At 36.2% G+C, this 473,350-nt stretch overlaps 3 protein-coding genes and 1 pseudogene across 4 annotated transcripts; 2 read left to right on the plus strand and 2 right to left on the minus strand.

Annotated features, from left to right (window-relative positions):
* Positions 1-1,784: 1,784 nt before the first annotated feature.
* Positions 1,785-242,588, minus strand: TRIM9 (tripartite motif containing 9). The gene is made up of 13 exons (XM_007473218.3): positions 241,558-242,588; positions 199,797-199,892; positions 190,137-190,259; positions 129,482-129,592; positions 125,917-126,070; positions 101,734-101,891; positions 85,433-85,571; positions 23,204-23,392; positions 20,034-20,075; positions 19,512-19,535; positions 18,434-18,737; positions 4,808-4,970; positions 1,785-4,145 (listed from the first exon to the last, which is right to left on the minus strand). The coding sequence occupies exons 1-13, from the start codon at positions 242,377-242,379 to the stop codon at positions 4,083-4,085; spliced, it is 2,388 nt and encodes a 795-aa protein (XP_007473280.1). The 5' UTR covers positions 242,380-242,588; the 3' UTR covers positions 1,785-4,082.
* Positions 242,589-269,277: 26,689 nt separating this feature from the next.
* On the minus strand, positions 269,278-270,445 carry LOC100010157 (60S ribosomal protein L3-like; annotated as a pseudogene).
* An 89,186-nt stretch (positions 270,446-359,631) lies between these two features.
* On the plus strand, positions 359,632-361,082 carry LOC100009907 (elongation factor 1-gamma). The gene has a single exon (XM_016428516.2). It carries the CDS (start codon positions 359,669-359,671, stop codon positions 360,983-360,985), a length of 1,317 nt encoding a protein of 438 aa, XP_016284002.2. The 5' UTR covers positions 359,632-359,668; the 3' UTR covers positions 360,986-361,082.
* Positions 361,083-374,156: 13,074 nt separating this feature from the next.
* TMX1 (thioredoxin related transmembrane protein 1) lies at positions 374,157-438,977 on the plus strand. Of its 2 annotated transcripts, none has more exons than XM_001362368.4 (8): positions 374,157-374,390; positions 411,134-411,249; positions 421,424-421,469; positions 433,958-434,086; positions 435,264-435,309; positions 435,406-435,507; positions 435,624-435,693; positions 437,094-438,977. In XM_001362368.4, exons 1-8 carry the CDS (start codon positions 374,242-374,244, stop codon positions 437,270-437,272), a joined length of 837 nt encoding a protein of 278 aa, XP_001362405.1. In that variant the 5' UTR covers positions 374,157-374,241; the 3' UTR covers positions 437,273-438,977. The 2 variants fall into 2 exon arrangements, with proteins under 2 accessions (XP_001362405.1, XP_007473278.1); XM_007473216.3 differs by lacking the exon at positions 374,157-374,390 and adding an exon at positions 382,476-382,535.
* The last annotated feature ends 34,373 nt before the right edge of the window (positions 438,978-473,350 follow it).

Below are 473,350 nucleotides of genomic sequence, written 5' to 3' on the forward strand. Positions count from 1 at the left end.
ATTCAGAAATGTATGTGATGCTTAAAATGCAAATAAATGAATTGAAAGGGATAGAAAAATAGATTAAAGTATTTATCTTACTAAAATAGAAGTAGGCTTCAAAAATTGTCAATTGAAGTTTGTTGTTTTTTTGGTTGGTTGATTGGTTGCTATTCTTATTTGAAGAGGATCAAAATGATATCATTAGTGACTGGCTTATACATAGATTGAATTTAAGTGAGGCACAGTAGCATAAAATCATCAGCTTCACTTTCTTTTTCAGTCATTAAAGACTGGTAGCAAGACAAAAGTCAAGATAACTGAGGTGCAGTGGATGATCTTGACTTCTCTGATATCTAACCAAGCTCTAAACCCTCTAAAGAACCTTCTTTAGCCACCTTCATGGCTATTAGAATAAACAATTCTCATCTACTCCTTTTGTCAGGGGAAGTCTTCATATGCCTGGGGTAGGCACTTCCCCCAACTCACTGTCATTTTTCTCTCAACCTGTTTTAGTCCAACTGCTGAGGTGGTTTACCTGTATGTAGGCATTGTAGTTATTACAAAATCTTGGAATCACAGAAGAGAAATGGGTGACAGGTAGACACCAAATGAGGAAAGCAGACCCAAAAAGAACTTGGTAACTCCTCATGCCTGAGGTTCTAGTATTTTTAAATACTCCTTAAACCTCTAGTTGAAGTATGTAACTGACAATTGTTTTCTTAAGTAAAATGTTCATGGGGTTGGAGAATTACTTAAATACAGACTCATTAGGAAGTAGTTGATCCCAACAACATTTAAGCTGCAGAAAAGAAAAGGTTTAGCCCTCAGGTAAAATTCAGAAGGTAAGGAAAGAGGGAGTCTAAATGTGGAATTCTACTTTAGCTTTGTGGCTATCATTTTCCTACTGGGGAAGAACTAGTGGGATTAAAAGGGGGTTATATCACTTTTTTATAGCTTCTACAGCTGATATGGAAATTAATGAGATTAATTATAGCAGTGGGATTGTTTCAAATAAATTAAATTTAGGAGAAGCTTGAAGCAGGGCCCAAGCTTTAAAATATATGTTAGAACTGATTTATAAATGTATAAATAAGATTTCTTATCTAATTCACCTAGTACTGAACCTTTTATTCCTGAACCTTTGACTTTGTCCCACATGAGCTAGAATCAATTGTGTTTCTGGTTTTTACTTGACTCTTTTTATAAACAGATTTTCTGCCTCACATTCTATAACTGTTGTTCTTGACTTTCATTTCAAACATTATTAATATTTTCACTTTCCAAACTTTATCTTGTACCAGAAACTCACCTTGCTCATACTATGCTTATAGCTTGTGCCAAAACATTCTGAAATAAAAGTCTTTCTCCCATTATAGCTGATCCCTGCCTGCTCCCAGCCAAGGGATCACCATTAGATCAATAAAGAGATGCCATCATCTCCCTTTGCAACAGAAAAAAAAGACAATTGGAAAGTACATTGTTTTTTTTTTTTAAAGAGGATTGTGGATATGGTAGTCTCAGGTATATGTACTATAGAATTATGCAAGCATTCCATTTCTCTACACTTACTGCTCCATGTGTGGTCTAGTAGTAATCATAAATCAGTTGTCAAGATTAGAAATGGCAACTGTTTCAGTGTTAAAAGAGATCTTAGAGGTTATGTACTCCATCCTATACTTGACAAAGAATCCTTGCAAGAAAAATATGCATTGTTAGAGTTTTGGTATACTTCTAACATTTTTTTTTCAGTTAAGATATATTACCTTATGAGAGGATAAATACAGACAAATGCTAAACAAACATTCAATGTTCTCCCATAAAAGTGATTTATTGGAACAATGTGATAATTTCTTAGTACAGCAGCTATATGCAACTACAAATACAATGTAACATAAACAACATGTGAAGAAGTCACTAAAAATCTAATTGGCAGAAACAATCCCACAAAGAACTAATGATCACTTTGACTCTATATTGGTCCAGCCATTGAGATTCATTGGAAATTAAAACAAATATTGAATTAGTGTTGACCTGCAACAGAGTTTTTCTGTAGCGAAGAACAACTGAAATGGATGGAAAGAAAATAGCACCCATTCATACATTAGGTCAATTTAAACTTGAAGAGCAAAGCAGATAAAAAGTAAAATTTAAAAGTGGTTATTTACAGACTTTTTTCTAGAGCACTAATGTGTTATCTAAATTTATTTTCCCATTTCCTCTATTTGATTAATTACTGCTCAAACTTCATGGTACATTAGCAAATAAATCAATGTACAACTAAACATGACTTTTTTCTATTAAAGCTTATTTAATGTGTTTTATGAAATGAAGAAAGCCAAGAAATGTCACTGCAAATTTCATGCAATTAATTCTATACAGAAATAGGAAGAGTTAACATTCTGGAGTCATATATAAGAAGTCTAATTTTTCCCTCTCTAAGATTTATCTGAGTGATAGTAAAATGAACTGATATGCCTAGTATAAATAATATATATGTATATATATGTATATATACATATATATTATTTATACTAGACATGGTGGATGGGCGCAAGTATGTTAAAAAAAGCAAATTCCTTAGTATATGAATTCCATGGAGTATAATTTGAGACATTTTAGGAGAATGTGAATTTGTTGTGGGTAGACTGGAGGTGATGTTAAAAAAAGCCTAAGCTGAAAAATTCTCTCCAACAGAAAGAATAAAGAGTGCTCTCACAGCTTTTATTTTAAGGTTGGAGTTCCTTTGCACTTTTAATATATTGGAGAACCAATATTATCTCAATTACAGAAAAATTCCATGATATATGTTAACATAGTTCCAATGGGGGCACCACATGAAAGTGCATATATGGCCAAAGTGGCAGCTGTTATTGGAATTCTACTATAGCAACTATAATGAAAGGCTTTTCTTATTTAACTTCATATTCTGCTGATCTCATATCCATACATTCACTAATTACAAAATTCTGGACAAATTATAAAGCTTTATTTCTATATGGATAATATTGTTATGCTAATTAATAGAAAAATAATTTCATGCTTAGTAGATCCATAACTAGCAACCTTGGAGGCCAGGGGAACATCATTAAATATACTCTCAAATTAAAAGTAGAACAGGAGACTAGGTATGTTAGAGATCCTCTCAGGGCACTGTTTTCTTCTGAGTAGAGAGACCTTGAGAAATTGCTTCCCTCATGGTGGAGTTAAATCCAATATCACCTTGTTGGAGACTACAGTAGAGAGCTTTGTGTAAAAAAGAGGGCCCTACTAGAATATTGCCTTATGGAGGAGCAGAAGAATCCATAGAAGGAAATAATAGGCTACCACAAAAGATACTGTTGAGGATGCCATTGGATAAATAGGATAATATGAAAAGGAGAGGCTTATCTGGTTTATACCAGTGGAACAAAGCATGCTATTTGGTAGGTTCCTAGATGAACTAACTACTATTTTTATGTGCTGAAGGATCAATGACATTGTAAAAAAAATGGAGGGGGGGAAATGTAAGAAATCTTAAAATTATTTATTCCATCAAAATATTAAATATCCTTGGACAATATCCAGGTCACCCTTCCTTAGTAACCTTAGTTATGTTGCCCAATTTACGAATCTGATAATTGCTGCAATCTACATGTTCCTACACAGAGATCACATCTTCAAAATGTTTCCTTTGAAAGTCATTCTTCCTTATAGTATAGAATTGTTTGGGGAAAAACTTTGGAAGAGTAAGCATGGTAGCCCTATCATGAAGAGAAAATAGCTTATCCAAATTAAAGCCCAAATGAAATAACATAAAACCTATAAGGGGACACGGTAACAATGCAGTAAATTTAAGCATATTATTGATCAAAAGAGCTAAACACCAAAGCAAATGTAGACATGTTAACATTGGAGATATTGAGAGCATATATGGCAGAATTATAGAATACAAAGAATATAGAAGACCAGCTTTTATCCTTCCAAATTCTCTCTGATGTTAACAACTGGTGAATTGTCCAATTTTTTTTTTCCTTCACTGTCATCAGGTTTGATCTTGAATACATTTTCCATCTTTCAACTAGGAATAAATAAAGGCAGCTGGCTTCTGAGCATGGTTCTTGTTATGCTATTGATGCCCTACTGGAGTAGAAGTCAGGTATTGGCAGTCCAGTATGAAGTGTTACCTACAACAAGAATATGGTCAGCAGATTGAAAATTTCTCCCTATTGCTCTGTCCTTCCTTTGGCAATGTAAGAAACCCTGAGTTTCTTCTTTAATGTCCACTTTAAGGGAAAGAAAAAAATCACAACAAATCATGTACTCCAAACCTTTTCAATCTGTTTCTCAACCTCCTTCATCTTCTAATTTTGCAGATAATGAGAGGCAATTTACATGATTAGTGGAAATATCACTTAAAGCCAGGAGAATCTAGCTTAAAGTCAGTTCTGAATTTTCTAAATCTTAGACCTGGAAGTTAAAAGGATGAGCTAGGACAATTTTATACTTCAGAATTTTCACTAATTTTAAATATCCCTAGAGAGTATCCTTAAACTAGAACAAACCTTTCTATATATATTTAGTAGTATCTACATTAGTACAAATTATTGACCTGAACATAAAATTATTTAATAAATTCTTATCCAGTTTAATTATATTAAACTCTTAAGTTCATTTTTAGGTAAAGTAGGTAGCACAGTGGATAGACCCAGAGCCAGGAAAACTTCTCTTTCTGAGTTCAAATTTGGCTTCATACACTTAGTAGCTCTGTAACCCATGGCAATGTCATGAACCTCTGAAGCTGCTGCAATGAAAATGTTTTCTCCCTCTGTAAGAGCAAAATACATACCTGTACATTCCTGTTCAGGCTGACAGCAGGAAAGAATAGACCTTCCATATTCTCAAAAGCAATAGGACCTTGTTGATCTTCATTGATAGAAAATGTTAATGTCCTTCTATTTAAATCAAGAAGGACTCCAATTGTGGCACCCTTTGTGATCCCCCCCTCAGTTCTGTGGGAAAAGAAAAAAATGGGATGGCAGGTCAAATTAAACTTTCCTTGTTTATAAATTTGAGATGGTACTATTTCAAATGAATAAAGAATTCTCTCCATTATGGTTTCCTAGTGCTTAGTGCTAACAAATACTAATGACTAAAAAATAGCTTCAGACTAACTAGAGATTAGATCCTCTTACTATGTTCTATAATTTATCGTATTTGTGAATTTCTCTGTTTTAGTATCATACAATCATGGGAAGTTTGAATTGAAAGGGACATTGACAATCATGTGGTTCAACATTTTACAGATAAAGAAACTGAGACCTAATAAGGTCACACATTTGATATGTAGCAAAGTCCAGATTAGAATTGATTTTTGAGTTTAGGGGTTTTTCCACAATATAATGCTGTCCTAATTTAACAATTAAAACACACACACAGAAATAACAACAAAAGACATATCCAAGCTGAACCTGAAAAATATGCACAAGGACCTCTTGGTGCATTTTAAATTGAAAGATTTTTCTTGAAAGAGAATGCTAGTTAAAATTTTTTTAATTTTAATTAAGCCATTTTAATCAATTTATAACATTAGAGAATGCAAGCTTGATTAATATGCCTAGGGAAATACCTAACCTATATAAACTGCAGCAATCTTAGAGAATACAGACACAAAGGACAAAGTTAAAAATATCTATGATGTTTTTCATTCAGAAGTCTTAAAAATAAAATTATTTAAAAATTATTCTATTTGCCTTCTAGACACTCACCCACACACATATTCATACAAACTCTTTTTGAGATCTAGGATACTGAACTTCAGTAGGAAAATTTAGGTTGTAAGAGCTGTAAATGATTCCTCTATCCTTTCTCCTTGACATACTGAATTAAGACATAATTTGGCCATTCTATAGACAAGCCATTTTTACAAAATTCTGTGTTAATATTTATACAAAATTTTAAATTGATAACATTAGCTACAACTTTTACTCAAGATGTTTATTTTTAATTTTTTTTCTCCAAATGATGTGAGAAATGTATCGTCATTTTTCCTCCCTTCATTTCTAAATAAAGAATTAAAAATAGAAAGTTGAATATGACACATATGTGATATGGTTTTAGTTTTGGATCTAAAAGTCCTATGATGGGTCATTGCTCCAAATATAATTTTGGGGACAATCATGTCCCCATTCTGAAATCCAGCATTTTTTATATCTAGTCGAAATGATCTAAAAATTCAATTTAATGACATTGGATAATGCAAGATTGGTTGAGAGAAATAACAGAAAATCTCTAAGGAAACGAAACAAATTTAAATCCAAATTATGTGAAGAGAAAGACATAGTAAACTAGGTAATGGGCTGCCTATTGTTTCTTGCTGAAGAATTCCTTTAGGGAATATCCTGTCGTTCTGCCATTTTTAATTTTTTTTTAAATGAATGGCTCTTCCTCATTACTAGTAATGACTAAATGCCCTATCAGGTTTTTCGGAATGACATCCAAACAGTCTATGTCCACTCTTGTCCATTCTAAGAAGTTTGCATTGTGTAAATTTAGAAGTGAGAAGAAATAAAGTTTAATAGGAAATTAAGAGAAAATGAATTCTTATTACAGAGATATATTTTGTCACATATGCAAAATATATTTCTTTGGAAAGTCTGGAAACACCAGTGATTGGACAATTTTTTTCTCCAACCAATTAACAATTTTTAAAACATATACAATATAGTAAAAAAATTCTAAAATAGAATTTAAAAAATATTTATTTAGAATATTTTTCCATGATTACATGATTCATGATTTTCCCCACCCCTCTTCCCTCACCCCTTCCAAAGCAGACAAGCAATTCCAATGGATTATACATATATCATTGTTCTAAACCTACTTCCATATTATTCATATTTACAATAGACTGATCTTTTAACTCCCAAACCCCAATCATACGATCAATCAAATATTTTTCTTTTGTGTTTCTACTCCCAGGGTTCTTTCTCTGGATATGGATAGCATTCTTTCTCATAAGTACCTTAATGTTGTCCTGGTTCATTGCACTGCTGCTAGTAGAAAAGTCTATTACATTTGATTGTGCCACAATGTTTCAGTTTCTTTTTTTTTTTTTTAAATATATTTTATTTGATCATTTCCAAGCATTATTCGTTAAAGACATAGATCATTTTCTTTTCCTCCCCCCCACCCCCCATAGCCGACGCGTAAGTCCACTGGGCATTAGATGTTTTCTTGATTTGAACCCATTGCTTTGTTGATAGTATTTGCATTAGAGTGTTCATTTAAAGTCTATCCTCTGTCATGTCCCCTCAACCTCTGTATTCAGGCAGTTGCTTTTTCTCGGTGTTTCCACTCCCACAGTTTATCCTTTGCTTATGAATGGTGTTTTTTTTTCTCCTGGATCCCTGAAAGTTGTTCAGGGACATTACACCGCCCCTAATGGAGAAGTCCATTACGTTCGATTATACCACAGTGTATTAGTCTCTGTGTACAATGTTCTCCTGGTTCTGCTCCTCTCGCTCTGCATCACTTCCTGGAGGTTGTTCCAGTCTCCATGGAACTTCTCCACTTTATTATTCCTTTGAGCACAATAGTATTCCATCACCAACATATACCACAGTTTGTTCAGCCATTCCCCAATTGATGGGCATCCCCTCGTTTTCCAGTTTTGGGCCACCACAAAGAGCGCAGCTATGAATATTTTTGTACAAGTCTTTGTGTCCATTATCTCTTTGGGGTACAGACCCAGCAGTGCTATGGCTGGGTCAAAGGGTAGATATTCTTTTGTCGCCCTTTGGGCATAATTCCAAATTGCCCTCCAGAATGGTTGGATCAGTTCACAACTCCACCAGCAGTGAATTAATGTCCCTACTTTGCCACATCCCCTCCAGCATTCATTACTTTCCTTTGCTGTTATGTTAGCCAATCTGCTAGGTGTGAGGTGATACCTCAGAGTTGTTTTGATTTGCATCTCTCTGATTATAAGAGATGTAGAACACTTCTTCATGTGCTTGTTAATAGTTTTGATTTCTTTATCTGAGAACTGCCTATCCATTTCCCTTGCCCATTTATCTATTGGAGAATGGCTTGATTTTTTGTACAATTGATTTAGCTCATTATAAATATGAGTAATTAAACCTTTGTCAGAGGTTTCTATGAAGATTTTTTCCCAATTTGTTGTTTCCCTTCTGATTTTAGTTATATTGGTTTTGTTTGTACAAAAGCTTTTTAGTTTGATGTAGTCAAAATTATTTATTTTACATTTTGTGATTCTTTCTATATCTTGCTTGGTTTTAAAGCCTTTCCCCTCCCAAAGGTCTGACATGTATACTATTCTGTGTTTACCCAATTTACTTATGGTTTCCTTCTTTATGTTTAAGTCACTCACCCATTTTGAATTTATCTTGGTGTAGGGTGTGAGGTGTTGATCTATTCCTAGTCTCTCCTACACTGTCTTCCAATTTTCCCAGCAGTTTTTATCGAATAGTGGATTTTTGTCCCAAAAGCTGGGATCTTTGGGTTTATCGTAGACTGTCTTGCTGAGGTCGTTTTCCCCCAGTCTATTCCACTGATCTTCCTTTCTGTTTCTTAGCCAGTACCAAATTGTTTTGATGACTGCTGCTTTGTAATATAGTTTGAGGTCTGGGACTGCAAGGCCCCCATCATATGTGTTTTTTTTCATTATTTCCCTGGATATCCTTGATCTTTTGTTCTTCCAAATGAACTTTGTTATGGTTTTTTCTAAATCAGTGAAGAAGTATTTTGGTAGTTCAATGGGTATGGCACTAAATAGATAAATAAGTTTGGGTAGGATGGTCATTTTTATTATATTGGCTCGTCCTATCCATGAGCAGTTAATGTTTTTCCAATTGTTCAAGTCTAGTTTTAGTTGTGTGGCGAGTGTTTTGTAGTTGTGTTCATATAGTTCCTGTGTTTGTCTTGGGAGATAGATTCCTAGGTATTTTATTTTGTCTAAGGTGATTTTGAATGGGATTTCTCTTTCTAGTTCTTGCTGCTGAGCTGTGTTGGAGATATATAGAAAAGCTGATGATTTATGTGGGTTTATTTTGTATCCTGCAACTTTGCTAAAGTTGTTGATTATTTCAATTAGCTTTTTGGTTGAATCTCTAGGATTCTTTAAGTAGACCATCATGTCATCCGCAAAGAGTGATAACTTGGTCTCCTCCTTGCCTATTCTGATGCCTTCAATTTCTTTATCTTCTCTAATTGCTACTGCTAGTGTTTCTAGTACAATGTCAAATAGTAGAGGTGATAATGGGCATCCTTGTTTCACTCCTGATCTTATTGGGAATGCATCTAGTTTATCCCCATTGCAGATGATATTAGCTGTTGGTTTTAGATATATACTGTTTATTATTTTTAGGAATGACCCTTCTATTCCTATGCTTTCTAGTGTTTTTAATAGGAATGGGTGTTGTATTTTATCAAAGGCTTTTTCTGCATCTATTGAGATAATCATGTGGTTCTTGCTAGTTTGCTTGTTGATGTGGTCAATTATGTGGATGGTTTTCCTAATGTTGAACCAGCCCTGCATCTCTGGTATGAATCCTACTTGATCATGGTGAATGATCCTTCTGATCACTTGCTGGAGTCTTTTTGCTAGTATCCTATTTAAAATTTTTGCATCTATATTCATTAGGGAGATTGGTCTATAGTTTTCTTTCTCTGTTTTTGACCTGCCTGGTTTTGGAATCAGTACCATGTTTGTGTCGTAAAAGGAGTTTGGTAGAATTCCCTCTTTGCTTATTATGTCAAATAGTTTGTATAGTATTGGGGTTAACTGTTCTCTGAATGTTTGATAGAATTCACAGGTGAATCCATCAGGCCCTGGGGATTTTTTCTTAGGAAGTTCTTTGATGGCTTGATGGATTTCAATTTCTGATATGGGATTATTTAAGAATTCTATTTCCTCTTCTGTTAGTCTAGGCAGTTTGTATTTTTGTATATATTCATCCATTTCTCCTAAATTGGTGTATTTATTGCCATATAATTGGGCAAAGTAATTTCTAATGATTGCCTTAATTTCCTCCTCATTGGAGGTGCTGTCCCCCTTTTCATCTTTAATGCTGTGAATTTGCTTTTCTTCCTTCCTTTTTTTAATTAGATTGACCAGTACTTTGTCTATTTTGTTTGTTTTTTCAAAGTACCAGCTTCTTGTCTTATTTATTAAATCAATAGTTCTATCACTTTCGATTTTATTAATTTCTCCCTTAATTTTTAGGATTTCTAATTTGGTTTTCTGCTGGGGGTTTTTAATTTGATCGCTTTCGAGTTTTTTCAATTGCATTTCCAATTGATTGATCTCTGCTCTCCCTTGTTTGTTAATATGAGCTTTCAGGGATATGAATTTGCCTCTGATTACCGCTTTGGCTGCATCCCAAAAGGTTTGAAAGGATGTTTCGCCATTGTCATTTTCCTTGATGAAATTATTAATTGTTTCTATGATTTCTTCTTTAGCTAAACGGTTTTGGAGTATCATATTGTTTAATTTCCAATTGGTTTTAGATTTGGTTTTCCATGTACCATTACTAATCATTATTTTTATTGCCTTGTGATCTGAGAAGGCTGCATTCATTATTTCTGCTTTTTTGCATTTGTGTGCTATGTTTCTGTGACCTAATGTATGGTCAATTTTTGTGAATGTGCCATGTGGTGCTGAGAAGAAGGTGTATTCCTTTTTATCGCTATTTATTTTTCTCCATATGTCTATTAATTCTAATTTTTCTAAAATTTCATTCACTTCTTTTACCTCTTTCTTATTTATTTTTTGATTTGATTTATCTAAATTTGATAATGGTTGGTTTAAGTCTCCCACTAGTATGGTTTTATTGTCTATTTCTTCCTTCAATTCTCCTAGTTTCTCCATTAGAAATTTGGGTGCTATATTATTTGGTGCATACATGTTGATTAATGATATTTCCTCATTGTCTAGAGTCCCTTTTAACAAAATATAATTACCTTCCCTATCCCTTTTGATCAGGTCTATTTTTGCATTGGCTTTATCAGATATCATGATTACCACTCCTGCCTTCTTTCTATCAGTTGAGGCCCAGAAGGTCTTACTCCATCCTTTAATTCTGACCTTGTGGGTGTCAACCCGCCTCATGTGTGTTTCTTGGAGACAACATATGGTAGGGTTTTGGATTCTAATCCATTCAGCTATTCGTCTACGTTTTATGGGTGAGTTCATCCCATTCACGTTCAAAGTTATGATTGTCATTTGTGGACTCCCTGGCATTTTGATTGCCTTCCCTAATTCTAACCTTTTCTTCTTCGGCTCTACCTTTTAGTCCAGTGATTTACTTTGAATCAGTCCCCCTTGTCCCCTCCCTTGATGTTTCCCTTTTTAGTCCCTCCCTTTTTGTTCCCTCCCCCTCCCCCCTCTCTTTCCCTCCCTTTTTGTTCTCCCTCTCCCCCTCCCCCCCTTGGTTTTCCCTTCTCCTTACCCTTGTTGGGTAAGATAGAATTCAAGATCCCAATGGATCTGGATGTTTTTCCCTCTCAGAGTTGATTTCCCTGAGATTGAGGTTTAAGTAAACCCCCCCCCCTCTTCCTCTCCTTCTTATAGGAGTTTTCTTCCCCTCCCCTTCCCCTGTGAATCTTTGTGTGAGAACCATTATTCTATTTGGTCTTTCTTTACCCCCTATTTATACATTACATTTTCCCCACATATTAGTATACATAGGTTGATATAAATGTAGTCCTTATAGAAGAGAGTTTGAGTAAAAGAAGATAACATTTTTCCCCTTTCCTTAATATTTACCTTTTCAGGTATTCCTTGCTCTTTGATTTTCGGTATCAAACTTTCCACAGAGCTCTGGTCTTTTCTTTGCAAAAAGTTGGAAGTCTTCTATTTTGTTGAATGCCCATACTTTCCCTTGGAAGTATATAGTCAGTTTTGCTGGGTAGCTGATTCTTGGTTGGAGACCCAGCTCTCTTGCCTTTCTGAAGATCATGTTCCATGCCTTACGATCATTCAGCGTAGAACTTGCAAGGTCTTGTGTGACCCTGATTGGCATTCCTTTATATCTAAATTGTCTTTTTCTGGCTTCCTGTAGGATTTTTTCTTTTGTTTGATAGCTTTGGAATTTGGCAATTACATTCCTGGGAGTTGTCTTTTGGGGGTTTAGTGTAGAAGGTGTTCTGTGAGCTCTGTCAGTGGCTGTATTGCCCCCTTGTTCTAGAATCTCTGGGCAATTTTCTTTGATTATATCTTGTATCACCATGTCCAGTTTGGTGTTTATTTCTGGCTTTTCTGGGAGTCCAATTATTCTTAAATTTTCTCTTCTCCCCCTGTTTTCCAGGTCTATCACCTTGTCGGTGAGATATTTTATGTTCTCTTCTAATTTCTTGGTGTTTTGGCTTTGCTTTATTAGTTCTTGCTTTAAAGCCTGGTTTTCTTTTACAGTTTGGTCAAACTGGTTTTGTAGATGTGTGAATTTCTTTTGCATCATTTCCCACTTTTCCTCCCAGAGGGCTTCCATCTTTTTGGTCCTTTCTGATTCAAATTCTTCATGTGTTTGTGGAGAGTTTCTATTTCCTTTGGAAGATTTTGGAGAATTTTCTTGTATATCTTCTTCTATCTGCTCTGTATTTTGTATTTTGGCTCCATAGAATGTGTCCAGAGTCGCCCCTTTCTTCTTATTTTTCTTGGTATTTTGGGGCTTCTGTGCTTCTGTGGAGTTTGTCATCTCTGAACGTGGAGGATTGGCTTTTCTTGTCTTTGTCTGGTGATCAGAGGCTTTAGTCCTGGGCAGATGTTGGTTCTATGAGCGTTCCCTGGGTTAAACTGAATATGCCTCACTGGAACTGGAATGGAAGGGTCGGACCACGAGGCCACACTCTCCCCCTGGCTCGATTTCCGGAAGTTGCCTTCAGAATCCCTGGCCGTGAGGCTGTTTCGTCGGCCTGCGGGGGGATGGGCTGCCGCTTCCCCAAGCTCCGAGAGCACAGACTTTCACTGAGACTTGGATAGCAGGATCCAGCCCGTGAGGCTGTCTTGCCCGCCCTGAGGGTTGCTGTTGTTTTGACCAGCTCTCTGCAGCGGAGGCCCCAGGCAGTAACTTTCACCCTGACCGACCAGCTCTTTGCAGCGGAGGCCCCAGGCAGTAACTTTCACCCGGACCGACCAGCTCTTTGCAGCAGAGGCCCCAGGCAGTAACTTTCACCCGGACTGGGACTTGGGTAGAAGACCCTGAGGGTTGTTGTTCCTCAGACCCTGCTCTCTGAGCCCGGCGCGGCTGCCGCTTCCGGGAGCCTTGGACTCTGCGCTCCTACCCCTGAGGTCCGAGGGATCTCGGGTTCTGGCTTTTAAGGGGAGCCGTACCTTTTGAACCGGGTCCAGGTCCAGGAGGAGGGTTCCCAGGGTCTGTGCTGTTGATCGTTTTGAATTTCGGCGCCTTAGGAGCTTCTAGTTTGAGATTGGTCGGGAAGGGTTTTCCGGAGATCTGAACTTCAGCTTTCTCTAAGCCGCCATCTTAACCGGAAGTCAATGTTTCAGTTTCTATGTACAATGTTCTCCTGGTTCTGCTCATTTCACCATGCATCAATTCCTGGAGATCTTTCCAATTCACATAAAAATCCTTCAGCTCAGCATTCCTTTCAGCACAATATTATTCTATCATCACTCTCCAATCAATGGACACTCCTTTCATTTTCCAAAAATTTGCCCAGGTATGAATATTTTTGTACAAGTCTTTTTTCCTTATCTCTTTGGAGTACAAACTCAGCAGAGGTATGGCTGGATCAAAGGGCAGGCATTCTGTTAAAGCCCTTTGGACATAATTGCAAGTTGCCCTCCAGAATGGTTGGATTAATTCTCAACACCAACAGTAGTGTATTAGTGTCCCAGTTTGGCCACATGCCTTCCAGGATTTATCACTTTCCTTTGCTGCCATATTGGCCAATCTTCTAGGTGTGAGGTGGTACCTTAGTTGTTTTTCTTTGCATTTCTCTAAACAGGAGTTATTTAGAACACTTTTTCATATACTTATTGATAGTTTTCATTTCTTCATCTAAGAACTGTCTATTCATATCCCTTGATCATTTGTCGATTGGGGAATGATTTGATTTTTTTTGTATATTTGACTTAGTATCATATATATTTGGGAAATTAAACTTTTGTAAGAGAGTTTTGTTATAAAATTTTTCCCAATTTGTTGCTTTCCTTCAAATTTTGCTTGCATTGGTTTTGTTTGTACAAAGACATTTTAATTTAATGTAATCCAAATTATTTATTTCACATTTTGTAATGTTCTCTATCTCTTGCTTGAGCTTAAATTCCTTCATTTCCCACAGTTATAGTATTCTATGTTCACCTAATTTATTTATATATTTGTCATTTACCCATTTTGAATTGATCTTGATATAGGGTTGTCAGATGTTGATCTACACCTGATTTTTCCCATACTGTTTCCTAATGTTCCCAGCAGTTTTTGACAAATAGTGAGTTCTTGTCCCAAAAGTGGGGATCTATGGGTTTATTGAACATTAGCTTGCTGAGGTCATTTTCCCCAAGTCTATTCCATTGATCCACCCTTCTGTTTCTTAGCCACAAGGTTGTTTTTATGACCACTGCTTTATAGTAGTTTAAGATCTGATACAGCTAGACCCACATCCTTCACATTTTCCCCCATCTTTTCCCTTGATATTCTTGATCTTTTGTTCTTAAATATGAGCGTTATTATAATTTTTTCCTAATGCTATACTTTGATAGGTATGACACTGAATAAGTAAATTGATTTGGGTAGAATTGTCATTTTTGTTATATTACCTCATCCTGCCCATGAGTAAATAATGTTTTTTTAATTATTTAGACCAGTTTTAATTGTGTGTGAAAAGTGTTTTGTAATTGTGTTCATATAATTCCTGTGTTTGGCGTGGCAGATAGATTAAAAAATATTTTATATTGTCTAGAGAGATTTTAAGTGGGGTTTATCTTTCTAATTCCTGTGCTGAGTTGTGTTGGAAATATATAGAAATACAGTTGATTTGTGTGGGTTGATTTTGTACCCTGAAACTTTGCTTAAGTTGTTGATTATTTCCACTAGCCTTTTAGTTGATTTTCTAAGATTCAATAAAGTATAGTATCATATCATCTGCAAAGAGTGATAGTTTAATTTCCCCATTCTCTCCCCTCTAATTACCTCCCTATTCCCTTGTCTTATTCCACTTTTACTTCTCTTTAGGGTAAGAAAGAATTCTATACCTCATGGAGTATGGTAAAATAGAATATTTCTATACCCCACTGAATATACTTGTTTTTCCCTCTCTGAGCCAGTTATAATGAGAGTAAAGTTTAAGCATTGCCCATCACCACCTGCCCTCTCTAATGATTTTTCATGCCTCTTTATGTTATATAATTCTATCTCTCCCTTCCATTTTCTTTAAGAGTAACACAACTCTTTCAGCCCTTGATTTTTACACATCTTTCATATGCATACATATCATACTATACATACATATCATCACATTTATATACACATCATATCATCATAATCCCCTTAATTCTCCACTCTCTTTCAAAGTAAATTCCTTCTACCTTTTCTACTACTAAGAGTATTTTTGAGATATACAGATATCCTTTTTCCATGTATATGTATATATGTATATGTATATGTTTAAACCTTTGACCTTATAAGCCCCTTAAATTTTCTCTTTCTCATTTACGGTTTTGAGCTTCTCTTGTGTCACATGTTTGAACCTCAAATTTTTTGTTTTGGCTTGGTTTATTCCTCAGAAATGCTTGGAAATCTATCATATTGAATGCCCATTCCCTTCCCCCCCCCCCGAAAGAATATACTCAATTTGCTGTATTGGTGACTCTGGGTTGTAAACCCAGACCTTTTGCCTTCTTGAATATCATATTTCATGCCTTTGATCCTTTATGTAGAAGCCACCTGGTCCTGTGTGATCCTGATTGCAGCTCCATGGTATTTGACTTGTTTCCTTCTGGCTATTTGTAGTATTTACTCCTTGGCTTGGAGGATCTTGAATTTAGCTCTTACACCTCCCTAGAAGTTGTCATTTGAGCATTTCTCTCTGGAGGTGATCTGTGAATTCTTTAAATTTCAATTTTATTTTCTTGTTTGAGGATCTCTGGGCAGTTTTCTTTGATAATTTCTTGTAATATGATGTCCAAGGTTTTTTTCTTGATCATGGCTTTCAGATAATCCAATAATTCTCAAACTGTCTCTCCAAGATCTATTTTCTAGGTCAGTTTTTTAATGAGATATTTCATGCTTTCCTTTGTTTTTTTTTCCATTCTTTTGATTCTGCTTTATTGTTTCTTGGTTTCTCATCAAATCATTAATTTTTAGATGGTTAATTCTGATTTTTAAGGTCTGATTTTACTCTGTCAGTTTTTGGTACTACTTTTTCAATTGACCCATTTTTTTCTTATATCACTTTTGTTTTTCCTTGCATCACTTTCATTTCTCTCTGCTTCTCTTAATTGGTTTTTCCAGTCTTTTGGGGACTTTTTCAGAATTTGTGTCCAATCCATGTTTTCTTTTGAACTTTGCATGTGTTTGCTTTGCTTTCACTGTTCCCTTCTGTGTCTGTACCTTGCTCTTTGTCTCCATAAAAGTTCTTTAGAATTAGGTGATTTTTTGTTGTTTGCTCATTTTTTCTATCTAATTATGGGTAAGTTTTGTTTTCTGGCTAACAGGGGGTAGCCTCTTAAACTTCAGTCCTTTCCTGATGTTATGGAACTATCTCAGCTTATTCTCAGGGTTTTTACCAGTTTCAGTTCTTGGAAGATGATGTGATGGGCTGAAGGCTGAGAGCTCTGAGAGCCCCCTCCAAATTGACCCTGGAGATGCTGATAGCTTAAAGACTTGCCTCAGGCTTGGGTTTAAGCTTTTCATCACACTCTGAACTTGATTTGGTTAGGGGCTATTTCCCAAACATAGGCTCAAGTTTTTGATCTCACTGTGTACTTGATCCAATCAGGCACACCCTTGATTATCCTGTCCCTGTCTTGGGAGTTCTGCCCTTAGTTTTGGGCAAAAATACTGTCTCCTCCTGCTCACCCACCCCCCATGAACTATGTCCTCACCCCAAATTGTCAATTATGTCCTCATCCCAAGCCCACACTGGGAATCCTATCTTTGAGTCCACACAGATCAACCTACTTCAGCCCAGATTACCCTGGGCTAGGGACTCTGAACTTCTCCACAGGCTTGAAATTTCAAGGGTTGGTTTGTACCAGTATTTGCCTCAGTAGGATCTCAGGGTTTGAATGTTGGCTTGGACTTAGTTTCTGAACCTGTGACAGCTGATGTGGGATGGGAGAGTTTGGCTTGTTCTTGACTTCCTTTTCCCTCCTCTTGCTGGCTCTGCTTTCCTCTTGCCCCAGTGTCTCAGATTTTCTCTGCCTACCTTTTGGATTTTTTTCTTGAATGTTGTTTCACTCTGTCTCCTAGTTTGTTCTTTATTCCTGTATTCATTTAGTGGTAATATTTTAATCTTGATCAGAGAGGATTCTCATGGTGACATGGAGCTGCTCTTGTTTACTCCATCATCTTGGTTCTGCCCCCACAACCATATACAAAGTTTTAAGAAATGTCATCTACTGATTCTTCATTGTCTATTTTAATCCTTTGGAACAGTCTACGCACCAGAGTTTCAAGCTTCTATTTCTCACAAGAAACAGTAGAATGCTCTATGTTCTTAGACATGAATACATTATGTATTAAAGATAGACTGCCTTTACAATTCCACCCATATGCAAAAAAAGGCTTACTAGGATAAACACAGGTTAGTAAAATAGAGTCAACATATTATTTAATGAAGTTCCAATATCTTCCTAAATGTGGTCAACTTAACAGTTCTCAAAGTTTCCTATTAAATTAGTTGCTTAATTTTCATTATATCCAATTTCCAACTAGCAAAGATGAAGTAATAGAGCAACTTGTATAATCATTCAGTTGCTACTTTTTTTCATGAAACACTTATTAATGCCTTCTATCTGCATATTGTACTTTATTCTCTGAATCTCTTAAGCCTTTTTTTCTTTTTAATTATCATGCATTTATTCTTTTCCAGCTTGGAGTCATGTGTGTGCATGACTTATTTTCTATAAGAATGTAAAGACATCAATAGAGAGTGTGTTTTATATCTCTACATCATATATTTCAGCACTTATCACAGTGCCTTTATGCAAAAGGAACTGAATAAATATGTATTTAATTAAATTAATAAGGAAGGGGATTTTTGTTTCCAAAGAGGTAATTTTTTTTGCATATACATAATACCTTTACTGACTTCATTTTGCAAGAGCAGATCTCTGATCAAGATTAAAATATTACCACTAAATGAATACAGGAATAAAGAATAAACTAGGAGACAAAGTGAAAAAGAGAAAGTAAGAGCTTTACGGTGGTTCTTATTTTCTGACTAGAAACAACATGAATGCTTTACTTTTGGCAAGTTGACAGCTGGAGGGTACCTGTTGGTGTGTGAATTGTTGTGCATGAACCAGCTCCGATTATTGTCCACATACATTGCCCAAGCCTTGTCATCCTTTCCTAACATCATATCTTTCATCACATCAATACAGGCCACACCAAAAGCAGGATCTGGGTGGTTGTCATAACGATCAATTGTCAGCTCCCAATAATGGACTCCTTTAGAGAATCCAGTCTTTCCTAGCACAACACGATCATCATAGCTATTGCAGGTCACAGTCAGGTTGTCATTGGAGAAGATAATGTCAGAGTGTGCAGAGCCAGGGTCAAATGCAAACCAAGCAACTGGGAAAAACACAAAGGGAATATAGTTATCAAGACTGAACCAGTAAGTAGTCTATTAACAATTCCTACATAATATGAGAACCTTTATGTCCAGATACCTGGCTATATAGGAATAAAGTTCCTAGAGCCAAAATAAATGATGTGAAACTGAAGTGTTGGCCACTTCATATAGAAATAGGCTCAAAGAGCCAGATAACTGTCTAACTAGGTATATCTTTGGGAAAGGGTCTTTTGCTCAAACTATACTGCCAACAAATGCCTTCCTTCAATTAGTGACTTCTCAGAATAATACCATTGGAAACAAAAAAAGTTGAATGAAGGTGAAGGTATGAAAAGGAAAGTGAAAGTGTAAAGTATAAAATCATACATGGAAAAAGGAAAACAAAAATAATCAATAGACCTTTCAATGTAACTAATAAAGTTCAGTATTATTCTTGGCTCTACTGAAAAGTGAAAAGTTGTTTGACAAAAATCAATATTTATGGCTTCAATTTTCATGAATTGGCCATAGGGGAGAAACTACATGAATTCCTTCCATCATAATTGGATAATTTGTCTTCTAAGTCTCAGACATAAAATTTACTATTGGCTTTCAATAAGAATGGATTAAAAAACACAGCAGATGATTATGCTCCAAGTTCTAATTCCTAAATACTATTTTAAAAATAATACTTTTTAACAGATTTATTCACTGTTTTATTGAACCTCTTCATAAAAATCTGTCATGCACTCAGATTTCTGCATTTAAAAAATGTAACATAGTTTATTTCTTACCTGCTACCAGCTTTTTTATGTCAACTGTTGTCATTCCAAATGAATGTCATGGGGGAGAGAAACAGGAAGTCAAATAGTCATTTATAAGAAAATAAGCATTTACAATAATGTTATGGACAGTGCTTTGTTACCTTAAAGCACTATATAAATTCCGGTTATTACAATTATTCTTTCCTTTTGGGGGAGATTACACTACTTTGGGGAAGAGAAAGAACATTACAAACCTATACAAAGCATCACTTTTTGGGATGGTTTGTATTATCAATAAGTTTTGACAAAATAACATTCTGAGTTAATGTATAAGAAAACTAGAAGGCATTAGAATTTTATCTGATGCCACATAGAAATATAAATATATTTAAATTCTTTTCATAAAGGGAATAAAAAGGTTGGTATAAAGGAACCTGAAGAATGGTTAGTCAGTTATCTTGAATTAAAGTAAGTATCCATTTACTCTGTGAAGGAAACTGATGGACATAACATAAAATAAAATAAATCTTAATTATGATAAGTAATACTTACCTAATTGGGAGAAAGGTGCTGATTGTGTCTCAAAATTGCATCCTATAAAGAGACAGCATATTATATTCATCAAAGATAAGAAAAAGTAGGCAGTCTTAAGAAATTATTTACAATATACATAACATTGTGAATAAAACTAATATATACTTGATTCATCAAAAACTGGAAACCTTCTCTTTTCCTCTTCCTATACCAACTTACTACTTAACTTTGTTCCATGAAATCTGTGGTATACTTTTAAAATGTGAAAAGCCGACATTTGAATCATGCAATAACCCTCTTTCAGTCTCTTTGAATATATGTAGTTCATGTAGTTCAAAACCATATCATTTTATTTTCTACGACTTCTTCATAAGGTACCATAGTAAGAAACTTACATTAAAAAAGAATATTATTTTCTTGCCCGAAGTGGAAAAATTTTGTTATTTATAACTATTTTATCATAGTGTTGCTATAATCTCATATTATAATTCAACTGTAGTTATTATGCTAATCTACTTCAATTTTACCAACATAACCAGATAAGAATATACCACATATGTATTTATCACTTAAGAAATATGGAGATTATTATAAATACTGAAATCATTTTTCAATTCGTTAAAGAGATTCTCTGAGAGCTTTATTCCTTCTAGATATCAGATATTTTATATTGTTATATAAATAGCTATGATATGAAATATACCTATGCTATTTCAACCAGGAATATTCTACTGTTTTCCAGAAGAGATTATTTCATTATGTGCCAATAAACTTTCCTATTTTTATTTCCATTAGACCTAAAATTTGGAATGGCATTAAAAGAGTCTTATAAATCTGGAAATGGAATTTTGAGAAAGGAAATAAAATACTTCACCATATCCATTCAATAAAGCATAATAAAAACTGCTTTCTAATAATATATTTTGAAGGAGAAATATTTTGTTCTTAATATAAACCAAAAAAATCAGAAATTTGTTTTGTCATGTATAACACCCAATGATAGAAAGTCCAATGACTGAATTATGATGTAAAGAATTTAACCCTATTTTTAGTTAGTATTTTACTAGAATAAAATAAAAATTGTTTCCATTGTATAATCCCTATTTATTTTTCATGCTTAGCTTCAATTCAAAGCCTAAATTACTAGCTATGAATTAAGTCCCAATGAATAAAATGAAGCTATAATTTTTCCTAATCTAATTAGAAGTTCCTTCCAAGCAGTTATATAGGATCAACTTAGAACTTGTTACTTATTTTTAATTAATGATGTTTATATTTATTCTCTTTAGAAACAGATGTCCTAAAGTTATTTTATTTTTAAGTTCAAAATATCACGTAAAACTCATAACTGTTACAATATTGTTAAATACATTTACCAATCAATTCAAACCACAATACCTTTTATCCTTGATATATGTGTATATATACATATATATATCATAACTGTGAAAGAACATCAGAAATGGGTAAAAATTTTGGTTAAAAAAAGGCATGTGTGGAAGAGAGAAACAACAGGAAAAAAAGACATGCTTACTAAAGCTTTAAATCCCTGCATATTATTTTGACTGACATGGTGTGTTCTTTTTCATTTTTAAATATGAGTGAGGGGAAAAAAGTGAAAAGAAACCTTTGGAAAAGTGCAATATGCATCCATGCATCCAAAAGTGCATCCATGGTTTATAAAATAGTTCTGAAGAAATTAAACGTGTGTAGCTTGAACAAATTTTCTAAGTTCTGTTTATTAAACTGATCCAGCCACGTAAAAGCACTACATTCAAAATCTGTTATAATTTACCTTGATGGCAAGTGAAGCAGGTGTTTAGATTATCAGACATTGTGGATTGTAGTTACTTAATTACTCTTATTATATTTGTGGTAGGTTCCATCTTTTAGCTGAGGAAGTTTTGTCATGCAAGTAGATAATTTTAGTTCTTTTCAACCTAATTGTCAGAATTTTGTCTAAAGGTATCTCAATACTGTGTTAAATAAGCCTACTTTGGCTACATATGCTGATCTACTCTTTAAAATGCTATCCTGTGGTGAGTGAACTGAGCTGGGACCATGCCATTTTATTCTGTGAATTTAATATATATTATACCTCTTTTTCCTTTTTAAAAAAGGGAAAATTTTGAAAATCCATCTCAGTCTCAGATCTCAATCCTACCCTTTTGATCAGGCATTAATGCATCGGGCATCATTGCTCCCTGGCATTCTGTAAAATGCTTGCCTCTTGTCCCCCATGACTCCTGGCATCCTAAAGACTGGCCTCTGACATGGACTAAGGTCAAGTCTGTCCAACCAGGAAGACCCAGAAGGACACCATTGGCATTATAAGAAAGGGTATTAAAGGAAGCAACAAGGTCTTTTTGGCTTTTTAGCTCTTGTGTTTGGTCTAGGAACTTGACTGGCTTTAGATAAGAAGCAGTATGGCCCTTTTGACTTTTCCTGGAGTGACTTCTCTTGGCTAGTGAAAGAAGACACCAGTAACAAACTCAGAAATGGGCCCCAATTATGTTTATTTCTCTATCTCTATCTCCAACTCCAACTTTTACTCTCTAATAAATAATTATATATTAATATATTAAGTCTCCAGAGAATTTTAATCCTAATAATATATTTTAACAGAATGACTAACTCATGAAATTGTTTTTTTTTTTAAACCCTTAGCTTCCGTCTTGGAGTCAATACCGTGTACTGGCTCCAAGGCAGAAGAGTGGTAAGGGCTAGGCAATGGGGGTCAAGTGACTTGCCCAGGGTCACACAGCTAGGAAGTGGCTGAGGCCAGATTTGAACCTAGGACCTCCCGTCTCTACGCCTGGCTCTCAATCCACTGAGCTACCCAGCTGCCCCCTAACTCATGAAATTGTTAAAAAAAAACCAGAATAATTTGTAAGGAAAAATATGAGCAAAAAGTGTAAATATGAGCAAAAGGAATATTTTCAGTAATGTGGAAAGCTTACTTCTAAATATAGACATTAATAGCAGCTCAAATGGTTTAGTTGTTACATTACACTGACACAACAGATAACTTCATTATTCAAATCCTTTCTACCCTAGAAGCAGGCCATAGATAGAGAATTACTATCCCTTTGTAATGTGTACATATATTTCAAGAACAAAATAAATTATTTCAGAAATGCCCGAAGGGCACAAAGTTCAAGAGAAAACATCAGATATGCTCAGCTTACCTGGTGCATTCAGAGACTGTAAAGAAGAATGTAAACTCAGTTGGTGGGCTGAAGATCGGATATCAAAGCAGGATCTCCCAGAAAAGTTGGGCTGTAGATTAAGGGTTGATGAGAAAGGGCTCATCCTTCGGAGCTGTAATCTTTCTGAAGATGATGGAAAAGTGAGGGCCTGCTCTTCTGAATCTGTGTCTGAATCAATGCAAACTAGATATCAGAAATCTGCAACCTATGTAAAAACTCTTACCAATTACACTAAGCATAAATTCTGACCCAATAGGGAAGGGGTATATATGTCCTTTCTTTAAATCGCAAGGGACTTGGGGCAAGAACAAAACAGGAGATTCTCTAAGTCCAATATTTGTGAAGGTGTGAATGGAAACAGAAATTTATGTATGTATGTATATATATATATATATATATATATATATATATACATATTGTGTATGTGTGTGTGTGCTCTCTCTTCTGACATTTTAAATAGCATGGGTTTTATTCTTCCAAAATGTTATAATTAGTAAATTTCTCTTTTGTCATTTTGACATTTTTCATGTTGAAATTTACTGTTGAAAGTAGATTTCACCAAGTGAGAACCAAAAGAGCTAAAGACCAAAGCTTTTATCCTAGACAAGTGATGACAAACCTATGGCATGCATGCCAAAAATGGCATACAGAAGGCTCTCTGTAGGCAAGCATGCCACCCTCCCCTACTCCCACAGTTTTTTTACTAAAAAGGCAGAGGGACTTGGGCAGAGCTTCTCTCTTCCCCCTCTCCACCATGCTTTTCATATCACCCACCCCCTTTGCCCAGTTGCCCAAAGTTAGTGCACAGGCGTAAGATGAGTGTCTCATAGGCAGCAGAGCTAGAGGGGAGCAGAATGCTAGAGCAACTCCCCTCCCCCTCTTCACCTGTGCTGAGGACATTTCTCACATCACCCACCCCTCAGCCCAAGAAATGGGAGCACTTCCACTGTCCCTTATCTAGGGTAAGGTGGGCAGCTTGTGGAAGGTAGAACCAGAGGGTAGTGGGGTGTTTGGGTCACTTCCTTCACTCTCTCTACACTTGCTGAGGACATTCCTCACTTCACCCGCTCTTCCACAAAGCAATCTAATGGTAGTGCTTTCTCCCTCCCCTGTGTGAAGTGAGGGGAGGCAAGGAGTTCCCAAGCACTCAGTGGGAGGGGGGGGGGGCATGACACACAGTCTCTAAAAGATTTGCCATCACTACCCTAGATAATTAATTGGCAAATGTATACCTAGGCAACAAAATTCTTTTCAGAGTTTTTGTATAAGGATGATGATAAGTAGAGATTATCTACATACTCATAGTTTTCACTTTCTCTCTTGATATGTTATTACTCTTCAGTATTTTCTCATTAAAAATATATTAAAGGTTTGGTTTTTTTTCTAACAGCAGACAACAAAACACTCTCAAGCTTCAGCCTTTGTAATAAAAGACTAATGTAAAATTCAAATGGCTCAAAGAAGAAAATACTGGACTGGCCTACTGTCCAGACAAAGAAATTGGATTCCTATCTGGTCCTATGAAGTTAGTTTTAGATCCTGGAAATTTCATTTAACTTCTCTATAACTGTTAAAATAAACTGACCGTACACAATGTGAGTTATTTGTAAAATAATGTCAGAGGATATATTCAGGAGTATGTTGACAAAATGTATCCATAACAAATTTAAATTTATTCTGTGTTTTATAACTTTCTTATCACTTATCACTTTTTAAAAACCTAGATACTAAACAAAATTAAAAACCATTCTAGGGCACATTATTGCTTCAATGAGTAGGCACTGCAGAAATACTAAATTGGGGCAACTGAGTGGCTGGTGACTAGATGAATAGAGTCAGGTCTAAGGACAGAAAGACCTGGTTTCAAATCTGATCTCAGATACTTCTTAACTGTGTGACTCTAGACTTACCTTCAATTGCCTAGCCTTAATGCTCTTCCACCCCCTACTGCCAGTGAAATATAAATTGACAATAGTTTTCTAATGAAGAACTTAGATATCTATCAGTGAATTGAAATATTGGTGTAGTTCCTCAAAATGTATTCGGCTTAGTATCAGTTCTAAGAAAGAATTTTTCTAAGGCTTAAAAGAAACCACAAAATACTAAGTTAGTATAAGAATATTTTCAACTGTCATTTGCAAACAAAACAGCTGGTGAATTTATTTTTCTACATAACAAAAAGTGTCTGCTGCTTTAAAAAAAAGAAAGATTATTTAATACTAATCAGATGCAGTGGAAAAGACTGGTCATAAGTGGAATTTTCATTATTTTTGACTTGGAACTCCACTTTAGAGGAACTAGAAATGATGATACAAGTGATTTCTTATAACATATTCTGTCAAAATCTTGCTAGGAAAATTTCCAAAATACATTTTAGTGGTTATGAAAATTCTGCTGCTTTTCTGCTGAATGTAAACAGTAGATTCCATAGTTGCATTCCCACTTGTTTCACTATGTTTTTTTGTGAGTGATTGATATTTAATAACAGAGATCTTAAATGTGTACATTTCTAGGAGTCAGTTTGAACTACTTAAAATGCATTTAAAATCTTATTTTATCTTTGTTTTTTAATATCACTATTATATACATACATATATATATATTCCTCTCTTCTCAACTTTCTAGTAAGCCCTTCTATTTAACAAAGATTATAAAAATAAAAAGGAAAATTTTGGAAAATCAAATTACTGTACCAATTTATAAAATATTCAGTATTTAAGACTCATAGGCCCCACAATCCCATAAAGAGTACAGAGAATGTATTTTCTCAACCTTTCTGTGAGGTCAAGCTTGGCTAATATAAATAAATAGAATTCAGTTTCATTTTTTTATGACAGACTTTAAAAGAAAATTTCAAAAAATTCATCCTATTTTATTTTTATCCCAGTGGTCATGGAGACAGAGGTTCTCTTCCAGATAGTGTTTGAATTAAAACAAAAACAAATAAAAACTCAAAAAACAATGAGTTAGAAGCAGAGAGAAGCAGTTGGTACTAATAAACATATGTTCTTTATATTTCCCATAAGAATTTATAGACTCTTTCTTCCTAACAATGAAAACTAGTTAAAATGTACTTCATATTGGTATTTAGAAGACCTATGTAAATTATTGAATATGATGTATTTTTGTAGAAAAATGTTGAATTTATTTTTATAGAAGATTTAAAATTTTATAATTAAAACAACAAATGTTTAAATAACATTTTTTGATTTTGGAATAACTTACAGCTATATATTTATCAAACATGATAATACTATCTGCATTATTAAGTAAAAACTTATTTTTCCACATTCTAATAAGAATCTGCATAGCATTGAAGATTTCATTAAACACTGGCAGTTGATTTGTTATCCTTAAATCTAGACTATAAAGGAAAGAACATATGATAGAATACATTCCTAATGGTTCTGAACCTTGGCACAATCACCAGAAAAATCATTTGAATGTTTGGTTAAAACATTTATAGTGATTCAATCAAAAACTAATTATAGACTTCTTGGGGTGGAGTGAACCAAAACTATTCCATGTAATTATGAGGATCCTCTCTGACTAATGCTTAATGGTGATGGGCAATGTTTAAACTTTACTCTCATTGTAACTGGCTCAGAGAGGGAAAAACAAGTATACTTAGTGCAGCATAGAATTTTATCTTAGCCTACAGAAAAATAAAAGGGGAATAAGACAAGGAAAGAGGGAGGTAAATGGAGGGAGGAGTAAAAAGTGAGAGTGAACAAAAAGCAAAATACTGGTGAGGAGGAAGAGGGAGAAAGGGAATACAGCAGGACCTAAAGGAGATAATATGATGGAGGGCAATACAGAGTTAGTAATCATAATTCTGAATGTGAATGGGATGAACTCACCTATAAAATAGAAGTGAAGAGAAGAGTGGATTAAAAACCAGAATCCTACTATATGTTGTTTAGAAGAAACACATTTGAAGCAGGGTGACACACAAATTAAAGGTAAAAGGCTAGAGCAGAATTTATTATACATCATCTAAAGCAAAAAAAACAAAAACAAGAAAAAGCAGGAGTAGCAATCATGATCCAGACAAAGCTAAAGTAGAAATTGATATGATTAAAAGAGATGAGGAAGGAAATTACATTTTGTTAAGAGGTACTATAAACAATAAAATATCATAACTAAATGTTTATGCACCAAATGGTATAGCATCTAGATTTCTAAAGGAGAAATTAAAGAAGCTTAAGGAGGAAATAGATAGTAAGACCATACTAGTGGGGAATCTCAACCTTTCCCTTTAAGAACTAGTTAAATAAAAAAAAATAAGAAAGTAAGGGAAGTGAATGAAATGTTAGAAAAATTAGAGCTATTAGATATCTGGAGAAAATTGAACAGGGATAAAAAGGAATATAACTTCTTCTCAGTAATACATGGTATAGATACAAAGATCAACCATGTACTTTGGCAGAAAAATATTGAAAACAAATGCAAAAAAGCAGAAACAATAAATGTAACTTTTCCAGATCATACTGCTTTAAAAATTATAATTATCAAGGGTCCATGGAAAGGAAAATTTAAAATTAATCAGAAACTAAGTAATACAATTCTTCAAAACTAGTGGGTCAAAAAACATTATAGAAACAATTAGGGACTTCATTAAAGAGAATGCCAATGAGGAGACCACATATCAAAATCTATGGGAAACAATCAAAGCAGTACTCAGGGGAAAATTCACATCTCTGAGTGTGTATAGAAACAAAATTGAGAGGGAGGAGATCAGTGATTTGGGCTTGCAACTTAAAAATTTAGAAAAAGAAGAAAACAAAAATCTCCATATAAAAACTAAATTGGAAATCCTAAATATTAAAGGTGAAATCAATAAAATTTAAATTAAAATAACTATTGAACTAATAAATAAGACTAGGAGCTTGTACTTCATAAAAACAAATAAAATAGACAAAGTACTTGTTAATATAATTAAAAAAGAAAGAAGAGAATCAAATTGACAGTATCAAAAATGAAAAGGGTGATCTCAGCTATAATGAAGAGGAAATTAAGGCAATTATTAGGAGTTATTTTGCTTAATTATATGTCAATAAATTTGACAATCTGGGTGAAATGGGTGAATATTTACAAAAGTATAAATTGCCTATATTAACAAAAGAGGAAATAGAATACTTGAATAATCCCATCTCTGAAAAAGAAGGTGAACAACCCATTAAGGAACTTTCTAAGAAAAAAACCCTCAGGGCCAGATTTATTCACAAGTGAATTCTATCAAACATTTAAAGAATAACTAATTCCAATACTGTACAAATTATTTGACAAAATAAGGAAAGAGTCTTACCAAATTCTTTTTATGACACAAAATATGGTTTTCATGCCAAAGCCAGGCAAACCAAAAACAGAGAAAGAAAACTATAGACCAATCTCCTTAATTGCCATAGAAGTAACAATCTTAAATGAAATACTAGCAAAAAGACTACAGCAAGTTATCACAAGGATTATTCACTCTGACCAGGTGGGATTTATACCAGGAACACAAAGATGGTTTATTTTAGGAAAACTATCTACATAATTGTAGTAAGCAAAGAAAGATTGCAAAATGATTCTGCAAAATGAACTGCATTTGATTGACAAGGACATGTGACAGAAAATCACATGGGAGCCTGGGTCAAGATTCTGAAGTCCCAACTGAAAAAAAACAGACTTCTGGGGGAAGTTTGGAGGTAGCTGTGATTTCCATCTTTTCTACAAATTTTCTGGCCCCTTTTGGAGATACCAGCTTGAGAGGAGAAAACCTGTTTGAACTAGCTGCTGGTAGCTATAAGGAAGACCAAAGAAGAACTTCTCTGCTGGAGCTACTTTGGACATTACATTTGGGATCTTGGCTCATTTACTGAACTCTGTTCTGTGAGGTTCTGTTTGGGGGAACTTAACTTATTTAGCCTAGATAAGTTAGACATTAGGATATTAATAAGGACATTTAGGTTTGGGGATAAGATTAAGAACTTTTCCTTCACCTTTGTTGTTCCTCTCCCATTCCCATCAATAAACTTAAAATATTTAGATGTTTCTCTCTTGTCTCTTTCCCTTATACAATCTAATAATAACATAATTGACCATATCAATAATCAACCAACAGAAATAAAATGATTATCTCAATAAATACAGAAAAGACCTTTGACAAAATACAAAACCCATTCCTATTGAAAACATTAGAAAGTATAAGAATAGAAGGAACCTTCCTCAAAATAATAAACAGTATATATTTAAAACCATTAGCAAGTATCATCTTCAATGGGGAAAAGTTAGAAGCCTTCCCAACAAGATTAGGATCATGCCCATTATCACCTCTATTATTTAATAATGTTATAGAAATGCTAGCAGTAGCAATTAGAGAAGAAAAAGAAATTGATCAAAGAAAGCAATGAGGAAACTAAATGATCACTCTTTGCAGATGGTGTACTTAAAGAATCCTAGAATCCTAGAAAATCAACTAAAAAGAAACAATTAATAACTTTAGCAAAGTTTCAGGGTACAAAATAAACCCACACAAATCATCAGCATTTCTATATATATTTCCAACACAACTCAGCAGCAGGAGTTAGAAAGAGAAACCCTATTTTAAACCACTTTGGACAATATAAAATATTTAGGAATCTATCCTAAAATATTTAGGAATTATATGAATATGACTGCAAAACACTTTTCACTCAATTAAAACTGGGTCTAAATAATTGAAAATACATTAATTGCTCATGGGTAGAATGAGCTAATATAATAAAAATGACAATACTACTAAAATCAATTTACTTATTCAGTGCCATACCTATCAAAGTATCAAAAAACTTTTTTATAGAATTAGAAAAAAAATTAAAACAAAGTTCATCTGAAAGAACAAAAGATCAAGAATATCAAGGGAAATGATGGGGAAAATTTGAAGAATGGGGGCCTAACAATATCATATCTTAAACTGTACTATAAAACAGTGGTCACCAAAACAATCTGATAATGGCTAAGAGATAGGAAGGTTGATCAATGGAATAGACTAGGGGTTAATGACCTCAGAAAGTTACTGGTTGATAAACCCAAAGATCCCAGCTTTTGGGACAAGAACTCACTATTTGACAAAAACTGTTGGGAAAATTGGAAAACAGTATGGGAAATATCAGGTCTAGATCAACATCTGACAACCCTATACTAAGAACAATTCAAAATGGATAAATGACATAAATATAAAGAGTGAAATCATAAATAAATTAGGTGAACATAGAATTGTATACCTGTCAGATCTGTGTGAAAGGAAGGAATGTAAGACCAAGCAAGAGATAGAAAATAGTAAGTAATATGAAATGAATTATTTTGATCACATGAAATTAAAATATTTCTGTACAAACAAGACCAATGCAAACAAAATTAGAAGGAAAGCAACAAACTGGAGAAAACATTTTATAACCAAATCCTCCAACAAAGGTTTAATTTCCCAAATATATAAGGAACTAAGTCTGTTATACAAAAAATCAAGCTATTCCTCATTTGACAAATAGTCAAGGGACATGAATAGGCAGTTTTCATACAATGAAATCAAAACTATCAATATGAACATGAAAAAGTGTTCTAAATCCCTTCTGATTAAAGAAATGAAAATGACAACAATATCGGGGTATCACCTTACACCTAGCAGAGTGGTCAATATGACAGTGAAGAAAAGTTATAAATGTTGGAGTGGATATGGCAAAATTGGGACACTAATACTCTGTTAGTGGAGTTGTGAATTAATCCCACCATTCTGGAAGACAATTTGGAATTATGTCCAAAAGGCTTTAAAAGAATGCTTGCCCTTTGATACAGCGATACCACTGCTGTGTTTTTACCCCAAAGAGGTAATAAGGAAAAATATTTGTACAAAAATATTTATAGCCATGTTCTTTGTGTTGGTAAAAATTTGGAAAACAGAAGTGGTGTTCATTGATTGGAGAATGGCTAAACAAATTGTGGTATCTGATGGTGATGGAATATTATTGTGCTGAAAGGAATGATGGACTGGAAGAATTCCATGTGAACTGGAAAGACCTCCAGGAATTGACGCAGAGCAAAAGGAGAACTAAGAGAACATTGTATAGAGAGACTGATACATTATGGCACAATTGAATGTAATAGACATTTCTACTACTAGCAATGGATCTAGGACAACCCAGAAGAACTTATGAGAAAGAACACTATCCATGTCCATAAAAAGCACTGTGGGAGTAGAAATGCTGAAGAAAAACATATGATCAGTAATGTAGTTTGATGGGGATATAATTGGAGGTTTGATATTAAAAGATCACTTTAGTACATATATGAATAACATGGAAATAGAATTTGAACAATGATACATGTATAATCCAGTGGAATTGCTTGTCTTCTTTGGAAGGGGTGAGGGAGGAGGGGTGGGAAAAATAATAAATCACATAATCACAGAAAAGTATTCTAAATAAATAAGTTTTAAAAAAGAATAAAAAAAATTTAAAACAATCATGCAATTTAAATTAACTATTTCATTCTCACCAAGAAGAAAAATATATTCAATGAAGTAATTTCTTCCTGGCCGAGAAGATGGACTGATGTAGAGTTTAGCACTTAAATAGTTTTGTCTATGGATTTTGCCACCATGCTGCTTCCTCTGTCCTTGTGTGCCTCTTCTTTCACTCAGGAGATCCTCCTAGAATTTCCAATTTTTAGGAATGGCTCAGTTTTTTCATGCTTTAGTTTTTGGTCTTGTGACCATTGCCTCCCAGTTCCATGAGAATGACACTATCTCTTTCAGCTCCTTTTTATATATTGTCTTTCCTTATTAGAATATAAGTTCCTTGATAATATTTTTCAGTTGTCACCAGCTCTTTGTTAGAGATTCCATTTGGGGTTTTCTTAGCAAAGATACTGTAGTGATTTGCCATTTCCTTCACCAGAACAATTTACAGATGAGGGAACTGAGGCAAACAAGGTTTAGTGAGTTCCAGAGTCACAAAGCTAGTGTCTTGAGACTAGATTTGAACTAAGAAATATGAGTCTTTCTAATTCATGGACCAGTGCTTTGTCCACTATGCTACCTAGCTGCCTTAGCAGTAGAGGCTCTTTTTATTTTTACTTGTATTTGCCTGACACATAATAAACATTTAATAAATGTTTGCTTACTTGAATTGACTTGTCAGGTAATTTGCTGACTTGAATTGATTTATCATGTAAATATTTTTCTTGGTGACAACCTTATTTCTCCTTTCAAGTATCTTCTCTGTTCGGATGAATTTCTTATTATCTATAATTCTACCATTCTTCTCCAAATCTTGGGTCTTCTTTCATTCTAGATCCAACATGTGGCATGCCATTTCTCAACAATTTGTCACATTTTCATTCCTTTTATCCTCAAGCAACAACTAGAATCTTACCTCTTCCACAAAGCCTTCCATTGCTAAGTAGAAGACAGGAAATGTCTAAACTGGAGTTACTCATACTTCACAAAGAAACAGATACATACTTTAAAAATATTTATTAATTGGCTTTGTATTTTGTACCATGATTTTTCAAAAATAAAAATATTCTCATATTTATCTCTGCAGATTGCATATCCAAATTGGATTAAATATAAAGAAGATTCTTTCAGAGTTAGCAACTTTTCAAACCAAACTAAGTTATAGGCTCTAAATTTTGTGTACCCTAGCAAAATACTTTTGAGGAACTACACCAACATTTCAGTTCACCAATAAATATATAAGTTATTCATTAGAAAACTATTGACAGGGACTTCCGGGTTAACATGGCTGCAATCTAGATGTGAATCGCTTCCTCTCCCCAGCACCGAACAAAATAGACTACCTCAAAAGAGCATAAAAATCACCTTTGGAAGAACAGAGGGACTCTCCAGTACCCCTGTAACAGTTAAAATTTAGGGGAGATGGCTTCTATAATCTGGTCCCTTCCTTTTCTGCCTCTCATAGTGTGGTACCTTTCTGTAGTCCTGGCACTGATTGGGTAAATGCATCATTACTTAGATCATTTTGATTGGGCCCTGATTGAAGGACCTGTTATAGGTTTATTTTTCTTCTACTTGGAATTTTTACACATAAGACTTTGATAGTCTATATTTTCATCCAGAAATTTTTCTTTTGGATTTTCTGATGTCTTTTTAATATCTCTTGCCAATTGATTCATATACCTCATACCTCAGCCATGCATCCCTAACTGATTCTTAATCTTTCAATCACCCACAACATGGGGGAATGTAAAAAAAAAAATCATTATTTAAATTGCAAAGTTTAAATTCCTTTTGAGAAGAATTTTAGGTAAAGAAGATGCTACCTCTCTGAATCCAGAACTGAACTGTTGGAGAAGCCACCATGAAGAAGCCTCCAGACCACAAGTTGCACAAAATTGAACTTTGGGTGTGGTTGATTGAACATTTATTTGTATGTATACTTTTATGCCAAAGGGGACTGCCTCCTAACGGCTTTTTGTCAATGTGTTCAGCAATTATTGGTTTTATTCTTTTTTCTCTTATCCTAACACTATTGTAATCTTTTAAGTTTATTATGTTTTTATGATCCTTTTGGGGAAAAATTAAATTTTCCAAAAATGATCACCGGGGGTATGTTAAAAAATAGACTCGAATACAGGACTACAATCCCCACGAGCCTTTGCTCCACTTCCCCAGAATGCCTTGTAATCTCACCTGGGCCAAGATCGAGAAGGGATTTAAGCTGATTCAAAGGCTTTGGAGGCTCTTGGGTCTTTTTGGACTTCCGTTTTGGAGCAGGCGGTCTCTTGCGTGATGTGAGGTTATTTTGTCTAGGCCTCTGGCCTAGGCACATGTTTCTTACTTGCATATTCTTTAATCTTTAACCTTTAATAAACCTCTAAAAAATATAATACTTCTTGCAGAGAGAAACTAATTTCTACCTGCCTCAGTCTCCCCATCTCCCCTAAATTTTAACTGTTACACCCCACAGAAATGAAGGTATGTGGGGCTTGAACATTTCCACACTATAAGGAGGAAAAACTTGCACAAAAACGTGAATTGAGCCGCCCCTCCCTACCCCCCAAACCAGAGTAAGGTATCAGAGCTCTTACTGGGACAGCAAGTGAGTGAGGAGATTATCTGGGGGGGGGGGCACACCAGGGTTCTTGGGATCTAAAGACTGCAAGGAAACGACCTCTCAGGGTGGTTTCACGGGAAAATCCTGCACTGAGCAAAGGGGCAGCCATGCTGAGAGGCTGCACTGAGCAAAGGGGTGGCCTCGCTGAGAGGCTGCGCTGAGCAAAGGGGCGACCGTGCTGAGAGGCTGGGCTGAGCAAAGGGGCGGCCGCACTGAGCACAGGGGCCTGCGCTCTAAGAAACCTTGGAGGCTGGGAAGAAGTAGTCTGAGGCAATCTAAATTCACAGAAAACCCGCCCATATCACCCAGACACCAGACCAAAAATAAATAATAAAACCACCAAAGGGATGGCTCACATGGCCCAAAATCAAGCCTCCAGGAAAAAGGGAAAAAGGTGACTATTGAAAACTTTTATGGCGGTAGCTCCCAAGGAAAAGAAGAGAAAGAGGATGAAAACCAAACAAAATCAAAACATGCCTCCCAAAATGGAAATTATCCACAAGCTCTGGAAGAACTCAAATTGGAGCTTGCCCAAAAGATGGAAACCTTCTGGAATGAAAAATGGGAGAAAGAGATCAGCAGTCTGATAGACAAGACTTCACAATTGGAGAAAGAGCTGGAAGCATCTAATAGAAGGGCAGACAAAGCTGAAAAGCAAAACCAGCCCCTAACAACCAGAATTAAGCAACTGGAAGACAATGAACATGCAAAACAGCAAGAATCAATAAATCAAAGCCAAAAAATTAATGAATTAGAAGAAAACACAAAATATCTCACTGAAAAGGTCAGACCTGGAAACAGAGGAAGACACAACGTGAGAATTATTGGTATGCCTGAAAAAAACAGAGATAAACAAAAACCTCGATGCTACACTACAGGAGATTATAGAAGAAAATTGCCCACATGTTCTGGAGCAAGGGGGCAAAATAGAAATAGAAAGGGTTCATAGAACACCCTCTATACAAATCCCCAAAAGACAACCCCCAGGAATGTATTCGCCAAAATCAAGAGCTTCCAATAAAAGGAGAAAATCCAACAAGAAACCAAGAAGAAGAGCTTCAGATATAGGGGGGCTCCCATAAGGATCACACATGACTTAGTGGCTAACACACTAAGAGACCTCAAAGCATGGAACACTATATTTAGAAAGGCAAGAGAGATGGGTCTCCAACCAAGAATCAACTACCCAGCAAACCTGACTATATACTTCCAGGAGAAAGTATGGGCATTCAACAAAATAGAAGATTTCCAAGCATTTGCTAAGAAAAGACCAGAACTTAGTGGAAAATTCAATATCCAATCACAGAAAGCAAGAGAAACATGAAAAGGTAAATATGAAAGAAAGGGAAAAGGAGATAAATCTTATCTTTTTCCTTAAGTCAAACTCTCTTATATAAGGACTACATTTACATCAAATTATATATATTAATATGTGGGGAAAATGTATTGTGTAACTCTCAAAAATTGTATGCACCATAAGAGAGTCAGAAGAATCATGCATAGGAAAAGATTGGGGCATCAAGAAGATTTGGTAAAAGAGGGGGCCAAGAAAGGGAAAGGGGGGTGAAGCATCGACAATACTAAGACTTACTTCAAGAAATGGTGGGGGGACTAAATAGAATAATCTTTCCCATACAAAGATACACATGGGAAGGGGAGGGGAAGATCTCTCATATGAGAAGGAGAGGAAGAGAGCATGAAAGTGGCATTACTTAAACTTTACTCTCGGTGAAATCAACTCTGAGAGGGAAGAACATCTAGATCCAGTGGGATCCTGAATTCTATCTTATCCAACAGGGTAAGAAAGAAAGGGAAATTAAGGAGGGGGAGGGGGGAAGGAGTACAAAAAGGGAGGGAAGGATAGGGGGGAAGGGAAGGGAGCATAAAAAGGGAGGGGGTAGAAAGGGAAGCATCTCAAGGGATGGGACTAGGGGGACTGACCTAAAGTAAATCACTGGTTCGAAAGGATATAGCTAGGGAAGAAAGGTCAGAACTAGGGGAAGATATCAAAAAGATATGCCAGGGAATCCACAAGTGACAATCATAACTCTGAACGTGAATGGGATGAACTCACCCATAAAATGTAGACAAATAGCAGATTGGATTAGAACCCAAAACCATACCATATGTTGTCTTCAAGAAACACATATGAGGCGGGTTGATACTCACAAGGTTAGAATTAAAGGATGGAGTAAGACCTTCTGGGCCTCAACTGATAGAAAGAAGGCAAGAATTGCAATCATGATATCTGACAAAGCCAAAGCACAAATAGACCTGATCAAAATGGATAGGGAAGGTAAATATATTCTGTTAAAAGGGAATATAGAAAATGAGGAAATATCACTAATCAACATGTATGCACCAAATGGTATAGCATCCAAATTTCTAATGGAGAAACTAGGAGAATTGAAGGAGGAAATAGACAGTAAAACCATATTAGTGGGAGACTTGAACCAAACACTATCAAATTTAGATAAATCAAACCAAAAAATAAACAAGAAAGAGGTAAAGGAGGTGAATGAAATCTTAGAAAAAATAGAGTTAAAAGACATATGGAGAAAAATAAATAGGAACAAAAAGGAATACACCTTCTTCTCAGCACCACATGGCACATTCACAAAAATAGGTCATACACTAGGTCACAGAAACATGGCACTCAAATGCAGAAAAGCAGAAATAACAAATGCAACCTTTTCAGATCATAAAGCAATAAAAATATTGATCAGTATGGGTACACCGAGAGCCAAATCAAAAATTAATTGGAAATTAAATAATATGATACTCCAAAATTGGTTAGTTAGAGAAGAAATAGAAACAACTAATAATTTCAATGAGGAAAATGACAATGGTGAGACATCCTTTCAAACCTTATGGGATGCAGATAAGGCAGTACTTAGAGGAAAATTCATATCCCTGAGTGCATATATTAACAAACTAGGAAGGGCAGAGATCAAGGAATTGGAAATGCAAATCAAAAAACTTGAGAACAAACAAATTTAAAACCCCCAGAAGAAAACCAAACTAGAGATCCTAAAAATTAAGGAAACAATTAATAAAATCGAAAGTGATAGAACTATTGCACTAATAAACAAGACTAGAGGCTGGTACTTTAAAAAAAACAGACAAAATAGACAAAGTACTGGTCAATCTAATTAAAAAAAGGAAAGAAGAAAGGCAAATTAACAGCATCAATGATGAAAAGGGGGACCTCACCTCCAAAGAAGTGGAAATTAAGGCAATCATTAAAAACTACTTTGCCCAACTATATGGCAATAAATATGCCAACCTAGGTGATATGGATGAATATTTACAAAAATATAAATTGCCTAGACTAACAGAAGAAGAAATAGATTTCTTAAATAATCTCATATCAGAAAAAGAAATCGAAAACACCATCAAAGAACTTCCTAAGAAAAAATCCCCAGGGCCTGATGGATTCACCAGTGAATTCTATCAAACATTCAAAGAACAGCTAATCCCAATACTATACTATTTGACATAATAAGCAAAGAGGGAGTTCTACCAAATTCCTTTCATGACACAAACATGGTTCTGATCCCAAAGCCAGGCAGGACAAAAACAGAGAAAGAAAATTATAGACCAAAATCCCTAATGAATATAGATGCAAAAATCTTAAATAGGATACTAGCAAAAAGACTCTAGCAAGTGATTAGAAGAGTCATTCACCATAATTAAGTAGGATTTATACCAGGGATGCAAGGCTGGTTCAATATTAGGAAAACCATCCACATAATTGACCACATCAACAAGCAAACCAACAAAAATCACATGATTATTTCAATAGACGCAGAAAAAGCCTTTGATAAAATACCACACCCATTCCTATTAAAAACTCTAGAAAGCATAGGAATGGAAGGGTCATTCCTAAAAATAATAAACAGTATATATCTAAAACCATCAACTAATATCATCTGCAATGGGGATAAACTAGATGCATTCCCAATAAGATCAGGAGTGAAACAAGGATGCCCATTATCACCTCTATTATTTGACATTGTACTAGAAACCCTAGCAGTAGCAATTAGAAAAGAAAAAGAAATTGAAGGCATTAAAATAGGCAAGGAGGAGACCAAGTTATCACTCTTTGTGGGTGACATGATGGTCTACTTAAAGAATCCTAGAGATTCAACCAAAAAGCTAATAAAAATAATCAACAACTTTAGCAAAGTTGCAGGATACAAAACAAACCCACATAAGTCATCGGCATTTCTATATATTTCCAACACAGCTCAGCAGCAAGAAATAGAAAGAGAAATCCCATTCAAAATCACCTTAGACAAAATAAAATACTTAGGAATCTATCTCCCAAGACAAACACAGGAACTATATGAACGTAACTACAAAACACTCTCCCCACAACTAAAACTAGACTTGAACAATTGGAAGAACATTAACTGCTCATGGGTAGGAAGAGCCAATATAATAAAAATGACCATCCTACCCAAACTCATTTATCTATTTAGTGCCATACCCATTGAACTTCCAAAAAAAATTTTTTTACTGATTTAGAAAAAACCATAACAAAGTTCATTTGGAAGAACAAAGGATCAAGGATATTGAGGGAAACAATGAAAAAAAAATACAAAGGAAGGGGGCCTTGCAGTCCCAGATCTCAGACTATATTATAAAGCAGCGGTCATCAAAACAATTTGGTCCTGGCTAAGAGACAGAAAGGAGGATCAGTGGAATAGACTTGGGGTAAGTGACCTCAGCAGAACAGTATACAACAAACCCAGAGAACCCAGCTTTTGGGATAAAAATCCACTATTTCATAAAAACTGCTGGGAAAATTGGAGGACAGTGTGGGAAAGATTAGGTTTAGATCAACACCTCTCACCCTACACCAAGATAAATTAAAAATGGGTGATTGACTTGAACATAAAGAAGGAAACTATAAGAAAATTAGGTAAACACAGAATAGTATACATGTCAGACCTTTGGGACGGGAAAGATTTTAAAACCAAGCAAGACTTAGAAAGAGTCACAAAATGCAAAATAAATAATTTGGAATACATCAAATTAAAAAATTTTTGTACAAACAAAACCAATGTAACTAAAATCAGAAGGGAAGCAACAAATTGTGAAGCAATCTTCATAAAAACCTCTGACAAAGGTTTAATTACTCAAATTTACAAAGAGCTAAATCAATTGTACAAAAAATCAAGCCATTCTCCAATTGATAAATGGGCAAGGGACATGAACAGGCAGTTCTCAGCCAAAGAAATCAAAACTATTAATAAACAAATGAAAAAGTCCTCTACATCTCTTATAATCAGAGAGATGCAAATCAAAGCAACTCTGAGGTATCACCTCACACCTAGCAGATTGGCTAACATGATAGCTATGGAGTGTAATGAATGCTGGAGGGGATGTGGCAAAGTAGGGACACTTATTCATTCTGGACATTCATTGCTGGTGGAGTTGTGAATTGATCCAACCATTCTGGAGGGCAATTTGGAACTATGCCCAAAAGACGATAAAGACTTTGATCCCTTTGATCCAGCCATAGCACTGCTGGGTTTGTACCCCAAAGAGATAATAAGGAAAAAAAAAACTTAGTACAAGAATATTCATAGCTGCACTCTTTGTGGTGGTCAAAAACTGGAAAATGAGGGGATGCCCTTCAATTGGGGAAGAGCTGAACAAATTGTGGTATATGTTGGTGATGGAATACTATTGTGCTAAAAGGAATAATAAAGTGGAGGAATTCCATGGAGACTGGAACAACTTCCAGGAAGTGATGCAGAGCGAAAGAAAAGCTCTGGAAGAAAGGGGGGGAAGAAAAGAAAATGATTTTTGTTTCCAATGAATAATGTTTGGAAGTGACCAAATAAAATAATTAAAAAAAAAGAAAACTATTGCCAAATTATTTTTCACTAGTGATAAGGGGCAACAAGGTGGCACAATGTCTAGAGTCCTCTACCTGGAGTCAGGAAGAGTCAAATGCAGCCTCAAACACTTGCTTGCTGTGTGACCCTGGACAAGTCATTTAACCTGTATTTGCCTCAGTTTCTCACCTGTAAAATGGAGAGACTCTGGAGAAGGAAATGGCTAACCGTTCCATTGTTCTTTGGCAAGAAAACCTTGTAGACAAATGTCTATGGGTCAGATAGAATCAAACATGATTGAATGACTGAAAATTAATGAGACAGGAAAGCTACCCATTAAGAAGATTCTCATCATGGTTTATAACATATTCTAATATGGTCCAGGCACAATTCTAAGATATTTTTTATGTATGCAACAACACTCAAAAATTATGAAGTTTATTAACAATGCAAATTAATTCTGCAAAATTTGAAATTACATACCCAAGCACCTTACTTAGTATTTTGAACGTATCTCTGAGTTGTTAGATTATTTATGTGGCTGATAAGTGCAATATGTTGTCAATCTAATTCTTTCTTTTATTGGGTATATAGATTTCTAGAAGAGTGTGGTGTTCATGAAAGGGTAGTGATCAGGAGGAAAAATCACTCCCTTTTGGCTATTTCAACTCTCATGTGGACAGAGCCACTTTCTGCAATCTCTTTTGTCATATACTTTTCTTTTTAGTCAATGCCTTCAGCTCCACCTCTGGGGTAGGTTTTCCTTAAACAGTTTTCCTTAAATCTGTGTGGGACTTCATGGGTACTGAAAATTCCTAAATCAACTGGTTCCAAAAGAGATAATTCCAGCCATTTCTCTATGGGGAAATGTTTAGGTTCAAATGTGCCTAGGTTCATTTGATCTAGATTTATTTGGTCTTTCTCTACCTTGGTAATCTATATCTATATAATCTATATCAATTAAAAAAAAAGCCTTTAAACTTCTTATCTAAGCCCACATATTGGGAAAATTCCTAATCATTAAATTTCTCTTCCTGGGCACATGATTCTTTGTTTCCCTTCTAGATGCATTTATTAACATACATATATAAATTAAATATCAATACAATTATGGGTATCAAAGTTTCATTTGAAGCAAGTGACAAAATAAAAAGTGAGCAAACTCTTAGTGAAAGATTGATAAATTGGTTTTGTTTCTCCATAGAGAGAGAAATAAAATGTATATGGAGAAAAGTCAGGGGATGGAAGTTTTGAATATACATGGTTTTATCTTTGCGGAACTACAGGCATGTCAGTCATGATTATATTGAACTCAAATCACAAAGCCTTGATATCAAAATATCCATGTACTCCTTGTGCTTCCCTTGCTTCTTTCTTCTTATTTCAGGCTTACTGAAGCTGTGGGAGAAGAAGCAAATATCAGTTCATCTTGTTGGTGACACTTTGGCACTGATGGAGATCACCTCCTCTCCTCAGTGCATTTGTTTATTTATACCTTTTCCTGAAGCTTCACCTCTCTCTCTTCTTTCAAATGATGGCCTACTCTTTCAAACAATGTCAGCCCCACTCCAGAGACTGGAGTAGACAGGTTTTGAGGTATGGATTTATGATAGTAAATATTGATCTTTACTACCACAATCTTTAATAACATTTTTCTTGAATTTTGACCTAAGACTCAAGAATATTTCATTTGAAATCCAAAGCTCTAAATTCAAGTAATGCTAAATTTTGATCTTGAATGCTTTACTTAACTAAATTTCAATTTTCCTATCTATAATAGATGAATCTCAGAGTAGGTATTCCCTAAGATCCCTTTCGTATAAAAATTATATGATTCCATTTTCTATTATTATGTGTTGTTGTAGAATGGTATGTGACACTTCATGTGTGAGTATATGAGTTTTCTTGACAAATGCTGGAGTAATTTCTCATTTCCTCACTTAGTGGATTAAGACAAAAAAGAGATTAAGTGACTTGGCCAGGGTCACACAGATAATAAGTTTGGCCAGATTTAAATTCAGATTTTCCTGAATCCAGGTCCAGTGGTCTGTCTACTGAGTCATCTACCTGCCTCCTAATGCTATTAACAAAAACCAATTAGTTTTCCTCTGGGTATGGAAGAGAAAATATAGTAGTTTTCTTCTTTACAAAGAATAGAATCATGATATCCTCCTCTCCTTGAAACCAATAATTTAACAACATTTTGCCACTAGCCAGATATGAAGGTTGGAATCCCTGGAAAGTGAAATTAAGCTTTTCGGTAAGATTTGCTAAACTTATGTTAAAGAACAAATTCAGGGATAACAATTAAAGAGGCTTTTGTCAGGAATATGACAAAAGACAAGGGAATAAAAAAAGAAGGCCCTTAAAGGATGTTTAAAATGGCTCTAAAAAGACAAAAATATCTTATCAGGCATATAATTTATAGTAAAAACTGCCATTTTAAAAAGTGACTTTTAAATTGTCTCCCAAATTACAGTTGAGAGATGGCAGAATGTTAAAGGTTTTAGTGATTTATTTTTTAAAGCAGTCAATAAAAGATCTCTTGCCAATCATGACTAAAGAACAATATTATTTCTGTTATTGTAGAACATACCACCCTAGCAGCATACTTATTCTTCATTTAATGTTTTTCGTAACAGGTACTTTACTGTAACTTAGAGTTAATATCTCAGATTCATCCTTGAATTTACACAACCTTGACTTCATACTCCCCATAGCAAAACAGCTTGTAAGCCCTTCAGTATATTTTATTCATTCTCTTCTCTTCACTCACATTGCTACCACTCTAGTTCAGACCTTCATCTCAATTCACTGAGCAACCTAGATGCCCTGCCAAAGTAATCTTCCTAAACTACAAGTTTGAACATTTCTTAAATGTTCCTAAAATTTCATGAGCTCTTGATTGATACTAAAATAAAATATAAACCCTTCTGGCATTTAAAGCCTTTTATAATTTGTCTTTCAAATAGGTTTCCTTTTTCCTCTTTGACTTTTATGAGTTAGTTATATTTCCTTTTGTTGTTTTGTTATTTATAGACATTTTATAAATTTTTGCACTAAGTTCCAATTTTTTTTGAGAATTGTTCAATCAATTCACATAATCACTTTACTTGTCATTTTATTATAGACACTCTGATGTGTATACTATAATTTATTTTATTTTAATTTGTGTTTTTCTTATGATACAGAATAATGATTTGGACAGTTTGACTTTTTTTCTCTTGAGAGCTATGTATCTCTATTCTTTTTCTAGTTATCTGTTGGAAAATTGTTCTTTGTTCAGTCAATCATTTATTGAATACCTTTTATATTCCAGACAATGAGGTTAAAAGGAAAGTTCTTGGACTTCCGGTCAAGATGGCGGTGTAGAAGCAGCGAAAGTTCAGACCTCGGAAACCCTTCCCTACCGATCGCAAACAGAGTGCTCCTAGGCCACCGAAATTCAAGCTGAACAACAGGATAGACCTGGGGAAACCTCCTCCTGGACCTGGATCAAAAGGTACCACACCCCAAAAGCCAGAACCCTAGCTCACTTGGATCTAAGGGGTAGACAGAAAGAAGGTCCCAGGACCCATCCCCCCCAACCCAGAGTGCTGAGCCCAAGGCAGCAGCGGGAACCTCAGGGCTCTGAGGACTCACCTTGAAAGCAACCCGAGCCAGTCTCCGGGGCGCCCAACACAGACGGCAGGGAAACATAGAGAGAAGGGGGAAGCCTGTAGCCCCCTGGCTGGGTTCTTCCATCTGAGTCTCAAGGGAGATCCCAGCTTTAGGGCACCAGCTGAACCCAATCCCATCAGGAGCCCTCAGAGCTACTGAAAGGACAGAAAACTCAGGGCTGGCAAAGGGGTTGCTCCGAAGAGCTTACCTTGAAAGTAACCTGGGCCAGTTTCTGGGCAATCAACACAGACAGTGGAGGAGGAGGTTGCTGCTTTTCTTTTTCTTCTTTTTTTTGGCTTGGGGATCATTTGGACCAAACCACCTGAACCTAATCCTATCAGGAGCCATCAGAGTCCAGGCAAGCCACGACCCCTCCCCCCTTAGAGAGCTGGGTCTTCTGAAAGAACCAGCTGAACCTAATCCCATCAGGAGCCCTCAGAGCTACTGAAAGGACAGAAAACGCAGGGCTGGCAAAGGGGTTGCTCCAAAGAGCTTACCTTGAAAGTAACCCAGGCCAATTTCCGGGCACTCAACACAGACTGTGGAAGAGGAGGTTGCTGCTTTTTTTTTCTTCCTTTTTTTGGCTCCGGGATCATTTGGACCATACCACCTGAACCTAATCCCATCAGTAGCCATCAGAGTCCAGGCAAGCCACAACCCCTCCCCCGTTAGAGAGCTGGGTCTTCTGAAAAAACAGAAACCTAGAGGCGAAGTCAAGATGGCAGCCTAGAAGGAGCATAGACCTGGCAGCCTGGCCAGAGCTTTAGAGATCCTCCATATCTGCTCCAGCCATCCAGGAAGTTTAAAACTCAGAGTAAACCCAGCCCAACTAAGCTGAACTCAATCCCATCAAAAGTCTCCAGAACACAGGGAAGCCCAGGCTCCCCATCCATCCTCATTGACTACTGGACTTTAAGCCAATCAAAAGCCTCCAGAGGACAGGGAAGCTCAAACCCCCAACAACCCTCCCTCAGAGATTACACCAAGAGATCCTCTGTTAAAGCTCCAAGAGGGGAGACTCATAGAAGTCCCTAAAAAACAAAAAAATGAGAGGAACAAGAGCACAGACAAATACGGGGAGGAAAGAAGGGGTGAATTTGAACAAACAACAGAAACAGAAGAAAGAAACTACAATAGACAGCTACTACTCACCAAATGGAACAGAGGGGGAGAGATCAGCAAACGATAAACCAGCAATCCCAGCGAATTGGATACAGGCTGTGGAAGAACTCAAAACACAACTAAGAGAGGCTGAAGACAATTGGGAAAAGAACTTAAAAATTAAGATAAGTCATCTGGAAACAGAGGCACTTGAACTAAAACAAGAAAATAGTGTCCTGAAAGCCAAAATCATCCAGCTGGAAAATGAGGCAAAGGAGATGAAAGATGAGGCAAAGGAGATGAAAGACGAGATAAAGAGGATGAAAGACGATCTTCAAAGAAACTCAGACCAGAAGGAAAAAGACGACCAAAAAGCCAAAGATGAAATCCAATCTTTAAGAACCAGAGTAAAACAACTAGAATCAAGTGACCTCACAAGGCAGCAGGACACTATAAAACAAAATCAAAAGAATGAAAAAATTGAGGAAAATGTGAAGCATCTCATTCACAAAACAGACGATTTAGAAAATCGTTCAGGAAGAGACAATTTAAGAATAATTGGAGTACCAGAAGACCACGACAAAAGAAAAAGCCTGGACATAATACTAGAGGAAATTATCCCGGAAAACTGTCCCAAAATCCTAGAACAAGAGGGGAAAGTGGAGATTGAAAGAATCCACAGATCACCCCCTGTATTTAATCCCGAACTGACAACACCAAGAAATGTTATAGCCAAATTCAAAAACAATCAGATAAAAGAACAGGTATTACAAGCTGCCAAGAAGAAACCATTCAGATACCATGGAAACATGGTGAGGATAACACAGGATCTGTCTGCATCCATACTGAAGGACCGAAAGGCATGGAATATGATATTCCGGAAAGCAAGGGAACTAGGCCTACAGCCAAGAATAAAATACCCATCAAAACTGACTATATTCTTACAGGGGAAAGTATGGTCATTTAACACAACAGAAGAGTTCCAAGCATTCATAAATAAAAGACCAGACCTGAACAGAAAATTCGAAGTCCAACCACAGAACACAAGAGAATCATCAAAAGGTAATTAAAAAAGAGGGGGAAAACAACAACAACAACAAAAAAGGGTTTTTTTTTTAAGAGACTCAATAAGTTAAAATGATATGTATCCCTATAAGAAAAGAGGTCATTGGCAACTCTTAAAAACTGTTGCTATCACCTTAGCAGCTAGAAGAACTACACTCAGAGGGAACAGTGACAAACTGTATAGGATGAAAGGACAAGACATAAATAGGTATATAGATATATGCATGCATAAATACATATACATGTGTGTATATATATATACATGACTAAAGCTAAAAAGGAAAAGAGGTTATGACTAAAAGAAATGGGAAAAGAAACAAATGGGGGTAAATTTATATGTCACAAAGAAGCTCATGGCGGGAGGGGGGAGAACATCGATACCCTGGAAGGGTAAAGAGGTTGGAGATAGGAAATACTCAACTCTTACGTACTTTGAAACTGACCCAAAGAGGGAAGAACAATCCAATCCATTGGGGAAGAGAATAGATTTACACCCTATAGGGGAGTAGAAGGGTAAAAAACAGACTGGTGGAGAGGGAAGCAGTACAAGGGAGGGAAAGGGTGTGGGGGGGATTAAAAAAAAAACTACAGGGGAAAATAAGGGAGGGAATAAGAAGGGAGGGGGGTAGAAAGGGAAATACAAGGGGGACTGATTTAAAGTAAATCACTGGACTAAAAAGTAGAGCTGAAGAAGAAAGGTTAGAATTAGGGAAGGATATCAAAATGTCAGGGAGTCCACAAGTGACAGTCATAACATTGAACGTGAATGGGATGAACTCACCCATAAAACGTAGACAAATAGCAGAATGGATTAGAATCCAAAACCCTACCATATGTTGTCTCCAAGAAACAAACATGAGTTGGGTAGACACCCACAAGGTCAGAATTAAAGGATGGAGTAAGACCTTCTGGGCCTCAACTGACAGAAAGAAGGCAGGAGTGGCAATCATGATATCTGACAAAGCCAAAGCAAAAATAGACCTGATCAAAAGGGATAGGGAAGGTAATTATATTTTGTTAAAAGGGACTTTAGATAATGAGGAAATATCACTAATCAACATATATGCACCAAATAATATAGCACCCAAATTTCTAATGGAGAAACTAGGAGAATTGAAGGAAGAAATAGACAGTAAAACCATATTAGTGGGAGACTTGAACCAACCATTATCAAATTTAGATAAATCAAATCAAAAAATAAATAAGAAAGAGGTAAAAGAAGTGAATGAAATTTTAGAAAAATTAGAATTAATAGACATATGGAGAAAAATAAATAGCGATAAAAAGGAATACACCTTCTTCTCAGCACCACATGGCACATTCACAAAGATTGACCATACATTAGGTCACAGAAACATGGCACACAAATGCAGAAAAGCAGAAATAATAAATGCAGCCTTTTCAGACTACAAGGCAATAAAAATAACAATCAGTAATGGTACATGGAAAACCAAATCAAAAACGAATTGGAAACTAAACAATATGATACTCCAAAATCGTTTAGTTAGAGAAGAAATCATAGAAACAATTAATAATTTCACCGAGGAAAATGACAATGGCGAGAAATCCTTTCAAACCTTTTGGGATGCAGCCAAAGAGGTAATCAGAGGTAAATTCATATCCCTGAGTGCATATATTAACAAACTAGGGAGAGCAGAGATTAATCAATTGGAAATGCAAATAAAAAAACTCGAAAGTGACCAAATTAAAAACCCCCAGCAGAAAACCAAACTAGAAATCCTAAAAATTAAGGGAGAAATTAATAAAATTGAAAGTGATAGAACTATTGATTTAATAAATAAGACAAGAAGCTGGTACTTTGAAAAAACAAACAAAATAGACAAAGTACTGGTCAATCTAATTAAAAAAAGGAAGGAAGAAAAGCAAATTAACAGCATCAAAGATGAAAAGGGGGACATCACCTTTGAGGAAGAGGAAATTAAGGCAATCATTAAAAATTACTTTGCCCAATTATATGGTAATAAATATACCAATTTAAGTGATATGGATGAATATATACAAAAATACAAACTGCCTAGACTAACAGAAGAGGAAATAGAATTCTTAAATAATCCCATATCAGAAAATGAAATCCAACAGGCCATCAAAGAACTTCCTAAGAAAAAATCCCCAGGGCCTGATGGATTCACCAGTGAATTCTATCAAACATTCAGAGAACAGTTAATCCCAATACTATATAAACTATTTGACATAATAAGCAAAGAGGGAGTTCTACCAAACTCCTTTTATGACACAAACATGGTACTGATTCCAAAACCAGGCAGGTCAAAAACAGAGAAAGAAAACTATAGACCAATATCCCTAATGAATATAGATGCAAAAATCTTAAATAGGATACTAGCAAAAAGACTCCAGCAAGTGATCAGATGGGTCATCCACCATGATCAAGTAGGATTTATACCAGGGATGCAGGGCTGGTTCAATATTAGGAAAACCATCCACATAATTGACCACATCAACAAGCAAACCAACAAGAACCACATGATTATCTCAATAGATGCAAAAAAAAGCCTTTGATAAAATACAACACCCATTCCTATTAAAAACACTAGAAAGCATAGGAATGGAAGGGTCATTCCTAAAAATAATAAACAGTATATATCTAAAACCATCAGCTAATATCATTTGCAATGGGGATAAACTAGATGCATTCCCAATAAGATCAGGAGTGAAACAAGGATGCCCATTATCACCTCTATTATTTGACATTGTACTAGAAACACTAGCAGTAGCAATTAGAGAAGAAAAAGAAATTGAAGGCATCAAAATAGGCAAGGAGGAGACCAAGTTATCACTCTTTGCAGATGACATGATGGTCTACTTAAAGAATCCTAGAAATTCAACCAAAAAGCTAATTGAAATAATCAACAACTTTAGCAAAGTTGCAGGATACAAAAATAAACCCACATAAGTCATCAGCTTTTCTATATATCTCCAACACAGCTCAGCAGCAAAAACTAGAAAGAGAAATCCCATTCAAAATCAACTTAGACAAAATAAAATACCTAGGAATCTACCTCCTCAGACAAACACAGGAACTATATGAACGTAACTACAAAACACTCGCCACACAACTGAAACTAGACTTGAGCAATTGGAAAAACATTAACTGCTCATAGGTAGGACGAGCCAATATAATAAAAATGACCATCCTACCCAAACTTATTTATCTATTTAGTGCCATACCCATGGAACTCCCAAAATATTTCTTTACTGATTTAGAAAAAACCATAACATAGTTTATTTGGAATAACAAAAGATCAAGGATATCCAGGGAAATCATGAAAAAAAAAAACACAAATGAGGGGGGCCTAGCAGTCCCAGACCTCAAATTATATTACAAAGCAGCAGTCATCAAAACAATTTGATACTGGCTAAGAGACAGAAAGGAGGATCAGTGGAATAGACTGGGGGCAATTGACCTCAGCCAGACAGTATACGATAAACCCAAAGATCTGAGGTCTTGGGACAAAAATCCACTATTCGATAAGAACTGCTGGGAAAATTGGAAGACAGTGTGGGAGAGATTAGGAATTGATCAACACCTGACACCCTGCACCAAGATAAATTCAAAATGGGTGAAAGACTTAAACATAAAGAAGGAAACCATAAGTAAATTGGGTAAACACAGAATAGTATACATGTCAGACCTTTGGGAGGGGAAAGACTTTAAAACCAAGCAAGACATAGAAAGAATCACAAAATGTAAAATAAATAATTTCGACTACATCAAATTAAAAGGCTTTTGTACTAACAAAACCAATGTAACTAAAACCAGAAGAAAAACAACAAATTGGAAAAAATCTTCATAAAAACCTCTGACAAAGGTTTAATTACTCAAATTTACAAAGAGCTAAATCAATTGTACAAAAAATCAAACCATTTCCCAATTGATAAATGGGCAAGGGCCATGGATAGGCAGTTTTCAGATAAAGAAATCAAAACTATTAATAAGCACATGAACAAGTGTTCTAAATCTCTCATAATCAGAGAGATGCAAATCAAAGCAACTCTGAGGTATCACCTCACACCTAGCAGATTGGCTAACATGACAGTTATGGAAAGTAATGAATGCTGGAGGGGATGTGGCAAAGTAGGGACATTAATTCATTGCTGGTGGAGTTGTGAACTGATCCAGCCATTCTGGAGGGCAATTTGGAACTATGCCCAAAGGCCGATAAAAGAATGTCTACCCTTTGATCCAGCCATAGCACTGCTAGATCTGTACCCCAAAGAGATAATGGACAAAAAGACTTGTACAAAAATATTCATAGCTGCGCTCTTTGTGGTGGCCAAAAATTGGAAAACGAGGGGATGCCCATCAATTGGGGAATGGCTCAACAAATTGTGGTATATGTTGGTGATGGAATATTATTGTGCAAAAAGGAATAATAAAGTGGAGGAATTCCATGGAGACTGGAACGACTTCCACGAAGTGATGCATAGCGAGAGGAGCAGAACCAGGAGAACATTGTACACAGAGACTAATATACTGTGGTACAATCGAAGGTAGTGGAGTGCTCCATTAGTGGCAGTGTAATGTCCCTGAACAATCTGCAGGGATCTAGGAGAAAAAACCCTATCCATAAGCAGAGGACAAACTGAGGGAATAGAAACACCAAGGAAAAGCAACTGCCTGACTACAATGGCTGAGGGGACATGACAGAGAAGAGACTCTAAACGACCCCTCTAATGCAAATACTTACATGGCAATGGGTTCGAATCAAGAACACATGTGATACCCAGTGGAATCACGCGTTGGCTATGGGGGGTGGGAGGGAGGAAAAGAAAATGATCTTTGTCTTTAATGAATAATGCATGGAAATGATCAAATAAAATACTATTAAAAAAATAAAAAAAGGAAAGTTCTCATTCCCCATATCAAAACAAGAACAGAAATAGTGCCTGCTCTAAAGGAGCTCATTTCCTATTGTGACAATATACAGACAATTATGTACAAACAGGATATATACAGGATAATTTGGTGGTAATCAAGAGAGGGAATGTACTACCTTTAGAGGGAATGGGGAAAGGTTTCTCATAGAAACTGGAATTTCAGTTCAAACCTGAAGGCACCTTGGAAAGCATCCACGGAAATGAGGAGGGAAGAGAATTTCACTCATAAGGGGACAGCCATGTCCAGGAAATGTCCAGATTGTTAGATGGATTGTTCTATGCAATGAATAACAAGAAGTCAAATATCAACTACGTGAAGGGGAGGAAGGTTAAAGGAGACTGAAAAGGTAGGTACAAGACAAGTTTTAAAGGGTTTTAAATCCAAATAGAGAATCTTATATTAAATCCTAGAAGGTCATATGAAGTTACTGGTATTTAACAAATAAGGGGATGCTCAAAAAAAATTTGACAACCAAGAATAAAATGATCTGGAATGAGGAAGGACTTGAAGCAGGGAGATCAATCTAATACTATATCAATGCTAATGCAATAATCCAGGTATAATGTGAGAAGAATCTGTAATAAGATAGTGGCAGCAGGAGAGGAGCAGGAGAACAGGGAGCAGAGGAAGAGAGATACAGGGAAAGTAGAATAGACAGAATTTAGCAATATATTAGGATATGGATGGAGGGGTATAAAAGAAATTAAGGCATTGAGAATGACACCTTGGTTGTGAACTGTAGAAACTGAAAAGATGGCAGTACCTTCAAGGGAACTTTAAAGGTGGGGGAGGAAAGGGAGTTAGGTGGCTCAGTAGAGAGCCAGACCTGAAAATAGGTGGTCTTGGGTTCAAATCTGATAACCCAAGTTACTTAACTCCAATTACCTAGCCCTTAGCACTTTTCTTCCTTGGAACTGATACTTAGTATCAAATTCTAAGGCAGAAGGTAGGGTTTTAAAAAGGGAGAATTTAGGTAGTGTTTTAGGGAAAAGATCCTGAGTTCAGTTTCAGCACATTCAATTTAAGATGTCTAAAAGAAAAGTTAGGGATGAATGTGAATATAATCTACATAGAGATGACAGTTGAATCCAAGAGTGCTGCTGAAATCTTCAAATAATATAAAAGGAGAAGAGAAGGCCCAGGACAGACCCCTGGAGGACATTCATGATTAGTGGTCATGACCTGGATGAAGATATGAGAAAAAATAAAAAGAGAATGTTCTTCCTTATTGATCTTATGAATCTAAGTATCTTGAACATCAGATATTTTATAATAAATATATGCTACAAATGCTCTCTCATCCCAAATAAATATTTCTATTCTAATTATAGCTGTCTTTGACATTGTTTAAATTATTACTCTTTTCATGGATTCATTAGTTTCCATTTGGTTAATTCTAATCTTTAAGGAATTCCTTTTTTGGGTGAGGTTTTGTACCTCTTGTTTCAAGCTGCTAAGTTTTATTCCAATTTTCCCATAGCTTTCATTCCTTTTCTATTTTTCTATCATTTGATTTTTAAAATTATTTTTAAACTCTTAAAAAACCTTTCCATCTTTCCTGGGAATTCTACTTAAACTTGGGTTTTATATGAATTTTTCTTGGAGACTATTTGAAATTTTTAAAGATCTCCTTTGTTTATTTCTCTACTTGTATTCAACCTTTTAAACTGAGTTTTCCTTCTCTATAGAACTTTGAAAATTTTAGTCCACATTCCTTGATTTAGAGCTTATTTCTGGTATATAGTATGAAATGTTTATTTAAACCTAATTTCTGTCAGATTTCTGTCTAGTTTGCTCATCAGTTCTTTTAATTTTTTTTGTTTTTTATTAAATTAATTGGTTCACTATTAGTTCCCAGATATTTCTTTCTCTCTCTTCCCTGCATTAGAGAAAGTAAAATATATTTGGGGGGAGAGAGAGAGAGAGAGAGAGAGAGAGAGAGAGAGAGAGAGAGAGAGAGAGAGAGAGAGAGAGAGAGAGAGAGAAAGAGAGAGAGAGAGAAGACATGTATATATAAATCTATGTCCCAATAGTTCTTTTTAAAGAGTGAGTCTTATGTAGTAGAGCATGGAGAGAAACTGAAGGAGAAACTTGGCTTTTGAGTTGGTGGTCTATTTGAGGGTTGAGCTGGCCAGAAGAAACTGAGAGACTTTGAACAATCAAAAGAAGGAATTTCCAAAATGGAATGTTCCCAGGAGTTGGCAGTTTTAGCTGCCAGAGATAGGGGTCTGGACTTGGAGTCACTCTCTCTCTCTCCAGAGAGCTGGCTGAAAAGATCCTGGTGGGGCTGATTTGGTTTTGAGGTTCTCTGGCTTTGGACTTTGTCTCTGACTGGGAGTCACTCTTTTCCTGGAGGTTTGAACCTGGCTGAAAGACCCTGGTGGGGCTCACTTGGTTTTTGGAGTTCTCTGGCTTTGGACAGTTGAAGTTGACAAGAAGGAGAAACTTGGCTTTTGAGTTGGTGGTCTCTTGGAGAAAGTTTAGCTGACTAGGAGAAACTGAGAGACTTTGAACTTTGTTTTTCTCTTGGGTAGAAGCTGAGAAAGGAAACCAGTTAGGCTGAAGGAGAGATTTTGAACTTTGGTTTTCTCTGGGGTTAAAGCTGAGAAAGGAGACAAGCCAGGCTGATTTTGTGAAAAGGAAGAGAGATTTAAAAGGCTGTTGTCCTCCATCTCCCTAACTGTCTTAAAGTCACAGTTTGTGCCTGGAATACTTCCTCAAACCTTCCTAAAATTATCCCCATAGTTTAGGGAAATCCTTATCCCTCTTACCTCAGTTTCTCATTCTGTTATCACAATAAACCCCTTACTTGAGAAAGAAAACTAGTATCTGTTATAGTTCAGTCAGGGGGGAGGGAAGAATTGGGAGGAGAGGGTGGAAGGAGGAAGAGGGTTGGTTAAGGGAGAGGGTGAGGGAGGAAGGAGGTTAGGAAATAGATTGATCCATCAGCCATCAGTAGGGATCAATAGGCAAAACCCCAGAGCATCCTCTTGTAGGCAGTTCCCATGTGTACCAGTATCCCTGTGTGGCATCCTGCAGCATTTCTTATTCCATCTCCATTACCAATAAGCAGCCTCAGGTTCCTGTAGCAGCCCTCTCTAGTCAAAAGTCACAGAACAGAGTCATTGCAAGAAGAAACAGTTCCCCTCAGTTTACCTTCACTATTTCAACAAGTAATAGTTCTCTCTCAGTTTACTTATTGCTCTATTTCAATAAGAAGCAGTTTCAGTCAGCTTACCTCTTCTATTTCACCTAACTCCAATAAATGGAGTATTGGACTTTATTACATTCTAAGCTAGTAAATCTGTGTGCTTCAGTATGTTTATTCCACTAACTGGCCTATATTTTAGCCATTCTCAAATTATTTTTATGATTGTATTATAGTTTGAGATCTGATTTGTCATGTGACCATCAAGATAGAAAACTAGCTATTTTCTGCAATTCTCATAAATTTCACAAATCTCCAACATAAGAATTGTGAATAAAAGATGAAGTAATTGCTGTTGACTATAGAGCATAAAAGGTTATCTGGGTAGACCAGGCCTGAAGCAAGAAGACTCTTGTGCCTGAGTTCAAAACTGGCTTCAGATACTAGCTCTGTAACCCTGGGCAAAATACTTACATATTTGACTCAGTTGCTCATGTGTAAAATGAACTAGAAAAGGAAATGGCAAAATACTCTAGTATCTTTATCAAGAAAATACCAATTGGGATAATGAAGAATCATTTAGAACTGAAAGAATTGAACAATAACAATAACACAGCATTACATTTTATTATATATGAAACAACTGAACAATAACAATAATACAGCATTACATATACAAAAATAACAAATTGCATTTTAGAGCAATAGAAAGGGTATGAGCTCATGCTCAAACAAGGGGTATATAGATTATTATCAAAGATAAAATACTTTTTTCAAAAAGCCAATGTCTTTAAGGATCCAAGAATCCATGTAGCATATAAAAATGGTCCTAGCTATGGCTTTGTTCTGTTTTATTGATTGAGTAGAATGAAAAAGGAAAGCGGATATAGAAAAGAAGAAATGAAAGAGGAGAAGTAATTACTAATTCACACAATTTAACTCTTTAAGAAGGCATTTACATATATAACAGAAGCCACCAGAAGGGAGAAGAGATCTAAGAAACTTATTTTCATAATAAACAGAGTTTATCATACATTATACATGCAAAATTTAATGTGTAGGTACATTAAACTCAGCAATGAAAGCAGTGGGGATGGGAAGTGAGGAGATAAGGAATTAAGAAGCAAGACAAAGTTGGGATGTAAATAGTCCAAGAAAAAGAAATTTCAACTCTGTGATGATTAAAATAGTCGGCGTCATAAACTGTTACAGATAAAAGAGTGGTTGGCTTAAATTGGGACCGCAGAAAATATGGTTTCAAGACAGTGTCTTGTTTTAAATCAAATATAAGGTGGTCACCAGAGAAAAATTCCCAAATATTAAATATACCCAAGTCAGCTGGGTTTTATAGAGATTTTAATTAACACAAATGAGGAATTAATGAAAGAGAGAGAGAGAGAGAGAGAGAGAGAGAGAGAGAGAGAGAGAGAGAGAGAGAGAGAGAGAGAGAGAGAGAGAGAGAGAGAGAGAGAGAGAGAGAGAGAGAAAGGAAATAATGAGAAAAAAGGGCTATATCTGCCTAGGCCAGCATGAGCCAGCCTAGGCTGAAAACCCTAAGAGGTTTTCAAAAGAGTCAGTCTTTTATCCACTCACCACAAGATTTGTCCAAGCAAGATTCTTAGTGTTCAGAGAGACACCAGTTGCCTCCTCCAATTCAGCTTTTCCCAGCTGAATCTCTCAAGACCTCCTTTTTGACCTCTTTTTAAAGGGAATTTTCTCCTATGTCACCTCCCCTAAGTTCTCACATCTACCAATCACAGTAGACGTTTTCCAAAGGACTGACCATTCTTAATTCACACCTGAGTAGACTTAAACTTTTGATTAAGTTCACACCTGAAAAAACCTCTGAGTAAGTTCTCACCTCTTTGCTTGTAGCAGTCCACAGCTGTGTTTACTCAAGACAGATAATTAAGTCATAAAGTTAGACCTGAGAAGAGGGCATTCTCTGCCCTGAGCATGGCCAGTGAGGCAATGAACTTTGATCCTAACTAGTTTGGGCGCGAAAGTAGGTTTCTTTGTTCTCCCCAGGCTGAAGAAGGATCCGTCCTTATCTTATGACAATTTACCTTTCTACCAATGATAATCCCCTATGTCATTAATTACTATGCATTATGTATCTTTGCATATGATAATCAATAAATACATGAGCCCACAGGCCCAGCGGAGGCTTTTACCACTCATCTTTCTTCCTGACTACTATCTCTCTCTCTCATGGAGCAGGCCTCTGCCCATGCTCCTTCTTTCTCCTCTGTTTCTCTTATCTCTATCATTAAGCCGTAACAGTCCGTGTTAATAGCACGGGTTTAAGGACTGTGGCTTGTCTCTATAGATCTCTAAGCTCATTTCTGATGCCCATGATGTTATGTGGTGGTCTTCTCACTATCTCATGTATCCATGAAGTGGAAGGCCGGAGCTTAAGTCTGTGGAGCTCGATTTATATATGATTCGATGTCTGGTCTCTTTCTTGCCATCCCTCCGGCTTCAGATCCTTGTTTCCCCCAGAGATAAACCTCTATCTATCTTTCCTCATAGGGGCGACAGTTGCTGGCCAATCTCTCGCCTCATTGCTCCTTGTAAATTCACAAGTTGCCTTACCTTTATAGGTACTTAGCACCCTTTTGTATTAGATCTAAAAATAGGCACAGCTTAAGAACTTTTGCCTTACTATAAGTATGGGTTTAAGTATTTTTCATTGTTCAGCAAGGAGTTTCTTCCCCTAAAGCATGCTTAAGTAGGGGTGGAGTAGAGGTCTCACATTCCTGATCTAAGTTCCTTCATTGTTTAAAATGGGGAATGGTCTTAACAAAATTTACACTAAATGTTCAATCAAAGTTCAGTTCAATCAACCATATCCAAAGTTCATTCTTGATCTTCTTGATGTAGTGTGGATTTTCTGGCATCTTTCTGCAACAGTTCATTCTCTGGATATAGAAACTAGCAAGTTTCTTCCTTGAAGATATTTTCTCAAACAAAATTAAAATCTTAGATTTTTATAAAACTACAATCTCAAACAAAAGATCAAAAATCTTGGATTTTAAATTAAAATACAATCCCCCCTGAAGTAAGTGTTAAAAAATATCCAGTTCAGCTCAGAATGCAATGTTGAGTTATGGGGGTGTATGAGTCAATTATCAAAAGAAGAGAAAAAACAATCACAAACATAAGGGGAAAAAATTCAAAATAGGCCATTGTATAGGTCCAATTTAAAGTAATTTCTATCCCACAAGTCTGTAGTACAGAATGCAGTACTATTTCACTTACCCATTTGCAGCCAAGACTACAGGAAGTTGCCAAAATATAAGAAAGCAAAGAAAACTAGAATTCTATTTTGATAGGGAAGTATCTGATTTTTGTCATTCTCAGGGATATAGGGAGCCATCCAGTCAAACTTTGTACTTATATGAGTACTTCAAAAAGAGTGTAGATACAAGGAAGTCCTATGACTTAACATATGTCAAGTGTCGCAACCTCGAGTCTCACATTATTATTTCCTGTGTGCTCTTTTTGGCACTTTTCAGATTAAGTCTGTGCTCCTTGTTTTTATCCCATTTCCTAGAATCAGACACAAACATTAATCACACTCCCATAATATTTTATCAATAAATGGCAGGTTCCCATAGTTTAAAGCTTTTGGGTATTCATTGACATTATAGCAAATATATATATATATATATATATATATATATATATATATACATATATATGTTAAACTTGTATTACTGCAAAAAATTTTTAGTACAAGAAATGAAAAAAAATCAAATATTCTAATCAAAATAAAGAAAAGAACTAATAAAAATAAGGAAAAAATCAGTAATTCAATGTGTTTTTTGAAAAACAGCATCTATTTGTCTATGGATTATTATCTCCAATTCATATGATAGGGTACAGTCAATCAGTCTCAGCAGAAGATGCTTTCTTCAAATGTGAGCAATGAATCCAAGAATCTTTTTATCCAACCTTTATAGATGTTGTAGTAGTTAACAATATTTGGAATGGTCCTTTCCATGAAGGTTGAGTTGCTCCAGTACGCTTGAAATTCTTAATATACACCTTGTCTCCTGGGTTCAGGTCATGCAGAGAAAAGTCTAGTGGTCCAGCTTGTATGGCAGCTCCGGATTCATGAAGTTCACATAGTCTGTGCTGTAATTCCTGTATATAGGAAGTAGTAGTACTATCTCCCCTAATAGTGATGTATATGCAGGGGGAAAAGGTTTAGCCTGTATAGGTGGATGTCCAAAAAGCATCTCAAATGGTGAGATGTGTAGGTCTCCTCTAGGCCTGCTTCTAAGCTAAAATAGGGCCAGAGGGAGAATTTGAGGCCATTTTAAATGGGTCTCAGTGTATAATTTTCCAATCATAGTTTTAAGTTCTTTGTTCATCCTCTCAACTTGGCCTGAGCTCTGGGGATGATATGGAACCTGAAATCTGGGAGTTATACCCAAGCAAGAATATATCTGATTTAGGACAGAATCAGTAAAATGACTTCCTCTATCTGAATCAATACATGCTGGTAGTCCAAAGTGAGGAATAATTTCTTTTAAAAGTATCTTAGCAACAAAATCCACTGTGGCTCGGGTCTCAGGAAATGCTTCCGGCCATCTGGTCAGTTGATCTACAATGACTAGACAAAATTTATAAAGTCCAATCTTTGGCATTGTTATGAAATCTATCTGTAGATGTTCAAAAGGTGTGTAAGCCAGAGGACGCCCACCAAAGGCTTTTCCATGAAATGCATGTTGGTTATATGCTTGGCACGTAGAGCAGGCTGAACACACTTAAGAGGCTATAGTAGTTATGCCAGGGGCTATCCATACTCTCTTGACAGAGTCCACGATGCCCTGGGTGCCAAAATGACCATTTTTGTGAATAGATTGGCAAATTTGGTTATAGAAACTTCTAGGGAGCAGGGGTTTTCCTTCAGATGACACCCATACTCCATTAATCTGTTTTGCTTTAAATTTTTGTTTCCATTTTTCCACTTCCTTTTCATTAAAGATTGAAATCATCAGTGGTTGTTAATGTTAAAATTAATCAGGTCCTTCTATGGCTGCTAGCTTTGCAGCAGCATCTGCTCGATCATTTCCTCTAGAGACAAGGTCAATGCCACCTGTATGGGCAGAGCAATGAACTACAGCTAGGGCTTCAGGAAGCTGGAGAGCAGAAAGAACTTCATTAATAATTTCTGTATTAGCTATAGATTTTCCAGATGAGGTTAAAAATCCTCTCTGGAGCCATAGCATTCCGACTGAGTGACAAATGCCAAAAGCATATCTAGAATCTGTATAAATTGTTGCCTTTTTATCCTTGGCAATTATATAAGCGTGCTTCAGAGCTATGAGTTCTGCTTTTTGAGAGCTAATGTTAGAAGATAGGAGGTATCAATTAGAATCTCTGAAAAGGAATAGTTAAAATGTACATGATGAAAAGAAATAAACATAGAAACTCTGCTGTGCTTAATAGTACAAGAGATGATGAAATAATATCCTCTCTGTCTCTGTCTCTCTCTCTATAGCTCTCTCTATACATATATACACATACTTATAAACATATACATGTGTGCTAAATGCCATGTAGGTATTTGGAAATACTTAATGGAAATTTGAATTGAATTATTGCCAAAATTTGATAATAAATCTTTAACAGTTGAAGTTCTTAATTTGCCTTTTTTAGACATAGAAAAATTTAACATAATGAAGAAAGAATGTAAGGAATGAATTGGAATTTTTTTGAAAGTTAAATGTGATAGATCTCTAAGAATTTTTTTAATGTGATTAGACTAATATACAAATTTCTCAACTTTTTATGGCACTTTTGCAAAAACTGACCTTGTTCTAAGGCAGAAAATAATACAATCATGTATAAAACTATCAAACCCAAAAGTGTTAGTCTTTTGCTAGCCACAACAGAATAAAAATGAAAATCAATAAACATCATTGAAGAATGTAGTAAAATGAAATGACACTAAATAAATTAGTCCTAAAGAACTTAGGAAAAGTTCTTAGGGGAAAAAAGCAGGCAAACAAGAAGTAATGTTAACAAGAATAGCAATAATGAGACAAGTTCTACCTTGCCTATACCCTTTCATCATATTTTCTTCTGAGCCATGTAAAAACAAATTTGGTGAGTTATAAAAATAAAATATTTATCAAAACTGTTTGGATACTTTTGATAGATATAATCAAAAGTATCCTCAATGATGAAGTGAAGCTCAAATGTGAACTTTTCTTCAGGTCCAGGAGCATGGACACTAAAGAAACTCTTATTATAAAAATAAAATATTTATTGAAATATATAAGGATAAAAAAGGATTTTCTAATTCTAAGGGATTCTAAATCCACCAAAATAAACTCCCTAGTTCTGTACGGAACCGCTTCTCCTGTGTTTCACAGGCTACACTAATCCATCCTGATCTGACTAACTCAAATTTATGCTATCTAAATAAAAACTACCACAATTATCCTTGTAAATCTTAACTTTGCCTGCTATTTTGCAAAGGCTAACTGGTTGAGTCTCAACAAAAATTGAGTCCAAACCAAAGACCAGGTTTTTCTTTGATCTTCTCAGATATAAACCAATCTATAAAAACCACAATAAATATTCAATAGTGTTTTCCAAGTTGGGAAAGGAAAACACTGAGCTCCTTCATATCTTTCTCTCAGTATGTCTTTGCCAACTGCCAGAGACCAACTCCCAACTGTCAGAAAGAGTAATTGACACAGAAAAACAGTTTTAACTGTCAACATCTGAAATCAACATGCTTTCTCAGCTCTGCTTCAAACTCCAATTCTTTTCTCAAGCCAGCCACTCTACTTATTATATCTAAACTAATAAAATAATACTTATTTTCCAATATTATCCTTACAGCCATCTATACAGGGCTTATATTACCCTTACCTGAGCACCCTCCAGGCACCACACATTTGTTTCCTCATGCCTCAAAAAATTTTACTGGATGATAAAACCATATTAACAAGGATAAACTAACTGAATTTGGTCTTCAGTGATTAATATATTTCATACCTTTCATACCTACCACATCCTAATAATTCTGAACCTCTAATTGCAATTGTTCATATGTTTTTTTATCCCCCCCTCTCATTCTAAATCTTCTACTCTAAAGCTACCTTACTTTTCTAGTATATTCTCCAGAGTAACTTTTCCATAGATCACAAAATAGATTTCATCTTAAATCTTTTCTTTTCTCACTCTCTATATCTTTTTTCACTCACTGAGACCTGCATCTCTCATGATAACATAACTTCTGTGTAAAAAATAGAAGCCATTTTAGGAAGCTCCCTCCCTCTCTCTCTCTCTCTCTCCCCTTTATATTTATTTTGCATTCCTCAGATGCCTTTTGTCATTATTTCTGCAACTTCTGTTTCACATGAAGTGGTCCTTCTCCTTGCCATGGCAAACTTTTTCACATGTATTCTCATTCCACCCTGTCTTCTCCAGAAGATTTCTCTCTCTTTTATCCATAGAAGAGTCTCTCACTAATTTTCAGTTTCTCTCTAACTATTGACTTCTCCACAACTTGCAAACAATTCTAGGTCTCTCCCATCCTCAAAAAAAAAAAACACCAAAAAACAAAAAACAACAAAAAAAACCACCTCATTTTGATCTATCCATCCCCCTTATATCTCCAGTTGCCTCTTCCTGGTGAAATTTCTTTAGAAGTCCATTTACAATAGATGCCTCCATTTCCTCTCCTTTTACTTATTAATTCTTTGTAGTCTGACTTTTGACTTTCTTATTCAACCAAAACTATTCTCTCCAAATTTACTAAAGATCTCTTAATTGTAAAATCTAATGACCCTTTCTTAATCCCAATCCTTTTTGAACCTTTGTATAGTCTTTGATGCTGTTGACTGCCAACTCTTATCCCTGATGCTCTCCAAAAATAGGTTTTCATGACCCTGATCTCCTCTCCTAGTTTTTCTCCTACCTGCATGATTTCTCCTCCATGCATGATGTTTCATGTCTGCTAATAGTCAAGATCCCCCCAGAGCTTTGTCTCAGACACTCTTTTCCCTCTATATTATTTCATCAACTTCCAAGGTTTTTAATTATCATCTAATATCTACTTGTCCAGCCCTAAACTCTCCCCATTCCAGTCTCACATCTCCACCTGCCTTTTAGACATCGCTAACAGGATATTCCATAGAGATCTTAAAGCTCACGTATCCAAACTAAACTCATTATCTTTTTACCCAATCTATTCTTTCTAATTTACATATTGCTTTTGAAATTACTGCCATTCGCCTACTCAGTCTTTCTCACCTCCCATAATTCACCAGTGGTCACATCCTGGTTGTTTATTGTGGTTGTTATTTACCTTTGAAACATCTCTCAGATATGGTTACTTCTCTTATCTGACACTGTAACCACCCTTGTACCAGTCCTCATCACCTCATATCTGACACTGTAACCACCCTTGTACCAGTCCTCATCACCTCATATCTGACACTGTAACCACCCTTGTACCAGTCCTCATCACCTCATATCTGGACTATGGCAATAGGAAATTGATTGGTTTCCTTGCCTCAGGTCTTAAAGATTTAAAGTCTCTCCTTACTTCAATCCAGTATCTTCTCATGTGTCAAACTGATCTTCCTAAAATTCAGGTATGATCATTATTATTCCCTCATATCATATTATTCCCCCCATTAAGTAAGTATGAATTCTTCTATTTGACTTACAACTATTTAAGTTGGTTTTTATTTCCTCAAGGAACATTTTTAATTGAATCTATAGATCTTTTTTGTACTTTGGGAGATTGATCCTCAGATACTTTATTAATTCTGTAGTTATATATATATATATATATATTATAGATATAGATATATTATAGATATATATTATACAGAAATACTATTGATTGTTGAGAATATGTAGTAGTTTATAACTTTGCTGAAGCTATTATCACATATCTTTGCTGATTCCATAGGGATTTTCCATGTAAACCATCTCAGCAAACAATGATAGTCTTATCTAATCTTTACCTATCTTTAATCCTTTAATTCTTGTCTCTTGTTTTTACTTTTTAAAATTTAAAATTTATTTTTTATTACTATTTATAACAATAGTTAGCATTTCTTGAACTATATCAAATTGGGGGAGGAGTAATCCTTCCTTCAGTACCAGATTTATTGGAAATAGTTCTAGTGTGTCACCATTGTATATGATGCTTGATTTGGTTTTAAATAAATATTTTTTATGATAGCAAAAAAGTCCTTCTGTGTTTAAAAAAAACATAAAGTTTTGTACTTTACTATATCTTACAAAATGATCATCTATTTTTGGATTTTTTGGTTTTTTAGTATGATTAGTTATGTTTATAGTTTTCCTTATCCATCCTTGCATCTCTGTTACAAATCCTACTTGGTCATAACAAAGTATTTCTTGGATAAATCTGTATGTGCATTTGATAGAATTTTATTTAAAATACTTGAGTCAATTTTCATTAATATAGTTGCATATAGTTTTCTTTTTGTGTTTATCTTTTTTTCTGGTTTAAGGATTAGGGCTATATTTGTATTTAAAAAGTAGTCTGGTAGGGTTCTTATTCAATTTTTGAGAAAGTTCCTTTATAGTTGTCTATTTCCTTTTCTGAGATTGTATTATTTAAACTTTCTATATCTAGTTTTTTGACAGCGTGAGTATTTTATAATTTGAAGGTATGTTGTTAATGTTCTTTATTCTGCTTTTGCTGTGATTTTGCCTAGCTGATTTGCTATTACATTGGTTTGTTTTACATTCCCTTTTTAAAAATCACATCAGCCAAATCAATTTTATTAGTCTCTTCACAGAATGAGATTTAGTTTTATTTATCATATTTATGGGATTTTTGTTTCTTATTTATCTATTTCCCCTCTGGTTTTTAATACCTCCTCTTTTGTGTTTATTTTAGGTTGGTTTAATTTGTTGATTTTCTAATTTAAAACAATTGCTTATAGTTTTTATTAATCCTCTCTTTTCCTAATGTGTTCACACATATTTGTAAAGATATGATTTTACTTTGTCTTCATTTGAGCCTATATCTTTTGCCAATGGCCCATGAATAATTTCTATCTTCATTGTATTATGGTCTATAAAGGATACATTAACTATTTCTATCTTTTTACATTTACATTTTTATATTTTACATGTACATTACATTTTTATGTGTTTACATTTGCAATATTTCCCTTCTCTAATATATGGTCAATTTTGGTAAATGTTTCCTATGTTACAGAATATATATATATGTATGTATATATATATAGATATAGATATATAGATATATATTCTTTTACTGTTCTCTAAGTCTTTTACTCTGCCTTTCTTCAGAAATTTTTTTCCTTCTATTTCCCTTCTTGTTTATTTTTTTTTCTATTAGACACATCCAGAACTGATAGAATATTAAAGACCCTTCTCTCTATCGTCTTACTTTCTATGTCCTCTCAAAACTCAAATGTTTTCTTTATGAATTTGTGTGCTAAGGCATTTGGAGGATTAATTATTTTGCTGATTTTGCTTTATTGACTATGGTTTCTTTTAATGTAATATAATTTCCTTGTTTTCCTTCTAAATTTATTAATATTTGTTTTTGCTTTTATTGATAGTATAATGACAACTCCTGCTTTTTTGGGATTTAGTTGATGCATAGTAAGTTGTTTTCCCCATCCTCTCAGTTTTATTTTATGTATTTCTTTATTTTAAAATGTGTTTCTAGGGTCCAACTGGATAGTTCAGTGAATTGAGAGCCAGACCTACAGAGGGGAGGGCCTAGGCCCAAATCTGGTCTCAGACACTTGTTTCTTAAAAAATTTAGTCATTTTTCCCCTTCCCTGCAGCAAAAAAATAAATAAATAAATAAAAAAGTCTTCAGTTATTTTTGTGGAAGTGAAAGGAATACTGACTATAATAATCATTTGCATTTGCTTAAGCTTCCATTCTTTCCAGGTGTGTCTGATGCTATGGAACTTTGACATAACAACAATACCTTGTGACTAAGTTTGAGAAACAGCAACTACCAATTGAACAAAGACAAAAAGCAGCCTCAGAGACTCTGCCAGGTAAAACAAGTATTGTGGTAAAAAATACCAACCTGACCTATTTCCAGAGATGCTCATCCCTATTCCAAGAATTGACTATTCTCTTCCTACCCTGTGGTCTATGGTTTTGAGAAATAAAAACTAGAAATCCCCTGAACCTGGTAACCTTTTTTCTTGAGAAGGAAGCTCCCCATGCATATCATTCTTCTGAGAAGAACAATTAGTCTGTCCCTCACCTTCTGATCCTTGGTGTCTCTAACTAAAAAAGTTTTAATCTTTTTTTGAATTATTGTATTTTTTTTATTTGTGGTTAAACTCAGATTTGCAGAGTAGGTCACCCTGGGCTACATCCTTAGTATCATTGCTCTTTAGAACATATTGATTCATTCTCTCATCTTTTTTTAGTGTGAACAGAATAGTTTCGCATTATTTGAATGTCTTTTCCTTTGTGTTTAAAAGTCTTTCTCTTGACAGCTTGTAGCAGTTCTAGATCTATGACATCCTTTCTTCTATAGGATGATTAGCCTTCCCTTTTCACTCTCCCTTTAGTCTTCTTTCATGTCTCTACATATCCAGAAAAAGAAAAAGGTTGTGGAGGGTTGGATGTATCATTATAAAGTTGGAGGTGCTACTTCAAAACAAAACAAAACAATAACAAATGCCTGAATCATTATATTTTTTCAGGATCTCATGAAACTTTTTGAAGATTATATCTATTCTATTTTTTGGGTTACTCATTACTATATTTTAGTATTTATATTTCTATATCATATTTATTGTATGAAAATAAATTAATTTATATTAATATTATACATTATTATATTTATTAACTATATTATATTTATAAAACACTATACCCAGCAGGCCCAGTAAATCCCTGTATAAATAAAAAGCTGAAGATCTAGACTTTATAAATTGATGCTTCTTAAAAAGATATACACAACTGAGTCTCTTGAGTTAACCTTTTTTTTTAACTGAAATAGTATGAAGTTTATTAAATAAAAATGAAATCAAGGTCTATTGGTAAACCTAATTATTCTTTTTTCTTCTGGAACTCTAGATTAATAAGTACCATTGCCACTAGGATGAGAATAACTGCCTTGTAATCCCAGAGACTTTGGATGATCTTCCAAGGACCCTAGAACCTTTCTATCACTTTGCTAGGAAAGAGGCTATCGGGGCCTCTAGGAACTCAGTTTATGTTTCAATTTTGCCTTTTGAGGAAGACACTTTCACCCATGTTTGGGGTTGACAGACACAATGAATGAATATCTGAACAACTGAGTGAAAGAAGAGAATACAAATTTCTATTACACTAGTGGATTAGAGCAGAAATCAGGTTGAATGGCAGTTAAAAGTTATGGCAATCTGAAAAATTTCAATCAATAAAAATTACTCCCAATCCCCCCATGCTTGATTAACATTAGGTGTAAGTTCTGTGAGGAACAAAGATAACATGGACTCCTCAGGGAAACGCATCTGGCTGACAGAATAAGCAAATTGACTTTTATTTCCCCAATAAGGCAGAATAGAATCTTTACATCCTTTACAGTCTTTACAGGTTAGAGGCCTGCAGGACATGTAGAAAGGTAAGATCAAACTAGGGACTGAGATATAGCATGATTGGTTAAAGAGCTATAGGATGAAAGCAGATAGATAAAACTGAAACAGTTCCTATCCAGATTAGACAATTCACTTGAATAGTTAGGATAATTGGGTGTGTGAACTGCATCTTTCAATTGATTAATTCTCAGGACATTGTGACTTTTCACTAGGCAGCCAGTGGTGAAAGAGGGGACGGCCATTCATTCTTCAGGGACCAGAATAAAGGAAGGGGCTCTGGGTCAGAATCTTTGCATACTCTCTTGGCTCCAACACCTATAAACACTGTCCTGAAAGTGCCCATTCTTATGAGAATGAAATAAAAGTCTTTGACACACTGACTGTGTTCAATAATTTCTTTAAATAGGAGGCCTTTCCCATCATCTCAAAGAAACTTTCTAAATCATATTTCTACATTTATATGTCTGTATTATTTGACAATTCCAATAAACTGCATGACTAATGGTCATTCAAAGTTTGAAACTGAGAGAGAAGGGAAACCTAGCCTATGAGAAAAGCTGATTTACTTTGGATTGAGAGATGAAATAATTAAAGAGTGTTTATGACAGTTTGGAAATTTCAGAGAATATTCCAGGGCAGCATACTTTTGAATTCTGAGAGATTGAGAATTAATAAAAAGACAAGATAGTTGTGCGTTTGGAGGAGGTGGTATTGTAGTTTTTCCTAATCATCACATTACATATCAATTTCACAAGGGGATTTTGATAAATAATCAGAAATTGTAGCAGAACAAATAGGGATATTTCCACCAGTGACAAGCCAATTCCAAGAATTATAACTAAACATATTCCTGAATATGATGACTAAACATGCCAGCTGTGAAAGACTAATGACTTTCATGCCCTAATTCATTACAAACAGAAACTGGAATGTGACTTGAATATGAATTCCTATTATTTTATGGAGAAATAAAATGGGTTTCCAGGTCAATGAAGTAACACTTCCTTGCTGGGTCAATTAACAGCTTCACAGAGTTGAGCCATATTAATTAATACATTTTTGTTCTGTTTCAATTTCTGATGGAAATTGAAAATGGAGAAAGCAAGATTAAACTCAGAGAGAAAGAAAAATAGGAAAGTTTGGCTAATTTCCCATTGCTCTTTAAAAAGTTTTGGTTTTATGGACTCACAGATATCAGGGCCAAGAATTCTACTGAAGACTTATTACAAATTTGTAATAATTACAAAATGTAATATTACAAATTTTGTAACATAGATTTGTAATTATTTGTACCTGTTTTGTAACAAAATCTATCCAATTGGTAACTTTTACCCAACTCATTCTGGCTCACATGTGTTAGTGTATCTGATGGCAATGATCATATGCAAAATAAAGGTTCAAATATTTCTGTTGCGTGTCATCATTAAAATTTAATTCTCAGAGAATTATCTCATAAAAAGGAATAAGAAAGGAAAAAAACAGTTCAATAAAAATAACAAAAACATCCATCAAATCTAATATAGGTAGAGTTTTACAAACATAGTCCCAATTTTTTACAAAGAAGAGAGGAAGGTCCATACTCCTATTTCTGGGGCCAAGCTTTGTCAGTATAACTATATAGCATTCCCTTGCTTTTATTGTCTTGGCTGGCAGCAGTTATATATTCCATAAAGAACCATCTAGGGAGTCAAAAATAACTTCACATACTGTGTGACCTCAGGCAAGTCACTTAACATCTCAATGCCTTAAGCAACTCTTTACATCTATAAACAGATGAAACAATACCAGTTTCCATTAATAGTGTAAGCTCCCTAGACCAATGAATTCACAAGTTCATTCCTTCACTCTTCTTTTAATTTTACATTATTGAGGTAATTGTTTTTTTTCTGGTTCAGCTCCCTTTACTTTGTATGAGTTCATATAATCTTTCTTATGCATCTCTATATTTAGTATGCACACATATAAGTATATGTATTATGTAGATGGAATTTGCTCCTCAGAACTATCTTATCTAGCATCCCATTTGCATACTTACTTACATTATGTGTGTAAACTAAGTGCTAATACAGTGAGGATATATTTTGGTGTAACCCCGCCCCTCTCTCCTTCAGGAACACAGCTGTGGAGGCTGGGGGGAGAGCTTAATAGGAAATTTTACTCATGTGGTCCTACTTAACCTTTGTACTTCTATTTTTTCCTTCTTCAAGTGATTACTAATAAATCTTATAAAATATAATACTTGGAGTTATTAATATTAATTTAAATTTTACAATAAACATATATAAACATACATATGTACACCTACATGTAAACATCGATTATGGGGCAGCTAGGTAGCCCAGTTGATGGTGTCCAGTTTGTAATCAGAAAGACTAATCTTTCTCAGTTCATATATGGCCTCAGACACTAGCTGCATGACTGGGAAAATCATTTAATCCCATTTGCATCAGTTTTCTAATCTGTAAAATGAGGAGTATCTTAGCCAGGAAAACTAAATGATGTGATGAAGAGTTGGACACAACTGACAACTGAATAATAAAACATTTCACACACATATACAACATATATATTTTCTTATATGGAATACTATTCTATTCTATTAATTTGTTTAACCATTGATGTCTACATTTTCCAGTTTTTGCTGTCATAAACATTTGCATTATATGGGATATTTCTTGCTTATTGAAATATACAGAGTATATACTTAGCAATTTGAGTTTTTAGGCAAGGGACACAATTTACATACATAGTAAAAACTTCAAAATTATAATTCCAAACTGACTGCTAGAAATAGTTACAATCCTTTACTAGTTACTCTCATTTTTGCCACCTTAATCAATTTGCTGAATGTGAGGTAAATTCTCAGTTATTTTGATATAGACTTCTCTTATCTTTAGTGATTTGGAATATGCTTTCATATGATAGTTAATAGCTTGTAATTCTTTTGAGAATTGTTGATTGATATTACATAACCACTGGGAAATGACTATGCTTTTATTATTTCACTTTCTAAGAGATATTTGACAAAAATATTTCCCTTATTGACTACTTCCTTTATTTCCTAGTTGCATTTATTCCTCATGCAGAAGCTTTTCAACTTAAGCAATTTAAATGATCTCTTTTTCTTTAGTGATTATCACTATCTCTTGTTAGAGTAATAGCTCCCCTTCCACCCAGGGATAGCTGATTCTTTTCAATTTTTTGTTGTTATGGGTATAGTTTAAACAGTCGGTCTGTCTGATTTCTTCAAAATGTTCTCTAGTTTTCCTAGTATATTTTTGTTGTCATTGAAGAAGTTCTTTTATACTTCCTTTCCCAGAGAAATTCCCTTCACCTTTTGAGAGTGAGATTCTCCCTTTCCAATAATCTTTTATTCCATGCCTCTCTTCTTTGAGCTCTTCCTTATTCCTTTAGCTTCTTTTCCTTATGTACAGAATATAGATATCATTGTTTCTTCACTGTTCACTCCTGGACTTGGCAGGACAGCATCATTTATACTCCCATCTCCCATTTTCACATTCACTCTACAACTCTGTCCCACAAAAGGTATTGATCATCTGTAGAGAGGTTGGGGAGGGGTTATTCCATGATATTTCAATCTATCTCTACCTTTGCTTCTTTAACTTCTTTAACTTTTGCTTAAATATTTGTTCAGTTGCTTACTTTTTGGATTCCACTTTGCTCTTTAACTTTTTAACCCAACAGATCAATATTTATGTTTCTTAAACAATAACCTTTATGTAACCTTCATTGTTTTTCTTCCTTGAAGGATGTTCATATTCAACTTCAATAATTTGTTGTTGTATTTTCATGTGTTTATAAGTTGAACATTCTACTCACTTATGAATTGTTTGAGAAAAGAATGCCTCAAATTTCTCTTTTTTGAAAGTCAATCTTCTTTTCATCAATAACTAGGCAGATTTGAAAACTCTATATACTTTTAAATAGCAAGTTGAACTAATTTGCTTTCCAAAAATTCTCCTGGTTGCAGAATAATCATGCTATTTGAATTGTCATTTTATCATGTTGGAATATATTTCTCCTGTCCACTTGCAAAATTTATTATTAGCCACTTAAATTCTTCAATTTAATTGCTAAATATATTGGAATTTGAAACACTGATTTTTTTCCTAGCAATTATTTGTATATTCTCTCAAAAAATTGCCTCAAAATTGCCTGAACCAAGAAACTCTGGATAACTTTGATGTTATTTCTTGCTTTAAGTTATTAAGGTTTTAAAATTTCTTATGTTTTTTTTCTGGGAAATAAATGATCTTTAAGTTATCTGTGCAAAAATATTGATATCCTAGTCAACATCATTGTCAACAGGCATAGCCATAATGTGTCTATTATGTGTCAGACTCTCTAAAAGGCTCTTCACAAATATTTTCTCAAATGATCTTTGTGACAGCTCTGGAAGAGATATGTAATTATTATTCCAGTTTTACAGTTGAGGAAACTGAAACATTTAGAAGTTAAATGACTTGCCCCAAATTACATAGATAGTATTTGAGGTGACATTTGACTTCAGGACTTCCTAACACCAGGTCTAGTGCTCCAATTACTGTGCCAACTAATTGCCCCAAAGTTTTGAAAACTCACATTTCTCTATTAGAACTTAATCTCCCATAATTCTATCTGCCCCTTTGCTTCATATCTTCTAAATATATCTTTTACCTTGAAGATATTCAATTCTTCTACCACTCAGTACTTTCTTGGGACATTAGTTTTCCTTTTCCACTTTCTTGTCTTCTCCATTTTGATCCTCTGCTTAATTAATTCAATTCTACATACAAATTCCTTCTTTCTTTGTCTTATTTTAATTCATCCCTGGGCAAACTCCAACTCATACTCCCAACATTTATGTCCTCTGCTTCTACTCATTTGTTGCTAAGTAGACCTGTGGGAAATCATACAAATAATCTGGTTAGGTATGATTATGATATTTTATTTCAAAAGGCTCTCACTGGAATAGGGCAAGTAATTATTTTCCTCTTCTCTAAATAATTTTCTATGTCCTTCTCAACAAAAGCTATTCTCCACTTTCTATTTCTCTTTATGCATTCACCTACCCAGGTAAAGACGAGCCTTGCCTCTTTAGAAATAAAAATTAGGTCATTTAACATGACTTCCCTTTTCTCTCCTCTTTTTCATCTCAACATCCTTTCACTTCATCTGCTTCTCTCTTCTTTTCTCTAGTCTTTGATTATTAACTGGACAAATTGTTTGCCAGTAAATTTTATCCTTACCCACAATCTCTCCCTGGGTATTACTTCCTATCTTATTTACTTCCAATATGCCCATGTCTTTCATATCCTAAAAAAACAAAAACAAAAACAAAATGAAACCAAATGAAACAAAAATCAGCCCTTCATTAGACACCACTATCCCCTCAAGGCATTATCTTGTATCTTCCTTTTTCAAACTCTTAGAAAAAAGTTAGATACTTTTTTTCTAAGTATAAATATAAAAATATAATATAAATATATTAATATTAAATTAAAATTATTTAAATTAAAAAAATATAAATATAATATAAAAAGTATAAATACTTATTGACTCCACATCTCCTCTTACTCATCTTTTGTAATGTATCTTGTTAATTCAACTGAATTTGCTTCTTCCAGTTATCAATGATGTCTTAATTGACCAATCTGTTCTTTCCCCCCTCAGTTATTGTCCTTTGTCATCCATTTTCTATATTTGACTATTGTAGAGAAGTTGCCAACCTGTAGAGGTAGTTTTCTCAACCAAAAATTCTCTATTCTAATGAAATCTTAGGACTAGTCACCATCTTTATATTTATTCCCTCTTGTTTCTCCTCCTTTTTCTCACTCCCTAGTCTACTTTTAATATCTTATTATCTGTGTTATCCCTCTAACTTTACATTTATCCTGTCTCCCTCTTAAGCACTTTTTACTTTCTATACTTTCTCTTAATGATGTCATCAATTTATATAAGTTTAATTAATGATCATGTTTTTGAATACCAATCCTGCATCTAAATATCCAACTTTGGGCGGAGTCAAGATGGCGGCTTAGCAAGCAGCAAAAGTTCAGACCTCAGAAAACCCTTCCTTACCGATTACAAACTGAATGCTCCTAGGGCAACAAAATTCAAACTGAACAACAGGACAGAGGCGGGGAACCCTCCTTCTGGACTCAAATCAAAAGGTACATCCCCCAAAAGCCGGAATCTGAGAATACTCAGGTCTAAGGGGAAGGCAGAAGAAAGGTCCCAGGACCCCTACCCCCCAACCCAGAGGGCTGAGCCCCCAGTGGCAGTGGGAAACTCTGAGCAGGCAAAGGTGCTGGTTTGGAGGGTCTACCTTGTGAGCAGCGGGGTGCTGGGCTCAGAGCGTCCAGCGTGGACAGCAGGGAGGAAGCCAGGGAGAGACCAGGCCGGTGGCTGGGTCCCTCCATCTGGCTCCAGTCTCACCGTTGCCTCGGGGCACATCCAGACCAATCCAGTTGAACCTAATCCCAGGACTCCTCAGAGCTCAGGGAGGAGGGTAAAGGCACTGGGGAACCTTGGGGCCAGTGGAGAAGCAGCTGGAGAGAACTGGAGAGAACCTCGGCATCCAAGCCTTCCAGGAGTTTTCGGCCTCAGAGCACATACAGCCCAACCCAGTTGAACTTAATTCCATCAAAAGCCTCCAGAGGACAGGGAAGCTAACATTCCTCCCCTAGAGACTGTACCAAGAGATCTGACAAAGCTCCAAAGGGGAGACTGACAGCCCCAAAACCAAAAAAAAAATGAGAGGAGCAAGAGCACAAACAAATACAGGGAGCAAAGAAGGGGTAAACTCGAGCAAACAACAGAAAAAGAAGAAAGAAATTACAATAGAAAGCTTCTGCACAGGTAATGAGCAAAGAGCGAATGAAACTGAGGGGGAAGGGTTAAGCAAAGGAAAAATCAGAAATCCCAGCGAATTGGATAAAGGCTTTGGAAGAACTCAAGATGCAATTCAAAACACAATTAAGAGACGCTGAAGACAATTGGGAAAAGAACTTAAAAACTAAGATAAGTCATCTGGAAACAAGGGCACTTGAACTAAAACAAGAAAATAGTGTCTTGAAAGCCAAAATCAACCACCTGGAAAATGAGGCAAAGGAGATGAAAGATGAGAAAAAGGAGATGAAAGACGAGGTAAAGTGGATGAAAGATGACTTCCAAAGAAAATCAGACCAAAAGAAAAAGGACGACCAAAAAGCCAAGGATGAAATCCAGTCTTAAAGAACCAGAATAGGGGGCAGCTGAGTAGCTCAGTGGATTGAGAGCCAGGCCTAGAGATGGGAGGTCCTAGGTTCAAATATGACCTCAGCCACTTCCTAGCTGTGTGACCCTGGGCAAATCACTTGACCCCCATTGCCTAGCCCTTACAACTCTTCTGCCTTGGAGCCAATACATAGTATTGACTCCAAGATGGAAGGTAACGGTTTCCAAAAAAAAAAAAAGAACCAGAATACAACAACAAGTGACCTCACAAGGCAGCAGGACACCATAAAACAAAACCAAAAGAATGAAAAAAATTGAGGAAAATGTGAAGCATCTCATTCACAAAACAGAGGATTTAGAAAATTGTTCAAGGAGAGACAATTTAAGAATCATTGGTCTACCAGAAGACCATGACAAAAGAAAAAGCCTGGACATTATCTTACAGGAAATTATTAAAGAAAACTGCCCCGATATCCTAGAACATGAGGGAAAAGTGGAGATTGATAGAATCCACAGATCAACTCCTTTACTTAATCCCCAACTGACAACACCCAGGAATGTTATAGCCAAATTCAAAACTATCAAACCAAAGAAATGATATTACAAGCTGCCAAGAAGTAGTCATTCAGATACCAAGGAACCACAGTGAGGATAACTCAGGATTTGGCTGCATCCACACTGAAAAAAAGAAAGGCATGGAATATGATATTCCAGAAAGCAAGGGAACTAGGTCTACAACCAAGAATCAACTAACCAGCAAAACTGACTATATTCTTACAGGGGAAAGTATGGTCATTCAACAAAATAGAAGAATTTCAAGAATTCGTAAAGAAAAGACCAGACCTGAATAGAAAATTTGATGTCCAAGCACAGAACTCAAGAGAATCATCAAAAGGTAATTTTAAAAAAGGGGAAAAAAGAAAAACAAAACAAAACAAAAAACATCAAAACTTTTCAAAGAGACCCAATAAGTTAAAATGATATGTATCCCTATAAGAAAAGAGGTCATTGGTGACTCTTAAAAACTGTTGTTATTACCTGGGCAGCAAAAAGATGTACACTTAGAGGGAACAGTGACAAACTGTATAGGATGAAAGGACAAGACATAAATAGCTATATAGATATATGCATGCAAAAATACATACATGAGTATGCATATATATACATATATATATAAATAGAGCTTTAAAATAGGTTAATATTAAAGAAATGGGAAAAGAAATAAATGGGGGCAAATTTATATGTCATAAAGAAGCTCATGGTGGGACGGGGGAGAACATCAATACACTGGAAGGGTAAAAATGTCAGAGACAGGAAATACTCAACCTTAATGTGCTTTGAAATTGACACAAAGAGGGAAAAACAATCCAATCCATTGGGGGCAGAGAATAGATTTGAGCCCTATAGGGGAGTAGAAGGGTAACAAAGTGTCTGGTGGGGAGGGAAGCAGTAGAAAAGAGAGAGGGGGTTGGGGGTTAATTTTAGAAAGACTACAGGGAAAATAAGGGGGGGGATAAGAAGGTAGGGGGGTAGAAAGGGAAGTAAAATAAGGGTGGGAACAAGGGGGACTGTTTAAAGGCAAACATTGGTGTATAAGGAAATAGTGAAAGAAGAAAAGGCAGGAACAGGAGCAGAAATCAAAATGCTGGGAAATACACAGCTAGTAATCATAACTCTGAATGTGAATGGAATGAACTCACCCATAAAACGCAAGCGAAAAACAGAGTGGATTAGAATCTAAAACCCTACCATATGCTGTCTACAAGAAACACATATGAAGAAGGTAGATACATATAGGGTGAAAGTAAGAGGGTGGAGCTAAATCTATTGGTCATCAACTGACAAAAAGAAGGCAGGAGTCGCAATCATGATATCGGACAAAGCCAAAGTAAAAATAGATCTAGTTAAAAGAGATAGGGAAGGTGATTACATCCGGAAAAAAGGCAGTTTAGACAGTGGGGAAATATCTGTACTCAACATGTATGCACCAAATGGCATAGCATCTAAATTTCTAAAGGAGAAACTAGAGGAACTCAAGGACGAAATAGATAGAAAAACTATACTAGTGGGAGATCTGAACCTTCCTCTATCCGAACTAGAATAATCAAACCAAAAAATAAATAAGAAAAAAGGTAAGAGAAGTGAATGAAATCTTAGAAAAATTAGAGTTAGTAGACATGTGGAGAAAAATAAACAGGGACAAAAAGGAATATACCTTCTTTTCTGCAGCACATGGTACATTCACAAAAACTGACCATGTATTAGGGCATAAAAACATTGCAAACAAGGGCAAAAGAGCAGAAATAATAAATGCAACTTTCTCAGATCACAATGCAATGAAAATAATAATTAGTAAGGGCACATGGAGAGGTAAATTGAAAATTAATTGGAAATTAAACAATACGATTCTCCAAAACCAGTTCATTAAAGAACAAATCATAGAAACAATTAATAACTTCATTGAAGAAAATGACAATGATGAGACATCCTTTCAAAACCTTTGGGATGCAGCCAAAGCAGTACTCAGAGGGAAATTTCTATCCTTGAGTTCATATATAAACAAATTAAGAAGGGCAGAGGTCAGTGAATTGGGCATGCAAATTAAAAAATTAGAAAGTGAAAAAATTATAAAAATCCTCAGATGAAGACTAAATTAGAGATCCTAAAACTCAAAGGAGAAATTAATAAAATTGAAAGTCAAAGAACTATTGATTTAATAAATAAAACTAGAAGCGGGTACTTTGAAAAAAACAAATAAAATAGACAAAGTACTAGTCAGTCTAATTTTAAAAAAGGAAATAAATAAACCAAATTGACAGTATCCAAGATGAAAAAGGAAACCTCATTTCTAATGAAGAGGAAATTAAGGAAATCATTAAAAACTACTATGCCCAATTATATGGCAACAAATATGGCAATCTAGGTGATATACTGGATGAATACTTCCTAAAATATAAATAGCCTAGTCTAAAAGAGGAAGAAATGAATTACCTTAACAACCCCATATCAGAAAAAGAAATTGAACAAGCCATCAAAGAACTCCCTAAGGAAAAATCCCCAGTCCAGATGGATTCACAAATGAATTCTATCAAACATTCAAAGAACAACTAATCTGTACATTAAACAAACTATTTGACTGAATAAGCCAAGAAGGAGTTCTACCAAATTCATTTTATGACACAAACATGGTACTTATCCCAAAGCCAGGTAGGTCAAAATCAGAGAAAGAATACTATAGACCAATCTCCCTAATGAATAAAGATGCAAAAATCTTAAATAGGATACTAGCAAAAAGACTCCAGCAAGTCATCACAAGGGTCATTCACTGTGACCAGGCAGGATTCATACCAGGAATGCAAGGCTGGTTCAATATTAGGGAAACCATCCACATAATTGACCATATTAGCAAACTGACAAAAATCACATGATTATCTCAATAGATGCAGAAAAAGCCTTTGATAAAATACAACACCCATTCCTATTGAAAACACTAGAAAGTATAGGAATAACAGGGCCTTTCCTAAAAATAATAAACAGTATATATCTAAAACCATCAACAAACATCATCTTAAATGGGGATAAACTGAAAGCCTTCCCAATGGAATCAGGATTAAAGCAAGGATGCCCATTATCACCTCTATTATTTAACATTGTACTGGAAACACTAGCAGTAGCAATTAGAGAAGAAAAAGAAATTGAAGGTATTAAAATTGGCAATGAGGAGACCAAGCTATCACTCTTTGCAGATGATATGATGGTTTACTTAAGGAATCCTAGAGAATAATCCAAAAAGTTACTCGAAATAATCAACAACTTTAGCAAATTTGCAGGATACAAAATAAACCTGTATAAGTCATCAGCATTTCTATATATGTCTAACCCATTTCAGCAGCAAGAATTAGAAAGAGAAATACCATTTAAAATCACCCTAGACAATATAAAATACTTAGGAATTTATCTGCTGAGACAAACACAGGAACTATATGAACACAACTACAAAACACTTTCCACACAGTTAAAACTAGATCTAAACAATTGGAAAAACATTGATTGCTCATGGGTGGTATGAGCTAACAAATAAAAATGACAATTGTACTCAAATTAATTTACTTATTTAGTGCCATACTCATTGAACTACCAAAAAACTTCTTTACTGAATTAGAAAAAACCTTAACTAAGTTCATTTGGAAGAACAAAAGATCAAGGTTATCCAGGGAAATCATGAAAAAAAAATGCAAAGGAAGGAGGACTTGCAGTCCCAGATTTCAAACTATACTATAAAGCAGTGGTTATCAAAACAATTTGGTACTGGCTAAGAGACAGAAAGGAGGATCAGCGGAATAGTCTTGGCATAAATGATCTCAGCAAGACAGTTTATGACAAACCCAAAGACCCCAGCTTTTGGGACAAAAATCTATTATTTGATAAAAACTGCTGGGAAAATTGGGAGACAGTGTGGGAGAGATTACGCTTGGATCAACACCTCACACCCTCTACCAACATAAATTCAGAATGGGTGAATAACTTGAACATAAAGAAGGAAACTATAAGTAAATTAGGTGAACACAGAATATTATACATGTCAGACCTTTGGGAAGGGAAAGATTTTAAAACCAAGCAAGACTTAGAAAGAGTCACAAAAGTAAAATAAATAATTTTGACTACATCAAATTAAAAAGCTTTTGTACAAACAAAACCAATGTAACTAAAATCAGAAGGGAAGCAACAAATTGGGAAACAATCTTCATAAAAACCTCTGACAAAGGTTTAATTACTCAAATTTACAAAGAGCTAAATCAATTGTACAAAAAATCAAGCCATTCTCCAATTGATAAATAGGCAAGGGACATGAACAGGCAGTTCTCAGCCAAAGAAATCAAAACTATTAATAAGCACATGAAAAAGTGTCCTAAATCTCTTATAATCGGAGAGATGCAAATCAAAACAACTCTGAGTTATCACCTCACACCTAGCAGATTGGCTAATATGACAGCTATGGAAAGTAATGAATGTTGGAGGGGATGTGACAAAGTAGGAACACTAATTCATGGCTGGTGGAGTTGTGAATTGATCCAACCATTCTGGAGAGCAATTTGGAACTATGCCCAAAGGGCGATAAAAGGCTGTCTGCCCATTGATCCAGCCATAGCACTGCTGGGTTTGTACCCCAAAGAGATAAGGAAAAAGACTTGTACAAGAGTATTCATAGCAGCGCTCTTTGTGGTGGCCAAAAATTGGAAAATTAGGGGATGCCCTTCAATTGGGGAATGGCTAAACAAATTGTGGTATATGTTGGTAATGGAATACTATTGTGGTCAAAGGAATAATAAAGCAGAGGAATTCCATGGAGACTGGAACAACCTCCAGGAAGTGATGCAGAGAGAAAGGAGCAGAACCAGGAAAACATTGTCCACAGAGACTAATACACTGTGGTACAATCAAAGGTAATGGACTTTTCCATTAGTGTCAATGCAGTGTCCCTGAACAATCTGCAGGGATCTAAAAAACACTATCCACAAGCAGAGGATAAACTGTGGGAGAAAAAACAGCAATGAAAAGCAACTGCTTGACTACAGGGGTGGAGGGAATATGACTGAGGAGAGACTCTAAATGAACACTCTAATGCAAATACCAACAACATGAAAATGGGTTCGAATCAAGAACACATGTGATACCCAGTGGAATCGAGCGCCAGCTATGGGAGAGGTGGTGGGAGGCGGGGGAGGGAAGAAAAGAAAATGATCTTTGTTTCCAATGAATAATGTTTTGAAATGACCAAATAAAATAATGTTAAAAAAATATCCAACTTTTTTTTTCTTCTGAGTCCCTTATGATCTATTGTACATTTCCAATGGATGTGCCAGAAATAAACTTGACATGGTCAGAACAGAACTCATTATTTTATACTTAATCCTTCTTTCTATTGAATTTCCTTACTTATATCATCTCCAAGGTTTGTAACATTTGTATTACACTCAATTTTTTTCTTAACTCAAGTATCCCGGCTGAAATCTTGTGATTTTGGCCACAAAAATATCTCTTAAATCTTACATAGTTATTATTTAGTGACTTGAAATATTGGATTTAATCTCCCTGTATCATTTAACCCCATTCTAATCATTCCTTTACATAGACTTCACCATCTCAATCTCCTATTCAGTAAAATTCTGTGGCTCCTCATTGTTTTTAGTATAAAGTATAAACTCCTCTATTTGACTTATACTGTCCTTCACAATTTTGGACCCAACCTATCTTTAGATATCTTTAGAGCATGATTATATATTGTTCCCCATCCTATCCAGAATGATCTAGGGAAAAGAGTCTTCTGTTTCTCACACAAAATATTTACTTAATCTCTTGTTTTTCTACTGTCTTCACTTCTTATCTCCCATGTCTGAAATGCATTCCCCCTTTCTCTCCAGCCTCACAGGATATTTTCCTTCCTTGATGACAACTCCAGAACCACTTCCTACATGAAACCTGAATGCCAGACTTAGGAGTCAAGAAAACCTTTATTTGAATCATTACTTTGACACTAAGGAAGTCATTACTAGTGTAATTTTTTTAAAATTTTATTCTCCATATACTTGTATATGCATATATTCTCTCCTCCTATACAGGATGTCTTGAAAGTCTTAGTGCAACCTAAAAAAATTTTAATGTCTAAAGCTTTAATAATACCAAGATTTTTGGAATTATCTGTATCATACAAGCTCTATGAAAACAAAAATTTTCTCATTTTTTATCTTTAAATATATCCTATGACTACCACAGTTGCTCACACATAACAAATATTGAGTACTTGTTGTTTGATTGAATCCTTTGTTTGTTTTTTTAACTTAGCAATCAAGTGTCATTTCCTATTTCTTGATCCTTCTCAGGTGCTAGTGTCAACATTCGCTATTCTTTTTATTTATTTTGTTTATATATTTGTATTTTCCTAAGGTGTTCATATTGTTTCTTAAGGTTATTGAATATTGTTGAACTTGCAATCAGGAAAAGTGGAGTTCAAGTCTAGCCAAAGACACTTTATTACTATATTCCCAGGGGCAACTCACTTAACCCCATCTATAAAATTGGAATAATAAGTTTTTACCTCCTACAGTTATTTTAATGATACAATGAAATAATATTTGTAAAGTGTTCCCCAAACCTTAAGGGGTTATTTAAATGCTAGCCATTATTAGTATTACCAGTAATACTTGTGGTGGTGATGTGGTGATGGTGGTGATGGTGGTGGTGGTGGTGGTGGTGGTGGTGGTGGTGGTAGTAGTAGTAGTAGTAGTAGTAGTAGTAGTAGTAGTAGTAGTAAACAACTATAATCAGCAGCAATTTCTTTTTTATAGAAATAATTTTCTTTTCAATTCATTCTGGAGTTTTGATGTTCCATTCTCTCCAGAGAGTCCATAAGATTTTGTTTTTCATCAGGCATCAGTTCATTCTTAATATTATATATATGTTCAGAATTTTCACTGAGATTTTATTTATTCTGATTTTAAGATCTTTTTAATGATTTCTTTTCTCATGAGCTGAGTCATATCACTTTCATGCTCCATTCTTCTTAGCTTGTAGATAAACTCAAAAGGCTTAGCTGTAAGGCTGAGAGCCTTCTTTCCTTAGGCATCAACTCTAGGTCCAGGTCTCAAGTAGTTCCTGAGAGGACAAGACAGTTTCAGTTCACTTTCCTTAAGTTAAGGCTTGATTCAACTGTCACAGGCGATGACTGTTTCTTCCTGCTGTCTTTTTTACATGGCCAGTAAGCTAGTATCTATGCCTCTTGTGAGATATGGGAGGAGTGGTTCATGAAGTCATTGATTATAAGCCTATAAGTCCCTCTATTATAAGTTTTTTTTTCCTACTTCTTTCATGAGTACACCTAGGTAGTTTCCAGAGGGCTTTTAAGGGAAGATGCTAAGCATTAGAATTCTCAATTTGTCTACTTTTTTGTGGAATTTAACTATAATAAATCCACAATTAGTATACAATTTCCTTTTAGGTGGAAAGCTGAAGTGTTTTTTTTTTGGAAAGCGACTTTCCATTTATCCAGAGATTCTTTTTAATTTAGGCCTAAACTGAGATATATTTGCTACCAACAATTCACATATTACTTTTAAAAAAAAACAACTTACTTTCTGTCTTAAAATCAAAGTGGAAGAGTGCTAAGAGCTAGGCAATTGGGGTTAAGTGACTTGTCCAGGATTACACAGCCAGGAAGTGTCTAAAGCCAGATCTTAACCGAAGACCTCCCATCTTTGGGCTCAGTTCTCAATTCACAGAACCGCCTAGGTGCCTCATTATATACTACTTATAAGATCTTGTAGGGAACCTGAGAATAAAAATTCTGTAAACGAAAAATGAAAACGTCTGTGTATATTTTAGCAAATTGTAGCATAAAGATCTTTGTATAAAATGAATATTATTTTCATGTGATTTTATTTCAGATAGTCAAAGTAGGAAGCTACTAAAATGAATGTCTTGACAGACTCAGGTGCTGAAAAACTACAGGAAACAAAGTAAGATTAGAAATACAAATATGAATTTCTTTAGCCTTGATTATAATTTAAAACAAACAAAACTTCATGCATTTCACCTTCAGAAAGTTAGAATTTAGACATTAGCAATTTGTTCAATCATTTCTTTAATTATTTACCAAATATTCTCAATTGCACATTTGCAATATATTCTCTAATCCATCCCTGTCTCCCAAGTTACTTTCTTAGTAGAGCAATTGTACTCCTCCTTAGTCTTACTGATTAAAGCCTTTCATTAAAGCTATACTAGTTTATTAATCTGGAATATTGCCATAATTCATTGCAATAAACTAATTGCTTTACCAGTTCCAAATCTCTTCTAGTTCCTATCCATTCACTATATTTTCTCAAGTCTTCCTCATAAATACAATAGATATAGTCATATCATTCTCTTTTAAAAAATCTTTAGTGGTTCCTTTTTTAAACTTAAATTCCATTCCCTGGCATCCAAGACCCTTCATAATATGACATAATCTCTCCTACCATGTATTTTCAGTCATATTTCATATTATTTCCCTTTACACACATTTCATATTATTTCCCTTTACACACTCTCTACCAAGTATAAACTTGACTCTTTGCCAAAGTCCTTTTCCATTTTTCCTGTATGTCTTTATTCATGTTGTCTTCAATTATTACCCACTGCTTAAAGACCAAATTAAATGCTATCTGTTCTATAGAGAAAAGTTGGCAAAGTATTGGCATGTTTGCTGGGCCTACACATGGGAGCTGCTCTGTTTTCCCTTCTTCCCAGCGTCTGAGAATATTTTTGCATGCCCTGTCCTCTGTCCAACTACCCAAAGCAAACACTTCCTCCCTCTGCTCTCTGGGGTAATGCAGGGGCTCACAGGCAGCTTGAAATTGTAGTTTGGGCACATGAACTCAAAATTGTTCCCCAATGCTGCTATCGAATCTTCTCTGACACTCATTCTCCATTATTAATGAAATGGAACTCAGCATTTGGCATTGGACTTCTATGATATACTTGTTATGTATTATAGTTACCTGTGTTTGTTTCTTTCCCTTCAATAATATTATAAGCTTTACCTATGGCAAAGACCACATGCTATTGAAAAGTCTAGTATCTAACTGTAGTAGGATCTTGAAAAATTCAATGGGAATTTTTCTGAAGTTTAATGAAAAAAAATTTTTTTAATTATCAAATTACCTCACTGAAAATGTTGCTATGGGAGAGGAAGAGGGAAAAACACACAGAACAGACCAAGATTCTCGTGAAAGTATATATGTGATTTTATTTTATCATAGTAAATATGACTTATGTGGAACAATAGCTATAGAATTATAGAATTTCTTTGTATTAAGCTACATACCATGCAAGTTTAAAATTCAGGACATTTATTTGACTATACAGTTCCTTCACTTCAATAGTTATCACATGGAAAGCAGTCCTTTGTTACTAAGGTGCATATTGGAATACACAGAATTAGACATATTACTTATTATCAAAATAAAAATCTACTTCTAAATATTGTATTCTGAAAAAGAGAGTCTTAAGTTTTCTACCTGCCATATTAATAAAGTTTTTATATTTTTGGAGAATTTTGAACCATATTTTTATAGTGAACAGAAATAATTTTCCAAGGAGTCTGATGGTATATAACAACCTCATTGTAAATTGTTTCCATCATTTGTCAATTTTATATATCACTGGTTTAAAGATACATTTAAATTAAGTTTAGAATTTTTAAGTCAGAAAAATGCATCAAAGCATCTTTTTAACAACAAAAAAACATTTACTCTAAAATTAATAGCTTGGCCAAGAAAGAAAAGTAGGTTTTGAAAACAAGTTTTTTAACCATTTAGAAATCATGAAAATGTGGCCCAAAGTGTTTCTAAACATCAACACAATTTACATAATGTCGTAGATTTTTCCCTACCAAGTAAACATCTTTAAAATATGCAATTTGAATTTTTCTCATAAATATATTTCTTAGTGTTCCAGGCCCATCCATAATGAAAGTAATTGAAAAAATTTGTTCTGGAAAACATAAAAAAGGGAGACATGAAGGCTATAGTGATGTTACTTCTATAGGGTAAAACTTTATTTGGATGATTTGACACTGAAGCCAGTACCCAAACTTTCACATGAATTTTATTGCATGCTTTTAAAAATTAAATGAATAACAAAAATCTCGTGATGTTAGGACTGGCCATCAGATTCAAGGTTGTATTCTGATCTTGATGCAATGTGTGTTAGGAAGTATAGAAGAAAGAGGAGAAATTTTCTGGATTTGGAAGGCAATACTTATATAGCCTTACATGTGGACAAGTAGACAGGGATGGAGATGATAAAGTAATATAGCTTCACTCTTCTCTTTCTGTGTGGTACTTCCAGGTAATTTTAGTCCCCACGTGAATGTGATTATCTCTGCATGATAAAGTGAAGTATTCCAGTTTTTTGCATAGAATATAAAACCTTCCTGAATGCCAGGTTCAAACAAAGCATACTTTTACTTAAAGTCCATTGAGTAAAAAAAAACAATCAACAGTAAAAAAAAAAACAAAAAAAATTTTGTTTTTACAAAAATAACAAACAACAACCCATAACATTGTTGAAAAAGATTCTATGGATTATGTTAAAGGAAAAGCAGGAGCTATAAATATATTTAGAAACAACTGGTCAAAATTTAGAAATGGTGTTTATTCCTGGAATGGGAGTCAGTTCCAAAGCCTTAAGTCCAGAGTAGCATATTTGAAACAGCATTTCTTCAGATTATTAATCTAGAGTTCCCTAGAAATATCTATACCCTTTCTCTATTTCTATAGCTGTTTCTTACAACTGAGTGCAATTGTTTGAAATGTAAACTTTGGGCAGAAGACTCATATTTTAATAACATCTATTTTTTCAAAGTAGAAGAAAAGAAACAGCACTGTAACAATATGTATTAAACTAAAAAAAACTCTTATTAATGTGGGCAATGGGAATATTTGCTTGGGGCTTTGCCAGATATTTTAGATGTTATATAATTCTTGTTCTGAAGGGTACTGCTGAAAAGCCTTACCCTCAGATGTCTGAAGGACCAAGGTCTTGCTGTATTGGCTGACTCCTGTTTTGTTGAATGCCTTGACTCGAGCACTATATGTGCTGTTGAAGTGAAGACCATCCACTGTGCACATTGTTTCCTTTCCAACATACACCTCCTGATTAAAAACAACAACAATGAAAAAGCACATTTTAATGCCAACATTTTTAGGATAAGCACTTTGAGACATTTAAATGAAATTTATGATGATAGAATAAGATAATTTTATGTGAAATTATTATTTCACTGAAACTTTTAGAAAGTTTTGTAGTATCTCTTTAGAATAACTTGCATATAGGGAATAATAATCTACATATAGTGCATATAGGGAAATGATTATGTTGTAATAGGAAGGGATGGTTTGTATTAAAATACAACCTCTGAGAATGATAAATCTTTAATATATTGGTTCAGCACAAGATTAATTTTTTTTTTAAGTTTTTGATAGCATTCATTAGTAAGAATGTTTTGCCAGGGGAAAATACTTTTGACATCTAAGGATCTAGGATCTAAGCATAAAAATTTTTATTACATCCTCTAATTTAATAATATGTTAAATTGGACATTTTCTATTTCTGTAATTATACACCCATCTTGTTTTAAGTTCTCAATGTTTTTGGCAAGTAATTTGGTATAGTAGGTTCTTATAGTTTTTAAAAATGTCCTCTCCATTTTAAATTCTGATTTCTAATTTAAAATCATCTTAGTAGTTTGACTTTTCTTTGCTGGTACCTTTATCTCAAAATAACTAATAATGCAATGGTCTTAATGATCTTTCCAACAGACAAACTACTTTTATCAGTTCCATACTGTTTTTTTTAATTTCTATTTTATCTATTTCTTCTTTGTTGAAAGGTATCCTGTGTTTGTTTTAAGATTTTTAACTTGTCAATATATTAGTTTTCAAAATTACATTCTTACTTCATTAATCTTATCTTTTCCTCTTTAAAATTTTTTTAAAAGTTTATTTATTTAATTAATTAATTAAGAATATTTTTCCATAGTTACATGAATCATGTTCTTTCCCTCTCCTCCTTCCATAGCCAATGAGCAATTCCACAGGTCATTGAGCAAGACCTATTTCTGTATTGTTAGCATCTTTTCCTCTTTTCAAAACATAAGTTGTCAGAGCTAACATTCCTCTAAAAATGGTCTAGTTACTTCCAGTAAATTTTGGTTCAATGTTATCATTCTCTTTAACATAATTTTTAGTATTTATAGAATTCTTCTTTGACATATTTATTTGTATTATATGTATAATTGGCTCCTTTTGGGTCGGAATATATTTTGCTCATATTTCTTTTTCAATTATAATTTTGTTTCATTTGATATCTGAAGGTTATGTTTAATATTTCCACCTTTCTGCATTTAACTATGTTTTCTACACCCTAGAACATGATCAATATTTGTAAAGGTATTCTGTGATTATGAAATATTCTCTAAGATTTCCAATTAATAATCATGTGTCTACCAAATTGTGTTTTCCCAACACTGTTAAAATCTATAATTTGTTTCCACTTGCTGAAACTTTGAAAGAGGAATGTTAGTTTCCTACAATTTGATCAAACAGAAGGAAATTTCAGATTTCAATATAATGTTGCTATGCTATTTGATATATTTAATAGTGATATTTTTCATTATCTACCTGTCAGTGGTTGATAACTTTGGGTCTATTTTAGATAAATATCTGAGAACCCTCCTCAGAGGTTGAATTCTCATGCTCTGAGAACGGGTACAAGTGCCCTCGCCTCCGCCTTCTTTTAGTTTCCCCTAACAAGATTGCTGACTGTTCCTTGAACCCTGGATGATTCCTGGAACCATTATCTTGCCCCAACCATTATCCTACCAGCTGCACTATCTACATTCTTGTTACACTTTCTCATGATTATTTGTAATTCCTGTGGTTTTTACCTTTAAAAGATCTACCAGTTTGCAACAAACTTAAAACCATTGTCATCAGCATGGGTCCCTTCTGACCCCATACTGTGACTATGGCTGTGATTCTTATCTTTTCCCTTGCCCTTATGTTCAGGTGAGGTCCTTCTTACTTCTTCTTCTTATTATTTTCCTCATTCCTTACCTGCAGAACTCTGGTCCCAGATCTGGCCCCCCCAGTGGAGCATTTTACATCTACCTTCAATTCATTTAAAGAAACCTTTATTTTTTTTTAAGTGCTAGGCTCTGGGAATACACTGTCAAAATGAAAAGATTTCTTCTTCTAAGGAGTTAACTGTCTGGGAAGTTGGGGTGGAAGAAGAGATATGCAGCAAAAGAAATAAAAAGTACATGAAAAGTAAAATAATTTTAAGCTGGCAGCACCATTAATCACTGGGAATATTAGAAAAGGTCTTACTTGGGGGCAGCTGGGTAGCTCAGTGGATTGAGAACCAGGCCTAGAGATGGGAGGTCCTAGGTTCAAATCTGGCCTCAGACACCTCCCAGCTGTATGACCCTAGGCAAGTCACTTAATCCCCATGGCCTAGCCCTTACTACTCTTCTTCCTTTGAACCAATACACAGTATTGATTCCAAAGTGGAAGGTAAGGGTTTAAAAAAAAAAGGTCACACTTGAAATATGCTTTGAAGGGAGTAGGAATTCTATGAGGATTGAGTTAAAGATGAAGCACATTCCAGACATGAGAGACTGGTTATGAGTAGAAAGTCAGAGATCATTGCTTCAAATCTCACCTCTGATGTGTGACATTGGCCAAGTCATTTAAATTTAATAGGTCTCACTTCTAAAATGAGAGAAGGACAATTTGCATTAGATGATAATGGAGGTACCTCCTAGTTCTATTATAGCATGAGCTTAAGTTGGAATATTGTGTATAGGGAAGCAATTAGTATTCCAATTTGACTAGAAAAGTATATTAAAGGTTACAACAGAAAATAAAATCATTAGAGATTTAAATTCCTTATTTAGAAATTTTTAATTATTTTATTTTAGAGGCAATAGAGAGCTAATATTTTGTTTTGTTTGCAATGAGGAGAATGATATGGCTATATCTGTATTATAAGAAAATCATTTTGAGCTTTGAAAGAGAAAGGGAGAGACTAGAGTCACTGAGACCAACTTTAAGGCTATTGCAATAATTCAGTCAAATGGTAATCAGAACCTGAACTATGGTAGAGGCTTTGTGAGTAGAGAACAGAGGACAGATGTGAGAGATGTTATGGAGAAAGCATCAACCAGATTTGATAACTAATTTCAGATAAACAGCATCAAATTGCCCTGCTTTTCTCTCTTGACGGTATTTATTTAAATTGCTTCACTCCAAATCATGGCCACTAAAATTTTCTTTGTTCTTGTGTATTTCTTGTAAACATTAATTGTTAGGTTGTGTTTTCCTAATCCATTTTTAACTCTTTCATATTTTATAACAAGCTTAATATATTGCTTCAGGTTTATAATTCTTCTGAAAGCTTATGTCGACCAAATTTTACTGAGTAAGTATAGCATCCTCTGTTGGGTACTCTCTTAACCTGCCATTTATAGTCAAAATGGGTTCCAAGAGGACAAGCACTTTTACAATTCTAAGGTACCTCATGAATCTAAACTCCTATGTATCTGTTTTAGGAACTTCCATGGCTTTCCATTATCAATCAATAAACGCTCATGGGAAAGACATTTACTCAAGTGTTACAATAAATATATTAGTCACAAAACATCCCCTACAACAAAACCTTTGTTTCCATTCTCTTACAAATACACAGTGTGTTTGAGAAGAATGGGTACAAAGTGATTACAGTGAGAACAAAGTGTATGTGAAGGGAAGACATAAGCTTAAGGAAATATATAACTCTAGCACTGAAAGCTCTATGACTAATTTTGTCTACAATCTGAGTCCCTTCTGCAGCTCAACTCAATTACTGGAGTTAGTTTTCTTTTGAGTCTATATATGATTTTATTTTCTCTGGTTGGGAGAAATTCTCCTTAAAGTTGTAGCTTTGTTACTCTCTAAAATCTAGATGAAACATTTCTTTTTGGGGTTGTTTGTTTAATGTTATGGCCGAGAAAAGGAAGATGAAGAAATTCCCTCCTCCTTATCTTCCATTTGGTAAAGAGGTGGGTTCTTTCGCAACTGTTGACTCTTTCTTCATCTCTCCTAAATCAACAAACTCAAACTGTTAACTTTTAAGAATCATATATTAAGATGCAATGCTTACACTTATTAATACATTATTAGTCATCTGAGATTGCATTATAGGAATTAAGCAATTCATTTTGTTACATCTTGTAACATTTTTTTTAAAAGTTGGTTTAAATATTCCAAAGTAAGAAAGAGAAAATTGAAAAGAAGATTTGAAAATCAGATCTCATACCGGTCACAGAGGCATGCTACAGTAGAAAAAGGGGATATCAGTCATATAGATATTTTCTAGACTCCCTTCTATGTTAAAAGCAGAGTAGTTGATAGTTTCTTGACATACTTCAGTGATCATTTCAATCATTGAAATGTGGAAGAATCAATAAAAAGAAATTCTATTCTGGGTTAAATTCTTAGTAAAAGGCAAGAAAAAATTGCTCAAATGGAAACTACAGGAACATTAAGGGAAGTATTCACTCTATCCTAGATATTGTGACAGAAAAATAATCTCAGCATATTGTGTCATGTATCTTAGATTTAGGAAAAGCAGATTTTAGAGGAGAGAGGAAAAATAGATAGGAAAGATAGATGAACTAAAATGCTTCATGGAAAGACTGCTTAGGGGACAAGGAAAACATACAAGAATGGAATTCAGAAGACAAAAAAAATTCTAGTGAGGAGGAAAATGAAATTTGTTTAAATGTGAATGCATAAGAAACCTAACAACAAATTTATATTTTAAAAAGAAAATTAATAGAATATAAATGTAAGACCCAGTAGCACAGGATTACTGAGTGTGACACAGTCTTATAAAAATAGTATGAGGAAATAATGAAGTTTAAAAAGGGCAGAGGGACAATGTTATTTATTTTTATTAGCTATATTGAGGGAAAAGGAGATGAAATATTTGCTGGGAATTATTATGAATGACAATAGGGGGAAGACAAATATGTTCAGTATTTATTTTTGTCTTCTCTACAAAGAATGATCTTTACACCTGAAATCATAGGGAGAATATTAGTAACGAGAAAGAAACCCACACCCACCCCAACTGCTCTATCCCACATCCTTAGGTCCAAAATGTCTTCAAATTTTGGAAGGGCTCAGCCACTCTCAGGGATAGTATAAAGATTGTGGAAAATATGAGAGATGTGACAATATTGCACAAAAGCAAACATTGTTCCACTTTTCAGAAAAGAAAACAATGAAATCGGAAAACACTAAGTTGGAGAACTCGATTTTGTAAATTATAAAAATAGATCGCCAAAGAGAATACATAGTAAAGGAAGCAGATATTAAACATTTAATGTCTCCATCAAAAACTCTTTGCCAAATTAACCAAATCTCTTTTTTTATGGGAATAGTAAATTAACATATGAAAGAAATGCTACAGAAACATTTTATTTAGATTTTTTGCAAAAAAATTTATATTGTTGTCATACTATTTTTTTGTAGACAATGGGAAAATGTGAGTTAGATAAATGATACAATTATATGAATTCAAATCTTGTTAGATGGCTGTATTCAAAGAGTAGTTGTTAATTGTTACAATATCAATAGTCAGGTTCCTCATAGAGTACCCTGGGGCTCTGCGCTTGGCCTTACTCAGTTTAACATTTTTATCAATGACATGGATAAAAACCTAAATGGAATGTAAATTCATCATATTTGGTTTCATTTATTTATTCATACATACATTCATTCATTCATTTATTTCTTTCTTTCAAGAACCCTTACCTTCCATCTTAGAATCAATACTACATATTGGTTCTAAGGCAGAAGAGTGATAAGGGCTAAGCAATGGGTATAAAGTGACTTGCCCAGGGTCACACAGCTAAGAAGTATCTGAGGACAAATTTGAACCCTGGACCTCCCATCTATGAGTCTGGCTCTCAATCCACTAAGCCACAAAACTATAAAGGATAACCGACAGTGAATTTCAGAATTTGGATACCAAAAATATCTAGGCAGTCTAAAAGCATTGAGCTAAATTTAATGAAATTATATTAAATAATGATAAATGTAAAATCTTACATTTGAATATCAAAGATGGAAGCTTCACAAATATAAGATGAGGGAGGCACAGACAATAGTTTTGAATAAAATCTAAGGTTTTTTTGGTCACTGTAAGCTCAATATGAGCCAGCACTTTGATATTGCAACCAAAAAAGTAAATGTGGTCATGGGTACATGGGGGCCCAACTTCCAGGAACAGAGAAGTGACAATTGAACTGTACTCTATCTTTGTCAGATCTCATCTGGAGTTTTGTATTTAATCAGAGGCACAATGATTTAATTTTTAAAGGATACCACAACCTATTATTTGGGACATTGTCCATACGATGAAGGAACTTGAGTCCATGCTATGTTGTTGCTGTCTATCTGTTATTTTTGAAAATGACTGATTATAACATGGGGTGATGTCTTGAGTTGCCAGTTAATTGGATTTAAATGAAGCAGAGTTGCACAAAGTCTCATTCTCTTTTCCAGATCCATCAAAGTCAGCAAAACAAAAGGCAAGATGACTTGTGATAGATGCAGTGGATAACCTTGGTGTCTTCAATATCTGACTAGGTTCTAAGTATTCCACAGTATTCTTGCTTCAGTTGCCTTCATGGCATTAGGAATAAACTTCTCTCATCTACCCATTCCACTGAGGAAAGTCTTCACATGCTTGGGATAGACATCCTTCTCACTCACAGATAAGTTTGAAAGCTGTTGGTTACCACAAATACAATTTAGATCATTTAGTCCATTACCAATATAGTTTTCTTTTTCAATTTGTCAATTTCAAACATTATTTCTTGGTTACAAAAATCATATTCTATTCCTCCCTCCCCTCCACCTACTCTTCCCATAGCTGACACGCAATTCCACTGGGTATTATATGTGACCATGATCAGAACCTATTTCCCTGTTGTTGATGTTTGCACTAGGATATTTATTTAGGGTCTATATCACTAATCATATCCCCCTCAACCCATGTGATCAAACAATTGTTTTTCTTTGGTATTTCTATTCCCACAGTTTTTCCTCTGAATGTGGATAGTGTTCTTTCTCATAGATCCCTCTGGGATGTCCAGGATCACTGCATTGCCACTAATGAAGAAGTCCATTACATTTGATTGTACCACAGGGTATCAGTCTCTGTGTACAATGTTCTCCTGGTTGTACTCCTTTCACTCTGCATGACTTCCTGGACATTGTTCCAGTCCCCATGGAATTCCTCCACGTTATTATTCCTTTGACCACAATAGTATTCCATCACCAACATATACCACAATTTGTTCAGCGATTCCCCAACTGAAGGGCATCCCCTCCTGTTCCAATTTTTTGCCACCACAAAGAGTGCAGCTATGAATATTCTTATACATGTCTTTTTCCTTATTATCTCTTTGGAGGTACAAACCCAGCAGTGCTATGGCTGGATCAAAGGGCAGACAGTCTTTTAACGTCCTTTGGACATAGTTCCAAATTGCCCTCCAGAATGGTTGGATCAATTCACAACTCTGCCACCAATGCATTAATGTCCCTACTTTGCCACAGCCCCTCCAGCATTCATTACTTTCCTTTGCTGTCATGTTAGCCAATCTTCTAGGTGTGAGGTGATAACTCAGAGTTGTTTTGCATCTCTCTGATTATAAGAGATTTAAAACAATTTTTCATGTGCTTATTAATAGTTTTGATTTCTTTGTCTGAAAACTGCCTGTTCATGTCCCTTACCAATTTATCAATTGGAGAATGACTTGATTTTTTGTATAATTGATTTAGCTCTTTGTAAATTTGAGTAATTAGACATTTGTCAGAATATTTTTTTATGAAGATTATTTCCCAATTTGCTACTTCCCTTCTAATTTTGGTTACATCAGTTTTGTTTGTACAAAATCTTTTTTAATTTGATGTTATCAAAATTATTTATTTTATATTTTGTGACTCAGTTTCTAAGTCTTGCTTGGTTTTAAAATCTTTCCTTTCCCAAAGGTCTGACATGTATACTATTCTGTGTTCACATAATTTACTTATAGTATCCTTTTTTATGGTCAAGTCATTCACCCATTCTGAGTTTATCTTGGTGTAGGGTGTGAGGTGTTGATCCAAACCTAATCTCTCCCACACTGTCTTCCAATTTTCCCAGCAGATTTTATCAAATGTTGGATTTTGGTCCCATAAGCTGGGATCTTTGGGCTTATCATAGACTGTCTTGCTGAAGTCACTTAACCCAAGACTATTCCACTGATCCTCCTTTCTGTCTCTTAGCCAGGATTGTTTTGCTGACCACTGCTTTATAGTATAGTTTGAGATCTGGTACTGCAAGGCCACATTCCTTCACATTTTTTCATTATTTCCCTGGATATCTTTGATCTTTTGTTCTTCCAAATGAACATTGTTATGGTTCTTTTATAATTCAGTAAAAAAAGTTTTTTAATAGTTCAACGGGTATGGCACTAAATAAGTAAATAAGTTTGGGTAGGATGGTCATTTTATTATGTTAGCTCATCCTACCCATGAGCAGTTAATGTTTTTCCAATTGTTTAGATCTAGTTTTAATTGTGTGGAAAGTGTTTTGTAGTTGTATTCATATAGTTCTTATGTTTGTCTTGGCAGAGAGATCCTAAGTATTTTTTATTATGTAACCCTCATCATGACTTGCTGGAGTCTTTTTTCTAGTATCCCATTTAAGATTTTTTCCTTCTATGTTTATTAAGGAAATTGGTCTATAGTTTTCTATCTCTGTTTTTGACCTGTCTGGCTTTGGAATCAGTACAATATTTGTATCATAAAAGGAATTTGGTAGAACTCCCTCTTTGCTTATTATGTCAAATAGTTTGTATAGTATTGGGATTAGTTGTTCTTTGAATGTTTGATAGAATTCACTTGTGAATCCATCAGGCCCTGGGAATTTTTTCTTAGGGAGTTCTTTGATGGCTTGTTCAATTTCTTTTTCTGATATGGGATAATTTAAGAATAATATTTCATCTTCTATTAGTCTAGGCAATTTATATTTTTGTAAATATTCATCCATATCACCTAGATTGGCATATTTATTGCCACATAATTGGACAAAATGGTTTTTAATGATTGCCTTGATTTCTTCTTCATTGGAGGTCAGCTCTCCCTTTTCATCTAAGATACTGTTAATTTGGTTTTCTTCTTTCCTTTTTTTTTATTAAATTGACCTGTACTTTGTCAATTTTGTTTGCTTTTTCAAAATACTAGCTTCTAGTCTTATGTATCTGTTCAATAGTTCTTTCACTTTTGATTTTATTAATTTCTCCCTTAATTTTTAGGATCTCTAATTTAGTTTTCTTCTGGGGATTTTTAATTTGTTCGCTTTCTAGATTTTTTATTTGCATGTTCATTTCATTGACCTCTGCCCTCCCTAATTTGGTAATGTATGACCTCAAGGATATAAATTTCCCCCTGAGTACTGCTTTGACTGCATCCCATAGATTTTGAAAGGATGTCTCATCAGTATCATTTTCTTCAATGAAATTATTAATTGTTTCTATGATTTCTTTTCTAACTGATTTTGGAGAATCATATTATTTAATTTCCAATTAATTTTTTATTTGGTTCTACATGTACCCTTACTGATCATTATTTTTATTGTGTTATGATCTGAAAAGGTTGCATTTATTATTTCTGCTTTTCTGCATTTGTTTGCCATATTTTTATGACCTAGTACCTGGCCAATCTTTGTGAATGTACCATGTGCTACTGAAAATGCGGTCTATTCCTTTTTGTCCCTATTTATTTTTCTCCATATATCCATTAACTCTGATATTTCTAAGATTTAATTCACACCTCTTACTTCTTTCTTATTTATATTTTGGTTTGATTTATCTAAATTTGATAATGATAGGTTCAGGTCTCCCACAAGCATAGTTTTACTATCTATTTCCTCCTTCAATTCCACTAGTTTCTCCTTTAGAAATTTGGATGCTATACAATTCAGTGAATACATTTTGATTACTAATATTTCCTCATTGTCTCCACTGCCTTTTATCAGGATATATTTACCTTTCCCATTCTTTTTAATCAGATGTATTTTTACTTTGGCTTTGTCAGATATCATGATTGCAACTCCTGTCTTCTTTCTATCAGTTGAGGCCCAATAGGTTTTGCTCCAACCTTTAATTCTAACTTTGTGAGTGTCTACCCACCTCAGGTGTGTTTCTTGTAGACAGCATATGGTAGGATTTTGGATTCTAATCCACCCTCCTCTTTGTTTTCATTTTATGGATGAGTTCATCCCATTCACGTTCAAAGTTATGATGGTCACTTGTGTATTCCCTAGCATTTTGATATCCTCTCCTAGTTCTGTTCTTTCTTCTTTTGCTATATCCTTTTAAACTAGTGGTTTACTTTTAATCAATCCCCCTAATCCCCTACCTTAATGTGCTTCCCTTTCTGGCCCCTCCCTTTTTGTTCCCTTCTTATTTTTTTAGGGTATGTTAAATACCCTCCCCCCTCTCTTTCCCTCCCTTCTTGTACTACTTCCCTGCTACCTCCCTTAGTTTTCCCTTCTCACTTTACCTGTAGGATAAGATAGAATTCAAGACCCCAATGGATCTAGATGGTCTTCCCTCTCAGAACTGATTTCACTGAGAGTAAGGTCTAAGTATTACCTATTAGCACTCTTCTTCTTCTCCTTCTTATAAGAGTATTCTTCACCTCCCCTTCCCATGCATATCTTTTTATGATAAAGATTGTCCTATTTATTTTATTTCTTCAAGTATCTCTTGGTGCCATGTTTGATTCCCATCTTTCCTTTTTCTATTTTTTGCATATCATCTTATAGCACTCATTACCCTAATCTCTTCCTATGAATGACTCTTCTAATTACTATAATAGTGAATATATTTTTGAGAGTTACAAATAACATTTCCCCCATATATTAATATAAATAATTTGATCTTATTGTAGCCCTTAAAGAAGAAAGTTTGAATTAAAAAAACATTCCCCCCCTTTCCTTCTCTTTCTTATTTACCTTTTCATGTTTCTCTTGATCTTTTTGTTTGGATATCAAACTTTCCACTTAGTCTTTTCTTTACAAATACTTGGAAATGTTCTCTTTTGTTGAATGCCCATGCTTTCCCTGGAAGTATATAGTCAGTTTTGATGGATAAGTGATCCTTGTTTGAAGACCCTATTCTCTTGCCTTTCTGAATATCATATTCCAAGCCTTGAGGTTCTTTAGTGTGGAAGCTGCCAGGTCTTGTGTGATTCTGATTGGTGCTCCTTGGTATCTGAATTGTCTCTTTTTGACTTCTTGTAGAATTTCCTCCTTAGCTTGAAACCTCTTGAATTTGGCAATTACATTCCTGGTAGTTGTCTTTTGAGGATTTAGTGTAGAGGGTGTTCTATGAACTCTTTCAATGTTTATTTTCCCCCCTTGTTCAAGAACAGCAGGGCAGTTTTCTTGGATGATTTCTTGTAGTATGATGGCAAGATTTCTATTTATTTCTGGCTTTTCAGGTAGACCAATGATTCTCAAATTTTCTCTCCTTGTTCTATTTTCCTGATCTGTCATCTTCTCAGTGTGATATTTTATGTTTTCTTCTATTTTGTCAGTCCTTTGACTTTGCTTTATTAATTCTTGCTGTTTTGCAAGATCATTGTCTTCCAGTTGCCTAATTCTGGTCTTTAAAGTTTGGTTTTCCTTTTCAGTTTGGTCTGTCCTGCTTTTCATGGCTTCCAGATGTTTCTCCAGTTAGGACTTCCTGTCCTTTAAACTGTTATTTTCTATTTGAACTATTTCCCACTTTTCTTGCCAGAAAGCTTCCATCTTTTTGATGAGCTCCAGTTTAAATTCTTCAAGTGCTTGTGGACAATTTCCATTTTGGGGGGTAAGGTTTTAGTGCATTTATTTGAACTTCCTCTTCTATTTCCTCTGTAGCCTGAGTTTTTCCTCTGCAAAAATTTTCAAGGGTCAACTCCTTCTTGTTTTTCTTGGAGGGAAGTTGTTGTTCCTGGGCACTATTTTCCATCACTGTGGAGGTTTTTACTTCCCTTTTTAGTCAGAAATATGAGTGATATGGGCAGGCTCTCTATGTATGGAGTTAAGGAGCAAGGATTTTGCCCAAGGCAAGCTCTCAAATCTTCCCAGGTTCTGCTGTTTGCTGCCCCTCTCTTAAAGGAAATGCTATCTTCCTGCGAGCACCCATGGTCTGTGCTTTTCAGCCTGCTGGGGTTTCAGGTCTAGCTGCTCTCAGGGGTAGGTCTAGTCAGCTCCCAAGGACCTAGGAGTGCCCCTCACTCACTCACTGATTCTGGCTCATGCTGGCTCTGACTCTGGCTTGACAGTTGGGGTGGGGGAGGGTTGATCAGCTCACATTTTGGTGGGATCTTTTTCACCCCCATATAGTTTGGAAATGCCAAAATCCCATGTGCCTTCAATGCTGTGCCCTACTGTAGAGTCCTTTCGTTTATATGAATTTGTTTTTTGTGGTCTTTTGAGGTAGTCTATATCAGTGGGTGCTGAGGAGAGGAAGAGTCCTGCGAATGGACTGCCGCCATGTTTACCCAGACCTAATATAGTTTTATTAGGGTGTGGTTGCCGTACATGCTATAACTGGAGTCATAAGTAAAAGTTGATTTATTTTAACATGGGTTAGTTTTATTTTATTATATATATGGTTTAATGATCATGCTACAAATTTTATAAAAAGCATCCATTTTCTAATGCCAAGTCAAAGCAAAGTTACAAAAGAACAGATAAAATACAACCAAAAGAGCACCAATGCTTTTCAGATAAAGATGGAAATTAAAGGTAGATGAGCAGTCCTCTGAAAGAGCTCAGATTCATACAACAGATAAGATAAACATCTTATATACCATGTCATGTAAGGATCTGTTGAAGAATAAGAGGTTGTATTATCTTTTAAAAAATTAAATTATTATTTTGTTTTAGTGAGCTTAAAAATTTGCAAACCATTTCTCAGACACTAATCCTTTTTTCTTTATATTTAATTTTGAGAGAATAGCATTGTGTTTTCCAAGAGATATACAGTGCCGGATCAGTTATATATCTAATTATATTACATAATGTGGAAATAAGCATTCATCATCACTTGATTAATATTATTTGGATACTTGGGTGGAACACCTATGAGAAATTATGTATCTTTTTTAGGATCCCAAAGTTTTGGGGCTTAGTTCAAATGACACCAAAAATTCTTCAAAGAAAAGAATGTTGAGAGCATCACCATTTTACAGGAATCCCCATTCATACTGGCTCCTTGTTAAATGTCATCCATGAAAGTGACAAGCAACTTTGGTAAGCAAGCATAACTCTGCTTTTTAGCCTCTGTGGAAATTAATAATTGGGAGACCTTTGGAAAAATATTTCTGTTATTACATTTGAGAATGAATGAAAGAAAAAATATTTATTAAATATCTATTATGTAATAATATTGTGCACAGTAATGACAAAATTTTTATAAACCCTTATCTTCCATCTTAGAATCAATATTGTGTATTGGCTCCAAGGAAGAAGAGTAGTAAAGGCAAGATAATGGGAGTTGTGCCCAGACCAAATGGCTTAGAAGTGTCTGAGACCAGATTTGAACCCCAGACCTCCCATATCTAGATCTGGATCTTAATCCACTGAGACACCTATCAGCCCTCTGGTAATATTTTTTGATGAACAACTGTGAATGGTGTAGTTATTCTTAGCAATGCAGTGATCCAAGATAATTCCATTGACTCATGATGAAACATGCATCTGCCTTCAAAGAAAGAACTGGTGGAGTCTCATTGCAGACTAAAACATTGTATATTTTAATTTTTCTTCTTTGTAAAATTTGGTATCTCTTCCACAAAATCCAGATTAATATTTCATATGATTGCACATGTAAAATCTGTATCATATTACTCACTATGTCAAAGAGAGATGAGGGTTAGGAGAAGGGAAGGTGGGAAGGAGAGAGGGAATTTGGAACTCAGCATTTTAAAAAATGAATTACATATAATTGGGGGAAAATTAAAAACCAAAAAGAGAAAAGAAATATATACTAAAATCAACCTAATATATAAATAATATAAATTAATTATTATTATGTGTACATTTAATGTAACATACATAACAGCACAAAAATAATTATAATATTTCTTAAATATTTATTATGTGTCAAGTACTATGATAAGTGAAAAAGATACAAATACAAAATAAAAAACAGTCCGGTTATGAAAAGCTTCAATAAATCTATGAGGGGCACTTTGTGTAGGAAGATGCAGTGCTAGTGAGAGGTACAATAGAGGAGTAGGTTGATACACTATCTCTAGGAAAAATGGCAGACTTAATTTGATCATAAAGAGTGAGGTTAGAGAGGATTCAGAAGGAGAAGATGAATTTTTTTTAATCAAGTAATCTTTTATTATCTTAACATATGCATGAGACTTATTGGAACACTGCTAATGAACAAAATTTCTTACAAATTCTTTGAAAAATAATTGGCATGCAAATTAGCAAAACAATATTTTGTATTCTCATTTTATGTAATACTAATTATCTGATTTCAAAGACATAGTCTGATATAGAATACTGTTCATAAAACCTGGCTTATTTTCTTCTGTGCTCCTCAGGGATGTCCTTGAAAATTTTTGTTATTCAGAGTTATGAAAAATAGTAATATGAATCAAAATTTATTGATATAGTTTCAATCACCATTTTGCTTTTTCTGTAGTATTAACATTCATGATTCATTCAATCCTCAATCATTTCCGATTCTCTTTTTTAGATAACCTCAGAATAAATTCTTCAGTATCTCATGAATGCATTATTTCCCACATAGATGTTCATTAGCATATTTTGTCCAACACCTTCTTGGCAATATGTTGAAACCTTTTGATGTTAATAAAATCCTAATGTTAAAACTGCATTGCCATTAAGTGAGCAAATAGTTATAAAAATATTGACATATATTCCTTCATTTGTTGTCTCCCTTCTAGAATTGGTCCTAAATGTTTTCAGCATTGCCTAATTGAAACTGAGTTTCTCATCAAACTTTCTGCATATTTTTCATTGCCTTTTGTTATTTTTTTGAGATGACAATTCTCATAGTACTCCTTAAAAATCCTTAAAATAGATGGGTCAATATTTTGGAAGAGAGAAGGTCTAATTGGGTTGCTTATACATGTAGAAAGTAAGGCCTTGATAATGAAAAATCAGTCCCTTAGACCATTATAATAAAAGTATTGAATTACTGGTTTAAATATCAGGTAATCTGGAGTTCGCAAGTTCTTTTAACTTGCTCAAAATCTAACTGAATTTTCTTTAAGGATGTTGTAGGGAGGATTATCACCTCAAGCATGTTTTGGATTAAATGAACTTTGAGAAAAAAAATTAAATGTCGGATAAGTTAAAATCTTTTTTGGGTTTTTTTTTGTGTTTAAATATTTCTCTTGTGTTGAATATAATTAATAGCTATTTTATTTCACCTACAACTGAGCTACCTAGTATGTTTAATATCTTTCTAGAATTTGTTGTTGTTGTTTTCTCTTTTGGAGAGATCCCAGATGTGAGCTAAACCCAAATTCAGTTTATTATCAGAGTTCTGTGGGGCCAGAAGTATACTCAAGTGTATATACAAGGCCTAGAAAAAAGAACTTTGAGAAATTTCTGAGTTTCTGACTTAGAATATAATAATAGATAGAAAGCAGGAAGTTGAAAAGAATTTAAGGGTAGGGCAAGGTTAATAATTTCCAACTTAAATATATTGAGTTTGAAGTGATTTTCAGGAAGTGGAGGAACAGAGAGAATGAGAGGGGTCAGTTGCGTAATCTAGATAGATCATCAAACTCTTCATTAGAATGTGGTGATCATGGGCTTTAGCTTTAGCACTTAAAACACAAAAATAGAAATTTGCATTTTAATGTGTTTTAAAGTTTACAAATTGCTTTTCAACAACCTCTGAAGAATGTAGTACAATTATTATAATGCTTATTTATTAATGAGGAACTAAATGTTCAAAGAAGTAAAATTATTTATATAGGATCACATATTGTAGCAGTACCATATAATCTCAAATCCACACCTTTTGATTCTAGAACCAGTGTTCTTAGCACCAATCTAACATTGCACAATAATTCTCCAATTATTTTTTAAAACTTTTCATTATTTCAAAAGTTATGGCTTCATTTATAATATATGATTGGAAAACAAAACAAACAAGGTAAATTCTCTACTCACTCTGAACTGACCACCATTTCCATCATCTAGTTCCAGAATGTATCCTTCTGCTATCACTGTTGACAAAGGTGGCTGTTTCCATGACAATGTAGCACTGTTGTTGTGTGTGCAACAGTCTTCAAGCTGTAGAAGGGGGGCTGCTGGCACTGGAGAGGAAGCTAAACAAAAATTAATATAACCTTGGCTTCTTTGATAGTTATGGGGCATTTACACGTGTAAATGTACTGACAAAAAGTTGAGTACTCCATAACTTACAAATAAGCTATTGGTTCATACTAGGGACAAAAGCCCATTAACCTAGAAAGGTGAAAATATTCCTTTTATCACTAGTCTTTTTTTAATCTTTCAATATTTTGCTTTTCCCCCAATTACATGTAAAAAATAATTTTAACATTAACTTTCTAAAAAGTTGAGGTTCAAATTCTCTTTCCTTTCCTTCCTTTCCCCCTCCCTGACACAATAAATAATTTTATATAGGTTATACATATAATATCACACAAAACATACTTCCATATTGGTCATGTTATAGAAGAAAACACATTTTAAAAAATCACAAACAAAATTAAGTGAAAACAGTATACTTTGGTCTGCATTCAGATTCTATCAGTTCTTTCTCTGGAGGTGTATAGCAGTTTTCATCATAAATCCTTCAGAATTAGCTTGGATCATTGTATTGTTGAGAATAAATAATTCATTCACAGTTCATCATTGTACAATATTGTTATTACTTTGTACAATGTTCTCCTAGTTCTGCTCATTTCACTTTGACTATCTACTCTTTTAACCATATTCAGAATGGCTTACTGGCTATTAAAACTGAGACATTGCAGGGGAAGTATTTATTTGTCCTGCATTCCCCATAATAAAACTGATTAAAATAAAATTTCCATTCTCCCCTAATCTCAGGGCTAACCCCAAAAGCATAATTAACACATATTATATTAAAGCAGTACTCCTAATATTTTTGGGAAAACAAAGTATAAGCTCTAGACAACTAATTTACACACTACTGAAATGATCCATTTGTTTATACCAATCTCTCAAGCATAGTACTTAATCTAGGAACATGCAAGATGCATAGATCTTTCTTGTTACTAGATTACTAGAAATTTCTAGTTACTAGAAAAAATTTTTATTGTAATACAAAACACACTTCCATATTGGTCATTGTTGTAAGAGCACACTCTTACATAACCTAACTCCCAAAATAAAACCGAAGATTCGCTAATGTGAAAGATGACTCCATCAGTTTTTTTCTCTGGAGTTGGATAGCATTCCTTGTTATAAGTCTTTCAGGATTGTTCCAGATTATTGCATTGCTTAGAGTAACCAAGTTTTCACAGATAATCATCAGACAATATTGGTGTTATTATGTACAATGTTCTCCCAGTTCTGCTTATTTCTCCCTACATCAGTTCCCACAGATCTTTCCAGCTTTCTCTGAAATCATCTTGCTTATTATCATTTCTTATAGCAATTATAGTAGTCCATTATATAGTATTACATTACCAACACGTACCACCATTTGTTCAGCCATTCCCCAACTGATGAACAATTCCCTCAATTTTCCACCACAATAAGAACAGCTATAAATATTTTTGTATGAGTAGGTCCTTTCCCCTTTTGTTATTATCTCTTTGGTATACAGACACAGTAGTGATATTGCTGGATCACAGGGTGTATATTTTATAGCCCTAGGGGTATAGTTCCAAATTGTCTTACAGTGGTTGGATCAGTTTACAACTCCATCAGAAATGCATTAGTGTCTCAATTTTGCCACATTGATTCCAACATTGACCACTTTCCTTCATTGCCATGTTGGACAATCTGATAGGCGTGAAATGGTAACTTAGCGCTGACATTTCTCTAATCAAGATTGATTAAGAACACTTTTTTCATATGATTGTTGATGACTTCGATTTCATCTAAAAATTGCTTGTTCATATCCTTTTGAACATTTTTCAATTGGGGAATGGCTTGTATTCTTATAAATTTGACTTAGTTCTTTATAAATTTGAGAAATTAGATCTTTATCACAGACATGTATTATAAAATTTTCCCCTAGTTTGTTGCTTCCCTTTTAATCTTGCTTAGATTTTAGTTTTGTTTAAGTAGCATTTTTGGGAAAAGATGAAAAGTTGGGAGATATAGCTAATATTGGATGACAAGATGAAGATCCTTTCCCCCTTCCTTATGTTTGTAATTGATATGAAAGCCAAAACGTTTTATATAATTGACATTCTATTTTAATACTGTACACATTATTTTTATCCATGAAAATATCTATATCTGCAGACACAGAGCATGTATCTATGTTCTCAGGCCTGGAAAAAACCTGAAATTAGGGGAATGGGAAATATTTTCCTATAAGAAATTTCATTTTGAGGTTTCTTTGTGGAAGTGATCATTGAATTTTTCTATTTTCATTTTGTTCTCTGATTCTAACAGATCTGGGTAGTTTTCTCTAATGTTAAAAGGATTTTCTTAATCTCTCCCTCTGTCTCCTTAAGAGGCTATAGAGTAGGATTTCTAAGTAGATCAGAACTGACAGGAGTCAGTGAGCCAGAGCTGAAGATTCTATTACCAGGGAGACCAAGACTGAGGAGAGAGGAAGTAGCTAGAGAGAGATCAGTAGGTCTGTCTCTGAGGCAAGGGACTACTGGCAGTTGGAGGGGGTGCTATAGAAAACTGAAGGAGTGAGTGGAGGCTGTCTCTTTTTTTAGGGAGTTAGGTAGCTAGTGATAGAGAAGAGTAGAGTAGGCCTGGTATGCCAGGCAGAAGACCCTGTCCTGAGAAGACAGTTAGAAATAGTTTTAGGAAAATTTAGGTAGTATTAGGAATTTTAGGTATATTTGTAGGGTATAAGATTAATGATCTCTCTTTCCTCTTTTCTATCTATCTGTACTTCTTTCTTAGATTAAACAAAGTTTCTGTTAAACTGAGCTCCTCACTTTGTCAAACTCCTTAATTTACCCCTACACTAATGATAGGAAAATTTTCCACAATATGTTTATGAATTTCATAATACTTTTTCCTTGGTAACCTATTTCTTGCATCTTTTCAAACTACAGATAAATAATCAATTTTAAGAGCTAAAATTATCATCTGGAAAAAAGCTAAGCAAGCATCAGGTTCCCATGGTCTTAAAACAATATATATAAGGGTAGAGTTGATTGATATATTCAACAACATCCCACTTAAAGTAAGTGATAAGATAGTTAATCAACTTTCAAACTTTCAGTTTTAAAATTTTCATCAAGTAAAAATTTGCACAATATAGAGATAGGATTAGGGAATTTAACCTTGTGCAAAGGGATATCAATACATTTTTCCAACAGAAACTTAATAATAGAAATTAAGTGTGGAGTGGAATAAACTCAGTGTCCTAGTTAAAACTCCTTAGCATAAACCTTAGAAGAGGTAGCATGGTAGAGGTCTGAGCTTGGAGAATGGTGAGGAGAGAGTTTGACTTTAGCCTTATTAGACTTTAGCTCTTTTATGCCCTACTTCCCAAACCATTTTGGCTAGAGAATCTCATGTGAGTTTTGAAGAATTTAGACAATTTCCTATCAGCATTTTGCATCATTCACAAGTCCCATCTTTCTACCCTCTTACCTAACATATTAGAGGCTGGTAGCAATTTTTTTTTAAGTCAAGAAAGGCTGAATGCAGATTTGCAGTTAGGGAATTTAAGGGAAATTTTTGAGAAATCCATGAATAGGAGAAAAGCATTTCCACATTATGAATTATCTTTGCTACATGTGTATTGTAATTTGAGCCTATTTGTGGGAGAGTATGTAAATCAGTAGGCCAGTATGCACATACTATGCACATACTATATGCCAAGAACTGTGCTAATTTGGAAAAGAGAGAAATTATAAGGCATGCAAAAAGATAAGAAGCAATGGTTGAGTGGCAATCTGTCAATCAAATGAAGATTCTGATTTGGAATGTTACTGGGAAAGGCAATTTGGAGCCAAATCAACTGCTGGGTGAATTCTGGACCTGGCTGATCCTGGTGGCCTGTGAATTCTGGGCTTGGCTGATGGTGTGGTTGCCTTTGAATCAGGGTCCTGACTGATTTTCCTGATTGCCTTTGAATCAGGGAAGGAAGAATCTGGGTTTATCTCTGGGACTTGGGATAATCAAGCTGGAGATGGCCTGGTGACTTTGAAGGCAGAAGAAGGAGAAGGACAATAGTCCATATATCTCTCTGACTTGATCTGTTTCATGATAGTGACTGAATTGCCATTTCTCTCAATATCCTCCAACCTAAGGCTTACTGTAGATAATAGGGAAACTTCCAACCCTCTTACCGCCATCCTTCATCTTTCCCTGTCTTCCCTAAATAAACCCTTACTTAAGTTAAAAGTAGATAGAAAGTATTTTCATTTGAGACGCACAAACACTCCCTAAGTGATTTAGTAAGCAGAAGAAGAAGACAAAGGGGAGAGAAGCTGAACAGGCTGAAGAGGAAAGCTGGGAGAGAGGGAGGAAATGAGAAGAAGGGAGGTATAGAGGGAGGAGGGGTAAGCAAAAGAAACAAGATAACTGCCTGATTTATTAGTTATTAACTACCCATCAAATATACTCCTTCAATATTATATATTACACTAAACACTAGCACTGTCTAGAACTATTAGAATCCTGAAGAAGTGTGGAACAAAGACAAACCCAAGCAAGTAGAAAGCAAAATGAAATAAATAGTAATGTGGCAGGACAGATAGCTTAAGGATTATATAGTACAGGGACATTTAGGAGCCCATGATGAGAGAAAGAGCCAGTTCAGCATCAAGTTCAGGGAGATTTAGATGCCCAATCAATGGTATAAAAGAGAGGTGGGATGATACTACACACAGGGGGAACCCAAGGGCCCCATTCCCCTGTGTATCAGAATATAGGGCTACTACATGAGTGCTCAGGACTGGCATTAAGTTACCAAAGGAACCCATCCAAGGCAAGAGGTAGAAACAAAGAAGCATATGTGGGTCAAAAACCTCCCCATACTTAATAATAAGTGGGGTATATACACTTCTGGTGATTAAATCTAAAAATGTGTAAGGGAGAGTTAATCCCATCTTCACAATACCCCCTGTGATCATTTGGCAGACTAGTCTCCCCATTTGATCATTTAACATAATCAGCTTATACTTCTAAAAATTTTCTAACTACTGGTGCAATATTGCACCTTCTAAAAGGAAACTATAATAGTTAAAGACAAAAGGGAAAGAGAAGAGAAAAAGTAAAACCTATGTTTGCTAAGTACATTGACAAAAAGTCAATTAGGGGGCAGTCCCTGTTGGCATAAGAGTGTCCATTCAAAATAACTGTCTTCCAATCCCCCACAGTTCAATTTCTCTATAACCCAAAGTTCATTCTGGATCTTTTGGTGCACTGCGAAGTTTCTACAGGCATCTCTATGGCACTTTCTCCAAGCAGTTCACTTCCTGGATTCTGGGAGGTAGCAAGTGTCTTGACTTTTATAAAACTAGAATTATATTGATGAATTAAAACAATTATGTAAATGCTTATAATGTGCCAGATATAGTTCTAAACACTGGGAATACAGAAAAAAAATAATATGGTTTTGATCCCAAGGAGTTCATGCTCTAATTTATGGAGGCAACACATAAAAGAAAGTTCAGCTGCAGGGCAGATAGATGGAAAGGTCTTGAAGTCCTAAGGTTACAATTTGTGGGTAGATGACTAGGCCTACAAGTCTCTAGGTTAGTATAATAATTGAAGTGGCAGGAGATTATAGTGCATCAAGACAAGGTACATGGAAAGGTATAGAGGACATTAGAAAGAGGTAGATAGTAAGTCATTGGTCCTTTTTTGAAGAGGATCAATGACATCACAGAGTAAAGTCTTGACTTTCAAATAAATTAGATTTCATTGAGGCAAAGTCATCAGCCTCACTCTCTTTTCCAGATTCATCAAAGTCTATTAGTAAGACAAAAGTCAAAATGACTGGTGCTAGTTTGGGATACAGTGGATTACTTTGTTATGTTTGATGTCTGACCTAACTATAAGTCTTCCACAGAACAAATTCAAGAAGCAAGCTTCAGCCTACTTTAAGACTGTTGGAATGAGTTGTTCTCATCCACCCCTTAGACCAAGGGGAGTCGTCATAAACTTGGGATATACATCCCCCTAATTAACCAACAGGTTTGGGGTCTGTTGGTTTCCCCAGCCTGGTTTAGCTAGTCCATCTGTCAAGATGGTTTTGGGGCTGCTGTACATAGTACAGCTTCATGGAGCTACAGGTGAGAGTTGAGTGAGAGGTTGACCCCAAAGGTGTATGACCAGACCTGAAAAGGACTTAGCAAGCCCTCACATCAGGGCTATCCATAAACTTCAGGTAGGTAGTAGATAGTTGGATGGTTCTCCATCTCTCTGGAGGTATTAGAGTTGACACTCCAATCATCTAAACCTCATAAGTAATCATAACACTCTTCCTTTATTTCCTCAGTCCTTATGGTGTCTGAGTAGCCTGATGGCTTAGGAAGGAAAGGAGGGAGAATTCCCCTGCTGAAAAGTCTTCTTAATCTTATTCTAGAAAAACAAAACAAAACAAACTAGGCACATGTAAATACATTTTTCATAATCATGTCTTTCTCATCACTTATCAAAGACTACTGTTGTCATTTGTGAGACAAATGAGACATAAAAATTCGGCCCTACTAATAAATATTATCTTCTATGCTTTCCTCCATAAGAATATAACATTTATGTCATCAATTAAAAGAAATATGAAAGTTATTTGTTTTTCTGTCTTAAAATGTTATTTTCACAATTCAAGATAGAAAGAACACTTTGGAGAAAGAAGACTGGCATTTCAATCTTGGTTCTATTATTCTTGGACAAATGAGTCCAGAGTTTGAGGTCACAAAGGCTTCATTTGCAAAAAGAGGGGACTACATTTTTAACCTAATTCCAACCTTAAAAATATATGAACTCGAGGAACTGTTTGAGTTGAGGTTGTAACAGCTGCCTTCACTTTAGACACCATTACAAATTTATGTCTTTTTTTATGACCTCTTGAAATATGAACTGGTAAAATCCTAATGGTTAGCATTTTCTTGGCATTTTCAACTGTTTTAGGGAAAAACACTATATTCAGACATGAATTGCCACCCTTTTTAGCAAATTTATTGGAAAGTGGGATGTATATAATTAACATCATGATTTAGTCCTTGCATTCATCATTGCTGCAGCTTAAATGTAAAACCTAGGGTTGAATTTTCAAATATAGACTTGAAAATTTTTATTTTTTTAAGTTATATTCTTTTCTTAAACCGTATTTCATTTAAAAACGTGATTAGTGCTGTGAAAGAGGAAATGAAAAGATCTGATACTATATTTGGCTGAATGAAGTTAGAGAAAAGAATTCGGGATCATCAACAAATACAGATGATTTTCTGGTGCCTATAATACTTGCTAGTCCTTTGAGAATTGACTGTCTATTTTATCTGTGCTATCTTATGTGGAATCTGGGAAAACTGCTTCTGGTAAATGCATCATTGTGTGTAATAGAGAATCCCTTCCCTCCACATCAGAACAAGTGCCAATATTTTGTGACTATTTCCTGTTCATTTATTGAGTGGCAAAGAAAAGACATTTAATTAGCTGCTGAATCAGCATTGAGTATGCATTAAAAAATACTTCATCTTTTTCTCTTCCTGTATGGTGAATGAAGAAGAAATGCTGTAAACTTCAGGGCAGGGACAGAGGTATTGTGCTATTGGTTTGTCTCTGTATGCTTATTTCCTTATTTTTCATGTGGTTTTTGATGATCTGTCTCAACATTTCCCTCCAAACAACTTTAAAACAATACTTCAAACCAAACATTGAAGCTACAGAACAAACAAAAGATTAGGTGAGAAATTTGGGGAGATTAAGAATACTTAAGTCATTGGCAAAAGAGGTGTGTGTCACTGGGTTGGAGGCCTATATAGAGCACACAAAGTGGAAACAGCAGCAGCTTCAGGTACTCTTTGCCCAGAGATTACAGGGGGTTCTTTGATAGCCCTGGGTAAAGTTGGTGCTGATTGACAACTCTATTGTACAAAAGCACAATAGGTATCTAGTTCAGAATTCTACAGCAGTCACAAGGGAACAGTTCCAAGGTAAAAAGAAGCACAATAGCTTGTGACTGCAAAGTATCAAGAGCCCTTCTTGGCTAAAGACTAGAGTAAGACCAGAAGAGAATAACCATATCTTACTTAGGATCAAGCACCACAAACTTGAAGACTTTTGAGGAAAAACTCTGAAGACAGCAGCACAAAAAGTCAGAAGCTTGGGACAGTGCCTCCTCAACTCTAGATGAGCAGGGCCCAACTTTAACATAAAGTACAAAGTCAAGAAATAGGCTGGAACATGATCTTTTATGAGAAAAAGCTGCTATAGGGAAGACATAAGCTCATGATGAGATAATAATGTGAAAACAACTAAAAATAAAACCTCAAAGAAAAAATACTAATTGAACCCAACACCAACATGAATCCCTGGAAGAGTTAAAGAAAGAAAAAAGAATGGTAAAGGAAAAATTAGGAAAATAAATGAGAATGATGCAAGATTTGAAAAGAAAACGGTTCTATAAAACAGACACAAAAATACTGAAGTAAATAACATTGAAAACAAAATTGGTCTGTTAATGGTAAAAGAAATATGAGGAAAAAGTTATAAGAAAGGGAGGAATATTAAAAATTAGTACAGATTAAGGGAGGCAGTGGTTTGAAGCCAAATAGATTTTTGAGTAAGATCAGGATAAAAAGAGAGAAGAAACAGAAGAAAATGGAATAGAGGGAAATACACATAGAAATCATAACTGTGGATGTGATTAGGATGAGTTCACTCATAAAACAAGCAGAGGACAGAATGGATAAGAACCCCAAATCCAGCAATATGTTGTTTACAAGAAATATATTTAAAAGATAAAGATACACACAGAGCTAAAATAAAGGGCTGAGGCAGATTATTGTATGCTTTGACTGAACTAAAAAAATGGCAGAGGTAACAATCAAAATCTCAGATAAATGAAAAGCTAAAAAAGATAACCAGAAAAACTACATTTTGCCAGAAAGTACCATAGAAAATCAAGTAATATTAAAAAAAATTTATGGGAAGTTAAAGGTATTATTTCTCAAATATATACTGAATATAGAACTGAGTAAAATAAATAAAATAAGAGCCACTCCTCTAAATAGGCAAATTTTAGAAGAAGAAATCAAATCTATCTAAACCATGGGAAAATGCTCTAAATCACTATTGATTTTAGAAGTGCAAATTAAAACAACTCTGAAGAACCACCTTATACATATCATATATGATAAATGATAATGGGAAGGAAAGAAGCATAGGCACAATAATGAAGTAGTGAATTGGTCGAAACATTCTGATAAATAATCTGGAATTATGCACAAAGGACTATAAAATTATGCATAACATTTTACCCAACAATTCCACTTTATCTCAAAGAACTAAAAGAAAAAGAAGGAACAATAAAGAAAGAAAGAAAGAAAGAAAGAAAGAAAGAAAGAAAGAAAGAAAGAAAGAAAGAAAGAAAGAAAGAAAGAAAGAAAGAAAGAAAGAAAGAAAGAAAGAAAGAAAGAAAGAAAGAAAGAAAGAAAGAAAGAAAGAAAGAAAGAAAGAAAGAAAGAAAGAAAGAAAAAAGAAAGAAAAAAGAAAGAGAAAGAAAAAAGAAAGAGAAAGAAAGAAAGGAAGAAATATACAAAATATTTATAGCAGCTCTTTTTTTGTGGTGACAAAGAATTAGTAATTGAGGCAATGGCTAAACTAGTTGTTATATATAATTGTGATGGAGTCCTATTGTGTTATATAAAATGATGGAGGGGTTGTTTTAAAAAATGGCAAAATTTGATGCAAACTGAAACAGATCATTGTATGCAGTAATTATAATGTTACAGTTATGATAAATTGTGAAACTCATACTCTGATCAACACAATGATTCAAGAAAATTTAAAGGATTCATGATCAAAAAATGTATCCACCTCCATAGAGAGAACTGATGGATTCTGAGTGCAAATTGAAGTGTAATTTTCTTACTTTATTTTCCTTGTTTTAAAAAAAATGGCTAATATGGAATTGTTTTGAATGATTCACATGTATAAAGGAAATCATATTGCTTGCCTCCTTAAGGGTGGGGGAAGGAGTGAGAGAATTTAGAACTCAAAATTTTAAAAGAAAATATTTAAAAAATAAATAATAAATCCAAAATATTTACTATTATATAAGATTAAATTTCTGAGAATTCAGAGGGAACCATCAATTGCTAATTTAAGAAACTATTAGGTAAATCATGATGATGGCCTTATGCAAGAAATATAATCTTTCTAAACTTCTGTTGTTTTATCTGAAAAATGAGAAAGTTGGATTAGATGATCTCCAAGTTCCCAATTGTTCATCTTTTAGTGATCAGTTAAAAGTAATCTAGCTCACTGAGATATCTTCACACTTTGCTTCAACTTTGGAACTTAGCTAATTTTATTTATCATATGAATTAATGTTTTTATTTGAACATATGAAAAACTGTTTTTGTTGTTATGATTGTTTATTCATACCAACAAAGACTGCTGCATTTGTTTTGCACACATGCATGAACAATAGCATGAAACTGAATAAATTTAATGAAATCTTGAAAGAATACAGACAAATTATGTTGGGAAGATGTGAATTTTCTAGAAAAACATGCTTTACATAAATAAAAACAAACTTTAAAAGACTGTAGGTACCATACTTTCTTATAGAATTGCTAAGCCTGAGAATGAGATGGGTCAGAGCCAAGATGGTGGAGAAGGTACAGATGATCACTGATCTCTATCAAATTACTCTCTAAACAACTATCATATAACACCTTAAAAACAAATCTAGAGCAGCTTATGCCATGAAGAAGACAGGGTGAAATAACTTTTCAGCCCAAAACTTCTTAGAAAGCTGGCATGAAAGATCTATTGCACTGGCATGAAAGTGAAGTACAAAGGAGTATAAGGCAGGCCCCACCATAGCAACAGGCCTTGGAGTCAGTTCAATCAGTAGCAAAGGTTTGCAGAGCTCTGTGCCACAAATTATAAGAGCTTTGACAGCTTCTCAGAGGGAGGTTACAGGGGTCCCTTTGATGGCTCTCACTGCATGGTCCTTGTTGTATTACTTATACCCAGATCCAATTGCCAGTCCTGGGTCACAGTCTCAAGGTAAGGAGAAACACTAGTATACCCCAGTACCACAGGGGAGAAGGGGACTCTGATTCCAAAGGAGATAAGTGAGCTTTGGCTTGCTTGCAAACAAGAGCACAAGCCAGGAGAATGTTAAACACAGTTCATCTATTAAATACATAATACCAGGGGGCAGCTGGGTAGCTCAGTGGATTGAGTGCCAGGCCTAGAGGAGGGAGGTCCTGGATACAAATCTGACCTCAGACACTTCCCAGCTGTGTGACTTTGGGCAAGTCACTTAACCCCCATTGTCTAGCCCTTACCACATTTCTGCCTTGGAACCAATACACAGCATTGATTCCAAGATGGAATCAAAACAAAATAAATGCATTATACCATGTTGCAAGAACTGAAAACCTCAAGATTCCCAGAACTAGCTCTGAAGGTAGCTGTGTGAAGAACATGAAACTTGTAACAGGGCCCAACTTAAACAGGATTTTTTTTTTCATTAAAAAAAAGAAGAAAAATCCTGGAAAATAAGCAAACAACAACAAAAAAAGAAATTCAATGTAGAAGATTATTTTGGAGATAAGGAAGACCAAAACAAAACTCAAAAGACAAGAAAGTCAATACTGCTACATCCAAAACCTCAAAGAAATATTTAATTGCTCTCAAGTCCAAAAAGAATTCATATAGGACCTAAACAAATAAATGAGACTGATATTGGAAAATCATGCAAGAGAAAATGGCTTGGTAAAGGAGGCATAAAAATACTGAAGAAAATAATAACTTTAAAAACAGAATGTGGGGGCAACTGGGTGGCTTAGTGAATTTGAGTCAGGCCTAGATATGGGAGGTCCTAGGTTCAAGTCTGGCCTCAGACACTTTCTAGCTATGTAACTCTGGGCAAGTCACTTAACTCCCATTGTCTAGCCTTTACTGTTCTTCTGCCTTTGAACCAATACTTAATATTGATTCTAACATGGAAGGTAAGCGTTTAAAAAAATAAAATAAAAAACAACAAAACAGAATAGGACAATAGTAAAAGAGGGACCAAAATCAATTGAAGAGAAGAATCTTTTAAAAGGCAGAAGTAGCCACATGAAAAAGAGGTACAAAAATTCAATGTGGAAAAGAATTTTTTTAAATATAGAATTTGCCAAATGGAAAAGGAGGTACAAAAGCTCACTCAAGAAAATCATATAATAAAATTATTATTAGGCAAGTGAAAATTGATTCCATGAGACATGAAGAAGTAAGCAAACAAAATCAAAAGAATGAAAAAATGGAAGAAAATGTGAAATATATCATTGTAAAAACAATTGACATGAATAATCAATATGTGAATAAATCAAGAAGAGATAATGTAAGAATTGATGGACTATCATATCAAGTTTACACATTGTCTTTCAAGGAAAACTGCCCTGGTATTCTACAACCAATCAGGTAAAATAGCAATTGAAAGAATCTCTAATCACCTCCTAAAAGAGATTCCAAAAGGAAGATTCCTAGGAATATTACAAATCCAGAATCCCCAGGTCAAGGCAAAAATATTGCAAGCAGTCAAAGGGAAAAAATCAAACATCATAGAGCCATAGTCAGATTAATACAGCATTTAACATCTATATTAAAGAATTGGAGGGCCAGGAATATAATATTTCAAAGGATAAAGGAGATTGGACTCCAAACAAGAATAATTCACCCAGCAAAACTGAGCTGGAAATGTGGATATTCAGTGAAATATAGGACATCAAACCTTCCTGATGAAAAGATCAAGACTGAATGGAAAATTCTGAATTTCAAATACAAGACTCTAGATAAGCATAAAAAGATAAAGAAGAGAGAGAATTCAAAAGACATTCAATAAGGTTATTTACAACCATATGTAAGGAGATGATTCTTATAATTCCTAAGAACTTGACCATTACTAGGGTAGGCAAGGGTGTGAGTTGAATAGGATGAGTTGATAGCTAAAAAATGAAATTAAGGCATGTAAAAGAGGACTGCATTGTGAAAAAGGGGAAGGGAGAAATAGAACAGGGTAAACAAATCTCACATGAAAGACTTTTTACAATGATAGGGAAGATGGTTCAAAGAGGGAAGAATATACACAATTAATTTGGTATAAAAATCTATCTTACATTACAATAAAATAGGAGGGGAAGGCAATAAGAGAAGATGATGGGATTTTGTTTAAGGATTCTTGATGAAGCCAAGATGGTGGAGTAGAGCAGAGAAGCTCAAAGTCATCATGAGAATCCTCTCCAACCAATCTTAAAAGAATGCCACAAGAGGAATACAGAAGTAAAAGAACCAACAAAGAGAGAGTGAAACAACTTTCAAGAGGAGAAAAACCTAAAAGGTAGGCAGAGAACACCTGGAGCACTGGGGTGAGAGGTGAGCAGAGACAGCAGGAGTCTACAGCAAGCAGTAAAGAGCAAGTCAAGAGCAAGCCATGCACCCTGTTGTTCTGAACCTGCTGTTCCAGGTTCAGAAACTAAGCCCAAGACAACATCCAGCACCTGAGACCTTGCCTGGGAAAACAGAAATCCAACCAATCCATACCCTTTGAAATTCTAATCATGTGGCAAAGTCAAGATTTCCAGCCCAGTGATCTGTGTGGGCCCAGAGTGAAGCTAAGAGTCCTGATCTGGTCCTATGGTGAAGATATAGATCCAGAATGGGGGCCCTCCTGATCCTCCTGCCAAAAGCTTAAGTCAGAGCCTCAAGACTGGGCAATATACTGTGTGCATGACAAGATCAAGTCCACAGTGACACCAAAAGCTTACACCTAAGACTGAGGTTAGAATTTGAGCAGTCCTTGATCTGATCAAGTACAAAATGAGACCAAAAGCTTACGCCGAAGCCTAGGGTGAGAACTCCAGTTATCAGCATTTCAAGAGTTAATTGAATCAGCAGTGAAATATGTCTCTCAGAGCTCTCAGGTCTCAGGCCATCATACCATCCTGAAAGAACTGAAAATGCAGAAATCAAGAAATAAAGCTAAAGGCAGCATCAAGGAAGGACCAAAGTTTAAGAGGATAATCTAACCTCCAAAAAAACATAGCCTACCTATAAAAAAAAAGTCAGAAATATGAGCAGACAACAAAAAAACACCTAATGCTGAAGAATTTTTATGGAGACAAGGAGCAAGATACAGACATAGAAGGGGACAGTGAAAGAAAAGCAAATATACACAAAGTCCAAAAGAAAAATAAGGATTGGACACAGATTCTGGAAGAGCTTAAAAATATTTCAAAAACCAGAGGTAGAGAAAAAATGGAGAAGAGAAATGAAAGCAATGCAAGAAGAAATGAGAAAGGAGAACCAAAATCTGACAGGGGAAAATCAGGTCTTAAAAATTATAATTGACCAACTAGAAACTAATGGCTTCATGAGAAATCCAGAAACAATAAACAAAACCAAAGGAAGGTAACATTGTGTAATAGAACATCTTAGATTAGATTAGATTAATATGTAAATGTAAAGCAAAATCAAATTCAAAAACAAACAAGCCACAAATACAATATATGTGATAGGATGTAGTCACTCAGTGTCAATACATGGTAATCATTTTACATGCAAACAATGAATCCAACAGCCCTTTTATCCAATTTTGATAGCTGTTGAGGTAGTTTAAAGTATTTAAAATGGACCTTTCCAGGCAGGCTGAGTTCCTCCAGTGCATTGGAAGTTCTTTATGTACACCTTGTCTTCTGGGTGTAGAACATGGAGTGAAAAGTCTAGAGGTCCAGCCTGTTCTGCAGCTCCAGATTTGTGGAGTTAACACAATTTAATGTCTCTCCCTCCCTCTCACTCCAGTAATGATGTGTATGCAGGGGAAAAGCCTTGGCCTGTATGGGAGAATGTCCAAAAAGCATCTTAAATGGTGAGACATGTAGTTCTTCCCTGCCTTGCTGAGAAGGTAAAACAGGGTTAAGGGGGGAACCTCAGGCCACTTCAAGTGAGTCTTAGTGCACAACTTACCAATCATGCTTTTAAGTTCCCTATTCATGCATTCAACTTGGCCTGAGTTGAAGTGATGATAGGAAGTGTGGAACTGGGGAGTAATCCCTAAACAAGAATAAACCTGGGATAAGAGATGGTCAGTAAAATAGGTTCCGCTATTTGAATCAATGTACAAAAAGCTGCTGTGGCCTGAGTACTGGGAGAAGGTTTCTATCAATCTAGAGAGATGGTCCAGTATAACAAGACAAACTTTATAACATCCAGCCTTGGGGATAGTAACAGAATCAATTTGCAAATGCTAAGAATGTATGTATAAGCCAGAAGATGCCCACCAAAAGCCTTGCCATGGAAGGCATGTTGATTATATATTCCTGGAAAGTGCGTCAGGCTGCACACACTTTGGAAGTTATGTTGTTTATACCAGGGACTATTCAGATTTTCTTTACAGAATCTACAGTACACTGAGTGCCAAAGTGACCACTTTTGTGAACAGCTAAGCATATTTGATGATAGAAGCTTCTAGGGAGTAGGGGCTTCCCTTTAGATGAAGCCCAAACCCCCTCAATCTATTTTGCCTTAAATTTTTGTTTCCATTTTTCCACTTCCTGTTCATTATAAAAGAGATAAATTTGGTTCGTTACTAGGTGTCAGAGCTAAAAGTCATCTCAGATCCTTCTAAAGCTTAGTTACAGTATCTGCCAGATTATTTCCTCTACAGACAGGGTCAGTAACCCCTCTATGGCAGAACAAAGAACTCTAGCTGGAGTTTCAGGTAGCTGGAGGGCAGAGAGCACTTCTTTAATAATCTCTGCATTTTCAATATACTTTCCATCAAAGGTTAGAAATCTTCTTTGAATTGCCCATTGCATGGCACATACCAAAGGTGTACCTAGAATCTGTGAAAATTGTTGATTTCTTTCCCTTGGCAAGTATACAGACCTGTTTTAGAGCTGGCAGTTCTGCACCTTGAGCACTAATATTTGAGGGCTGACCAAACAGTGGCAAATTTTGTGACCTTAGAAGCTCTGGTATAGCATATGCTATCCCTTGCAAAAGAAGAACCATCAGTGAACAAAACTAAATCTGGGTTTTCTAAAGAAGTGTCTGAGAGATTATCATGAGGCTTTTCAGTCATGGTCTCAAAAGATTCATAATCTTTTAATGTAATGTTTCTCCTGAAATAATGTAATGGTTCTCCTGAAACTGGCAAATCTGGAAGCAATGTTGTAGGATTAAGGATCGTATAGCATTTCAGGGTATTATTTTTCATTTCCCTACAAAATTATCTCATACCTGTGAATCGCTGGTCTGAAAAGGGCATTCTATGCCTTAACAATAATACCTCAATTTCATGTGGGCACATTACAGTTAATGTACACCCCAATATAAAATAAGCAGATTTAGTTACTAGTGAACCTGTGGTGACTACACCTCTAAGACAGGGTGGTCCTCCTGCATCTACCAGGTCCAGCTGCACTGAATAATAAGCAACAGGACCCAAAGTTTGAGTTAAGATACCTGAAGCTACTGCACTCTATTCATGTGCATACAAGGTAAATGCCTTTTTGTGATGTGGAATTTCTAGAACAGGGACAGACAGAATAGCTTGTTTTAATTCCAAGAGAGCTGGCAGGTGTTCTGCATCTAATCTGAGAGGTTTATGGACTGAATTTTTATCAGAGTTTTAAGGGTTTTAAGTTTTAAGTTTAAGATCCCCATAATGAGGGATCTACTGCCTTCAAAACCCTGTTGTTCCTAAAACCGCCCTCAACTACTTCTTAGTGAATGAGGCAGTCAGTTTCTGAATAACCTCAATGTGCTGGGGGGGAATGGAGTGGGTTCCAGCAGTTAGAACAAAACCTAAACATTCTACTTTGGGAAGACACCACTGAACATTTATTTGCCTTAGAGACTGTGTGGTCTCTCCTATGGAGCTCCAAGAAAAGATGCTTGTTATCTGCCTGGCACAGTCTTGCATCTGATATGGCTAAGAGCAAATCATACACAAATTGTACTAAATAACTCTTCTGAAAAACAATATTAGCTAAATCCTGACTTAAATTTTGTGAGAACAAAGTACGGCTATCAACAAATCCTGGTGATAGCCTTGACCTCTGAGAGCCTTTCTAGGGGAAGGCAAATATATTCCTAAAATTTTCATGGATAGGGATTGAGAAAAATGCAGAGCACAAATCTTCTACAGTAAACCATATAGCCATGATGGGAATAAATGAGATAATTGTAACTGGGTTGGGAACCACAGAGTATCTCTTTATGAAATGATTATTTACAGTCCTTAGATCTTGTACAAACCAATGAATAGGTTTTCCATCTGGTCCTGACTTTGTCTTCTTTACGGGGAAAATAGATATATTCAGGTTTGCATGGAATGACTATTCATTGCTCAATTAATGAATCTATTACTGGGGAAATTACTTTGACTGCTTCTCTTGATAGGTGATATGAGGGATGGAAGGAGGCGAGTCACTTTTGTTCCAATCTGAACAGGAACAGCTGACTTAAGTAGGTCTACAACAAAAGAAGATTTGGCCCAGGGAGACTCAGGGATATCTACTGGGATTTCAATTCCTGACTGTCTGGAAGCAGGACTGGGAACAAGGTTAGAGATTCCATAAGCAATTCTAGTATCATACAGTCATCTGGGAAGCATTTATTGTGGCTCTAAGTTTGCTTAATAGATCTCTCCCTAGCAGTTTGTAGAGAAAGAATGTTCTACTGATAGGGGTCCCACAGATACCATTTGAGGAGAGAGTTTTGGAATGTTATAGGATATTCCTTATACACATACTACATTTAAAGAACCAATCGAATTACATTCAGAATTAGGTTTACTTACTAAAATTGATCTGAAAGCTCCAGTGTCTAGAAGGCAATCAGAATAAGTGTTCCCAACTTTCAGGGTCATGTGAGGCTCTTTAGGATAACTGGCATTAAAACATCAGGATCTGGGAAGTTGAAGTTTTCACCACCCCCAACTCCAGAGTTCCTCCCCACCCTATACCATCATAAAGATCACTGCCTATTCCTCTGCTACTTCTCCTTCCCATTGATAAGAGAATACAATGAACAAGTTCATGATGGATGTTTTGGTATAAATTATTATTTGCCTCATTTGAGTTACTAGCCCTATTGGGGTTTCTATCATTATTATTATTCTCCTAGCTTCTGTTTCTATGATTCATAGCTATACAACCTTGTTTCCCACAAAAATAGCATGTTATTGGTTGCCTTATGTATTCCTTCAAAGGAGCTATGATATCTGTGTTTCACCTCTTTCTTTTTCTCGTTTCTCTAATCTCTTTTTTCCTTCTCTTGTATTTACAATTCAGCCTTTTCCCTTTCTCCAATTCCTCTTTCTCAGCTTTCTATCTTTCACACCTTTCATGGCTTTCAAAGATATATATTGCTGTTCTCTTTAATTGTTCAATGTCCATGCTAGGTCAGTCTGGACTACTATTCTGAAAATATTTCTTAATATCTCAGGAACAGTGATTTACAAAATGAGTATGATTCTATAGTCTATGTCTCTGGAGACATCCAGGCCAAAATCTCTAGACCCTAGTTCAAAAATTCTGTCAGAAAACTGAGATGGTCTCTCATCCTTTTCCTGCCTAATGCAGTCAAGTTTAGTCCAATTACTTGGTCTTGCAGAGCAAGCTTTCATTCCCTTTAATAAAGAATTTCAAGCCTCATATAAATACGCATAATCTTTGGCTACAGTGGGATTCCATTGGGGATTTTCCAATGACCAAACTACTACACTGTCATTTTGGGACCCTTTCAAAATGGAAAGCATTCTGTTCCTTGCACTTTCTGTTAACAAAGAATTAAGCCATTCAGTAATATCTGACCAAAGTGAATTATATGCCCTAAATATACTTTCAAACTTTTTAGTCACCACAATAGGGTCCACCTCAATGGCAGGAGTTTTCTCAATGAATCTTTCAATATTTTTTGGAGAAAAAGATGTATGATGTCTAATATTTACTAATTTCCCTCATCTATCATAAGTGGGACCATATTTTTTTGGGGAAAGACCTATATTGGATTTATCTGTGGTTCCTGGTGCTTGGCTTGTTGTTTGGGTGGGGATGGAGCACAATGTCCATGGTGTGGTTGGGGATGGGAAAGGAGAGGTAGAGAGAGATTGGCCAGTGGGAGGGAGAGTGAGTGAGAAGTAGGAGAGGGGGAGGCCAAGCAGGGAGAGGGAGAAGAGGGTAAAGGAGAACCTGGGCAAGGGGGGGAGAAAATGAGGCTGGGGTAGGGGGAGGAGAGAGGCAGGCTGGTTGGGGATGGGACTAGAGGAAGAGGAGGGGCGGGCTAGAAGGAGGGAGAGGTGGAGGCAGATCTGGACAGTGGGGAAGGAAAATCTGGGCAAGGCAAAAGAAAAGGTAGAAAGATCAAGGCAGAGGCTGGGAAAAGCAAGAGCAATGGTGTGTAGGACAAGGCAGAGGTTGGGTGGGGAAGGGTTAAACAGTAAGGAGGTTTAGAGAGATGGCACCAAAGGTGGGCTGAGAAGGAAGGAGGTGGTGGGGTGGGAGGTGAAAGTGGTATGCTGGGGAAGTTGTCAAAGTAGTCAAGTTAGGATGGGCTAGATCAAGAAAAGTACCCTCATGGTATGGAGGCTGGGAAGAAGCCAGGGTGCCTGTTTTTTCAGATTTAACTGAAAAGTGTTGAGCAATATTCAGCTTGGTTGAACCATCAAGGTGATGTGTCCAGAGCTGCCAGTAGGAATATTCTTTGGAATCCTTGCTGCCTATGGCCAGTTTCAATTCTTTTAGAATCTCAAAGTCAAAAAAGCCAAAGCAGGTAAAGGATTTCAATGTTCATGACCCCAGAAAGGGGAAGGGTAAATTTCTTTTGCAAAAGTATATGATTTGGGCTTGCATTTTTAAAAAAGATTACTCTATTACAAATATAAATAATATGGAAATAGGTTTTGAGTAATATATTATGACATAATATATTAATATTGTTATTATTAATTAATTTTCTTTAATACATTTATTTAGTTATTTTATTCAACAAAATTAATATGGTATAGTACAGTATAATATATTATAATAATAACATGTATAAACCAATGGAATTCCTTGTCAGCTCCAGGAGAAGAGAAGGAAGAGAGGGAAGGGAGAAAACATGAACCATGAAACCATGGAAAAATATTCTAAAAATAATAATAATATGGGGGAAAAGCAAATGTGGTGATAATCAAAAGCTAAACAATTTTTGAGTATGGACAAAATTAAAGAAAGGAGAAAAGAATAAGTGGAGGAATAGGATAGAGAGTAATTTCCAGTAAACATAATGGTGAAAAAAATGTTAACAAGAAGTTTCTCTAACAAAGACCACATTTCTCAAATACATAGAGAAATGAGTTGAGAGTATAAGAATGCAAGTCATTCTCTATTCTCCAACTGATAAATTATCAAAATGTATGAACAGAAGTTCTCAGACAAAGTAATTTAAGCTCTCTATAATCATGAGGGAAATGCTCTAAATCATTATTATTAAGTAGAGAAATGCACATTAAAGCAACTCTGAGATACCACCTCTCATGCATCATATTGACTATTATGACAGAAAAGGAAAATGATGAAACTTGGAGGGGTGTGGGAAAATGTACTAATGTACTTTTGGGGGAGTCATGAACTGATTGAGCCATTCTGTAGAGCAAATTAGCACCCTTAACCAAAAGGTCATAAAACAGTACATACTATTTTACCCAACAAAACTAGATTTGTATCCTAAAGAGATTAAAATAACAAAAAGGGGAAGGACCTATATGTACAAAAATATTTAAAGTAACTCTTTTTGTGGGGGAAAGAATTAGAGAGTTAGTGGATACCCATAAATTGGAGAATAGGTGAGTAAGTTATAGTTTACAATTGTAATAGAATACTATTGTGCTGTAAGAAATGACAAGTACAAGTAGCTCAAAAAAACCTGGAAAGACTTATGTGAACTGAAGCAGAGTGAAATAAGGAGAATCAGGAAGAAGTTGTACCCAGTGATACGAATACCATACAATGAACAACTGTGAATAATTTATCTTTTCTCAGCAATAAAATGATTCAAAACAGTTCCAAAAGACTTGTGATTAAAAAAATAATCCCATCTACTTCCAATGGGAGAAGTGAAAGAATCTGAATTCAGGCCAAAGAAAACTTTTTTCACTTGCTTTCTTAATTTTTTTCAAATTTCTTTCCATAAAAGGATTAATATGGAAAAATGTTTAACATGTTAGTAAATTAAAAATCTGTATCAGATTGCTCATCATCTCAGCAGGGATGGAAGAGGAGGGAGGGAGGAAAAGGATAAGAGACTCAAAATTCTTTTTAAAATATTAGAAATTGTTTTTGGACAATTGGAGAAAATGAAAAAAATAATAAAAAATTTTTAAAAGAATTGCTAAGTCTAAAAAGCATCTTTTAACAGATAAAAATGGCAGTGGTCTCTGTAGTTTTTGATTATGTGTGAAACAATTCTCAGTAAGCAAAATAATCTAAATGATTCCACTAACAGACAATGTAATAAGAAAGAGAATTGCACATATGTCAGAAGACCTTTATATTGATTTACTGAGAAAATGGCACCTTCCTATTTTGAATTTCAAGTAAATGAAAGAATAATTATAATTAAAGATAACATTGATAATATCTTATTTATTAAAAGTGTTTGGACAGATTTGATGCTTTGCAAACTTTGATAAAAATGCCATGTAAAAATTTTATTATACTTGATGAATTTTAAAAATACAAATATGCATTCACTGCTTTATTTTTAGAAATGTTTTATTATCTCTCATACATCTATGTAGAATCAAATTTTAACATTTATTTCCTCACATTTTGAGTTCCAAGTTATTTCCCTTTTTTCCTTCCCCTTTCCTTGAGATGACAAGCAATTTGATATAGGTTTACATGACAATTACTACTTCTAAATATTTCCACCTTATATTGAGGAATATTAGTGAGGAATGATATTTAGTTTTTCAAGTTTTTGCAAAAGTAATCAATTTTATAAGAAACAGCCCAAAAAGGAAATCCTTTCCAAAATTGTAAGATAGTGCTGGTGTGGAGTTCAAACCATTTCTACAAGATTGCAAAATATACTACCATTCTCTTGTTAAAATAAATTATGGCATAGGAAAAAGTTCTATATAAATTGTTATGTGAAAAGCAGGTAGAGGTGAGTAACTTGGGTAATGGGATGGGAGTAAAAAATGGGTGATACCTACGAAGAAGCCAAGGACAAATTAGGCCCATTGAAGAAAAGCATCCAGAAAAGTCAGGCTTGTGAGTTTGTCTGAGACTCTTAGCAAGGCCAGTCTGAGTTTACAGCATAGCTGCTCTCTAGGCTGCAAGTTAGATAAGAAAGGGTTCCTCCCCAAGTATGGTCATCATCAAACCTTGAGTCCTTCCTAATTCTGAAGAGCAAAGAAGTCTTTGTAATATCATGGATGTAAGATCCAGACCTTCCTTTCCCTAAGTTACACAGAATAGATGAGCTGTCACTCTCAATTTGCTTACGTTTATAAAGGGACCCTGATAACATACTTGTGAGAAGTCATTTCATAAATAATATTCTGTGGGAAAGCAACACCTCCCAAGAATGACGTAATACTTAGCATTTTACTCTTTATAAAAGTCTTTCTTTTTGTCATAATAAAATGGAGATAGTGAAGGCCATACATCTTTCTATCTTGCCCTTGCTTTGTTTTGTTCTCTCTCTTTCTCTCTCTCTCTCTCTCTCTCTCTCTCTCTCTCTCTCTCTCTCTCTCTCTCTCTCAGTCTCTCTCTCTCTCTCTCTCTCTCTCTCGCTCTCTCTCTCTCTCTCTCTCTCTCTCTCTCTCTCTCTCTCTCTCTCTCCTTCTCTCTCTCCCTGTATATCTACTTTTTCTCTCAACATAAGAACTCTGGCACTCTACACCACGACAGATATCATAATAAAGTTTGGAAACTACAGGCTTATCTCAAACATCCTCTTCCCCCAAAGCATAGTCAATTTGTCCCCATTAGGCTATTTTCCCTTCCCTTCTTCAAAGAAGCTGTTAAAATGCATTGTCAGATATATCCCAGACCCATGGTGGTAAACTTATTGGACATGTCCCACAGATGGCACACATATCCCTCTCTGTGGGCATGCACACCTTTGTTCATCAGAATTCATTATTAGAAAGGAAAGGTGACTTGAGTGGAGCTGTTCCTTTCCCTGTCTCCACTGTGGCTGAGGACAATATTTCACTCCAACCACCTCTCTCCCCAGCAGCCCAATGGGAACACTTCCTCCCTCCCAGGTAAGGTAGGCATCGAACATGTAGCAAAGCTGGAAATAAGTGAAATGTTCAGGCCACTCCCCTCCCCCTCTCTACCTGCACCTGAGGAAATTCTTCTCCTGCCCCTCTTCCCAGCAGTCCTCTGATAGTTGGGGGTTGGGTTGGGGGAAAGGGGAATTGGTAGGTGTCATCCCGTGGTGGGGCAGGGCATGACATATAGTCTCTAAAAGGTGTGTCATCACTGGTCTAGACTTATATTTCTCTTCTGTGCTACTTGCTTAAAGAATTTTCCAAATCTCTTTCCATTAATAAGTGTGCAATGCTGACTTTATCCTTGGGTTCAAGTTTTGGTCTTTTTTGCAAAAAAAAAAAAATAGGCGATTGTATTATAAAAGTCTTCTGTCCTGCAATATTTTTTGCAATGTAATAGCCATCAAGAACATAATCCAAAAACCCTATTAAAGGTTAGGAAAAATATGTAACATATAATAGATATCTGAGTACCCAAGAGCCAGATTATACATAGAAAAATAGACAATCTCACTAAATGAGAAAACAGACACTATACAAATCCTCTTTAAATACTGGACATGAAGTAGTCCTCTAAATTAACCTGTATGTTCATATTCCCAACAATTACTGGTCTGTGAAATTCTGGAATTCAACACCACTTTAATCTTTCTATGAACAATAATATCCACACGAGATACTTTCTGATTTATTTGTATATAAATACTTACCTTTCATCTGTACAAAGTCAAGTTGATGGATGGACTGCAGCAAAGGTGTGTTGTCTAGATTCAAATCAAAGTCTGTTGTCATCCTTGGTGTAAGGGTCCCTTTTCCCCACTGATCCTCAGTCAAGTGCACTCTTCTAATGAGTGCATCAGAGATCTAATCACATTAAAAATTATGGGAAAGATTACATGCCACACCAAGCAATAGAGTAGTTTTCAAAATGTGCTAAATCCTTAACTTGAAAAATTGTGCGGTAGCTGAAAAAACCTTTACATAATCCAAAACTTTTCTTGACCCATTTCCAAACTTCCTTAGGTTGAGACCTAACTTTACTTTTAGTCATAGGCAAGGATGGTGCAAAATTGATATAAATGACATGTAAACTGAAGCAATAATTACTACATCATGCAATTCATTTGGTTTTACTGTCTTAATGGAAATAGTGCTACTTCAATAGGTTATGTGTAACCTGTCCTACATGACTGACCATCTCATATTAGGAAAAGACATTGTACCTCTCTTTAGAATAATAAAATGAAGGTGACAGAAGATTATAAAATATTGAATTAATAATATTTTGCAAAATATAATTTCTAACATCTTAAAGACAAAATCTGTTAAGTGATTATCACTTAATAGACTAAAAACCAAACTAAAAACCAAACCCTGGTCCCCATTATCCTGATTGGTATTTGTATTTCATTACCCACTACATCTTTATCTGGTTTTATCCATATTTCTTTACTCTTTCTGGCTATCTTCTTACCAAGTGCCTTGCTATCATGCAAATACACATACCTTGGCATGTCATGGGTCCATGATTCAAATCAATGTTATTATTTAGTTCCACTCATCATCCCAATACACTTCCAAATAAAAATATCCCTCTCTAAACAATATTTTCCTGTGTTTATGGTCTGTTAGTTATGCAATAAGCAATTTTAAATGATTACTATGTGCTAGATACCAATGCTCAGAATACTATCTTTGTTTTTGTGTCTTGATGTCTAAAACTTAGTCTGATACTTAGAACACAGTTAGGATTTACTAGAGACTTTCTCTTTTTATGTATTCATTGTGGAACTTTCCTTTTCCTATACATCACAACCATTCTCCCTCTATTGTTCTCCTGTTTCTTAATTTATTATTTTTAATTTGAAAATGTTATAACCGGCAACCAAAAGGCTCTGAGTATAGGAATCTAAATGTGTGTAATTAATTTCAGTTATATTTCATTAAAATTTGGCATTAACTAACAGAAAATATTAAAGTATATTCAGGTAGGGAATGATTGACTATCAAGGTATAAATCACATTGGTCTAGTGGGAAAAATTAATTCAGTGATTTAAAACAACTCTAATACCTAATATATCTAATAGTAAATGATATAAATACCTGATACCTAATAAAAAATAATATAAATGTGACCAGGGAAATCACTTAGTTTCTCTAAGTCTTATTTTACTCATTCATAATACATTTTGAGATTATTGTGACCTGAGAAGAAACAATTTTGGAAGGAATAGAAGAATTTTCAATAATCAGAGGACTTTTCTTGGGAGAATAAAGGACACTGACACTGAATTCTTATCCCTATTCCTCCTATAGAAGTACTTAGATTTGAAGCCATCTTCTTGGGCACACAGAGATATGAAGACATATTTAGCAGTTATCTTCTCCTGTTCTTTTCTATTGTACTTATGTATTACTGGGCATTATTATTTAAATGAGTTTTATTACCCTGTTGTACCTCCTCATATCAAGCCCTCTACAAAGTTCAATTCAAATGCTACCTTGAGGTCTTTACTAATCCCCAAACTGCTAGTTTACTTATCAATTACCTTTTATTTACTTTACTTTGTGTGCATGTATAAACACACACATATAACATTTCATTATATGTCTATGTGTGTTATTTTTCACACATGGCACTCTTTCTCCTGGATCATTGCCTTTAAATTACTTGTTCCCCAAGCTATACACAGGTAGAGAATTTCATCTCCAGCTCCACTTTGTATAGGAGGTATTTTCAAGTCTCCTCAGATGCTAGTACTTTTCCAAGGTTACTTTGTTTGCTTGGTATTCATCATGTATACACATTTATATATATATATGTATACATATATATATATATATCATATCTTTCCTTCATCCAAATGTAAGCTCCTTGAGGCAAGCGACTATTTTACTTTTGTCTCTGTTATCTTCAGGGCCTAGTACAATGCTAGCACATGGTATTTAATAAATGTATTGATTGATTTGGTGAGAATTTTGAAAATTTACATAAGACTATGTAAATGTGAGTTGTTAATCATTACAGCTACTTTATATAAATGTTTCCTCATAAACCTGATATGGGGTAGATAGTATAAATATTAGTCATTGTTCTCTTTTTATAGATGAACAAAGTGAAATGTAGGTGAAAGAGAACAGAATAAGCATTTATATAGAACTACTATGTGCCTACCACCTTTCTAAGAACTTTCCAAATATTTTATTTAATATTCCCAACAAATGTGTGAGGATATTTGCTGTTACTCTCCCAATTTGACAAATAACAAACAGGTCAAGTGACTTGCCCAGGGTCACAAAATTAGTAAGAGTCTGAGGCTATATTTGAACTCAAGTCTTCTTGACCCCAGGCCCATTGCTCTATTCATTGTGCCACCTAGCTGTCTCTAAAAAACAGTAATTAAATGACTTCCCAAGGGTCACTCATAACTACCAATCCTATTTCCTTATTATCAATAATCTTTCCATTATACTTCATTATCTTTCTAATAGTTCTGCTATTACTTCTGAAACCAACAATTATCTACTGATTAGTCATTAAGTTGGCACTGAGAAAGTAAATGAATGTATGGTTATTTGGATTTTTTCTGTTGATAAAACCATTCTAACTAGATGCACTGATTGATATAAACGACCTCAATTCTAAAAGACACCTCCCTCTTCTTGTGAGCCACAATTGCTTGTTCTGTCACCTCACTTCCCTCATTTCTAAAATGAATGGGTTAAACTAGATGGCCTCTAAAGTCCCTATAATTTCTAAAACACAGTGATTCTAAAAGGTCATAAGTTTATGAAATTATAGAAGCTTAAGAGGTGTTTTTACGTTTATTTCTTTTTTTCAATAAAATTCTGCACGGATTACCCATACATTAATATTATTTATAACTCAAAGCATCTGGCAATGTTTTTTGTTGGGTGGGCAATTTTATAACAGGAAAATTACAATACAAAATTGTGTTAAGGTAGGATATACTGATAGGATAAGTTAGGATATTTCTGAACTTAAATTCCTAGGCCTAGTCCTGTGGGACATTTATTTTTATTTATTTGTTTTTAAAATCCTTATCTTCTCTCTTGGAATCAGAGACTGGTAAGGGCTAGGAAATGGGGGTTAAGTAACTTTCCCAGGGTCACACATCTAGGAAATGTCTGAGGCCAGATTTGAACCCAGGGCTTCCTGTCTCTGAGCCAGGCTCTCAAATCACTGAGTCACCTAGATGACCCCAGTCCTGCGGAATATTTAAAATGTAAAAACCAAAGAAGTACACACTCACCTGCAAAAAACCACTGGGATCATTTTCCTTTATAACTTCCAGGCAGTACTCCATGAGGCCAGTAGTCTGTCTCAATTTTACTGTGCAGTGAGATATCTGATCTCGTACAACCTATAAGACAAATTCCACAGAAGTTAAACTATGTTAGAATTAACACTAAAATATGAAGACTTACAGTATCCCCTTAAACAATTCTTGTTTAGTGGTTGTCACTGTCACAGTCCTACACTGAAAGAGATAAAGACATCCTTTACTTCATGGGAAATGACTTATTTAGAACTTAAGTAATAAGAAGTTTCAAGAGAACTCAATTAAATTTCAAGAGAACTAAATTAAAGTAAAGTAAAGTAAAGTAAAAACACATGATGGCCCTCTCACCAGTATTACACAATCCATGCAAGTGTGCTTTGAGTACAAGCCTTTAATATGCAAAAGTTTTGAAAAAGAAAAACCAATGCCTTGTTGGTGTTATTTATACATATACAAAATATTTTGTATTTGTCTCTTTTTTTAGTTTATATTTAACTAGAATTTTAAAAAAGCAAGAACTATAATAATGTGTGATATTATTAATTACATTGTTATTGCTAATAATTATTAGCTGTGTGATTCTTGGGAATTAATTTAATTCCTGTTTCCTTTTTAGAGGCAGCTAGGTGACATGGTGGATAGAGCACTGGGCCTGGAGTTAAGAAGACTTAAAACTCAAATAACTGCTAAACTTTAGAATTTTGAACAGTGACAATTTAATGTTTATTTCTGAGCAATCTGTGAAGAGAAAGGGAGTTGAATTATTATTTTGGAGAAACAATAGTGATGGTTGGGCAGAAACTGAGACTGAGAAGTGCTTGTTGAAAAGTTTCCTATATAAGATTGAATTTAACCTTTATAATGCTAATAAATAATGAGATTATTGAGACACTTTGGCTATAACCTTGAGCTGAATGGTGGGACTATATTCTAGAAGTTAGAAGTCAAGAATAGTAGTCATTATTAAATGTAACTATGGCTATGAGCTTTCTCATAGCTAATATTTTGCTAGTAATTTTTTTCTGGATTATTATAGAAATTATAAATATCCTAATTAGTAAATGATTTTACTTAAGCCAAGGAGATTATGAATTTTGATATGCAATGGGAAATTTAAAGGACTTATTGGAGAAGGGTCTCTTCAACTTAAGAACTACTTAAGAACTAGGAATAGAAATCCAGAAATAATTATTTAATTAATGAAAAAGATGTTGTAATATTATTAAGGAATGATTCAAACATATGACCAAAAATTATATCTTATATCTCAGGAGAAGAAAAATGAATAGGTAGCGGATTTGGTAAAAGACTGAAGAGTTAACTACTCCACTCTGAATCTCTGCTACACATGATTTGGAAGAATGAAAAATAGATAGAAATGAGAAATAAATTGACAAACCTAATCTTACATATAAATGCCAAGTCTTTCAAATTCTACTTCTACAACATTTCTACAATTCTACCTCTATAACAATATTTCCTGCTTACTTTAATAACACAAGTTTTTCCATAAGTCAGGCACTTATTAACTTTTGCCTAGGATACTGAAATAAACTATATCCTTCCCACATCTACAAAATTAACATAGTATATCTCTTCTCTACCAAAAAAAAATTTCAATGAATCCCTTTCACTTTTAAGGCAAAATATACAATCCTCAACGTGGCATTTAAAACTCTCTACAGTAAGAATTTCTCTTACTCTTTTAGTATTGTTTCATATTACTCCCTGCAGTTCTATATTCCAGCCAAACTGGTCTATTTCCTATTTCTCAAACACAAAATGCTGGTTACCAATTCCATTGTTTTGCACAAATTGTCCTACATGTATGGAAGTGTGGGTTTTTAAATATTGTGGCTGGAAGTAACCTCTGGGGGTCCTCAAGCAACTAAGACTATAAGTCAGAGTTGACAACCTCCATCCATGAAGGGCTCAACATGAAAGCATTATTTAACAAAGATGTGATCACAGAACTGAAACCCCTGCACTCCTCCCAAAAGTTTGCTTAAAATGATTAATGTAAAAACACTATGAAAAGTACTATTATTAGCAATTAAAAACTGGATCTTCATTGCTATAGAGAACATGGTAAGACTATAATTCACAGAAAAGCTATTGAAAGCTGCATCTATGGGAAGAGGTTTTCCTTCACAGATAAACTCATAGATCACAAATCTGGCCAATAATATATAAGAATATTGGCTTCTCAAGTGGCACAGCTGCCCTTGGCCAGATGAGAAACAAATTCAGAGACAATAAATAATTTACATACCGAAAATGACAGAACCAGAATTTGAATTAATGTCTTCTGATTCCCAGGCTAGTTCTATTGTCCCTATACCAAGGTACTATTATTATTGTTGTTTTAATTTTCACTGTCTAATGTCTTTAATGAAGTCATTTTTCCTGTATTATTTCAGTGGTTCTATAAATGTTATACCTATGTGATGGGTTTATGAAAATAATTTAAATAAATTGGCTATGTTCTTAATAGAAAGTTGTAGCACAAATAAGCTAATGAAAAAATAAGATGTTTTATGAATGTATGTAAAATACTTAAATTGTGAAATAAAACTTAAAATGTGATTACTTAAAAAACCACTTCATACTTTTGAGGATTCATAGGAGAGTCAATGGAAAGATACTGTATATTCTTAAATACTTTCTCATGGAATTTGGAATGTAGCCAGAAAGAAACTCTTGGCCTCACTGGGGTCAGATAATTAATCTACTTTGAAAGTAAAAGGACTTTGTTGTTTATCCTTATAGTTCTTGTTTTGTGACATTCATTTATGGAAGTAGAATTTTTTATTGCATTAAAGTTTCTGAAATTAAAAAAAAAATATTGTGGCTGGGGTGATTGCATTCCCCAGCTTGCCCCAGAGATCACTTCCCCCTAACTTCCTGGTGTGGTATTGGTCTTGAATGGACCAATCCCATGCCAAGGAGGGACATTTGAATCTGACTGAGGTTTAGCAAGAATTGTCAATTTCAGGCTAGGGGAAATCAGGTCTTTTTTCTTTAAATAAAGTTTTTGAGAGATCAACATTATAGAGTTTCCTTTCAGCTCTACAACAGGTGACTCGAAGGGACCACAGAACCTTTAAGATAAGCAGAAACCCTCCCCTGCCCCGATTCTCCCAGGCTCTCTGCCCTTCAGCCCATGTAAAAGGGGTAACCAATACTCTGGCTGCCACTACATCTGCTTTTCCCTTGTCCCCCTGATCTGTCCTCCTTCCCATTCTTCCTTCTTCTCACTCCTCTTCCTCCACCTCCTCCTTCCCTTTAGAACCCTGAAGAACTGAGTTTTTCTTTTTTCTGCCAGCTCCTCTGGGGACCCCCACTGAGAGACAGTTATGCTCTTTTGTCATCCAATTAATCTCTTTTTCTCCCTCCTTTCCTCCTCCTCCAGCCCAACCTCTCTAGCTGTTCTCTCTCTTTCTCCCTCCTTTCTCCTCCAAACCTACTTTCTGACACCCCCACCCCCACTAAGACTGCATTCTTTCCCCACCATCTTCTCCTCCCTTCACCCTTCCCTCTTCCAGCCCAGCTTCTCCAGCTGCCCTCTCCCCCCACCCCCCAGTTCCCCCACCAGGAGAACCCCTGCTGAGCCGGGTTCTTTTTTTCCTGCCAAATCCTCCAACTGACCCACTCTCTCCTTGCTTTCCAACCATCTTCCTTCCCCTTTTCCTCCTCCTTGCTACCACTGCTGGCCCCCCTCACCCCAGATCTCCACTGTGATATGGAAGGAAAGGTTTGCAATTTGCAAAACTGTGCAAAAACTGAAAAGTGCAAACCTAGGTATGATTGACAGTGGCATGTGACGAAGTGTCACAGTCATATGGGAGCCTGAGCTGGAGGATCTGGGAAGATCCCATCTTGCCCCAATGGACTTTTCTTCTGGGCTCCTGAGGAAATCAAGAGGAAGGTTTGAAGAGGATTTTCCTGTATTGAACTGAGGAAGGGTTCTTGTATCTAGCTGCTGGCAGCATTCAGTCTCACTTGGATATCAGGACTTGCTTGGACATCTAACAACAACAGATCATGACTCCAACTGGTTTTGGACCCCTGCTGTGATATTTGGCTATTTTGTTAAGTTCTTTTAGTTTAGTAACCTAGTTAGCATAGTTAGTTTTTTAAATAAGAATAAGCATAAGTAAATCCCTAAGCCCTTATTCCTTTCCCTTCCAAAACAATAAAGTGGATTTTTATGTTTTTTCCTCTTGTGTTTCCCTTATCCAAAATCCTATCCTAACAGTTTGGTGAAGCCAGCTAAGTTAAGAATCTATATATTGTATTTATTTCTTGTATGATTGATTGTATATTTCTCTGTGTATTTAGCTAGCTATGAGTTTAGGGGGTTACATAGAATTCTGAGGGTTGGCTTCCTGAAGGGGTTACTGAAGCTGTACCACGGACCATGGCAGCCATCTTGGAGCAGCCATCTTAAGAGAAAAAAAAACTGTTTTGATTGTTTGAAATTTATTTTGTTGTCTTTAGTATATGTACAATATACATTGTAGCAATAATCTTATAATGGAAGCTGGCATGTCTGTAGACATTTTTAGCAATGTACTGTTTCTGTTCTTCAATTATTTTCTTCATGTACCATATTTTGTATTTGAAATGTTCCCTAATTATTATCATTATGTGTTTGCTATGGACTGTCTGAAACCCTTAATGGATGTTAAGCCATGTGACATTATGGCTTATGTACCCCTGGCTGTAATCTGTGTCTGTGTGGTCTATAAATCTCATGTCTCTGTGTGCCTATGTGTTAAGCATCTAAAATATTTGGTGACCTGATTTAGAAGGGATGACATGAAGATGATGGTTATGAATTTGGTTATGAAATGAAATTCCAACTTGATACCCTCAAGCACTTAATAAACCTGAATATGACTCAAGGCTTTGCACAAGATACCAACAGAGTAAACAATAATGGGGAAAATTTAAATAGACTAGATAAAGAGGAAGCAGCAGGAATAATTTCTTTGTGCCCACTTAGAGATATGCCACTGGTAAAACAAAATGAAGTAGATAAAGTGAAAATACATAAGAGATTTTCCCCAGAAGACCTTGAGCCCATCAGGAAGAGAACACCACTTTTTAATGACGAACTTAATAGGATGATTCAAGAGATGCGTAGGGCAATTGATTTGTACGATCCAGACTTCAAAGATTTTGGCTACTGATGAAGGAGGTCTTGACTAAGAGAGAAAGAACCAAATTTATTCAGGAGACTAGAACAGATCCTTTATTGCAATCCTGGCCAGAGGATTTGAAGTTAGATACATCTGAAGAGGGAGTTTATGAGACGTTAGTAGAAGCAAGAGATGCAGTTCTGGAGGTAATGGGTAAAGGCCCAATTCATGGTCAAAATTTGAGGCAATCAAGCAGAAGGTCTCTGAAACTCCTGCGGTTTTCTTAGAAAGGATAACTGAAGCAGCTAAAACTTTATTGGGAGTGGATCCCCTGGAAGAGAACTCAGTTGCACATATTAAGAGGGTCTTTGTTAAAAATGTTGTCTTAAGACTTCCGGTCAAGATGGCGGCTTAAAGAAAGCTAAAGTTCAGATCTCCAGAAACCCTTCCCTACTGAACTCAAACTATATGCTCCTAGGGCACCGAAATTCAAAACGCACAACAGCACCTGGAATCCTCCTCCTGGACCTGGATCAAAAGGTATGGTCCCCCCCAAAAGCCAGAACCCGAGATCACTTGGACCTAAGGGGTAGGCAGAAGGAAGGTCCCAGGACCCATCCCCCCCAACCCAGAGCACCGAGTCCAAGGCAGCAGAGGGAACCTCAGAGCCTCAGGGCCGGCTATTCTGAAGACCTCTTCCTGAAAACAACCTGACTCAGAAGAGGGGGCACCCAACACAGACAGCAGGGAAACAGAGAGAGATGGGGGGAGCTTGTAACCCCCTGGCTGGATCCTGCCCTCCAAGTCTCACGGAAGGGCCCTGCCTCAGGGCATACTTGGTTCAACCCAGGGAAAGCTAATCCTATCAGGAGCCCTCGGAGCTCTGGGAAGCCGAGGCCCCTACCCCATCAGAGTGCTGGCTCTTCTGGCCAGCTAAGGCACAGAAACAAACACCCCTCGGAAAGGGCCAAGCCAGGCTCAGAGCGTGGAAGTAAGGCAACATAGAAGCGGAGAAGCAACAGGAGGGAACTGAGGAGGGCAGTAACAGGGAAACACCAGCAATTCCTGGCTTCCCCGGGAAGACAGAACAACAACTGCATAGAACGGACAATCTGCCTGGGGCTAAAACTTCTGAACACCAGACAGAGATAAGAAAAGCTAATCCTCCCCATTCAGATAGAGATGGCAAACTCCACAGAAGCACAAAAGCCCCAAAATTCCAAGAAAAACAAGAAGAAGGGGGCGACTTTGGACACATTTTATGGAGCAAAAATACAAAATTCAGAGGAGATAGAAGAGGAAACACAAGCAAATGCTCCAAAACCTTCCAAAGGAAATGGAAACTCTCCACAAACCCATTAAGAATTTGATCTGGAAAGGATCAAAAAGATGGAAGCCTTCTGGGAGGAAAGGTGGGAAATAATGCAAAAGGAATTCATGCATCTACAAAACCAGTTTGACCAAAGTGAAAAGGAAAACCAGGCTTTAAAAGTCAGAATTAGGCAACTCAAAGACAACGAGCAAGAACTAATAAAGCAAAGCCAAAAGACCAAGAAATTAGAAGAGAACATAAAATATCTCACTGACAAGGTGACAGATTAGGAAAATAGAGGGTGAAGAGACAATTTAAGAATAATTGGACTACCAGAAAAGCCAGAAATAAACAGCAAATTTGACATCGTAATACAAGATATAATCAAAGAAAATTGCCCAGAGATTCTAGAACAAGGGGGCAATACAGCGACTAACAGAGCTCACAGAACACCCTCTACACTAAATCCTCTAAAGACAACTCACAGTAATGTAATTGCCAAATTCCAAAGCTTTCAAGCAAAAGAAAAAATCTTACAAGAAGCCAGAAAAAAACAATTTATATATAAAGCAATGCCAATCAGGGTCACACAAGACATTACAAGTTCCACTCCGGATGACCGTAAGGCATGGAATATGATTTTCAGAAAGGCAAGAGATCTGGGCCTTCAACCAAGAATCAGCTACCCATCAAAACTGACTATATACTTCCAAGGGAAAGTATGAGCATTCAACAAAATAGAAGATTTCCAAGTTTTTGCAAAGAAAAGATCAGAGCTCTGTGGAAAGTTTGATATCGAAAAACAAAGAGCATGGAATACATGAAAAGGTAAATATAAAGGAAAGGGAAAAGGAGAAAAATGTTATCTTTTTCTTTTACTCAAACTCTCTTCTATAAGGACTACATTTATATCAATCTAACATGTGGGGAAAATGTAATGTGTAAATAGAGGGAAAAGAAAGACCAAATAGAATAATCTTTCTCACACAAAGATTCACACAGGAAGGGGAGGGGAAGAAAACTCCTATAAGAAGAAGAGGAAGAGAGTTTTTACTTAAACCTTACTCTCAGGGAAATCAACTCTGAGAGGGAAGAACATCCAGATCCATTGGGATCTTGAATTCTATCTAACCAACAAGGGAAGGGAGAAGGGAAAAGCAAGGTGGGTAGGGGGTACGGACACAAAAAAGGGAGGGAAAAAGGGAGGGAGCGGGAGGGAATAAAAAGGGAGGGACTAGAAAGGGAAACATATCAAGGGAGGGGACAAGGGGGACTGATTTAAAGTAAATCACTGGACTAAAAGGTAGAGCTGAAGAAGAAAGGTTAGAATTAGGGAAGGATATCAAAATGCCAGGGAGTCCACAAGTGACAGTCATAACTTTGAACGTGAATGGGATGAACTCACCCATAAAACATAGACGAATAGCAGAATGGATTAGAATCCAAAACCCTACCATATGTTGTCTTCAAGAAACACACATGAGGTGGGTAGACACCCACAAGGTCAGAATTAAAGGATGGAGTAAGACCTTCTGGGCCTCAACTGACAGAAAGAAGTCAGGAGTTGCAATCATGATATCTGATGAAGCCAAAGCAAAAAGAGACCTGATCAAAAGTGATAGGGAAGGTAATTATATTTTGTTAAAAGACTTTAGATAATGAGGAAATATCACTAATCAACATGTATGCACCAAATAATATAGCACCCAAATTTCTAATGGAGAAACTAGGAGAATTGAAGGAAGAAATAGACAGTAAAACCATATTAGTGGGAGACTTAAAACATTATCAAGTTTAGATAAATCAAATCAAAAATTAAACAATAAAGAGGTAAAAGAAGTGAATGAAATCTTAGAAAAATTAGAATTAATAGACATATGGAGAAAAATAAATAGGGATAAAAAGGAATACACCTTCTTCTCAGCACCACATGGCACATTCACAAAGATTGATCATATATTGGGTCACAGAAACATGGCACACAAATGCAGAAAAGCAGAAATAATAAATGAAGCCTTTTCAGATCGCAAGGCAATAAAAATAATGATCAGTAATGGTACATGGAAAACCAAATAAAAAACTAATTGGAAATTAATAAATATGATACTCCAAAATCGTTTAGTTAGAGAAGAAATCATAGAAACAATTAATAATTTCATCGAGGAAAATGACAATAACGACACATCCTTTCAAACCTTTTGGGATGTAGCCGAAGTGGTAATCAGAGGTAAATTCATATCCCTGAGTGCATATATTAACAAACTAGGGAGAGCAGAGATCAATCAACTGGAAATGCAAATAAAAAAAACTCAAAAGTGATCAAATTAAAACCCCCCAGCAGAAAACCAAACTAGATATCCTAAAAATTAAGGGAGAAATTAATAAAATTGAAAGTGAAAGAACTACTGATTTAAAAAATAAGACAAGAAGCTGGTACTTTGAAAAAACAAACACAATAGACAAAGTACTGGTCAATCTAATTTTAAAAAGAAAGGAAGAAAAGCAAATTAACAGCATCAAAGATGAAAAGGGGGACATCACCTCTGATGAAGAGGAAATTAAGGCAATTATTAAAAACTACTTTGCCCAATTATATGGCAATAAATACACCAATTTAAGTGATATGGATGAATATATACAAAATACAAACTGGCTAGACTAACAGAAGAAGAAATAGAATTCTTAAATAATCACATATCAGAAAATGAAATCAAACAAGCCATCAAAGAACTTCCTAAGAAAAAATCCCCAGGGCTGGCTTCACCAGTGAATTCTATCAAACATTCAGAGAACAGTTAATCCCAATACTATACAAACTATTTGACTTAATAAGCAAAGAGGGAGTTCTACCGAATTCCTTTTATGACACAAACATGGCACTGATTCCAAAGCCAGGCAGGTCAAAAACAGAGAAAGAAAACTATAGACCAATCTCCCTAATGAATATAGATGCAAAAATCTTAAATAGGATACTAGCAAAAAGACTCCAGGAAGTGATCAGAAGGGTCATCCAACATGATCACCTAGGATTTATACCAGGGATGCAGGGCTGGTTCAATATTAGGAAAACCATCCACATAATTGACCACATCAACAAGCAAACCAACAAGAACCACATGATTATCTCAATAGATGCAGAAAAAGCCTTTGAAAAAAATTCAACTCCCATTCCTATTAAAAACACTAGAAAGCATAGGAATAGAAGGGTCATTCCTAAAAATAATAAACAGTATATATCTAAAACCATCAACTAATATCATCTGCAATGGGGATAAACTAGATGCATTCCTAATAAGATCAGGAGTGAAACAAGGATGCCCATTATCACCTCTACTATTTGACATTGTACTAGAAACACTAGCAGTAGCAATTAGAGAAGAAAAAGAAATTGAAGGCATCAAAATAGGCAAGGAGGAAACCAAGTTATCACTCTTTGCAGATGACATGATATTCTACTTAAAGAATCCTAGAAATTCAACCAAAAAGCTAATTGAAATAATTGACAACTTTAGCAAAGTTGCAGGATACAAAATAAACCCGCATAAGTCATCAGCATTTCTATATATTTCCAATACAGCTCAGCAGCAAAAACTAGAACGAGAAATCCCATTCAAAATCACCTTAGACAAAATAAAATACCTAGGAATCTATCTCCCGAGACAAACACACCAACTATATGAACACAACTACAAAACACTCTCCACACAACTAAAACTAGACTTGAGCAATTGGAAAAACATTAACTGCTCATGGATAGGACGAGCCAATATAATAAAAATGACCACCCTACCCAAACGTATTTATCTATTTAGTGCTATACCCATTGAACTCCCCAAAAATTTCTTTACTGATTTAGAAAAAACCATAACAAAGTTCATTTGGAATAACAAAAGATCAAGGATATCCAGGGAAATAATGAAAAAAAAAAAAACCACAAATGATGGGGGCCTTGCAGTCCCAGACCTTAAACTATATTACAAAGCAGCAGTCATCAAAACAATTTGGTACTGGCTAAGAGACAGAAAGGAGGATCAGTGTAATATACTGGGGGCAAACGATCTCAGCAAGACAGTATACGATAAACTCAAAGGTCCCAGCTTTTGGGACGAAAGTCCACTATTCGATAAAATCTGCTGGGAAAATTGGAAGTGTGGGAGAGATTAGGAATTGATCATCACCTCACACCCTACACCAAGATAAATTCAAAATGGGTGAATGACTTAAACATAAAGAAGGAAACCATAAGTAAATTGGGTAAACACAGAATAGTATACATGTCAGACCTTTGGGAGGGAAAAGACTTTAAAACCATGCAAGACATAGAAAGAATCACAAAATGTAAAATAAATAATTTTGATTACATCAAATTAAAAAAGTTTTATGCAAACAAAACTAATGCATCCAAAATTAGAAGGGAAGCAACAAATTGGGAAACAATCTTTATTATAAAAACCTCTGACAAAGGTTTAATTACTCAAATTTATAAAGAGCTAAATCAATTGTACAAAAAACCAAGCCATTCTCCAATTGATAAATGGGCAAGGGACATGGATAGGCAGTTTTCAGATAAAGAAATAAAAACTGTTAATAAGCACATGAAGAAGTGTTCTAAATCTTTTATAATCAGAGACATGCAAATCAAAACAACTCTGAGGTATCACCTCACACCTAGCAGATTGGCTAACATGATAGCAAAGGAAAGTAATGAATGCTGGAGGGGATGTGGCAAAGTAGGGACATTAATTCATTGCTGGTGGAGTTGTGAACTGATCCAACCATTCTGGAGGGCAATTTGGAACTATGCCCAAAGGGCGACAAAAGAATATCTACCCTTTGATCCAGCCATAGCACTGCTGGTTCTATACCCCAAAGAAATAAGAAAGAAAAAGACTTGTACAAGAATATTCATAGCTGTGCTCTTTGTGGTGGCCAAAAATTGGAAAACGAGTGGATGCCCATCAATTGGGGAATGGCTAAACAAATTGTGGTATATGTTGGTGATGGAATACTATTGTGCAAAAAGGAATAATAAAGTGGAAGAATTCTATGGAGACTGGAATGACCTCCAGGAAGTGATGCAGAGCGAGAGGAGCACAACCAGGAGAACATTGTACACAGAGACATTACACTGTGGTATAATCGAACATAATGGACTTCTCCATTAGTGGCGGTGTAATGTCCCTGAACAATCTGCAGGGATCTAGGAGAAAAAACACTATTCATAAGGAGAGGAAAACTGTGGGAGTAGAAACACCGAGGAAAAGCAAGTGCCTGACTACGGCGGTTGAGGGGACATGACAGAGAAGAGACTCTAAACGAACACTCTAATGCAAATATTAACAACATGGCAGTGGGTTTGAATCAAGAACACATGTGATACCCATTGGAACCACGCTTCGGCTATGGGGGTTGGGGGCGTGGAAAAGAAAATGATCTTTGTCTTTAATGAATAATGCTTGGAAACGATCAAATAAAATATAAAATTAAAAAAAAGAAAGGTGATAGATACAAGATGCAAAATAAAACTTTTTGTTTACTTTTAATGTGGCCAATGTGGGAATTAGTTTTGTTTGATTATGAATATTTGTTCATTGAAAAAAAAACAACTAAAAAAATAAAATAAAATAAATTGGAGGGATTAAATAAGATGAAAAGAAATGCTGTCCCAAAGATCAGGCAATTTTTTTTTTTAAAACAAATTACCCTGACTGGGAGTAATTAAAGTTGGATGATCTATGGAGGAAGGCCACATATTTGATCACAGACTAGAAGGAAAGGAATGATGACAGGGATACTATTGTTGAGGACTTAAAGAGGAAACAAAGAAGCTGAATCAAAGGCTAGAGAGAGTGAAATCAAAGAAATAAAAGCTGTCGCTGCATTAAGATCTGTACAACCAAGGTATACTAATAATACTTATAAACCAAGTGAAAGCAAATCAGGCCCCAGACGGTGTGATTTCTGTGTGATCGCATTGGACACCTGTACAGAGACTGCTGCTTTAGGAATCAGGTTAGGAGACAATTAAATAATGGGTATAATAGAAACAATAACTGGAATAGTAATAATTATAATAATAATAATAGATGGAATGTAAATAATAACAATAATCAAACTAGGTATACCAATCAATGTCAAAATGCCTGTAGCCAGGGACAACAAGCACTGATTTAAATACTATGCAGTCTTGGGTAAATGCTGGAGCAAGACCTAAACATAGCCAGGTTGTAAAGGGAAGAGTAAGAATAGTGTCTTATGGAGGTTTTCCCAGGGAACACATGAGAATGAAACAAGGAATGAGTGTGATATGAGTTAATGAGTTGAGGACAAATGAAAATGGGAGTAATGAAAATAAAATACATGGTGATACAAATGAATTAATTGAATCAAAGGAGGATATAGTTGTTGTAAATGATTGTACAGAGAAGGAACATTGTAATATAAATTTAATAGAAAATCCTAATGAATGTATGATAAGAGAAATTAATGAAAAATATAACCTAAATAATAATAATGAAATTGTAAATGGGAACAATGATACTAAGATGGAGAATTTAAGGACCAATGAGAGTAATATAAAAGCTGATGATGCAAAATCCTGGGAAAGTAAAGTAAATCATGCAGATGTTGACTTGGATGGACACGAAATGACTGAGCTTTGTACTGATGCTACTTACTGTGCTTGCACCAATTCTTGAAACCTTCCAGCTCCCAAATAGCACTGAACCCTATGATTCGATAACTATTGGTGATCAGATATATGATCTTTTGGTGGTTACTGGAGCCAGTAAATCAGTTTTCCAAAGTCTTCCTAAAGATTGTAGAGCTGTTGGCACTATGGAAGTAATTGGAGCTACTGGAAAACCAGAAAGAGTAGCTAAATTACAACCTAAAATGATTACCCTTGGTCCATTAAGCATGAAACATGCATCTCTATGTATGCCTGGATGCCCAATGAACCTTCTCAGGAGGAACTTCCTTTGTAAATTATGAGCCAATGATTCAATGTACTGACACAATATATCATTACAACTCCCAGAAGAATCTCTGAAAGCCTTTCCATTGCTATTCTTAAATTCAGTCAGTGCAGAGAATGAGTTGAATTCCATCTATCCTATTCCTGAGGATATACCAGAAGGTTTATAGGCAAAGTCTTCCACACATTTGGCCTATTGAAATAAGCTGATCCAGTGATAGTGAGAACCAAGGAAGGACCAGTTCCTTGTGTTCCTCAATATCCTTTGAGTAAAGAAGCTATAGAAGGAATAAGACTGATTATTGAGTCCCTAATTCAACAAGGGATCATAATACCATGTTTTTCAAATTACAATACTCCCATACTGCCAATAAAGAAACAAAAGCTCAATCAAGATGGCAAAGTTGTCTATATAGATTCATACTGGATTAAGAGCTGTAAATGATCATGTAATTAAGACATCCTGTAGTACCAAGCACAGCTACTATAATATCATCCATTCCAAGTCAAGTAAGATATTTTATCATGATAGATTTATGTTCAGCGTTTTTCTCAATACCAATTCATGAGGGTTTTCAAAAGATCTTTGTTTTCATGTGGGACAGTGCTCAATGGACGTTCACTCATCTTCCACAGAGATTCTGTGATGGCCTGGGCCAATTGTCTCAAATTTTTAACAGAGACTTAAAACAATATCATTCAAGGAAGGTAAAATAGTGCATTTTGTTGATGATATCCTCCTAGCATCTCCATCTGCTAAAGTGTGTTTGAGAGATAGCAAGATTCTTTTGATTGAATTATATAAATGTGGACATAAAATCTCTAAAACAAAACTTCAGTGGGTTTTGTCACAGGTTGAATATCTTGGTTTTGTGTTGTCAGATGGTTCCAGAAGTATCACTAAGAAAAGAATAGCTAACTGAGTGCACCTAAGACCAAGAAGCAACTCAGAGCTATTCTTGGGACAACTGGTTTTTGTAGACAATGGATACCTGCATATAAGGAAATTACTAAATGTTTAACAGATCTAACTAGGAATACAGAACCAGAACCTCTGAAACTCAAACCTGAATATCTGCAAGCCTTAAGGAAGCTAAGGAAGTGATTTTATCTGCACCAGCTCTTGGAATCTCAGACTATACTAAACCTTTTCAATTATTTGTGCATGAGACCAAAGGTATTGCATCTGGTGTACTGACACAGACTTTAGGACAAAGATATCATCCAATTGGATACTATAGTTGTCGGCTAGAACCAATTGCTGCAGGTACAGTTCCTTGTTTAAGGTGTGTAGCTGCTGCAGCTGTGTTAGTTCAAAAGTCATCAGAATTAGTTTTGGGATGTTCATTGACAGTGTTCTGTTCACATCAAATAGAAACGCTAATGAGGACATTACGTACTCTAGCATATTCAGACAAATGAATATCTAAGTATGAAATTATACATCTAGGTAGTGAAAACATCATGTTTAAAAGGCATAGTGTATTAAACCCAGCTACATTTCTTCCTGATTTGCCAAAGAATGGTGAACATGAATGCTTAGAAGTAGCAAATCTAGTGGATAGGCCAAGGCTGGATTTAAAAGATACTCCAATCGAAAATCCAGATTTGATCTTATTCAAAGATGGATCTTCATATTTGTGTAATGGAATTAGATGTACAGGTGCTGCAGTTGTCACAGATTTTGAGACACTGTGGTATGGATCATTACCTAGTAACCTTAGCACACAAACCACAGAGTTAATCACTTTAAAGCAAGCATTCCTTCTGGCAGTTGGTAAAAGTGCAATTTACACAAACTCTCATTATGCTTTTTTCTGTTTGTCATGTGACAGGAAAGATCTGGAAACAACAAGGTTTTATTACTGCATCAGGAAAACCAATTGCTCATGCAGAAATAATAACTGAGTTGTTGGATGCTATCCAGAAGCCTAAACAGCTAGCAGTAATCCATAGTAATCATACTAATAGAAGAGATTCTGTTTCTAAAGGAAATCATGGAGCTGACATAACAGCAAAATTTGCAGCTAGAAATGCTTCTGTGTATATTATGAACTTATCAACTACAGAATCTGATGATCTAGAAAAAGCTTATGTAGACTCAGAAATACAAAAATGGAAAGAGAAGTTTGGAGCTGGAAAAGAACATGGTATATGGTTAACAGATACAGGAAAGCTGCTGTTACCAAAAGACCTGTATACCTATTTGCGTCACACAAATTCACACAAAAGGTTGCTTTGGTAGTCAAGCTGTAATTGACACTGTAAAGAGGCAATGGGTTGCTCCTGGAATAAGTACTATAGCAAATAAGATCTGCTCAAGCTGTTCTGTTTGCCAAAAATTCAATCAAGGAGCATTCAGACATAAAGGTTTAGGTAGTAGACTTTAGCATATTGTCCATTTGAGAGTCTGCAGATTGAATATATCAGCATGCCCAAAGCTGGAAGATACAAGTTTTGCTTGGTAATTGTTGATAGATTAACTAAATGGCCTGAAGCTTTTCCATCAAATACAAATATAGCAAGCTTTGTGATGAAATTGTTGATTAAGGAAATTATACCTAGATTAGGAGTACTACTAACAATAGAATCTGATAAAGGATCGCATTTCACTCATGACATCCTGAAAAGAGTCTATGAAAATGTAGCAATAACACCAAAATATCATGTGCTGTATCATCCCTAAGGTTCAGGCCAAATTGAGTGCATGAATAAGGAAATAAAGACTATGGTAGGGAAGCTTTGTGCTGGAACTCATCTCAAATGGCCAGAGATACATATGAGTACAAGAGCAGATTAGCATATATCATCCTATGAAATGTTCTTTCGACATGCTCCACTACAAGCAAAAACTTGTAAGACAGTCTATACATCTCTCTTAGGAGGAGATTGTCAACTTGCTTCTTACTTAAGTGCTTTACAACAAAGACTAAAAGAATTACATGAAATGGGAGTATTAATTCAAACTGGTCCATTGGATTATTCCCTTCATAATTATGAACCAGAAGATATGCTATATGTAAAAAATTTTGCTAAAACATCAGCAACACAGGAAAGTTGGTTAGATCCTTACACTATTGTGTTGGTTTCTCCATCTTCAGTAAAAGTTTTGGGTAGAGATTCCTGGTATCATTGTTCACATATAAAATTAGCACATGGTATAAATAATGAAAATGTACAAATCATTGAAGAAGAAGGAAATGAAGAGATTGCAGGAAGAATCATCAGTCAAATTGAGTCTGCAATCAAAAAGATCAGTATGGAGAGGACCATTCCTGTGGAAGAGGATAGAAGAGGACAATGCAGATGAAGAGGAGAATTCAGGAAGTAATGGACATTGATGAAAGACTGAGAACTTAAAAATTTAAAAGACTTTGTGAAATTTGCAATGAAGAAGATTACAGGATACTTGGACTAATGATTTTATACTTTGGGTAATGCATTATAGTATATAATAACAGCATTTATTCACATACAAACACAAATATATTTACTACTATGGAATTGCAGAAGGATATTCAAGAAGAAGGTAAGTACGCTGCATACAACAGTAACATAACTCTTATATAACAGTAACACTGACAGTTAAATTGCTATTTACAATATGACATAACAAAAGTAACAACATAATAAAGCATAAACACAAAACATAAATATGGTTGTGTTACATTGAATCACTACTTAAATGAGTGAAATAATATATAGTTAGGGTAATAAGACTGTTATGATTATCTATAGATATGTTATTTACTAACAAAATGTAGCTGCACACTTAGATTTAGTTTAGGTATAGAAATTTAGTTAGGAGAAGTATTGTGAAGTTAGGTCAAATTAAGTAAGATAAGGTAAGAAAATTAGATACTGACTTGCACTGCATCATACATTACACAACACCAACAAAATATGACATCACATATCAAAAAAAATAAATATGTAAGTATATGTAAATAGGGTATATAATAGGATTGTAAAATTGTATTATAGTGTGTGTAGATATGTAAACAATGTGTAAATATGAAGTGTACATAAGTGCACATATGTATATATTGTATATAGGTACTATATGTATATATATGTAAATTAGGTACATAGCACACTGTTACATGTATTTGCATAAGTAAGCTTATTGTTTGGTTTAATTTTCATTGTAAAATTTATGCAATGTTGTGTTTATTGTGATTTTCAAAGTTTTTTTCTAAAAAGTTTAATGTTAGTGTACTACAATACTAGTACATTGTTCCTTTTTAGCTGATAAGAGTATTTTAAGTTTGCTAATTGCATGGAAGTTAAGTTCATCCATTTGATGTTATTAACTGTTCTGATGTGGCTTCTGTTTGATTTTTGTACTTGTTCATTATTTACTTTGCTTTCCTTTGCCTTTTCCTTTTTCCCTTGTTACAATTTCTTAGAATAGGTTAGTGAAAGTTAGAGTAAGATAGTTGAGTGTAGGTTGTTTGTAATTTTGGGTAGATTTCTTAGTTTACGTAACTGGTAAGTATTTTAGATTGTGTACAAATTCAAAAATCATGTTTTCAACATGATTTGTGATTCATGCAATAGGGGGAAATTGTGATAAATTTGTGACAAAGGATGGAAAGGTTTGCAATTTGCAAAACTGTACAAAAACTGAAAAGTGCAAACCTAGGTATGATTGATCTAGTATTATCCATCTTTCTTTTCTTCTCTGCCTACCACGGGCTTTTTGCTACTGTTTCTCTTTTTTTTCTCTCTCTCTCTCTTCTTGCCTTGCCCCTGGCTGAGCCTCTCCACTCAGGGACTCAGCCAAGGCCCCCATCACCCTCCCCAACTTTATCCCTCCTGCCAGGCAATCCATAGGCTCCCTGCTCCTGCTTCTGCCTGATCCCTGTTCAGCCTGCAGCCTCTGCTTGCCTGCCACCAGACCCCCTGCTGAGAGTTCTTTAGAAGCAGGTACGGTATACATCCTTTCCCCCACCCCCTAGCACAGAGGCCCCTGTTTCTCCCCCAACTCAAGTGTATTTTTCAAACTCTTCCCCACCCCCATGCAACCTCTAATTTCCTGCCAAACCGTGTTCCTGGGCTCCTGCATGGGAGCAGTTTGCACCTATACCTGCTGTTTTCTTTTCTTTTCTTTTTTAAGCTGAAAATAAAATACAATATTACACACTATGTTAGCAACCTTGATGGACAGTCTTTGTCCCCAGGAGTTTTTGAAAACCTTAGGGGTTCAGATTATTTTTTTTCTTTTTATAAACCTTTTACTAATATTAGGGGGTTTTCTTTTACTACACCTCAACAATAAACACCAAAAGGTCTGCCTGCTTAAAATGCAGATCCAAATGCAGGCCCAACTGAAGGTTTTGAAGAGAGATTCAAAGGGAGGATCCCTTGCCACCCCTACCTCAGAGGGAAGATCCTTCCCCACTTGTACCTTAGATAGAATTTCTCCATCAGCTTATCCAGTTCTTGGCCACCCTGTCCTCTCCTACCTCTTTTCCCCATGCCCCATCATCTCCTGCTCCTTGTCCCAGCCCTGCCCATCCCCTGGACCCATCTCTTTCCCCTTCTTCTCCCCTAACTCTTCCTTTTACTTTCTTAGTACCCACCCAAACATCCACACACAAAAAAAAATTAGGACAGCAAATGAATTATATGAAGGTCTTTTCCCCTTAAAGGAAGTGCTTATGTTATGGACAAGTGGGAACATGGTGACCTTAAGGCATCACAGGTCTTTTACTGCCCAGGTTATAAAAAAATTCAAACAAAATGTCCCCTCATTTAAGGACATACCAATTGTCATCATCAAGACCCTGGACAAAATATTCTGTACATATGATACTGCTTATCAGGATATACAAAACTTCCTCCAGGCCTTTTCTGACTGAACAGGAGAAAGACAAAATTATTTCTACTGTTAATAGAGCTAGAGGAAGGAATGTGGTTCATTGACCAGAACATGACCCAAAATGGAATATAAATGGTGAAAACAAATATTTGCAGCTATCCCATGCCAGGGAGTCATTGCTAAAGGCAATGCAAGAATGCTCTGACAGGCCAGGTACATGGACAAAATTTGAAAGCCTTAAACCATTGGAGGATGAGTCACCCTCCCAATTTATGGACAGAGTTATTGATCTGTGAGGAAGGTACATAGACCTTGACCCCACTAAAGAAGGAGATGTTCAGCAAATAAGGGAGCAGTTTGTGAGAAACTGCTCCAAAGTGGTCCAGGAATATTTTAAAACTAACTGCCCAAACTGGCCTAATATGGACTTAGAAGAATTGTGCAGGGTCATGGTGTACATATCTAAAGACCATGAAAAAAAAATGTGGAAACAAGTGATTTGGTAGTATAATTATGGAAAGAACTAAAAACCTTAACAGAAAGACTTGATAAATAAGAGAAAGGAAGTAAAGCAGTGGCCATTGTCTCTTTGCAGGAATATGAGCATGAATTATTAATATGCCACTTTTGTGCAAAAAGGTGTCACATAATGATGAATTATAGGCATTAGAAACAAGCAATTTGGAATAATAACTTCAGAAATTACAACTATAGAACTAATGTCAATTATAGAAATCCTAACAATTATGACAATAATACTCTACATCCAAATCCATAGCCAACAACAATATATCCAAAGTGGAGCTTGTTCATGCTATACTCAGGGTGAGACTGCCTCTCAGCCTAGAGGAGCCCAAGGAAATCCCCAAAATACACCAACTACCCAAAGATCATTATGAAAGAGTGTGTGTGTGTGTGTGTGTGTGTGCGCATGTGTGTGTGTGTGTACAGGGGTTAGAGCACTGGAATCAGAGGGTAGAGCCTTTGATTTCTCAGACCCTGATGTCTTAATGCCAGAAATTGAAAAGGAATATTTCCCTTTTAACAAATAATCAAGGTGTATACAAAAGTTTATTAATGCCCGTCATTGTAAAGATTTACTTAGAAGTTAAGCACTGGCTAATAAGCATAATGAGATATCCAAATCACTAGAAAATATTAATTTTGATCATTATAAAAGTTAACCCAATTTTGCTAATATGTATTTTTCTTAAGTAGCAAAAGTACCTCAGAATGACTTACAGTATTGAGAGCCTTTACAATGAATACAGTCTCTGTATTTTTAAAAACACACACTTCATTGTGATTGACATCAATCTTTTAAAGGGAAAAATTATGGCTCCATATTTAAACTGTTTGTGTTGGTTAATCTCTAATATTGATCCCATATCAAAAGAGCACCTTCTACCAATGATGAGTAATTGTATTGATCCCATTGTATTTAAGTAATTCTTTGCTTTGAGATTTCATTCTGTTTTTTTAGATACACACACATACATCTATGTTGCATTTTCAGCTATTGTTTTTATCTATATCACCCTATATTTGAACCTTAGAGAACTAGTTGGACAGAAATCTTGTATTGATAATTTGGAAAATTTGTATTGTGAATTTTGAAAATTTGGTACTTTCTTTGAATATGTCTTACCTATTGCCTATTGTTTTGTAAACTTGTTACTTTACTTTGAGAAAAAAAATTGCATTTACACTGTGGATCATGGCTAAGTTAAAAAGGAAATGGATCTCAATTCTTGGGTAAGAAATTTTTAATTCTACATATCCTTGAATGACACTGTTTGTAAGATATATTATTTAATTTTTAGAACTCTTTTTAATAATTGCATGTGCAATTTGAGTTTTCCAAAGCACATGTCATCAATGTTAAAAGATTTTTTTTTATTTTACACTAGTGTACATTTAGTATGTTCATTAGTCCTAACTGTAACTGCATGCCCAACAGCCTTGGACTGTGGAAACTGCCACTGACTCTTTAACTATGGGACTTTGCTTTGTAAATATGTCTGATGCAAGGAAATGGGGTCAAAAAGAAGCACAGACTTCACCTACACGATGCCAAGGAAACACAAATTTAACCTGAATAGTGCCAAAAAAAAGCACACAGGCCCCAAAGAAACCAATCCAGGTAGGATTGATGAAATCCTGGGTGAATAGAAAAGTACTTGAACCGTGTGTGAGGCTCAAGGTTGTGGTGCTTGACATATGTTAAGATGCAGGACTCCTTGTGCCACACTCCTTGTGAAATACTTTCTATCAAGTACATAAGCATTGACTATTCTGGCTCCTCTATGCCTGAGAAATGATGAAAGATCAGATGAGGGAATGCTATTTCCTGTTTGCTGCTAAAAATCTAGTCCCTTTTCCAGCTTTCATGCTGTGGTGGTTGACTGTGATCTTGGCTGCTGAGTGGGTAAGTGCATGATATTGGACAAGGATTGCTTTAATAGGGCCATGATTCAAGGACCAGTTGTGATTTTATTTTTCCTTATTTAGGATTTCTTTGCATATATATTTGGAATTTTTGTGATTTTTTGGTATTTTTATTTCACAATGGTTCATATGCCTCATACCTCAGCCATGTATCCCTATGTTATTTCAATGTTTCTTTAAATCCTCCTAGGGAAGGGGGGATGTGTTATTATTTTGTAATGAAAAGTTTGTTATTTTAAAAGTAATTTAAGGGTAAGAAATTTACTTCTTCCCAGAATCTAGAGACTAAACTCCTTGTGGGAGATGCCATGGAGATGTCCGTGTAGATTTCATGCTGCTCCAGGAGATCCTGATCAAACTGGATGTGCAAGATTGAACTTGGGGGGGGGGTGTTAAATTCATTTGTTTTGTTAAAATGCATTTGGTTTATATGTACTTTGTCGTGCCAAAGGGAACTGCCCCCTAATTGGTGTTGCTTTTGTTTCCCTTTTGTTTCATTATTCCCAGATTGTTGTATTTTCCCCTTGTAAAAAATGTATATATATATATATATATATATATATATATATATATATATATATATATATTGTAATAGACAGATTGGTTGGTAGTAAAGAAGATAAAGGAGGAATGGATATTTCCCCTGAAAGAAGGATCCAGGAGAGGCAGCTAGTATTTAAGGTTGGGAAAGGATAACAACTTTAATATAAATTAAATCAACTAGGGTAACATAAAGAAAATGACTGGCAGGAAAAGAATGGGTGAGGAAAGCAGGGGAAGGTGTCCCTTCTCTAACTACCCCTTTTCCCTCCCTCCATGAGTTTGGGGGAACTCAGGTCTTAGCAGCCTGGGCCCCCTGAGATAGCTAGTGTGACTGACCCTGGTCTTTGGCCCCTTGGCCACAGTTCAGACCCAGGGCACCAGGAGCTGTAAGGTAAAGTTTTGACAAAGGTTCAAATGTCTTCTTCAGCTGTCCCTTCAGTTGGGAATTGGTGGTGGTGGGGAGAATGTCCAGTCACCAGGAGAGGAAAAATGAGTATATCCCAGGAGAAAGGCATGATCAGACCTCTCCTCCTAGGTTTCTGAAGGTTGAGAGAGAATCCAACTCAAATCCTAGCCAGAATCTTCTGGCTTCTCAACATTCCAGATCTCCTGGGACCCCTCCCCCATTGAGATGAGCAGATCCATCAACTCTTCAGCCTGTCACTCTTCCTTGATTGCAAACCCTCTGTCACTGTATATTTAGTTTGTTATGTTTTAAAAGATCCACTGGGGAGAGTGGTCTCCCAAAGAATCACAGGGGAAATGTGGGTTTTAAAATATTGTGGCCTGGGAAACAGCATCCCCTAGTGTGTCCCAGGGGTCTCTCCCCTCTACTTCCTAGTATGGGATTGGTCTTGAATGGACCTGGTGTGGGATTAGTCTATATAAGGGACAATTTGGGACCTTTGACTCTGACTAGATTTGGGGTTAAGTGGGGATAGGCAATTTCAGGCTAGGGAAACTAGTGTTTTTTTTTCTTTAAATAAAGTTTTTAAGAGATCAAAGTGAGATAGTTTTCTTTCAGTTCTACAGAAGGAATTCCTTTCTTTCCCACACCTATTAGAATGATAAACTTCACTCAAAGCTCTCCATTGAATGCCTTTTCTACTCACAAATGTTAATTTAATCTTCTTCTAAAATTAATATATATATATATACATATTTATTCCATGTCCCTCCACTAAAACATAATCTCCATGAAGACAAACTGTTCTGTCTTGTTTCTGTACCCCTAATGTGTAGTATAGCATGTTGCTGAATAAATGTTTACTAAATGTAGTTGCATGTATTATTTACCATAATATCCCTTACAAATCTTAGCGTCTGGCAAAGACTTTCTGATAGAGAAATTTCTAAGAAGAAAAATTATAATATAGATTTTTTCCTCCAGTATAGAGAAGGTGCCAAAATAATGACCAAATACAAAATGTTTAAGTGAATATTATGTAACAAACATCATTATACACATGCTACATTGTATATGAGCATATTGTTAAAATATAATTTAGCTATAGGCAATCTGATTAAATGGGTAAAGTATTGGCTTTTCTGAAAATTAAAACTTTTATGATTTGATGTTATTGTCTGACTATAATTTGATGTCATATTTTAATGACTTGGATTCCATATGGACTATGGGCTAAGTGATTCTAATGCCCATAGAAACACATAGGCTAAACAGAGGGTTGTATTTTTCCATCGTTAACACTGAGGTGTTAGGTAGATAAGGGTTGTAGCTTCAGCTACTATACATCAGTAAGGTTGGATCCTTTTAACCACTTTGTGTTCCTGATAAAGAAAATGAAATTCCTCTTAATGGAGCTATATCCAAGCATATATTTGTAAGGAACACAGAACTTTTCCATCACATTTGGGTCTGTTTAGGAATGCCCATTCTTATATTTGGCATCAATTAACTGTTCTTGACCACACCCACATTTAGATTATATAACTATCATACCTAAGACAATTTTTCTTTCCTGACATGTCTCTCTACTCCTCATGATGAATGAATTTCTTGCATCTCTGGGAAGTAGTTTTCTGTTTATGTTGTCATAAATGGTTGGTATGTTTGTTTTTGTACATGCTTTATTTGCTTGTTCCTGACTCCACATAACACTAAAGCTAATAATTGCATCATTTCCCTGAGTACAATTTTAAAAGAATTCTTTCAACTCTGATATTGCTTTGACCCTTAGCACTGGGGCCAAATAAAGCAGCTTGGAGAAAGGGAGACCTGGATTTAGATTCCATATGTAAAATTTACTAGCTCTGGATAAGTCATATAATTTCTATGTACCTAAAAAATCTATCCAGGGAATAATTACAATTTTTATCTATATTGGTGGGAGAAATTCCTATATTAACAAAACCACACAGATACTATAACTCATGAAATCAGTGCAGTAATTACACAAAGGAAAGAAGAATATTTGATATTATCTTATCCAATGAGCATTAAATTCATCTGACAAAATAAATGAAGAAGCATACACTTTATATAAATTGATAAAAAATAAGGGGCAGCTGGGTGGCTCAGTGGATTGAGAGTCAGGCCCAGAGATGGGAGTTCCTGGATTCAAATCTGGTCTCAGACACTTCCTAACTTCCTTCCCTGGGGAAGTCACTTAACCCCCATTGCCTAGCCCTTACTGCTTTTCTGCCTTGGAACCAAAACCCAGTATTGATTCTAAGACAGAGGGTAAGGGTTTATTTAAAAATAATAATAATAATAAAATTGATAAAAAATAAATACATCAGAAAATAAAAGAAAGACTTCCAACAAGAAGATATCTATTATTTCCTTCTAACTCTGACATTCTACACTTTTGTAACTAGGGACACAGCCAAACAGTTGTTTTTTTTTTGTTTGTTTGTTTGTTTTTGTTTTGTTTTTTGAGATCAATAAATATCTTTAATATAAATGAAATACAAAAAAACCTTTCAGCTGCATTTCACTTTATATAGTTTTCAAAAAAGTTTTTTAAGAAAAATTCAGCTCCCAAGACTCAGGATTAGTGCCTTTCATTACACTGCCATTTTGGAGAGATGATATAAAAGTTATCTTAATGTTTATTAAAGGCAATTCCAATAAATTTTTTCTACTTCTCTTGCCTTTTTCCCTTAATTAAAACAATCTTCAGAGACTAGAATCTTCTCTGAATTAGAATAAATATAAACAGATCCATTTTTAATTCTCAACAATTACAATTCTTTTCAGGCAAGATGAAATCATTTGGATGCTATGACTATGTAGCCACATGTGCAATAGTGAGTGACAAATCAGAATTGGCTGACTGTCCCCTGGGCAGTCTTAAGCAAAGCTTTAGCTGTAATTAGTAGACATAAAAGTGGAGTAAGGCACAGGAAGTAACTTTAAAAAGGAGTTACAACAACAGAAGGGAGTGGCTTCTGGAGTTCTTTGTGCTTGGGACTTCTAAGTGCTCTCATTTTTTGGAGTTCTGAGTTTGAGTTGGAGGCTGATGAAGATCTGCTGACTGAACCTTAGACTTGGTGAGAGTGTCCTTTGATTCTCTCCTGTTGAACTGACACATAGTGAGTGAAAGAGCTGACACCTTTCCTGGATTCTCTAAACAGAAAAACCTCAGGAGAAGCCTATCCTCTCGACTTCAAGACCTGCATCCCCAGGTCCTTGGCTACAAGGGCTAAATCCTCTCTGGATAAGGACTAAACACCCCTGCTTGTTTTTAAGCCAAGGTTTGGAGCAAAATACTTAGTGCTTAGGCTAGATATCTTACCCTATCCTCTGTCTGTCTGTCTGTCTGTCTGTCTGTCTGTCTCTCTCTCTCTCTGTCTCTCTGTCTCTCTCTCTCTCTCTGTCTGTCTATCTTTGCCTCTCTCTCTTTGTCTCTCGCTCTCTCATTTTCTTACTTTCACTCTTTCTATATTTTACAAATAAATTGTTAATATATCCTTTTGGAATTTCATAAAACTCCTGGTTACCTTATTCTTAAATAATCCAGTCTGACCTTTTATAAAAAAAAAACACTTTACATTTCTACCCCATAACAGAAGAAAAATGGGAAAAATGAAATGAAAATAATTTTAAAAAGAAAATAACCGTTTAAAAGACCAAATCTCCCAAGGGGAAAAAGAAGCATAGAAATCACAAATAGGAGACCAGAAATGACCTGCTGGAAGCAATGAAAAGAAGGATAGATCAAACTTAAAAGGAAAATCAAAATATCATAGTGAAAACCAGTACTTAAAGACTAGAATTGGGCAAGTAGAAGCTAATGATCTCACAAGACAACAAGAATTAATAAAGTAAAGCCAAAAGAATGACAGAATGGAAAGAAATATGAAATATCTCACTGAAAAAAACTGATTAAGAGAACAGACCTAGGAGAGACATTTTGAGAATCATTGGAAAATCTGGAAAAAAATAGAGGCCTGGACATCATATTGCAAGAAGTTATCCAAAAAAACTGCCCTGATATTCTTGAACAAGAGGACAAAATAGACTTTGAAAGAGTGCATAGATCACTTTCTACATTAAATCATCAAAAGACAAGACCCAAGAATTTAATTGCCAAATTCAATAGCTTCCAAGCCACTTAGAAAATATTGCAAGAATCCAGAAAGAGACAATTTAGATATCAAGGAACACCAGAGTCAGGATTACACAGGATCTGGCAGCCTCCACATTAAACAAAAATCCTACAATATGGTGTCTATAAGAAACACACATGAGGCAGGTAGATACACACAGGGTAAAGGTAAGAGGCTGGAGCAAAATCTATTGGGCATAAAATGAGAAAAAGAAGACATGAGTTGCAATCATGATAGCTGACAAAGGCAAAGTAAAAATAGATCTAAATAAAAGGAATAGGTAATTACTTCCAGATAGAAGGCAGTATAGACAATGAAGAAATAGCAGTACTCAACGTGTATGCATCAAATGGCATAGCATCAAGATTTTTAAAGAAGAAACTACTGAAGTTTAAGAAGGAAATAGATAGTAAAACTATACTAGTGAAAGAACTCAATTTTCCTCTATCTGATCTAGATAAATCAAACACCCTCCAAATGAGAAAGAATTAAGAGATATTAATGAAATCTTAGAAAAATTACTTAATAAATATATGGAAAAATACATAGGAACAAAAAAGAAAACACCTTCTCTTCAGTAGCACATGGTACATTCACAAACACTGGCCATGTACTAGGGCATAAAAACATTGCAAAAATGCAAAAACGCAGAAATAATAAATACAACTTTTCCAGATTATAATGCAATAAAAATTATAACTATTAAGGGTACACAGAGAGGCAAATCAAACATTTAATGGAAATTAAATAACATGATTCTCCAAAATTAGTTGGTTAAAGAACAAATCATAGAAACAATTATAATTTCATTGAAAAGAAAGACAATGGGTACACATCATATGAAAATCTATGGTAGGCAGACATAGTACTCAGGGGAAATTTATATCCCTGAGTGCATATATCAACAAATCAGAAAGTGAAGAGGTTTATGAAATGTGCATACAAAATTAAAAAAAACTAGAAAGAGAACAAATTAAAAATCCCAGATAAAAACTAAATTGGAAATCCTAAAAATCAAAGGAGAAATTAATAAAATTAATAAAAATAAAGTAAAAGAACTATTGAATTAATAAGTAAGACTAAAAGCTGGTAATTTGAAAAAAATAAAATAAAGTACTAATTAGTCTAACAAAAAAAAAAGAAAGAAGAAAACCAAAGTAACAGTTTCAAAAATGAAAAGTGCTACCTCACTGTTAATGAAGAAGAAATTAAGGTAAAAAATGAGAACTAATCCCAATACTATATATATTATTTGACAAAATAAGCAAAGCAGGAGTTTTACTAAGTTATTTTGATGACACAAATATGGTACTGATTCCAAAGCCAGGCAGACCAAAAAAGAGAAAGAAATCTACAGACCAATTTCCTTAATGAACATAGATGCAAAAATCTTAAGTAGAATACAGCAAAAAAACTCCAGCAAGGGATCACAAGGATTATTCACTATGATCAGGTAAGATTGATACGAGGAATGGAAAGATGGTTTCATATTAGGAAAATCATCCACATAATTGACTTTTTTTAACAACCAATCCAACAGAAATCAAATTATATTATCTCAAAAGATGCAGAAAAAGTCTTTGAAAAAATACAACAAAACAGTTTCGGGTAAACATGGCGACAGTCTAGACACAAGACTCATCCTCTCCTTAGCAGCCACCAGTATAGACTACCTCAAAAGGCCAAAAAAATGAAATTCATGAGAACAAAGGGACTCTACAGTAGGGCACAGCATTGAAGGTACGTGGGATTTAGGCATTTCCACACTATAAGGGGGTGAAAAAGCTCCCACCAAAACGCAAACTGATCTACTCTCCTCCAACACACTTATGGAGCCAGAGTTAGCCAGCTTGTGCCAGAATCAGTAAGTTAGGGAGGGGCACCTCTAGAGTGAGTAAGGGGCACCTCTATGTTGTTGGGGGCTGACTAAAACAACCAAAGACCTACCCCTGAGAGCAGCTACACCTGAAACCCCAGCAGTCTGATGAGTGTGGAAAGATAGCAGAAAGAAGGGAAGAAAACAGCAGAAGCTGTGGGGTTTTGAGAGCTTGCCTCAGGCAAAATCCTTACTCCTTAACACCATAGAGAGCCTGCACATATCACTCAGATTTCTGACTAAAAATAAAAGGAAAAACTTCCACATTGATGGCAAATTGTACCCAGGAACAACAACCTACCTCCAAGAGAAACAAGAAGGGGTAAAACATGGAAAATTTTTATGGAGGAAAAAACCCAGGCAAAAGAGGAAATAGAGGAGGAAATACAAATAAATGCACCAAAACCTTCCAAATAAATGGAAATTGTCCATGAACTCCTGAAGAATTTAAATTGGAGCTTATAAAAAAGATGGAAGCCTTCAGGAAAGAAAAGTGGGAAATAGTTCAAAGAGAAAATAACAGTTTAAAGGACAGGAACTCCCAGTTGGAGAAAAAACTGGAAGCCACAAAAAGTGGGAGAGGCCAAACTGAAAAGTAAAACCAGTCTTAAAATTCCAAAATTAGGCAACTGGAAGACACTGATCTTGCAAAACAGCAATAATTAATGAAGCAAAGTCAAAAGAATGACAAAATAGAAGAAAACATAAAATATGTTACTGAGATGATGACAGATCAGTAAAACAGATCACAGAGAGACAATTTGAGAACCAGTGGTCTGCTTGAAAAGCCAGAAATAAAGAGAAATCTTGCCATCACACTATAAGAAATAATCCAAGAAAACTGCCCGGATATTCTTGAACAAGGGGAAAAAATAGACATTGAAAAAGTTCATAGAACATCCTCTACACTAAATCCTCAAAAGACAACTCCCAGGAATGTAATTACCAAATTCAAGAGATTTCAAGCTAAAGTGATAATTCTACAAAAAGCCAAAAAGAGACAATTCAGATACCAAGAAGCACCAACCAGGATCACAAAAGACCTGGCAGCTTCCACACTAAAGGACTTCAAGGCTTGGAATATGATATTCAGAAAGGCAAGAGAATTGGGTCTTCAAAGAAGGATCATCTATCAATCAAAACTGACTATCTACTTCCAGGGGAAAGTATAGACATTCAAAATAATTTTTTTAAATAGAATATTTCCAAGTATTTGTAAAGAAAAGAACAGAACTAAGTGGAAAGTTTGATATACAAACAAAAAGATCAAGAGAAACATGAAAAGGTAAATAAAAAAGAGGGAAAAGTGGAAAAATGTTTTTTATTCAAATTTTCTTCTTTAAGGGCTACAATAAGATCAAATTATTTATATTAATATATGGGGGAAATGTTATTTGTAACTCAAAAATTATACTCACTATTATAGTAATTAGAAGAATCATTCAAAGAAAGAGATTGGGGTAATAAGTACTACATGCAAAAAAAGAAAAAGGAAGGGGAAAATCAAAGATGGCACCAAGAAATACTTGAAGAAATAAAATAAATAAGATAATCTTTATCAAACAAAGATACACATGGGAAGGGGAGGGGAAGAATATTCTTATAAGAAGGAGAGGAAGAGAGGTAATACTAAAGGTAATAGATAATACTAAAACCTTACTCTCAGTGAAATCAGTTCTGAAAGGAAAGAATATCTAGATCCATTGGGGTCTTGAATTCTATCTTATCCTATAGGGAAAGTGAGAAGGGAAAACTAAGGGAGGTGGGGGAAAGTAGTACAAAAAGGGAGGGAAAGAGAGAGGGGGAAGAAACTTAACAGATCCTAAAAAAATAAGAAGGGAACAAAAAGGTAGGGGCCAGAAAGGGAAGCATATTAAGGTAGGGTATTAGGGGGATTGGTTAAAAGCCAACCATTGGTTTAAAAAGATATAGCAAAAGAATAAACAGCAGGACTAAAAGAAAAAATCAAAATAATAGGGAAATGCATAGCTGGTAATGATAGAATGTAAATGGGATGATCTCATCCATAAAATGAAAACAAATAGGAGCGTGGATTAGAATCCAAAATCCTACCATATGTTGTCTACAAGAAACACACATGAGGCAGGTAGACACTCACAAGGTTATATTAAAGATGGAGCAAAACTTATTGGGGGGCCTCAACTGATATAAAGAAGACAGGATTCCAAACATGATATCTGACAAAGCCAAAGTAAAAATATATCTGATTAAAAGGGATAGGGAAAGTAAATATATGCTGATAAAAGGAAGTATAGACAATGAGGAAATATCAGTAATCAACATATATGCACCAAATAGTATAGCATCCAAATTTCTAAAGGAAAAACTACTGGAATTGAAGGAAGAAATAGATAGTAAAACTATACTAGTGGGAGACTGGAACCTACCACTATCAAATTTAGATAAATCAAATAAAAAAATAATAAGAAAGAGGTAAGAGGTGTGAATTAAATCTTAGAAAATTTAGAGTTAGTAGATATGTGGAGAAAAATAAATAGGGACAAAAAAGAATAGACCTTCTTTTCAGCAACACATGGTACGTTCAGAGAGACTGACCATGTACTAGGTCATAAAGACATGGCAAACAAATACAGAAAAGCAGAAATAATAAATGAAACCTTTTCAGATAATAACTTAATAAAAATAATGATCAGTAATGGTACATGAAGAGCCAAATCAAAAATTAATGAGAAATTAAATAATAAGATTCTCCAAAATTGGTTAGAGAACAAATAATAAAAACAATTAATAATTTAATTGAAGAAAATTACACATCCTTTCAAAATCTATGGGATGCAGCCAAAGCAGTACTCAGGGGCAAATTTATATCCTTGAGTTCATATATTAACAAATTAAGAAGGGCAGAGGTCAATGAATTGAATATGCAAATCAAAAAACGTGAAAGCTAACAAATTAAAAATCCCCAGAAGAAAACTAAATTAGAGATCCTAAAAATTAAGTGAGAAATTAATAAAACTGAAAGTGAAGAAACTATTGAACTAATAAATAAGACTAGAATCTGGCATTTTGAAAACAAAAAACAAAATAGACAAAGTACTGGTCAATCTAATTAAAAAAAGGAAAGAAGAAAACCAAATTAACAGTATCATAGATGAAAAGAGAGACTTGACCTCTACTGAAGAAGAAATCAAGGCAATCATTAAAACCTATTTTGCCCAATTATATGGCAATAAATATGCCAATTGACGTGATATGGATGAATACTTACAAAAATATGAATTCCCTAGACTAGCAGAAGAAGAAATAGAATTGTTTGTTTTTTAACATTATTTTATTTGGTCATTTCCAAACATTATTCATTGGAGACAAAGATCATTTTTTTTCTTCCCACCCCTCCCCAAACTCTCCCCTAGCCAATGCGTGGTTTCACTGGGTATCACGTGTGTTCTTGATTCGAACCCATTTCCATGTTGGTGGTATTTGCATTAGAGTGTTCATTTAGAGTCTCTCCTCAGACATGTTCCCTCAACCCCTGTAGTCAAGCAGTTGCTTTTCCTCGGTGTTTTTACTCTCACAGTTTGTCCTCTGCTTGTGGATAGTATTTTTTCTCCTAGATCCCTGAAGATTGTTCAGGGACATTGCATTGACACTAATGGAGAATTCCATTACATTCGATTGTACCACAGTGTATCATTCTCTGTGTACAATGGTTTCCTCGTTCTGCTCCTTTCACTCTGCATCACTTCCTGGAGGTTGTTCCATTCTCCATGGAATTCCTCCACTTTATTATACCTTTGAGCACAATAGAATTCCATCACCAACATATACCACAATTTGTCAGCCACTCTCCAATTGAAGGGCATCCCCTCATTTCCAATTTTTGGACACCACAAAGAGCTCACCTATGGATATTCTTGTACATGTCTTTTTCCTTATTATCTCTTTGGGGTACAAACCCAGCAGTGCTATGGCTGGATCAAAGGGCAGACAATCTTTTATCACCCTTTGGGGATAGTTCCAAATTGCCCTCCAGAATGGTTGGATCAATTCACAAACCCAACAGCAATGAATTAGTGTCCCTACTTTGCCACATGCCCTCCAGCATTCATTATTTTCCTTTGCTATCATGTTAGCCAATCTGCTAGGTGTGAGGTGATGCCTCAGAGTTGTTTTAATTTGCATCTCTCTGGTTATAAGAGATATAGAATACTTTTTCATCTATTTAACAATACTTTTGATTTCTTTGGCTGAAAACTGCCTGTTCATGTCCCTTGCACATTTATCAATTGGAGAAATGGCTTGGTTCTTGTACAATTGATTTACCTCTTTGTAAATTTGAGTAATTAAACCTTTGTCAGAGGTTTTTATGAAGATTGTTTCCCAATTTGTTGCTTCCCTTCTGATTTTAGTTTTGTTTGTACAAAACCTTTTAATTTGATGTAATCAAAATTATTTATTTTACATTTTGTGACTCTTTCTAAGTCTTGCTTGGTTTTAAAGACTTTCCCATCCCAAAGGTCTGACATGTATGCTATTCTGTGTTCACCTAACTTTCTTATAGTTTCCTTCTTTATGTTCAAGTCATTCACCCATTTTGAATTTATCTTGGTGTAGGGTATGAGGTATTGATCCAAACCTAATCTCTCCCACACTGTCTTCCAATTTTCCCAGCAGTTTTTATTGAATAGTGGAATTTTGTCCCCAAAGCTAGGATCTTTGGGTTTATCATATACTGTCTTGCTGAGGTCAATTGCCCCAAATCTATTCCACTAATCCTCCTTTCTGTCTCTTAGCCAGTACCAAATTGTTTTGATGATTGCTGCTTTGTAATATAGTTTGAGATCTGAGACTGCAAGGCCCCCTTCCTTTGTATTTTTTTCACTATATCCCTGGATATCCTTGATCTTTTGTTATTCCAAATGAACTTTGTTATGGTTTTTTCTAAATCAATAAAGAAAATTTTTGGAAGCTCAATGGGTATGGCACTAAATAGATAAATAAGTTTGGGTAGGATGGTCATTTTTATTATATTGGCTCTTCCTACCCATGAGCAGTTAATGTTCTTCCAATTGTTAGAGTCTAGTTTTAGTTGTGTGGAGAATGTTTGGTAGTTGTGTTCATATAGTTCCTGTGTTTGTCTCTGGAGGTAGATTCCTAGGTATTTTATTTTGTCTAAGGTGATTTTGAATGGGATTTCTCTTTCTAGTTCCTGCTGCTGAGCGGTGTTGGAAATATATAGAAATGCTGATGACTTATGCGGGTTTATTTTGAATCCTGCAACTTTGCTGAAGTTGTTGATTATTTCAATTAGCTTTTTGGTTGAATCTCTAGGATTCTTTAAGTAGACCATCATGTCATCCGCAAAGAGTGATAACTTGGTCTCCTCCTTGCCTATTTTGATGCCTTCAATTTCTTTTTCTTCTCTAATTGCTACTGCTAGTGTTTCTAGTACAATGTCAAATAGTAGAGGTGATAATGGGCATCCTTGTTTCACTCCTGATCTTATTGGGAATGGATGTAGTTTATCCCCATTGCAGATGATATTAGTTGATGGTTTTAGATATATACTGTTTATTATTTTTAGGAATGACCCTTCTATTCCTATGCTTTCTAGTGTTTTTAATAGGAATGGGTGTTGTATTTTATCAAAGGCTTTTTCTGCGTCTATTGAAATAATCATGTGATTTTTGTTGGTTTGCTTGTTGATATGGTCAATTATGTGGATGGATTTCCTAATGTTGAACCAGCCCTGCATCCCTGGTATAAATCCTACTTGATCATGGTGGATGACCCTTCTGATCACTTGCTGGGGTCTTTTTGCTAGTATCCTATTTAAGATTTTTGCATCTATATTCATTAGGGAGATTGGTCTATACTTTTCTTTCTCTGTTTTTGACCTGACTGGCTTTGGAAGCAGTACCATGTTTTTGTCATAAAAGGAATTTGGTAGAACTCCCTCTTTGCTTATTACATCAAATAGTTTGTATAGTATTGGGATTAACTGTTCTTTGAATTTTTGATAGAATTCAATTGTGAATCCATCAGGCCCTAGGGATTATTTCTTAGGGAGTTCTTTCATGGTCTGTTTGATTTCATTTTCTGATATGTGATTATTTAAGAATTCTATTTCTTCTTCTGTTAGTCTAGCCAGTTTGTATTTTGTATATATTCATCCATATCACTTAAATTGGTGTATTTATTGCCATATAATTGGGCAAAGTAGTTTTTAATAATTGCCTTAATTTCCTCTTCATCAGAGGTGATGTCCCCCTTTTCATTTTTGATGCTGTTAATTTGCTTTTCTTCTTTCCATTTTTTAGATTGACCGGTACTTTGTCTATTTTGTTTGTTTTTTCAAAGTACCAGCTTCTAGTCTTATTTATTAGTTTTATTGTTCTATCACTTTCAATTTTATTAATTTCTCCCTTAATTTTTAGGATATCTAGTTTGGTTTTCTTCTGGGGGGTTTTAATTTGATCACTTTCAAGTTTTTTTATTTGCATTTCCAATTCATTGATCTCTGCCCTTCCTAGTTTGTTAATATATGCACTCAGGGATATGAATTTTCCTCTGATTACTGCTTTGACTGCATCCCATAAGGTTGGAAAGGATGTCTCACCATTCTCATTTTCCTCAATGAAATTATAAATTGTTGCTATGATTTGTTCTCTAACTAACCAATTTTGGAGTATCATATAATTTAATTTCCAATTAATTTTTGATTTGGTTTTCCATATACCCTTACTGATCATTATTTTTATTGCCTTATGATCTGAAAAAGCTGCATTTATTATCATAACTTTGAATGTGAATGGGATGAACTCACCCATAAAACGTAGACTAATAGCAGAATGGATTAGAATCCAAAACCCTACCACATGTTCTCTTTAAGAAACACACATGAGGATAAAGCCAATGCAAAAACAGACCTGATCAAAAGGGATAGGGAAGGTAATTATATTTTGTTAAAAGGGACTCTAGACAATGAGGAAATATCATTAATCAACATGTATGCACCAAATAATATAGCACCCAAATTTCTAATGGAGAAACTAGGAGAATTGAAGGAAGAAATAGACAATAAAACCATACTAGTGGGAGACTTAAACCAACCATTATCAAATTTAGATAAATCAAATAAAAAAATAAATAAGAAAGAGGTAAAGAAGGTGAATGAAATCTTAGAAAAATTAGAATTAATAGACATATGGAGAAAAATAAATAGGGATAAAAAGGAATACACCTTCTTCTCAGCACCACATGGCACATTCACAAAAATTGACCATACATTAGGTCACAGAAACATAGCACACAAATGCAAAAAAGCAGAAATAATGAATGCAGCCTTCTCAGACCACAAAGCAATAAAAATAATGATTAGTAATGGTACATGGAAAACCAAATCTAAAACCAATTGGAAATTAAACAATATGATACTCCAAAACCGTTTAGTTAAAGAAGAAATCATAGAAACAATTAATAATTTCATCGAGGAAAATGACAATGGCGAAACATCCTTTCAAACCTTTTGGGATGCAGCCAAAGCGGTAATCAGAGGTAAATTCATATCCCTGAATGCTTATATTAACAAACAAGGGAGAGCAGAGATCAATCAATTGGAAATGCAAATGAAAAAACTCGAAAGCGATCGAATTAAAAACCCCCAGCAGAAAACCAAATTAGAAATCCTAAAAATTAAGGGAGAAATTAATAAAATCGAAAGTGAAAGAACTATTGATTTAATAAATAAGACAAGAAGCTGGTACTTTGAAAAAACAAACAAAATAGACAAAGTACTGGTCAATCTAATTAAAAAAAGGAAGGAAGAAAAGCAAATTCACAGCATTAAAGATGAAAAGGGGGACAGCACCTCCGATGAAGATGAAATTAAGGCAATCATTAGAAATTACTTTGCCCAATTATATGGCAATAAATACACCAATTTAGGAGAAATGGATGAATATATACAAAAATACAAACTGCCTAGACTAACAGAAGAGGAAATAGAATTCTTAAATAATCCCATATCAGAAATTGAAATCCATCAAGCCATCAAAGAACTTCCTAAGAAAAAATCCCCAGGGCCTGATGGATTCACCTGTGAATTCTATCAAACATTCAGAGAACAGTTAATCCCAATACTATACAAACTATTTGACATAATAAGCAAAGAGGGAGTTCTACCAAACTCCTTTGACGACACAAACATGGTACTGATTCCAAAACCAGGCAGGTCAAAAACAGAGAAAGAAAACTATAGGCCAATCTCCCTAATGAATATAGATGCAAAAATCTTAAATAGAATACTAGCAAAAAGACTCCAGCAAGTGATCAGAAGGATCATTCACCATGATCAAGTAGGATTCATACCAGGGATGCAGGGCTGGTTCAACATTAGGAAAACCATCCACATAATTGACCACATCAACAAGCAAACTAGCAAGAACCACATGATTATCTCAATAGATGCAGAAAAAGCCTTTGATAAAATACAACACCCATTCCTATTAAAAACACTAGAAAGCATAGGAATAGAAGGGTCATTCCTAAAAATAATAAACAGTATATATCTAAAACCAACAGCTAATATCATCTGCAATGGGGATAAACTAGATGCATTCCCAATAAGATCAGGAGTGAAACAAGGATGCCCATTATCACCTCTACTATTTGACATTGTACTAGAAACACTAGCAGTAGCAATTAGAGAAGATAAAGGAATTGAAGGCATCAAAATAGGCAAGGAGGAGACCAAGTTATCACTCTTTGCGGATGACATGATGGTCTACTTAAAGAATCCTAGAGATTCAACCAAAAAGCTAATTGAAATAATCAACAACTTTAGCAAAGTTGCAGGATACAAAATAAACCCACATAAATCATCAGCTTTTCTATATATCTCCAACACAGCTCAGCAGCAAGAACTAGAAAGAGAAATCCCATTCAAAATCACCTTAGACAAAATAAAATACCTAGGAATCTACCTCCCAAGACAAACACAGGAACTATATGAACACAACTACAAAACACTCGCCACACAACTAAAACTAGACTTGAACAAATGGAAAAACATTAACTGCTCATGGATAGGACGAGCCAATATAATAAAAATGACCATCCTACCCAAACTTATTTATCTATTTAGTGCCATACCCATTGAACTACCAAAATACTTCTTCACTGATTTAGAAAAAACCATAACAAAGTTCATTTGGAAGAATAAAAGATCAAGGATATCCAGGGAAATAATGAACAAAAAACACATATGATGGGGGCCTTGCAGTCCCAGATCTCAAACTATATTACAAAGCAGCAGTCATCAAAACAATTTGGTACTGGCTAAGAAACAGAAAGGAAGATCAGTGGAATAGACTGGGGGAAAGCGACCTCAGCAAGACAGTATACGATAAACCCAAAGATCCCAGCTTTGGGGACAAAAATCCACTATTTGATAAAAACTGCTGGGAAAATTGGAAGACAGTGTGGGAGAGTCTAGGAATAGATCAACACCTCACACCCTACACCAAGATAAATTCAAAATGGGTGAGTGACTTAAACATAAAGAAGGAAACCATAAGTAAATTGGGTAAACACAAAATAGTATACATGTCAGACCTTTGGGAGGAGAAAGGCTTTAAAACCAAGCAAGATATAGAAAGAATCACAAAATGTAAAATAAATAATTTCGACTACATCAAACTAAAAAGCTTTTGTACAAACAAAACCAATATAACTAAAATCAGAAGGGAAACAACAAATTGGGAAAAAATCTTCATAGAAACCTCTGACAAAGGTTTAATTACTCATATTTATAATGAGCTAAATCAATTGTACAAAAAATCAAGCCATTCTCCAATTGATAAATGGGCAAGGGAAATGGATAGGCAGTTCTCAGATAAAGAAATCAAAACTATTAACAAGCACATGAAGAAGTGTTCTACATCTCTTATAATCAGAGAGATGCAAATCAAAACAACTCTGAGGTATCACCTCACACCTAGCAGATTGGCTAACATAACAGCAAAGGAAAATAATGAATGCTGGAGGGGATGTGGCAAAGTAGGGACATTAATTCATTGCTGGTGGAGCTGTGAACTGACCCAACCATTCTGGAGGGCAATTTGGAACTATGCCCAAAGGGCGACAAAAGAATATCTACCCTTTGACCCAGCCATAGCACTGCTGGGTCTGTACCCCAAAGAGATAATGGACACAAAGACTTGTACAAAAATATTCATAGCTGCGCTCTTTGTGGTGGCCAAAAACTGGAAAACGAGGGGATGCCCATCAATTGGGGAATGGCTGAACAAACTGTGGTATATGTTGGTGATGAAATACTATTGTGCTAAAGGGAATAATAAAGTGGAGGAGTTCCATGGAGACTGGAACAACCTCCAGGAAGTGATGCAGAGCGAGAGGAGCAGAACCAGGAGAACATTGTACACAGAGACTAATACACTGTGGTATAATCGAATGTAATGGACTTCTCCATTAGTGGCGGTGTAATGTCCCTGAACAACTTGCAGGGATCCAGGAGAAAAAAACACCATTCATAAGCAAAGGATAAACTATGGGAGTGGAAACACCGAGAAAAAGCAACTGCCTGAATACAGAGGTCGAGGGGACATGACAGAGGATAGACTCTAAATGAACACTCTAATGCAAATACTATCAACAAAGCAATGGGTTCAAATCAAGAAAACATCTAATGCCCAGTGGACTTACGCGTCGGCTATGGTGGTGGGGGGAGGAAAAGAAAATGATCTATGTCTTTAACGAATAATGCTTGGAAATGATCAAATAAAATATATTAATAAAAAAAAAGAGTTTGTGGGGAATTTCCATTTCCTTTGGAAGGTTATGGAGAATTTGTTTGTGTTTCTTCTTCTATCTCCTCTGTATTTTGTATTTTTGCTCCATAAAATGTGTCCAAAGTCACCCCCTTCTTCTTGCTTTTCTTGGTGTTTGGAGGCTTTTGCACTTCTCTACTGTTTGCCATCTCTCTACTTTTTCTTCCCCTTTCCAGTCAGAAATCTGAGTGAGCAGGACTGGCTCTTAGTGTATCTGTCTGTTGGTCCAAGGTTTTAGCCTCGGGCAAATTGTCCATTCTCCTCACCTGCGCTGACTTCCTGGGGAAGCCCAAGGTCTACCCTTCCCTGATTGCCGACATTTTGGGTGTTACTGCTCTCAGTTCCCTCCAGTTGCTTCTCCGCTGCCTTATTTCCAAGCTCCGAGCCTGGCACAGCACTCTCTGCAAGGTACCTCAGTGCCTTGCCAGCCCTGATGTTCCTGTCCTTTCAGAGGGCCCTGCACTCTAAGGGGGGAGGGGTCCTGGCCTCCTTGAGCTCTGAGGGCTCCTGATGGGACTAGGTTCAGCTGGGTTGGTCTGGATGTGCCCCGAGGCAAAAACCTCTGGTGATTCTCCAATGGAAAGACCCAGCCAGGGGGCTACAAGCTCCCCCAGGTCTCTCTCAGGCTGCTTCCCTGTCATCTGTATTGGACACCCCAAGACTGGCCCAGGTTGATTTCAAGGTATGCCCTTCAAACCAGCACCTTTGCAGGCCCTGAGTTTCCTGTTGCTGTTGCTGCTGCTGCTGAGGGCTCAGCTCTCTGGGTTGGGGGGGAGGGGTCCTGGGACCTTCCTTCTGCCTTCCCCTTAGACCCGAGTGATCTAGGATTCTGGCTTTTGGGGGACTTACCTTTTGATTTGAGTCCAGAAGTTCCCCTGCTCTGTCCTGTTGTTAAGTTTGAATTTCAGTCCCCTAGGAGCATTCATTTTGTGATCGGTAAAATTTCAGAGATCTGAACTTTTGCTGCTTCTAAGCCACCATCTTGACCCGGAAGTCATGTATAGTGTCTTAAGGACACCATATCTTCAGTTTTATTGAAGTTGGGTATTTCCCTTAAAAGGAATAGGCTTTTAACTGATTTATTTGCAAATTGTGCCTCTTGGCTAGATGTTTGGATTGCTATGGAGCAGGTGAGGGAAGGGGGAGAATCAGGTGAGCTAAGAGGGAGAGGTTGGTCTGGGAATGGAGAAGCAGGGTGGGAGAAATGGGGCTGAAGCTGGGGGTGAGGTTATGGGAATGGGGAAGGGGCAGGGGAGGGATGGTTTGGGACAATGGAGGGGTAGGGGAGGGGATGATTGGGGTAGAGTAGGGAGAGGCTGAGACAGGGGAGAAAAAGGAAGAGGCATGGTGAAGAGAGATCTGGCAGGGGCTGAAGTAGGGAGAGGATGGGTGGGTACTGAGTGGGGGAGGGTGGAGGGAAGGGGAGAGATGGATAAGAAAAGGAAGGGTGTAGAGGGTGGAGTCAGGTCCTGAGGTTCCAAAAGCTGAACAAGACAAAAGAGTATGAATTCAGTCTGGGCAGGCTTGGATGGAGGGGGATTTTCTTTCTGAATTTTGAAATTACTCAAATGTTTCTCATTGTTGTCTATTTGAGTCTTTTTTTTTCACCTTTTGCAGATTTTTCTTGAGGAGAAATAAATAAAATGTAAAATATGCTATGAATACGACCCTTCTCAGGAACAGTACTAAACAAAGCCATTCTGAAGTTTTGAACAGTTCGAACTCTGGAAACAAAAGCTGTTTCAAATGGAGAGGAAACTGTTCCCTCATTGCCTGCATGATTTTAAATATCATTCTTAGACATGCCCCTCATAGTTAATTTTAAAAATAGAGGGCATCTAAAAGGCTTTAGCTAAAAGAAAAGGCAAAAGTTTTCTTCTCATAGCCAGAAGCGTGAAAGTCATCCCCCAGTTAGTTTAAAATTGGTTTGGGAGCTTAATGGAGGTGGGCAGCCTGGAAGGGGCCCAGGATCTCCTGCTTGCTGCATGTTTGTGCTGCTCTGCTAGTCTAAAAAGCAGTTTTAGCACCAAGCTGGAAATTCAAGGGGCTACTGCACATTTGAGACCCAAATTGGGGGGTGGGGTGTATAGCCATGCCAGGAGGCAGGGGGCCAGCTACTTAGCTTCTCACCCTCCACACAGGAAACTCAGGGAATCCACAGGGCGCAGGGGCAGCAACAGAGAACACTGACTCAGGCAGATGGGTGCATATGGGATGCAGCAGGAAGTAGCTTATCTGTTTCAGCCAAGAGCCTTAGACTTAGTACTGCAAGCAAAAGCAAAGGGGGCAGGCAGAGACACCACTACATAGCTCCCATTGTGGGTGATTCCCCAACACCAAACCTGGAGAGGGAAGGTGAAAAAGCCTCAACAGGGAAGAAACATGGTTTTAATCTACTAATTTAGAGAGAAGTAAAGGTCCTAAATTCCATACTTCTAGTCATCAAAAACGTAAGATTTAAATGAATATCAATAACTACAAGTATTAATTGCATAAAGTTTATTTATAATCATTTTATATTTATTTTATAAATTATTTATTTTATATACATATATATGTATATATAATTAGTGATTATGTATTAAATATTATTAAATATATTATATTTATATATAATCATATAATATTTATAATCAATTTAATTAGAAGGAATAAAAAGGAAACAGATATTAAAGAAATGCAAAGCCTCATTATCTAAAAAAAAAAAAAGACCATGTGAGTAAATTCTCCTGCCTGACTGAAAGCCAACTTCTGCAACCACAATCAAGGCAAGAGAGAGACAGAGGTGGAGTCAACTAGAACTTTATCTTTCATACATACACATACAGTGTTTGCATTCAGCATGAGCATGCAAATGGGATGCTGGGTAAGAGAGTCCTAGGGATCAAAATTCTATCCACATACGTTATTGATTATAAGATAGAAGGTAAGGTTTAGGAAAAAAGGTAGAAATGGCCAAATGGAAAAGGGACTACAAAAATCTTTAAAATGTATTATTTGAAAAATAACAATTGGCCAAATGGAGAAAGAGATACAAAAATCCCCTGAAAAAAGTAATTTCTTCAAAATTAGAATTCAGTATGTGGAAGCTAATGACTCCACAAGACATTAAGACAACAAAATAAAATAAAAACGATGAAAAAATAGATTTGAATAGAAGATCTCATTGGAAAAACAACTCATTTGGGGAAAATATCCAGGAGAGATAATCTAAGAATTATTGGAAAGTCATGTTTTTAAAAAAAGATTTTAAGCATCATTTAACTAGAAATTATGAAGGAAAACTACCCTGATATTCTTGAACATGAAGAAAAAATAGAAATTAAAAGGATCTGTCAATGGTCTCCTTAAAGAGATTCCAAAATGAAAACTCCCAGAAATATTATAGCCAAACTCTAGAGCTCCCAAGCCAAGGGTTAAATGCTTCAAATGACCAGAAATATTGGAGCCTCAGGATTTAGCAGATTCTCCATTAAAGGATTAGAAGGTTTTGAGATACAATATTCTGGAAGTCAAAGGGGCCAAGATTACAATGAAGAATCACATACACAGCAAAACCCAGCCAAAATAAAAAAATTCATTAGGAGAAAATGTCAATTTTCTCAATTGGGGATTGAGATGAGAAAGTCAATGAAATAGAGGACTTTCCATCATTCCTGATAAAAAGCCTAAAGCTGAACAGAAATTCTGATGATCAAATACAAGACAAAAGAGAAGCATAAAGAGTGAAACAGAAAATAGAAACCTTAAAGGATTCAATAAAGTTAAATGGTACTCGTACTTATAACTTAAGAATTGTGTCACTATTAGGACAGTTAGAATGAGTATACACAGAAAAAGGGTTCAGGGATAAGTTCACTAAGATAACATGATATTCAAGAAGGGAGACGTTGAATGAGGTAATTTGTTACACATGAAGAGCTATTATAGTAGAGAGGAACTTGGGGGTAATTACTAGCAATGGTTGAACCTTATTCTCATCACAATTAACTCAAAGAGAGAGTTACATCATACTCGGCTGGGTACAGAAATTCATTTTACCCTATATGTAGTGAGAGAGGGAATTATAAAAAATTTGAGGTGGGATACTGATAGAAGGGGAAATAAATTGGAGGAAGCAATAGTCAGGATCAAAACATTTATGAGGAGATGTAAAGTGAAATTATAAGGAGGGTAAATAGGAGAAGAATAAGATGGAGGGAAATACACAGTTTGTAATCACATGAAAATTAAAGAGCAGAGTCCAGAAATTAAAATTAAATTAAAATCTAGAATCCTACAATATGTTGTTTATAAGAAATATATTTGAAGCAGGGAGACAAATATGCTTCAACTGAAGTAAAAAAAAAAAGCAGTGGTAGTTATAAAATTGCATTCCTTTTCATATCATTGCTATGGCTGTATCCCAAAGAGATAAAAGGAAAAAAAGGACATATTTGTACAAAAATATTTATAGCAGCTCTTTTTATGATGGCAAAATATTGGAAATTTAGGAAATTCACATTAATTATGGAATGGCTAAATAAATTGTGAAATATGATTTTGATGGAACACTATGAACTATAAGAAGTGATGACCAGAAGGAATTCAGAAAACCCCATAAGGGCATATAAACTGATGAAAAGTAAAGTGAGCAGAACCAGGAGAACATTGTACACACTAAGAGAAATGTGAAGGGCAGCTATTATCAGCAATATAATGATCCAAGACAACTCCAAAGAACTCAAGAGAAAGAATCCTGTCCACCAGAAAAGAACTCATGAAAAATCTATCTCTGAGTTGTTTGCATTTCTCTAATCAATAATGATTTAGAATATTTTTCATATAGTTATGTGTAGCTTTGATTTCTTCATCTAGAAACTGTCTATTCATATCTTTTGACCATTATCAATTGGAGAATAGCTCATATTCTTATAAATATGAAAAAGTTTTTCATATAGACTTCTATCTGAAAAACTGTCAATAATATTCTACCCCAAATTTTCTGTTTTCCTCCTAATCTTGGCTACATTAGTTATTTGTCCAAACCCTTTTAAATTCAATATAATAAAAATTATCCATTTTATATCTCACAATGCTATCTCTTGTTACTTATAAATTCCTCTACTATCCATAAATCTGAAAAGTAATATGTTCTCTGTTCTTCTGATTTGTTTATATATCTTTATGTTTAGGTCATTTATCCATTTTGATTGTACCTTAGTAAATCTTTTATGATAGTGGTCTATGCCTAGTTTCTGCCAAACCACTTTTCAATTTTCCTAACAATTATTCCCAATTAGTGAATTCTTATCCCATGTCTGTTCTGTTCCACTGGTCTACCTTTCTATTTCTTAGCTTAGACCAGATAGTTTTGGTAATTATTGTCTTATAAAAATCTGGGACTTCTAGACTTACTTCCTTTATAGTTTTTCATTAATTCTTTTGACATTCTTGACCATTTGTTCTTCCAAATGAATTTTACTATTACTTCTACCACAATGAAATAATTTTTAGAAACTTAATTGGAATGACATTGAATAAGTGGATTAGTTTAGGTAAGATTGTTATTTTAATTATACTGGCTGCCCACTCACAAATATTAATATATCCCCAAATATTTAAATCTTATTTTTTAAAGTGTTTTATAATTATGTTCATGTTGTTCTGGGCTTCTTTACATTTGCTTCCAGGTAATTTATTCAGTTTATAGTTTTTTTTAATGGAATATTTCTTTCTATGTCTTTTTGAAAGTCTTTGATAAAAAGAAATGCTGCTGATGTATGTGGGTTTATTTTGTATCATGTTATCTTGCAGAAATTATTGTTTCAACTTAACTTTTTGGTTAAATCTCTAGAATTTCCCACCTATATCATCATATCATCTGCAAACAGAGATAGTTTATTATCTCTTTGCCTTGATACCTTAAACTGCTTTTTCTTCCCTTACTTTATTATAATGGGCATGTTTGTGTCTGTAAGGAAAGAGGGATAAGGGATAAGAGAAAATGCAAAAGTTGTTTCTAAAAGGAGAATTTAGTCAAGAACCCTGGAAAATATTCTAGAAGAAGAAGATACTGCAGAGGAGGGTTTCTGGGAGTTAACTGAGTTAACAGTCATTACACAACCATCCTCTCTCTGAGCTGGAAGGGGAAATAGCTACTCCATCAACTCCTGTAACCTGACTAGATTTGTGGAGAAACTGGGAGGGTTTGGGCTTGGAAGACACCTAAGAGGAGATGTGGGTTTCCTTGCAGTGCTGTGGACAAATTTGCTGTGGCAATTTGGCTACTGTAAACCAAAGAGTTTAACATCTGGGACTTTGTTTTTTTTTTTTAACCTAAGAAGCCAACCCCAGGCTTGGGAAAGTACTCAGTCCATTTGTGAGTCCATTTTCACTAGCTCCTTTAGAGACAATTAAGGTTAGTTGTTTTAAAATCTCGAATTCCTAGTCTAGAAAGTTAGTTAGATTTTGGAGGGGTTTAGAAAGATCAGGAAGTTGATAAGAAGAGCTTAAGAAGATCAGAAGGGCTTCCTCCTGAGAAGAGCATAGGAAGTGGGTGAAAGTAGAGCTTTGTAGACTCAGTGACATATTGGATCTTAACTTTCAGTTCCCTAACCTTAATAAGCAAAATAAACTTGTGTTTTCGTATAGTCTCAAGGAGTTTGTGTTTCACAGACCCTAGGAAGCTCCCTAGGGGGGTTTTTAATCGCCAATCCATCTGGGTCCTTCTCTAGCCCCATATCTCCTTTTGGAGACACATTTCTTTTCCATTTCATTTGTGATTTTAAATGGGAAACTTCTAGCTTATCCTAGTAACAAATAATATTTTTGGATGGTTTTAGGTAGATGCTTCTTCTAAGAAAAATTCATTTATACTTAGGGTCGTCAGTATTTTTTCCTTTTTCATATACCATGGCTACATGATTCATGATCCCCACTCCCTCTTTCTATCCCCCTCCCGAATCTGACAAGCAGTTCCACTGGGTTTTACATGCATCATTGTTAAAAACCCATTTCTGTCTTCTTTATATCTGTAGTAGCACAATCCTTTAACATCAAAAACTCAAACATATCCCTATCACATTACGAGATAGATCACATATTTTCCTAATGTATTCCTGTTTCCACAGTCCTTTCTCTGGATGTGGACAGCATTCTTTCTCAAAAATTCCTCTGAATTGTCCTGGGTCAGTGCATTGCTGTATTTTTTTTTGAAAATTTTATTAAATTAATTAATTTGGAATATTTTTTCATGGTTACAAGATTCATGTTATTTCCATACCCTCCCCTATACACCCCTCCCACATCTGACACACAATTCCACTGGATTTTACATGGGTCGTTGATCAAGACCTATTTCCACATTACTGACATTAGCACTAAGGTGATTGTTTAGAGTCTATATGCCCAATCATATCCCCATTGACCCATTGGATCAAGCAGTTATTTTTCTTCTGTGTTTCTGGTTTCATAGTTCTTCCTCTGAATGTAGATAATGCTCTTTCTCAAAAGTTCCTCAGAATTGTACTGGATGATTGCATTGCTGCTAGTGGAGAAGTCCATTACATTTGATTGTATCAGTGTATCAGTCTCTGGGTACAATATTCTCCTGGTTCTGCTCCTTTCACTGCATCAATTCCTGAAGGTCATTCCAGTTCCCATGGAATTACTCCAGTTTATTATTCCCTTGAGCACAAAACTATCCCATCACCAACATATACCACAATTTGTTCAGCCATTTCCTAATTAAAGGGCATTCCCTCATTTTCCATTTTTTTTTGCCATCACAAAGAGCACAGCTATAAATATACTTGTAATGTCTTTTTCCTTATTATTTCTTTGGGGTACAAACTCAGCAATGCTATGCCTGGATCAAAGGGCAGGAGGTAATTTAGCAACCTTTGGGCATAATTCCAAATTGCCATCCAGAATGGCTGGATTAATTCACAACTCCATCAGCAATGTATTAATATCCTAATTTTGCAACATCCCCTTCAACACTTATTATTTTCTTTTGCCAATCTGCAAGGAGTGAGGATGTACTTCAGAGTTGTTTTAATTTGCATTTCTCTGATTATACGAGATATAGAACACTTTTTCATGTGCTTATTAATAGTTTTGATTTCTTTAACTGAAAATTGCCTATTCATGTCCCTTGCCCATTTACCAATTGGGGAATGACTTGAATTTTTGTACAATTGGTTTAGCTCTTTGTAAATTTGAGTAATTAGACCTCTGTCAGAGGTTTTTGCAATAAAGATTGTTTCCCAATTTGTTGCTTCCCTTCTAATTTTGGATGCATTCATTTTGTTTGTACAAAAAATTTTTAATTTGATGTAATCACAATTATTGATTTTACATTTTGTGATTTTTTTTCTAGCTCTTGCTTGGTTTTAAAGTCTTTCCTATCCCAAAGATATGAAAAGTATACTATAGTGTTTGCCCAATTTGCATATAGTTTCCTTCTTTATATTCAGGTCATTCACCCATTCTGAGTTTATCTTAGTGTAGGGTATGAGATGTTGATCCAAACCTAATCTCTCTCATACTGACTTCTAATTTTCCCAGCAGTTTTTATCAAATACTGGGTTTTGGTCCCCAAAACTGGGATCTTTGTGTTTATCATAGACTGACTTGCTTAGGTCATTTACCCCAAGTCTATTCCACTGATCCTCCTTTCTGTCTCTTAGCCAATACCTGTAATATTTTCTAACTCTTCCTTGGTCTTAAAATCTTTCCTTTCCCAAAGATATGACAAGTATACTATTTTGTGTTCACTTTATTATCCTTCTTTATATTTAAGTCATTTACCCATTCTGAGTTTATCTTGGTGTAAGGTATGAAATCTGGAAAAAAATTAATCTCTCCCATACTGTTTTATAATTTTCCCAGCAGTTTTTATCACATAGTGGATTTTTGTCCCAAAAGCTGGGATACTTGGGTTTATTACAGACTGTCGTGCTGAGGTCACATACCAGTGTATTCCACCCATCCTCCCTTCTGTCTCATAGACAGTACTATATTGTGTTTTTATATTGTTTAAGATCTGGTACTACTAGGCCACCTTCCTTCACATTTTTTTCATTATTTCCCTTGATAATCTTGATCTTTTTTCTTCCAAATAAACTTTGTTATTTTTTTCCAATTCAGTAAAGAAGTTTCTGGGTAGTTTGATAGTTATGGCACTAAATAAGTAAATTGGGTTGGGAAGGATTGTCATTTTTATTATGCTATCTCTTCCTATCCATAAGCAATTAATGTTTGCCCAATTCTTTAGATCATTTTAATTGTGTGGAAAGTGTTTTGTAGCTGTGCTTATATAGTTCCTGTGTTTGTCTAGGCAGAAAGATTCCTAAGGATTTTTTATTGCCTAGGGTGATTTTAAATAGAATTTCTCTTTCTAATTATTGCTGCTGAGATTTGTTGGAAATATATAGAAATGCTGATGATTTATGTGGGTTTACTTTGTATCCTGCAGCTTTGCTAAAGTTGTTGATTATTTCCACTAGCTTGTTAGTTGATTGTCTAGGATTCTTTAAGTAGAACATTATGTCATCTGCAAATTGTGATAGTTTGGTTTCCTCATTGCCTATTTTAATATCTTCAATTTCCTTGTCTTCTCTAATTGCTACTTCTAGTGTTTCTAGTAGAATGTTAAATAATAGAGGTGATAATGGGAATCCTTATTTCACTCCTAATTTTATTGGAAATGCTTCTAATATATCCATATTGCAGATGATGTTTGCTGATAGTTTTATATATATTGTTTATTATTTTTAGGAAAGGCCCTTCTATTAGTATACTTTCTAGTATTTTCCTGCATCTATTGAGATAATCATGTTGCTGGTTTGCTTGTTGAAATGGACAATTATGTGAATCGTTTTCCTAATATTGAACCAACCTTGGATTCCTACTATGAACCCCACCTGATCATAGTGAATAATCCGTGTGATCACTTGCTGGAGTCTTTTCGCTAAACTAAAAAGCTAGTATTCTTTTTAAGATTTTTGCATTTATGTTCATTAAGGAGATTGGTCTTTAGTTTTCCTTCTCTGTTTTTGATATACCTGATTTTGGGATCATTATCATATTTGTGTTGTAAAAGAAATTTGGTAGAATTCCTTCTTTGTTTATTTAGTCAAATAGTTTGTATAATATTGGGATTAGTTGTTCTTTGAATATTTGATAGAATTCACTTGTGAATCCATCTGGTCCTGGGGATTTTTTCTTAGGGAGTTCTTTGATGGCTTCTTCAATTTCTTTTTCTGACATGGGATTATTTAAGTATTCTATTTCTTCTTTGGTTAATCTAGGCAATTTATATTTTTGTAAATATTCATCCATATCACTTAGATTGCCATATAACTAGGCAAAATAGTTTTTAATGATTGCCTTATTTTCCTCTTAATTATAGATGAGGTCTCTCTTTTCATCTTTGATACTCTTAAATTTCATTTTCTTTCTTTTCCTTTTTTTATTAGATTGACCAGTACTTTGTCTATTTTATTTGTTTTTTTTTCAAAGTACCAGCTTCTAGTCTTATTTATTAATTCAGTAGTATTTTTACTTTCAATTTTATTAATTTCTCACTTAATTTTTAGGATCTCTAATTTAGTTTTCATCTGGGGGTTTTTAATTTGTTCACTTCCTATTTATTTAATTTCTATGCCCAATTCATTGATCTTTGCCCTCCATAATTGTTAATATGTGAACTCAAGGATATTAATTTCCTCCTGAGTACTCTTTTGGCTTCATCCCATATAATTTGATACGAGTCTCATCATTGTCATTTTATTCAATGAAATTATACATGTTTCTCTGATTTGTTCTTTGACCAATTTTAGTGTATTGTATTATTTAATTTCCATTTAATTTTTCATTTGCCTCTCCATATACCCTTACTAATTATTATTTTTGATGCACTATAATCTGAAAAGGTTGCATTTATTATTTCTGCTCCTTTTTCATTTGTCTGACCTGTTTTTATGCCCTAGTACATAGTTAATCTTTGTGAATGTACCATGTGCTACTGAAAAGAAGGTGTATTCTTTTTTGTCCCTATTTTTTCTATTAACTCTATTTTTTCTAATATTTCATTCACATCTCTTACCTCTTTCTTATGTATTTTTTTGTTTTGATTTATCTAGATGTGATAGAGGAAGGCTCAGATCTCCCACTAGTATAGTTTTACAATCTGTTTTATCCTTGAGCTCTACTAGTTTCTACTTCAGAAATTTGGATGCTATAACATTTGTTGAATGATGCCTTTGTCCATACTGCCTTTTATCAGGATGTAATTACCTTCCCTATCTCTTTTAACTAGATCTATTTTTACTTTGGCTTTGTCAGATATCATGATTGTGACTCCTGCCATCTTTTTCTCAGTTGATGCCCAATAGATTTTGCTCCAGCCTTTTACCTTTACCCTGTGTACCTACCTCATGTGTGTTTCTTGTAGACAATATATGGCAGGATTTTGGTTTCTAATCCACTCTGCCATTTGCTTCCATTTTATGGGTGAGTTCATCCCATTCACATTCAAAATTATGATTACCACCTTTGTATTATACAACATTTTGATTTCTTCTACTAGTTCTGCCCTTTCTTCTTTCAGTATTTCCTTCTACACCTGTGTTTTGCTTTTAATCTGTCCCCCTAATTCCCACCCTTATTTTACTTCCCTTTCTCCCCCTTCCCTTCTTATTCCCCTCTTATTGTTCTTTAGGGTATTTTTAAACTACACACACACACACAGTCTCTCTCCCTTCTATTGCTTCCCTCCCCACCAGTCCATTTGCTACTGTTCTACTTCTCTATAGGGCACAAATCAATTCTCTGTCTTCTCCAATGGATCTGATTGTTCTTCCCTCTTTGAGTGAATTTCAATGCACTTAAGAATTGAGTATTTCCTGTCTCCAACCTCTTTACCCTTACACTGTACTGTGTTCACCCCCATTCCCACCATGCACTTCTTGATGAAATATAAATTTACCCCATTTTGTCTCTTTTCTCATTTCTCTTAATATTAATTTCTTTTTTACCTCTAGTTATATATATATTGCATACTTATTTATGTCTTGACATTTCATCCTATACAGTTGGTCACTGGTCCCTCTAAATATAATTCTTCTAGATACCCAGGTAATAATAACACTTTTTAAGAATTACCAATATCATCTTTTCTTAAAGGGTTACAAATAATTTGAGCTAATTGGGTCCTTAAAAAACTTTTTTTCCCCTTTCTTAATTACCTTTTGATGATTCTCTTGAATTCTGTTTTTGGGCATCATATTTTCTGTCTAGTCTAGTCTTTTCTTTATGAATGCTTGGAAGTGTTCTATTTTATTAAATGACCATACTTTCCCCTGCAAAACTATTGTCAGTTTTGCTGGGTAGTAGATTCTTGGTTGTAGACCCAGTTTCCTTGCTTTCCAGAATATTCATGCCTTTTGGCCCTTCAGTATAGATGCAGCCAGATCCCATGCCTTTTGGCCCTTCAGTATAGATGCAGCCAGATCCTGTGTTATCTTAACTATAGTTCGATGGTATCTGAATGACTTCTTCTTTGCAGCTCTGTGATAGAGGCTGGCATTAAAGAAAAAGTGGCAAACTGAAGAGTATGTGAAATTGATCACCTTGGTGGGGGAGGGACCCCAGGAGTGAAATTTCCTGAGGAGAGAAGACTCTGGCTTGGAGAGCAGTGAGGGTCTCTTCATCTTGAGACATTGAAGAGAGAAGGTGGATAAAGACTTTCTCCTGAGGGTTACCCACTTTTCCTGCTGGTGACTGAAAGTCTTTCCCCCCAACACTTACCAATTGAAAGGACTTTCTGAAAAGAAACCTGAGCAGACTTTACCTCAGCTCCTGTTGCCCAAGGGTGAGTCAACCCAAATTTCTTTCAGGGGGGCTCAGGCTGCCAAGGTCTGACTTCCCCCCCCCAAACTCAAGGAGAGAGGAAAAGGGTTTAGATAGAGACAGGGACCCTTCCCCAAACTGAGTATGAGTGAATAGATCAAGGGGAGACCCTTTTTGTCTCAAGTAGTAGAGGGGGGAAAAGAGGAAAAAGAGCAAATTGGGGATAGCAGCTTAATCTAAGGAGGGAGGACAGAAGGAGGAAAATATTCAAACCCCCTCCTCTCTCTGAGCCAACTCATTACATCTCTTGTCTCCCCTGAACCTCGCTTTGTGGAAATGGGGCAATCCTCTCTTTCTCCTGCTCCATACTAAAAGCCCAGACCTCCCTTTGTCGGGTACAATCTATTCTCGCTCTTTTTATTTTTTTAAAACAGCTTGTAATATTTTTTCCTTCTTCTGGTAGTTCTTAAATTTGGCTATTACATTCCTAGGCATTGTCAATTCAGAATTAAATACGGGAATCCACAGAATCTGCATACTTTTAATGTCCACTTTTTGCTCTTCCTCTAGGATGTCAGGGCAGTTTTCTTGAATAATTTCATGTAGAATTATGCCCAGTGTTTTTCTTTTGTCATGATCTTCCTGTAAACCAATGATTCTTAAGTTGTCTCTCCACGGCCTGTTTTTTAGGTCTTTTGTTTTGTGCATGAGGTGTTTCATGTTTTCCTCAATTTGTTCATTCTTTTGATTTTGTTTTATAGATTTTTGCTGCCTTGTTAAGTCATTTGCTTCTAGTTATTGGATTGTGACTTTTAAAGACTAAATTTCATCCCTGGCTTTTTGATCATCCTCCTTCTGGTCTGTTTTTCTTCATAGGTCATCTTTTATCTTCCTTGTCTCATTGTCAATCTGGTCAATTTTGGCTTTCAAGACAATATTTTCTATTTTCAGATGATTTATTTTGCTTTTTAAGTTATTTTTCCCAATTGTCTTTAGCCACTCAATTGTTTTTTGAATTGTGTTCTGAGTTCTTCCAAAGCCTAAGTTCAATTTGCTGGAGGTTCTATGTTTTTGCTTGGTGTTCCTTGGTCCTCTTCTGTTCCGTTTGCTCTTTGTTCATTGCCTGGATAGAAGCTGTTGATTGTAATTTATTTTTTTCTTTTCCTGTTGTCTACTCATATTTTTTTTCCTTCTTCCCCCCCTACCCCCCTGTAAATAGCTGTAACATTTGCTCCTCTGGTTATTTGATGGATCTGTGGGTTTGGGCTATTCTTTCCAGGGGGACTTTTTCACTCCTCTGCTGATTGTATTGATGAGCCCTGAGGTCAGATCTTCCTCAGCTGCCAGCAGAAACTGAAGGTGTAGGTGAAGGGAGCTGTGCTTCCAGCCTTTGACCTGGGATCAGAGTCAGCTATATTCTTACAGCTACTCTCACTGCAGTCTATGGGGTAAGAGACTTGGAGCTTGAGCTTCCCTGCCCTTTGAATCCTTCTTATCTACCCTATTGATAAGATTAAGCCAGGGAGGAGTTGATCTGCAGAGCTATATGTGCTTTGAGGCCAAAACCTCAAGAAAAGTGTGTATGGGGGAAGATGGAGTATTTTGGCTATGACTAGGCTGCCCACTCTGTCTGACACCTTTGTTCAATGCCCTGAGCCTGGCACAGCAGTACCAGCAAGGCACTCCCTCTGGACTAGAATTATTGCACACGCAGAGATTCTAGCCACTGCTGGAGATTCAGCATTGTGGGTGGGGGAGGGGTCATGGGACTTTCCCATGAACCTGAGAGTTCAAGAATTCAGGCTTTTTTTGGCATACCTTTTTAGTTGAATCCAGCAGGAGGGTCCTACAGCTCTGTTCTGTTGTTAGATTTGGTTTTCTGTTTCCTCTAACTAGTAGTTTTTGTTTTTGATTTGTGTGAAGGGTTTTAGAGGACTGGACTTTTGCTGCATTTAAGCCAACATCTTGACTTCACCTATAAGGCAGGGTTACATCATCCCAGGCATGGACCAGAGTCTGCGGGGAGTATCACTGCATTGCTGTTAGTAGAAAAGTCCATTACATTCAATTGTGCCATGATGTATATATAAAAAGTCTCAGTGTACAATGTTCTCCTGGTTCTGCTCTTTTCACTCTGCATCAATCCCTAGAGGTCATTCCAGTTCACAGGGTATTCCTCCAGTTCATTATTCCTTTTAACACAATATCTTCAGTATTTTTAATAGGAATGAGAGTTGCATTTTGGTGAAAGTTTTTTCTGCATCCATTGATACAATCATGTTACATTTCTTATTAATATAATCAATTGTGTTAACAGTTTCCTTTTTTATTAAAGCATCCTTGCATTCTCTGGTATAAATACTGTTGGATCCCAATGAATAATCTTTATGTAATTGTTGTAGTCTCCTGGTTAGTGTTTCATTTGAGATTTTTACCATATTCATTAACAAAATTGGTCTATAATTTTAACTAGTTTGGATATCAGTGCCACATTTGCTTCATAAAATTAGTATGGTAGGATTCCTTCTTTCCTATTATTTCACATAATTTATTTAATATTGGAATTAATTGATCTTTAACTATTTGGTAAAATTCACTTGTAAAACCATCTGATCCTCATGCTTTTTTCCTTAGGAAGTTAATATATGGTCTGTTAATTTTTTTTCTAAAATAGGTTTATTATATATTCTATTTCTTCCTCTGATAGACAATTTATATTTTTTAAAGTATTCTTCCATTTCATTTATGTTGTTAAATTTGTTAGCATCCTTTGTTAGCATTGTGTAATTGGGCAAAATAACTCCTAATAATTATTTTGATTACATCTTCATTTGTGATATATTTTATACTTTTCATTCTTAATGCTATTGATTAGGTTTTCTTATATTTTAAAAAAACAAATTAACCAATTGTTTGTCTATTTTATTGAATTCTTCATAGACCCAAGGCCTAGTTTTATTTATAATTTCAGTAGTTTCCTTGGATTCAATTTTATTAATCTCATCTTTAATTTTTAGGATTTACAATTTGATGTTTAATTGGGAATCTTAATTTTGTTTTTTCTAGTTTTTTTTAAACTGTGTTCCCAATTCATTGAGCTATTCTTTTTCTATCTTATTGAAAGTACAAACAATTGGTGTTAGAAATTTCCTTCTAATTGCTATTTTTGCTATATCTCATGGGTTTTTATAGGTTGCCTCATTATTACCATTAATTATAATTAATATATATTATTATGTTTATAATAATATATAATAATTATAATAAAAACAATAATAAAATTATTGTTCCTATGACTTGCTTTTAAACCTACTAATTCTTAATTAGTTTAAATTACTTTCAAATTATTTTTTACTTTGTGTTTTCTTGGTATCTTATTACATATAATTTTTATTGCATTATGGTCTGAAAAGGATATATCTAATATTTCTTCTTTTCCTCATTTTAAGTATAAGTGATTTATGCCCTAATATATGATTAATTTTATAAGTACCATGTACTGTTTATAAAAATCTATATTCTTTTTAATTCCCAATAAGTTCTCTCTAGATAACTATCATACTTAGCTTATCTAAAATTCTATTCATCTCCTTAACTTCTTTCTTAATTATTTTTTGATTTTATATATATATATATATGTATATATACATATTTGAGAGGGGTAGTATATCTTTTTCTACTGTAAGGAAAGGTGCAAGAGGGAGAGATAGAGTTTTGCGTGACAGCAATGACAGTTGAAAGGCAAGGTATCCTGGGAGAAGAGGAGAGACCTGGGAGAGATCCATATGGAAACCTTGGCTTATGGGAGCTGGGACCTCAACCTAGCAGGACATGATTTCCTTGCTGAGGACCTCACTCAGAGCCATAAAAATTATCTGTTCGATGTTCAAAGTTTCTTCTAACAATGTCACCAGTCTGATACCCCAAGGAATGTCACAAAAGAGCATCAGACTCCTCCAAGTGAGGGAATTGTGGACTCACTGTCAAGGAGAGTCCAGCTCCACACACATACCCGCTTCAGTCCTCTTGCACCTGTTCTGTCACTTCCTAGGCTAAATATATAATAGATAGTTTGGGGAAATTTAGTTGGGTTCCAGATGGTGAAACTCAGGCTGGCTACACAGTTACCTGAGTGAGAGACCATGGTTAGGAAATAAATTAGGGACACCAAGTCCCACTTTCCATCTCCCCTACCTGCCTTTTATCCAAGCCATTAAACCTTTTTTTTGCAATCAGATTTGCTATCAAGTGATTTGATTTGGGAACCTTGAAAGGGTATATGAAACCAACTCTAACACCCTTTCCCCACAGACTGCTAGACTTTAATCTAATCAAAAGCCTCTAGAGGACAAGGAATCTCAAACTCCAACACTTCTTCCCCACAGACTGCACTGAGAGATCTTCTGTCAAAGCTCCAAGAGGGGAGACTGACAGAAAACCCCAAAACCAAAAAAATGAGAGGAGCAAGAGCACAGACAAATATGAGGACCAAAGAAGGGGTAAATATGAACAAACAACAGAAAAATAAGAAAGAAATTAGTTTTGACAGCTTCTGTACAGGCAACAAACCAAGAGCAAATGAAATAGAGGAGGAAGCAAGCAAAAAAAAACACAAATCCCAGCGAATTGGATACAGGTTTTGGAAGAACTCAAAATGCAATTCAAAACACAATTAAGAGAGGCTGAAGACAATTGGGAGTAGAATTTAAAAACTAAGATAAGTCATCTGGAAACATAAAATAGTATCTTGAAAGCCAAAATCAACCAACTTGAAAATGAGGCAAAGGAGATGAAAGATGAGGCAAAGAAGATGAGAGATGAGGTAAAGAGAATGAAAGATGATCTCCAAAGAAAATCAGACCAGAAGGAGAAGGATGACCAAAAAGCCAGTGATGAAATCCAGTTTTTAAGAACCAGAATACAACAACTAGAATTAAGTGACCTCACAAGGCAGCAGGACACTATAAAACAAAACCAAAAGAATGAAAAAAAATGAGGAAAATATGAAGCATCTCATTCACAAAACAGAGGATTTAGAAAATTGTTTGAGGAGAAACAATTTAAGAATCATTGGTTGAATTGGACGAATCTATGAGAAAAACCACTATGCACATCCAGAGGAAACACTGTGGGAGTAAGAGCACCAAAGAAAAACAACTGCTTGAATACATGGGTCGAAGGGATATGGTTGGGGATGTAGACTAAATAAACATCCTAGTGTAAACAACAACATGGAAATAGGTCCTGATCAAGGACACAAGTAATATCCAATGAAATTGCACATTGGCTGCTAGAAGAGTGAGTGGAGAGTAGGGAGGGAAATAATGTGATTATTGTAACCAAGGAATAATGTTCTAAATTGACTAAATAAACTTATTAAAATGGAAAAATAACAAAGTAATATTATTTCTATTATATTTTTTAAAAAAAGGATATCCAGAGAAATCATGAAAAAAAAATGCAAAGGAACAGCCCTTACAGTCCCAGATCTCAAACTAGACTATAAAGCAGTGGTTATCAAAACAATTTGGTACTGGCTAAGAGACAGAAAGGAGGAACAGTGGAATAGATTTGGGGTAAATAACCTCAGCAAGATATCCCATGATAAACCGAAAGATCCCAGTTGTGGGAACCAAAACCCACTTTTTGATAAAAAAAAAAACTGCTGGGAAAATTGGAAGACAGTATGGGAGAGATTAGGTTTGGATCAACATCTCATACCCTACACCAAGATAAACTCAGAATGGGTGAATGACCTGAATATAAAAAAGGAAACTATAAGAAAATTAGGCAAACACAGAATAGTATACTTGTCAGATCTTTGGGAAAGGAAAGACTTTAAACCAATCAAGAGCTAGAAAAAATCACAAAATGTAAAATCAATAATTTTGATTACATCAAATTAAAAAAAGTTTTGTACAAACAAAACTAAATGCATCCAAAATTAGAAGGGAAGCAACAAATTGGGAAACAATGTTTATTATAAAAACCTCTGACAAAGGTCTAATTACTCAAATTTATAAAGAGCTAAACCAGTTGTACGAAAAATCAAGCCATTCTCCAATTAATAAATGGACAAGGGACATGAATAGGCAATTTTCAGTTAAAGAAATTAAAACTATTAAAAAGCACATGGAAAAAGTGTTCTAAATCTCTTATTGTCAGAGAAATGCAAATCAAAACAATTCTGAGGTATCACCTCACACCTAGCAGACTGTGGTTGTACACTGTGATTGTACACTGTGGTACAATCGAATGTAATGGACTTCTCCATTAGTGGCAATGCAATGACCCTGAACCTACGAGAAAAACCACTATCCACATCCAGAGGAAACACTGTGGGAGTAAGGACACCGAAAAAAAAAACAACTGCTTGAATACATGAGTCGAAGGGATATGGTTGGGGATGTAGACTCTAAATAAACATCCTAGTGTAAACAACAACATGGAAATAGATTATGAGCAAGGACACAAGTAATACCCAATGAAATTGCACCTTGGCTGCGGGAAGAGTGGATGGAGAGGAGGGAGGGAAAAAATGTGATTTTGGAAACCAAGGAATAATGTTCTAAATTGACAAAATAAACTTATTCAAATAAAAAAAAGGAAATTGTTTAAAGAAGGATTAACATCCACATTCATTTGGTCATAGAAACCTCTCATACCCTATAGTAAGTGGGTGAGGGGGAGAAGTTGAGAAGGAAAGGGATATATAAAAGGGAAAGTAAATTAGAGGAGATAGTAATCAGAAGTTGTAGGAAACAAAATAAACCAACACAAATCACCAGCATTTCTATATACTACCAACAAATTCCAAAAACAGGAGTAATTCCATTTAAAATATCTGCACACTATCTAGAATCCCTGTGTTCTATCTGCCAAGTCAAACTCAGGAACTCCATAAACAAAATTACAAAGTATTTCACACAAATAAAGTTAGGTCTAAACAACTGAAAATTATTGAAAATTATTAATTACTCCATGGTAGGCCAAGCCAATATAATCAAAATATTATTTTTACCTGAATTAATACTTTCTCAGTGTCAGATCTACCAAATAATTATTTCAAAGAACTAATTCCATCCACTGTCACAAAATAAACTGATAAAACATGATAACAAATTGGAGCATACTATTTTCATTCCATTTCCTTCATAAGTAATTTCCTATAATTTTCTTCTTTCACAAAATGAAGAATATGGAAATATCTATTCCTTGATAGTATATGTTCAACTCATATCAGATCGCTTGCCACTTCAAGTAGGGGAGAGGAGAGAGGTGAAAGGGAAACAATTTGTATAATAAGGATAAACTGTTAGAAAACTAACATTAAAATTATTTCTGTAGGTGATTAGAGCAAATGTAAAACATATAAAATTTTTGGGAGGGGAAAAATTATAAGCAACTTTGGAAACACTGAGGGTTGTTGTTTTGAACCAAACACCCTTGACCATCTGTGATTATGAGAAAACCTAGCTTCTTTCTTTCACATTTCTTTTGGAATTTTGAAGTATACAATTCTTTTCTCTCTTCCCCCACAGATTACTTGAAATTTCTGCTGAAGATGTCATCTGTCACTCTATTGTATAAAATGTGAAAAAAAGCTCATTGGAAGAGCCCAAGGTGGAATGATAGCATTTTTAAATCAGTTTGAGGATTTTGGTGATCTACTCAGATCTTGGGTATCATGTTCATAACACAGCATCCAATCTAGAAATCCCATTGAACTCTCACAGTGACCAGATTACAATGCCGAAAAATACATAGGCAAATTTGTCATGAAAAAAATACTGCCTTGTCATATAGAAAGGGATACAAGATTTAGTTGCATTTTTTGAAAAGCTTCATGTTCACACTGGAGAAAAGAGTCTTGAGATAAGTGAAAAAATTTTGGAATTTTAATTCTCCTTCTGGATGAACTCAAGCTCACTGAGGAAATTCTTTTCTTTTACTTTATCTATTATTAATACTACTGTATAATATGAAAATGAGGCAAAATCATCAGCTCCCTAATTGTATATACATATATTTATAGCAAGTATCACACTTTTCTTGGAATTGAGAAAATCTTTATTTTTTTGTCCAATCTGAATATCAATCATATGTATGCTTATTTTTAAATTTATTATGTATGGAAACCAGAAGGTGTCCTACATTCCTCTCTCAGAGTTGAGGTGTGTTGTAAATAGTCATAAAATATCTCACCAGTGGATTCTGGAACACAACTGTTTTTCTTTCTTTTCTCAGTGCTTAGAACTTACCTTTAGCTTGTGTTCATGTTCCTTGTTGACTCGGGAAAGCAGCTGAGCTTTTCTTCTGTTGAGAGCATCAATGAGAGCATCACACTGGGCCACCAGGCAGGCTTCAAACTCAACACTATTTTCCTGTAGAAAAAAATGCATCATAAATATAAGATTCTATTATTTCATTGAAAGTCCAAGGGATTTGATGGAAATTATGCTTCCCTGGTTCCTACATTGTCAAAATCCCCTCTGAAAGGAATGAAATAACAACTCCAAATATAACTCATTTAGGTATGTGTGTGTGTATATAATATATATGCAAAAATATATTTGAGTGTGTGTGTGACCAAAGAGTGATGTTCTTTTGTTTAAGATCTTTCAGTCAGGATAAAAACTTCCACTAAAGTCAGTTTAGTGAATTGAGATAATTAATCAACAACACTACCAATAATAAAATGTTGGGATATTTATTCATGAATCAAAAATGGAAAATGGATACTATAAAGGAAACTAATTTTGGACATTAGAAAGTGTCAGCAAGGAAAAAGTAAATAATCGCAAATGTTCTTCCTTGCTATGAAATTGTACTCCAAGTAATGACCTCCAGATTTGTGGTTCATAATGCGGATACTGGTTTGAAAAGGAATAAAATATCAGGGGGGAAATCTTGTATCTATTGAAATATACATAAATAAGAAGTAGAGAAGTCTAGATACTTTCCACAAAGACATGGAGAGCTAGGAAACTGAGAGGAAGTTGTTTGTCTTTAAACAAAAATCTTCATATGTTTCCATATTTGATAAAACTGCCCTTTCCCATTTCATAGAGAAAGAAACCTAGTCTCAGAAAAATTTCAAGGATTTGTTCGTGATCACACAGTACATGTAAGGAGAGGGATTAAAATGTAAAACAACTCCAAATCCAAATCTCCATTGTTAGGGTGGAAGTGTCAGAGAGAGAAATGGTTTTGCAGAGGTTGATCGAGTCTCATGCTAGGAACCTAATAACCAGAAATTCTAGAGTCCGGAGAGTATATTTGAAGTGGCACAGACCAACTGAAGGGGCTGGTTATCTAATCCCTGGATCTGAGAGGAGAGGAGGTAGCTAGCTGGGCTCTGCTGATCCTGCTGTTATCAAATCTACAGTGAAGTTGAAGGAAAACTTTTGGACTTTCTGGGAAGTGCCTTTCCTCACTATAAGAGAGACATCAAAGATCTTTTATAATATCAAGCCTGATCTAATCAAGAGTTACTGTTGGTGTGAGACTGAGGCCAAGCTCACGGTCTGGCGCAGGTGGGTTGAATTCACTCAGGAAGAGTTCATTCCTTGGTCATCTTAAAGAACTATTACATGTTGTGAAATCAATAAGGAGGATTAATTAGAGTCATATAGAGATGGAGAGGGATTGGGGAAATTAGTTAAGAGACAGGAAAGGGCTTAGGGAGAGTCAAGAAAAACAGAAGCTTTCCCTTACAGGAAATGTAGAGGGAGAAGGAATTGAGAATTCATAGTGTTAGGGAAAACCTGTTTCTTAATCCTCCCTTCCTAATCCTTTTGTTGTATTATTAATAAAGCTGTTACCTTTATACCAACTCTGTTTGGAGGCCTGGTTGTGCACTGGTCCCAGTAGGTAAGGCCATTGGCCTTACTTCACTGAAGGACATTGAGGGTTTCCATACACCTCAGTGTATCCTATTATTTCACCATCCACTTTACCTTGTGAAAAATGAAGCTATTATTAGATTCAGGGAAAATAAGGATAAAGAGAGGATAACTTCATGCTTCAAGATTAGATATTATAGTTAAAATGTAAAAATGGTAATTCTATTGAGATTTATAGCTGGTCAAAAGATCCCAAGCAAATAGTTTAACCTCTTTGTGCTTTACACAATCCTCTGAGTCTAAATTGGGAAGGTGAAAAGTTGCACTGGACAAAGGAGTTTAGTTGCCTGGGTGTTAACTCAAATAATAAAATCATAGATAGCCAGTCCATATCTGGATCTCTACTGATATTTAAATTAATTTCAATTCATATTGAAAATCAGTGGACAGTTAATAATTCAATTGGTTTTCATTTCCATATTAATAAATTATAATTATGCAAAAATCATATGTGAAATGTGAAAAGACAGTGATACACATGTCCTAAGATATTATTTTTCCATGATGCCTAAATGTCATATAAAAGTTTTTAACTCAGAGTGAAAATTTGAAAACATTAGTTCATTTTTTCTTTCATGAACTCTCATATATTATTCCCATATATACCATCATATAATTTGTCCTTCTTAACTTTGTTTTTTTTTAAAGTAGTCACTTTGGAATATTATTGTGCTGAAAGGAATAATGAACTGGAGAATTTACATGTGAATTGGAAAGACTTCCAGGAATTGATGGAGAATGAAAGAAGCAGAACCGGGAGAGCATTTTACACAGGGACTGATACATTATGGCACAATTGAATGTAATTGTCTTTTCTACCAGCAGCAATGCAATGACCCAGGAAAAACAAGAGGACCTTATGAGAAAGAACACTATCCACATCCAGAGGAAGAACTTTGGGAGCAGAAACACAGAAGAAAAACATATGATTGATCACATAGTTCAATAGGGATTTGATGTTAAATTAGGGTTTTGATGTTAAAAGATCACTCTACTGAAAATATGAATAACATGGAAAGAGTTTTTGAACAATGATACATGTATAACCCAGTGGAATTGCTTGTCAGCTTTGGGAGGGGGCAGGAAAAATTGGGGGGGGGGGCAGGGAATCATGAACTGTGTAATCATGGAGAAATCTTCTAAATAAAAATTAGTCACTTAAAACTAGGAACATATATTTAAATTTTAAAAAACTATTATATATCAGAATATGTAGGTAACATTGAGTTGCAAAGGAATGTAGTAAACTTAGATCCTCACCTTTTAAAAATATGAACAAATTCCTGGTATTTTGTTGAATAGTGTAAATGGAGTTTGAGATGTGGGGAGGGATATCTTGGCCTGACAAAAGTTCACAATAATGTATTCAGGTCATACAGTTGGAGTCATATTGTCTCCTTTACCATGAGGACTAAATGTCTGGATTCAGTTCAGCAATCTATATGACACTGTTGAGCTCATACACAATCTTTAAAAATGGAGACACATAGCCTCTTCCTCCCACTATTCCAGACTGTCTGTGGGCTGATGTTAGGATTCTTCCTTTTCAGAGCCAAAAATTTTCCATGTATTCACCCAAAAAGAATATCACCCAGAGCTTCCTCTACCCTCCCAATTTCAATCAAACCAGGGAACAACATTTCCCTATCAAAATAAAAATCTGGTCCTTTTTCTCTCTTATAGTATGGCAACTTCCTGTAGTCTTGGTTGCAAATGAATAAGTAAAATATTCCTGCATTCTGTCCTACAGAGTTGTGGGATAGAAATTACTTTAGTTGGACCCTAATACAAGGGCCTGTTAGAAATTTATAGACCCTAATACAAGGGCTTATTATTAATTTATTCTTGTTTACTCAAAATGTTATATACACTAATTTTAATATTTTGATTCTGATTTTGAAATTTTTTTCTTTCTCCCAAAAGTTTAACTTTCTTCCATTTTTTTCTTGATATTTTGGTTGTGTTTTTTTTTCTCTTCTTTTGATAATTGACTCACACATACCCATAACTCAACCACGCAGCCTGAGCTGAAATAGGTGTTTCTCAACACCCACTTCGGGGGGGAGAGGGGATTGTATTTTAATAAAAAATCCAAGATTTAAAATTTTTGTTTGAGAAAGATCTTCAAGGAAAGAAGCTTGCTAACTCCTAAATCTAGAGAATGAACTGTTTGCAGGAAGATGCCTGAAAAACCTACACTACATCAAGAAGATCCAGAATGAACTTTTGGTGTGGTTAATTGGACTGAAGGTTGATTGAACATTTATTTGAATTTATACTCTTATGCCAAAAGGGGACTATCCCCTAATTGGTTTTTGTCAATGCGCCCAGCAAACATTGGTTTTGCTGTCTTTCTCTCTTCTATTTCCCTCTTCTCTCTAACTATTGTAGTTTCCTCTTAGAAGTAAGAAATTTTGTATGCAACTGCAGTTAAAAGAATTTAGAGGTGCAGGATGATTATGTTTCGTGATCAACTGGGGATACTAGTCTCCCAATCATCATCAGGGGGAATTATGAATTTTAGATTTTTCTCCACGATTTTCTCCACCCTGATTAGTTTTTAAAATCCTAGCAACCAGGAATGTATATACCCCTACTTAAGAATTAAGTGTTGAAGAGGATGGCCTATGACAGACATGTGCTAGAAAGTGACAAATAAGAAACTACTGACAGACCCCCTGGGCTGTCCCAAGACAAGCTTAAGCTACCATTGGTACATGTGAGACGCAGGAAGTGATGTAAAGAATTGTCTATATAGTTCATGTCACTTCCTCTCTCCAGGCTCTCTCTTGTGGAGACATGGCTCTCTCTTTGGCTGGTGTAACTCGTGGAAGCATGCTGGGTGTCTTGGCAGTTTGGCGGTTGTGCCTTACTGGTGAGGTAACTTAGAGAAACTCTGTAGCATGTATTAGGTGAGGCATCTTCCCTGAGTGACCTTGGTGAGTGGTTTAGGCTGATTCCTTTTTCCTTTACCTCCTAAAATTCTATCCTCCTACACTTTAGCAAAGTTGCAGGATACAAAATAAACCCACATAAGTCATCAGCATTTCTATATAATTCCAACACAGCTCAGCAGCAAGAACTAGAAAGAGGAATCCCATTCAAAATTACCTTAGACAAAATAAAATACTTAGGAATCTATCTCCTGAGACAAACACAGGAACTATATGAACACAACTACAAAACACTTTCCACACAACTAAAACTAGACTTGAACAATTGGAAGAACATTAACTGCTCATGGGTAGGATGAGCCAATATAATAAAAATGACCATCCTACCCAAACTCATCTAACCATTTAGTGCCATACCCATGGAACTTCCAAAATATTTTTTTTACTGATTTAGAAAAAACCATAACAAATTTCATTTGAAGAACAAAAGATCAAGGATATCCAGGGAAATAATGAAAAAAAAAAATACAAAGGAAGGGGGTCTTGCAGTCCCAGATCTCAGACTATATTATAAAGCAGTGGTCACCAAAACAATTTGGTACTGGCTAAGAGACAGAAAGGAGGATCAGTGGAATAGACTGGGGGCAAGCAACCTCAGCAAGACAATATATGACAAACCCAAAGATCCCAGCTTTTGGGACAAAAATCCACTATTTCATAAAAACTGCCGGGAAAATTGGAGGACAGTGTGGGAAAGATTAGGTTTAGATCAACACCTCACACCCTACACCAAGATAAATTCAAAATGGGTGAATGACTTGAACATAAAGAAGGAAACTATAAGAAAATTAGGCGAACAAAGAATAGTATACATGTCAGACCTTTGGGAAGGGAAAGACTTCAAAACCAAGCAAGAATTAGAAAGAGTTACAAAATGCAAAATAAATAATCTGGAATACATCAAATTAAAAAGTTTTTGTACAAACAAAACCAATGTAACCAAAATCAGAAGGGTAGCAACAAATTGGGAAACAATCTTCATAACAACCTCTGACAAAGGTTTAATTACTCAAATTTACAATGAACTAAATCAATTGTACAAAAAATCAAGCCATTCTCCAATTGACAAATGGGCAAGGGAAATGAACAGGCAGCTCTCAGCCAAAGAAATCAAAACTATTAATAAGCACATGAAAAAGTGCTCTACATCTCTTATAATCAGAGAGATGCAAATCAAAACAACTCTGAGGTATCACCTCACACCTAGCAGATTGGCTAACATGACAGCTATGGAAAGTAATGAATGCTGGAGGGGATGTGGCAAAGTAGGGACACTAATTCATTGCTGGTGGAGTTGTGAATTGATCCAGCCATTCTGGAGGGCAATTTGGAACTATGCCCAAAGGGTGATAATAGACTGTCTGCCCTTTGATCCAGCTATAGCACTGCTGGGTTTGTACCCCAAAGAGATAATAAGGAAAAAAGACTTGTACAAGAATATTGATAGCAGCACTCTTTGTGGTGGCCAAAAGTTGGAAAATGAGGTGATGCCCTTCAATTGGAGAATGGCTGAACAAATTGTGGTATATGTTGGTGATAGAATACTATTTTGCTAAAAGGAATGATAAAGTGGAGGAATTCCATGGAGAGTGGAACAACCTCCAGGAAGTAATGCAGAGTGAAAGGAGCAGAACCAGGAAAACATTGTACACAGAGACTGATACACTGTGGTACAATCGAACGTAATGGAATTCTCCATTAGTGTCAGTGCAATGTCCCTGAACAATCTTCAGGGATCTAGGAGAAAAAACACTGTCCACAAGCAGAGGACAAACTGTGGGAGTAAAAACACTGAGGAAAGGCAACTGCTTGACTACAGGGGTTGAGGGAACGTGTCTGAGGAGAGACTCTAAATGAACACTCTAATGCAAATACCAACAACATGGAAATGGGTTCGAATCAAGAACACAAGTGAAACCCAGTGGATTCGGGCGTCGGTTATGGGGGGTGGGGAGGAAAAGAAAATGATCTTTGTCTCCAATGCATAATGTTTTGAAATGACCAAATAAAATATTGTTTTAAAAAAAGGAATATAATAGGACTAATAGATTATCATATTTTAGGTATTTGTCAAAAAAAACATTGATTTTTCATATTTTTTCATTCATTAGAAATAGCTTAAAAGAAATAAATTACTATTCTATAATTTAACTACACTACAAATAATATCTTTCTAGAAGGGACTCTCTTAACCTTTTATTCTGTAGGGCTTGGACATGAGTCAAACCTTTTTAAGAGATTTCCCCAGAGTTCTACTCTGATTTGAGTGCCTTAAAAGAATGTGAGAGAAGAGCCAGTTATCCTTTCTTTGGGATCACATTGCCCTCAGCCTGAATCCCTTCCACATGAGGCCAGAATCAATCTGTAGGAAGGACCTCACTACAAAGAATAGTATACCTGCAATCTATGGGAAAGGAAAGAATTTAAGACCAAGCAAGAGATAGATGTCATTATAAGATGTAATATGAATAATTTTGTTTATATCAAAATTAAAAGTTGCAAACAAAACCAATGTAAATGAAATTAGAAGGGAAGCAACAAACTGGGGGAAAATTTTTACAATAAAAATCTCTGATGAATGTCTAATTTCTCAAATGTATAAGGAACTAAGTGAAATGTATAAGAAATCAAGCCATTATTAGATGAAGAAAGCAAAACTATCAATAAACACCTGAAAAAGTGTTCTAAATCCCTCCTGATTAGAGAAATGCAAATAAAAACAACTCCTAGGCACCACTTTACAACTAGCAGACTGACCAATATGACAATAAAGGAAAATAATATATGTTGGAGGGGATTCATCCAAACATTCTAGAAGGCAATTTGGAATTATGCCCAAAAGACTTTAAAAGACTACATGCATTTTGATCCAGCAATACCACTACTAGGTTTGTACCCCCAAAAGATAACAAAAAACGTTTGTACAAAAATATTCATAGCTGCATTCTTTGTGGTGGCAATAAAAATGGAAAACAAGGGGATGTCCCTTGATTGGCTGGACAAATTGTTGTACATAATGGTGATGGAATACTATTATGCTATAAGAAATGATGAACTGGAAAGACCTTCATTTACTGATGCAGAGTAAAATGAGCAGAACCATGAGAATTTTGTATACAGAAACTGAAAAACTGTTAGATGATCAAATGTAATTGACTTTGCTACTAGTAGCATTGCCAGGACAATTCTGAGGGACTTATGAGAAAGAATGCTATACACATCAAGAGAAAGAACTGTGGGAGTAGAAATACAGAAGAAAACAAATGATTTATCACTTGTTTATATGGATGTATTATTTGGGGTTTTGGTTTTTAAAGAGTTTTATGAAAATGAATAATATGGAAATAGGTATCAAGTGAGAATACGTGTATAACCCAGTGGAATTGCTTGTCATTTCTGGGAGGAGGGAAAGAAGGGAGTTGGGAAAGACCATGAATCATGTAACCAAAGGAAATTATTTTAAAATAAATAATTTTTTAAAAGGAAGGACCTTACTCTTTCATCCTCAAGTGGTGGGTAACATATTAATCAGGTTATAAATATTGCAATTCACTATGTGCATACTGTTCCATAAAAATGTGTACACTATGAAATATAATAATTGTTTTAATAACATTTCCTATTAATTTATTGTGTCAATTTTTCATGAGCCACATTTTGTGATAAAATATATTTTAGGTGGCATCTATATCCAGGACAGAACAATGTAAGGGTGTGGATTCTCTATGGGTTAAAGCTATTACTAATTCTTTTATTTTTAGAACAAAAAGAAAGGTTTCTGAAGGGAGGCAAAGTAGAGGGAATTGAATGTTTTATCTGGGGAACAGCAAGAACTGAATATTAATTTAGTTTTTTGTGTACTAGAAAAAATAGAATCTATATCTGTAATTTTACTAGGGGAAGTGAGAGTCCCAACATAAATAGAAAAGCTAGGAAATAGTCTGTAGCATACTCTCAATCATTTATGATATAAAAAGATAATTCTGTGTACAGATTGGTTAAACCAAGATAACAAATTTAGGAGATGAACTATTTCTACTTTATTTGTGTGTGTGAGAGAGAGAGGGGAGAAAGGGAGGGAGGGAGAGATAGACAATCAGAGAGAGAGGGGAGGAGACAAGACAGAAGAGACAGAGAGAATCATTAGCATTTCATACAATATATAGCTAAAACATAAACTGATAAATTCATGAGTTCTAAAATATTAAGAGATTATTAACTTGAATTATTGTGATTATCTTGGCAATAAGCTAACCAAGAGATTCTTGACTGAGAGAATAGAGAAGAAATTACTACTCTAAAGGAAAAAAAAATATGTACTTCATTGGATGCAAAGAAAAGACATTATCATTAAAATAACAGAAAAAATCTAATGTCAAATAAAGAATAACTATTCAAGACATTTTGGAACCTAATTTAAGAAGCTATGACAAATCATTGCATTAATACCTCCCAAGGAAATAGTCCTGGATTGTTTGTTATATTTACCTTTTTTTCCCCCAGCATTAGGACTGAGAATGGAGAACTACTTGAATGGGAGATAATCCTTTGAATCAGCAAAAGTATCTTACTTTTTTTTTTACAACTTTGTTTACAACTTTGGTTTCCATGTCTGAAAAGCAGAATACCTACTACCTGTTGTATTTGTTATATGAAGTACGGGCTTTTTAAAGCATAAAGTAATACAGGGCTGCTAGGTAGCCCACAGAATGGAACACCCTGCATGGAACTAGAAGGACCTAGGTTCAAAACTGGCCTCAGACACTTCCTAGCTGACTGATCCTGAGCAGGTCATTTAACTCCAACTGCCTAACCATAACTGTTCTTCTCTCTTTGAATCTATATTTAATCAATTCCAAGATAGAAGGAAAGACTATTTTTTAAGCATTAATTGATACGTGTGTGTGAATAATGATTATAATGGTGTACATGTATAGAAGTGAATGACTAGATGAAGAAGGAAAGGAGGCTTAAACAATAAGCAACATGTAATGGTCAAATTCTGCCTGTAGCTTGATCACTTATGAAGATTTTAGGAATTGACTTTAATATCTAGTCATACCTGAATTTGCTGAACCATATTTCGCAGCTGCACTAGGAATTCTTTTGCTTCTTTGGCTCTATCTGATAATCCATTCAGAGCCTGAGAGAGCTGACTCTGCAAAGAGAGAAAACACAGCATTTGTAATCACATAAAATAAATATTAAGCAAACTAAATCAAACTTCTTAAATTTGTCTGTAATAATGAGAGTATCTTAATCAAAATTTCCTCTTCCACTACCCAACTTTATTTGGCATTTTTTGGATAAAGAGAAAGAAGAATATGGGATGATGGTATGGGCAAAAGTACCCACCTAACTTGATTTGGGGATAAAGACAAGAAATGGAGAAGAATTCGATATTTAAATACTGTAAGAGAGAACCTCATAGTTCTATATGGAGCACATAGCTCATTGAACAATTATAGCAGAGAAAAGATATTATTAAAAATACAATAGCACTTTGTATTAGGTGGTTATTCTTTAAGGATTATGGTAATGAGGAATCAGATCTGCCACCCTCCTCCCTTTCTCCCACTGCTCCCTTCTCCCTCCCACTTCAGTTAGTCTCTTCAGTTAGTGACAACTGGAAGTCAGTTCTGAGTAAGTTTCCTTATATATCTAATAGATAACTCACTCCTTGAATGGTTGGAACAAGGGGTTTATTTAAGGAAAAGGGGAGGAAAAAAAACTTGAATGGGAGAGAGGGTTTAGGGTTTCCCTGATCTTAAAATAATCCTAAATTGAGAATAATATTTTAGAGTCTTGAATCAGGGATGTGGCTAACAGGGTTGAGGATCTTGGAGTTACTTTCTGATACAAAATAGAGAAATCAGTAAGAAGAGGATCTTCTCAGTCCTTACTCTTTCCTGTTTCAGGAGAAAGAGAGAGAGATCCAACAGTTTGGATGCCTCCCTTCAACAGTCTTCTCCCAGTCACGTTCTGTTCCAGATGCTTCTTGATTGACAGCTTCTGCAAATCTTCATCCATTGCCTCTGTTGCAGGTTTTCTTCAATTTACTCATCCATAACTTATCTTAAATAGATCACACCCACAAACTTCCTTATAGAAATGAGTCTGGCTAGCAGAACAAAGTATGATGAAACATAGGCACTCAGCATATCCAATCAAGTTTGGTCCTTTAAAGTAAGCCAACTTTAATAAGTGGTCATTTATTATTAGGAGTATTGGGACTTCACCATCAACCAGGAGTTGTTTCTATGTACTTTCCACAATATACACTGAAATCTGAGATCTCCTTCATCTGTTTATTTTTATATTATACTAGTTGCTTTAAAGCAGAGAATACTAGAAAAACCTGCTATATAAAATTTTCAGCAATACAATAGAGAATTAGTCCAACCATTTGTATTAATTTTTCAGGCTTATAAAAACAGAAAGCAGCATGAATAATGCTGTGAAAATGTTTTCAATTCAAACAACGCTTTATTCAGGATGAACCCCACTTCTTGCTCTGAATTTCCTTTCTCTTACTATGGCTAAGTAAGTTTACTTTTAAAACTGGTAGATGGATCATGAGTGTTTTATTTCCTTCCAATTTCAGATCTAAAGTAGAAGGAGACTACCCTGAATCATGACTAGTATATGTTGTTCGCAGAACTTCAAGGAGACAGTATATTTTTAAAAGTATGAAAACGACTAAATCAGTAACTATATGGAGGAACTAGTTACATTGTTTGAATAAAGGGAATTCTGTTGTATTATGGAAGTACTACACAATACATGCTTCCTAAGCAGTCAAATGAAGCTTGGTGGAGGGAGGGGTTCAACTAGGTGGCTCAGTGGATTGAGAACCAGACCTAAAGATGGTCCTAGGGTCAAATATGGCCTCAGATACTTCCTAGCTGTGTGACTCTGGACAAGTCACTTACCCTCCCTTGCTTAGCCCTTAATGCTCTTCTGCTCTAGAACCAATACCCAATATTGATTCCAAGTTGGAAGAAAAAAGTTTTTTTTTTTTTAAAGAAGATTTAGATAATAATAAAACTTTTACTCATAAGAGTAATAGAATGTGGTACACATAGGAATTACAAAAATAATAATAGGGAACATTTTAAAATTATTTTAATTATTTAAATTTTATTATAAATATTATCTCTTTTGACTCACAACAATCCTATGGGATAGTTGATTTTTATAAATATATTGTATATGTGTGCATATATATTTCTAAATGTATGTGTTAGTGTATAGATATATGAATCTTTATTCATATAAAAAGATACCCAGTTGAAAAGTGAAGGTTCTGGTGGCAGAGCCTTCTGGAGACAGAGTGAAGATGGCAGAGTAAAGCAGAGAAGCTCAGAGTCACCTTGAGAATTCTCTCCAACAAATATCAAATAACACCACAAAATGAATATAGAAGTGAAAGAACCAACAAGGAGACAGAGTGAAACAACTTTCAAGAAAAGAAAATTCCAAAATGTAAGCAGAGAACATCTTGGGCAGTAGGGCAGTAGGGCAGAGTCAGCAGGAGGCTGTAGCAAGAAGTGAAGAGCAAGCCAAGAGTAAGCCACACAGCCACACCCCACATCTGTTGTCCCAGGTTCAGAATATAAGCCTAAGGAAACATTCAGACACTGGGACCCTGCCTGGGCAGAATAGAGGTCCAACCAACCAACACCCCTTGAAATTCTAAGCCTGTGGTGAAGTCCCAAGTACAAGCCCAGGGTAGTCTGTACTGAAGTGAACTGATCTGCGTGGGCCCTGAGTGAAGTCAGGAGTCTCAGTTTTGGCCTGTGGCTAGGATATAGATCCTAGTTTGGGGTAGTTGGTAGGCCCAAAGAAAGTCTGGCCCTTTTTGTGCAAGGCTTAGGGCAGAGCTCCAAGACAGAACAATCAACTGTGCCCAATTAGACTAAGTACACAGAGACAGAAAACTTACACCCAAGTCAGAGGAAAGACATTAAGCAATTAGCATTTCAAGAGTTAATTGAATCAGCAGTGGGAGGTGACTCTCAGAGCTCCTACCCCTATCATGCCATCATGACATCTTGGAAGAACTAAAACTGGCAGAAACCTAGAAAAAAAGCTAAGGGCAGCATAAAGAAAGGACTGAAGTTTAAGAAGGCACCCTAACCTCCAAAAAAACAGAACCTAAATTTGGAATTATGCCCAAAGGGTTTTAAATGACTTCCTACCCTTTGATCCAGCCATATCACTGCTAGGTTTGTACCCCAAAGAGATAAGAGGGAAAAATACATGTACAAAAATACTTATAGCTGTACTCTTTGTGGTGGCAAAATACTGAAAAATGAGGGTGTGTCCACTGATTGGGGAATAACTGAACTAATTGTGGTATCTGTTGGTGATGGAATACAGTTGTGCTAAAAGGAATAATGAACTAGAGGAATTCCATGTGAACTGAAAAGAAATCGAGGAATTGATGCAGTCTGAAAGGAGCAGAACCAGGAGAACATTGTATACAGAGAATGATACACTGTGGTATAATTGAATGTGATGGACTTCCCTAGTAGTAGCCATGCAATGATCCAGAATAATTCAGAAGGGATTTATGAGAAAGAGCACTATCTACATCTAAAGGATAGAAACACAGAAGAAAAACAACTGCTTGATTGCATGGGTTTATGGGGATATGATTAGATAGACTCTAAATGATCACCTAGTGCAAACATCAACAATATGGAAATAGATTTGGATCAAGGACACATGTAAAACCCAGTGGAATTGAATGTCATCTATTGGAGGGGGTGGGGGAGAGGAGGGAAAGAATATGACTCTTTAACCAAGGAAAAATATTCTAATTTGACTAATAAAAATTTTTTTTAAAAAATGATTGGAAGAGAAAGTGAAAAAAAAAAGTAATGGGTCAAATTAAAATGGAGACCCAAAAAGCTAACACAGAAAAATTAGGCCTTAAAAATCAGAATTCAGCAACTAGAAACTAATTATTTCATGGGAAATCAAGAAAAAATAAAACAAACCAAAAAAAAGCATTGTTTATTGAAGAAGAAAAAACGCTGACCAAGAAAATAGATCCAGGAAAGACAATTTAAGAATTACTGAGAGAGCTCTTCTAAAAAATAAATAAATGAACAAACAAACAAACAAATAAAAAGCTTGGACATCATAATACAGGAAATTATCAAAGAAAATATTCTCAAACAATAAAATAAAATAGAAATGGAAAGAATCAACAGATAACCCCCAGAAAGAAATCCTCAAATGACACTTTCCAGAAATATAATAGCTAAATTCAAGATCCCCCCAAATCAAGGAGAAAATACTGCAAGCAGCTAGAAAGAAATAGTTCAAATACCATGGAGCTACAATCAGGATCACACAGGATTTAGCAGCTTCTACATTAAAGGATCAAAAGACATGGAATATGGTATTCAGTAAGGCTAAAGATCTAGGTTTATAACCCAGAGTCACCTATCCAGCAAAACTGAGCATATTCTCTGGGGTGGGGGTTGGGGGGGAATGGACATTCAAATAGAATAGAAGATTTCCGAGCATTCTTGAGGAATAAGGCAATCCTAAACAAAAAATTTGAAGACCAAACACAAGACACAAGAGAAGCCCAAAAAAGTAAATAGAAAATTTAAGGGACTATTTCTACATGGAAAGAGGATATTTGCAATTCTCAACAATTATTCTTTGTAGTAGAGAAGATAGAAGGAATATACTTGGAAAGAGGGTGGGGAATAAGCTGATTATGATGATCTATGATGATATGATTTATATGTAAAGGGGTGATATGAAATGATATGTATGTATGATATGATATGTAAAGATATGATAAAAATTATGTAAAGGCTGAAAGAGAAAATTACACTGGTTGAAAAGGGAAGAGAGAGATAGAATGCAGTAAATTATATAAAATAAAGAGTCATGAAAAATCATTAGAGAGAGGGGAGAATAAGGGTGGTGACAGGCAATGCTTAAAATTTACTCTCATCACATACTCAGTGGGGTATATGTGCCGAGGGCATCTTATCGCCTCCCCCTCCTGGGTTGCTGAACTGATCCATCAACATTTTTCAAATACTAGAGTTACATCTGTGAATGTCTGTAAACGTGTGGTACTTCAATAAAAAAAAGGGGGCAGGGATTTTCAGGGCTTTTTTGTGTGGACAGCTGGAGAGAGACAGGGAACTGGGGAGAGGAAGATACTTGGAGGCTAGGCACATGTGGTCTGGGAACTTAGAGTAAAGCAGAAACTTTAACTCTATGCTTATATACCTTTCTATTAATAAACTTTATGAAAAATAATGAATGGTATATATATTAATTTTACTTATAACAGTTGGCAACCACCGTACAGGTTTATTTTGGATTCTTAAATTCTTAGAGAAGTTCTGAGTAGTGCTTAGGTAAGGGTAGGAGAATAGAAGCAGCTTCACCTTTGATCTGCTTTGATCACCTTGGTTCAGACAGGGAAGCATATGCTATTTTTACTGGGGCTGCTGTTTTTCCCGGATTGGTAAGGACTCTCCCTTCTACATGGTCCCCCTCTTCCCCATTTCTATTAGCTCACATGAGGGTGGGGCAGTAGAAAACAGGGCTCGAGCCTTTCTGCACAGAACCAAGGGAGTTTTAGAACCCAGTAGGAACTCCTGGTCTTTCCCAGCCTGAGGTCTGCCTGACTTTCCCCAGTGCATGAAAACAAAGGCTACTGGTTGCCATGAGCACAGCCCAGCCCCTGGCTTTCCCCAGCTAGAAAAACCTGCTAAGACTCTGACACAAAGTCCTACCTGCTCCCACAGACCTCAGCACAGCGTGGCCTGCAGGGGCTTGGAGCACAGCCCTAAGACCCAGCACCCAGGGAGAAGCTGGAGCAGAGACTGCAATTAAGGAATTGCAGGCTAGCTCAGTAGCTTGAGAGCCTGAACGGGGATGAAGATACTGGGTTAAAAAAATTCTGGCACTGATTAAGCAGGTCACTGGCAGGTCACATCAGAGCACCAACTTTAAAAAGAAAAGACCTCTGGCTTTTACCTCTGGGGGAGGGGAAAGGATTAAACTCTTCTCTCTCCCTTCCCTCCTAGCACATTCTTTCTGGGGCTTATCGTCTCTCTCCCTGCTTATTTAGATAAGATATAAAACCGCAAGTGTTTTACATTCTACACATAGTTATAGCACCACCTACTGTCGAGAAATAAAACTGCAGGAAATTTAAAAGAAACCACCTTCCCTGCTGCTAATAATAACAGTAAATTAAATACATTTAAATATAAGGATTATTAATAGTTAAATATTAATAATATTGACTTAAATTTAAAACCAAATTTCTAAAATTGAACAAAGCCAAAATTGAATTGAATTAATTAAATGTAATATTAAGGAATAATTTTAGAATGCAATAGTATTAACAATACTATCAATAACAATAATTATTAATTTTCCATAACTATTATTGGTCACTAACAACTATTATTATTAGTAATAATTATTATTGACAATTGATGCTTATTGTTTGTGATTGTTTACTATCATTATTAACAACAATAATAATAAATATGTATTACTAATTATTAATAACAATAATAATTATAATAAATATATATTCATTATTAGTACTATTGCTGTGCAACAATTACTTCCTTATATTAGCTTATTTTTTAAAACCTACTCTCATTGCCTTCCACAATAACATTGAAAAAATTTGTGTCTCCATTTTTTTTGTTTTACGAACATTTCATTGTTTAAACTGACCATTTCTCAGATTAAGACAAACAGACTAGACACTATAGGAAATACTGTAACAAATCAAGGGAAAGTAGGAAATATTCCTCCAAATTCACCCCTGCATACACTTTTTAAATCTTGGGATGATCCTAATCTTCCTAAGGAGAACTGGATACAAAGAAGGAAGCTAGAAAATTTTATAAGGCCTGGATGGGAAAATGTTATACATGGCAAAATTATGGCTCTTTTGACTTCAGGATCTTAAAGGATTTGAATTTAGCCATTAAAAACAAAGATTCCAAAGATGATAAATACTGGCTCTTGTTGGCATATCATCAACCATCCCCTCCAGTGTGGAAGCCATTCTTTCTTTGGAACCAGACCATTCTGCCTTAACCCCTTCACTTTCTCCTCCTGAACCCTTGATTATATCTAGCAAGAAACACGTCCTATCATCCTACCTGGATTGTGAGGAGGTTTCTCCTCATTCTAACCCAAACTAGGCCGTGAACTCTTCAGCTCCTCTCCCTGTCAGACCTCACTCAGCCCCCACTCCTCTCATCCCCTTTCCTCCCAATCTATCTCTCTACCCTCCCTAACCATCCCACTACTCATACCCTTAAGAGCTTCCTTCTCACTACTCAGTACCTGCTCATCTCCCCTATCCCCAACTGTACCATCCTTACCTGTCTTATCCTTTTCCCTACACTCCTTCCCCTGACCAATCCCACCCACCTTATTATGACTCCTCTAGACCTCACTCATCCTATTCCTCTCCACCACACCCCCAGGCCCACCCCTGTTTCTCTCCACCATGCCCACAGCCCCACCCCCAATCTTTTTGCCCTGCCTCCCCATCCCCTGACTATCCCCTCCCTATCCATTTGCCCATTCTTCCTTCCCCTACTAGCCTCACTACAACCCAATCCATTGAACTCCAGAAAACAGGCCAACCATCAGTTACCACAGATGATTAGAATAAAGGTCTATTTCCTCAAAGGGATGTTCCAACTTATAATAGATAGGGAGATTTAGTCAACATTGGACATCATACACCTTTCTTTCCACAGGACATTAAGAGATTCAAAGAAAAATTACCTTCCTTTGAATCTGAGCCCGTGCTACTCACAAATAAGGTTGAAAACATTTTCCACACGTATAATCCCACATGGCTTGATGTGGAAAATTTTCTCCAGGCCTTGCTAAAAGAAAGGGAAAGAAATAAGATTCTTTTTCTTGCTAATCAGGCCCAGGGAGAGGGAAAACCTAGTTGGCCAACTGAAGATCCTAAATGAAACCCAAATTCAGAGCAAGATTAATTACAAAACTGCCAGGCTAGAAATGCATTGCTAAAAACTATGAGAGCTTGTTCTGATACGCCTGGTACATGGACTAAATTTGAAAATCTGAAACAGGAATACAATAAAAATCCCTCTCAGTTTATTGATAGGCTTATTGAGCTGGGAGGAAGATACATAGAATTGGATCTTGCGAGGGAATGGGATATTAGACAAATCAGAATATAATTTGTGAAAAACAGTTTTAAGGAAGTTAAGAATTATTTTATGACTAGCTGTCCAAACTGGCCTACTATGGACCTCGAAGACTTAAAAAGAGTGACAGTTTATGTTTTGAGGGACATAAGGAAAAGGAGAACACTGATTTAGTGGAGACATTAAAGAAGGAAATGAAAGAATTAACTGTTAAGCAGAATGATAAGAATAAGGAGAACACTACTTTAGAGGAAATATTAAGGAAGGAAATAAAAGAATTTACTGAAACAGTTGGAAAGGTAAAGCAAGGAGAGGTCATAGCTCCCTTACAAAAATCCACAAAACAACTACTAACATGCTATTTTTATGGGAAAATGGATCATGTAATAATGAATTGTAAGAAGAGAAATCAGGAAAATAGGAATAGAAGCTTCAGGAAAAATTATAATAGGAGGAATAGTTATTTGAACAAGGAAAATCAAAACACACCCAAACATCAGTGTGGGAACTCGCCTCAATATGAGGGACACCAGAGGTGTGAACAAAGGAATTTAGATGAATGATGGTACTTGGGAGGGAAGGGAACCTCAAAGAGTCTGAAGGTGCATTTTAAGCCTTTTCAGACCTCATTGTCTTATTGTTTCAGTTTGTTCCCCTCCCCATAATGAAGAAATCTCTGTAACACAATTCTAAATACAAAATATATGCAATTTACTGTTAACCACTTCATAAGTGATCAAAATTGATATATTCTGTTACATTGCCTTTTCTTGTGCCTCCTCTATGCCTGTACTGAAGAACATATCATTGTAAAAGTCTTAACAGCATTTTGTTCATTTTTTGCCTTTGTGAATTGTTACATATGATGATGGATGGACTTCATCAAACGGGTTTCAACCTGTATATAAGTTTTGGAGAATTTAATTATCTATAATCTCAATTGATTTTAATGGGTCTTCTGAATTGATTTTCTGGGATGATCTGGGAACATCTCTACCTCTGACTGATCATTTGCCTGCCTCTGAGTTGTTTGTAACAAGAGGTTAGGGTCCATTTATAGTGGAAGTAGAGTGCAATGGCATTGCTGTAACAGGGGAGAGGAAGATACTTGGATGCACATGTGGTCTGGGAAGTTAGAGTAAAGCAAACACTTTAACTCTGTGCTTATCTACCTTTCTATGAATAAACTATGAAAAATAATAAATGGTAGATATATTAATTTTACTTATAACATATAGAATTCTATCTTATTACACAGACAAGTAGAAAGGGAATAAGGCAAGGGAAGAGGGAGTCAATTGAAGGGAGGTGGAAGTGGGGTCAAAATAATCAAATTACTGGTGAAGAGGAACAGAGAGAAAGGTAAAAGGGTAGGATTTAAAAGGGACAATATGATGGAAGGCAATAACAGTAATTAATCTTAATGCCAAATGTGAATGAGATGAACTGATCCATTAAATGGAAGCAAATAGCAGAGTGGACTAAAAATCAGAATCCTAATATATATTGTTTACAAAAACACATGAGGCAGGATCACACACAGAGATTCAAGGTAAAAGGCTGGAGCAGAATGTATTATGTGTCATCTAAAGTAAAAAAAAAAAAGCAGGAGTAGCAATCATGATAGCAGATAAAGTTAAAGTAGAAACTGATCTGATTAAAAGAGATAAGGAAGGAAATTACATTTTGTTAAAGGGTCATATAAACAATAATATCATTACTAAATGCTTATGTACAAAATGGCATAGCATCTAGGTTTCTAGAGGGAAAACTGAAAGAGTTCAAGGAAGAAATAGATAGTAAGACTATATTAGTGGGGAATCTCAACCTTCCCCTTTCAGAAATAGATAAATCAAACCAAAAAATAAATGAAAAAGAAGTAAGGAAAGTGAATGAAATGCTAGAAAAATTAGAGTTAATAGATATCTGAAGAAAACTCAATAGGAATATAAAAGGAATATACTTTCTTCTCAGCAATACATGGTACATATACAAAGATCGACCATGTAACTATGGCATGGAAATATTGCAAACAAATGCAGAAAGGCAGAAATAATACTCGCAACTTTTTTTCAGATCATGATATGATAAAAATTATACTTAATAAGGGTCCATGGAAAGGCAAACTTAAAATTAATTGGAAACAAAATAATCTAATTCTTCAAAACTGGTGGGTCAAAGAAGAAATCATAGAAATAATTATGGACTTCATTAAAGAGAATGACAATGAGAAGACATTATATCAAAACCTATGGGATACAATCAAAGCAGTACTCAGAGGAAAATTTATATCTCTGAGTGCCTGTAACTAAAGCAGCATATATTAAAAACCATGAGCAAGTACCATCTGTAATAGGGACAAGTTAGAAGCCTTCCTAATAAGATCAGGATACCCATTATCACCACTATTATTTAATATTGTATTAGAAATGCTAGTGGTAGCAATTAGAGAACAAAGATAAATTGAAGGGATTAAAGTAGGCAATGAGAAAACTAAATTATTACTCTTTGGAGATGATATGATGGCATACTTAGAGAATCCTAGAACATTCAACTAAAAGGCTAGTGGAAATAATTAACAATTTTAGCAAAGTTGCAAGGTACAAGATAAACCCATATAAATCATCAGCATTTCTATATATTTCCAACAAAATTCAGTAGCAGGAGTTATAAAGAGAAACTCCATTTAAAATCACTCTAGACAATATAAAATATTTAGGAATTTATCTACCAAGACAAACACAGGAATTATATGAATACAAATACAAAACACTTTTCACACAATTAAAACTAGATCTAAATAACTGGGAAAACATTAATTGCTCATGGGTAGGATGAACTAACATAATAAAAATAACAATCCTTCTAAAATTAACCAACTTATTCAGTGCCATACTATTAAACTACCAAAAAACTTTTTTATATAAAATTAGAAAAAATTATAACAAGGTTCACCTGGAAGAAGAGATAAAGAATATCATGGGAAATACTGAAAAAAATGTGAAGAAAGGGGGCCTAGCAGTACTAGATCTTAAACTGTACTCTAAAGTGGTGTGTGTAGAGGGAGTTTCATCCCCTCCCCTTCTGGATTAACAACCCAGTTCATTCAATTTTTTACATGTCAGTGCTATATCCATGAAGGTAAAAAAAAGAGTGTGGTAGACCCCACCTGTCTCTACTTCCCTGAATGCAGCAGGTGAGGGGGATGGAGAATCCTGCAAGATGAATTACATGTGGTCAGACTTAGACTAGGAAAAAGACTTTAAATCTGTGCCTATCTGCTTTCTCTATTTCAAGTCATTATTAACAAACTTTATGGAAAATAAGAACTTGGAGATATTAATTTCAATTTAATAGAATGGCAATCACTATTGGAAAAAGAATTCTTAATTTTCTTTTAAGCCTCTTAGTATAGAAGTAGAGATAGGAAAGATTTCCTCCCATCCCTGCTGTAAAGTTGTGTTTTTGTGATATTTCTTCCACTTCTGTCACTGCCGCCCCTCCGAAAAATGCCTTCTTCGGTAATACATTGTGCTGCAGCAGCTTGTAACCCATCCATGCCAGTTGTGGTAAGACCCCCCATATTCCCCACCCATTTTAGCTTAGATAAGGGTGGGGTGTTGGAGAAAGGAGCCCAAGTCAAGAGGTTTGAACAGATGTGCCTAAGCTGCAGCCTCACCAAAAGTCACATGGGTTTCAAGCAGCCCTCACATTTTCGTCTCTTTGTTAGGGCAACCCCCTACGGAGCTTCCCAAGCTGCAACATACTAGCCCTGGACACTTTACAACACTCCTGGTTCCCAGCCTTGTGGGGCATCACCCCCACCACCCTGCGCATACCCTGCACACAGAGTAGCACAGCACAGGAAGCAGTCCATCCACAACCCCAGCCTGGCTTCTGATCCAACCCTAAACTAAATCAGAGGGGCTTTCATGCTCCTAGCATGAGGGTGGGGACTGAAGTGTTAGCCCACATAGGGGGTCTCCTGTGCTCTGATCTTATCCAGCACAGCAGCCAATAGGGCTACCTAGGTGGCTCAGTGGATTAAGAGCCAGACCTAGAGACAGAAGATCCTACGTTTAAAATCTGGCCTCAGAAACTGCCTATCTGTGTGGCAGTTAGCAGTTCCCACTAAGTGCTATCATGGTCCACCCCCCCAACCTTGGAAACACTTTATCCCTGGGGAAATGGGGATGGAAGAGAGCTCTTCACTAAAACTCAAGGCTTTTTCTGTCTTCCATTCAAATGAGTATAAAGACCACCTGTTATGGGAAATAAAAAGATTAAAATCCATAAAGTTTCTGAGGTTTCACCATTACCTAAGTTACTATGTAGTTGGAACCACCAAGGGTTTCCTAAGGAGGCTTGGATGACAAAGAAGGAAGTTAAAAAACTTTGTAAAGCCTGGATTGATAAATCCTTCAGATGGCCAAAGTATGGTTCCATTGACTCTAATGTCTTAAAAGATTTTAAAATGGCCATTAGTGACAAATATTCTAATGATTTTAAGTACTGGCTACTGTGAGCATATAAACCAGTCACACATGGTCCCTCAGTGTACTCCATTCTTGGGATCCTAACCATTCTGGCTTAACTCCTTCAGTCATTCCTCCTAAACCCTTGATTAGATCTAGCAAGAAAAACACCCTATCATCCTCCACATGGACTGGGAGGAAGTTTCTTCTCCTACCTCTTGGACCTCTCCCCCTGTTAGACCCCTCTCATCCCCACTCCTCCTATCTCCTTTCCTTCCAATCCACCTCTCCACCCTCACTTTCCATCTGACTGTCAATCCTACTACCCTTACCCAGGAGAGTTTCTTTAGCTTAGATAAGGGTGGGGTGTTGGAGAAAGGAGCCCAAGTCAAGAGGTTTGAACAGATGTGCCTAGGCTGCAGCCTCACTTCCCCACTACCCAGTCCTGGCCCACCTTCCTTTTTACAACATGACTCATCCTTCTTCTCACTCTCTTGGCCATTCCTTTCCCTGCCCTCCTTTCCCCGACCAACCACAACAATCCTATGTCTCCCCTCTCCTCCCTGGCCACACCTCCACTTAATCTATTCTAGCTCCTTGTCTTTCTCCTCCTTCCTCTCCTCCAACCTCAATCTCTGCCCCAATCTCAGACCCACCTCCACTTTCTCTCCACCCCACCCAAAGCCCCACTCACAATCCTTTTGCGCTGATTCTTCACCCCCTGACCAACCCTTCCCTCTGTGCTCACCCACTCCTCCCCCTTCCACTACCCATTCCACTACAGCCCAAACAACTTGAACTATAATCCACTACTTTGCAACCCAGTCCACAAGCCAAGTAGCAGTTATCACAGACAATTCAAATGGAGGCCTACACCTTCTATGGAATGGTCCCACTTATAATAAGCAGGAGAGCTTGGTAAACATTGGCCATCATACAAATTTCTCTCCACAAGACATTGAGAGCTTTAAGGAAAAGATTCCTTCCTTTGAAGATGATCCCATTATAGTCATAACTAATTTTGAAAACATTTACCCCTCTTATAACCCCACAGTCCTGCTAACAGAAACCCCTGCTGGAAAGTGTATCACAGAAGCAGAGACCATTAATGAAGGGTTTTCTGTTCTCCAACTACCTGAAGATCTAGCTGTATATTTATTGCCCCTACAAGTGGAACTGACCCTATCTCTAGAGGGAACCAACAGGCAGCTTGTTGCTTTAGAAGGCCCTGAATTAATTTTAACTTTGGCAACTGGTAACAATTCAAATTTACCTCTCTCTTATAAAGAACAGGAAAGGGAAAAATTGAAAGTTAAAAGCAAAATAGATCAATATGGATTGGGGGAAAACCCCACTGCCTAGAAGTTTTTCTCACCAAATATGCTTATCTGTTCATAAGAATGGTTACTTTGGCACCCAAGGTATTGTAGACTCTGTTAAAAAGATATAGATAGCCCCTGGTATAACCACCATAGCCTCTAAAGCGTGTGCAGCCTGTCCCATTCAATGTGCTTTTTGTGACAAAGCTTTTGGTGGGCATCCTCTGGCTTACACACCATTTGAGCATTTACAAATTGACTTTATTAACATGCCTAAGACTGGACATTATGAGTTTTGTCTGGCCACAGTAGCTTTTGTTGCTAAGGTTCTCTTAAGGGAGATTGTCCCTTGCTTTGGCCTGTCAGCATGAATTGATTCAGACAGGGGAACTCATTTTACTAATTCCATTTTGTCTCAGACTTATTCTTGTTTGGAGATCACTCCACAATTCCATGCACCCTATCACCCCAAAAACTTAGGCTACATGGAGAGAATGACCTGAGACCTTAAAAATATGATTGGAAAAGTATGCACTGAGACTTACTTGAAATGGCCTAAGGTTCTCCCCTTTAGGGGAGATCTACACATCTCACCATATGAGATGCTTTGGGGGCACCCCCCAATACAGGCAGAATCTTTTTTCTCCTGCATACACATCATTACTAGGGGAAGACAATTCTATTTAGGATTTATAGGTCAAATTGCAATAAATCCATTACCCTGGAGAAACTCAGACTGCCTAAAAAGGTCCATTTCACATATTATTAAACACTTCATAAGCTATCGAAATTGGAGAAAAGAACTCTTGGATTTATTGTCCATACGACTACCTTATATTGACACTGAGTGACTATATCCTATCACATATATTGTATTTGCTGATTGTTTCAAGATTTTATTTTGTTTTTAAGTTCACATATTAATCTAATTTATTACATTCCATTATACTACGACACTTTCCATTACTGTGTTTTGGCTAGCTATGTGTTCTGTAATAATATAGTGTTTATTTGAAGCCTCCCCCTATGACTGAACTGGGGATTATACCATTATAAAAGTCTATAGACAAGTTGGGCAAAGTCTTTTCCCTGGCAATGCCATTGGTCCTTATGGATGCTGTGTATGTCACCAGACCCAAAGGAGTGCTGTTTTGAGCTGGGCAACAATTCCCGCCTACAGTAATGAGACAGTACCACAGCTTGCTACACAAGGAAGTCACATGTTGCTTAAAAGGCCTTTTGCTCCTTTTTACCGTTAGTAACTGTCACATAGATAATGATTAATGACTTCTTCAAATTGGTTACAACATGTATCAGTAACCTTTGGAGAACTTAATGAGCAATTAACTAAAAATGGCAATTGATTTTGACAGGTCTTCAGAAGTGATTTTCAGATATCTAGGAGTACCACTACCTCTAATTGGCTCACCTACCTTTGACTTGTGTGTAACAAGAGGTAAGGGTCCATTTAGAAGGTGCACCATTGTATTCCCAACCTCCACATTTATAAAAAATGTAATGGATAAGACATCAGAAGTGATTTTTACCATTGTATTCCTTGCCTCCACATTGCAATGGATGGAAGGGTTTCCCCTGGGGCTTGATAATCCCTGGATGATGTTATGGTCTCATCCTGTAGGAAAATGGTTTTATATTTGTCTTATTCTACCCTTCCACCAGAATAGTCTATGTTCTTTGTGGCATCAGAGGTACAGAGTTTTGTTGTTCTGTTTTCGTTTTTCTGGGCTCTCCTGACAAATTTTGGAATGATGGAAATAATAGATTCTGTTAGAAACATTTCAACTTGGGTTGAAATACTGGCTAGATTTGGAGAACTTGTGACAAATATCAATGAGCTTCAAAGGTTTTGACATACACAGCAAGTGGCTATAGAGACTCATGTGAATCCTAATGATAGTTGGTGGAACCTCTCATGGCTTAAAGGAACTGGTTTGTTTTCAGTTGTCACAAAATGGGCTCTTACGATTTTGGGGATGTTGGTACTTCTTAGAATCTGCATTAGTTGTTGAATTGCTATTTTTAAAACACCTGGTGAAAAAATCATATACAGTCACACTGTGGATCATGGCCAAGTTAAAAGGGAAATCGATCTCATTTTTGAGTGAGAAACCTTTACGTTGTGCCCACTATGAATTTGTAATTTTATTGGTTTTTTCTTTATATTTGCAACAAAATATCTGATATTTTTTCTTTTTTTCCTATTTTTTTGTACTTAAAGTACATGGAATCAGTAGTAATGTTTTTTATCTTGAAGGATAAGTTTACAATATCTATTAGCCCTAATATCAATGCATACCCAAAAGCTTAAGACTATGGAAATCTGCCATTGATTGTTAAGTATTTTGGAACTTTTACTAATAATTGTGTCTGATTTCAGAGGAAGGGATCACAAAAGAGCCACTGCACGGTGCTCAGAAGCACAAGGTCAAAGAGACCAATAATCCTTGTGGGATTGATGAGGATCTGTACTAACCAAAGGACTTGTTTTGAACTTCAAAAAATCGGCTGTTTCACAATTTCAGATGCAGGACTCCGTCATGCCAAATTTCCAACAAGTACTTAATTTGTCTTTTATTTTGGCTCCACTATCTCTGAGAGTGAAGGTAAAATCAGACCAGGCAGTCACACTTCCCTTTTACTTCAGAATCTAGTCTGTTCTCTCTTATAGTTTGGCAATTTTCTATAGTCCTGGCTGCTGATGGGAAAAGTACATCATCATTGCCATTGTTCCACAGGCTTCTGAATCATAAATCACTTCAATTGGGCCTTGCTTGTGATCCAAGGACCAGTTATAGGTTATTTTTTTTTGTGAAAATTTTATATACATAAAAATGGATCACATGTTTCTATGGGGATATGATTGGGGTTTGGGCATTAAAAAATCACTCTTTTGCAAATATGAATAACATGAAAATAGTTTTTGAACAATGATACCATGTATAACCCAGTGAAATCACTTGTCAGAGGGGAGAGGAGGGGGCAATTATGTGTCATGTAACCATGGAAAAATATTCTAAATTTTAAAAAAGAATAGAAAAATCATTATGGGTAGGGGAGGATAAGGTTGGTGATGGGCAGTGTTTAAACTTATTCTCATCATAACTAGCTAAGAGAGGGAAAAACAAATATACTCATTGAGGTATAGAATTCTTTCTCACCCTACAGAGAAGTAGAACAGGAATAAGATAAGGGAAGAGGGAGGTAATTGGATGGAAGGGGAAGTGGGGGATGATAAAAAGCAAAACACTGGTTAGGAAGAACAGAATGGAAGGGAATTGAGCTAGATGAAAAAGGGGAAAATAAGATGGAGGGCAATATACAGTACATAACTATTAATGTGTGTATGAAGTATGAACTCATCCATAAAACAAAAGCAGATAGCAGAATGGTTTAAAAACCAGAACCTTACTACATGTTGTTTACAAGAAACACATTGGATTTTTTCCCATAAAACTGACTCCTATCTTTATTTTTAATTCAATTATTTTCTTACATTTAACTTCATTAATCTGATCTTTGATTTTTAAGATTTCTAATTCTGAGATTTTTAATTTGTTCTTTTTCTAGTTCTTTAATTATTTTTCCAATTCATTGATTTGTTCTTTCTCTATTTTACTGATATAAGCACTTAGAGATAGATATTCCTCTAATTACTGCTTTGCTACATCCCATATGTTTTGGCATGTTGCCTTAATATTATCACTCTCTTTAAAAAAAAGGATTGATTGTTTGTATGACTTTTTTTAATCCACTCATTCTTTAAAGTTAATTAGCATCCAATTAATTTTTTTTTGTGTTTCCTTTATTATCTATAAATTTTGTGGCATAATGACCTAAAAATGATATATTTAATATTTCTGCTTTTCTATATTTAACTATAAGAATTTTGTGCCCTAATATTTGGTTCATTTTTTGTAAAGGTACCATGTACTGCTAATAAAAATTTATGTTCTTTCTAGTCCTGTTCAATTATTTCTATATATCTATGATATTTAGTTTATTTGAATTCTATTCATCTCCTTGACTTCATTCTTGTTTATTTTTGGTTAGATTTATCTTGTTCTGAGAGGTTAAAGATGAAGTCTACCACTATTATTGTTTTATGATCTGCTTCCATCTGTATCTCATTCAGGTCTTCCTTTTAAAAAAGGAATGCTATAACAATTGGTGCATAAAAGTTTAATATTGATAATAATGCTTCATTATCTATGGTACGTCTTAGCATAATATCATTTTTCTATTTGTCTCTTTTAGCTAAATCTATTTTAGCTTTAACTTTGTCAGATATTATGATTGCTACCCCTGCTTTCTTTGTATCAGCTGAAGCATAGTATATTCTGGTCCAGCCCTTTAATTTTATGCTATGTCTGTCTCTCATTTAAAAGAACTTTTTTAAAAACTCTTACCTTCCATCCTGGAATCAATACTGTTTATTGGCTCCAAGACAGAAAACTGTTAAAGGATAGGCAATGAGGGTAAGTGACTTGCCCAGGGTCACACAGCTGGGAAGTGTCTGAGGCCAGATTTGAACCTAGGACTTCCCATCTCTAGGCCTGACTCCCAATCCACTGAGCTACCTAGATATCCCCTGTCTCTCATTTTTAAGTCATATATTGTGACATTTTGTTTTGATTCATTCTGCTAGCCATTTCCATTTTTTATGGGTGAATTCATCCCATTCACATTCAAAGTTCCTTTGCTCTTTGAAACATGCCCTTCATTAGCTGAAGCTAATAAGTGATGTTATCTTGATTGTAGCTTCACAATATTTGAGTTGTTGGTTTTTCCCCCTTCTGGTTCCTTATGTTATTCTTTCCTTAACCTGGGAAGTATGGAACTTTGTAATGATATTCCCTTGAGTTTTCATTAGTGGGTTATTACAATTTCTATTTTACTCTTTAATTCTAAAATTTACAATGTAATTTTCCTTAATAACATCTTGGAATGTAGTGTCTAAAATCTTTTTTTGGATCAAACATTCTAGTAGCCCAGTGATTCTTATATTGTCTCTCCTTGGTCTGTTTTCCGTGTCATTTGTTTTTGCAATATGATATTTCATATTCTTTTTATTTTTTCATTCCTTTGATTTTGTCTTGTTATTTGTGGTTGCCTTAAGAAGTCTTTAACTTCTCTTTGTCCAATTCTAATTTTAATGAATAATTTTCTTTGGTGAGTTTTTGTTTTTTCCAATTGAGTCAACGTTCCTTTATAATTTTCTATAATTTCCTATTTCTCCTCTAATTTTTTCCATAACCTCTCTCATTTAGTTTTTAAAGCCTTTTAAAACTACTTCCAAAAACTACTTTGGGGCTTGTGGGCTTTCAGTGTTTTCCTTTAATATTTTAGAAATTAGGTGTTTTAGCATCACAGTGCTCTGAATTTGCTCACTTGTTTCCCCTTTCCGCATAGCAGGTATCTATGATTGGGTGCTTTCTCTTTACTCACTGATTTTGTAGAAGTAGGCTTAATTATTTACTTCATGCTAGAGGTCAGCTCTCTTTCAAGTGTGTAGGAGATGAAGTCTCACTATGAGATTTTTTTTGTGCTATTTTCTGAACCCTACTTAGACTTTCCAATTTCTATAATCCAGGCCAGGTATGGCTTCTCCTCCTCATACTGCAAAGAGCCAGTTTTATTTCCTGGCATTCTCATGTATCTCCATGCACCCTCTCCCCTCCATGCCTTGGCCACAACAGCAGGGCCCTCACCCCTCATCAACCACATTCACCCTTCAGATGCATTCTCTCCTCATTACTCCTCAATTGAATACCCAGCCTGGAGTGTGATGGTATTAAGTGGTACCTACAGATAGATTTCATAACAATGCCAAAGGCTAGACATTGAAAAATTTGTCTAGTCATAGTAGATCAACTGACCAGATGGTTGGAAGCATTTCCTGCAATCCGAGCCACAGTGGCTTTTGTTGCTAAGGTACTTTTTCTTTATCACTATATTTTCTTTATATTTTTTAAACATTATTTTATTTGATCATTTTCAAACATTATTCATTGGAAACAAAGATCATTTTCTTTTCCTCCCCACCCCCTCCCACCACCTCTCCCATAGCCGATGCACAATTCCACTGGGGATCCCATGTGTCCTTGATTCGAACTTATTTCCATTTTGTTGGTATCTGCATTAGAGTGTTCATTAAGAGTCTCTCCTCAAATAATAAAGTGGAGAAGTTCCATGGAGACTGGAACAACCTCCAGGAAATGATGCAGAGCGAGAGGAGCAGAACCAGGAGAACATTGTACACAGAGACTAATACACTGTGGTATAATCGAACGTAATGGACTTCTCCATTAGGGGCGGTGTAATGTCCCTGAACAACTTTCAGGGATCCAGGAGAAAAAAAAACACCATTCATAAGCAAAGGATAAACTATGGGAGTGGAAACACCGAGGAAAAGCAACTGCCTGAATACAGAGGTTGAGGGGACATGACAGAGGATAGACTTTAAATGAACACTCTAATGCAAATACTATCAACAAAGCAATGGGTTCAAATCAAGAAAACATCTAATGCCCAGTGGACTTACGCGTCGGCTATGGGGGGTGGGGGGGAGGAAAAGAAAATGATCTATGTCTTTAACGAATAATGCTTGGAAATGATCAAATAAAATATATTTAAAAAAAAAAAAAAAGAGTCTCTCCTCAGTCATATTCCCTCAACCCCTGTAGTCAAGCAGTTGCTTTTCATTGGTGTTTTTACTCCCACAGTTAATCCTCTGCTTGTGGATAGTGTTTTTTAAAACCCTGCAGATTGTTCAGGGACATTGCATTGACACTAATGGAGAAGTCCATTACCTTCGATTGTACCACAGTGTATCAGTCTCTGTGTACAATGTTTTCCTGGTTCTGCTCCTCTCGCTCTGCATCACTTCCTGGAGGTTGTTCGAATCTCCATGGAATTCCTCCACTTTATTATTCCTTTTAGCACAATAGTATTCCATCACAATATATACCACAATTTGTTCAGCCATTCTCCAATTGAAGGGCCTGCCCTCATTTTCCAATTTTTGGCCACCACAAAGAGTGCAGCTATGAATATTCTTGTACAAGTCTTTTTCCTTATTATCTCTTTGGGGTACAAACCCAGCAGTGTTATGGCTGGATCAAAGGGCAGACAGTCTTTTATCGCCCTTTGGGCATAGTTCCAAATTGCCCTCCAGAATGGCTGGATCAATTCACAACTCCACCAGCCATGAATTAGTGTCCCTACTTTGCCACATCCCCTCCAGCATTCATTACTTTCCATAGCCATCATGTTAACCAATCTGCTAGGTGTGAGGTGATGCCTCAGAGTTGTTTTGATTTGCATCTCTCTGATTATAAGAGATGTAGAGCACTTTTTCATGTGCTTATTAATAGTTTTGATTTCTTTGGCTGAGAACTGCCTGTTCATGTCCCTTGCCCATTTATCAATTGGAGAATGGCTTGATTTTTTGTACAATTGATTTAGCTCTTTGTAAATTTGAGTAATTAAACCTTTGTCAGAGGTTTTTATGAAGATTGCTTCCCAATTTGTTGCTTTCCTTCTGATTTTAGTTACATTGGTTTTGTTTGTACAAAAACTTTTTAATTTCATGTAGTCAAAATTATTTATTTTGCATTTTGTGACTCTTTCTAAGTCTTTCTTGGTTTTAAAATCGTTCCCTTCCCAAAGGTCTGACATGTATACTATTCTGTGTTCACCTAATTTACTTATAGTTTTCTTCTTTTTATTCAAATCATTCAACCTTTCTGAGTTTATCTTGGTGTAGGGTGTGAGGTGATGATCCAAACCCAATCTTTCCCACACTGTTCTCCAATTTTCCCAGCAGTTTTTATGAAATACTGGACTTTTGTCCCAAAAGCTGGGGTCTTTGGGTTTGTCATAAACTGTCTTGCTGAGATCATTTACACTAAGTCTATTCCACTGATCCTCCTTTTTGTCTCTTAGCCAGTACCAAATTTTTTTGATAACAACTGCTTTATAGTATAGTTTGAGATCTGGGCCTGCAAATCCTCCTTCCTTTGCATTTTTTTTCATGATTTCCCTGGATATCCTTTATCTTTTGTTCTTCCAAATGAACTTTATTATGTTTTTTTTTTTCTAATTCAGTAAAGAAGTTTTTTGGTAGTTCAATGGGTATGGCACTAAATAAGTAAATTAATTTGGGTAGGATTGTCATTTTTATTATGTTAGCTCATCCCACCCATCAGCAATCAATGTTTTTCCAATTGTTTAGATCTAGTTTTAACTGTGTGAAAGGTGTTTTGTAGTTGTGTTCATATAGTTCCTGTGATTGTCACACTGCTTACAAGGTAGACCCTCCAAATCAGCACCTTTGCCCACCCAGAGGTTCCCACTGCCGCTGGGGGCTCAGCCCTCTGGGTTGGGGTGGAGGGGTCCTGGGACCTTCCCTCTGCCTTCCCCTTAGACCCAAGTGTTCTCAGATTCTGGCTTTTGGGGGGCATACCTTTTGATTTGAGTCCAGAAGGAGGGTTCCCCCCCTCTGTCCTATTGTTAAGTTTGTATTACAGTCCCCTAGGAGCATTCAGTTTGTGATCGGTAAGAAGGGGTTTTCAGAGTTCTGAACTTTTGCTGCTTCTAAGCCGCCATCTTGACTCCGCCCCCTGCAAAGGTACTTTTAAAAGAAATTATTCCTCTCTTTGGCCTGCCAGTACATATTGATTCAGATAAAGGAAGTCATTTTACTGATTCTGTCCTAAATCAGATATATTCTTGCTTGAGGATAACTCCCAAATTCCATGTTCCTTATCATCCCCAGAGCTCGGGCCAAGTTGAGAGGATGAACAAAGAACTTAAAACTATGATTGGAAAATTGTGCACTGCGACACATTTAAAATGGCCTGAAATTCTCCCTCTGGCCCTATTTTAGCTTAGAAGCAGGCCTAGAGGAGACCTACACATCTCACCATTTGAGATGCTTTTTGGACATCCACCTATAGAGGCTAAACCTTTCTCCCCTGCATATACATCACTATTAGGGGTAGATGGCACTATTGCTTCCTACATACAGGAATTATAGCACAAACTGTGTGATCTCCATGAATCCAGAGCTGCAATACAAGCCAGACCACTAGACTTTTCAGTTCATGACCTTAACCCAGGAGACAAGGTGTATATTAAGAATTTCCAGCGTACTGGAGCAACTCAGCCTTCCTGGGAAGGGCCATTCCAAATATTGTTAACTACTCCAACATCTATAAAGATTGGAGAGAAGGACTCTTGGATTCATTGCTCACATGTAAAGAGAGCATCTTCTGTTGAGACTGATTGACTGTATCCTTTCACAAGCATTGGATATAATAATTCATTGTCAAGTGGACGCTGTTATTTTTTTCAAGAACACATTGAATTCATTTTTTCTTTGCCCCTTATTTTTATTATTGCTTTTCTTTTATTTTGATTAGAATATTTTGATTTTTTCCCTTTTTTCTCATTTCTTGTACTAAAGGTACATACAACTAAATATTATTTTTCTGCAGTAGTATAAGTTTAATAGATAGATGGATAGATATATACTTGGTATAATATCAACGCATACCCAAAAGCTTTAAACTGTGGGAACCTGTCATTTATTGATAAAATGTTATGGGATTGTGATTAATGTTTGTGTCTGATTCTAGGAAATAGGATAAAAACAAGGAGCACATACTTAACCTGAATAGTGCCAAAAAGAGCACACAGGTAGAAAACTTGTGTGAGACTCAAGGTTGTGATGCTTGGCATATGTTAAGTCATAGGACTTCCTTATATCTACACTCTTTGTAAAGTACTCAGACAAGTACCAAAGTTTGACTATCATCCTGGCTCCCCATATCCCCGAGAATGACAAAAAATCAGACCAGGGAATGACACTTCCCTATCAAAATAAAATTCTAGTCCCTTTCCTTCTTATAGTATGGCAACTTCCTGTATTCTTGGCTGCAAATGGGTAAGTGAAATATTACTGCATTCTGTCCTACAGACTTGTGGGATAGAAACTATTTTAAATTTTACCTATACAAGGGCCTGTTAGAAATTTATTAAACCCAAATAAGGGCCTATTTAGAATTTTTTTTCTTTCTTTCCATTTTTTCCTTTCCATGTTTTTTGTTGTTTTTCTCTCCTTTTGATAATTGACTTATATAACCCCATAACTCAACATTGCATCCTGAGCTGAACTGGATTTTTTTTTGTATTTTAATAAAAATCCAAGATTTTGAAATTTTTTTGTTCAAGAAAGATCTTCAGGATAGAAGCTTGCTGATTCCTAAATCCAGAGAATGAATTATTGCAGAAAGATGCCAGAAACTGTACACTACATCAAGAAGATCAAGAATGAACTTTGGGTGTGGCTGATTGAACTGAAGTTTGATTGAACATTTACTTGAATGTATAATCTTATGCCAAAAGGGGGCTTTCCCCTAATTGGTTTTTGTCAATGTGCTCAGCAAACATTGGTTTTGCTGTCTGTATTTCATCTATTTCCCTCTTTTATCTAACTATCATAATTTTCTCTTAGAAATTGAATATTGTATACATCTGTAGTTAGAAGTGCTTTAGGACTACAAGATGATTATGTTAAATGATCAACAGGGAGACTACACTCCCAATGATCATCAGGGGGGATTGTGAAGATTGGATTTACCTATTTCTTGGTTGTAACAATGAAGATACTTAGTGTAACAAAATCAGGAATGTTATGGGAACTTTAAATTACTCCACCCTACTTAGATGTACTTTAGGGGAAGATAAAGTTGTAATCTCCTGATTGAACAATGAAGGTACTTAACTCTTACCTTATAGTGAAGCTAGTACTTTACGTTAAGTCTATTTTAAGATTTTAATACAAAAAGGTGTTAAGTAACTATAAAGGTTAAATTAATCACAAAAAGGTCAAGTATCTTAATACAAAATGATGTTAAGTAACTATAAAGGTTAAATTAATCCCAAAAAGGTCAAGTAACTAACAAAAGTAACTAACAAAGAAGTGTGAAGTAACTCTAAAGATATAATCTAATCAAAAGAAGATGAGAACTAAAAGTATGGGCAGTCCTGAAGAAAAGGCTCTTCTATCAGATGAGACAACAGCCTGGGAGGTCAGAGACCTTCCTCCCAAATTGTCCCTTGTTGTACTGCTTATATTGATTCTTATCTATTTTGACTGCTTTGGAGTTGATTTAGGTAATATTTTTGATGGTTTGTGAGGGGATTTGGAAAGTGAGGTACTTTCACACCCTATTCTGCCATCTTTCCACAACCCTAACTTTTCAATGACTTCTTGAAATACTATGTTAGTACTTAATTTTCTCTGGTCATGGTTTTCTTAGAGTTCAGTGATTTTTTTTTTCCCTCCCAAACTTTCATTTTATTTTTTTATCTTCCACTTCATTTCCTCCAATCACTCTTTGTCATTGTGCTTAAAATGTTTTTTTTTCTCATTACACTTTTCTTCCAAGTTTACATCTTGGACTTCCTTTAACCCATATTATGCCTTATTTTTGTTCAATCTTTTCCTCTATTTTTTAAATTATATTTTATTTTGTTCAATCAACCTAAAAAACTCAGCTTTTCCTACATCCATTCCTTCTGTTGGGTCCTCTGGAATGCCACATTTCCTTCATCTTGAATATTTTCCTCTCCCATTCATTCCATCTATCAGTTTGATTCTTTTTACTGAAACCTGATTCCCTTCACCTCCCACTCCAATGACACAATCTCATTGGCCACCCTTTCTAGTCCTGATGATTGTATCTTCACTCATTCTTGTTGGCTCAAGATAGGAGAGTTGAAATACACCTTGCTTCCTGTCACCAATTACAAGTTCTCCATCTTTAATAAAATCTTATCTTTCCTTATTTGTGTATTCTTGGTTTTTCCTCAGTAGAATCTAAGCTCTTTGAGTTCAAGAATTCTGTTTGTTTCTGTCTTTGTATCTGTATTTCCTAACATAATGACTGACATTTGGGGTGGAGCTTCATAAAATACCTGTCAAAGGGGAAAAATAAAGGTAAAATCTCTCACTTTGAGATTCATGCTACTCATATCTACTAACCAATCAAAATCCGGATAGTTGTTGTCTAGAGACTGCCTGGTCACTCACTTTCCTTCCTCAATGAGATTGATACATGGCATGCCATTTTTTCTCTCCTCTCCAATGTTTGTCTTATATTAGGAGACTTCAACATGTATATTGATTCCCTCAAATACCCTGACCACTCATTTCCTCAACCCATTCATCTCCCATGAACTGCTTTTCTACCCAATCTCAGGCACACACAGAAGTCATACTCCTGATTTTGGCATCACACATAAATGTACCACCTCTATCTTTAAGAATTCTGAAATCCCTTTATATAACTACAATCTATTGTTTTTTCATATCTCTCTCTGATTCTCCTGGCATGAACTTATTCTTCATTTGCACCATATCCTCCAATCTCTTGACCCTTCAATTCTCTCCTAGAACATCCCTTCTGCATTAGCTATTCTCTCATCTTCTTTCCATCTTGACTCATTTCAGAACCTATTCCACTCTACACTTTCTCTTTTGAATTTCTTGAATCCTTTATTAAATTGTAATTATGCATAGCCTTGGATCATTCCCACCATTCTTTTTCTTTGTTTCTAATGTATTAAGTGGTTGTACCTTGATGGAATGTGGTAATTTAAGATTGCTGGGCAAAGCTACAGACTAATGAGGTAATTAGGAATCAGGTCTACCTCCATCCTCCATGTAGCCTCCCTCCTCCCTTCTCCCTCCCACTTCAGTTAATCTCTTCAGTTGGTGACAAACGGGGATTCAGTTCTAAGTTACCTAATATATCTGATAGATAACTCACTCTTTAAGTTGTTGTAACAATGGGTTTATTTAAAGAAGGGGAAGGAACAGGAAATTGGATAGGAAAGAAGGTTTAGGGTTTCCCTGATATTAAATAATCCTAAATTGAGAAATATAATTATAGTCTTGGATGATGGATATGGCCAACAGGTTTGAGGATCTTTGAATCACTTCTTGAGAAGGTAGAAAGAAAATCAGTTCAACGAGGAAAGGATCTTCTCACTCCTTCCTCCTTCAGGTGCCAGAAGAAAGAAAAAGATTTTCAGCAGCTTGGGTGTTTCTTTTAACTGCCTTCTCCTGGTCACATTCTCCTCTGGAATGCTCCTTGATTGACAGCTCTGCAAACCTCCCTCCATTGCCTCTGTTTGCACATTTTCTTCAATTTACTCTTTCACATTATACACATGCTCTTGAGAATACTATACAACCATTCTCATTGGCTCCACTACAAATTTATGTTATATTACTTCAACTGGACCCACACTATTACTAGACAATTCTACTCTATCTCCTTTATCAACTTTCTCCGTCACCCTATAGCAGCTCATTCAGACTTTCTCATCCTATCTCAAAGTTTCCATTGTTCTCTCTCCCCACTCTCTCAGCTGAGAATCTTGTCACATGTTTTTCAGGGGAAAAATGTGGTATTTTGCCATGAATGATTTCTTTTCCTTTCTTCTTCATCACCTGCCACTCAGGTGCCTCCTCCCATTTTCTCCTTTGTCTTGGTTTTTCATGATGAAGTAGCTTTAATCCTTACCTAGGCTTACCCCTTAACTTGTTCAAGTGATCCCCTTCCATCTTTTCTCCTCCAACAGATTGACACTTCTGTCATCTTCACTTTTTTCTTATTTGAAATCTCTCCCTCTCTACTGGATCATATCTCTTTCATTATGAAAAAAAATAACTCACTTGATTCTTCTATCTCCACTATCTTCATTATGTCTCTTCTTCCTTTTGTAGTTAAATGCCTCAAGAAAAGGCTGACTCAATATCAATAGATGTCTCCATTTTCTCTGCTCTCTAATGACCCCTTTCAATCTATCTTTATCACTCCAATGAAAATTCTTTCTCTAAAGTTGATAATGATCATTATCATTTACCAAATCTAATGTCCTTTTCTCAGTCTTCATTTTAATTGGTCCTTGACACTTTATCAATCTTTCCATCTTGATATGCTTTTCTCTCTAACACTCTCTCCTGGTTTTCCTTCTACCAATCTGACTGCTCTTTCTATTTCTTTTGCTGAATTCTCCTTTAAATCACACCTTCTAACTCAGGTATTCTTCAAGGTTCTGACTCTTCTTCTACCTCTATACTTCTCCTTTTGGCGATCTCTATTCTGATGACCCTCAAATCTACCTTCCTGTTCCAATCTCTCCATTGATCTCCAATCTCACACCTCCAACTATCTTTCAGACACCTAGAACTGGATTTTCAGTAAACACAATTTGTCCAAAGCTGAATTCATTATCTTTCTCTCAAATCAACCTCTCCTCCTATCTATGCTGTTACTATGGAGGGCAACAGCATCCTCCCAATCCATTTGGCTTGTAACATAGTAGTCATTTTGGATTCCTCACAATCTCTCAATCTCTCCATAGCCAAGCTATTACAAAGATTTGTCAATTTCACCTCTGCAACATCTCTCTAAAATGTACCTTCTCTCCTCTAACCCTGCCACAGTTCTAGTTCAAGCCCTCATCTATTTGTGTTTCTTTTATTAAAATAAACTGCTGAATGTCTACCTGCTTCAAATCTCTTCCCAATCTAATCTATCTTTTATTCAGCCAACTAATTTCCTAATTTTCCCAATAATTTATAAAATTTAATAATTTTCCTAAAATTAATGTCTGTTTATGTCATCTCACTGCTCAATAAATTCCAATGGCTTTCTATTGCCTCCAGGAAAAAGTATAAAATGCTCTTTGGCATTCATAAACCTTTATAACTTAGTCCTCTCTTTAATTTCCTTTTCTTCTTAGACCTTACCCCCTAACATGCACTCTTCTATCAAATGACAATAGAGATCTACCTGTTCAACAAACAAAACACTTCCATCTCTAGGCTCCAGGCATTCGCCCTAAATGTCCTCTCTACCTGGAATTCTCTTCTTCCATTGCTCTAACCACTGACATTCCCAGATTCATTTAAGTCTTAACTAAAACTCAGCTTAATAGTACCTTCCCTATTTTAATATATCCTACCTATCCTGAATATAGCTTACTTTATATGTATTTGTTTGCAAGCTGTCTTAGAATATAAGCTTTTTGAGGGCAAAGACTATCTTTTATCTCTTTTTGTATCTCAAGTGCTTGGGACAGCGCCTGGCACATAGGAGACATTTAATAAATGTTTATTGACTATTCCTGTACCCATTTATTTGTGTTAGGCACTTTTTCCTCTTTTTACCAGTTGAGATGAGAGCAAGATTTGTGTTAGGTACTCTCTGTCCCCTCTTTTTCTAAATAATGAAAAAAAATTTAAACCCTTTATTTCAGCCAACATTTGAATACAGTTTAAAATCTAGCAGAATGTGACAGCTGGCCTATTGTTGGCAATTGTTATGGTTCCACATTGAAATAAATTTCATTGTTACTATAAGGAAATGTAAAAGGTAATAACAAACATTTTCCAAATGTCTCACCTGGAAACTCATAGACCACAGTAATAGTGCAGTAGTAAATGGTGATAATAATTTTGATTACTTGGACTGCTTTGTCCAAGTCACAGTTGCTCCTGTGTGATTACTCAGGAAAAATACTCTTGAAAAGTGCGAAATGAAAATAACCCCATGATGTTGTAAGGCATAAAAACAAATAAATATAGCAAAGATAAGCTTTTAAAAGGTCATGTTTTTGCCTCCTTGTATATTTAATGTTTTATAAGTTTCCCCATAGCAAAAGATAACAGGAAAGTAGGGGAAGACACCCCAAAGAGTTAAATCTTTAAAGAAAAAAATGCTTCTAGAAATTTTCATTACATGAAGAGTAACTAGTCCTAACAAATCTGTGGATATAAGCTCTGCCTTCCTATTGAGCTAGTGAAAATACACATTTAGGAAAAAAGGTTAATATGGCTCTTCCACATAGTCTTATACAATATGTATCATATTGGTAGCTGAGAGAAATCTTTATTTGTGGGCAATTGTAATAACTGTATGTTATTTAAAAAATGGTCTGATGATCTCTAAAATAATTATACAAATTGGATCTTCAAAATCCCTGCCAGAAAGAATGAGAAAAGAAAAATACAATGATTAAATTTAGGAAACAGATATTCACCATAACTGAGTCCTTTGCATATAATAACACTAATATGTTTTAAAATAAGTCAATATTAAACCTCTAAAAATATGTATCTACCCAAAATGGGCATCTTTTGTATTTAGAAAATTGATCCTACAAGAAATGTTATAAAATAAATTTAAATTTGTATTTGTACATTGATTGTACTGTCATTGAAAAGAATGTTTTTTTGTGTAGTTTTTTTTTATTTGACTTACAAGCTATGTTGAGCTATCTCTAATGGCTGCTTTTTTCCCCCTTTGTAAGTAGTTTATATTGCTGCTGTTTGTGAATACTATTTGTATATTTGCTAATTTTCATTAACTTTTAGTTTTTCATTAAATTTGACTTTCTTTTTTTGTTAATTTATTGAGTCAATTTAGAACATTATTTCTTGGTTACAAGAATCATATTATTTCCCTCCCTCCCCTCCCCACACCCTTCCTGCAGACGATGCACAATTTTTGGGGGATTACATGTGTCCTTGATCAAAAGCCATTTCAATGTTGTTGGTGTTTGCATTAGGATGTTCATTTAGAATCTACATCCCCAAAGATATCCCCTTGACCCATGTTTTGAAGCAGTTGTTTTTCTTCTGTGTTTCTCCTCCCACAGTTTTCCTCTGAATGTGGATAGTATGAGTACAGGATTAACTGTCCTTTGTCTACTTTTGAATTAATCTGCAAAAGTGAATACACCCATTCTTGACCCTCCAAAAGGAAGACACCTCTACTTAACCTTAAGTGGGGAAAGGTCTGTAACCCACATGCTAAGCTGGGTGATAACTCAGAAACGTGTGAATCCTAGGAGGAGAATTAACACCTTTAGAGATGAGAAGTCAGTCCCACAGACACTGCTCCAGGGCAGTACAAGACAATTTGGAGACTCTGATTGGCCCCTGTGAAGGGAGGTTTCCTAACAAATTACCCTCCAAAAAACTATGTCATGACACCTCAAAACAAGACAAAAAATTCTGGAACAGTATAACCCACAAAAGACTGGGTGAAATAATTCTTCTGTTCAAAACAATTTATAAGTCTGGCATTAAAGATCTAGTGCACCAGGGTGGAAGTGGAGCACAAAGCAGTATACCAGCCTCAGGACAGCAAAGACCTAAAGGGCAGTTCAGTCACAGAAGAGACTTCAAAATCTCTCAGACACAAACAGTAAAGGGAGATGGACTGCTGTGAAGGAGGGGACTGGGGTCCCTTTGGTGGCTTATGGGTGCATGACTCTTCTTGCATTGCCCATATACAGTTCCAGATTGCAGTCCTGGGGCTCAGTCTCAGAATGTGAGAGAGAGCTCTAGTACACAACAGCTTTTGCAATTATAGGGGAGTAAGGGAACCTAATCACAATTCCAAGGCAGAAAAGAGTGGTGGTGGTTACCCACAGACCAGAGCACTAGCCAGGAGAGTATTAAATATACCTCTCTATATATCATGACATCTTGGAAAAAGTGAAAGCAGATAGTTCCCCAGGGCTACCTCTGAAGGCTGTTGCACAAAAAGTCTGAATCATGGAACAGTGCTCCCTTCACCAGACTTACAGAGCCCAACTTTAACAATTTTTTTTAATTAAAATAAAAAAAGTAAGTTGGAAAATGAACAAACAACAACAAAAAGGAAACTCAACATAAAAAGCTATCTTGTTGACATGAAAGACCAAAACACTAACTCAGAATACAACAAAGTGAATGCTATTTTATCCAAAGCCTACAAGAAAAAATTTCAGCTCTTTCATGGATTATTTTTTTTACTCAATTGCAATCAAGTAAAAAAAAATAATCCATGAAAGAGCTGAAAAAAAGTTGTTTTTTTTTTTTAATTAAATAAGAGCGGTAGGAGGAAAATGGGAAAAGAAATGAGAATGACAAAGCAAAATCATGAAAAATGAATCAACAGCTTGGTAAAGAAGGCACAAAAATATTAAATAAATTTATACCTTAAAAAACAGAATAGTCTAATTGAAAAAATAGGCACAAAAATCCATTGAAGAGAACTTTTTTAAAAAGCAGAATGAGCCAAATGGAAAAAGATATATAAAATTGTACCAAAGAGAATAATTTCTTCAAAGCTAGAATTGGCCAGATCAAAAAAAATTACAAAAATTCACTGAGGAAAAGAACTCTTTCAAAAGTAGAATGGCCAAAAGGACAAAGAGGTTCAAAAACTCAATAAATAAAATTATGATTTAAAAATTAGAATTGGGCAAATGGAATCTAATGACTCCACAAAACATCAAGAAACAATCAAAGTCAAAAGAATGGGAAAAAATAGAAGAAAATGCAAAATATCTCAATGGAAAAACTGGATTACTTGAAATCCATGATAAAAAAAAAAGAGCATAAGCATCATCTTTCAAGAAATTATCAAGGAAAACTTCCTGTATATTATAGAACCAGAGAATAAAATATAAATGAAAAAATCCATCAATCACCTCCTAAAAGAGATCCCCAAGGGATAAGTCCCAAGAATATTGTGTCTAAATTCCAGAACTCTTCAGTCAACGAGAAAATATTGCAAGCAGGCAAAAAGAAACATAGCAGTTTCTATACTAAAGCATCAGAGGGCCTGGGATATAATATTGCAAAGGGCAAAGGAGCTAGAATTTCAATTCAGAATCACTTACCAAGGGAAAATGAGTATAATCCTTCAAAAGGAAAAATGGTTATTTAATGAAATTAAGAACTTTCAAACATTCTTTAAAAAAAAAAAAAACCCTTACCTTCCATCTTAGAATCAATACTGTGTATTGGTTCTAAGGCAGATGAGTGGTAATGGCTAGACAATGATGGCCCAGGATCACAGAGCTAGGAAGTGTCTGAGGCCAGATTTGAACCTAGGACCTCCCCTCTCTAAACCTAGCTCTCAATCTGCTAAGCCACCCAGCTGCCCCTCAAATATTTTTGATGAAAAGACCATAGCTGAATGGAAAATTTGACTCTCAAATACAAGATTCAAGAGTCTTATAAAAAAGTAAAGAGGAAAGAAAAATTAAAAGACTTTAAGTAAGATTAAATTATTTACATCCATAAATGGGGAAATGATTCTTGTAACTCCTAAGAACTTTATCATTATTAAGGAATTTAGAAGGTGTATGCATAGACAGAGAGCAAGGGTTTTTGTTGAACTTGATGGGATGATATTAAAAAAAATTAAGGTATGACAAAGAGGAATGCATTAGAAGAATGGAGAGGGAAAATAGAATGGAGTAAATTATCTCACATAAAAGAAGCTTTTAATAATGGAGGGGAAAATGGGGGAGGTGGAGAGGAGAGCACACAAACCTTACTCTCATTGGAATTGATTCAATGTGGAAAGAACATACATGATCAATTGGGAGTAGAATTCTATTTTATCTATAGGAGAATAGTTGGGGAGGTGGATAAGAGAAGGGGATGGGGCTGATAGAAATTGGGGGAATGGGGTGTTCCAAAGCCAAAAGAAGTAAATAGGATGGAGAGTAATACATAGTAATTACGATACCAAAAAATTTTATAATGAGCCTGTCAAAATAGAGAAATGAGCCAAATGTGTAAGAATACATATGATTCCCTAATTGATAAATGGTCAAAGGATATGAACAGAAAGTTTTGAGATAAGGTAATTAAAGCTCTCTGTGGTCCTGCTAAAAATGTTCTATATTATTAATTAGAGAAATGCAAAATAAAACACCTCTGAGGTAACATCTCACATCTATTAGATTGATGTTTATGACAGAAAAGGAAAATAACAAAATTTGGAGGGAATATGGGAAAATTAAGACCTTAATATCTTATTGGGGGAGTGGTGAACTGATTCAGCCGTTCTGGAGAGCAATTTGGAACTAGGCCCAAAAGGCTATAAAATAATGCATACCTTTTTACCCAGCAATACTATTACTTTGTATTTCAAAGAGATAAAAAAAATAGGGAAGGACCTATATGTACAAAAAATTGGAAAGTAAGGGAATACCCAGCTCTTTTGTCTTCCAGAATATCATACTCCAAGCCCTCTAATCCTTTAATATGACCACTGCTAAATCTTGTGTGATCCTGACTGTGGTTCCATGGAATTTAAATGATTTCTTTCTGGCTACTTGAAATATTTTTCCCTTTGACATGTGAGTTCTGGAAATTGGCTATTATATTTCTTAAAGTTTTCATTTTGAGATTTCCTTCAGGTGATAATCAGGGAATTTGTTCCATTTCTACAGTGCTAGCAGTGATCATATTAAAGGATTAGAGGGCTTGGAGTATGATATTCTGGAAGACAAAAGAGCTGGGAATACAACATGCAATAACCCATCTAGTAAAACTGAAGAAAATCTTCCAAGGCAAAATAAGGATATTTAATGAAATAGAAGGCTTTCAAGCATTCCTAGTGAAAAGACCAGAGGTGGACTTAGTAAGGTTAAAATCTCTACCTATCTATATGGAAAAGTGATACAAGTAACTTCTAAGAATATTATCATTATTAGTAAAGTTAGAAAGATTCTACATAGAAAAAGGTTGTGGCAGTGAATTGATTATGTAAAATTGTTTGAATAAGTTATGTAAAAAAAGAATAGGTGAGAAATAGGAGTGACTTGGGAAGAGGAAGGGAAAAGAAAATGGGTGAAATTATCTCACATAGAAGAGGTCTACAAGGACCTTTAGAGCAGAGGGGGAATTAATAAGGGGGGTTTCTGGCTACTTGGGAGGATGGGGGGGTGAAGCTTGAACCTCCTTCACATAAATAGAATCTTTGAAAAGATAAATGGGAATAGAATGCAATATGCTTTTTTCTCAACTGTTTTATGGCACCTTCACAAAAATTGACCATAAAAATCTTACAACCAAATGCAGAAAAATTAAACACATACTTTTCTACCATAACACAATAAAATTTACATTTCATAGAGGTCTATGGATAGATAAATTTAAATTTTATTGCAAAATCCTGAAAAAATGAGTGGGTCAAATAACAAATGATAGCAACAACATATGGTCAAAATGGATAAATAATTGAGACATAAAAGGTGGTATCACAAGTAACTTAGAAGAGCATGGAAAATGTACCTGTCAGATCTTTGGAAAAGGACAGAATTTTGACAAAACAAAACATAGAGATGATCATGGGAAATAAAGTGGATACTTTTGATTACATTATTATTACAATTGTATTATTGTATTACAATACAACAAATTAAAAAGTTTTTGCACAAACAAAAATTAATATGACTAAAATTAGAAAGAAAACAGGGAAAAGGAGGAAATTTGCAACAAGTTTCTCTTAAAGGGACCTCATCTCTAAAATATATAGAGAACTCTGCCTAATTCAGAAAAATGAAAAACACCCTACAGTTGATAAATGATTAAAAGATATGAACAAGCAGTTTACAGAAGAAGAAATCAAAGCTATCATTTGTCACGTCACATTAAGTCAAGCTCAAAAATCATTATTGATTAGAGAAATGAAAGCTAAAATAACTCTAAGATACTACCTCATCCCTATCATATTGACTAACATAACAGAAAAAGAAAATGACAAATGGAGGTCATGTGTAAAAATTGGGACACTAATACACTGTTGCTGGAGTTTAATTCCTTGGAAACCATTGTATTAATGACCCCAAGCCATTCAAACAATAATATGAGAATATTGGTATACAAAAAAAATAAGTCTTTTGGGGGGGGGGGAAGTTTGGGGTCTTTAAAGGAAATTTGGAATTGTCTGAAGGAATATAGTTCAATCTTTTCTTCCTATTTAATTCTGAGTCCACTTCACTATCAATTTGTATCTTTTTCCCGTTACATATATAACAGCACATATATATGCATATATATATATAAACAAGTTTTAAAATACTTTTACACATGCAGTGGTATCCATATAACTAGATAGATATTACATGTATAATAGATAAATATATATATGTATACATATATATATATATGCCTCAATAGATTGTCCATTTCATTCCACTAGGGCAAACTCTTTTCAATTAATAAATCAACAAACATTTTGCTAAATCCTTGCTATGTATGAGGAACTAAATGTATATAAAGAAAAAGTAAATATAGTCCCTTCTCTCGAGGAGTTTGTTCTTTTGAATTGTATCAGATATTTTCTAAGAGGGTTTATAATATTTGGAGGCTAATATTGCAAAATTGCATCTACAAATAAGAATATATGGAGTATCTTTGAATTTGCAGAGCTAAGATAGCAGGGAAAATCATACTTTGCCTCAGATCAAACCATTCTATGAGCGCTCAAAGCATGCCGATCCCTTCCCTGAGTTATGTTTGAGATGCTAGAATAATGCAGCACTCTGTACTCTAAGAAAGTGGCTAAAGGTCCAGCCCATACCTTCCCTCCAGAAGGCCAAAAGAGCCCAGACCCAGCATCAATCTGAACTCAGAAAGTAGGCTAAAAGAAAAAACACACACATATATGCATGCACTCATTTTCGCAAGCATGTTTATACAGTGACCCTCAAGATAAAAACCTAGAAAAAAACAATTACTCCAAAACAAATTCAAATAGAATTCCTGGAAGAGACAGGAGTTAAGAAATAATTAAAATATTTTTTAAAAAATAGAACAAGAGTACTGGAAGGAAAATGGAAATGCAAAGATTAAAATGGAAATTAATGGCTTGGTACAAGAGATACAAAATCATGCCTCAAAAAATAATTCCCTGAAAATTAGAATGAACCACAGAGACTTCAGGAGATAACCACAAAAAAATGTTAAAAATCAAGAGTGAAAAAAATAAATGAAAAATGTTGTAATCTTACTGAAAAAAGGCTGACCTGGAAAACAGATTGAGGAGAGATCATTTAAGAAGAATCATTGGACTACATAAAAACCACCATTAAAAAAAAAACACAAAAAAGAGCTTAGGAAGCATATTTCAGGGAATCTTAAAACTGCCCAGGGTCAGCTGGATAGTTCAGTGAATAGAGTCAAGCCTGGAGGCAAGAGGTCCTGAGTTCAAATCTGCTCTCACATACTAGCTAGCTGTGTCATGTTGGTCAAGTCATTTAACCCCAACTGCCCAGCCCTTACTACTTTTCTGCCTTGAAACAGATAGTATCAGTTCTAATACAGAAGGTAAAGGTTTTTTAAAAAAGAGGAAAATCTGTCCAGTTTCTTAGAACTAGAGAGCAAAGTCTATATAGAAAAAATTCACTGGTAGCCTCCTGAATTAACCCCAAAAGAAATATCTTGTAACTTTGTAGCAAAAATTCAAAGCTTACAGGTCAAAAAGAAATAAAGCAATTGGTCTGAAAGAAAAAAATTAAACCACTACAGCAGTCACTACTATAAAGAAGCAAAAAGGACAAAATACAATATTCCAGAAGACAATGTTCCAAAAATCCAGAATTCCAGAAGACAATAACGATGATTATAGGCCAAAATAACATAGATAGCAAAATTGAGTATAATCCTAATGAGGAAAAAATGGGCATTTTGTAAATTAGAAGATTTCCAAGCTTTACTGATGAAAAGATGAAAGCAACATAAAAACTTGGAAGTTTAAACCTAGAGTTTAGGAAAACATAGATAAGCACAAATGCTCAATCATGGGGGAGTAAACAAGGATAAACTCCTTATACACCAATATCAGGAAATGATACTCTGAACCCTGCCATCATCAAGGGTTATTTAATTGGACAGTCTTTGAGAGGTTATCTTATGTTTTGCTATTCATAAAAGAAGAATTGAAAGGGAAATTAGGGAGAAGAAGGTTAGGGAAAATTACTCACATAATGAAGGTGCACAAGTAGAAGGAAGAAGGGAGTGGGTTGTAACTGAAACTGAGCTTTTTATAGTACTCTCATCTGAAATGGACAAAAGGGAAGAATATGTACATATTGTAAATCTTGAAATCTCTCAGACTTGTGAATGTTAAAAAATTTCCATATTGAGGAATCCTCCATTGGAACAAATTCCCTACTGGAAAACATTCCCCATTTTGATGTGTGAACTCGCCAGGATCAGAAATGGGAGGACCTCTACTCCACCCGTACTTAAGACTGCTTTAGGGGAGAAAACTCCTTGCTAAACAATGAAAGTACTTGGACCCATGCTTATAATAAGGCAAGGAGTTCTTTGAGCCATGCCTGTTTTTTAGAATTGATACAATGGGATGCTAGGTACCTAAAAGGGTCAGGCAAGTTTTCTCTTAATGAGATTAGTCATCTCAGATGTGTTTTCTCTGGTTCAGATTTACTGAGGGGATTAGTCGACACAGCAGTATTTTCTCTGGTTCAGACTTACTGAGGAGATTAGTCGACTTAGCAGGAATTCAGATGGGCAGTCCTTTGGAAAACGTCTACAGTGATTGGTAGATGTAAGGACTTAGGGGAGGTGACATAGGAGAGCAACCCCTATATAAGAAAAAGCAGAATCTCTGGAGAGAACAATCCTTTTGGAGAAAGCTCTTATGAGGATCACTTGGGAAGAATCTCTTGAGAGAGGCTCTGGAGAAGAGAAGCTCTTGGAGGACAATCTCTAAGGAGGTCTCACTGGAGCTCCTCTGAGGGGACTCTGTCCCTCTGGAGGCTCTGGAGAGAGGCCCTTTAAAACAGCCTCTGGCTGGATCTCTCTCTGGTGAAATCAGCTGAGTTGGAGCTGGCCTGGTGTCCCTAGAATCCTTGCTTAGACAGACCTTGTGGTGAGTGATAAAAGACTAACTGACTGATCTCTCTCTTAAGACTCGGGTCTAGGCCATGTTGGCTTAAGGCCCTTCATATTTATTTCCTTTTTCTCTCTCTTTCTCTCTTTCTTTATTATTAATTAATGTATTATTAATTAAATTCTCTATAAAACCCAGTTGACTTGGGCATATTGAATAATTGGGAATATTTCCCTGGCAACCACCTTATATTTTATTTTAAAACCAGAACACTGTGGTGAAACATATTTTCTGTGGTCACAATTTACTCACCCTCACTATCAAAATTTACATCTTCCGCTATTTTAATCACTACAGTTTAAGACCTCAACCATTATAATTATAACAATATACAATTGGATACACGGGGAGGGGGGGGGGAATTCACTCAGCATAGAAATAGGAGAGAAAGGGAATAAAGGAGAATAATGATGGAGGGTCTATTCAAAAACATGATTTATCCTACGGAGAAAAAACTATAAAGTTACAAAATAGCTATGTCTCTTTTTGAAGTGGCAGCAAAATGAAACCTGGAATTCCCCATTGACTGGAGAATGACTGAACAAATTGTGCTACACATAAATATAATTGAATACTAATGTGCTATTAAAAAAATAAAGGGATAGTTTCAGAGAAACCTGAGAAGAATCACATGAATAGATGCAAAGTAGAGTTAACAGAACCAGGAGAACCACTAATACAATAAAAACAATATTATAAAGACAAAATGCTTTAAATTAATCTTAGTATAATGACCAACTACCATTTCATGGGAACAATGTTGAAACATGCTACCCACCTGCTAAATCCTGAAAGATTCAGAAATAAGATATATGCAAAATGAGATATATCTATGACTTATATAAATATACTGAAAACATGTATGCAAAATTATATAAATACAGAGACACAGAGAAATAGACAGAGAGACAGATGGATGGATGTGTGTATAAAGAGTAGGGAAATAAAACTATTAACCAACTCCTAATAAATATTGATGCAGATATTAAGTATTCATAACACTCTGAATAAGCAAAGAGCCTATAGCAATATATTGCAAAATTATAAGCTATGACTAGGTTAAATATATGCCATTAATCTATGATGAGTACAATAGAAAACCAAAACATAATATGCCATAATAATAATTTTAAATAATCTATCAAGACATACAGAAACTGCTTTTGACAAAATTTGTTGCTTAAAAAATCACTAGAAAGCAAGGATAAAAATGGACCTTTTTTTTAAAAAAACACATAAGAGTATCTAAAACTACTCACCAGTATTATATGTATAGAAAAAATTCAAGAAACCTTTCCAGCAACTTGACAAACTACTTCTCCATATAGGCATATAATAAGTGTGTGTAGTCATATCATAAGCAATTTAGAGAAGCTAGGGAAAACAGACTTTTCACAATTAGGGATAATTAGGAATAGGGGAAGAGTTCTTGGTTCCTCAAGACTCAAGTGATAAAGAAAGTCACAAGAGATAAAATGGATAATTTTGATTAGCAAAAATTAAATATTTTCTGGACAAATAATAATAAAGGTAAAATTTGAAGGTAAATAGTTAACTATGAAAAAAGCTCTAATGAATTTCTTCAATGTAAGTGTCCTATTGGAGATAAATAAATGATATGTAAGAACAGACATTTTCCAACACATAAATTATGAAAATATCTGATGAATTTTTAAAAAGAAATCCTAGCTATATGAAAATTCTTCAAATAACAAGTAATTACAGAAATATAAATAAAACAAGCTCATAACTATCATCTTGGCAACAATGACAAAAAAGAGAAAATGATGACTGTTGGAGTGTGTGACCAGACAGATACACGAATTCACTTTTGGTGGACCTGTGAATCAGTATAACCATTATACAAAACACTTGGAGGTATATCTCACAAATTCACTAAAATTAACCCTGTGTTTGCTTTCCCCTTAAGATATCCTATAATGTAAATTTCAAAAATAAAATCAAAGAATAGGTTTATGCTCATTTTCTTTGAGAGATATTGGTAGTGTTGTCCTTTTCAATAGTTCAAGTTGGGGATCATCGACAAATGAGAATTTCAGTCTGTAGATAGTGAAAAGAATAAACATATTAACAAAGCTACTTTTAAAAAAGAATTTCTGGTGACTTTTACTGAAGTATAAAGAGAAGGAGCCCAGTTCTGAAGCATTTTCAAGGTGCTCAGCAGTTTCCAGGTTGAGGAAGACCTCCAACCAACTTCAAGTTACTTCTGCCTTAGTTCCTCCACTACATAGGCAAGAAGGGCTATCAGCCTATGTAGCAGCCTATGTTGCTCCTAAAGCAAAACACAGTTTTATAACCTGTGCAATGACTATCTATGATTGTTACACTGGGATGAGGAATGAGATGACGTAGTTTGAACTAAATCTGGTTCATTAATATTCCATTTATGCTAGACATATTCACAGCATCCACTCACCCCAAGAGATTGAGAGAGCTCTAGCCCCAGTTGATCTTTCTAAAGCAACCACATGAGGGATATATTTTCCTGACCTTCTGATGGCTTTACACTTAGAAATGGGTCTGTATAATCATAGTCTCGTGCATCTCTTGCATACTGAGAACCAGAACAAGCTTCTAATCCTTATAAATTCATTTCTCCATAACTAGTATCACCAAAGCTAACAGCAACTAATTGTTCCATTGGAAAACTATCTACAGCCTTAATCTGGAGGTCAATTTGTGCAGCTCGTGAAATGACCTTGAACACTATTCTCCTTCAGACCATCTTGTGAAGCATCAAATTAAGTCTTTCCAGTTCCTTTTTGGAAGTTATTAAACCCCTACATAATTTTAAAGAGTACCCCACCTTCTGCAATGCACCAGACAAAGCAGAACCTCTGTCGTATGAACTGCCTCCTGACAATAAGGTCTGGAGGATGTGTATTCTGTATGAAAGAAGGGTACAGCTAGTGCAAAACAATTTTATAATGACAGAGATAGAAGGAATGCAATTGTGGCTGGGGAAGGGGGAGAGAGCAGTTAAGCAAGACTCACCTTGTGGAGCTTCCACATGGCTCCCAAAGCCTTGACTTCATGACTAGAATGTTTTCCCTCCTCTAAACACTGGTAACACACGGGCATCTTGCACTGGACACAATACATACTGTGGTTTTCCAGCTCATGATCGGTGCAGGTAGAAATTTTGCGGGGACTCAGCCTCCGACTAACCCGGCCTTGGGCTGGGGGCACTAGTCGGTGTTTAGCCAGAGGTCCCCTAGGTGGGTGGCACCTGAGCCGACATGGTTCGCAGTAGAAAACATCACACTGTTCGCACATTACGGTAGCCTCCTTAGGGGCCTTTTCGCAAAGCTGGCACTTGAGGGCCGCCGCTTTGCTCTGTTGGTAGCGATCGATGACCCCTTCCAAAACGCGGTTTTTAGGAAAGCCGCGCAATCCGCGGTCATCTAGGATCAAGCTACGGTGACACTGTGGACAAGTGATGCAGGAGTTGCGAGGCACTGGGGCCAGAGATGCTGATAAGTGGGCCGCGGGGGGTGGCATGGCGGGGGGAAACACCCGGACTCCATTGGGAGACTTCTGACAAGGAGTGGTGGGGGCACTTGCGAAACCCGCATAAGAGCCGTAGCCGCTGTCTGCTTCACTGTACAGACTCATCTTATCCATGTCCAGATAGTCATAATCAGAGACTCCAGAACCAGAGGCCCGACGGCTTTGGGGAGATTCCGACTCCGGGGTCTGCACTAGGATGTTGCGGGCGCATGCTTGGCACAAATTGTGAGAGCAAGGCAGAATGATAGGCTCTCGATAGAAAGAACCGCACACTGGACATTTTAACTCCTCTTCCATTTCTTCCATAGGAGGACTGGGCTGGTAAACCAAGAGGTTGTAGACTGGTGCGTTACGTAGTTGACAGTCCAATCCAGTTAACCGACTAGACGTGGTCAGCTCTTTGGCCTGTAGCAACAACAGAAAGAGAAGCTGCAGCGGAGGTGATAGCGTTCCAAAGTCCCCAGAGCCTTACCACTGACTGTCTCTCTGGCTTGCAGAAAATAAACCAGACAGCCTCCCCCGTGACCTACTCTGCCTATTGGGGGAATGAGGGTGGATCGAGACCTACCATTGGCTCCTGTGTCTTTCAGTCACCTTGCCTCTGCAGATAGACAGGGTTGGGAGGAGTAGGCGGGGAAGTAGGAGGGGTGAGGTTGGGGGATGTCGGTGGATTAAGGAGACTGCGCTTTATTGTTGAGTTTTTAACATTTTGAGTTTCAAATTCTTTCCCTCCCTCCATTCCCTCTTTGCATCTATCGAAAAGGCAATAAATAAAAATATTCAAATCATATCCAAAACATTTCTATATTAGCCATGTTGGGGGGAGGGGGGGAAGCAAGAAAAATAAAAGAATACTGAAGTATTGCACTCAGAGTTCATCAGGATTCTATGGAGATAAATAGCATTTCTTTTTTATCATGAATCCTTTAGAATTCTTTATCTTGGATCTGTTGCTATATGCAGTGTTCTTCACTATGCATCAATTCACACAAGTCTTCCCAGGTTTGTTTGTTTTGTTTTTCCTGAAACCATCCTGCATCTCATTTCTTATTTGCTCAGCCATTCTCCAATTGATAAGGATTCTCTCAGTTTACAGTTCTTTGCTAAACAAAAAAAAGAGCTGCTATGAATGTTATATAAATATATACATATATTTGTGTGTGTGTGTGTGTGTGCGTGTATGCACACACACACATATATTTCTTTTTCTTTGAGCTCTACTGGATCAAAGCATATACACAGTTTGCCCTTCTGCAGTTCCAAATTATTCTCCAGAATGTCTGGTCAGTTCACAACTACAACAGTGAAGCGGTCTCTATTTTTCCAAACCACCTAGAGCATCTGCCATTTGCCTTTTTTGTTGTTGGCAAATCTGACAAATGTGAAGTGATACTTCAGAATTATTTTAATTTGTATTTTTTCATCAATAATCATTTGGATAATTTTTATATGACTATTGATGGCTTTGATTTCTTTTCTGAAAACTGCCAGTTTATAACCATTAGCCATTTGTCAATTAGAGAAGAGTTGTTGTCTCAGTTTCATGAGAAATTTGTTATAGGTTTGCTGCTTTCTTTCTAATTTTGGCTGCATTGTTTTTCTTGTGTAAAATCTTTTAAATTTCATGCAATCAAAATGATTCATTTTACTTTCTGTGATCTTCTCTACCTCTTGTTAGGTCATAAATTTTTCTCTTATTTATAAAAGGTAAAAGGTAAATCCAGGTCCCCCTAACTTTCTTATGGCATCACCCTTTATGTCTAAATCATGTACCTATTTTGTCATGTTATGCTATATAAGATAATGATCTATGCCTACTTTATTCCAAACTGCTTTCCAGTTTTCTCAGCAATGTTTTAGCAAATGGTGAGTTTTTGCCCATAAAACTTAGATGTTGGAGTTTATTTATCAAACACTAGATTACTATGGTCATTTACTACTGTGTATGGTGTACCTAATCTATTCCACTGATGCACAATTCAATACTGCCTCTGAGACTAAGATACAACAGAATATGAATTGATTCTGTGCTAATTTAGGCCTAACAATTAACATGAAGAAATCAGAGGTTCTCTGTCAGCTAACACCACACCATCTATAGTTGGAACCACCTGTTATATAACAAATGGAGAAATTTTCACTGCTGTGGATAAGTTAGTACACTTTCCGGGGATCTTCACATAGTTTGTCAGGTTGATGAATACATTTCCAGAGGTAGGGAGGCTCTGAAGGAAAGTATGCCTACCAAACTAAAGGACAACAACCAACTACCAGATTGTTTTCATGTTCTGTAACATAGTTTGTAATTTAGTACTTCTAGGCAAGCTGTCTTCATATTTTTTTCATTTATTCTCTTGATTTTCATAATCTTTTGTTTTTCCAGATGAATTTAAAACTACTTTTTCTCGCTCTATAAAATAATTGTTGATAGCTTGATCTAGAACTGAATAAATAAATTAAGGTAGAATCATTATTTTTATTCTATTGGCTTTGCCTGCTCATTGTGTAATTAACATTTCCCCAACCATTTAGATCTCCCTTTATTTGTCTGAAAAGTATTTTGTGTTCACATATTCCTTGGGTTTGTCTTGGCATGTAGACTCCCAGGTATTTTATGTTGTCAACAGTTATTTTAAATTGAATTTCTCTATCTCTTCCTGATGGATTTTTTGGCAATATATAGCTGATGATTTATGTGGATCTATTTTATATTCTACAACCTTACAAAGTTCTTAATTGTTTAGCATCCTCTAAATATACTATCTTATTGGCTGGAAAGAGTGATAGTTTGGTTTCTTTATTGCCTATTCTGTTTTTTTCTTATCACCTATTCTTAACCTTGCATTTCTTTTTCTTTTGCTATTGTTAAATTTTTTTGCATTTTAGTTTAATTTTAAATTCAAAGATATCTTATTTTCCCAATTATATGTAATAATTTTCAACATTTTTTCCAAAATTATAAGACCCAAACCATCTCATCCTCTCCCTCCCCCCTTCCCCACACTCAGCGAATGATAAACAATTTTACCTGAACCATACATATATTACCATGCAAAAGACACTTCCTTATTGATCATTGTTGTAAGAGGACACATACAAAATCTAAACCCCAAAATAAAACTGTAAGTACACTGATGTGAAAGGTAGTATGTTTTGATTCTCATCCATCTGACTACAGCAATTCTTTCTCTGGAGGCGGATAGCATTCCCCGTTACAAGTCCTTCAGAATTGTCCCAAATCATTGCATTGCTGAGTAGAAAAGTTTTCAGTTGCTCAAAATCTTTGCTTTACTATATACAGTGTTCTCCCAATTCTGCTTCTTTTGCTCTGCATTAGTTCATGTAGATCATTCAGCTTTTTCTGAAATTATCCTGCTTATCATTTCTGATAGCATTATTATGAATATATAGTATTACATCACCAATATGTGCCACAATTTGTTCAGTCATTCCCCAGTTGGTGAACATCCCTCAATTTCCAATTCTTTGCTAACATAAAAGGGCTATAAATATTTTTGTATGAGCAGGCCCTTTTCTCTTTTTATATTATCTCTTTGTGATACAGACCTAGTAGTGGTATTACAAGATCATATGATTTGCTCAGTTTCATGGACATTTGGGCATAGTTCTAAATTATTCTCTACAAAGGCTGGATCAGTTCACAACCTCACCAATAATGCTTTAGTGTCTCTCAATTTTGGCACATTTCCTCCAATATTTATCACTTCCTTACTTTCATGTTGGTCAATCTGCTAAGTGTGAGGTGGCATCTCAGTGTTAATTTAATTTGCATTTCTCTAAGAGTGATTTATAACATTTTTATATGATTATTGGTAGCTTTGATTTCTTGATCAGAAAACTGCTGGTTCATATCCTTGATCATTTGTCAATTAGACAATGGCTTTTATTCTTATACATTTGACTTAGTTCTTTATAGATTTGAGAAATTAGATCTTTATCAGAAAAATTTATTGTAAAATTTTTCCCATGCAGCTAGCATTTCTAGAACAATATTGAATAATGGTTATGACAGCCTTGCTCTTACTGGGAAAACTGCTACTTTATTATAATTATAGATGAGCTTGTTTTTAGATATATTTTCTAAAGAAAAGCTCTTCAATTCCTATAGTTTCTAGTGCTTCTAATAGGAATGGCTGTTTATTTCATTGGAAGACTTTCTGCATCTTTTGATACAATTATACAATTTTCATTATTGATGTTCATATAATCAACTATAATTTTTTTAACTGATGTTGAACTAGTCCTGAATTCCTGGTATAAATCCCATCTGGTTGTAATGAACAATCCTTGTGATCTATTGTTATAATTTTCTTGCTAGTATTTTATTCAGTTTTTGCATCAATATTCATTAGGGAAGTTGGCCTATAATTTTCTTTCTGTTTTTGCTTTTAGGCATATTTGTGTTTTTTTCTTTTATTTTTTAAATTAAATTTATTTATTTTAAAATATTTTTCCAAGGTTACATGATTGATGTTCTCTCCCTCCCCTCTTCCTTCCCCACTCCCAGAACTGACAAGGAATTCCACTGAGTTATACATGTATTATCACTCAAAAATTGTGTTTCCATGTTATTTATTTTTATAGTGTAGTCTTTTAAAACCAAAACCCCAAATCCTATACCCATATAAACAAGTGATAAAGCATATGTTTTTCTTCTGCTTTTCTACTCCCACAGATCTTTTTCTCAATATGGATAGCAATCTTTCTCATAAATCCCTTGGGATTGTTCTGGATTATTGCATTGTTTTTTGCATATGTTTGACATAAAAGGAATTTAATAAGATTCAACCTGGTTTTTTCAAATTGTTCATATATTATTGGGATTAACCTTTCCTTGAAACTTTCACTTGTAAATTCATCTGGTGCAGGAAATTTGTTTTTAATTTGTTCAATTTTTTTTTTCTGAGATAGAGATACTTAAGTATTTTATTTCTGCTTCTGTTCATCTAGGTAATTTATATTTTTGGAAAATGTTCATTCATTTCACTTAGATTGTGTTACTGGTATATAACTGGGCAAAATAACTCCTAATAATTGCTTCAAATTTATCTCACTGGTTTTACATCCTTTGAATTTTTGATATTGTTAATTTGGTAGTCTTCTTTCTTTTTTAAATTAAATTAACCAATTATTTTATTGGAAATTTTTGTTCATGAAATGAATTCTTAGTTTTACTTAGTAGTTTATTTTTGTCTTTTTTATTACTCTTTTATCTTTTAGGACTTCTATTTTCATTTTTAATTGGGGATTTTGGATTTGGGTTTTTCTATTATATTCTCCATTCATTAATATGCTCTTTCACTCTTTCATTAGAATATACATTTAGAGATATAAAATTTCCTCTAGGTATTGCTTCAGCTGTATACCACATATTTTGGTATATGGTTTCCTTGTCATTATCTCTAATGCAATTATCATTTCTATGGCTGATCATTTATTAGTATTATATTTTTTTTTAGTTTATGATTAATTTTTAGTCTAGGCTTCCATTATGCTTTAGTGAATGTGATTTTAGTGTACTGCGATCTGAAAGAGTTGTGTTTAATATTTTTGCTTTTTTAAATTTCTTTGTGAGGATTTTATACATTATATTTGGTCACTTTTTATGAAAGTACCACATATACAATTTGAACAACTCTGTTTCTTAAGATATCATTTTCTTCAATGTTTTCTTAGTGCCTGCTTTACCAAACTATTACATTTTTTTTGCGTTTTTTTTTGCATTACTCTCATTTTTTCCATTTTCCCCATCCTCTCTTATTTGTTTCTTAATTTTTTTAGCTTTTCCAGGAATTCTTATTGAGCTCATGTCCAATCTGTATTTTTTTCCTTTTGAGGCTTTGCTTTTAGTTATTTAGACATAGTTGTCTTCTTCTGAGTTCATGTTTTAATCTTCCCTGTCACCATATTAGAGTTTTAAGGTCAGATGATTTTGTTTACTTATTCATTTTTCCATTCTATTTCTTGACTTTTCACTTCATGTTAAAGTTGGGCTCTACTCTCCAAATGGTAAGTGGAGGCAGTGTACCAAGTTTCAGGTATTTTAATACTCCTGTTCTTAGAACTATTTCTGGAAGTGTAGAAGTTCTTCATGCTTCAAAGGGCTGTGATTTGGGAAGAGGTTTGGTCACGGTTCTCCTGATCTTTGCTGTGGTACTTATTCAAGAAGAGCCTTGATCTTTTGCAGCTGTAAGTGTTGTTGTTACTCATGGTTCCTGCTCCCTTTTGACTAAAAGTGATAGTATACATTCTGCCCTGGAACTGCAACTGAGAAGTTGATATAGGCAATGGAGTTTTGAAATAACACCTTGTCTTGTGCCCAATGCTATCATGGGAATTCCCTTTTAATCTCTTTCTTACCATTTGACCAATCTTCTAACCATCTCTGTACTAAGAGGTCTGAACACTATTATTGCTATTCTTGTTGCCACCATCAAGTCCCACAACTGGTACTATTGTCATTTGTGCTTCAGACCAGTCCCCATCCCAATGTCACAGACCTTTCCATCTAACCTCTTCAGTTGTCTCACAGGAAAAATGTCTCATCTTGAACTTTTGTTTGTTCTTCTGCTCCAGAACTCAACTTGGAGGGATATTTTATAATTGTTTAGAGATAAATGTTGAGGAAAGTCTGTGTTGCTTCCTTTACTCCACCATCTTGGCTTTACACTTTACTAACCCATATTTTGTATATCAGGATGCCTAATTCTCCATGATGGAGAGTGATAAGTGAAGTTGTTGCACTCGACTGCCATTTTTGTTTGAGTAGGGAAAACCCATGGATCTTAATAATTGTCTTGGTGAATGCAAAAAGGAAATTACATAATAACCACCTCATGGAAAATTAGAGTATGTAATACTGACCTTGAAGAAATCATTCATAAAATGAGATTATCTTTCTGTCTCAGCAGAACCATCTAGCCTAAATGCACTAGTTATTATGTGTGGGAGAAAGTTTCTCTCTGAGAGTGCAATCATTTAAAAGGAAAATTGAATCCATATCTTAATGAATATAAATGTATATGCACATTTATTATCATGTGGCAAATTGACATAGAAGAGATATATGACAGTACTGAAATCTGTAGATTGATTAATGAATAAAAGGAAAAACAAGCATGATAAACATACAAAAGATATATCCTTGTCAAGAAATGACATAATTTCATTTTCAGTTTGCTAATAAAATTAGATAAAAACCAAGTAAATCAGAGAGATAAATGATACAGTATCTTCATTTCTTGGGTAACAAATTTGTCAGTGAAATTCAACCTTGTGAACATACTCTTAACTTTAAAAAGTACATATATGTGCGTGTGTGATAAGCAAATCAATATTTCCATAACTTTCATATACTCCAGAGCAGTTCTCTAAATAGTCCTAACAGTGGGTCACCCACAATATGAATCATCATTGCTATATAATAAAATCAAATCACTCATGGAACCTAGTTATATCTATGGAATTGGTTTTCCCAGAATTAGGATGCATTCTGTTAGTATCTCACTTTTTATTTGATAATTTTTTATAACTATTAGCTTATCAAAGAAAAATTGGAAAGATGTGGTAATCCCCAATGTTTTAGGAATGCTGATTTCTTATAGGCATCACAGAAGGTGAAAATTAATTGCTAAAGCTATTCAGATAATATATATTCATTATACTCATAACTGTTATGAGAGCAGATTGACAAGAATTTTTATCTAGAATGCTGACAGATGGAGTGGGGGTAGGAGAATGATGATAAATATTTAATAACTGAAGTACAATATATCTTTAAATTTAATTTGCTTATTATCATTCTCTCCATTATTTTCTGGAGTGTAGACAATGAGTAAAACAATAAATCAAGCCCTGCTTTGTAGTAATTGCTGATTTGAGAGGTGTAAATATGTGAGCATTGAAAATTTAACAATGATTCCAGGAAGCCAATAGACTTGGTTTCATTATACCACTAAACAGGAGTGGACTTCTCCACAATAGTAGTATGGCCCTCCATCATCTGACCTGTTTTCTGACTTGGACTTAAGTCACCCAGGGCCCTCTTTCAAGGAATTTCTTTCATAGATTTTTCATGATTTCCTGAAGGATAGAGCCCTTTTCTTGAGGCAACTGTGTATCTGCCTGCTTCCCTCTTTCCTCTCTCTGTTTCATCCTCATGCCGTATGTACAAGAGTTCCTAGCTACAGCTCTAATTTTTATCAATTCTTCCAAGGTAGAGAATAATTACTTCCTATAGTTTTGTCATTTCTTTCCTTATAACCATTCTGTTATTTTCATTTCATTAAGGAGAATGTTGCAAAGAAAATATGATATTGGTTGGAGTGGATTCTAACAGGGAAGGTGATACAAACTAATACCTTCTTATTTCTGAAAGATATAGTACAACTCAACATTGTTATGACAAGTAATATACAATTATTTTTGGTTATGAAGTCTTCCTTGATAGTGTGAGGGTGTATATGCAATTTCATTGACATTGAGAAGTCCTGGATTAGGAAACTCCATCAAGCCATGTCAGTCAAGACATTTTCTGAAAGCTATAGTTTTAGAGAGCTGAAAAGCACTGAAAGGTTTAGGGACTTGTCCAGCATCAAAAGCTGGTATACATAAAAAAGTAAGACTTGAGCAAAGATCTTCTTGACTTTGAATCCTCCTTTCTTGTCACTATAAGAAGATTTTATTAATTCTCATTAAATTCCATTAAATTAATTTGCTCTGGAATTGGGTAATTAGATTAATTCAAGGACAGCTCTCAAGAAGGAATTCATGATTTTCTCCTGATATTTCTTTGTTTGTATGAATTTCCTAAAATGCATTGTAAACCCTTATAGATTTTCCCACCAATATAAATTACTTGAAGGTGGGCTTTTTATATCAATTCTTAACTCTCCAAAAATACTTATTGTGTTGTATTTATAAGAAATAAAAATCAAAATGCAACTAATAAATTATAGCAAAATCCTGAATAATTATCATGCCATGCTATGAGTAGAAATCCATCTGGTGATAAACATATGCCCCATGTGGGCTGATAACTGTAATTTCAAGGAAGCCCAAGTACTTGCAAGTATTCATTTTACATAAATGTCTAATTATTCTCTGAAACTTACAAAATTATTTATCTAAATAATGTTTTTCAACAGTACTTCATACATTAAAATATCCTATATGCTTTTTTCATGATTTGTAAAGGCAAAAGTGTTCCAATGGGAAAACTTAGTTGTGTCTTCATTTGCTTCTGAGTATAATGAAAAAAAATTAGTCCAAATTTTTCCTAAATAATGAAAACATAATGAATTATAAATTACTCCTTTACTCTCTTTTATTCTATTTTAAAATAAAGTCTAACATCGCTTCAAATGGAAAATCATTGACAATCTAATTTGATCAATTTTTTTCACTTTTATGCATCTCTGAGAATTACTTGGAAAATTGCTATGCATTAGGAAAAATCATTGCACATAATGAAAGTTATTACTTAAAAAATGATCATTATAATATTTGAGGTTCTAGATAGGAATTCCAGGGCCTTTAAAAACTTCTGGGGAAAGTGTAATTTAAAAGAAGAAAGAACAATCCATTTTATGGAAAAGGGCCCATGACAAAAAGAAAAAAAAAGCTGACTTTTTAATTATATATTCGCTATCATGTTGTCTTCCACTGTGGAATTTGTGAGGCTTAGTTACAAAGGAAGCCTAATTATCTCCTAGGAGTTTTTCTATAAAATTCTCCTGACTTCTTGACAATGGTACTTGCTTAGTAATATGTCTTCACACAGAAATTTCACATTGGGAGCCTGCATCCCTTACAAGGACTCAAAAAAGAGAAATAGTATGTGTTATGTTAGACATACCATTTAATATTTCTAAGCTTCAGTTCAAATATCTGTGAAATGTAGATAATATTCACACAACATTTCTGACTAAAGCAGTTTGGAAACATTAAAGCATTATATAAATGTGAACTGGAATTCTGAAAAAGGAGTATCTACAGTAGCAGTAGTGAAAGAGATCAAGCAGACATGGGAAAAATATGGAGTGTGGCAAAATTTGACATCTTCGCTAATCCTTCCAACAGCCTTATAAGTCAGATACTACAGGTATTATTATTCCCATTATACAAATTGAATTTTTACAAATTGAAAAATTTTACAAATTGAAGTGAAGCTTTAAGAAAGTAACTTGTTGGTAAATTGGTTTGTGTTTATAAAGCTATTAAGTGTCAGAAGTAAATTTTTTTTCCAGACTTTCTTGCTCCAAGTCCTGTACTTGGAATCTATTCTCTGTTTTGTGATTACTATATTTCAAAATCCATGCATACCAATTATAGGGCAAAAGTACACAGCTTGTTATAAATATCAAGATCTCTAAGGAAAGTATAATCCTAAAATTCCTTGCACCAAGATATACTTTTAAAACATAGAAACAGTTAAAATAAGGGGATGAAATTTTAAAAAATTATCATATATTATTCAAATGATTTAGAAAAAGCAGGAGTTGCAATCATTTAAAGTAAGATAAAAATATAGAAGGCACTATAGATAATAAAACAATATCATTATTAAATATCTATGTATCAAAAGATAGTATATAAATTCTAAAAGAAAAGCTAGCTGAAAGGCAAAAAGATTTGAACAAGGGAAATTTCTTGTAGGTGAAGATACTTGAAGTTTCCCTAAAGGAAATAGAATGTTAAGGAACATAGATAAGTGTAGCATCCCAAGCATATTCACATCTATGAATCATAAATGACTGTATGGCGACTGTGTCTCCAAGCGTAAGGTTTTACCGATAAGGTTTGTGAAGGTAACCTTGACCTGACCACACTGCCTGTTGCCTAAGACAAACTCATTAACATGTTCGGAGCACTTGCCTGGGAAAGCGTGGGTTATAATCTACATGCCCAAAAAGGCGTTACTCTCACCCCACTATCCAATCCTTATTGTCCATGCTTTGTAACGTGGTTACTATGTGCTTGAGAATACTTCCCTAATCAGAGGAAGGCAATAAATACAGATGCGGCGACCTTGAATCTCTCTCTCTCTCTCTCTTGGATCTTCAATCTTCTCTAGCAATGACTAGGTCTCTCTCTCCTCTTAATCTTCTCCTTCCCCGAGGCTGTAACCATCTCGGCCTGCACTCCCTATCTTTTAATCTCCTCATCCACCTTGTGTTCCTTTGTGCTTATACTTTCCTAACAAGGGGAGTATCATAGGTTTGCCTGCCTATTCAAACACTGACTTGTCCGTGTCTTTCATTCTCCACCCTGGTTCCTATCTCTCCTTGGGTCCCATCACAAAGGTGAGCCCCTTCCCTTGTGGGACCCTGCTGGTCAGGGAAGTCCATAAGTGACACCCCACAATGAGGAGGTAAATCATTAAAAGCCTGAGAGAGAGAGTCTTCACAAAGGCACGGAGATAGAAAATGGAATTTTGTGTATGGAGAACATAGGGCAGTTTGGCTAGAATGTAGAGAGAATAAATAGAGGAAATAATGTGTGTAATCAGTTTCTAAGTTAAGTTGGAGACAGAATGCAAAGGAAATCAAATGCCAAGGTAATTCATTTTTATCTTAGATAAGGAGATAGTAAAGCTTCCTAAGCAGGGGAAAGATGTGGTTAGGTCTGTTTTTTATGAATATCATTTAATGTATATGTGGAGGATGTATTGGAGAAGAGAGACCGTGAATGCCTGGAGAATCATTATGAAGTTATTTCAGTAGAACAGATGAGAGGTTATAAGGGCCTTAATTATATTGGTTGTGGTACGACCACAAAAACCTTCCAAATAGATCTAGGGGGAAAAAAACAGAAAACTGAATTGGAAAAATAGAAAAATGTACCATCCCATTTTTCTAGCCTAGCTCAACCCAGGGAAACAGAAATTTGTAGACACTAGGGATGAAGGTAGCCCAAGATATACCTTGCCAGGGTATTCAAGCTGCCTGAGAGAAATTGTGAACCCAGACAAAAGTAAATACTAAATCCATACCACATACTGGGGGACTTCAACACAGATAGTTGTGAACTAGCAGTTTTGTTGTCTACACCTAATTCTGGATTCTTGGTCAGGGAACATGAGAACCCTGAGGGCATAAAGTCCCTAAGTGGTGTCCTTAGAAATGAGGAAGTTCAAAGGAAAGTAGTAACTGTGTGGCTAATATGACAGAAGCAAAATATAGTCTTGGTTACAACATTTAACCTAGCTACCAGAGGAATGAACATGGCAGAAATCCCAAAACCAAAGAGGAATCTACAATTCTGTCACTTTAAATCTTTAAAGTAAAGCAAAGGTCCCCAGCTGGCTGATAGTGACTGAGTCTAGAAGTCTGTTACTCAGATCCAAATTCAGGTCAGTGTCTTGTAGGGTTTGGACCAAGAAAGTAACAATCAACCATTGCCCTACATCAGAGCACTTTGGGAACCCTGAAAGTTGTCCAGTCCCAATAGAGATCCTAGAATAACAGAACATTTAAAACTCCAAGAAAGCAGCAAACTGCCAAGCTCAGAACTTTCCTCCAGAAATATTCAAAGTCCAACCCTAACATAAAGTATAAAGTCAAGAAGTAAGCTGAAGAATGATGAAAACAACAAAAGAATCCCAGATAGAGCTCTTATGGTGGCTGGAAGCTCAAGACACAAACAATGAAGAAGAGAATAATTTCAAAACATCTACAAATAAAACTTCAGGGAAAAACATGACTTAAGCAAAAATTCAACTATAATTCCTGGAAGAACCCCCCCCAATAATTTAAAGAGTTTTTAAAGGCTTTTACAAGTAAAAAGAGATGGTTCAAGGAAAAAATTGTTAAACAAATAAAAGTCAAATAAGATAAAAATAGAAATAGAATATTTTTGCAAAAGAGAGTGAAAACTTTTATCCAAGAAAATAACTCCCTGAAAATTGGAATGGATCATCTAGAAGCCAATGTAGCATAAAGCAACAAGAAATTTTTTAAAATAATCAAATGACTGAAAAAAGAAGAAATGTTAAAGTATTTCCTAACAAGAGAGTTGAGCTAAAATGGCTAAATGAAGCTCTCCAATCCATCCATACTCTCACATAAAAATAAAATAAATTGCTTCAAAACAAAGAAAACCAAGACAAACATGTCTCAGTGGGGTAAGAAGAGAGTAGTGTAGGCAGTACAGCATTTGTGAAAACCAGAACTTGGACCAGCCCAACACACTATGTATGACTCTGCCAGAGGCAATGAAGATGCACAACTGGAATAAATACATCCAAAGCCATAGAAGGCAGAGAGGGCAGGAAACCTATAAATTCTCATGAGACAGCAACAGGCCCCAAAACAGGGAACCTACCCACTCAAAACCACTTGACAGGAGTAGGGAAGCAAGAGAGCAGGGAACAGCCTGGAACATGAAGCAACAGGGGAACTGATAACATAGGGTGATGAATATAGCTGGACAAAATAAGCTATAAGCCTCCTGAGAGCTACCCAGCAGTGTTACCTTCTCAGCAGATATGCTATGAAAAACAAGGGCAGCCAGTTCTACCATAAGAACCAGAGATGAATGCTCTGCAAGTTCGGAGCAGTGTGTCCTCTTAAGCCCCAAAAGAACTCCTGAAAGAACTGGAAAATAAGTTAAAAAAAACAAACAAACAATAAGAGAATTGACAGAAAAATTCTACAGCCAAGGAAAAATACACTGAAGAGGTCAACTCCCTAATAACTAGAATAGGCCAAAAGGAAAAGAAGGCATAAAATATATTGAAGAAAATAACTCCTTGAGGAATAGAATGAATCAAATGGAAATGGAGACAAAAAAAAACAAAAAAACACTGAAGAAAGCAATTTCTTAAAGAGTAGGTTTGGCCAAATGGAAAAGGAAACACAAAAATTCAAGGAAGAAAATAACTTCTTAAAAATTAGAATTGGACAAATAGAAACTAAGAAATCCATAAGGTATGAGGAGGGAGAAGACAAAACTTTTTTAAAATGAAAAAATAGAAGAAAATCTAAAACACATGACTGGAAAAAATGGCCAATCTGGGAAATAGATCCAGGAGAGATAAGAATCATCAGAATACCAGAAAGCCACAATCAAAAAAGAAGCTAGATACCTTATTGCAAGAAATTGTCAAGTAAAATATTCCTGATATCCTTGAACAAGAAAGAAAAAAAAGAAATTGAAAGAATCCACAAGTCACCTCCTAAAATAGACCTCCCCTTAAATGGCTCAGGACTATTATAGCCAAATTCCAGAACTCCTAGGTCAAGGAAAAAGCACTACAAACATCCAGAATAAAACAATCAAATAATATGAAGTCACCACCAGGATTACACAGGACCTACCAGCTTTAACATTAAAATACCAGAAAGCATGAAATGAAATATTCCAAAAGGTAAAGGAGCTAGGACTACAACTATGAATTACATACCCAACAAAACTGAGCATAATCCTCAAGGGGGGAAATTGATGTTTAATGAAATAGAGTAATTTCAGTCTTTCCTGATAAATAAAAAAGAGCTGAAGAGAAAATTTGATGAGTAAATTTTATATTCAAGAGATGCATAAAAGGCTAAAGTGATAAAATAAGGGTTTTTATGAGGTTAAGTTGAATACATTCATTCTGTGGAAAGTGACAGTTGAAATATTAAGATATCTATGATACTTGACAAAGTGAAAGTACTTAATATATGCAAGATATCAAAAGTACCTAAAATACTTAAGAATTTTATCATTATTAGAGCAATGAAAATGAGTATACATAGAAAGCAGGAAGGAAACTAAATAAGATGGGTTGATATTTGGAAAAAACGAGATTGAAAAGAACAGATGGGGAGAAGAGAAAAGGAGAGACATAATGGGATATCTCTCATTGAGAGATGCCTAAGAGGCAAATATCCTAGAGGAGAAAAGGGGGAAATGGCTATGCTTGAGCCTTACTATCATCAAAACTAGCTCAAAGTATGAATAACAGCCACACTCAGTCAGCTATAGAAACTTACCTGACCCTATAGGGAAGTAGGTGGATAGGGAGAATAAGAGAGAGAAGTGAGTTGGAGTGTGAATTGGAGTAGTGGATCATTGAAAACAAAAGATCTCTGAATAAGGAAAGGCTAAAAGGAGAGAGAGAAAAAAAATAGGGGGAAAATAAGATTGGACAAAAAATGTGTATATGAATGGAATGAATACTTACAAAACTGAAAAGCATAAAAAAGTGAATTAAAATCCAGAATTTCACAATTTGTTATCTATAAGAAACACATTTAACACTGGGAGACACACACTGAGTTAAAGTAAGAGGCTAGAGTAGAATTTACTATACCTCAGCTAAAGTAAAAAAAAATAAATAAAAGCATAGTTTGAAATCGTGATTTCAAACAAAGCAAAAGAAAAAATTGATCTAGTCGAAAGAGCAAAACAATGACATTTTATTATGATAAAAGACATCATAAACAGTGAAACAATATCAACACTAAAATATTTGTAACCAATGGCATAGCATCCAAATTCCTAAAGGAAAAGTCACATGACTTACAGAAAGAAATAAATGATAAAACATTATGAGTGGGGTTTGGAGTCAAGATAGCAACTTAGTGGCAGCAAAAGCCAAAACTATTCTGACTATCCTTCCATACCAATCATTAAAAAGTGTTTCAAAAAGACAAGAATCCAAAACCCAAAACAGGGCAGAGTCATGGAGCTCTCCTGCTGAACACAACTTGAAAGGTAGGCAGAGAGAAAGTCAATTTTCATGGGATAAGAAGTGCTAGCTAAACATTCTTACACACATACACACACACACAGCCTACCATGTGTGAAATTTAGATTTACTCCACTCTATTTATTCTTTAGAATTTTAACCACCAGGAATGTATACACCCCCCCCCTTTTAAAGATTAAGTATGGGGGAGGAAGGTCTATGGCCCACGTGTGCTAGCAAGTGACAAATCAGAAACAATTGACTTCCCCCCTAGGAAGTCCAAAGCCAAGTTTAAGCCATCATTGGTAGATATAAGACACAGGAAGTGACACGAAGAACTGCCTTTATATTTCTTGGTCTCTTCCTTTGAGGAGGTCTTTACCCTGGAACTTAACTGTAGAGGAGCTTGGGCTTGAGCCCTCAGACTGCTTCCCTTGGGCTGCTATGTGATGAGTGAAAAGGCTGACTCCCTCCCCTGGGCTTTTCTAGAGGTGCCAGCCTCTGGAGAGGCTTCTCATCTTGGAGGAGGTCTCATGGCTGGAAGTCGTGTTAAATTTAATACTCTGCCCCCACCCCAACCCTTGGCTGGGGCCTCTGAATTCCTGCACAGTCCAGGCCAGAGCATCTCTCTCTCTCTCTGTCTCTCTCTCTCTCTGTCTCGCTCTCTCTCTGTGTCTGTCTCTCTGTCTGTCTGTCTCTCTCTCTCTCTCATTTCCTTAATTTCTTCCCTCTATTGTAAATAAACTGCCATAAAAGTCATTGTGACTGGAGTTATTCATTGGGATTTAGTAATTAAATCCCTGGCCACCTATTCAAAATATATTCAGTCCAACCATAAATTTTACCCCTAACACATGCTGAGATCTGTGATTAGACATGAACTGACTTTAGAATCCTGGGTCAGATGTGTAAAACTCAATGGAATTGTGCGTTGGCTACAGGAAGGGTTGGGGGGAGGGGAGGGAAAGAACATGACTCTTATAACCAAGGAAAAAATATTCTAAATTGACTAAATAAATAAAATTTAGCAAAAAGAAAGAAAAAAAAAGAATCTTGGGTCGGGGGCTATGTTGGTGGAGGAGTGCCTCAGACCCACCCCTCAAGGTCCCAGACTCTGACAGCAGTGGTGGGGAGGACTAGGCATCCATCTGGCTGAGCATCTTTGGTCTCAGAGGCTGCATATATCAAAAATATAGCCCCAGGTCAGAGTAGCTCAACCAACCTAATCCAATAATCCAGGAAAGGAGAGAGATTATTGAAGACTTAGTCCCAGGGCAGATTAGCTCAACTGGCCCAATCCAGTTAAACCAACAGAGGAGAAAGACTCTGCAAATTTACAGTCCACAGGCAAAAACAAAACAAAACAAAAGGCTGAGAAAATGAGTAAATAACAGAAAAAGAATGTAACAATTTGAAAGCTTCTGTGAGGATAAGGAGAAAAAAAATGGAGCTGACAGAGGATGACAGGATCCAAGGACATTCAAGCAAAACCTATAAAAACCCTGGAAATTGGGCTCACACTCTGGAAGAACTCAAAAAAGGAATTAAAAAACAAAATAAGACAAGTTGAAGAAAACTGGGGAAAAGAAAACAATGGCTTAAAAAGCAAATGTGACCAACTGGGAAAAGAGACACAAGAATTTAAGGAAGAAAAGATTATCTAAAGAAACAGAATTGACCTACCGGAAAAAGAGGCAAAAAATCAAATGAAGTAATGAGTTACTTGAAAAGAAAAATGGACCAAATGGAAAAAGGAGAATCAAAAGGTCATGGAGGAATGTCCGTGTTTATAAATTAGAACTGAGCAAATAGAAGCTAATGAATTCAAAAGATATTAAAAAAACAATCAAAAGAATGAAAAAAATAGAAGAAAATATGAAAGATCTCATGAAAAAAACACTGACCTGGAAAATAGATCCAGGAGGGACAATTTAAGAGTTATTGTTTACCCAAAGGTCATGATGAAAAATTTTAAAAGCCTAGACACCATCTTACAAGAAATCATCCAAGAAAACTGCCTTTATATTCTTGAACAAGAGAGTAAAATAAAAATTTAAAGAATCCTCAGATCACCTCCTGTAATAAATCACGAAAATGAAAACTCCCAAGAATGGTACAGTTAAATTCAAGAGCTCATAGGTTAAGGAAAAAATACTGCAAGCAGTCAGAAAGAAACAATTCAGATATCCTGGAATCCTAATCAGGATTACACAGGATCTAGCAGCTTCCACACTGAAGGACCATAAGGCTTGGAATATGATATTCTTTTTTTTTATTAATTTATTTAGTCAGATTTAGAGCATTATTCCTTGGTTACAAGAATCATATTATTTCCCTTCCTCCCCTGGCACTACCCTTCCCGTAGCTGACATGCAATTTCATTAAGTATTATATGTGTCCTTGATCAGAATCTATTTCCATGTTATTGGTGTTTGCATTAGGATGTTCATTTAGAGTCTGCATCCCCAGCCATATCCCCTCCACCCATGTCTTCAAGCAGTTGTTTTTCTTCTGTGTTTCTTCTCCCACAGTTTTTCCTCTGAATGTGTATAGTGTTTTTTCTTGTAGATCCCTCCAAGTTGTTCAGGATCACTGCATTGCCACTAATGGAGAAGTCCATTACATTCAATTGTACCACAGTGTATTGGTCTCTGTGCACAATGTTCCCTTGGTTCTGCTCCTTTCACTCTGCATCAGAAATATGATATTCTTGAAGGCAAGGGACCTGGGTTTACAACCAAGCCTACCATCAAAACTGATTAAAGTCTTTCAGGGGGAAGTATGAGCATTTAATAAAAAAGAAGATTTCCAAGCATTCCTGAATAAAATATCAGACTTAAACATGACAATTTGATGTCCAAATACAAAATTCAAGAGAACCATAAAAAGGTAAATAAGAAAGAGAAAAAAGTTAAGGACTTCAGCAAAGTCAAATTATTTATATTCATATATGGAAAAATTATATCCATAATTCTTAAAAATTGTTATCATTATCATACTACTTTGAAGTATACAGAGAAAGTGGGTTTGGTACTAACTTGTTTAGGATGATATATTTTTAAAAATTAGGGTTTTTAAAAGGATTATACTAAGAGAAATGGGAAGGAAGAAGTAAAATCAGGTAAATTATATCACATAACGAGGATTGTGGGGGGAGGCAGAATTTTTCAAGGAGGGAAGACTGAGGATGGTGGTAGGTAATATTTCAACCTTAATCTTATTGGAATTGTTTCAGAGAGGGAAGAATACCTAGATTCATTGGGGTATTGAATCCTATCTTACTCTATAGAAAAGTAGAAGGGGAATAAGGAAGGGGAGTGTAGGGAAAGGAGTAATATAAGAGAGGGTGAGATTGGGGGGTGCAATCAAAAGTCACTATAATAAGAGGGGAATAAAAAAGGGAGGTGGTAGGAAGAGGAATAATATAAAGGAGGGGAGGGGAAGTGATAAAAAAGCTTTTCAGATAATACAATAAAAATTATGATCAAACATGTTTAGGCAAATTAAAAATTAATTGGAAACTAAGTAATCTAATTCTTCAAAACTGTTGAGTCAAAGAACAAATCATAGAAATAATCACTGATTTCACTGAAGAAAATGATAATGAGGAGACCACATAGCAAAAGCTTTGGGATATAACCAAAGTAGTACTCAGGGGAAATTTTATATCCCTCAATGCGTATATCTACAAATAGAGAAAAGGGAGATCAATGAATTGGGCATACAACTAAAAAAATAGAAAAAGAACAAATTTAAAATCCCCAGATAAAGACTAAGTTAAAAATACTAAAAATCAAAGGAAAAATTAATAAAATTGAAAGTAAAAGAACTATTGAACTAATAAATAAGATTAGGAGTTGGTTTTTAAAAAAAAATAAGAGAGATGAGTGCATTTGGTTAATTTGACTGGAAAAGTGAAAGAAGAGAACCAAATTACCAGTATCAAAAATGAAAAGGGTAATTTCACCTCTAATGAAGAGGAAATTAAGGTAATTATTAGAAGCTATTTTGTCCAATTATATGACAATAAATATGATGTGAAATGGATGAATATTTGCAAAAGTATAAATTGCCTAGATAAAAAAGATTAAAAGAGGGGAAAGAATACTTAAACAATCTATCTCAGAAAAAGAAATTGAAAAAACCATCAATGAATTTCCTAAGAAAAAAAGCCCCAGGTCCAAATGGATTCATAAGTAAATTCTATCAAACATTTAAGGAAAAAATAATCCCAATGCTATACAAACTATTTGACAAAATAAGGAAAGGAGTCTTACCAAATTCTTTTTATGAAACAAATATGGTACTGATTCCCAATCCAGGAAGACCAAAAAGAGAAAGAAAATTAGACCAATCTCTTTAATAAACAGAGATGCAAAAAATCTTAAATGAAATACTAGTAAAGAGACTACAGCAAGTTATCACAAGGATTATTCACTATGACCAGGTGGAATTTATACCAAGAAAGCAAAACTGGTTCAGTATTAGGAAAACCATCCATATAATTGGCCACATTAATAATGAAATTAACAGAAATCTTAGTAGATGCAGAAAAAGCTTTTGCCAAAATACAAGACTCATTCCTATTGAAAACACTCAAAAGCATAGGAATAAATGAACCTGTTCCCTCAAAATAAAAAAAAACTGTTTATTTAAAACCAGCAGCAAGTATTATCTGCAATGGGCATAAGTAAAAAGCCTTCCCAATAAGACCAGTAGTGAAGAAAAGATTCCCATTATTATGGTATATACTTAGAGAATCCTGGAATATGATCTGGAAAACAGATTGTAGAAAATCATTAAGAAATATTGAACTATCTGAATTCCATAACCATAAAAGAATCCCAGACTCTTGTTTCAAGAAATATTAAAAGAAAACTACTAAGGAAGACTCCACCAATATAACACAATGAAGCTGGCATTTTTGATGAGTTCTCCCAAAACAAGTTATAGAAGAAAATAGACAGTAAAACATTACTGGTGGGGAACCTCAATCGTCCCTCTCAAAGTAGATGAATCAACTAAAAAAATAAGAAAGAAATAAAGGAGGTAAATAGAACTTTAGGGAAATTTGATATGATAGGTATCTGAAGAAAAAAATTAATAAAAATGAATACACCTTTATAAAAACTTAAAAACAAACAAACAGATGAACCTAAATTCTGATGTGGCAATAAGAAGTCACAATGTATTATTTTCTTTTTTTTTTTAATTTAGAATATTTTCACCATGGTTACATGATTCGTGATTTTTCCCACCCCTCTTCCCTACCACCTCCAAAAGCTGACAAGCAATTCTACTGGATTATACATGTATCATTGTTCAAAACCTATTTCTATGTTATTCATATCTGCAAAAAAAAAATCTGTTAGCATCAAAACCCTAATCATATCCCCATCAAACTACAGGTTCGATCATATGTTTTTCTTCTGTGTTTCTGTTCTCACAGTTCTTTGTCTGGACGTGAATAGTGTTCTTTCTCATAAGCTCCTCTGGATTGTCCTGGGTCATTTCATTGCTGCTAACAGAAAAGTCTATTACATTTGATTGTGCCACAATGTATCAGTCTCTTTGTACAATGTTCTCATGGTTTGTTCCTTTCACACAGCATATATTCCAGGAGGTCTTTCCAGTTCACATAGAAATCCTCCATTTCTTTATTCCTTTCAGCCCAATAGTATTCCATCACCATCAGATACCACAATTTGTTCAGCTATTCCCCAATTGATGGACACCCCCTCATTTTCCAATTTTTTTGCCACCACAAAGAGTGTAGCTATAAATATTTTTGTACAATTATTTTCCCTTGTTATCTCTTTGGGATACAAACACAGCAGTGGTATGGCTGAATCAAAGGGCAGGCAGTCCTTTTTTTGTGTGATTTGAAAAAAATATTTAATTAATTAATTTATAATATTTGCCCATGGTTATAGGGTTCATTTTCTTTTCCTCCTCTCCTCCCACCCCCCTCCCATAGCCAATGAACAATTCCATTGGGTTTTACATGTGTTTTATTTGCATTTCTTTAATCAGAAGGAATCTAGAACACTTTTTCATGTGCTTATTGATAGTTTTGATTTCTTCATTTGAAAACTGCCTATTCATGTCCCTTGATCATTTGTAGATTGGGGAATGGCTTGAGTTTTTGTAAATTTGGCTTAGCTCCTTATATATTTGGGAAATTATACCTTTGTCAGAGAGTTTTTGTTATGAAATGTTTTCCCAGTTTGTTGTTTTCTTTCTAATTTTGGTTGCAACCCAATGCAATGTATTTCCTAAGGAAATACATACTCTTTGACCCAATAATATTCCTACTATGTCAAAAAAGATCAAAGAAAAAAAAAAGAACCTACATATACAAAAATATTTAGAGCAGCTCTTTTTATGGTAGCAAAGAATTAAAATCTAAGAGTATGCCCATTATTTGAAGAATGGTTGAACAAAGTGTGGTATATGATTGTGTTAGAATACTATTGTCCTATAAAAAATAATGAAGGGAGTGGCTTCAGAAAAAATTGACAAGATTTGTATGAACTGATACAAAGTGAAGTGAGTAGAACCAGGACAACAAATCACACTATAAAAGTAATATTGTAAAAATAATCAGCTGTGAATGACTTAGTATCTTTTTAAAATTTTTATTTTTTTAAACCCTTACCTTCCATCTTGGAATCAGTAGTGTATATTGGTTCCAAGGCAGAAGAGTGGTAAGGGCTAGGCAATGGGGTTTAAATGACTTGCCCAGGGTCACACAGCTGTGAAGTGTCTGAGGCCAAATTTGAACCTAGGACTTTCCATCTCTAGGCTACACTGTGCTACCCAGCTGCCCCCTGACTTAGTACCTTTGATCCATACAATCAACAATGACAACTCAAACGACTAATGATGAAATCTGCTAGTACCTTCAGACAGGGAACTGATAGATTCAAAGTATTGATTGAAGTATATTTTTTTCACTTGATTTTTCTTGTTTTTTTTTTACATATCTAATATGGAAATATTTCCCATGACTTCATGTTGTAATTTGTATATTTCTTGCCTTTTCAATGGTTGAAGTAGGGATAGAACAAAAAAAAAGAATTCAGAACTGAAAATAAAAACACTTAAACTAGATTAATTGAGGATATATAATAGTATGTTTAAAGTAGAATAATGAGAAAATACCAATTCAAGACAAATGGAAGAAAATAAAAAATGAGGCTGCACAATTTTTTTCCCTTATAAGGAACATACTACAAAAATAAAGTCATACAAACCAAAAACAAAAGGCTACAAATATATACTAAGCATCAGGTGAATGCAAAAAAAGCAAGAGTTGCAATTATGCTAGGAAACAAAACAAAAACAAAAAAAAGACTAATAAGGCAACAACATTATGTTGAGTGGTGCTATAGACGGTATTAAACTCATATTATCAAATACCAAAGCATCTAAATTCAAAAAAGAAATATTAACTAATATAGTAAACTATATAGATATATACTATTTCTGCTGCCACTTGGGAGGGATAGAATAGGTTATTATAGTTCAGATTCCCCTTGTGGTCTCAGGACTCTGCTGTCACATGAGAATTTGTAGGTTTCCTCTCTTCTCTGCCTTCTATTCCTTTGTGAAGTGGTTTGGGCTGTGCTTGTTCCCATTCTGCATCTTCCTTTCCTCTGGCAGAGGCCCAGAGGGTTGGGCTGCTCTGAGTTCTGCAGGTTCTCAAAAATGCTGTGTTGCCTAGGTTGTTACCCCAATGAGATGTGATCATCTAGCTTTCCTTTAATTTGAGGTGTTTTATTTGAGTGTGTGTGTGTGTGTGTGTGTGCAACCATCTAAGCACCCTGCATGAAATTTTACCTTTCCAGTCTGTGCCTTCCTCCCTCATTTACTCTGTTGTTCAGTGATGCTGGCTTCTTAGTTGGTTCTAGAATGAGAATCTCCATCTTCCAGTTATGGACACTGGCTATTTTCCATGAGTAGAATTCCTTTCCTCCTCATTTTTAACTTCTGTCTTCTCTGGCCTTCTTCAAATCTAGGTAAAATGTTACCTCGTCCAAGAGATATTTCCCAATATTCTCTAAGATTAATGATGACATTCACTATAGCATCTTTTTGAGGTCACAGAGATTCAGAAATTACTGAACAGCAACAATAAGAAATCAATAAGGGGGCACCTGGGTAGCTCAGTGGATTGAGATCCAGGCCTAGAGATGGGAGGTACGAGGTTCAAATCTGGCCTCAGACCCAGCTGTGAGACCCTGGACAAGTCACTTAAACCCCATTGCCTAGCCCTTACCACTCTTCTGACTTGGAACCAATGCACAGTATTGATTCCAAGACGGAAGGTTAGGGTTTTAATAATAAAAAAAAGAAATCAATAAGCATCTATTAGATGTCAATTGTGTGCTAAACCCTTTATTAGGATTAATTTATTTTGTATTCATAATAAACCTAAGAGCTAAGTATTATTATTCAAATTTTACATTTGAAAAAACTGAGGCCTACAGAAGTAGTGTTTTGCCTAGCTTTACACAGCTAGTAAGTGCATGAGACTTAAACTTGTATTCCTGACATCTGGCACAGCCCTCTATCCATCCTATGCACTAGCTTCTAGTAGTTTGAGGAGCTAGAGATTCCATTACTAGAGCTTTACTTGGCACTTTTCTTATTTGAATATTTCTTATTTGACTCATTGTGTTGGTATTGACTATGAATAAAGCATTGCCTTAAAGAAAGGTTAATCATAATTTGCATAACTGGTTGTTTTCTTCCCTGCACTGAACTCAGCATGGTAAAGGGTCCAGGACCTGAATTATAGTGAAACAACTAATTGACTTGTGATTTCTTAATGAAAATTCTTAAAACCTCATCTGCTGCATCTCTAAGAAAATTATGGCCATTAACTGTAGTCTCCTTCTTCTACCTTTTGCTTTATCTCAAAATACTTTGACACTCTTAATACTTATTTTTTAAACCCTTACCTTCCATTTCAGAATCAATACTGTGTACTAGTTCCAAGGCAGAAGAACAGTAAGGGCTAAGCAATGAGAGTTAAATGACTTGCCCACATACAGCTAGGAAATGTCTGAGGTCAAATTTGAACCTAGAACCTCCCATCTCTAGACCTGGCTCTCAATCCACTGAGCAACTCATCTGCCCCCATTTTGACACTCTTGACTCTCACCTTCACACATTCCCCCTTTCTTTATCTCATGACCTAATGTGTTCATGAGGAAATCAGCCTAGGAAATATGGGAGATACTCAAGAATGAAATTCTGAAAACACAAAGGGAAGTAATTCAATGAGGAGAACAAAATGAGATTTTTCTGAAGAAAACACAGATTTTTTTTAATCTAGAAGAAGGAAACCAGGTTAAAGAAAATTAATCTGAACATAGGATAGTCCTAGAAAATAGTATTAAGAAGTGCTAAAGTTCAGAAAGAGAAAAAGATTGCAAGGAAAGCTAACAGGAACAAAAAGTAGCATAGTTTTATCCGATGTTGTTGGTAAGTATAAGAATGAAATAAGACATATTAAGTCTTGATTAAGATAAGGAATTTTAACTCAGTGGAATTGTGCATTGACTATGGGAGGGGCGTGAGGGGAGGGAAGGGGAGGAAAGGAACATGATTTTTGGAATTCTGGAAAAATACTCTAAATTAATTCATTAAATAAAAATTTTAAAAGAGAAAGAATTTTAAGAAGGTGTCTCTGGGACTGCAGGTAAGAGAGTTCTGTGCATGAAATGAGAACTTGGAAGAAGGGAAGCAGAAATGTTCTGATATTTGGTCATGGTCTTCTGAGGGTTGCTCTCTGGCTGCTGCTGAAGAGAGACTCAACTCAGACCTTGCTCTCTGATGGTGATAGGGGAGAGAGAACTCTAAACTATCTTAAAGGGGTTTTCTACTTTCCTGACCATGGGAATTCATCTTGAAGGAAGAAGCTGTCAAATCTGCTGTGTTGGAGAAGGGGTTTTGAGGGAAGTAAGATAGGCCAGTTTGCCTAAACTCTGGGAGACATCTCAGAACTACACTTTGATCAGTTAGCCTCTGCCATATTAAGCTAACTGACTCTATTTACTTTGAGACATTGTTAACAAATTAAGTTATTGAATAAGGATTATAGATTAGGCTTTAGTCAGATAGCGTGTTTTATGGGTTCTAGGTAGTGGTAAGAAGTTCAAGTAGCTTCAAGAAACAGAAGGCTTTGCCATGAGGCAAATGTAAGCAAATGGGTGGATATTTAGTTCCCTTTAGTGTTAAGACTTTCCTTGTTACTAATCCTTATACTTATATATGTTAAATATAAATAAGTAGATTTTATATAATTATTTTGTAATCATCAAGCAAAGTATTCAAAACAGCATGCTCCTCGATAACATCATTTCTAATCCTAATACTCCATGAGGAAAGGAAAACCTAAGATCGGATAGGATCTTGGCTTGAGTTAGAAGGGATGATGAAGGCAGATTACTCTGTTCCTATTTTTGTATTTGTGCTTGCTCTGAAGAAGAGAAACACTTTACACAGTGGAAGTGAGGGAACAAAAAATGACTAGTAGGCAGTTGGTTACCAAGATATATTAGCTCATAAGATAAAGCCTAGTTTTACTTAATGAATTCAAGTCACCTTACCCAAATTTCATCAAATTTCTCTAGGACTGACTAAGTGACTAGGCTGACTTTAGCCATCTTCAATCACTCATATTATTCTCTATCTTGAGTTTTCAAATGTTTTTAGAGAACTTGGAACTCTTCCTGTTTCATTTCATTTCAGTATACATGCTATACTCCACTCACTCACTCACTTCCCCTAAATGAGGGAACTCAGATTCTGAAAGAAATAGCAGATGCTGTAGTGGAATTGCTGTGGTGATACTGGAAATATCAAGTGAAAAAGGAAATCTTTGACAAGATTCAAAAATGGAAAATGTCCTTTAAAAAAAAGAAAATGGAAGAGTGAAGAAAAACGAATCTACAGAGTAGGCCAATAAAGTTATTTTAAATTCCTGGGAAAATTCTAGAATGAGTCTTTCAAGTGGTGTATGGAAAAAAACTATAAAAGAATGTATATATTTTAAAAATTCAACATAACTTAATGAAGAAGACTTCATTCTAATCTGTTGTTTTTTTCTTGTTTCTTGCTTTTATAAAATCACTAAATGTATAGATTAGGGAAATATTATAAATATAATTTAGCTAGATATCAAATCTTTTGATAAAATATCTCAATATTTTATGGAAAGATGAAAAATTAAAAAATTGTGTAGATAGCTTTTACAAAGAGCAATATCAACATAACAGGCCTAAAATGGAATATCTGTACTTATTCCTATATTTTGTTTTATTACATTTTAATCAATGACTTGGATAAAAGCATAAATATTTGTCATTGTTCAGTCATTTTTAGTCCTCTGACTCTTTGTGATCTCATTTGGAATTGTCTTTTTTTTTTTTAGATTGGAAAATAATTTCAATTTATTGAAAATCCACCAACTCTGAATTAGTCTGGAAACATTAAGCAGCTTATTCTTTAGCCGCATGGTCCTTTTTGCGTGGTCCCATAAAAGGTTTCTTCTCCTCCACAGTCTGGAAGTGACCATGGTCAAATTTGGAGGTGGTATCAATAAATTTCAAGTCAATCTTCTCCAGGGCATGACTCTTGGTCTGTACCAACAGAGACTTCCACAGGGTGAGGACACGTTTCTTGATCCCAACAACACAGCCTTTGAGCATGATAAAGTCATTGGTCACTTCACCATAGTGAACAAAGCCTCCCAGAGGGTTGATGCTCTTGTCAGACAGGATATAATCAGTTGATGCGTTGTTTTTGATCAGTTTGCCATCCTTGATCTGGTAGCCCTGACCAATCTTATAGATCTTTTTGTTGATCTCGGTGTGATGATGGTAGCCCTTCTGACATGCTGGAGCCACAGAGAAGGCCACACGGGCAGGATGCCAAGCTCCAATACAGGCCACTTTATGCAGGCCTCTGTGAGTTTTGGGGGGCAGTTTCTTTGTATGCCAGCGGCTGGTGACACCTTTGCTTCTCACGGGCCCAGTCCAGTTTCTCAGACACATTGCCACCATTCACCTGGATCTCCATGAGGTGAGACTTCTTTTGTCTCAGAGGGAGCAGGCGCATCTGGGTGTGAGCAATGACTCGGATGACCTGGCAGTATTTCTTCATGCTGTTGAAGTCTTGCTCCAGCTGCTTCCTGTTATCATCATTCTGCCATTTCTTGCAGTACTTGGTGAAAGCCTTCTTCTTGGACTTATGCCAGTTCTTATAGAATCGCCTCTTGCACTCATCACTGATGTGTTCAGCAAAGATAGTCTTGAAGCTCCGGAGGCCTCTGGGGGTTTGCACATAGCCTATGATACCCACAATGGCCATGGGGGAGGGGGGGAGGTGTCTCCACAATGGTGACAGCCTCAAAAACTTCCTTCTTGTTCACCTTTGAGCCAGGTCTGTCCATCTCTCAAACTATGTGGGTCATGCCTGCCTTATAGCCCAGAAAGGCTGTCAGATGGATAGGCTTGCTGGGATCATCTTTAGGGAAGCTCTTCACCTTTCCACGGTGCCTGCTGCTTCGCTTTCGAGGCAAGAAGCCCAGAGACCCATGCCTGGGAGTGGAGAACTTCCGGTGAGGCATAATGCTACCACCTCTGAGTTGAGCAGGAAGAGTCATTTGGAATTATCTTGACAAAGATACTGGAGTAGTTTGCCACTTATCTCTCCAGATAATTTTACAGGTGAGCACACAGAGGCCAACAGGGTTAAATGACTTGTCTAAGAGTCACCCAACTAGAAAGTATTGAAGGCTATATTTGAACTCAGAAAGATGAATCTTCCTGACTCCAGGTCCAGTACTCTATCCACTGCTCCCTCTTAACTGCCCCATAGATATTATGCTCCTCAATTTTTCAGATGCCACATATATGGAAGGATAACTAAAACAGTGAATGGGAAAATTAGGAACTAAAAGACAAACTAGAGCAATTAGACGAAATCTACCAAGATGGGATTTAATAAAAATTAATGTTTGTCAAACTTTTTCACTTTGAAAAAAAATAAATCAGACACAATAAAGAATTGTGGAATAATTAAATCATTTGAGTAATTAGCATTTCAACCTTTAATCATTGTTTAAATCTTAGTGAGAGAGTTTCCTATACATTTTAATTATGACATATGAGATTGATGATTTATGCCAGTACAGATTGGCTTGATCAAAATTCAGTTCCAAGTTATTATGGTGCCTAGTAATATCATTTTGTTACCTTATTTTCAACATAGTCTTATGGATAAAAGTATGTAATTTAGTGCCTTTTCTATGGTTGTTCCTCATACCTGAGATGTATCTCCTCCTCAAATCTATGTCTTAGACTCTTGTTTCTTTCTTTTCTTAATCTACTACATCCTCCTCATCCTTCCAGTGCCTTATTTCCCAAAACTACTTTGTATGTATAATATGCACATTTTCTCTCTTTATAGGACAAACAAGACTGTTTCTCCTTTGATCCTTTATCTCCAAAAACTATAAAAGTACATGGTGTGTACTTTTCTCAATATTGCTTGTGTTGTGCTTGTGGATATAATTTTTTATTATTCGGTAGTAGTTACTCTACAGCCATTACTTTGTTCCCCAAAGGATAAAAGAGCTCAAAAAGACCTCAAATGCCATATGATTTCATCCTTTATACCAGAAGAAAAGATGTCTCTGAAAAGTTAAATGACTTGCCCAAATTCACATAGGTTGTAAATAGTAGAACAAAAATTCAGAATCAAATTTTTTTACTCAAAATTCCAAATATTTGCCATTATCATGTATTGCACTTAGAAAGAGAATTAATTCTGAAGCACACTATAAGCTTTCTTACTTTTAACACCTATCAGCTAAAGACAGATAATTAAGGAAAATAAACTAAAAAATATAAAATCAGAGAATGGAGCAGGTAATTTTCCAAAATTATACAGACATTTCCCAAAAACTTATGGAAAGTATTACTAATATTAAGAATCAAGGATAATGTTGCTAAAAGATATTCAAGTGAAATAACTGGAAAATGACTCATAGAGATGACTGTTACCAATACCCAATCCCACAGCATTCTGAAATATGGAAAACTAATCATGCAGCTATATGTATGGGGGTTGATGTTCCTATGCTGGTAAGGCCTAATTATTCCCTCTCCAACCTTTATGTGGATTGGATAACTATTCCGCAACCCCTCCCTTGGTTCTCCCCTTGTATACAGCTTTCTCTCCTGGAACTCCTCCTCTCACAAAGACTTGATTTTCCTCTCAAATCAAGTCTAGGAAAACAATGACAAGAAATTATGTAGGCCCTAATTCCTGAACACTTTATATTAGCCCATATTTCCCCAGCCAAAGGTCTAGTAATAGAGACTATAATATTTTATATAATATACTAGTGAAATCTATTTAGACTACTTTTTTGCCCTGCAAAAGGTGAGACTTAATGTTTGTTTGTTTTTAATTTTATTTAATTAGTCAGTTTAGAATGTTATTTCTTGGCTACACGAATCATATTCTTTCCCTTCCCTCCCCCATCTCTTCTCATAGCCAATGCGCAATTCCATTGGGTTTTACATGTGTCCTTGAACAAACCCCATTTTCATGTTGTTGATGTTTGCACTAGGATGATCATTTAGAGTCTACATCTCTAATCATATCTCCCTTGACCCATGTAATCAAGCAATTGTTTTTCTTCTGTGTTTCTGCTCCCAAAATTTTTCCTATGAATGTGGATAGTGTTCTTTCTTGTAAATCATTCTGAGTTTTTCAGGATCACTGCATTGCCACTAATGGAAAAGTCCATTACATTAGATTGTACCACAGTATATCAGAGACTTAATATTTGATATTTGATATATGAATGGATCATTTTATGCTTTGCATTCCAGATTCCATTCCAGATAAATTAATTTGCATCTGGTAAAGGATGTAAGCAATGCATTTGCTTATGAAAATGCCATGAAAGCTCATGAGCTGAGAGCAGAGACAATGAATTTGCTTGAATGGTGTAGCTTCATCCTTTATCCACTCATTTTCATAGACCAGTTGGAAAACCTTGAAGTTTAAAAAAATTAGGAAACATGGAACCCTAGAGTTTCTTGGTGATTATTAGCCAAATGGTCATTACTTGTTTATAGTCTAGCCTGGAGAGGTAAAGATTTGGAAAAATATACTGAATAAATAGTCTACAAAAGTTAAGATGAGGTCTCTCAGACAGAGGGTAATTGCAGGAGGCATGAAAAGGTTTAGAAAAATGATGTGGTTAGCAGAATAATTAATTAACTAGGGTGTCAACCTGAAATAACTTCCAACTACCAGAATAGTCATAATAAAACATGTCTTTAATCAGTACAAAGGAGACAATGCTCAGTCATCAGTCAGACCCACCACTCTGGGAGCACTGTCTAGAGAAAGATGCCAATAATTGGAATTTCTACTGAATTGAAGAACTTGAGGTCTTATATATAAATAATTTAGTGAGTATAGGAAAGTAAATACAACTGACTAGTTATGTAAAGGCTTAGCAAACAAGATATATTCAGGGGCTAGGATACCTAGGAGTGTGCTAGATAAAATAGGAGGACCTAAGAAGACAACAAGGGTACTGAAAATTTTATTATATCCATTAATCCATACTAGGGTTTTCAGGCTGGGCTATTATTTAGTCTGGGACAAGGGTCAGTCAGGGGGTTTCTTGGAGACAAGTTATCAGTGACGAGGACCAATTTGAGGTTTCATATAATAAGATTGTCTAGGGAGATATAAAAGAATCTCTTCTTACAGTGATAATCCAACTGAGATTATGTACCATGTATTTTTAGGACCTGGACTTGTATGACTCCATGTTTTTCTCCATCTTTGTTTAGCAACATATGAATAGATGTAAAGGCAGTGGATAGTAGGAGCAATTTAAAAGTCAGGCAAAATAGGACAAGTTGGCACTGACTCAGTGGATTGAGAGACAGGCCTGTAGACTCTGCAGAGGTCCTGAATTAAAATCTGACCTCAGACTTGCTATGTGACCCTGGGAAAATAACTTAATCCCCCATTGACTAGTCCTTGCAGTTTTTTTGCTTTGGAACAAATACACAGTATACAGAAGGTAAAGGTTGCTTTTTTTTTTTAAGAATGGGACAGAGGAATTGAACTGCTTCCCCCAGAAGTCAAAATAAGTAAGGGAAAAGTGTTTAGCAAGTATAGAGTTAATGATGGTGTCAAATTTAAATTAATATCCAGTAAATCCAAGTATTTTATTTTATAAGATTTATTAATAATTCCTCGAAGTAAAAGAAATGAAAGGACAACAGTAAAAGCTTGAGTAAAGCCTGCTTTCCCAGCCCTGATGGGGGAAAAGAGAGTGAGAGGTGGGACTGCATCAAAATGAATATGTAAATAGGATGCTGGGATTTAGAGTCCTGGGAAGCAGATTCTATTTACACAATGGGCTGTGAAAGTACTGAGAGTTGGAGTCATTTGAGATTATGGTGTGGAAGAACAGAAGCTTGGAGTTCCAAAGTAAAATGAGAAGCAGACTGACTAGAGATTAAGGTCAGAGAAGAATTCATGAACATGAAACTGGTGACTCATGGCAAGACCAAGGAAATGGACATCCCTCTGTGGATTTGTGATGGGATAGAAGTCATGTGAAATTAGTACATTGAAGCAATGGAAGATTAGGATATTTAAGGAAATATCAATAGGGATGTCAAAGTCCCTTAATATGAGGATAGGCTTTGAGAAGAAGAGAAAGACTGATCCAGGCACTGAACTCATTAAAAAAGGAAGGAGAATGTCCTGGAGGTTGGTCAACAACATCAGAATCTTGATTGGGTGATAAATATAGATTGAGTAAATTCCAAATGAAGAGAGGTTAACTGAGTAATCCTGGTAGAGGGAGAGTCTGAAGAAAACAATGAGGAGCAAAGAATATTCCAATTCCATCTCCTCCTTCAAAATACTAATGAGTCAGAGGATATGTATGAAAGTGCAATCAGTGAAGGCATTGATTAAAATGGCATAGTAAGAAAACAGTAGCTATAAAACATTTTGTCCTATTAATACTCTTCCACAAATATACATAGTGTCACTTATAAGAAGAATGACCTACGTAAAGCACTGTGGTAGTGCATCTTTAACACAGGAAATACTTATGGCCTAGGCATAAAGAAAACAAGTGGCAAAGACAATTTATGGTCAGATATCTTTCCACTTTTCTTGATGTCTTCCCACTGCTCCTCACTAAGCATAGCATCTGGTAGGCTTGTGAAGCAATATAATCATTCTGCAATTAAAAAATAACAAAGCTTAAAGCATCTTCAGAAATTTCATCAGTACCTTTTAGTTATGGCAAAGTCATTACTTAAGATGTATTTACATACACATATTATTTTTCATGTTAACTTAGAAAACAAAAGTAAAGTATAAAATATTGAATAGTTACTATGGATTGTATTTATTGCTATTCCCTGAAAAAAAATTTGTGAATGATTTGAGGCTAATTTTTAAAGAAGACTAAATAATCAGGATCAAAAAATTCATCTGACCTTCCTATCCTGGTTTTTTACTAGACAGTCTTTAAGCTGTATGCAAACTGGATGGGATAGTTGGAAGATACACTAGAACATTCCTAATTTTGCATAGGACACAAAAATTATATATATTTTAGCCTCCTGTTATATACTTTTAGATACCATTCCAGGTACTTCTGCTTCCATGACAACTGTATAAATTCTTATTTTAGTTTGGCCCTTCTTCTTGCATTTAAACATAGAAACACTAGCTATAGCTAAGTCCTTTAACAAAGCAAACACATTTATAGACTGAAGAACATCCTAATGATTTAAAAAAAATGCTTTTATTGCTCAGAACAAGTTTCTTATTTTGGATCTAAAATCATCTCTGTGTGGGTGCAGCTCAGAGACTGTAAAGTCAGAGACTTCCAGCCTTGTAGGATGGAATGATTATATAAGCTAGAAATATGTTGAAATTTGTTACTGAATCTATTGTGAAACACCTACACACTGAGAAATAAATGGGTGGTGAGTAAATAGAAAATAAGTCAAGACTTCAAGTCTAATTGTCTCATGCTTGATTTCATTTCCTGGTCCAGAATATACAGTGGTGGGTAAATATTAAGTATTTAAATTTATTGACATGCAATGAAAATTACAAAATTTTTCATCTTAGAAAATCTTTAAACATGAATATGTTCCTCTTTTGTGGCAATCACTTATTTTAAATTATTTGGCATTGAGTTAACAAGATATAGACAGAAATTATTTAATTCTTACTCATATTTTCAAGAATGCCTTTGACAAACAATCCATTTTTTCAAGTCTAGCTGTGATTATAACCCATACATTTTAAATGTGGGTTAAATAAAGAAATAGTATCAGTTGATGATTTTTATTTCCAACTCTTTCTTCTAAGGACTTCATGGCTCCTTCCAATTCAACTTTAGAAAAGTTACTTAAGGTGAAAAGTTACAAGTTCATTAACTGAGCTAAGCCCCTACTTGAAAAAATTCTAACATTTAGGTGGATATTGAGCTATCTACCTAACTTTACATTTTATATCTATCTCTAGTTGATCCATGGCATCTGTGATTGAGAATAAAGAAATATATGTAGAAGACAAATTCTATCAATCAGTTGAAAGAGAAGCAACTAAAGGGGAGGAAATCTGATCAATTTGCTTTCCTCTGCTCAAAGTGAACTGCTCTGAGTCAGTCTAGAATTAGAAGCACACATACATGATCATCTCTGTCACAAAATTAAACTGTATCAAAACTATAACTATTCTTAACTAATTTGCATACCACTGTATTTCTAATGTCAAGTCTTATTAAGTCATACCACATCCTTCATTTCAAAGGGGAACAATAAAAACATGCATGTGAATTGAATTAACTGAGGCAGATTTGCTCAAAGTTGTCAGCCTCATTCCCTCTTCTAGAGTCATCAAAGTCCAGTGGCAAGACAAAAGTCAAACAAGGCAGCAGACTGAGATATAGTTAATGACCTTGGCATTTTCTATGTCCAGTCAAGCTCTAGATGCTCCACAGTGCCTGCTTTAGGCTCCTTTGTGGCCATTTGAACAAATTGTTTTCATCCACTCATTCAATTGGGGAAAGTCTTCAAATGCTTGGAGTAGACATCCCCTTAAGTCACTGACAGTTTTGAGGCCAATCAGATACCTCAACCTGGTTTAAGAGGCTTTACTGTGGTGTGGCCCCTGTGCATTCTATAATTTCTATTACTCACGTCAAGCATGTATTAAGTACTTTCTATGTAACAGGAATTTACTAAGCACTGGAAATAGCAAAGACTGGTCCTGGCACACAAGAAGCTCCCAGTCTAACCTGGGAGAAAAAACTCAGGCAACTATGTACAAACAATTATGTGTAGATAAATGCATATAAATCCTGTGTGAACATCCTCTGTGTATAGGTTTGTGTGAGAGAGATACACATGCATGCAAACAAAAAAAAAATGGGAACTGATCTTAGAGGAAAGATTAAGGAAGATAAGGAAAGACTTTTCTATAGAAGATGAGAAGTTAATTGAGACTAGAAAGAAGATAGGAATTAAAAGTGAGGAGAGGAGGAGTTCCAGGTATGGCAAATAGCACAGAAACAGGAATGAAAGTGTGTTGTGGGAGTAACAGCAAGGAGTCAGGGTTACTGGATCATGGAGTGTATTTACCTAGCCTGTGTAACTAATCCTAAGCCAACATTCAAACCTTGAGATCCTGCCTAGGCAAATAGAGTTCCAAGTCAATCCACACTCCTTGAAATTTCAAAACTGTGGAGAAGTCCAGAGTCCCAGCCCAGGGCAATCTGGGCTAAAGTGGGCTGATCTGTGTGGATCTAGAGTAAAGTCGATTCTAAGCTTGGGATGAAGACATAGTTCACAGTTTGGGGTGGTTGAGAGTACTAAGGGGAGGTGGGGCTGGATCTTTTTGCCTAAAACTCAGGGCAGGGTTCCAGGGCAGGGTAATTATGAATATTCCCAATTACAAGTATAGAGCAAGAACAAAAACTTCCACCTAAGCCCAAGGCTATGATTTAAATAGTTTCTGACTTGATCAAGATCAAAGTAAGACCATGTAAGAATGGCAAGGGAGATCTTGGCAGAAAAATCCCCCCCATCCTTTATTTTCAACCAAAAGCTTACAACTAAGCCTAAGGCAAGTCTTTGAGCTATCAGGATTTCAAATGTCAATCGAATCAGTAGGGGGAAAGGATACTCAGAACTCTTAGCCTTCAGATCATCAGAAGAAATGAAATTGGTAAAAACCCAGAAAATAAGTAGAAAATAGCATCAAGGAAGGGTTGAAGTTTAAGAGGGTGCCCCAACCTCAAAGAAAACAAAGTGTGCCTATAAATAGATAGGAAAAATGAGCAAACAACAAAAAAGCACCAACTCTAATGAATTTTTATGGAGACAAGGAGCTTGCTCAGACACAGAAAGGGACAGGGAAAGCAAAGAAAACACACCCAAAATAAAAAAAAATATTGATTGGACACAGATTCTGGAAGAGTTCAAAAAAGATTGCAAAAACTAATTGAGGCAGAGGAAAAGTGGGAAATAGAAATGAAATTAATGCAAGGAGAAAGGAAAGTGATGCGAGTGTAAACCTTAAAATTTCTTAGACTTATCAATGTTGGAAATTTCACCATTGGGAAATTTCATACTTGAAAAATTTCTTACTGATAGTGTATTGGAATGTGAACCCCATTGGCATGGGAGGTTCCTTCTCCTCCCTTCTTAAGATTACTTTAGGACAGAAACCTTTTGCTGAACAATGGAAAGGGCTTTGACCTATGCTTAAGCACAGAACAGGAATTTCTTTGAGTCATGATTGATTTTAGAATTGATACAATAGAGATACTTGGAATGACAGAATCAGGTCTTGGAAAATACAATTTCCACCCCACTCAGTCCTAACAGGATTTAGGAAGGGCTGCAGCATAGATCAAAATTTAATTATTTGAGAATATGACCTCCAACAGAGATGTGCAAAGCCACAGACCTCTGGGCGGTCCTGGGTTAAGCTAGAGCCACCATTGGCACAGGGAAATTGATGGACAGTGATTGGTAGATGTGAGAACTGAGGGGAGGGAACTTGGATGGTTTCCTTAAAGATAGGGGGGTCTGAGGACTGAGGGGGTGGTGGGAGAGTTTTGGCTCTGGGTGTTTGGAGAGGTGCTCTGAGAAGCTTGCTCTGAAGGAAGCTGAAGGTGGGGGCCTCTGAGACTGTTTCTCCATTTTGGTCACGTGAGTAATAGGGACTTATCTCTTTTCTTTGCCCCAGCTATCTAAGGGCTTGGGCCTTTTGGCCCAGCCTAAACAGAAGGGGTATTTAAGCCCTATTCCCTTCTCTCCCCCTTTCTCTCTTCCTCTCTCTCTCTATCTCTAATTCCTTTCTTCCTCCTGTCTGTAATTAAACTCTATAAAAGGTTGACGGCTGACTTGAGTTTTCATTTAGGAATTACATAGCTGAATTCCTTGGCGACCTTAAATTAATATATATCAGTCTTTTAAAAGTGATTTCCTTGTTACATGAGAAGAAATGGGTCAATTTTGAAAAAAGAGAACCAAAAACCGACAGAGGAAAATCAGTTCTTAAAAATCGGGATTGACCATCTAGAAACTAATGATTTCATGAGAAACCAAAAACCAATAAAGCAGAATTAAAGGAATGGAAAAAACAAAAAACAAAGGGAAAACATGAAATATCTCATTGAAAAAAACAACTGACCTAGAAAATAGATCTTGGCGAGATAGTTTGAGAATTATTGAATTACCTGAAAGCCATGATCAAGACAAAACCTTGGATATAATATTACAAGAAATTATCAAAGATAACTGCCCATAGATCCTCAAACAAAAAAAACCCTGAAATTTAAAGATTTCACAGAACATATCCAGAAAGAAATACTCATATAACAACTTCCAGGAATATAATAGCTAACTTCAAGAGTCACTAAGTCAAGGAATAAATACTTCAAGCAGCAAGAAAGAAACAATTCAAATACCATCAAACTATAATCCGAATCACATAGTATCTAGTGGCTTCTACAATAAAGGATCAAAAAGCACAGAATATAATATTTATGAAGGCAAAAGTCAACTATCTAGCAAAAAGGAATATATTAATTCAGGGGAGAAAATAGACGTTCAATGAGATAGATTTCCAAGCATTCCTGAGGAATAAGCCAGACCTAAAAGAAAAAAATCTGAAGGCCAAATATGAGACACAAGAGAAGCCCAAAAAGGTAAATGAGAAAGAAAAATTTAATTAAGATCAAGATGTTTATATGTCTACATGGAAAAATCTGTAATTATCAAAAATTACTCTTAGCAGTAGAGAAGATAAAAGGAATTTACTCAGAAAGAGGGTATGTGTAGCCTCCCGGCCTGCGAGAGGCTGCAAGGGTGAGAAAGAGAGGATAGAGATAGAGTAGAAGTTTTGATCCCCCGAAGGGCGTGAACGAGCTGACTTTAGAGATGTGAATAACCGAGTCAGTAGACAAATATTATTTGTATGAGCCACAGCTAAGCTCCGACCACTGAGTGTAATTATTCAGGCTAAAACCACCCAATGATCTCAATTTAACACCATACTGGTCAGAGGATAAAGCTAGCTCAGATGGAAAGGAGATCAGAAACTAAAGGAGGTAGATGTTGCTAGATAGCATTAGGAGAAAGAGAGGAAGTAAGGCAGGCCTGGCCTAAAGACCAGGCCTTAGTGAGAAAGATAGAGAAGAGAGAGACAGGGGAGAAGATGTTCCTTATCAAACCTGTGGATGCTCTTCAAGTGGGCGGAGCTTACTGGGGCTCGTTTATTTATAGTCTTGACAGCTCAATACATATTGAACAGTTATATGATACCTCAATACATATGGATGAGTTACCTGGGGTATTCCCATTGGATAATGCAACTTATGACAAGGTGAAGGTGGGGTTATTATCCCCGGGAGAGTGAGACAAAGGAAAGCAAGGTTTCGCGCCTAAACTTCAGCCACGCTGGCAATAAAATTTATTGCCATGCACAGGATGGCCATGTGCTCACTCACATTCCTTGTCTCCCCATAGTGTCTATGGGCTGGACTGCTACATCTCCCCCTTTTTGTTTGACACACAAATGAATAGAGTAATATCAAAATGTAACTCAACACACGCTAAATATAAACACACTGGTGCACAATCATAATAATTCAAAGTGAGAAAATCAAACCAGATTATAAAACTCAAATATAAAAATCAAGTGTGAACTTTCTTTCTATCTATGTGCTTAACAAAATAATTATATAAGATATAAAAATGTCAAAAAGAAAAATAATTTCCATAACACTGATCCTGGTTTCATGAGGTAGAAGTTCTCTGTCTGACAAGATAGGTGCTTCAGTTAACCACATCACTCTTCACCAGTCAGAACCATGAGAAGCTGTCAGATCTCATCATGATTAGCAAAATTGACCTCCTCTGGACCCGAAGGATAAATGCTTTCCTTCTCTTGAACTGATTCTGCATCTTTGGGATCTATTCGCTCTCACTGCCAGATGCCTGCCACCTAAGAAACTGGTTGGTAGGACGTTGCCAAGACATCCAGTGACTGAGGGCGTCAGTGCACTATGTCTCTGCATTCCCCAACCTCAAGCATCCATTTCACATGGAAAATGCATCACCGTGGGTTAGGCTGTCTGGTCCGTAATGAAAGATTCATCATGATTCCCGTTGCATGCAATCAGACATCACTCTCCAGAATGGTCAACTGAAAATTAACAATTGCTGTCATGTTCTCATGTTTACTGACCATAAGGTGACTGTAATTCTAGAAATCTTTGCACCTTCATAATTTGGATCAGAGCATTAACAGTACCTTCTTTATACTCAAAGTTCTGGCCTTAATAGTGTAAAAGAAAAAATCAAGGTTGATCAATCAAAAGTGACTTTAAAAAGTGTCCTTTAAAAATATAAATACTGATCTTATAGCAAAATACTGATCTCTGTAAGATTTCTTAGAAATACTGATCTGTATAAGATTCCTCTCCCTTTTCTTTTTGATTGTGTGGTGGGAGAGATCCCTTTAAAGAAAAAACATCCTCTCTGAACAATTCAGGAGGGACAGACATGTGACATAGCAAACATGCCTTCACATTCTCAGTATATAGCAAAGATTGGAATGTAAAATATCATGATACTCTGGTCTTTCATGGAATGGTCGTATTCAATTCAACATTTTCAGGCACCAATTGCCTAGTGTGATAAGACCGTGTCAATTCTGGCAGTATGCCTTGAATGTAGGCTCTGTTTTTACAGCTTCTGCCGCAAAATATAATCAAACCAATAGCCAATAATATGAATAAAATGATAGTACCAATGCTGGTTAAGTTAGCTCTACCAAACCAATTTTGGGGATCTAGGGAAGATAAAGTTGCTTCCCAATTTGCAGCTATGTTTGCAGCTTCATTCTCATATACAATTTGGTCTAATCTGTTGATCTGCTGTTGCAATTTAATAATGTCCAAGGTGCTGTTATGACTTCCCCAAGCACCTTTGATGTGCTGAACGATCAGTTGCCATTCATATGACACATTATCATATGGCAACGGAGTAATACAATAACCCGTTTGATTGTAATGACAGGGATAAGTAATCCTTGTGTGTAAAGCTTTAACCTCTTTACCTAACCAAAACACAGCATCTTTTAAACTGTCCAGCTCATCTCTATAAGCTAAGTCAATACTCTGCTGAGTGTGCCATAATTTGGAAGAGTTAGACACCACTTCCTGTATGAACTCATGGTTCTGGATAGAGGAAGTTAATGCCAATGTTGCCGTGGTTAGTGATGTGATCATGGCAATTACTGAGACTACGGCTCCTATAACTTCCAAGACCATTCTCTTGGATCTGTGTATAACCATGTTAAATGCCTTTTGAACAATGTGTACAGTAGGCGTAGATGCCCACGTCTCTGTCAAGTCGACAGGTACCCACATTAAAGGTGGATGATACATAATAGCAACATATGAATCTTGGTTTTTAGGACTAAGGCATTGATGTAGTCGACATTTTGTGCAGTTGATCTCATATAAACCTTGGTCATTTTTAAAAATTCGAAGGCTGTTACCTACTAGCATTACATAAGGAGCAAAAACACATGCTGTGACATTGATGTGACTGTCATACTCAAGATCAAGTCCTGAGTTTGTCACCTTGACCTTAAACGTGTATATTGGCTGTGTGGCAGCCGCTATCTTCCGCTGAGTGTTCTGTATGGGACCTGCTTCAATAGCAAGTCTAGAACCAGCCATGTCCACTTCTAGTAAGTCCTCAATTTTCTGAAAATTCTGACATGGCATGTGCCATTTCTCATAGTGTATTTGTCTAATCGTGTCAGTTGTTCAGAGCGACCACAACGTAACCTGGGTGCCCAATTGTAAATGTTAAAGTCTGTGGTTGCCGGCATCTTAACCTTTCTGGGAACTCGGACAGAACAATCTGTCCATGGCAACTCTTTTTGTACCGTACCTATCTGATTTGGACATAAGTACTTGTTAGCAGGGTGTTTAGATTGGAACGTCTTACGTGCTAACTCATCTCCCATTCCTATCACACCCATGCCAACTCCTACATAACTGTTGTCAGTGGCATTCTTGACAATCCACGCTTGATGTCTGTGTGGTACACAGAAAGAATTACCAATAAACGAATTTCTAAAAGACATACGAAATGGAGGATACACAGTAGATCCTGAATAATTGTACAGAGCTCCTTCAGACTCTAGAGGAACACGTTTGGCTAGAATAGGGTGTGGTAGCCAGTCCGTGTTGTTAACATATACCAGAGGGGGCTTGTCCATCCAAGTTAACATTCTCAAAATAGGAGATTTGGGCACGATGGACCAGTAGACTTCAGCATGACAGATGTTCAGCAAAGTCAAAATAGCGAATGTCATCAGAGTAAATGTAATGTCAGTGTTCAGAGTGCGTGCATTCACCAGTGTTGCCTTTGATCCCGGTGCCCTGCGCTTGACCATCAGGTAGCTGACTGGAGACAGCAGCGATGCTCGTCTGCTTCTCGTCCTGGTCTCGGGCAGCCGGTGCGGTGCTAGACTGGTGAGCCTGCTGCTCTGTTCCCCTTGCATCTGGAAGCGGTCCCTTCCATGGTTTGAGATGCTTACTGGGAGTCCAGATCTCTCCATTATCTGTGGAAACACAAGCATAGCCTCGACCCATTGTTATTAGTCTGTTCGGACCTCTGTAATCTTTGTCTCCTGGCAATCTCCAAAAAACCCAGGGCTGCTGCACCGTGTCCATTGTATCATGACACTCAAAATGCGTCTGCATAGGTGTAGCATTCAGCCCTTCTGGGATGGAGAAATGATTGAGAGTTAAAAGTACCATCCTTAACAATTTGTTAGGAATAATAGGTTTGGGTTTAGAGATGTCACCTTCATAAATTGTCAGGTACTCTCCTTTTTGTTTTTGTATCTGGTTCTTGAGAGTCCTGTTAGCTCTCTCCACTATTGCTTGACCAGTGGAGTTACCTGGAATTCCAGTTTTGTGGTTTATATTCCACAGCTTGCAAAATTCTGCAAACCTTTTGCTGGTGTATGCAGTACCATTGTCAGTTTTTATCTGATTTGGAATGCCCAAATGCGCAAATGCTTCCAGCAAATGTGCAATGACATGAGAAACTTTTTCTCCCGTTTGTGCCGTGGCCCATATGACCCTTGAGTATGTGTCAATTGTCACATGCACATGCTTCCACCTTCCAAAAGGAGCATATTGAGTCACATCCATCTGCCAAAGCTGGTTAGCTTTGAGTCCTCGGGGATTAGCTCCTGGGGGAAGAGGCGTAGAGGAGAACTGGGCACACGAGCTACATTGCTGGATTATCTCCTGTGCCTGTCTTTTAGTAATGTCAAATTGGCATTTGAGAGATTTCGCATTTTGGTGCAATAAAGAATGTGATTTAACTGCATCTTGAAAAGCAGATGCCACTAAGGTATCCACCTTAGCGTTTCCCTCCGAGAGAGGACCAAGGAGGTTAGTATGTGAACGAATATGTGTTATAAAAAATTTGTTCTGCCTTTGCCATATCACCATCTGGGTGGTACGGAACAAGAGATATAACTCTTCATCAGGTACAGGTTTAATCTTTGCTGTTTCCAGCGAATTAACCAAATTAACCACATATAATGAATCACAGATTATATTACAAGCTTGTACTACATCCCTTAGTACACTGCGAACTGCAGCTAATTCAGCTTTTTGTGGAGAGCCATAAGTAGTGTCTAATAACATTGTGCTATCCTGGACTACAGCTCCTGCTCTCCCATGTTTTGATGCATCTGTAAAAACGTTCACAGCATCTACCAGAGGATGCATGGATGTCATTCTTGGAAAAATAATAGGAGTCAATTTTACAAACTGCAGTATCTTATTAGCAGGAATGTGATTATCTATCTGTCCTGTATAATCTGCAAAAGCAATTTGCCATGGCAAAGACTGTGCAAATAAATTCTGAACTTGCTCTCTTGTTATGGGAACATGAATTGTACTAGGATCTATGCCAGTTAACTGTCTTGCCCTTTTTCTGATCTGAGTAATCAGTAAAATGATAAGTTCTAGATAGCTAGTGAGGGATTTAGTTTGTTGATTGGCTAAGTGAATCCATTCTATGATGTGTTGATCCTGATGTAAAGCACCTGTGGGAGTATACCTTGTCTGTAGAACAGATGCTATTAAGGGTAATGATGGATCAATTCTATACAATCTGGCTTTTGACACCGCTTCTTCCACTACCTTTAACTCCTCCTCCGCTTTGGGAGAAAGTGTTCTAGGGGATGATAAAGCAGCATCTCCCTTTAAAGTGGCATACAGGTTTTCCAACTGTCCTGTAGAGATTTTTAGAAAAGGTCTGAGCCAATTAATATCACCTAACAATTTCTGGAAATCATTCAATGTATTCAGGGAATCTCTACGAATCTCAATTTTCTGTGGTCGGATCTCTTGATCATACACTAGCATTCCTAGGTACTTGTAAGGGGGCATGGTTTGAATCTTTTCCTTAGAGATCACCAGATTTGCCGCTGTTAAAGCTTTGGTGGCGTCTGAGAGCAACATCTCCACCTCGCCACTAGATGGCGCCGCTAACAGAATGTCATCCACATATTGGATTATATGATATTTCGCGTGTTTATGTCTAACCTTTTCTAGTGCACGAGCTACATATTTCTGGCATAAACAACTACTGACACGAAGTCCTTGTGGAAGGCAGAGCCATTCGAACCTTTTGAAAGGAGTACCATAATTTATTGAGGGTACAGAAAAAGCGAATCTGTGACAATCTTGTGGGGACAGGCGGATATTGAAAAAACAATCCTTCAAATCTATAACTATCAGATTCCAGTTTATGGGAATCGGACCCGGGGAAGGTAATCCCGGTTGCCTCGTCCCCATGTCCACTAGCTGTTCATTGATCTTCCTAAGATCATGGACTAGCCTCCACTTCCCTGCCTTCTTTGGCACCAGAAAAATTGGGGTGTTCCAGGGACTGTTTGATTCTTGTATGTGACCTAAGCTTAATTGTTCCTGTATTATGGCCTCTAAATGTACTAATTTCTCCTTAGATATCGGCCATTGGTTAATCCAAATGGGTTTGGAACTTAACCATGTGATAGGGTCAGCGAATAGCGGGGCGACGCTTGCCGCACCCACAAATTCTGAGTGCATTTTGTCCGATGTGGTCAATGTTATGTTCATAGCGGACATCACCTCTCTGCCCCAAAGAGATTGGGCAATATCTAGTACATAAGGTTTATATATACCTCTATGTCCTTCACTATCAGACCACAATAAAGTATTCGCTGATTGGAGAATATGCTCAGGCGTGCCTATGCCTATTAACTTCTGATGAGGTTCAATGACTTCCCATGATTCTGGCCAATCCGTAGCAGAGATCACCGAGATGTCTGCTCCAGAATCCAGGATGCCTGAGATAACCCTGTCTTCTACAAACAAAGACATTACCATCCTATCCTGAGTCACTTTTTGAGACCAAAACAATCCTAGGGTTGTGGAGTCAAGGCTGCTTTTTTGAAGCTTGCTCTTTAGAGAAAAATCAGCTTCAGGGAAAATGGTCAGGTAAGCTAGATTAGTGTCCTTTGAAATGCAAAATGCTGGCTTTGCAGCAGCCAGGATGTGGAGCCCATTGGTCTCCTTATCCTGAAACAATGTAGGAAAGATTTCTAAACCTTTTGCAATGAGGTCAGGGTTGCCTAGTATTAACCCTTTAGCACCTTGAGGTACTGGGAAACGAAAGCTAGCTGGAATCCAAGTAGGCTCTGACTTCTCTTTTAATACTATGCTTTTGGCTGCAATTATAGGGAATCGAAAGGAACACCTCATGGTTCTGCCCTGATTTACTCCTGGGCTCAAGGCTGGCCCGAAGTCTAGTTTAACTGGGTGTTAGACCCTGTGTTGGGAAGACTTCGCTTATTGCCAGCTCTGCACTCAGAAGCCCAATGCCTGCCCTTTCCGCATTTGGGGCAGATATCTGGGGTCTTTCCTGTTCTTTTATTTGGACATGCTCTACGATAGTGACCTCTCCTGCCGCACACATGGCATTGCCCTTTAGGCATTCTCGGCTGCTCACGTACTGTTAAAATAGTTCGTGTCTCACCCATGCCTATGTCTTGGCATGCTCTTAAAAAATCTGTCAGGGTCCCTGTAGCTTTAATGGGAGCTAAAGCTCTTCTGGCCTGTTCATTAGCATTTAAAAAAGCAAGGTCCCTAATGAGAACCTTAGCTGCATCTTCATGAGGGATATGTCTGCGGACTTCTGTACTGAGCCTATCCACAAAGTCAGCAAAAGATTCGTTTTGCTTTTGGATAATCTCTGTGTACAGGCTCTCTGAATCCTTCCCGGGTAGGGCTCTCCATGCCTTAGTGGCAGCGCTGGCTATCTGGCTAAAAACCTGCTCTGTGGCTGCGATTTGCCTAGCAATCGGTTCAAATTCTCCTTGCCCTACCAATTGTTCAAAGGGCACATTGATTCCTGCCTGCCTGTTCTCGGAGGCCTGCAGGGAACATAGATCATGGAATTTCAGTTTCCAGGTCAAATAGTCACCTCCGCTGAGGGCGGACTCGGCTGCCAGGTACCAGTCAGCCAGTGTGAGTGTCTGTTGAGTCAGATTACTGAGGAGCGCTAATGTGAATGGCGCAATTGCCCCGTTTTTCAATATGCTGCTTCTGAGCATTTTCAAGACCTTACAGTCTATGGGCTTATGCTGAGCAATGCGTCTGTTGGCATACTCACGGTCCTCTATGTACCTGACTGGGAAAGCAGAAATGTCTTCCTTGCCTTTTTGAGTAGGCGAGATTGGCTCATTCCTGAGTGAATCAGGCTTAGAAACTTCAGGCAAGCAAGGTGGGGGTGGGGTGGCCACGAGAGAGGCTCGTGAAGCCAACCCGTAGTCTGGGGGAGGGGTGGGAGGGGGAGGGGTCAGAGTGTTTAAAGAAGGATACAGCTTTGGAGTTGTAAATGACTCTTTTGTTTTACTCTCCTTTGAATTATAGCCTGGGGCCTCTGGAGGATCCCCAGACCATCCTGAACACTCTCCTTCCCTTCCCCCATCAGTCTCCTCAGTAGCAGTGGGTTTGAGATCCTGCTTTTTTAATTCCTGAGTCTGTGGAGATTCCTTCTCCCCTGCATTAGAGGTTTGAATAGCTAAATCCTCTAGAATAGTTCTGATAATTGACCAGGTGTTAAATACCGTTTTCCTGACTCTGTTACCTTCCTTTTGATAGTCCTTTAAGGATTGTCCTATACGGTCCCATTGAGCAACTTCTAGGGTCCCCATGGATGGGAAGGCTGGGAAAGCCTTTTGAATTACCTGTAGCAAGGCTTTGATCTGTGCTTTAGAGACCTTCCTACCTCCCTGTTCAATTAACGACATGAGGAGTCGTATATAACCTGCATGGGAGGAAATAGTCAAACCCATCTCTGAGAACAACTCACCTTCCTTTGGCCAGACTCGAAGGGCTTGTCCTCTGGCTCCGTTCCGCCAAGCCTGAGAAATCCTTTGCGTCTTGGGGCGTGCCCTCCCTACTGCTGTGAGAAATAAAGGTAGAATGCCACGAGAAAGTGCCAGGTGTGGGTCCTAGGCACGTGGGCGCCAGTATGTAGCCTCCCGGCCTGCGAGAGGCTGCAAGGGTGAGAAAGAGAGGATAGAGATAGAGTAGAAGTTTTGATCCCCCGAAGGGCGTGAACAAGCCGACTTTAGAGATGTGAATAACTGAGTCAGTAGACAAATATTATTTGTATGAGCCACAGCTAAGCTCTGACCACTGAGTGTAATTATTCAGGCTAAAACCACCCAATGATCTCAATTTAACACCATACTGGTCAGAGGATAAAGCTAGCTCAGATGGAAAGAAGATCAGAAACTAAAGGAGGTAGATGTTGCTAGATAGCATTAGGAGAAAGAGAGGAAATAAGGCAGGCCTGGCCTAAAGACCAGGCCTTAGTGAGAAAGATAGAGAAGAGAGAGACAGGGGAGAAGATGTTCCTTATCAAACCTGTGGATGCTCTTCAAGTGGGCGGAGCTTACTGGGGCTCGTTTATTTATAGTCTTGACAGCTCAATACATATTGAACAGTTATATGATACCTCAATACATATGGATGAGTTACCTGGGGTATTCCCATTGGATAATGCAACTTATGACAAGGTGAAGGTGGGGTTATTATCCCCGGGAGAGTGAGACAAAGGAAAGCAAGGTTTTGCGCCTAAACTTCAGCCACGCTGGCAATAAAATTTATTGCCATGCACAGGATGGCCATGTGCTCACTCACATTCCTTGTCTCCCCATAGTGTCTATGGGCTGGACTGCTACAGTATGGAAGTAAATTAATTATGATGATATAATGAATATGATGATATGATGCTTTGTAAATATAATGACATGGATTCTATGTATGGAATGTATATGAATAATATGTAAAAAAATCAATGAGTGAAAGAGAGGGTTGCACTGAGATAAAAGGGAAGGGAGAGACAGAATAGAGCAAATTATATAACATAAAGAAGCATGAAAAATCATTATAGAGAGGGGAGGAAAAGGATGGTGACAAGCAATGCTTAAACTTTACTCTCATTATAACTGGCTCAGGAAGGGAAAATAAGTATACTTATTGGAGTATTGAATTCTATCTTACCCTATAGAGAAGTAGAAAGGGAATAAGACAAAGGAACGGGGAGGAAATTTGGAAAGAGAGAGAAGTGAGGGGGTGACAAAAAGCAAAATACTGGTGAGGAGGAACAGAGTAAAAGAAAATAGAACAGGATCTAATATGCATAATATGGAGATAATAAGATAATATGGAGAGCTATACAGAGTTAGTAATCATAATTCTGAATGTGAATGGGATGAACTCACCTATAAAATAGAAACAGATAGCAGAGTGGATTAAAACCAGAACCTTCTATATGTTGTTTACAAGAAACACATGTGAGTCAGGATGACACAGAGATTCAAGGTAAAAGGCTGACATAGAATTTATTATGCATCATCTAAAGTAAAAAAAATTGGGAGTAACAATTATGATACCAGACAAAGCTAAAGTAGAAATTGATTGGATTAAAGGAGAAAAGGAAGGAAATTACATTTTGCTAAAAAGGCACTAAAAACAATGAAATAATATCATTACTAAGCATTTATGCACCAAATGGTATAGCATGTAACTTTCTAAAGGAGAAATTAAAGGCACTTAAGGAGGAAATAGATAGTAAGACCATGCTAGTGGGGGACTTCAGCCTTCCCCTTCCAGAACTAAATAAATCAAACCAAAAAGTAAATAAGAAAAAAGTAAGGAAAGTGAATGAAATGCTAGGGAAAAAATGAAGTCAGTAGATATCTGGAGAAAACTGAATAGAAATAAAAAGGAATATACCTTCTTGGCAGTACATGATACATATACAAAGATCAATTATCTACTAAGGCATAGAAACATTGCAAACAATTGCAAAAAAAGTATAAATAATAAATGCAACTTTTCCAGATTACAATTCAATAAAAATTATAATTAATAAGGGTTCAAGGAAAGGCAAATTTAAAATAATTGGAAACTAAATTAGTTGGAAACTAAATGATTCTTCAAGACCAGGGGGTCAAAAAACAAATCATAGAAACAATTCATTAAAGAGAATGATAATGAGGAGAAATTTTATCAAAATATATGGAATTCAGCCAAAGCAGTATTCAGGCAAAAATTTATATCTCTGAGTGCCTATAGCATCAAAATAGAGAGAGAGCAGATGAATGAATTGGGCTTGCAACTTGAAAAATTAGAAAGAGAACAAATTAAAAATCTCCAGATAAAAACCAAATTGGAAATCCTAAAAATTAAAGGAAAAATTAATAAAATTGAAAGTAAAAGAACTATTGAACTAATAAATAAGACCAGGAGCTGTTACTTTAAAAAAAGTAAAGTACTGGTAAATATAATTTTAAAAAAGAAAGAAGAGAATCAAATTAATAGAATGAAAAATGAAAAGGACAATCTCACCTCTAATGAAGAGGAAATTAAGGCAATTATTAAGAGCTACCATGCCCAATTACATGGCAATAAATAAGATAATCTAGATAAAATGGACAAATACTTACAAAAATATAAAATGACTAGTTGAACAAAAGAAAAAATAAAATACTTAAATAATCTCCTATCAAAAAAAGGATTTGAACAAGCCATCAAGGAACTCCCTAAAAAAAAAAAGTCTCTGGTTGGGACAGATAGGGAGCTCAGTGGAATGAGAGCCAGGTCCAGAGACAGGAGGTCCTAGGTTCAAATTTGGCCTCAGACACTTCCTAGCTGTGTGACCCTAGGCAAATCACTTGACCCCCTTACCACTCTTCTGCCTAAAAACCAATACAGAGCATTGATTCTAAGACAGAAGGTAAATATTAAAAAAAAAAAAACACTAGAAAGTATATTAACAGAAGGGCCTTGCCTTTCCTCAAAAAAAAATGGTATTCATTTAAAACCATCAGCAACTATAATAAGCAAATTGAGATGTTAGGAGCCTTCCCAATAAGATCAGGAGTGAAGCAAGCATTGTCACCATTATTATTTAATATTGTATTAGAAATACTAGCAGTAGCAATTAGAGAAGAAAAAGAAATCAAAGAGATTAAAGCAGGAAACTAAACTTATAATCTTTGCACATGATATGACGGTATACTTAAAGAAACTGAGAAAATCAACTAAACAAATAGTGGAAATAATTAATAATTTTTTAAATTTTATAATATTTTATTTGATCATTTCCAAGCATTATTCGTTAAAGACAAAGATCATTTTCCTTTCCTCCCCCCCCATTCCCCATAGCCAACGCGTGATTCCACTGGGTATCACATGTGTTCTTGATTCGAACCCATTGCCATGTTGTTAATATTTGGATTAGAGGTTCGTTTAGAGTCTCTCCTCTGTCATGTCCCCTCAACCGCTGTAGTCAGGCAGTTGCTTTTCCTCGGTGTTTCTACTCCCACAGTTTGTCCTCTGCTTATGAATAGTGTTTTTTCTCCTAGATCCCTGAAGATTGTTCAGGGACATTACACTACCACTAATGGAGAAGTCCATTACATTCGATTATACCACAGTGTATTAGTCTCTGTGTACAATGTTCTCCCTGGTTCTGCTCCTCTTGCTTTCCATCACTTCCTGGAGGTCGTTCCAGTCTCCATGGAATTCCTCTACTTTATTATTCCTTTTAGCACAATAGTATTCCATCATCAACATATACCACAATTTGTTCAGCCATTCCCCAATTGATGGGCATCCCCTCATTTTCCAATTTTGGGCCACCACAAAGAGCGCACCTATGAATATTTTTGTACAAGTCTTTTTGTCCATTATCTCTTTGGGCTACAGACCCAGCAGTGCTATGGCTGGATCAAAGGGTAGACATTCTTTTGTCACCCTTTGGGCATAGTTCCAAATTGCCCTCCAGAATGGTTGGATCAGTTCACAACTCCACCAGCAATGAATTAGTGTCCCTACTTTGCCACATCCCCTCCAGCATTCATTACTTTCTTTTGCTATCATGTTAGCCAATCTGCTAGGTGTAAGGTGATACCTCAGAGTTGTTTTGATTTGCATCTCTCTGATTATAAGAGATTTAGAACACTTTTTCATGTGCTTATTAATAATTTTGATTTCTTTATCTGAGAACTGCCTATCCATGTCCCTTGCTCATTTATCAATTGGAGAATGGCTTGATTTTTTGTACAATTGATATAGCTCTTTATAAATTTGGGTAAACTTTTGTCAGAGGTTTCTATGAAAATTTCCCAAATTTGTTGTTTCCCTTCTGATTTTAGTTACATTGGTTTTGTTTGTACAAAAGCTTTTTAATTTGATGTAGTCAAAATTATTTATTTTACATTTTCTGATTCTTTCTATGTCTTGCTTGGTTTTAAAGTCTTTGCCCTCCCAAAGGTCTGACATGTATACTATTCTGTGTTTACCCAATTTACTTATGGTTTCCTTCTTTATGTTTAAGTCATTCACCCATTTTGAATTTATCTTAGTGTAGGGTGTGAGGTGTTGCTCTATTCCTAATATCTCCCACATTGTCTTCCAATTTTCCCAGCAGTTTTTATCGAATAGTGGATTTTTGTCCCCAAAGCTGGGATCTTTGGGTTTATCGTATACTGTCTTGCTGAGGTCGCTTTCCCCCAGTCTATTCAACTGATCTTCCTTTCTGTTTCTTAGTCAGTACCAAATTGTTTTGATAACTGCTGCTTTGTAATATAGTTTAAGGTCTGGGACTGAAAGGCCCCCATCATATGTGTTTTTTTTCCATTATTTCCCTGGATATCATTGATCTTCTGTTATTCCAGAAGAATTTTGTTATGGTTTTTTCTAAATCAGTAAAGAAATATTTTGGGAGTTCAATGGGTATGGCACTAAATAGATAAATAACTTTGGGTAGGATGTTCATTTTTATTATATTGGCTCGTCCTATCCATTTGCAGTTCATGTTTTTCCAACTGCTCAAGTCTAGTTTTAGTTATGTGGAGAGTGTTTTGTAGTTGTGTTCATATAGTTCTTGTGTTTATCTCGAGAGATAGATTCCTAGGTATTTTATTTTGTCTAAGGTGATTTTGAATGGGATTTCTCTTTCTAGTTTTTGCTGCTGAGCTGTGTTTGAGATATATAGAAATGCTGATGACTTATGTGGGTTTATTTTGTATCCTGCAACTTTGCTAAAGTTGTTGATTATTTCAATTAGCTTTTTGGTTGAATCTCTAGAATTCTTTAAGTAGACCATCATGTCATCTGCAAAGAGTGATAACTTGGTCTCCTCCTTGCCTATTTTGATGCCTTCAATTTCTTTTTCTTCTCTAATTGCTTCTGCTAGTGTTTCTAGTACAATGTCAAATAGTAGAGGTGATAATGGGCATCCTTGTTTCACTCCTGATCTTATTGGGAATGCATCCAGGTTATCCCCATTGCAGATGATATTAGTTGATGGTTTTAGATATATACAGTTTATTATTTTTAGGAACGACCCTTCTATTCCTATGCTTTCTAGTGTTTTTAATAGGAATGGGTGTTGTATTTTATCAAAGGCTTTTTCTGCATCTATTGAGATAATCATGTGGTTCTTGTTGGTTTGCTTGTTGATGTGGTCAATTATGTGGATGGTTTTCCTAATATTGAACCAGCTCTGCATCCCTGGGATAAATCCTACTTGATCATAGTGGATGACTCTTCTGATCACTTGCTGGAGTCTTTTTGCTAGTATCCTATTTAAGATTTTTGCATCTATATTCATTAGGGAGATTGGTCTATAGTTTTCTTTCTCTGTTTTTGGCCTGCGTGACTTTGGAATCAGTACCATGTTTGTGTCATAAAAGGAGTTTGGTAGAATTCCCTCTTTATTATATCAAATAGTTTGTATAGTATTGGGATTAACTGTTCTCTGAATGTTTGATAGAATTCACAGGTGAATCCATCAGGCCCTGGGGATTTTTTCTTAGGAAGTTCTTTGATGGCTTGATGGATTTCAATTTCTGATATGGGATTATTTAAGAATTCTATTTCCTCTTCTGTTAGTCTAGGCAGTTTGTATTTTTGTATATATTCATCCATTTCTCCTAAATTGGTGTATTTATTGCCATATAATTGGGCAAAGTAATTTCTAATGATTGCCTTAATTTCCTCCTCATTGGAGGTGCTGTCCCCCTTTTCATCTTTAATGCTGTGAATTTGCTTTTCTTCCTTCCTTTTTTTAATTAGATTGACCAGTACTTTGTCTATTTTGTTTGTTTTTTCAAAGTACCAGCTTCTTGTCTTATTTATTAGTTCAATAGTTCTATCACTTTCAATTTTGTTAATTTCTCCCTTAATTTTTAGGATTTCTAGTTTGGTTTTCTGCTGGGGATTTTAATTTGATCGCTTTTGAGTTTTTTTATTTGCATTTCCAATTGATTGATCTCTGCTCTCCCTAGTTTGTTAATATATGCACTCAGGGATATGAATTTACCTCTGATTACCACTTTGGCTGCATCCCAAAAGGATTGAAAGGATGTCTCGCCATTGTCATTTTCCTCGATGAAATTATTAATTGTTTCTATGATTTCTTCTCAAACTAAATGATTTTGGAGTATCATATTGTTTAATTTCCAGTTAGTTTTTTATTTGGTTTTCCATATACCATTACTGATCATTATTTTTATTGCTTTGTGATCTGAGAAGGCTGCATCTATTATTTCTGCTTTTCTGCATTTGTGTGCTATGTTTCTGTGACCTAATGTATGGTCAATTTTTGTGAATGTGCCATGTGGTGCTGAGAAGAAGGTGTATTCCTTTTTATCCCTATTTATTTTTCTCCATATGTCTATTAATTCTAATTTTTCTAAGATTTCATTCACTTCTTTTACCTCTTTCTTATTTATTTTTTTATTTGATTTATCTAAATTTGATAATGGTTGGTTTAAGTCTCCCACTAATATGGTTTTACTGTCTATTTCTTCCTTCAATTCTCCTAGTTTCTCCATTAGAAATTTGGGTGCTATATTATTTGGTGCATACATATTGATTAATGATATTTCCTCATTGTCTAAAGTCCCTTTTAACAAAATATAATTACCTTCTCTATCCCTTTTGATCTGGTCTATTTTTGCATTGGCTTTATCAGATATCATGATTACCACTCCTGCCTTCTTTCTATCAGTTGAGGCCCAGAAGGTCTTACTCCATCCTTTCATTCTGACCTTGTGGGTGTCAACCCGCCTCATGTGTGTTTCTTGAAGACAACAGGTAGGGTTTTGTATTCTAATCCATTCTGCTATTCGTCTACTTTTTATGGGTGAGTTCATCCCATTCTCGTTCAAAGTTATGATTGTCATTTGTGGACTCCCTGGCATTTTGATATCCTTCCCTAATTCTAACCTTTTCTTCTTCGGCTCTACCTTTTAGTCCAGTGATTTACTTTGAATCAGTCCCCCTTGTCCCCTGCCTTGATATGTTTCCCTTTTTAGTCCCTCCCCTTTTGTTCCTTCCCCCTCCCCCCTCTCTTTCCCTCCCCTTTTGTTTTCCCTCTCCCCCTCTCCCCTTTGGTTTTCCCTTCTCCCTACCCTTGTTGGGTAAGATAGAATTCAAGATCCCAATGGATCTGGATGTTCTTCCCTCTCAGAGTTGATTTCCCTGAGAGTAAGGTTTAAGTAAAAACTCTCTTCCTCTCCTTCTTATAAGAGTTTTCTTCCCCTCCCTTTCCGTGTGAGAAAGATTATTCTATTTGGTCTTTCTTTTCCCCCTATTTACACATTATATTTTCCCCACATGTTAGTATACATAGATTGATATAAATGTAGTCCTTATAGAAGAGAGTTTGAGTAAAAGAAGAAGATAACATTTTTTCTCCTTTTCCCTTTCCTTCATATTTACCTTTTCAGATATTCCATGCTCTTTGATTTTTGATATCGTACTTTCCACAGAGCTCTGGTCTTTTCTTTGCAAAAACTTGAAATCTTCTGTTTTGTTGAATGCCCATACTTTTGCTTGGAAGTATATAATCAGTTTTGCTGGATAGCTGATTCTTGGTTGAAGACCCAGCTCTCTTGCCTTTCTGAAGATCATGTTCCATGCTTTACAATCATTCAGAGTAGAACTTGCATGGTCTTGTGTGACCCTGATTGGTGTTCCTTTATATCTAAATTGTCTTTTTCTGGCTTCCTGTAGGATTTTTTCTTTTGTTTGAGAGCTTTGGAATTTGGCAATTATATTCCTGGGAGTTGTCTTTTGGGGGTTTAGTGTAGAGGGTGTTCTGTGAGCTCTTTCAGTGGCTGTATTGCCCCCTTGTTCTAGAATATCTGGGCAATTTTCTCTAATTATATCTTGTATTACGATGTCTAGTTTGCTGTTTATTTCTTGCTTTTCTATTCTTAAATTATCTCTTCTCCCTCTATTTTCCAAATCTGTCACCTTGTCAGTGAGATATTTTATGTTCTCTTCTAATTTCTTGGTCTTTTGTTTTTGCTTTATGAGTTCTTGTTTTAAGGCCTGGTTTTCCTTTTCACTTTGGTCAAACTGGTTTTGTAGATGAGTGAATTTCTTTTGCATTATTTCCCACTTTTCCTCCCAGAAGGCTTCCATCTTTTTGATCATTTCTGATTCAAATTCTTCATGGGTTTGTGGAGAATTTCCATTTCCTTTTGAAGGTTTCAGAGCATTTGCTTGTGTTTCCTCTTCTGTCTCCTTTGTGTTTTGTATTTTTGCTCCATAAAATATATCCAATGTTTCCCCCTTCTTTTTTTTTTTTTAATTTGGGGGCTTTTGTGCTTCAGTGTAGTTTGCCATCTCTATCTGAGTGGGGAGGATTAGCTTTGCTTATCTCTGTCTGGTGTTCAGAGGTTTTGGCCCCAGGCAGATTGTCCTTTCTATGAAGTTGCTGTTCTGTCTTCCCCGGGAAGCCAGGAATTGCTGGTGTGTCCCTGGGTTGAATTGAGTGTGCCCTGAGGCAGGGACCTGAGACTAGGATGGAGGGATCCAGCCAGGGGGTTATAAGCTCCCCCTGTCTCTCTGTTTCCCTGCTGTCTGGGTGCCCCTGCGACTGGGTCAGGTTGTTTTCAGCGTGCGGCCTTCAGAATAGCTGGCCCTGGGGTCCTTTTGCCAGCCCTGAGGGTTACTGTTGTTTCTGAAGACCCTGCTCTCTGAGGGGGAGGGGCCTCGGCTTCCTGGAGCTCTGGATGAGGGCTCCTGATAAGAAGATTAGCTTTCCCTGGGTTGAATTGAGTGTGCCCTGAGGCAGGGACCCGAGACTCGGATGGAGGGATCCAGCCAGGGGGTTACAAGCTCCCCCCGTCTCTCTGTTTCCCTGATGTCTGGGTGCCCCCGAGACTGGGTCAGGTTGTTTTCAGGATGTAGCCTTCAGAATAGCCGGCTCCCGAGGCCCTTTTGCCAGCCCTGAGGGTTGCTGTTGTTCCAGACGACCCTGCTCTGAGGGGGAGGGGCCGCGGCTTCCCAGAGCTCTGAGGGCTACTCCCAGGGGGTTACGAGCTCCCCCGTCCCTCTCTTTTTCCCTGCTGTCTGGGTGCCCCCTCCACTGGGTTAGGTTGTTTTCAGGAAGCGGCCTTCAGAATAGCAGGCGGTGGGGCTCTGAGGTTGCCTCTGCTGCCTCGGACTCGGACTCAGCGCTCTGGGTTGGGGGGGATGGGTCCTAGGACCTTCCTTCTGCCTACCCCTTATGTCCGAGTGGTCTCGGGTTCTGGCTTTTGGGGGGGGGGGCGTACCTTTTGATCCAGGTCTTCTGATCTTCAAACCCCCTCTCTTCTCTCTGAGCTAACCCGTTACATCTGCTGTTCTCCATTGAACCCCTCTTTGTGGGATGGAGGGGCTTCTCCTCTCTTTCCCTTTCCCTCTCTCCATACCTAAAGCCCAGACCTCCCTTTTTCGGGTACATTCCTTTCCCATCCCTTCTTTTTTTTTATTTTTTTAAACACAATGTGGCAATAGGCTGTCTCCGTATAATCCACGGAGTACAAAATCTGCCAGCCACTTGGCCATATGCTGCGATCCAGACTCTCCCTTCCCCACATATATTCACACAAACACATTCAGATTTCCCTTCAGGGATTCAAGTACCTTTACCACTGTGTGGTCCAAACCTTTGGAATCCTGGATGAACCCACAAATGTTCTGTCTGGTTCTGGTTCAGATTCCAAGGAGGAGACACACATAATAATGCAATACACAATTGGTACTTTATTCAAGCTATACCTTGGGCCTCGACAAGAAGTGGAAGACCCTGAGCATTGAAGAGGTCTGGTTTATGTAGAGGGCTAGGGGTGGGGGATCATCTTGAGAATCAGGCACCAGAAGTGAAGACACATCAGTCTTAGTCCCAGATGCTTCCTTTTAACATATGGTCTGGCTGGTAACCTAGATCAGGTCAGTGAATATATGGTCTTGAGATCTATCCTTATGTCAATACATAAATAAGGATATGTCAGTTTTAGTTCTAGGGACAAGGGGCGCATTAGGGTATCAACTGGAGGGCAAGTTCCCATAATAATATTATGTATCTTCAAGATCAAGAACCATTCTTATTGCTGTTGGGTTTTCTGTTTTCTGTCTAATTTATGCCCAGAGCCTTAACTAGAATGATTTGTTCTGCATCTGCATCTGTGAATACCTTTAGCCATATATCTTTATTCATGTCTCCCTTGCAATGGATGTAAGACTTAAAATAAAATACATATGCTACAAAGGAGTGAGCAATAGCTCATTCTCTAAAGTTTTTTTTTCTCTGTCTTGGCATGAGGTATTCTTTTTTTTCCCTAGATTCAATAGTTTCCCAAACTCTTATGCTGCTTCATAGCACCATGCATCTCCTGTACAGGAAGGTGTAGGAAGTATTTTTATGATTTCTTTTATTAACAATTTTGCATTTTGGTAAGTGACATACATTATAGCGTGTAGATAGAAATTATCTAGAATTTAAAAATAAAGGAGAATAGTGGGTGAATAAAGAGGCAATAACATTTAAAAAGAAGAGATTACGATTTAACAGACTCAAAAAGTTATAAAGATTCCATAAATCCATCCAAAACATTGAACACAGTCCTGAATTATAAAGGAATAAAGCATTCACCTCTAACTGTATAGGAAACTTTTTGGAAAGACAAGGACCATTGTCTTCAGTCTGACATACTCTTTTTTTCATGCCCGCCAGTTTCTCATTGGTCAATTTCTTATTTATTTCTTATTTATATGTTTACAGACTCTTAAATGTACCTTCTTTTGTGCAAACTTGATATGTAAAAATACAGACTTACAAAATAGGTTACTTAAGAAAATAATAAGCTTTTCAAAAATATATTTTCATTTTATATTATAATTCACTATAAGGTTCCTTTAAATCATGGGATTTGATAATTGAAAAGAATCTCAGAGAGTCTTTTCCCATCCAAGTTATACCTGAAAGTAGTCTTCATTAGAGTGACCAGCAAAAATTCTGTTCCTAGTGCAAATGTAGGGTTCTCTTAGTAATCTCTTACTCCTTTTCCCTTTACCTAAGAGCTTTTGGAAACTATAGCCCCTGATGTACGTGCCTCCAAGGCCTGCTGCTGAATTACCAGACATGGCCTGCTCTGGAATCCTCTCCAATCTCATTCCATGTATGTTGACTTTTCCTGCAGATCTTGTAAATTATCTTGGGCTGGAAATTTATTGCACACTGTCCTGTTGTTGGTTCCTCCAATCTAGAATTCATTTTGAGGCATTATTTATTATTGTTTGGAGGAGAATTTGGGAGAGTACAAGAAAATCATTTGTTTTTACTTCATCATCTGAAAAATATGTAAGTCCAAATATATGTTTCTACTTCAGGGCATACTGATCAAGAACTCTGCATTTTCTCCATTTGAACTTTGAAAAGGTTTTGTATTTTTGGCAGAATTAGGGAATGTGCTGAGCCATATTAGAGGAAAAGAGAATGATGATTCTCAGAGTGGGTGGGATAATCAAAATACTAATCATAACAAAAGCAGATCATCAGAATTCTAATTTTGATGTATTTACCAAAGATTATGACTATATTTGTAAAGATAGGCCAGATGACTAATAAAACCTCAAATAACGAAGTAAAAATAGTTAAGGAAACATGTACTAGAGAAATTCAAGTGAACTGGTCATGATTAATATATTCCAAGGTAATTAATTAAGCAACTAATCAATCTTGCTAATCTTTTATGATGTACCTATAATATAACAGGCACTCTGGTAGGTGCTATGAATATGCCAAAAAAATTAAATTATTTCCAAGAAGCTTACATTTTATCTGGTGAGACAACATATAAGCATATTTACATACACTTTGCAATCCAGAGGAATATATTTTATTGAGGCTATGCTTCCAATTTACTGGATAGTAACAATTCTATGACTATTTTTTTCTTTTTTTCCCAAAGGTGAAGTTACCTGGAATAGTCATATTTCAATATCATAATTTCTTCAAAAACTCAATTTTTTGGATTTGTTTTATTTTGATACTTTGTTCTCTTGCTTTTATGGCTACTATTTGTTTAATATAATCATAATAATATAATATAATATATTTTTCTCTCCTCCTCCAGAACACAGAAAGATTTCATGAACTGCAGAACCTTAGGAGATTTGGAGTTCTCACTGATGTTCTGGTAGTCTCTGAGATGGTGGATCTGGAAATATTATCTACATAAAGACTGGAAATCAATATATTTTTTTTAATCTACAAAGTAGCCTTAACAAAAACTATATCTAAAGGGAACTTCATGGAGTCTTTGATGAAAGAAAAGCACTTGCTAAAGTTGATTCTTACAGTTCTGGGGATTATATACTCTTTAGATGCTATGTCCTGGTGTGGATGGAACCTAGAATGTTAGTCCCTCAGGCATTTTGGTGGGGTGAGGTGTCATCTGGCTGGAGTCTGCCTGGAGGCATAAAGATTCATCTCTTTGTCCATCTTAAATCTAGAGGACAAAAGAGGGTAAACATCTCAGGACCCTAGGTGGGGTCATTGGGTGTTTCTAGATTAAGAGTCACAAGGATGCAAAGGCAAGGAAGTTTCCCTGATAATAGTTCACCTGGGTTTCTGGGGGTACAGTGCCCAAGTCAACTTAACCCCCATTACCTGTCCTTGCTCCTCTCCTGCCTTGGAAGCAATACACAGTATCGATTCTAAGACAGAAGGTAAGGGTTTAAAAAATAATGAATTTTGTTAAATTTTTCAAAACAAATCCATAGAATATAAATGGTAACAGCTGAAAAATATTAAAAGATTTGAAGATTTACTGGCATAATAGGGGTGCTGAAAGCTATACTTTTTGCTCTTTCAGTGAAGTGGGACATTTCCAAAATGAGTTCAAACACCTAGAATATTGATTATTGGAACCATAATTTATTAATAAAAGAGAGAAATAAAGAGTCTACCAGCTGGGGCAGAATTCCCTAATAGAAACTGCGTTGGGTTGACATTAAAGACCAGACTATATACATTACAGAGTTCTTATCTAACAAACCTTAACACAAGAATGTGGGGACCAAGATGGGGGGACAATTCTTAGATTTACAATGGGGCTGTTATCCAAGGAGTGTTTATCTTCACTTAGCCAAATGTTAGTTCACTGGCCCTTTGATATTCCTAAAATTCCTCTTTTGTCTCTTGCCACCCAAACTAAGCATAAACCAGTTTATCTGCCTAAACAGTTTGTCTCTCCTGGAGGGAAGGAAAACCAGGTCTGTTCCCTAAAAACGCGGGTAATTTTTCCATCTTTGGTCTTTTGGGGGCTACTTCATCAGTGCTAACCATGTCAAAAAGAAATTATCCTTGATTACATGAGAGATATTGAATTTATGTAATATCATGCCTTTTATAACAATGGTAGCAAGCAAAAAGGTTTGGGAAGTAATATTGACAGACAAGGCATAGTCTGAATTCAAAAACATGTACCTATGCCATGTACCCTTCCTATAAAGCAGCATTTGTTTACAGGTCATTCAATACCCAGCTATTTCCTAATTAGAGTTTCAATATTGTCTGTTTCAATTCATTATTGCCTTGATAACAAATCTGACAAGTGAACAAATAAACAAAAATAAACTGAATATTCTATTGTCAAGTTATAAATTGTGCCACCCTTTCCACTCCGATATATTTTTGTATTGATTTCTCAGAGTCCAGATTAAAAAAAATAGTGGCAACAGATGTATAAAAAAAATTATGTTGTTAATTATAATCAGTTACAAAATTACATTGAATGCTTAATGAAAATAAACATCAAAGTCTAAGTTTCATTTTTATTATAACCTAGTTTATTTTTCTAGGGGGAGGTGATAGTTTCTTTTACAATATCTTTAAAATAAAACCGTTACTAGACAATCTGCTGGTTTCTAAATTGGAATTGTTCATTATCTGGAAGTTATACAATAATATCATGGAGGATAAATCATAATAGTACTATATATGCCTCTGCAAATATGGAATAATAATTATTATCATAGCCATCATGGATTCAAAGCTATTCTACATTCCATCAGGTTAGAAAGGACAGACTCCACCTCACTGAAGATCAGGATCAGGTCTTCTGACTCCAAAGCCCCAAGATCAACATTGTTCCATGAAGATAGTCTTCTGAGCATTCAGATTTATCTGTTTCTGTCCTACATTTTCACCTGTGTCCATCTCATCTATATTGCTGAGGAAATCTTCGGCAGTTGTTGGTATGCTCTAGCATCCTATACCTAGGCTACTCTCAGGGCTCTGTTCCCTAGAATAGTATGGCCTATCTTTTAGAAAAGGATTTTAACTATTATTTGTTATCGACCTTATTTCTTGGGACAGGGTAAATGTATTTCCAGAAGCCTAGACAGAGGTAATTGTTTCTGATTCCATGGGAAGTTGTCTACCAAAAGGAGCTTTCTGCCTCATGAATTCTTTCTGACACATTTGGATTTTTTCCTCTTTTCACATGGATCTGTTGGTGACTTAATTCCACTGGTGCTGTTGCTGAAACTCATCAAATTCACCTATAGATTTGGGGTTGAGTGGTTCCCCTGGAACAGTATGGTAGTAGATGCCATCTGCTGCCTATACGGGTGGTTCTTCACAAAGTTAGACTGAGACATTGCTAATGATCTCTGGAGCATTGGGTTGAAGCTGTCAAAGGTCATATGGTGAAAGGTCAAATCATTGTCTTCTGAAGTTCTTGCCACGTGGCAGTTTTTTCATTTGAATGAAAAAATACCACTGCCCAGTGAAGGTAAAAATCATCTCCCATCTGAGAGACAGCTGAAGGAGTGCTGAAAGAAAGCACTCATGCTGTTGTGCTGTGCTAGCTGCCTCCAGGCCCTAGTGCCCAGCTGTAGGGAAGTGGGAGAAAAGTCAGACTGAAGGTGTTGGGCACTCCCTGCTAGGCTCACCATCACCATAAAACAAGACAGAGTGGCTGCTAGATGAGTAGGGCCTAGGCTGATGGAAGTACCAGCTGAGAGGCTTCTTTATTAAGGACATGGACAAGATGTTTTTCTTCCAAGAACTTGACTTGGGGTTCATAATGACATGGGCACTGTACCCCCAGAAACCCAGGCTTACTATTATCAGGGAAACTCCCTTGCCTTTGCATCCTAGAAACACCCAATGACCCCCCTAGGATCCTGAGATGTTTAACCTCCTTGATTGTCCTCTAGATTTAAGTTGAACAAAGAGATGAATCTTTATGCCTCCAGGCAGACCCCAGTCAGATGACCACCTCACCCCACCAAATGCCTGAGGGACTAATACTCTAGGTCACATCCACACCAGGACATAACAGCTAAAGAGTATAAAAAACCCATAACTGATGTCGTCTGGGGAACAGCTTTTCCATCCATGCTGTCCTCATGGAGGGACAGCCTTTCCATTCATGCTGTCCTCCCAGGAACTGCTCCCCATCTTGCTGTCCCACCTTGCTATCCTCCTGGCCATTCTCAACATTGCTTTCTAAATTAATAAATCTCTCTTTTTGTTTTTAAGCCAAGTTTTGGAGTCTTGCATTCTTGCAAAAGGTATCCTTCATGAACCCCAGGGGTACACATCTGAACCCCATAACAATAATACAGTTGAAGAAAGCATCTAGATCAGTGTCAAGGACCTGAGTGTCATTTTAAAACTTTTATAAAAAATATACAAAAGTCTGTGGGGGCTCTGGTAATTGTGTTCAATAATCCTTTATCCAGTTCATATGATAGATTCATAGGTTACTCAATCTTAACATCCTGTATTCAATCACTGAATACTCATCTTATGCATTTCTCTTCTGTGACTGTAATTTCCCTTCCCTTCCTCTTCCTTATGTTAGTCCCTCTCATTTTTTCTTCTCCTGAGTCAGAACAAAAACACTCACAGGCTCTCCTATCTTTCTCAATGATTTTTAAAAGCAATAAAGCCTAATGACTAATAATAATAAGAAGAATAAAAATAATAGCTAGCAAAGTAAAATTAAGGTTTATATGTTATCCCATTTAATCATTATAACAACCTTGAGAGGCAGGTATTATTATCAACCCTCTTTTATGGATGAGGAAGGGGCAGGTAGGTGGTATAGGTATGTCAACATGGAATCTAGGAATCCCAAACATGTTACCTAGTGAAATCTGATGAACCCCAATTTTCAGATTTAGCTTGTAGATTGGAGACCCCAAAGCTTGTACTTGCTCCCTTTTCCCATGGGAATCTACCCTGAAGGGAATCCCAAGTTAGAAGTTTCAGACTGAGTGGGATACCCTCAGGGAAATGACAATCCTGGTTGGGTGAGATAAGCATATGCTAAGGATGCTCTTTGTCATAGGTAGTCTCCCCTATTGTATTAGAACCTTTCTCAAGAAGATCTACACCTGGGCAGAAACCATCCTTCAGTATCCATTATAAGCAGCCCCTTCTCTTCCACCCTAGCCTCTAACTATGATTCTTTTCCCAAGCTTGATAGTATCCTGTCAGTGTAGTTGGAACACTTCCATTTTCTTTGTAGCTATAATGATATCAATCATCTTTCCCTGTCCCCGGACTCCCCAAATGGTACAGAGGTTCCCCAAATTCTTTTTTTCCTAGAAGTCCATTGAGTCGGTGGCACTCCCAGGGGTCAGTGACCAGGGCATCCAGACTCTGTGCAGTCTTGGGGAGCAGCTCTGTTGTTGCAATTTAGTAGTGCTAACCCCTTTTCCCTTGATTAAAGAGTGATTTTGACTATTTAATAGTTGTGTTTTTTCTAGTTGACAGGGGAATGACAATACTAGTTGGATGGGACTAAGCATATGCTAAGGATCCTCTTTGTCTTAGGTAGTCTCCTCTATTGTATCAGAGACCCTTTCCCAAGAAAATCCACACCTGAGCTGGAAACATCCTTTAGTATCCATTGTAAGGAGCCCCTTTCCTTACACCCTAGTCTCTAGCTATGATTCCTTTACCAAGTTGTATCCTGTCAATGTAGCTTGAACACTACCATTTTCTTTGTAGCTATAGTGATGTCAATCATCTTTCCCTGCCCCTGGATTCCCCAAATGGTATATGGGTTCCCCAAGTTCTTGTTTTCCTTGGAGTCATCATCTAGCATTATGGTACTCCCAGTGATGACATCCCCAGAGTCCAGGGTTTATACCCTGAAAAAGTTGTGGCGCCAGACTCTGAGTAAAGAAGTAAATACTGGACTTATCACTATCCTGATTAAAGACTTGGTTTTTCTGGCTATTTAATAGTTCTGTGTTATTTCCAAGTTAACAGGTGGTACAGTGGATAGAATGCCAGACCTGGCAGACAGATTGAAGCTGTTTGACACTAGGCAAGTCACTTAACCTGCTTTCCTCATCTGTAAAATTAGCTGGAGAAGGAAATTGCAAATCACCCACCTTTGCCAACAAAACTCTAAATAGGGCTACAAAGGATTGGACATGACTGTAAAATGACTGACAAGCAATTAATGAGGACCCTGAGCTTGTAAGAGGTCATATGAAAAGGTCATACAGCTTGGAGCAGCTAGGTGGCTCAACAGATAGAGAGCCAGGACTAGAGAAGAAGGTTCTGGGTTCAAATGTAGCCTCATATAATTCATAGCTATGTGACCCTGGGCAAATCACTTAACCCTAATTGTCTACCCTTCTTCTCTCTTGGAACCAATGCATAGTATCAGTTTTAAGACAGAAGGAAAGGGTTTTGTTTTGTTTTTTAAGTTATACCGCTATTAAATTTCTGAGGGGAGATTTGCATTCAGATCTTTCTGACTCCCAAATTAAATGTTCATTTATTTCTTACCCCCCCCCAGCATAAAAACTATTCCCACATAGTATCTTCCACTTAAATGACTTACTATGTTTCTATGTTTCCCTTGGCTCCTGTATTCCCATTTCAAAATGGCTACATATCCATCCTTTTCATCTTGAATACTTGGAAATATTCCGTAACTTATGTGCTATTCTTGGTTTTAAACCTTTAGTTTTTTGCTTTTTGAAATTTCATCTTTTCTTCTCACAACCATTAAGCTTTTAGGAATTCTAACTATGGTTCCTTGTTTGTTTGTTTTGTTCCTGTTTTCATTTTTAAAAACTAATTTATTTAATCAATTTAGAAAATTATTCCTTGGTTACAAGGGTTACATTATTTTCCTCCCTCCCCTCCACCTACCCTTCTTGCAGCCGAAGGCAAGGGCAATTTCATTGTGTCCTTGATCAAAACCTATTTCCATGTTTTTGGTGTTTGCATTAGGATGTTCATTTAGAGTCTACATCCCCAACCATATCCCCTCGACCCATGTATTCAAGCAGTTGTTTTTCTTCTATGTTTCTACTCCCACAGTTTTTCCTCTGAATGTGTTTTTTCTCATAGATCCCTCCCAGTTGTTCAGGATCACTGCATTGCCACTAATGGGGAAGTCCATTACATTCGATTGTGCCACAGTGTATCAGTTTCAGTGTACAATGTTCTCCTGGTTCTGCTCCTCTCACTCTGCATCAATTCCTGGAGGTCATTCCAGTTCCCATGGAATTCCTCCATTTTATTATTTCTTTGAGGACAATAGAATTCCATCACTAACATATACCACAATTTGTTCAGCCATTCCCCAATTAAAGGACATCCCCTCATTTTCCAATTTTTTGCCACCACAAAGAGCACAGCTATGAATATACTCGTACAAATCTTTTTCTTTATGATCTCTTTGGGATACAAACCCAGCAGTGCTATGGCTGGATCAAAGGGCAGACAGTCTTTTAGTGCTCTTTGGGCATAGTTCCAAATTTCCCTTCAGAATGGTTGGACCAATTCACAACTCCACCAGCAATGCATTTATGTCCTGACTTTGCCACATCCCTTCGAGCATTCATTACTTTCCTTTGTTGTCATGTTAGCCAATTTGCTAAGTGTGAGGTGATACCTTAGAGTTGTTTTCGTTTGTATTTCTCTGATTATAAGAGATTTAGAATGCTTTTTCATGTGCTTATTAATAGTTTTGATTTCTTTAGCTGAAAATTGCCTATTCATGTCCCTTGCTCATTTATCAATTGGAAAATGGCTTGCTTTTTTGTACAACTGGTTTAGGCCTTTATAAATTTGAGTAATTAGACCTTTGTCAGAGGTTTTTGTTATGAAGATTATTTCCCAATTTGTTGCTTCCCTTCTAATTTTGGTTGCATTGGTTTGGTTTCTACAAAAACTTTTTAATTTGATGTAATCAAAATTATTGATTTTATAATTTTTTTCTAACTCTTGCTTGGTCTTAAAATCCTTCCTTTCCCAAAGATCTGACAAGATCTGTGTTCACCTAATTTATTTATAGTTTCCTTCTTTATATCCAAGTCATTCATCCATTCTGAATTTATCTTGGTTTAGGGTGTGAGATGTTGATCCAAACTGTGAACTTTAGATTACTCCACCCTACTTAGTCTAACAGAAACAGGAATTTCCACACCCATACTTAAGGATTAAGTATTTAGGAGGACAGCCTATGACAGACATGTGCTAGCAAATGACAAATCAAAAACAACTGAGAGACCTCTGGGCTGTCCTAAGTCAAGCTTAAGCTACCATTGATACTTGTGAGACGCAAGAAAGTGATGTAAAAATTGTCTATATATTTCACGTCACTTCCTCTCTTCGGACTTTTTCCATGGAGAGGTGGCTCTGGTGGCAGCTTGCTGAGCATTTTGGCATCTTGTCTTGGTGGCAGCTATTGTCCGGGGTTGGCGATGAGTTTTCCTTGATAATATACTGGGAGAAGATTAGTAGCCTAGTTCAGGTGAGGCATTTTCACTGAGCTCTCTCAGAGTTTAGGCTGATTCTTTTCTCCTTTACCTTCCAAACACTATCCTCTTAGAAAAGCCTCTAATCTTCAAAGACCTAGTGGCAGAGGTCTTTGAACTCCCCCTGGCACAGGCCAGACAGGAGAAATCCTATACCTACTCTGTCTCTCTTCTCCTTAATTCCTTCCCTCTATAGTAATTAATATCACCATAAATTTCCAAACTGACTTGGGTTTTTTATTTAGGATTTTCTCTAGTGACCAAATTAATTTAGATTAGATCACAAATATAAAATTATCCTTACAAAACCTAATCTCTCCCATGCTGTCTTCCAATTTTCCCAGCAGTTTTTATCAAAGAGTGGGTTTTGGTCCCCAAAGCTGGGATCTTTGGGCTTATCATAGACTGTCTTGCTGAGGTCACTTACCCCAAGTCTATTCCACTGATCCTCCTTTCTGTCTCTTAGCCAGTACCAAATTGTTTTGATAACCACAGCTTTATAGTATAGTTTCAGATCTGGGACTGCAAGGCCTCCTTCCTTGGCATTTTTTTTTCATGATTTCCCTGGATATCCTTGATATTTTGTTCTTCCAAATGAATTTTTTTATGGTTTTTTCTGATTCACTAAAAATATTTTTGGTAGTTCTTGGGTATGGCACTAAATAAGTAAATTAATTTGTCACTTTTATTATGTTAGCTCATCCTACCCATGAGCAGTCGATGTTTTTCCAATTGTTTAGATCTAGTTTTAATTGTGTGGAGAGTATTTTGTAGTTGTTTTCATATAGTTCCTGTGTTTATTTTGTCATATAGATTACTAAGTATTTTATATTGTCTATATGGTTCCTTGTTAATGATACTTTTTGATCTTAACTGGTTTTTTTCCTATCTTTTTCTTTTGATCCCAAAACTGTATTTTGACTATGATGTTTCTGGAAGATTCCATTCAGAGTTTTTTCTAAAATAAAATGGTAAATTCTTTCTATTTATACTTTGTCCTTTGTTTTCATTAGTACTAGGTAGCTTTTTAAAAATTATTTCTTAGAATATAGCATTTGACATTTATTTTTGGTCATGAAACCAAATAATCCATTAATTTTAAAATTATTTTTCCATAAACTGTTTTCCAACTTGAAATGCTAATTAATTTATGGAATGATGAAATGGGTCTACACACATCTGTTTCTTTGAGTACTTATTAGGAAAGATCATGCACTGAAAAGTAAGGTTCTGGTCACATTTTATTGGGGCAAACAGGATACAGGGGAAGATGACACAAAAGTACAGAGACAAATGGTACAAAGGGGGTAGGATACAATGAATGGCAGATGGCATAGGGAAAGGGATGGGGTAATGAATGAAGGTAGGCAGCATGGGGAAAAGAATGGGGAAATGGAATATGGTAAATGTGGATCAGAGTTGGGATCACTCAAGTTGTCAATCAACATGCAACAGGAGGAATTTACAAAAATACAAACTCTTCCCTGGTTGGCTACAAGGCCTACAAGATCAGTCAGTGGTCCATCATCATAGCTTCCAAAGGATATTGTCCTTTTGACAATATGTCAAGTCCTCTGTCATTGTCCTCAATTTGGTTCTTTAGTTGCTCTGAGATAACCATTTGGGAATCCTTTCCTGCAGGCTTCTGTACTTCCCCAAGTAGAAGGACCCCTAGGCCTATCACAACAAACATTATCATTTATTCTTTTTCTTTTTTTACATCAAATGGCAGGCCCAGCTTTAATTACACTTTAATTTAAACTTATCAGCTTTAATTTTTTGCCTAACTTTAAAATTATATATTTAAACAATTGTCAAAACTTACTAAGTTGTCAACATTCATGCACAACTAGAAAACATCCTAAATTTATTTCTAACCAGAAATGTAGTACCATTAATATATTAATACCTTTTACTACTACTTTTATCTCATTACAAATTTTAAAAGATTCATCATAGCAATGTTTACTTCACAGCATAAAACCTACTTCTTGGATCACATTTCAAACAAAATGGAAAACCAAGATTCATGCTTTTGCTAGTATACATTTTGCCTAGCATTGCTGAAAGATTACTGTTCACAATGAATTAATTTTATTTAAAGAATTTTTAAATTTATTTAAAAAATATTTTCCTATGTTTACATGATTCATTTTCTTTCCCTACCATTTTCCCTCCCCCTCAATCCAATAAGAAATCCCATTTAGTTGTACAAATGTTATCGCTTCATACCTATTTCCATGTTATTCATTTTTGCTATAGAACAATTTTCTAAAGCTACAACCCCAAACCATGTACTCATATTTCAAAGTGATAAGTGAAATGTCCTATGTTCTTGTTTTGCATTTCTACTCCCATAGTTCTTTCTCTCTGATATGGATAGTATTCTTTCTTATTCTTTCTCATAAGTCCTTCAGGAATGTCCTAGATTATTAATTTACTACTGATAGTAAAATCCATTACATTGGATGGTTTCACAATGTTTCACATTCTGTGTAGAATGTTCCCTTGGTTCTGCTCATTTCACTCTACATCAGTTCATTAAAATTCTCCCAGTTCATATAGAGATTCTTCAGATTATCATTCCTTAGAGCACAATAGTATTATATCACCATCCCAATTGTTATTATTATATTATTAATATACCCAATTGTTTTAGCCATTACAGGGATGCCCCCTCATTTTCCAATTATTTGCCACCACAAAGAGCACAGCTATGAATATTTTTGTACAAACATTTTTTATTATTATCTCTTTGGGGGTACAAACCCAGAAGTGGTGTTGCTGGATCAAAGAGAATGAAATCTTTTAAATCCCTTTGGACAAAATTCCAAATTGCCTTCGAGAATGGTTCAATTAATTCACAACTCCACTAGCAATATACATTAGTGTCTCAATTTTGCCACAACCTCTCCAACATTTATTATTTTCTTTTACTGTCATATTGGCCAATCTGCTGGGTATGAAGTGGTACCTCAGAATAGTTTTGACTTGCATTTCTCTAATTAGGAGGAATTTAGAACACTATTTCATGTGATTATTGATAGTTTTTATTTTGTCATTTGAAAATTGTCTATTCATGTCCCTTGACCATTTGTCAATTGGGGAATGATTTAATTTCTTGTACAATTGACTTAGTGCCTTATAAATTTGAGAATTAGACATTTATCAGAGATTTTTGTTATAAACTCCCCTCCCCCCCCAATTTCTTGCTTCCCTTCTAATCTTGGTTGCATTGGTTTTGTTTGTACAAAAAAGGTTTCAATTTAATATAGTTAAAAACCCTAAAATTATTCATTTTACATTTTGAAAGGTCCTCTATCTCCTGTTTGGTCTTAAATTATTTCCTTTCCCATAGATCTGACAGGTATACTATCCTGTGTTCACCCAATTTGTTTATAATTTCCCTCTTTATGTTTAAGTCATTTACCCATTCTGAATTTATTGATCTAAACCAAATTTCTCACATACTGTTTTCCAATATTCCCAGCAGTTTTGTCAAATAGTGGGTTCTTATCCCAAAAGCTGGGATCTTTGGGTAAACCCAAACACTATCTTGCTGAGGTCATTAACCCCAAGTCTGTTCAACTGACCCACCCTTCTATCTCTAAGACAGTACCATATTGTTTTTTAATGATCACTGTTTTATAGTATAGTTTGAAATCTGGTAACACTAGGCCTCCATCCACATTTTTTTCATTAGTATTCTTGATCTTTTGTTCTTCCAAATGAATTTTGTTATAATTTGTTCTAATTCTATGAAAAAGTTTTTTAACAGTTTGATAGATATGGTCCTGAATAAGTATATTAATTTAGGTAAGTTTGCCATTTTTATGATATTAGCTCATCCTACTCATGAGCAATTAATATTTTTCCAATTGTTTAGATCTAATTTTATTTGTGTCAAGAGTGTTTTGTAGTTATGTTCATATAATTCCTGAATTTGCTTTGGCAAATAGATTCCCAGATATTTTATATTGTCTAGTGTTTTAAAATGGTATTTCTCTTTTCTATCTCTTGCTGCTGATTTTTTTTTGGAAATATAAAGAAATGCTAGCGATTTATGTGGTTTTATTTTCTACTCTGCAACTTTGCTAAAGTTATTAATAATTTCCACTAGCTTTTTAGTTGATTTTTCTCAGATTCTATGGGTATACCATTATATCATTTGCAAAGAGTGATTGTTTTATTTCTTCATTGTCTACTTTGATCCATTCAATTTCTTTTTCTTTTTTGATTGCTACTGCTAGCATTTCTAGTACAATATTAAATAGTAGCAGTGGTAATGGACATCCCTATTTCATTCCTGATCTTATTGGGATAGCTTCGAACTTATCCCCATTGTAGATGATACTTGCTGCTGGTTTTAAATAGTTTATTATTTTGAGGAAAGACCCTTTTATTCCTATATTTTCTAGTGTTTTCAATAGGAATGGGTGTTACATTTTGTCAAAAGTTTTTCTGCATCTATTGAGATAATCATGTGATTTCCATTAGTTTGTTTGTTGACAAGGTCAATTATGTGGATGGTTTTCCTAATATTAAACCATCCCTGCATCTGTGGTATAAATCCCACCTGGTCATAATCCTTTTGATTACTTGTTGTAGTCTTTTTGCTAGTAGTTTATTTAAGATTTTTTTCCATCTATTTTTATTAAGGAGATTGGTCTATAGTTTTCTTTCTCTCTCTTTTTTTTTTATCTGACTGGCTTTGGAATGAGTACCATATTTGTATCATAAAATTAATTTGGAAAGACTCCTTCTTTGCTTATTTTGTCAAATAGTTTGTATAGTATTGGAATTAGTTGTTCTTTAATTGTTTAATAGATTCACTTATAAATTCTTCAGGCTCTGGAAATTTTTAGTTAGCGAGTTCCTTGATGGCTTGTTCAATTTCTTTTTCTGATATGAGAGTATTTAAGTATTTTATTTTCTCTTTTGTTAGTCTACACAATTTATATTTTTGTAAATATTTGGATATTTCACTTAGATTGCCATATTTCTTGTCATATAATTAGGAGAAATAGTTCTTAATAGTTACATTAATTTCCTTTTTTCTTGGAGGTGTGATTGCTCTCTTCATTCATGGTACTATTAATTTGATTTTTCTTCTTTCTTCTTAAAATTTAGATTAACCAATACTTTATCTATTTTATTTTTTTCAAACTACCAGTTCCTAGTCTCATTTATTAGATCAATAGTTCTTTTACTTTCAATTTTATTAATTTCTCATTTGAATTTAGGAATTTCAGATTTGGTCTTTATCTAATGGTTTCTAATTTGTTTTTTTTTTTCAAAAATTTTTTTTAGTTGCATGCCCAATTCATTGGTCTCCTCTTTCTCCTTTTTGTTAATATAGGAACTCAGAGGTATAAATATTCTGCTGTATCCCATAAATATTATATGTTCTTTCCTCATTGTCATTCTCTTCAACAAAATCAGTAACTATTTCTATGGTTTATTCTTTAACCCACAGGGTTGCAGAATTAGATTATTTAATTTCCAGTTAATTTTTAGTTTGCCTCTCCATGGACCCTTTTTAATTAAAATTTTTGTCACATTATGACCTGAAAAGGTTGCATTTATTATCTCTGCTTTTCTGCAATTGTTTGAGATAGTCATTCTTTGTAGATGTGCCATGTGCTGCTGAAAAGAAGTCATAGTCCTTTTTATCCCTATTCATTTTTTCCATATATCTATTAACTCTAAGTTTTTAAATTTTCATTCACATCTCTTTTTTCCTATTTATTTTTTGTTTTGATTTATCTAGACTTAATAGGGGAAGGTTGAAATCTCCCACTTGTATAGTTTTATTATCTATTTCCTCCTTAAGCTCCAATAATTTTTCCTTTAAAAATATGGATGCTATACCATTTGGTGTATATATATTTCTTCATTGTCTATACTGCCTCTAATCAAGATGATAACCTTCCTTATCTCTTTAATCGATCTATTTTTGCTTTAACTTTGTCAAAGATCATGATTGCTAATCCTGTCTCCTTTTTCTCAGTTGATGCCCAATAAATTCTGCCCCAGCTTCTTACCTTTAGCCTATGTGTGTCTACCTGCCACATGTGTGTTTCTTGTAGATAACATATGGTTGGATTTGAGTTTTTAATCCACTCTGCTCTCCACTTCCATTTTATGGGAGAGTTAATCCCATTTACCTTCAGAGTTATGATTACCATTTGTGTATTCTCCATCATTTTGATTTCCTCTTTAAATCCGGCCCTTTCTTCCCTCTCTATTTATCTCTACCCCAGTGTTCTGCTTTCTTTTAATCATCCCCCCTATTCCCCACCCTTATTTTATTCTCCCTCCATCCTCCTTCCTTCTTATTACCCTCCTGTTTCTCTTTAGGGTCTTTTAATCACCCCCCTTCTTTTTACCTCCATTTTAATACTCCCTCTCCTCACTCCTCTTTCTTATTCCCTTTCTACTTCTCTATAGGGTAAGATAGAATTCTATACTCCAATAAATCTGACCTGCACCCAGAATAGCCCTAAAGGAAGTCAGGCCACTTCTGTGTATCAGAGCAAAATCAAGCGCGCGCGCACACACACACACACACACACACACACACACACACACACACATACACACACACACACACACATACACACACACACACACACACACACACACACACACACACACACAATACCATCCACTCACAAAGAAAGATAGAAAAATTATCAAAAGACAAAGAAAAACACTGGCCATAGAAATTTTCTATGGGTACAGGGAAGATCAGAAAATAAACTCTGAAGAGGGCAATGTTAAAATGGTACAGGTTATTACAACTCAACTGACCTGGAAAACAGATTGAGAGGAGACAACATAATTCTTGGAGTAACTGAAAATTATAAAAAAAAGTTTAAACACTTTCCTTCAAGAAGTTAATAAATAAATTGTCCTGAAGTTTTTTAACTAGAAGATCAAGGAGAACTTGAAAGAATTTATTGATCACTACCTATAAGAGTTCTTAACAGAAAAAAACTCACAGAAATATTATTGTTTTGTAACTCCAAGGTTAAGGAGAAAATACTATGAGCAATTAAAAAGAAACCATTTAAATACTGTGGAGATACAATAAAGATAACCCAAGAGATAGCAGTTTCTACATTAAAATAATGAAAGTCATGGAATGCATTTTGAAGAGTAAAGGAGCTGGGTTTAAAAACAAGAATAACCTACCCAGGAAAGCTGAGTATCAACATAAAAGAAAAGAAATGGTCACTTATAGAAAAAAAAAATCTTTCAAATAATCTTGAAGAAAAGACCAGAACTGAATGGAAAGTTTGGTATATGTAACAGTCCACCCATGTGTATGCACAAGGAAGATGATTAATCTGTAAGCATTGTATTAGGAAAGCACATACTCAGTCCTGTGGATGGCAAGAAAGGCACTGAACTTTGATCCCAGCATTCTTAAGATTATGGCACTAACTCAGGTTCCTTTGTGCTCTCCTGGCTGAGTAAATTCATGCCTCTGCTTTGTTGTAATTTACACCTGAACCAATGGCAATCCACTGTGTCTTCATTAATGTGTATTACGTACCTTTACATCACAATGTCAATAAATACGAGCAGCACACAGAAAGCCAGCCCTTTTTTTTTTTTAATCTCTTTCACCTGTCCCTCTCCTACCTGGAGCTTGGCCTCTGGCAAAGAACAGCTTTTCTTATGGAACTTCCTTTATCTCTGTAAAAGACCTTTCCTTCTTAATCTCCTAACCTCAAGGTATGATCCATACTTAGAGCATCAGCTCTCAGTGATCAGAGGCTCTCAGTTGTTTTCTATTCTCATTCTTACTCCTGTGTTGTTGATTTAAGGTTATCTAATTACCTAGTGTCCTTGCAAAGTTAGATAGCTGGGGCTCTCTGTGTAGCTCGCTCATTGTTAAAATTGCATTGGTGTCTGTCTCTATTCTTATCCATTTCCTCTGCTCCAGCTCTTCCCTTAAGGGTTAATCAACTATCTTTCCTTTCATATAAGGACTGCTGGACAGCACCTTATACCTGGTGCCTTCTACATAGGCAGCTACCTTTCCTTTCAGACACAGAGGTTTTGAGAGTGCACTCCATACTTGAGGGACTACAAGGACAAAGAGACTGGAGTCTGAAGAAGTTTACCTCCGAGTGGCCTTTGGTGGTAAGTCTTTTTCTGCTAGGAATGGGACAAATTACTTCATCTCAAACGTGCTATCTTAGACTATTAATGTTGTTAATTGAGAATGGCGGGAGTAAGGTCTCAAAAGCCAAACTTAAGGCACTACTCAAAAAGCTTATCCCAAATTTCCACCAATGGGAGTTTTAAATGTTGATGAGTGGGATTTGATAGGACAAAAGTTGAAAAAATATAAGAAAGAGGGACACAAAGTTATGCATACAATATTTAACATGTGGAATATCATCAGAATGATCTTAGCTAATCAGCCTTTGCTAACTTCCGATTCAAAGGGGAAAAAAGCTTTGCAAAATCAAGAGACAAAGCAGCATGCTTTGGAGCAAAGCTCTCCTGAGTCATCAGCACATGCAGAAAGCAGGGACAATCTCCCATTATTTCAGGAGCTACCTACCCCTCCAAACTATCCCTCTGAAGGGATTGAAACAAAAGAGCAATTTACAAGCTCAAAGATTTACCCTCCTATAGGCATTCAGGCATGCCACTCCCCTCCCCCACCACCAGCCTACAGGTCGGCTTTACAAACCTCTACCGTGGCCACCCCTCCCCCACCTCAATCTCCTGAGGTTACAAAGCCTATGTTGAACAGGAAAGATCCTTCCAAAGGTCCTGCGAAGGACAAAGAGGATGTTTCTGCCTTCCCTGTAATATTTACAGAAAATCCAGATAATGCAGATGAGCATTTGGCACAGCATAAACCCTTAGACTATAAATTGTTAAAGACTCTAAGAAGCTGTGTGCTTAAGAATGGCAGTACTGCTCCATTCACAATGGCGCTTCTCACAAATTTAACTCAGCAAACTCTCACACCAGGAGATTGGCATCTGGTAGCTGAGTCTGCCCTTAGTGGTGGTGAATTCTTAACCTGGAAATTGAAATTTCAGGACTTCTTTTCACAACAAGACTCTATTAATAGGCAGGCTGGTGTCAATATCCCGAACAATTAGTGGGACAGGGCGAATACGAAGCTGTTGCTAGGCAAATAGCAGGCACTGAACAGGTCTACAACCAGGTTTCCCTTGCGGCAAAAAGGGTGCCAAGCTCTTCCAGGGAAAGACCCAGTTAGCTCTTACACAGAGATAATACAGAAACAGAATGAAAGCTTTACAGATTTTGTAGACAGATTGTCTGTAGAGGTACACAGACACATCCCCCACAAGGAATCCACCAAGGTGTGGATAAAAGACCTTACTTATTTAAATGCTAATGTGGAGGCTAGAAAGGCATTAGCCCCCCTTAAAGAGACAGGAACCTTAGCGGACTTTTTAAGAGCCTGTCAGGACATAGGCATCTGTGATACCCACTCTATCTTAGCGATGCAAGCCAGAGCACCTACAGGGAAATGCTTCTCTTGCGGACGGAAAGGCCACTTTCGAAAGGCATGTCCAACTCCTAAAAATAAAAAGATTCCAGGCATATGCCCTAAATGCAGAAGGGACAAGCAGTGGGCTTCTGAATGTAGGGCCAGAAACATGCAAAATCATTTCTATACAGGGCCTGTGCACATTTCAAAAAACTAGTTGGCGGGCGTGTCTTGGGCCCAGGATCCAACCAAGACATACAAATGAGTTATTAACCACAATTCCCAATAACAGCAGATGTGGATGTTCTGGTGGAAAAGCAAATAGCACCTACTCAAATTCCTGCAAGCTTTAGTTTTCCCATACCTCAAGGTTCTAAAGGGTTAATCTTAGGCAATCCCCAGCTCATTGATAAAGGATTAGAAATCCTACCCCAGCTGTACAGAACAAGGATGCAAATGAACTTCACATCCTAGCTACAGCTAGGTGTGCATTTGGCATTACAAAAGGTAGGGAAATCACTTCCTTATAGCTCTTACTAAAAACACAGACCTTTCAAGACAGCATGCAGGCAAAAAGCCAGGCTAAATCACAACCCTGTAGCTTATTTTGGGCTCAAAAAATCACACAAGATAGATTAATAATGAGTCTTTATATAGAGGACAGGATTATTTCAGGCATTTTAGATTCTGGAGCTGACATTTTAGTAATTTCTGCTAATGATTGGCCAGAATCTTGGGAAGTCATTGAACCTCACCAAAAATTAATAGACATAGGAACACCTGAGAAAGTTTTGCAATCTGCCAGAGATTTATCATGGTCTGATGGTGAAGGCCATAGAGGTATATTTAAACCTTATGTTTTTTTTTTTTTAATATATTTTATTTGATCATTTCCAAGCATTATTCGTTATAGACATAGATCATTTTCTTTTCCTCCCCCCCACCCCCCATAGCCGACTCGTAAGTCCACTGGGCATTAGATGTTTTCTTGATTTGAACCCATTGCTTTGTTGATAGTATTTGCATTAGAGTGTTCATTTAGAGTCTATCCTCTGTCATGTCCCCTCAACCTCTGTATTCAGGCAGTTGCTTTTTCTCAGTGTTTCCACTCCCATAGTTTATCCTTTGCTTATGAATGGTGTTTTTTTCTCCTGGATCCCTGCAAGTTGTTCAGGGACATTACACCGCCACTAATGGAGAAGTCCATCACGTTCGATTATACCACAGTGTATTAGTCTCTGTGTACAATGTTCTCCTGGTTCTGCTCCTCTCACTCTGCATCACTTCCTGGAGGTTGTTCCAGTCTCCATGGAACTTCTCCACTTTATTATTCCTTTTAGCACAATAGTACTCCATCACCAACATATACCACAGTTTGTTCAGCCATTCCCCAATTGATGGGCATCGCCTCGTTTTCCAGTTTTGGGCCACCACAAAGAGCGCAGCTATGAATATTTTTGTACAAGTCTTTTTGTCCATTATCTCTTTGGGCTACAGACCCAGCAGTGCTATGGCTGGGTCAAAGGGTAGATATTCTTTTGTTGCCCTTTGGGCATAGTTCCAAATTGCCCTCCAGAATGGTTGGATCAGTTCACAACTCCACCAGCAATGAATTAATGTCCCTACTTTGCCACATCCCCTCCAGCATTCATTACTTTCCATAACTGTCATGTTAGCCAATCTGCTAGGTGTGAGGTGATACCTCAGAGTTGTTTTGATTTGCATCTCTCTGATTATAAGAGATGTAGAACACTTCTTCATGTGCTTGTTGATAGTTTTGATTTCTTTATCTGAGAACTGCCTATCCATTTCCCTTGCCCATTTATCAATTGGAGAATGGCTTGATTTTTTGTACAATTGATTTAGCTCATTATAAATATGAGTAATTAAACCTTTGTCAGAGGTTTCTATGAAGATTTTTTCCCAATTTGTTGTTTCCCTTCTGACTTTAGTTATATTGGTTTTGTTTGTACAAAAGCTTTTTAGTTTGATGTAGTCAAAATTATTTATTTTACATTTTGTGATTCTTTCTATATCTTGCTTGGTTTTAAAGCCTTTCCCCTCCCAAAGGTCTGACATGTATACTATTCTGTGTTTACCCAATTTACTTATGGTTTCCTTCTTTATGTTTAAGTCACTCACCCATTTTGAATTTATCTTGGTGTAGGGTGTGAGGTGTTGATCTATTCCTAGTCTCTCCCACACTGTCTTCCAATTTTCCCAGCAGTTTTTATCGAATAGTGGATTTTTGTCCCAAAAGCTGGGATCTTTGGGTTTATCGTATACTGTCTTGCTGAGGTCACTTTCCCCCAGTCTATTCCACTGATCTTCCTTTCTGTTTCTTAGCCAGTACCAAATTGTTTTGATGACTGCTGCTTTGTAATATACTTTTAGGTCAGGGACTGCAAGGCCCCCATCATATGTGTTTTTTTTTCATTATTTCCCTGGATATCCTTGATCTTTTGTTCTTCCAAATGAACTTTGTTATGGTTTTTTCTAAATCAGTGAAGAAGTATTTTGGTAGTTCAATGGGTATGGCACTAAATAGATAAATAAGTTTGGGTAGGATGGTCATTTTTATTATATTGGCTCGTCCTATCCATGAGCAGTTAATGTTTTTCCAATTGTTCAAGTCTAGTTTTAGTTGTGTGGCGAGTGTTTTGTAGTTGTGTTCATATAGTTCCTGTGTTTGTCTTGGGAGATAGATTCCTAGGTATTTTATTTTGTCTAAGGTGATTTTGAATGGGATTTCTCTTTCTAGTTCTTGCTGCTGAGCTGTGTTGGAGATATATAGAAAAGCTGATGATTTATGTGGGTTTATTTTGTATCCTGCAACTTTGCTAAAGTTGTTGATTATTTCAATTAGCTTTTTGGTTGAATCTCTAGGATTCTTTAAGTAGACCATCATGTCATCCGCAAAGAGTGATAACTTAGTCTCCTCCTTGCCTATTTTGATGCCTTCAATTCCTTTATCTTCTCTAATTGCTACTGCTAGTGTTTCTAGTACAATGTCAAATAGTAGAGGTGATAATGGGCATCCTTGTTTCACTCCTGATCTTATTGGGAATGCATCTAGTTTATCCCCATTGCAGATGATATTAGCTGTTGGTTTTAGATATATATTGTTTATTATTTTTAGGAATGACCCTTCTATTCCTATGCTTTCTAGTGTTTTTAATAGGAATGGGTGTTGTATTTTATCAAAGGCTTTTTCTGCATCTATTGAGATAATCATGTGGTTCTTGCTAGTTTGCTTGTTGATGTGGTCAATTATGTGGATGGTTTTCCTAATGTTGAACCAGCCCTGCATCCCTGGTATAAATCCTACTTGATCATGGTGAATGATCCTTCTGATCACTTGCTGGAGTCTTTTTGCTAGTATCCTATTTAAGATTTTTGCATCTATATTCATTAGGGAGATTGGCCTATAGTTTTCTTTCTCTGTTTTTGACCTGCCTGGTTTTGGAATCAGTACCATGTTTGTGTCGTAAAAGGAGTTTGGTAGAACTCCCTCTTTGCTTATTATGTCAAATAGTTTGTATAGTATTGGGATTAACTGTTCTCTGAATGTTTGATAGAATTCACAGGTGAATCCATCAGGCCCTGGGGATTTTTTCTTAGGAAGTTCTTTGATGGCTTGATGGATTTCAATTTCTGATATGGGATTATTTAAGAATTCTATTTCCTCTTCTGTTAGTCTAGGCAGTTTGTATTTTTGTATATATTCATCCATTTCTCCTAAATTGGTGTATTTATTGCCATATAATTGGGCAAAGTAATTTCTAATGATTGCCTTAATTTCCTCCTCATTGGAGGTGCTGTCCCCCTTTTCATCTTTAATGCTGTGAATTTGCTTTTCTTCCTTCCTTTTTTTAATTAGATTGACCAGTACTTTGTCTATTTTGTTTGTTTTTTCAAAGTACCAGCTTCTTGTCTTATTTATTAAATCATTAGTTCTATCACTTTCGATTTTATTAATTTCTCCCTTAATTTTTAGGATTTCTAATTTGGTTTTCTGCTGGGGGTTTTTAATTTGATCGCTTTCGAGTTTTTTCAATTGCATTTCCAATTGATTGATCTCTGCTCTCCCTTGTTTGTTAATATAAGCTTTCAGGGATATGAATTTGCCTCTGATTACCGCTTTGGCTGCATCCCAAAAGGTTTGAAAGGATGTCTCGCCATTGTCATTTTCCTTGATGAAATTATTAATTGTTTCTATGATTTCTTCTTTAACTAAACGGTTTTGGAGTATCATATTGTTTAATTTCCAATTGGTTTTAGATTTGGTTTTCCATGTACCATTACTAATCATTATTTTTATTGCCTTGTGATCTGAGAAGGCTGCATTCATTATTTCTGCTTTTCTGCATTTGTGTGCTATGTTTCTGTGACCTAATGTATGGTCAATTTTTGTGAATGTGCCATGTGGTGCTGAGAAGAAGGTGTATTCCTTTTTATCCCTATTTATTTTTCTCCATATGTCTATTAATTCTAATTTTTCTAAGATTTCATTCACTTCTTTTACCTCTTTCTTATTTATTTTTTTATTTGATTTATCTAAATTTGATAATGGTTGGTTTAAGTCTCCCACTAGTATGGTTTTATTGTCTATTTCTTCCTTCAATTCTCCTAGTTTCTCCATTAGAAATTTGGGTGCTATATTATTTGGTGCATACATGTTGATTAATGATATTTCCTCATTGTCTAGAGTCCCTTTTAACAAAATATAATTACCTTCCCTATCCCTTTTGATCAGGTCTATTTTTGCATTGGCTTTATCAGATATCATGATTACCACACCTGCCTTCTTTCTATCAGTTGAGGCCCAGAAGGTCTTACTCCATCCTTTCATTCTGACCTTGTGGGTGTCAACCCGCCTCATGTGTGTTTCTTGAAGACAACATATGGTAGGGTTTTGGATTCTAATCCATTCTGCTATTTGTCTACGTTTTATGGGTGACTTCATCCCATTCACGTTCAAAGTTATGATTGTCATTTGTGGACTCCCTGGCATTTTGATTGCCTTCCCTAATTCTAACCTTTTCTTCTTCGGCTCTACCTTTTAGTCCAGTGATTTACTTTGAATCAGTCCCCTTGTCCCCTCCCTTGATGTTTCCCTTTTTAGTCCCTCCCTTTTTCTTCCCTCCTCCTCCCCCCTCTCTTTCCCTCCCTTTTTGTTCTCCCTCTCCCCCTCCCCCCCTCGGTTTTCCCTTCTCCTTACCCTTGTTGGGTAAGATAGAATTCAAGATCCCAATGGATCTGGATGTTTTTCCCTCTCAGAGTTGATTTCCCTGAGATTGAGGTTGAAGTAAAAAAAAAAAAACCCTCTCTTCCTCTCCTTCTTATAGGAGTTTTCTTCCCCTCCCCTTCCCATGTGAATCTTTGTGTGAGAACGATTATTCTATTTGGTCTTTCTTTACCCCCTATTTATACATTACATTTTCCCCACATATTAGTATACATAGATTGATATAAATGTAGTCCTTATAGAAGAGAGTTTGAGTAAAAGAAAATAACATTTTTCCCCTTTCCTTAATATTTACCTTTTCAGGTATTCCTTGCTCTTTGATTTTCGGTATCAAACTTTCCACAGAGCTCTGGTCTTTTCTTTGCAAAAAGTTGGAAGTCTTCTATTTTGTTGAATGCCCATACTTTCCCTTGGAAGTATATAGTCAGTTTTGCTGGGTAGCTGATTCTTGGTTGGAGACCCAGCTCTCTTGCCTTTCTGAAGATCATGTTCCATGCCTTACGATCATTCAGCGTAGAACTTGCAAGGTCTTGTGTGACCCTGATTGGCATTCCTTTATATCTAAATTGTCTTTTTCTGGCTTCCTGTAGGATTTTTTCTTTTGTTTGATAGCTTTGGAATTTGGCAATTACATTCCTGGGAGTTGTCTTTTGGGGGTTTAGTGTAGAAGGTGTTCTGTGAGCTCTGTCAGTGGCTGTATTGCCCCCTTGTTCTAGAATCTCTGGGCAATTTTCTTTGATTATATCTTGTATCACCATGTCCAGTTTGGTGTTTATTTCTGGCTTTTCTGGGAGTCCAATTATTCTTAAATTTTCTCTTCTCCCTCTATTTTCCAGATCTATCACCTTGTTGGTGAGATATTTTATGTTCTCTTCTAATTTCTTGGTGTTTTGGCTTTGCTTTATTAGTTCTTGCTTTAAAGCCTGGTTTTCTTTTACAGTTTGGTCAAACTGGTTTTGTAGATGCGTGAATTTCTTTTGCATTATTTCCCACTTTTCCTCCCAGAGGGCTTCCATCTTTTTGGTCATTTCTGATTCAAATTCTTCATGGGTTTGTGGAGAGTTTCTATTTCCTTTGGAAGATTTTGGAGAATTTTCTTGTATATCTTCTTCTATCTGCTCTGTATTTTGTATTTTGGCTCCATAGAATGTGTCCAAAGTCGCCCCTTTCTTCTTATTTTTCTTGGTATTTTGGGGCTTCTGTGCTTCTGTGGAGTTTGCTGCCATCTCTGAGTGTGGAGGATTAGCTTTTCTTATCTCTGTCTGGTGATCAGAGGCTTTAGTCCGGGGCAGATTGTCCCTTCTATGAGCTTTCCCTGGGTTAAACTGAATATGCCTCACTGGAACTGGAATGGAAGGGTCGGACCACGAGGCCACACTCTCCCCCCGGCTCGCTTTCCGGAAGTTGCCTTCAGAATCGCTGGCCGTGAGGCTGTTTCGTCGGCCTGCGGGGGGATGGGCTGCAGCTAACCCAAGCTCTGAGGGCAAGGACTTTCACTGAGACTTGGATAGCAGGATCCAGCCCGTGAGGCTGTTTTGCCCGCCCTGAGGGTTGCTGTTGTTTCGACCAGCTCTCTGCAGCGGAAGCCCCAGGCAGTAACTTTCACCCGGACTCGGGTAGAAGGCCCTGAGGGTTCTGCTCTCTGAGCCCACCGGGCTGCGGCTTCCGGGAGCCTTGGACTCTGCGCTCCTACCCCTGAGGTCCGAGTGATCTCGGGTTCTGGCTTTTGAGGGGAGCCGTACCTTTTGAACCGGGTCCAGGTCCAGGAGGAGGGTTCCCAGGGTCTGTGCTGTTGATCGTTTTGAATTTCGGCGCCTTAGGAGCTTTTGGTTTGAGATCGGTCGGGAAGGGTTTTCCGGAGATCTGAACTTTAGCTTTCTCTAAGCCGCCATCTTAACCGGAAGTCCTAAACCTTATGTTTTAAATATTTCTCAATCTCTCTGGGGCAGGGAAGTAATGTCCGAGATGAACTTGACATTGACCACATCTAATAAGGTTCAGACAGAATTTGTGGGTGTTGTAAATACAGCACCATTATACGCTGACCCCATTATTTGGATTGATTCAAAGCCAGTCTGGATTAATCAATGGCCTATTTCTAAAGAGAAATTAGTACATCTAGAGGAAATTATAGAGGAACAATTACACTTAGGTCATATTCAAGAATCAAACAGTCTATGGAACTCTCCAATATTCCTGGTACCCAAAAGGTCAGGAAGATGGAGGCTAGTTCATGATCTCAGGAAGGTTAATGAACAGCTGATAGACATGGGCACACAGCAACCAGGATTACCTTCACCTAGCCCTATTCCCATAAATTGGAATCCGATAGTTATAGATTTAAAAGATTGTTTTTTCAATATTCGATTGTCACCTCAGGACTGTCATAGGTTTGCTTTTTTCAGTCCCCTCTATAAATTTTAATACTCCTTTCAAGAGATTCGAATGGGTTTGTCTTCCACAAGGCTCAAAAGTTAGTTCTTGTTTATGCCAAAAATTTGTTGCTGCTGAGCTTGAAAATACTAGAAAAATGTATAACAAATTTTACATGTGTCAATATTTAAATGACATTTTGTTAGCAGCGCCATCTAGTGGCGAAGTTGAGGAACTGTTAGGCTCAGGAGATTAAGAGATAGAAGATTCTAGGTTCAAATTTGACCTGAGACATTTCTGAGCTATGTGACCCTGGGCAAATCACTTAACCCCCTTGACTAGCCCTTATAACTCTTCTGCCTTAGAAACAATACATAATATAAGTTCTAAGGCAGAAGGTAAGGGTGTTATAAAAACAAAAATTAAGAAAACTATCAGCATAATTGACCATATTGACAGGACTGACAGAAATCATATGATTCCCTCAGTAAATCCAGAAAAGACTTTTGACAAGATATAACACCCATTCCTGTTTAAAAACACTAACAAACACAAAAATAAACAGAACTTTCCTTAAAATAAATGGTACCTACCCCAAAATATCAGTGAGCATTAAATATAATGAGGATAAGTTAGAAGTCTTCTCAATAAGATCAGGGAAACAAGGACACCCACTATCGCCACTTTTATTCAATGTTACATCAGAAATGCTAGCTAAGATAATAAGAAAAGAAAAATAAATGGAAGGAATAAGAAGAAGCAATGCAGAAATTAAACTATCACTCTTTGCAGATGGTATGATGAAATACTAAGAGAATCCTAGAGAAAATATTTTAAAAACTAATTTAAAAATTAATAACTTTAGCAAAGTTGTAGGTTACAAAAAACAGGGGGAGCCTGTAGCACCCTGGCTGGGTCTTTTCATCTGAGTTTCACTGAAGGTTCCTGCTTCAGGGCAAATCCAGTACAACCCAGCTGAGCCTAATCCCATCAGGAGCCCACAGAGCACAGGGAGGCCAGGACGCCTCCCTCCTTAGAGTGCAGGGTCTTCTGAAAGAACATAAACCTCAGGGCCGGCAAAGGCTCTGAGGTACCTTGCGGACAGTGCTGTGCCAGGCTCAGAGCATTGAAGTAAGGGAGCATAGAAGCAACTGAAGGGAACTGAGAGCAGTAACTCCCGAAACGCCAGCAGGCAGGGGAGGGCAGACCCTGGGCTTCCCCAAGAAGACAGAGCAGCTGAGGAGAACGAACAATTTGCCTAGGGCTAAAGCCTTGGACTATCAGACAGATACATGAAGACCCAGTCCTCCTCACTCAGATAGAGATGGAAAATAGTACAGAAGTGCAAAAGCCTCCAAACACCAAGAAAAGCAAGAAGAAGGGGGTGACTTTAGACACATTTTATGGAGCAAAAATACAAAATACAGAGGAGATAGAAGAGGAAACACAAGCAAATGCTCTGAAACCTTCCAAAGGAAATGGAAACTCTCCACAACCGCTTGAAGAATTTAAATCAGAAATTATCAAAAATGGGAGCCTTCTGAGAGGAAAAATGGGAAACAATGCAAAAGGAACTCAGCAATCTGAAGCATGAAAAAAACACAACTACAGAAACAGCTTGACCAAACTGAAAAGGGAAACCAGGCTATAAAGGTCAGAATCAGGCAACTGGAAGACAATGATCTTGCAAAAGAGCAAGAATTAATAAAGCAAAGCCAAAAGACTAAGAAAGTAGAAGAGAACATAAAATATTTCACTGACAAGATGACAGACTTGGAAAATAGAGGAAGGAGAGAAAATCTGAGAATAATTGGCCTACCAGAAAAGCCAGAAATAAATAATAATCTTGACATCATAATACAAGATAGCATCAAAGAAAACTGCCCAGAGATTCTAGAACAAGGGGGAAATACAGGCATTGAAAGAGTTCACAGAACACCCTCTACTCTAAACCCCCAAAAGACAACACCCAGGAATGTAATTGTCAAATTCCAAAGCTTTCAAGCAAAAGAAAAAATCTTACAAGAAGCCAGAAAAAGACAATTTAGATATAAAGGAATGTCAATCAGGGTCACACAGGACCTTGAAATTTCCACTCTGAATGATCATAAGGCATATAACATGATTTTCAGAAAGGCAGGAGAGCTGGGGCTTCAACAAAGAATCAACTATCCATCAAAACTGACTATATACTTCCAGGGTAAAGTATGGGCATTCAACAAAATACAAGATTTCCAAGTTTTTGCAAAGAAAAGACCAGAGCTCTGTGGAAAATTCGAAATCCAGACACAAAGAGCAAGGAATACCTGAAAAGGTAAATATGAAGGAAAGGGAAAAGGAGAAAAAGGTTATCTTTTTCGATTATTCAAACTCTCTTCTGTATGGACTACATTTATATCAATTTATATATATTAATATGTGGGGGAAATGTTATGTGTAATTCTCAAAAATTATGTGCATCATTAGAGTAGTAAGAAGAATCACGCATAGGGAACATTGGGGGCATCAAGATGATATGGAGAAAGAGGGGGATAGAAAAGAAAAAGGAAGGGGGAATCATTGATGGTACTAAGATATACTCCAAGAAATGGGGGTGGGAATTAAATAGAATAGTCTTTCTCACACAAAGATACACATGAGAAGGGGAGAGGAAGAAAACTACTTTAAGAAGGAGAGGAAGAGAGTTTTTACTTATACCTTCCTCTCAGTGAAATCAACTCTGAGAGGAAAGAGCATCCAGATCCATTGGGATCTTGAATTCTATCTTATCCAACAGGGGTAGGGAGAAGGGGTGGGGGGGAGGGAACACAAAAAGGGAGGGAAGGAGAGGGGGAAGGGGAGGGAACAAAAAGGGAGGGGCTAGAAAGGGAAACATATCAACGGAGGGGATTAAGGGGACTTATTTAAAGTAAATCACTGGCTTAAAAGGTTATAGCTAAAGAAGAAAGGTCAGATTTAGGGGAGGATATCAAAATGCCAGGGAGTACACAAATGACAATCATAACTTTGAATGTGAATGGGATGAACTCACCCATAAAATGTAGATGAATAGCAGAATGGATTAGATTCCAAAACCCTAACATATGTTGTCTTCAAGAAACATAGATGAGGCAGGTAGACACTCAAAAGTTCAGAATTAAAGGATGTAGTAAGACCTTCTAGGCCTCAACTGATACAAAGAAGGCAGCAGTTGCAATCATAATATCTGACAAAGCCAAAGCAAAAATAGACCTGATTAAAAGGGATAGGGAAGGTAACTATATTTTGTTAAAAGGGACTTTAGATAATGAGAAAATATCACTAATCAACATGTATGCACCAAATAGTATAGCAACCAAATTTCTAATGGAAAAACTAGAAGAATTGAAGGAGGAAATAGACAGTAAAACCATATTACTGAAAGATTTAAACAAACCACTATCAAATTTAGACAAATCAAATAAAAAAATAAATAAGAAAGAGGTAAAAAGAAGTGAATGAAATCTTAGAAAACTTAGAGTTAATAGACATATGGAGAAAAATAAATACGAACAGAAAGGAATACACCTTCTTCTCAGCACCACAAGGCACATTAACAAATATAGATCATACACTAGGTCACAGAAACATGGCACTCAAATGCAGAAAAGCAGAAAATACAAATGCAGCTTTTTCAGATCATAAGGCAATAAAAATATTGATCAGTAAGTGTACATGGAGAAGCAAATCAAAAATTAATTGGAAATTAAATAATATGATACTCCAAAATCGGTTAGAGAACAAATCATAGAAACAATTAATAATTTCATAGAGGAAAATTACAATGGAGAGACATCCTTTCAAACCTTATGGGATGCAGTCAGAGCAATAATCAGAGGAAAATTCATATCCCTGAGTGCATATATTAACAAACTAGGGAGGGCAGAGATCAATGAATTGGAAATGCAAATAAAAAAACTTGAATGCGAACAAATTAAAAACCCCCAGAAAAAAACCAAATTAGAGATCCTAAAAATTAAGGGAGAAATTAATAAAATCGAAAGTGATAGAACTATTGAACTAATAAATAAGATTTGAAACTGGTACATTGAAAAAAAAACAAACAAAATAGACAAAGTACTGGTCAAACTAATTAAAAAAATTAAAGAAGAAAAACAATTTAACAGCATCAAAGATGAAATGGGGGACATCACCTCCAATGAAGATGAAATTAAGGCAATCATTAAAAATTTCTTTGCCCCAATTATATAGCAATAAATATACCAATCTAGGTGATATGGATAAATATATACAAAAATACAAACTGCCTAGACTAACAGAAGAACTAGAATTCTTAAATAATCCCATATCAGAAAATGAAATCCAACAGGCTATCAAAGAACTCCCTAAGAAAAAATCCACAGGGCCTGATGGATTCACAAGTGAATTCTATCAAACATTCAAAGAACAGCTAATCCCAATACTATACTAACTATTTGACATAGCAAGCAAAGAGGGAGTTCTACCAAACTCCTTTTATGACACAAACATGGTACTGATTCCAAAACCAGGCAGGTCAAAAACAGAGAAAGAAAACTATAGACCAATCTCCCTAATGAATATAGATGCAAAAATCTTAAATAGGATACTAGCAAAAAGACTCCAGCAAGTGATCAGAAGGATCATTCACCATGATCAAGTAGGATTTATACCAGGGATGCAGGGCTGGTTCAATATTAGGAAAACCATCCACATAATTTACTATATCAACAAGCAAATCAACAAAAATCACATGATTATTTCAATAGACACAGAAAAAGCCTTTGATAAAATACAACACCCATTCCTATTAAAAACACAAGAAAGCATAGGAATAGAAGGATCATTCCTAAAAATAATAAACTGTATATATCTAAAACCATCAGCTAATATCATCTGCAAAGGTGATAAAACTAGATGCATTCCCAATAAGATCAGCAGTGAAACAAGGATGCGCATTATCACCTCTACTATTTGACATTGTACTAGAAACACTAGCAGTAGCAATTAGAGAAGATAAAGGAATGGAAGGTATCAAAATAGGCAAGGAGAAGACCAAGTTATCACTCTTTGCGGATGACATGATGGTCTACTTAACAAATCCTAGAGATTCAACCAAAAAGCTAATTGAAATAATCAACAACTTTAGCAAAGTTGCAGGATTCAAAATAAACCCGCATAAGTCATCAGCATTTCTATATATTTCCAATACAGCTCATCAGCAAACACTAGAAAGAGAAATCCCATTCAAAATCATCTCAGACAAAATAAAATACCTAGGAATCTATCTCCCAAGACACTCAGGAACTATATGAACACAACTACAAAACACTCTCCACACAACTAAAACTAGACTTGAGCAATTGGAAAAACATTAACTGCTCATGTGATGGACGAGCCAATATAATAAAAATGAACATCCTACCCAAAGTTATTTATCTATTTAGTGCCATACCCATTGAACTTCCAAAAAAATTCTTTATTGATTTAGAAAAAAAAAGCATAACAAAGTTCATTTGGAAGAACAAAGGATCAAGGATATCCAGGGAAATAATGGGAAAAAAAATACAAAGGAAGGGGGCCTTGCAGTCCCAGATCTCAAACTATATTACAAAGCAGCAGTCATCAAAACAATTTGGTACTGGCTAAGAGACAGAAAGGAGAATCAGTGGAATAGACTTGGGGCAAGACTCAGCAAGACAGTATATGATGAATCCAAAGATCGCAGCTTTGGGGACAAAAATCCACTATTCGATAAAAACTCCTGGGAAAATTGGAAGACTGTGTGGGAGAGATTATGTTTGGATCAACACCTCACACCCTATACCAAGATAAATTCAAAATGGGTGAATGACTTGAACATAAAGAAGGAAACTATAAGTAAATTAGGCAAACACAGAATAGTATACATGTCTGACCTTTTGGAAGGGAAAGACTTTAAAACCAAGCAAGACTTAGAAAGAGTTACAAAATGTAAAATAAATAATTTTGACTACATCAAATTAAAAAACTTTTGTACAAACAAAACCAATGTAACTAAAATCAGAAGGGAAACAACAAATTGGGAAACAATCTTCATAACAAAAACCTCTGACAAAGGTTTAATTACTCAAATTTACAAAGAGCTAAATCAGTTGTACAAAAAATCAAGCCATTCTCCAATTGATAAATAGGCAAGGGATATGAATAGCAGTTCTCAGCCAAAGAAATCAAAATGTTAATAAGCACATGAAAAAGTGTTCTAAATCTCTTATAATCAGAGAAATGCAAATGAAAACAACTCTGAGGTATCAACTCACACCTAGCAGATTGGCTAACATGACATCAGAGGAAAGTAGTGAATGCTGGAGTGCATGTGGCAAAGTAGGGACATTAATTCATTGTTGGTGGGGTTGTGAATTGATCCAATCATTCTGGAGGGCAATTTGGAACTATGCCCAAAGGCCAATAAAAGGCTGTCTGCCCTTTGATCCAGCCATAGCACTGCTGGGTCTGTACCCCAAAGAGATAGTGAGGAAAAAAACACGTACAAGAATATTCATAGCTGTGCTCTTTGTGGTGGCAAAAAATTGGAAAATGAGGGGATGCCCTTCAATTGGAGAGTGGCTGAACCAATTGTGGTATATGTTGGTGATGGAATACTATTGTGCTAAAAGGAATAATAAAATGGAGAAATTTCATGGAGACTGGAACAACCTCCAGGAAGTGATGCAGAGTGAGAGGAGCAGAACCAGGAAAACATTGTACACAGAGACTGATACACTGTGGTACAATTGAATGTAATGGACTTCTCCATTAGTGGCAATGCAATGTCCCTGAACAATCTGTAGGGATCTAGGAGAAAAACACTATCCACAAGCAAAGGACAAGCTGTGGGCGTAAAAATACCAAGGAAAAGCAACTGCTTGACTACAGGGGTTGAGGGGACATGTCTGAGGAGAGACTCTAAATGAACACTCTAATGCAAATACCAACAACATAAAAATGGGTTCGAATCAAGGACACATGTGATACCCAGTGGAATCGCTCGTCGGCTATGGGAGAGGTGGGCGGGGGGAGGAAAAGAAAATGATCTTTGTCTCTAATGAATAATGTTTGGAAATGATCAAATAAAATATTATTTAAAAAAAAAAAAGAAAAAAGTTTGCCATTGATTGGAAAGCAAGGCATCCTGGGAGAGGAGAGACCTAGGAAAGATTCATATCGAATTCTTGGCTTTTTGAGCTGAGATCTCAACCTAGCAGGATGGGATTTTGCTGAGGACCTTACCCTGTGTCATAAGGAGACTTATCTGTTCAATATTCAAGGTTTCTTCTGTCTAACAATATCACCAGTCTGATGGGACATCACAAAAGAGGATCAGGCCTCTCCAAGAGAGGGGAATCATGGGCTCACTGTGAAGGAGAGCCTGGCTCCCCCCTTGTAACCGTCTTGCATTTGTTTTGCCATTACCTGGGTTAAATATATAATAGATAGTTTTGGCAAATTTACTTGGGTTCAGGATGGTGAAACTCAGGCTCGCTATACAGCTACCTGAGCAAGAGATTCTGGTTAGGAAATAAATTAGTGTCACCGAGTCCCTCTTTCCATCTCCCCTACCTGCTTTTATTCAAATCATTAAACCTTTGTTACACAGTCAGATTTTCTGTCAAGTGATTTAGTTTGGGGACATTTGAAAAGATATATGGAACCAACTTTAACAGGGAGCAATCAAAAAACCTCCCCCACTGAGGCAAGGTAATGAGAGGCTTGTTTCTTGATCCTCTCCGTGTCAGAGAACCTGAGGTTACCCCCAGGTCTATTTGATAGGAGAAATCTTCCTTCAACTATTCATCACCTTTTCACATCAGGGAAATCTCCCTATACCTGTGCAACACCTCTCAACAGCCTGACTCAGGGAAGATAAGAAGAGAGTAGGAGCCAATTCATCTAGATTCTTATCACACTCTGTTACCTTCCCCAAAAGCTTCCCTTTGAACTCCACTAAAGTGTCATTAAATATAGAAAAAAGTACCATTATTACAATACACATCTCATATGTGCATGTGTTTGTATCATCTGGCATATGCAACAGCAACATGCAGGAGTTACATTTAAAACTGGTTCATCTCTACACATCAAAGAGGTGGAAAATGATGATGAATTCAGTACCAGTATTAATACTCCTCTATCTTTGCTATAACTTCTGGGAAGGAATTAAAGCAGAGGCTTTGGGTAGCTAAGATAATGGAATAAGGATTGCTCCAGACTCACAAACCTATCTCCAAACAACCACAAATAAAAACACCTAAAATGAATCTTACAGTGGCAGAATCAGCAGAAGCCAGAGTGAAGCAGTGCTCTATCCCAGAACACAGTAAAGTGACAGTAAAGAAGACCCAGTGCAGTAGGGTGCAACATGGGCAAAATCCAGTGAAAGCAGCAATTAGAGGAGCACAGTCATGGTCACACCAATCTCAGAGGAGGCAAGCAAAAACCAGCATGATACAGTGTAGGTAGTAGGCGGAGGAGTATATTACAGCACAGTCTTGCCATATTGGAGCCCAGCACAACACAATTTGAGTAGCAGTAGGAGAAATGCAACTCAATATGGTTCAGTCATGGAGATGACATATTCCAGTATTTTGAATGGAATGACTATGGCCTCCCACAGCAGGCCAATCAGGCCACCTTTGCAAGGTAAGAAGCAGAAAAACTGACTCCACGTACCACAATAGACCATACCAGAAACTCAAGACAGTACTCCCTCCACTGCAGAAAAAGGAAACTGAGCTTCAACATTTAGGCGAGGTCATGAAAAATGGCCACCAAATGAGCAAAAGACAAAGGAAAAGCATAGCCAAGAAAAACTATTTTAGCAACAGGAAAGACCAACATATAAGCTCAGAAGAAGACAGTTAAATAAAAAAAAATATATATATATATATATATATATATGAAGCATCAAAGGGGAAAAAAAAGGATATCAGCCCAAAATAAATTCCTAGAATATCTCCAAAAGAGGATTTAAAAAAAAAAAACAAATAACAAAAGAGATAGAAGAAAAATTGGAAAAGGAAATTAAATAATTAATAATAGCTTAAAACAAAATTCACTGAAGAAAATAATTCCCTAAAAAAAGAAGTACCGAATATTAAGGAATAAAATGGTTCCTTCCTAAAACTTATACCGAGACAAATGGAAACAAATGACTCCATAACTTATCAGAAAACAATAAAATAAATTCAAAAGAATAGAAAAAAATAGAAGAAAATCTGAAATATACCATTGGAAAAAACTTGATCTAGAAAATAAATCTAGAAAAGATAAATTAAAAGCAATTGTAAAAAAAAAAATAACCTGGACACAATGTTGTAAAAAATTATCAGGGATAATTTCTCTGATTTTATTTTTTTAATTAAAATTAATTTATTTAGTCAATTTAGAACATTATTCCTTGGTTACAAGAATTATATTATTTCCCTCCCTCCCCTCCCCCCACCCTTCCTGCAGACAACACCAAATTTCATTGGGTACTACATGTCTCCTTCATCAAAACCCATTTCCATGTTGTTGGTGTTTGCATTAGGATATTAATTTAGAATCTACATCCCCAACCATATCCCCTCTACCCATGTATTGAAGCAGCTGTTTTTTATTCTCTGTTTCTATTCCCACAGTTTTTCCTCTGAATGTGGATAGTTTTTTTTTTCTAAGAGATTTCTCCAAGTTGTTCAGATCACTGCATTGCCACTAATGGAGAACTCCATTACATTGGATTGTACCACAGTGTATCACTCTCTGTGTACAATGTTCTCCTGGTTCTGCTCCTCTCACTCTGCATCAGTTCCTGGAGGTCATTCCAGTTCCCATGGAATTCCTCCACTTTATTATTCTTTTGAGCACAATATTTACTACAATTTGTTCAGCCATTCCCCAAATAGAGGGCATCCCCTCATTTTCCAATTCTTTTGCCACCACAAAGAGCACAGCTATGAATATTCTTGTAGTAGTCCTTTTCTTTATTATCTCTTTGGGGTATAAACCCAGCAGTGCTTTGGCTGGATCAAAGGGCAGGCAATCTTTTAACACACTTTGGGCATAGTTCCAAATTGCCCTCCAGAATGGTTAGATTATTTCACAACTCCCCCAGCAATGCATTTATGTCCCAACTTTGCCATATCCCTTCCAGCATTCATTACTTTCCTTTGCTGTCATGTTAGCAAATTTGCTAAGTGTGAGGTAATACCTCAGAGTTGTTTTCATTTGCATTTCTCTGATTATAAGAGATTTAGAACACTTTTTCATGTGCTTCTTAATAGTTTTGATTTCTTTAACTGAAAATTTTTTATTCATGTCCTTTGTACATTTATCAATTGGAGAATGGCTTGATTTTTTGTACAATTGATTTAGCTCTTTATAAATTTGACAAATTAGACCTTTGTCAGAGGTTTTTGTTTTGAAGATTGTTTCCCAATTTGTTGCTTCCCTACTAATTTTGATTGCATTGGTTTTGTTTCTACAAAAACTTTTTAATTTGATGTAATCAAAATTATTGATTTTACATTTTGTGATTTTTTTCTAACTCTTGCTTGGTTTTAAAGTCTTTTCATTCCCAAAAATGTGACATGTATACTATTCTGTTTTCACCTAATTTGCTTATAATTTCCTTCTTTATATTCAGGTCATTCACCCATTCTGAGTTTATCTTGGTGTAGGGTGTGAAATGTTGATCCAAACCTAATCTCTCCCATACTGTCTTCCAATTTTGCCAGTAGTTTTTATCAAATAGTGGATATTGGTCCCAAAAGCGGGGCTCTTTGGGCTTATCATAGGCTGTCTTGCTGAGGTCACTTACCCCAAGTCTATACAACTGGTCCTCCTCTCTGTCTCTTAGCCAGTACCAAATTGTTTTGATGACCACTGCATTATAGTATAGTTTGAGATCTGGGACTGCAAGTCCTCCTTCCTTGGCATTGCTTTTTTCATGATTTCCCTGGATATCCTTGATATTTTGTTCCTCGAAATATACTTTGTTATGGTTTTATCTAATTCAGTAAAAAAAGGTTTTTGGTAGTTCAATGGGTATGGCACCAAATAAGTAAACTAATTTGGGTAGGATTATCATTTTTTTTTGTTAGCTCGTGCTACCCATGAGCAGTGAATGTTTTTCCAATTATTTAGATCCAGTTATAGTTGTGTAGAGAGTGTTTTGTAGTTGTGTTCATATGTGTTTGTCTTGGCGGATAGATTCCTAAGTATTTTATATTGTCTAGGGTGATTCTAAGTGGAATTTCTCTTTCTAATTCTTGCTGCTGAGATGTGTTGGAGATATATAGAAATGCTGATGACTTATGTGGGTTTATTTTGTATCCTAAAACTTTGTGAAAGTTGTTGATTATTTCCACTAACTTTTAGGTTGATTCTCTAGGACTCGAAGTAGACCATCATATTATATGCAAAGAGTAGCTTGGTCTCCTCACTGCCTATTTTAATACCTTCAATTTCTTTTTCTTCTCTAATTGCTACAGCTAGTGTTTCTAGTACAGTGTTGAATAATAGATGTGATAAAGGGCATCCTTGTTTCACTGCTGATCTTATTAGGAAGTCTTCTAGTTTATCCCCATTGCTGATGATGTTTGCTGATGGTTTTAGATATATACTGTTAATTATTTTTAGGAAAGGCCCTTCTATTCCTATGCTTTCTAATCTTTTCAATAGGGATGGGTGTTGTATTTTGTCAAAGGCTTTTTCTGCATCTATTGCATCTATCTATTTTTGTCGCTTTGCTTGTTAATAAGGTCAATTATGTGGATGGTTTTCCTAATATTGTAAAAATGGAGATTTGAACCCCAGAATTCAATCCCCAGAAGTCCTTCGTAATGCCCAGAATTCCCTATAATCTCACCTGAGTCCTCACCTGAGTGTGAGAACACAATTTTTATTTAAAGGGCTTTCTGCCTCCTAAGACTCACTTTTTCCACTTCTAAGCACACATGTCTCTCTACCTGGCATGCAAGATGTACAGTAAGTGGCTGTGAAGGGCTAATGTACCCTAGACATGTGCTTTTCTTATTTTGTATTTCTTATTTCTTTGATTTCTAATAATCTTAATAAACCTCATAAAATATAATACTTTTACTAGAAAAACTAATTTAATTGTTACAATATTGAACCATCCTTGCATTCTTGGTATAAATCCTATGTGGTCATAGTGAATAACCCTTGAGATCACTTGCCAGAGTCTTTTTGCTAGTATCCTATTTAAGATTTTTGCATCTATATTCATTAGGGAAATTGGTCTATAATTTTCTTTCTCTATTTTTACCTGCCTGGCTTTGGGAATCAGTACCATGTTTGTGTCATAAAAGGAGTTTGGTAGAACTCCCTCTTTGCTTGCTATGTCAAATAGTTAGTATAGTATTGGGATTAGCTGTTCTTTGAATGTTTGATAGAATTCACTTGTGAATCCATCAGGCCCTGTGGATTTTTTCTTAGGCAGTTCTTTGATAGCCTGTTGGATTTCATTTTCTGATATGGGATTATTTAAGAATTCTATTTCTTCTTCTGCTAGTCTAGGCAGTTTATATTTTTGAATATATTCGTCCATATCACCTAGATTGGTATTATTTATTGCCATATACTTGGGCATAATAATTTTTTAACAATTGCCTTAATTTCATCTTCATTAGAGGTGAGGCTTCCCTTTTCATCTTGGACCTTGTCAATTTGGTTTTCTTCTTTCCTTTTTTAAATTAGATTGACCAGTACTTTGTCTATTTTATTTGTTTTTTCAAAGTACCAGCTTCTAGTCTTATTTATTAAATCCATAGTTCTTTGACTTAAAATTTTATTAAATTCTCCATTGGTTTTTAGCATCTCTAATTTAGTCTGATGATCATCATCTGATGATTTTTAATTGGTTCACAGTCTAATTTTTTAATTTGCATGCAGATTTAATTGAACTCTGCCATCTCTAGTTTGGTAATACATGAACTCAAGGATATAAATATAATATAATATAAATTTCCTGCATGCAATAGGTTTTGAAAGAATGTCTCAGCATTCTCATTTTCTTCATTGAAATTATTAATTGTTGCTATGATTTGTTCTTTAGCCAATTTTGGAGAATCATATTGCTTAATTTCTAATTAATTTTTGATTTGCCTCTCCATGTACCCTTACTACTTGTTATTTTCATTGCATTGTGATCTGAGAAGGTTGAATTTATTATTTGTTCTCTTTTCTACTTGTTTGCAATATTTTTATGCCGTAATACTTGGTCAATTTTTGTGAACATACTATGTGCTGCTGAAAAGAAGGTGTATTCCTTTTTTTCCCCATTTATTTTTCTCTACATAACTATTAACTCTAATTTTTCTAAGATTTCATTCACTTCTCTTACCTCTTTCTTATTTATTTTTTGGTTTGATTTGTCTAGTTCTGATACAGGATGGTTCAGGTCTACCACTACTATAGTTTTTCTATTGATTTCATCCTTGAGTTCCACTTGTTTCTACTTTAGAAACTAGGATGCTATGCCATTTGGTGCATACATGTATAAAGGTGAAAATCACCTTTAAAGGTCGTTAAAATATTAATTTATGGTCGCCAGGGTATTCAGTTATGTAATTCCCTCAATGAAACACTCAAGTCAGAACAGAGTTTATGGTGGTTTAATTACAATGGGAGTAAGAAAAGGGGAGAGGGAGAGAAGGAAAGAGGAGAAAAGGAAAAGAGGTTAATTTAACCTCTGGCCAAGCCAGAGGGAGATTAGGTCCAAAGGACCAAGGTAGAGAAGAAAATCTGTCCTTGACACATATGACCGATCTGAAGGGAAGCTGTCTGCAGGCCTCCTCACTTCTCAAGCTCCTAGCAGGAACTCTCATCTCGCTCTCTCCACAGGAGACCTCAAAGGGTTATCGAGTTCCCTCAATAAATTTCCTGAATTTTCTTGCCTTTTCACCCTACTTCCTCCTCACTCAGTCCTTTTACCTCCTAACTCGGCTTAAAGACACAGCTGCCAGAACAGGTGAGTATATAACACCCTTTCTCTCTTCTCTTTTCTCCTTAATTTAAATTGGGGTCAGCAGGTTTTTTCATTTCCTCCCTTTAATTTTAAGGGGGCAGCTGGCTGGCTCACTAGATTGAGAGCCAGGCCAGGCTTAGAGCAGATCTGACCTCAGATACTTCCCAGCTGTGTGACTCTGATAGCTAGATAGGTAGCTAAATCTAATAAACTGCTTAGCAGCGAGGAAACTCTAGAGAAAGGAGCCCTTACCTCGCAACAAAAACAGCTGAGTACAGCTAGGGAGCCAACTTAAAGACCATTTTCATGTTTCCTGACATTTCTAGTCTTAAAAATTTAAGTGGATTTTCCTCAAGGAAGATTGCACATGGTCCTAGCAGTTTTAGTTTGATGGCTAAAGTAGATTGCTGGGACTCTCCCATATACACACTTTGTAAAAGAAGGAGTTTTAGCTCTACCCTTTGTTTACAGCCTATTCACTCCTAATCAGCCCCTTTTCATACAGCCTCTGCCTCCCCACATAAGGCTTTGTCTGGTTTCCTCCCTCTTGTGACCCCTCCCAGACCTTTAAAATAAGCTTAGCCTAAGAGAAAAGATAGGAGAATTTACAACAGAATAGGTCCTTGGCAGCAGGCAGTAAGGAGAGCCACCTACTGACAAGAAGAAAAAGTTACAGGCAACTTAGTAATTGACTTTAAAAAAAAATAAAAGCAAAAATTTTAAAAATAAAAAAGAAGGAAGAAAAAATGTGGCTCCAGCCAGTACATGACTTACTTAGAAATTGTTCAATAACCAAGTACATAGGATTCCTAATAGGTGTTCCTATAGGATGGCTCTTTTCAGAGACTATTAGTCTCTACATGACCTTTGCACTCCTCTTCCATGGGATTGTACTTGTTGTAGTTGTAATGATATACCTAATCTCCTCTGAGAGAACAATTGCTTGTTCCTTCTATTACTCAACAAATTAAGGAACAAAATACTTCTATTACCCAACAAATTACAGATATTAATCAATGAATTATGGAACAAAATACTTTTATTAATCAACGATTTGTGGAACAGGATGGACTTATGGATGAAAAATGGGGAGAAATCAAAACTTTTCTGCAAAACATTAAAAGAGAGTTAAGGGCCTCCCACAATAAGAGTGATTTATCTCTCCATTCCCCATCATTATCAGATTCCCTGACCCACCCTGCCCAAAACAATTTGGCTCCTAGTTCTCAAATAGCAGCCCCTCAGACCAACCAGCTCCTCTCCTTCCTGACCACCCAGCCCCTCCTCCTGCCCTTGCCTCCATTCCTTCCCCTCCCCCCCCCCCGCCCCCCCTGCCCATGCCTCCATTCCTTCCCCTCCCACCCTGGCCCCTCCCCCTGTTCATTACTCCTACCCTGCCCCTCCCCCTGCCCATGCCTCCATTCCTGCCCCTCCCACCCTGGCCCCTCCCCCTGCCCATACCTCCATTCCTGCCCCTTCAGTTTTGCTCCCTGTTCCGGCCCATCCTGCCCCTGCTGATCCAGCCCCTTTAGTCCCTCTTCATGCCTCCTACCCTGTCCCCTCAGCCCCGCCCCCTCTTCCTATCCCAGCCCTTCCCCTGACCTATGCCCATGCTCCTATCCCCAACCCCCATGATCCAACAGCCAATAATCCTAATCCTTTCCCTTCTCTTACCTACCCCATTGAAAACGGAGCAAGAAGCCGTAATCCTCTCTCCAAAGAGGCAACAGAGGGCATTACTCCAATAATAAACTCATTAATTAATCAAGGAATAATTTCCCCTTGTAAATCTGAATACAACACGCCCATCCTGCCCGTTAAAAAAAACCAAAAAGGGGGCCCAATGGCAAACACCTCTATAGATTCGTACAGGATTTGAGGGCTGTGAACAATCACATAATAAAGAGACACTCTGTAGTTCCCAATATCAACACTATTATTTCTTCTATTCCTAGCACAACTACATACTTTACAGTAGTAGACTTGTGCTCAGCCTTCTTTTCCATACCCATACATGAGAACTCCAGGCATATCTTTGCTTTCACCTGGAATGGCACCCAATATTCCTGGAGTCGTTTGTCCCAGGGTTATGTAGAAAACCGTTAATCGATTATTAGGATGCCCATTAACAATTATGTGTCCACATGAGGTAGAAGCATTATTGCTAAGACAGAGAACACAGGCATTTTCTGATCAGCAAATTACAAGATATGAAATAACCTTGCTAAACAATGAAAATATTACTCTGAAAAGCTGTACAACCCTTAATCCTGCCACCTTGCTTCCAGACTTACCAACTTCAGGAGAACCATTACACAGTTGTGAAACACTAGTGTTCATGGCAGAAAAACCTCAAGATGATCTCTTGGACACTCCCTTAAACCACTCAGACCTGATCTTATTTACTGATGGTTCTTCTTTCATGAGGGATGGCATACGCTACAGTGGAGCTGGTGTAGTCACAGAATTTGCCACTGAGTGGTCAGCTTCACTACCCTCTAACATTAGCGCTCAAGGGGCAGAACTCATAGCTCTGAATGTTTGTGTCTGATTCTAAGAATGGGATCAGAAAAGGAGCACAGAGATAACCTGGATGATGCCAAAAGAGTTCACAGGTATAAAAATCAAAGACCAATCCAGGTAGGATTGATGCACTTCTAAGCCAGTACTAAGGACTTGAACCTAGTGGAGACTCGGGGTTGCGACACTTGACATACATTAAGATGTAGGCCTTCCTTGTATCCACACTTTTCGTGAAAATACCTACAGACAAGTAGAAAAGGTTGGCTACCATCCTGGCTCCATCCATCCCTGAGAATGAAGGTAAAATCAGACAAGGAAATGACACTTCCCTATATATTAAAAAAAAAATCTGGTCCTTTTTATTTCTCTCCTATAGTATGGCAACTTCTTGTAGCCTTGGCTGAAAATGGGCAAGTGAAATTTACTGCATTCTGTCCTACAGACTTGTGGGATTAGAAATTACTTAACTGGACCCCAATACAGGGGCTTGTGAGAAAATTTATTCTTCCTTTCTCAAATTTTGTATACATAGATTTTTGATAATTTGATACAAATTTTGAATTATTTAATATAAATATATGTATATATAAAGGGTTTATATTTTTTCCCTTAAAATTTTCCCTTTTTTCTTTTGTTTTCATTTTTGTTTTTGTTTTCCTTTTGAATTAACTCACATGCCCCCACATCTAAATCTTGCAATCTCAGCTGGACTCAGTGTTTTCTTCAACACTTTCTTCAGGGGGGATTGTATTTTCATAAAATCCAAGATTTAAATTTTGTTTGAGATAGATCATCAGAGAAGAAGCTTGCTAACTCCTAAATCCAGAGAATGAACGGTTGCAGAAAGATGCCAAAAACCCTACATTACATCAAGAAGAAGAATGAACCTTGGGGGGTGTGGTTGATTGAACTGAAGGTTGATTGAATTTGTTTTGAATGTACACTTTTCTGCCAAAGGGGATGCCCCCTAATTGGCTTTTGTCAATGTGCCCAGCAAACATTGGTTTTGCTGTCTCTCTCAATCTCTCCTATTTTTCCCTTATCTCTAACTATTGTAATTTCATAGCTGGTATGTTTACAAGACCCATTGGAGAGACTAGTCTTCCTCGGGCCTTAGGGGAGGATTGTGAATTTCAAAACTACTCCACCCTGTTCAGACCATTCTTTCGAGGATGGGATTTAGCTATTTCCTGATCAATGACAATGGAGATACTTGGAGTAACAGTCAGGCCTTGGAAACTGCAATCTCCACCCTAATCAGGTAGAGATTAGGAAGGGCTGCAGCAAAACTCAAGATTTAATTATTTGAGAATATGGCCCTCAACAAACATGTGCAAAAAAGGACAGACCTCTGGGCGGTCCTAGGTCAAGCTAGAGCCACCATTGGGACTTGTAAGGCACAGGAAGTGAGGTAGGGAACAGCCTGTGGAATCCGCTCACTTCCTGTGGACAGGGCTAGGCGGCAATTGGTGCTAGGAGCTTGAGGAGGGAGGAGGCCCGCAGACAGCTTCCCTTCAGATCAGTCACGTGAGTCAAGGACTGATTTTCTTCTCTACCTCAGCCCTTTGGGCCTAATCTCCCTCTGGCTTGGCCAGAGATTGAGTTAACCCCTTTCCCTTTTCTCCTCTCTCCTTCTCTCCCTCTCCCCTTTTCTTACTCCCATTGTGATTAAACCACCATAAACTCCGTTCTGACTTGAGTGTTTCATTTAGGGAATTACATAGATGAATTCCCTGGCAACCATAAATTGATATTTTAACAAACTTTAAAGGTGATTTTCACCTTTACACATGTTAAGTACTGATATTTCCTCATTGTCTATACTGCCTTTTATCAGGATGTAATTACCTTCCCTATTTCTTTTGATTAGATCTATTTTTATTTTGGCTTTGTCAGATACCATGATTGTGACTCCTGTTTTCTTTTTCTCAGTTGGTGCTCAATAGATTTGACTCCATCTGCTTACTTTGAACCTATGCATATCTACCTTCCTCATGTGTGTTTCTTGTAGACAGAATATGGTAGGGTTTTGGATTCTAATCCACTCTGCTATTCGCTTGAATTTTATGGGTGAGTGTGTACTCTTTACAAATGCTTGGAATTCTTCTATTTTGTTAAATAATCATACTTTCCCCTGTTAGAGTATAGTTAGTTTTGCTGGGTAGTTGATTTCTGGTTGTAAACTTAGTTCCCTTGCTTTCTGGACATCATATTTCATGCCTTCCAGTCCTTCAGTGTAGATGCAGCTAGATCCTGTGTTATCCTCATTGTGGTTCCATGGTATTTGAATGACTTCTTCCTAGCAGCTTGTAATATTTTTTCCTTGGTCTGATAGTTCTTGAATTTGGCTATAACATTCCTGGGTGTTGTCAGTTGGGGATTAAGTACAGGAGGTGATCTGTGGATTCTTTCAATCTCCACTTTTCCCTCTTGTTCTAGAGTATCGGGGCAGTTTTCTCAGATAATTTCCTATAGGATAATGTCCAGGCTTTTTCTTTTGTCATGGTCTTCTGGTAGACCAATGATTCTTAAGTTGTCTCTCCTGGAACAATTTTCTAAATCATCTGTTTTGTGAATGAGATACTTCATATTTTCCTCAATTTTTTCATTCTTTTGATTTTGTTATATAGTATCTTGGTGCCTTGTGAAGTCACTTGATTCTAGTTGTTATATTCTAGTTCTTAAAGACTGGATTTCATCCCTGGCTTTTTGGTCATCCTTTTCCTTCTGGTCTGATTTTCTTTGGAGGTCATCTTTCATCCTTTTTACCTCATCTTTCATCTCCTTTGCCTCATCTTTCATCTCCTTTGCCTTATTTTCAAGCTGTGTTGTTTTGGCTTTCAAGATACTATTTTCTCATTTTAGTTCAAGTGCCTCTGTTTCCAGATGATTCATCCTAGTTTTTAAGTTCTTTTCCCAATTGTCTTCAGCCTCTCTTAATTGTGTTTTGAATTGTATTTTGAGTTCTTCCAAAGTCTGTATCCAATTTGCTTGGTTTTCTGTTTTATTGCTTGGCATTCCCTGGTCCTTCTCCGTTCCAATTTCTCTTTGTTCATTGCCTGTATAGAAGCTGTCGATTGTAATTTCTTTCTTCTTTTTCTGTTGTTTGCTCATATTTACCACTTCTTTCCTTTCTGCAGTTGTCTGTGCTGTTGCTCCTCAATTTTTTTTGTTTGTTTTTGGTTTTTCTGCCAATCTTTCCTCTTTGAGTTTTGTCAGCAAATCTCTCAGTGCAGTCTGTGGAGGGGAGGTATTAGAATTTGAGCTTGAGCTTCCCTGCCCTCTGGAGGCTTTGATTGTATTAAAGTCTAGTAGTCTGTGGGGTAGGGGTGTTGGAGCTTGAGCTTCCCTGCCCTCTGAAGACTTTTGGTGGGATTAGGTCCAGCTGGGTTAGGCTGAATGTGCTCTGAGGCCAAAACCTCCGGGAAGTGGGGAGTAAAATAGAGGGTCTTCACTGCTAAAACTAGGCTGCCTGCTCTGTGCTCCTTCTCTAACTCCTTCCCCACAGCCTATGTTCAACACTCTGAGCCTGGCACAGCTTTGCCTGCAAGGTACTCCCTCCACACAAGCAGCTTTGCCCCACTAGAGGTTCTAGCTGCCACTGGAGGCTTAGTTCTCTAGGTGGGGAAGGGGTCCTGGGACCTTCCTTCTCCCTTCCCCTTCAACCTGAGTGTTCTTGAATTGCCACTTGGGGGGTATCTTTTGAATTGAGTCCAGCTGGGGGGGTTCCTTGGTTCTATCTTGTTGTTAGGCTTTATTTTTAATCTCCTAGGAGCATTTAGTTTGTATTTGATAAGGAAGGGTATTCAGAGGTCTGATCATTCCCTGCCTCTATGCCACCATCTTGACTCCGCCTCCTCTGATTTCTTAAACAAGAGGGTCAAATAGAAATTGAAATCATCTACCAATCTCTTCCTGAAAGAGGTCCCAAATTTAAAACTCCCTAGATTAATATAGCCAAATTTCAGAAATCCCAGGCAAAAGAGAAAATACTGCAAACAGCCAGAAAACAAACATTCAAACATTGTGGAGCCAAAGTCAGAGTTACACAGGAACTAATAAATTTAACATTATTAAGGGACCATGGGTCATGGAATGTAATATTATGCAAGAGAAAGCATCTGGGATTATAACTAAGAATTACCTACCTTGTGAAACTGAGCATAATTCTCTGGGGTCATTAATAATAATGGTCATTTAATAAAATAGAGGACTTCTAGGCATTCACAAGGCCAGGTGTGAGAAGAAAATTCAGTGATAAAATTCAATACAAAAGAGATGCATAAAAAGGTAAACAGAAAAAAATCAAAGCACTTAATGGGACTAAATTGATTACATTCCTTCTTGGGAAAATGATAATTGGGACACAAGATAAATATGAAATAAGCAATAATTAAGATACTTAAAATAAGGCAATCAAGGTACTCAATGGGGTTAAACTTATTGCACTCCTACATGGGAAAATAAAAAATAAGATACTTATAATACTTTTTATATTTGGAGTACTTAAGACACTTAAATTCCCCAATATACTTTAAAACTATTGAAGATATTTAAGAACTTTATCACTTTTATGGGCGTGAGACATAGACAGAGGGTAGTGATTATGATTGGATGAAGATGATGAGTTAATATAAAAAAATTAACAGACAAGAAGGAACACAAAGGGAAAAGATGAAAAAACAGAAATACAAGGATAAATTATCCAAAAATAAAAGGTGCATAAGCATCAATGCAATTGAGGGGAGATAGGAGGATGGTAGGTAGTGTTTGAAATTTATTCTTAACCAAACTGGTAGGAAAAATTCTATACTTAGTGGGTATTAAAAAAAACATCTTATTCTATAGAAAAATAAGAAAAGGAGGGAGAATAAGAGAAGTTGAAGGGGGGGTGGACAAAAGGGATGGTGAACTGGGGGAGGTAATAGTCAGAAGTGAAACATAAGTGAACAAGAAAAGATTGAAAGGTAATAAAGAAAAGGCTAAACATAGTGAAAATAAGATGAAGGGAATCTTAAATTTAGTATTTATACTCTTAATGTGAATGAGATGAACTCACCCATAAAGTAGAAGGGTGGATCACCCATAAAGCAAAGTGGATTAAAAGCCAGAGTTGCACAACATGCAGTCTATAAGAAACACTGTAGAGCAGGGAGACACACATCAAGTAAAGGTAAAGAGCTGGAACAGAAATCTAGTATTCTTTAGCTAAAGTTAAAAAAGTAGGGAATGAATTGCATCTTGGGAGCTAAGATGGTGGCATGCAGGATGCTCAGCTTATCCAAACCCTCCAAACATACATAAATAGAAAATAAAACACACCAAAACAAAAAAAAATTGTAGGAGGGACACGTATAATTGGGGTGAGAAGGAAGGTATCATAGCAAGTGTGGCATCAGGAAGAAGTAGAAGAATATGGATCATGTAATAGACGCTACTACAAGAATATTTACAGTACCAAGGACCAGGGCACAGGAAGCTGGCAAAGGCAAAGGCTGAGTTTTGCACTCCTCCCCCCCACACCACTTCCTGTCTCTCTCAGTTGACTTCAAATGGCTTCTCTGAATGGTAAGATTTTAAGAGGGTTTCCAAGGACTGATCTCACAATCTAGGTCTTTACTAAAAGGAATTTTATTCTTAAATTAAAGAAGGAAGGAAAATGGAGGAGGTGAGAGGGAAATAAGGTTTCCTTAATCTCTAAGGGTTTCCTGTACTTAAAAGGATTCTCCCAAGGCATTGAATTCAGGAAACAAGGTTAATTTTCTATGGGGAAATATGGATAACAACCAACAAGGTTCTTCAGAACTAAGCACCCAATCTTCGTAGTATTTCAGGCAACAGGTAATCAAAAGTTCAGAGCAAGTTTGTCTGGGAGCCTCTTCCCAACTGTCAGCCAGGAAGACATGTCCCAGTTCCAGCTGCTGGGCTTCTTAACTGCCTCCTGTCCAGATAATTTTTAGAATCTTCCCTCTCTCTGGTTAATTGACAGTTCATTCAACATTCCATCTCTTGCTTCTTCTTGCAAAAGCTATCTTATGTGATAATCTTCTTTTTACAGTCAGTCCAAAGCACTTCCATATTACATGAGGCAATGAAACAGCACAGTGGGGAGCAGTCCTACACACTCTCAAATAGCATAAAGCAGAAAACCAGAGTGTAGGGGAGCAGACCAGCACAAGAGAAATAATATTAGGGGGAACAAAATCCATGTGGAAAAAGTAGCTGCAAGTCTTCTCCCAAAAATCCAGCTGAGTCATCCCCTTAAAGTGTACACTGAGGGACCCAAAGACAGCTGAACCTACCCCAAGCATCTGAGAAGACTACACTGCAAGCTTTGAACAGCAATCCCTCTACCCTAGAAACAGAGCAAAACATCAACAGATAGACAAGTTAATGGGAAGGAGGGTGAGGAATAATAACAAGAAATACAGAAAACAAGACAAAAAGGAAAAAAAAACTAGAAAAAGGCAAAGAAAAAAACCTAAGCTTAGAAAGCTATGTTAGTGACAAGGAAGATCAAAATATAAACTCTAAAGAGAACAACAATGGAAAAAAGGAAAGATGTGAAGCTCCAAAGGAAAGTGAGAAAGGATATTCAGGCCCCAAAAGAATTCTTAGAAAAATTTAAAAAGACATTTAAAAAAAAATCAAATAATAAAATAAATGAGAAAATAGACTCAACAATTTTGGGGGAAATCATTTAAGAAAACTTCTTAAAAAGTAGAATGGACTAGATAGAAGTTGAGGCAAAAAAAAATTCCATGAAGAAAATAATTCCCTAAAGACTAGAACAAGCCCAATGAAAATAGAATCACCAAAGTACAAAGAACAAAATAAATCCTTAAAAATTAGAATTGAGCAAATAGAATTGACTCCATAAGGCATCAGGAAACAATAAGACAAAATCAAAAGAATGAAAAAATGGAAAATAATTTGAAATAACACTGGAAAATCAACTGATTTGGAAAATGGATCCAGGAGAAACAATCTAAGAATCATCAAAATATCTGAAAGTTGTGATTAAAAAAGAAATGAAATTAAATGGAAAAAAAAGAGCCTGGATTACATAGTATAAGAAATTGTCAGGGAAAACTTCCCTAATATCCTGGAACAAGAGGGGAAAATGGAAATTGGAAGAATCTCCCAATCACCTCCTGAAAGGGACCCTAAAATAAGACATCCCAGGAATATTATTTAAAAATTCAAAAACTATCAGACCAAGGAAAGAGTACTTCAAATAACCTGAAGGAAAAAATTCAAACATCACGGAGCCACAGTCAGGATTACACAAGACCTGGAAGCTTCTTCATTAAAGGACCACAAAGCATGGAACATGATAATCTGAAAGGTAAAGATCAAGGCCTAAAGCCAAAAATCACATACTTATAAAAAATGAGTATAATCCTCCAGGAGGATGGGGGAAGTGGTATTTAATGAAATGAAAGACTTCCATACATTCTTGACCAAAAAACTCCAAAAACCCAGAGTTGAAAAGAAAGTTCAATAGGCAAATTGCCATCAAAGAAAAGCATAAATAGGTAAATAGAAAAGTGAAAATTTATGGTTTTCAATAAGATTTAATTGGTTTCAAAAACATCAAAGGACAGTAAAGAGGAACCCATAAAGGAGAGAGAGAAGCTGATAAATTATTTCACATGAAGAGGTGTCAAAAATCAGTACAGTTGAGGAGAAGATAGGGAGAAGGATGGCAGGCAATTTTTTAACTTTACTCTCACCAGAATCAGCTCAAATGTGAATAACATCCACCCTTAGTCAGCTATAAAAATCTACCTTACCCTATGAGGAAGAAGGAGGTAAAGTGGGGGATATATAAAAATGAGGATGTATTGGAGGAAGTGGTGGTCAGAAGCAAAATATTTGTGAACAGAGATGAGCCTAAACAGAAGGAAAAGGGTAAACAGGAAAATAAGATGAAAGGAAACACACAAGTAGTAATCATGACTATGAATGCAATGAATTCATTCATAAAATGGAAGTGGGTAGCAGAATTTAGTAAAAGTCAATATTTCAAAATATGCTGTCTATAAAAAAATATACTTAAAGCAGTGAGTCACAGAGTAGAAGTAAGGAGTTGGAGCAGAATCTATTATGCCTCAACTACAGTAAAATAAAGCAAGGATAGCCATCATGATCTCACAAAAGCAAAAATAAACATTGAAAAGAAATTACAACTTGAGAAAAAGACAGAATAGACAATGAAACTATATGAATACGAAACATGTACCAGTTGGGATCCCAATTCCTAAAGAAGAAATTGTGAGTTACAGAAGGAAATAGACATTAAATTTTTTAGTGAGGGATCTCAACCTTTCCATTTCCATTGTAGATTAATCCAAGCCAAAAATAAAAGAAAAAGAAAGAAGACAAGGAAGTAAATAAAGCTAGAAAAGTTAGATATGATTGACCTCTGGAGAAAACTGAATGGGAATAGAAAGCAATATAACTTTCTCTCACCAGTACAAAGTAATTTCACAAATATTGACCATTTAATAGGACACGAAAACCTCAAAACTAAATGCAGAAAAGAACCTTTCAGATCATAATGCAATAAAAATTACATTCAATATATGGCAGCAGACTAAAAATTAATGAAACATAATATAGAAATAATCTTAACCTAAAGAATAAATGGTTAAAAGAACAAATGATAAAATCAACAATTTTATCAAAGAAAATAACAAGGAGACAACATACCAAAGTATATAGGATATAGTCAAAGCAATACTCAAAGGGACATTTATATCTCTAAATGTTTACAGCAATAAAATAGAAAAAGAGATCAATGAATTAGACATTCAACTACAATAAAACAAAAAAGGGACAAATTTAAAATCTCCAATTAAACATCAAATTGGAAGTCCTGAAAGGACTGATCTAATAAATAACAAGAGGAGCTAATTTTAGGAGAAAAAAATAAACCATTGCTTAATTTGACTTTAAAAAGAAAGAAGAAAACAAAATTACCAGTATCAAAAATTAAAAAAATGAAATTACAAATAATGAGGAAGATATTAAAACAAAAGTGGGAGGTATTTTGTTTAAGTATATGCCAAATCAATCCTATATTCTAAATGAAAAGGATGAATATTTTTAAAAATATACAGACCATTTTTTTAAACCCTTACCTTCCGTCTTGGAGTCAATACTGTGTATTGGCTCCAAGGCAGAAGAGTGGTAAGGGCTAGGCAATGGGGGTCAAGTGACTTGCCCAGGGTCACACAGCTGGGAAGTGTCTGAGGCCAGATTTGAACCTAGGACCTCCAGTCTCTAGGCCTGGTTCTCAATCCACTGAGCTACCCAGCTGCCCCCACAGACCATTTTTTAATGAAAACAATTGGGCATTTTTTTTTATTGACTAATGTGGTCACACAATAAATCAATGGCACAGCTAAAACAAGAACCTAGTTTCTGACATTCTAGTGCTTTGTTTTGTTTTTTTAAAAGAATGCTGAGTTAAGTTCTCTGTATAAGAATGAAATGTAACTGTTTATGCTTAAAGTTTATGATACCTTAGGTTTGGAATTCAGAGTATAATGAATATCTTGGGGCATATTAGAGGTACCAATTTCTTCTTTTGGTCAATGAACCAATCTAGATATGTCATAAATCTTTAGTACATTTCTTGTGCAATTTCTTTTCTTTTAATTAAATCTACTTACAATTTTCAACATATTTCAAAGAATATTAAAACTGTAGTTTTCCGAAGAAACCCACCCAGGTTTGGTTTTTTAGAAAATTTTATTTAGTCAATTTAGAACATTATTCCTTGGTTACAAGAATCCTTCCCCTTCCCTCCCCCCTTCCTAAAGCTGACACACAATTCCATTGAGTTTTACATGTGTCCTTGACCAGAACCTATTTCCATGTTGTTGATCTTTGCACTAGGATGATCTTTGCACTAGGATGATTTAGAGTCTACATCCCCAGTCATATCCCCCTCAACCTATGTAATCAAACAATTGTTTTTCCTCTGTGCTCCTACTCCCAAAGTTTATCCTCTGAATGTGGATAGTGTTCTTTCTCGTAAATCACTCCAAGATGTTCAGGATCACGGCCTTGCCATTATATGAGAAGTCCATTACATTCAACTGTATCACAGTGTATCAGTCTCTGTGCATAATGTTCTCATAGTTCTGCTCCTCTCACTCAGCATAAATTCTTGGAGGTCATTCCAGTTCACATGGAATTACTCCAGTTCATTATGCCTTTTAGCACAAAAGTATTCCATCACCAGCTTATACGACAATTTGTTCAGCCATTCCCCAATTGGAGGATATCCTCTCATTTTCCATTTTTTTTGCTGACACAAAGAGGGCAGTTTTGAATATTCTTCTACAGGTCTTTTTCCTTATGATCTCGTTGGGGAATAAATCCATCAGTGCTATGGTTGGATCAAAAGGCAGGAAGTCTTTTAATGCATTTTGGGCATAGTTCCAAATTGCCCTCCAGAATGGTTGAATCCATTCACAACTACATCAGCAGTGGATTGATATCCCAACTTTGCCACATCCCCTCCAATATTCATTAGTTTCCTTTGCTGTCATGTTAGCTGATCTGCTGGTGATATCTCAGAGTTGTTTTGATTTGCATTTCTCTAATTATAAGAGATTTAGAACACTTTTTCATGTGCTTCTTAATAGTTTTGATTTCTTTATCTGAAAATTGCCTATTCTTGTGCCTTGCCCATTTATCAATTGGAGAATGGCTGGATTTTTGAACAATTGACTTAGCTCTTTATGAATTTGAGTAATTAGACCTTTGACAGAGGTTATGGTTATGAAGATTTTCCCCCAATTTGTGGCTTCCCTTCTAATTTGGGTTGCATTTGGTTTTATTTGTACAAAACCTTTTTAATTTGATGTAATCAAAATTATTGATTTTATATTTTGTGATTTTTTTTAATAACTCTTGCTTGGTCATAAAATATTTCCTTACCCAAATATCTGACAAGTATACTATTCTGTGTTCATCTAATTTACTTATAGTTTCCTTCTTTATATTCAAGTCATTTACCCATTCTGAATTTATCTTGGTGAAGGGTATGAAATGTTGAACCACACCTAATCTCTCCCATACTGTTTTCCAGTTTTCCCAGCAGTTTTTTTTTTAATCAAATACTGGATTTTGGTCCAAAAATCTAGGATCTTTGGGCTTATCATAGACTGTCTTGCTGAGGTCCCTTGCCCCAAGTCTATTCCACTAATCCTCCTTTCTGTCTCTTAGCCTGTACCATATTGTTTGGATGACCACTGCTTTATAGTGTAGTTTGAGATCTGGGACTGCAAGGCCACCTTCCTTCACATTTTTTCCATGATTTCCCTGGATATCCTTGATCTTTTGTTCTTCCAAATGAACTTTGTTATGGTTTTTTTCTAATTCAGTAAAAAAGTTTTTTGGTAGTCTAATGGGTATGGCACCAAATAAGTAAATTAATTTGGGTAGGATTTTCATTTTTATTATGTTAGCTCATCCTACCCATGAGCAATCAACAGTTTTCCAATTGCTTAGATCTAGTTTTAATTGTGTGGAGAGTGTTTTATAATTGTGTTCATATAGTTTCCTCTGTTTGTCTCTGCAGATAGATTCCTAAGTATTTTATATTGCCTAGGGTGATTCTAAATGGAATTTCTCTTTCTAATTCTTGATGCTGAGATGTGTTGGAGATATATAGAAATGCTGATGACTTGTGTGGATTTATTTTGTATCCTGCAACTTTGTGAAAGTTGTTGATTATTTCCACTAGCTTTTTAGTTGATTCTTTAGGATTCTTTAAGTAGACTACATCTGCAAAGAGTAATAGCTTGGTCTCCTCATTGCCTATTTCAATATCTTCAATTTCTTTTTATTCTCTAACTTAGAACTTTTTTGGTGTTGTTGATGGGTTTGATTTCTTCATCTGAAAACTGCTTATTCATATGCTTTGACCATTTGTCAATTTGGGAACAACTTGTATTCTTATAAATTTGACTCCAATCTCTATAAATTTGAGAAATTAGACCTCTTTCAGAGACATTTGTTATAAAATCATTCCCAGTTTGTTCGAAATGGGGTAAATTTATATTTCACAAAGAAGCACATGGCTGGGGGTGGCATCAATACACTGGAAGGGTAAAGAGGTTGGAAATAGGAAATACTCAATTCTTACATGCATTGAAATTGACTGAAAGAGGATATAACAATCAAATACATTATTGGGGTAGAGAATCGATTTGCACCCTATAGGGAAGTAAAAGGGTAACAAATGGACTTGTGGGGAGGGAAGTAAAACAAGGGAGGGTGTGGGTGAGTGGAGTAGTTTAAAAAGATTATAAAGAAAATAAGAGGAGAATAAGAAGGAATTGGGGTATAAAAGGAAGTAAAATAAGGTTGGGAACTAGGGGGACTGGTTAAAAACAAAACACTGGTATAGAAGGAAATAGTGAGAGAAGAAAGGGCAGTCCTAGGAGTAGAAATCAAAATGCTGGGAAATAGGCAACTGGTAATCATAACTCTGAATGTGAGTGGAATGAACTCATCCATAAAACACAAGTGAATACCAGAATGGATTAGAAACCAAACTTTACCATATTCTGTCTACAAGAAACACACATGAGGAAGGTAGACACATATAGTGTAAAAGTAAGTAGATGGAACCAAATCTATTGAGCACCAACTGAGAAAAAGAACGCAGGAGTCATAATCATGATATCTGACAAAGCCATAATAAAAATAGATCTAGCTAAAAGATATAGGGAAGGTAATTACATCCTGACAAAGGCAGTATAGACAATGAGGAAATATAAGTACTCAACATGTATGCACCAAATGACATAGCATCCAAATTCCTAAAGGAGAAACTAGTGGAGTTCAAGGATGCAATATATAGAAAAACTATACTAGTGGGAGACCTGAACCTTCCTCTATCAGAACTAGATATATCAAACCAAAAAATAAATAAGGAAGAGGTAAGAGATGTGAATGAAACCTTGGAAAATTTAGAATTAGTAGATATGGGGGAGAAATAAATAGGGACAAAAAGGAATACACCTTTTCAGCAGCACATGATACATTCACGAAGATTGACCAAGTATTAGGGCATAAAAACATTGCAAACAAGTAGAAAAGAGCAGAAATAATAAATTCAGCCTTCTCAGATCATAATGCAATGAAAATAACAAGTAGTAAGGGTACATGGAGAGGCAAATCAAAAATTAATTATAAATTAAACAATATGATTCTCCAAAATTGATTAATTAAAGAATAAATCATAGCAACAATTAATAATTTCAATGAAGAAAATGAGAATGATGAGACATAATTTCAAAATATATGTTACACCATGCAAAGCAGTACTCAGGGGGAAATTTATATCCTTGAATTCATATATTAAAAAATTAGGAAGGGCAGTGGTCCATGAATTGGGCATGCAAATTAAAAAACTAGGAAGTGAACAAATTCAAAATCCTCAGATGAAAACTAAATTAGAGATCCTAAAAATCAAAGGAGAAATTAATAAAATTGAAAGTCAAAGAACTATTGATTTAATAAATAAGACTAGAAGCTGGTACTTTGAAAAAACAAATAAAATAGACAAAGTACTCATCAATCTAATTTAAAAAGGAAAGAAGAAAACCAAATTGATAGTATCCAAGATGAAAAGGGAGACCTCACCTCTAATGAAAATGAAATTAAGGCAATCATTAAAAACTATTATGTCTAATTATATGGCAATAAATATGGCAATTTAGGTGATATGGATAACTATTTACAAAAACATAAATTGCCTAGACTAATAGAGGAAGAAATAGAATACCTGAATTACCCCATATCAGAAAACAAAATTGAACAAGCCATCAAAGAACTCCCTAAGGAAAAATTCCCAGGACCAGATGGATTCACAAATGAATTCTATCAAACACTCAAAGAACAACTAATCTCAACATTATACAAACTATTTGACAGAATAAGTAAAGAAGGAGTTCTACCAAATTGCTTTAATGACACAAATATGGTATTGATTCCAAAGCCAGGCAGGTCAAAAACAGAGAAAGAAAACTATAGACCAATCTCCCTAATGAACATAGATGCAAAAATCTTAAAAAGAATACTAGCAAAGCCTCCAGCAAATGATCATGAGGGTTATTCATTATGACCAGGTAGGATTTATACCAGGGATTCAAGGATGGTTCAGTATTAGGAAAACCATTCACATAAGTAAGCCAACAAAAATCACATGATTATCTCAATAGGTGCAGAAAAAGCCTTTGACAAAATACAATACCCATTCCTATTGAAAACACTAGAAAGGATAGGAATAGAAGTGCCTTTCCTAAAAATAATAAACAGTGTAAATCTAAAACCATCAGCAAACATCATCTGCAATGGAGAAAAACTAGAAACCTTCCCAATAAGATCAGGAGTGAAAGAAGGATGCCCCATTATCACCGCTATTCTTTAACATTGTGAACAGGAAGTGAAAACTAGCAATAGGTATTATCTTTGCTAAAGTTGTTGATTATTTCTAATAGATTTTTGGTTGATTCTCTAGGATTCTTTATGTTGAACATTGTATCATCTGCAAAGATATGGCTAACAGTGTAATATTTAAAGAATTGTTGGCGATTGAAGAGGTACAGGGGGTAAGGAAGGTTTTGTAACAGGGAATGGAGGAGTTGAAGGGAGAGAGGGAATTTGGCTCCTAGCGAGGTAAAAGGAGATACCCCCTGCTGAGAGGCTAGCTTTGAAAATGGTGTTCCTGAGAAATGGGCTACCTGAGGGGATTTCTTCTGTAATGATTGATGCCCCAGGGCAGGTAAGCATGGATCCTCCTGAGGGACAAGCCTCCCTCCAGACCAATGTCACCAAGCAGAGTCCAATAAGGATTGTTTATGGTTGAATGTGTAAAAATTAAATTAGTCTTTATAATAAAAATATATTTTATGAGGTTTATTAAGGATTATTAGAAATCAAGGAATAAATAAAAACCACATGTCCATGGCTCATTAGCGCACTTAAAATCCCCATGCTTAGCTTATCACTACTATACTTGCTACATCATTGAAATAGAAGAGAAAACCAATGTGTGAGGCTTTACTGCCTGTTAAATACCAATTGTGATCTCGCCAAGTGGGGACTCAGGTGAGATTATAGGGAATTCTGGGAAATACCAAGGACTTCTGGGGATTGAAGTCTAGGGTTCAAAATCTCCATTTTTACAATATCCCCTGAGGCCTGAGGAAGACTAGTCTCTCCAATGGGTCTTGTAAACATACCAGCTACGAAATTATAATTTGAGGATAAGAGAAAAAGAGAACAAAACCAATAATTGCCAGGTGTATTGACAAAAAGTCAGTTAGGGGGCAGTCCCCTTTGACATAAGAGTATATATACAAAACAAATGCATTCAAACCCCGAACAGGTCAAATCATCACATCCCAAAGTTCACTTTGTATCTTCTGATGCAGCATGTTGTCTATGGAGGCATCATCATGGTGTCCTCTCCAAACAGTTCAGTTTCTGGATTTGGATAGGTATCATGTTTCTTAACCTAAAATTACTCTCAAAAGGAATTTAAACTTTGCAATTTAAAATAATAATTATTATACATCCCCCCCTGAAGAGGGTGATTGAAAAACACAGGGATAATTTACGGATGCATGGCTGAGTTATGAGGTATATGAATCAATTGACAAGAGAAATAAAAAATATACAAAAAATCCAAATTTAAAAAAGATAATTTCTGGATGAAATATAGACTATCAAAGTCTTATGTGTAAAAATTCTAAGTAAAAGAAAAATAAATCTATAACAGGTCCTTGAATCAGGGCCCAATTAAAATGATATAAGCATTTATGCATTTACCCAATCAGTAGCCAGGACTACAAAAAGTTGCCACATTATAAAAGACAGAAAAGGGACTATATTTTTAGGAGCCAGGTAGGAGCCAAATTTGAGATACTTGGTAGAATGTGCAACAAGGAAGACCTGCCTTTAACACATGTTAAAGAGTCGCAACCTTGAACCCCAAACAAGTTCAAGTCCTCTTATCTTGGCTCAAAATTACATCAACCCCATTGGGATTAGTTGGTCTCTTTGACCTTGTGCTCGATTGGCACTATGCAGTTTAGCTTTGTGCTTCTTTGACATTGTGCAATGGCTCTTTTTTTTTCTCTTTTTCTGGAATCAGACAGAATCATTAAGCAAAATCCCATAATTTTTTAAACAATCAATGGCATCATTTTTTATAGTGTCAAGCTTTTGGGGTATGCATTAACATCATAGCAAGTATATTTTAAACTTATATTACTGCAAAATCAAAAAGTGAAATAAAATCTTAATACTGGTGACATGTGCATCAAATATAAAAAGGAGAGAAAATAAAAAACTGAAATAGTATATTACACATGCAAGAAAAATATAATAAAAGAGTTTTTAAAATTCAAGAATATAGCTTATAATCATTGATATACTGTATCAGTTAAGGAAATGTAGAATACGAGGTTTCTCACCAAAAATGATTTCCATTTCCTCTCTTCATACCTGGTCATGATCCACTGTGAGTACAAGAAATGATTGTCACAAGGTAACAGTTTTTTTTTTTTATAAAGAACAGTAGTAGAACATGTAATGAAAATTCAAAAAGTACCAATATCCCCAGACTTATAATATCCCATTTAATGACAATAGCAAACAAACCCACTATCATATTTTACATGAGTCTGCTGTATGACATTTAAAGAAAATGGATACTTGTCACAAGTTTTTCAGGTGAGGCAATATTTCAACCTTGGCAAACATATTTTTAAACAAAGTAAAATTTATTTGGGTCTAGAACAGCATCAAGAAATCTAGATTGGGACTCACTTTGCGGCAGCGCCGACGTCCCCACCCCCTTTCTCTGCGGAATCACCATGGCGGCCAGGACCCTGTACACGTACCCTGAAAACTGGCGGGCCTTCAAGGCCCTCATCGCTGCACAGTACAGCGGGGCCCAGATCCGCGTGCTGTCCGCACCTCCCCACTTCCACTTCGGTCAGACCAACCGCACCCCTGAATTCCTCCGCAAATTTCCCGCTGGCAAGGTTCCGGCATTTGAGGGCGATGACGGGTTCTGTGTGTTTGAAAGCAATGCTATTGCACACTATGTAAGCAATGACGACCTTCGAGGTCCTACTCCGGAGGCAGCTGCCCAGGTGATCCAGTGGGTGAGCTTTGCTGACAGTGACATTGTTCCTCCAGCAAGTACCTGGGTGTTCCCCACACTTGGCATCATGCATCACAATAAGCAGGCCACCGAGAACGCCAAAGAGGAGGTCAGGCGAGTTCTGGGGCTCCTAGACGCTCACCTGAAGACTCGGACTTTCCTGGTGGGTGACCGGGTGACCCTGGCGGACATCACAGTCGTGTGTACCCTTTTGTGGCTCTATAAGCAGGTCCTAGAGCCATCTTTCCGGCAGGCCTTCCCCAACACCAACCGCTGGTTCCTCACCTGCATTCACCAGCCCCAGTTCCGGGCGGTATTGGGGGAGGTGAAGCTCTGTGAGAAGATGGCCCAGTTCAATGCTAAGAAGTTTGCTGAGAGTCAGCCTAAGAAGGAGCCTCCAAGAAGGGAGAAGGGACAGAGAGAAGAGAAGCCAAAGGCCCAGGCTGAGCGGAAGGAGGAGAAGAAGGCAGCTGCAGCCCCTGGCCCCGAGGACGAGCTGGATGAGTGTGAGCAGGCTCTGGCTGCCGAGCCTAAGGCCAAGGACCCCTTTGCTCACCTGCCCAAGAGTACCTTCGTGTTGGATGAGTTTAAGCGCAAATACTCCAATGAGGATACCCTGTCAGTGGTGCTGCCCTACTTCTGGGAGCACTTCGACCGCGACGGCTGGTCCCTGTGGTACACCGACTACCGCTTCCCCCAGGAGCTCAGCCAGACCTTCATGAGTTGCAACCTCATCACTGGAATGTTCCAGCGCTTGGACAAGCTGAGGAAGAATGCCTTTGCCAGCGTCATCCTCTTTGGCACCAACAACAGCAGCGCCATTTCTGGAATCTGGATTTTCCTCGGCCAGGAGCTCGCCTTCCCGCTGAGTCCAGACTGGCAGGTGGATTACGAGTCCTACACATGGCGCAAGCTGGATCCTGGCAGCGAGGAGGCCCAGACCATGGTCCGAGAATACTTCTCCTGGGAGGGGGCCTTCCAGCACGTGGGCAAACCCTTCAATCAGGGCAAAATCTTCAAGTGACCCCCCTGCTACCACCTAGCTGCCTGCTGCCTCTGCACGGAGGTGCCAGTCATTAAAGGAAACTGATGAACATGGAAAAACCAAAAAAAAAAAGAAATCTAGATTGTTTTGGTGGAAGTAAAGTGAGCTGAAAAGCTAGAAATGAGAGATACTCCCTTTTTTGGGGAGCTATCCAGGGGTCCCATGCCCTGGGATTAACTTCCCAGCTCCTTTGGTATGAGACTGTGATGTCCCATCCATTCACATTTTTGTAAATGTGGGAGGTGGGAATTATAATTGTACTTCACTTCAACTACTAAAATGGATCTCACCTCCTGTTAGAGGCAGGCAAAATGATCAGTGTTGTTGAAAAAAAAAATCTAAAACTCATGTCTAAAAGACCCCTTAAAATCAATTTGAGATATTTAGATCATTAAATTTTCCAAAGGTTGTTAAACAAATGTAATCAGTTTTGAAGAAGTCCATGCATCCTCTATGTGATAATTCACAAAGTCAAAATAGAAAAGGCTGTTTTTATATATGGGCTTATTGAGTAATATTTGTTCAGTATAGTTATAGGGGAAAAGCAAAAGAATATAACAGTAGTTAAAACCCAGTACATTAAAATGATTCAATGTAACAGAATAGTATTGAATACATTAATATATGAACTTAAAACCCACAAAATTAAATCTTAAACAAAACAATCAGCAAAATACAATAAATTTCAGAGATGTTTATAAAACATTGGAGTCTGAAAAGCCTTAAAAATATAACCTCCAGTCTCTTTAAATTTTATTTTTGTTTTTGTTGTTGTTTGTTTTATCCGTTGAGATTCCTTTTGTCAATACTGAGGAATTCCCCATATCATGGAAGAACATGGGTTTTAGGAATCTCATATTGGGCAGGTCTAAATGGCAAAGAGTTGTAGGGAGATGAATTTCTTCCCTGAATCTCAGATAAAATAAGTAAAAAGATCAGTGCACTCAAAAAATATCCTTTGAAATAGTCAATACACTGCTCTCTCATAGAATACACCATATTAGTAATCAACTTCCTGTTTGGAAAAGTCTCTTCCTTCTTATCATTCCCCACCCCCCAGGTCCCCTGCCACATGGAGGCTAATTGTTGCCTAAGGAAAGAACACCCCAGTTTTTACCAGTTGGTTTGTGATTCCAACAACATAGGGGCAGCTACCTGGGTCCTGGGGCTGGCCTGGGGCTATATGGCTCTGAGGCTGGAGATCAGCTGGGGTTGGGACCGGGGCAGGAGAGAGATCTGGGTCAAGCAGGTCCGGAGCAGATGACTGGAAGCAAGAGCAGATGGCTGGAGTGAGCTGAATCAGATTCAGCTTTGCGAGGGGGGCCAAAAAACCTTGGTAGGAGAAACGTGGCTTAAAAAAAAAAATTATCTAGGCTCTATTTTTTAAAAAATTGAGAAGTTCTCTTCCAATCTTGTGGTTGCCATAACTAAAAATTAAATTAGTCTCTATAATAAAAAATATTATATTTTATGGGGTTTATTAAGGATTATTAGAAATCAAGGAATAAAGAAGATACAAAACAAAAACCACATGCCCATGGCTCATTAGCCCATTCAAAATCCCCATGCTTAGCTTACCACTACTATAATTGCTACATCATTGCAATGGAAGAGAAAAAGAATGTGTGAGGCTCTACTGCCTGTTAAATACCAATTGTGATCTCACCAAGTGGGGACTCAGGTGAGATTATAGGGAATTCTGAGAAATACCAAGGACTTCTGGGGATTGAAGTTGTAAATTTTAAAATCTCCATCTTGGTCTAGCACCCAAAAAATTGTGCACACCCACACTGCATGGTCATGTGCTAGTCAATGACAAATCAGAAATAACTAACTGCCCACCTGGGCTGTCCTAAGCCAAACTTGAGCCACCATTGGCACATGTGAGGCACAGGAAGTGATGGAGAGAGCAGCCTCTGGAATTCGCTCACTTCCTGTGGACAGGGCTAGAGGCCAGTTTGTGTTAGAAGCTTGAAGAGAGAGGAGGCCCGCAGACTGCTTCCCTTCAGATCGGTCATGTGAGTCAAGGACTGATTCCTTCCACCTTGGTCCTTTGGGCCTAAACTCCCTCTGCTTTGGTCAGAGGTTGAGTAGCCCCTTTCCCTTTTCCCCTCTCTCCTTCTCTCCCTCTCCTTTTCCCTACTTCCATTGTGATTAAACCTCCATAAACTCCATTCTGACTTGAGTGTTTCATTTTAGGAATTTCATAAGTAAATTCCTTGGCAGCCATTGTTCAATATTATAATAATCTTAAAAGGTGAAAATTTTCACCACAACAAAGTCTAGGGTTCAAAATCTCCATTTTTACAAATGCTGTCCATTCAATGAATGTTCAGCTTCCTCTATGTTCCCTGAAATGATTGTTCTCTTCTTATCTGACTGTGGTTATTTAATAAAGATGAATTTTAATAACAAATTTGTATTGGGAGGTATCTAATTTGTGCTAGTTTTCTTAAGTTCAAATTCTATAGCAGTAGACAGCAAGAGGAAGAAAAGGTTCTGAATTTCAGAGCTGGTTGAGCTTGACTCTTTGGGCTGATGCCCCTAAATTCTGGCCTTATAGTTCAAAAGGCTCCCCTTAAATCCTTTTGTTCAATGACATGACCACAGGAATCCAGGTAGAGCATACAGTTGGGGAAATTCAAGAATGGAGGTACTTCTATCCCGAGACAGGGAGAGAGTCTCCTTTCAATCTGAGAACCAGATGAGAGAGCCCTCTGAGAACAACTGTCACTCTAAGTTGCCCCTCCCCCAACTGTCATTCTTGTCAATATCTTCTCTCTTAACATTTCAACTGCTTTTTGTTCCACCTGATTGGCAGAGAGTCCAAAAATTGCTTCAGTTTTCCTTTCCACAATTGTCCCCTTTTTTTTGTTGTGACCTTCCCAAGGTCACTTATTTTTATTATACTTACCGAAGTACTAAATCTACTTTCTAACTACTACCACCAAAATAATAAACTTCCCTCAAATACACTATTCTATGCTAACTTTATCTACTCTAAGGAATTCTATGCAGGAAAGTTTGGGTAAGGGTAGTTTTAGGGTTTTACGATAAATTCACTACAATAAATGTTTGAACAAAACCATTACAAAGAAATTTGAATCTTAGTGCTAATACTACTTACTCTTGCTAACTTAAACTAAAAGAAACATTGTTCCTATTTTACAAATCTATAACTACCTGCAAACTATTTTATCTATATATATATTTCCATTAATTGCAATTTCAGCATCAGCTGAAAAAAGTTTATTATCTGCAAATGCAACTTAAGTCTATTTCTAAGTATAATTAACTATCTATACTATGCTTAACCTAACTTACTCCTATTCTATTCTCTACTTATTATAACTATTCTCTAAATTCCTAGTCTAATATATAATCTAATTTTATGTACAACATATATACATGCTATGCTAAATATTTACAGATTATATCACTGTTACTAACCTAATTATAGCATATACATTATTTATATAGATTATTTACATATAATACAATAATATACATTGTTCCATAATCTTGATGTTAGTCAAATAGTCATATCTATTGATCTTTTTATTTGCATAATACCTTATGGAACTAACTATATACATATTTACATTTTGCATAAATACAATTTTAGACACTTGTTTATTTAAACAAGGTCTCCCAATATATGTTAGTTTGTGCTTTTGTGCTTTGTGTCTAATAGTGTTGTGTTGAATTAATACTTATCAAGTTTCTTCAAATTTCCACTTCTCATGTTGACTGATGGATCTCTTCTTTCTTCCAAGTTATATAGTGTTACATGCTATTTCCCTAATATGTGAAATTAATTTTGTTTTATGATTTCGCTGCACTTAGTCTTACATATAAGTTCTGTTTTCCATCTATCCTCTTCTTATATAAATAAATCTACAAAGTTCAAAGTCTTAGCTGTCCATTTCAGCTTTTCTTCTTTGTTTCTTCTCCCTAGCAGCTTTTCTTGATGCTTTTCCTCTGGGATGCTTTAATATCTTTTCCTCTGGGCTGGTTTAAAATCTTTTCCTCTGGGATGGTTTAAAATCTTTTCCTCTGGGATGGTTAAATATCTTTTCCACTTGGATGCCTTTCCTCTGGCCTAGAAAATTGACTTCATCTTGCTGTGGCAGGCTTGACTGCTAGGAGCTTGTTGTCTCGAACATTATATGTTACTATTGTTTCTTTGTGGCGTATTTTTTTATGTTAAGCAGTCTTTGTTTTCATTTCTTGTTTTCATTCCACAGGACTATCTTTTGTGTAGCTATCTTCATCTTCTATGCCTGTTAGAGTGGTATTGATTTTTCTGGTTTTATGTGGGAATAGTGAAACAATGAGTCTTTCCCTGCAATTTTTATAGCTGTCGGGGTAGTAAGCAATACTTCATGTGGTCCAGTCCTCTTTATGTTTGTAGCCAGTTTTCTATTGAAATTTTTAAAATATACTTTGTCTCTTGGTTTGATGTTGTGAAAATTGTAATCCAGGGGTACTGTTTGTTGTATCAAGTCCATTTCATGCAACTCTGCTATTCATGTTTGTAAAGCTTGCATTTCTATTTTGTTCACATCCCAGTTTTGTTCTTCAGCTAATTTACTTTTGTGCTGAGAAATGTTGCAATTCACTGTTCCTTGCATCTAATCTTTCCTGTTATTTGCTTTTCAAATTATAATGTCCTGATAAGTTTAAGGTTTGTGTATTACAGACTGTTGCCAGTTCTGTTCCTTTCCCTTTCTTTGTATTTTGTTCCACGATTCCAAAATTTTTCTCTCTAATCTGTGTTATATAATTATGCAATTGGATTTCTTTTTCTATCTGCTCTTTAGTTTTATTTTGTGCTTTTGGACCCCCAAAATCTATTTGCATGCAGTCTCCTTCGTCTTCATTTTCCCCATTTCCTTTCCCATTTTTCCTTTTTGATGTTACCCCATGCACCTGGCATCATAACTGACTTTTTTTGGCAGCACCTGAAAGTACTTGTAAATAATGAGGCTTTGTTCCCTGTTGGATGTATCTCTCCATGGTTTCTAAATGTGGTGCTTGCAATGAATTCTTGCAATTGCAATTGCCACATTTTGTATTTGTTTGTGTATTGTTGCTGGAGGGGATGTGGCAGAGTTGGGACATTAATCCACTGCTGGTGGAGTTGTGAATGGATCCAACTATTCTGGAGGGCAATTTAGAACTATGCCCAAAGGGAACTAAAAGACTGTCTGCTCTTTGATCCAGCCATGGCAGTTTATACCCCCAAAGAGATCATAAGGAAAAAACCTGTACAAGAATATTCATAGTTACACTCTTTGTGGTGGCAAAAAAATTGGAAAATCAGGGGATGCTCTTCAATTGGGGAATGGCTGAACAAATTGTGGTATATGTTGGTGATGGAATCCTATAATGAACTGGAGGAATTCCATGTGAACTGGAAGGACCTCCAGGAATTGATACAGAGCAAAAGAAGCAAATCCCAGAGAACATTGTACGCAGAGACTGATATTCTGTGGCATAATCAAACATAATACAATTTTCTACTAGCAGCAATGCAATGATCCAGGACAGTTCTGAGGGACTTAACAGAAAGAATGCTATTCATATCCAGAGAAAGAACTGTGGGAATAGAAACACAGAAGAAAAAACATTTCCTTGATCACATAGTTCAATGGGAAACTTGATTGGGAAAGTAGACTCAGTCTAAATGATCACTCTAATGCAAATATTAATAATATGGAAATAGATCTTGATCTATACATATAAAATCCCATTGAATTGCTCATTGGCTATAGGAGGGTGGAGGGTGGAGGAGAGAGAAAGAATATATATGAATCATGCAACCATGGAAAAATATTCTAAATTAATTAATTCAATAAATAAATTAAAAAAAACATGTCTTACTAATAAAACAATCAAGAAAAGGGGTAGGGGATTTCACATTCACACTGTGTGACCCTGGGCAAGTCACTTAACCCCCATTGCCTAGTCCTTACCACTCTTTTGCCTTAGAACCTATAAACAGTATTGATTCCAAGATGGAAGGTAAGGTTTTTTTTTTAAGTTATTTAGAACATTTTTTCCCATATAATTATCACTAGCTTTGATTTCTTCATCTGAAAATGACTTGTCCACATCCTCTGACCATTTGTGAATTGGAAGATGATTTATGTTCTTATAAATTTGACTCAGTTCTCTATATATTTGAGAAATAAGGCCTTTATCAGAGGAATTTGTTGTAAATTTTCCCTACTACCACCACCACTCCAGTTTGTTGTTTCTCTTCAAATCTTGATTACATTAATTTTAGTTTGCATATATTTTAACATAAACAAAAGTATTCATTTTGCATCTCATACTATTTCCTGTCTCTTGTCTGGTCATAATTCTTCCCTTCTCCATACAAAAGGTTAAAATAAGTGTTTTGGCAAAATAAGAGAGCAGCTTTTAATAATTTAAATTTTAATGAGAATATAGAGTTGTAAATTAATTATCCCTTTAAGTCAGAGAAAAGAAAACTTCTAGCAGCTATTAACAATTTAGTTTAATTAAAATAGACATAGTAAAGTAATGTAGTAAAATGAATCTAGTAAAGGAGAGAAATATAGGACAGAGGTAGAGAAAGAAAATTTCCTAAAGTCTATACTCATTATCCTAGAACTACCTATAATTATTACCTAAAATTGTCTATATCTACCTATAACTGCCCATAACTACCACTATATCCCCCAAAGTTCCAACCCAACCCAGCCCAATCAAAACCAACCCAATCAGTGTTTAATCCAACCCCAATTAGGTCTGTCATGAAGACCAGCCACCTCCCAAAAATTTAAGGAAAGAAAAAAAAAAACCTAACAGCCCTAACCAAAAACCAAAAACTCAAAAGGCAAAAAGTTCTCTAAAGGCTAAAGCCAAAAGCCCTCTCAGTAAGCTCAGGTCCAACTTTATATTCCAGCAACTAAATGCCAACCATCAACTAATCACCAGCCCACAACAACAGCAACCAACCCCCAATGACCAACCCATGCCCAGCAGCAACTTCCTGCAACTGTTTGCTGTCATTGTCAGCAACTGACAGACCTAACTGGCAGCAACTGACCCCTCCTCCCCCTCAACTATCAGCAACTGACAGACTGACCAATTGACTGTGAGCTGGTTAATACCTATTTATCTCTATGGTAACCTCCAGGCCCCTCACTAAATTAAAAAAGGAATAAAGAATTTCTTTTTACATATCTGACAGTCAAGCTATTCTATGTCCCCCTAATTTGCTTATGATATCACTCTATATCTAAATCAAATATCCAATTTGACCTTATCTTGATACAGGGTGTGAGATACTGGTCTATACCTAGTTTGTTTGTTTTTTTTTCCATGCTGTTTTTTACTTTTCCCAGCAGTTTTTGACAAATATTTTATCAGCTACTAGAACACTATGTTCATTTTCCCCAGCATATAATGTATCTAATTTGTTTAATCTGTTTCATTGATCTATTTTATTTCTTTGCCAGCACCAGATTGTTTTGGTAACTGCTTTACAATAAAGTTTAAAATCTGATACTGCTAGACCACTGTACTTCACTTTTTTTTTTCATTAATTCCCTTGATATTCTTGTCATTTTGCTCTGCCAGATGAGTTTTTGTAATTATTTTTGGTAATGTTATAAAATAATTTTTGGTAGTTTGATTATAAATGCACTTAATAAGTAAATTAATTTATATAGGATTGTCATTTTTTATTATATTAGCTCAGCCTACATGAGCAATTAATATTTACCAATTAGATCTGGCTTTATTTGTGCAAAAAATATTTTGTAATTATTTTCATGTAATTCCTGGTTTCTCTTGACAACTAGACTTAGGTATTTTAAATTGTCTAGTTATTTTAAATAGAATTTCTCTTTCTATCTCTTGTTGCTGTTAATGATTTTTTGGTAATATGTAGAAATGCTGATGATTTATGTGAGTTTATTTTGTATACTGCACCTTTAATATTATTACTTATTTCAACTAGTTTTTTAGTTAATTCTTAAGAATTCTCTAAGTATACCATTATATCATCTGCAAAGAGTGATAGTTTAGTTTCTTCTGTTAACTTGGAAATATTAACTTGCATCCAGGTCCATACTTAGAAATCATGTAACTTGCAGCTGCTCTTCTAGGTGGTTCTTTGGGCTGCTGACTGCCCCCACCTTTCCTTGGGACAACAGACAAGCTGTTACCCATGTCCAATAGCGCCCGGGTGGCTATGGACGATGCGGCTCTGTGTATCACAGAAGCCCAACCAACAATCCCTTAATTAAAGAGTGAGTCACTCCCAAACATGAGATGCGAGTCCTACCTATGAGAGCCACTAAGCTGGCCCTTGCTAACTGGACTCCTGACCCATCCCCAAATGGGTTGTGTGAGGTACCTCAAGTCTCCGGGTACTCGTTAGTGGGAGGGCTCAGGCAGCCGGGGTTCCAGATCTCGGTGGGACCTCCATTAATGTCAACTAGAAAAAACATAGAACTATTAAATTGTCAAAATCACTCTTTAATCAAGGGCTAAAGGGGTTCAGCACTAAAGGCCTCAGCGCTATTAGGCTACGACAACAGAGCTGCTCCCCGAGACTGACAGAATCTGGACGCCCTGGTCACTGACCCCTGGGAGTGCCACCGACTCAGGATGGACTTTGAGGAACAAAAGAATTTGGGGAACCTATATACCATTTGGGAAATCCAGGGGCAGGGAAAGATGATTGACATCACTATAGCTACAAGGAAAATGGGAGTGTTCAAACTACACTGACAGGATACAATCAAGCTTGAAAAAAATGACTCCTAGCTAGAGGCTAGGGTGTAAGAGAAGAGGCTGCTTACAATAGATACTAAATGATGGTTCCTGCTCAGGTGTGGATCTTCTTGGGAAAGGTTCTAATACAATAGGGGAGACTACCTAAAACAAAAAGGGTCTTTAGCATATGCTTATCTCACCCAACCAGGATTGTTAATCCCCTGAGGGTCTCCCATTCAGTCTGAAACTGCTAACTTGAGATTCCCTTCAGGGTAGACTCCCATGGGAACAGGGAACAAGTACAAGCTTTGGGGTCTCCAATCTACAAGCTAGTCCTGAAACTTGGGGTTCATCAGATCCCACTAGGCCACAAGTTTGGGATTCCTAAATTCCATGTTGACACCTCATTGCCTACTTTAATTCCTTCAATTTCTTTTTTTCTCTCTTATTGCTAAAACTAGCCTTTCTAGTATAATATTAGATAATAGTGATAGTGGACATACTTGCTTCACCTTGCTCTTACTGGGAAGACTTCTAGCTTATCTCCATTACAGATGATAATTGCTGATGGATTTAAATAAATACTACTTTTTTTTAAGAAAAGGCCTTTTTAATTCTATGCTTTCCAGTGTTTTTAATAGGAACGGGTGTTGTATTTTGTCAAAGGCTTTTTCTGTATCTATTGAGATAATCATGTGATTTCTGTTAGTTTGGATATTTATATGGTCAATTATACTGATAGTTTTCCTAATATTTCCTAAAAAAGCACTCCTGTGTTCCTGATACAAATCCCATCAGGCCATAGTGAATGATTCCTCTGATATATTGATGTTATCTTCTTGCTAGTATTTTATTTAAAATTTTCGCGTCTGTATTCATTAAGGAAATTGGTAACAGTGCTATATTTACATCCTTATAAAAGGAATTTAGTAGAACTTATTTTTTTTGCCTATTTTGCCAAATAATTTATATAGTATGGAGGTTAATTGTTCATTAAATGTTTGATAGAATTGCAAATCTATCTGGCCCTGGGTATTTTTTCTTAGGAAGTTCATTGATGACTTTTTCAATTTATTTTTCTAAGATGGGATATTTAAGTATTCTAGTTTCTTTTTTGTTAATCTTGTCAGTTTATATTTTTGTAAATATTCATGCATTTCACTAACAATGTCAAATTTATTGGCATATAATTGGGCAAAATGGTTCCTAATGATTGCTTTAATTTCTTTTGGAATAGTTGTAAATTCACCCTTTTAATTTTTGATTTTTAATTTTTTTTCAAATTTTTCAAATTTTTGATTTCAGTAATTTGATTTTTCTTTCTTTTTTAAATCAAATTAACCAATGCTCTATTTCATTTGTCTTTTCACAAATCCAATTCCTAGTTTTATTTATTAGTTCAATGGTTTTCTTACTTTTGTGAACAAGGAAATAGTCAAAAACAAGGGGAACTTGAAATTTGAAGAAAATATTTCTGGAGGGGCAAATGGAACATTCAGGACTTGGGGAGGGGGGAAGGGGATGGGAGAGTTCCATGAAGATTCAAAAAGAAAACTGTTGGAGCTAGAGGGAGATTTTTTGGTCTTCCTGTCTAAGATTCTGAAAGAGCTGGATAGGAGAGATACTCTTCTCAACCCTTTTGCCTGACTGAGCTGAATGAAGTTTCTTGCCCAAATTGAAAACAAAGCCTTGGACATAAGGGAAAACCTTAGGGGAACTCAAAGCTATATTTCTTGAAGAGAGTTTTTCATAAAGCCCTCAAAAGTTGCCATAGGAAAGAGATAGCAGGGATCTCCTTCTTTCCATCTACCCTTCCTTTCAAAATAAATTAGATAACTTTAAATTACAATAGAACTGATTTCAGAGTCTACTTAATAGGAGGGGGATTTTCAATTCATCAAAAGAAGAAAGGTGTGAGGGGTAAATTTACCCCCTGGTCTGAACTGACTGAGTCCTTTAAAGTTGCCCAGCTTAGTGGAGGAAGAGGAAGTGTTCCTAGAACTCAGTCCTCAAAAACAGTTGTTTTCTGGTCCCTTCATCTTTTAAGTCCCCCTCTCTCACTATTACACTTTCAATCTTATTAATTTCTTCTTGATTTTTAGAATTTCCAATCTGGTGTTTAATTGATGATTTTTAATTTGTTCTTTTCCTAGTTTTTAGTTGCAGGCCCAACTTATTGATCTGCTTTTACTCTAAAAACAGAAGGAAAGGAAGAAAGGAATCACAGAAGAGAAAGTATAGTTATTCCTGTTACAAAGAAAGTAGGTGAACAAAACATGGAAGTCAGAAAGCAGAAGCCCCAGAGACTTTGGAAGCTGAATATAGTTGAGCTGTGGAGAAGAGCAAAAATCAGAATGCACTGACTTAGAGAAGATGACAAATTAGGGAGGAAGTGAGAATACCCCAGGGAAAGAAAAAGAACATCAAGCTCCAGGAGTGCCCGGAGCTGGGGTGCGAGACCATAAGATACCCATTGTGCATGCCTTTTATTTGTATCTATCTACCTATATATGCCTATTTTCCCCATTGGTACTATATTTATATGAGAATATTCTAAGATCCTCAGTTTTGTATCTGTAAAATGGGCTAAAGATCTCTTAGAGTCTTTCAGTGTCTTTCAGTTTCAACAATATATTCCTTTCTGCAGACACTAATAGAAATAAGACTATATTTATTAAATTTCTATTATTGACCGGTACTATGCTAAGCACAAATTCTTTGTGCAGCGTTGTGAATTTACTTATTTTAACAATAGATACCACAAAATAAATATGTGCTGAAAACACTGATATTTTTTTAAACATCATTTTATTTGGTCATTTCCAAACATTATTCATTGGAAACAAAAATCATTCCCCCCTCCCCCCCCCCACCTCTCCCATAGCCAGCGCATGATTCCACTGGGTATCACATGCTTTCTTGACTCGAACCCATTTCCATGTTGTTGATATTGGCTCTAGAGTGTTCATTTAGTCTCTCCTCAGTCATATCCCCTCCACCCCTGTAGTCAAGCAGTTGCTTTTCTTCAGTGTTTTTACTCTCACAGTTTATCCTCTGCTTGTGGATAGTGTTTTTTAGGTCCCTGCAGATTGTTCAGGGACATTGCATTGTCCCTACTGGAGAAGTCCATTACCTTCGATTGTATCACAGTGTCAGTCTCTGTGTATAATGCTCCTTTCGCTCTGCATCACTTCCTGGAGTTCATTCCAGTCTCCATGAAATTCCTCCACTTTATTATTCCTTTTAGCACAATAGCATTCCATCACCAACATATACCATAATTTGTTCAGCCATTCCCCATTTGAAGGGCATCCCCTCATTTTCCAATTTTTGGCCACCACAAAGAGTGCATCTATGAATATTCTTGTACAAGTTTTTTTTTCCTTATTATCTCTTTGGGGTATAAACCCAGCAGTGCTATGGCTGGATCAAAGGGCAGACAGTCTTCTATCACCCTTTGGGCATAGTTCCAAATTGCCCTGCAGAATAGTTGGATCAATTCACAACTCCTCCGGCAATGAATTAGTGTCCCTACTTTGCTGCATCCCCTCCAGCATTCATTACTTTCCATAGCTGTCATGTTAGCCAATCTGCTAGGTGTGAGGTGATACCTCAGAGTTGGAAAACACTGATATTTAAAGCAGCAACTGACAGACTTGTTGTCCATTGTTAAAAATGGGTTCAATGGAAGAAAAAACTACAAGAGGGGAACAGGAAGGGGAGGGAACTAGCAGTGACATCAAAGTAGAACTCTGTGCCTCATGTTCCTCCTTTGTTATAAAGTAAATGTGGTAAGTAAATATTTTCATTAAACTTGGTTGAGGGAATTATTAAAAAAAAAAAAGAAAGAACATTCACTTCATCAAACCCCAATATGTTAAAATGTGCATCAGAAACAGTACAGCCCTAGAATAAAACTAAGAAATTGGAGAGAAAGGTGGTAGGAGAAAAAACGTGGCTCTTAGAGCATTTGTGGTTCAAGCGGGAGTTAGTAGACTTAGAGGCGTTATTGCACTTATTTGACACTTATTAGCTTAAATGACACTTCCTTGCTTAAAAAATATTCTTAAATCGTGTACTTTCAGATTCTGGGTTTTTGTTGTGTAGTTGTTTGTTTACTCATCTTTCAGGACTTCTGGTGGGGGAGTGGGAGACTGAATTAACACGAAGTAATACTTGAAAAGAACGGGAGGCTGAGCCTTTTTGATTGGAGTAAAACGTTTTTCTCAAAGCAACAAATCTTTCCTTATTAAATTTACAAAATGCCAATGAGGTCCACCTTAGTTACGAGTGTCCTGCGCACTAGATTAAACAGTACTTCTCCGGGAGAAATCGTCACGCAGGCGCCTCAATATTGCGCATTGAGAAAAGGTTGGCAGTCTCCCCTTAGTCATGCGCAGTGAGTAACCGGTTTTAGGGACGGAGGTGAGGGATTGGATGATAACTGTTGATCCTGGTGGGGGTGCACAGTAGTCAAAATGGCGCCGTCCAGGAGTCCCTTGCTTCCTTTAATATTTGTGCTGTTGTGGTGGGGGTCTCCTGAGATCCGAGGACTATGGAGAAATGTGAGGACCATCACGGACAAGAACTGGAAGGAGCTGCTGGAAGGGGAATGGATGATTGAATTGTGAGTGTGGGAGTAATCATTCCTGGGCTCTTCTGCCCGATGGAGCAGTCTATACCCTCGCTCTCTCTGACCTTCTGAAACTACCCCCACGGCCCGCCGGGGCTCTAAGGATAATTTTAACTCGTTGCCTTCCCTTTAGGTTCTCCTCACCCCTCTTTCTCAAACGTTGACTTCTTTCGTCTGGGGAACCTGTTCGTTTTCACGTTATCACAAGCTTGTGTAAGAACCGCCTATTCCTCTAGAGCCATGTTCCCACCTCCCGGCCTGTCTCTCCACGCCCCCAAATTTCTTAGTTTTATTTCTAGTGCTTTACTGTTCCTAATGTCGTTTTAGGTTTGATGAAGTAGCCTCTTTATTTTTTTCAAATTTCCTCACACATAGCTTAATGAAAACATCACCAGGCATAGTTCTGCTTTGATACAAATCGCTACCAGTTCCCTCCCCATCCTCTCTTGTAGGTTTTTCTTCCATTGGAATTTTTAACAATGGATAAAAAGTTTTTCGGTAATCACTGTAAATATTAATGTTTTGAGCATATTTTTATTTTGTGGTTTTTACTCTTTCTGCACAAGGAATCTTTGCTTAGTCCAGTGCCTTTCAATAATAAAAGTTTAATAAAGATAAGAATCTCTATTAGTCTCTGCATAGAAGGGATAGTTGGAGTTGAAAGAGGCCTAGAACATTTCTAGTTCATTTTACAGTTAAGAAAATGAGATTCACTTGGGATAGCTCCCCAAGGGAATTCAGGGAAATATAACAAGTGTTTTCTGTGTTTTAGGTAGAAGGTCAAAGTGAATATTATATTTTTGTAACCTTTTTTCTTTTTTTGGTAAATCTTTACCTTCTGTCTTAATATCAGTTCTAAGACAAAAGAGTGGCAAGATAAGTGACTTGTCCAGGATCACACACCCAGGATTTTCCATAATCAATTAAAAAAAATTATTTCTAATTTAAAATTTTTTGAAATCTTGTGGTTCCAAAAAGGTTTTTTCCCCCCTTTTATTTATTTCTATTTCCTTTTATTTAGGTAAACCATATAAAAAAACTTTAGATTTAATGAAATTCCAATTAGGATTGGAATAGATATCAGTGGCCATTTTGTCCAACTCTTTATGATCCTGTGGGTCATAACACTTCAATATTATCTGTGAAGTTTTTATTGGTAAATATGCAAGGGTGGTTTGCCATATATGCAAGGGTGGTTTGCCATTTCCTTCTCTAGCAGATTATGGCAAACAGAGGTTAAGGGACTTGCCCAGGGTCACACAACTAGTGTTTGAGGCCAAATTTGAACTCAGGTCTTCCTGACTTCAGACTCAGCACTCACCTAGCTTCCTCTATACCTTAAAGGAATTCCACTTAATTATACCTAAAAGGACATCTAGCTTTTTAATTAAAAAGGAACTCATTACAATTTGATTTTTTTTGCTCCTTTGTTTTGTTTTTTATCTTATTTAAAAAAGATTCCCCCAATTACATGTAAAATCAATTAACATGTTTTAAAAATATATATAAATCTCATATTCTTTCCCTCCTTTCTTTTCTTCCCCCTTCATGGAGACAGTAAGCAACCTGATATGAATTTTACATGTGCAATCTAGTAAACAAACAAACAAAAAGAACAAAATGACATCTGTTCTTTGCTTTGGATTCAGATTTCATCATTTCTTGCTTTGGAAGCAGATGGCACTTTTATCATGAGTCCTTTGGGATTGTCCTAGATCACTGTTTTGCTGAATATAGCTAAGGTATTCACAGTTGTTCATTATATAATATTATTGTTAGTGTTTACAGAGTTCTCCTGGTTCTGCTCATTTCACTGTGCATCAGTTCATGTACGTTTTTCCAGGCTTTTCTTGAAATCATCTTGCTCATCATTTCTTATAACACAATAGTTTTGCATTACAATCACATGCCACAACTTACTTGACTATTTCCAATTGATGGAACTCTGTTCACTTTCTAAATCTTTGCCATCACAAAAGAGCTGCTATAAATATTTTTGTACATCTATATCCTTTTACTTTTTATTTTTTATCTCTTTGGGATACAAACCTAGTAATGGTATTTCTGGGTCAAAGAGTATGTATGTATTTATAACCCTTTGGGAATAATTCCCAGTTGTTCTCCAGAATGGTTGAATCAGTTCATAACTTCCCCAACAGTGCAGTAGCATTTTAATTTTACCTCATCCCCTCCCACTTTTGTCATTTTTCTTTTTTGTCATAATAGCCAATCTGATAGTTGTGAAGTGTACCTCATAATTTTCATTTTTCTAATTAATACTTAGAGCATTTTTTTCACATGTAAAGGGTGAAATTATGGGTGAGACTGAAAAAATTTAAATTTAAATGGTCTCCAAGGGAAATCCCAAATAATAAAATACCCAAGTCAGCTGCCACATTTTTATGGTGATTTAATTACAACAGGAGGAAGAAAATATTAGAGGAAGAGAGAGAGAGGGAGAGAAGGAAAGAGGGAGAGAAGGAAAGGAGTTTAACTAAAGAACCACTCTGGTTCAGGCTGAGCCAAAGCAGGCGTTAAGGCCTTGGAGAGCCAAGGCAGAGAAGGGAGTCAGTTCTTATCACTCACATGACCAATCTGAAGAGAAGCTGTCTGCCAGGCTCCTCTAAGCTCGAGCTCCAGGATAGAACTGAACTCTAGCCCTCTCCACAGGAAGTCACAAGAACTCCAGAGGCTGTTCTCTACCTCACTTCCTGCGTCTCACATGTGCCAGTGGTGGCTCAAGCTTGACTTAGGACAGCCCAGAGGTCTGTCCTTTTTTTGCACATGTCTGTTGAAGGCCATTTTCTCAGATAATTAAATCTTGAGTTTGATGCAGACCTTCCTAATCTTATTAAACTAAGAAGGGAAGAGAAATGTAGTTTACAAGACCTGATTCTGTTATTCTAAGTATTGTTATTGATCAGGAAATAGCTAAATCAGATCTTCTAAAGAATGGTCTGATTAGGGTGGAATAGTTTTGAAAGGCACACACATAACTATGATAGCTTAGATTTTTTATCTGAAAACTGTGTTTTCATATCCTTTGACCATTTATCACTGGGGAATGACTTCCATTTTGATAAATTTGCCTTATTTCAGAAATAAGGTCTTTATCAGAGAACTTGTAATTTGTTTTTACCATTATAAGTACTGTTTATTACTCTCCATCCTATTTCCCCCCTATTTATCCTTCTCTCTTCCTTTCACCCTGTTTTGCTTCTGACTATTGCCCACCTCCCCAATTTATTTTCTTCCTCTCCCACTTTTATATAGGCTAAGATAGATTTCAACATCCAACTAAGGGTATGTTCTTTCCTCTTTGAGCCAATTCTGATGAAATAAAGTTCAAGCACTCCCTTTCCCCTATATGCTCCTTCTCTGTAAAAATCTAATCTCTTTTGTACTTCTTTGATGTGAGATAATTTACCCAATTCTACATCTCCCTTGATCATTCTTATGTTGTATTCCTATTTCTCACCCTTTAATTTTATTTTTTTTAGATATCCCATCATACTTAATTCATACCCTTGTTCTCTATCGATGTATATTCCTTTTAACTGCCCTAATAATGATGAGATTCTTAGTTTATAGGTATCATCTTCTCATTCTTCTCATGTAGGGATCTAAACAGTTTAACCTTAATAAATCCATCATAATTTCTCTTTCCTGTTTACCTTTTTATGCTTCTGTTGAATCTTGTATTTGAGAGGCAAATTTTTTATTCAGTTCTGATCTTTTCATTAGGAATGCTTTAAAGTCTTCTGTTTCATTGAATGCCCTCTTTTCCCCTGAAGGATGAAATTCAGTTTTGTGGAAAGGTAATTTGCAATTCTAGCCCCTTTGGTCTCCAGAATATTCCAGGCCTGCTACTCCTTTAATATAGACGCTGCTAATTCTTGTGTTATCCTGACTGTGGCTCCATGATATTTGAGATATTTCTTTTTGGCTATTTCAAAGTTTTTCCTTGACCTGGGAGTTCTGGAATTTGGCTATGATTTTCCTGGGTTTTCATTTTGTGATCTCTTTCTGGAGGTGATTGGATGGACTCTTGATTTATATTTTACCCTCTTGCTCTAGAATATTAAGGCATTTTTCCTTGATAATTTCTTGAATGATATCTAGTCTCTTTTTACTTAAGACTTTTAGGTACTTCAGTAATTCTTAAGTTCTCTCCCCTGGATCTGTTTTCTAGATCAGTTGGGGTTGTTTTTTTCCTTTCTTTTCCCTCCTCCTTTAAACCCTTACCTTCTGTCTTAGAATTGATGCCAAGTATCAGTTCCAATGCAGAAAAACAGTAAGAGGTAGGCAATTGGAGTTAAGTGACTTGCCTAAGGTCACATAGCTAGGAATTGTCTGAGGTCTGATTTGAACACAGGAACTCCTCCCATCTCCAGGCTTGGTTCTCTATCCAATGAGCCACCTAGCTGCCTCTTTGGTTGTTTTTTTTTTTCAGTGAGATATTTCACATTTTCTTCTATTTTTTTCATTCTTTTGATCAAACTTTGTTTATTGTTTCTTGATGTCTCATGGATTCATTAGTTTCCACTTACCCCAATTTGATTTTTAAGAAATTATTTTCTTTATTAAGCTTTTGTACCTCCTTTTCCATTTGACCAATTCTTCTTTTGAAGGAGTTCTTTTTAGTGAATTTTTGGGCCTCTTACCAATTGGCCTAATCTGTGTTTAAGGTATTGTTTTCTAAAATATTTTTAGTGATTCCTTTACCAAACTATTGAGTGTTTTTTCATGTTTTTCCTTTATCACCTTCCTTTCCCATTTTTTTCTTCTACTTTGATTTTTTAAATCCTTTTTGAGTTCTTCTAGGACTCTTTTTGGCCTTGAGACTAATTCAGATTTTTCTTTGAATCTTTGGATGCAGTAAGATTGACTTCTAAGTTTGTGTTTTGATCTTTTCTGTCATCAAAATAACTTCCTATGTTGAGTTTCTTTTTGTTGTTTTCTCATTTTTCCGACTTTTTTCCTTGACTTTTAGCTTTTTAAAAAAAAGATGTTAAAATTGGACTGTTTCTGTGGTGAAGGGAACATTGTCCCAAGCTTCAACTTCTTTGTGTAATTGCTTTCAGAGTTAGCTCTGGAGAATTTATAAATTTTCAGTTCTTCCAAGATGGTATGATGTAAGGAGAGGTGGGCCTATGCTCTGGTCTATGAGTAGCTTTAATCACTCTTTCCAACCCTTTGTCCCTTGCTCCCTTTTAGCTTCAAATACTGCTGTCCTAGTTTCTCCTCAGCTTGGGAACTTCACCTAGAACTGCATCCTGAATCTGTGTATGGTCAATACAACTGAGTCTTGTACCCAGAGTCTTCAATGGGACCCTAGTAATCTCCTTCTGACTAGTTGTTTATCTTCATTACTCTCTGTGGGCTGAGAGCTCTGGAAGCCATTGCTGCTGTTTCAGCTGCCTCGCTACCCCCCCCCCCCCCCAAGTCCTGTGTTGATTTGCTGAGGTAGGAGTGCTAGTCTACTAGCTAACTAGCACTACCTTGGAGTGCTAGTCTATACTCTATTTCTAACTCATTGAAACATTCCTTTCATGCCAACTTTCTAAGGTTATTTTGAACTGAAAAATTGTTTTGCACTCCTTTTTGGGGCTTTGCTACTCCAGAACTCATTTTCAGGCACTATATCAGAATTGTTGGATAGAAATTTGGGAGAGAACAGGATAGCCCCCGTTCTTGGCTCCAATTAATTCACTACAACCAGGAGAGCCCTATTTTATTTTTACATTTTTTATTGCTATTTGTTGTTCTTATAGCATTTTCATTTCCAAATATATCCTTTTGCTTTTACCTTCTTTAAAAATTAAATTTAGTTTCTAGTAACAAAAGTATTATATTTTATGAGGTTTATTAAAGAAATCAAGGATGCAAAATAATAAACCACATGCCTTGGGCTGATTAGCCCATTCACAGCCTACTTACTACATGTTGCAATGTCTGAGTAGAGGAAGAAGCTCTTGGGAGGCAGAGAGCCCGTTAAATACTAAATTGTGATCTTGCCCAGGTCGAGACTCAGGTGAGATTATAGGGAATTCTGGGAAGTACCAAGGACTTCTGGGAATTGAAGTCTAGGGTTCAAATCTCCATTTTTACACTTTCAAGAGAAACATTCATCTTGTATCCAGAAACAGAGAGGGAAAAACATTTCAGCAAATCTAACCAACCAATGGAAGTATATACATTGTATGTTATTCAAAATAGGGGATGATTCATTTCCTCCTGTCTGAATCTTATGCTTGATAATTATACAATGTTCTTTTTGTTCTTTTCATTTATATTGTTGAAGTCATTGCATATGTTGTTTTCCTGAATAGTTTTAATTCTTAGGAAGGTTGTTCAAGCCTAAATTCACTTCTTTATATATTCCTTACATTGTTCCTTGCCTCTGCCAACTGTAAAAATAAAATGGCTAGTGCAAAAACTAATAAGGGCAATGGATTTGATTATTGATTATAAACTGATTTCAATACTCTGTTTGCTGCGCTCACAAAGTATCCTCAGTTTATATCAGTGAAGTGAAGCTCATAAATGAACTTCTCTTCAGGGCCAGGCGCAGGAGGCTAAAGAAACTGGTTATAAAAAATAAAGTATTTATTGAAATATATAAGGATAAAAGGATTTTTAACTCTAAGGGATTCTAACTCTACCCAAATAAAACTCCCAGGTTCTGCAAGGAGTCACTTCTCCTGTGTTTCACAGTCTACACTAATCCTTCCTGATCTGACTAACCCAAATTCTTAATATTCTAAATAAAACTAACAGTATTATCCTAACAATTCTTAACTTTGCCTCCAAATTATAAAAATAACAAAGGCTAGCTGGTTGAGTCTCAATAAGAATCAAGATAGGACTCTGAGCCTTAGCAGACTCAGAGTCCAAACCAAAGACCACGTCTTTCTTTGGTCTTCTCAGAGTTAAACAATCTATAAAGACAGTGATAGTCAATAGTGTTTCCCAAATTGGAAAAAGAAAACACTTAACTCCTTCAGGTCTTTACCTCAAATGGGGGGTGGAGGGGTGCAAAGGTGTTACCTTCTTAAAGCCCAGAGAGCAAGAGTCTCCCTGTATGACTCTGCTAATTGCCCGAGACCAACTGCCACACCCAGAAACAGTAACTGTCACAGAAAAAATTGTTAAACTGTCAACATTTGAAACTAACACTATCTCATATCTGCTTCAGACTCCAATCCTTTTTCAAGCCAGCTTCTTTACTTCTTATCTCTTAACTAATAAAACAATACTTATTTTCTAATATCATCCTTATACTTTCCCCACTTCGAGCATATGGAGAATTAAAAAATCTCTCCCATATGCTCACTATTCTATGTAATTCTAAAGCTATACCTGACATTATTATTATATTTACAAAAGAAAAAATAGTCTTAGTCTTATGCTTATCTTATCCTATTTTTATTGCTACATCTTATCTATGCTAACCTGTACTAGGGATATAAATATAAAGAAAAAAAATTTCAATGAAAATATACTTGTACAAATGCAAGTGCAAAAAATACAATTACAGAAATTCAAAATGCAAACTGCAAACTTTTGAAAATCTTTTGAAACAATAAGAGTTACAAAAAAACAATTTATGTTTTACAAAACACTGAAGTCTGCCTAAAATAATAACGATGCAAAACTCATGCAAACTGCATCTTACAGATCCTTTTTGAAAATTCAAATGAAACTCTTTACTGTGCCTAGACCTTATTCAGTCACTAATACAGAAAACCAAAACTAACTACATTATATACTAATAAAATCAAATTTTTATAATAATTTAACTATATCCACATCTATAGAAACATATAGGTCTGAATGATTTATACATCTATGTATATGTTATATACAAATTATATACTATATATATTATATTTTCAAATTATTACATGTTGCAGGAGGAAAAGAAACTTCTCTTGAGATAGTCTAAGAAAATCTTAAAGATTTTCTTTAGAAAGATATGGGGTTTTTTGATGTTATCTCTTAGGAACACACAAAGTGTTTCTGTAAGTTAAGATCTTACTAATTTAATGTGTATATTTATTATCTTCCCAAGGTGATTTATCTGTATTCATCCATTTCAATGAAGACTCCTCACCTGGTTGTGATGTTACAGAGTTTGTAAGAAATGTATCCTATATGTGCATGTTATTTTGTAGTGAATACTTACCACATCTTTAGTCACCTCCTCTGCTTCTGTCTTCATGTTGCTACTATGTAATATTTGTTTGCAGCTATAGTGAAAAGGTATAATGTTAGAATGGTGCAAAAAATCTTAATAATCAGCTTGTGTTCTTTTCTGTGTTGATTTTTTTTCTGCAGTGTCTTTGTTACAGTTCAGTCATTCTTTCATTTGCCATCTGATGTTCTTTCTTACTTTGTCTTCTCCTTTGTCTTGATCTTGATCTCTGTTTCCATTTTATTCATCTTCTTGAATAATTTCTTCTTCTGATGCCTTTTTGACTGCAGAGCCATGTTGTCTGATGTAATCTCTTCTGCTGCAATTGTTTTTTTCACATGCAAGCAATGCAGCCATGATTCTTTTCTAATACACATATAGCTGAAGGTGTTGTCAAAATAAGATGGAAAGACCCTACTCATGATGGTTGTGTTGCGTTAGTTCTATTAAAGTTTTTTTTTAATTTATTTTTTTTATTTGAGCATTTCCAAAAATTATTCACTGGAGACAAACATCATTTTCTTCCTCCCCCACCCCCCAACTCTCCCATAGCTGACGCGTGATTCCACTGGGTATCACATGTGTCCTTGATTCGAACCCTTTTCCATGTTGTTGGTATTTGCATAAGAGTGTTCATTTAGAGTATCTCCTCAGACATGTCCCCTCAACCCCTGTAGTCAAGCAGTTGCCTTTCCTCAGTGTTTTTACTCCCACAGTTTGTCCTCTGCTTGTGGATAGTGTTTTTCTCCTAGATTACTGCAGATTGTTCAGGGACATTGCATTGCCACTAATGGAGAAGTCCATCACTTTCGATTGTACCACAGTGTATTAGTCTCCGTGTACAATGTTTTCCTGGTTCTGCTCCTCTCACTCTGCATCACTTCCTGTAGTTCGTTCCAGTCTCCATGAAATTCCTCCACTTTATTATTCCTTTTAGCACAATAGTATTCCAACACCAACATATCCCACAATTTGTTCAGCCATTCCCCAATTGATGGGCATCCTCTCATTTTCCAATTTTAGGCTACCACAAAGAGCGCAGCTATGAATATTCTTGTACAAGTCTTTTTCCTTATTATCTCTTTGCGTTACAAACCCAGCAGTGCTATGGCTGGATCAAAGGGCAGACAGTCTTTTATCGTGCTTTGGGCATAGTTCCAAATTGCCCTCCAGAATGGTTGGATCAATTCACAACTCCACCAGCAATGAATCCTATGAATGAAATGAAAGTCCCTACTTTTCTGCATCCCCTCCAGCATTCATTACTTTCCTTTGCTGTCATGTTAGCCAATCTGCTAGGTGTGAGGTGATACCTCAGAGTTGTTTTGATTTGCATCTCTCTGATTATAAGAGATGTAGAGCACTTTTTCATGTGCTTATTAATAGTTTTGATTTCTTTATCTGAAAACTGCCTGTTCATGTCCCTTGCCCATTTATCAATTGGAGAATGGCTTGATTTTTTTGTATAATTGATTTTTTGAGGTTTTCGGCATCTTTCTGCAACAGTTCATTCTCTGGATATAAAAGGTTCAAGCTAATTTCTTGAAGATCTTTTCTCGAACAGAGTCAAAATCTTTGATTTTTTATAACAGTAAAATCTTAAACAAAATTCAAAATTCTTGGATTTTTATAAAAATACAATCTCAAACAAAAAAAATTCAAAAATAAAAAAATTCTTAGATTTTAAATTAAAATAAAATCCCCTCTGAAGTAAGTATTAAAAAAAATATCAAGTTTACCTCAGAATGCAATGTTCAGTTATGGGGGTGTATGTGTCAATTATCAAAAGAATAGAAAAATAATCAAAAACATAAGAAAAATTCAAAATAGGCCTTGTATAGGTCCAGTTTAAAGTAATTTCTATCCCACAAGTATGTAGGACAGAATGCAGTAATATTTCACTTAGCCATTTGTAGCCAAGACTACAGGAAGTTGCCATAATATAAGAAGAAAAGAATTAGAATTCTATTTTGATGGGGAAATGTCATTCCGTCGTCTGATTTTTTTTTTCCTCAGGGATATAGGGAGCCAGTATGATAGTCAAGCTTTGTACTTGTTTGAGTACTTCGTAAAGAATGTAGATACAAAGAAGTCCTACGACTTAAACATAAGTTAAGCGTCGCAACCTCGTCTCACTTTAATATTTCTTGTGTGCTCTATTGGCACTATTCAGGTTTAGTCTGTGCTCCTTGTTTTTATCCCTTTTCCTGGAATCAGACACAAACATTAATCACAGTCCTATAATATTTTATCAATAAATGGCAGGTTCCCATAGTTTAAAGCTTTTAGGCATATATTGATATTATAGCAAGAGTATATATATTAACTTGTATTACTGCAGGAAAAAAATAATATTAATTATGTGTACCTTCAGTACAAAAAATGAGAAAAAAAATAAAATATTCTGATCAAAAAATAAAAGAAAAGAAATAAGAAAAATAAGAAAAAAAATCAGTAATTCAATATATTCTTGAAAAAACAGCATCTATTTGTCTATTGATTATTATCTCCAATTCATATGATAAGATACAGTCAATCAGTCTCAGCAGAAGATGCTTTCTTCACATGTGAGCAGTGAATCCAAGAGTCCCTTTCTCCAATCTTTATAGATGTTGGAGTAGTTAATAATATTTGGAATGGTCCTTCCCACGAAGGCTGAGTTGCTCCAGTAAGCTTGAAATTCTTGATATAAACTTTATCTCCTGGGTTCAGGTCATGCAGAGAAAAGTCTAATGGTCCAGCTTCTACTGCAGCTCCGAATTCATGAAGTTCACGTAGTTTGTGTTGTAACTCCTGTATATAGGAAGCAATAGTAATATCTCCCCCTAATAGCGATGTATAAGCCGGGGAGAAAGGCTTAGCCTATATAGGCTGATGTCCAAAAAGCATCTCAAATGGTGAAATCTGTAAGTCTCCTCTAGGCCTGCTTCTAAGATAAAATAGGGCCAGAGGGAGAATTTCAGGCCATTTTAAATGGGTCTCTGCATAATTTGCCAATCATAGTCTTAAGTTCTTTATTCATCCTCTCCACTTGGCCTGAGCTCTGGGGGTGATATGGAACATGGAATTTTGGAGTTATCCCCAAGCAAGAATATATTTGGTTTAAGACAGAATCGGTAAAATGACTCCCTCTATTGGAGTCAATACATGCTGGCAGGCCAAAACGAGGAATAATTTCCTTTAAAAGTATCTTTGCAACAAAATCTGCTGTGGCTCAGGTCATAGGAAATGCTTCCGGCCATCTGGTTAGTTGATCTACTATGACCAGACAAAATTTATAACGTCCAGCCTTTGGCATCGTTATGAAATCTATCTGTAGATGTTCAAAAGGTGTGTAAGCCAGAGGACGTCCCCCAAAGGCTTTTCCACGATATGCATGTTGGTTATATGCCTGGCAAATGGAACAGGCTGAACATACTTTAGAGGCTATAGTAGTTATATCAGGGGCTATCCATACTCTCTTGACAGAGTCCACGATGCCCTGGGTACCAAAATGACCATTTTTTGAATAGATTGGCAAATTTGGTTATAGAAACTTCTAGGGAGCAGGGGTTTTCCTTCAGATGACACCCATACTCCATTAATCTGTTTTGCTTTAAATTTTTGTTTCCATTTTTCCACTTCCTTTTCATTATAGGAAAGTGATAAATTTAAATTATCAGTGGTTGTTAATGTTAAAATTAATCCAGGTCCTTCTATGGCTGCTAGTTTTGCAGCGGCATCTGCTCGGTCATTTCCTCTAGAGACAGGGTCAGAGCCACCTGTATGGGCAGAGCAATGAACTACAGCTAGGGCTTTAGGCAGTTTGAGAGCAGAAAGAACTTCATTAATAATTTCTGCATTCGCTATGGATTTTCCAGCTGAGGTTAAAAATCCTCTCTGGAGCCATAGCATCCCGACTGAGTGACAAATGCCAAAAGCATATCTAGAATCCATATAAATTGTTGCCTTTTTATCCTTGGCAATTATACAAGCTTGTTGTAGAGCTATGAGTTCTGCTCCTTGAGCGCTAATGTTAGAAGGTAGTGAAGCTGACCATTCAGTGGCAAATTCTGAGACTATGGCAGCTCCAGTGTAATGTGTGCCATCCCTCATAAAAGAGGAACCATCGGTAAATAAAATCAGATCTGCATTGTCTAAGGGAATGTCCAAGAGATTATCTCGAGGCTTTTCTGCCATGGACACTAATGTTTCACAGTTATGTAATGGTTCTCCTGAAGTAGGTAAATCTGGAAGCAAGGTGGCAGGGTTAAGAGTTGAACAGCGTTTCAAGGTAATATTTTCACTATTTAATAAGGTTATTTCATACCTTGTAATTCTCTGATCCGAGAATGCCTGTGTTCTATGTTTTATCAATAATGCTTCTATCTCATGTGGGTACATTATTGTTAATGGACATCCCAATGCTAAATCAGTGGTTTTTGTTACTAGTAAGGCTGTAGCAGCTACTCCTCTAAGGCATGGTGGTGCTCCTGTTGCTACTGGGTCTAGTTGGGCAGAATAATAAGCAAGTGGGCGCTGAGAAGGTCCCAAAGTCTGAGTTAACATGCCAGAGGCTACTCCTCTTCGCTCATGCACATATAATGTAAATGGCTTGTTGTAATCTGGGATGCCTAGAACAGGGGCAAACATGATAGCTTTTTTTTAGATCTGATAGAGCTGACAAATGTTCAGGCTCTAATTTGAGGGGTTCAGGAACCGAATCCTTTGTTAATGCTTTAGTAATTTTCCCATAACAAGGAATCCATTGTCTGCAAAACCCTGTTGCTCCTAAAATTGCTCTCAGCTGTTTCTTAGTGGTAGGAGCACTCAATTCTTGAATATCCTCAGTTCGTTTTGGAGAAATATAACGAGCACCTGCAGTCAAGTTGAATCCCAAATATTCTACTTTTTGGAGACACCACTGAACTTTATCCTTAGAGATTTTATGTCCTCTTTTGTGCAATTCCAAAAGAAGGTGTTTGCTATCTTCTTGACATGTTTTTGCATCTGTTGAAGCCAAGAGTAGATCATCTACGTATTTGATTAATTTGCTATTTTTAAATGTTATATTGTCTGTGTCTTGGCTCAAAATTTGCTCAAATAAGCTCGGACTTTCGACATAACCCTGTGGCAGCCGACACCAGGTATATTGTGAGCCCTTCCAGGTGAAAGCAAAAATATGCCTGGAGTTCTCATGTATAGGTATGGAGAAGAAAGCTGAACACAAGTCTACTACTGTAAAGTATGTAGCTGTGCTAGGAATAGATGAAATACTAGTATGTATGTTAGAAACTACGGAGTGTCTCTTTATAACGTGATTATTCACTGCCCTTAGATCCTGTACGAATCTATAGAGGTGCTTGCCATCTGGCCCTCTTTTTGGGTTTTTAATTGGCAGGATGGGCGTGTTATATTCAGATTTGCAAGGGATTATTATTCCCTGTTCTATTAATGAGTTAATAACTGGTGTAATACCCTCAAATGCCTCCTTTGAGAGGGGATACTGAGGGATAGAAGGAGGTGGGCTAGATTTAGTTTTTATCTGCACAGGAACAGCAGACTTAAGTAAACCTACATCGGAAGAAGATGTGGCCCAAAGAGACTCTGGTATATCTTTAGGAATTGCAAAGACGGGATGCTCTTTTTTCTCCTGACTCTGAGAGAATTACAGGGAGTAAATTTAAAGATTCCTCTGGTACTTCTAATGATAATGAACCATCTGGGGAGCAGGTTATTGTGGCTCTGAGTTTGCATAGAAGGTCCCTCCCCAGCACATTTAAAGGGGAGTCAGGCATCAAAAGGAAGGAGTGTTGTACCTCTAGGGGTCCTACAGACACCATTCTAGGAGGAAGTCTTTTAACGCTTTGGGTTATTCCTGATACTCCCATTACATTCTCTGAGCCAACAGAATAACATTGTAAATCAGGTGTTCTCTTTAATACAGACCAGGAAGCTCTGGTGTCTAATAGACAATCATAATAGGTGTTACCCACCTTTAAGGTAACATGGGGTTCATTAGTATGGGGAGGCAGTGGATAGGGACAACGGGTAGTAGGAAATCAGGTTCCGGGAAATCAAAGGTTGTATCCTCTGATTCCTGTGCCCCAACGCCCCCCCCCCCCCGGACACCATCATTGTGTTTGGGATATTCCTTGGGTACCCCCTTGAAGGGCACCTCTCTGAGGGTCATTAGTACCTTGAGTATTTTTTGGACGAGCTCCATTTCTCATATATTGTTGTTGTTCATTATCATTATAATTTTCTTCATTTGGAGCATTGTCATTATTTTCCCAATTCCTATTTCTATAATTCTGGTTTCTAAAGTTCTTATTTCTATATTCATTTTAGTTATTTCCATAGTCATTATTATAATTTCTAGAATTCTGGTTTCTATGACCATTATCATCATTTCTATAGTTATTATTCCTAAAGCTATTATTAAACTGTGTATTCCTTCCAATCATCTTAAGAAAGCTTCTACATTCCATCATTTTGTAGCCCTTCTTCTCACAGAAGTGGCAAGTAATGGATTGATAATTGGATTTCTGGAGAGGGGCAATTGTCGTTGGTTCATTATCATGCCCACTTTCTAATTTAGTTATCCTATCTATTAAATATCTCATTTTTTTCTTCATTTCTTCCATGTCATCATTATTTTCTTCCTCCTTTTCTTTGTTTTCCTTTAAAACATATATAGCTGTTTTTCTCAATTCTTCAAGGTCCATATCTGACCATCTTGGGCATTGTGTTCTAAAATAATTCTCAATTGCTTTGCAAGAGTTATTTACACAGATCCTTATAACTTGTCTTAAGTTACTCTCTTTAGTTAAGTCCCAATCTAAGTATCTGTCCCCAAACTCGATTATTCTATCCATAAATATGGAGGGTGTTTCTTCCTCCTTTTGCTTAATTTTTTCAAGTTCCATCCACTTATCTGTACTGTCTGCACATTCCTTCATTGCCGTGAGGATGGCCTCTCTACAACGGTATAGTTGTAGATAATCCTCAGGATTGTTATAGTCCCATTCGGGATCCTGAGATGGCCAATGTGCTGCATTATGCCCCCGGGTTTTGTTGACATGAGCAATTATTTTATTTTTTTCACGTTCAGTTAAAAAAGCCTGTAGCAAGTTCTCAATGTCCTTGTAAGACAGATTATACTGAAAAAATATGTCTCCCATCTTTTTTGCTACTAGAAAAGGATCTTGTTCATATGTGGGGATATTTTGTGTAAATTCATTTATTTCTTGGGGAGTAAACGGTATCCTATGTCTTAAAGTCACCACATCCCCATTCCGTCCTATTTCAGGTACTTCTCTTAGAGGAAACTGGCCTCTAGTTGAATTTTACCTGTGGGTCAGTTTGACAAGGATAGGTTTCTGTAGGAGGACAAGATCTCCTTTGCGTTGGAATTTGGTTTTCTGTAGGAGAGGGAACATGAGAAACTGGAATTGCAGGGGAAGGGTTTTGGGGATTAAATTCAGTCAAGATTTGCACTGCATGAGAGAAGCAGTCTGTTAACTGGGCTATAGGGAAGGTGTTTTCCATCTCTATTTCAGGGAAGGAAATTTCCTCATTCAAAGGTTCAGAAACAGGTCTGTTTCTGGTAGAGTGGGTGTTTGCCAATTCATCCTGTAAGAAACATTTTAGATCTTCTAATTGGGCTTGCATTTTATCCTCAATTTTTTCTATTTTATGCTAAATATTTTTAATTTTACCATCTCTAAATATTGTATTGAGGAGTACAAAAATGACAGTACCTATTAATATAAAATTTGGAGGTATCCTGCATTCCTCAATGCCCCTAATTCTTCAGCTGCTATATAAATGTTAAAGAATGTAGTACTCATTTATATATATATATATATTTTGTAATTATTTCTCTAACAGTCTTCACAAAACACGTGGGGAGCAGGGCAAAGCAACAAACTTTCCACAGGGTTTTTTTTTTTTTCTAATCTAGGAAGTTGTTCTTTAAGGGAAAGGATATTTAGAAACAGCTCTTCCAGCCAGGACTTTAGGGTCCTGTTGCTGAGATTTAAAACAGCTGTTTTCTATCTAACTATCAGAGTCACACAGCTGGGAAGTATCCGAGATCCGATTTGAACCCAGGACCTTCTGTCTCTAGGCCTGGCTCTCAATCCGCTGAGCTACCCAGCTGTCCCTTAAGATTAAAGGGAAGAAAAAGGAAAACTGCTGATTCCAATTTAACTTAAGAAGAAAAGAGAAGAGAGAAAAAGTTTTTTATACTCACGTATTCTAGCAGCTGTGTCTTTAAGCCAAGTTTGCTGTTAAAAGAGACTAAGTGGTGAGAAGGTAGAGTAAAAAGGCAAGGAATTTCAGAAGTCTATTGAGAGAATTCTTTAGACTCCCGTGTGGTCAGCCACAATGTGACAAGGAAATCACTTTAAAAGACTGATATATATTAATTTAAGGTCGCCAAGGAATTCAGCTATGTAATTCCTAAATGAAAACTCAAGTCAGCAGTCAACCTTTTATGGAGTTTTTAATTACAAACAGGAGGAAGAAAGGTAAGAGAGAGAGAGAGAGAGAGAGAGAGAGAGAGAGAGAGAGAGAGAGAGAGAGAGAGAGAGAGAGAGAGAGAGAGAGAGAGAGAGAGAGAGAGAAGAGGAGGGGAGGGGAGGGGAGGGGAGGGGAGGGGAGGGGAGGGGAGAGAGTGAGGGGAGAGGAGGGAGTGAGGGGAGGGGAGAGGAGGAGAGGGGAGGGGAAGGGAGGCGAGGAGAGGGGAGGGGAGGGGAGGGGAGGGGAGGGGAAAGAAGAGAAGAGAAGGGATAGGGCTTAAATACCCCCTCTGTTTAGGCTGGGCCAAAAGGCTCAAGCCCTTAGATAGCTGAGGCAAAGAAAAGAGATTAGTCCCTATTACTAACGTGACCAAAATGGAGAAACAGTCTCAGGGGCCTCCACCTCCAGCCTCCTTCAGAGCAAGCCCTCCTATCAGAGCAACCTCCCCAGAGCAAAACTTCCTCGAACTCTCAGTCCTCAGACCCCGCTATCTTTAAGGAAACCATCTAAGTTCCCTCCCCTCAGTTCTCACATCTACCAATCACTGTCCATGTCTTCCCTGTGCCAATGGTGGCTCTAGCTTAACCCAGGACCTCCTAGACGTCTGCCCCTTTGCACATGTCTGTTGAAGGTCATATTCTCAAATAATTAAATCTTGATCCTTGCTGCAGCCCTTCCTAAATACTTTTATTCTGAGTAGGGTGGAGATTATAGTTTCAAGACCTGGTTCTGTCATTCCAAGTATCTTTATTGTATCAATTCTAAAATCAATCATGACGCAAAGAACTTCCTTTTCTATGCTTACGCATAGGTCAAAACCCTTTCCATTGTTCAGCAAAAGGTTTCTGTCCTAAAGCAGTCCCAAGTAGGTAGAAGGATCCTCGCATGCCAAGGAGATTCACATTCCAATCAAGTTTTTACTATTAGTAGGAAATTTTTTCCAAGTATAAAACTTTCCAATGGTGAAATTTCCAACATTCATAAGTCTAAGAAATTTTAAGGTTTACACTACTTTGCCACATCCCTTCCAGCATTCACTACTTTCTTCTGCTGTCTTGTTAGCCCATCTGCTAGGTTTGAGGTGATACCTCAGAGTTGTTTTGATTTGCATCTCTCTGATTATAAGAGATTTAGAACACTTTTTTATGTGCTTATTAATAGTTTTGATTTCTTTGGCTGAGAACTGCCTATTCATGTCCCTTGCCCATTTTTCAATTGGAGAATGGCTTGATTTTTTGTACAACTGGTTTAGCTCTTTGTAAATTTGAGTAATTAAACCCTTGTCAGAGGTTTTTATGAAGATTGTTTCCCAATTTGTTGCTTCCCCTCTGATTTTAGTTACATTGGTTTTGTTGGCACAAAAGCTTTTTAATTTGATGTAGTCAAAATTATTTTGTGATTTTTTCTATGTCTTGCTTGGTTTTAAAGCCATTCCCCTCCCAAAGGTCTGACATGTATACTATTCTGTGTTTACCCAATTTCCTTATGGTTTCCTTCTTTATGTTTAAGTCGTTCATCCATTTTGAATTTATCTTGGTGTAGGGTGTGAGGTGTTGATCTATTCCTAATCTCTCCCATACTGTCTTCCAATTTTCCCAGCAGTTTTTATCGAATAGTGGATTTTTGTCCCAAAAGCTGGGATCTTTGGGTTTATCGTATACTGTCTTGCTGAGGTCTCTTTCCCCCAATCTATTCCACTGATCTTCCTTTCTGTTTCTTAGCCAGTACCAAATTGTTTTGATGACTGCTGCTTTGAAATATAGTTTAAGGTCTGGGACTGCAAGGCCCCCATCATATGTGTTTTTTTTCGTTATTTCCCTGGATATCATTGATCTTTTGTTATTCCAGAAGAATTTTGTTATGGTTTTTTCTAAATCAGTAAAGAAATATTTTGGGAGTTCAATGGGTATGGCACTAAATAGATAAATAAGTTTAGGTAGGATGGTCATTTTTATTATATTGGCTCGTCCTATCCATGAGCAGTTAATGTTTTTCCAATTGTTCAAGTCTAGTTTTAGTTGTGTGGAGAGTGTTTTGTAGTTGTGTTCATATAGTTCCTGTGTTTGTCTCGGGAGATAGATTCCTAGGTATTTTATTTTGTCTAAGGTGATTTTGAATGGGATTTCTCTTTCTAGTTTTTGCTGCTGAGCTGTGTTGGAGATATATAGAAAAGCTGATGACTTATGTGGGTTTATTTTGTATCCTGCAACTTTGCTAAAGTTGTTGATTATTTCAATTAGCTTTTTGGTTGAATCTCTAGGATTCTTTAAGTAGACCATCATGTCATCTGCAAAGAGTGATAACTTGGTCTCCTCCTTGCCTATTTTGATGCCTTCAATTTCTTTTTCTTCTCTAATTGCTACTGCTAGTGTTTCTAGTACAATGCCAAATAGTAGAGGTGATAATGGGCATCCTTGTTTCACTCCTGATCTTATTGGGAATGCATCTAATTTATCCCCATTGCAGATGATATTAGCTAATGGTTTTAGATACATATTGTTTATTATTTTTAGGAATGACCCTCCTATTCCTATGCTTTCTAGTGTTTTTAATAGGAATGGGTGTTGTATTTTATCAAAGGCTTTTTCTGCGTCTATTGAGATAATCATGTGGTTCTTGTTGGTTTGTTTGTTGATGTGGTCAATTATGTGGATGGTTTTCCTAATATTGAACCAGCCCTGCATCCCTGGTATAAATCCTGCTTGATCATGGTGGATGACCCTTCTGATCACTTGCTGGAGTCTTTTTGCTAGTATCGTATTTAAGATTTTTGCATCTATATTCATTAGGGAGATTGGTCTATAGTTTTCTTTCTCTGTTTTTGACCTGCGTGGTTTTGTAATCAGTACCATGTTTGTGTCATAAAAGGAGTTTGGTAGGACTCCCTCTTTGCTTATTATGTCAAATAGTTTGTATAGTATTGGGATTAACTGTTCTCTGAATGTTTGATAGAATTCACTGGTTAATCCATCAGGCTTTGGGGATTTTTTCTTAGGTAGTGGCTTGTTGGATTTCATTTTCTGATATGGGATTATTTAAGAATTCTATTTCCTCTTCTGTTAGTCTAGGCAGTTTGTATTTTTGTATATATTCATCCATATCACCTAAATTGGTGTATTTATTGCCATATAATTGGGCAAAGTAATTTTTAATGATTGCCTTAATTTCCTCTTCATTGGAGGTGCTGTCCCCCTTTTCATCTTTGATGCTGTTAATTTGCTTTTCTTCCTTCCTTTTTTTAATTAGATTGACCAGTACTTTGTCTATTTTGTTTGTTTTTTCAAAGTACCAGCTTCTTGTCTTATTTATTAAATCAATAGTTGTATCACGTTTGATTTTATTAATTTCTCCCTTAATTTTTAGGATTTCTAGTTTGGTTTTCTGCTGGGGTTTTTTAATTTGATCGCTTTCGAGTTTTTATATTTGCATTTCCAATTGATTGACCTCTGCTCTCCCTAGTTTGTTTTTATATGCACTCAGGGATATGAATTTACCTCTGATTACCGCTTTGGCTGCATCCCAAAAGGTTTGAAAGGATGTCTCGCCATTGTTATTTTCCTCGATAAAATTATTAAGTTTTATTACCTTGTGATCTGAGAAGGCTGCATTTATTATTTCTGCTTTTCTGCATTTGTGTGCTATGTTTCTGTGACCTAATGTATGGTCAATTTTTGTGAATGTGACATGTGGTGCTGAGAAGAAGCTGTATTCCTTTTTATCCCTATTTATTTTTTTCCATATGTCTATTAATTCTAATTTTTCCAAGATTTCATTCACTTCTTTCACCACTTTCTTATTTATTTTTTGGTTTGATTTATCTAAATTTGATAATGGTTGGTTTAAGTCTCCCACTAATATGGTTTTACTGTCTATTTCTTCCTTCAATTCTCCTAGTTTCTCCATTAGAAATTTGGGTGCTATATTATTTGGTGCATACATGTTGATTAGTGATATTTCCTCATTATCTAAAGTCCCTTTTAAAAAATTTAATTACCTTCCCTATCCCTTTTGATCAGTTCTATTTTTGCTTTGGCTTTATCAGATATCATGATTACCACTCCTGCCTTCTTTCTGTCAGTTGAGGCCCAGAAGGTCTTACTCAATCCTTTAATTCTGTGTTTCTTGAAGACAACATATGGTAGGGTTTTGGATTCTAATCCATTCTGCTGTTCGTCTACGTTTTATGGGTGAGTTCATCCCATTCACATTCAAGGTTATGACTGTCATTTGTGGACTCCCTGGCATTTTGATAACCTTCCCTAATTCTAACCTTTTTTCCTCCGGCTCTACCTTTTAATCCATTGATTTACTATGAATCAGTCCCCCTTTTCCCCTCCCTTGATATGTTTCCCTTTTAAGTCCCATCTCTTTTGTTTCCTCTCCCTCCCCCCTCTCTTTCCCTCCCCTTTTGTTTTCTCTCTCCCCTTCCCCCCCTCCCCCCTGTGGTTTTCCCTTCTCCCTACCCTTGTTGGGTAAGATAGAATTCAAGATCCCAATGGATCTGGATATTCTTCCCTCTCAGAGTTGATTTCCCTGAGAGTAAGGTTTAAGTAAAAACTCTCTTCCTCTCCTTCTTATAGGAGTTTTCTTCCCCTCCCCTTCCCATGTGAATCTTTGTGTGAGAATGATTATTCTATTTGGTCTTTCTTTTCCCCCTATTTAAACATTACATTTTCCCCACATGTTCGTATATATAGATTGATATAAATATAGTCCTTATAGAAGAGAGTTTGTATAAAAGAAAAGATAACAATTTTCTCCTTTTCCCTTTCCTTCATATTTACCTTTTCAGGTATTCCATGCTCTTTGATTTTTGATATCGAACTTTCCATAGAGCTCTGGCCTTTTCGTTGCAAAAAGTTGGAAATCTTCTATTTTGTTGAATGCCCATACTTTTGCTTGGAAGTATATAGTCAGTTTTGCTGGATAGCTGATTCTTGGTTGAAGACCCAACTCTCTTGCCTTTCTGAAGATCATGTTCCACGCCTTACGATCATTCAGAGTGGAACTTGCAAGGTCTTGTGTGACCCTGATTGGCATTCCTTTATATCTAAATTGTCTTTTTCTGGCTTCTTGCAGGATTTTTTCTTTTGTTTGAGAGTTTTGGAATTTGGCAATTACATTCCTGGGACTTGTCTTTCGGGGGTTTAGTGTAGAGGGTGTTCTGTGAGCTCTGTCAGTGGCTGTATTGCCCCCTTGTTCTAGAATCTCTGGGCAATTTTCTTTAATTATCTCTTGTATTACGATGTCGAGTTTGCTGTTTATTTCTGGCTTTTCTGGAAGTCCAATTATTCTTAAATTATCTCTTCTCCCTCTATTTTCCAAATCTGTCATTTTGTCAGTGAGATATTTTATGTTCTCTTCTAATTTCTTTGTCTTTTGGCTTTGCTTTATTAGTTCTTGCTTTAAAGCCTGGTTTTCCTTTTCACTTTGGTCAAACTGGTTTTGTAGATGCATAAATTTCTTTTGCATTATTTCCCACTTTTCCTCCCAGAAGGCTTCCATCTTTTTGATCATTTCAGATTCAAATTCTTCATGGGTTTGTGGAGAGATTCCATTTCCTTTGGAAGGTTTCGGAGCATTTGCTTGCGTTTCCACTTCTATCTCCTCTGTGTTTTGTATTTTTGCTCCATAAAATGTGTCCAAAGTCGCCCCCTTCTCCTTTTTTTTTTTTATTTTGGGACTTTTGTTCTTCTGTAGAGTTTACCATCTCTATCTGAGTGGGCGGGGGGGGGGATTAGCTTTTCTTATCTCTGTCTGGTGTTCAGAGGTTTTAGCCCTAGGCAAATTGTCCATTCTATGCAGTTGTTGTTCTGTGTTCCCGGGAATGAAGGAGTTGCTGGTTTGTCCCTGTTACTGCCCTCCTCTCCTCGGCACCCTCCTGATGCTTCTCCGTTGCCTTACTTTCACACTCTAAGCCTAGCTTGGCCCTTGTTCCTGTGCCTTAGCTGTCCAGCTCCTGCACTCTGTGGGGGGAGGGGCTGCGGCTTCCTGGAGCTCAGAGGGCTCCTAATGAGATTAGCTTTCCCAGGGTTGAATTTAGTATGCCTTGAGGCAGGGACTTTTTTCGTGAGACTCCAATGGAAGGATCCAGCTAGGGGTTTACAAGCTCCCCCGTCTCTCTCTGTTTCCCTGCTGTCTGGGTTCCCCCTCGAATGGGTCAGGTTGTTTTCAGGGTGCAGCCTTCAGAATAGCCGGCTCCGGAGGCCCTTTTGCCAGTCCTGAGGGTTGCTGTTGTTTCAGAAGACCCTGCTCTCTGAGGGGGTGGGGCCTCGGCTTCCTGGAGCTCTGGGCGAGGGCTCCTGATAAGAAGATTAGCTTTCCCTGGGTTGAACTGAGATTCGGATGGAAGGTTCCAGCAAGGGGGTTATGAGCTCCCCCGTATCTCTGTTTCCCTGCTGTCTGGGTGCCCCCTCGACTGGGTCAGGTTGTTTTCAGGGTGCGGCCTTCAGAATAGCAGGCCCTGGGGTCCTTTTGTCAGCCCTGTGGGTTACTGTTGTTTCTGAAGACCCTGCTCTCTGAGGGGGAGGGGCCTCGGCTTCCTGGAGCTCTGGGTGAGGGCTCCTGATAAGAAGATTAGCTTTCCTTGGATTGAATTGAGTGTGCCCAGAGGCAGGGACTTGAGACTTGGATGGAGGGATCCAGCCAGGGGGTTACAAGCTCCCCCCGACTCTCTGTTTCCCTGCTGTCTGGGTGCCCCCTCGACTGGGTCAGGTTGTTTTCAGGATTTGGCCTTCAGAATAGCAGGCTCCCGAGGCCCTTTTGCCAGTCCTGAGGGTTACTGTTGTTTCAGAAGCCCCTGCTCTCTGAGGGGGAGGGGTCGCGGCTTCCCGGAGCTCAGAGGGCTCCTCCCAGGGGGTTATGAGCTCCCCCATCCCTCTCTTTTCCCCTGCTGTCTGGGTGCCCCCTCCACTGGGTTAGGTTGTTTTCAGGAAGCGGCCTTCAGAATAGCAGGCGGTGGGGCTCTGAGGTTGCCTCTGCTGCCTCGGACTCGGACTCAGCTCTCTGGGTTGGGGGGGGATGGGTCCTAGGACCTTCCTTCTGCCTACCCCTTATGTCCGAGTGGTCTCGGGTTCTGGCTTTGGGGGGGGGGTCGTACCTTTTGATCCAGGTCCAGGTCCAGGAGGAGGACTCCCGGGGTCTATGCTGTTGATCGTTTTGAATTTCGGTGTCCTAGGAGCATTCAGTTTGAGATCGGTAAGGAAGGGTTTCAGGAGATCTGAACTTTAGCTTTCTCTATGCCGCCATATTCTGGGCAAGTCTACACCAAGCCTTTTTAACAGAAAGAAAAAAAAATGATATTTTTTCTCTTGTTAATCAGGCCCAGGGAAGGAGAGCAATTCATTGGCCACAGGAAGACCCAAAATGGAAAATGAATAAATAGGAAGATCACTTGAAATTATGCCAGGCTAGAGAGGCATTACTAATACTGATAGCCTTCGTATGTAGACAAAATTTGAAAATATTAAGCAAAAATATGGTGAAAGCCCCTCCCAGTTCATGGATAGGCATATTGAGCTGGGAAATAGATATAAAGATCTGGATCTTTCCAGAGAAAGGGATGTCAGACAAATAAGGCAGTTTGTGAAAAACTTTCGTAAAGTGGTTAAGGACTATTTTAAGACTAACTACCTAAACTGGGCTAATATGAATCTTGAAGAATTAAGAAAAGTAGCAATTTATGTCTTTGACAGCCATGAAAAAAAAAAAGATGAAGATTATTGTGACTTAGTGGAGGCATTTAGGAAGGAAAAAAGAATTTTAACTGAAGAAAAAATTGAAAAAGAAAAAGGAAATCAAAGAGTGCCTGTAGTCCCCTTTGCACGAATGCACAAATCAACCATTAATGTGTTACTTTTGTGGGAAAAGGGGTCACATAATGATGTACTGTAGGAAGTGGAATCAAGTGTTAAGAACTTTAAGCTTTAGAAATAATAATAATAATAATAGAAACTAATATAGAAATAATAATTTAAATGAGGCAAATCAAGACAAACACCAAAACACCCAAAATAAAGTGTGCCCACACTTATACTTAGGGTGAGTTACCCCCTCAGCATGGGTGACCCCATATACATAACCAAAGGAATCTAAATGAATGATGGTACTCAGGAGGGGAAGGAACCTCAAAGACTCTAGAGGTGAATTTTAAGCCTTATTAGACTCCATTGTATTATTAGTGTTAACAGTTTCATTCTGTTCCCATTCCCATAATGAAGTTTTTTAACACAATTTTAAATACAAGGTATATGTAATTTCCTGTCCATCAAAATGGTTACAACCTGCAATAGTGTCCTTTGAAAAATTTAATGAGCCAAGAATCTTAATTGATCATAACAGGTTTTGAGGAGTGATTTTTCAGATATGTAAGAGCACCACTACCTGTCTGATCATTCACCTACCGTTGACTTGAGTAGTAGTAAGTATATGGGTGACAATATGTGGCAATAGCACTATTGTATTCCCTACCTCTACATTTATTGTATTCCTCACCTCCACATTTGCAATGGATGGGATATATAAATACATGTCTTTAATTGCTGTTACAATCTCATCCCAGAGGTGGAAGGAATTCCCATGGACCTTGGTGATCCCTGGATGGTTCCCGGAGGTGGGAAGGATTTCCCATGGGGCTTGGTGACCCCTGGATGACTCCTGGAGAAGGGGGGATTTCTCATGAGGTTTGGTGACCCTTGTATGTTTTTTTATTTGTATTTTATATTTGTAACACTTCACCTTACCCTACCCTTCCACCAGGATGGTAATCTAGGTTCTTGGTGACATTCTAGACCCAAAAGGTCTTGATCAGCAGTACAAGCAGGACCTAGAGATTTTTTTGCTCCCATTACCTTCACCTAGGAGACACGGTTTATTTCCAGTGCACTGGAGGAATTCAGCCTGCCTGGGAAGGTCTGTTAACCAATCCAGTAGCTATCAAAATTGCAGAAAAGGACTCTTGGATTCATTGCTCACATATAAAACGAGCACTTGCTATAGACACTGAGTAACTATCCTATAATGCAATTTGTTTATTTGTTTTGTTTTGTTTTTTAATTTACTCCTCCTATGATTGGATTGGAGATATAAGTCCATAGCCAAGTTGGACATTGTTTTGGCTGACACATTGTGATGGAATCCATATTAATGCTTTTTTTTAATTATGAAGAATAAGTTTAAAATATCCATTAGCCCTAGTATCACTGCAGACCCAAAAGCTTTAGACTTTAGAAACATGCCATCCCCCTTCCTCTCCACCCTGCCCCCAAGCCCCTCCCCATTTCTCTCCACCCCGCCCACAGCCCCACCCCTGATCCTTTTGCTCTACCTCTCCACCTGCTGACGAGCTCCTTTCCACCACCCCAACCCCTTCCCCTATCAGCCTCACTACAACCCACTCCATTGAACTCTAGAATACAGGCCAAGTAGCAGTTGCTACAGATAATTCAAATAAAGGTCTTTCCCCTCTAAGAGTTGTCCCTACATATAACAGACATGGAGATTTAGTAAACATTAGACATCATACATCTTTTTCTCCACAGGACATTGAGAGATTCAAAGAAAAAACATCTTCATATGAAGCTGATCCTGTGGTAGTGATAAATAAGTTTGAAAGCATTTTTCACACATATAATTCCACATGGCTTGATGTAGAAGATTTGCTCCAGGCCTTGCTAACAGGAAGGGAAATGAATAAGATTCTTTTTCTTGTTAATCAGTCCCAAGGAGAGGGAACAGCTCATTGGCCAACTGAAGATCCCAAATGGGACCCAAATTCAGTACAAGATTACTTACCACTGTGCCAGGCTAGAAATGCATTGATGAAAGCTATAAAAGCATGTTCTGATAGGCCTGGTACATGTACTAACTTTGAAAATCTTAAGCAAGAAGATAGTGAAAATCTCACCCAATTTATGGATAGGCTTTTCGAGCTGGGAGGAAGATATATTGAACTTGATCTGGATAGGGAACAGGACCTTAGACAAATCAGAATGCAATTTGTGAAAAGCAGTTGTAAGGTAGTTAGGAATTATTTTATGACTAGCTGTCCAAATTGGCCCACTATGGACCTTGAAGAATTGAAAAGAGTAGCAGTTTATGCTTTTGAGGGGCATAAGGAAAAGGAGAAAGAGAACACTGATTTAGTGGAAGCATTAAGGAAGGAAATAAAGGAATTGACTGCAAAACAGGGTGAGAAGGATATGGATAATGCTATTTTAGTAGAAATATTGAGGAAGGAAATAAAAGAATTAATTGAAGCAGTTGTGAAGGTAAAGCAAGGAGAGATCATAGCCCCCTTACAAGAATCCACAAAACAACCACTAGCATGTTATTTTTGTGGGGAAATTGGTCATGTGATTATGAATTGTAAAAAGAGAAATCAGGAAAATAGGAAAAGAAGTTTCAGGAATAGTAATGGTGATAGGAGGAATAGTTATTCCAATGAGGAAAATCAAAACTCACACCCAAACACCTGTACTCAATGTGGGAACTCCCCTCAGCATGGGAAACTCCAGAGGTGTGGACAAAGGAATTGTGGTGACTGATGGTACGTGGGAGAGGAAGGAATCTCAAAGAGTCTGGAAGTGAAATTTTAAGCCTTTTCAGACCTCTTTGCCTTATTGATGTTAACTGTTGCAGCTTGTTCCCCTCCCCAGAATGAAGAAGTCTCTGTAACTCAATTCTAAATACAAGATGTATGTAATTTAATGTTAACCAATTTGTAAGTTATCAAAATTGAAATTTTCTGTTACATTGTCTTAATTTGTAACTTTCCTGTGACTATGATTGTACTGAAGAATATCATTGTAAAAGTCCATACATAGCATTTTGTTCCATTTTTGCCTTTGTTAATTGTCACACAGAGCTGATGGATGAATCCAATCACATTGGTTTCAACCTGTATACAAGTTTTGGAGATTTACTTGTCTAATGATTTAAATTGATTTCAATGAGTCTTCAGAAATGATTTTCAGATTCCCTCTGATCATTCATTTGCCTGCCTCTTGAGTTGTTTGTGACAAGAGGTAAGGGTCTATTTGTAGCTGAAGTAGAATGTATTGGCATTGTTGTATTTTCCATCTCTACATTTATTGTAAATGTAACGGATGACATACCTGAAGTGATTTTCACTTTTTAGTCCTCGGCTCCACGTGAAAATGGTTGGGACATATTGGAGACAGTTCTGTTATACTGTTACAGTCTCATACCAAGAGGGAGGGAGGTGCCCAAGTGGCTTTGTTAACCTATGATGTATTATAATCTCATCCAGTAGTTGGGAATGACTTTTTCCTGTGAAGTCTAATAGCTTCAAAATGGATTTCTTGTATCTGTAATTCTTCATCAATTGTACAGAGGTTTTTTCAGGGTTTTTCTCCCACCAAATTTTGGAATTATGGTAATAATAGACTTTCTTAATAATATTTTTGCCAAAGTTGAAAGATTGACTAAAATCTATAGAACTTGTGACAAGTATTCATGATTTGAAAGGTTTTTACATGTCACACAGCAAGTCATGTAAATCCTAATGATAGTTTGTTTGTTTGCAATTTTGTCCTTAAATGGGCTCTTTTAATTTTAGGGATTTTGGTACTTTTTAGAATCTGTATTAGTTGTTGTACTACTGTTTTTAAAAGGTTTTTAACCTGGTGAAAAAATTATGTACACTCACACTGTGGATCCTGGCCAAGTTAAGAGTGATATACATTTCATTTTTGAGTGAGCACCTTTTGTGTTGTGCCTCTGCTTGGATAACACATTGTCACATGGCATGTGAATTGTGAAATTATGATTTTCTTTCATTATTTTTTTCTTCTTATGTTTGCAATAGAATATTTGATTTTTTCTTTCTTTTTTGCCTAACATTGGTGATACTTGATTAATGTTTTTCTTTTTTACTTGAAGGATAACGTTTACAGTATAAGTTTATAGTATCTATTAGCCCTAGTAATATGCATACCCAAAGGCTTTCAACTATGGAAACCTGCCATTTATTGATAAATATTATGGGACTTTGTTAAATGATTATGTCTGATTCCAGGAGAAGGGAACAAAAGAGCCAATATGCAGTGCCAAGTAGCGCGAGGTCAGAACAGACCAAAACCCATCCAGGGAGGATTGTTGAACTTCTATGCCAGTACAAAAGGTCTTGAACCTAGTGTGTGAATCAAGGTTGAGGCACTTGACATATGTTAAGATGCAGGACTTCCTTGAACCATACTTTGAGTTAAGTACCTCAGTTTGGCTATCATCCTGGCTCCCCCTATCTCTGACAGTGAAGATACAATCAGACCAGGGAATGAATTTCCCATTTGCTGCTGAAACTTAGTCCTTTCTCTCTTATAGTTTGGCAATTTCTGTAGTCCTCGCTGCAAATGGTAAAGTTCTGTATTGCTGCTATTGTCCTACAGGCTTGTGGGACATAAGTCACTTTAATTGGTCTTTGCTGTGATTCAAGAACCTGTTACAGGTTATTTTTATCTTTTATTCAGAATTTTATACACTTAAGGTTTTTATTTAATTTTTTTATCATTTCTGTATTTCTTATTTTTATACAGAATTTACTTTTTTACTTTTTTATTTAGGATTTTTTTGGGTGGTTTGTTTTTTCTTTTGACAATTATTTCATATACCTCATAACTCAATCATGTATCCCAGTCTAATTCTGGTGTTGGTCAACACCCTCCTCGGGGGGGGGGGGGGGGGTTGTGTAATTATCCTAAAATGCAAAATTTAAAAGTTTTTGGAGTTATAAGCTATCTCCCAATAGAATCACAGAGGGGATTGTGATGATATAAGTCACTCCCTAAGTTTTTCCTACTCCACACCCCATATTTTGCATGAGTACATTGCAGGACATGAGGACACGGAGAATAAAAGGTGTGGACAGAGCTCTCTGTCTTGAATTCTCTCTCTCTCTCTTTGTGCTCAAGGGCTTTTGTGGGCTAAGCGGTTTGGCGGGCTTGGGATTTTGGCTTAGATATTTTTCTAGATGGGTGAAATTTTCTGTCCCCTTCCATTATTTCCCTTTTTTATATATCTCCATTTTTATTAAAATTACGTTGTTATGAGCTAGTAATAGACTTCTGATTTGACAGTAATTATAACAGCAACTGCAGTCATTTAATTGTTATAATTTAATAATTCTTATTTTCATTTATTACACTAAGATAATCAGAAAAAAGAAAAAAACCTATATGTTCTAAAATATTTGTAGTAGCTCCATTTATGAACTGGAAATTGAAGGTATCGGCATCAACTGGGCAATGGTTATAACCAGGTTGTGTCCTATGATTGTGTTGGAATACTTCTGTGCTATAAAAAATGATAAGCGAAGGCACAGACTTGCGGGTAAACATGGCTGCAATCTAGACGTGACTCGCTTCCCCTCCCCGGCACCGAACAAAATAGACTACCTCAAAAGAGCATAAAAATCACCTTTGGAAGAATGGAGGGACTCTCCAGTACCCCACAGAAACGAAGGTATATGGGATTTGAACATTTCCACACTATAAGGAGGAGGAAAAACTCGCACAAAAAAGTGAACTGAGGCAACCCCCCCCCAAACCAGAGTGAGCTATCAGAGCGCTCACTGGGACAGCGAGTGAGTGAGGAGCGTCTCTGTCGGGGGGGGGGGGGCACACCAGGGTCCTTGGGATCTAAAGACTGCAAGGAAACGACCTCTCAGGGCGGCTTCACAGGAGAATCCTATGCTGAGCACAGGGGGCTGCGGAACTGAACTCCGGGGGGTTGCGTTGAGCACTTGGACGGAGCTGGACACCTGGGCAGGCTGGGCTGATCGCCTGGGCGGGCTGTGCTGATCGCCTGGGCGATTGGGCTGAACACAGGGGCCTGTGCTCTAAGAAACCTCGGAGGCTGGGAATAACTAGTCTGAGGCAACCTAAATTCACCGAAAACCCTCCCATATCAACCAGATCCCAGACCAAAAAAAGAAAGTGGAATAAAACCACAAAAGGGATGGCTCACATGTCCCAAAATCAAGCCTCCCAAGAAGAAAGGGGGGAAAAAGTGACTATTGAAAACTTTTATGGAGGGAGTACTCAAGGAAAAGAAGAGAATGAGGATGAAATCCAAACAAAATCAGAACATGCCTCCCAAAATGGAAACTATCCACAAGCTCTGGAGGATCTCAAACTGGAGGTTACCCAAAAGATGGAAACCTTTTGGAAAGAAAAATGGGAGAAAGAGATCAGCAGTCTGATAGACAAGACTTCACAATTGGAGAAAGAGCTGGAAGCATCCAATAGAAGGGTAGACAAAGCTGAAAAGCAAAACCAGTCCCTAACGACCAGAATTAAGCAAATGGAAGACAGCGAGATTACAAAACAGCAAGAATCAAAAAAGCAAAGCCAAAAAATTAATGAATTAGAAGAAAACATGAAATATCTCACTGAAAAGGTCACAGACTTGGAAAACAGAGGAAGAAGAGACAACCTCAGAATTATTGGTCTCCCCGAAAAACCAGAGATAAACAAAAACATCGATGCTATTCTACAGGAGATTATAGAAGAAAAGTGCCCACATGTTCTGGAGCAAGGGGGGAAATAGAAATAGAAAGGGTTCATAGAACACCCTCTATACTAAGTCCCCAAAAGACAACCCCAGGAATGTAATCGCCAAAATCAAGAGCTTCCAATAAAAGGAGAAAATCCTACAAGAAGCCAAGAAGAGGAGCTTCAGATATAGGGGGGCTCCCATAAGGATCACACAGAACTTAGCGGCTAACACACTAAGAGACCACAAAGCATGGAACATGATATTTAGAAAGGCAAGAGAGCTGGGTCTCCAACCAAGAATCAACTACCCAGCAAAACTGACTATATACTTCCAGGGGAAAGTATGGGCATTCAACAAAATAGAAGATTTCCAAGCATTTGCTAAGAAAAGACCAGAACTTAGTGGAAAATTTGATATCCAAGCACAGAAAGCAATAGAAACATGAAAAGGTAAATATGAAAGAAAGGGAAAAGGAGATGAATCTTATCTTTTTCTTTAAGTCAAAATCTCTTCCATAAGGACTACATTTATATCAAATTATATATATTAATATGTGGGGAAAATATATTGTTTAACTCTCAAAAATTGTATGCATCATAAGAGTAGTTAGAAGAATCATGCATAGGGAAAGATTGGGGCATCAAGAAGATTTGGGGAAAGTGGGGGCAAAGAAAGAAAAAGGGAGGGGGGGGAATCGTCGATAACACTAACATTTACTTCAAGAAATGGTGGGGGGGACTAAATAGAATAATCTTTCCCATACAAAGATACACATGGGAAGGGGAGGGGAAGAACTCTCATGTGAGAAGGAGAGGAAGAGAGTGTGAAGTAGAATTACTTAAACCTTACTCTCAGTGAAATCAGATCTGAGAGGGAAGAACATCTAGATCCAGTGGGATCCTGAATTCTATCTTATCCAACAGGGTAAGAAAGAAAGGAAAATCACAGAGGGGGAGGGTAGAGGGAAGGAAAGGGGAAGGGAGCATAAAAAGGGAGGGGCTAGAAAGGGAAGCATATTAAGGGAGGGAACTAGGGGGATGGACCTAAAGTAAATCACTGGTTCAAAGGATATAGCTAAAGAAGAAAGGTCAGAACTAGGGGAAGATATCAAAATGCCAGTGAATCCACAAGTGACAATCATAACTTTGAATGTGAATGGGATGAACTCACCCATAAAATGTAGACAAATAGCAGATTGGATTAGAACCCAAAACCCTACCATTTGTTGTCTTCAAGAAATACATATGAGGCGGGTTGATACTTACAAGGTTAGAATTAAAGGATGGAGCAAGACCTTTTGGGCCTCAACTGATAGAAAGAAGGCAGGAGTTCCAATCATGATATCTGACAAAGCCAAAGGAAAAATAGACCTGATCAAAAGGGATAGGGAAGGTAAATATATTCTGTTAAAAGGGAGTATAGACAATGAGGAAATATCACTAATCAACATGTATGCACCAAATGGTATAGCATCCAAATTTTTAATAGAGAAACCAGGAGAATTGAAGGAGGAAATAGACAATAAAACCATATTAGTGGGAGACTTGAACCAACCACTATCAAATTTAGATAAATCAAACCAAAAAATAAATAAAGAGGTAAAAGAGGTGAATGAAATCTTAGAAAAATTAGAGCTGATAGACATATGGAGAAAAATAAATAGGGACAAAAAGGAATACACCTTCTTTTCAGCACCACATGGCACATTCACAAAAATAGATCATACACTAGGTCACAGAAACATGGCACACAAATGCAGAAAAGCAGAAATAATAAATGCAGCCTTTTCAGACCACAAGGCAATAAAAATAACGATCAGTAATGGTACATGGAGACATCCTTTGAAACCTAATGGGATGCAGCAAAAGCAGTACTTGTAGGAAAATTCATATCCATGAGTGCATATATTAACAAATTAGGGAGGGCAGAGGTCAATGAATTGGAAATGCAAATCAAAAAACTTGAGAACAAACAAATTAAACCCCCCCAGAAGAAAACCAAACTAGAGATCCTAAAAATTAAGGGAGAAATTAATAAAATCAAAAGTGATAGTACAATTGAGCTAATAAACAAGACTAGAAGCTGGTACTTTGAAGAAACAGACAAAATAGACAAAGTACTGGTCAATCTAATTAAAAAAAGGAAAGAAGAAAGGCACATTAACAGCATCAAGGATGAAAAGGGGGACTTCACCTCCAACAAAGAGGAAAATTAAAGCAATCATTAAAAACTACTTTGCCCAATTATATGGCAATAAATATACCAACGTAGGTGATATGGATGGATCTCTACAAAAATATAAATTGCCTGGACTATCAGAAGAAGAAATAGATTTTTTAAATAATCCTATATCAGAAAAAGAAATCCAACAGGCCATCAAAGAACTTCGTAAGAAAAAATTCCCAGGGCCTGATGGATTCACCAGTGAATTCTATCAAACATTCAAAGAACAACTAACCCCAATACTATACGAACTATTTGACATAATAAGCAAAGAGGGAGTTCTACCGAATTCCTTTCATGACACCAACATGGTACTAAATCCAAAGCCAGGCAGGCCAAAAACAGAAAGAAAATTATAGACCAATCTCCCTAATGAATATAGATGCAAAAATCTTAAATAGGATACTAGCAAAAAGACTCCAGCAAATGATCAGAAGGGTCATCCACCATGATCAAGCAGGATTTATACCAGGGATGCAGGGCTGGTTCAATATTAGGAAAACCATCCACATAATTGACCACATCAACAAACAAACCAACAAAAATCACATGATTATTTCAATAGACGCAGAAAAAGCCTTTGATAAAATACAACACCCATTCCTTTTAAAAACACTAGAAAGCATAGGAATAGAAGAGTCGTTCCTAAAAATAATAAACAGTGTCTATCTAAAACCATCAACTAATATCATCTGCATTGGGGATAAACTAGATGCATTCCCAATAAGATCAGGAGTGAAACAAGGATGCCCATTATCACCTCTATTATTTGACATTGTACTAGAAACACTAGCAGTAGCAATTAGAGAAGAAAAAGAAATTGAAGTCATTAAAATCGGCAATGAGGAGACCAACTCATCACTCTTTGCAGATGACATGATGGTCTACTTAAAGAATCCTAGAGATTCAACTAAAAGCTAATTGAAATAATCAACAACTTTAGCAAAGTTGCAGGATACAAGATAAACCCACATAAGTCATCAGCATTTCTATATATTTCCAACACAGCTCAGCAGCAAGAACTAGAAAGAGAAATCCCATTTAAAATTACCTTAGACAAAATAAAACACTTGGGAATCTATCTCCCAAGACAAACACAGGAACTTTATGAACACAACTATAAAACACTCTCCACACAACTAAAACTAGACTTGAACAATTGGAAAAACATTAACTGCTCATGGGTAGGACGAGTCAATATAATAAAAATGACCATCCTACCCAAACTCATATATCTATTTAGTGCCATGCCCATGGAATTTCCAAAAAATTTTTTTACTGATCTAGAAAAACCATAACAAAGTACATTTGGAAGAACAAAGGATCAAGGATATCCAGGGAAATAATGAAAAAAAATATACAAAGGAAGGGGGCCTTGCAGTCCTAGATCTCAGGCTATATTATAAAGCAGCGGTCATCAAAACAATTTGGTACTGGCTAAGAGACAGAAAGGAGGATCAGTGGAATAGACTCGGGGTAAGTGACCTCAGCAAGACAGTATATGACAAACCCAAAGATCCCAGCTTTGGGGTCAAAAATCCATTATTTCATAAAAACTGTTGAGTAAATTTGAGGACAGTGTGGGAAAGATTAGGTTTAGATCACCACCTCACCACCCTACTCCAAGATAAATTCAAAATGTGTGAATGACTTGATCATAAAGAAGGAATCTATAATAAAATTAGGAGAACACAGAATAGTATACATGTCAGACCTTTGGGAAGGGAGAGCCTTTAAAACCAAGCAAAACTTAGAGTCACAAAATGCAAAATAAATAATCTGGAATACATCAAATTAAAAAAGTTTTTGTACAAACGAAACCAATGTAACTAAAATCAGAAGGGAAGCAACAAATTGGGAAACAATCTTCGTAAAAACCTCTGACAAGGGTTTAATTACTCAAATTTACAAAGAGATACAGCAATTGTACAAAAAATCAAGCCATTCTCCAATTGATAAATGGGCAAGGGACATGAACAGGCAGTTCTCAGCCAAAGAAATCAAAACAATTAATAAACACATGAAAAAGTGTTCTACATCTCTTATAATCAGAGAGATGCAAATCAAAACAACCCTAAAGTATCACCTCACACCTAGCAGATTGGCTAATATGACAGCAAAGGAACGTAATGAATGCTGGAGGGGATGTGGCAAAGTAGGGACATTAATCCATTGCTGGTGGAGTTGTGAATTGATCCAACCATTCTGGAGGGCCATTTGGAACTATGCCCAAAGGGTGATAAAGACTGTCTGCCCTTTGATCCAGCTATAGCACTGCTGGGTTTATACGCGAAAGAGACAATAAGTAAAAAGACTTGTACAAGAATATTCATAGCTGCACTCTTTGTGGTGGCCAAAAATTGGAAAACGTGGAGATGCCCATCAATTGGGGAATGGCTGAACAAATTGTGGTATATGTTGGTGATGAAATACTATTGTACTAAAAGGAATAATAAAGTAGAGAAATTCCATGGAGACTGGAAAGACCTCCAAGAAGTGATGCAGAGCGAAAGGAGCAGAACCAGGAAAACATTATACACAGAGACTAATACACTGTGGTACAATCAAAGGTAATGGCCTTCTCCATTAGTGTCAATGCAGTGTCCTGAACAATCTGCAGGGATATAAAAAAGATTATCCACAAGCAGAGGACAAACTGTGGGAGTAAAAACACTGAGGAAAAGTAACTGCTTGACTACAGGGGGCAAGGGGATATGACTGAGGAGAGAATCTAAATGAACACTCTAATGCAAATACCAACAACATGGAAATGGGTTCGAACTAAGAACACATGTGATACTCAGTGGAATCGCGTGTCGGCTATGTGAGAGGTGGTGGGAAGAGGAAGGGGGGGAGAGGAAAAGAAAATTATCTTTGTTTCCAATGTATAATGTTTGGAAATGACCAAATAAAATAATGTTTTAAGTAAAAAAAATGATAAGCAAGTTAATTTTTAAACAACTTGAAAAAATCTAAGTGAAGTAATGAATAAATTGAGTTAAACCAAGAGAATGTTAAATATACTTACAGAATTAATATTTGAAGAGTAACTTGTTAATGTCCACCAGAAAAACAACTGAAAAATAGAACCAGGAAAAAGACAATTTAGATGCATGATTAAAAATTTGGTTACCTGTGATGGTGTAGGGAGTGTAGGGTGTTTGAGATGCCTGGAAATTAATTTTTACAGTGTAAATAATTTAACAGTAACAAAGAATAATACCAAGTTTTAAAAAATCATTGGTTTGTTGGACCATTTTTAGCTTTAGAGTTTTATTTATCTTTTCTTTTTTTCTAGTTATGCTCCATGGTGTCCTGCTTGTCAGAACCTTCAGCCAGAGTGGGAAGATTTTGCTGAGTTGGGGGAAGATCTTGAGGTTAACATTGCAAAAGTAGATGTCACAGAGCAGCCAGGTATGGTTACTTGATTTATATTTGCTTTTGAACATATATTGTACATTTTTATGAAACACTGTTTATTACAATATTATTTAAATTAGCCACATATTATTATAGTTACCCATTATTTATTGAAAAGTCTTTTAATGTTACTGTTATCTTAAGTAAAATTTAGTAATGTTTGGCATAATATAATTTTTGAATTGGAAAGAATCTCAGAGATCCTCCAGCTTATTAATTTTTTTCAACTGAAAAAAGGAAATTTAACAATAGACGAATTCAAGGCATTCCTGAAAAGAAAAAAATATATTAAATTTCTAAATACCTCAAATAATAGAAACCTTTAATAGAAAATAGGGAAAATAAGAAACCTTTACTAGGAAAACTGTATAAGTAGAGAGTAAATAATAAAATTAATCACCCCATGTTTACAAAGATTTTTTTAACAAGAAAAAGCAATTTAAAATGGTTGTATGGATTCAAAAATGTAAGAGAAACTTAAGACAGAAGTGAAAGTGGAAGAGCAGAACTGAAGCACTGTATATTAAACCTTTGCTGCTTTTGTTTTTTCTTTGTGTATGACACATAATAAGCACTTAATAAATGTTTATTTATTGATTAAAGTTCCTTCAGGAATCAGTTTATTTTGTGCATACCCTACCATATCTATAGGAGAATAGTGAAGGAATGATTTTTTGTATAGTCTAACAAGAAGGGAGAGATTCAAGAAGCATAGGAGACATGACAGAAGACTTCCATGTTGAGAATTGTAGTGATAATTTTTGGGTTGTGGTTTAAAATCTAAATTTAAAATCTAATTCACCAGGGAAAAAATCCCCAAATAAAATACCCAAGTCAGACTGGAAATTTATTGCTTTTTTAAAATTCATATAGAGGGAAGGATTTAAAGAGAAAGCTGGAAGAGGATATAGGATTTATCCTTTAAGGAGAGAGAGGGAAGAGAGTATAGGATTTCTCCTGCCTGGCCTGTGCCAGGGGAGAGTTCAAGATACCCATCACCAGGTCTCTGAAGAAGATTAAAGGCTTCTAAGAGGATAAAGTTTGGAAAGTAAAGGAGGAAGACTCAACCAGAAACTCGCCTCCGAACCGGACAACAGCTGTAGCCATGCCATGGTGCCAAAAGGCCCAGCATGTTGCCACCAGCCAACTCTCCGCTGTCAGAGGGTACCAGAGAGAGGAAGTGACACAAAATATATAGACCTTTTACTCTTGTCTCCCCTCCTCTCAATTTTCGTGTCTACCAATCACATCAAAGACTTTTCTCCAGGACTGCCCTTTTTTTAGTTCTCATCTTCTTTGATTAGATTATATCTTTTGAGTTACTTAACACTTCTTTGTTAAGTTCACTTTTTGTTAGTTACTTAACCTTTTTATGATTAATTTACCCTTTATAGTTAATACCTTTTTGTATTAAGATCTTAAAATAGACTTAGCTTAAAGTTCTAGCTTCACTATAAAGTAAGAACTAAGTACCTTCATTGTTCAATCAGGAGATTACAACTTTACCTTCACCATAAAGTAAGATCTAAGTAGGGTGGAGTAATTTAAAGTTTATAGAATGCAAGTTTCTTACAATAAATACCTGCCAAAAAATATTACCATGGACTAAGAGATGTGTGTCTGTTATAGAAGACAAAGACTTCATAATTGCTTTAATCTTAGGAAAGCTGGTACATGGAAAGTCACTTTCTTCATGGGCCGCATCCTCACTTAGGAGAAGACATATGATCTCTTAAGAGCAGATAGCAAGAATAATAATTTGGGGGCAGATGGAGGGTTCATAGAACCCACATGACCTTTGTGAAGCAGATCATTATAGTGAAGGCAGGAAGGGATAGGATTAGGCCAGAAGATTCAGGGAATGGTAATTTCTGTTTCGTGGCAGTTCCTTTTTCTTCCTTAATTAATATTTCTAGTAGTAAGTCATACCAACAAAGAAGGATAATTGGGTAAGTGCTATGAAGAGAATAACTTAGAAATTGATTAGTAGGGTAAATTGAAACCTGCTACTTAAAAAACCTCAAGAGGATTACAAGATTAAAGAATAATAAGGTTATAGATGCTAGATCAGACAATAAGATTTCAGAGTAGACCAGCAGTTAAGATTGTTAGTGAAGAGAATGTGAATAACTTCTTGGGAGGATGATTTACAAAAGAAAAATATTTTGAACAAACCACCCGCCCAGGAAATAAAGAACCTCCCCCCAAAAAAAGAAATTAGTAATTTGAGGAAAAAATTCAAATTGGGACAACAGTATCCAAAGAGGAGGGAAGTAGGAAGTAGCCTGCGGTAAGAGAATGGCATCAAAATAATTTAAGCATAATTAATTGCAAAATTTGGAACTATGACCAAAGGGCTTTAAAAGACTGCCTTTGATCCAGTCATACCAAACTTTAAAAGCCAATCGGTGGAATTTATACCAATCTGCAGGTGTTATGTCAACATTAGAGTTTATTGAATAGGGAAGGTGAAAATATGGTTATACTTCTGCTTTTTCATTATTAATTTGACAACTAAGTGGAGATTTGACTAAAGTAGGGAAAGGTTTGTAGCAGGCAAGAGCAATCAAAAAGCTGTTGTAATAAATGAGGTGATATGGGCCTGTACCATGATGATGATAGCTTCAGAGGGGAAAAAAGGAATGTGTGCCTATGTGTGTTTCTGTATATATGTAGAAATGACAGGACAGAGGGGAACTAGCTTGCTCAGTGGGTTGAGAGCCAGGTCTAGAGATAGGAGGTCCTAAGTTCAAATGTGGCATTAGACACTTCTTAGATATGTGACCTGGGTAAGTCACTTAACCCCCATTGCTTAGCCCTTCCTGTTCTTTTGCCTTAGCACCAATACACAGTATTGATTGTACGACAGAAGGTAAAGGTTGTTTTTGTTTGTTTGTTTGTTTTTAATGACAACATGCCAATTGATTGAATATGAGTTCAAGTGCATGTAAAAAGTTGAGGATGACACGTCCATATCAAGTCTGGGTGATTAGGAGGAGGATTGAACTCTGAACAGTAGGGAGGACACATTAGGAAGAGGGGAGGGTTTTGGGGAGAAAATACTGAATCTTGTCAGAGATATATTGAGTTTGAGGTCTATGGGTTATCTAGTTGAAGATATCTAAGAGAGGAGAAAAAAATCAAGATGATTGAGTAGAAGTAGTAGAAGCTCTCCCAAATTTCCTCTCTATATAATGCCTTGGATCAGGACGATTCATCTTCCTAAGTTTAAGTCTGACTTCATACACTAGCTCTATGACCCTGGGCAAGTCACTTAACCCATTTGTCCTCAGTTTTCTCATCTGTAAAATGTACTGGATAAGAAAATGCCAAATTGCTCCTGTACATGGATCTTATTTTGGGGAGCAAAGATGGCAGAGTATAGCAGAGAAGCTCCAAATTACCATAAGAATCCTCTCCAACCAATATTAAAATAACACCACAAAATGATTACAAGAGTAAAAGAACCAACAAGGAAATAGAGTGAAACAACTTTAAAGAAAAGAAAAACCCAGAAGGGTAGGCAGAGAATATCTGGGGCATTGGGATGAGAGGGGAACAGAATCAGCAAGGGGTGAAGATGAAGCCCCACACCCCACCCCACATCTGCTATCCCAGGTTTGGAACCTAGGACCAAGCCAACATTCAGATCCTGAGATCCTGCTTGGGTAAATACTGGCCCAAGCCAACCCACATCCCTTGAAATTTCAAACCTGTGGAGAAGTCCAGTACCAGTCTAGAGTGATCTGTGCTGAGGTGATCTGATCTATGTGGGTCCAGAATGATGCCAGGAATCCCAGGCTGGGCCTGTCAAGAGGATGTAGATCCCATTTTGGAGAGGTTAATAGTACTAAGACTTAGATCTTTTTGCCAAGAAAGCTCAGGGCTGAGCTCCAGGATAAGGCAATCAACTGTATGCTAGCACTGTAAGACCAAAACTTACACCTAAGCCCAAGGCAACAATTTAAGTAGTTCCTGATCTGATCAAGATAAAAGTAAGACCAAAAACGTATAACCAAGCCTAAGGCAAGGCTTTGAGCTATCAGCGTCTCAAGGATTAATTGAATTAGCAAGGGAAGTGGCTCTCAGAGCTCTCAGCCCTCAGTCCATCACAGCATCTTCAAGAGATCTGAAACTGGTAGAAACCTAGAAAATTAGCTAAGAATATAATTAAGGAAGAACTGAAGTTTAAGAGGATACTCCAACCTCCTGGAAAACAAAGCCTACCTATAAATAGGTGGGTAAAATGAGCAAACAATAAAAAAGGCACCTAGCTGTAAAGAATTTTTATGGAGATAAAGAGGAAGGTACAGACATAGAAAGGGACAGTAAAAACAAAACACATGCAAAGTCCAAAAGAAAAATATGGATTGGACATAGGTTCTGGAAGACCTCAAAAAAGACTTTAAAAACCAATTGAACGAGACAGAGGATGCTCATCACCTCAAGGAGGGGGGATGGAAAAGAAGAGAGGAGGGAAAGAACACGAATCATATAGCCATGGAAAAATATTCTAAATAAATAAATGGGGGGGTTGAGAGGCAGAGAAAAAGTGGGAAAGAGAAATGAAAGCAATGCAAGAAGAAATGAATCAATTGAAACAGTAGAACCAAAAATTGACAGAGGGAAATCTTGGGCCTTATAGATCAAAATTGAGCAACTTAGAAACTAATGATTTCATGAGAAATCAAAAAACAAGCAGAATCAAAGGAATTTTTTAAATGGAGGAAAACATGAACTATCTTATTGAAAAAACAACTGATTTAGGAGAGACAATCTGAGAATTTGACCACCTGAAAAACCAAGATCAAGAAAAAGGCATGGACATCATACTATCAGAAATTGTCAAAAAGATCCTCAAACAAGAAAATAAAATTGAAAGAATTCACAGATCACCTCCAGAAAAAAAAATCCTCAAATGACAATTTCCAGGAATGTAATAGCTAAATTCAAGAACCACTAAGTCAAGGAGTAAATACTTCATGCAGCCAGAAAGAAACCATTCAAATACCATGGAGCTATAGTCCAGATCATAGAGGACCTGATGGCTTCTATATTAAAGGATTGGAAGCCATGGGATATGATATTCGGGAAATCAAGAGATCTGCTTTTACAACCTAAAGTCACCTACCCAGCAAAATTGAGTATATTCTTTCAGGGGAAAAACTGGACATTCGATGAGATAAAAGATTTCCAAGCATTCCTGAAGAATCAGCCAGACCTAAATAAAAAACTTGAAATCCAAACAGGAGACACAAGAGAAGCCCAAAAAGGCAAATAAGAAAGAGAAGATTTAAGGGACTCATGAAGGGCAAAAAATATGTATGCATGGAAAGAGGATATCTGTAATTCTCAAAAATTACTCTTAGTAATGTAATAGTGAGGGGGACTTGGAAAAAAGGAAGGAACCAGAGAGCAGCTGTTTGAGGACTAAGTTCTGAGTGACACTTCCTCTTTCTTCCACTAAGTTAAGCAGCTTTAATGGAGTCAGACAGTCAGACCAGAGGGTAAATCTACTCCCTACAGCTTCCTTCTTTTTGATGAATTGAAATTCCCCTCCTATTACATAGACTCTCAATCAATTTCTGTTGTGACTAGATACAATAAGTATCTAGTTTATTTGATATAAGGTTATAGAAAGACTGAGGAAATGAAATGAAGGGAAAAGAAAGAAAGGACAGAGGAGGAAAAAAGGAAGGTCCCTACTATTTTTTTTCTACTACAATTTTTGAGGGTTTAACCAAAGACATCTCTCTAGGGAATATGCTCTGAGTTTCCCCTAAGGGAAAAAATAGAGTCTCTATTCCAAATGTTGGCTTCAGTTGGACATGGAGATCTTCATTAAGCAGAAAGGATTTGGAGATGAGTACTTTCTTCCACCCAGCTCCCTACAGAGACCTAGATAAGAAGAAATCTTATATATGTAAAAAAAAAATCAAGGGGTGAAAGGATTGCACTGAGAGAAAAGGAAGGGAAAGATAGAATGAGGTAAATTGTATAAAATAAAGAGGCATGAAAAATCATAAAGATGGGAGGATAAGGGTGGTAATAAGGCAATGCTTAAACTTTACTCTCATTTTAACTGGCTCAGAGAGGGAAAAACAAACATATACTTGGAGTATAGAATTATATATTACTCTTCAGAGAAGTAGAAGGGTAGAAAGGGAATGGGGAATAAGACAAGGAAAGGGGGATTTCACTTTCCAACTGGAGGGAAAGGGAAGTGGGGAGGTGATAAAAAGCAAAATACTGGTGAGGAATAACAGAGTGAAAAGGAATAGAGCAGGATCTAAAGAGGAAAATAAGATGGAGGGCAATACACAGTAATCATAACTCTGAATGTGAATGAGATGAACTCATCCATAAAACAGAAATGGATAGCAGAATGTATTAAAAACCAAAATCCTACTATATGTTGTTTACAAGAATCACATTTGAGGCAGGGTGATACATACAGATTCAAGGTAAAAGACTGGAGCAGAATTTGTTATGCATCATCTAAAGTGGAAAAAAAAAAGCAGGTGTAGTAATCATGATGCCAGACAAAGCTAAAGTAGAAATTGATCTGATTAAAAGTGATAAGGAAGGAAATTGCACTTTGCTAAAAAGTAATATAAACAATGAAGTAATATCATTACTGAACATTTATACGCCAAATGGCATAGCATTTAGATTTCTAAAGGAAAAATTAAAGGAGCTCAAGGAGGGAATATATAATAAGACCATACTAGTGGGGAATCTCAACCTTCACCTTTCAGAACTAGATAAATTGAACCAAAATATAAATAAGAAAGAAGTAAGAGAAGTGAATGAAACATAGCTATCTGAAGAAAACTGAAGAGGGATGAAAAAAAGAATATATTTTCTCAGCAGTACGTGGTACATTACAAAGTTTGACCATGTACTAGAGCATAGAAACATTGCAAACAAATGCAGAAAAGCAGAGAAAATAAATGCAAATTTTTCAAATCATAATGTGATAAAAATTATTCATAAGGGTCCATGGAGAGGCAAATTTAAAATTATTTGGAAACTAAATAATCTAATTCTTCAAAACTGGAGGGTCAAAAATCAAGTCAGAAACAATTACTGACTTCATTGAAGAGAATGACAATGAGGAGACAACATATCAAAATCTATGGATGTGATACAACTAAAGCGGTACTCGGGAAAATTTATATCTCTTGAGTGCCTATATCAACAAAATAGAGAGGAAGGAGATCAATGAATTTGGCTTGCAACTTTAAAAATTAGAAAGATAACAAATTCAAAATCCCCAGATAAAAACTAAATTGGAAATTCTAAAATTAAAGGAGTAATTAAAATTGAAAGCAAAAGAATTAGTAAACTAATAAATAAATCAGGAGCTGGTACTTTAAAAAAAAAGTACTGGCAAATGTAATTTTAAAATAGAAAGAAGAAAATCAAATTAATTGTATCAAAAATGAAAAGGGTGATCTCACCTCTAATGAAGAGGAAATTAAGGCAATTTATTAAAAACTATTTTGCCCAATTATATGGCAATAAATATGGCAATCTAGGTAAAATGGATGAATATTTACAAAACTATAAATTGCCTAGATTAACAGAAAAAGAAATGGAATACTTAAATAATCCCATATAAGAAAAAAGAAATTGAACAAGCCATCAAGGAACTCCCTAAAAAAAATCCCCAGGGCCTGATGGAATCACAAGTGAATTCTATTTAAAGAATTCTGTTTAAAGAACAACTAATCCCACTACTACAGAAACTATTTGACAAAATAAGCAAAGAAGGAGTCTTACCAAATTCATTTTATGTTGATTCTTAAACCATGAAGATCAAAAATATAGAAAGAAAATTTAAGGAGACCAATCTCCTTAAGATGAATATAGATGCAAAAGTCTTAAATAAAATGGTAGCAAAGAGACTACAGTAAGTCATCACAAGGATTATTCACTATGACCATGTGGGATTTATACCAGGAATGCAAGGCTCATTTAACATTAGGAAAACCATCCTCATAATTAAACCATATCTATAACTAACCTAGCAGAAATCACATGATTATCTCAATAGATGGAGAAAAAAAAAGCCTTTGACAAAGTACAACCCTCATTCCTATTAAAAACACTAGAAAGTATAGAAATAGAAGGGCCTTTCTTCAAAATTATAAACAGTATTCATTAAAAACCATCAGCAAGTATCTGCAATGGGGATAAGTTAGAAGCTTTCCCATTAATGTCAAGAGTGAAGCAAAGATGCCCATTATCACCACTATCATTTGATATTGTATTAGAAATGGTAGCAGTAACAATTAGAGAAGAAAAAGAAATCAAAAGGATTATAGTAGGCAGTCAGGAAATTAAACTTTCACTCTTTGCAGATATGATGGTATTCTTAGAGAACCCAAGAAAATCAACTAAAAAGTTAGTGGAAATCATTAATAACTTTAGCAAAGTTCCAGTGTACCAAAATAAACCCACGCAAATTAGTAGCATTTCTATAAATTTTCAACAAAAATCAAAAGCAAGAGATAGAAAGAGAAATAAAATACCATTTAATATCACTATAGATAATATAAAACATCTATATAAAACAGTATAAAACAAAGACAAATTCAATAATGATCTAAACATAACTACAAAACACTCTTCACAGAAATAAAACTAGATCTAAACAATTGGAAAAACATTGTTCATGGGTAGGATAAGCTAATAGAGGGACTTAAGTTAATATTAACTCAAATAGACAAAGAGAATAAAAGAAGTCCCTTTCATAGTTTAGAACAATATCTCACACCTTATACCAAGATAAATTCAAAATGGGTAAATGACTTAAGTATAAAGAGAGAAATTATAAGTGAATTAGGTGAACATAAAATAATATATCTGTCAGATCTATGTTCCCATGACCTAGAAAGACTAGGTCCAAGCAATAGATAGTGCATTACAAAATGTAAAATGAATCATTTTGATCACATTAAATTAAAAAGGTTTTGTACAAACCAAACCAATGCAACCAAAATTAGAAGGGAAGCACCAAATTGGAGAAAATGTTTATAACAAAAACTTCTGAAAAAGATCTAATTTCTCTTATTTATAAGGAACTCAGTCAAATGTATAAGAAATTGATCCATCCCCAATTGACAAATGCTCAAGATGAAGAAGCCAAAACTAACAATAATCACATGAAAAAGTGTTCTAAATCCCTCCTGATTAGAGAAATTCAGATCAACACCGTTTTGAGGTACCACATCACACCTAGGAGATTGGCCTATATGATAGCAAAGGAAAATAATGAATGTTGATGGGGATGTGGCAAAATTGTGACATTAATAAACTGCTGGTGGAGCTGTGAATTTAACCACCCATTCTGGAAGGCATTTTGGAACTGTGTCCAAATGGCTTTAAAAGAATGAATACTCCAGCAATACCACTACTACATTTGTACCCTAAAGAGATTATAATAAAAAAATGTTTGTACAAAAATATAGCCACACTTTTTGTGGTGGCAAAAAATTGGATAATGAGGGAGTGTTGTGAGGAAAACCAAGAAAACATTATATATAGAAACTGAAACATTATCGAACAATCCAATGTAATGTCTTTTGCAACTACAAGACAATCCAAGGGACTTATGAGAAAGAATGCTATCCACATTGAGAGAAAGAACTGTGGGAATATGTGGGAGTAGAAACAGAAGAAAAGCATATGACTTATCATTTGTTTATATGGGGTTTTCTTCTAAAAGCATGGAAAGACATTTGAATTTATTCACAGCAGTAAAAGCAAAAAACAGTTATTACATCATAAATGGAGGGAACAGCAAAATAATCAAAATTTAATATACTGAATTGATAAGGACCAAATTTGGTCCCCAAAAAGAAGAGCTATGAGAAAACTTCTCAATATTTACAAAAGTGAGGAAGATGAGAATAAAACACTACATATGCTTCAAGGGTTTTCAGTTTATTGATTAGCTTTATTCAAATCTTTTCTCCTTTTAAAAAATTTTTGAGAGTGGAGGATATAATTGGAAATATAGATACTGTAACAGATATTAAAAGTTGCTTTAAAATTTGAGGAGCACTTCAAAATTTAAAATGATATTTAGCCTTGACAAAGCTATTGATGTATCTACTAAAATTTTTTATTAAATTTATCAAGCATGTATATTTATTTACAGGTCTAAGTGGTCGTTTTATTATAACTGCACTTCCCACCATCTACCAGTAAGTACTTGAAGGGAGCATTTTGTTTCATCTTGTTTTTGACTAAACCTGTGATATCATTGTTTTGGGAATTCCAAGTATGGAAACTCACTATCAAAACAAGTCAGCATTTGTTTTACTATGTCCAGTATAGTTTTATTTTCCTGGAGCACTAAAAAGTTGATTTTCTTGATTTTCTTGACCATGCTTATAGAGCCAATATGTTTAAAAGTCTTGAACACAGTTCTAACTGTAAGGCTGGCTCTTTATCCACTAGATCATATTCAAATTTTTGAAATTAGTTCTCAGTTCATGTAATAATAGAGAATATACAAGTTACTTTAAATAAAGCAGAGTTCTATGTTGGGACCTATTGATAATTGAATTTTTTCTCTTTTTAAAATCAAATTATTACCTATTCCCCACCCCCCAGAATAAGCTCTTTTACTTTGTTGTTGTTGCTGTTTTTTACTTTCAATTTTATTGATCTTTTTTGATTTTCAAGATTTCCATTTTGTTTAATTGAGGATTTAAAATTTGTTCTTTTTAGTTTTTCACCTAAGTAGTGATTTGGCTGCAAACCCACAAAGTTTAGTATATCATTATCTTTATTTATAATCTTAATCAACTCATGATCTCATCTGTTATCTGTATGCAGATGACTCCCATACAATTATCTTTTATCTTTTTCCCCGAGGTTTAGTCCTACATAATAAACTACCCAACAAAGATTTATGACTAGATGCCTTATCTTAGACATGAAGTATTTTCAAAACAGAATTCATATTTTCCTGAAAACCCATTCCTCTTCCTGATTTCTCTATTTCTGGGGAAGGTTTCACTACCCTTCCTATCACTCAGATTTGTAACTTTGGAGTCATCCTTGACTGTGCACAACATAATCCTTCACATCCTATATCCAATCAGTGGTCATCTTGTCAATTCTTCCACTAGAACATTTCCTGGATTTTTTTCCCTTCTCATCTCTTATAGTACTATCATTGTTTATGTCCTTATCATCTCTTGCCTGTCTTGTTGCAATAGCTGCCAAATTGATTTCTGTGCCTCCAGCCTCTCCCCAATAATCCATCCTTTATATACTGCTGGATTGTGTCACTCCTTTGCTTAAGAAACTGAAATAGATTTTTGTTGTTTCTACAATCATAGAATCCTCTGTTGTATAGTTAAAAGTTTTTCACAGTTGTCTTATAGCCTATTTTTCTAGGCTTATTGTAATTTATTTCCTTTCATTCATTCTGTATTCCAGACAAACTAGCCTTGCTATTTCCATATATGATGTTCTGTCAATCCCCATATCTTTATATTAGGTATACCCCCTGCCTAGAATGTACTTCCTCTTCACTGCCATCTCTTAGAAATCTCTAGCTTTAATAAAAAGGTTGAAAGGACCTACTTGTACAAAAATATTTATAGCAGCACTTGTTGTAGTGGCAAAGAATTGGAAATTATGGGTATCTTATAAATTGGGGAATGACTGAACAAATTGTGGTAAATGTTGTTGATTGTGTGAAGTGGAATTCGGGGTGGGGGGTGTAGTATACCAGGCATGTTAGCATTCTTAATATAGGAGGTTTAGGTATAATAGACCAATAGACTATAGCATGACAAGTGTCCATCAGGGGAATAATAGTAAATATAATTAAAAGAAGTGTAATGTCAATCTTTGGTGTGTGTATAGTTACCAGTGATGGTTTCGTCAGGTGTGTCTGGAGTGTGGCTGGTGTGTACCTACCTGATGTCATCTGTGTTGTTCATCTGCTTCTCTTCCTGGTCCTGTGTCCCATTGCATGATGTGCTTTGTGGGTGACCAGATGTTTCCACTATCTGTAGAAATACAAGCAAACCCTCGACCCTATGTTATCATCCTGTTGGGTCCCCTATAGTATTTATCTCCTGGTAATATTCAACCAAATCCAGGGCTACTAAAAATGTTATTGCATAGGAGTAGCCTATAGCCCTTCTGGGTTGGAGAAGTGATTGATATTTGGGAGTACCATTACATCCCTTTTTTCATTTAAAAACTTAAATGCAATTTTGGACAAAATTGTTTTTTAAATAATTCTGATTCTAATAAAGACATACTGTTTTTTGCAAATATAAAGTGAACCGGTTAATATAATTATCATACATACATTTTGGATAATATAAACAATTTCTGCTGCAATTGAACAGTTTTCAATGTATTTCCAATTGTACCATTTGTTATTTGATCAAATTTGGGTAACATGAAACAATTCCAATAAAATAATTGCAAGTTACATATTGTACAAATACCATTTGAAATTTTTCAAGTACATAAGCATTGATCTTACAACAAATACCCGTATACTTTTAGAATAGAATATCTGTAAGCAAATTAGTGATATTCTATAGGTAAACTGCCTCTCATTAAAAGTACATTTGTGTGGCTAGTGCATTAGACCTCTCCCTAAGGCAGTGGTTTTGCCTTGTTTGTTTTTCTGCTGTTTTTCTGGTGTCTGGCCTCTGTGCTGTGCTGTGGTTGGTGCTAGACAGGCATCTGCTTTCTCATCTCTCTAGGCTGACTTTCTTTGGAAATGCTGGATGACTTCAGTTTTCCTCCATGGGTTTCTGGTATCTGAGAAAATAGAAACAAAATCTCGACCCCAAATGAAAGACTTATTATTGGGTCTTATTTAGTTAGAAAGTGACTGAAAATATATCCTTTTTGTTTTTGAATTTGGGCTTTTAAATTTCTTTGAGCCCTTTCTCCAATGGCTTGTATTTAAGAATTTTCTGGAATACCAATCTTATGAGATACGTTCCTTGATTTATCCAATTTAGCCCATCTATTTCTGGTAGAAGCACTGCTATTCCAGTTTTGTCTTTTTAAACTGTTTTGGAATGGCCAAATGTGCAAGATTATTTAAAAGATGTGCAATAACTTTCCATAATACTTCATTTTGAGCTTCAGCTCATACATCATGAAAGTAATTATCTCCAATCACATATTAGTTTTCAATTTTTACAACAAGAGCATATGGTAATGGATCCCTTTGCCAAAATTGTGCTGTTCTTAAAATTCTGCAGTTACCTCTTTGAACTTATTATATAGTCCACAAAATTTGCACTGCCAAATAATTTCACCTGTTTGCATAGAATATTGAGATACAATAGATCTGGCACTCTGATATAGTAGTGAGTGCGAATTACCTACTTGCTAAAAAGCAGTGACTGCTAGGCCATTACTAGCATCAAAGGGCTCAAAGCAACTCTCTTATATATAAGTCAAGGAAGGTTCGTGTCAGAGTAAATGTGTGTTATAAAATTTCCACTACGACTTTGCAAGATAGTATTCATTGATGTTTAATATTCACCTTTTAAACCAATAACCATAGAAACAACACACAGTGAATCACATAGGATTTTACCAGTCTGATATTAAGCACATATCTAATTGCATTCAACTCTGCTTTCTGCAAAAAACTATATTGTGCTTGCATCAACATTACATGACTGTCTGGTATAGAGCTTCTGCTTTTTCCTAATTAGATGCAGTAAAAGTATTCACAGCATTATCAACAAGGTGCAGTGATGTTATTATTTTTAAACAATCATATATGAATTCATAACTAAAAAGATTTTGGTACTAGGAATGGAATTATCAATTTTACCTACAAACTTTGCAAAATTCAATTGCCAAAATAGATATTGTACCAGTAACATTTGAACTCGTATTCTTGTCATTGATTGTAGACTAACATACGTATCAGGGCCAATGTTTGTAATTTGAGTAAGTAGTAGTACTGCCAATTCTAAACCACTAATAAATCACTCTACTGGTTAACAAATTAATTAATAGAATTAATAAATAACTACTGTTTAAAAATTTGAATCCATTCAATAATGTGTCCTCTCTGATGTTTTTAAAAAACTATTTCTACTTATATCTTTTCTTGGTGACATAATGTCCTGGATAAAAAATAATTGTCCCTACATATTTAAAATTTGGATATATTTGAAATTTCTCTGAAGTGTAAGATTTAAAAGAGTGGATGCCATAAACTATAATAATTAAAATGATTGATGGCCATAAACTGTAAGAGTTAAAATAGTGGAAGGCCTAAATTGTAGTAGATATAAGAGTGGGTGAGTAAATGTCTGACCGCAGAAAATATGTTTTCACTATAGTGTCTTGTTTTAAATCAAATATAAGATGGTCGCGCGCACGCGAGTGAGAGAGAGAGAAAGAGAGAGAGAGAATGAGAGCAAGAGAATGAGAGAGAGAGAGAGAGAGAGAGAGAGAGAGAGAGAGAGAGAGAGAGAGAGAGAGAGAATGAGAGCAAGAGAATGAGAGAGAGAGAGAGAGAGAGAGAGAGAGAGAGAGAGAGAGAGAGAGAGAGAGAGAGAGAGAGAATAAATGAGAAAGGAATAGGCCGGCCCAGGCAGCCCTGGCCAACCCAGGCCTAAGCCCTAAAAGAAAAGATCAGTCAGTCCTTAATCACTCACCATAAGATCTGTTCAAGCGAGGATTCAGGGGGACAGAGTCTCCCCAGAGGGAGTTCCAGCCAGAGTCAGCCTCCCTTGAGAGACCTCCTTAGAGATTGTCCTTCTCTCAAGGACCTCCTTAGAGATTGTCTCTCAAGAGACTCTCCCCTATTCAACAGTCCATCCTTTCCTTATATAGGGGGTTTTCTCCTATGTCACCTCCCCTAAGTTCTTCCATCTACCAATCACAGTAGACATTTTCCAAAGGACAGCCCATTCTGAATTTACACCTGAGTAGACTAATCAATCCTTTTAGTAATCCACACCTGAGTAGGCTAGAATCTCTGAGTAAATTTTTTCCTCTTTGCTCCTTGTAAGTTCACAAGTTGTCTGACCTTTATAGGTACTTAGCACTCCTTTGTATTAATTCTAAAAATAGGCATGGCTTAAGTATGAGTTTAAGTATTTTTCATTGTTCAGCAAGGAGTTTTCTCCCCTAAAGCAGGCTTAAGTAAGGGTGGAGTAGAGGTCTTCACGTTTTTGATCTAAGTAGAGTTCTCACATTTTAGATCTAAGTAGCTTCACTGTTTAAAATGGGGAATAGTCCCAATAGGGAATTGTCCCAATGGAGAATTCCCCAATGGGGAATTTTTTAACATTCAGAAGTCTGAGAAATTTCAAGATTCACAGGAGCATATACCAATTTAGGCTTGTCATCTAAACAATTGTACTGAGTATTAACTTTTCTGTTGACTAATTCCAGTACTTATGATAAAAACTTTTGACCTAAGGTGCAGGTGTTATGCCATCCACATGACAGGATTAATTTATCAATCTGCTGGAGTAACTTTCTTTTTAAGATCCAAATAGGTTTAGAAGCAAGTCACATGGCTGGACCAGCCAATGTAGCTTCACATCTAATTAAAAGCCTTAAAAGTATTCTATTTGCACTGTGATACTTCACCTAAAGTTATACTCAAATTTTAGAATAAAATCTCTTTTCCAAATAGACTATTGTATATGAAAAATATCAGAAAAAAATATTAACTTTCCCTATAAAGAAATATAATCAGATATTTCTTTGTAATTTTGCCATGTCCAATATAAATTAGAACTATTTAATTTTAAATTTGACTTCACAGTAACTCCATCTTTTATCAAAGATCTGTTTAAAAAAATCAGGTGTATACTTTTGCTTTTAAACAATGGTCTGTCTGATTCTCTGGCAGTGCTTTAAAGAGTCTCCCAGATCCCCTTTTGATTTGCTAAAATTGTGCTGAGCTTTGCTGATAAAGAAAAGCCTGTTGTTCTGGCTATCTGCTTGAGAGCAAAATTCCTGCCTGTTTTAACTAGCTTTTTCTTCAGTGGCCTGAATTTTAAAGTAACTCAGGATTATTTCACCAATGTTCAAATTTTGCTTATGCCGGTGGTCCCATTAGATATTGTTTGACCCAATGCTGTTCTGTGGGACATTCTTTGAAAAATTCAAGAGACCATCTCCGCTTTAAATTGACCTGATCCTTTAAAATGTCCAGCTTTGCATTAGGCAAAGCAAACACGTGTTCTCCTTTTTAAATTGAACTGCCCTCAGATTCTTGAGGACTAAAGTTCTTATGTCTTGGCATGCTCTTATAGCCCTTTCGTGAGGAATTGTCTCCTCAAAGAACTCTTTAATATTTAGCAACTAGCCCAATGTGATTAAAGGTTTGTTCTGAATATAACAATTATCTATTGAGACTTCAAAATTTACCTGTGCCAGTTAATTCCTCATAGGGAATGGGCACATGGATTTCCTCATTTTTTTTTAGCTTGTTCCTTGCATAACTTTTGAAATAGCAGTTTTCAACTTCAGAAATCTTCCACCATAGGCTTAGATTCAATTGATACTAATGATCTGGCCTTAGAGATTTCTGGCTTATCTTTTCCAGCAACTCCTTGGTGAAGGGAGCTTCATTATCATACTGAATTACCATGCTTTCAATCTCTTTAGGAGTCAGAAATGCAACATCATTAGGCTGTACTAAATTTACTTCTGCACTTTCAGAATTATCTCTAATTTCTGTTGGAGAAGCTGTTTCACCTGCTTTCTTCTCCAGATTTAAAATGATTGTAATACTGCATAAAGTTCTCATGGAGGCAGAGTTTGAAATTGAGGAGGAGTTGGGGGAAGGGAGTAAAGATAAGACTTACTTTCCTGCTTCTGTAGCTGCCATAGAGTAAGGGGGTTTAGAATGAATAGATAAGAGTCAGTTAAAGCTAAAAGGTTGAAAGAGGAATAGTAGTAGTCTCTCCCGACGATTGTCTTTGTGCACTTTCATCTGTGATGTAGATGAGTGTGCACAAAAACACTTGTGCGTGGAAAAGTCGATGCACAGAGACAGTCCCACTTTCTTGGCATTGGAACCCTGGGTCCAGTGGCATGAAAAATCGTTACACCTGGAGACTTCCTCAGCTGCATTGGATGGCCATGTTGTCTTTTGTGCACTAAGCACTCCACAGTGCTTTGCTGCGTTGCCCTCTCGGCCGTTGAACCTTCTTATTGGTTTCTTCCATCTGTTCCGCCGAAGCAGTCTTCACATGCTGGGTGAGCAAAGCCTTAGTTCACCAGGGGTCTACAACCTGATGGCTGCCCTCACAAGGTTTAGCCGGCCTGTCAAAGGCGTTGCCCAGGGTGTGGCCGCTGCCGCATGCTAGAAGCTACTAGGAGCCACAAGTGATAGCTGGGTGTCAGATGAGGGTCAGGGGTTGGAGAGTTGCCCTAGGAGGGCACGACAAGCCCTCCATACCAGAGATACTACTCCTCCCTGAGCACCCCATACACCTCGAAGGAGGAATAGTGATAAGTAAATTGTTAGTAGCATTAGTGAAAGGTTGGGGTGGAAACTGAGAAATAGCTCAATTCTCCACATTTAGTGCAGTATTCTAACTAGATTCCATGTGCTCCCAATTGCTGGCAATATTTTCTGTAATTGCCATGCTTTTTGCTCTCTCTCTCTCTATGTTTCATAGTTTGCCTTTCAAATGCCATTGTTGTTTAGTAAATACTCCTTTTTCTTGAAAGTTAGGACATTACAAGATAACTTTAAGTAATGCCTGGATCTAAACTTCTGAGATCTTAATTGCTAGTTTTAAAGATCAATGGACCATCAACTCGACCTATCCCATTCTTATACTTCAACTACCCTTTTTTATGGAAAATCAGGATAAGATTTTAAGATAGTCTTAATCAGTACTCAGAGCTTAGTCTCTGAAATCTTAATTCCTTTCTTCTGAACTAAAGATTTCAACAATCTGATAATATAACAGGTATGAGAAGATAGAGTTTGATCCAATTTCCTGAATGGAAAAGCACGCCTACCTGATTGGCCAAGCCCAGGTCTGCTGATCCGTCTCCAGGCTTGAACCCAACACTTTCTCCTCAGGCGATGTTGACCACGTTGCACACCAAATATAGGAACCACTAGCAGCTCCTATATAATCATCCTGTGAGTGGTGACCTGAGAAGGAGATTGGAGGCTAGAGGAATATGGATGGAAGATATACAAGGCAGCTAGAGGGAGAGACGCAGGAATAAAGATTCAGAGACCACAAGTTAAAACAATAACAAGCTTTGTTAATACTTCTCTATAAGAAGATAACAAGTGGAGAAATTATAAGTATGAGAAACAAGAGAACATGCATGGAGCCGAAAACTCTGGGATATTCCCCATGGACCAGATGGCCAAGAGATTAATGGGAGATATGTGGTACAACTGCATTACATGAATCAAGCAGACATGAGGAGCAATATAGGCCATAGCATGATTAAGAGGTGCAAGGAGCAAGAGCAAGAGCAGTAAGAGAAGGCTCACACATGTTCCCCAACTCTTATTGGAGATTTTAGGAATGTCAAGTGGGAGGTGATTAATGAATACGTGACATGATATAGATTTTGACAATGGTTGATTTGACAATGACGAAATCAAAGAGGAAGAGATTAATCCAACCTGCGTTTTGTAAAGGAATGTAGTCCGAGCCAGGAAGCTGTGGCTGGCAACGCCCAGCCCAGGAATTTGCTTGTCCTTTGCACTTGTCTTTTTGTAGCATACCAGGCATGTTGGCATCTGGGAAGTATGATTGATGTTTTGATATTGTATTACCAGACACATGGTCAGAACTCTTGATGTTAAAGGGACAGTCCTAGGCACTAGCAAAAGACGGGCAAATTCACGGGCTGGATCTTGACGGGGCCATGCTGCCTTAGCTCGGAGCACATTCATTAACATAGCACGGTTCCATTAGAGCCCTCAGTGTGGAGTACAAAGCGAGGGGTGGATTAAACTCTACCTCTTTGGTCTCGTCATTGTCATTTCAACCAATGTTAAAACCTATGTCATGTTACATATACGTTCCTAAAACCCTCAATAAATACTGGGGTACTAGCGCGAAACTCCCTTCTTGCACACTCTTACAAACTCTCTAACTCCTCTCTTACAAACTCTCTTGCACTCTCTTGCTCTCACTTACTGGCTCTCGCCCTTCATTGCCTCTCTTTCATTCTCCCTTAACCTCCTCTCCTCTTACTGCTCTTGCTTCTCTGTATCTCTTTCCTGTTTCCTATTTCGCCCCCAGTGCCTCCTACTAAGGCTTAGACTCTATTGTCTATAGGAGCACCAAGGAGTTTAGACTCCCCACTTTTTCTAGCACCGCAGTCGCCCCCAAAGCAGACTCTCTTGTCTTTAAGAATATCAAGGGGTTGATACTCCCCACCTATTCTCTTGTTCCTCTTATGTTCTTGGAATTCGCGTTACTCCCCATGTGTTTCAACTTCTGTCCTTGAGTCATTATTATTCTCCCATTTCCTTAGCCTCCTCTCCCCACCTCAGGTTATTCCCACAGATAAATGTTGTAGGACTCCCGAGGGGGGGAGTCGCTATACCTTTGGACTGTTCCTTTCCATATAATGACCATTAAGTAACGTGACCATGAGTCTTGGCATATGAATACTTAAGATACAATATCAATACATCAATCATACTTCCAATATGCTAACATGCCTGGTATGCTGCAGAGAGAGTTCATCCCCATGAATCACTCTAATGAGAAGACAGGAGACTCAATGCTGGCAGAGCTTACGTAGATTTATTCAGAGGCATGAGGGTGTGGGGATAGAGTGAGGGAACACTGCCTGGGCATAAGCAGTATCCCTGTGGCGTGGGGGTGGGGGGGAGGCACCATGGTAGAGAGGGAGAGAGAGCTCCACAGTCTGAGAGGACTTCAGAAGTGGTGGGCACAGATGCCCATATAGGGATCCAATACAATGCTATCTCACTTTCTCATCTGTATCTTATTCTACCCTCCTTTCTCTAGCCTTCTTAATCTTTCCCAATGCTTCTGAGTGTCTTCTTTATCTTCCAATGTTGCCAAGCATATGGGAATATTCCTTAGTTTGCAATTTTTAGTTGAGTCAGGTTTTTAGGCCTGTCCAAGGATTGCAAAACTCAGGCTGAAAACACTCTGAAACATTTCTCAGGCTATCACAACAATTCTTGGGCTTTATTCATTATTTCTTAGGACTTGTAAGTTTTGAGATTTCTTTCATAGAAATTAGGTCACCCCAAATTTCTTCCCACAGGAATAGAAAAAAGGGGGGAGCTCTTTAGCCACATTTGAGAAGAATATCAAAGACCTATGCTAATATATATGTATATATGTGTGTGTGTGTGTGTGTATACATACACACATATAAAACTGCTTTAGAGAGAGGGTTTCTTCTACTCTTCAAAAGGAGAGATTGATATCTCCTTTTGGAGGAGAACTTGAAAGTTTCTATTGAAAAACTTCACTGTTTTTCAATAGGAAGCTGCCAGTCTATGATTACTAATACTAATCAGTGTGTATTGGGTAATAATGCACAATGTCATCCCATACAGTGATGGAATACTATTGTACTATAAGAAATGATTAAGCAACATGATTTCATTAAAAGCTGGAAAGAGCTGCGAGAACTGACACAGAGCAAAAGAAGCAGAACTGGGAGAACATTGTACACAATAACAACTATTTCAGTGATCATCTGGGAAAACTTAGTTACTCTCAGCAAGGTAATGATCAGGGCAATCCTGAAGGACTTAAAACAGGGAATGTTAGCCGCGTCCAGGGAAAAAAGCTATTGGGAGGCATCTTTCACATCAGTGTATTTCTGGTTTTATTTTGGTGTTTTGGTTATGTAAGTTTTCTCTTATAACAATAACCAGTTAAAAAAGAGGGTGAGGGGGAATCTCTGCTTCCTTCATTTAAAGCTCAATTCAAATGCCATCCCTTAAAGACTATCCTAATTGGCCTTGAAAAGATTAGTTGCTAAAATAAATTATTTAACCAGTAAATCCAATGAGTATTTTATGAGAAGGAAGTAGTCAGTGTAGGCTAGAATGATTCATGAAACTCAAAGGGTAGGGTAGTATTTTGAGTGCAAGAAGTTACTTCTGCCTGGAAACCAGGCCTGCACTAATCCTCCTTCTTAGTCTATCTGATAAAATTTCTATCTATATAAACTAATCTAATTAAAGTATTCTTATAGTTTATATTAATTTTAAAATCAGGTTTTAGTCTCTTCACTCCAGATCAAGTTCTGACAGTTTGAGCCTCTACTCCAGGTCACCTTGAGAAGTTGGCCTCTCCTGCCCCCACTGGTCAGACTTGGGAGACAACCTGTGTGTTTCTCTACTCTGTCAGGTTCATCTCTCATTCTTTCTCTACTCACACGATGGTTTTTTCAGATCAACTGCCTCAAATGTTCCTCAAAACATAGAGAAAACTCAAGAGTGGCAGTTACACTTCAACATTCCCAGCTTTATCTCTGGGAAATCTCCTCAGGAACTTCATGAAAATTCTACCTGATTTCTTAAGATAATTTGTTCCATCTTTCTCTGTACTGAATATCTTTCTGTACACAAACTTATCAATAACCCAATTTCTTAATTAACAATATTTGCTACATATGTCAGTAGCATAAACAACAGTACTGAGGTAAATTTGAGCTCAATGTGTTAACTAGTCAATAAAATGGTTACTTTAGCAGTAGTAGTAGTTTTTCTCAGAAAAGAGTGAAAAAGATTTCATTGGATAGTTTTGGTGGAACATCAGAATTAAGACTTTGTCCTATATGTCATAGGTGGCCAACCTCTAAGCCCTGAGTCTAATCTGGTACCCCTTATTTAATTTAAGTTGATCAGCCAAGAATATACTAAGAAGTATTATATCTTTTCAAGGATTCTTTAAGTGGTATTCTCCTAAAATACTATGAATGAGTGTTTTTCTCCAAGAAAAAAGCTCCTTGTTGTCTGTCCTATTCATTTGTTTTGTCTCTGTATTCTCATGTATTATTTTACTTGTTTCCTAACTTTTTTCCCTTTTTTAATACATTTCAACCTCTGTATATATCATACTGAATTTTCCCAAATTTTCAGCACTGTGAACATGGGACTTCATAGATCATCTAACATTTGAATATAAACAAGAATCCTCTCCAGCTCTTAGCTAAGGAAATTAAGTTAGTCTGGCATGGCCTATTTTTGATACAAGTATACCTTCTTGGTGTTTCCTGTATTCTTTTATTATTACCAGCTTTGTTATCTTACCATGTTTGTTGAGATATTTATTTTGATTACCAACTAGTAATTCATTCATTTAGATTACTTTTAATTTTCTATAAATTTGATGCAATATTTTGTTCCTTTGATGCATAATATTAATACAGTGGTGCATAATAACCAGACTTTTTTTTCCTTATGACAGATATTTATAATTTTACTGATTCTAAGTTTCAGAAAGACACTATTCTTCAATTATATTTTAAGTTAGAATGTCATGAGCAAAAATGATCAATGTGATATATTTATAAACTACAAATAATTTTGAGTATTAAAATTCCATTAAAAACAAGGTGCTTAAATATAGAAGCAATATAATTTTAGCTCTTTACTTGAAACGGATGATTTATGCATATATGGCAGCTACATTTTATGATTTGTAGTCTGATCCCCTTTTTCTTTTTTACATAGCTGTAAAGATGGAGAATTTAGAAGATATCAAGGTCCCAGGACTAAGGAGGACTTCATAAATTTCATAAATGACAAACAGTGGAAGACTATTGAGCCCATTTCTTCATGGTTTGGGCCAGGTTCTTTTCTGTAAGCATTTTTGAGGGTTTTTCCATTTTTTGAGATTTTTAAAGTATAAGTGACATTCTGAGTATTGTAAACAAATAACTTGGAAACATATTTACTACATATATATATATATGAAAAAATATTAAAATTTCATTTAAATCTTATGCTTCTAAAATTTTCTATTTTGTTTTGATAGTGTATACAGTACTTGGACAGAGGAGTTGATAAAAAGGAAAGGAGAGGGACATTCAGAAAAAGTAATTTGTCTTCACTTTCAGACAAGCAGCAAAAGAAAAGTGTAAAGATTAGGTGATAGGAGTAGAGGGGAAAGTGTGCAGGTGAATCAGCATTATTTTTTAAAAATTTATATATTTATATATTTTCATTATGATGCTATCATAAGGTTTGATCAGATAGCTTTTCACGAAAGGAGTAATTTTGGGGGTGAAGATTAGTATGAAGTCATTTTGAAATATGGACTTACTCAGGTTATAATTAGGGGTATGGAGACTTGTAGGTCTTCCAATGCTATTGTGGTTTGGCATGGTGAAAATAAGGAATATCATTAACAAAATAGAGAATGTATTTTATAACTATCTAACAAGTCTGTTCTTTGGGAAGTGGTGATATAGAGTGGGATGGATAGAAATTATGTAACTTTATAGAATCTACTTAGAAATGTATATGTATGTAGATATGTACGTGTCTAAATATATACATGCACTATAAATAAATATGCAATCTACAAAAGTAAGCAAATATTATTCTTGGAAGAGAAGATGGGGGACAGTTGGGTGGCTCAGTGCATTGAGAGCCGGGACTAGAGATGGGAGGTCCTAGGTTCAAATCTGGCCTCAGGCACTTCCTAACTGTGTGACCCTGGGCAAGTCACTTAACCCCCATTGCCTAGCCCTTTCCAATCTTCTGCCTTGGAATCAATACATAGTATTGATTCCAAGACAGAAGGTAAGGGTTTAAAAAAATAATAATATGAGAAAATGGTCAAAGAAATCAGCAACCATCTATTTAGGTTCTGGAGAAAACAGTGGTAGAAAACAATGTCAATAATTTCATTTTCAACAAAAGGGAGTTCTATTTCAGTTATGAATTCAATAGACTCACCAACCTTCAATAAAATGCTTTAAATATTTGTCATATTGGAAAAATTAAAGTTTTCTAATTATGTCTCTCATTTTAGGATGAGCAGTATGTCGGCTCTCTTTCAGCTATCTATGTGGATTAGGGTATGGGCTTAAGTCTTGTTTCATCTTTAAGTATTTTGCTATTCTTTTGAAACAACCAATTTCTTAGTTTTTCTCTTTGTTTTCTTTAAAATTTAGACTTGCCATAACTATTTTATAGAAGACCTTAAAATACCAGTTTGGGGATCCTATACAATTTTTGCCTTAGCAACTCTGTTCTCAGGCCTAATATTAGGACTTGTGAGTATACCTTTTCTCAGATTATTAGGAAAATGAATTTATAGTTTGGTATAAGATAGAGCTTGAGTTGTCTAAGATTAGATACTCTGATTTCTCCTATTTTTTTCTGATTGTAGGTTATGGTTTTTGTGGCAGACTGCCTTTGTCCTTCAAAAAGGAATAAACCACAGCAGTATCCTTATTCAAGTAAGTACAATTTTAAATCAATTTCAACTTTGATACTTTTATAATGTCATGCTAATTTAATTGACATTCTGGTTTTGCAAAATCCTAGGGTAGAAATATTTGACCTGAAGTCTAGCATAACAGAGGGGTTGTTAAGTATGCTCATTATGCCCATCGAACCCTTGCCAAAAATCTCCTCTTTGGCCATTGTCTTTTTCTTAGAATAGAGAACTTTACTAGAAGTAGGTCAGAAGCTAAAGGCTACATAGGCCCAAATATCTATTAAGCAGTATGTAGTTTGCCTTCAGTCCCTACAAATGAGAATATCCAAGATGACTTATCCTTCTAAAAGCCTGAAAGACCTGTTGGTAAGATCAAATTGTTAGTTCCAAGATAACCTAACTTCACTCACCATCCCACTTTTGCTCCACTTTTCTTCCTCCTTCACTATTTCCCTGCCTCACGAGATTATAAGTAGTCTTTTTTCTACAACTAGTTTATTTTAATTACTCATAAGCATTTTCATTTGTTTGGAAGACAAAGAGGGAAAGACTGGATTCAGTGAATGAGGCCTCTCCATTTTAAAACCATTTTTTCCTTCTTTTGTTTTTAAACCCTTACCTTTCATCTTAGAATCAATATTGTATATTGGTTCCAAGGCAGAAGAATGGCAGGGGCTAGGCAATGAGAGTTAAGTGACTTACCCAGGATCACACAGCTAAGAAGAGTCTGAGGTTAGATATGAACTTAAGACATCCCATCTCTAGGCCTGGTTCTTGATTCACTGAGCCATCTAGTTTCCCCAGCTATACACTTTTAATGAGTCTTTGACAAGCTATCTAGTGTCTAGAGGGCATATAAGTCAATATGTTATATTAAGGTTGGGTAAATTAACTGGAATTAATTAAATTGGAGAACAACTAATTGAGAACGAAAGGGACTTAAACTTCCCCTTTATCCTGGAAAGGAGAACTAGATGTAAGAAATAAAAGTTATAAGGAAGAAGAGTTCAGCTCAAGTCATGAGGAAAAACTTCCTTACAATTTACACTAGTTAAAATGTAAAATTTTATTTCAAAGGAATTTTGCTATGATTTTAACTGTACTTGTTATGAACCTGACATTTGTGTCAGGTAAAGAGTTCTCTATCATTGAGTGTCTTTAGCAGAGATTGAATGACTACTTGACATATTGTAGTTTACTAAACTAGTAAGCAGTGTTATGGATGGATTGTGCATTGAAAACATGTAAATAATTTATAGTAACTCATTGTTTTTGGAAGTTCAAGCTCTTGATAAATAGACGTTGAGGCAATATTATATTACATAAATTTTTATTTCACTTTGATGATCTAGATTGTTCTATAAAGTTTCTTAAACTTCTCTGCACTTCTTAGACTGTGTATTCTTTTTTTTTCTTAAGAAAAAATTCTTCCAGAATCTGCCCTTCTTTTGAAAAAATTGGAACAAGAGCAAGAAGCAGATGAAGAAGATGTTTCAGATGATGAGCTGGAGAACGAAAATCCATCAAAGAAAGACTTTTCGCAGACTGCAATGAGACAGCGTGTTTTTAGCCCTCTTTCAATAGTGGATAAATCTTAGTTTGTTTTTAGTTCATTTAAAAATTATTATTTTGAAAAAACTATGAAGAATGATAACCTTTTATTTTGAAATAACTGACATACATTTGTAGCATTTTAGATATCCTTTAAATAGACTCAACAGTTTACCTTTAAAAAATAGTATTACCATCTTTAATGGAAACCTGGAATAGGCTTTAAAAACAGTTGGTGACTCAACCAGTTCTTCAAGTAAAAGAACCTGTTGTCAAGCAATAAAAAAAATGTCTTTTTTTCTTCAATAATAGTTTGTTTCTAAATATAAATTGAGAATTATAGGTCCACTTTATTACCTTCTGCAAGAATTTAAAGAGTTTATGCTAATCAATTTATCCTAGAGAAAACATTTGTTATTTATGTAAAATTTCTGTTTCATTATTGGAAAAAATTAAGGAAAACTTTGCCTTACACAAGAATTTTTGGGTGTCTATTTTGCATAAACTTTTATCTTCTATAGTGATGTAGGCCAAATTTACCCCATGTCTACATTAATGTTGTTAATGAAAGTGACTGCTGTTAATTAGAGTACTTTTTATAGATAATTTTGATTTTGAATAGGTGAATTCTATGTTGTGTTTTAATTTCCCTTAATGGGTAGTGATCATGACTTTTTTTTTGTTCTTTTCTGTAAAGTTAAAATATCTACTTCTGCATAATATATCTTTTATACTTTCCTTTATTTATAGATTTTCTTATATTCCCAAATATATTTGAACTCAATTATTTTTCTCAGGATTGAATTAATTTTATTTCCTATGACCTTAAAGATCCTTTAAATTTCTTAGTATATGATCCTCTGATCTTTCTGAGGTGAAAGAAAACATTTTTCATATAATTTGGGATCCAAACTATTATCTTGAATTTTAGATAATTCATAATATGGCTTCTTTTTACAAAAGAATTAGTGTCATTATTACCATGCTTCTCATTTAAATGACTTTTTAAAGAAAAATTACTGATAATTTATCATTTGAACCACCCTGGGGCTAACTGTATTTTAAATTTTAAACTCTTCAGAAAGTATTTTATAAATTTAGTTATCCTAAAATTAGTATTTATTGGTAACTAGCAAAAAACACAAAAAGGATGGAAAAAAAAACAATTTATTTCTAAGCACTGATATATTTTGTTTCCATTAAAGAAAGTTCATAATTCAGTTTTGCAAAGTTTAATACATATTGTTACAAGGTTTTAAAAATAACTTTTCCATGTTTTGCAAAAAGAGACATTCCATTGTTCACTATATTGACTGTTAATTTATAATTACTTAACATGATTGTTTTATTTTAGAGACTTTGGTCCTAGAAATTGTGATATGAGAGGAAAATAAGGATACAGGAAGAAGCAAAACTTATCATAAGCCACCAGAGAAAAATAGTTTAGATCTCCAAAAACAATCTTCCTTGGTTGTACACTTCCTGCAATTATCTCCTTCCGCTAGTTACTGCTGTCATGAATTCATTAATTTTGTGTGTAATAGTCTTTAGAAGAATTTTCTTTTAAAATAGTGAACATTCTCAAACAAAAGCCTCCTGAATTTCAAGAATGATGTAATCTTTTATGTTACACTGTATTTAAAAGTTTGAAAAAAACCAGTCCATTAATTTTTCTAAACATTTTACTAACATAAAAAAGAATTACTTTTTAGTTGTATATTAAAACAAAATAAAATTGATTTGAGTTTGTAAGAAGTGGTCATATGAATATTTGACTGCATTTAAATGTCTCATTTAAAAAAAATTTAGGATGTTTGTCCATGGTCCTCCCCCCTCCTAAAGCTGACAAGTAGTTCCACTGGGTTATACATGTATCATTGTTCAAAACCTATTTCCATGTTATTCATATTTGCAGTAGAGTGATATTTTAACACCAAAACCCTAATCATGTCCATATCAAACTGTAATTGATCTATTTTTTCTTATGCATTTCTGTTCCCACAGTTCTTTCTCTGGATATGGATAGCTTTCTTCCTCATAAGTTCCTCTGGATTGTCCTGGGTCATTGCATTGTTGCTAGTAGAGAAGTCCATTACATTCGATTGTACCACAGTGTAGCAGTCTTTGTATAATTTTATCCTGGTTCTGCTCCGTTCACTCTACATCAATTCCTGGAGGTGTTTCCAGTTCACATGGAATTCCTCCAGTTCATTATTCCTTTCAGTACAATAGTATTCCATCACTATCAGATACCACAGTTTTTTTCAACCATTGCCCAATCAGTGGACACTCCCTCATTTTTCAATTTTTTGCCAACACAAAAAGCATGGCTATAAATATTTATATACAAGTATTTTTCCTTGTTATCTCATTCAGATAAAACCGCAGCAGTGGTATGGCTAGATCAAAGGGCAGGCATTCTTTTAAAGCTCTTTAGGCATAATTCCAAATTGCCCTCCAGAATGGTTGAACCAAGATCTGTAAATTCTTTCAATTTCAATTTTATTTTCTTTTTCAAGTTCAATTTCAATTTCAATCTTGGCAGTTTTCTTTGATAATTTCTTGTATTATGATGTCCAAGTTTGTTTGTTTCTTTAATCATGGCTTTAAGATTGTCCAATAATTCTTAAATTGTCTCTCCTGAATCTCTTTTCCAAGTGTGGAGGAGAGAAAAATAAGTCTGCAGAAAAGGCTTGGAAAACCAAAAACTCAAGGAGAACATTCTAAGTAGAATGGGGACCAGAAAAGACTGTTGAGAAGGATCAGAACAAACTAAAATCTTGCTCTCTTTGCCTTTGAGATAGAAAGGAGAAGGGGTCAAGGGGTCTCTTGGCTTAGGACAGAAAGAAAGAAGGACAAAGTCCAGCTCTCTCTGATTTCTCTGCTGTATTACAGTGACTGAATTTCCAGACCTATTAACCAATTTTCCCAATCTAAACTATATTCCACCATCCTCCAACCTAGGAATTATTCTAGTGTTAGGGAAACCTCAAACCCTCTTTACTTCCATTTCCTTATCTTTTCCTTCTTTCCCAATAAACCCCTTACTTAATCTTAAAGAAGAGAAATAGTATTTTATTTGAGACATCATAAAACTTACCCTGAGTTGATTTAGAGAGACCAACAGGGGAATCGACTGGAAAGGCAGGGAAGAAGGGAGGAGGGAGGAAAACCAGGGAGGGAAAGAGAGAAAGGGAGGAGATTGGCAGATCTGATCTTTAGTTATCACTTATCATTCAAATAATCTCTATTACACAGGTCAGTTTTTTTAAAATAAGATATTTCATTTTTTCTTGTTTTTTCATTCTTTTGATTTTGTTTTATTGTTTCTTGATTTCTCATGAAATCATTAGTTTCTAGCTGCTCAATTCTGATTTTTAAGGCCTGTTTTCTTCTGTCGGCTTTTGGATCTCCTTTTTCATTTCTTCTTGCATTGCTTTCATTTCTCTTCCCTACTTTTCCTCTGCTTCTCTTAATTGGTTTTTGAAGTCTTTTTTGAGCTCTTCCAGAATCTGTGTCCAATCCATATTTTTCTTTTGGACTTTGCATGTGTTTGCTTTGCTTTCATTGTCCCTTTTGCATCCGTACCTTGCTTTTTGTCCCCATAAAATTTCTTTTAGATTTAGGTGCTTTTTTTTTTATTGTTTGCCCATTTTTCCTACCTAATTTTAGGTAGGCTCTGTTTTCTTGGAGGTTGGGGCTGCCCTCTCAAACTTCAGTCCTTCCTTGATGCTATTCTCTGCTTATTTTCCGGGTTTTTACCAGTTTTAGTTCTTCAAAGATGGTGTGATAACCTCAGGGCTGAGAGCTCTGTGAGTTCCCTACCCCTGATGATACAATTAATCCTAGAGATGCTGATAGCTCCAAGACTTGCCTTAGGCTCGATTGTAAGCTTTTGGTCTTACTTTGATCTTAATCAGGTGAGGAACTACTTAAATTGTAACTTCAGGCTTAGGTGTAAGTTTTGTTCTTACTATATACTAATTGAGCACACCCTTGATTGGCCTGTCTGGGAACTCTGTCCTGATCTTTAGGCTAAAATATCTTATTGTGAAGATGGGATTAATTAATTAACTGCCCATTTTTAGATTTAATCACCAAAAGTGTATACACCCCACTTACACTTGAGTGGGGGAGGTCTGTGACCCACGTGTGCGAAAGTGGGTGATGAATCAGAAACCATAAGCAAAACTATAGACTATAATTTGTCCATGTAAAGTAGAGGAAGGCATAGGAAGTTATGCAAAGAAGCATTACAACTTCTTTGTTCTTTGAAGTTCGAGTTGGAGGCTGGTGAAGAATCTGCTTACTGAACCTGAGACCTTGGACTTGGTCAGACTGTTCTTAAATCTCTCACTTTGAACTACCACTTGGGTGAGTGAAAAAAGGCTAAATCCTTTCCTGTATTTTCTGAAGGAACTAGCCTCACCTGAGACCTCCCTTCTTGAGAGAGGCTTCGTGACTAAAGCCCTTGCTTTATTTATACCCAGGCCCTCGGCTCAAGGCTGAGGCCCCTCCAGCTGAGGACTAATTAGCCCTGCCTGGGTTGATCCAGGGGCCAGAGCAAAATATTTAAGCATGTTAGGATCTTACCCTGTCCTCTTTAATTTTCTTACTTTCACTCTCTCCTTTTATAAGTAAATTACCATTAAAAAATCATTTGGAATTAAATAATTAATTCCTGGTGACTATACTCTTAAATTATTTAGTCCAACCCTTGCATTCTGCCCCTTTACAATCAATGTCCTCAACCCAAGCCCAGACTGGGACTCTTGGCTTCACTCTGGGCTGCACAAATCAGCCCACTTCATCATAGACTGCCCTGGGCTTAGACTCCAGACCTCTCCACAGGTTTGAAATTTTAAGGGATATGAGTTGGCTTGGACCACTATTTGCCCAGGCAGTATCTCAGAATCTGAATGTTGACTTGGACTTAAGCTCCAAACCTAACCTTTTAAATTATAGTCCTTCCTTGGTGCTACTCTTAGCTTTTTTTGTTTGTTTCTGCCATTTACAGTTTTTCCAATATGATATAATGACCTGAGGGCTGATAGCCACATCCCACTGTTAATTCAATTAGTCCTTGGGTTAGAGTCAAAATGGTGACTTAGAAGCAGCAAAAGTTGATTCCTTGGTGAAAACCCTTACACACTAAAAGCAAAGTACTTCAAGGGGGACAGAAAACCAAATACAACAACAGGGCAGAGAGCTGGGATACCAGTAAAGGTTACTCAGGGAAGGTTAAATTCTCAGGTTTCAGGAAAAGACTCAGATGACTGGTGGGGTCTCAGGGCAAGGGCAATATTCCAGAGTCAGTGTCTTGCTACCACAACTGGGCTCTGATCATAGCTGGCAGGGAGGCAGCTAGAGGAGATGAGCAGAGAGGAGGACAGTCTGATCTCAACCTTCAGCCACCACTCCTCTATCTTGGGCCACTGCCTCTGGAAGTTTTGGCTTCAGGACATTTTCAGGTCTGCAGATGAGCTCAAGTGGCTTACTCCAGTCTATCAATAGTGAAGAGAAGAAGCCCCATGAGGACAGAAAAACTCAATCTCCAACACCCCTCCCCTGCCTACTATACTGAGACCTTGGGTAAGAATCGGGCCGACTGGGATCCCAGAGTGAAAGCAACAACAGGGACAGAGTACCTTGGTACCACAGGAAGCTCAGGGCTCTAACCAAGCAGCTGTAAGGGAGGTGACTGGCAAAAAGGAAGAGAGGATGACTGAGGGTTACCACCTTCAGCCTCCACACCTTCACTTTTACCTTCAGCCTCTGCTGGCAGCTGGGGAAGGTCTGGCCTCAGGACACATTAGTACAACTGGTCAGCTCTATCAGCCAAACCTGGTTAATCAGCAGAGACCAGAAGAAGCCCCTTCAGGGCAGAAATGCCCAAACACACATCCAGAACATAAAGAAAGGAGAAAGAATACAGCCTATAAGGGAGTAGGGGGAGAAGGAAAAAATATGAGTAAACCACAGAAAAAGAAAAACCAAATTATAATCAACAGATGGGTATTGAGCAAACAAATGGAACAGAGGGAAGCCAAGCAAAAACTCAGGATCTCCAGCAAATTGGACTTGGGCATTAAAAGAACCCAAAACAATCCAAAAAACAAGAGAGGCTTAAGAAAATTAGGAAAAGAACTTAAAAGGCAAAATAGGTCATCTGGAAACAGAGGCACATGAATTAAAACCAAGAAAATAGTGCCAGAATTGACCAGCTTGAAAACGAGACAAAGAAAGTGAAAGATGACCCACAAAGAAAAAATACATCAAAAGTAAAAGGAGGATCAAAAATCCGGGGATGAAATCCAGTCTTCCCCTTAAGATGCTAATAGCATACTCAAATTAATTTACTTACTTAGTGCCATACCCATTGAATTACCAAAAAACTTTTTTTACTGAATTAGAAAAAAAAACTATAACAAAGTTCATTTGGAAGAACAAATGATCAAGGATATCCAGAGAAATCATGAAAAAAAAATGCAAACTATGGAGGCCTTGCAGTCCCAGATCTCAAACTATACTATAAAGGAGTGGTCATCAAAACAATTTGGTACTGGCTAAGAGAAAGAAAGGAGGATCAGTGGAATAGACTTGGGGTAAGTGACCTCAGCAAGATAGTCCATGATAAGCCCAAAGATCCCAGCTTTTCAGACCAAAACCCACTATTTGATAAAAATTGCTGGGAAAATTCAAAGACAGTATGGACAAGATTAGGATTGGATCAACATCTCACATCCTATACTGATAAAATCAAAATGGGTGAATGAGTTGAATATAAAGGAGGAAACTATAAGCAAATTAGGTGAACACAGAATAGTATACGTGTCAGATCTTTGGGAAAGGAAAGACTTTAAAACCAAGCAAGAGCTAGAAAAAAACCACAAAATGTAAAATCAATAATTTTGATTATATCAAATTAAAGACAGTTTTTGTACAAACAAAACCAATGCAACCAAAATTAGAAGGGAAACAACCAATTGGGAAACAATTTTCACAACAAAAACCTCTGATAAAGGTCAAATTTATAAAGAGCTAAACCAGTTGTACAAAAAAATCATGCCATTCTCCAATTGAAAAATGGGCAAGGGACACGAATACACAATTTTCAGTTAAAGAAATCAAAACTATCAATAACCACATGAAAAAGTTTTCTAAATCTCTTATAATCAGAGAGATGCAAATCAAAGCAACTCTGAGGTATCACCTCACACCCAGTGGATTGGCTAACATGACAGCAAAGGAAAGTAATGAATGCTGGAGGGGATGTGGCAAAGTCCGGACATTAATAATGCAATAATGGTGGAGTTGTGAATTGTTCCAACCATTCTGGAGGGCAATTTGGAACTATGCCCAAGGGGTGCTAAAAGACTGTCTGCCCTTTGATCCAGCCATAGCACTGCTGGGTTTGTACCTAAAAGAGATAATAAGGAAAAAGACATGTACAAAAATATTCATAGCTGCTCTCTTTGTGATGGTAAAAAATTGGAAAATGAGGGAATGCCCTTCGGTTGGGGAATGGCTGAACAAATTGTGGTATATGTTGGTGATGGAATAGTATTGTGCTCAAAGGAATAATAGAATGGAGGAATTCCATGGGAACTGGAATGACCTCCAGGAATTGATGCAGAGTGAGATGAGCAGAACCAGGACACAGAGACTGATACACGGTAATACAATCAAATGTAGTGGCAATGCAGTGATGCTCAACAACTTGGAAGAATCTAGGAGAAAAAATATCCACATTCAGAGGAAAAACTGTGGGAGTAGAAACACTGAAGAAAAACAACTACTTGACTACATGTTTCGAAGGGATATGGTTGGGGATGTAGACTCTAAATGAACATCCTAATACAAATACCAACAACATGGAAATAGGTTCTGATCAAGGACTCATGTGATACCCAAGGAAATTGTGTGTCTACTGTGAGAAGGTGGGGTGGGGGGAGGGAGAGAAATAATGTGATTCTTGTAACCAAGGAATAATGTTCTACATTGACTAAATAACTTAATTTTTTAAAAAAGGTTACCTTAAAGACATGTCTCAGGCTTAGGTGTAAGTGTTTTTTTGGTTTCACTATATACTTGATCTAATCAGGCACAGAGCTGATTGCCCTGTCCCAGAGCTCCAACTTGAACTTTCCATAAAAAAATCCAGACCCACTTGTAGTCTACCAGCTAGCCCAAACTGGACTCTTATGTTCTCACCCCAAGATCAGACTGGGACTCCTGACTTTGCTCTTGGCCCACACAGATCAACCCACTAGCATAGACTGCCCTGGGGTGGGATTCTGAACTTCCCCAGATTTAGAATTTCATGGGGTGTAGATTGGCTTGGACCACTATTGCCCAGACAGGGACTCAGGGTCTTAATGTTGGCTTGGGTTTAAGATCCAAACCTGGGACAGCAAATATGGGGTGGAAGTGTGTGGCTTTCTTTTGGCTTGCTCTTCACTCTTTGCTATATTCTTGCTGACTGTGCTCTCTTCTCAACCCACTGCTCCAGATGTTCTTTGCCTACCTTTTGGGTTTTTCTTTTCTTGAAAATTATTTCTCTGTCTCCTTGCTGGTTCTTTCAGTCCTGTATCATTTTATGGTGATATTTTAATATATTATTTGGAGAGGATTCTCATGGTGACTTGGAGCCTCACTTTTCTACTCTGCCATCTTGGCCCCCAAAAGTCCAGTTTTCCATTCATCTCTAGTCTTTCATAAAGAATGTTTGAAAGTCCTCTATTTCATTGAATGCTCATTTTTCCCCCTAAAGGATTATGTTAAATTTTTTTTTATATTTGATTCTTATTTGAAGTCTTAGCTCCTTTGTCCTCCAAAGCATCATATACTGATCTTCAGATCCTTTAATATAGAAGCTGCTAAATCTTGTGCTATCCTAGAACTCCATAATATTTAAATTGTTTCTTTTGGCTTCAAATATTTTTTTCTTGAATTGGAGTTCTGATATTTTCTATAATATTCCTGGGAGTTTTCCTATAAGAATCTCTTTCAGGAAGTGATTGGTGGATTTTTCTATTTCTGTTTTACATTCTGGCTCTAAAACATCAGGATGGTTTTCCTTGATAATCTTTTAAAAGTTTTTTCCTTGATAATTTTTTTAAAAATTTCTAGGGGAGTTCCGGTCAAGATGGTGGCTTAGAGAGAGCTAAAGTTCAGATCTCCGGAAACCCCTTCCTTACCGATCTCAAACTGTATGCTCCTAGGACACCGAAATTCAAAACAAACAAGAGGATAGATCCCAGGAACCCTCCTCCTGGACCTGGATCAAAAGGTACGGCCCCCCAAAAGCCAGAACCTGAGATCACTTGGATCAAAGGGATAGGCAGAAGGAAGGTCCCAGGACCCATCCCCCCCAACACAGAGCTCTGAGTCCGAGGCAGCAGGGGAAACCTAAGAGCCAGCAAAAGGACCCCAGGACTGGCTATTCTGAAGGTCGCACCCTGAAAACAACCTGAGCCAGTCGAGGGGGCACCCAGACAGCAGGGAAATAGAGAGAGACAGAGGGGAGCCTGTAGCCCCCTGGCTGGATCTTTCCGTCCAAGTCGCAGGGAAGGTCCCTGCTTTAAGACACACTCAATCCAACCCAACTGAAGTTAATCGTATCAGGAGCCCTCAGAGCTTCGAGAAGCCACGGCCCCTCCCCCCTCAGAGTGCAGGCTCTTCTAAAACAACAGTAACCCTCAGGGCTGGCTACTCAGAAGGCCACATCCTGAAAACAACCTGAGCCAGTCACGGGGGCACCCAGACAGCCTGGAAACAGAGAGAGACAGAGGAGAGCCTGTAGCCCCCTGGCTGGATTCTTCCGTCCAAGTCTCAGGGAATGTCCCTGCTTTAAGACACACTCAATCCAACCCAACTGAAGTTAATCCTATCAGGAGCCCTCGGAGCTCCGGGAAGCCTCAGCCCCTCCCCCCAAAGAGTTCATGCCTCTCTGGCCCACAAAGGCTCTGAGATACCTCGGGGACAGTGCAAAGCCAGGCTCAGAGCATGGGAGTAAGGCAACGAGGAAGCATCGGGAGGGAACTGAGAGCAGTAACACCCATAAACGGACCATTTGCCTGGGGCTAAAGCCTCTGAACACCAGACAAATATAAGAAGAGCTAGACCTCCCCACTCAGATAGAGATGGCAAACAGCACAGAAAAACCTCAACACTCCAAGAAAAACAAGAAGAAGGGGACGACTTTGGACACATTTTATTAAGCAAAAATACAAAATACAGAGGAGATAGTGAGGAAACACAAGCAAATGCTTCGAAACCTTCCAAAGGAAACTGAAACTCTCCATAAACCCATGAAGAATTTGAATCAGAAATGATCAAAAAGATGGAAACCTACAGGGAGGAAAAGTGGGAAATGATGCAAAAGAAATTCACGCATCTACAAAACCAGTTTGACCAAACTGAAAAGGAAAACCAGGCTTTAAAAGTCAGAATCAGCCAACTGGAAGAAAATGAGCAAGAATTAATAAAGCAAAGCCAAAAGACCAAGAAATTAGAAGAGAACATAAAATATCTCATCGACAAGGTCATAGACTTGGAAAATAGAGGGAGAAGAGACAATTTAAGAATAATTGGACTACCAGAAAAGCCAGAAATAAACAGCAAACTCAACATTGTAATACAAGAGATAATCAAAGAAAATTGCCCAGAGATTCTAGAACAAGGGGGCAATATAGCCACTGAAAGAGCTCACAGAACACCCTCTACAGTAAATCCCCAAAAGACAACTCCCAGGAATGTAATTGCCAAATTCCAAAGCAGTTTCAAGCAAAAGAAAAAATCTTACAAGAAGCCAGAAAAACACAATTTAGATATAAAGCAATGCCAATCAGGGTCACACCTTGCAAGGTCCACTCTGAATGACTATAAGGCATGCAACATGATTTTCAGAAAGGCAAGAGAGCTGGGCCTTCAACCAAGAATCAGCTACCCATCAAAACTGACTATATACTTCCAAGGGAAAGTATGGGCATTCAACAAAATAGAAGATTTCCAAGTTTTTGCAAAGAAAAGACCAGAGCTCTGTGGAAAGTTTGATATCGAAAAACAAAGAGCATGGAATACATGAAAAGGTAAATATGAAGGAAAGGGAAAAAGAGAAAATTGTTATCTTTTCTTTTATACAAACTCTCTTCTATAAGGACTATATTTATATCAATCTATATATACGAACATGTGGGGAAAATGTAATGTTTAAATAGGGGGAAAAGAAAGACCAAATAGGATAATCTTTCTCACACAAAGATTCACACGGGAAGGGGAGGGGAAGAAAATTCCTATAAGAAGGAGAGGAGGAGAGTTTTTACTTAAACCTTACTCTCGGGGAAATCAACTCTGAGAGGGAAGAACATCCAGATCCATTTGGGATCTTGAATTCTATCTTACCCAACAAGGGTAGGGAGAAGGGAAAACCAAGGGGGGAGGGGGAGAGGAAAAACAAAAAGGGAGGGAAAGAGAGGGGGGAGGGGGAGGGAACAAAAAGGGAGGGACTAAAAAGGGAAACATCGAGGGAGGGGACAAGGGGGACTGATTCAAAGTAAATCACTGGACTAAAAGGTAGAGCCGAAGAAGAAAAGGTTAGAATTAGGGAAGGATATCAAAATGCCAGGGAGTCCACAAATGACAATCATAACTTTGAACGTGAATGGGATGAACTCACCCATAAAACATAGATGAATAGCAGAATGGATTAGAATCCAAAACCCTACCATATGTTGTCTTCAAGAAACACACATGAGGCAGGTTGACACCCAAAAGGTCAGAATTAAAGGATGGAATAAGGCCTTCTGGGCCTCAACTGACAGAAAGAAGGCAGGAGTTGTAATCATGATATCTGATAAAGCCAAAGCAAAAATAAACCTGATTAAAAGGGATAGGGAAGGCAATTACATTCTGTTAAAAGGGACTTTAGATAATGAGGAAATATCACTAATCAATATATATGCACCAAATGGTATAGCACCCAAATTTCTAATGGAGAAAATAGGAGAATTGAAGGAAGAAATAGACAGTAAAACCATTTTAGTGGGATATTTGAACCAACCATTATCAAATTTAGATAAATCAAATCAAAAAATAAATAAGAAAGAGGTAAAAGAAGTGAATGAAATCTTAGAAACCTTAGAGTTAATAGACATATGGAGAAAAATAAATAGGGATAAAAAGGAATACACCTCAGCACCACATGGCACATTCACAAAGATTGACCATACACTAGGTCACAGAAACATGGCATACAAATGCAGAAAAGCAGAAATAATAAATGCAGCCTTTTCAGATCACAAGGCAATAAAAATAATGATCAGTAATGGTACATGGAAAACCAAATAAAAACTAATTGGAAATTAAACAATATGATACTCCAAAATCGTTTAGAGAAGAAATCATTGAAACAATTAATAATTTCATCAAGGAAAATGACAGTGGTGAGACATCCTTTGAAACCTTTTGGGATGCAGCCAAAGCAGTAATCAGAGGTAAATTCATATCCCTGAGTGCATATATTAACAAACTAGGGAGAGCAGAGATCAATCAATTGGAAATGCAAATGAAAAAACTCAAAAACTATCAAATTAAAACCCCCCAGCAGAAAACCAAAATAGAAATTCTAAAAATTAAGGGAGAAATTAATAAAATCAAAAGTGATAGAACTATTGATTTAATAAATAAGACAAGAAGCTGGTACTTTGAAAAAACAAACAAAATAGACAAAGTACTGGTCAATCTAATTTAAAAAAAGGAAGGAAGAAAAGCAAATTAACAGCATCAAAGATGAAAAGGGAGACATCACCTCCGATGAAGAGGAAATTAAGGCAATCATTAAAAATTACTTTGCCCAATTATATGACAATAAATACACCAATTTAGGTGATATGGATGAATATATACAAAAATACAAACTGCCTAGACTAACAGAAGAAGAAATAGAATTCTTAAATAATCCCATATCAGAAAATGAAATCCAACAAGCCATCAAAGAACTCCCTAAGAAAAAATCCCCAGGGCCTGATGGATTCACCAGTGAATTCTATCAAACATTCAGAGAACAGTTAATCCCAATACTATACAAACTATTTGACATAATAAGCAAAGAGGGAGTTCTACCAAACTCCTTTTATGACACAAACATGGTACTGATTCCAAAACCAGGCAGGTCAAAAACAGAAAGAAAATTATAGACCAATCGCCCTAATGAATATAGATGCAAAAATCTTAAATAGGATACTAGCAAAAAGACTCCATCAAGTGATCAGAAGGGTCTTCCACGATGATCAAGTAGGATTTATACCAGGGATGCAAGGCTGGTCCAATATTAGGAAAACCATCCACATAATTGATCACATCAACAAGCAAACCAACAAGAACCACATGATTATCTCAATAGACACAGAAAAAGCCTGTGATAAAATTCAACATCCATTCCTATTAAAAACACTAGAAAGCATAGGAATAGAGTTGCTCCTAAAAATAATTAACAGTTTGTATCTAAAACCATCAGCTAATATCATCTGCAATGGGGATAAACTAGATGCATTCCCAATGAGAATGAGATGCATTCCCAAGGATGCCCATTATCACCTCTACTATTTGATATTGTACTAGAAACATTAGCAGTAGCAATTAGAGAAGAAAAAGAAATTGAAGGCATCAAAATAGGCAAGGAGGAGACCAAGTTATCGCTCTTTGCAGATGACATGATGGTCTACTTGAATATTCATTATATGGGGGGGAATATTCATATTATATGGGGGAGGAAAAGAAAATGATCTTTGTCTTTAATGAATAATGCTTGGAAATGATCAAATAAAATATTATTTTTAAAAAAATTTCTAGTCTTTTTTTAATCACGGATTTCAGATAATAATAATAATTATTAGATTATCTCTACTAAATATATTTTCTAAGTCAGTTGTTTTTCCACTGAGATATTTCGTATTGTCTTCTATTTTTTTCATTCTTTTGACTTTGTTCCTTGCTGGTCTAATGAAATTATTAGTTTCCATTTTTCTTTTCTTTATTTATTTTTTTTGGTTACAATACTCATTTTATTTCCCTCCCTCCCCTTCACCCACCTTTCCCATAGCCGACGCTCAATTTTATGTATTACTTGCGTTCTTGATCAGAACCTATTTCCATGTTGTTGTTTGCACAAGGATGTTCATTTAGAGTCTACATTTCCAACCATATCCCTTCGACCTATGTATTCAAGCAGCTGTTTTTTTCTGTGTTTCTATTCCCACAATGTTTCCTCTGAATGTAGATAGTGGTTTTTCTCGTAGATTCCTCCAAGTTGTTCAGGATCACTGCACTGACACTAGTGGAGAAGTCCATTATGTTCGATTGTACCACAGTATCAATCTCTGTGTACAATGTTTTCCTGGTTCTGCTCCTCTCATTCTGCATCAATTCCTGGAGGTTGTTCCAGTTTCCCGTGGAATTCCTCCACTTTGTTATTCCTTTGAGCACAATAGTATTCCATCACCAACATGCACCACAATTTGTTCAGCCATTCCCCAACCGAAGGGAATCCCCTCATTTTCCAACTTTTTGCCACCAGAGAGAGCAGCTATGAATATTTTTGTACATGGCTTTTTCCTTATTATCTCTTTGGGATACAAACCCAGCAGTGCTATGACTAGATGAAAGGGCAGACAGTCTTTTAGCATCCTTTGGACATAGTTCTAAATTGTCCTCCAGAATAGTTGCATCAATTCATATCTCCACCAGCAATGAGTTAATGTCCCCACTTTGCCACATCCCTTCCAGCATTTATTACTTTCCTTTGCTGTCATGTTAGCCAATCTGCTAGGTGTGAAGTGATACCTCAGAGTTGTTTTGATTTGCATTTCTCTGATTATAAGAGATTTAGAGTACTTTTTCATGTAGTTATTAATAGTTTTGATTTCTTTAACTGAAAATTGTGTATTCATGTCCCTTGCCCATTTTTCAATTGGAGAATGGCTTGATTTTTTTGTACACCTGGTTTAGCTCTTTATAAATTTGAGTAATTAGACCTTTGTCAGACGTTTTTGTAGTGAAGATTGTTTCCCAATTTGTTGCTTCCCTTCTAATTATGAATGAATTAGTTTTGTTTATACAAAACCTTTTTAATTTGATGTAATCAAAATTATTGATTTTACATTTTGTGATTTTTTTCTAGCTCTTGCTTGGTTTTAAAGTCTTTCCTTTCCCAAAGATCTGACAAGTATACTATTCTGTGTTCACCTAATCCGCTTATAGTTTCCTTCTTTATATTGATTTTATTCACTGATTCTGATTTTTTCTTGGTTGTAGGGTGTGAGATGTTGATCCAAACATAATTTCTTCCATACTGTCTTTGAATTTTCCCAGCAGTTCTTATCAAATGGTGGGTTATGGTCTGAAAAGCTGGGATCATGGACTGTCTTGCTGAGGTCATTTACCCCTAGTCACTGATCCTCCTTTCTGTCTCTTAGCCAGTACCAAATTGTTTTGATGACCACTGCTTTATAGTATAGTTTTAGATCTGTGACTACAAGTCCTCCTTCCTTTACATTTTTTCATGATTTCTCTGGATATCCTTGATCTTTTGTTCTCCCAAATGAACATTATGTTCTTTTCCAATTCAGTAAAGAAGTTTTTTGGTAGTTCAATGGGTATCACACTAAATAAGTAAATTAATTTGGGTAGGATTGTCATTTTTATTATGTTAGCCTGTCCTACCCATGAGCAATCAATGTTTCTCCAATTATTCAGATATAGTTTTAATTGTGTGGAGAGTGTTTTGTAGTTGTGTTCATATAGTTCCAGTGTTTGTTTCAGCAGATAGATTCTGAACTATTTTATATTGTCTAGGGTTATTTTAAATGGAATTTCTCTTTCTAATTCTTGCTGCTGAACTAGGTTGGAGATATATAGAAATGCTGATGACTTATACAAGTTATTTTGTATCCTGCAACTTTGCTAAAGTTGTTGATTATTTCAACTAGCTTTTTGGTTGATTCTCTAGGATTCTATAAGTAGACCAACATAAAGCTTGGTCTCCTCATTGCCAATTTTAATACCATAAATTTCTTTTTCTTCTCTAATTGCTGCTAGTGTTTCTAGTACAATGTTAAATAATAGGGGTGATAATGGGCATCCTTGTTTCACTCCTGATCTTATTGGAAAGGCTTCTAGTTTGTCCCCATTGCAGATGATGTTTGCTGGTGGTTTTAGATATATACTGTTTATTATTTTTAGGAAAGGCACTTCTATTCCTATCCTTTCTGGTGTTTTCAAAAGGAATGGGTGTTGTATTTTTTCAAAGGTTTTTTCTGTATCTATTGAGATAATCATGTGATTTTTGTCAGTTTGCTTGTCAAGATGGCCAATTATGTGGATAGTTTCCCTAATAGTGAACCATCCTTGCATTCCTGCTATGAATACTACCTGGTCATAGTGAATAACCCTCATAGTCACATTCTGGAGTCTTTTTAATTGTATCCTACTTAAGATTTTTACATCTATATTCATTAAGAAAATTGGTGTATAATTTTCTTTCTCTGTTTTTGACTGGCCTGGCTTTGGGATCAGTACTGTGTTTGTGTCATAAAAGGAATTTGATAGAACTCCTTCTTTGCTTATTCTGTCAAATAGTTTGTATAATATTGGGATTAGTTGTTCTTTGAATGTTTGATAGATCTCATTTGTGAATCCATCTGGACTTGGGGAATTTTTTCTTAGGTATTTCTTTGATGGCTTGTTCAATTTCTTTTTCTTATATGGAGTTGTTTAGGTAAACTATTTCTTTCTCTGTTAGTTTAGGCAATTTATATTTTTGTAAGTAGTCATCCATATCACCTAGATTGCTATATGTGTTACCATATAATTGGGCATAATAGTTTTAAATGATTGCTTTAATTTCCTCTTTATTAGAGGTATGGGTTCCCTTTTCATCTTGGATACTGTCAATTTGGTTTTCTTCTTTCATTTTTTTTAATTAGACTGATTAGTACTTTGTCTCTTTTATTTTTTTCAAAGTGCTAGCTTCTAATCTTATTTATTAAATCAATAGGTCTTTGAATTTCAGTTTTATTAATTTCTCCTCAGATTTTTAGGATCTGTAATTTAGTCTTCATCTGAGGATTTTTAATTTGTAGACTTTCTAGTTTTTTAATTTGCATGCATTGACCTCTACTCTCCCTAATTTGTTAATATATGAACTCAAGGATATAAATTTCCCCCTGAGTTCTGCTTTGGCTGCATTCAATAGGTTTTGAAAGGATGTCTCATCATTGTCATTTTCTACAATGACACTATTAACTGTTTCTATGATTTGTTCTTTGACTAACCAGTTTTGGAGAATTATATTGTTTAATTTCCAATTAATTTTTGATTTACCTCTCCATGTACCCTTATTAATTATTGTTTTCATTGCATTGTGATCCGAGAAGGTTGTATTTATTATTTCTGCTCTTTTGCACTTGTTTGCAATGTTTTTATGCCCTAATATATGGTCAATTTTTGTGAATGTACCATGTGCTGCTGAAAAGAAGGGGTATTCCTTTTTGTGTCTACTTATTTTTCTCCACATATCTACTAATTCTAATTTTTCTAAGATTTCATTCACTTCTCTTACCTCTTTCTTATGTATTTTTTGGTTTGATTTGTCTAGTTCAGATAGAGAAAGGTTCAGGTCTCCCACTAGTATAGTTTTTCTATCTATTTCATCCTTGAGCTCCACTAGTTTCTCCTTTAGAAATTTGGGTGCTATGCCTTTTGGTGCATACATGTTGAGTACTGATATTTCCTCATTTTCTATACTGCCTTTTATCAGGCTTCCCCGTCTCCTTTAACTAGATTTATTTTTACTTTGCCTTTATCAGATATCATGATTGCGACTCCTGCCTTCGTATCTACCTTCCTCATGTGTGTTTCTTGCAGAAAGAACATATGGTAGGGTTTTGGATTCTAAGCCACTCTGCTATTCACTTGCATTTTATGTGTGAGTTCATTCCATTCACATTCAGAGTTGTGATTACCAGCTGTGATTTTCCCAGCATTTTAAATTCTATTCCTGGTCCTGCCTTTTCTTCTTTCAGTATTTCCTTCTGCACCAATATTTGTTTTTAATCAGTCCCCCTAGTTCCCAACCTGATTTCCTTTCCTTTTATACCCCAATTCCTTCTTATTCCCCACCTTATTTTCTTTACAGTCTTTTTAAAACTACCCCCATCCTCTCCCTCTCTTATACTGCTTACCTCCCCACCAGTCCATTTGTTACCCTTCTACACCCCTATTAGGTGCAAATTTATTCTCTGCCCCAATGGATTGGATTGTTCTTCCCTCTTTGGGTCAATTTCAATGCACATAAGAGTTGAGTATTTCCTATCTCCAATCTCTTTACTCTTCCAGTATATTGATGTTCTTCCCCCCCACCTGCCACGAGCTTCTTTGTGACATAGAAATTTACTCCCTTTTGTTTCTTTTCTCATTTCTTTTAGTATTAACCTCTTTTTTAGCTCTAGTTATATATATATATATATGTATATATATATACACATGTATATGTATTTATGCATACATATCTATATACCTATTTATGTCTTGTTATTTCATCCTATACAGTATGTCACTGTTCCCTCTAAGTGTAAATCTTATAGCAGGTGATAACAACAGTTTTTAAGAGTTACCAATGACCTCTTTTCTTATAGGGATACATATTTTAACTTATTGACTCTCTTAAAGAAAAGGGTTTTTTTGTTTTTGTTTTGTTTTCCTTTTTTCCCTCTTTTTTAATTACCTTTTGATGGTTCTCTTGAATTCTGTGCTTGGACATCAAATTTTCTGTTCAGGTCTGGTCTTTTCTTTATGAATTCTTGGAATTCTTCTATTTTGTTGAATGACCATACTTCCCCTGTAAGAATATAGTCAGTTTTGCTGGTAGTTGATTCTTGGCTGTAGACCTACTTCCCTTGCTTTCTGGAATATCAATCCATGCCTTTCGGTCCTTTAGTGTAGATGCAGCCAGATCCTGTGTTATCCTCACTGTGGTTCCATGGTATCTGAATGACTTCTTCTTGGCAGCTTGTAATATCTTTTCTTTGGTCTGATAGTTCTTGATTTGGGTTTTAACATTCCTGGGTGTTGTCAGTTGGGGATTAAGTACAGGAGGTGAGCTATGGATTCTTTCAATCTCCACATTTCCCTCTTGTTCTAGAATATTGGGGCAGTTTTCTTTAACGATTTCCTATAGTATTATATCCAGGAATTTTCTTTTGTTGTGGTCTTCTGGTAGACCAATGATTCTTAAATTGTCTCTCCTTGAAAGATTTTCTAAATCTTCTGTTTTGTAAATGAGATGCTTCATATTTTCCTCAATTTTTTCATTCTTTTGGTTTTGTTTTATAGTGTCCTGCTGCCTTGTGAGGTCACTTACTTCTAGTTGTTGTATTCTGGTTCTTAAAGACTGGATTTCATCCCTGGCTTTTTGGTCATCTCCTTCTGGTCTGATTTTCTTTGGAGGTCATCTTTCATCTCCTTTCCTCATTTTTCAAGCTGGTTGATTTTGGTTTTCAAGACACTATTTTCTGCTTCCAGATGACTTATCTTAGTTTTTAAGTTCTTTTCCTAATTGTCTTCAGCCTCTTTTAATTGTGTTTTGAATTGTATTTTGCTTTCTGTATCCAATTTGCTGGGATATCTGATTTTTTCTTTGCTTATCCCTCCCCCTCTGTTTTATTAGCTCTTTGCTCTTTACCTGTACAGAAGCTATCTATTGTAATTTCTTTCTTCTTTTCCTTTTGTTTGCTCATATTTACCCCTTCTTTGCTCCCTGTATTTGTCTGTGTTCTTGCCCTCTCATTTTTTTGGTTTTGTGGGGTTTCTGTCAGTCTCCCCTCTTTGAGCTTTGATAGAAGGTCTCTCCTTGCAGTCTGTGGGGGAGGGTGTTGTAATTTGACCTTCCCTATCCTGTGGAGGCTTTTGATTAGATTAAATTAAAGTCCAGCAGTCTGTGGGTGAGGGTTGTTGTAGTTTGAGCTTCCCAGTCCTCTGGAGGCTTTTGATTGGATTAAATTAAATTCCAAAGGTCTGTGAGGGAGGGCTATTTGAGTTTGGACTTCCCTGACCTTTGAAGACTTTTGATGGGATTAAGTTCAGCTGGATTGGGCTGGATGTGCTCTGAGGCCAAAACCTCCTGGAAGGCTAGAGGTCACAATATGAAGGGTGTTCATAGCTCTGTCCAGGCTGCCAGCTCTGCATTCCCTCTCCAGCTCCTTCCCCACCACCTGTGTTCGACACTCTGAGCCTGGCACAGACCTGCCCACAAGGTACACCCTCCAGACCAGTGCCTTTGCCCTCTCAGAGGTTCTCGCTGCTGCTGGAGCTTTAGAGCTCTAGGAAGAGTTGGTGGGAGGGGTCCTGGGACCTTCCTTCTGCCTTCCCCTTAAACCCGAGTGTTCTCAGTTTCTGACTTTTCGGGGGCGTACCTTTTGGATTGAGTCCAGCAGGAAATATCCTTGGCTCTGTCTTATTGTTAGGTTTGATTTTCAGTCTCCTAGGAGCAGTCAGTTTGTGTTCAGTAAGGAAGGGTTTTCAGAGGTCTGAACTTCTGCTGCTTCTAATGTGCCATCTTGACTCCACTAGGTTCCCATTTTCCTTTTCTTGAGTGAGCTTTTGTACTTCCTATCTCATTTGCCCAATTCTACTTTTTCAGAAGTTTTTTTCCTCAGTGAATTTTTGTACCTCATCATCCATATGGCCAATTTTGCCTTTTTAGTTTTTCTCTTCAGTGGATTTTTATGTCTGTTTTGCCAAATGGACCATTCTGTTTTTTTTTTAAATTATTTTCTTCAATATATTTTGTTGTTCAATTAGATATTGGAATCTTAGAGTTAGATTTGAAATTTCCCCATAATAAGGGAATCTTCAAGGTACTAGAGAATGTTGGCTCACATCCTCATTAGATATTCAACAATGAAAGATACTCTTGGACTTTCCAGAGGATGACTGAATAATGAGCTTCCAAATTTGTATTTAATGATTCAAGACTGAATGAAATGTCTTTGATCACCAAAAGAGATCACTAACCAATTTTTTGGTAATTACTAGCCTGATAAATTTATTTTCTTATTCAGAAGCCAGTGTCTTGGAATTTTTAGTCATCACAATAAGAATGCTGAATGCTTAGGAAGAGAGAAAAAAAAGAGTCCAAAAAGCCTCATTAATCTCATAATTGACCTTGAGGCTGTTGGTGAATTTTGCTAGAGTCTGAGAAACTTCCTTGAAATATCAGAATAGTTGGACTCCTGTAAAATTTTTAAAAAGAGTTTAGACACCATACTCCAAGAAATCATCACAAAAACTGCCTAGAAATTCTAGAATCAGAGGGTAAAATAGAAATTGAATCACCACCTCAGAGAGACCCAAAGATGAAAATGCACAGGAACATCATTGCTATGTTCTGTAGCTCCTGGGTTAAGGAGAAAAATATTATAAGCAAGAAGAAAAAAACAATTTAAATATTATGGGGATACAGTTAGAATAACACAAGACTTAGCAGCCACAGCATTAAAAAACACTGGACATGGAATATAGCATTTCACAGAGCAAAATGACAACTTAAGATGAAGAATAACATCCAACAAAGGTAAGAATTATTATAAAAGGGAAAAAATGGATATTTAATAAACCAAAGGAGTTTAAACTGTTCCTGAGGAAAACCCTTAAACTCAGCAGAAAATTTGATCTGTAAGAAACATGCAAAGATAATGAAAGACTAATCATAAGAAACCGAAAATGTCAAATTATTTGATTCTGGTATGGGAGAATATCATCTATGACTTTATGAATGGCATTATTACCTGACTATTTTGATGGGACATATATGGAAGGAAGACTCGAGATGGAAGTGAATGTAATGGAAGGATTCAAAATTATAGTGAAATAGACCAGAAGGAGGTAGGTTGGAATGGCTATTTCATATGAGGGCAGAATAAGTGGAGAAATTGCAACAGAAAGGGGATGAGAGGGTATAGGGCTGGTAGTACTAGAACCCTACTCTCATCAGACCCATACATAGAAGGGTAAAAATTATCTTAATGTATAAAGAAACAGGCAGGAAAAGTGAAGGGATGAGGCAGGGACTGGGAATCTCACTGGACTAAAAGAGGGCAAGAAGATAAGAAAAGGGAGAGAAGAGAGGGATAATTAGAGGGAAGTACATATCAAGAGATGGGGGAGGGTAAGATGAGGGGATAAGGGAGAGACTCTTTGGAGAAGATAGGGGAGGGATTTTTAGAATCAGTGCATGGTTGGTGGGGAAGTGATTTTTGGAAAGTTGAAAAGAATAAGAATTAGAAGGAAAGGAGATGGGCCAACTTGGAACTAGACAGGCAAAGAAGATAAGAGATTTTGGGGAAGGGGTATGAGTTTGAGAGGGCTTGGTCAAAGAATAAATGGACATCTGAAGAGGGATATATTGGAAAGGAAGAAGGGGACAAAGCAGTGAGGAAGAATGGAGCTGATGTACAACTAGTAACTATGACATTGAGAGTAAATGCAACAAATTCACCCATGGGAAGAAAATGAATATCAGGATTAAAAACCAGGACCTGACAATGTTACTTATAAGAAACACACAGAAAATCTGAAACACATAAAGAGGGAAGTTGAGGGACAGGAGCAGGATAAACTTTGCCTTAACTGATTCAGAGAAAGCAGAGACAGCATTCAAGTTCTCTGACAGAGTTGGGGTTAAAATGGATATAATTAGACGGAATGAAGGAAAAATTTGGTTGGAGATGGGGGGGGGGTATTATAGGGGTTTTGGTTATGTGTGTTTGCTTTTACAACAATGACCAATATAGAAATGGGTTTTTGCATGACAATAAAAATATTTTTTTAAAGAGTACGTACATTTTAATATCTTTTTTAGTTATGATTCAAAATTGCTTTCTAGAATAACTAGACCAGTTCTCAGCTTTTCAAACATTGCAAAAATGTATAAATTTCCCCAGACTCCACTCTAGCACTTGTCATTTTCTTTTAAATTAACTTTACTAATATGATTGGTGTGAATGTGTATTAATGATTTAAAACATTTTTCATAAAGCTATTGAAAGCTTTAGTTTCTTCCTCTGAAAACTGCCTATTTATATCTTCCTCCAGTTATTAATTGGGTCTTTCCATTTTATTTCATCATTTCTTTTGAGATTTTTGATGATTGTTCCTCTACATTGTAATGGGAAAAGGATAGAGATAGGATAAGATTTAAGAGAAGTGGAAGGCTGTCTTTAAGGCACATACTAGGAACTCAAGGGAAAGGATTTTAATAGGCAGAAGGCAGAGGAGGAACAGTTTAGAAGTGACAACTGGTAAAATAGTGATGTCATGTAGGAGGTTGGTGGCTTGCTGTCCAGAAGGGTAGAGTAAAGGCGGGCTTGTCACAGCTCATCTACCTCAACCTGACTGGGGAGAATGAGTAAACCCCTAAATCTTTTGAGGTACTCTGTTTGACTGGGGAAGATCTAGAAAAGAATCTGAACATACCTGCTTTGCCTTCCAGAAGATTTTTGTCTAAAAATCCTGTCAGATCGACTTTGAGGTTGATCAGACCCCCTGGAGTGAACTTAGCCTTTTGAGATCAATAATGGTTTTGGAGAAAGCTGTTGAACTAAATCTAATCAACTACTGAGGGTCATAGATAGGCAGCTTAGTCAGTTTTGGGGAACACCTAGATAGACATAGGGAGCTGGTAAGTTAGCCCATAGACCAGAAGGTTCTCTCTTGCGAGGGATGTAGAGCAGTGGTTCTCAACCTTTCTAATGCTGTGACCCTGCAATACAGTTCCTTATGTTGCAGTGACCCCAAATCAAAAAATTATTTTGGTGGCTACTTCAAAACTATAATTTTGCTACAGTTATGATTCGGAATGTAAATACCTGATATGCATTATGTATTCTCATTGCTACAAATTGAGAGGTTGAGAACCGCTGATGTAGAGGATAGTGGAAAACTAGCTAGATTCCTTAGATTCTATGACTTAGAGTTAGGGACCTCTTGTTCTGATCCTCAGTTTGTATCCCCTCTTACAATAAAAGAGATACTATTTTTCTATATATCAATTGTCTCCAAGGTGTTTGAGCAACTGGCCCAGTGAAAAAAAGTAATTCTGTTTCACTCTCACTAACCAGAGGTTAGAATAACTGGAGATCATGTCTGGGTATTCAGGGGAATCCCTAAGTATAAAGTACTCTATCCACTCTGGGTTTGGGTCTCCCCATTTATGTCTTTTATTTAACATGAATTTCAGTATCATTTTTTCTAGATATTTAGAATAATACTTTGAAGGGAAAGCCACAATGGTGAAGTGAAGCCAACATTTTTGTGAAGCCTACCTGACACATTGTACAGCTGTAAAAAAAATCCCCAATTGAACTCTGAGCAGGGAAAGTTAAGAAAAAGTTACAGTGAATTATTTCCCAACTGATGACAGTGAAAGAAGATAGATAAGTCTACGGGCAAGGAGAATGGTGTGGCAGAAGTAGCCAAGGTTGGCAGTGACAGAAGCAGCAGCAAGAAGAAACCCAGCAGCCAGAAATGATAAAGACACCAAATAGCTAGTCAAAAAGATTTTAGATAACTCTTGTATAAACAATAGAAACATGAATGGGTGCCATCTGAAGTCTCTGTCACCCATTACCCAATTCTAGGTTATAATTTGATGTTACTGATAGTCTAATAACGATTTCATATTATCCAATTCTGTATCACAGTTCCAATGTGGAAAGGAATGATAACCATCATGAGGGAACAAGGGCAATATGTGTGTTTAGAGCAAAGACTAAGAGAGAAGTGACCAAACCTCTTTCCCAATCATAATACTTTAGAAGCACCAAAAGATTACAACACCCCACTGAGCTGTGAATGCAGCTGAAAGACATAAAAGGCAACTCTCAGCCCAGACTCCTCCATGAAAACACTCTGAAGTGAACAGAGCCAACTTTAAAATAAAATTGAATCAAAAAATAGGCTGAAAAAATGAGCAAACAAAAAAGGGAACCACCATGTAAAATTACTATCATAACAGGGAAGTTCAAGACCCAAACTCAAAAGAAGGTTATTAGTTGCACCTACATGCAAAATTTTAGGCCCCAAAAGAATCCATAGAAGAGCTAAAGTGATTTTTTTAAAAGGAACAAAAATAATTTTAAAAATTAAATAAGAGAAGTAGAAGAAATTGGCAAAAGAAAGGAGTGTTACATGAGAAAATTATGAAAAGAGAATTAAAAACACAAAAATAAGCTGAAAATAACTCATCAAATATTAGAATAGGAACACATTTCTCTATGAGACATCAAGAAAATTAAATAAAGTCAAAATGCTGAAAAATAGAAGAAAATGTGAAAAACTGCTGATTTGGAAAATAAATCAAGAAGAGATAATTTTAGAAATATTGGACTACCTAAAAGGTTGTTTTTGTTTGTTTGTTTGTTTTGTCACAAGAAATTACAAAGGAAGACTGCTGAGCCATATTACCAGAGGGCAAAATAGAAATTAAAAAAAATCCATGAATCATTCCCTAAAAGAAACCCCTAATGAAAACTCCTAGGAATATCAGGGCCAGATCCAGAGTTCTTCGGTCAAAGAGAAAAATTCTGCAAGCAACCAGAAAGAAAGAATTCAGATACCATGAACCATTGTAAGGATCACACATGATTTTAGCAGTTTCCACTCTATAGGAAAGCAGGAATTGGAATTTGTTATTATAGAAGGCAAAGGAGTTAGGATTACAGGCAAGAATAACCTCTTAAAGAAAGGTAAATATAACCATACAGAGAAAAAAATGGGCATTTATTGAAATAGAGGACCTTTAAGCATTTATGCTTAAAAGTCAGAACTGAGTGGAAATTTGACATTCAAGCACAAGACTTGAGAGAAATCTAAAAAGTAAAAATGAAGGGGAAATCATAAAGGATTTAACAAGGTTAACTTTTTTCTTTTCTATATGGGAAAATGAACAATAGACTTTATCATACTTGGGACAGTTTAGAAGGAGTCTACTTAGCGGTCATAGGCATGAATCTACTATGCAGAAATTATCTTAAAAGAAGAAAGGGTGACAACTGGATTACTCAGTGTATTGAGAGCCAGGCCTAGAGACAGGAGATCCTAGGTTCAGATCTGGCCTCAGACACTTCCTAGCTGTGTGACCCTGGGCAAGTCACTTAACCCTCATTGCCTAGCCCTTACAACTCTTCTGCCTTGGAACCAATGCACAGTATTGACTCCAAGATGGAAGGTAAGGGTTTAAAAAAGAAGAAGAAAGGAAGACTGAAGAAGAAGGCTGCACTGGGAGAAGAGCTAAGGGGGAGAAATGATGGAGAAAATTATTTTCCAAAACTAATTCACAAGGAATAATTTTTAAAATAGATGAGGAAATGGATGGACAGTGGTGTTGTTAAGCATTGCCTGAACCTCACTCTCATCTGAACTTTTTCAAAGGAAAAAAAGAATAAATGTCCACAAACATGTTACTCAACAGAAAAGAAAAAAGGGTGACAAAAAGGCCTATAAATTAAGGGAGAAATGGTGAGAAGCAAAATACATTTTTCAGGAAGTGACAGAGTGAAACAGAGAAAGATAAATAGTGTGGAGATAAGCACACAATTATATGCAGTTGTTATATATACAATCATAACTGAATGTGAATTGAATAAACTCACCTATAAAATAGAAGAGGACAGCAGAATCTTAGAAACACATTTGAAACACACACAAATTTAAAATAAGGGACCATCATAGAATCTATTTTGTTTTAGTTCAAGTTAAAAAATAGAGGCAAGAATAGCAATCATGATCTCAGACAAAAACAAAAGCAAAAATAGATCTGTTTTGCAGAGATAATTAGAGAAACAACATTTTGCTAAAATGCACTATCTACAATCAAATGACATAGCATGCAAATTTTTGAAGGAAAAGTTAAGTCACAGGAAGAAAACTATAGTCATGGAGGGACATTAATATAACCCTCTCAGATCTAGATTAATTAGTCATAAAATAAAAAAGAAAGCAGTTAAGGAGATGGAAACAATTATAGAAAAATTTAATCTTTGGAGAATTATGAATGGGAATAGAAAGGAGTATAGTTTATTTTTCAGTTGGCAGATGCTAAACTCCTTGAGATCTAGGAGTCAATGCTTAAGTTTGAGGAGTAATAAGTCTGTCCTATCCATTAGTTTAGAATTGGATGAACGACTGAGGAAGTGACTGTATTGTATTACTCAAAATGTCTATAGCTTTCTATATGAAGTTAATATTGTGAAATTACTATTCATGGTTTTTTCATAGATCTTGATACAACTTATCATACATCCTGCCCCTTTCATTTTGATTAAACAGGTAATGAGAATTATATTATGTAAAACTCAGTGGAATTGTGCATCAGTTATGAGAAAGAGTGTGGGAGGGGAGGGAAATAATAGGATTCTTGTAACCAAGGAATAATGTTCTAAATGGACTAATTAAATAAAATTTTCGGAAAAAAAGAATTATATTGATGTTTTGATGTCTGTCAGGAATATACTGACACTTTTTTTTTGTCAGTGTCAGTATTGACACTTTTACCTAGAGCAGGTCCTCTCATACAACCTCAATCACATTCTCTCTATTTAAAAGTGTTGCTTTTTATACTTGTGTTAGACTTGTATATTAGTGAGCTCCACTATTGGGAGTTCACTGAAATAGCCCATTACCTTCCCCCTGCAAATTTTTCCCTCTACAGACTACAAATCTTTGAAATAATCTCAGGGCTTAGCCTCCTATTGCAAATTATGCCTAGCCAGCCTCAGCCTTGGATCACTTCCATCATTTGTTGCCTTCATTCCAACAAATGTGCTACTGAACAAAAGTGGAGAAAAATCACACAACCATGCTGACTGGGTCCACTAAAATTTGTCACATAGTCTCTACCATACTCTCACTATTCTACTATACTCTTGTCCCTTATTTACTATCTCATTTTCTACAGAGGCTCTTCTATACCTTTTCATCCCTCCTCAAAACTTCCATGGCTCTTCTCCTCTTGCCTCCCAGGCTATCTAAGCTGAGAATCTTGACTCATATTTTACAAAGAAAAATTAAAATCATTAACCACGTGGATGTCTTTTGAGATATTCTTGTAAGTGTAAACTACTGGGTGTACAATTCTCTTCAATTTTGAAGACTCCAGAAAATATTTCTCACAAGATATTAATTAGTTCAAGCCCACCCTCTTATTAAGTGAAGGATTCTAAATGATATCTGGAGCAAATGATGGGGAACTAAAAGGTGTAAGATTTCCTGAATAGTATTGTTCTACAAAGTTGTATTATTCATGCCTAACTATTTTCTGTTTGATATACATTTGATATATGAAAATATTATGTTCAATATGCTTCCCATTCCCTTTGTTTTCAGTAATTATTTAACCCCCTTGATGTTATTTTCTGCATTAATATGAATGTAAATGATAATTCACAAGTTATTTGAAAAGTAGATTGCCTCAGGCCCAACTTGTTCTCTTTATCTAACATTCTAAGACACAATAAAATGACAATCTGGATGCTAGCAGGCCTGTACATGAGATGCAAGACACCCTGTCAAATTTTTCTTCTTTCCCTTCTGAAAGTTTCTGTTTCCCCTCTTGTCTTGGTGTCTGTCAATTTAAGGGCTTATTCTGAGACATTAGGTTCTATATACTTAGACAGTGTTTCAGGTCTTTTAAATAATCAGGCTATAAACACTTGAAGAACAAAATAAGTGAAACTGTAAGTTGAAAAGAAGCTGAAACAGGAAATGGCATGCCTCATATAAATTATTCAAGATTGTAGCCCGATTCATAGCAGGAGGCAAAACAGCATCCAAGATAGCAAGAACAGCCGGTTAAGTGATAGCATTTATATATTAATTTTCATTCAATGAGCATAGAGGCCAAATACAAATCTTAGGAGATCATTTCTAGTAATAATCCCTAATGATTAAAAGGGTCTTTTGGTTAAAATTTCAGATAACCAGTATTGGAATATCTCTAAAGAGCAAAATAGGCAAATCTTCATAATATGAAGTCCATAAATAGACTTTCCAAGAATGTAATATCAGTTTTCACTTATGTTGCATCTTATGCCATTTGGGCAGGGCCCACTTCTTTAAGCTTATCAAGGGACAAGGAACAGCCATGATCTAACTTTGTTTCTTTCTCTATGACTCTTCTCTCTCTTTCTCTTTTTTTCACTTTCTCTCTCTTTTGCCCTCTCTCTCTCTCACACACATACACACATACACACACGTACATATATACACACCTGCATATACACAGATTTTCTTTGTGGATAAGGCACTATAGCTGTTTGAAACTTGACAATCCTGTTTATCCAGATTAGTTTTCTGATTTATACCCCACAGCTCCAGACTCAGTCCTAGTTCACCTCAGCAGGCTTTGATTGTCTTGGCTCATCCCAATTTTTAAAGCCAGTTTCTAGATTTGACTTGTCCATGTTCTAACCTGCCACTGTCATTCACAGCTTTATCATCCTTCCTATCTTACTTGCCTGTTGTCCCCTACATTTGAATTAATAATATCTAAAAGTCTATTTAATATGATTATATGCTAAGAACATAGCATATGAGTTTTAGAAGCTAGGTGGAACAGTCAAGAAAGTGTTGGGTCTGGAGTCAGAAAGACATGAACTTGTAGGTTCCCTCAAACATATACTAGCTGTGAAACCTGGGCAAATCAATTAACCTCTTATCTGTTTTAGGGTCCTCATCTACAAAAGGCAGATAATAATGGCAACTATCTCTTAGGTTGTTATGAGGATCAAGTGAGAAAATATTTAGAAAACATTGTGCCTTTAAAAAGGCACAGTGCCTTGTGCATAGTAGGTGCTTATTTCTTCTTTCCAAGAAAAAGTGTTTCTTTTAGTAAATAAGAATCTCACAGGTTTTAGGGATCTTTTTGACCTTGATTTAAGCACTAACTTATTTTCCTTTTCCAAATATAAAACATTTCTTCCCCTTTCCCACCACCACACATACACATACAATTCTATCTGGAATAGTCCAGATTGAATTTAGGCATACTAAAATAGCAATTTTAATAGCCATTAGAGGAAAAGAGATCAACTGAATGACTACTATCCTGCATATAGTTTGCTTAAATATTCTCAAAATTGTTCTAGGCAGATTCTTAACTTTTTTTTTTTTTACATATCAGGGACCATTTTGGAAGTCTATTGAAACCTTTAGACCCCTTACAATAATTTTGATGCCTATCCTCATAATCAAAGAAATGTTAAATTTCAATTAGAAGTTGGTAAAAATAAATATTCATTATTTTTCTTATCCAAATTAATAGTCTCCCTTAAATGTATCCACGAACCCTTTCAGGGGTTTGAATTCAGGTTAAGAACTTCTATTCTATGCATGTGTGCTACAATAAAGTCCACAAAATCAAAGAAATGTCCCTACCCTTAAAGAGTATGTAATCTAGTATAGGAAATAAGGTCTATGCACCTGAGATAACATTAAATGAGAAAAGTATATGTAATCATGTCCTGAATTGTATTGTATAACATATAAATATTATGCAATCTCAGAGAGGGAATTCAATGATGGTGAAGTCAGATAAAATTCATTAGGGAATCCTAAGCCAAACCTTGCTATAAAAAGTAGAGAGAAAATCTGGCCCCAGATTCTACCTAGGTCTGAGACAACCCTGGGCAAGTCACTTAACCCTCAATGCCTACCCTGTACCATTCTTCAGTCTTGGAACCAATATAAAGTATTGATCCTAAGATGAAAAGTATAAGGGTTTTTTTAAAAAAAAGAGAAGAGAGGGAAGGGCATTTTGGGTGAAAAAAGCAATCCAAATTAAGACACAGACATGAATGAATAAGTTGTACTTATAGGAACAATGTAAATAGAATAGTGAGAACTAAGGTTGTATAGGAAGGAGAAGACCTAATAAAGGAAGGCATTCAAAACCTGGCAGAGGAATTCACATTGTATATGGTACTATTTTATACTTATTCTCATAGCCTGCTTTCCTATATCTCTGTACAAATGCACCTCTTCCTATAACCAGATAAGATTAGCCTTATTATCTCTTGATAGGTCAGGGTAATGTTACAGATATGATTTGCTTAGATTTTATCAAGGCATATATTTGATCAAGTGTTTCTTTTTGTTTTTGTGGAAAAGATGAAGTGTAATTATTAAAAAGATGATTATTAAAAGTAGTCAACAATGAGGTAGTGTCAGAATGGGTTGAAAGTCCAAATTCAAAGGGTAGTCATCAATGATTAAATGTTAGTTTGGAAGAAAATCAATAGTGGAGTATTTCAGAGACCTGTGTTCAGTCCTGTGCTATTGTATATTAATGATCTGGTTGAAGATAGAATCCTAACAAAACTGAAAAAGGTACATTGTATGATAGAATCAGGATCAAAAAAAAATTATAAACATACTGAATCAAATAAGATGTGATTTGATTAGAATAAATGTAAAATCTTATGCTTCTTATCAAAATAAAACTTACAAGCATAAGAACAGATATCTGCAAAAAAAAAATCTTGAGATTTTAACATACTGAAAATGAGTAAACAATGTAATTGACATGGCTACCAAAAAAAAAAGGCTAATGAAAACTTAGGCTACTTTAAGAAAGGCATTATTTTCTGGAAAAAACATCTTTTGTACCTTTTTCTGTTCAAGTAATAACTAGATGCCTTCTCCAACAAGGGTCTTCTGTAGTCACCTACTTCAACTAATGACCCTGCCTTTGACTATTATCCAATGATTAACATAAACATAAAAGGACAGTTAGGTCAGGAAAACTCAGCTTCCTGAATTAAATCAGGCCTCAGAGACTAACTGTATTGCTTAATCCTGTTTGCCTCAGTTTCTTTATCTGGAAAATGAGCTGGAAAACAAAGTGGCAAGCCACTCAAGTATCTTTGCTAAGAAAATCCAAAATGAGGTCACGACTGAAGAGCAATAGTAAAGATCAATATGCCATTCATAGTGGGTAGGAGCTGACTAAATCTGACCTCCTAGTAGTTTAGATCCAAAGATGAATGGAATGATGTTTATCTATAAATTAATAAAAGAAATATGGGAAACTAGATTTTTTTCTGTTCTTCCCAAATTCTGAAAACTCAAACAAAAATTTTATTAAAAAGGCTTGCAAGAATTATGATCCCCTCAGCAACTGCTTTGTGGTTGCTAGTCTTTACTAGAATGCCATTCCCTACCCAACATTCTGCCAACCAGCAGGAGGACACAAGTCTGCCCATCCTTTTTAATGAAAAGTTGGAAGTTGCTATTTGTCCTTCATTTACAAAGAGGTCCAATGACATCATGATGTTGAGTTCAGGGTATAGTGTATTTGACTGTGGCTCCAATAAAAGTTTGAAATGCTCTACCACAGATCAGGCACAAATAGTCTCTTAGAATATTTGGGATGGAGATGTCTGTGAATTTTCAGAGCTTACATATCATTTGTGCTTATGTAATTCCACTTTTCTGATGGAATATAGTGCCTCCTTTGATACCATTCTGGACAATCCTATGCCAGCATCTCTCATCTCTCAGAATGGATACTAATGTTCTTCAGAGAGACCTTGAGAATGTCCTTGTACTACTTTTTTTCTGCCCACAATATGAATACTTGCCTTGTGTTAATTCTCTGTAAAATAGTCTTTTAGGTAAATAAAGATGTGGCATTACTATGTCGTCAGTTCATCAGAGTTGCACTCTCTGCAAGAAGAGTTTGAATCTTTGGCAGATTGGCTCAAGAGAGCACCTCAGTGTCTTATCTTGCTAGGTAATCTTCAGACTCCTGCTAAGGCAAATCAAGTGAAAATGGTTCTGTTTTCTGGCATGATACCAAATATCACTGGCATAGAACAGTGAAGTCAACACAACACAGTAGACCATCAGCTTGGTATGCAGACTAATATCTCTTCTCTCCCACACTTTATTTTGGGCCCTTCCATCAGGTACTTCCAATAATAACAAGCTGTCTGGAGCACAAATTATTGTGACCTGTAGTTTGCATAATAAATCCCTCCCCAGCAAGTTTGTGGGGGGGATTCAGGCATTAAAAGAAAAGAGTGTTCAACGGTTAGGGGTCCCATGCATACCATGTGAGGATAAAGTTTTGGGATAATTTGAGTTGTTCCTGATACACCTACTACATATAGAGAGCCAATAGAGTCACATTTTGCATCTGGTTTGCTTACCAAGACCGACCTAGAGGCCTCAGTGTCCAAGAGAGACATAATATGAATTTCCCACCTTTCAGGTGACATAAGGTTCCTTACTATGTGTGTGTGTGTGTGTGGGGGGGTGTGTGTACAGAAATAATTGGCATTAAAGTATCAGGGTCTGGAAAATAAACGGTTTTGTTTTTTAATTCCAATGCCTCCCCCCCCCCCCCCAATCACATCATCAGAAAGATGCTTAGGCAGTTTTCTGGAATTCTCCACACTGATGGGGATTTTCACCCTGGGTATAGCATGGACGAGCTCCATTTTTTATATATTGTTTGGTATTTTTGTTTATTTTTTTTGGATCAGTTTGAGCACTGTCATTTTCCCAATTTCTATATCTATAATTTTGATTTCTAAAATTTTTATTCCTATAGTCAGTATAGTTATTTCTATCAGTTCTAAAGTTGTGATTTCTATGATCATTGTTGTAGTCATTTCTATAGTTATTATTTCTAAAGTTGTTATTTCTTTTTCTCTAGTTCTTTCTCTTTTTCTAGTTTTTACAGACCTTCATTACATGGCCTCATTTGCCACAGTAAAGGCATGTTATTGATTTATCTATGGATTCCTGAAAGGGGATTATGGTCTCTCCATTATTTTTCAGTTTTATTTTTAACATTTCAATTTCTTTCTGTAAGTCTTCCACTGATTTACTGTTTTCACATCTTTTGTATGGCCTTTTTATAAGGGCTATATACTCCCTCGATTCTTCGAGGTCCATATATATATATATATATATATATATATATATATATATATATATATAGAGAGAGAGAGAGAGAGAGAGAGAGAGAGAGAGAGAGAGAGAGGGAAAGAGAGAGAGAGAGAGAGAGACAGACAGACAGACAGACAGAGAGACAGAGAGACAGAGAGAGACAGAGCATGCTCTGGCTTTCTCTGAACCTGTTAGAAATTCTAAGGCATCAGTCAGGGTAAAATAGTCTCAACACAATGGACCTTTCTCTGAGGTTCACACCTCCAGAAAGGGCAAGGAACTAAGTCAGCCTTTAAAATCACCACGGTGACCATCTAAAAGGAAGCCAGCCTGAGGTCTCCTGTATGAGCTCCTCCAGGCGTCCAGTTCCACAGCCAAGTCTCTTCACTCTAAGTCTGAGTGTTTGTCTTCCAGTTTTTCCTCAAGTATCTCTCTTCACTCCAATTCTGAGTGACTGATTCTTCTTCCAGTACAACTCTGAGTGACTGAATGATCTCCAACTCGGAGTGACTGCTCCAAATTCCCCTTGTGTACCTCTATTTCCTCTATTTTAAAGATATATTTCTCTTGTGTCACCTCCCCTAAATTTTACGTCTACCAATCACAGCAGATGCTCTTCTCCAGGACTAACCACTAAAAAATGTATGAAATGGGTATTCACACCTTTTGTAGTTAGTTAACACATTTTTGTGGTTAGTTAACACTTTTTTGGTTAGTTAACACCTTTTTGTAGTTAAAATGGGTAGATCTACTTTAAATACTGAGTTAACACTTTGGGGATTAAAATCTAAAAATATACAGGGGATTACAATTTAATCTTCACAATAAAGGAAGAGCTAAGTACCTTAATTGTTACAATCAGGAGATAGCCAAATCCAATCTTCACATAATCTAAGTAATTTATATTTTTCTAATATACAAATTTCATAACAGATATTAACTTTCATTGGTTATAAGTTGTAATAATTTTAAAATTCTTTTTATTGTAAATTTACCTTTTTCATTTTTCACATTCATAATTGAGAATTTTTTTACTGTTTTAAATTGTTAGCTATCTGTTTTATTTAGGGGTATATGGGGTGTTCAGGGAGAGGTAGTATTTCTGGTATGGAGGGCTTGTCATGCCCTTCTAAGGGCAGCTCTCCAGCCTCTGACCCCAACCTGACACCCAGCTATCACTTGTGGCTCCTAGTAGCTGCTAGCATGCGGCAGCGGCCACACCCCGGGCAATGGATTCGACAGGCTGGCTAAACTTTGTGAGAGTAGCCATCGGGTCAGAGACCCCAGGTGAACCAGGGCCTTGCTCACCCAGCATGTGAAGACTGCTTTGGCTGAACAGACGGAAAAAACCAATAAGAAGGTTCAAGGGCTGAGATGGCGAAGCAGCAAAGCACTGTGGAGTGCTTAGGGCATGTTGGAGCACAAAAGACAACACGGCCATCCAATGCAGCTGAGGAAGTCTCCAGGTGTAACGACTTTTCATGCCACTGGACCCAGGCTTCCAACGCCGAGAGAGTGGGACTGTCTCTGTGCATCGACTTTTCCACTTAAATCTCCTTCACGCACAAGTGTCTTTGTGCATACTCATCTACCATAGATGAAAACGCACAAAGACAATCTTCATCCTCTGGTACCGAGAGACTACTACTATACTATACTATACTATACTATCTGTTTTATTGGTCTTTCTTTTTTTTAAAAGACTTAATTTATTAATTCAATGATTTTTTAAACTTTCAATTTTTTAAATCTCTCCTTTGATTCTCAATATTTCTAATTAAGAAGTTTATTAGTTAATAATTTTAAATTTATTTTTCTACTTACTGTTTGTTGCATGATAAATTTGTTAACCTATTCTTTTTATATATTTATAGATGAAAGGATGTAGAAATTATGAATTTTCTCCTAAATATTGACTTACTTATATGCTCAAAGTTTTCATTATTTTTTTCAATTTTTAAACATTATTTTATTTGGACATTTTCATACATTATTCATTGGAAACAGAGATCACTTTCTTTTCCTCCCCCCCCCCCGCCACCAACCCTCCCCTAGCCGACATGATTCCACTGGGTATCACATGTGTCCTTGCTCCAAAACCATTTCCTTGTTGTTAG

The sequence above is a fragment of the Monodelphis domestica genome, chromosome 1 (genome assembly GCF_027887165.1).
Source record: "Monodelphis domestica isolate mMonDom1 chromosome 1, mMonDom1.pri, whole genome shotgun sequence".
Taxonomy (NCBI): domain Eukaryota; kingdom Metazoa; phylum Chordata; class Mammalia; order Didelphimorphia; family Didelphidae; genus Monodelphis; species Monodelphis domestica.

What these genes read in the sequence shown, in the direction of transcription:
- TRIM9 (XM_007473218.3), bottom strand. Translation starts at nt 242,379, where the DNA reads ATGGAAGAAATGGAAGAGGAGTTAAAATGTCCAGTGTGCGGTTCTTTC. An exon ending in GGTCCTTCAGACATCTGAGG is followed by an intron (nt 23,393 to 85,432) that starts GTAAGGCTTTTC and finishes GCATTGATTCAG; the next exon opens with ACACAGATTCAGAAGAGCAG. An exon ending in GCCTGAACAGGAATGTACAG is followed by an intron (nt 4,146 to 4,807) that starts GTATGTATTTTG and finishes TTCTTGTTGTAG; the next exon opens with GTAACACTTCATACTGGACT.
- LOC100009907 (XM_016428516.2), top strand. Translation starts at nt 359,669, where the DNA reads ATGGCGGCCAGGACCCTGTACACGTACCCTGAAAACTGGCGGGCCTTC.
- TMX1 (XM_001362368.4), top strand. Translation starts at nt 374,242, where the DNA reads ATGGCGCCGTCCAGGAGTCCCTTGCTTCCTTTAATATTTGTGCTGTTG. An exon ending in GGGGAATGGATGATTGAATT is followed by an intron (nt 374,391 to 411,133) that starts GTGAGTGTGGGA and finishes CTTTTTTTCTAG; the next exon opens with TTATGCTCCATGGTGTCCTG. An exon ending in TTTGGGCCAGGTTCTTTTCT is followed by an intron (nt 434,087 to 435,263) that starts GTAAGCATTTTT and finishes CTCTCATTTTAG; the next exon opens with GATGAGCAGTATGTCGGCTC.